This window comes from Misgurnus anguillicaudatus, chromosome 6 (assembly GCF_027580225.2).
Source record: "Misgurnus anguillicaudatus chromosome 6, ASM2758022v2, whole genome shotgun sequence".
Taxonomy (NCBI): Eukaryota; Metazoa; Chordata; class Actinopteri; order Cypriniformes; family Cobitidae; genus Misgurnus; species Misgurnus anguillicaudatus.
This window is the reverse complement of record NC_073342.2, coordinates 26,508,062-27,084,777: the sequence shown is the minus strand read 5'-3', so window position 1 is coordinate 27,084,777 and position 576,716 is coordinate 26,508,062. Positions and strand designations below refer to the sequence as shown.

General features: G+C 37.2%; 9 protein-coding genes and 6 long non-coding RNA genes across 25 annotated transcripts; 6 read left to right on the top strand and 9 right to left on the bottom strand.

Moving 5' to 3' along the window:
- Nucleotides 1-17,262: 17,262 nt before the first annotated feature.
- osbpl5 (oxysterol binding protein-like 5) lies at nt 17,263-81,504 on the bottom strand. The gene is made up of 22 exons (XM_055192052.2): nt 81,032-81,504; nt 49,861-50,017; nt 46,729-46,802; nt 44,708-44,788; nt 44,202-44,303; nt 43,903-44,106; nt 40,805-40,889; nt 38,398-38,557; nt 31,031-31,235; nt 30,546-30,730; nt 30,380-30,461; nt 29,106-29,204; nt 28,119-28,215; nt 27,930-28,028; nt 27,193-27,290; nt 27,013-27,102; nt 25,501-25,637; nt 23,752-23,931; nt 23,411-23,540; nt 20,631-20,745; nt 18,535-18,637; nt 17,263-18,448 (listed from the first exon to the last, which is right to left on the bottom strand). Exons 2-22 carry the CDS (start codon nt 49,994-49,996, stop codon nt 18,313-18,315), a joined length of 2,598 nt encoding a protein of 865 aa, XP_055048027.2. The 5' UTR covers nt 49,997-50,017; nt 81,032-81,504; the 3' UTR covers nt 17,263-18,312.
- A 916-nt stretch (nt 81,505-82,420) lies between these two features.
- Nucleotides 82,421-154,069, top strand: LOC141364333 (uncharacterized). The gene is made up of 3 exons (XR_012370091.1): nt 82,421-82,465; nt 82,951-83,036; nt 153,822-154,069. It is a non-coding gene; the product is annotated as an uncharacterized lncRNA (long non-coding RNA).
- Nucleotides 83,236-91,643, bottom strand: LOC129434519 (receptor-type tyrosine-protein phosphatase eta). Its single transcript, XM_073868859.1, has 11 exons — nt 91,389-91,643; nt 89,651-89,999; nt 89,536-89,580; nt 89,341-89,422; nt 89,106-89,196; nt 86,041-86,114; nt 85,244-85,378; nt 84,992-85,108; nt 84,723-84,883; nt 84,515-84,650; nt 83,236-84,107 (listed from the first exon to the last, which is right to left on the bottom strand). Exons 1-11 carry the CDS (start codon nt 91,528-91,530, stop codon nt 84,015-84,017), a joined length of 1,425 nt encoding a protein of 474 aa, XP_073724960.1. The 5' UTR covers nt 91,531-91,643; the 3' UTR covers nt 83,236-84,014.
- On the bottom strand, nt 103,071-143,149 carry LOC129434521 (receptor-type tyrosine-protein phosphatase beta). Its single transcript, XM_073869098.1, has 35 exons — nt 143,131-143,149; nt 142,584-142,841; nt 142,029-142,286; nt 141,462-141,719; nt 140,907-141,164; nt 139,785-140,042; nt 136,988-137,245; nt 136,431-136,688; nt 135,866-136,123; nt 135,309-135,566; nt 134,758-135,015; nt 134,190-134,450; nt 133,635-133,892; nt 133,068-133,325; nt 132,501-132,758; nt 131,946-132,203; nt 131,389-131,646; nt 130,831-131,091; nt 130,264-130,521; nt 129,698-129,955; nt 128,883-129,040; nt 128,498-128,830; nt 115,970-116,303; nt 115,629-115,814; nt 115,013-115,233; nt 113,988-114,655; nt 113,035-113,086; nt 106,013-106,153; nt 104,858-104,948; nt 104,662-104,735; nt 104,408-104,542; nt 104,166-104,282; nt 103,801-103,961; nt 103,579-103,714; nt 103,071-103,484 (listed from the first exon to the last, which is right to left on the bottom strand). Exons 1-35 carry the CDS (start codon nt 143,147-143,149, stop codon nt 103,350-103,352), a joined length of 7,869 nt encoding a protein of 2,622 aa, XP_073725199.1. The 3' UTR covers nt 103,071-103,349.
- On the bottom strand, nt 106,928-108,806 carry LOC141364332 (uncharacterized). The gene is made up of 4 exons (XR_012370090.1): nt 108,546-108,806; nt 107,585-107,863; nt 107,080-107,170; nt 106,928-106,978 (listed from the first exon to the last, which is right to left on the bottom strand). It is a non-coding gene; the product is annotated as an uncharacterized lncRNA (long non-coding RNA).
- Nucleotides 154,070-161,559: 7,490 nt separating the features above from the next.
- On the bottom strand, nt 161,560-177,763 carry LOC141364185 (uncharacterized). The gene is made up of 4 exons (XR_012369836.1): nt 177,464-177,763; nt 161,977-162,001; nt 161,740-161,793; nt 161,560-161,634 (listed from the first exon to the last, which is right to left on the bottom strand). It is a non-coding gene; the product is annotated as an uncharacterized lncRNA (long non-coding RNA).
- Nucleotides 177,764-180,930: 3,167 nt separating this feature from the next.
- Nucleotides 180,931-233,945, top strand: dusp8a (dual specificity phosphatase 8a). 4 transcript variants are annotated; one of them, XM_055193306.2, is made up of 7 exons: nt 180,931-181,214; nt 191,557-191,910; nt 198,796-198,934; nt 227,705-227,871; nt 228,042-228,201; nt 230,942-231,065; nt 231,313-233,945. In XM_055193306.2, exons 2-7 carry the CDS (start codon nt 191,680-191,682, stop codon nt 232,283-232,285), a joined length of 1,794 nt encoding a protein of 597 aa, XP_055049281.1. In that variant the 5' UTR covers nt 180,931-181,214; nt 191,557-191,679; the 3' UTR covers nt 232,286-233,945. The 4 variants fall into 4 exon arrangements, with proteins under 4 accessions (XP_055049281.1, XP_055049284.1, XP_055049283.1 ...); XM_055193309.2 differs by lacking the exon at nt 180,931-181,214 and adding an exon at nt 184,893-185,043; XM_055193308.2 differs by lacking the exon at nt 180,931-181,214 and adding an exon at nt 184,955-185,052.
- LOC129437277 (uncharacterized) lies at nt 206,268-209,472 on the bottom strand. Its single transcript, XR_012370089.1, has 5 exons — nt 208,837-209,472; nt 208,185-208,244; nt 207,995-208,085; nt 207,819-207,898; nt 206,268-207,641 (listed from the first exon to the last, which is right to left on the bottom strand). It is a non-coding gene; the product is annotated as an uncharacterized lncRNA (long non-coding RNA).
- Nucleotides 233,946-244,035: 10,090 nt separating the features above from the next.
- mob2a (MOB kinase activator 2a) lies at nt 244,036-302,951 on the top strand. Of its 5 annotated transcripts, none has more exons than XM_055192195.2 (5): nt 244,036-244,294; nt 294,327-294,490; nt 296,497-296,590; nt 300,739-300,863; nt 301,536-302,951. In XM_055192195.2, exons 1-5 carry the CDS (start codon nt 244,278-244,280, stop codon nt 301,805-301,807), a joined length of 672 nt encoding a protein of 223 aa, XP_055048170.1. In that variant the 5' UTR covers nt 244,036-244,277; the 3' UTR covers nt 301,808-302,951. The 5 variants fall into 5 exon arrangements, with proteins under 5 accessions (XP_055048170.1, XP_055048165.2, XP_055048168.1 ...); XM_055192190.2 differs by lacking the exon at nt 244,036-244,294 and adding an exon at nt 269,055-269,251; XM_055192193.2 differs by lacking the exon at nt 244,036-244,294 and adding an exon at nt 272,489-272,874.
- LOC141364184 (uncharacterized) lies at nt 263,300-265,779 on the bottom strand. Its single transcript, XR_012369835.1, has 3 exons — nt 265,526-265,779; nt 264,483-264,547; nt 263,300-264,106 (listed from the first exon to the last, which is right to left on the bottom strand). It is a non-coding gene; the product is annotated as an uncharacterized lncRNA (long non-coding RNA).
- A 2,800-nt stretch (nt 302,952-305,751) lies between the features above and the next one.
- On the bottom strand, nt 305,752-307,291 carry kcnj11 (potassium inwardly rectifying channel subfamily J member 11). The gene has a single exon (XM_055192519.2). The coding sequence runs from the start codon at nt 307,123-307,125 to the stop codon at nt 305,983-305,985; it is 1,143 nt and encodes a 380-aa protein (XP_055048494.1). The 5' UTR covers nt 307,126-307,291; the 3' UTR covers nt 305,752-305,982.
- Nucleotides 307,292-307,747: 456 nt separating this feature from the next.
- On the bottom strand, nt 307,748-547,375 carry abcc8 (ATP-binding cassette, sub-family C (CFTR/MRP), member 8). Of its 3 annotated transcripts, none has more exons than XM_073868856.1 (40): nt 547,209-547,375; nt 542,402-542,564; nt 541,443-541,584; nt 540,586-540,707; nt 374,549-374,715; nt 373,954-374,196; nt 370,633-370,821; nt 369,032-369,196; nt 367,124-367,279; nt 362,840-362,974; nt 362,217-362,379; nt 357,249-357,289; nt 356,982-357,127; nt 351,319-351,436; nt 350,217-350,333; nt 350,067-350,139; nt 347,600-347,705; nt 341,163-341,195; nt 335,610-335,642; nt 335,197-335,295; nt 334,088-334,172; nt 331,220-331,300; nt 330,344-330,481; nt 327,066-327,191; nt 325,126-325,222; nt 322,182-322,429; nt 318,951-319,117; nt 317,777-317,846; nt 317,507-317,664; nt 317,085-317,177; nt 316,871-316,973; nt 313,568-313,681; nt 313,176-313,296; nt 312,186-312,316; nt 311,446-311,524; nt 311,222-311,329; nt 310,380-310,484; nt 310,033-310,166; nt 308,187-308,249; nt 307,748-308,012 (listed from the first exon to the last, which is right to left on the bottom strand). In XM_073868856.1, exons 1-40 carry the CDS (start codon nt 547,233-547,235, stop codon nt 307,875-307,877), a joined length of 4,797 nt encoding a protein of 1,598 aa, XP_073724957.1. In that variant the 5' UTR covers nt 547,236-547,375; the 3' UTR covers nt 307,748-307,874. The 3 variants fall into 3 exon arrangements, with proteins under 3 accessions (XP_073724957.1, XP_073724958.1, XP_073724959.1); XM_073868857.1 differs by having other exon boundaries at nt 313,185-313,296; XM_073868858.1 differs by lacking the exon at nt 547,209-547,375 and having other exon boundaries at nt 542,385-542,511.
- LOC141364411 (uncharacterized) lies at nt 398,302-407,923 on the top strand. The gene is made up of 6 exons (XM_073869097.1): nt 398,302-398,483; nt 401,236-402,756; nt 405,211-405,445; nt 406,172-406,290; nt 407,326-407,568; nt 407,909-407,923. The coding sequence occupies exons 2-6, from the start codon at nt 401,236-401,238 to the stop codon at nt 407,921-407,923; spliced, it is 2,133 nt and encodes a 710-aa protein (XP_073725198.1). The 5' UTR covers nt 398,302-398,483.
- On the top strand, nt 474,225-483,894 carry LOC129433044 (uncharacterized). The gene is made up of 6 exons (XM_073869096.1): nt 474,225-474,384; nt 477,564-478,607; nt 481,170-481,416; nt 482,053-482,261; nt 483,297-483,611; nt 483,880-483,894. The coding sequence occupies exons 2-6, from the start codon at nt 477,564-477,566 to the stop codon at nt 483,892-483,894; spliced, it is 1,830 nt and encodes a 609-aa protein (XP_073725197.1). The 5' UTR covers nt 474,225-474,384.
- A 12,298-nt stretch (nt 547,376-559,673) lies between the features above and the next one.
- LOC141364331 (uncharacterized) lies at nt 559,674-561,554 on the top strand. Of its 2 annotated transcripts, XR_012370088.1 has the most exons (3): nt 559,674-559,922; nt 560,047-560,104; nt 560,204-561,554. It is a non-coding gene; the product is annotated as an uncharacterized lncRNA (long non-coding RNA). The 2 variants fall into 2 exon arrangements; XR_012370087.1 differs by having other exon boundaries at nt 560,047-561,554.
- Nucleotides 561,555-576,716: the final 15,162 nt, after the last annotated feature.

Genomic DNA, 576,716 nt, shown 5'->3' with positions numbered 1-576,716 from the left:
ATACGTGTACGCAGACGTTCAATGCATGCGCATTGCGACAAAATGCAATGTTTTTCCTAGGCTACATAGGCTACTACATTGTCTTGTATGCGCATGTGGATGATTCTCACGAAATCCAGTGTCCAATCTTATGAAATCCGTGTCCAGCATAAGAATAAAAAAAACTTGAAGCCAATTTTTTTGCACATATAAGATTAAGGTCTAAACTTTTTATAACCATTATTTTTAGAGGATTTAAAATTATTTCCTATAAAATTATTTATATTTTTTAGATTATCATTATCAAAAATTATCATTACCGCAACATGATAATACATTAAATATATGCATTTACAAACTCATGTTTTAAATTTTTATCTGGAGAGAAAAAATAAGAACTGCTTACCTGGTAGCCATCTTGAGTGTCACAGTCAATTATGTCCCTTACAACAAATTTTTTTTTTAAATGTTAGTTCCTTGAGGGCTTAAACAATGATTGAAAATTGTTGCGGAGGATGAGAAAATTCATCTTTTATATTCCTTATTATTGTCTCTACATTTACCAATGATCACCAAATACCACATGTTTCTTACTGTAAATGTTTATAGTATAACATGCACTGAAGCTTTTTATTTTTTAGATTTTTTAAAAAGAAATATTTCCATGTCAAAGAACCCAAATCCAGTCATGGACACGTTGCGGTAATGAAAATTTTCCCCTTAAATGTGAAAAAAGACCTTGGTTTGTATGATGTCATTTGAAATCATGTGCAAAATAGTACATGTTTGCCTCTTACTTTGCATTTACTTTTTCATCAAAATGTTTCATGACACCTCATAAGTCTAATTTCGTGAGAATCACCCACGTGCGACCTACGCGTACAATGTACAATGAGTTTTAAAATTACAGGTGGTGCGCGTACAATATGCGCACACTCTTCTGATGACGAAAATTGCGTCACGTGCACTGTATGCGGACCCCAGCGTACATGATAAAATGAACTTCGGCCTTTACAGTGCATTACAAGGTATACACGTTTCATCGGTTTGAACGTGCGTTGACGCGATTACACATCTGGTCGGAACTTTACTTCTGGTTTCTGTTTGTTTAATATTCTGACTAGTTGCTAAACTGAACTCTTGAACAAATACCTCGTCGAAAAATAACAAATGTTTCGGTTTCCTAGGTAATCACGTGTTGTTTATTTTGTTTGTTATATAAATAAACTACTCTAAAAGGACTTTATTGTTATTATTCTTAGCGTAGTTTACCGGAAGTTACGTGTGTCCCACGAAAGCTGCTTGTTTATGTTGTTACTTCTGAAACCGTCTATACATTTTATCGTTATCTATATTCCCCGAATGTTATGGTATATTGCTACCAGAGGGCAAATGTTCGACATTGATCGAAAACGATCATTTTTAATTAGGAATGCACCGAATCCAGATTTTTTGGGTTTGGCCGAATACCGAATCCGAATACCGAATCCTATTCGCATCCTTATTCCATTAACACAGTAAAACACATTAATGAAGTAAACAACGTCCACAGCAGTGTATTTTTTATTTTATTTAATTTTAACTGTAAAAAAAAGATAGGCAACATTATTCCAGGATGACAAGTGGGAAAACCTATTTAGACAATTACCATAAGCCTATGCATAATGAAAGCGATGCAGTGCGACACGGTCGCATCCGCGAAATGTGAACCGCCCCAAAGGCTCACCGAAAGAAAAAGCTTATCTCCACGTCAGCACCCTATGTGTGTAATCAACGACCGCGTCACGTCGACCAGCATATTGCCTAGGGTTCGGTTTGGTGGAAAAAAAATCTAGGATTCGTCCGAACCCCGTCAAAAACCCCAGTATTCGGCCGAATCCGAATCCTGGATTCGGTGCATCCCTATTTTTTTTATGTTTAAATAATCATAAAAATCTCAAGTCTGTTTGCCTAATTTTTGTGAGTTGCCATCACAGTGACCCTCAAGCATCCAGATTGGACATCCGTGTAATATGGCACGCTTCTTTGCGTCATCCTCAGACATGTTGACAGTCAGTTAATGGCAGTTTTAGATGCATCTGCTCCATATGGAGCCTGTGTTATTACAGTGGCATTCGTGATTCCAGGGTTTGTATCTACTTAATGGCACGTGGACGTAAGACAATCAAGTCAAATCTTTTCAGCACATGGTGCTAATGAGGCAGGAGACGCTCAGGAGGCTCCTGGAGACGGTTGGAGATCACAACCTTAACAGGCCGGCGAGGTTCAGGGTCGGTCTTTCCTCTCACTCCTCTGTTGCTGCCGCTCATGTCTCGGGTCTTGAAAAAAGTGTGAGATTATATTACATACACATACAAGCTCAGTCAAGTATCCCGACCTCCGGCGCATACGTCTTTGTACATACTACACCCTCACAGCTGTGCCCAAGACACCAGGGTCTTGTTTATAATGTCCACTGCAGCTGTCCACCAGGGCAACTGCGAGCGGCGGATAAAACAGGAGACAAGACGTGGACAGGAAGAGGAAACGTGGCCGAAGCGGGAGGAATACATAGAAGTGAAAAACAGGGGTTTGGGTTACACTTCACATTCCACAAAAAATGGTCAAAAGCTTATTCAAAAAGAGTTCATATTAGTACCTTAAAGACATGTCAAAGGTACATATATGTACCTAAATGGTACATATTAGGATCTTTTTAAAGGGTGCTGCCCCAGTAACAACTTTCGTACCATTTTTCTCTACCCACAAAAGTTGAATTTGTGCATAATGCATTTGTATATATTGTGCACATAGCCCAAACAGAAACAGGCTGATCTAGTTATCATCATGTTTTTAGGTCATGTAGTTCTTGTTTGGGTCACCACCATGTTATTATTTCTCGCGTGTGTTTTGTTGCGTAACCCGATTTTATTTAACTGTTCGCTTCACAGGCCTGTTCTGACATGCTACCATACAATCTCTGTAAACACGCTGGAAATCATTGGTACTTCAATGTAATAGTCCCACATCTTTTTATTTCCTGTTGTGGTTTTGTGGGTAAAGATCTGGGCTTGTCCCCATAAGGTTACCAGTTCCCGATCCATGAGTTGAACCGAACCATGAGCTATCATGTGTCACAATAGTCCCATTTACACATACAGGCTTTACTGGTAAATTAATGGTAAAATACAGTTAACAGATCATGTGTGAACAGAACCTTTATGCCCTACTAAAAAAACAGCTAAGACTAGCATAAGCTGGTGAGATGGTTTTAGCTGGTCTCCCAGCTTGGTTTTAGCTGTTTTGCAAGCTGGTCTAGCTGTGTTTTTGTCACTTTTTAAGCTGATAGCTGGAAGACCAGCTGACTTACCAGTTTGACCAGCTTTGCCAGACTGAGAAGACCAGCTTAAACCAGCTACTTCCACCTTAAACCAGCTAAAACCAGCTAGCAGCTTATGCTAGTCTAAGCTGGATTTTTCAGTAGGGTTGTGAAGCCTAATTTGTTTGAAGTCACCAAATGCAACGTTGTTTGGTCACGAGCAACTGGGTCTGTCAGCGTTTACCATAGAAGGGAAAACAACAAATGCAGACCGTGGATATGAAGCCATAACCCCCAATTTGTTTACAAATACAACACTGAGCTCGCCATGCAAGAGTTTAGAGAAAACTTCCGTTCTTTCACGGAGTTTACCGTTATTTTGGTAAAAAGATGCAACGTCACTGCGTTGTGTGAACCGTACTACTGAATTTTTGTATTTGGGTCAATGATGCGACGTTAATTATTTTGTGTCCGTATGGTTTAATTAAATGTAAAAAGGTTAAAATTTCTAAATAAATTTGCAGATTACTTACATACATTGTCTTTCTTGAGGACCAAGTCTAATATTTCTGGTTTTATTTCATTTTAAAAGAATATTATGGGGGATAATTGCAAAAATGTCAATGTGGTGTAACCGGTCTGTGTCAATTGGTGTAACTAGTATTTTTTTAAAATGAAAATATAAATATATTCATAAAAAATTGTGGAAAAAATATAATCATCTAGTTTAGTGTAATATGAAATTTTTTTACAATGTTTGTCAAAGATTATTTAGAAAACAGAGCTGTTTTCTACGGAGCCCCTAAGGGAACATGGAGCAAAAATTAAATAATCTTTAATTTCGCGTGCGCACGTCAAACTATCGCGTTTAGTTTCGCGTGTGCACATGCAACTATAGCGCACGCACATGAAGGTTTCGCGTGAGCACATGAAACTAAACTTTAGATTTTTTTACTACAATGTCTCCTTAGGGGCTCGGTAGTTTTCAGCATATGTCAGGAGTCAGGACCAGTGTTGGGTGTAACTAGTTACTAAGTAATTAGTTACTGTAATTAAATTACTTTTCCTTTGAAAAAGTAAAGTAAGGGATTACTCTTATTTTTCTTGTAATCTAATTACAGTTACTTCTGATGTAACTAAATACTGTGTATGGACTCTAAACAATTATATATACACTATAATACAATAGTGGATTTAACATGGTTTAAGTTTGCAATTCTCACTATTAACTGGTTGATTATTAGCATTAATATTAATGAGATGCTGACTGTTTATTAATACTTAATAGCACATATTAATGCCTGATTCTGCAAAACCTTATTCTACATCCTTAACCCTCCCCATTTCTACCAATACTTAAAATGTATAACTTCTTTAGTATTAGTTGTTGGAGTATATTGAGGCAAAAGTAGTTAATAGTTAGTTAATAGAGAGAATTGGACCCTAAAGTGGGACCAGAATAATTGATGTACTTTTATATATTATTTATTCGAGCCATTTCAAGCCTATCCTTGTATCATGTACTAAATAGGATTTAGAAAGTAATTTGTAATAAGTAATTAAATACTTTTTGGAGAGAGTAATTTGTAAAGTAATCTAATTACATGATTGAAGATGTAATTAGTAACTAGTAATTAATTACTTTTTTTGAGTAACTTACCCAACACTGGTCAGGACAAATATTACAAAAACGCTTTAAAATTTACATTTAGAAATAACTAATGAATTGACATTTTAAAATGATTTTTTATGATTACGCTTACATGCCATCAAGGTGGATAAAATATTTAATATTTCTAATTCTTTGCCGCAATTGGCTGTTACACCATTTGACATTTCCGGTCCATTCAGACTTAACTTTCATAAAAATTGTGCAAATGTTTTTTTTTTTTTGCATAAAATTAACATTAATATTAACGATTTGGAGAATGAAACATCGGGCTGTAGATGTTTTAACTAGTTTTATATTGATATTGAAATTTTATGTATTTGCTTGTGTGTATATATGTGTATGTATTGTTGATGTTATCTGTTTAAACTCAAACGTGCTTGTATCTGTCAATCTTGGCCAGGACGCTCTTGTAAATAAGATTTTTAATCTCAATGTGCTTCTTTCCTGGTAAAATAAAGGTTTAATAATAATAATAATAACATAATAAATACACTATGTGCATTGAAATAAACCTGATGCATCCTTTTAAAACAGTTGTTTAAAAATATTTTAAAATTTCTCATCTTGCCAAACTGTTTTTGTCAATGACCCATTTACTGGTAAAGTCATTCTGGTAAATGCATGGTAATTTACCGAAATTCCTGTTTAAAAGAGGCTATAGTCCCACATTGAATATGAGCAATTCCAGGATTATGGATGTGAGATTTTCAGTCAAATTAAAATATAGTTTCTCAGTTTTTTAAACCGTTTAGTTTATTAAACCATCTGTTTATTTTTTCCTAAACCTCTAATGATCAGATGTCCACACATCAGAAAAATATAATCTATCATCAAGGACACACGTTTTTTTTTTTTTTTTTTGAGAGACAACATACTTTGTAGAATTCTGTGAATTAAAATGCACAAACCACAATCCATTTTTTATACAAACCATAAAAATGGAAAAGGCACAGCTCTTAATTAATCTAATTAAATAAATATTTCAGTAGTTTACTGTTGTGACCTTCTGTGATCAGTGGTCTTGTTTAGTGTTTCCCCCAAGAACCTAAACATGATCAAGTGCAAAGAAGGCCTGCAGACCTTTAGATGTCACTATTCGGTCCCTTTAATTCGGTCATTTCTTTGAAGGTTGTCTTCACACAGATCTTTACAGAGTTGTAGTAACAGTATTGGATTTCGTTCATTTGTAAATCATCTGATAACTTATGAAGAGCCAAGTGATAAGAAGCCCTTTCAAGTTCTCCACACCTTCTTCTGAGCAAGTCGGGCTGTTAAATAGGCACCTGTCGTGATTAATAAGTGATTAAAATCGCATGCTATTTGTATATGACAGGGCAAGTCAAACCTGCACCTAGATTGATGTGAACACCTGACTCATATGATCCCTTTGTCAGATGTGGGACAGTCTCCAACATCCGACTATAGCTTTGCAGTTGTTTGTCGGTCAACAACGAATCTCCTAGAAACCAACTTTAGGAAGATAAACAATTAAATGGTGGGAATTTTTACAGGTGTGAAATTGTGAACAGAAAAAAAATCATTTTATAATTTAAGTCTTGCCACAAGGCAGCCATGTTTGCAACTCCTGCAGGCAGTATAGTACAGTTATGCAAGACTAATGTCCTATCTACTTGAATGGGTAAGGACAGATACCTTTAAAATCACAATTAAACAACATATTTCTAACCAACAATGAAACCTGACATCAACTGTACCATAACTTTTACTTCTAAAGCTTAAATTACACTTCAAACTTATTTAAGAGGTTGTTTAGCTATTGCACATGCACACAGATTGGCTCTGTACAGAGTTCCTTTATATGCCATCAATTAGGACTAAAGCAGCTCATTTCAATTAGTACTGGTTTCCTCTCAATACTGACAGATTTCAGGTGATCTCCTGGCTTTCTATGCCATTTTGCACCTTGTTCTCTTCATATGTTCAATACTTATTCCCTGTATCAATTCACTTTATTTATTATGACTCAACTTGTATACTTAAATGTTTTGATTTCTTTGTATGAATTCAATATTTGGCTTGATCTTTGTGTCAATAGCCAACTTAGAAATCCCCTTACTGATAAAAATGCTGATGTGTCAAATACTTATTTTCCCCGCTGTAGGTTTAAAAACCAAAATGGGCCGCTGTAATATTTCTGTATTGTTATAATGATTGTTATTAATTTTATATTAATGAGTCATTTATTTTCAGATCTAGATAAGGCCTCAACAGCTTTTCTCCAAACTTTACACAGTTAATTTGCCAATATAAAATCTTTTATTGTCTTTTATGATTTTTGGTGTCATATCAAAGTTTAAATCTTTTTATGCAAGCAGTTGAAGGCGTGTGTTCTGCAACAAGATCTGACAGGCTCCCTTCAGCCATGGCTTATCTCACTTAATATTTAATTTGAGACAGATCTGTCAGAAACAAAAAGGCAGAGCATCACGGCCGTGAAGCACAAATGTGGCCCAAATTATGTTTTTGGGCCATTTTTGCCTTTATTAGACAGAGAGGACCTTCTTTGATCGGAGAGGACAGGAAAGTATAGGGTGGAGAGAGGGGTCGGCAAAGGACCTCTTACCAGGATTCAAACTTGTATCGCCGAAAGTGATAATAATAAACGTAGCACTGCCACCATCGGCTCCGACGTTGCTCTATCCCATCTTGCAGTGCATTAAAATATACATTGTAAAAATTCCTTGTTGCACTTAAATTGTTAAGTTGAATCAACTTGAATTTATAGCAATTTATCATTAGTTGAAATTAATTGTAATTTTCAAATAGATTAAACTTAAGAGTTTAATTGCAACAAGGTTTTTTTTACATTGTACGAAGCTTTGTACGAAGGAATTGTGTTTTTGAGAAAAGTTTTTTTGTTTTAAAGTTCATGCAATACGCTAGGCCGAATCCTGCTTAAAGGTTCAGTTTTTCCTGTGTTTTCGAAGCATGATTGTGTTTAAGGTGTGCAAACGGGTCGTTTGCTGAAGGCGAAGGGAAATTCTATTAAAGAAAATATATCATTTGTCATTGAACTTCGAGCTTTATAATTTTGCAGGTATTATTTCTGCTTATAACAGCAAGCAACATTATAACACACTAACTAAAGTTTGAAAAATGGGAACAGGAAAAATGGGACGTTTAAAAACATCACCAAACTACCCGAACGTCAACAGACTGGATAAAGAGGATAAATACAACAATACAGCCACACCTGCAGACAGAAAAGTTCAAACTGTAAGCTGCTAATGAATCATTTCCATTCTGTCACGCGGGTCCTTTTATATGACTTATGAAAGCCATTTTAACCATCAATCATACATCTTCTTCCTGAAAATGTGCTAAAAATAAGTCAGTCATATGCACGCTAAAGTCTATGTTTTGGCATGGACATTAAATGCCATTTAAACTAAAAATCTTAAAAGTTTGACCTTGCAGCTGTGCAGTGATTAGAAATAGATTTAAAATCTAATAGAAATGCAATTTGAAAATACAATAACAGTAATACAATGAATGTATAAATATTACAGGAAGGGGCTGTAATTGTCCCCCTATTAACCCATTCCTTTTGAACTATGTCCCTACTGACCACAATTGTACCGCAAATGTGACCCTGGACCACAAAACCAATAATGGTCCATCTGATTTTATTTAGTTGAGAAATCTGGAATCTGAGGGTGCAAAAAAATCTAAATATTGAGAAAATTGCCTTTAAAGTTGTCCAAATGAAGTCCTTAGCAACACATATTATTACAAATGATAAATATAAATTTTTATATATTTGTACTAGAGAATGTACATAATATTTTCATGGGTCATGATATTTACTTAATATCATAATGATTTTTGGCATAAAACAAAATGCATAATTTGATACAATGCATGGCTATTATTGGTTATACCCGTATGCAACTAATAAATTATGGTCCAAGGTCACAAATGTGTCCACAACCTGCTTTAAATTGCATCTCTGTATGAATATGTCTGAAATCATGATTCATAACAGAAGTGAGCGTGTGCACTCTCCCTTCAGTGAACATGTCAAGGCAGGACCGTCGAACGCCTCCATGTGCTCTGTAATCTGAGAAGGCTCGAGGGAAACTCAGGAGGAGTAATTACTGGGCAAACATCCGCAAGCGCAACCCAAACTAGTCAGCACCTTTTCTCCTCGACACACCTAGGTCTGTCATTACGCCCCCTGATATCTCTTATCTTCATTTTGGTGTTTTGAAATGTCAATCTGTGTGGTTGATGTCTGTATCCTTGTGTTTCAAGTGTAATTCGAGTTTGAATGATTTCCATGGGTTTTGCAATTTGGTTTATCACTCAATGCTATGAAATTATAAGCAATGAGCCATTTGGCTTTGGGATATGTCAGGAAACAAAAGATGAGAAATCAGATTCAAACCCACGATCACCTAACATGTCAGAGCAAGGCTAGCCCACAACTCAAAGTTTAATTAGAAGACAATTTTGGGCTTAGTTACAGTCAGTGTTGGGGTAATGCATTACAAGTAACGTGCATTACATAATGTTACTTTTCTGAAGTAACGAGTAAAGTAACACATTACTTTATAAATGTACACATTAATATTTTAGTTGCTTTTCAGTTTAATAAAAAAAATAATAATGTACTGAATTAAACTGAACATAGTCACATAGAATTATGCACGCTATGCGTGCGTGCCAGAGCGGGGACAGTTTGAGTCAAAAACGGGGATGGTAGGCCAGAGTTTGACATTTTTGCGATGGAAATGTGCAATTTCGGAATGCAGAACTCCGAAGTCATAAAATACACTTGCCAGTCCCTCCAGAAAAACGTGATTATACGATCGCATGATTTAATGCATAATCAGCCAAATTCCACATATTTATACGCCGCACTTTCGCAGCATAAATAGCTGATTTCAGTTCGCAAAATATACGGGGCTTGCATGATTTCCCCGCATTTTCGTAGCAAAAATCACATATATCTTAGCAGAAAGTTGAAAAATGTAGCATTAACCTCACACAAGCCCAGCCATGTCCCCTGGTGCCATGTGAACATTATGAAGCGATGTGATTATTTGACGTGAACATCGTTGAAAAGCTGCAAAAGCTGAAAACAGTTTTGCAAGTTCACGCAATTTGTGCAAGTTTCAACGCATAAAATTGTATAAATATCCCGCATATTCCATCACGTTTTTTAAGTAAACGTGCCACAAGAACAAGGATTTTTGCCCTCAACAATAAAAAAAAACTGCGTTTTTCTGGAAGGACTAACTTGCAAAGCCTGAAAGAGATCAAGCCTCAGCCAAGTAAGAAAAGTAACGCGAAAAAAACTTAAAAGTAACGCAAGTTTACTTGCCATGAAAAATTAGTTACTTTTTTCGGAAGTAACTTTATATCAACTTTTTTTTTCAAATCCAGTTTCTTTGTTATGTTGAAAATAATGAAGCGTTCAGTTTAGCCATGCATGCATATATTTGAATGTAAAGGTGTTTGAGCAGTTGTGGCCAAAACCCTAAACCAACACATTTACATGCATGCTTAAAATGGACTAGTTCTCTAAGAAAGCCCACTACTTGGTCAATAAAAAAATAAATCTCCAAGAACGCGGGGTTGTTTTAACCTAGAATTGGGTAAAATACAGAAAATCTTATCCAGTGGATTTAAATTAATGTTCCGCTTTCGTAAAAATATCCTAATAGTTTACTTGCCCCAATGTCATCCAAGACATTTATGTATTTCTTTGTTTAGTCAAGAAGAAATTAAGTTCTTTATGGAAGACATCTCAGGATTTTTCTCAATATAGTGGACTTTCAGCCTGATCTTACGAGAATTCGTATATATTTTACGAGTTGGCTAATTCGCATGAATTAATAGGAAGTTTTTTTTTTAAAATTAATACGATTATCATAAAAAAACACTAACGAAACCTAACCCCAACGCCACAGGGGTCAAGGCAAATCGTACAAAAATCTATGAATGTGGTCGTATGAATTAATACGAATTAGCCACCTCGTAAAATACGTACGAATTGCCAAGAGATAACGTTGGGACTTTAGTGAACCTCAACAGTTTACAGTTTCAATGCAGCTTCAAAGGTCTCTAAACGATCCTAACCAAATTAAGTTTTTTAAGGAAAACATTCCCGGATTTTTCTCCATATAGTGGACTTTCAGCCTGATCTTACGAGAATTCGTATATATTTTACGAGTTGGCTAATTCGTATGAATTAATACAAAGTTAATCATGCAAAACGTACGATTATCATAAAAAAACAATAACGAAACCTAACCCCAACGTCACAGGGGTCAAGGCAAATCGTACAAAAATCTATGAATGTGGTCGTATGAATTAATACGAATTAGCCACCTCGTAAAATATGTACGAATTGCCAAGAGATAACGTTGGGACTTTAGTGAACCTCAACGGTTTACAGTTTCAATGCAGCTTCAAAGGTCTCTAAATGATCCTAACCAAATTAAGTTTTATAAGGAAAACATTCGCGGATTTTTCTCAATATAGTGGACTTTCAGCCTGATCTTACGAGAATTCGTATATATTTTACGAGTTGGCTAATTCGTATGAATTAATACGAAGTTAATCGTGCAAAAACGTATGATTATCATAAAAAACAATAATGAAACCTAACCCCAACGTCACAGGGGTCAAGGCAAATCATACAAAAATCTATGAATGTGGTTGTATGAATTAATGCGAATTAGCCACCTCGTAAAATACGTACGAATTGCCATGAGATAGCGTTGGGACTTTAGTGAACCTCAACGGTTTACAGTTTCAATGCAGCTTCAAAGGTCTCTAAACGATCCTAACCTAATTATGTTTTTTAAGGAAAACATCTCAGGATTTTTCTCCATATAGTGGACTTTCAGCCTGATCTTACGAGAATTCGCATATATTTTACCAGTTGGCTAATTCGTATGAATTAATACGAAGTTAATCGTGCAAAAACGTATGATTATAATAAAAAACAATAATGAAACCTAACCCCAACGTCACAGGGGTCAAGGCAAATCATACAAAAATCTACAAATGTGGTCGTATGAATTAATACGAATTAGCCACCTGATAAAATATGTACGAATTGCCAAGAGATAACGTTGGGACTTTAGTGAACCTCAACGGTTTACAGTTTCAAGGCAGCTTCAAAGGTCTCTAAACGATCCTAATCAAATTAAGTTTTTTAAGGAAAATATTCCAGGATTTTTCTCCATATAGTGGACTTTTAGCCTGATCTTACAAGAATTTGTATATATTTTATGTGTTGGCTAATTCATATTAATTAATACGAAGTTAATCGCGCAAAAACGTACGATTATCATAAAAAAACAATAACGAAACCCAACCCCTAACCCTGCCTGTAACGCCAACGTCACAGGGGTCAAAGCAAATCGTACAAAAATCTACAAATGTGGTCGCATGAATTAATACGAATTAGTCAATTCGTAAAATACGTATGAATTGCCATGAGATAGCGTTGGGACTTTACTGGACCTCAATGGTTTACAGTTTCAATGCATCTTCAAAGGGCTCTAAACAATCCCAACCGAGGCATAAGGGTCTTATCTAGCAAAATGATCGTAATTTTGGCTAAAAAAAGAAAGTACTTTTAAACCACAACTTCTTGTCTTGCAGTAGCCGTGTGATGAGCCAGCGTGACCTTACGTATTACTTAATCACGTCTTAAGGTCACGCGTTACATATGTGAAATGCACACTTCTGAACAGTCCTTTTTATCCACACTTGTAAATGCTGGTGCGATAGTTTCGAATATGTCCTGCGTGAACTTTCGATGCGATTACATAATACACAAGGTTGCACTGGCGCATCACACGGAAGTGCAAGACAATAAGTTGTGGTTTAAAAGAACATTTTTTGCGAAAATTACGATCATTTCACTAGATAAGTTCGTCACAACATGTATGTAGCCCGTCATGTGTGTGGTTCGTAATTTCAAAATATGTGTTTTGTGCATCGAGTAATCATATGTGCATCACATGTCAAAATAAGTGACTGCTGCAGACGCGTCTAAAGGGTTTATGATAAAAGAGATGCTCGCATTTACCAGATACTCGCATAATCACATGCATAATCAGAGTTTAGTGTTAAGTGAGTGTCTTGCGTTTATTTTGTGAACGTGAGTGTCTCTTTTATCATAAACGGTTTTGAGGTGTGCAGCAGGTACTTATTTTGACAAAACACATGATGCACATGGTTCACATGACGCAACAAACACATATTTTGGAAACACGAGCAACACACATGACACTTATTTTGAATTTGGGCGAAATTACGCCCCAAGGAAGAGCAGTCACAAGCCGCCACTGGTAAATTATCAGATTTCTTTTATGAAAGTGGAATATTCCTTTAACCTAGGTTGTTTCACCACAGGATTGATTCAACTATGGATATTACCTAAGTTATTTCAATCAACAATTGTGTTTGTTTGTATTTATCCACCATGTCTTGAAACCACCCAGCATTTTTATTGTGTATTGTTCAAACCCATTCTTTATCCAACAACATCCACTAACAGTAGTAGAGGATACTTCCACCAACAACCATTGAATGGGCCAGTGTGTAACTAATGTCTACATGCATAGCAACGTAGAGACAACACAGACGATCTTGTGGAGAGTCGCATTACAAAGAGCAGATTTCCAAATGTACGACTACACGGAGGTCATTACAGTTAAACAGAAGTTCTTTGCAGGCCTTGAGACTGATGGAATTCGAGGAGTGTCCAAGGAAAGGCGTGACGGCAAGAACCCTTCAAGAACCGTCATCCCACCAAAAGGTCTTACCTTGCTTTGAAATGCTCGGATTGTTCAAACAACCCCACCCAAACTAGTGTCAATCGTCTAAGGATTCCACTAAAAAAGATTTGGATATTTAATAAACCCATTACACTGAAGGACATAAACATTTATTCTCATGTTTGGACGTCCCGAAAAGCACATTACACATCTGTGGGATGGAGGAATTCCTTTGTGCAAAGTCCGGCACACATGTGACCAAGTTAAACCCTGCTTTTTCCAAGCGCTTCCGTCTGCCCCCGCTTACATCCAAACACAAAGGTCCAGTGTGTGCACCCACTCTCAGATATGTGGCCTGTGGGCCCGGGGGCGCCGAATCGGCTAGCGTACTCCTTCCTGGACTCATCCACCAGTATGACGGGTCAATGCATGGATAAGTGCACCAAACAGTGGGCGTTATGCAAACCATGGCTTGACTTTGGGTAATTCAGGATCACCATGAATACAATAAACAAACAATGAACAAGACAAATTCGATACTGTACTAGAACAATGACTCATCTGTGTGAATCTCTAGGGACATCATTCAATACAGTCCAATAAAACACTCGCTTATCATCTGAAACCGACAAATTACACAATAGAAGTAAAATAGAGCACATCTCTTATCCCAGGGGTATATTTGACTTCTTATTGCTTGAATTGGATCTATGAGTCATATGCGCCCATAAAACCACACCCAATCATGACCCGGAGGCTTTTTTTTGTACATTCATAGTTTCCATTAAAATTTTACCTTCGTCCCCACAGGTGGGCTGAGGCGGGATGGCTTTTATTTCGGCTTCTTTTGGCCAGACCGCAAACAATGTGCTTTAATTGCAAAGGTCTGCATTTATTCGGCCCAGCAGAGGAAGGAAGGGGATTTTCTGTGAATACACACTTTTTACCAAGTCTCAACATGTCCCGGGACGATCTGCTGTGACAACAAAAGGAAAAGTCCAACAGCGGAGGCCTTTGAAGAAAAGAAATGAATGTGAAGTGCTCTTAATGCCTCTTTTACAAAATATTTCATTTATATTGAACTGTTAGATATTATGAAATAAACTCAAAGGGTAATGTGGGTGGATGCTAGGGCATTGCAATACCGTTGCGAGGGTGTTTTGGGTGGGGTAACATCAAAATCTGAGACAGAGCTGTGAGACCTCGCAGCTATACAACAGACGAAAACTAAGAGCATGTTTACATGACAACAAGTGTACTGAAAATGAAAATGTTTGCGTACATATCACAACGTTGTCCAAAATGATCCCGAATGACTCATGCTGCGTACACACTAGAAGTGAATTTAACTATTTGCGAGAGTAGATTACATACAAAGTCAATGTAAAGATGTGAACAGACAGCCTGATCTCATTAGAAATTGTAGATATTTTACAAGTTGGCTAATTCGTATCAATTCATACGAAGTTAATCATGCAAAATCGTACGATTCTCATAAAAAAAATAACGAAACCGAACCCCTTACCCCAACGTCACAGGGGTCAAGGCAAATCATAGCAAAACTTACGAATGTGGTCGTATGAAATAATACGAATTAGCCAACTCATAAACTATGTACGAATTCTCGTGAGATAGCGTTGGTATAGATGCAAATATGCACAGAGTGATGTGATTGAAAATATTCAACTTACACTTAAATACGCATGACACAAAGTTAAATCCTGCGAGTAATCTAGAGTGAGGAACGCGATGCTTCGTGTTTGGTGTGTACGAAGCATAAAACACTGTATTATGGATGCAAGGCCAGTAAATGGTGATGTTACTTTGTAAAGAGACACTACATGCATGCACACATATGCGTTCTTCTATAGAGCAATAAATACAAACAATCAAGACAGTGAAAGCATCGAGCAATTTCGTTTAGATGGACGATAAAATGTATTACTACTAGTGACCCTGGACTATAACGGTGCGTTCACACCAGATGCGGAAGAGGCGGCAAGCGCAATTGATTTACATTTAAAGTCAACGCAAAGATGCGAATAGGCATCCTGCGGCACGGTAAGCGTGAATAGCTTGGCGCGAAAGGTGTGGCACGGATGGCGCGTTCCGTGCGAATCGAGCGTTGCCGCTTGAGTTAAAAAATCTGAACTGTGGCGGATTTTCGCGTCGCATTAACAAATCAAGAGCTTGCTACATGATTGTGATTACAGGACGCGAGCAGAGGCAGAAAAACAAAACAACAAAGTTGGGTAAGAGCAGCACCTGGTGCACAATAGCGGAAATATCGATTGCTGTAAAACTCGTCATTGGCAGGCAAGCGTTTTCTCTTAATTGATGAGATAACTCGTCAATGGCGGGGAAAGAGTTAATAAACCTTGCCATTGTTGTTATGGCATGTGCATGACGTCACCGTTTTCACAGATTTGCAGTTTTGTCATTAACTCTTTTCCTGCCAAAAGAAATTGTTTCCATGACGAGCTTTTACGGCAATCAACACCTCCGCCGCTACCCACCAGGTGGCGCTCTCACCCAACTTATAAAACACTTAAGCATCCATTGTTTCCAAAACAGTAAAACTCTGTGTATGTTTGATCATTGTTCTGAATCTGATCTCTAATGCTGCGTTCACACCAGCTGCGGTAGAGGCGTCAAACGCGAGCGATTTTAATGCTAAGTCAATGTGAAGACGCGATGATGCGCGTCTGGAGGTCTCGCACCGCAAATGATGCGTTTAGTGCGGAGCGGTAGATGCAATTTTGCCTCATTTACGCGTCAAGTTCACGTGAATGGCACGAATTGAGCGTTGCCACAGCAAACACGCGAGTTGAAAAATTTGAACTTTGGCGCCGCGCCGCATTAACCAATCAGGAGCTTGCTCTAGTAGTGACGTGATTGCAGCCCCCTCCCATAACGCAAATTTCCACGTGAAAGTCTCGATGACTAGAATTTCATGCGCGAATGAAGCGAGTAAACTCAAAATGTTCAAGTGTGTACAACTAGACACTGTAGACACAATTTTGGCGCCTCAAACACGGCTGATGTGAACCCACGGTAACAAAAGTCCTTTACAAAAATGCAATTTTCTCAGCTTTTTGCTCAAAATTGTGTATTTTTTAAGAAACTTAGAGATATTTAAGAGGTAATAAAACGAAAACAAATGAAGGGTAGGATGTTTTGTTTGTTTAAAAGGAGAAGGTTTGTTCTTTTATTTGATATATTGTATGTTTATATATTTAAAGAAGAAAAACTTCTTTTGAAAATCATTAAAAAATCAAACGCTGACAGGGAGTTAACGATAATGCCATTGTTTTCGAAAACCTGCTTTAAAAATGTTTGTTTTCAAGACCCCAAAAATGTCATTGTTGTGTAAACGAAACAGCCAAAACGCATAAAAGTGATCTGTTTTTGGTTAAAAATAAAAAGTCATGTAAAACTTTCTCTGGCAAATGCTAATAATTATTTTAAAAAGTATTAATATATGATGGTGATATTGCGTTAAATGTGCTAATGTCGCTGATCAGTGTTTCAAATAAGACACGATGACAAAGTGGAAATGTAAAACTTTACTGTGGTGCCTTGCAACAATCATTGACACAGTGAGCCGTTGACATCTCATTCATTTGATTTACTAGACGAGTGGTCTTAAAAAACTAAAATGTAAATGTAATGTAAAATGAAATGTACCAATGTCTCGGTTTTCATTCCACGATTAAAAAAATGCAGGCATTGTTCAAGCACAAATGTCCTATATGAATCCTGCACTGGAATTGTTATTGTACTTACTGTAGTGCACAATAAGGGGTTGTGTAACTTTAAACGCGACACAAACCATAAAAGAAATCAGTTTGATGCTTGGCTGTACTTGCTCCCAGAAAAGGTACATTTAAAAACATTGTGATTGTATATATATACGTATATAAATCAACAAAAATGATCCAATAAATACATTCTCAGTTCTCGCTCCAAATATATACACACTTTTGATCATTCAGTCACGCCTTCATTATCGAACTTCATTTCAACTTCATCCAATCTCAGAAGGCCTCAAGTGTCTCTACGAAGACTTTCTATGAAGATGAATGCTCTTTCTAATATCGTTGCACTACAAACAGGCGATAATCTACGTTTACACTACGCATCCTCTGTGTATTTATTCATTGTGTAGTGTACGATCAAGTTTGTAAACATTTACTCTTCTTCGTAAAGAACTACGCAGGAACACTGTTGTGTAAAATAATAACGAACGAACGTCGTGGCGAAAAAGCGTAAAGAATTGCACTGGCGGACATCGATTTACTTTTTCCACTTTTTGGCGTTAGTATTAAGGCCGGTATCCTAATGGAAGAGGTTCGAGAATAACAAACACACAAACACGCGCGTTATTTAACTATGGTAGAAATGATATTGTGGAAGTGAATTGTGTGAACAAGAGTGGCGACACTCCGAAATGATTATCCATTACGTTAAAACAAGAGTCTCTTTCTCCTTTATTGAAGTGCTTTAGTGCTCGATGGTGTGACATCATGGTGGGGCATTCGGTGTGTGATGTAATCATTTGGCTGCTTATTGCTAGGCAATGGTCGCTAGGTGACAGCATCTCAAGTGAAGACGTAGTTGATGAGTAGCTGGAAGAGCAACAGCATGCAGATGATGAGACAGTGGCGAGCGTTCAGAGCCTTGCTCTCGTCCGCCGTCTTGTGCCGCGCTATCTGACGGCCCAACGCGCTCAGGTTTCTACAGAAATAAATGTGCAATGTTAAAGGAAAAGGATTTATCAGTAAAAAAAAAAACAATATAATAGTATGTAAATGTGTACTTGCCTCTGTATGTCCTGCTGTGTTTTCTGTATAGCTGCCACAGAGGCTTCGATAAGGGCGATATCCTTCACTTCTTTAGTGCATCTGCCGCATTGGTTCATAAATCCTTTGAATCAAAATGAGAATTGATAATGTGCAAAGCTTTAAATGAGAGATGAGGTAAACTGTGGGTTGTTTAGTCTATGCAGGTTGTCTGAGCACTTAATGCGATTTATTCATATAAGCCATGAATGTGTGGTCTGAATCACCTCGCCGCTTTATTTCTTCATCCATGAATCATCGGCTTTTAAATGTGATTGCTGTTTGAATATCCTAATACACGCATTACTATACAACAGCTATTTCAAAACGCTATATGCCTATATATAAGCGCATTATTTTTAAGCCGTTAAAGGATTAGTCCATTTTCTTAAAAAAAAAAAAAATGTACTCACCACCATGTCATCCAAAATGTTGATGTCTTTCTTTGTTCAGTTAATAAGAAATTATGTTTTTTGAGGAAAACAATCCAGGATTTTAATGGACTTCAATGGACCCCAATACTTAACAGTTTTAATGCAGTTATTTAATGCAGTTTTAATGCGAAACGATATGCGAAATGCGAAAAATAAAAAATATGCACTTTTAAACCACAGTTTCTCTTCTTCCTCTGGCTGTGTGACATCCAGCGTGACCTCACGTAATTGCGTAATGACGTCGAAAGGACACGCTTTACATATGTGAAACGCACATTTGCGGACTATTTTAAACAATAAACTGACACAAAGACATTAATTAATATCATTTGACATACAACAACGTCGAAACGTTCCTCTTTCTCTACACTTGTAAACACTGGGGCATAGTTTCGATACGTCATCATTCGATACGTCATCGTTCGATACGGCATCATTTGATACGTAGTTTCAATACGTCATATTACGTGAGGTCGCGCTGGCGCGTCACAGGACTGGAGGAAGATGAGAAGTGGTGGTTTAAAAGTGCATTTTTTATTTTTCTTGCCAAAAATGACAATCCTTTCGCCAGACAAGACCCTTATGCCTCATTTGGGGTCTTTTAGAGTCCTTTGAAACTGGAATTTTAAGTGTTGGGGTCCATTAAAGTCCATTAAAATTAGAAAACTCCCGGAATGTTTTCCTCAAAAAACATTTCTTCTCGACTGAACAAAGAAAGACATCAACACCCTGGATGACATGGTGGTGAGCAAATTATCTGGATTTTTATTAAGAAAATTGACTAATCCTTTAATATCTAGCTAATTGAAATGTTGTTATTATTATATACTCTGGCTTTTATATCTGATTGAAATAGCTATGCTCAAAGTTGCTGTAAAGTAGCCAATACACTACTTCAATAGATTTAAGTATCTATTATACTATACAGCATGATACAGGATACAAGATGAGACAATAGAGTGCCGCAGGGATGACGTATTTTTGTAAGCCAATCCGGAAGTTAGCAGGAAGCCAAAAAAAAGCCCATTCATTTTTGGATTAACGCAAAAAATAAGCTCTTTGTTTAACAAAAGTATATGACACTTATACATTTTTCCAACAAGATAATCTTTACAGAAGACAACTTCCATGAATTTTAAATTATAAATGCGTTTACTAGAAATTAAAAGCTAACCTTAGGCTATAAGCAAACTACATCACGGTCTCTCGACATTAACGCTTCTGCCAGATCTTTCAAACTTTATAAACATGTTCCCTTATAAGGAAATACTCTGTGGATGAATGCTTGTTGGGAATTGTGCCCATGTTGCGTTGTTTTTAAGATCATCATCATGCGTGATGAGGTTTAAAGTCCTAGACAAAATCTATAGTCCCATGTAGCAACTTGTTAGCAACCACGCTTTAAAAGACAATTAATACACAGTATTACTGGTGTGTTTTATGTCATAGAATAAAACGTGAAAATATCTATGTGTCATGCAAACCCAAAGTCTTTTTAAAGACGTTTAACCAAAACCTCATTCAAAAAATCCATCGACTTCCAGACTGGAAGTGCAAAAATGCCAACTCGCTTTTGGGTTTTGCCTCCAAAAATGTGTCATCCTTGCGGCACTTTTTTGTTTTTATAATGGACTGATGGCTTACCTTCATTGTCAGATGACTCATGGCTGGGTTCTGGTGTTGTACTGCTGCTCTCAGTGTTCTGACTACAGCTGGACGGCTGGCTGCTTGACTTCCGGTGTTTTCCATTCACCCGCACCTAAAAATCGGACACACATTAGTCAATAAACTAATCACACAATAGAAAAAACATAATGATAATTACAAAAACCCATCCTTAAAGAGACACTACACTTTTTTTGAAAATAGCTCCCCTCGAGTTAAACATTTGATTTTTACTGTTTTGGAATCCATTCAGCCGATCTCCAGTACCACTTTTAGCATAGCTTAGCATAATTCATTGAATCTGATTAGACCATTAGCATCACGCTCAAAAAATGACAAAAGAGTTTTGATATTTTTCCTATTTAAAACTTGACTCTTCTGTAGTTACATCGTTTACTAAGAACGACGGAAAATTAAAAGTTAAAATGTTCTAGGCCGATATGGCTAGGAACTATAATCTCATTCTGGCGTAATTATCAAGGACTTTGATGCCGTAACATGGCTGCAGGAGGCGCAATGATATTACGCACTGCCTGAAAATGGGTCTTAGTACAAGTTTTAACTACAGAAGAGTCAAGTTTTAAATAGGAAAAACATCGAAACTCTCAGGTTGTTCTTCAGCGTGATGCCAATGGTCCAATCAGATTCAACGAACCATGCCAAGCCATGCCAAAAGCGGTAACACCAAACCCGGAAACTGACTGAATGAATTCCAAAACGGCAAAAATCAAATGTTTAACTTTAGGGGAGTGTGGCTTTAAAGGAATATTCCACTTTTTATAAAAAACTTCTGATAAATGACTCCCCCGCATGCCGTCAATGATGTTTATGTCTTTCTTTATTCAGTCGAGAAGAAATTAAGTTTTATGAGGAAAACATTCCAGGATTTTTCTCCATATAGTGGATTTTATTGGACCTTAACAGTTTTAACGCAGCATCAAAGGGCTCTAAACGATCCCAACCGAGGCACAAGGGTCTTATATCTAGCAAAACGATCATCATTTTCGCAAAAAAAAAGTATTAAGGTTTTAACCACAACTTCTTGTCTTGCAGTAGCCGTGTGACGCTCCTTACATAATCACGTTGAAAAGTGACATACGCGAAAGTACCTGGAAAGAGGAGCGTTACGACGTTGTTGTATGTGGAAAGATATTAATTAATGTCTTTATGTCAGTTTATTGTTTAAAATGGTCTGCAAGTGTGTTTTACATATGCGTTTACTGGTGTGTCACACGACTAGTGCAAGACGAAAAGTTGTGGTTTAAAAGTACATACTTTTTATTTTTTTGGCAAAAACGACGATCGTTTCGCGAGATAAGACCCTTATGCCTCGATTGGGACCGTCTAGAGCCCTTTGAAATAGTGATGCACCGAAATGAAAATTCTTGGCCGAAACCGAAAACCGAAAAAAGGAAACCAAGGCCGAAAAACCGAAACCGAAACACCGAAATAAATTATTATGCCAATTATTAGTACAATTGCATTTATGGCTATCACTGTGCTAACTTTACTAGGGGTGTGTGACGGATAAAAAAAACTCACAGTTCGGATCACATTACAGTTTTTGAGGCACAGATCAGATTATTTTTCCGATCAGCAAATAGCGGGTGGGAAAAATCTAAAAAACAATAAAGAAATTGCAAACATTTATAAAAGAGAACAAAGTTGTACATTAATAAGGTCTGAAATTAGCATTAGGTACAGAAATCAAATTAAATGAATCATAACACAATAAATTAAATATATTATTTTTTAGAGCTCTTTGTCATGGGTTGTTTGATTAACATTAATGACACAGACTTTAAGTAGGTTAATCTGACTGTAATCTATACATACACTTAAGACATAAACAAATGTTTTTATTAGAAAAAGAATACTGTGGAGTTAATTTTGTTTATATGTGCCCTGTCAATTACAGAGAGATTTTATGTTTGCTTGTTTTTTTTAAACGCATTTCTCTCGTATGTGCACTATTGAGGGCACTTAAACGTGCGCACACACAGAGACCGAGGTGAATCCCAAACAGCGCAACAGTCGCTCCACATAAAAACGTTACGTTGTTTTTCATTGCTTTATTCGCCAAATGTACATTAATGGATTACAGTATGAGACACATTAGCACCACTCTCTTTAAAGTTTACACATCAAGACATGCTTAATCTTAATCAGACGCGTGCAAACAGCTAGACCGTGAGTGAAACCTGCTTGAGCACGAAGGGGAGGGGTGGGAGACGACTGATCACCGTGAGTGAAACCCAAGCGCTAGCGCACGGATGGGAGGGGTGCGGTTGACATTCATTTTCGGTTTACATTTTCGGCTGGATTTTTTATTTCGGCCCGAAACCGATAATGCCATTTTCAGCCGAAATTTTCGGCGACCGAAATTTCGGTGCACCCCTATTTTGAAACTGCAATTTTAAACTGCATTGAAACTGTAAACTGTTGAGGTCACTAAAGTCCACTATATGGAGGAAAATCCTGGAATGTTTTCCTCAAAAAATTTAACATCTTCTCGACTGAATAAAGAAAGACATAAACATCTTGGGTGACATGGGGGTGAGTAAATTATGTTTTTTTTAAAATGAAAGTGGAGTAATCCTTTAATCTACCCTGTCTGTGAATTCCAAGATAAGTCACATAATCTAATTATTAGATTAAAGTTTGATTTCAATTATTTACCTTACTTAGTCAACATTCATTTGTTAAATCACAAAAAAATGACTTTTCACACACCGGGTCACATCTCCTGTGTGTCTCACCTTCTGCTGGCCAGCCCAGTTCTGGCTGTATGAGAAACCGTTTCGTTGGCGTTGTGATTTCTCTTTTGTCTGGATGATGCCATCCTTTTCAAACTGAACCAGACAGAGGTCCGGATCCCACGGTTTAGAGCTGAGAAAGGAGATTATACTATGGTGTTTATATACATGCATCTAATATAGTTGCAAGCCGTCTGAACCATCAAGTCACTGAATTACAAACAGGTGGCAGAGGGAAGGTGTAGCATCTACCAAATTTCTTCATCTGAGCGCCATTATTTAACTTACTATAATATACAATTAAAAAAACTGATAGTATCTTATTACAGACATCGTGAACGTACTCAGCATATTTGTAGTGCCATTCATTGGTGTCAGTGTTGAGTGTGAAAAGTCGTGGGCTCCAGGGTCGCTCGCCACGCTCTCTCACTTCCTGCCGCTGGGCTTCTTCCAGCACAAATTTCTCCTGGGTGGCTTTGTTCTGGTCTTTATCATTAATCGCTTTAGTAACGTGACGCCAAAGCCTGCAGGAATAACACACCAACAATTTAACGACTAAGATTTTAATCTATTTCATTAAAAGCAATTGTTGTTTATTCACAGTATGATCACGACTATTTTATTTGGCGCAGCATAATTACAGATTATTTTTAATGATGCGCCTGCAAGGTTTTAAGCATATAAAATAATTATTATGAATACTATAGTATTGATGGTTTTCAGCAATAACAACGTAAACAAGCGGCTGTCGTGGTCCGCACGTAACTTCCGGTATACTTTGCTAAGAATAAATAACAACATTCTTTAAATGTAGTTTATTTATATAACAAGCAAAAAAAAAAAAAAACACAGATTATCTAGGAAACCAAAACATTTGTTATTTTCGACGAGGCATTTGTTCAAGAGATCAGTTTAGTACGAACCCCTAAGGGGACATGGAGCAAAAATTAAATAAAGTTTACTTTCATGTGCTCACGTGAAACTTTCATGTGCAGAATTTGTTTCCAAGTTTAGTTTCGCGCGAGCATGTGAAACTATCGCGAGCTCACGTGAAACTATCGGATGCGCACGTGAAAGTTTCACGTGCGCGCATGATAGTATCACGTGATGATAGTATCACGCATGATAATTCTGCACATGAAGGTTTTGCGTGAGCACATGAAACTAAACTTTAGATTTTTTTTACTCCAATGTCACCTTAGGGGCTCGGTAGTTTAGCAACTAGTCAGACCATTAAAAAAACCCTGAAACCGGAAGTAAAGTTCGGATCCAGATGTGTATCGCGTCAGCGCACATGTGTCCGATGAAACCGTCTATAAAATGCATATTTTTATTTGCTTTGCAATATTATCAGTATTAATATTTTAACTGGCCTTATGGAAGTTTAAATTTCATAATACATTTAAATTAATGGAACAAAATAACAATCAATATATAATATAAATATATAAAAACGTAAATTAAATTTAACAAAAACTGGATAAAATGATAAACAAAATAAAATTGCCAATTGATACTATTATCATATATTTCAGTGGTTGTCAACCTTTTTCCTTGGGTTACATATATGACAATCTGAGCCCCCCCCCCCACCAATCATCTACATCCATCTTTCCAATTTATTTGGCCATTGCGTTAACAAGCACGTTGAGATGGAGCGAGCAAAATTGAAATAATTATTTTACATAAAACAAACTTATCTTACCTGATCTTGGCAATGTACGGTAAGCATATGATTTAAAAAATATTTTGAAAAAATATTTTATATTAAATTATTAGTTGCCCCAATGGTCATGTAATATGTTGGTATGCTTATTTTATGCCGAATTTATTTATTTATTTAATTTTATTATTATTATTATTATTTTTTTTTTTATAATGCACTTTAATGTGTACTTTGTAGAGAATTCAAATGTATAGCCACCTGGGCATTTTGTATTAGCTCAGATGTGTTTAAACCCTGTCAATGTCAAAAGCTTGAATAAAAAATAATTATTACTTATGTATCTTTATTTGACCTCAAAGCATATGGCATCCCGCACCCCCGTGTTAACTCTGGGCCCCCAGGTTATTTTGGTTATGAACTTGTATACCTCTCAGACTCAAACGCCTCCTGCTGGTCCATCCGTACCACTTGTCTTTTCAGCCGATGCTTCCTCACATCTAGACTGGGGTTCCACAGCACCTCCTGCTGGCCAGTCTTTTTCTCAGTCAGGTGCACTTTACCATCCTGCAAACAGATTTGGACTATAAGCTCTCGTCTTATCCTTCATTACAAAATGGACTGCTTTGGCCCTGGATGCTGACTGGTCAATACAGCGTTCCCACGCCTTACTTAAATTCAAATTCAAGGACCTTTCAAGGACTTTCCAAGTCCAATACCCTAAAATTCAAGGGCTAAATGTGGGGACACATATCAAGTGAGAGCAAGATTACATCATGTTACCTTTTAAGATACATTGTTACAGTTCCCTTTTGAGGGAACGCGTGCTGCGTCACTGTGGTGACACTTTGGGGACACCTCCAGGGGTAAGTGCGTCTGAATGTGTATATCAAATTCAACCAATGGTGAGGCTTATTGACAAAGACAGGGTGACGTGGGAGGAAGGAAGTATATCGCTATCTGAAATATTGCCAAAGATGGCGTTACAGGGACGCAGGAAGTATGGCAAGGAAGACGCAGCGTCTCGTTCCCTGCTCAGGGAACAACAGTTACATACGTAACCGAGACGTTTTCATGTGTCAAACACAACTATAGGCAAAAAAGCATTTTGGTATGAATCAACATTCGCATACAGAAGATATAAGCATTTAAAGCGAACAGTTTAGCATGTGTGCTTAAAAAGTCTAGAATTTTATGATATTATCCTACACTACACAAAACTTATTGCATAAAATAGATTCAAGCACTTTCAATGATCTGTATCTATGTATGTATATTTTCAAAAACTTCCCAGGGCCTTGAATTATTTCACAAACTTTTAAGGACCCGTGGGAACCCTGTCAATAGCTGCGTTTACCAATAATACATATGAGTGGTGCAGACAATGAAGCACCACTAGTAAATACATAGACGGGACATTGTATCTAACGTTAACGGTGCCACCACATTGGTACGGGCATGAGCGCCCCATAAACACAAACAAGTGTTTTTTCTCTGCAAAAAAGCACAATAACGTATAGCTGTATTAACCATAGCACTCAAACACCCATCTAGGCATTAATTATGTCTATGTGTATGTGATGTTTGACACAAGAGCCGGTGTTCACGATGAATGTGTGGTGCTGACGCAAGAGGTCAGAATTCATAACACGCATGTCAAAAATGTCTTATAATGTCTTCTGATGATTATCGAAGGTCTTACAAATTTATTTTATTCTGGTGTGCACTACTTATTTGGGGCTCAACATGATCAATCTCCAAAAATTACATACATTGATTAATAAAGTAATCCAAATGCCTCCAGTGGGTTAATACTATTTGTTATACGAAACTGTTTATATTTGGTTGAACTATTCATTTAAATCTAAGAGCAATAAGATACATCCACATATACATCCACATCTTTCTGTATGCCGCTATTGTCAGATAAGGCATGAATTACCCAGTGCCCATCCACCGTAGCCAGAACATCTTCCCCCATACAAATCTTTCCAGAAATCTGGTTGACGTTGCAAGAGCCGCCAAGAAAAGGCTGAGAGAGGGATGGAGAGAAAGACAAACTGTAATCTTTAAGTTTTGGTAAAATATATTTCAATGAGCTATAGATAAAAGACAGAAATACCTTCAGTTTAAATTCAAGCTCTGTATAATATTGCGTTTTTTCACACTCAATAGTGATTTTTCCACCGAGCTCCAGCGTCATTGTTCCATAAAGGATACCTGAGAGACATATTTAATAATCTATTAATGTTTCTCTAAAATATTAAAGGGACATTCCACTTTTTTTGAAAATAGGCTCATTTTCCAGCTCTCCTAGACTCAAACATTTGATCCATTCAGCCGATCTCAGGGTCTGGCGTTAGCACTTTTAGCACAGCTCAGCACAATCCATTGAATCTGACCAGACCACTAGCACCGCGCTAAAAAATAACCAGAGAGTTTTGACATTTTTCCTATTTAAAACTTGACTCTTCTGTAGTTACATCGTGTACTAAAACCGACCGAAAATTAAAAGTTGCGATTTTGGACTTTGCTGCCATAACATGGCTGCAGCAGGCGCAATGATATAACGTAGTGCCCGAAAATAGTCCCCTTGGTTACTTTCATTGGCAGGGGACTATTTTCGGGCGCTGCGTAATATCATCCAGTTTTAAATAGAAAAAATATTGAAACTCTTTGGTCATTTTCGTGCACGATGCTAATGGTCTAATCAGATTCAATGGATTATGCTAAGCTATGCTAAAAGTTGTACCACCTCACCTGAAAATCGGCTGAATGGATTCCAAAACTGTAAAAATCAAAAGTTTCACTTCAGGGGAGCTGGAAAATGAGCATATTTTTTCTTTTTTAGTTAATCACCTTTACAATGAGCGTACGGCATTGTAATAATATATTCTTCATCACGGGTCAAAAACATCAGTCTGGCTTTTCCATCCAGAATGGCAGACAACGAGTTACCTTTAAAAAACAAAATGGCAAAATGATCAGTATCACACATCGAAAGCATATAACTGATGTGATAATGTAAAAATAAAAGCGGTTATTCACCGTAAAATTTGGATTTGGCCAGAATGCTTCCGCTGATGCAGAAACCGTCCTTCTTATTGCTAATGTAGAAAGCTGAAACAGGTGGATGATGAGAAACCTGAAAGTGCAAAAACAAGCTGCATATCAACACTGAGGATTTTACCATGTTTTTACACGGTCTGCAGTGTACAGATATAGAAAGATGGCTAAAAAATCCTAAAAAAAAAATCCTGTACTTCTATGCCAAATGAATGTAAATGTTAAAGGAATAGTCTACTCATTTTCAAAATTAAAATATGTTATTACCTTAACTAAGAATTGTTGATACATCCCTCTATCATTTGTGTGCGTGCACGTAAGCGCTGGAGCGCGCTGCGACGCTTCGATAGCATTTAGCTTAGCCCCATTCATTCAATGGTACCAATCAGAGATAAAGTTAGAAGTGACCAAACACATCAACGTTTTTCCTATTTAAGACGAGTAGTTATACGAGCAAGTTTGGTGGTACAAAATAAAACGTAGCGCTTTTCTAAGCAGATTTAAAAGAGGAACTATATTTTATGGCGTAATAGCACTTTTGGGAGTACTTCGACTCGGCGCAGTAACACCCTCCCTCTCCCATTATGAGAGGGAGAAGGGGAGCGGACTTTTCAGGCGAGTCGAAGTACTCCCAAAAGTGCTATTACGCTATAAAATTAGTTAAGGTAGTAACATATTTTAATATTGAAAAAGAGTAGACTATTCCTTTAAGGTTCTCACGAGGTCACAAATGTGTACAAGCACAGGTAGTTCACATCACATTAACTACAGTATGAACCGGTTTGACAACCAAAAAGCGACCACATACTTTGTATAGGTAAATATATTTTTTATGTGCTCATGATGTTTTCTTAAAAACAGGTGCTTGGCTTAATGTTTTGTAAACTTGCAAATTAAATACAATTAATGCATAATTTTTTGCATTTTTATTTGTGTCCAGACACGTCTTGGATGGTGTTTGAATCTCACCTGCTCCGCAATGTAAAAAGTACAGCTGTTTGTTTGTGGATGTAGCCAAGAACATCGAAACATCTCTCCAAGAATGGGGTTGTATGGTTTCTTCAGACCCTGAAACACACAAGTAATGTAACTGTTAGTCTTATGTTAAACATAAAATTCTGTTATTTATAGTAAGTTATTATGTTATTTGCTAGTTATCGTCAAACTATAACATCAACATATAATAGTATTGTTCGACTGAAACGATAGACTGACCCCTTAAAATTTTTTTATCATAACAACTGCAATCATTACATAATCCAGTATACAGTTCGTATTATTAACCCTAATAAGTAATAATTTAACTCTTTCATCAGCTGTTTTTCTTGCAAATAATATAATTTTAAAGTAAACTATTGCTTGGTAAAAAGCATCTCTATACGCTTTAAATAAGAATTTGCAAATATGTGACCATAGACCACAAAACCAGTCAGTGGCGGCTTGTGAGTGCTCATCCGAGGGGCGCAAAATCAAAATAAGTGTTCGTAGTGTCATGTGTGTTGCTCGCGTTTTCAAAATATGTGTTTGTTGCTTCATGTAAACCATGTGCATCACGAGTTTTGTCAAAATAAGTGCCTGCTGCACACGCTTATGATAAAAGAGACGTTGAGGGTGCAAAAAATTTAAATATTGAGAAAATCACCTTTATAGTTGTCCAAATGAAGTCATTAGCAAACACATTACTAATGATAAATACATTTTTGATATATTTATGGTAGGAAATTTACAAAATATCTTCATGAAACATGATCTCTACTAGGGATGCACGATATATCGGCCGATTTTTAATATTATCGGTTATCGGTCTGATAGCAAAATTAGGCCGATAAATGAAAGCCGATAAATGATGGATTATTTGGTTTGTTGAACCACTTCACTTGCTCATTGCTGGCCATGTGGAGTTTTGATTGGTGCTTTCTGTGACATAGCATGAAGATGACACGTGTTGCGGGAGTATGCTAGTCTAGCGCAAAGACAAGATGTCCGCGGTCTGGGAGTTTTTCTTTGTGAAAATAATATGAATATTTATCGGCCTATATATATCGGTTATCGGCCCCCAAATATATCGGTTATCGGTATCTGCCAAAATTTCCATATCGGTGCATCCCTAATCTCTACCTAATATCCTAATGATTTTTGGCATTAAAAAAATCTATATTTTTGACCCATCTAATGTAATGTTGGCTATTGTTACCAATATACCCATGTGACTTATGATCCGGGGGTTACATATGAAAACTTGCCTTTGGTTTTTTGTAGAAGCCTGATAGATACCAGCACAAGACCTGCTTCATCCTACAGTATGGGTTATCCTCCAAAACCGCCCTGATACAAAAGAGAAAAATAAAATAATGGTCTTTATTTACACCAGCAAAACGGTGGTGACGACGCTGCTAATGAGGTTCTTACTGTGATAAAATGTCAGCATGATAGTAGTAATCCGACAGCTTGTCCAGAAAGGAACGCGGCTCTAAGATAAAAGTTGGCAGGACCACTTTAGAAAGGTCCATCCCCGGCCTCAGCTGCTTCAGTAGCATCCAGATCAAGCCCTTATTCTCCTCTGACACGGTCTCGACCTGTGATGCTTCACCAGCCTAATTATACAGTAAGAGCAAAGGGAACACTTTTATTCCATTTCCTTTATTTCTTTACGCCATTCCAGCATCTATTCATGGCGGGAACCAGTTAATTGATACACAAGTTTTATTCAGACAAGTTGATCCATACACAGGTTGGGGAGGGACAATTTGGCATCTCCAATTTGCATGTTTTTGGCCTGTGGGAGAAAACCCGAGTACCTGGATTAAACCCACAATGACACACGGAGAAGAACCTTTAATGCATTTATTATGATAGATTTGTTTATGATAAAGCGAATCAAGCTACAGTCTCACCTCTCCCATCTCCTCAAGAGGTTCTTCAACAAAAGCGGTTGCCTCAACAAACACATCATCTGATTGGTCCGCATCACTTTCTTCTGTCAGTCTGCCTCCGTTCTCATTGGCTGGATTGTCAGAATCTTCATGCGCCTCCCTTTCGGATTTGTCGGAGTTTGCGTCGTTCTCCATGTGGTTGTTGTCCAACAAGGAGTCATTCAATCTTTAAAACACAAAAATAACCAGATGAGTTTTGTTTCCAACAGTCCTACAGATTGACAAAATCGCTATTGTGCATGTGCATTCATTTTTGTTTATTTATTATTTGCATTTTTTATAATTCTTCCTGCCTTCATATTATGCTATTAGAAACCTTTGTACACCCACTTATGTCATTATCATATTAGTCAAATTGCACGGCAGTAGAACAGAGGTGAGCAGAATATAAGAATCAAACCTAAAACCACACATGCTGCAACAGCAGAAAAAACTTTCTGTCAGCAAAAACAGACATTTGAGACTGCAGTGGGCATATACTGTATAGTACTTACCTAAATTGGGCAGTAAAAAACTAAACAGAATATAAATTTAATGCATTCGGAAAACCATGAATCAATGCGTCAACAATCAAGGCTAAAAGCAATGGTGTAATACGTGCAAGCAACACTTTGGCCCCCGAAAATAGTAATTAATCAGTTGAATACCACCATAGCCTAATTTCTGCTAATTGCTGCTGCTTATGTTATCCTGTCATAGCCACAATTTAGCCATCTTCAATCTAATAACTTGGCTACTTCCCGCATGACATTGTGCATGGGGGTCCCTCACGGCTCAGTGCTCAGTCCACTGCTGTTCTCACTCGTGCTGCAAAGCACAGCTCAAAACACATTATCAAATTTGCTGATAACAGCTGTGGTTTGTCTCATCAGCAAAGACGATGAGTCAGCTTATTGGCTAATGTACTTGTACAAGGGTCAGCAATCTAACGCTAAACATGGACAAAACAAAAGAGATTGCTATTGACTTCAGGACAGCCATTCTCCACAGAACACAGCTCCTACGGGACGATCATTAAGATCGCCAAGACCTGGTGGAGAACCTCACCTGGTCCCTTATCATCAGCTGCAAATCAAAGTAAGCCCAGCAGCGTCTCTACTTCCTGTGAAGAAAAGCCCATCTCCTACCCCCATCCATACAAAATTCGGGAGGGAGTAATAAAAAATTTAATTATGTACAGTTAAGTATGTGTCTTGTATTGTATTATGTAGCACCTTGGATACATTGTTTTTAAACTATATATGGTTGAAATGACTACTGACAATGCAATGCTATGTGCCTTCCCAGTAACCAGATCTGAATACACTAGAGAACCTTTATGATGTGGTAATACTGAAGATAAACAGCACGTGCAGCCAAAAAAATTGCGTGATGCAATCATGTCAGCATAAACCAGAATCTTGTGAAATCCTTGCTATAAAAACTAATGCTGTTTTGAGAGCAAAGGTCAGCCCTAACCAGTATTAATATTATTAGTTTTCTTAAAAAGGACTTATTGAGTGTGCAAACCTTGTTGCTGTTCCTATGTGAGATCTGTTATCACATTCACAATCAAAGCAAGCCGAGATCAGTTGCCAAAGCAACTGTCCGCATGATTTCCTTAGATTCATGAGCAATTTGAATGACACCACCGTCACCATGGTCACAACGGTTCAATAATTGAGCATGAGCATTATTCGTCTGGCATATCCTTGTGTAGTCGCACACTAAGTGGAAAGCGTTAGGCGACACATCTACAAATAAAATTACGAAATAAAATCCTCTATGCCCTCAAATACTACAGACATCAAGGTCAGAGGTTTATTATCACATATGGCACACATACAGAGATGATATGGAAACAAGGTGTCCAAGCTAAAAAAAAATGTATCCTTACCTTCACAGAAAAAAACATATTCCTTCAACTCCAGTGAAAATGATTTAACCTTGCAACAGTATCTTACAGTTAAACATGTATCTCCACAGTTCCTGGTCGGACTGCTATTTGCACAGGAAAGATCCTTTTCCCAAAGCTGTTTTTCCTGCTCGGCAACCTTTCAGACGCATGTGTGCGCATGCACGGTCTGCTGGATGAGCCGTTGGGTCCACATTCTCTTCCTGCTCCTCTGCCTATCGTGTCAACCTTAAGGGCTGTGCTGATTGGCCGGGATACTGAATTATTAAAGGTTATTTGTGGAGGGTTGGAAAAAAGGCGGGGTTTGGGAAAGCAATGATTGCCAGCTTTGATGATATCACTGGTGAACATCATCTGTTCTCTCTCTCTCTCTTTCCCTCACATACAAGCGCATGACATTTAAAAGGGTCTCTGCATTGTTGTTGTTTTAAATCTGATTTAATTCAATTGTGATAATAAACTGATTAATAATAAACAATATCATGCATGTAGGACTGTGTTTATAACACTATAACATTTATAAAATTTATCATATATAAACAGTGTTTCCCACATGAAATGTACTTGTGTGGTAGCCGGTCAATTTCAATTTCTCATTAATGCAATTATCTTATCAACCAATCACATGGCAGTTGCTTCAATGCATTTAGGGGTGTGGTCCTGGTCAAGACAATCTCCTGAACTCCAAACTGAATGTCAGAATAGGAAAGAAAGGTGATTTACGCAATTTTGAGCGTGGCATGGTTGTTGGTGCCAGATGGGCCGGTCTGAGTATTTCATCTGCTAAATTACTGGGATTTTCACACACAACCATTTCTAGGGTTTACAAAGAATGGTGTGAAAAGGGAAAAACATCCAGTATGCAGCAGTCCTGTGGGCGAAAATGCCTTGTTGATGCTAGAGGTCAGAGGAGAATGGGCAGACTGATTCAAGCTGATAGAAGAGCAACTTTAACTGAAATAAACACTCGTTACAACCGAGGTATGCAGCAAAGCATTTGTGAAGCCCCAACACGCACAACCTTGAGGCGGATGGGCTACAACAGCAGTAGACCCCACCGGGTACCACTCCACTACAAATAGGAAAAAGAGGCTCCAATTGGCACAAGCTCACCAAAATTGGACAGTTGAAGACTGAAAAAAATGTTGATTTCTGTTGAGACATTCAGATGGTAGAGTCAGATTTTGGCGTAAACAGAATGAGAACATGGATCCATCATGCCTTGTTACCACTGTGGAGGCTGGTAGTGTAATGGTGTGGGGGAGGTTTTCTTGGCATGCTTAAGGCCCCCTTAGTGCCAACTGGGCATCGTTCAAATGCCACGGCCTACCTGAGCATTGTTTCTGACCATATCCATCCGTTTATGACCACCATGTACTCATCCTCTGATGGCTACTTCCAGCAGGATAATGCACCATGTCACAAAGCTTGAATCGTTTAAAATTGGTTTCTTGAACATGACAATGAGTTCACTGTACTAAAATGGCCCCCACATTCACCAGATCTCAACCCAATAGAGAATCTTTGGGATGTGGTGGAACGGGAGTTTCGTGCCCTGGATGTGCATCCCACAAATCTCCATCAACTGCAAGATGCTATCCTATCAATATGGGCCAACATTTCTAAAGAATGCTTTCAGTACCTTGTTGAATCAATGCCACGTAGAATTAAAGCAGTTCTGAAGGCAAAAGGGGGTCAAACACAGTCAGGGCTCAAAATTAACTTTTTTATTTGGTAGCACTGGTGCTCCCAACTTTAAAGAGTTAGGAGCACCAGCAAAAATTTAGGCGCATCCATCCAAAAATTAAAAAGCACCACAACTACAATGTAAATGTTAATAGATTCATTTTATTAAAAATAAAACACCACCACCGGGCTTTACACGTCCTATGGCCAGCATTTAAAAGTTGGTCTTCTAATTTATTTTATTTTTTGCTGCATAAATTCCTAAATTAATACCCAAATGCTGTTGAAATAGTATAGCAGCAATAATAATTTAACAATTACAGGTAACATTATTAAGATTGCATAGAAAATCTAGCAAACACGTAAAACACTGATTAATTGTGACATTACAAAAGTGACCCTAATATAGAAGGCTAATATATATTGGTATTGATAACTGCATTACCAGGATGCTTTTTTAAATTTATTTTTTATTGCATATGTACCAGGATGCTTTTACTACTAAATAGGCAATGTTTAAAAAAAATACAACAAAAACATACCATCAGCATTGTTGTGTTCCACAGCAACATGGACCACAAGGATGTTTGTAAAATGTCCATTCACCAGCGCATGCGCACATACACCAACACATTTTGACAGACAGGTCGGTGTCTCCATCAATAATAAACACATTTGTCATGACACGTCTTGTGTTTTTGGCACTTTCGCCACGTTTAAGCAAGGTACGTCTGGCGCTTAAAATGTTTTGATTCCGCCATTAACGCCGTTTTACAGGATTTACAGTAAACACAGTAAGTTACATTTTTATAGCGGAGACAATCGAAATCTTTAAGCCACTCTCTCTGAAAGGTTTAACGTCAACTCGTATTTTCCGGTGGTGGAGTTACATTTGAATCCGGATCGTCGTCAAAAAATACAGTAATAACCTTGGCTGTAATCGGCTCGCTCTCGTCATGCTCGCGACGCGTTCGTCTTTTCACATTTCCGCGCTTCACGGCAACAAGGAATGACAGACGCTCATATTAGCCAATCTGCGGTCTTCATTAAACGCAAGAACTTAATGGTGAAATTTGATTGGTTATGAATCGTTGGAGAGAACACTGAACCTGGGACAGCGCCAGCATGCAATATCACAATCAACTCGCGCAGGGCTGGACTGGGACAAAAATTCGGCCCTGGCATTTTGGCCCAAATCGGCCCACACAACATACACTGCAAAAAATAATTTTCAAGAAAACATTTTCTTAGTTTTTTTGTCTTGTTTTCGGTAAAAATATCTAAAAATTCTTAAATTAAGATGCTTTTTCTTGAAGGACAAAATGACCCAAGAAAATAAGTCTAGTTTTTTAGACCAAAAATATCAAATTTGGGTGGTTTTGTGCATAAAACAAGCAAAGAAAATCTGCCAATGGGGTAAGCAAAAAATCTTGAACATTTTTCTGAAACATTAAATGCAAGAAAAATGTAAGAAAAATTTGCTTACCCCATTGGCAGATTTTTTTGCTTGTTTTATGCACAAAATTACTTAAATTTTAAATTTTTGGTGTAAAAGCTGGACTTGTTTTGTTGGTTCATTTTGCTCATCAGGAGGGGGCATCTTATTTTAAGAATTTTTAGATATTTTACTGAAAACAAGACAAAAATACTAAGATTTTTTTTTTTTTTATAATTTTTTTGCAGTGTATAATCACAAATACCACCCATCTTTGCATGCCTTTAAATATGTATAGCAATAGCAACTCCAATTCCATAAAAGCACTAAACCCAATTAATAAAAGGTAGAAAAGAGTGAGAGTTGACACAACAAACACTTCTAGAACGTGTTATTTGTTAGTTTAGTTTAGTTTAGTTTAGTTTAGTTTAGTTTAGTTTAGTTTAGTTTAGTTTAGTTTAGTTTAGTTTAGTTTAGTTTAGTTTAGTTTAATTTAGTAATCCACACTTATGAAACAAGCTTCATGCAATTGGCGACTTTTTACAGAATACAAGTGCTGCTTACAGTAATATTGAAAACTGATTATTACTTGCAGTACTTACAGGAAAGTATTTACTACATTCACTGAACCAAACTAGTGTGATTACAGTAAGATATTTTTTACATTATCTGTCAAGTGAGTTGTTATATACAATAAACATATATTTTTCTGTAAGCAGATCTCCTGGATTGTTTGATTTTGCTTGAAGAGAAATGATATGTTTTGAAACTATTTTATTTCAGCTTTGTCACCATAATTTTTAGTTGAAGGTCGACATTTGTGTTATTTTAACACATTTTGCAGCGTCTGCCTGAAGAGCTTGTTTCTTTTTGTCGCGCAGTTTTTCTGCGCCTCCCTTGCATTTTTCTCCATCTCTCTCTCTCTCTCTGTTTTGACACGTGAACTGACCGACGATGCACGCTCGCTTGCACAGAGACCAAAGCGGTGATTGGGACAGCTTAATGTCATTCAAAAAAAAATAACCCAGGGGCTGCAGCTGAGTGGGCCGGGCTAGCTAGGGAAAAAAAGGACGAGGACTGGGCAGGTCAGTCATTGGGCCAGCGTAATGTCGTTTAAAAGAAAATAACCAATGGGCTGCTGCTTAAATGTCAGTGGGCCGGTCTGTCTAGAAAAAAAAGACGCTAACTGGGCTGCTCAGACAAAGATAGTATGAGATGGATCGGCCCAAAATGTACGATGGCCCACCGGGAAACTGCCCGGTGTGCCAGATGGCCAGTCCGCCCCTGAACTCGCGTCACAACAAAATGGGCAGTCGCACAAATGCTCCCAAATATATTTTAAGGTCGCACAGATTAAATTTCGGTCGCATATGCGACCAAAATGGTCGCAATTTCGAGCCCTGAACACAGTATTAGTATGGTGTTCCTAATAATCCTTTAGGTGAGTGTATAATTACATTTATAGTTGAGCATTTAGCAAATGTGTCTTACAAAAGCGAGGAAAACAGCAAAGCGAGCATATACATCTAAAATGTCATGAGGGTGAGAAATTATGACACATTTGGCATATTTCGGTGTAGTATTCCTTAAATTTCAATAGTTTTGTTCCCAAAATACTTTTGCAAATAGTTTATAATTTTGCCATTCAGTTATGTCCAACAGCTTCACAAAATGTCACTCTTTCATGTAATGTACTTGCTTGTGTGAGCAAATCTTTAAATTGCATCTGCTTAGTGATATGAATAGAGATCAGAGAGGTGTCTTAGGGCTCAGTCACACCAAAAGCGTTTATGGCAGTTACAGGCGCCTTTTTTGAATGATATTCTATGGGCAGGGCGCGTTTGCGCGCTGTTTATGCGCGCCGAGCGCCTTGCGGTTTTCTGCCGCCTGCCGCGCACGCGTTTTTGAAGGAGCGCTGAGAGCGGAGAGGCGCCTGACGTCATTCGCGTGTTCCATTATCCAATCGAATGAGGGTAGAGGCGGGCCTTACGTTGTGGTGAGGGAAGTTTACAGTTGCTTTGAAGAACCGGACTCCACTCGCTCACTCTCTCCTGCGTGTTTGTGCACCTCTCACCCTCAAACAAGGTCAGAGCAAGCGTCCTCTTTTTAAAGTTTCTGCTAATATGACAGTTAACAGCAAAAGAGCGCTCACGCTTCAATATTTGATTGACAAGACAGCTGACTCGGTGGTTGCTTAGCAATATGAAAAGCCGCGCTGCACTGCTCTTTTTTAAAAAAGGCAGTGCGTCGCGCCTTGCGTTTGCAAGCGTTTAAAGCGCTTTTGGTGTGACTGAGCCCTTACTGTACACTTACTGTAAGAGATCCTGGTCTGTGAGAGCGGTGGACTGTAGCAGTTGTAGTATATGTGAAGACTCGGAGGAGCTGCTGAGATCTTCCCTGCAGCTCTTTGCCGTCTTCTTGGACAGGCTGGAGCAACTGAGGGCCAATTCAAGAGCGTCCATCCAACAGCGTCCTGAAGCGAATAAACAATCAGAGCTATTCACCGCAACCCTCACGAGTTTGTGTGAAGACTTCACATGATACATCTACATGCAAACCTCTTCTTTTCACTGTCGGCAAAAGTATTTCTGTATGCATGAGATGCAGGGCCGGACAAACGTACGGCACGGCCTGAAACCTCTATCCATTTTTTCCTCTTTATAGGAGACCTGATGCTTAAAAGTATGAATGTGCTTAGGATACTCACGACTAGGGATGCACCGAATCAAGATTTTTTAGGTTCGGCCGAATCCCGAATCCACCGTTTAAGATTCGGCCGAATCCGAAACCGAATACCGAATCCTACTCGCATCCTTATTCCAACACAGTAAAACACATTAATGAAGTAAAAAAACGTCCACAGCAGTGTATTTTTTCATTTTATTTCATTTTAACTGTACATTATGCCAGGATGACAAGTTGGAAAAACTATTTTGACAATTACCATAAGCCTATGCATAATGAAAGCGATGCGTTGCGACACGCTCGTTTTTCCAATAAGCAAGCAGCTCCGCGCTGAAAACAATATTTAACTTTGAGTGAGAAGCTCCGCTCGTCAATGTCAGTCTTCACACGGCCGTCCAATTACAGTGGAGGAGGGGCGGGACATTACCACAGCAACCAACCGGCTCACAGCTGAAGCATCACAGCTACCAAGCGCTCGGCTGAAAAACAGCTGGCATTTGCGGTCCTCAAGGCGTTTTCAGCGGTGTTTAAAAGTTTTGGTGTGTCCAGCTGACCGAAAGAAAAAGCTCATCTCCACGTCAGCACCCGATGTGTGTAATCAACGGCTGCGTGACGTCGACCAGCGTAGCGCAAGCCTAGGGTTCGGTTCGGTGGAAAAAAAATCTAGGATTCGGCCGAACCCGAACCCCGCCAAAAAGCCCAGTATTCGGCCGAATCCGAAACCGAATCCTGGATTCGGTGCATCCCTACTCACGACAAACACCTTATATCTTACATAGTTATTTGGGTGATTCTCACGAAAACTTGGTTTTAAAAATGTCAAGCATGAAAATGTAAAAATTGCTTAAATTAACTTTTTTTCCCACCAGACATTGAAAAACAAAGTCTGGAGTAAATGGGAACACTAATTTAAAAACTTTTACTTATCATTTAACACTTTTTGTAACATAATTTAAAAAATTTGTCCTAAAAAATCTCATTACCGCAACAGTCAGAAAACATCAACACTGACATATTTTCAAAATGACATGACAAACCTGAAAGAACATAATTTGGAGATTCTGCACATGCATTTAAAATCAAAGAATTATGCTTCTATTAATTAAATTAACATTTAATAAGCATCTGTTGCGGTAATGATAATCAAAATGTCGTGTAAGCATTCTGACAAGACAATATTTCAAATTAACTGTAAAAAAAATGATCTTACCTGGTAGCCATCTTGAAGTAACTGGTCCATGTGCTTGTTCACTCAAAATCAAACTTTATTACAATTCTGTATGTGTGCTTAAACTGTTCTCAAAAAGTGTTGCGGAGGATGAGAACATCAGGCATGGGCACATCATTTTCCTAATTTTTTTTTCATTATTATTATACATGAATATTCAGTAAATATTTTTTCTGTCATCTAAAGTAGTCTAGCAAAACATCCATTTATTTTTTTTTCTTAATATTTTTGTGTTAATTTGATTAAATTACAACATAACGCATGTTCAAACATAGCCGGACACATTGCGGTAATGAGAATTTCAGCAGAAAATGAGATAAAATTTCCAATTATAAATTCTTATGTTGAAATCACACATTGTGCAAGGTAGAACACAGTATTGTGTTAATTCTGATGCTTTTTAATGTTACTATATTACACATTTTAAAGCTAAAATCATTAGTGCCGTGCTGTTTCAATGGTTTCGTGAGAATCACCCATTTATAGATTTACATGAATTGAAAAGATAAACTGTGAAACCGAAATAATCTGATTTTCTTATATTAGTCGAGAAAGATAGACATTTTTACTTTAAATGTAGCCTCATCTTGCTCGGTTTTAAGGCTTGGTGTCCAAAGCAATGTGACATTAGTGTTTTGTTATCCTACTTCACTGCCTGTTGGAAAAAATAGTCTGTTTCTGGCAAAGCTATACTGTTCGGAAAAATAGTCAAGCTCCTGTCAGTACTGTCAGTAGTTAGTTCAGTCTCTATTGTATGTAGTTAATTCCCCAGCATTGTACAACAAAGAAAAAGCTATAAATGCTCACCATCAGACTCAGATGCTGCCCTGAAGATAAGGTAACTACTAGGCAGGGGTTGTGTGATGGAGCCCACGTTCTCTCCTTTTGGACCCTAAATAACAAAACAAATAATAATCATTCTCTTAATCCATTGTTAACTCTTTCCCCGCCATTGACAAGTTATCTTATCTAGATTTGCATAAAAAAACGTGTTCCTGATGAATTTTTTATGTTAATATGCAATACCACGAATATCCACTAGATGGCACTTACCCATTTTATTAAAAAAACTGAAGCCAAAATGTTATTTACTAATTTTAAACTCTGTGTATGTTTTGATAATCGTTCTGAATCTGATCTCTAACAAAATTCTTTTTGCTAAACTTTTTTTTTTTGAAGAAAAAGCATATTTAAGAGTTTGTAAGCAGAAAAAAAATCTAGATAGGATGAACCCCCCCCCCTGTTTTTTATGTTTAAAAGCAGAGGGTCTGTTCTTTCATTTAATATATTTGTATGTTTATATATTTTTAGAAGAAAATTTTCCTGGAAGGCATTTTGTGAAACTTTTGTGAAAATTACAAAAAATGCTGGCGGCCAACTTTAAAAAAAAAAGGGGCTGGCGGGGAATGAGTTAATGGGGCGGTACCCTTTCAAAAAGTACATCTTTGTACCTAAAAAGTGATGCACCGATGTATTGGTCGCCGATATGTATCGGACGATTTTTTATTTATTTGAAACCATCAGCAATAGCACGACAAAGGCCGATACAGATTGTTTAATAATTATCTGCGTGAAGGCAATAAGTTGCATAATAAATTTTTTTATTTTTTAAACAATGAAATACTTTCCAAAACAAAATAAAATCTGTACAAATTAAAGTTTGTCAGACGTGCGATGGGAGAAAAAAGTGCAAATTTCGTAGTTAATAACGTGAGACATAACTAATTTACGTGAGCCGTGCAGAATAAGAGTATTTCGGGAAAATGTCAGCGGTCTGTGCTTGTTTTAAAATCTCGGAAAAAGACCAAAAATTGCCAGAATTGTATCTTACTTTGTGTCTCTCTTATTATGTTGGTCATATATTCAATCCATGTTTAATAAAATAATTTGATGCAGAAATAAACTAGCTAATAGGCCAACTGTGTAGTATTATTTACAAGTGTTTAATATCAGTATTAGCCAATAGTTGTCTGTTCAAACTGGTATCACCCCCCCCCCCCCCCCAAAAAAAAATCATATCGGTGCATCCTACTAAAAAGTTAATAATAGTACCTCAGAAGCACATATTGATACCAAATGTTATACTAAGGGGCAGTTTCCCGGACAGGGATTAGCTTAATCCAGGACTAGGCCTAAGTTTAATTATGAAATATAACTAGTGTTAACAAACATGCCTTACTAAAAACATTACCTGTGTGTAGGGCTGTGCAATTAATCGTTTTTCGATTTCAATTTCGATTTTTGCACATTTCGATTGCAAAAACAAGATAATCGAGGGAGATCGATTAGTGTGCCGCATTTCTGTTATTTCGTTTTGAGTCATTAATCCGACGCGTCATAAGCAGCTGCGCCTCGCACACAAAGTAGAAATCCTCATGTATTTGTTCAGTTTTATGCTTTTCAAGCCAGCGGAGGCAAACTATCCCTCACGTTTAAAATATTATCAGCTGGATCGTGGCGCCGCTCTCCGTGCAGAGAACTGCGCGCTCAGTCATCTGTTTAAAGTCAGGTCACTAGGTAATAATCCTGTTTATGTTTGTAAAGTTATATGCAATCGTGTTTAAAATGTGAATCGCGTTCTGCTGGCACTTAAACACTACTGCTTTGACACGTGTAGCCTTCTGCAGCAACACTAAACAATGCATTGAATGTATGCAGGGCTTGACATTAACACCCGCCAAATGCGGGTATATTTCGGCTGCGACCGTTTGTGGAGACGCGCGCGCGTTCAGCGGAGCGTTGCGGACCAAAGCGCCACCTCCCAGAGAGCGCACGAGAGGTGATGGATTTGCGAATGCACAAGAGGACGCAGTCTGAGCGCATTCGGGAAAGATTCAACAATTGCATGGAAGTGATTGGAGAGATATATATTGCGTGCACATTCTCAGGGCAAGAGCAGAGAGAAATTCAGCGCATTCCTGAATGCACACGAAATCAAATGAAACCCGCCAGCTGAGAGGTTCGCGCATCATTTTAATGTAAGCTACTTTGGGCAACAATAATGCCCTCTCGACAGTTGTCATTAAAAGTCTTAAATCACTTTTAACAGAAAACAAGATCAAGCATATAAAATACAATCTGCATAAACAAGTTGAAAGTAAAATTTATGTACATTTCTTGACTGCTGTTGTTAATAAATATTTAAAGTGGTTGTCGAGGGGTTTTGTATATATCTTTTCAGTTAATCTTCTACACCCCTGCTCCACTTTTAATATATTCATTCAATGTAAATCTATTTATGCCTTACTAGACTGTTTTTATGCACCTAAATATATGATATGATCTATACTGATATACCTGCTATATACCAGCTAATGTTGTCCTAATTTGGGTGGTCAGACTGCATTTGAAATTCAATCTGCATCTAATTTAGCTAAACCAAGTAAATTTGCTCAAATTAAAGTCATTTTAGGATGCCAAAGTCAAGTTTAATCATATAAAATTTATTTTACCAGCAACAAAATTGTGGCCTGTGAAAATGCTGAGTGGCTAGTAACTTACTTTGGAAAACAACTAGCCACTTTGACTGGTGAGCAAAACAGTTAATGTCAAGCCCATGTATAAATGCATGTTTTTACAGTCATTTAAGTAATCGTGTTAAATAATCGAGATTAAGATTTTTATCAAAACAATCGGGATTATGATTTTTCCCATAATCGAGCAGCCCTACCTGTGTGCATTTTGAGGCAAAACAAAGGGCACTGATGTATTTTAAGATATGTAAGTGCAAGTTGTTTTTAGTTTGGACAGCTCTTAAAAATGTTTTTTGTCTAGGACTAGTCTAATCCCTGTCCGGGAAACTGCCCCTAAATGGTACATATTAAGACCTTTATAACAAATGGGTACTGCCCCAGAGACAGCTAGGGATCAGTGTATGAGCAGCTGTCAAGTGTTTCTGTACTTGCCTTCATGGCCCAGATGGACTTCTCCATAGGGTGGTAGACTTTAAAGCAGAAGCCGTCTTTCTTTGAGGGTCTTTCGATGAGTTTGCAGGCGTTCAGAAGGATCGTTCCCACCCAGTGCTCCGAATCAGGAGTTTTATATATGAGGAGGATGCCGGGCTTCAGTATGCACCACAGTTTGGTCCAGCTCTTCAACGACCCGCGGATCTGAGACAGATTCCCAGACGGCTGTCTTAGTTACGGTTGAGCTATTGCCAAATGACCGATCACGGTCACCAGATTAACAATTGTGTTTGTTTTACCTTTAGCCAGTTGGACATGATAACCACACTCGGGTCCTTAAGAGCACTGAATATATCTTTGGCAACCCTCTTCTTTTCCTGACGGTAATTCATTTTCTGAACCTGGAATATAAGGTGAAGTTTGAATGCTTTATTCTGGTTAATGTTTCATGGGTATGCATTATTTTTCAATAAACCCACACCTAACCTGTTAAATTTCTTAATGTTACCACCAGTTATGCTGCATTACCACCTTGGATGTGCATTATTTTCGAATAATTTAATGGCCTGTCATCAGTTATTTCTTATTTAATCATCAGAAGGGTGAAAATGAGTATGAAGGCCATTTCAAACAAAACCTTTGTCAAACACTAGAGGGCACCAAATACAACACAAAGGCTACTATAAAACAAAACACACTGCAGGCTATTTCTCTGATGACTAAAATATTTTTTCTTGTCCACTTTTTGGCTAAAAGGATCGCCTATAAGTAAGAAACTGGAACACAAGTGGGAAGCACATCTTACCTTTAGCGATTCTTTTCTTGCTAGCTTCTCTGTGGGCGAGGAAGACTCTTTCTCCAAACCAATAAACATTTTGGAGTCCGACTGTAGAGAGAAATCAAAAATGATTATAAATGATAACCAAGACGATGTGTTTTTACTTCATTTAAAAGAAAGCAAAACAAAATTTCTTTAAAAAATAAAAAATAAATAAAACCATGTTTACAGCATGCATTCAGTGATGTACTGTATAAAATCAAGTTAATCTCACAAAAAATCGGTTTTCGCAGCTAAATATGTGACGAAACTGAGGTAAAGTAGTTACCAATCGTCGCAATCTGTTGATTTTAAATTAATAATCATTCAGCGTTATTCCCTGAATGAAGATGCAGCCAGCTATGACTCTTTTTAACACTACAGTAACTGTAAAAGACGGCGGGTTAAATGAAGCAGGTGTGTTTGGTCAGCTGTGGTTGTCAGCTAAAGATCAGAGGAAAAGGAAACGGCTCTGTTCTCCTCTTACACCCAAATTAACCTACAAACCGGTGAATACAGACCGGGGACTGCAGTAACAGTGTAGTAAATGCCATATGCAAATATACAGTACGTGTTTTATAAATACACAGGGTTCCTGTTTTCAAGGACCTTTCCAGGACTTTCCAGGTCCAATACCCTCAAATTCAAGGACTAAATGTGGGGAAGTGAGAGCGAGGTTACATTGTGTTACCTTATAAGATACATTGTTACAGTTCCCTTTTAAGGGAACTCGCGCTGCGTCACTGCGGTGACACTTTGTGGACGCCTCCAGGGGTAAGTGCGTCTGAACGTGTATATCAAATTCAACCAATTGTGAGGCTTAACGACAAAGACAGGGTGATGCGGGAGCCAGGAAGTATATCGCTATCTGAAATATTGCCAAAGACGGCAATACAGGGATGCAGGAAGTATGGCAAGGGAGATGCAGCGTCTCGTTCCCTTCTCAGGGAACAACAGTTACATACGTAACCCGAGACGTTTTCATGTGTCAAACACAACTATGCAAAAAAGCATTTTGAAGATATAAGCATTTAAAGCAAACAGTTTAGCACGTGTGCTTAAATAATATGGGAATAATACAGGGAATAATATATTTTTTTCAAGAAAACTTCTTGCATAAAGATTCAAGCACTTTCAATGGCCTGTATGTCTATCTATGTATGTATATTTTCAAAAACGTCCCAGGGCCTTAAATTATTTCCCCCAGATTCACAAACTTTCAAGGATTTCAAGGACCCGTGGGAACCCTGAATACAGTATGACTAGTTAGTAGGTTGCCTGAAGTGATCAATTAACGTGCCATAAAAATCCAGTATAGTTAGTTTGGTTTCAAATTCACTGACCTGAACTAGACTAGCTGGAGCAAAAGTGTTTTAAAGGTGAGACTTTTCCTAAAGGGGTTTTCCTGCAAACTGTCTAGCAACCAAAGCAACAGCAAACTAATTTAAGCATCGCAGCTAAAAAAAGAGAGAGGAAAAAATCTGCCCTAGTCGATGCAACTAACTGGTTGCATTTGGACGACTAGTAGATTATTTGACTGTTGTGACCCATACTAATGTTTTAAAGATGGCTCTTTTGCAGGCTTGCTTATATAAGATCTTTCCAGATGAAACTTTTGTCTCGCTGGCACATCTCGTTCATTAAAAACACATGATACAGACAGCTGCATTTTATGTGGACTTGAAACATGAGATTTGATTTAATAAAGCTTTCAGTGCAACGGAAATAAGACAGCAAAATGGATATGGGAGACTGTAATTGGTTGAGGCATAATTGCAGATCATGTGACTTTTCAAAGGGCTTGTAAATCCTTCAGTCTTTCAGTTAAAGTATTCCTGTAACTCATATACTAATACAATGTATACCTTGTAATCACTGTAAGTTGTTTTGGATAAAAGTATCTGCCGAATGCATGAATGTAAATGCATGAAAATATGTTTTTTGATCAAGCAGTTTTTTTGGGTAATATCCCATCATATTTCATGCAGGCAACAAGAAGATCAACGTACCACGCTACTGGGTGATCGGGCGGGGCTGACCTCATCCTTCATTATGGCCAAACCGTTCCTCTCTGTTTCATTACCTGAAGAACACACACAAACACAAGCACGCACACACACACCCACATCGGCACACAAACAAGTCATTAATACCAAGGGAAATAAGTTAGGTAAATAATGATCTGAGAATTGAAAAATGCATAGATTTTACATTACAATAACACATCTATTTGGGAAAAATATAATTTTAGTAGTATATAAAGACATACAACAGGTCAAAACTGCAATATGTGGTAACACTTTATTATAATGTTCATGAACAAACCATGAGCAATACATTTGTTACAGTATTTATTCATCTTTGTTAATGTTAGTTAATAATTTTTAGGGATGTAAATCGGACCATTCATTGCGAAACGATACGGTATCTATTATCTCCGCCAGCGATGCCAAATTTGCCGATACATCAAACTTTTCTTCAAAGCAATTACGATTAGATTATATAAAGACAGACAACCATCAAAACTGCAATATGTAACTTTTTTAGTTAAAGGCCCCCTGTAGTTAATAATTTTAAGGGATGTAAATCGGACCATTCAATGCGATACGATACAGTAATCGGTTATCTCCGCCAGCAAAGCAAAATTTGCCGATACATCAAACTTTTCTTCAAACCAATTACGATTTGATATGATTATTTAAAGACATCAATCATCGAAACTGCAATATGTAACTTTTTTTAGTTAAAGTCCCCCTGTAGTTAATAATTTTTAGGGATGTAAATCGGACCGTTCATTGTAATACAATACAGTATCGGTTATCTACGCCAGCGATGCTAAATTTGCCGATACATCAAACTTTTCTTTAAAGCAATTACGATTAGATTATATAAAGACAGACAAACATCAAAACTGCAATAAGTAACTTTTTTAGTTAAAGTCACCCTGTAGTTAATCTTTTTTAGGGATGTAAATCGGACAATTCATTGCGATACGATACGGTATCGGTTATCTCCACCAGTGATGCAAAATTTGCTGATACATCAAACGTTTCTTCAAAGCAATTACGATTCAATACAATTACATAAAGACATACAACCGTCAAAACTGCAATATGTAACTTTTTTAGTTAAAGTCCCCCTGTAGTTAATAATTTTTGGGGATGTAAATCAGACCATTCATTGCGATACGATACGGTATCGGTTATCTCCGCCAGTGATGCTAAATTTGCAGATACATCAAACTTTTCTTCAAAGCAATTACGATTAGATTATATAAAGACAGACAACCATCAAAACTGCAATATGTAACTTTTTTAGTTAAAGTCACCCTGTAGTTAATAATTTTAAGGGATGTAAATCGGACCATTCATTGCGATACGATACGGTATCGGCTATCTCCACCAGCAATGCAAAATTTGCCGATATATCAAACTTTTATTCAAAGCAATTACGATTCAATACAATTACATAAAGACATACAACCGTCAAAACTGCAATATGTAACTTTTTTTTGTTAAAGTCCCCCTGTAGTTAATAATTTTTAGGGATGTAAATCGGACCATTCATTGCGATACGATACGGTATCGTTATCTCCACCAGCGATGCAAAATTTGCCGATACATCGAACTTTCCTTCAAAGCAATTACGATTAGATTATATAAAGACAGACAACGGGTCAAAACTGTAATATGTAACTTTTTTAGTTAAAGGCCCCCTGTAGTTAATCATTTTAAGGGATGTAAATCGGACCATTCAATGCGATACTAAACAAGATATCGGTTATCTCCGCTAGCAAAGCAAAATTTGCAGATACATCAAACTTTTCTTCAAAGCAATTACAATTTGATATGATTATTTAAAGAAATACAACCATCGAAACTGCAATATGTAACTTTTTTAAGTTAAAGTCCCCCTGTAGTTAATAATTTTTAGGGATGTAAATCGGACCGTTCATTGCGATACTATACGGTATCGGTTATCTCCACCAGCGATGCAAAATTTGCCGATACATCAAACTTTTCTTCAAAGCAATTACGATTCGATATGATTATATAAAGACAAACAACAGGTCAAAACTGTAATGCGTCACTTTTTTTAGTTAAAGTCCCCCTGTAGTCAATAATTTTTAGGGTTGTAAATCGGACAGTACATTGCGATACGATACAGTATCGGTTATCTCCGCCAGTAAAGCAAAATTTGCCGATACATCAAACTTTTCTTCAAAGCAATTACGATTTGATATGATTATTTAAACACATACAACCATCAAAACTGCAATATGTAACTTTTTTTAGTTAAAGTCACCCTGTAGTTAATAATTTTTAGGGTTGTAAATCGGACCATTCATTGCGATACGATATGGTATCGGTTATCTCCGCCAGCAATGCAAAATTTGCCAATACATCAAACTTCTCTTTAAAGCAATTACGATTCAATACAATTACATAAAGACATACAACCGTCAAAACTGCAATATGTAACTTTTTAGTTAAAGTCCCCCTGTAGTCAATCATTTTTAAAGATGTAAATCAGACCGCTCATTGCGATTCGATACCGTATCGTTTATCTCTGCCAGCGATACAAAATTCGGAGATAAATTAAACTTTTCTTCAAAGCAATTATGATTCGATATGATTATATAAAGACAAACAACCATCAAAACTGTAATGTGTCACTTTTTAGTTAAAGTCCCCCTGTAGTCAATAGTTTTTAGGGTTGTAAATCGGGCCGTTCATTGCGATAGGATACATTATCATTTATCTCCGCCTGCAACATTTGCCAAAACATTAAACTTTTCTTCGAAGCACTGACAATTCGATATGATTGATTGCATTTACTTGCTGACACTAGCACACGAAAATAAATTAAAATGCGCACTTTCACGGAAATGTGTAAATAAAGGTACCTTATATCGATATTTTATGCACCAATGCATCATATCATTAGACATTTAATCAATGCATCGATCCCTATCCATGTTATGTTACACCTAGGGATGCTCCGATCCGATTGAGATCGGCTGATAACAGCATTAAAGTCGGACTGCACGATGTTTGAAAGCCAATGTTGACATTTGAAATCACCTGGACCTTCTTTTGACAGACCCGCTTGTTTGGCAGATGTCTGAATAGAATGGATACCTGGGCTCAGCGGGTACAGCTCATTGTCTCCACCATAGGACAGGTTGCGGGACAGCGCGCGTGGGTCAATCTTGGGAGGGGACGTGGCTGTAGGACATAGTGAGAACCGTCTGCGGAATAGGTTCTCCTCTTTCATTGCGTCAGCCAGTCTGCCCACCTGCAAGAGACAGAAGTGATATAAGTATGGTTGGTAGCAGAATAATGCACAGAGATACTAATGCAACATCACACAGGCCTACATAATGTCACGGCTGCAGTGTTATGCAATAGCACATAATCAGCAATGGAAAAACTGTGTGTGTGTGTGTGTCTAAGTGGACGTCCTGTACTGTATGTGTCTGCAGCAACCTTGATATAAACTGTTTCCAGGATGCTTATGCAACATAAACATTGACTCAAATGAAAAAGCAGCCAAGAGAATAAACAAAGAAGCAATGAGATCTCCAAAATATTTAAAGTTCCAATGAAATCAAAACTGACTTCTTATTTTTTAATGGAACATTGCAGTGTTTTTAGAGAAATTAAGAATTTATTATTCATGTGCACTCTTTTAGCAAACATTCTCTGAGGATGTCGGTTAGGCGTCTTGGGCAGGGGCATGCGTTAACTCCGCCCCCTTCTTACTGTCAGTCTGCTGCCAGTTCTATTTCTGAATGAAAAGCCTACTTTTCTATATCCAATCAAAGCACAGTGGAAAACACAAGCCACGCCCACTATTTCCTCACATGATATTCTGTTTAACTCAGAAATATGGCAAAAAACTAGCGTTGCACAGACCAACTGGCATATGACCAGTGTTGGGGAAAGTTACTTTTAAAGGTAATGCATTACAATATTAAGTTACTTCTCCAAAAAAGTAACTAATTGCGTTACTTAGTTACTTTTCATGGAAAGTAATGCTTACTAGTGATGCACCGATGTATCGGCCGCCGATATTTATCGGCCGATATTTGATGAATTTGAAACCATCGGCATATCGGTAATAGCACGAGAAAGGCCGATACCGATTGTTTTTTAATTAACCACATAAAGGCAATGAGTTGCATGTTTGTTGTTCAATAAAAATGATTTAATGTTCTGGTGTGCACTATACTTAAGCACCGACAGAAAACCTTTCTTAAGCTGGCTCAAATGTCTTGGACAATAAAAGAAACAGACTGCACTTTAGTGGGGGAAAAGAAGTCCAACTTTTTTTGAAGTTGCAATAGCACTGGCATTATTTACACTCTAAAAAAAAAAAGGTTCTATATAGCACCAAAACTGTTGCTTTGGATCGTAACGATAGAAGAACCATTTTTAGTGCCATATAGCACCAGTGAAGAACCAGTGAAGCACCAGTGAAGCACCTGTGTAGAACCATATAGTGCTATGTAGAACCATATGTGGTGCTATATGGCCCCTATATGGTTCTACACTGGTGCTTCACTGGTGCTTCACTGGTTCTTCACCGGTGCTACATGGCACCAAATGGTTCCTCTATCGCCACGATTGAAAGCAACAGTTTTGGTGCTATGTGGAACCGTTTGTTTTTTTAGAGTGTATGTTTATTAAAGAAATCCATTATATGTAAAAAAGGAGTTAATGTTGTTAATAAAAGAAATGCTGAATAGCAAAAACCACCTTTGAAGGTTGTTATGTTGTCGTCTTATATTTGTTTTAGCTTAATTTGTGCCTCTCTTATTATGTTGGTCAGTTGAATGTTAATTAGATCCAATCCATGTTCAGTAAAAATAATTTGATGCAGAAATAAACTAGCTAATAGACCAACTGTATAGTATTGTATACAAGTGTTTAATATCGGCATCGGTATCAGCAAGAAGTTGTCTGTTTAAATCGGTATCGGCATCGGCCCAAAAAATCCTATCGGTGCATCCCTAATGCTTACGTTACTTTTAAGTTACTTTTGTGCAACTTTTTCTTACTTGGCTCTCTTTTAGGCCTTGCAGGTGTTTTTTATGATCGCGAAAATGTCAAGCTTTGGCCTGCCATCTCCGTTTCTAACTCAAACTGTTCCCGCTCAGGCGCAAAGAGTGCGTAATTCTACGTTAATATGTTCAGTTTGATTCAGTACTATTTTTTAAAAAGGTAACTCAAATATTAATGTGTCCATTTATAAAGTAATACGTAATTTACTCGTTACTTCAGAAAAGTAATATTATTACGTATTGCGTGTTACTTGAAATGCATTACCCCCAACACTGCATATGACATCAACAAGATCAGCAAGAGCGATTCGAAAGCACAACGTATGGCATCAAAGTACCGTGAGACTGATTTGAAAGCACAACATATGACATTAAAGTGCAGTAAAAGCGATTCGAAAGCACAACGTATGACATTAAAATACAGTAAAAGCAATTCAAAAGCACAACGTATGACATCAAAGTTCCGTAAGAGTGATTCGAAAGCACAACATATGACATTAAAGTGCACTAAAAGCGATTCGAAAGCACAACGTATGACATTAAAATACAGTAAAAGCAATTCAAAAGCACAATGTATGACATCAAAGTTCCGTAAGAGTGATTCGAAAGCACAACATATGACATTAAAGTGCACTAAAAGCGATTCGAAAGCACAACATATGACATTAAAGTACAGTAAAAGCAATTCAAAAGCACAACGTATGACATCAAAGTTCCGTGAGAGCCGTTCGAAAGCACAACATATGACATCAAAATAGAGTGAAAGCGATTTGAAAGCACAATGTATGACATCAAAGTACAGTATAAGCGATTTGTAAGCACAACGTATGACATCAAAAACAGTAAAAGCGATTCGAAAGCACAACATATGACATTAAAGTGTAGTAAAAGCGATTCGAAAGCACAATGTATGACATCAAAGTTCCGTAAGAGCGATTCGAAAGCACAACATATGACATTAAAGTTCCGTGAGAGCCGTTCGAAAGCACAACATATGACATCAAAATACAGTGAAAGCGATTTGAAAGCACAATGTATGACATCAAAGTACCGTGAGACTGATTTGAAAGCACAACATATGACATTAAAGTGCAGTATAAGCTATTTGTAAGCACAACGTATGACATCAAAAACAGTAAAAGCGATTCGAAAGCACAACATATGACATTAAAGTGTAGTAAAAGCGATTCGAAAGCACAATGTATGACATCAAAGTACAGTGAAAGCGATTCGAAAGCACAAAATATGACATTAAAGTGCAGTAAAAGCGATTCGAAAGCACAATGTATGACATCGAAGTACAGTGAAAGCGATTCGAAAGCACAACGTATGACATCAAAGTTCCGTAAGAGCGATTCGAAAGCACAACATATGACATTAAAGTACAGTAAAAGCAATTCAAAAGCACAACGTATGACATCGAAGTACAGTGAAAGCAATTCGAAAGCACAACGTATGACATCAAAGTACAGTAAAAGCGTTTCGAAAGCACAATGTATGACATCGAAGTACAGTGAAAGCGATTCGAAAGCACAATGTATGACATCAAAGTACAGTGAAAGCGATTCGAAAGCACAACATATGACATTAAAGTGTAGTAAAAGCGATTCGAAAGCACAACATATGACATTAAAGTACCGTGAAAGCGATTCGAAAGCACAACGTATGACATCAAAGTTCCGTAAGAGCGATTCAAAAGCACAACATATGACATTAAAGTGCAGTAAAAGCGTTTCGAAAGCACAACGTGTGACATCCAAGTACCGTGAAAGCGATTCGAGAGCACAACATATGACATTAAAGTGCAGTAAAAGCGATTCGAAAGCACAACATATGACATCAAAGTTCCGTGAGAGCGATTTGAAAGCACAACATATGACATTAAAGTGCAGTAAAAGCGATTTCGAACGCACACTGTATGACATTAAAGTGCTGTAAAAGCCATTCGAAAGCACAACGTATGACATCAAAGTACCGTGAGAGTGATTCGAAACATATGACATTAAAGTGCAGTAAAAGCGATTCGAAAGCACAACATATGACATTAAAGTGCAGTAAAAGCGATTCGAAAGCACAACATATGACATTAAAGTGCAGTAAAAGCGATTCGAAAGCACAACATATGACATTAAAGTGCAGTAAAAGCGATTCGAAAGCACAACGTGTGACATCCAAATACTGTGAAAGCGATTCGAAAGCACAAAGTATCAGCAATGTTTGATGGGAACACAGATGCACAATGTTGGCTAGAGAGCTGGGGTTGTAACCCGAAAGTCACGGGTTCAAGTCTCAAGCGATTGATGTGTCCAAGCAATGACACGCTTCACCTTTAAGTATTCCCTAAATAAACCGCATGCACTCTTCTTATACAAGTAAATGCTAATTTTTCCAAATTAGAGTTTTAAATCGAAAGCTCTTGAGGTTACACACAATGACACAAATGAATCAAACTCAGATATCTAAGCAACAAGAGATTTTAGCGTCTGAATCAAGTTTTCAGTGTCATTCCTTCTCATAAAACCGAGCTAAAAATAGTCTTTCTGCTGCAGTGTGGGTCTGACGGTGGTATGGGAATTGCTGTCTGTAAGATGCAGTGTAACAAAAACTCCTCTCCACCTCCCATTCCCTTTCTAGAGCTCTGCAGGATTAAGAAGTCCCACCCCTGATCTGGCCCGCAGCCAAATGAGCATATCACAGCCCAGAGGCACAGCTGGAGGATGAAACAATGCATTTGATTGGCTGCACGTCTGCTTGCTGCTCAGTTTGCTCTCGTTGTTTACGAACATATGCAGAGCAGAGGTGAGAAAACATCCCGTGCATACTAAACAGACCTGGAAATTAAATAAAAAACTCAAGAGAAGTAAAGTTCTGGCTAACAAAACATTGTATGCTAATATCATCTCTTGCATATCTGGCCTACAATAAAAAGCCTTGTACTATATACGCCCAATTCAAGCAAAGAGCATACGTCCATTGTTAGATGTTTCCACTCATAACTGCCAAACATAGTAATGTTGATGAGGGTTTCTGACCCCGCATGCCTGTACTATGATCCACTCTGGTAATCTTTAAACAGAGCGGAGTAAATAAATGGCAGAAACTTGTCCGAGCGATGCCAAGACACAATTGTGCAGAGCCTCCCAAGTGTCCTACCGTGACCCCGGCAACTCTGCATTAAACTTTAGCTCTCCATGGCAGCTTCACAACACTCCCATAGGAGACTTCACAAGAAAACAAGCCTGGCAGCTGCCATTTTTAATCGCTGTCTAACAAAGCAGGCAAAGAGACAACATCCAGGGAGGATCTGATGGTGTATGACAGCTAAATGAACCTCAATTGAAGAGAACTTGAAGTTAGGAGATATTCGAAACAATCAAAATGTCCTAATAAATGTACTTTCTTGTTTTGTGCAATCTGTTTTAATAAGTTAGCATAGTAGTACATAAAGCGTTTTAAAAATGTTGCAGGTTCAAACAATATTATCTGTTTATGCACAAAAAAATGTAATTTAATATGACACTGTCATTATTAATGGTTGAACAATGTTTTTTTTTCAAATTGCTTATACCGATATCATGCAAATGCATACATACAGTACATGCAAAATTATCTGTTTATGAAACTTATGAATGTACTATAATATGCACAGGTATATTTGTAGCAATAGCCAACTATACATTGTATGGCAGGGCTCCAGACTAACTTTTTTTACTAGGAGCACAGTGGCCCCCAACTGAAAATTTTAGGGGCGCAACCAGACAATTTAGGGGCACACACCGTAAATCAACATGCTAACCAAATATTCAAATTTCTGCTAATTTCCACTGTATTACTAATTAATACTTTAATGATAGATGCAGAAAGTACAATGTGCTGTTTCAAATTCATTGTCACATCACAAAAAAATTTACTGGTCGCACATGTGCGACTGGATGTAAAATTCAGTGGCACACTCTCAAATTTTGGTGGCAAAATGCTCCCATTTGGTGGCAGTCTGGAGCCCTGTATGGGTGAAAATTATCTATTTTGTTTTATGCCAAAAATCACTAGGATATTAATCATGTTTCATATAAAATCATGTTTTATATAAAAAATGTATTTATTATTAGTAATACGTATGTGTTGCCAAGGACTTTATTTGGATAACTTTAAATGCGATTTTTTGCACCTTTAGATTCCAGATTTTCAAATAGTTGTATCTCGGCCAAATATTGTCATATCCTAACAAACCATACATCAGTGGAAAGCTTATTCGTTCAGCTCTCATAATGTATAGATCTCAATTTAAAGAAATTGACCCTTATGACTGGTTACAGTGGCGGCCAGTGATTTCTTTTTTTTATTGGAAAGCTTATTATTTATTTAACCAGATAATGTTTAAAGGCGGGGTGCATGATTTTTGAAAAACACTTTGGAAAATGTGAATCAGGCCAAGTACCAAAACACACTTGTAGCCAATTAGCAGTAAGGGGCGTGTCTGCTAACTGACATTGTTGCCTGGGTTGCGTACATGTGGGGCAAAAGCATGCATATTAGGGGTGTCACGATTCTCCAAATACTTGATTCGATTACATTTTCGATTCTGCTTTCACGGTTCAATTCGATTCTCGATTTTTTTAATTACTTTTTTTAAGACCAAAAATTATATGCCTTTATTATTATTATTATTATTATAGTTCCACATTAACATGCACATTGCGTGCTTTTCCTCGCATGGGGGTTAGTGGGTTTTACTTTACGCGAGAGAGCTTGTAGAGAGAGAATTCCTTCTTGCACGCAGATAGACTTAATGCGCGCGTCTTGGACTCCTATTATCTGAAATAAAACCGGTGGGTCATAAGCAGCTGCGCTTCTCTCTGTCTCACGTGCACGCGCTCTCGCATCTGTCCAAAGTCTAAACATAAACTAAAGTAATAATCCTTACGTATTTGTTCAGTTTTATGCGTTTCATGCAAGCTGAGGCAAACTATACCTTTTTTTTAAATATAACCCGCTGCGTTTTGGCGGCTCTCTCGTGCACGTGCAGAGAGCTGCGCTCTGTCCGAAGGCAGATCACTAGGTAGTAATCCTGTTTATGATATGCATTTCAAGGAGTTGTAGCAATACATCCCTCGTGTTTAAAATATAAATCGCGTTCCGCTGGATGGATGTTTTTAAAGGCACTTCTGAGAGTTTATTTTCCCCCGCTTGGCAAGCCGACCGGACGAGGTTGAGGTTGTGACTTAATTTCGATCGATTTCGATTTAAAATCTTAATCGTGACACCCTTAATGCATATATTACAAATTTATCCACTTGTGAAGTGCAAGAATGTACTTTTACTGATTCCCCGCCAGCCATTTTTTGCAAAGTTGCCCGCCAGCATTTTTTGTAATTTACACAAAAGTTTCACAAAATGCCTTTCAGGAAAATGTTCTTATAAAAACATATAAACATTCAAAATATGAAAGAACAGACCCTCTGCTTCAAAAAAAAGAGAAAAAAAACTTTTCATCCTATCTATATTTTTTTTCTCTGCTTATAAACTCTTAAGTATGGGTATTTTTCTTTAAAAATAATTTTTTTTAGCAAAAGCTAAAATAATAGCATTTTTGTGAAGAAATTTAGCTAGAGATCAGATTCAATACGATTATCAAAACACATTTTGGCTTCAGTTTTTTCATAAATTGGGTAAGTGCGGTATTGCAGATTAACATAAAATTTAATCAGAAAAACATTATTTTATGCAAATGTTTTCTCTTATTTGACGAGATAAATCGTCAATGGCGGGTAAAGAGTTAATATGTGCAACAATACAGACCGTTTCATCGGACGCATGTACGCTGACGCGATATACGTCTGGATCCGAACTTTACTTCCGGTTTCGTTTTTTTTAATGATCTGACTAGTTGCTAAACTGATCTCTTAAGCAAATGCCTCGTCGAAAATAACAAATGTTTTGGTTTCCTAGGTAATCTATGTGTTGTTTTTTGCTTGTTATATAAATAAACTGCGTTTAAAGAACTTTGTTGCTATTTATTCTTAGAGTCTACCGTAAGTTATGTGCGAACCACGACAGCCGCTTGTTTATGTTGTTACTGCTGAAACCGTCTATACACTTAAAATCTTTATTAATAGTTGAGCAATGTTTTTTAAATAGCAATCAAGCAAACACATGCATTCAGTATTCGAGGGTTAAAATGTACACAATGTAAACACGTATTTACACTAAATACAAAATATATACACTAAATACAAAATTGAAGATAAGCGGAGTAATTTGCTTCATATTTAGTACATTCTTGTATCAACTATATACAAAGGCAACTCAGGGCTCGAAATTGCGACCATTTTGGTCGCATATGCGACCGAAATTTAATCTGTGCGACCTTAAAATATATTTGGGAGCATTTGTGCGACTGCCCATTTTGTTGTGACGCGAGTTGATTGTGATCCTGCATGCTGGTGCTGTCCCAGGTTCAGTGTTCTCTCCAACGATACATAACCAATCAAATTTCACCATTAAGTTCTTGCGTTTAATGAAGACCGCAGATTGGCTAATATGAGCGTCAGTCATTCCTTGTTGCCGTGAAGCGCGGAAATGTGAAAAGACGAACACGTCGCGAGCATGTCGAGAGCGAGCCGATTACAGCCAAGGTTATTACTGTATTTTTTGACGACGATCCGGATTCAAATGTAACTCCACCACCGGAAAATACGAGTTGACGTTAAACCTTTCAGAGAGAGTGGCTTAAAGATTTCGAGTGTCTCCGCTATGAACATGTAACTTACTGTGTTTACTGTAAATCCTGTAAAACGGCGTTAATGGCGGAATCAAAACATTTTAAGCGACGTACCTCGCTTAAACATGGCGAATGTGCCAAAAACACAAGACGTGTCATGACAAATGTGTTTATTATTGATGGAGACACCGACCTGTCTGTCAAAGTGTATTTGATAGTGTATGTGCGCATGCGCTGGTGAATGGACATTCGACAAACATCCTTTTGGTCCATGTTGCTGTGGAATACGAATGCTGATGGTATGTTTTTGTTGTATTTTTTAAAACATTGCCTATTTAGAAGAAAAAGCATCCTGGTAATGCAGTTATCAATACCAATAGGCTATATATTAGCCTTCTATATTAGGGTCACTTTTGTAATGTCACAATTAATCAGTGTTTTACGTGTTTGATAGATTTTCTATGTAATCTTAATCATGTTACCTGTAATTGTTAAATTATTATTGCTGCTATACTATTTCAACAGCATTTGGGTATTAATTTAGGAATTTATGCAGCAAAAAATAAAATAAAATAGAAGACCAACTTTTAAATGCTGGCCATAGGACGTGTAAAGCCAGGTGGTGGTGTTTTATTTTTATTAAAATAAATCTATTAACATTTACATTGTAGTTGTGGTGCTTTTTAACTCTTTAAAGTTGGGAGCACCAGTGCTACCAAATAAAAAAGTTAATTTTGAGCCCTGCAACTGTATGGTCCTTGCATGGGATGATTTAATTAAATATTATACACCAGTGGTTCTCAACTTTTGTAAAAAGTTTTTGTAAAACCCGTTTAAAAATCATTGCTATTACTTTTGCAAAACTTTTTATACACAGAAAAAATCATTGCAAAACTTTTTATACACAGAAACTCAAAGTTCATGGCTAAATAAATAAGCTATGTTAAAGTGACAGCAACAAAAGCAACAGGAGATAACTTGACACACAGCTAGCTGCTTTAATGTCGCCTTGAGCAAACCCATTAAATCTCATCCAATACCCTTTAGCTTTGTGACATGATCCTGTTTGACAACTCAAAGAATGTTAGTGTTAAACCATTGGACCGCCCTGTGGCCTGACGGACTTCACGCCTGCTGGGTCCAGCTAATCTCCACTCTTGTTGGGGTTTTAATCCTGAACTCCTGGATTTAAGGCCTCGCCAAATGACCCATTTACTGATGTTGAACGCACAGCAGCAGACACGTTCTTTCACGAGAAAAGGTTTCTCTGACACACATTATGTGGTGACCTTGTTTTCGTCCCAAAGCTTTAGAAGAACCGCATGTGACTTTGCAGGTTGGGAAGCATAAACATTAAAGTCGAGAAGAAATCAAACTCTATTTACTACAATTAACATGCATAAAACAACCTTTGTGTTTGTCATCAATCCCTTTAAAGGATTAAAAAGTCAATTTTCTTAAAAAAAATCAGATAATTTACTCACCACCATGTCATCCAAAATGTTGGTGTCTTTTTTGTTCAGTTGAGAAGAAATTATGTTTTTTGAGGAAAACATTCCAGGATTTTTCTCATTTTAATGGACTTTAATGGACCCCAACACTTAACAGTTTTAATGCAGCCTAAAATGGCAGTTGCAAAGGACTCTTAACGATCCCAAATGAGGCATAAGGGTCTTATCTAGCGAAACGATTGTCATTTTTGGCAATAAAAATAAAAAATATCCACTTTTAAACCACAACTTCTCGTCTTCCTCCAGTCCTGTGACGCGCCAGCGCGACCTCACGTAATACGTCATCACGTTAAGAGGTCACAAATGATGCATCAAAACTACGCCCCAGTGTTTACAAGTGTAAAGAAAGAGGACCGTTCCGGCATTGTTGTATGTCGAATGATACTAATTAATGTCTTTGTGTCAGTTTATTGTTTAAAATGATCCGCAAATGTGCGTTTCATATATGTAACACTTGACCTTTCGACGTCATTATGCAATTATGTGAGGTCGCGCTGGCTCGTCACAGGCCCGGAGATAGACGAGAAGTTGTGGTTTAAAAGTGTATTTTTTTTTCTTGCCAAACATGACAATTGTTTCGCTAGATAAGACCCTCGAATGGGATCGTTTAGAGTCCTTTGAAACTGCGTTAAAGCTGCAATTTTAAATTGCATTAAAACTGTTAAGTGTTGGTGTCCATTAAACTCCATTAAAATGAGAAAAATCCTGGAATGTTTTCCTTAAAAAACATAATTTCTTCTCGACTGAACAAAGAAAGACATCAACATTTTGGATGACATGGTGGTGAGTAAATTATCTGGATTTTTTTAAAGAAAATTGACAAATCCTTTAAGTCTCCCATCCAACCACATGGCAAAATTCTGCTATGACATGCCCTTATTTCTTGAGCCAGTAAATCTGTTAAATAAAATCTTTTTCACTTGCAAAAGGCTTTGACAATTATAAAATGCTTTTTTGTTCTGTAATAATGTACAAAAATACATTTACATTCATGCATCTAACAGACGCTTTCATCCAAAGCAACTTGCAATGCATTAAAGCGATACATCTTATCAGTATGTATAGCTTTGTATGTTTCCTGGGATCAAACCCATGACCTTTGCGATGTCATCAACGCAATGCTCTTTTGACAGAGCGACAGTAGTCAAAACTAGCTGAGTTTCATAAAAATAATAAAGTATCCAACTTGTGATTTTTAAACTGGTTAAACTGGCTATGACATACTGTATAGCTGACGTTGTTGACAATTTGGCAAGGCAAAATAAAGGCAATACCTTCATATTAGTGGTAGATGTGTGAGGTTAAAGTTTAAATCTATAGCTGACTCAAGTTTTTAAAAGCCTGAATGGAGAGCAGGGTGGTATTTTGGGCCTCTCACATGGGGAAAGACTAAAAACACTTGCTTCCCACTAAGCAGTCTCTTTAAATAGACTGAGTGACATCATGGCCCTTACCATCTCAGCTCCACTAATGATGTGTTCTCCCTCTATGACCAATAACAAGGTCACTCAGGTTTGGCTCGTACCCACATCCGGCATCTGAGCAGTGCACGGTCTTGCTTTCTTGTTAGAGAAGAGGCAATTACAGTTCCTCAAGAGACTTGATGAGGTGCTATTTAGGGACATAGCCACTAAAGGAACGGCGCAAATGAAGGCTTGTATAACCCTTTCCATACAAAAATATATCTTGGAAAAAGACTAAAAATTGATAGCCATGCAAAAACACCTAAATGCAAAAACATCATTAGCTTTCAGATTTCAATAGTCGCACCCCAAGTACTACAGTACATACTGTAATATCATCCTTCCCAACCCAACTCTAAAGTCAAGATTGGAAAACTGGACTGCATATTGAAACAATGCTATTGTGGCCATATGTGTTATTTGGCACACAGGTTTTATTTATTCACTGGCATGTGAAGTCATCTAATGGTGGTGGTGTGTTTGTAACTCACTTCTATTTTGAGCAGATCACAGTGTCTTTCAATCATAACTCAACATCACATGACAGTCTATTTAACACAGATTTTAATGTAGGTCAAAGCAAACGAACAGGAATTTAAAGACTTCCGCAAAAGACCTCCTTCCCTCCCACCGCCCCACATAACATAGTTTACTTTAAAAGACTTAAGTTTCTTGTTTTTTCCAAGATTATGGCTGATTTCAGCATTCCCAGCAGAATTACTTGCAATCAAGGCCAGCACAACATTAACGTCTGGGACAAGCATCTGCGTAATACATCCGAATGCCATTTCAAATATTCAGTACAATTCTTTCCTTTTTTCCCATTCAACCTTGTTGACCGCTATCAAGACACTGATGTTTCCAGACGACGCTATCAGTGCATATCAGTGCTTTTTTCCAATAACGGTTATATGGTTTATAAACACATTTCCGATATTTCAATATACATTACAGTGTCCTGCGGCAGTTCACATTAGAGCCCGACCGATAAAGGATTTTGAACGCCGATACCGATACAAATGTTTGTTGGTTTTTAAATCCGATATTCCGATATATCGGCCGTTTTTTTTTTCAGAAAAACGCAACAAAACATTAAAAGATTTCCCTAACATTAGTTATTTGTAGTTATTTATGAGTTTTAACTAAAATAATATGATAATGCATTTTGAAACTTGTTTCTTTTATTGTCTCGTGAACAACTCACCATGAACTCACTTAACTGTTGTTCTCTCTGCCCAACTCTGGCTGGATCAGCACGTTGCAGGATGTGTGGTGCGTTATACACGAGGTTGTAGAGTGCCCTCTGCTGGACAAACTATACAACGACAACACTCATGACATGGTTGAAGACTGTTTCGTCCATATTCATTTATCGGCCATTATGAATGCCGATACCGATAGTTTGGAAACGGCTAAATTATCGGCCGATAACATTGTCCTGCCGATATATCGGTCGGGCTCTGGTTCACATGTCACATCTAAAAATGTGTATTAAACGCGGGTCAAGGCGCTTCTTCCTTTCAAAACACGTGGGTCTTTCGTAGTTAAGCAACCGTAAGCCGTGCTCTCCGAGACGGCAAGGAAAACGAAGAATGCCTGATCAGATTTAAATGCAAGAAGTGTCTTTAAAATTAATTTCTCTTTCTAACTACCATATGTAACATTAAATAGCCTACTATTATTAAAAAGTTTTAGGGTCAATTTCACTTAGGGTATTTATTAATATTTTCCATATTTTACTAGAATAGCAAATCGATAAAAACTATGTAACTGATTGACTTTCGGGTATTAAAGGTGCAGTGTGTAAATTTTTGCGGCATCTAGTGGTGAGGTTGCGCATTGCAACCAATGGCTCAGTCCACTGCTTAATCCTCGCTTTTGAAACGCATAGAGGAGCTACGTTAGCCGCCACCGGACAAACATGTCATCGTCGGAGACAACTTAGTAAAAAAAAGTTTGTCCGTTAAGAGCTTCTGTAGAAACATGGAGGCACAAAATGGCGACTTCCATGTAAGGGGACCCTCGGTGTATGTACATAAAAACGTCTCATTCTAATGTAATAAAAACATAACGGTTCATTATGAAAGGTCTTTATACACCACTGATAATATAGTTTTGTATAATATTTTTCATTTATGTCAAGCAAATAAAGGTGAACATTAATTTATTGATACCATTTTGTTTATATTATATAGTTTTATAGGAGGAGGTTTTTATAGACATTTATATACGTTTGTAGGTACAGACTTTCATTTATCCCAATGCTTTTGTTTAACATTCATACGTTATCGGATTTATACCGCATCGACCAAAATTTAGATGTATATCAGCGATAGAAATTGTGGCCATATCGTACAGCCCTACTCTCAGCACATATTGTACATTCATCAAATACTTTCGTTTAAAATGTGCTAAATCCTGTCCTCAGGCTATTTAGAAATACCGGTCTCTTTAAGTTATCTTTAAGTAAAATATAATTATTATTGCTTTATTTTGTTTTCGAAGAACACATTCTTGACAGGCTTCGTTTTTTAAAATTTTGGTGACACAAATAAATTCTGGCACAAAAGTTAATTTTAAATTATACATTCCTGTATTGTTTCCGTATAGCTCGGTGGTAGAGTATTGCGTTAGCAATGCAAAGGTCATGGGTTCAAACCCACAAAACACGAATACTGATATAAATGTATACATTCCTTGTAATGCAATGTAAGTCACTTTGGATAAAAGTGTCTGCCAAATGCATAAATGTAAATATATTCTTTATTCATATTCGACTTTAGAAGAAAAAACAATATTTTACAGCATTAGTTTAATAGGAGTGTCTTACATATAATCTGCCAATCCTGCAAATAGCAGCTAGACTGTCAAAGTAGAGGTGGATTACCCAAAATGTAATGGTTTATAATCTGACCTCAATGAGGCAAAATGATAATGGATGGGAGTGATGATTGCTATGTTCAATGTGAGGGGAAAACTATTATGGTTTTGACCTTTACAGCTGCACATGACTATTTCTGTCCTGATGTCCTCTGGGGTTATTGACTGAATAATGATCAATATTAGAGACCAGCTCAACACTGCAGAAATTAAAACCCGAAAAACCTGGCTTAGGAGAATGTTTACGAATCTCACTTAAAGCTAATATAAGTAAATCCATATAGGGGTGGTTTCCTGGACAGGGTTTAAATTAATCCAGGACTAGGACATAGTTATTTTAGGACATTTAAGTAGTTTTTACAAAAAGCTATACTGGTGTGCATCTTGAGGTAAAACAATGGTACTGATATATGTTAAAATAAGTCAGTGCAAGGTGTTTTGAAATTTAAGTAGCTCAAACATGCATTTTAGTCTGGGACTAGGATGAGCCCTGTCCAGGAAACCGCCCCAAAGTGTGACTAAAAACTATGCATGATAACCTACTTTGGTCTGACTCAATTTCATCCTCCACGGGGAGCAGTCTGTGTCAAAGTAGTCTGTGATGGTAAGGGCCAAGTTTTCTTAAAGATTAAATGTTTTATCAGTTTGTGACACCATAGACAAATATGATATTAACCACCCAGCCGAATTTGAATGATTATTAAAGTAAATAAAATAAATTATCAAAATCTTTGCTCTCAAACGATGACTACGCTGTCATTCTTTACTTTCTACTGCTATAACCTGAATGAATGCTTGTGAGTGTGTTAGGGGCGGGGCCATATTTGGTGGCTCCTGTGTGTCATCGAGCCACCGTTTTAGCCCCACCCAAATAATCCTAAACACAGAAATGCGGAAAAATGGAATTTAGTACTATGTCTTTGCAATGTTTCAGCAAAACATTTATAATGTGTTTAGAAACAATTGTCTGAAATGACTTTAATATCAGCAATGATTTTTTAAAAACATTTTTAACTATTCCTTTGAATGAGAAGGTCAGACAGACAGTCAGTGTAAAGCAGTGTAATGATCTTAATAAGAGATCATACGTCTTTTTTTGGACAGGACATCTAGAAAGAGCTTGATAATGATATGGGTGTTTTCCTCATTTCCTATTAAAAAAAAAAAACTCCCGCAGGCTGTCATTAAAGCAAGCCAAAGTAATAGTTTCCACAAATTATATCTTTTACTAGCTCACCAGTATATTATCATTTACCCAGCAGGTCACCTTGAATGAAAAATATTTTTAGCAAACTACTTTTGGCTAAAATGATTCAGTTTTAAACTCTTACAATACAATTAAAACCAATATCATTTGTTAAAAGAAGCTTTAAACATTTATTTATTTGAATAAAATAAAACGACTCACTTATATGGCTAGTTCATTGAATTGAGACAAACTTATTTTGCCAAAGCTATACTATAGATTAACTTAGTTATTATAACAGAGTAATGGGTATTGTTAAAAAGGCATTTGAGATACGATAACAAAAATCTTTAATAAGACGTTTTATAAAGATGCGCATCTGTATAAAACATACATTTTGGATTTCTTACTACATTTACATTAGGCATTAAGCAGAAATTTTAATTACGCGAATTTTCTTTATACGTGTAAAAAAATACAGCCTATATGATAATGTATAAAATACTGTATATAATATAGATGTAATGTATGTAATAATAATAATAATAATATAATACAAACATTTTATTATACAAAATTTAATAATTAATCAACATTATTTTACTCATTATAATTATAGCCTTAGTATTAGGGCTGTCACAATTATTAAATAATCGTCTCATCGCGATTGTTTGACCTCATCGCGATGATTTCAGATCACCGCAATGATTGAACATATTTCTAAAAAATACAAGGGGGAGCTGCAGCGCCTGTATAAACGAGACAGTATCTAATGACGCTCCTTGACTGACATTGTAATGCGATACATTACAAAGCCATTTAAAACAGTGGAAAAACAGCATTTAAAGAAATGCTGCAAAACTTTGAAAAGTAGTATTAATTGCCCGGAAAAAAACAGGAATTCCAAATTTAGGAGGTTTTTTTTCAGTTTTTGAAAGATATATTCATTAAATAATTACTTTTCAATGTATTATGTGTGTTCATATTCACTGCCAGGTAAACCATGCAAAAGATTCAATTTAAATAATCACAACAATATGTGAAAATTATTTAATGAATAAAAAAGGCAATTAATTGTCATAATCGTCACAATTTATAAGACAATTAACCGTCAGCTAAATTTCATAATTGTGACTGCCATACTTAGTATATGATTATAAATAAATAATTGCATACGTGTGGTTGCTCTTTAATTTTTTTGAACATTTAGAATAAATTTTAATACGAAAGTTTTTGTTGAATGATTTGGTCAGTAAAACGTACATTTCATGCACACATTTGTGCGTACGCATGTTTGGTGAACGAGACCCTAATGTCGCTAGCCGTTCTTCCCTGACAACAGCGCTGCCCACTAACCTACTGCACACTTGTTCCAGTCCTAGCAAGGTCAGATTGCTGCAACCTTGACCGAGTGCTATAAAAACATTGTAAACATAACACTATTCACACAAGTGTTCCCAGTCAATGATTAGATGGCCCATTTACACACATCTACAACAAACCAAAACAAACTGTCCCTGTAAAACATGAAATGGACTCTAGCGGAACCTGGACCGACTGTGCTAGTTTTTAACTTTCTGTGCAAGTGACACATTAACCAAATCCTGAAATGTATATCTAAATCCTTTAAAAACGTGCTTACAAAGCAAAGAACAGAAGTTTAATTTGTAACTTATACAATAAGCTGCGCCGAAAGCATTTCTCAAGTCCTGACAGTAATATGCAAAAAACTAGAATGGAAACACAGCTGCCGCCCTCTTATTGTTCTGATAGGTTGACTGAAGTCTGGTGATATTTTCTCATGCAGTGAGTTCAGCAGCAGAATTGACCTCGTGTCACTCCGATTCCACGCCTTAAAGAAACAGCTCCCAGCTGCATGCTTCTTAAATAAGAACAGAATTCACTGTCATTCCCTTTGGCGCTTGCTCTTGGCTGCTTGGTTATGAGTATGCATAAATGAAATTGTTACTACTCATTTCATCATGAAGGTTTAAAAAGGATTTTACAGCCTGATGTCAAAGGAAAACTGTGACAAAGTACTTTGTATTTTTTTTCTGCAAGGGCTTAAAAAAATCATAGGGATCTGCTGCTTTTCCTCTATTATGGCCAATACCATTAAAAATAACATACAAGGCTGCTATTGGGAAACCTGCATTTGTAAGAGTGATATTTCAGGGTTAACTTCAAATTCAAGGACCTTTTAAGGACTTTCCAAGTCCAATAACCTCAAATTCAAGAACTAAATTTGGGGACACATTTGAAGTGAGAGCAAGGTTACATCGTGTTACCTTTTAAGATACATTGTTACAATTCCCTTTCGAGGGAACTCGCGCTGCGTCACTGCGGTGACACTTTGGGGACGCCTCCAGGGGTAAGTGAATCTGAATGTGTATATCAAATTCAACCAATGGTGAGGCTTAACGACAAAGACAGGGTGACGTGGGAGCCAGGAAGTATATCGCCATCTGAAATATTGCCAAAGACCTCGTTTCAGGGATGCAGGAAGTATGGCAAGGGAGACGCAGCGTCTCGTTCCCTTCTCAGAGAACAACAGTTACATACGTAACCCGAGACGTTTTCATGTGTCAAACACAACTATGCAAAAAAAAAAACATTTTGGTATGAATCAACATTTGCATACAGAAGATATAAGCATTTAAAGCGAACAGTTTAGCAAAAGTCAAAAACTTGTATGATATTAACCTACACTACACAGGGAATGGATTTTTTTCCCAAAAACTTGCATAAAATAGATTCAAGCACTTTCAATGACCTGTATCTATGCATGTATATTTTCAACAACTTCCCAGGAGCTTGAATCCCCCACCAGATTCACAAACTTTCAAGGATTTTCAAGGACCCAAAACAGTTGTCAAACTGTATTGTATAAGCTATAGCTAATCTTACACACCTTACATCCACTATAAATGAAAAAACTTAATCCACAGAAATGAAGGTTTTGACACAGACTGCTCAATGTTTGCTAGGATAGCATAGCTGACCGCTCATTATCTCTTTGTGGACATCATGAATGATGCTCAACCCCACACAAGAACACTGTCAGTGTTTGTTTATACAGTGCTGTAGTTTCAAATGTAAAAATAGACAGCACAGGGGTGTGTGAAATCTGTCTCTTACCTCTAATGCATACAGCGAGAAATATCACCCTCATGGTAGTGTTAAAAATAATATGGTACCATGTCTTTTTTAGGTCCATTAGGAAAGATTTTTATCAGCCATTTAAAGCAAACTACAAAAACATTATTGTACCATTGGTAGTGATGTCATACCTATTGGTGCAATAACAATTTGGACTTTTAAATAAACATGACCATTCAGCATCTCAACGCACTCAGTACAGACAGTACAGGTTAGAAAAATAGCCTGTTTCATTCTAAAGAGACGTAGTAATTTGCAAATGTAATTTGTTGCAGATGAAATACTATGTGCCTGTTGTGGGTGATTGTGTCAACACAGCATTGCTGCTCTGGGTGATGACTGTAATCGATGTGACACTAAAATTAAAACAGGAAATCTATTGTCAACACTGCGATTGGATAAGAGAGTCTAAATATATGAACTCCATGAGCAAATGCAAAGCCAATTAAAACAACACCTTTTTGACTCCAATGTGTACTTGAAATTTTAAGTAACTTCTAATTCGCTGATGTCAACGTTTGTCCAATCTGATGTTCAATTAAAAGATCTGAAAGATAAGCCGGTGCCAGTCCATGCAAGGATTTTTACACCAATAACAGACTGTTTAAAACCAATCCTATAGTAGAGTAGAAGCCAATGCAACCAAGGTAGGCGTAATATGTTCACATTTTTACCTATTTAGCTATAGCAGCAAAGATTTGGACTATAAATGTCTGGCTAATTAATTATTTATATATAAAAAATGCATTACAATAGACAAGACTTAATAATATTAAATCTTGGCATTTGAACGTCAAACATGATTTCGTTCTGTTCGCGCAAACGCTGTAGGCTATGGACATATTTAATAATGAGCTTAACAAGTTTTTTGTAATGCTTAATATGCTTTCGTAAATTCTTGCCAAAACAGATGTTTTTTTACTATTCTGTCAGTGCAGGTACTTGCGTGTCTGTGCGTTGCGTTTCGGATCTGTCAGTCAGCGCGAGTCTTGTTGATCTTAATAACTTTTTAACATAAATCAGTCCCGAACTTTATCTCTCTTAATAACTTTTTAAACATCAAGCAAGTCCTGCATTTTATTTTCAAATTCCTGCATGTTTTTAAACCGAAACCAAGATGTCAGACATGACACGCATCTTAGTATTAATCATTTCACTCTCAGAAAACGTATTAGATGTTTAATTAATAGAGTACTTGAAAACATCCCACTCATTTAGACAGAATGGGTCATATATGTAATGTGCTGAAAGACACAATAAACGCTTAAAGCGCTCTCAAGTTCAACGCACATAGGCACAAGCTGTATGAGGGTTTGAAAATTAGAAGTTTGTTTTCCATGCCTATTATTAATGAGAATCAAGTTATTTGTCTTTTTGATAAAAAATGTGTAATATTATTTTTAATAAATATTTACAGTTATTTAAGTTATAATTATAATAAAAGCAAAAATTCATTTAAAATTGTAAAACATATTTAATGCTAACTTTACTTACAAATTCAGAAAATATTTTTTACAGTGTATAAATAAAACGACATGAAGGAATTTCATTCCAAAATGTAATGCGTCTAGTAGCAGCTACCAGTGACACAGAAAGTCAAGAAATTAAAAACCACCCACCCCCAGGTCTGCCAATTCTTTGCCAACCCCCAATTCTAATCGCCTCTCAGCGAGCGAATCAAAAGAAAAACGGTTTTTCAAGTTTTGACCAGCGTGTGGCGTTTTAATTCCCAACCTTGCAGTTCCTTTGTTTAAACGCAAATCTAGGCCTACTACGCTGTAAGTTTTTTTAAATGAATTTTTATAACTAAAATTAAGTGGATATCGGGTAACTTAATTTGACATATGTCAGTTCACACGCCAAACCAAGCTATTTTTTACGCTGAGAAGTAAAATAGAAGTTTTCCTGCTATACAATTAATAAAGGAGGTGCTGGTATACACAGAGAATTCCTGTCGAGTTTAGCAGTACGGTTTTTAGGTGTGGTCAACTTTACGCAGCGCCGCAAGAGCAGTCAAGCAGATGACATCAGAGTACCGCGAGAAATAAGGCGGAGGAGGTTGGTTTCAATCGCTCTCGCGGTACTCTGATGTCATCCACTCATGTTTGAGTCTGTATCAGATAAAAATACAGATTTTGAGGAACAAGTTATTGTTTGGAGATTGTCAATGGACGTTTCTTAGTGGTAAGTTTGTTTTTCAGTATGGACCAAAACGCCAAATGCATAAAATAAAAATGTAGTAATATTGTAATGTCTTGGCATGATATGTTTTCTAAAATGTTTAAAAATGAACAAATCAGTTGTGCAAAACTATCATCATCCCAGTTCATTTATTATACGCAATATTTTCTACCTACTTATGCAGACGTCTATTTATTTGAGAGACACAGAAAGATCTGTTTACCTTTATGAAACACAATCAGGTGTTAAGCAGGAGTGTTTATGTACCTCGGGACCAGCCCGGGACAACCCAGCCTTCTCCTTCATTGCAGGAAAGATCTCTTTTTCCAGATGGCACAACATGAAGGGAACAGTGTGATCATTTTGGATTCTCAGAATCGGTGGCTAATTTTAGATCCAGTGTATGCTCAATTTCACCTGCTACAGTAAATTACATGGAAATCTTTACCACTTGTTTGTACAGAGAGACATAGGACTAGCTAGTCTCGCATAAAACGCTCCTCATTCACACACTGTCCTCAAATATAAAATGCCAACAACAACATGTGGGAGCTCAGCTCTCTTGTAACAGCTCTCTTATCACCATAAGTACATTTAGTATGTGCAAATTTGTCATAATGAGAACAACACAGAAGAAAATACTTAACACCTAAGTTGAAGTACACGCATTATGTCACATCACAGATGAGAAATAAACACATCTTTTTTGCACAAAGAAATAAGTGTTGACGCTGTGGCCTAGTGGTTAGTGCACGTTTTAACACGTTAAGCTGGGGTGCTCTTGCGGTTATTGCGAGACTGAACCTTGTCTTAGCCGCTGAATGTCTGACACATGCGCCACACTTAACTGGAAACACTTCAGCAGATTCGAAGTTGTCCTCTGATTGGTTGAATTATGACGTGAGTGTTGCGTTCTTTAACGTCCACCTGGAAACGATGCAATGCCGTCTGATCAAAGAAGAAAGCTGTCATGTTTACATCGGTGACGATGCTTCATCAAGATCAAATAAATGCTGTATTTTTTAAAGTATGCAAGATTCGTGGCTTAAGGTCTGAAAAAAAAAAATCGGACTTTCCATGTTTAAGCGCTATAATTTGGTCCCCAGTGCTTCTATCAACCTAGAAAATGTGAAAAAGATCAACCCAGTAACTTAGTTTGTAAACCATTCTCTGCCAGCATGCGAAAAAAACAGGTAATTGAAATTTGGCTCCCCTTGTGATGTCAGAAGGGGAGGATACTGCTCCTTAATCGGCACTATACAACCATGATACTGCAATTTAGTGCAGAGATCAGCTCATTTGCATTTAAAAGGACACACCCAAAAACTCCACATTTTGCTCACACCTACAAAGTGGCAATTTTAAAATGCTATAATAAATTATCTATATGGTATTTTGAGCTAAAAATTTGCATACGTACTCTGGGGACACCAAAGATAACCTAGGCAGAGCAGGCCAATTACGTTTATGGAAGACTGGAGCATGTGTTGCGGACCCAGTCCCGGTAGATGTGAAAGTCGGCACACCTCTGATCTACTGGCCGTCCTTCAACGTGATGCCCAGCTGATGCCTGACCAACGATCACCGGCAGAACCCGCTTAATCTCCGCTAAATCTCCTTATCCGTTCACCCAAGGGTTTTTCCCTCCTAGGACTTTTTTTTAACTTCCTCGGATAAAAGCCCGGGTTTTTTTTTCTCCTAGGGTTTTTTTTACCCCGGGGAGGCAGCCTTTTTGGGCTTTACTTAGCTTCCTCTTCTAGACGATACTTTAGTAATACGTTCGCTTATAATATTGAGTCATAGCCGCAGCAAATTTAACTGCTTATGCTATCATGTATTTTGTTGTGCTATCTGTCGTTTTGCTGTGCTTTTCACTGCTTCTATTTATGTAAAGCTGCTTTGAAACAATTGACTTTTGTGAAAAAACGCTATATAAATAAAATTGAATTGAATTGCGGCCACTGTGATTGGCCACGCTTCAGACAAGCCTTCCGTCAAGAGTAAACGCTTTCGCCCCATGTGAATGTACTGTTAGTCTTGTGAAATGTCCCCTTTAAAAAACATCAGTTAGTGTAATCTAAGGGGGTATTCACACCTGTCTTGTTTGATTCAAATGAATCAAACTCAACTTCATTTCCCCCCTTGGTGCGGACCTCTTGGGCAGGTGTGAATACAGCGATCGAACTCAGGTGTGGACCAAACAACGGTACCCAGACCCAGTTGAAGAGGTGGTCTCGGTCTGGTTAAAAATGAACTTTGGTACAGTTTGTTTAAGGTGTAAATATGTACAGACATCAATTCACCACAAATGCAGAAAGGACTGCACCTTTTTTGGAGTTAATTGGCTCCCATAGTTCTGTAGAGTTGCATTATGGGAAAGTGTTGTGTTTGCTACAATTGCTAGCCATTCTTGAAGCTCCGAAGAGACACACTGCCTGATTGATATTTGGGCAGATGCCCATAACAGAACAAAAATTGCATTACGAATGATCTCCATGATTTTGCACTTCCTGCATTCCCCCACTTAATAATTTCTGTCCACTACACATTTGGTTATGTCCTATATTTTCTCGTTCTGTGTCATTCTGTGCCGAAAGTCTCCTGTGACTGTGTGCAAACATTTCATAGTCATACTTCAGCCTCAGAAAAGAAAAACTAGGGCAGGACGTTTTCTGCTGCGTGATGCACTGAACGTCAAGTCCAGGAAAACTTTAACAGCATCGTAAAGCAACTGATGCCATATAGACTTAAAGGGATAGTTCATTCAAAAAATGTAAATTATGTTATCATTCACCCTTGGGTTATTTGAAGAAGATATTTTGATGAATGATGGTAAACAGAGAGATGACGATAAACATTGACTTCCATAGTAGGTCGGATAAACAAATACTAAGTCAATAAGTACTGTCAACTGTGTGCTTACCGTCATTATTTAAAATATCTTCTTTTGTGTTCAACAGAATAAAAAAACTTTAAAACAACATGAGGGGGAGTAAATGACAGAAATTTCATTTTTGGGTGAACTTTCCTTTTAAGTAAAGCTCTATACAGAGTAATACAGATTCTAGATGACAAATTGAATACTGTAGTAAATGTGGCTTTCTACATCAGAAGACACAGAATAAAGATAAATCAAGTGATCACAAAATTATATAGGCAAGTTACTGGAAACCTCTCGCTATATTCTTTCTTGTTTTATATGTAAAAAAAAGAATGTGGTGGATACTGCGGTACGGTGATAATATTAGATGGTTATACCTTAACATTTACAAGATACTCTGCACAGTTCAGGGTTACTGCTTATGATTCAGTTAGCTCATGCTGGTAGATGATGTTGAAAATGTACCGTTTGAAATAAAAAAATTCTGCATTAAAGGGATAATTCACCCATAAATGCCATAATAGGAAGGTTATTTGTGAGCATTCACTCTGAAACTGGATAAAAGTGACATCACAAGAATGCTGAACAATCTGAAGAACACGAAGGAAGATATTTTGAAGAATGTTTTGATCGTTCATGAGCCCCATTCACCTCCATAGTAGGGATGGGCACAGGTACTCAAGTATTCTGTCATAGTTTCTTCAAAATTAAGTTTTATTTGAGTGTTTTTAATAAAAATATTTTAATTTTCATTATGACGTATACGTCCGCCCCTTTGATTGCCCCACCCCCAGTTAATCGAGTACTCGTTCTTCAGACCTATGGAATAATCAAAATGAAAAAAAAAAAACATAAATGCACATACCTACTCCATTGTATTATTTTTTCCTACTATGGGAGTGAATGGGGCATATTATTGGTTTGGTTACAAACATTCCTTAAAATATCTTTGTAATCATCAAAATAGTTATAATTTATACAAGTTTGTTGTAACAACTAGCCTGGGTTTCCCCATGCTGCCTTGCGCGCAAATTTATTCACGTGCAAGTCTAGCATGGAAACTATGGCCCCTTTTTGCCCCTGAAATAGGGAACCAATCACAGAACGGGGAGGGGGCAGCAAGACGATGGCGACGTCTATGCGAAACACCGAAGCAGTTTTGTTATTTGTTATTGGTGCCTGACCAGCGACCACCAGCGGAACCAGTTTAATTCGCTTACCCGTTCACATACCCCGATAGTATATATATATATATATATATGTGTGTGTGTGTGTGTATGTATCTCTCAAGGGTTTTTTTCCCCCCTAGGAGTTTTTCCCCTGGACTAGCCAGGAGGGTTTTTCTCCTAGGGGGTTTTTTCATCCCCTGAAGAGTCTGCCACCTTTGGCTTAACTTACTACTTTACTGTATACGTTACATTATTATTATGCTCGTTTTTCTATGCTTTTCATACATCTATTAATGTAAAGCTGCTTTGAAACAATTAACTATTGTCAAAAGCGCTATATAAATAAAATTTAATTGAAATTGAATCGCCAGCCAATATGCATTGTTGTGATGTCACTTTCACTTTCATAACCTTCATATTATTTAAATATACCATGATGTAGTATTGATATGCTTAAAGCCATATGTAAAATTTTTGTAATAAAATATCCAAAAACCACTTGCACAGTGTGATGTGTACTTACGTTATCCCAAAAGTTCCCAAGGATTTGTAAATATTCCTATTTTAAATATTTGCGTGTCCCTTGTCATTGTGACCTATCAATGAAGTGAAATTTAAATCCGTGCTAGCCTACTCTACAGTTACACTATAAACATGTATGAATTAATTATATAAATATAAATTTGAAGTGCAGCCCTTGGTTCCTCAGTGCTTAGATGCCAGGCAGCGGTCTGTAAATATTGAGTGAGTCTATATAATTATTTATGTCATAAACTAAAAGAGACTCTCTATATTTAAACAGGTACATTCATCATTCTCCACTCCCATGCATTATGCAAGGTCTTTCTTTACTGGATTATGTATCATCAATGCTTATTTTTATTTAAATAATCTTTATTGAGTGCCACTGCGTCTCTGAAGCAGCTCAGGACCTGTCAAGAACTTAAGGGCATTGTAAACAGGACCTAGAATCTAAACAGACATTATGTGCACATTGCTTTTGAACAGTAAATATGCTGAGAGAATACATGTATTTACATGCAAGCAAATTAGGGAAACTGGCAACAAACTAAGTGTGTTGTTTGAATTTGCTTAACCCATTCATGACCTATGTCCTCAATAAAGAACGTAGTTAAAGGCATTTGCATAACTTTATTTACAACCTATTTGCAACTCTTACAGTTGTCCAGACTGATGTCTCTTTTGCACATATCAGTATTGTATGGTTTAAACTTTGGGTAAAAAACTTCACATGTTGACATTTGGAATGGGTAATCAGCACTTGCTATTGGACCGCGGTTAAGAGGTTAAATATGACACTTTGACTATGGGAATGTAGAGAATCCAAAAAACGTAACATAACACAACTTAAACCATCACCACTGCAATGCTACCTTACTAAGGGGCCGTTTACACAACACCATTTTAAACTAATTACAGAAAATTATTCATTTTGGCTATTTATTTGTAACCACAACATTTTGGGGGCCTGAAAATGCAAACTTTTGAAAACAGATTTCAACGCACATACTTACACCATTATTGTAAACTACAAAAATGCAAATTCTTTGAAATTACTGATGTCATCCGCATACATATTACTTGATAATAATACAGCATTGTCGATCCATGTGAACAGGGTTCAATTTAACAATGCCGTCATCCGTACGTAAAAACGCACACTTTTTAGTCGTTTTTGGTACATTGATGTCGTGTATACATATACTAGGATCAAAATCTTGATTTTATTAAGTTTACTAGAATTAAAGGTGATGTGTGTGGGTTTTGTGTCACTAAAATCAAAAACATACTTGTGCAGTCCTTCACTATACAAACAGATAGCCCCGCCCCAAATTCCATTGGTTGACCCAAGATAGGCATGTCAGCGATGTTAATAGCACCAATGAACAACAGCATTTACGTTTTTTGATGAAGTTTTTTTCATTTTAAATTATGGAATATTTTACTATCCAAAAATGTTTACTAGGTAGTATTTAAAATTGGTTTAAATCAGCCTCCTGTTTGTTCTTCAACCTTTATGGGTGATTCTCACGAAACCATTGAAACCACGGCACTAATGATTTAAGCTTTAAAAAGTGTAATATAGTAACATTAAAAAGCATCAGAATTAACACAATACTGTGTTCTACCTTGCACAATGTGTGATTTCAACATAAGAATTTATAATTGTAAATTTTATCTCATTTTCTGCTGAAATTCTCATTACCGCAATGTGTCCGGCTGTGTTTGAACATGCGTTATGTGGTAATTTAATCAAATTAACACAAAAATATTAAGAAAAAAAATAAATGGATGTTTTGCTAGACTACTTTAGATGACAGAAAAAATATTCACTGAATATTCATGTATAATAATAATGAAGAAAAATTAGGAAAATGATGTGTCCATGCCTGATGTTCTCATCCTCCGCAACACTTTTTGAGAACAGTTTAAGCACACATACAGAATTTTAATAAAGTTTGATTTTGAGTGACCAAGCACATGGACCAGTTACTTCAAGATGGCTACCAGGTAAGATAATTTTTTTACAGTTAATTTGAAATATTGTCTTGTCAGAATGCTTACACGGCATTTTGATTATCATTACCGCAACAGATGCTTATTAAATGTTAATTAAATTAATAGAAGCATAATAATTTGATTTTAAATGCATGTGCAGAATCTCCAAATTATGTTCTTTCAGGTTTGTCATGTCATTTTGAAAATATGTCAGTGTTGATGTTTTCTGACTGTTGCGGTAATGAGATTTTTTAAAATTATGTTACAAAAAGTGTTAAATGATAAGTAAAAGTTTTTAAATTAATGTTCCCATTTACTCCAGACTTAGTTTTTTCAATGTCTGGTGGGAAAAAAAGTAAATTTAAGCAATTTTTACATTTTCATGCTTGACATTTTTAAAACCAAGTTTTCATGAGAATCACCCTTATATTCAAAAACAGTTCAAGCTTCTATCATTTCTGTACTATATTAGGTAGTGCTGGTTATCAGAAACCAAAACACATCTTAACTGTGAGTACAGAAAGGGCAGACTGACCAGCCAGCGACCCTTTAAAAAAGAATTCAGCTGTCTAGAGATCTCACAAAGAGCCATCAGAGAGAAAACCGAGTCAGCAGTAACAGGAGGGTATGAATAAGTTAAACAACAAACACTGGGTTTGGTCCTAACAAAATGTCACCAGCCGCTTCTCTTCAAGTAATCTGGTACACTTCTGAATGTGATTTTCACCAATAGACTGTGTTGATATGGGTTTAGTTTACACTAAAAAAAATTATCTCTCTAACAAACAGATAAGCCGCTGTCAGTAGCCAAATACGTGGTTTATCTGTATAATGTGTTAAACTCTTGCATATCTCCCATTAAATTCATTTGATCATAAAGAGAGTAAAACACATGATAAACTTATCTATGCAGTTTAGGATATTGCTTAACTTTTACTGCCGCTAGGAATGTCATGACTTTGGTTGAATATTTGGTGCAGGTTTACATACACGTGAAGTACAAAAAGAAATAAAAATAAAATGTAGAATATTTTTTGTTGTATTGTATGCAATGCAATACATTTCAGTTGATGAAAATTACTTCTCATATTTATTGTTCATATCTTAAAATAATATTTATGCACTGATGCAGGGCGATTTTTAATCAAATTATAATTGGTTATAGCATGAAAAGACTGATATAACAAATTAATTAATTTTCTGCTTGAAGACACTGAGTTGTATAATGTCTGTTACATAATCCAGCATTTATCTCTGAGTAAAAAATATGAAAAGTGTACAAAAGTTTGTCAATTCCCTAGCAATGCACCGATATATCAGCCAATAATCGGTATTGATTGTTTAAAAACAAAACGATAGTTATGGACGATATATCCTGTCAATCAAAAAAGGAACAGGAAAATGCAATGAATTTGAGCTCTGTGTATAGAAAATGTAAAGAAACATCACAAGTTAATGTTCAATATTAAAGGCGGGGTGCATGATTTCTGAAAAACGCTTTAAAAAGGGTGTCAGGGCAGAGTCCCAAAACCCACTTGTAGCCAATCAGCAGTAAGGGGCATGTCTACTAACAACATCGTAGCCTGGGTTGCGTATGTGTGGGGCGGGTCTATCAAAAGAAGGTTCAGATTCTATTAGGGTAGGGGCGTGTTTGTTAAGGTCATTTCAAATGTCAACACTGGCTTTCAAAGATCGTGCACCCTGTCTTTAAAAATCTGACTTTTTTCATGTTTAAGTGCTATAATTGGGTCCCAAGTGCTTCTATCAACCTAGAAAAAGTTCAACCCAGTAACTTAGTTTTGGTAAACCATTCTCTGCAAGCATGTGAAAAAATAGCTCATTGAAATTTGGCTCCCCTTGTGATGTCAGAAGGGGATAATACCGCCCCTTAATCTACACTATCCAACCACGGCACTGCCATTTTGTGCAGAAATCAGCTCATTTGCATTTAAAATGACACACCCAGAATGGCAAATTTTTGCTCACACCTACAAAGTGTCAATTTTAACATGTTATAATAAATTATCTGTGTGGTATTTTTGCTAAATCTTCACATATGTACTCTGGGGACACCAAAGATTTATTTTTGTTATCTTAACGCAACACCAAAGAGGTTTTTTTTACCTTAAAATAACGTTTCCAAAAAGTTCAGTCGTTCATCCACTCGAAAACGGGTGAACGGCACATTTGCTTTGCAGCCCTCTATCGGCCCAAACCACACTAAAGAAGTTTCCAACCGTCGGGTCGCGGTCCTGTAGTTCGAGTGAAAACTACAAAAACTTGCTTTACGGCAGACCTACAATCCAATCAAAGCCAGCTATGCTGCGGTAGGCTAAATTATTTACGACAGTGATAATGGACAATTCCGCTTCTAACCTGTAGGTGGAGCAAAGAGCAAAAACTCTTTAGTGTTGCTTTAAAGGTGCAGTGTGTAATTTTTAGAAGAATCTCTTTACAAAAATGCTAAATAATATACAAAACTACATGATCAGGGGTGTATAAAGACCTTTCTTTATAAACCATTATGTTTTTATTACCTTAGAATGAGCTGTTTTAATCTACATACACCGAGGGTCCCCTTACATGGAAGTCGCCATTTATGCCGCCATGTTTCTACAGAAGCCCTTAACGGACAAACCTTTTTTAATAAGTTGTCTCCGACGATGGCCAGTTTTTCCCGTGGCGGCTAACGTAGCTTCTCTATGCGTTTCAAAAGTGAGGGGTCACCAGTGGACTAAGCCGTTGGTTGCAATGCGCAACCTCACCACTAGATGCCATAAAAATTTACACACTGCACCTTTAAAAAAACTATTGTGAAATGTCCCCTTTAATGGTCATTATATAAATGAATGACATTCATAAGCTGTAATCTTCAGAAATTAGTTAAGGTAAGTTAATATAACCACCAAACTATCAGTAGATTTCAGTCTAAATAATTGGCCATCGGTGGGAAAATTAATATCGGTGCATATCTACAATGTTGGCCTGTGGAATGGATCCAATCAATATTCAATGAAAATGAGTTGATGAGGCAGCAATAACTAGCACCTAAATGCACGTGGTTTTGTGCTTAAAAGATTATCAAAACAGTTATCTCTGTTTTAATGATAAAAGTTTAAAAAGGTGAGCAAGTGACAGTAAATTATAGGACAATAAATAGTTGTTGTTAAAATCGCCCTATAGTCCAGAAAAATCCAAGCGCATCCCTTATGTATCAAATTACAGTAACAAAACAGAACATATCGTTATCAGATATATTCGCTTTCTGTATTTTAAAGGCTGATAAGGCTTTTATAAGCAGGATTCAATGTAAAAGACAAAATATAACAGACAAAAAAGAACGACAATATGCGCAACACGGACTACATCTACTGCATGTGTTACTGATTCACATCAACTACCAAACGATTGAAGACGCTAGCAAGACGAAAGCTATGGAAGATGATTCATAGTACAAATGGATGATGGACGTATCCAAAACAGGAAATTTAAAATCGCGCATCCAAATGCAGAAGTAATGATGTTTACATCGATAAATGGTTTCCTCATCTCCCAATAATCCGGATTGGACTCACCTCTGTGTTGCAGTCGCAACTTCGCCCCTCGAAGACAGAAACGTGGCAGGCTTTGTAGATATATCCCTATGACTTCATATCCTCGAATCACGAGTAAAAATAATAACAGATCTGTTCGGGCACGATGGGTTATGATCACCGTGGCAACCGTCAATCAAAAAACGGAAAGCAACGCGCCGCAACTAGCGTACGTCCCGAAACAAAGTACCGTTCTCCTTATGACGTCTCTTGGACTGATGTTAGTAAAGGGCGCACGAAGCACTGCTTTCCGAACGCAATGCTGCTGTAAGTTTGAAGCTGACCGGGCACACTTTCATCTTTAAGAGATGGTGGATGATAGAGCTGGTGGAGAGAGAAAATAGCGGATCGAAGCGTGCCATAACCGCTGCCGTGCAGCTGTTTATTATGGGAGTCTGGACGACAGGAAATGCCTTTGGAGCTGAAAGGAGGCGCTTAACCAAGCGGGGCAGAAACGCGGGAGCTGGATTTAACCCTCGTGTTGCGGTCATGGAGCCTACATGACGTCATCATGAACGTTTGAACTTTTTGGCTCAGGCCCATTTATATAATATAATACTTATAGTGTACATTTTAAAATAAAATTGTACATATACTAATACTTTATCGTTGTGTATATTTTGCGTATTTTGTACATTTAAAAGTCTTTATTTATTTTATTAAACGTATGTATTTTTGTATATTTTGTAGTGTATGGTTTGGTTGTTTGGTGGTTGTCTCTCTGTCTGGACAAATGCAGTAAACCTCTGGACAGCTGTCAACTTGAAATTAACAAACTGCTGAATTCCAATAATCTTTACATGTTTACTTTTTGGCTGTAATCTTACATTGTACATGTTGAAAGTGAATATTCATTGTAATCTGTACCAATGTAAATATTAAATAACATAATGAGTACATATACCTGTGCTCGGGGTGCCCTCTAGTGGAAATAAGGGCAACTAGTTTGGTATCAGCTAAACCATACAAGATGTGCACGGACTAATTTATCAATCCACACTCTTTTGAAAAGTGTCTAACATTTCTCTGTCATTTTATCTCAACGAATTATCAGTGTAATGTGAATTTTATGTTTACTAAAATGTGAAGTGAGTCAACAGATTTATAAAAACAATTAAATACTGTTAAGCAAATACCGAAGAATTCATTGTCCGTCATCTCAGGCTCCAAAAAACTATATTAAATAAAATAAAAAATACAGGAGATAAAAAGGTTTTCTTGATAGTCTGCGCATGCGTAGTAGCCCTCATATAGGCGGGCGGCGGGAATCTCAAAATCAGTTCGACGTCCGATATATAAATAATAAAACCTATAACGTGATAAAAACGCCATAAAAACACTACACTGAAGGGAAAAATAGGGGGAACATAGGGGGAACAGACTTCGACACAACACCGGCGTCGAAGCTTATATGAGGTATTTTTTGTGTATTTAATGTGTACTAACCTGCAACAACTGAAGTAACGTAATTAAGTTTTAGTTGTCCGCCATAAATGAGACATTTCTTGAATAACGTTAACTTACAAAGTCAAATTTTTTGTCTGTATCTAGCTAACAGTGATACTTGCTTATATGATATGATGAATACCAAATTTGTTTACATTTTGAAATTTGGCTTTACAAACTTAAGATGGGTAATAATATATGACTAAGATGAGTTTTATAAATTGTTAATCCATAACTGCTTATTTACATCTGACAGCAAAGTGTGTAAAAAAACCGTTATGGCCGGTTTACATATCTAAGTTAACGTTATTGCAATATAACATACATTGAATTGGATATTTTATTTTATATATACACAAATTACATTTCTGGCAGTCACTCACACAAATTTTGTACGTTAAATCAGGTAAGTTAGACCACAAACAACATTTAAATACATCTTTGCTTTATGTTAGATGGAAATACGACGCTTTTTGAAATGCTGAAGTGCAGAGAGAGCAAACAGGCGAAGGAAGTGTCACAGGAGACAGGCCAGAGTTAGGTAAGAGATGATGAAGACTAACATGAATATTTTTGTGTTCTTCTCACAACTGAAACACATTGCCAAATTGCCCAGTGCCCACAATTAAATAATATTCCAGAAAAATGTTTTTATAGTTTCCATTTCTTAAAACCATTCAATGTTTAAATATGGCAGTTTCATAATACATCCTTTAACAGAATAATTAACCCTGAAATAAAAATTCTACATTCACCTGTATGTTGATCCAAAACATCATAATGATCCAGTCTTCCCTAGTAATCAATAAGGAATCATGGGTATTTTACTCTGAAATGTTTATTTATGGTAGACATTATAGTTTAATTTTTACTAAAGAAAGAGAGATATTTCCTAAAGGCAATATAATTATCCATACAGATACACATTATAATGTTAAATGGGTCCTATTATGCTCTTTTACAAGTTTTTGTACACCTGCTGCTATAATAGGTTTTAAAAACTTTTTTATTTTTCAGTATCTGCCTTCGGAGTGGATTTCAAGTTTTGTAACTTGACAGATTTTTTATGCTTAAACAGCAACATCAAATAAAGTTAAAAATGTAATAAACTTAATAGGAGCCATTTACATGTACTGTAAAGCAAAATACAGAGTATAGATTTGTTTAATTTCACACTATTGTTAATTCAAAGACAATTATTTTTAAGCATTTACATTGATTTCAAAGATAAACAGAATTAAAATACTTTAATTCTAAAATGCCGATAAAATCCTGCAGGTGTGTGCCCTATAAATTTAATAAAATGGCATTAAGCAGTAATTAACGTTTAAAATAAAAGTGCATACATATAACAAGCGGTTTACAAATAATTATTACTAAATATCTGAATTTAGTATTCCAAAAAAGGAGATGATAAAATTGACTTTTTAATATAAACTTAATAAGACTTTTTTTTTAGTATTGTGAAAGAAAACATTTACACACTTAAATGAGACAAGTGCAGATTTAAAACCTACTGTTACATATTCTGATAAATTGTGATGTCCTGAGAGGGTCCAGCTCTTGACCTGATAATATCATAAGCACATTGGTGGAGGTACACATATTGGTCCTGTAGAAGAAAACAGAAAAAATTATACATTAGGAGATTTGTAGAGTACAATATGAGGTACTCCGATGCAAAAGCTGCTAAATGTAATCTCCGTCAATGGTTTGTTGACAGAATCTGCTAAAAGCCACATTGTTTTTTTAGTCGTTTTAAGTGCATGAAAGAAGAACTGGATGAATGACGAATCACATTTAAACTTGGGTCATTTGTGAAAAATGGGGCTGTGTCCGAAACGCCTATATAGTAGGCGAAAACCAGTATGCGAGTAGTATGTCCAAATTCATAGTATTCCACAAACAGTAGGCGAAAGGACCCGGATGACCTACTACCTCTGGCAAGATCCCAAAGTATTTATTTGATGGACACTTTGCTATCTCATCAAAGTTAACTTGATAACTTGGTCGGTTTACCTTACTCTGCACCATGAAAGGTCTGTGCAAGTGCATATCATGAACGATTCCATAGACGTCCACCATGCTTTCTTTTTCAATCTTCAAGATTAGGCAGTCGATGGCAATGAATGTCCCTGTTCTGCCCACACCAGCACTGTTAAAATGAAAGACTTCAATTAGACTTCATTATGCTAATTTTAAATACCTGTAGGTTTAATGAGCATACCTGCAATGCACCACAGTTGGCGAGTAGCTTGACTGTTGGTCGATGTGCTCTCTTACCAGGTGTCTGAAGTCAATGAGAAGTTCAGTGCTCTGTGGGACTCTATGATGTGGCCAGGTTGTTAACTGGAATTGCCGTACATTGCGAGTGTCTGCTGTTTTAACCTGTTAAGAATCACATAAGCTACATGTTAATGTTTAGTGTGTTGAGTCAGTTCGATACCAAGTGGAGATAATGTCAGAAGGTAGAGATTCAAGAAGGTATTGGCTCACATTTTTGATGCTAAAGTCTCTGGTAGTCCAGTTTTCCTGTATTGTTTCAACTACGGTTGTAACTGAGATGTTATCATAATTATCAGTCCCACATGGCCAGTACTTCTCACATTTCACCTACAAACATAAGACATGGCTAGTTAAATTTACTATCTCTGTAACCAATGTTTTGTTTTTAAATAACTATACAGTCCTACCGCTGTTCAAAACCTTTATCGATGGCAAGTACATTTTAATGTTTCTTGAACTCACTTGTCCCTGTTCATTGCATTTGGTCAGCATCACTAAGGTGTAGACGTTCTGCTCCCAGATCATTCTCCAGAATTCATTTACCGTATTAGGCAATGGTCCCTGGGCAGCTATAAACTCTTTTCTAAAATTGTAGCCCTGGTTAGATATAAAAAAAATGACATCCTATTTTTAAACAATATACAATACATTCTGTGTTGATGTGAAAGTTCTTAATTTATATGAATAATAATGTATCTCTAATAGGGATGCACCAATAGGATTTGCAGATACTGATGCCGATTTAAACAGACAACTTCGGGCCGATACCGATATTAAACACTTGTATACAATACTATACAGTTGGTCTATTAGCTAGTTTATTTCTGCATCAAATTATTTTTACTGAACATGGATTCGATCTAATTAACATTCAATTGACTAACATAATAAGAGAGGCACAAATTAAGCTAAAACAAATATAATAAGACAGCATGACAACCTTCAAAGGTGGGTTTTGCTATTCAGCATTTATTTGATAAACAACATTAACTCATTTTTTACATATAATGGATTTCTTTATGCAGTTAATTAATAAACAATCGGTATCGGCCTTTCTCGTGCTATTGCCAATATGCCGATGGTTTCAAATTCATCAAAAATCGGCCGATAAATATCGGCGGCCGATACATCGGTGCATCACTAATCTCTAATGATTTCTGTAATCATTAACACACTGCTGATCTCGTAAGACTCCTTCCTGCTTTTATATATTACTATATGCAAAATTAGTTGCAGCTGGGAAAGTCATTTATACTCACTGGGATGTAGTTGGCATTGATGTAATCATCGAAGGGGCTGCAACATATTGATAATTTCACTCTTGAAGCATCATCTTTAAATGGTAAACATAATACAATTAGTATTAGACAGCAGCCTTTAAACATAAGAATAAAAATCTAGACAGGTAACTTGTTTTAGGTGATTTGCAAACTAGCTAGATACATTTTTTTGAGTGTACAACAGCTTTAATCTTAGTTTAAAATGCTTGAAGTTTGAAAGTTATAGCTTGATGGTTGTACATTAAAAGATAATAGGAAGTTTCTAATGATTTCTAATGATAAATTAATGTAATGACTATCCACCTTATATTTGACGTAAATGTGGGCGCCACCATCTTTGAGGTCCTTTGTGTAAGACTTCCGGTGAGCAACTAAAGCTAATTGTAGTCGTATTGCGTGGGACACGAGTGTGCAGTTTTGACTGGCTTTTTAATTTTTATTATGAAATCCAGGAAGACCGGCATAATTTGTGCAGTTATGGGTTGCCGTAATAACTCATTCAAACGCATTAAATCTCTACAAAACATTTGTTTTAACCATAATACACACACAAGGGCTGAAACACGTGCACCCATAATCTGTATCCACCTCTGTGGAACCACACATCCATCCAGTAAAACATTGCATATAAACTGCCAGTAAACAATGAATACAATCATTGTTTAAGAACAACTAAGATTATGTTAATAAAATAAGCTGGTTTATTTTTTCTGCTAATACATATTATTACAAAAATGTGATTACAGTACAGAATATATATGCCATAAACTTATTAGTTAATGTTTATAATAGTTCTTAATGTGTTTGCGCATATTTTTGTTATGTTTTAATGAAAAAGCAAATAATTTTAAAATAAGCAAATAATTTCATAAGCTCATGTCTCCATGTAGTGCATAAGAAGAGATGTAATAATATTTTCATCAAATGAAAACAATACTGAACACATGTAATAGTTTAATATGTTTATTATGGTTTGTTCAAATAACTTACAATGTGTTGAATGATAAAGATGCTGCTGACTGTCCCCATAAAAACTCAAACATCGATTTAAACCATCGCCTGAAAAGGATAAAAACACAAAGTCTTGGTCTATTCCATGTACAAACACTTGACTGACTTTCCCATTGTAAAGATACTGGTATGTCTCTGTGCTTTTATGTTTGCGCATTGAAGACCCCTAGCAACAACACGAAATGAATGAATTAGGGATGTCCCGATCAGGTTTTTTTGCCCTCGAGTCCGAGTCCGAGTCATTTGATTTTGAGTATCTGCCGATACCGAGTCCCGATCCGATACTTCTATAATACATAAAAAAGAATAAATAAGAGCGGAAAATGTCATGCCGCACGCATTGCTGTTTCTGGAGTCAAAAGAGTCTAACTCTGTGCCAGCGCATAACTACAGATGTGTTAAAAAATAATGAGAATATAGTATATGTACAGGGGTTAAATTGGGATTTGTTTTGTGGGGAGGCTCTGTTGGGAGGGAGGGTTCGAGGGGTAAAATGTTTAATCCTGATGACAGCAAAGCCACTGGTGTGTTTCAATGACATTTTGGACCTCTGATAGGATTTTATAAGTTTCAGTTTTAAAGCTTTGCCACATGTTGACCCAAACTTTAAAACCTGAACTTTAAATTATGCAAATCTATGAGTCTGCCACCCTATATGCATTTGTTGCACATGTCATTATGCACAATTGATCAAACTTTAAAGGAAGTTATAAGAATCAACCTCCTTGACTAATTCTATGCATAAGATAGGCTACCCAGACTCAATTAACAAGAAAAACAACATACTGATTCAGCAATATATCTTATAAATTAGCCATAGAGATTCCCTAAGCTGGTCAGCAGTTAGTTATAAAATACCTATAGTTAGGTCGTAATTAATCTGTATAATCAAAATACATTATTTTATTAAACTATACAATCAACTGATTTATCCAGTTATCTAGTTAACATATTGTAATGAGATGAGTGACATGGTTAGACATGCTTTAATACTTTGTTTCTAGACTTCTATTAAGTTTTCTCGACGTGGGCACCATTCTTACCTCTCTCTCTATCTCTCATGTCATCTCTACAGTATCCTGCGCGAATGCGCGTTCTTGAGGTTCTGAGTGAGACGCGGAGCTGCGTCTGAGCACATGGTGACAAAAACGATCAACGCGTCGTTTAAATGAGCGGTAAAAACCCGGTTTTGTCGTGGGTTCCTTGCACGCACGAGTGTGAAGCCTATGAATGAATTTGAAAGCACCGTAGCACGTCAATAGGCTTGTTCGACTTCATGTAGCGCCGCAACAATCGACAGCCGGGTGACGTCAAACTACCGCGAGAGTGATCCGCGAAATCATACGGAGGAGTTTGCTTTTAAATCGCTCTCGCGGAACTTAGACGTCATCCGGCTGCCGGTCGCTGGGGCGCCGCATGAAGTCAAACAAGCCTATTCTCTTCTCATCAGTTCACACGCACCAGCGCAGCGCGTACACTGGCGCGGAGCAGAGCGAGACCTTAATGGATTTTAAACCCTGCATATGTATCCGAGTCCTGATCGGGATGTAACGTCCGATTCCGATCGAGTCTGAAACCACGTGATCGGGGCCGATTTCCGATCAGGTGATCGGATCGGGACATCCCTAGAATGAATATATTGTATCTTCATATGATATATCAGTGAAGTTCCTAATTTCATCCTCACACCTGTTCAGACATGGCAGATGTAGTAAATATTTACCATAACTGTTTAAATAATTTTTTATGCATGCTCCCAATACACTGTTTTCTACCGGCTGGCTATTAAAACGGACATCGCACAAAGAAGGGAAATATGTCACGCCTCTTACTTCCGTGTTCGAAAATAAGGTGGATAGTCTTATGTTGTTTATAGAAAATGGAATGCGTTAACAATAGTTTTGGGTTTGGCCACTGAGGGCCGTTCTTAAAACTTTAGAGACAGAAATTCCAGTGCAAACATTTTGATATTAATTTGAGACATGCTGTTTCTTTAAATCTCTAAATAATTGTTTGTATAGTGTTAAACTCACAAGGTAATGCATTAACATAACGGTTCTTTGCTTTGTTTTCAATAATGAGGGCAGCAATCCTTGACTGTGCAGTTCCAACAGCTTTCAAAACCTGCAACAATAATACAAACAACACAACCCTTTCAAATGAAATCAACACAATAATAATAGTAGAAGAATTATTCAATGATAGAATGTTATGAACATTCATTTATATTATATAGTATTAATATGGTATTTGCTGTCTTATTTGTACCTCATACTCTTTCTCAAATCGTAAGACGTCTGCATGCTTCTTGAAATACTCTTCATAATGCTTTTGTGTCAAAGGAAGGCTTCTGCATGGTGTGATACAAGATACATTTTTGGCAAATACAAATGAGTCTAAAGTACAGAATGAACCCTATTACAATTTGTAATAACTATGAACATAACAAAATAACAATCTCACCTCATGGCATGCATGTGGGTGTCTGAATTTGTTTTCTTTTTATATCTGAAAAACAACAACGTTAGTAAACTGTTTTGGAATGTTCTCGAATATTTTTGAATACTTGACAACTCACATTCTCCAATAGATGACAGTGATGGTGAGAATAAAACAGAACACTCCCAGGCCTATACCAACTGCCACCCCAATATTGTCCACAAAGGAGCGTGTATATTTTGACATACAGACAGCTTGGCCTTCTCTTGAGTTATCAACAACAACAGTGACACAAAACCTGTAACTGACTCCAGCATTCAGATCACTGATGTTGTAGGATGTGAGATTGGTTGTTGCATTTCTAGATAATTTATCACCAATCCATTGAACTCTAAAGAAATGTCTTTTTCCGACTGGTTCATTCCATGTCAGAACCACAGATGATGTTGTGATCTCAGTCACTGCAAGATTCCTGATCACATCTGGCTCTTTGTTGGGGAGAGAGGAACAAATTATGAATAGTGTCTGGGATCATAAAATGTTAATCAAAAGGCTAATACACAAGGATCCAACCAATTCGCAGTTTTGGCCTATTGGTTAGAGCAGGGTTTCCCATGGGTTTGAAAACCCCTGAAAAAGGTAGTTGGGCGAGTTCGACTCTGCGCTCCCTACCATACGCGGGGTCATTACATCACTTTTCAATTTTTAAACTTGATCATTCTAAATTAGAGTGTTGGTTGAAGTTTCTTTCAGTCTTTCACTTTAACGTCATGTGGAGGACCGACAAATTGTCGGAATTCCCAATTTCTATGAATTGTGAAGAGTCCTGAAAAGGTTTTCTAACCAACACCTTCTTAAGAGAACAAGGGTTACTGAAGTAACTGAGACGTTCCCATTCAGTCGGTCACTTTGACTTCACTTTTTGGAAATCTTGTCAATTCGTCGGTCCTTGACATGGCATCTTCATTCCCTTCTTCAGGGAATAAGTGTTACGCAAGTAACTAAGACGTACCCTTTCAGTTGGTCAATTTGATGTCACTTTTTGTAAATCTTGTCAATTTATTGGTCCTTGACATTGCGTCTCCGTTCCCTTCTTCAGGGAACAATGGTTACGCAAGTAACTGAGACATTCACTTTAACGGCACTTTTTGGGAATCGTGTCAATTTGTCTGTCCTTGATGTGAATTCTCCATTCCCTTCTTCAGAGAATGAGGGTAATGCAGGTAACTGAGACGTTCCCATTCAGTCTGCCTCTTTGGAAATTTTTTGGAAATCTCACAAATTCGTCAGTCCTTGATATGACTTCTCTGTTCCCTTCTCCAGGGAACAAAGGTTACGCAAGTAACTGAGATGTTCCCTTCAGTCGGTTATTTTGATGTCCTTTTTGGGGAATCTTGTCAATTTGTCGGTCCTTGATGTGACGTCTCCGTTCCCTTCTTCAGGGAGCGAGGGTTACGTAAGTTACTGAGACATTCCCTTTCAGTCGGTCACTTTGACAGCACTTTTTGGGAATCTTGTCAATTTGTCAGTCCTTGACATGACGTCTCTGTTCCCTTCTCCAGGGAACAAGGGTTAAGCAAGTAACTGAGATTTTCCCTTTCAACCAGTCGCTTTGACAGCACATCTTGTCAATTTGTCGATCCTTAATGTGACGTCCCCATCAGGTCGGTAACGTTGACTTCACATTTTGGTAATTTGACGGTCCTTGATGTTCCGCAAGTAAGCAAGACATTTGTTGGATCAATGTGAATGTGACTCTGACTTTATAGTACTGTAATATAGCTTCAATAAGACCATAGCTATATAAGATCAAATGTAAGATAGCTTCCTGGTTAAAAGGTTTAAAACATTATTTATTCCAATTAATAAGTTCTTACCGGTATACAGTAAAATCTGATTGCAACGCCCCTCTGTTACATTATCAGCTGCAACTGCATACACTTTGAATAAGTACTGGAATCCAGAAATCAGATGATTTATTTTGATGAAGGTGTTCTTCGTAGTTTCATTCATAGTCATACTGTTATTTTCATATTCTACACGATAATGGGAGTTTTCCCCTTTTGGTTTAGTCCAGTGTAGTAAGACTGATGATGTTGTAATATTATTAGTGCTGAGGTTTGGTGTGACATCAGGTTCTGAGAGTAAAAGATATGGGACATTATGGAACTAAAATTTGAAACCACAACTTTAAAAATGTATTTAAAAGGCATCAAACGATAATCAGGAAACGTAATATTATAAAACATACTGGTATAAATTGAGATAAAAGCTGGAGGTCCTTCTGTCAAGGAATCTGCTGCAACCGGTGTGATGTTAAATATGTATTCGACACCAGGAGTTAGTCCAGTGATGTTATAGGATGTGTTATTGGTTACATTTTCCCCAGCTTTGTCACCAATCCATTGTACTTTAAAAAAATATCTGTTTCCCAAAGGTTCATTCCATTTCAGAAGCACAGATGATATTGTGATTTCAGATGCTATGAGATTCACAATCACATCTGCATTGAGAGAGAGAAGCATTGATAAGTTGTTAGGTTGAAAGGTTTTGAAGATTGTTCATTCAAATCGAAAAAAAATTCTGACCTGAAGTAAGTTTCATAAACGAGGAGTTTTATTATTAATAAAATATTAATATGCAAGTGATATTTTTGTTGAGGTTGCCACTGAATGATGACAGTTTAAATGCTATGATTAGGCATGGGCATTTTCCAGTAATTTACTATTCGAATTTTTAAGCTCATAAAGAACGAATATTCGAATATTCGTTTATTTAAATTATGTTAATTAAGACATGCGTGTTTTGTATTTTTCATTTTGTCATAATTTCACAGAAGGCTTATAATTAGGAAATATCCACAACAAGCTAAACTTATATTCTGTATGTATATGTATGTATGTATTTTTAAGTTGAAAACATTGTAAAAAATATATATATATATATTTTAAATTCCTAAAAAATATCCTACAGAAAAAAAGGCGTTAAAACCCCATGCGGAGCGAGGTCTGAGTCAGTCAAACCCTTAGTTTCAGGTTGGTCGTTAGTATGAATTCATTACTGTTTGATCTTAACTGTTATATACATTATATTACACCAAATATTATACACTAACCCCAAATCTAAGCGAAGTTTGAGGACTTGCGAAGTTTAAAGTTTGAGGACTTGACAAAGCTATCATCATTTAAACCCTTAAACAGACTCCAAATAAGAGCCCGGAGCAAACGAAAAAACACATCTACAAAATCTACATAACCGACTGCTCAGTCGCCATATAAATATCTTCTCAGTTTAGTTTGACATATATTTGTGAATAAAGAAACTATATTTACCCTACCTGCTTTGGTGAAAGCCCGTTCTTCTGACTAGATACAATATATCCGGTGCTGCGGAGAAAACTCTCCCTCGTGATGATGGTTATCCGATAAAAACAACAGACGGATTGAACAAGATTGAATATCTGTATTTAACATTATTTTACAAATAACGTAAGCTGGCTCGATAGATTATTGTTGACTGTGCAAAGTTACTAACGTTAGCTTAATTTAACAACATTTCACAAAGACGGTGCTTTTTCTGCCATGTGCATTTATCCGGTTAATTTTCGAAAGAGCACCGCATATAATAAATGTTCTCCGTTTCATTTCGTTCTCCGTGTCTGTCTCGTTATTAACAAAATAAAGTAGACTTTATAACAGAAAGCTTACAAATCTCTCATGATGTGTTGATGCAGGCGGCGGAGAAGCACGTTTAATAACACGTCAACCCTCACTGAGCCAGTGGCCAAATACGGCGCGGCGCGCCCAAACCCGGAGATAAATGAAAAAACTTAAATTCGTCTACAATCTGCATTGCCAAACAATCAGAAATACATACGAATTAATGTTCATGTATATCTTACATTTAAGTCTGTATAAGACAGTATAGATGAAGTGAAAAAGCATTAAATAAGTCGTAACCCTTTGGTGGCACATTAAAAACAAACAAACATTCGAATAGCATTTTTTAAATTCAAATTATTATTGCCGATCGAATATTCGAATATCCGTGCCCATCCCTAGCTATGATTGTAAAATTTGCATGCTAGAACTTTTAATGAGTGTGTTCTGTGCGGCGCAGTAACCTATCACATTGTTTGTTGTGTTGATGTAATAATATGAGAAAGTATACAACTACGCTGTTGAATGTTTATGTAGATTTAGCTGTAAAAACCTACAGTACAATACCATATTTCTACATTACAGTAAATACTGAAGATTTAAGGCGGAGTGCACAATGTTTGAAAGCCAATCAGATATTTGAAATCACCTAAACATTAGGGATGCACCGATAAGATATTTTTGGGCCGATATCGATTTTAACAGACAACTTCTGGCCGATACCGATATTAAACACTTGTATACAATACTATACAGTTGGTCTATTAGCTAGTTTATTTCTGCATCTAATAACTTTTACTGAACATGGATTGGATCTAATTAACATTCAACTGACCAACATAATAAGAGAGGCACAAATTAAAAACAAATATAATAAGACAGGATGACAACCCTCAAAGGTGTTTTTTGCTATTCAGCATTTATTTTATTAACAACATTAACTAATTTTTTACATATAATGGATTTCTTCATGCAGTTAATCAACAAACAATCGGTATTGGCCTTTCTCGTGCTTTTGCCGATATGCAGATGGTTTCAAATTCATCAAAAATCGGCAGATAAATATCGGTGGCCGATACATCGGTGCATCACTACTAAACATACACGCCCCTACCCCAATAGAATGTGGACCTTCTTTTGATAAACCCGCCCCACACATTAAGATGTTGGTTAGTAGACACGCCCTTACTGCTGATTGGCTACAAATTTGTTTTGGTAATCGCCCCGAATCCCTTTTCCAAAGCGTTTTTCAAACATTGTGCACTCCGCCTTTAAATTGCATTCTGGGTAATTTTGTTTGAACAAGAATATTTTACAGAATGTTTATTCTTGTTTGCTGTAATATGCCACACAGTAATTAAAGGTAGCTGTTAATTGTCATCTTGCTTGATGATTGCTGTTAAAGGATGATAAAAGATTTCTGAAAGTTTGGTTTATATTTAATATAATATTATATAATTTTTTAATGGCAGTCCTAGACCTTTTCAGGTTCAACTCTCAAACTGTCAAAATTAAACTGCGACCTTTATGTTACAAACCCGACTCTTATAGGCTACCCCCAAAATATAGTTTAGACGTACGACTATTTACTTAAAAAATAATTGATTTAAAAATAGATAGTCAGTTTAAGAAGTTTAATTTATTTAGCTCTTCTGCGCATGCGGGGTATCCCATCGTAGGTATGTCATCATTGGAGTAATTAAACGCAAACAGCTGTGTTGCACATCAACTGTATTTTATGAAATATCCAGCATAGAAGATCATATAATGTATTTTTGCATAGGTTCTGATTTGTTTGCTAGCCTGCATAAATGCATTAATGTCTGCAAAATCTAATTTATTTTATTATTCAAGATCACTTGTTCATTCTTTGCAAACTGAAGCAATGGTGTATCCGTTAACCGCCATATAAAAGACACATTTTGGAATACAAGTGGTAACACTCTTGAGTCACCAACACAGACTTGGATGTAATATAGCTTCAATAAGACCATAGCTATATAAGATCAAATGTAAGATAGCTTCCTGGTTAAAAGGTTTAAAACATTATTTATTCCAATTAATAAGTTCTTACCGGTATACAGTAAAATCTGATTGCAACTCCCCTCTGTTACATTATCAGCTGCAACTGCATACACTTTGAATAAGTACTGGAATCCAGAAATCAGATGATTTATTTTGATGAAGGTGTTCTTCGTAGTTTCATTCATAGTCATACTGTTATTTTCATATTCTACACGATAATGGGAGTTTTCCCCTTTTGGTTTAGTCCAGTGTAGTAAGACCGATGATGTTGTAATATTATTAGTGCTGAGGTTTGTTGTGACATCAGGTTCTGAGAGTAAAAGATATGGGACATTATGGAACTAAAATGTGAAACAACAAACTTTAAAAATGTATTTTAAAGGCATCAAACGATAATCAGGAAACGTAATATTATAAAACATACTGGTATAAATTGAGATAAAAGCTGGAGGTCCTTCTGTCAAGGAATCTGCTGCAACCGGTGTGATGTTAAATATGTATTCGACACCAGGAGTTAGTCCAATGACGTTATAGGATGTGTTATTGGTTTCATGTTCCCCTGTTTTATCACCAATCCATTGAACTTTAAAAAAAAATCTGTTTCCGAAAGGTTCATCCCATTTCAGAAGCACAGATGATATTGTGATGTCAGATGCGATAAGATTCATTATCACATCTGCATTGAGAGAGACAAGCGTAGAAGCTGGAGGTCCTTCTGTCAAGGAATCTGCTGCAACCGGTATGATGTTAAATATGTATTCGGCACCAGGAGTTACTCCAGTGATGTTATAGGATGTGTTATTGGTTACATTTTCCCCAGCTTTGTCACCAACCCATTGAACTTTAAAAAAATCTCTGTTTCCCAAAGGTTCATCCCATTTCGGAAGCACAGATGATATTGTGATATCAGATGCAATGAGATTCATGATCACATCTGCATTGAGAGAGAGAAGCATTGATAAGTTGTTAGGTTGAAAGGTTTTGAAGATTGTTCATTCAAATAAAAAAAAATTCCTGACCTAAAGTAAGTTTCACAGACGAGGAGTTTTATTATTAATAAAATATTAATATGCAAGTGATATTTTTGCTGAGATTGCCACTGATGACAGTTTAAATGCTATGATTGTCAAATTTGCATGCTAAAGCTTTTAATGAGCGTGTTGTGTGGGGCGCAGTCACTTATCGCATTGGTTGTTGTGTTGATGTAATAATATGAGAAAGTATGCAACTACGCTTTTGGATGGTTATGTAGATTGAGCTGTAAAAACCTACAGTACAATACCATTTTTCTACATTACAGTATACTGAAGTTTAAAGGCGGAGTGCACAATGTTTGAAAGCCAATGTTAATATTTGAAATCACCTAAACATATACGCCCCTACCCCAATAGAATCAGGACCTTCTTTTGATTAGGGCTGGGCAAAAAAAATAGATTTTCCGATTATTTTTTTTCTTTCATATTTATTTCCACAAACATTGAACGTAAGATTAACTTTAATCTAATTACCCACGTGTAAACTGCTGTTCACTGTTCTTTTTTTATTAATATAGTATTTGTATTAAATCTATATTCATTGAGTTGAATCGAGTATAAAAACCTACCTGAGAAAATTGAATCGAGAATCGGAATCGAATCGATTTGATAGCTCGAAAATTGAATTTGATATTTGATAGCTTGTGAATCGAAATCGAATCGATCTGGAACATCTGAATCGATACCCAGCCCTACTTTTGATAGACCCGCCCCACTAATACGCAACCCTGGCAAAGATGTCGGTTAGTAGACAGGGCCCTTACTGCTGATTGGCTACAAATGTGTTTTGGTAATCGGCCGACTCCCTTTTCCAAAGCGTTTTTCAAACATTGTGCACTCCGCCTTTAAATTGCATTCTGGGTAATTTTGTTTGAACAGGAATATTTTACAGAATGTTTATTCTTGTTAGCTGTAATATGCCACACAGTAATTAAAGGTAGATGTAAATTGTCATCTTGCTCGATGATTGCTGTTAAAGGATGATAATAGATTTCTGAAAGTTTGGTTTATATTTAATATAATATTATATAATTTTTTAATGGCAGTCCTAGACATTTTCAGGTTCAACTCTCAAACTGTCAAAATTAAACTGCGACCTTTATGTTACAAACCCGACTCTTAAACACTAGGCTACCCCAAAAATATAGTTTAGACGTACACTTCAAAAATAATTGATTTAAAAATAGATAGTCAGTTTAAGCAGTTTAATTTATTAAGCTGTTCTGCGCATGCGTGGTATCCCATCGTAGGTGTGTCACCACTGGAGTATTTAAACGCAAACAGCTGTGTTGCACATCACCCATATTTTATGAAATATCCAGCGTAGAAGATCATATAATGTATTTTTGCATAGGCTCTGATTTGTTTGCTAGCCTGCATAAATGCATTAATGTCTGCAAAATCTAATTTATTTTATTATTCAAGATCACTTGTTCATTCTTTGCAAACTGAAGCAATGGTGTATCCGTTAACCGCCATATAAAAGACACATTTTGGAATCCAAGGGGTAACACTTTATAATAATGTTCAGTTGTAAAATATTTATAAGTTATTAGTTAATAATGAACTAATCATTTATAAAACATTACAATACAATGTACATTCATAAATGATTAGTAAGTGATATGCTAACATTTTATTAATGTTTTGTTAATGAAGTTGTAAGTCAATTATAGATCAATAGCTAATAACAAACTAATCATTTACAAATCATGAGTGCTTGTTCATAAATGATTAATAAATTATATGCTAACATTTTATTAATGTTTTGTTAATACAGTTGTAAGTTACTAGTTAATGATGAACCAATCACCCGCAAAATGGCTCAATGTTTATGCATAACAATTAATATGCTAACAATTCATGTGCTGCAAGTTCTTGTTAGCTGATATGGTACAGCACTTATACGTTATTGAAACATTCATTTCGAGTGAAAAAATTATAATTCCAGTGGGTTATGTTATGTCCTTTGACTCACCAACACAGACTTGGATGCATGGAATGTGTATCTAGCAATAATGTGAACCGGTTTTACCTTTCACTTAAGCTCACATCGGTTAGAGACTCCATGTAAATCAGAGAATCAGCTGTCTATAGCCTCCAGTCAGCCCTTACAAGCTACGAAGTATTCAACACCCCTTATAGATGTATATAGATAATGGGAAAACACAATAAATCATATTATAAATCATAAACAACGCTTTCTGAATACCCTAATCTAAAATATAAACCATTCATCATTCATAAATGTTACACATGGTTTGTAGATGTCTGTTACTAATCACGTGTTAACAAAACATTATGTACTGTATACAAATCATTAACAAAGCTTTCCTAATCTAAAGTGTGGTTTACATGAATTGATAGTATACTAATTATTATTTATAAACTTTTATTCATTTTGCAAATGATTAGTTTAGCATTAACTAATAACTTATGAATGACTTACAACTGCATTAATAAAACATTAATAAAATGTTTGCATATAATTTATTAACCATTTATGAACAATACTCATGATTTGTAAATGATAAGTAAATGATTAGCTATAAATGACTTACAACTTCATTAATAAAACATTAACAAAATGTAAGCATATCACTTGCTAATCATTTATGAATGTATAGTAATATTTTGTTAATGATTAGTTCATTATTAACTAATAACTTATAAATGTTTTACAACTGAAGATCATTATAAAGTGTTACTGAATATAATGTTTTGAGTTGTTCCCTTGTGAAATTTAGCAGTGTCATTCATAATACCTGAGTTTAACCCACAAATAACATTTCTGTAAACACCACCATTAATAGATACACATACACACACAAACACTAGCAGGGCTTGACATTAACTTTTTGAGGAACTTGTCCTTCGGACAAGTAAATTTATGTTTCACTTGTCCATGCACAAAAGTCACTTGTCCGGGTAAAGTTTTATAATATAATGTATTTTTTGTGTTTTGCTAATCAGTAGTGGAGCAAGGGATTTTTCATAGGGGTGGCCAGGCAGGGGCCAGCAGTAACTCTGGGGTGGCACATAAAATCTCTATCATCCAACCTTAAAATACTTTTAAGTATTATAGGAGCATTAATCACAATGATGTATAACATACAATTGCTACAATACTTTAATTTCAATTAAAAATGATGAATTGAGATTAACATACAATTTATACTCATAATTCAACCAAGTTTTTTTTTTTAACTATTTAATCAAATAAAACTTTTGAAATTTACTTTGAAACCAGAATTTATATCTCCCATTGCTGAAAAAACTATAGAGACCAGAAAATCACGTGAATTTTGTAGGCCACTGAAATGTATTTTACTAAGATTCATTTGGCTGCTTCTTGCTACTCTTTCTGAAGAAGGATGCTATATCTGCTGCCTTTCTCTTCATTTTTCCCACATTTCAATGATTGTCTGACATTAAAACACTAAAGCAAAACATTAAAACATTACCATGTTTTAAAAAAGTTATTAGGGTAAATGTATCTAGATTATCTATTATACATAAAATCAATCTTAATCCTAGCATTTACGCTGTAATGTTTGTGTGGGATTTTTTAATGTACACTGACGAACTCTGTCAGATTCAAATCGGCTGTCGCGCGTCGCAAACACACGTAGGCGCGCTGAAAGAGAGATTCTCATTATAAAACAGATTCTTAAACAAGATTTAAAGCCCATTATGTGTTTTACCGAACTTTAGAAGAGAAAAAATACGGACTGCGGTAGAAGTGTCTGTCATTTATATTCACGCCGGAGCCTGAAGAAACATCACTCTCCACTCCATGCTGCCCCGCCCCTCCGTGTTCGGGGATCAGATTTCATGCGCGCAGCTTGTTTAGTAACAATAACAGCAAGGTGTAAATGTGTGTGTGTGTGTGTGTGTGTGTGTGTTTGTGTCGGCGCGCTACGCTCTCTGTTCAATATTCCGCTCGGTGTTTGCGCTGCGTGTTCTGCTCTGTCGTTAACGGGACATAACGTTAAGTAACATTGTTTGAAATTTAACTTGTCCGGTCGGACAACTAATTTTCTCTTACACTTGTCCTTCAAAAAATCCACTTGTCCCGGACAAGCGGACAAGCCTTAATGTCGAGCCCTGACTAGGGTCATAACAAGTCCAGCGGACACTAACACATTTTGTATAGCAAACACACAATCGGATAGATTATAAACATCATTTAAAGACACCTTTGCATTTTATAGATGGATATAAAACATTTTTAATTGCCAGATAACAAGGAGAGCAAACAAGTAGAAAAAAAGAGTTCGAAATACAGAAACATAGCGTTTCATTATCAGGTTAACACCAGGTTAAATCATGCAATTATTTACTAACTCTTATGTTATACAAATAATCTTGACAGGTGCAGTTTAAAATTTAACTTTAATCTGTTATAAATTATAACAGATTATAACAGTTATAAATAAAAATTGATCTGTTAATCTGTTTGAACCAACACACACACACACACACACACACACGTTTTAAAAACACGAAAGCAGAGTAGAATTATTAACTTTAATCTGTTCAGAGTTATATTGTAGATATAAAATATTATAAAACTAGAAATAATGCCACATAACAAACCCTTTAAAGAAACAAAGTGCACATATGTACCATTACAGTTATATTTCCCATGTTTACACACACATATACAGAACACTTAAAATACAATTTGAACATGGCAATGTCATACAGTAGTCTGAATATCACTACAGAGCATTTATCACTATAAAACAATTACTGGTCAATTGCAATAAAGAGATCATGTGTAAACCTTTTTTTAAAAATCCTGTTAAATTGGTCCTGACAATTTACCAGAACATAAATGAAATTTAAAGTTAAATCAACTTGAATTTACAACATATATAAATAACTTAAGCTAACTTTATTTTTATAATTTATAGCAGCTTCTCACTACTCAAGAAAGTTAAAATTAGTTGTAAATTTAAGTTGATTAAACTTAAAAATTTAAGTGCAACAATGAATTTTTACATTGGCAGTAACTTTCTGGTACAATGCTATGTGTGAAGAGAAAATAGGTTTACCGGTATGAGTGTGGACGACACCAGAACATGCGGACAGCTTTGGGCCAATCACAACACTCTGCCACAGATGACACGTTTACCTTCCACGCTGTTTACAGAAGTTTCTCTCCAGATGCTGCTTGAAAGCAGACACACGTACTGTTAAGTGCTCAATCGGCCAAATCGCTTTACCAGATTTGTTTAAAACAGTTTACTATCTCTGCTGAATTGCCCACGTCCTTCGCACAATCTCCATGAAGCCTTATGTCTAAACATAACTGTATAACATTTTAGTCGCAGGTTGCGACTCTTTTCCCTAAAGTTCAGTTTGAAGTCATATAATACAACGTTGTTTGGTGGTCAAGAACAACTGTGAACGACTGTCAGCATTTGCCACAGAAATAGAAACAATAAATTACGTACCGCGGATATACAGTCATAACCCACCATTATTTACAACACAACACCGACCACACGGCGTGGCGGTTGAAAGGTTCGGTATTTTCCTGTATTTTCGAAGGTTTGATTGTGATATGGTGCGCAATATAACGTGTTCATGTTTCCTGTGTAAAAAATGCAGTATCTTATCTCTATAGCGCTTAGCTACTTAGCTTAGCCAGAGTCGTTTGAGCTTAGCTGGCGACTGATGTATTCCTGTGGATGGAGGTTAATCAAAAACTCTTATATTGACATCATATATCCGGGAGGTAGAGGGCTGTAGTCCAAACTGGTCGTTCTCTGTACTTCTTGAAAAGCAGAGTCTGTTCAAGAAAATATATCGTTTGGCATTGAACTTTGAGCTTTATCATTTTGCAGACATTATTTATGATCTAACAGCAACTTTACACACAAACTAAAGTTTGAAAAATGGGATCACGAAAAATGGCAGCTTTTAAGGAAACCTCCGCACTTTGAGAGATTTTACGACATAACATCATTGCGTGTGTGAATAGCACATTTTTGTATTTACTGGTAAAGTCAGTCTGGTAAATTTATTGTAGTTTACTGTGTCAAAGAGGCTATTTTTATAGGTCCATTGTAGGGTTGTGCCAATAGACTATAGTATCGTCGATCGTCAGACATATTGCCGATAGCAGGCTTTTATGGCCATAGTTATTATTATCATCATCACAGTTTCACATTAACATGCGCATTGCGTGCTTTTCCTCGTGGGCTTCACTTTGCGCGAGAGAGTTTTTAGCGCATGCGGATTGCTTTTCGGACATACCTTGACTTAATGTGCGTGTCTTGGACTCTTGCTCAGACCTAAATGCGCAAGGCATAGGCACCTTCTAGCACCTGAACTCGGACTCTTCCTCGCACATGAGCTTGTGATGCCGCGGCTTTGACATTTCCTTGACATCCTGACATTTTGTAATTTTCACAAAAGTTTTTAATTAATGGATTAATGGCATTCGTTTTAAGAAAGTTGCGGTCATGACAGTGTTGCCCTTAGAGTAAATCAGCTTTTTTTGTCCAGCAATCAAGTGACTTGTCATAAATTTCTAAAAAATGAACAAATAAATAAATTAGTAATTTATTGCGCCGCCCCCTGATACTATCGTGTATCGGCGATCTCACAGGCTGACGATCTCAAAATGGGGCATATCGCCCAACACTAGTCCATTGTATTTATGAAATTTCATTTCTGTTGATATGGCAAAAACAAAACAAATACAGATATTACCAGTTGGAGGAAAATGGCAAAATTACACTAGGATTGTAGATTTATAACAGATATTTTTTCTAAATAAACTATACATATATTCTTATTTATATACAGGTTTTCAGTAGTAGAAATCTGCAGGGGTTTCACATTTTATTGAATATCATAATAAATTATACGAATATACCTTTGCATATGTCTTGGTAAAAAAATAAAAATCCCTTGATTTATACATTATACTTTTTAAATTTTTGCTGTTGCATCTTTAAAGTTTAAATATAAAAAAATAAAGAACAGCATTGCCAGTGCCAAATAAGAAATGTTACTTTAAAAGTTTTAAGCATTGTGCACTGCAGGATTTTGAAATCAAATATTAAATCAATGAGATTAGATAGTTAGGATCTTGTAACCATTCTTATTTTAAGTTTTTAATTGGATAATTCATGTAAGTATGAAGTGCTTCTGTGTTCTGGTAAATTAAGTCTACGTTGGTTCCAGTTCTTGAGCGAATAATATCATAGGCACACTGGTGGAGATAAACATATTGATCCTGAAACAAATTAAAACATCATTAAAATTCAATGTTGGTACTGTCATTTCAGCTTTGCTGCATTGCATTTTTAATTCGTATGTTAGTCCCTCACCTCAGTCTGCACCATTAAAGCCCTGTGCATTCGCATATCATTAACAATTCCATAGATGTCCACCATGCTTTCTCTTTCAATCTGGAAGATCAGGCGATCGATGGCAATGAAGGTCCCTGTTCTGCCCACGCCAGCACTGTTAAAGTATAAAGACCAAATTTAAGAAAGCTTGTACAATGTTTTTAGTATTATATTATAGAAAAAAATGTCTGTTGAGCATACCTGCAATGCACCACGTTTGGTGAGTGGCGTGAGTATTGGTCTATGTGCTCTCTCACTAGATGTCTGAAGTCAATGAGGAGTTCAGTGCTTTTTGGAACTCCATGATCTGGCCACGCCGTGAAGTGGAATTGCCGTACATTGCGAGTCTCCGCTGTTTTCACCTGTTATTAATCACATTATCAACAATAAAATACAAAGCCCTTAAAAGTTTAACTTTTAGCTTTTAAGCTTGACTCAGGAGTACAAACTCCAGAGGATGGAGTCCTGTAGTACCTGCTCTGTGTGACCCGATTAATTTCAATGTAATGCGTATTTAGTACAATATATGCATTTATTTATGAGGTGCAAGAAAAATCCTGCCTTACATTTTTGATGCTGAGGTCTCTTATGGTCCAGCTATCCATTGTTATTTCTGCAGTGATTGTCACAGAGATGTTATGGTAATGAGCTGTCCCAGATGGCCAGTACTTCTCACACTTCACCTATACAGAAAATGACAGAAACTGCTAGTTAGCTTCACTTTGCATGTGATAGACATTTTCACTTAAATCAAATTTCCACCACTAGTCAGCATGACTGACGAAAATTGTAATTTTTTTTAACTTACTCGTCCCTGCTCGTTGCATTTGGTCAGCATGACTACAGTGTAGACGTTCTTTTCCCAAATCATTCTCCAGAAATCATTCACAGTCATGGGTAACGGACCCTGGGCGGCTATAAACTCTTTTCTTGAATTGTAGCCCTGGTCACAAAAAGTTTAATGTGGAAAAGGAATAAATAAATATTTATGCGCAATACCCCTTTATAGAGGTGATGTGCTGACGTGTTAGAATTTCACCAATTAGGTGTTTTTATACTCACTGGGATGTAGTTTGCATTGATGTAGTCATCAGAGGCGCTGCCACATATTGATAATTTCACTCTTGAAGTATCGTCTTAAAATTTAACACAATGCAATTAGTTACTTATTCTGTAATAATGACATCTGATTCAGCACAAAGTCTGGTCTACATTGTAGTTTATTCTGGGCAAGTAGATTTTGGGCGAGGCTACTTACAAGGTAAAACATTACTGTAACGGTTCTTTGGCTTGTTTTCAGCAGCAAGTGCAATTTCTTTGGACTGTGAAGTTCCAACATTTTTCAACTCCTGCAACAAGACAAACATGTTATAGTATATGCTTTAAAAACTGCCTGGGTGAAAGGGACAAACCAAACCTGCTAGGTTTAATTTAACTTACGTTAAAGTTTCATTTATTGATTGAATTAAAAAAAAAAGATATCAGCATGATTAAAAAGTTGCTACTCGTATTTTTGGTTTATGCTGCATTTGGTTATTTACTGCAGATAAAAATGGCATAAAAATATTCAACAGGGTTCCCACAGGTCCTTGAAATCCTTAAAAGTTTGTGAATCTTGGGGGAAACTTCAAAGCCCTGGGAAGTTTTTGAAAATATAAATACATAGATACAGGTCATTGAAAGTGCTTGAATCTATTTTATGCACGAAGTTTTTTTGGGAAAAAAATCCATATTATTCCCTGTGTAGTGTAGGATAATATCATAAAAATTCTAGACTTTTTAAGCACACGTGCTAAACTGTTTGCTTTAAATGCTTATATCTTCTGTATGCGAATGTTGATTCATACCAAAATGCTTTAACACACATAACATCTTGGGTTAAGGGAAGGGAACGAGACGCTGCGTCTCCCTTGCCATACTTCCTGTGTCCCTGAAAGCTGTCTTTGGCAATATTTCAGATAGCGATATACTTCCTGGCTCTCGCGTCACCCTGTCTTTGTCGTTAAGCTTCACCATTGGTTGAATTTGATATACACATTCAGGCGCACTTGCCCCTGGAGGCATCTCCAAAGTGTCACCGCAGTGACCCAGCGTGAGTTCCCTCGAAAGGGAACTGTAACAATGTATCTTAAAAGGTAACATGATGTAACCTTGCTCTCACTTGAAATGTGTCTCCACATTTAGTTGTTAAATTTGAGGGTATTGGAAAGTCCTTGAATTTGGAGTTAACTAAGGTGTGAGAACCCTGATTCAAACTTACAATACCTGTACATTTACATTAATTTGTCGCTTTTATCTAATGTAACGAACAGTATACATTTAACCAGTATGTGTGTTGTTCACCAGAATCGAATCTGTGATCTTTGCAATGCTAATATAATGCCCTTCCAATTGAGCCACTGGAACACCATACCTCATACTCTTCAGCAAAACCACAGTTGGAGTCTGCATGCTGCTTCTTAAAATACTCCTCATAAGCTTCAATTTTCAGAGCAGTCCTACTTCTAGCCGCAAAAATACAGAAAATAACAATTAGTCTCAAGTTAAGTGCACACTACAAGATTGAAGGTTTTGCCCTGAACAAATTTAAAGACTTGTTTTCTGTTATTTTGGTAAGCACTTGTACACCGAAATGCTTGATCAAAAAAGAGACATTAACTTAAAGGTGTAGAGCTCTTGAAAGAATATAGGACATAAATAATAGTGTAACAATACATTGTGGTACCTTTATTTTGACACTCTCCACATGTTCACGCCCATATACAGTACGCATTTCCAATCAAAACAATATGCATCAGAATGCAGTGCAACAAAGCGAGTTTAGTAGCGAAAAGACAGGCAGAAAACTGTGTCTGCTGTCTAATAAATCAGTCGCTATAACGTTTTCCCCTAAATTGAATCTAAACAAAATTGTATCCAAATTTTTTTGAGAACCAAACCTGTATTGTGACAAGATTTACACCGCTAGAATTGTCAGTTTTTAAAAATTGCAGAAATTTGCAAAAAAAGCAAATGCACCCTGACAACAAGCCAACTCGGCAAAAGACTTAAAAGACTTAAAATGTGACTAGTTACAACTTCACAAACTAGGAAAGTGCCAGGCACACGTTGCAAAGTTTCTACTGTCTGGAGCTTTTTGCCGAAGACTAGTCACAAACCAGTGAAAACCTTCAGTCTTGTAATGTGTTTTATAGAAAAGATTGGAAACAATATACTATGTTGTATAGTGTTACTTACTTTTTGCTTCTGGAAGGGAAAAAGAAAATAAGTTTTAAGTATTGCCAAATATTATCAAATTATACTTATTAAAACAAAATTGTAAACTTACCTAATTTTATGTATTGGGATGTCTCCAGGTTTTTCACTGTGTTTTGTTCGTCTGAAGGACAAAACAACACAAACATTTTGGCAAAATCAACTTTTATGGCCCTAAAAGTTTTCTATAAAAATCAGAATTGTGAAGTTAGTTTAACAACCCACCTCCTTAAAAAGATGAATAAAATGAGAATGAAGATGATAAAACACAACACTCCCAGGGATATGCCAACAATCAGTGGAATTAGATTGGGTTCTTTGTGATAAAAAATATGGTAAAATTATTAACCATGTGTCCTTTATAAAAATACACTCAAAAAAAAAAAGAATGGGTCAAATATGTACAAGCCCCAGTGTTGGATTAGAAGTAACAACATAACAACATTTACATTAAGACAACCTAGCATTTGGGTTGAATTTACCCACCAGTTTATTTATAACCCAACAGTTGGATTTGTCCATATTCGACCCAATGCTGAGTTGAAAAGAACTATTGGTCTATTATTATTGTTATTAATTTTTTAACTTGTGCAAGTTATTCAGTTATGTTATTAATTTCTGACTCAGAAGGAAAAACATCTATACAAGTTACAAAAATGAATACAGCAGCTTATAGTTATTATATTATAGTTATTATATTAATCATATCACAAGAACCTAAACGACGTACTAGTAGTTACTGAGATGCATATGGAACTGCCTTCTGTCAACATATCTGTTGCAACAGCAGTGATGCAAAATATGTATGTTTCTCCAGCATTTAGACTATTGATGATTAAAGTTGTATTATGAATGTCTGTATTAATGGCTGGTGTGGCACTCCTGTCTGTTTTGTTAGATATTTGTTGAACTTTAAAGAAAGATCTATATCCCATAGGCTCCTCCCATTGCAGAGACACAGATGATGTTGTGATATTAGATGCTGTGAGATTCCTGATCACATCTGGCTCTATAAATAGGAAAGAGAGAAACAACTGATTAATGGGTGGTTTTCATACAAAATCCAATAGAAACAATGGAGAATTTGTCAATAATTTTCATATGTTTTGCGCTTTTGGACTAAAACTGCAAATGGATGATAAATTATGAAAGCTTAACAGCTCATCTGGCGTTATGTTGGATGAGCAGTTACATAATAAAAGTATAAAGTGCTTGAATGTACAAGTTGAGAATCCCACAAAGTATTGTGTTAATGTTTCTAAAGGATTTTTATAAAACAGCCCTCAGATATCAAATCTAAATTTATTGACCTTTGTAATGATATATAGTATGACAAGTTTAATACCGTTCTTGATCAATCTAATACATGGAAACTTAATACTTTGAAATAAAAACAAGTCAGGCTTAAATAACTTAAATATGTGAATATGCATTATAATATCAGAGGTTGTAAACTTCATCATTCCAACATCTTTCTTGTTGTTTGAGCAGTCTGGCATATTTGTTGTTTTGTTTGACGTCCATTTAGTCTTTACAGTATAGTCGTTCTATAATTTAATTTACCAGGTTATTGAAGTTGAAGGCTGATTGTGAATCCACAAAGTAAAATAAATTATACAACTAACAGCCATCGATGAATAATTGCTTTAATATCAGATCTATATTAGGAAATATAAAAGTAGTAAACATACTTAGACAGGTTGTGAAAACAATTGGATATCCTGTTGAGTTATCTCCTGCAACAGCTATAATGTTAAACTTGTATATGACACCAGGAGTTAGTCCAGTGATGTTATAGGAAGTCATATTGGATATGGAATTTGTTTCGATTCCTCCTGTTTTATCACCAATCCATTGAACTTTAAAGAAAGATCGGTTTCCAGAAGGTTCTTTCCATTCCAGAAACACAGATGATGTTGTGATTTCAGATGCTGTGAGATTCTTGATTACATTTGGCTCTGTATATTGGAAAAAGACAAGCAATTGTTGAATGATTGGTAGTGATATTGGAGAAACTGTTTGTTATTTTAGATATGTAACTGTATCTAAATTCAACCAGGAAAAATGCCTCATCAGTTTAAATATGTGGCAAATTTCCACATAATATTATTACATTACTATTGGTGTATTGGGTGAAACAAAACTCTTTTTTAGTTGGAAATTTGGAACGTATATATAATATATTCAACTAATGAGTAGGGCTGGGATAAACGATTGTTTTTTTAAACAATTAATCTAGCGATAATTTTTTTATGCATCGATTAATCTAACGATTCATTTTATCAGTCCGATTTGACTTCGATTCTCGATTATCTCCCCATTAATTAACTAATAGCAATTTATACATGTTGATTTACATATCTGAATGTAAACATTTCAATATGTTCATTGCTCTTAAAATTTCAAAATAAAAAAAGACTATACAAGTGCAAAATAATGCATTCTTAGTCAGAGGTAGCATTCAATAAAGCGTTTGCAGCTCTGAAGGGGATCGCACACCGGCCGCGCAGCTCAGCGCCGCGTCCGCCTAGGAGAACTCGGAGGTATTGTAAACCGGAAGTGCACATTAAATAGCGCGAGCTTCGTCAGATAGCGTCTACTTCAAAATGTAAAATATACGTTAGCAGCCAATGTTAATCATTAATGATGTGGGACAAATATGATGTTACTTAATGTTAAACTATGTAAGTGGCGCTCTGTGGCGCGACAGGGATTTGAGCAACTTCCTGAGTCACAGCTGGGCGGCGCGGACAGGCCCCACCTGGCGGCGGCGGTGTGCGTATACCCAGAAAACAATGTGTTCGTTTTTTTAGAACGGCGCGGCGCTGAGCTGCGCGGCCGGTGTGCGATCCGCTTTACTGTGCAATTTAGTAACAGTATAAAAATCTCAAGTTAAAATTACTTTATTTTACATGCATTTATGAGCAAAACCTCTTCAATGTGCCATTTGATGGTCAGTGTAACTTTTATAACTTGATTTGTTTAATCCACACTGTTTTTGTGCTGTTCTAGTCCATTTAATGACAGATATAAACACAATTATAGACTTAAGAAGCACATATATTATTAAATCTCTTTCTCTTAAGTTTGTTAAGATAGATTAGGACTCATTTACTGCTGGACAGAGAGTGAATGAAAGCGCAGTCTTCTGGCAACAGTGACATATTTCATTGCTTTTTGTTAAATTGCTCAAAGTCATGACTGTTTAAAACACACTTCACATTCATGATTTTATGGTAAAATGACACTTTTTCACGTCAGTCCACTAGCATTTAAACCATAAACAAAGCAGTTTCACTTTAATTGAGCATGAGCAGCGCAGCAGAACCGACGCAGAAACGATTGCAGCACTGTTGCTACAGAGCCGCGAGCTGGCGCTGCTCATGCGGCAGGGTACATGCTTGTTAACATGGGCGCTGAAAAAAACACGCGCCACACGTACTGCTCACACTTGCTGTGTGAAACCGGCGTGGACTGAAGCCACTCGCGTTGCTACTATTCTACGGCGCCGCCTTTTTGGGTCTGGGGAATCGACGCGCATATTTTGCGTCAACGTATTTTTTGCGTCGACGTCATCGATTACAGACGAATTGGGAAACCCTACCAAAGCGCCACAGGAGCTGAACCCTTCCAGTGCCTGCAAAAGCGCTCCCCTCCACGTAGGGGGCGGATGGTAAGGCTTACTGCAGAAGGCCAGTCACTACTTGTTCCTTAACCCACGATAGTGAACTAGCGAACTGGGAAGCGAACTCGTCAGGCGGAACTAAGATCATTGCAGAATTCCCTCTGAGGGGTCTACCACTTGGGGGACATCTTGAAGGCTCAAGGTCATAACGTGAAACCCTCTTTGTAACATCTCGTACTAGGGGAACGCTAGGGGAAAGTGGTAGGAATTTCTACGCAAATACATGCATAGAGACCCACAGGGGGTGCAATGCAGATGCCTAGCCTAACCCAGGTTCACATGGAAACATCTAGTGAGAGGCTGACAGCAGAAGCTCCGCAACATCAGCTGTAAGGGCAGTGGAAGAAGGAAAAACGCTATTTTGTGACGTTTTTGCTAGGACAGCCTACCATAATGGTGCGATCGTGCAGCACCAAAATAGAGGCTGCAAGCGACACGAGCCGGTCTCTAGTGGTCTTTACAGATTGGAAGAAAGAACCCGAGAGGATACCGGCTTGACGCGAACACTGTAAAACCTAGTGACGTGTTAGGTGTCGCCCAACCAGCAGCTCTGTCTGTTAGGGAGGAACCACGAGCCAATGCCCAAGATGCCACACTTCTCGTAGAATGTGCTCGCAGACCAAACAGGCAAGGAATACCCTGCTTTTCATACGCAAGGGTAATAGTGTCTACAATCCAATGGGACATCCTCTGCTTAGTGACAGCATTCCCCTTCTGCTGACCACCGTAACAGACAAAGAGCTGTTCTGAGGTTCTAAAACCTTGAGTCCGATTTACATACACACGTAGCGCACGCACCGAACATAATAAAGCCATGGCTGGGTCTGCCTCCTCCGGGGGCAGCTCTTGCAAGTTTACCACTTGGTCTCTGAAAGGAGTAGTGGGAACTTTGGGCACGTAGCCAGGCCGGGGTCTCAGTGTTACGCTGGATTCAGCGGGCCCGAACTGTAGGCACGAATCGTTGACCGAAAATGCATGAAGATCTCCTATCCTCTTAACCGAAGCCAAAGCAAGGAGCGTAAACGTTTCATAGTTAGAAACTTTACATTCACAGAATGCAGAGGCTCAAAGGGAGCGTCCTGTAAGGCTTTCAGCACTACGGACAGGTCCCAAGGAGGAATAGAGGGAGGACGAGAAGGATGCAGCCTTTGTTCGCCTCTTAAAAACTTAACAACCAGGTCGTGCTGACACATTGTCCTACCGTTTATCAGTGCGTGGTGCACGGATATTGCCGCGATATCTACTTTAATGGTAGAGGGAGACAGCCCAAGCGATGCTGGAGATAAATAAGCATGACCCTGATTGAGCATTCTCGGGTTCTTTCGTTGAGAAGCACACCAGTCAACGAACAGGTTCCATTTTAGCGTGTACGCCTGTCTCGTACACCGCGCTCGCGCTGCAGAGATAGTGTTAGATACCGAGTGTGGTAAATCTACAGATCGGGGCGCGGGTGCCATAATGTGCCCCCTTCTTGAGAAAGAAGGTTCTTCCTCAGGGGAATCCGCCAGGGAGGGGCTGTTGCGAGGAGAGTGAGCTCTGGAAACCAATTCCTGGTTGCCCAGTACGGCGCAACTAATAGAATGCGCTCCTCGTCCTCCCAGACTTTGCACAGTGTCTGCGCAATAATGCTTACTGGGGGAAACGCGTATTTGTGCAGACCCCATGGCCAGCTGTGTGCCAGTGCATCCACACCGAGTATGCCTTCGGTAAATGAATAAAACAGGTGACAATGGGTTGTCTCTGGCAATGCAAACAGATCAGCCTGCGCTCTGCCGAAACGTTTCCAATTCAGCTAAACCGACCGGGGGTGGAGTCGCCACTCACCAGGGCACGCTGCTCGTGAGAGCGTGTCTGCTGCTGTGTTCAGCGACCCCGAGATGTGAATGGCACGAAGAGACCTCCGATTCTTCTGACTCCATAGGAGGAGATGACGGGCAAGATGTGACAGGTGACGAGAGCGCAGACCGCCTTGCCAATTGATATACGCTACAGCCGTAGTGTTGTCGGTGCGCACTAAGACATCTTTGCCTCGAATCTTGTTGATGAAATGGACGAGCGCAAGATATACAGTCCACAGCTCAAGGCAGTCTATGTGCCAATGTTACTGTGGTGACAACCAGACACCCGAAGCGACAAGCCCGCGGTACATGGCACCCCATCCCGTGGTGGAGGCATCTGTGCAAACAATAGCATTGAGCTTGAGAAATGCTGGGTCTGACCACGGGGTGAAAGTGAGACGGCATCTCGTCCAATTATAATACAGTGAAAGCCGCTGAGCCACTATCTCCTCAGGACCCGGTCGTGAAGCTAACGATGAAGCAGTCTCATATGGAGCAGCCCGAGCGGTGTCACAGCCCCAGCTGCTGCCATATGCCCCAGAAGTCTCTGAAACTGTTTTAGTGGAACCGCAGCCCTGCCTTTGAAGGTTTTAAGGCAAGTCAGAATTACTGAACACGTGAGACGTGCCGTTAGATCAACCGAATCCAGTTCCATACCGAGAAAAGAGATCCTTTGCGTAGGGCAAAGTTTGCTCTTTTCCCAGTTGACCTGAAGACCGAGACGGGCGAGGTGTTTGAGTACACGATCTATGTGTGTGCACAGCATCTGACGAGACCGAGCTATTGTGAGTCAATCGTCTAGATACGCCAAAATGCCAACACCACTCTCTCTTAGGGGCTGCAGTGCGCCCTCCGCAACTTTCGTGAAGATACGGGGAGAGAGAGAGAGCCCGAACGGTAAGTTTTTGTACTGATATGCCCTCCCCTCGAACCCAAAGCTGAGAAACGCCCTGTGTCTGGGAAGTATTGAAACATGAAAGTACGCATCCTTCAGGTCGATGGCTGCAAACCAATCCTGTGGGTGGATGCATTAAAATATGCTCCTCTGCGTAATCATTTTGAACAGCATTCTGTGAAGTGCTCGATTCAGTACACAAAGATCTGAGATCGGTTGCAAGCTGCCACTTTTCTTGGGTACAATAAAGTAATGGCTGTAAAACCCTGACCTTATCTCCGCTGGTGGAACCGGCTCGATCGCATCCTTCGCCAGCAGCCACCGTGGTAAAGGGAACGCATGAGTATTTGGGAGGACGCCGGGCAAATTGAATTGTATAGCCGAGATGGATTGTGCGTAAAAGCCAAGGCGATGGGTTGGGAAGCTCTTCCAAAGCCCCCAGATACAGAGCGAGGGGAATTAGAAGCACGATCGGTGTACCCGCAGCGAGCGGAGATGGGGTGCTCATGCGAGCACGCGCAATGGCCGCATTTCATACAACTTTATTTCATGTATACAGATACTAGGAATTTGGTTCGATATTCTCCATGCAGGCAACACACAGTACAACAAACAAAACAAAATGCAATGAGTTTAAGAGTCATTTAGGAGGGCTATTGCATGGGGGGAAAAACTGTAGCGATGGCGTGATGTTTTGGGCAAAATAGCCCTATACCGCTTTCCCGAGGGTAGAAGATTAAACAGACTGTTGGCAGGATAAGAGGGGTCCGCCGCAATCTTCACAGCTCTGTTAATGGACCTGGAGCTGTGCAGGTCCATAATAGAGGGAAGGGGACAGCCAATAATCCTCTCTGCTGCCCGGATGACTCTTTGTAGTCTGGCCTTTGTGCGGGCTGACGCAGAGGCAAACCAGACCGTGAGGGAGGAAGTTAGCACACTCTCAATGAACGCCCTGTAGAATTGTACCATGATGGAGGTACTGAGCAGTAGTCCTTTCAGGCGGCGAAGAAAGAACAGACGCTGCTGGCCCTTCTTCACTAGTTGGGAGATATTATTATCCCATTTGAGTGTGTTGGTAATAGTTGTGCCCAAGAACTTAAAGTGCTCTACCACAGAGACGGATGAATTATTAATGACCAGAGGAAGATGAGTTGAAAAGTCCACAATCATCTCCACTGTTTTGTTGATGTTAAGTTCCAAGTTACTGACTGCACACCAGGACTCCAGGCGACTAACCTCACTACGGTAGGCAAACTCATCGTTGTTGGAGATGAGGCCTATTTTTTTGGTGTCGTCCGCATATTTGATGATTTTGACAGATGGGTCACCAGAGGTACAGTCATTGGTGTACAGTGAGAATAGCAGGGGAGACAGCACACAACCCTGGGGGCGCCGGTGTTACATGTGCGGGGCTGTGAGAGATATGGGCCCAGCCTGACATACTGAGTCCTGTTAGTAAGGAAGTCTGTAATCCATGAGCAGAGGAGAGGGTTAATGTTCCATTGGGACAGTTTGCTGTGAAGGAGATTGTGAATTATAGTATTAAAGGCAGAGCTGTAATCCACAAACAGGAGTCTAGCATAGGTATTCTGATTGTCCATGTGTTGTAGAATATAGTGCAATGTTGATTGCATCGTCAACTGAGCGGTTGGGACGATATGCAAATTGAAGAGGATCCATGAGGTGATCGATGGATGCTTTAAGATGAGAGAGAACCAAGCGTTCAAATGTTTTCCTCACTACAGAAGTGAGAGCAACTGGTCTGCAGTCATTCAAGCAGCTGATCTTGGGCTTTTTCGGCACTGGAATGATAACAGCGGTTTTGAAGCAGGCAGGTACTCGGCTTAGTTCCAGGGACTGATTAAAAACGTCTGTGAGCACTGGGGTCAGTTCACTAGCACAGTGCTTAAGGGAAGCAGGTGACACCCTGTCTGGTCCACATGCCTTCCTGATGTTCAGACCTTTGAGAAGCCTTCAAACCTCAAACCAGTGGTGCAGGTGAGCTAACGGAGTGGGAGGGAGGGCCCAGGGGGTTAAGTGTGGGGGGGGGGCTCACACGGGGCTTCAAACCTAGTGCAAAACACATTGAACTGGTAAGTTTGGGTCAGTGGGAGCTGGTAGAAGTGGCTTTGTATAGCCTGTGGCAGATTGTAGGCCCTTCCAGACAGCTCTGATGTTCTTGTCCACAATCTAAATAACGATCTTATTTAATCCTTGCCTTATACAACCTCTTAGCATGCTGGATGGCTGTGCTGAGTGCATATTTGGCCCTGGTGTAGGTAGCCTTGTCTCTGCTTCTGTGGGCCGCCTCCTTCTCTCTCCTCCGTAACCTTACGGAGTGTGATGTAACACTCACTCGGCTCCGCTGATGGATGGTTAAGCAGGGGCTCTTTTGTAGATGTCCTGGGACCCTCGACACATCCGTTGGCGAAGAAGGAAGAGGAGATCGTAGGGTTTTGAGCTCGTCCAAAACTCCTACATACCTCTGGAGACTTGGAGAAGGAAGAGGAATTCGCTCTTTTTGTGGTCTTGTGGGTGCTGACTGAAAAGTCGCGGAACAGAAACAAGATGAAACAAAAGATTCCCCGACCGGTCCTCCTCCGGCGGGGGGAGTGGTGCTTTCACCATCTCCTGAAGAGCGATCCTCTCCACCTCCAGGTCGGCCGTCTCATGGCCGCTTGGACTTCTTCTTTCCACCGGGCTTAGCGGGCGGGCTGCTGGCGACTGGTTCCTCGCTTCTTAGAAGAGCCCCAGGGAGGAACGGAGGGGGTGCCGACCTCGACGGGGCAGGCGTAGGTTTCTTCCGAAGCGACATGATCCTAGCGAGGGCCTCAGTCTGCTTCTGGGCTGTCGAGAACTGTTGAGCAAAGTTCTCAACTGCCTCGCCGAACAGGCTGGCCTGGGAAACCGGAGCATTCAGGAGCTGGGTTTTATCGACATCCCTCATGTCCGCAAGACACAGCCAGAGGTGGCGCTCCTGGACCACCAAGGTGGACATAGCACGGCCGACGGTGAAGCGCCAAATCCGTAGCTGCACGGAGTTCTTCAAAAACAGCCTGGTTGTGACCTCCCTCGTGCAGGTCCTTCAGTGGCTTAACCTGATGAAGCTGCCTCCCCACAAGCCCTGTAAGCAGACTCCGTCAGAGACGAGGAATGCTAACAAGCCTGCGAAGGAAGGGTCGGCCGGTCTTTCCAGTGATGAAGTTTGTTTTAATCCGAATATAAAGGAATTAAGTATAATCTTACTTTACCATTATGTTTTTCTATATGAATATAACCATAGTTCACCATTGTGTGTATAAAATTTACCAGCATGCATTGCAGTATGTTCTTATACATGGCGAAGGTTGTTACATGTCGAAGGCTGAGACAAAAGACGTACTGTACTCTTGACAAAGTGATGCCATATGTTTTCCATATGATACAAACCATATGTTACTGAATATTAGACCATATATGGAGTACATGGGGTGGGGAGGCCACCTTATATATATACCACTTGGGGTACAGTAAAACTTTAGTGGATCTTGCAAGATCTCCTCACGGCTTTATTTGGCTGACAATAAAGTCCATCTTTGAAATCAAAACCTAAGATTGAAGATTGTTTCATCCGAAAAAGGGAAACCACAACATTTTGGCGTCACGAACAGGATAGAAAAGGGCTGAAGTACCGAACCACCTGGGCGGACCTGACGAACAACACAAACAAGAATGGCCATATACTAAGGTAAGCACTTTTTGCTTATTAATTAGGTTTGTGTTGTTTGCCAGAACTGCCCAAAGTGGTGAGACATTTAAGCTCTTCTAAATTTAAGAACCATATATGTGAAAGGGGTTTTGATTTCAAGGGTACAATTTAACAAAGGCATGCATGCATGAATCTGTATTGACTTACTGATGGGTTGGCTATTAAGACCATAGTGATTTGACACAGATTTGTAAGTGAAGAGAACGCGTGTAAGGTAATATTGTGTGGAGGAAGTGTTATCAATATTACGAGTTGATATACAGTGTTTATCTGTATATTGTTTATTAATCATGTGGATGGAGGTGAAATGATTAATGGTTTTTTAATGCATAAGGTAATATTGTGTGGAGGAAGTGTTATCAATATTACGAGTTGATATACAGTGTTTATCTGTATATTGTTTATTAATCATGTGGATGGAGGTGAAATGATTAATGGTTCTTAGTGTATAAGTTAAACTGTGTGGTTTTTCGGTTTTAAGTGTTGGAGTACTCTGTTTCTGTGTCTGTGTCTGTGAGCGTGGGAATTTTGAGTGAGGCTGCAAGCTGCTGTGAGACTGTTAAATAAACTTTGCATCTGGCAGGCAGTGAGAGCGTTTCCCTTGGACAGGCCTTTGGGCTGAAAAAGGGGGGTGTAATTACTGTCTGGTGGGTGTGGGGTGGAATGTTTGATAAGCCCTATATAAAATAGGGATACTTATGAATGTTTGAAAAGCCCTATAAAATAGGGATACTGATGAGTGATGAGCCCTGTAGATAAAGGGACAAAAGACTGAATGTATAAGCCCTAAAAATAATAAAGGGTTAGAGTGTGCGTTATGAGCCCTAAAAATTAAGGGAGCCCAAAAATAAATAAAGGGATTGATACGAATGCGAGTTTCTTACTGAAGGTTTGGTCAAAACAAGGTTTCTGTATGAAAAATAAAGGTTTAACTAAGAAATAAAGATGGCTGATATTGTTGTTTGATATGTTTTGGATTTGAAAACATTTTATACAATCTCCTTTCAAAGCATAAAAACCTGTGGGGACGTATAGGAGAATAAACAATTGAACGTATAAAATTCAATAAACCCACAAAGTGTATTAAGGGTTTTTGTATTATGAATAAAGACATGGCATTCAGTCCTGTTGAAACTTTGGGATCAAAGTATCCATTGTGTAAGGATCTTATAAATAAAGTGTCTAAAAAATGGCAAAAACGTACAAAAAACATGGTCACCAGATGGCCAGAAGAGGGGACTTTTGATGTGGCATTGTGTGAGGAAATGGAAACATTGGTTAAAAATTACAAAACCAAAGAGATGAGTAAGAAAAACAAAAAAAGAGAAGAAAAACGTGAAAGGGAGCAGGAGATTTTAGCTTTGTTCAAAAAAGAAGGGGAATGTCTGCGTAAACATTTAAAGCAGGCCAGAAGGCTGTTGAAAGACTTGGAACAAGAAACCAAGGCTAAGGAACAAAAATATGCAGACCCCCCTCCTTATTTGAGCTCTGAGGGTCAGTTTCCATTGCTCAAGGGAACTGTTGGGATTTTGGGTGAGATGCAGATGAAAGGAACTGTGGAAATAGAAGATGATGAGGAAGAGGAAGAAGAGGAGAGAGAGCCAGTTGTAAGACCTAAAACCAAATCAGCTCTTGCAACAAAAGAAAAAACATTACAGTTAGACTGTTACAAACAAGCACGAACTGCACTAGAAAAGATGAAAACGCAATATAACATAAAAACACCAAGTGCAAAGCAATCATATGAGCAGGGAGAAAAAGAAAAACAAGAGAGTGAAAAAGAGAACTTACTAGAAAGAGCAGTAAGTGAAGAAAAATGTTTATTTGATGAAACATATGAAAAAAGCAGGGAGGGCGAAGAGAGAGCGGAGTCCCTGGTTGATGTGGGGAAATGGTCACGCGGGGAAGAAAAATCACTTAGACCTTTAACAAAACAGCTCCCCATATTAATTAAAGGAGCTCAAGGGAACTACGTCCCCTGGGCTTCACAGGATCTTCAAGGACTCGTCAACCGACTCCCGGATATCCACGAGGGGGCTGGCAAGTTCATCAGGATTTTGGAGGAGGAATTAGCTGGAAAGCTGATTGCAGTTGGAGACATCAAAGCCCTTCTAGCGAAGATCGTAGGGGGAGCTAAGACTGATCAGATCCTCCAAGACGCTAATTTACACAGAGCCGTGAATTCCTACGACATGGATGGAATTGTTTTTGATGCATACCGCCCCGAAGTGTGGCGAGTTTTACGAACTGAGTATGAAACCAGAATCGACCCCAAGGCACTGAAGGGGGAGGAACTGGGGGAAACAGAAAATCCCCTCACTTACGTTCAAAGACAATTAAAGAGATGGAAACAAGAGACTGAGGGAGACCCGGAGGGGGATCCTCTTATGACCACCCTTTTTAGAAACGCCATAGTGGATGCTATGCCACAGACTGTAAAAAGCAAACTAGAAGATGTGGTAGGTCTAAACTCTAAATCACACAAAGAGTTTTGTGACCATGTGTCTCATGCTGTGGACTTATTCAGAAAAAATGAACAGAAACTGAAAACGCAAGAGAAAGAACTGCGAAGAAAACTGACACAGTTACAGCTGGAAGAACTTTCAAACAGAAACAAGAGAAAGATTCAAGCAGCCGTGCAGAAAGACGAACACAACCAGATGTCAGTGATGGCTCCGGTTACTTTTCCTCCACCAGCTGTTCAGCCGACCCCTCCCGCAACAAACCCTCCTAATGCACACCAGACCCACGTGCCCATCATCAATGTATACAATCAACAGCCAGGGCCGATGGGGTGGACAAAAAATCCACCACAAGGGGACAGGAGAGGAACAGACAGACTTTCTGACATCATCTGTTGGGGGTGCAAAGAAAAAGGTCATTTGAAGAGTGCTTGTCCGAGCCATTCATGGATCCAGTCCCCTGGGGGTAGAAGGGGGAAGAATTGGCAGAAGTCTGTGAGGGGTCCTGTGAATCCCTGGATAGGTACAAATCCAGATTTTTAGGGATGCCCAGAGAATCCTATTGGGGAGAGTCAGTTACCAATTTTAACCACTAATGCAAATCAAGAACCAATTTTACAGGTTAAAGTAGAAGGAAAAAACATACCCATGATGGTAGACACAGGAGCGGTTTATACATGTGTAAATTCAAATTATGCATCACATCTCCCCATGTCTGGCAAATTTGTAAAGACAATAGGATTCTCGGGACAAATTCAGTTAATTCCAATGACCGCTCCGATTTGTCTACAAACTAAAAACAACCGTGTGACCTTACCAATCCTGATATCAAACCAGACTCCTATTAACCTTTTAGGAAGAGATGCTTTGTGTAAATTGGGTCTTAAAATTTGGTGTTCTGCAGAGGGAGTATATGTGGATATAAAAGGAACTCAAATGATGATCTCTGAGCCAAAAGCTAATGTGTACTGGTTAGGACAGATTGAGAATGAGGTTAAACAAGCACTTGATAAATGGGGTAAATTCATTGAAGCACAGATTCCTGATGCACAAATACCAAAGTCACAGTTCCATTGTGCAATGATGTATGATCCTTTAAGAAATACAGAACTTGAAACGAGATGGCAGGAAGAAACCAAAGGGCAACAAATTGAGTTTATTTCAGATTCTATCATAATAGGCAAACAGGGAGCAGCTATAACCTTAAAGGAGAATGACTTCACAAACAAATGGTTTACTATAGCTGATTCTGTACCCCATATATCTCTGTATGTAGGGAAAAATTGGAAATCAAAAGATGTTGGGCCTATGCTGAAAAAGGCCTCACAAAGTCAATGGGAGGTAACAGAAAATCCTTTGATTTTTCATTCTGCTGATAAAAATTACATTAAAATTCTGTATGGAACCTCACTGTTAGGAATTCCTCAGGAAGTAATTATTAATCAGCAGAAACAAATTCAAATGATGACAAAACTTGAAACAGAAGAGAGTTATATTGCTGAATTACTACAGGATGTGGAACGACAAGTCCCACCAGAGCTGTGGTCCAAATATGAAACAGATGTGGGCTTAGTAAAATCAGCCAGCCCAGTAAAAGTGAAACTTAAACCAAACATTTGCCTTCCAAGGAAAGCACAATATCCATTACGCCCAGAGGCTGAATTGGGGATACGGGATACCATTGAAGGATTATTAAAAGCTGGGGTACTTTTTGAAACAAACAGCTATTGTAATACTCCAATTTACCCTGTACTTAAAGCAAACAAAACTAAATGGCGCCTCGTACATGATCTACGAGCAATAAATGACATAGTAGAGGATAGTGAAGTTGATGTGCCAAACCCACACACTCTGCTAACAAATGTCCCCCCTGATGCCAAATACTTCACTGTGATTGATCTATGTTCTGCTTTTTTCAGTGTACCAATTGCTGAGGAAAGTAGATATTTGTTTGCATTTACTTATGCTGGTAAACAATATTCATATTGTAAATTACCCCAGGGGTTTAAAATGTCACCAACAATATTTAATCAGGTACTCAAAGCTGATTTGGAAGATCTCATAATAGACAGCACTTTGCTGCAATACATGGATGATTTGATGATTTGTTCAACATCACTGGAACAATGCCATAGAGACTCAATAACGGTACTGACTAAACTAGCTCAAGGAGGTCATAAAGTATCCAAAACCAAACTACAATATTGCCAGCCACAGGTGGAATATTTAGGGAGGTTAATCTCATATGGAACAAAGGCCATAGCCCCAGCACACCTAGAAGGCATAAGTAAAGCACCATTGCCACAAAAAGTAGGACAGATGATGACTTTTTTGGGCATGACAGGTTTCAATGCTGATTGGATAGAAGATTATGCAATCAGAACAGCACCATTGAGAGACATTATGAAACAAGCTGGGCTACAAAATCTTAGTGCTCCCTTAAAGTGGACTACAGATGCATTAGCAGCCTTTGAGTCAATTAAACAGGAGCTTCAAAAAGCACCTGCTTTAAGTACACCTGATTATACTAAACCCTTTCACCTGTTTGTTGCCAACAGAGCTGATGGATATGCTTCTGCAGTATTAATGCAAGAAGCCTGCAGTGGAAGGAAAAAGCAACCAATAGCATACTACAGTACTAAACTAGACAATGTAGCACAAGGATATCCACCTTGTTATCAGCAAGGTCTGGCAGCAGTATTTCAAACATATGAAAAGGCCTCTTCAATAACTATGGGGTATCCAGTTATCATATATACCCATCACAAAATTGCAGAGTTAATTGAACAGGGAAAATTTGTTTTGACACAAGCCCGTATTTTGGCATATTTGTTACTACTGACACATCCAGATGTAACAATTAAACGGTGTAACACGGTGAATCCTGCAGAGTTGATTCCTTTGGCTTATGAAGGTGAGCCACATGAATGTGTTGCTGACTCGTTAGCATTCACCAGGTTACGACCCGATCTCGAATCTACCCCAATTACTGAAGCAGAAGTCACTTACTTTGTGGATGGATCAAGTTTCAGGGATCATTCAGGAATTCACACTGGTTATGCAGTAGTGAAAAAAGAGGGAGAGGATTTTGTGTCTGTACTGTCCCAACACTGCGCACAGCCGTGCTCAGCTCAATTGGCAGAATTAAAAGCTCTTACAGCAGCATGCAAATTGGCAAAAGGGCAAACAGCAAACATTCTGACAGACTCAGCCTATAGCCATGGCGTCTGTCACCACTAATGGGGCAGTATGGAAACAAAGAGGTTTTAAAAGAAGTGATGGCACTCCTATTCAACATGCTGAACAGATTGTTGAATTAATCTCAGCTATGATGTTGCCAAAAAGACTGGCCATTATCAAATGTCAAGCTCACAAAAAAGGAAATAGTTATGTCATCAAGGGTAATAATGCAGCAGATTTAGAGGCCAAAAAGGCCTCCGGGTGTCAGGTGGCAATAATAGCTCCAGAAGTTCTTATTGAACCCAACCCAACCATTGATGATATTGCTCGGATTCAACAACAGGCAGGACCATATGAGCAATCTATGTGGCACCGAAGAGGGGCCACAAAAGACTCCCAAAACATTTGGCGGTCGCATGAAGGTCACATTGTTGCACCAACAGCCCTGTTAAATGTTCTAATCACAGACGCGCATGGATTTGACCACTGTGCTCGAGCAGAAGTGATTAGAAAAATTAAAGAACAAGGATATTGGTCTCCATACTTGTATGCAACAGTAGAGGAGTTTTTGTCAACATGTGAAATTTGTGCCAAGTACAATGTCAGAAAAGGAATAACAACAGCAATAGGTCATATTCCGGTACCAGAGGGACCATTTAAACACTTGGTTATGGATTATGTGGATATGATCAAGAGAGTGCAGGGTAAGAAATATTTGCTTGTTGTTATTTGTAGGTTTAGTCGTTGGGTGGAGGCTGTACCGTCGGCTGACGAAGGAGCCGGAACAGTAATCAAATTTCTGACAAGAGAGGTTATTCCTAGATTCGGAATACCATCAGAAATAAGTTCAGATAATGGATCAGCGTTCATTCAAAAAACAGTAAAACAAGTACTACAACATTTAAGAATAAAGCAAAGATTGGGATGTGTTTATCATCCACAATCTCAAGGGATGGTTGAAAAAGCCAATGGAATCATTAAGGCAAAACTCAACAAAATATGTGCTAGTACTAAACTTAACTGGATTGATGCTTTACCTCTTGCACTAATGAGCTATCGCATGCAAACTAACAGAACTACACATCTAACACCGCATGAAATGCTTACAGGTCGACCTATGCCCGCTCCACACTGCAGAGGTCCATATTCTGGGCCTCCATTAGAGCAATTGCAAATGGAATTAAGGTCATACATGAAAAAGCTAACTGCTATCCATAAAGCTATTTTTGTGCAGGAAAGGAGAAAGCAGCCGAGTGAGGAGACGGAGACCACATGTCCAATTGTCCCAGGGGACCAAGTCTATCTGAGGGTTTTCAGGAGGAAATGGAACGAAGCCAGAAGGGAAGGACCATATAAAGTGGTGGCCTCTACCCCAACAGCAGTCCGAGTGGAAGGCAGCAACACGTGGTACCACTTAAACCACTGCACTAAAGCTCATAAAGAAAAAAACAGTGACTGGAGAGGACAGCCTTGGAACAATCAACCAAGAAACTTCTGCTAAAAGCAATGAGGCACAAGATGTGGCATCAGGAAATGACCATGGACAGAACACATCTGACGACATGCCTGATCATCATATGCTTGTGGCCAGTTCATGCTTTAAACAACACCACGACTCCGCCTCCAGTTATTCAGGCCCGGAATCACACCACCCTGCCATTGACTTCAACACCTGTAACTCCAATGCTGAACCACACTTCCCTGTCATCAACTTCACTTTCAACCACACAGCCTTTTAATCTTACAACTTTTAAAGCAACGGAGCGTGCAACCGCACAGACTCCGAACCATACCTCCTTTACATCAACTACGTTTGCAACCACACAGACTCTGAACCATACCTCCTTTACATCAACTACGTTTGCAACCACACAAACTTTGAACTCTACATCCCTTACGTCTACAGCGTTTGCAACCACACAAACTTTGAACTCTACATCCCTTACGTCTACAGCGTTTGCAACCACACAAACTTTGAACTCTACATCCCTTACGTCAACAGCGCTTGCACCCACACAGACTTTGAATCACACATCCCGTATGTCAACGCCATATACAAACACAGAGACTTTGACGAACACATGCCTTAAGTCTTCAACGTTACTACCGTCAACACAAACGCTTAACCATACATACTTGCCATTGATTGTTGAACCCTCAAAAGGACTGAGGAACAATATAATCTCAAATACAACTGAACTAACATGGAGAGGAAAACAACGTAGATATATTGAGGACGATTACAGTATGTACGGAGAAGATACCCAACTAGACATTTTATGGGAAACGGCAAAAAGTAATCAATGGTATGAATGGGCAACTTTTACAGCAACAGATTTACAAGAAAAAAACTGTTTGTTTTGTGCTAAATCACCTGCAAGTCAAGTAATAATAGTGCCAAATCCATTTGATTTTGAAAAATGTGCTGAGATTAATAGACTCCATTGTAATGTGAAACTGTACAAACCTATTTGTCCAGCAGAATGTTTGGGTTCACTAAGTAATAGCAAAGAAAGACTTATGTATCGACACATACGATCATTAGCAGCTAGATGTCGAGGTATCGGTGTATCAAAAATTATGCAAATACAAAATGATCAAATAGAAATCCCACAATGGTACATCATAGATTATAGTAAGGAATATGAGTGCTTTGTAAAAACCACAGGGAATATTAATATGGGTCAATTTAAAGGAAAATGAGGAATAAAAGCAAACCTCAAACGCATGTAGGTTAAGTATAATCAAAACATATTACACAAATCTTACTTAAAATGTATTATTAGGTAGTACTTTTGTTTTATTGATTTGAGTTTACTTTTTGTTTTGGGTTTTATATGTATACTTAGCTTTAGTTTATATTGGGGAATTTTATATTCACTTGTGCTATTTTTATTTGGTTTGATTTAAATTTACATTTTACTTTATGGTTATCATACATACTTAGTTTTGTTGATTATTTCTGGTTACTTATTTTTTTATTTAACTTTATATTTACTTTATAATTATTATGCATGCTTTACTTAATTTTGTTTATTTCTACTTACTTGGTTTGATTTTACTTTACAGTTATTTGTTCGCTATGCATACTTTTTTTTTGTTTTAATTACTTACTATATTATTGCTTTCATTTGCCAACATTTATATATACTAGGGATCGACCGATATGGATTTTTTTGTGCCGATGCCGATACCGATTTTTTTCCATCAGCCTTAGCCGATGACCGATACCAGGCTGCCGATTTTCTTTAGCCGATATTTGGAGCCGATACTGTTTTTTCTCATTCAGTTTATATCATAAACATGACACAATGATAAAACCAAATGTTACAACTCTTAATTTAAAAAAGGAACATTTACTGAACTATATTTAACAAATAGTAAAAAAGGTAGAGCAAGTAAGAAAATTCAGTGCTGCTTATGTGACCGGAGAGTGCTTTCTCATCCTCTACACGGCAAGTTCCAACTGATTCCTTCGGGAAGACGTTATAGGCAACCACGAGTAATTAGGAAGGTTTACCAATTATCCTTTGTGCCAAATGCTGTCAAGATTTTAAATGGTTCTGATTGATGTGTGTTTGTTTTTTCTATTTTCTTTTTTTTTTATTGTATTTTGTTATGTTATGTGTTGTTGTATTGATGCATGTGAAGCCAGATACAAATTTCCACTACGTGGACAATAAAATAAAGTAAAGTAAAGTAAAGTTAAAATACATAAATAAAATAATAATTACACCATTGCACACAGTAGCAGCAACCAAGCAGCATAACAAGGGGAACACTTTACTTTATCCATGAAAGTAACCAACTATTTACAACCTATTTAATGCTTAGGTCTAAGTTTTAGTGCACTTAACTTAATCTCTTGTATAGCAACTGTCTTTCATAAGAAGACAAGGGAAATGTAAACAGCAATACTGATAAAAAAACAACTTAAAAAGAATTCTGAATAACATGCCAATTGCCCCACTTCTGTACCTCACACACCCTAGTGCCCTATAATAAATGCGAGGGATAGTTAGTTTGCCTCCGCTCGCTTAAAACGCATAAAACTGAACAAATACATGAGGATTTGTGTACGGACTCCGGTCAGATAGTCCAGCGCGTGCACGTGGGAGAGGTGCAGTGAGACATGGATGAGAGAGTGCATGTATCTTTGCGCTCCCAGTGAACGGAAATGTTGACAAAACTTACAAAACAACACTTCTCCGGTCACATAAAAGTCATGTGGGAACTGTTTTGAACTAAGTGCTTTGGGTCGAATTTCTTAATTTTTTTCGCTGACGAAAATTCCGCGTTAACAACCATAAACGTATGCAACCATGAACTGCGCTCTCCACAATGACGAGAAACTATCAGCAATGGATATTGATTTTTAGCCTTTTACTACTACATATATTTATGGAGATGAGAATTAAAAACCCACCCTGTCCAGCTATGATCAGCTGTTCGGCTTATGACCTGCGTTCGCTTGCGGCATTATGAGCACGCGTCGCGTCCAAACGTCAGACTGGTGGTCGCTGAATAAAACTCCTATAAATACCACGAAATCACGGAACAACGTCAGCATTATTTAATCCTATGACCACTGTTCGTAACAGCTGCCGTATGCATACGGTTAGCCTAAAAGCTATTTGAAGCTCCCTAAATACAATGGCAAGCAGTTTTATAGGCATTCGCTTTTTCCATTAGGACCACCAAACTTTCTTAGCTATGGTTGCACGCACATATAAAGCAACGTGTTAACACTTTCAAAGTATATGGCAATATTTCAGTCAAACAGTTAAAAGATGCTTTGAAATTTAAAACTTACCAGCACAGGCTTGGAGCGCTCCGCTCTGCTAGTGGGGGGAGGGGCAATGCACGGGCTGCAGGCAGCCTCCAGCAACACAGAGCTGCCTGTGGGCGCCTGTCTGTAATTAATGCCGTGGAAAAACTATCGGCGAACGCAAGCCGCGAATCGGCCGATGCCGATACACCTAAAACCTGCTAAAATCGGCCCGATGTATCGGCCGGCCGATATATCGGTCGATCACTAATATATACGGTATGATTATCATATATTTTGTACCATGTACTTACCCAGTTTTACCACATATGTTCAATATAACTACAACAGCCGCAGACAAGTGCAGAACCAATTGCACACAAACTGTTTATGTAGGACTTAAGTTCTTTTACTTTTACATTCAAAGACAAAAATAAGAATGGAAAGATGTTTGCTCTTATTGTCCATAGTTCGAAGTGCAGTGGCATAATTTAGTAATTGGTAATGTATAGTGGTTTTCTTTAACCACGATATATAGTGATAACTGAGAAACTGAATTATGAAACGGCACTCCGGATTAAAATAAATAAACAGGAAAGTGAGGCTAGGTAAGCCTCAGAGCGGGGATTATGATGAAGTTTGTTTTAATCCGAATATAAAGGAATTAAGTATAATCTTACTTTACCATTATGTTTTTCTATATGAATATAACCATAGTTCACCATTGTGTGTATAAAATTTACCAGCATGCATTGCAGTATGTTCTTATACATGGCGAAGGTTGTTACATGTCGAAGGCTGAGACAAAAGACGTACTGTACTCTTGACAAAGTGATGCCATATGTTTTCCATATGATACAAACCATATGTTACTGAATATTAGACCATATATGGAGTACATGGGGTGGGGAGGCCACCTTATATATATACCACTTGGGGTACAGTAAAACTTTAGTGGATCTTGCAAGATCTCCTCACGGCTTTATTTGGCTGACAATAAAGTCCATCTTTGAAATCAAAACCTAAGATTGAAGATTGTTTCATCCGAAAAAGGGAAACCACAACACCAGTGAGACCACCATCAAGAGGGGTGAGGGCTGAAATGGCCGGTTCGGGGAGGAGAACAGGGTTCCCCACAACCGAGTCAGTTCCTCATGCACCTCGGGAAAAAATGGTGCAGGTGGAGAGGGCTGTGCGGATGCAACAGCCCCCAAGTTCCAATCATCGAGGCGGGATGGCGCGGGTGGGGGAGGAGCTCTCCACTCCACACCAACTGTTTCCGCAGCCCGAGCAAGCATGGCTGCCATCTCGGGGTCGAACACGGGAGCCCCTACCCTACCCGAAGGCAGGAGTGGGTCCGTGTCAGTGTCCGAGGATGACAACCGAATCCCCGGGAGGACCTACAGAGGACGGCGGTAACGTAGAACACTTACTTTCCGTCTCCATCAGCACCTCAACTGGTCGCAAATCAGGCCGCTGGCGGCCGCTGGATGAACCAGCTGACTTACCCAGCACCGTGATGCGAAGGTCATCTCTCTGGAGCTTCACAGCCGCCTTCTTAGGGGCGCTAGGCAGCAGAGGGCGAGCATCCCGAAGGAACTCCACCCGACCTCACAGATCCGTGAGAGTCATGCCCTCACAAGTGGGGCATGTATCTCCAACAAACACAGCCTCTGCGTGCTGTATGCCAAGGCATGAGATGCAACGATCATGTCCATCACGAGGACCCATGTATTTGCCGCATCCAGAAGTCGAACACGGCCGGAAAGACATCTTTAAAAAGACGCTTCCGACTCAAGCAAGTGAGTGCTGTCTTTAAAAAGACACAAAACACTGCAAAACTGAGGATTCACTCTTTCAGGTGCTAGATGTTGATGCAGCACACAGGGAGCAGCCACACACACACACACTCTTCAAAGTAAAAAAAAGAAAAAGGTGGAACACTCGTAGGCTCGCTGAAAGGGGCCTTCGCCCGACCAACCAGCACAGAGATCTATCCTTCAAGAGAGTGCTTCTCGAGAGCAGATTGCTGCCAGCTTTCGGGAAGGGTAAAAAGCTGATTTGATTTCTGCACCTGCTGAGTCTGAGATTGTTAACTGTAGCTGTAAGTGTAATTAATTTCACTTAGAAAAGATAAGAATTTGAGATAACCTCAAAACTACTCTAAAATTCCCTTATGCTTTACGAAAAGATTATACAACAAGTAGGCATCAGTCAATAAGTAGTTTAAATGTGATCTATATTAAGAAACATAAAATTAAACATACTGGTGTAGTTTGAGATAACAACTGGATATCCTTCTGTTGAGCTATCTCCTGCAACAGCTTTGATGATAAACGTGTAGTTGACTCCAGGAGTTAGTCCAGTGACGTTATAGAATAGATTATTGGTTTTGTCTTCATTTGGTTTATCTCCAATCCATTGAACTTTAAAGTAAGATCTGTTTCCAGAAGGTTCCTCCCATTTTAGAAACACAGATGAAGTTGTGATATTAGATACTGTGAGATCCTTGATCACATCTGGTTCTGTATTGAGAGAGAGAAGCAATTGACCAATGAATGATCAGCTGTAAGATGGTACAAATGTGTATAAAGATACATAATTTATTTTTATAAACATTGTTTGATAGGTCATTGAGTCTGAGATTGTTAACTGTAGTTGTAACTGTAATTAATTTCACTTAGAAAAGATAAGAATTTGAGATAACCTCAAAAATACTCTAAAATTCCCTTCACAGTCTATTATGCTTTACGAAAGATTATACAACAAGTAGGCATCAGTCAATAAGTAGTTTAAATGTGATCTATATTAAGAAACATAAAAGTAAACATACTGGTATAGTTTGAGATAACAACTGGATTTCCTTCTGTTGAGCTATCTCCTGCCACAGCCGTGATGATAAACGTGTAGTTGACACCAGAAGTTAGTCCAGTGAAGTTATAGAATAGATTATTGGTTTTGTCTTCCTTTGGTTTATCGCCAATCCATTGAACTTTAAAGTAAGATCTGTTTCCAGAAGGTTCCTCCCATTTTAGAAACACAGATGAAGTTGTGATATTAGATACTGTGAGATCCTTGATCACATCTGGTTCTGTATTGAGAGAGAGAAGCAATTGACCAATGAATGATCAGCTGTAAGATGGTACAAATGTGTATAAAGATACATAATTTATTTTTATAAACATTGTTTGATAGGTCATTGAGTCTGAGATTGTTAACTGTAGTTGTAACTGTAATTAATTTCACTTAGAAAAGATAAGAATTTGAGATAACCTCAAAACTACTCTAAAATTCCCTTGACTGTCTATTTTGCTTTACGAAAAGATTATACAACAAGTAGGCATCAATCAATAAGTAGTTTAAGTGTGATCTATATTAAGAAACATAAAAGTAAACCTACTGGTATAGTTTGAGATAACAACTGGATATCCTTCTGTTGAGCTATCTACTGCAACAGCTTTGATGCTAAACATGTAGTTGACTCCAGGAGTTAGTCCAGTGATGTTATAGGATGTGTTATCTGTGGTTATATTTTTCTCTGTTTTATCACCAATCCATTGAACTTTAAAGTAAGATCTGTTTCCAGAAGGTTCTTTCCATTTTAGAAACACAGATGATGTTGTGATATTAGATACTGTGAGATCCTTGATCACATCTGGCTCTGTATTGAGAGAGAGAAGCAATTGACCAATGAATGATTAGCTGTAAGATGGTAAAATTGTGTGGAAAGATACAATAATTTATTTTTCATAACATTGTTTGATAGGTCATTGAGTCTGAGATTGTTAACTGTAGCTGTAACTAATTAATTTCACTTAGAAAAGATAAGAATTTGAGATAACCTCAAAACTATTCTAAAATTCCCTTATGCTTTACGAAAAGATTATACAACGTGTAGGCATCAGTCAATAAGTGGTTTAAATGTGATCTATACAAAGAAACATAAAAGTAAACATACTGGTATAGATTGAGATAACAACTGGATCTCCTTCTGTTGAGCTATCTCCTGCAACAGCTGTGATGATAAACGTGTAGTTGACTCCAGGAGTTAGTCCAGTGATGTTATAGGATGTGTTATAGGTTATGCTTGTGTTTATTTTATCACCAGTCCATTGAACTTTAAAGTAAGATCTGTTTCCAGAAGGTTCCTCCCATTGCAGAAGACCAGATGATGTTGTGATATTAGATACTGTGAGATCCTTGATCACATCTGGCTCTGTATTGAGAGAGAGAAGCAATTGACCAATGAATGATCAGCTGTAAGATGGTACAAATGTGTGGAAAGATACAATCATTTATTTTTCATAACATTGTTTGATAGATCATTGAGTCTGAGATTGTTAACTGTAGCTGTAACTGTAATTAATTTCACTTAGAAAAGATAAGAATTTGAGATAACCTCAAAACTACTCTAAAATTCCCTTATGCTTTACGAAAAGATTATACAACAAGTAGGCATCAGTCAATAAGTAGTTTAAATGTGATCTATATTAAGAAACATAAAAGTAAACATACTGGTATAGTTTGAGATAACAACTGGATATCCTTCAGTTGAGCTATCTCCTGCAACAGCTATGATGATAAACGTGTACTTGACACCAGAAGTTAGTCCAGTGATGTTATAGAATAGGTTATTGGTTTTGTCTTCCTTTGGTTTATCACCAATCCATTGAACTTTAAAGTAAGATCTGTTTCCAGAAGGTTCCTCCCATTGCAGAAACACAGATGATGTTGTGATATTAGATACTGTGAGATCCTTGATCACATCTGGCTCTGTATTGAGAGAGAGAAGCAATTGACCAATGAATGATTAGCTGTAAGATGGTAAAATTGTGTGGAAAGATACAATAATTTATTTTTCATAACATTGTTTGATAGGTCATTGAGTCTGAGATTGTTAACTGTAGCTGTAACTAATTAATTTCACTTAGAAAAGATAAGAATTTGAGATAACCTCAAAACTATTCTAAAATTCCCTTATGCTTTACGAAAAGATTATACAACAAGTAGGCATCAGTCAATAAGTGGTTTAAATGTGATCTATACAAAGAAAAATAAAAGTAAACATACTGGTATAGTTTGAGATAACAACTGGATATCCTTCTGTTGAGCTATCTCCTGCAACAGCTTTGATGATAAACGTGTAGTTGACTCCAGGAGTTAGTCCAGTGACGTTATAGGATGTGTTATGGGTTTTGTCTTCCTTTGGTTTATCGCCAATCCATTGAACTTTAAAGTAAGATCTGTTTCCAGAAGGTTCCTCCCATTTTAGAAACACAGATGAAGTTGTGATATTAGATACTGTGAGATCCTTGATCAAATCTGGCTCTGTAATGAGAGAGAGAAGCAATTGACCAATGAATGATTAGCTGTAAGATGGTACAAATGTGTGGAAAGATACAATAATTTATTTTTCATAACATTGTTTGATAGATCATTGAGTCTGAGATTGTTAACTGTAGCTGTAACTGTAATTAATTTCACTTAGAAAAGATAAGAATTTGAGATAACCTCAAAACTACTCTAAAATTCCCTTCACAGTCTATTATGCTTTACGAAAGATTATACAACAAGTAGGCATCAGTCAATAAGTAGTTTAAATATGATCTATATTAAGGAACACAAGAGTAAACATACTGGTATAGTTTGAGATAACAACTGGATTTCCTTCAGTTGAGCTATCTCCTGCAACAGCTGTGATGATAAACGTGTACTTGACACCAGAAGTTAGTCCAGTGATGTTATAGAATAGGTTATGGGTTTCATCTTCCCCTGTTTTATCACCAATCCATTGAACTTTAAAGTAAGATCTGTTTCCTAAAGGTTCTTTCCATTTCAGTAACACAGATGATGTTGTGATTTCAGATACTGTGAGATTATTGATCACATCTGGTTCTGTATTGAGAGAGAGAAGCAATTGACCAATGAATGATCAGCTGTAAGATGGTACAAATGTGTATAAAGATACATAATTTATTTTTATAAACATTGTTTGATAGGTCATTGAGTCTGAGATTGTTAACTGTAGTTGTAACTGTAATTAATTTCACTTAGAAAAGATAAGAATTTGAGATAACCTCAAAACTACTCTAAAATTCCCTTGACTGTCTATTTTGCTTTACGAAAAGATTATACAACAAGTAGGCATCAATCAATAAGTAGTTTAAGTGTGATCTATATTAAGAAACATAAAAGTAAACCTACTGGTATAGTTTGAGATAACAACTGGATATCCTTCTGTTGAGCTATCTACTGCAACAGCTGTTATGATAAACGTGTAGTTGACACCAGAAGTTAGTCCAGTGAAGTTATAGAATAGGTTATTGGTTTTGTCTTCCTTTGGTTTATCACCAATCCATTTAACTTTAAAGTAAGATCTGTTTCCAGAAGGTTCTTTCCATTTCAGTAACACAGATGATGTTGTGATATTAGATACTGTGAGATCCTTGATCACATCTGGCTCTGTATTGAGAGAGAGAAGCAATTGACCAATGAATGATTAGCTGTAAGATGGTAAAATTGTGTGGAAAGATACAATAATTTATTTTTCATAACATTGTTTGATAGGTCATTGAGTCTGAGATTGTTAACTGTAGCTGTAACTAATTAATTTCACTTAGAAAAGATAAGAATTTGAGATAACCTCAAAACTATTCTAAAATTCCCTTATGCTTTACGAAAAGATTATACAACGTGTAGGCATCAGTCAATAAGTGGTTTAAATGTGATCTATACAAAGAAACATAAAAGTAAACATACTGGTATAGATTGAGATAACAACTGGATCTCCTTCTGTCAGGTTACATTCTGCAACAGCTGTGATGATAAACGTGTAGTTGACTCCAGGAGTTAGTTCAGTGATGTTATAGGATGTGTTATCTGTGGTTATATTTTTCTCTGTTTTATCACCAATCCATTTAACTTTAAAGTAAGATCTGTTTCCAGAAGGTTCTTTCCATTTCAGTAACACAGATGATGTTGTGATATTAGATACTGTGAGATTATTGATCACATCTGGCTCTGTAATGAGAGAGAGAAGCAATTGACCAATGAATGATCAGCTGTAAGATGGTACAAATGTGTGGAAAGATACAATCATTTATTTTTCATAACATTGTTTGATAGATCATTGAGTCTGAGATTGTTAACTGTAGCTGTAACTAATTAATTTCACTTAGAAAAGATAAGAATTTGAGATAACCTCAAAACTACTCTAAAATTCCCTTCACAGTCTATTATGCTTTACGAAAGATTATACAACAAGTAGGCATCAGTCAATAAGTAGTTTAAATATGATCTATATTAAGGAACACAAGAGTAAACATACTGGTATAGTTTGAGATAACAACTGGATATCCTTCTGTTGAGCTATCTCCTGCAACAGCTGTTATGATAAACATGTAGTTGACACCAGAAGTTAGTCCAGTGATGTTATAGAATAGGTTATTGGTTTTGTCTTCATTTGGTTTATCACTAATCCATTGAACTTTAAAGTAGGATCTGTTTCCAGAAGGTTCTTCCCATTCCAGTAACACAGATGATGTTGTGATATTAGATACTGTGAGATTCTTGATCACATCTGGCTCTGTATTGAGAGAGAGAAGCAATTGACCAATGAATGATCAGCTGTAAGATGGTACAAATGTGTGGAAAGATACAATCATTTATTTTTCATAACATTGTTTGATAGATCATTGAGTCTGAGATTGTTAACTGTAGCTGTAATTAATTTCACTTAGAAAAGATAAGAATTTGAGATAACCTCAAAACTACTCTAAAATTCCCTTATGCTTTACGAAAAGATTATACAACAAGTAGGCATCAGTCAATAAGTAGTTTAAATGTGATCTATATTAAGAAACATAAAAGTAAACATACTGGTATAGTTTGAGATAACAACTGGATATCCTTCTGTTGAGCTATCTCCTGCAACAGCTGTTATGATAAACGTGTAGTTGACACCAGAAGTTAGTCCAGTGATGTTATAGAATAGGTTATTGGTTTTGTCTTCATTTGGTTTATCACCAATCCATTGAACTTTAAAGAAAGATCTGTTTCCAGAAGGTTCCTCCCATTGCAGAAGCACAGATGAAGTTGTGATATTAGATACTGTGAGATCCTTGATCAAATCTGGCTCTGTAATGAGAGAGAGAAGCAATTGACCAATGAATGATCAGCTGTAAGATGGTACAAATGTGTGGAAAGATACAATCATTTATTTTTCATAACATTGTTTGATAGATCATTGAGTCTGAGATTGTTAACTGTAGCTGTAACTGTAATTAATTTCACTTAGAAAAGATAAGAATTTGAGATAACCTCAAAACTACTTTAAAATTCCCTTATGCTTTACGAAAAGATTATACAACAAGTAGGCATCAGTCAATAAGTAGTTTAAATGTGATCTATATTAAGAAACATAAAAGTAAACATACTGGTATAGTTTGAGATAACAACTGGATTTCCTTCTGTTGAGCTATCTCCTGCCACAGCCGCGATGATAAACGTGTACTTGACACCAGAAGTTAGTCCAGTGATGTTATAGAATAGGTTATTGGTTTTGTCTTCCTTTGGTTTATCGCCAATCCATTGAACTTTAAAGTAAGATCTGTTTCCAGAAGGTTCCTCCCATTGCAGAAGCACAGATGAAGTTGTGATATTAGATACTGTGAGATCCTTGATCAAATCTGGCTCTGTAATGAGAGAGAGAAGCAATTGACCAATGAATGATCAGCTGTAAGATGGTACAAATGTGTGGAAAGATACAATCATTTATTTTTCATAACATTGTTTGATAGATCATTGAGTCTGAGATTGTTAACTGTAGCTGTAACTAATTAATTTCACTTAGAAAAGATAAGAATTTGAGATAACCTCAAAACTACTCTAAAATTCCCTTCACAGTCTATTATGCTTTACGAAAGATTATACAACAAGTAGGCATCAGTCAATAAGTAGTTTAAATATGATCTATATTAAGGAACACAAGAGTAAACATACTGGTATAGTTTGAGATAACAACTGGATATCCTTCTGTTGAGTTATCTTCTGCAACAGCTGTGATGATAAACGTGTAGTTGACTCCAGGAGTTAGTCCAGTGATGTTATAGAATGTGTTATTGGTTACTCTTGTTTCTGGTTTATCACCAATCCATTGAACTTTAAAGTAAGATCTGCTTCCAGAAGGTTCTTCCCATTGCAGAAGCACAGATGATGTTGTGATATTAGATGCTGTGAGATCCTTGATCACATCTGGCTCTGTATTGAGAGAGAGAAGCAATTGACCAATAAATGATCAGCTGTAAGATGGTACAAATGTGTGGAAAGATACAATCATTTATTTTTCATAACATTGTTTGATAGATCATTGAGTCTGAGATTGTTAACTGTAGCTGTAACTGTAATTAATTTCACTTAGAAAAGATAAGAATTTGAGATAACCTCAAAACTACTCTAAAATTCCCTTATGCTTTACGAAAAGATTATACAACAAGTAGGCATCAGTCAATAAGTAGTTTAAATGTGATCTATATTAAGAAACATAAAAGTAAACATACTGGTATAGTTTGAGATAACAACTGGATCTCCTTCTGTCAGGTCATCTCCTGCAACAGCTTTGATGATAAACGTGTAGTTGACTCCAGGAGTTAGTCCAGTGACGTTATAGGATGTGTTATGGGTTTTGTCTTCCCCTGTTCCATTACCAATCCATTTAACTTTAAAGTAAGATCTGTATCCAGAAGGTTCCTCCCATTGCAGAAGACCAGATGATGTTGTGATATTAGAGACTGTGAGATCCTTGATCACATCTGGCTCTGTATTGAGAGAGAGAAGCAATTGACCAATGAATGATTAGCTGTAAGATGGTAAAATTGTTTGGAAAGATACAATAATTTATTTTTCATAACATTGTTTGATAGGTCATTGAGTCTGAGATTGTTAACTGTAGCTGTAACTGTAATTAATTTCACTTAGAAAAGATAAGAATTTGAGATAACCTCAAAACTATTCTAAAATTCCCTTATGCTTTACGAAAAGATTATACAACAAGTAGGCATCAGTCAATAAGTAGTTTAAATGTGATCTATATTAAGAAACATAAAATTAAACATACTGGTGTAGTTTGAGATAACAACTGGATCTCCTTCTGTTGAGCTATCTCCTGCAACAGCTATGATGATAAACGTGTACTTGACACCAGAAGTTAGTCCAGTGAAGTTATAGAATAGATTATTGGTTTTGTCTTCCTTTGTTTTATCACCAATCCATTGAACTTTAAAGTAAGATCTGTTTCCAGAAGGTTCTTTCCATTTCAGTAACACAGATGATGTTGTGATATTAGATACTGTGAGATCCTTGATCACATCTGGCTTTGTATTGAGAGAGAGAAGCAATTGACCAATGAATGATCAGCTGTAAGATGGTACAAATGTGTGGAAAGATACAATCATTTATTTTTCATAACATTGTTTGATAAATCATTGAGTCTGAGATTGTTAACTGTAGCTGTAACTAATTAATTTCACTTAGAAAAGATAAGAATTTGAGATAACCTCAAAACTACTCTAAAATTCCCTTCACAGTCTATTATGCTTTACGAAAGATTATACAACAAGTAGGCATCAGTCAATAAGTAGTTTAAATATGATCTATATTAAGGAACACAAGCGTAAACATACTGGTAAAGTTTGAGATAACAATTGGATGTCCTTTTTTTAAGTTTTCTCCTGCAACAGCTGTGATGATAAACGTGTAGTTGACTCCAGGAGTTAGTCCAGTGATGTTATAGGATGTGTTATAGGTTTTGTGTTTGTTTTATCACCAGTCCATTGAACTTTAAAGTAAGATCTGTTTCCAGAAGGTTCCTCCCATTGCAGAAACACAGATGATGTTGTGATTTTAGATACTGTGAGATCCTTGATCACATCTGGCTCTGTATTGAGAGAGAGAAGCAATTGACCAATGAATGATCAGCTGTAAGATGGTACAAATGTGTGGAAAGATACAATCATTTATTTTTCATAACATTGTTTGATAGATCATTGAGTCTGAGATTGTTAACTGTAGCTGTAACTGTAATTAATTTCACTTAGAAAAGATAAGAATTTGAGATAACCTCAAAACTACTCTAAAATTCCCTTATGCTTTACGAAAAGATTATACAACAAGTAGGCATCAGTCAATAAGTAGTTTAAATGTGATCTATATTAAGAAACATAAAAGTAAACATACTGGTAAAGTTTGAGATAACAACTGGATCTCCTTCTGTTTAGCTTTCTCGTGCAACCGCTGTGATGCTAAATGTGTATGTGACGCCAGGAGTTAGTCCAGTGATGTTATAGAATAGGTTATTGGTTTTGTCTTCCTTTGGTTTATCACCAATCCATTGAACTTTAAAGTAAGATCTGTTTCCAGAAGGTTCCTCCCATTGCAGAAGCACAGATGATGTTGTGATATCAGATGCTGTGAGATTTATGATCACATCTGGCTCTGTATTGAGAGAGAGAAGCAATTGACCAATGAATGATTAGCTGTAAGATGGTAAAATTGTGTGGAAAGATACAATAATTTATTTTTCATAACATTGTTTGATAGGTCATTGAGTCTGAGATTGTTAACTGTAGCTGTAACTAATTAATTTCACTTAGAAAAGATAAGAATTTGAGATAACCTCAAAACTATTCTAAAATTCCCTTATGCTTTACGAAAAGATTATACAACAAGTAGGCATCAGTCAATAAGTGGTTTAAATGTGATCTATACAAAGAAAAATAAAAGTAAACATACTGGTACAGTTTGAGATAACAACTGGATCTCCTTCTGTCAGGTCACATTCTGCAACAGCTTTGATGATAAACGTGTAGTTGACTCCAGGAGTTAGTCCAGTGACGTTATAGGATGTGTTATGGGTTTTGTCTTCCCCTGTTCCATTACCAATCCATTTAACTTTAAAGTAAGATCTGTATCCGAAAGGTTTATTCCATTCCAGTAACACAGATGATGTTGTGATATTAGATACTGTAAGGTCCTTGATCACATCTGGCTCTGTAATGAGAGAGAGAAGCAATTGACCAATGAATGATTAGCTGTAAGATGGTACAAATGTGTGGAAAGATACAATAATTTATTTTTCATAACATTGTTTGATAGATCATTGAGTCTGAGATTGTTAACTGTAGCTGTAACTGTAATTAATTTCACTTAGAAAAGATAAGAATTTGAGATAACCTCAAAACTACTCTAAAATTCCCTTCACAGTCTATTATGCTTTACGAAAGATTATACAACAAGTAGGCATCAGTCAATAAGTAGTTTAAATATGATCTATATTAAGGAACACAAGAGTAAACATACTGGTATAGTTTGAGATAACAACTGGATTTCCTTCTGTTGAGCTATCTACTGCAACAGCTGTGATGATAAACGTGTACTTGACACCAGAAGTTAGTCCAGTGAAGTTATAGAATAGGTTATTGGTTTTGTCTTCCTTTGGTTTATCGCCAATCCATTGAACTTTAAAGTAAGATCTGTTTCCAGAAGGTTCCTCCCATTTAAGAAACACAGATGAAGTTGTGATATTAGATACTGTGAGATCCTTGATCAAATCTGGCTCTGTAATGAGAGAGAGAAGCAATTGACCAATGAATGATCAGCAGTAAGATGGTACAAATGTGTGGAAAGATACAATAATTTATTTTTCATAACATTGTTTGATAGATCATTGAGTCTGAGATTGTTAACTGTAGCTGTAACTGTAATTAATTTCACTTAGAAAAGATAAGAATTTGAGATAACCTCAAAACTACTCTAAAATTCCCTTCACAGTCTACTATGCTTTACGAAAGATTATACAACTAGTAGGCATCAGTCAATAAGTAGTTTAAATATGATCTATATTAAGGAACACAAGAGTAAACATACTGGTACAGTTTGAGATAGCAACTGGATCCCCTTCTTTTAAGCTATCTCTGGCAACAGCTGTGATGTTAAACGCGTATCTGACACCAGCAGTTAGTCCAGTGATGTTATGGTATAGGTTATTGGTTTTGTCTTCATTTGTTTTATCACCAGTCCATTGAACTTTAAAGTAAGATCTGTTTACAGAAGGTTCCTACCATAGCAGAAACACGGATGATGATGTGATTTCAGATGCTATGAGATTCTGGATCACATCTGGCTCTGTATTGAGAGAGAGAAGCAATTGACCAATGAATGATCAGCTGTAAGATGGTACAAATGTGTGGAAAGATACAATAATTTATTTTTCATAACATTGTTTGATAGATCATTGAGTCTGAGATTGTTAACTGTAGCTGTAACTAATTAATTTCACTTAGAAAAGATAAGAATTTGAGATAACCTCAAAACTACTCTAAAATTCCCTTATGCTTTACGAAAAGATTATACAACAAGTAGGCATCAGTCAATAAGTAGTTTAAATGTGATCTATATTAAGAAACATAAAAGTAAACATACTGGTATAGTTTGAGATAACAACTGGATTTCCTTCTGTTGAGCTATCTCCTGCCACAGCTGTGATTATAAACGTGTAGTTGACACCAGGAGTTAGTCCAGTGACGTTATAGGATGTGTTATGGGTTTTGTCTTCCCCTGGTCCATTACCAATCCATTTAACTTTAAAGTAAGATCTGTATCCAAAAGGTTCCTCCCATTGCAGAAGCACAGATGAAGTTGTGATATTAGATACTGTGAGATCCTTGATCACATCTGGCTCTGTATTGAGAGAGAGAAGCAATTGACCAATGAATGATTAGCTGTAAGATGGTAAAATTGTGTGGAAAGATACAATAATTTATTTTTCATAACATTGTTTGATAGGTCATTGAGTCTGAGATTGTTAACTGTAGCTGTAACTAATTAATTTCACTTAGAAAAGATAAGAATTTGAGATAACCTCAAAACTATTCTAAAATTCCCTTATGCTTTACGAAAAGATTATACAACAAGTAGGCATCAGTCAATAAGTGGTTTAAATGTGATCTATACAAAGAAAAATAAAAGTAAACATACTGGTGTAGTTTGAGATAACAACTGGATCTCCTTCTGCTGAGCTATCTCCTGCAACAGCTTTGATGATAAACGTGTAGTTGACTCCAGGAGTTAGTCCAGTGACGTTATAGGATGTGTTATGGGTTTTGTCTTCCTTTGGTTTATCGCCAATCCATTGAACTTTAAAGGAGGATCTGTTTCCAGAAGGTTCTTCCCATTTCAGTAACACAGATGATTTTGTGATATTAGAGACTGTGAGATTCTTGATCAAATCTGGCTCTGTAATGAGAGAGAGAAGCAATTGACCAATGAATGATCAGCTGTAAGATGGTACAAATGTGTGGAAAGATACAATAATTTATTTTTCATAACATTGTTTGATAGATCATTGAGTCTGAGATTGTTAACTGTAGCTGTAACTGTAATTAATTTCACTTAGAAAAGATAAGAATTTGAGATAACCTCAAAACTACTCTAAAATTCCCTTCACAGTCTATTATGCTTTACGAAAGATTATACAACAAGTAGGCATCAGTCAATAAGTAGTTTAAATATGATCTATATTAAGGAACACAAGAGTAAACATACTGGTATAGTTTGAGATAACAACTGGATTTCCTTCTGTTGAGCTATCTCCTGCAACAGCTTTGATGATAAACGTGTAGTTGACTCCAGGAGTTAGTCCAGTGACGTTATAGGATGTGTTATGGGTTTTGTCTTCCTTTGGTTTATCGCCAATCCATTGAACTTTAAAGTAAGATCTGTATCCAGAAGGTTCTTCCCAATGCAGAGACACAGATGATGTTGTGATATCAGATGTTGTGAGATTCCTGATCACTTCTGGCTCTGTATTGAGAGAGAGAAGCAATTGACCAATGAATGATCAGCTGTAAGATGGTAAAATTGTGTGGAAAGATACAATAATTTATTTTTCATAACATTGTTTGATAGGTCATTGAGTCTGAGATTGTTAACTGTAGCTGTAACTAATTAATTTCACTTAGAAAAGATAAGAATTTGAGATAACCTCAAAACTATTCTAAAATTCCCTTATGCTTTACGAAAAGATTATACAACAAGTAGGCATCAGTCAATAAGTAGTTTAAATGTGATCTATATTAAGAAACATAAAAGTAAACATACTGGTATAGTTTGAGATAACAACTGGATTTCCTTCTGTTGAGCTATCTCCTGCCACAGCCGCGATGATAAACGTGTACTTGACACCAGAAGTTAGTCCAGTGATGTTATAGAATAGGTTATTGGTTTTGTCTTCCTTTGGTTTATCGCCAATCCATTGGACTTTAAAGTAAGATCTGTTTCCAGAAGGTTCCTCCCATTGCAGAAGCACAGATGAAGTTGTGATATTAGATACTGTGAGATCCTTGATCACATCTGGCTCTGTATTGAGAGAGAGAAGCAATTGACCAATGAATGATCAGCTGTAAGATGGTACAAATGTGTATAAAGATACATAATTTATTTTTATAAACATTGTTTGATAGGTCATTGAGTCTGAGATTGTTAACTGTAGTTGTAACTGTAATTAATTTCACTTAGAAAAGATAAGAATTTGAGATAACCTCAAAACTACTCTAAAATTCCCTTGACAGTCTATTATGCTTTGCGAAAAGATTATACAACAAGTAGGCATCAGTCAATAAGTAGCTTAAAATCTGATCAATATTACGAAACATAAAAGTAAACATACTGGTAAAGTTTGAGATAACAACTGGATCTCCTTCTGTTGAGTTATCTCCTGCAACAGCTGTGATGACAAACGTGTAGTTGACACCAGGAGTTAGTCCAGTGACGTTATAGGATATGTTATGGGTTTTATCTTCCCCTGTTTTATCACCAATCCATTGAACTTTAAAGATAGATCTGTTTCCAGAAGGTTCTTTCCATTCCAGTAACACAGATGATGTTGTGATATTAGATACTGTGAGATTCTTGATCACATCTGGCTCTGTAATGAGAGAGAGAGAGAAGCAATTGACCAATGAATGATCAGCTGTAAGATGGTACAAATGTGTGGAAAGATACAATAATTTAGTTTTCATAAAATTGTTTAATAGGTCATTGAATCTGAGATTGTTAACTGTAGCTGTAACTGTAATTAATTTCACTTAGAAAAGATAAGAATTTGAGATAACCTCAAAACTACTCTAAAATTCTAGCCTGACTACGTCAGACTACTTCCTCTAAATTTTATTACGCTACTGTACTCAGTCTGAGATACCTCCCATTCAAACCGTTTTCCTCTGGCATCGAGACGGCCATTAAATCAACGAACAGAGGGCGGGCTGAGAGCCGTGACGTAGACGGTAAGCGCCGAATGTACGGTTGTAGTTTATAGTGGAAATGGAGGCACAGAAAACTATTTGCTCTGTTGTGGAGAACCGGCACTTGCCAACTTAAGCCCAAACAAGAAGAGTGTTTGTTAAACAATTTGAATGGAGATTATGTTGTTGCCCTACTCCCGACAGGCTTTAGGAAAAGTTTAAGTTGTCAACTATTACCGATCGTCAGCGAGAAACTGTGTGCAGCACTGCTTGACGTGCACAACGATCGAGAAATCATGGAAGGGAATTTCATTGTTCACAGTCATGGTGGAGGACGCGTGGGCAAACATTCTTTGGTGACATTCCTGATTAACCAGAAAATAAGGTAAAAAGATTAAATTGACATATGGTTATGGCTGTCTGGTGGAAGAGTTTGAGAGGGGCGTTCCTCCACTTAGTGGAAAGACACTGTAAGGATAGTGTTCAACTAGCTCTGGGCGGATTTACTTAACATAATCTGCAAAAGTCGTTCATAGCCATGTTAACTCCGGTATTTCGCTCGATGGGTTTGTTTTCACATCATACGTGTGTTTTACAGCAGAGATTTGATGCGGCTGAGCCAGCGCATAACGCACATCATATCCATGTGATTGGCTTACGTTTAGACCAATGATTTTAAACTTCAGACAAGCCCCTCCCACGAGAAGGAAAACGATTGTCAATTATGGCCAGCCAGACTCTGTCTATGAAGCAAAGCAAAATAGCAGAGGATGGTATTACCAGGCTACTAAAATTCCCTTATGCTTTACGAAAAGGTTATACAACAAGTAGGCATCAGTCAATAAGTAGTTTAAATGTGATCTATATTAAGAAACACAAGAGTAAACATACTGGTACAGTTTGAGATAACAACTGGATCTCCTTCTGTCAGGTTACATTCTGCAACAGCCGTGATGATAAACGTGTAGTTGACTCCAGGAGTTAGTTCAGTGATGTTTAGGGATAGGTTATTTGTGGTTATATTTCCCTTTGTTTTATCACCAATCCATTGAACTTTAAAGTAAGATCTGTTTCCAGAAGGTTCTTCCCAATTGAGTAACACAGATGATGTTGTGATTTCAGATACTGTGAGATCCTTGATCACATCTGGCTCTGTATTGAGAGAGAGAGAGAGAGAGAAGCAATTGACCAATGAATGATCAGCTGTAAGATGGTACAAATGTGTGGAAAGATACAATAATTTATTTTTCATAACATTGTTTAACAGGTCACTGAGTCTGAGATTGTTAACTGTAGCCGTAACTGTAATTAATTTCACTCAGAAAAGATAAGAATTTGAGATAACCTCAAAACTACTCTAAATTCCCTTATGCTTTACGAAAAGATACAACAAGTAGGCATCAGTCAATAAGTAGTTATCTGTGGTTATATTTCCCCCTTTTTTATCACTAATCCATTGAACAAGGTTCTTGCCATTGCAGAAACACAGATGATGTTGTGATTTCAGATACTGTGAGATTTCTGATCACATCTGACTCTGTATTGGAAAGAGAGAAGCGAAGATTAAAGGGGCTCTATGCATTTTCTGCGTTTTTGTCAAACAGCGACCCCTAGAGTAGCTGGAGAATACTTGCAACTATCGTAATTTCCCACCCCCACTCTGTACACCTCCAAAGATAATGACCAGGTAATGTTTCACAATTTCATACAAATATTAGGCTACTGCATAGTCTACTAAACTACTGATGATGGTAATAGGACAATAAGAAGTTTATTCCAAGTGTAGAGTGCATATAATAATAAAGTAGCCTACCGCGTTTGCTGGCTTATAACATTTTTACATTATTGCAGCTAAATCACAAGTAAACAGTCTATAGTCTATAATGTATAATTAAGTGCTGCACAATTAATCGCATCGCAATCGCGATATCAGCCTGTGCAATTATATGACAGCAAAATGTTGCAATTATATTATTAAATAATTATTAAATAATATAATAATAATTATATTAATAAGTAAATGTGTGGACTTGTTAACACAAACTTTCTGATAACAGTTTGATGATTTTCCTTGCTGTTTAAAAAAAGAAAGAAAAACATGGCAGTGCATTTGTGGCATGCACGTGTGTGGTGTGCGTCGTCACTTGTTTGTGCGCAGCGCAGAAATACCAGAGCGAAGATGGATGCAGAGGAGGTTGACAGTGATCTGGTAGCTAAAAAAAACTCTACGTCTGTTGTATGGCGGTATTTTGGATTTAGAATTACTGACACTGAGCAGTTGCTACATCACGTGGCAATACGAAAACATTTCTAGTTTTACAAATACACATTTTAGCATTATCACTAAACTGTGTGTGGATTTTCCTTAAAACCCATCAAGTTGACTCATGATACCATTTATTATAATCGCAATCGCACATCGCAATATTAACATCAATAACCGCAATGGGAAAAATTACCCAAATCGTGCAGCCCAAGTATAATTTCATTTGTGTTCTTTTATTGTAATGTAAACATTACAAAATGCCATGACAAAGTTAATTGTGTATGTTGCATTATGTCATAACATTGGTCGTTATAATGTCACTATACATGATTATTGCTATTTATCATAATAGTTTGCAAATTGTGCATGTTTACGTTACACTATTTACAACCTCTAGGCTTATTTATGTCCTGATAATTATGTGAGATATCTGTTGTCATGATAATCGCATGACATACTACAAGCAAGCAGAGGCGGACAGAGTACACAGCTTCATTACTTGAGTAAGAGTACAGTTACCCCTTGCAAAATTTTACTCAAGTACAAGTAAAAGTACTGCAGTCAGATGTCTACTCAAGTAAAAGTAAGAAGTACTTGTTTTTAAAAGTACTTGTGTATCAAAAGTACAAGAGTACATTTTTAAATTTTACATTACTACTGCCACAGTGCACATTGAACCACGTGAGATGACTGACAGCTGTACAGCAAATGATAGAGCTCTGAGGTCAAATCTGACATGAGTCAGGAAGAGGAGACACACATCTCACTCCGTTCGCTCTTTGAGCTCTTCAGATCGCACAATTCAGTGGAAAATGAATAGAAATCTTATTCTGTAAGACTAAATAGTTTACTAACATGTGATAATTAATCATTATTTCTCCAAATATGCGCACCATTGTACTAATAGCCCTGGCGGATTCTGTATATTTTATGTATTTGAATACAAATAAACCGGAGAAGACGAGAATGAATGTTTTATGAGTGATGATTTTTATTCAAAATAACGAACGTTACAGATCAATTAATTTGAACTCCTGGCATAAATTAAGTAATTAATGTTACTGCAAACCAGTTTAATCATAAACAGTGGTCAAATGTTGAAGCTGGAGTCTTAAACCTGTCTTGTGATACTGAGTTTGTCCAGATCAAGTTAAGAGTGTGATGTTTTGAAGAGTAATGAATTTTGAACAACAATAATCCGGGATCACCAGTGATCCCTGCCGCTCTCAAGGGGTTGAATTTTTGTAAGCCGTTATGAAGCTCTGTTTTGGTAAACACAGCAAACACTTAAAGCGAAAACTATCATTAACTTGTTTAGAAAATTAAAATAACCTGGCGAGGTGGAGCCACGGGTTGTTATATTCCCAGGATAGACCTGCTGTGTCTTCATCCATTGTTTCGTCCATGGTTTCTTCTCTTATCTAAATCTGACTATTGGGACTTTGGCGGAAAGCTGAAGGTGATAGCCGATAGGCTGTCCCAATCAGTGGCGCCTGCACAATCCAATCACGTTTGAGAAAAGGGAAACAACAAATCGAGGGTTTCTGAGATTTTTCTTTTTTCCTTTTTTTTTTAGAAGAAGTAACGGGTACTCACGGTAATGGATAGAAATGTAGTGGAGTAAAGAGTACAATATTTGCCTCTCAAATGTACTTGAGTAAAGTCATGAGTACTCCCCAAAAATAATACTCGAGTAAAGTACAGATCCCTCAAAATTATACTTAAGTACTGTACTCAAGTAAATGTACTCCGTTACTGTCCGGCTCTGCAAGCAAGTGCACCAACATACAACATAGACCGCAAACAAGTTTACAAATTTACAAAGAGATTTACTTTCTAGTACATCAACAAGATCGCCAGATCAGCATCCCTGTTGCATCCAGTGCTGTCTTTTAGCTCACGCCTATGAGTAAAAACCTGACCGAGTGGGACTCTTGTCCGGTTCCTAACGCGGTCAGATTCTCTTTTCCTACTCTCTTCCGAACACGCTTTCTTAACTTTTAAATCGTTTAGCATCACGTCTCAAATTCGCGCGTGCAGTTGTTGTTATAGGCTTGATCAACTTCATGCGGCGCGGCACGAAGTGGAACAAGCCTAACGTGTGTGACGTCGTTGCCGTAAAGCAAGTCGTGATTCTCGCTAGATTTGTCAGGGGCGGTTCTCATAAGCTTGCATTGCTGGTTTTTCTAGCGGCGTCCTCCCCGAGCTTCAACAGGAGGATGAATCGCCCTACTATGGCCAGAGATGGGCATAAATACATGGAAATGTATTTCAAATACAAATACAAAATACTGTGTCGAAAAATTTATTTAAATGCTAATACAAAATACTGTGAGGAAAAATGTATTTAAATACAAATACAGTATTTTGTATTTTGAAAATACACAAAATACATGTGAAATTGGTGATTCAGTGCAAGTATCCCTATTAGGCTGAAATCTATATGGGTCTATTTCTGAATGCCAAAAAGCATTTAGATGTGTGCAACTGCTTAGAAACTTTCATTTTATTTTAAGTACCTCTTGCTTTCCCCTCTTGATAGTTGTTTTTTATGATTTACAACACGTTGTCATAACAAAGACATCTCAAACAATGTCATCTTTGCAATAAAAATGACATAATTGAACAAATGACACTTAATGACAGTTGTCATAAACGTGAATAAAATCTCCTTCATATTCATGACACATGTCATGTCATGATTATGAATGTGTCATGTCAACCTTATGAACACCCACTCAAGTCAAGTGATGTTTTATAAAAATATCATAAAAACTTTTTTATGTGTCGTCGACCCACAACCTAAACAGTTTATATGTGAAGAAATCCACGTATTTACTTCTCACAAGACGAGTGTTTGACAAATTATTCGGCAAACTACTTTCTCTCATCGCTGCTTTTTGATGGTTTTGAGAACAATTACTCACGAGTCGCCCTCTGTCATTTCACAGAATTATACAACCGAGAGCATGTCAAGCATAAGGAGCATGCAGGTTCAGCAGGTTCACGCCGTAGAGTAGAGCAATGCGAATTGCAAAAGTGTAAACAAGGCTTCAACTGCACAAAGCTAAAGAGAAAGCAGCAACTGTGTGCTGATTCCACCACTTGTCGCTTCACGTGTGAAAGGGCCTTTAAAGGAAAACACCAGAGTTTTTCAATATTTTACTATGTTCTTACCTCAACTTAGATGAATGAATACATGCCTATCTTTTTTTCAATGCGTGCACTTCATCTTTGCACAGCGTGTCATGAATGTGTTAGCATTTAGCCTAGTCCCATTCATTCCTTAGGATCTAAACAGGGATGAATTTAGAAGCCACCAAACACTTCCATGTTTTCCCTATTTAAAGCCTGTTACACACGAAGTTACACAAGTAAGTATGGTGGCACAAAATAAAACGTGATTTTTAAGTGAATAAAAAAGGAGAACTATATTGTATGGCGGAAGAACACTTAGTTTGCAGCACTTCAACCTCTGGCGCAGTAACATCATCACTCCTGTCAGACTGCGCGCTGAGGTTGAAATGCTGCAAACTAAGTGCTGTTCCTCCATGTATTGAAAATAGATAGTTATGTATTAATTTGTCTAAGCTGAGGTAAGAACATAGTGAAATATTAAAGGTGACATAGAATGATTGAACGGAGTATTTATCCTTGTTCTGTGATGTGACATGTAGACAAACATTTTTTTGTTTGGGTCTGTAATGCCTTAGAAGCTTCCTAAAAACCTCTCTCAGATAGCTCTGTTAGGGTGGGGGATTTTAAACAAGTGGTTTTGCACCTATTTGGCTCCCCCTACTGGCTTAACTTGCAATCTCATTACCGATTGGCTGAGTTTGCTGCCACTCAAAAAATGTAGCCAATTATTTTAAAGTGAAGTGGCAGTTAGATGCCTGTGATGTCAAAAGCATCAGTTTTTCAGAATGGGCAGTTTTCTGGCTGACATTTCTAAAAGAGGAATTTCTATGAGACTAAGATGATTACCATGTTTAGCACTTTTTGTATGTTTTTGAATGTGGGTAGACTAAAAATGGTAAAAATGGTTTTTCATTCTCTGTCCCCTTTAAAAATGGTGGTTTTCCTTTAAGTCAAAAGTGTAGGCCTATTTGTCAGCGTTCCACACTCTGTCTCAGTCGTGCAACGTGCAAGTGTGAATTTGAATTTCCTTTCGCGACACAAATCACATCACACCCAATAATTCAATCGCCCTTGCTTTTTTTCCCACTCCAACATTTCAATTATTGCCCACTAAAAGCTGCACAGATATATTTGCTTACCTGAACTCTGGTGTCTGGTCTGAAGTTGATGCATGAAAACAGCACCCTGACTGGTTGACTGGCTCAAAGTATTTTGAATATTTTAAAAATACAAAAATACTCATCTTAAATGTATTTAAATACAAATTACATTTCATTTTTTTCAGAGGCTTTAAAATACAAAATACTATTTTGTATTTCAAATACGTATTTTAAATACATGTATTTGAAATACTGCCCATCCCTCACTATGGCTTTGTTTACCACCGAAATAACTTTGAATCTGTTATATTAAGGTAAAATACCTGCATAGTGTGTCTTTAATGGTCGTCTGTGAGATGGGATATAGTTGAGAAAATGATGTTTAAATAATGTAGTAATAAATTGTTCAATTAATAGACCCCTTCAAGGTTCACGTCACAGGCGGTTCCCACTGCGCATGTCGGGGTCAGAAAAGTCATTACAGCAGATTGAGTTGCATATTATTCGGTTTCGTCAAAAATGCCTAATTACGTTGTGGGCCGTGAAAATCGCACCAGGTCTTCCGTTAAGTTTTCGGGATTCATGCATAATCTCAAAAACAAAAAAATACAACATCTGCGGCTGCAAGCAATTAACGTGCAGACTGGGACAATGCAAATATCAAAGAGGCTTGTGTTTGTAGTGCTCACTTCATTTCAGGTAAGTCATCATTTTTCAGCCATGTTAGATTAAACTAGAAAGCCTAAATGGTATGAACAGTTTGACCCCATGCTGCGCGCGCACCCGATAGTCATTCAATGTTTACAAACCTTGAAGGGGTCTATAGATCAGTAAGTTTAGGTTATCAGCAAGCTGTAGCTGCATGTGATTGACCTAGTGGTAAACCCCTCCCCTCGAAGGCAGATGAGCCAATTAGAGTTGAGTATCAGTAGGTACCAGAAATAAAAGCTTTAGTGCAAGTTCGACTTGGTACTGAACGTCATTCATTACATTTTGATCTATCATCACTTGACTCTTGGAGTATAGTGTGTCCTGGTCATTCTCTCTTGCATGTGCAGATACTGACCACCACCACCAGGTTGGCCCTTGTCCATGCATCGAGGGGTGGGCCCCGCCCCTGCCTTCACTTCAGGCAGGAGCAGCAAGGATCTACAGCCCTCCATCTTTGGGCTATGGATGGGGTCTGTGCCAAAGAACTACACTGTATCATCGCTGCATCCTGTTGTTTACGAATTGTTAAATAAATACCAATATCATACTTGAAACTGATCCCTGTTATCCTCTGAGAGGATGGAATTGTTTTATTCCCTTTCCTAAACCCAAAAAGACAAGCTGTGTGTTCATTCCTCTGTGCCATATTTAAGCCCTACTTGAAAGCTCCTCGATGAGAGGTGGTTCTTCTGTGTCCATCAGTAAATCTGAGATAATATATGCTCAGGATAAGATCAGTTACAATAGCATAAACTTCTTTCTATTATTGTCAAGCCTTTGCAAGCTATAATTTGATACATTAAAGGAATAGTCTACTCATTTTCAATATTAAAATATGTTATTACCTTAACTGAGAATTGTTGATACATCCCTCTATCATCTGTGTGCGTGCACGTAAGCGCTGGAGCGCGCTGCGACGCTTCGATAGCATTTAGCTTAGCCCCATTCATTCAATGGTACCATTTAGAGATAAAGTTAGAAGTGACCAAATACATCAACGTTTTTCCTATTTAAGACGAGTAGTTATACGAGCAAGTTTGGTGGTACAAAATAAAACGTAGCGCTTTTCTAAGCGGATTTAAAAGAGGAACTATATTTTATGGCGTAATAGCACTTTTGGGAGTACTTCGACTCGCCTGAAAAGTCCGCTCTCCTTCTCACTCTCATAATGGGAGAGGGAGGGTGTTACTGCGCCGAGTCGAAGTACTCCCAAAAGTGCTATTACGCCATAAAATATAGTTCCTCTTTTAAATCCGCTTAGAAAAGCGCTACGTTTTATTTTGTACCACCAAACTTGCTCGTATAACTACTCGTCTTAAATAGGAAAAACGTTGATGTGTTTGGTCACTTCTAACTTTATCTCTAAATGGTACCATTGAATGAATGGGGCTAAGCTAAATGCTATCGAAGTGTCGCAGCGCGCTCCAGCGCTTACGTACACGCACACAGATGATAGAGGGATGTATCAACAATTCTTAGTTAAGGTAATAACATATTTTAATATTGAAAATGAGTAGACTATTCCTTTAAAAGATACCTATTTTATCAATGCAAATTTCATACATATTAAATATTAAAAAATCTTAGTTTGTTTATTATTTTAAACAAAGAGTTAGTCAAGTGCATTGTACACATTTACATTTGCATAACACTCAACACTGCACAACAACACTCACTTATAGAAGTTGATTTTTTGGGGTCTGTTGAAGAAATTGTTGTTTTGTCACTGGTCACTATGACAGGTGCACGTGCTATAAAACAGAAACAATCACTTCTTAGCAGGTTAATTGAAATTGATTTTACTGTAAACTTTATACATGTTTCTATAACAATACTAACATAATGGAAATTATTTAACAATTCTTAGTGGTAGAGGATTGTGTGATACTGAAATTAAACACCATTTGTGGACTCTGAAGGACATATGTACTTGGTTACAATGAATGCAATACTTTTATACAATGACAATTAACTGTAATCGGCATAAAATACATTTTGTATTTAAAATGTTAGATACTAACTTGCAGTGGCGGCTCGTGACTGCTCATTCGAGGGGCGCTAATTCAAAATAAGTGTTATGTGTATGGTTCCCTTTTCCAAAATATGTGTTCTGCTTGTCGAGAGATCCTGTGTGCATCACGTGTTTTGTCAAAATAAGTGTCTGCTGCACACGCGTCAAAACCATTTATGATAAAAGAGACACTCATGTTCACAGCATAAACGCAAGACACTCCCTTAACAATTAACTTTGATTATCCGAGTATTTGATTATCCGAGCGTCTCTTTTATCATAAACTCTTTAGACGTGTCTGCAGCAGCCACTTATTTTGACAAAACACGTGATGCACACAGGATCTCTCGTCACGCAGAACACATATTTTGAAATTACGAACCACACAAAAATTATGAACCTCGAAAAAAGAAGTCACCGGCCACCACTGCTAACAAGTGGATGTGGTTTTAAGTAAGAACATAAGTAAGTTCAACAATTACCTCAATACAACATGATAAAGGGATCATTTTTGTCATCATTTACTCACCCTCGTGTTGTTCTTTACCTGTATGGGTTTTTGCTGAACACAAAAATTATATTGTGATCATATGGTAAGCACACAGTTGACGGTACTCACTGAATTCCATAGTATTTGTTTTTCCCCAGTATGGAAGTCAGTGGGTACTGTCAACTCTGGTTACCATAATTTTTTAAAATATCTTCTATTGTGTTGAACAAAAATAAGAAACCCATACAGGTGATTTGGGCGAACTATCCCTTAAACAAACTGTGGCTCATCTATTGGATAAGGTATAATGTATAGGCAAGCAAGAAATTATTATCGCAGAGAGTATGATCAGGTAAACACAGATGGTGTTGTGATTTCAGATGCTGTGAGATTCCTGATCACAACTGGCTCTGTATTGGAAAAAAGAGGTGAATGATTAATGGTCAGCTGTGATATGGGATAAAGGTGAGAAAATGATGCTTAAATAATGAAGTAATTATTTGTTCATTTAATAGATCAGTAAATTTGGGTTATCAGCAAGCTCCCCTCAAATGCAGATGAGCCAATGAGAGTTAAGTATTAGTTGCACAGGGACCGGAACACTGACATCTTCGGGATTCAGAGCCATAGAGAAGCATTGAAAGATCAGTTTGATGCGGTTTATGCTGTAATTAAAAGGTGAAATTATGTGCCAGGGGTACTTGATCCCAGATATCCTGAGAGGATGGGCAATGGAATTTATTTTATTTTGGATTAAGATGTGTGGCAGGCCACATTAACAGCTAACTTAATGTCCACAAGATCAACAAGAACGTATACATTTAAAGGAATCACAAACTTAAAGGAATCACAAACGTTGTCCCTCCATGTTAATCTGATTAAATGTAAATTAAAGTAATCTTACTAGGGATGTGCATTTATGTCATTACGATTAATCCACAGGTCTGAAAAACGAGTACTCATTGATTGGGGGTGGGGCAATCAAAGGGGCGGGGCATATACGTCATGGTAAAAATGAAAATATTTTTATTAAAAACACTCAAATAAACCTTAATTTTGCAGCATCTCAAGGCCCCCCTGGGGGCCCCGGCCCCCAGTTTGAGAACCACTGCTCTAAATAATATTAAACCTTATATACAACATAAATGTGTTATACAACATGCATCTGCCCAAAATGCAAGACTTTAACTAAGTTATGTACTTGAGAGAAAGTTTAACTCCCGTTGTGGGTGTGCACCATTACAGCGCGCTTTGAAACACATCCAGTCAAAGCACGAGCTCATAACATTAAGCAACTTTAAGTCTTTTGCTATCTTTTTAGCGCTTAGCTATGTCGTGTTGTTTTCTCACATTTTCTCAGTCAAGATATGCTCGCCTTAGATCGCTCTCTGGTATCCCTTCTTGACATTTGATGTTTAAATAAGATGATATGAGGTAACTTGGTGGCGACTGTATTTTCGTCCTACCGAAGTGAATCCCAAAATCACGGCATCCTTTTAAACTATATTGCCTCGTGATGTGATGTGTGTTCAGCTTCACAACATTCTGCGGATCGGCGGGTTGCCGCGTCGCGGGTGAGCGGACTTTATCTGTTTGTTTTTGAATCAACAGGCGCTTGCAATGCTAACCAGACATCCAAATGCCGCTATAACCACAAATAAATTAATTAATTAATAAATAAAGCCACATGATCATCGTTTTCGTGATCGATCATCGATGCCACGTTCGAGTACTCGAGCAATCGAGTACTCGTGCCCATCCCTAAATCTTACCCCTTGTTCAAACCCCCAGCGATGTTCTCACTGTGAAAAGGCTTTCTCGCGCCACTGGACATACCCATCCAGTTGCCAGTGGTCACTTTCACTGCCGGAAGTTACCAAGCTTCCATTGAAATTAATGAGATCATTTCGCTCTGCTACTGCTATTTCCTGCGGTCAAAATAGGGTGTAACTCTGTGGTACAAAAACAGTGTTGATCCTACATGTAGCCACACCTAGGCCTGACTACTGCCACACATGTTCGCAAACAAGAAATCACTTAAATAGGACCTTCCTGAAAAAGTGAAGTAGGCCAAAAGATCCTCAGAAGCTACACATCATGTTGAGATTCAAAGTTCAGGAACAAATGAGAAAGAAAGTAATTGTCAGTCGGGTTAAGGTTATAAAGGCATTTTTAAAGCTTTGGGAATCTGGTGAACCACATTAAGAGCCATTATTCACAAATGGTGAAAACATGGAACAGCGGTGAACCTTCCCAGGAGTGACCGACCGACCAAAATTACGCCAAGAGTGCAGCGACGACTCATCCAAGAGTCACAAAAGACCCCACAACAACATCCAAAGAACGGCAGGCCTCATTTGCCTCAGTTAAGGTCAGGGTTCATGACTCCACCATAAGAAAGAGACTGGGCAAAAATGGCCTGCATGGCAGAGTTCCAAGATAAAAACTGGTGCTGAGCAAAAAGAGCATAAAGGCTCATCTCAAACATCCAGAGGTGGACACTACTTGAGTATTTTAGTTACATTTTCCAAGCATCTGTGCTTTATCAGAGTGTTTGTCTTGGGAAAAAATGACATTGAAAAATGTTCACTACATTCTAAAGCATATCGTCGCTGTCCGATGAAACTCACGTATGTTCATTTTGCCGATTTTTAGATTTTTCGACAGATTGAATGTCCAGGTTCATTTCCATATACAGTATGCGTCACATACCTAAATAGCCAATGAAAACTTGTGAAATCATGTCATCTGATTTTCACGTACCCGTTTGGTGTCAAAGCTGTCAATCACGCCGCATATCTTCCGCCTGTGAAGCATCTCGCCGGTCTCGTAAAGTTTCATCGAACCTCAGCACTGGATATAGCCGAATAAACATGACAATGACTTTACTTCGAGGTCAACGTTTCCCCCGGACGCTAGACTAACATCTAGGAGTTACTTAATTACGGTAGGACTGTGCAAACAAAGTATCTGTCTAGCATTGGTGATATTTACGCTGGGGATGTCCCCACCACTTTTTGAAAGCATTTGGTTAAAATGTTCTGAAAAATCAAGCGATGCTTAAGACTGGTTTTGTGGTCTAGTGTCACATATGTTGTGTTGTATGCTTATGGTGTGTTTTCTTGTACATATGTAATGAAATTCATTGTAATAATTTATTAAACGCGCTGCTGTTTTCTACGGTATGGTGCTTTGGCATTGTTCGGTTGAGCTGGTGTTGCAGGGACTGTTACATGTGTGATGTGTGCATTCGACATTGTTGAGGGTTTATAAATTTATGCTGAGTATTTTCTTGTTGTTGACTGGCCTACGCTATGCCCATTTTTGATGTTTTTATAAGATCTTTTGTCCCCACCACTTTTCAACACAAACTGACGCCCCTGTTGTGTAGCATTACCATGTCAGTGTATTGATTCATTGTCCCTTAATGGTTTGCAAGAGACATTTAATATATTTATAATTACTATTAAATAAAGTAAGCGTATTTAACCAAGACGTAGGCTATTTAATAAACTGAGCGTATTCATCTGTCAATACGAAACGCGACTTTGGCCATTCTAATTAATGATCGGAAGAACGCGTATCGATCAAAGTTACTGTAATATATGCACGCATGTCCATTTAAACTCAATTTTGGTCAAATGTGGATTATATCATGACACTGGCAAGAATATGGTTACATGTAAATATGCCGTACCAAGTATGACAACGCTACATTCAACTGCTTTTGATTTACGGTGTTTTTTCACTTTCTGAAAAGTTACTGTTTTGGACATACATGAGTTTCATCAGGCAGCGACGATATAATCATACTGTGTATTCCTTTTATATTGCATATTAAAATTACATAGAAACTGTGTACTTTTACTTTTCTTGGTTAAAGTATGAAAGTACTTTTTACTTAAGTAAAAGTAAAAAAATTACTAGATGTTTAATGTACTTAAATATCAAATATAAACCAAAACCTTGAAATTATGAAATGGGGTAAAAAATTATGATAATATGCTTTGGAATGTATGTTTTCCAAAGAAAAACACTGATACAATCCATGCAGTGTCCGCCTCTGCAAACATCTTGATGATCCCCAAGACTTTTGGGAAAATACTCTGCTGGGCTGGTGAGACAAAAGTTTAACTTTTTGGAAGGTGTGTGTCCCAATACGTCTGGCGTAAAAGTAACACCACATTTAAAAAAAAGAACATAATACCAACAGTAAAATATGGTGGTGGTAGTATGATGGTCTGGGGCTGTTTTGCGGCTTCACGACCTAGAAGACTTGCTGTGATAAATGAAAACATGAATTTTGCTGAAGGACAAAGTTCGGCCATCTGTTTGTGACCTCAAGCTGAAGCAACTTGGGTTCTGCAGCAAGACAATAATCCAAAACAAACCAGCAAGTCCACCTCTGAATGGCTGAAGAAAAACAAAATAAAGACTTTGGAGTGGCCTAGTCAAAGGCCTGATTGAGATGCTGTGGCATGACCTTAAAAAAGTGGTTCATGCCTGAAAACCCTCTAATGTGGCTGAATTACAACAGTTCTGCAAAGATGAGTGGGCCAAAAATCCTCTACAATACTGTACCAGACTCATTGCAAGTTATCGCAAAAGCTTGATTCAAGTTAATGCGGCTAAGGGGGGCCCAACAAGTTATTAGGTTTAAGGGGCAAGCACTTTTTCACACAGGGCCATGTGTGTTTGGATTTTGTTTTCCCTTCATAATAAAAAACATTAAAACCATTATTACAACACTGCATGTTGTTTTTACTTGTGTTATCTTTAACAATTTGTTTCATAATCTGAAACATTAAAGTGTGACAAACATGCAAAAAGATAAAAAATCAGGAAGTTGGCCAACACTTTCATGTAAGTCCTGCTTGAGTGCTCCTCGATGAGAGCTGGGCCTGTATGTATAAAACATCTCAGAAATGCTCTCAAGAATAGTCTTAAGCTATGACTTAAGTGTCAAAAAATTCTTAGTAAGGAGTAGGACCAGTCTGAGATTAGGAGACATTTATAAAGAAGCTGAAAGCAACTTTCAGTAAAGTGTAAGACTCATTCTTAAGTGCTGACTTAAGTGCCACAAACTGAGGACTACAATGATTTCAACCTAAAATGGCTGCCCTTAACCTCGGAATCAGCCAATAGAAAGCCGGCAGTGTTATACAGTCACAGCAGCATGTGACACCATACATGTATGGATCATGAAGACATTCAAATTATATTAGTATTTAAATATTTTAATTTGCTTCACAAAATGTTTAACAATATTACAAATAAGTACATGCATTTATTTTACACGATTTTGCATTATTTTGGTTAAGTTTCAACATGTTAATGAAATATACAAACGTAATGCTATTTAAAAAATGAAGATGATGAATCACATCATTTTGATTTCACTCACAAGCTGTTTCTAAAAAAGACTTAAGTTTGCAAACACTTGGATAAAAAAATACTTTGATGATCAAGCCCAAACAAGATGATCAAGTTAAGTTGGATTTCTCCACTTAAACACAATTGTAATTTTTCCCATCTTTGTCACTTTTACCTTTGGCTTGCTCACTGCTAACATTGCTAACATTATGTTTTGGGTCAGGGTTGTATACTCTATTAATATAACTTTACATGTAATGGTGTCACTGCAATCTTGTAGATACTTCACATTTTTTATTGTAGATTTTATTTACATTTTATGGTATTTTATTTACCTATCATAAAATGTAAAATGTAAAAGCGGCTCTACTTAAAAACTACCTTCAATTGTTAACACCTAATATTTAAACATTTTAAACTTTAATTATTTCACTCAAACTGAGAAATTTAAGTTGAAAAAACATTACATCTTTAGGCATTATCAATAATTTCATCCAACTTTTTACAGTGTATATAATTCAAATGTATATACATTTAAGTATATACCATTGCTGTCTTAATAACCCCATAAAATTATTGGTACTGAGCAAGCACTTGTTTCACTAATATTCATACTGTATATTATATAGTGTAATATAATATACATTGTTTAAAAAACCCTATTCTCTTCATATTTCATGTTATATTAATTCCTATGTTGTCTATATACTACTAACATGTATTTATTGTACATTTTCTGGTCTGCAACAACAATACTTATTTTCAAAAGTGCTATAGAAATACATTTGAATTAAAGTAATTCTAACACATTCTTTGTTGTAAAGTGCATGATCTCCGCCTCTCTGCTGCCCTCTTGTTACTCTTAACTAGGTTAAGAGACCTCTCCAGCTCTCTTAAATAATTTAGGAGCTGAGACCTAGGGGCCTATACCATGAAGCTGGTTTAGTTGGTTAGCCAGCTTTGTTTAGGATTAGTTTGTGCAAATCCTGGGTTTTGGGTACCATGAAAATAGCTTTTACCAACAAGGCCTGCACATTGGCTTGGTTTTGTCAACCTGAAACTAATCCTGTAACCCTGAGTTTGTTTAACCATTTTCATGGTACGGGCCCCTAGTCTTAACACTTAGGAGGCTTTATAAATCAAACTTATTCTTAAGTCTAGGAATAAGAGTAAAATTACGTCATTCTTAGAATTTGAACACACTTAAGACAAAAATTTTCCTCTAAGCGGCTTTATACATACGGGCCCTGGTTCTCTATTATTGTCAAGCCTTTGTACCTTTGAGCTATAAGATACATTTTTATCAATGCAAATTTCATCCAAATTTAATATTAAAACAATAATAATTGGTTTATTATTTTAAGCAAAATGTTTGTCAAATGCATTGTACACATTTATATTTAATGATAATGTTGCACAACACTCAACACTGCACAACAACACTTACTTGTAGAAGTTGATGTTTGAGAGTCAGTTGAAGAAATGGTTGTTGTTGGGATGGTCTCTGTTGTAACTGCTATAAACAGAAACACTCAATTTTCAGCATGTTATCTGAAATTCTATGTCAACTTTATAAATGTCTCAATGCTAACATAATGGAAATTTAACAATTCTTAGTGATAGATGATTGTGTGATACTGAAAAAAACAACATTTGTGGACTCTGAAAGACATTGTAATGAATGGTAGGATACCATTCATCCTCCCACCAGGTGACACCCTCTCCCCCAACCGGACATTGGACACTCCCTCTGCTTTCACTTCCTGTTCTTTCTGTATAAAACCATGCCATCTACTCTTTCACATTGCGAAGTACTGTCAGTTGTAACCTGCACTACCAAGCCTTGCCATTGTTTCATGTTTATTGTTCCTGTTCCTTGTTTGCCTGTTATTTGGATTACGTATATTAGATCACCCATTTGTCTTGTTTGCCTGGCTTATTAATAAACTTTTGCATATGGATTCTACCATTAATCTCAGCACATTACAGACATACTGTATGTTACAATGAATGCAATGCTTTGTATACAATGACAATTAACTGTAATCTGCATAATGATTAATCAAAATGTCTTTTTGTGTTCAAAAAACTCATAGGTGAGTAAATAATGACAGATAAATAATGTCATTTTTGGGTGAACTATCCCTTAACAAAATAATACTTATCTATAAGTTTATATAATTGTTCTTAAACCACAACACTCACTTGAAGACGTTGATGTTTGAGAATCAGTTGAAGAAATGGTTGTTGTTGTGATGGTCTCTGTTGTAGGTGCAACTGCTATAAAACAGAAACACTCAATTCTTTCAGCATGTTTTCTGAAATTGTATGTCAACTTTATAAATTTATAAGTTTATATAATTGTTCTTAAACAACAACACTCACTTGTAGAAGTTGATGTTTGAGAGTCAGTTGAAGAAATGATTGTTGTTGTGATGGTCTCTTTTGTAGGTGCAACTGCTATAAAACAGAAACACTCAATTCTTTCAGCATGTTTTCTGAAATTGTATGTCAACTTTATAAATTTATAAGTTTATATAATTGTTCTTAAACAACAACACTCACTTGTAGAAGTTGATGTTTGAGAATCAGTTGAAGAAATGGTTGTTGTTGTGATGGTCTCTGTTGTAGGTGCAACTGCTATAAAACAGAAACACTCAATTTTTTCAGCATGTTTTCTGAAATTGTATGTCAACTTTATAAATTTATAAGTTTATATAATTGTTCTTAAACAACAACACTCACTTGTAGAAGTTGATGTTTGAGAATCAGTTGAAGAAATGGTTGTTGTTGTGATGGTCTCTGTTGTAGGTGCAACTGCTATAAAACAGAAACACTCAATTTTTTCAGCATGTTTTCTGAAATTGTATGTCAACTTTATAAATTTATAAGTTTATATAATTGTTCTTAAACAACAACACTCACTTGTAGAAGTTGATGTTTGAGAATCAGTTGAAGAAATGGTTGTGTGAGTGGTCGCTGTGTTATAAAACAAAAATACTAAATTCTCAGAATATGATTAAATCTTCATATAATATTTTTATTAAAATTAACATAATTCACTGTATGTAACAATTCTTAGTGGTTGTTTTTGTAGTGATTCTAGTGGTTGTTTTCTTTATGATTGTTAATAGATTTTGTTTGATACATGATAGTACTCACCTTTTGTTTCCTGTGCATTCAGTCCCTGTAAGAGAAATTATAGAGGTTGTAATTAGTTAACGCATAGAAACTCAAAGATAAAGAAACATAGATAAATTTAAAGCTATTTCACTTTCACACAATAAACACCTGCTTTTTCAGGTGTCTGTGGATTATATGACTGCACTGTATCCTTAAACAGTATATTCTACTCATTGAAAACTTAATTAACTAATGCACTTAAATTTTTAAGTTTAATCAACTTGAATTAACAAGTCGTTTCAACTTTCTTGAATAGTGAGGGGTTGATATAAATTAAAAAATAAAATTGAATGGACTTTTAACTAGTCAAAAAAGTTTTAATGTTATTTAAACTTAAGCATTTAAGTGCAACATGGATTTTTTTTACAGTGTGACTTAAAAATGTTAAAGATCACTTCCAAATGACGCCATTTCAATACCACAGTCTCATTTTAACAAACACTGCTTTAACACATCTTTAAAGCAAACAATTGCCGTTTGTGATGAGTTTCATAATGGACTGATATATCAGCCTGTAATAATTAGTGTTGTCGGCACACACATACAGAAACGTTTGGAGATGGAATCATCAACATAAAATTACTTTAATGTCTCGGGTAAAACAATACATTAAACATAAACAGCAAACTTCTACAGATAAATAGATTTTACAGTAAAATCTATTTTTACATATTAATGGTAACAAAATACATCTTTACTACACAACAACTCCTACTGTAACACACAAACTGAAAATATTTTTTAGAAATGCTTTACTGTGAATCCATGATTTACTACACATATAAACTGGTCAGAAATCTGCACGGATCCGCTGCAAACATGGCTGCCGAGTGGCACGACTTCCTTAATGGAATTTTGGTTGCTGGCACAAAACAAACAGGCACATATTTTTATTGCTATAATGGAGTCTCGTGTTTTTATATTGAGCTAATTATATTTTCTATCGCCTGTCATACCACTAAACCTTGACCCTTTGGTTTCGACTAAAAAAATAAAAGCAAACTTATTAACTTCATTAGTAAGTAAGCCCTGATAAAAATATATATATATACAATAAATAATACCAATGTAAAATTATGAAACTATTACTGTTAATCCTGACAGCAATTACTGACTTTTTTAAGACTTGGCAATGCACATGCATGATTGGAAAACAGTATGTATTGTAAATTATTGTTTTTGGTTACTCTGTCTGACTTGCTTTTCTAAAAGTGTAGAAATGTTTTATGTGCTCTGGCTGTATTTAACATGGTCACCACTAGGGGGAGACATTGATTAAGTCGAGATGCTGTATTGAAACTGATACAGACAACCATAATAATCTAAACTGCTTTACTAAGTAGGGAAAGATGGAGCCTATCCCATAATCCTGAGCAGAAACTAGAACTGATGACTTGGTTAAACCTATAACAAGACATTGAGGGTAGACTTTTACAGATCTTTTTATCAAAACAACCAAGTTTACAGACTACAGCAAAAGATCATGACCTTTACTGTCACCGTAGATCAGTATACATTGCAGAACATGATTTGCTTCTATTGTATGTTGTGAATGTTTAAGTAGTGATCAAAATAGCTACAAATGCACTTTTATGAAACGAGTTGTGTTTAGGGGGAAGTATGCACCTGCTGCATAAAAAGACAAGGAAGCTTATTGTATGTATATATTTTTTTAAGTTTTGAATACAAACACAGACTCTCTGCTCCGAAAAAAGCTAGGTGAAACATTAATACCAGTGAGAGGAAAAAGTTCACAACTTCCTCATAATGAACAGAGAAACATTCAAACTCTACAAGGAAAAGTTAAATCAAACATTTACTGTACTGTTTAATATAAAACCTGGTTACTCTGATTCTAATCATACACGCCTCTCTTAAATATTCTCACAAAACCCCCTTATGATGATGCCAAACATGCACGGAGAATATTTTAGATTTTATTAATATTTCAGTATTTTTTGCTATTGGAGTAGCCATTGTGACAGCAGTGTGACAAGATATTTCAAGCACCATAGCAGTGTGACAAGATATTTCAAGCACCATTTTTTTAGGTTACTTTATTTTATTAGTAGTTTTAAGTTTACATTTTTATTTTAAAAGTGTCTGATAAAGTTGGTCTTTGTGATCTGATGATCCCAGTGTGTCATTCCCATGTAAAATAATATAACTTTTAGTAGGCTTTTGGTAAATATCATGTTTATTTCATGTTAAGAATTGGTTGTGCAAAATGCATGATTTTCTTAGAAAATTGCTGACTTTATTTGATGTTAAATTGTGAGATTCCTCTGTTGGTTTCCTCCTCTGATAAGATTTAAAAATAAAACAATGGCAAACAATGCATTTAATATTATTTTATTAATATATTATTACAACTAAGCATTCATTTAAAGCCAAATATATGATTTAAAATTTTAACATTTGTGTCAGGCAAGGCTTGGGCACTCAAGTGTCAGAAAGAGCTGCACCCAAGGCCCAAATTTCCTGTCATGTCTCTCTCCGGGGACGTGACTTTACTCTCTTACACTTTACAATGAAGTTTCCAAATACTGTAGTCCAACCTGCCCAACAGCCAGCAAAGGTCACATTTTACCAGTTTTAATTTTTTTTAGTCCAGATGCTCATCCTTTTTCCCCTTTCAGAAAATGACATTTTTGAAGGCTGCTTATTGTCAGCTTTAGCAGCATTATGCTTTTCAGGAAGTGTATGCATTTAACATTACTGAAAATGCAAATATTGTTTATCTAAATAATAAACGTCCTGTTCTGCATAGGTTTTACTATTGAAACATCTTTATCTGAAATTTTAAATGTTTTCTAGCATTTAACCATATAAAATAAAAAAATCAACTTTAAAAAAGGAACACTACAAAAACATAATTTTAAGGTAAAAGATTTCAGCTTTACAAATATAAAATTACTTTTAGGCCGTATGGAATACTTACAGGGAGACCAGCTCAATATTTTTCAATAAAGTTAATTCCCCTTGAAAAAAGGCCACAATGGTCCCGTACACACTGCATATTAATTTGGTTGTCAGTTCACATTTTAATGATTAATCCTGTTCTGTACACACACAATTCAGTAATTTACGGGACTGACAACCGCATTCTACAACCGAATTAACTCCCGCAAAATGCAGGTAGTGACAACTGCAAACTCTGCATAGTGTGTGGGTTACATAACTGAACTGAACAACTAGTAGTTAATAAAGTGTTTAAATGTGCATCATGGACATGACAGGTCTCTCTTCTGAAAAAATAAATGCCCAGAAGTGGAAAAAGTCTTCTGTATGCGAGGTGCAGAAAATGAGAGAGGCACGAGCGTTTGCTGACTAGTGTTGCCAGATCTTGCATGAGAAAAACAGCGAACAAGAAAAATCCAATAATAAACCGAAATAAATTCAAATGCAAAATATTGGGGCCGATACGTTCACACTTTATTAACACCAAATCACTTGATCGCTTCATGAGCCAAAACAGTATGTACGTACAAAAAAGACGAGGACCTTGCAACACTGCAAGACAGCCCGCTCAAAAATGCGTACAATACACAACGCCAATATTCAATTTTCAATTCCGGTTCTCTGGTCGGTTTTTATACTCGATTCTCGATTCAACTTAATGAATATAGATTTAATACAAATACTATATTAATAAAAAGAACAGTGAACAGCAGTTTACAAGTGGGTAATGAATAAAAAGAAATGAAAAGCCACAACGCTATCGTCATCGTCTTGCTTGTGAAATCTAAAATGCTTCCATACTTCTGACTTTTTATGTGAAGGTGGCATAAACGTCGATGAAGCACCTGAAACTGACATTTTAAGCACTGAATGAATGAATGACAGGCTCGCCTCTCGCTCCTTGGTAACATCGTGCAAGGCAAAAAAGAGAGTGACATCAAGTGTAGAAGACTAGTAATTAAATTAACGTTAATCTTACGTTCAACGTTGCGGAAATAAATATGAAAGAAAAAAATCGATTCTGCTCTTTAAGAATCGATTTTGAATCAACCACATTAAAAAAACGATTAATCGAAAAATTGATTTTTTTTTACCCAGCCCTAGCCAATACGGAGGTTTACTGCAAAACATAACACTATTAAATTATTTTGGTCAAAGCTGTGAGTGATAAGTGCGAGAAGGCAGAACGTTGCTGCCTTTTGGCTGGAGTATCGCTTTAAGATAATCCAATTAAACGGCACAAAAGACAATGGATTGTTATCAGTACTTCTGCCAACAATGACTAATTATTATTCAAGTGTCCACAAATGTAACAGGTGACCAAACATTAATCACAGGCTGCATTCTGTTTAAACTAGGCCACTTTGAAGGTTAGGACAAAAAATGCATAATCAGCCACTATATAACACAACAATCACAAAGAGATATTTCCTTATAAAATGCTTAAAGAAACAATTTTACCTTTTTGACTTCATAACTTCTATCTTTATAACCTCTATAATATCTACTCACAAAACTTGTTGACAAAAAAGTCTAACATGTGAACTTCCCTCCATCCTTCCCTTAATTGTTTAATATAGGTTCACAGTAATTCTGGTTCATGAATCTGATTGGACGAGGCACTTCAAAAGCCTAAGCCATCAGTGATCAAGGCAATGGAGGCTTGAATGCATCTTCTGAATCCATAACATAACAAAAGTACTGTAGCTGCACACACAAAACATAAAATGTGCCTTTATGTGAATCAGTACATTGTTCTATACCAATGGTCTCCAACGTGGTGCCTGCACAGAGTCTTTGAGGTGCCCGCCAAAGCAGATTCTATTAATAGTCTCAATTGTAATATTTATTTCTTACATATTTTTTATAGCTTTGCTTTGTTTACATATGTTAACATTTTAAACAATACTAAAACATATCAACACGTAAAATCAAATCAAAAGTAAAACAAAAAAAAGTTTTGAGTAGACTATATCAAAAAGTAGCCCTCCAGATTGTTTTATCCATTGTGGTAGCCCTTGCTCACAAAAAAGTTGGAGACCACTTTTTGACCCCCACTTCCTACTTTTTCATAGCTACAATACAGATTAGGTTGTCTTGAACAATAGCGATGTCTGCCATACAGGTACTGTACATTAAGATGTATTCATTAAATATGGGTACTGCTAGTGTTAAAATATAGATACATGGACTTGAGTGCACTGATGGAAACTGGTTGATCAGATATTATTGTATGCATAAATATGTATACGTGTACTGACATATGATAAGGTTCGGAAAAATGTTTAAAGCACGCACACAGACACAAATTTCCATGTTATCTGAAAGCTGTTAATGTTTTTGCACAGCAAGCATGCAAAGCAAGCATGCAAATATGTCTTTCCTATGAATCAAAACATACAGTAGTGGCCAAAATTATTAATGGTTGTTCCGAGAATAACAAATATCAGATGTCGTACAGTTTGTATTAACTTTTAAGTTTCACACGCCTTTTTAAGATGTTAAATACTTTGGTGTCCCCAGAGAACGTATGTGAAGTTTTAGCTCAAATACTATATAGATAATTTATTATATGTTAAAATTGTCACTTTCTACTGTAAGTGTGAGCAAAAATGTGCTGTTTTCGGGTGTGTCCTTTTCAATGTAAATGCCGATCGCCATTAATGGTGGTTTGTTTAAAATTGAAACTCAATTCTGCTGTCAATTATTTTCTGTCTTTCTGTCTCTGCACTAAATGGCAATACCATACTGCAGATTAGGGGGGGTTATTATAATATGATCCCCTTCTGACATCACAAAGGGGAGGCAAATTTCAATGACCTTTTTTTACAAGCTTACAGAGAATGGTTTACCAAAACTAAGTTACTTTGTTGCTCTTTTTCACATTTACTATGTTGGTAGAAGCACTTGGGACCCAATTATAGCACTTAAAGGATAACTCCGGTATTCAACACTTTGAGTCTCATTTCTGGTTTGTTTTGGATGAACTACAGTGATGGACACAGAAATTTTGACAATGGGTCGTGTCTTGAGTTTTTGACTCGTTTAGAAGCGTCTCTTGACTGCTTCAGAATGGAAGTCAATGGCCATGCACAAACATGTCATTAAAACAACACTTAACGTTCATTTTCAAACTGTGCTACTCACCGAGTGGTCCGCGGTGTTCGTTGATGATTAAAAACAAGTTGTGTAGCGAAATACAGTTTCTGTCGTGTTTTATTTGGCATTTTGTAAAATTCCATTGACTTCTCTGGAAGACTCATTGCTCGCTGATATATCACTCCGCCGCCGCCGGAAAAGGAAAAGGGACTGTTTACATGTGGTTGATGTTTTTTCGCTCGGTTTCTCTCAGAATAAATTTTTCCCATATTTGTAGGGCTGGACCAGAATATTCGAATATTCGTTCCGTATTTCAGTTTTGGGATTCGAATATATATATAAATATTTTACAGCGTTAATGCAGAGCTTTTGCCAAGCAGGAAGTGCGCTTCACGCTCCCGCTCTATAGGTGGCGCAGACAGACCAACATCCATAGCCAACAGCCACCAAACGCACACCAGTGGAAGAGATCGCCTCAAACGGAAAACGCGCTTCCTGCTTTGACATTCACGCTAATAATGTTGTAAATAACATTCAGTTTCTTGCAAAAACTGATTGATTTGCTTCACAAGACGTCAATATGTCACACGGAGTTATGTGGGATTACTGTTGTATTGGATATATATGCTTTAGCTCTTAAAGTGTGCGGATCGGTTGACTTGCATGACGGAGCACTAGGGTTTCTGCAAAATATCTTCTTTATTGTTCTGCCGATGAAAAAAAACATATTGGATGGTGTAAGTGTTATAAATAAACTTGATTTTGAAAGTATGCTACCGTTTTATTACAGTTTGTTGGACTATGTTCATTCATGCTTCAGACTCAAATATAGAGCGGAAGTATATACGCGGTTGTGAGGTATCTGAAAAAATAGTTCCACTATAGCAAATAACACGGATTGAAATCATACATTGCGCCAATATATTTGTTTTTAATCATCAACGAACACCATGAACCACTCGGTGAGTAGTACAGTTTTGAAAATGAACGTTAAGTGTTGTTTTAATGACATTTCGTGCATGGCCATTGACTTCCATTCTGAAGCAGTCAAGAGACGCTTCTAAATGAGTCGAAAAGTCAAGACACGACCTATTGTCAAAATTTCTGTGTCCATCACTGTAGTTCATCCAAAACAAACCAGAAATGAGACTCAAAGTGTTAAATACCGGAATTATCCTTTAAACACGGAAAAGTCCGATTTTTATGATATGCCCCCTTTAATTTTTGGTATGTCCACATTTTGCAACAATTACAGCAGCACATCTCACTGGCGTAGTGTCAATGTATTTCCATCAGTAATGTTATCCCAAGCCAAAGGCTTTCCTTTGATTGTACAATTGCATTTTCCAACACGCCCCAAATTTGACTGATGGGGTTGAGGTCTGGACTTTAAGGTGCGGACGGTACGGAAATTGACCTAGATCTCCTATTCAATGGCTTCAATAAAGCAAAATAACGACTTTGTAGATAGAACTGTGGCCATGTTGAGCATTACTCAGTCTTGTTATATCAAATATCTTTGGCCCTATTCAAACACAACAACTGCAGATTACCTTTGGTCTGCATTTACTGTTCTTTGATACTGGCATTATAATAGCAACTTTTTGTCAACTATAAGAGATCTATAACATGAAGCAAATTCAATGCTGTTATTGTGACAGAGTTTCTTCCTACATTTGGAATGCTCAGTAATTAAATTCATGAACTTCTAGATTGACAATCTTACAACCATTCTGAACTTAACCCCAATGACCAGCACTTGAAGCCTGAAAGCAAGACGACTTCCTGTGGCTGACTGAAAGGGGTGGCTGAAGTCTTTGACTTGTGAGAATAACAGGAAAAGGGCGATGTAGACTTCTTATAGCTGGACTTTCCAGCATCATGCATGTTACAACAATTCAACTGACCTGAGTCTCAGCTTAACCTTTGTGCATTGTTCAAATTTACGCCTTTCGTGTTTTTCGTGGATGAAGACATCCACCAAATTAAACGCTGTAAAAATGTATTTTTTTTTTGCATAAATCTGTTGATAAACCTCAGTGCTAGGGGTGGGCGATAAATCGAGATTCTCATTCGGGATTAGTAGTAAATTGCCATGACCTGCTTAGATGGAGCGGCATTTACTACACAAGAGCCGTATTTCACCAAGAAGCTTGGCAAAATCGCATACATTATCGGAGGCGATTTGTCCACGATTATGAACGCGATTTTGCCTAGCTTCTCAGTGAAATGCGGCTCTGTGTAGTAAATCCCGCTCCATTTGAAAGCAGGTGATGGAGATTTACCAATCACAAAACCGTCTTAACTGAAGAATCTCAGGCGATTTATCGCCAACCCCTACTCAGTACTGATCAAAACTACCAAATGTTTAGGGCTGGAAGGTTGCAGTGTATACAATTTGAAACGATGGCGACTTCAGCTCTGGGTGATATTGACAATAAGGCATTATACAGTAGTATGGATCGACCAATATGGATTTTTCAGTGCCGATACCGATTTTTGTTTCATCCGCTTTAGCCGATGACCGATACAGGCTGCCAATATTTGGAGCCGATATATATTTAACAAATAGCAAAAACAGGTGAGGGTGCTATGGACCCATCTTTCGACGTTGTCATGGAAAGGTTGGTTGTTTTTAGTCACATGACCTGCAATCGCTTGCGGCATCCAGCACTCTGTCTGTAAATAATGCCGGAAAAATGGCGAATTCGGCAGCCACGTATCGGCCGATGCCGATACACCTAAAACTTGCAAATATCGTCCGGCCGATATATCGGTCTATCACTATACAGTAGACCATTTTATTGTTGATGTGGCAGCATATGCGCGAGCATCTTAGCAACGGAAGTATGACACGTTACAACCACTGGGGTACAACACCACTTCCATTCCCAAAATGCGCGGGCAGGCTATTTGATCGCGTGCGTTCTAAAAGAATCTATACCAAACAGCCAGAATGCGATCAAAAGTGTGGGAATACTTTAAGCAGAAACCAAATAAAATGTTGCTCTGCACACTGTGTTATACTGAAATGGCATACCACAGCAGCACAACATCTATGCATGAACATTTCAAAAGAAAACATCCTGGGGCTCTCTGACCTCAAAATGACGAAACGGCCGCGTAATGCTATGTACACACCAAACGCGGGGCATCGCGTTACTTGCTCTAGATTACTTGCAGGATTTAACTTCGTGTCATGCGAATTTTTCGCACGGGTTTAATATTTTCAACTTGGGTGAAGACGCGTTTGAGGCGAATAGCTCATTTTCGTGGCAAACGCTCCACCCATATCACGTTATTCGCATCGTCCTACGCGAGGACGCATCTTATCGCGTCTTTGCATTGACTTTGTTTGTACTACTCACGCAAATCGTTGAACTCACGTCTGGTGTATACCCACAGTTTTTATGCACTATTTATTTTAGGCTGAGTTTATGTTGGACTAAAAAAAAAATATGGATCTGATACATTTTTACAGGCATTTAATTTAGTGGATGTTTTCATCCACGAACAACACGAATAGGTAGAGTTTTTAAAAAAATTCTAAGCATTTGTCAATATAAGATTTGTCCCCAAAAATGATTCTATTTGCTGAAACACAGAGAAAGTTGTGTCCAAATTAAGACTCCCCTAGTGGATGAAAACATACCCAACAACACATAAAGGTTAAATTGAGCTGAATTATGTTTTGAGGTTCATTAGCAGAACCAGGTAAAGAACCTCTGAACTTGTACCTTTAGATTTTTTAATTTTTTTTTTATTCAGAATGCCCGACAGACTTTACTAGACGTCATTGCAGGAACTGTTGACTTCAAAGATTATTGAACTTTGTTCCTTCAATAGAAACTGGTTTCATTGTTAATGATACACTGGCCAAGGGTCTGAATCATATTTCAGCAGTCCTAATAAACAATTCATGCCTTAATTACAATATAAATGCACAAAACTGGAAAATAAGAGTTTTAACTTTTACATGCTGTTGTCAAAATGATTCATCTAATCCCCATCTGGACAAAATGTGTAGCTTTAATTTACTGTTAAGTTGTCTGCCAAATATTGTGTAGACCCCCCCCCCCCCCACTAAACCTTTCTAACAAAACCAGCATTCACTTTTTTTTATCAATTTCAGCTACAGTAGCTTGTTGGATCAGACCACACGGGCCAGCCTTTGTTCCCCACGGGCATCAATAAGGCTTGGCCGCCCATGACCCTGTCGCCGGTTTACCGCTTTTCCTTCCTTAAACCAGTTTTGATAACCACTGCAGACTGGGAACACCCCATAAGAGCTGCAGTTTTGGAGATGCTCGTCAAGCCATCACAATTGGCCCTTGTCAAAGTCGCTCAGATCCTTATGCTTGCACATTTTTCCTCCTTCTAACACATCAACTACACTTGTCCTCAAAGTTGATGTTTTGGAAGCAAGAAAAAATGGGTATATATATAAAGAATATTGACTAATATTGACAACCGGCAAGACGGGGTTTACATGGTTGATTGCAGGTAAATTTGTTGTCCAAAGCCATTATCTTTTTCAAATGGTTTTATTTTTAAAAAATTACTTTGGTACACATTGTCAAATAAAAATGTCTTTCATAGCTGACATGTATGATTTCCTGCTGTCTAAATTAGTCAGTGTCAATACTGTTACTCCACCTTGCTAACAGAGTTTGACAGTAACAGAATTGACACTGACCAATTGGGAGGCACTGTGCCTCAGTGGGTAGCAATGTGGCCTCACAGCAAGAAGGTCCTGGTTTGAGCACCGGCTAGATCAGATGGCCGTTCTGTGTGGAGTTTGCACGTTTTCTCTTTTCTCCCACAGGCCAAAAACATGCAGGTTAAGCCTGGTACACACCGTAAAGATAATCTGACTGATTTGGGGCCTATTTTCCTGCTTACCACAATCCTATAAAGTCCTGATTGTCTTTGTGGTTGAATCGATTATCTTATCAGATTTTCCTGTGGTGCGAGTGTGTGAATCTGCATGGAAGCACATCTGAGGTGCTCTGATCCAAAATTCGAGGACTAACCATAGACTGTAAAAAAAAGATGGGCGACACGACATTGCTTCCTTACATTGTAATGAATTGAATGAAAAGAAGGAATCGTACGTGAAGCCCAGAGGTGGAGCCGGGTATCAAACTTCCGCTCAAATGCTCGCGTGCCAAATTCAACCACGCCCTTGAACATCTCATATGACTGGCTTGCTAAAATAAGGTAAGTTAAATAAAACTAATTTTGTCGATGTGTTGAATAACACAGAAATCGAAAATACATAGTTAGTTATACACTCACCTAAATGATTATTAGGAACACCTGTTCGATTTCTCATTAATGCAATTATCTAATCAACCAATCACATTGCAGTTGCTTCAATGCATTTAGGGGTGTGGTCCTGGTCAAGACAATCTCCTGAACTCCAAACTGAATGTCAGAATGGGAAAGAAAGGTGATTTATGCAATTTTGAGAATGGCATGGTTGTTGGTGCCAGACGGGCCGGTCTGAGTATTTCACAATCTGCTCAGTTACTGGGATTTTCACGCACAACCATTTCTAGGGTTTACAAAGAATGGTGTGAAAAGGTAAAAACATCCAGTATGCGGCAGTCCTGTGGGCGAAAATGCCTTGTTGATGCTAGAGGTCAGATGAGAACGAGCCGACTGATTCAAGCTTATAGAAGAGCAACTTTGACTGAAATAACCATTTGTTACAACTGAGGTATGCAGCAAAGCATTTGTGAAGCCACAACACGCACAACCTTGAGGCGGATGGGCTACAACAGTAGAAGACCCCACCGGGTATCACTCATCTCCACTACAAATAGGAAAAAGAGGCTACAATTTGCACGAGCTCACCAAAATTGGACAGTTGAAGACTGAAAAAAATTATTTCTGTTGAGACATTCAGATGGTAGAGTCAGAATTTGGCGTAAACAGAATGAGAACATGGATCCATCATGCCTTGTTACCACTGTGCAGGCTGGTGGTGGTGGTGTAATGGTGTGGGGGATGTTTTCTTGGCACACTTTAGGCCCTTTAGAACCAATTGGGCATCGTTTAAATGCCACGTCCTACCTGAGCATTGTTTCTGACCGTGTCCATCCCTTTATGACCACCATGTACCCATCCTCTGATGACTACTTCCAGCAGGATAATGCACCATGTCACAAAGCTTGAATCATTTCAAATTGCTTTCTTGAACATGACAATGAGTTCACTGTACTAAAATGGCCCCCACAGTCACCAGATCTCAACCCAATAGAGCATCTTTGGGATGTGGTGGAACGGGAGCTTCGTGCCCTGGATGTGCATCCCACAAATCCCCATCAACTGCAAGATGCTATCCTATCAATATGGGCCAACATTTCTAAAGAATGCTTTCAGCACCTTGTTGAATCAATGCCACGTAGAATTTAAGCTTTCGCACATGGCAAGTCTATTACGGTATATATATCCACGACATAATATGCAACCGATTAGAAAATAATTTAATTAAAATTGAAGCTAAAGCCTATAGGTCCCAGCGCAAGCAGCTGCCTTATACGCTGACCATTCAAATGGGAAAAACCACACAAATTGAAGAACAGCTTTGTTTATGCACAGCACGGTAAGTGAAATTTGAAAATAATCTAATAGTTATAAATCAAACAGCTTATCCATAAGTCTTGTGGAATAAACAAGACATTAGCATGACCACTTTGCAATGATAACATTCTTCCACTTATAGAACTAACCCTGGGAGAGCCGCAATTGCATTGGGGTACTCAGGGGTAGGCCGTCTATTAACAAAATGTTAAAATATTTATAAGTATGTTAGTCAGCCTCCGTCTTGCCTTATTTAACGTTCAAATATATGCATTATGACCAAAGAACCGTCATTATCTCCAAGCAATGATGTGCTGACTTAGCTAGCTACAATAGCTAACATTAAAGGCAGGGTGCATGATCTCTGAAAGCCAATGGTGACATTTGAAATCACTTAAACAATCACACCCCTACCCCAATAGGATTTGGACCTTGATAGACCCGCCCCACACATACGCAAACCAGGCAACGATGTTGGTTAGTAGACACGCCCCTTACTGCTGATTGCTACAAGTGTGTTTTGGTAGTCGTCCCGACTCCCTTTTCCAAAGCATTTTTTTTTCAGAAATCGTGCACACCAGCTTTAAGCCAATGTAGGTGTTTTTATTAATCCTGTCGACATTGTGAATGAGGTTTTCCAGACTGCTTGATCCACATCCGGCATTTCTCCCCTTGGGTTTTTAGTTTCGGGAAGGAAAAAATATTCCACCACGTCCAAACTTTTAGGAAACCGGGTATCTGATTTTTCTGCCGTGGCTTAGCGAAGGATCAATTGGGACAACAGGGAATCATGATTTTCAGCATATAAACATTTTTATTGTTATAATATCTTGTGATCCATGACAGTGAGTATCAAATAATAAAAATATAAACATTTTAAAAAAACAATAGACACAAGATCCACACTTCCAACTTCAATGTTATTGTAATGTGAACGCTGAGAGAGATGCAACTTTGATCTGGTAGTTTGTAGCCAATATGTGATAGCATATACTGTACAGTACAGTACGTGACATAAAGACATCATAGCACATTTTGCATAAGCCAGATCAACCAAGGCTCTGTAGATAAATGCAGTGCGGCATAATATGCAAAGAGGGACAGTTTACTGTAAATAAAGACATTTTCTTAATTGAACCTAACATTTGTATCCATATTTAAAAGAGTTTTGTTTTTGCTTTGTCCACTGAGTTTGTTTCAGTTCATTTAATTTGTATTTACAATCTTATTACATTTTTAGAGGCATGAAGGCAGATGCGAGAAGCGCTTTAGGACACACTTAATAGGGAGCATAATAATATTTAGTTTGAGATATAAACCGAGAGCGCCTTTCTGTTAACTAATCCTATATCTAGAAATGCAATTAAAAGGCGTAAAAGGTGAAGAAAAAACTCACTCCAGCAGCTTTTTTTCTAACTCGACCAATCCCATTCCCCATGCGCACACACGCATAAAATTGTGGGACAGGGCGATGAAGGTATCTCAGGAGTCAGGAAGTAAACCTAACATTGGATTCGGACATACCTTGATGCATTCCTGCCTTGGAATGCTGCCTCAGAAGGCAGCAATTCAAAGCTTTCGGATGCAGCCTATGGGGTGGTTTCCTGGTCAGGGATTAGACTAGTCCTAGACTAAAATAAATATAAGAGCTGTCTAAACTGAAAAAAACTTGCACTGACATATCTTAAAATACGTCAGTGCCCTTTGTTTTGCCTCAAAATGCACACAAGTAATGTTTTAGTAATGCATGTTTGTTAAAACTAGTTATATTTCTTAATTAAACTAAGGCCTAGTCCTGGTTTAAGATAATATCTGTCTGGGAAACCGCTCCTATAAGAGTACATTATTTGAAGAGTTTAGTTCCAAAACAAGATAACTTTTTTTTAATTTGTCAAAAGTCTTGTTTTTTGATTGTGCATTCCAAATAATATCAATCCTTTATAACTAAAAAATACAGCAAAGTAGCACAATTTTTGCGTTTTTTATAGCTGGTGTCAAAGTAATATTTAGTGAATTACATTAATACAAAATTATTTGCTGCCTTAAATTAATAACAACAGAACTGGTTCACAGTTTGTACCAGTACGTAATTTCAATTTACCATTTTACATTTTTTTTATGTTTTTACATTAACTCAACTCATAAAAATAAGTTTAGCAATTATATAGTTTACAGCAACTCACCGTTGGTCAAAATTTAAAAACGTAAATTAAAATAAAACCCGTAAAGCCTATTCAATTGTACTTAAAACATTTAAGGCCACAAAATATTTTTTAAAGTGTATCATACATACACTGTCAAAAGTGAAAGTTGCATCTACTTAAAATGTTTTTAGCTTTTTCCACTTTTTTTTAGTATTCGGGATTGATGTTTTTATTTTTTGTTAATCCAACTTTAACTTTTACAGTGTACAGTACATTTAACTTCTTTAACATTTGACAAGTATTTAATTTAAAATAGTGTATCTATTTAGTTAGTATTTATTAAAATAAATGTATATTAATATTAATTCAGTATTAAGTGTGGGTCCAAATGTTTTCATTATAAAACCAATAATTAAAACGCTTTCAGAGATCGTTTTCAAACATGCAAAAAAATCATCCCAGTCCACCCCTTTAACCGGTGTTGTATTGCATTGGGAATAAACCAACCAAGGTAGACAACATAAGGATGCTAAAAGCAACAGGACGCTGTGGGTATCATCATCATCAAGTGCGCTTGTCAGTGCGCTTCAGTTTGTGTCAAATATTTAAATGAATACATAATCATATACAGATATAAACTACCTGTATATAATCTGCATAAATACTGTACTTACCTGAAGAATGACACAAAACAGAAGCGCCGTGCCTTTACATGCCGTTAGATACGAAAGAAATCCCATTTTATATGTCCAGATCAGCGATGTTCAAATCGTGTCTTCATAACGATAAATGTCACTTTGAACTCCTTAAACTTCACTGTTTCAGTGATGTGAGACGTCCGAGTTGTTGTCCAGTGGTGTTACATGTAGCGCTGTTAATGTGAACATTGTTAAAAGTTCCGCCTTTGGGTCCATCAGCTGCGTTACCAAACTCATCGCTTTACGCATCGCGTCACGCATCACTAATGACCGCTATTTCGCCCCCCTCTATCTAAACAGGAAGTTAATGTCTGTCTATTTTAAATATGCCACTAGATCAGCTTCGTCACACTTTGTTTTACATGGTCATTTCCATATAAATATAAATATCCCTATATGTTTTCCATGTGGATAGTTTCGTATGACTTTGTGAGTGAAGTGAATATTAATATTTTAGGCTAAGAGTTTGTCTGATAGATTTATAGTCACAAATGCCTTGCATTACAAACTTTTAAAAACTGACAAATATTTTAAACATCTCAATATAGCTGGTGCATCATGTCAGTCTGCTGTACATGAATATGTAATGTACTTGAAACTTCCTCCTTATTGTCACTGTTCCACAGAATTTACACTTAAAACTTCCGTCTTTAGTGTTGGTCAAAGTGACCCGTTCTGATGAAGATTTCCATAACTCCTACACAAAGTGCATAAAAGCACCAATGCCCCAAAATATCCTGTTTTAAATATTTCAAGACTGTAAAAATAAAACATAAATATATTGAAGCTCATGAGAGCACACAAAAGGATATCTAAGGGTTTCACCATAGTGTACCAGTCAAGGAACCCTTCATTGATTATTTCATACTAATAATATCTGTCAAAATTACAGTATTACTGGCAGCTGTTTGCTGGCAATAGCAAGATGTTATTTACTGGCAACAGAACATTAAACATTACCATGTCTTTATCTTAAAATAAAACTGATATAACAGCCTCATGCAAAGCATTCTGGGAACCAAAATCTGAAGGAAAAACAAAACCGAAAAGGTTGATGAGGATTTCCCAGAATTCTTTTCACGAGGCTGGTGTTTTATATGTCTAGATTGTTCATGTTTCATTTTCATTTAATTTTAAACAAACTGTTGCTAGTAAATAACATAATTTTAGATCTACAGTTAGTTACTGGCAAACAGCTGCAAAACTACAGCAATTATTTTTTTAATTGTGCAATAACACAACCATTTGTAATAAGATAGGTAATATGCACCCACATAGAGAGAGAGATGGTCCCAAGATGTCACGGGGGCAGTAATCTTTAAAAAAGGTCCAAATATGTACCTTTAGGTACAGCTATGTGTATATATGTACCCATGAACTATTTAGGTGCAAAGGTGTCCTGACAGTGAGGTCATATTATTGTTACTGTATGCTACTGTAACATCACTATGATAATAACTTCACATTCTGTTTACTTCGTTTAGGACAAACATAGTACAAATTACACTTGCACAATAATGCCCACGGGAGGGAAGACCATGCTTGTGCATAAATATTTAGAAATGTTGAATTTCTTGGAGATTCTGTTTCCTTTAATGATTACAGGATATCTCTTTATCTATGTAAAGAGCCGTAAAGTTCACTAAGGGATTTCATTATCCTCCTTGAATTAAAAGCCAGTTCATCTCCGCTCATTATGAGTGGGCTCTAAAGTATGTAAACAAAGGAAACCTAGACAAAAACTTACAGATCTTATCATTATATACTCAGAACTATAATGTATTATTTTTCTCTTTCTTGCTATAACAAGTGTTTTTGTTCCAGTGTGTCTCTCACTTTGCACTTGTTGTTTCACATATCAATGTCCTGAACAATCCATTAACCACAAGAATGGATTGAGTGTGGTAAAGCATAACTTTTAGGCAAAGTTTAAAGAGAAAGTTATTGAACTTTGTGTAGGCAAAGTCGGTCCTATACCGATGTCCTGCAGAGTTTAGCTCCAGCTCTAATCAAGCACACCTAAATATCTAACCGAGGTCCAAAGATTCACCTGAAAACACCAAGTAGGCAAGGTTTTATCAGGGTTGGAGCCAGGACCGACGTTGCCTACCCCTGATGTAGACAAATAGAAATTCCTCATTTTTTTTGCATTCATTTTTTTGCTTTTTAGTTTCACTTATATATTATAATTTAAATCATCTGATCTTGATTAGATCTAGGCAACATCATTTTGCAGAAACATCGCCCCAGTGGTTAGGAATGCAGCAATGAACGTATGTGTCATGTCATCTGAAGGACACTAAACATTTGCCTTTCTTTAGATCATTAACTCATTAACTGTGAATATTAACTTAACTTTTCAATGCCCAAATATCCCCATCTGTGACCTTATGGGAAATATCAGGCAATAGCATGCAGTGCATTTACAAACGGAGTGCGTTGACCAACTAATATTTATCTGCATATCTTACATTTCTATAGGCCACAAACTTTTAGCACATTTATGAAACTTACAATCTAAAAATGGATGTGTTAAAAACAACACGATCAGAAACATTTCCGTGTCATTATTGGAACAGCACATTTTGTATTACTTGAAACGCAACTTGTGTTATCACTTTCATTCATTTGAACCCAAAATGACACATAATGTGTTAAATAGAAAAAAAATGTGTAAAAAGTTAACACCCACCAATTTTCTACCCATCTTTTATCCAACTACGCAGTAATATTGTATCATGCAACACTGTGCAACCATAATTAACTAAAAGTGAATTAAACCCACATTTCACTACAATTACCTACATTTTACTGCAAAGTTGTGTCCTGTAACTCTGTATGTGACAAAACTTGAATTGAAATGTGCAGTACAGTGTATTTAAAATTACCACCACTAGATGCCAGATCTTTACTGTACAAAATTAACACTAGTGGTGCTCTTTTATTACCAATAGAGGGCGCTATATACTGTAGGAACTCAAATTGTACACACTACTGTACTTTATGTGCTTTGTAAACACAATTTTAACTATACGAGTAATATTAGATCTGAAATACTTTAAATTATTTAAAAACTGTTAATCGTTTATTTGTTAATAATTAATTATTCACATAACTTTGGAAGACGGCTATAGTTACAGTGCATTCACAATACATACATTTTTATTAGCATGCACGCGTGTGGGAATCGAACCCACGAGTGCTTGACCAACTAAACCACATTAACCCTATTATTCAGTAAACATATATATGCTTTACAAGTTCCCAACGTGTGACCTACAAAGTGCTCGCTAACCCTAACAGGCAGCTCTCTTTAAATCCTCCGTGTCCCTTTAATCTGCGGATCAGCGCGCTGACGTCAGCGAACCCCCTGGGCCACGGGCTCCCATTGGCTGGCGGTGACGTCAACCGCATTTTTTTCCTTCTGAACCATGACCTCATCGTTAGTTCATTTATAGTGCCTAAGTGCACCTACTGTTTTCCCGACTGCTTAATATCTACCATTGCTTATCTATTTAATCGTCCATGGCGACTGTAGCCGTCTTGGATGCGATACACGCGGTTTAATTGATTTCAGATGATTTTATTCGCATATGTCAGTAGGACAGACTCATTCACTCTCATTAGTGTACACTAGTGGTGACGTCTATTGGCGAATGGCTTCGCATCGGAGCACAGTGCCCTACATGGAGACGAGCTGAAATACTCGGGAACGGGGCAAAATGAGGTAAGTGCGGGGTACGAAAGGGGCGTATCGATATTTGAGACCTTAGATTTGGGAGCGTGCATGTTGGTTTATTTCATGATAAGGAAATAGCGATGATATTTTTAGGGATGGACGCGTTTCCGCGTGACCACCACTAGTCGCGCGCTATGTGAGGGCAACACAATGTGGCTCAATGACATTTATATAAGTAAACTGGGAGTAATGCTTGCGTTGCGATCAATTAATCGTCGTTTTTTTTGGTGATAATATATTGCATGGTCATCATCATGTCATGCATTTGATTTCAAAGGAGTAAGAAGCGCAATAATAAAACGTCCAAATTGTGTGTTGTTGTGTCAAAATGTTTACATTGCAGCATGCACGCGGTGGTAGCTTTGTCTGGCTGTTATCACAGGCATCTGGATGATATTTCTAAAGATCAATAATTACCATGTAATAAATTGGTAATATATCTTCAAATGCTTATTTTTTTATTTTTATTGAATTATCGTAGCTCTTAATTGATATTAACATACATCAATGTGTGTGTATAAGCAGAAAAACAAAAGATAATGCTGTTTTAAATATCATGTAAACTTTAGTGTCCAGAGAGTGAACATTGAAGCGAGATGTCAGATTGGTTGTTAGTTGAGGGTTTAAATTTGGTTAAACAAGAGAGGAACACACTCATTTACCATCTAGATAGATATATATGTATATAGGTAGACAGATGGCTAGATGGATGAAAGAAAGGACAGACAGACAGATAGATGGATATATGAAAGAAAATGCAGACAGATAAATAGATATGTAGATTGATAGACAGAAGGATAGATGGATGAAAGAATGTACAGACAGACACATAGATAGATAGTCAAACAGATAGATGAACAGAAGAACGGGCAGACAGGTAGACCACTACATAGATAGATAGACAGACAGACAAACCGAAAGACAGAGGCCGATGGACAGATAGATAGATAGATAGATATTTCGATTGATAGACAGACAGACAGATAGATATATAGATAGATGGTTGGATGGATGGAAGAACGGGCAGATAGACAGACAGACAGATAGGTAGACCACTACATAGATAGATAGACAGACAGACAGACAAACCGAAAGACAGATGCGGATGGACGGAAATAGACGGAGATAGACAGATGGATGAAAGAATGGGCAGACAGATACATAGATAGATAGATGGATATGTCGATTGATAGACAGACAGATAGATAGATAGATGGAAGCACGGCCAGATAGACAGACAGACAGACATATAGCTAGACAGATAGACAGATAGATAGATAGATAGATAGATAGATAGATAGATAGATAGATAGATGAAAAAATGGGCAGACAGACAGATAGATATGTTGATTGATAGACAGACAGATAGATGGATGGAAGAATGAGCGGATAGATAGATAGATAGATAGATAGATAGATAGATAGAGAGACAGACAGACAGACAGACAGACAGACAGATAGATAGATAGGTGGATGAAAGAATGGGCAAGACAGACAAATAGATACATAGATAGACAGACAGAAAGAAAGAGATAAATGTTTATTGATAGACAGACAGACAGATAAATAGATATGTTGATTGACAGACGGACGGACGGATGGATGGATGGACGGACAGATAGACAGATAGATAGATAGATGGATGAAAGAACAGGCAGACAGATAGATATGTCCATTGATAGATAGATAGATAGATAGATAGATAGACAGACAGACAGACAGACAGACAGATAGATAGATAGATAGACAGACAGATAGACAGATAGATGGATGAAAGAATGGGTAGACAGATAGATAGATAGATAGATAGATAGATAGATAGATAGATAGATAGATAGATAGATAGATAGATAGATAGATAGATAGATAGATAGATAGAAAGAGATATATGTTTATTGATAGACAGACAGACAGATAAATAGATATGTTGATTGATAGACAGACAGACCGACAGACAGATAGATGGATGGACAGACAGATAGACAAAAAGATAGATAGATGGATGAAAGAACAGGCAGACAGATAGATATGTCCATTGATAGATAGACAGACAGACAGATAGATATGTCGATTTATAAACTGACAGATAGATGGATGGAAGAACAGGCAGGCAGACAGCTAGATAGACAGACAGGTAGAAGGATAGATAGATAGATAGATAAATACACAGATAAATAGATTGACAGATAAATAGATTGACAGATAGACTGACAGAAAAATCAGACTGATAGACAGACTGACAGATAAATAGACAGACAAACATGCACAGAAACGGATGGATGGACAGACAGGCAGACAGATAGACCGACAGACTGACTGACTGACAGATCGATAGACAGACAGACGGATGGATGGATGAATGAACAAACAGGCAGACAGATGGATCGGTAGACAGATACGTAATTCTGTGTACTTCTTGCTTGTGCGTTCCCAATATATCCTGATTTTCCTTTCATGCAGCGGTGGTAAACACAGTACACCGTGGCGTACTGCATCATCACTATAAAGAAGATTTATGTGGCACCTCAGAAAGGTAGTATCATTACCCTGACCCTGTACAGAGCGTTAATCTCAGACTGCCAGGGTTTAGGCCCCTGGAGAGCCGCCCATCACTTTAGTTACCAGGATTATGGTAAGCAGTTATTGTACAGGAATGAAGAACAGAGATTCCAACCAGACAGTTATGTGGCTTTTTTCCTGATGGTTAGGATTTAAATTAAATAATTTTGACTTGCTTTGTATTACACATGCAAAACTGGTGCATTGATTGATAATGGGATATATGTTAATTGACATTATCTGCCGTCTTGCAGCATAATGTAAAGAACAGATTGGCTCATGTCAAACAAACCTAGCTTATCACAACAGATGATATCATCGCGCCAATGATTAACAAATGTGTTCAAGGAACAATGGTCTGTATAAACACACGTATTGCACAAATGAGTGATGTCACCCATAGAGTTAATAAATAACCCGGAATAAACTATTATCCATTCAGTAATGTTTTTCACAGGTGCAGTGTGTTATTATAAAGCGATCACTGTCACTTTAAACACAAACATGCTTTAAAAGGTGTTCGTCGAGTTCTTTCTTTGTTTTGCTAGCCTCTTTCGACTAAAACAACAACAACAAAAAATCCCTGTGCCTTTCTAGCAGATTTGTGCGTCGCTTCTCACCATGCTACTTTCGGAAGCAGTATCAAATCCTTGAAATCAATAGCACAGCTGTTCGTAATGTTTCCGCCTGTGTACGGATGCAAGGAATAGCCTCTGCAACTTCTCTGCGTGCCCAGTCATCTTTTCTCCTTTTTAAAAAAGCTGTTGCCATGGCAACTGTGCAATCTCACCCCGTCACCACATCAGCATTTTGCACCACTGTTTACGTCTGAAACCAAGTCGAATATGCATTGGTGGCACGAGCGCACGACTTGCAACTATAATGCCACACCTTGTCACCCTGGTAACCTCAATGCATGTGCACTTTAGACAGGTGTCTGCATACTAAATAATAACGCATGGTAGGGCTCAGTTGGCATTGGAGAGAGAGGATATGCACCTTCTTAATTCCCAATGCATGGTGACAAACTGCAACGCAACCCCCCCCCACGCCGCATCTCACAGCCTGAGTTGTCAAGCAGAAGGAACGCCATTAGACACATGCAGCATCAGCCCTTGTTATGCTCTGACGTGCCTTCACTTCATTTCCGAGTTCTTCCCGCATCTCTTCCCGCAGGCCACGGGAGGCTGTTGTCGTCGTATCGATTTAAAGGTTTTCTTTTCTTGAAGCTGTGCACCCTTTTCCACGGAGAGATCATGTAAGGGTGGTAAGGAGGTTTTGGTCTCTGGTGATGAATTACTGAGCAGCTGGAATACTGCATGTGTCCGTGTTTGGCTGAGATGCTGCCTTTGGTTACTTACGGTGACTGGAAACTCGGATCAAAACAAAGGCGTCCATATTGGGATGCTGACTGCGTGAGGCTGGTCCTCCGGTTGCAGCACTACGCTGGGTTTGTTTATGTGGACGTGACTTGAAAATAAGTCTTTTGATTATTCGGCTGTAGTGCACTGAAATGCATTGTGAAATACAGATTGCATGTGCATGTTTGTTTATGTTTGGCCTGAATGCTTATTTTTTAATCATTTATGCGATCTTTTATTCACTATATAGCCAGTATGTATATGGATAAATGTGTTTGCGTTTGCATCAGTCTCTCCCTGCAGATTTCTGCATGGCGCTGCAGATATCTTAACGTTGCAGCATCACCCTCCCTAATGCAGCAACAGAGAGAGAGAAAGAGAGAGAGAGTATGAGAAATAGTCTGAAAGTTTGAAGCAGGAAAATCAAGATTTTTGTTGTAATGAAAAACAATAAAAAGTTATTATTTTATGACAAAGACTAAATCTGCCAAAGATCAAATATTTCCTATAGCAAAAAAAAAACAATACATACAAAATAACTGTCAATAATAGTCCCACTTTCAATCATTGTTGGAGCAGCATAATGAAATCTAAAATGAAAAGTTTTTTGTGTTAACGTTGAAATCATCTGCTCACTAGGTAGGGGAGTGCGGGGCACAAAGTTACGCTTTTTGTGTTTGGCTCTATCATTTAAAAGTAAGATGAATAATTTTGTTACACAATCAACACCCACATCTCTGCTACAAATGAACACTTAAAGTTTCTTTGTGGGACCTACCGTTACCGTACAATTACACCGAACGTGACAGGAGTGCAAACGTTACAACTTACCCCATAGGTGGGGTTCATTGTAACAAACAGAGGGTTTGTTGTAACACCTGCTGGAATTTAGTTTGAACACAGATAATTAACTAAAATTTTGTCTATATACTAAAGGTGGATATTGGGTCTCGTTCACTAATATTTGCCTACGTTTTTCGTATTTATACGCACACTTAAACTTCTCACGAAGTTCTACATGAGCGGCCACGTGCACAAGGTTGGTAATTTGCATAAAACACGCCCCAACCAGCTCCATAAAAGGGTTTTCCGCAGCGCTAATCCACAGAAAATTTTAGAGCAGTTTGTCATAGAAGCAAAAGAGCTCGAAAAGAAATCCATGATGATATTTATTATCGGTAAAGTTCAGTTTTACTTTGCATTTTTTATTTGAAAGGGTTTGCTGTCGCTTGAGGAAGCCAGTGCTGTCCACTGACTGGAGTAACATTAAAGAAGTATTGGATGCGTTAACAAATATGACATTTAATTTATATGACAGAGACGTGCATCTGTATCTAAAATAAAACAGACAGGAGACGTTTGATTGACGTTTGGACTTCTCATTACATTTACATGACGTTTAGAGATTTTAAAAGTGGGAAAGGAAAGCGTGACGATTTGTCATTACGTACATCTTTTTATATGTGAAGAAAAAATAAGTAGGCTATAATAATGTATAATATAATGTATATAATAATAATATAGATCATATAATACAGAAAATATTATAATATCAAATATAATCATGTAAATTTTATATATCAACATTATTATAAACATTATAATTATAGCTTAGTATTTGATTATAGCGTACGTGAATATTGCGTACGAGTGGTTTTAGGTTTTCTTGAATTTTTGCGTACATTTAGAAGACATTTTCGAATCACGATTTGTTCGTGAAAACATCCATACGCACATCTCATGCGCTAATTTGTGCGCATGCATGCTTAATGAATTAGACCCAATGTTTTTATATCTGCCTATAATAGATAGATATCCACACATTCATCCATCCATGATCCTTCATCTAACCATCCTTGTATTATGCATTAATGCGTATAAATACATAAAGACTTTTCTGAAAAGGCTGTACAATTAAGACAAAAAAAATCATAATTGTGAATTATTTCCACTGATATTATATTAACAGTTATCATTTTGATGAATAGTAGTTACATTGTTTTCGTTTCATTATCATTGTATACCTGAGGCTTAATTATAACACTTTGTGACAACTAACCTTGCTGTGTAAAAATGTTTGCAATCCCGACTATCAGTTATTAGAAATCATTTACATGTTTCAAAATGCTGTTATGTTTTAGGTAACAAGAAGACAGTGATTAAAATAATATAAGGTTGGGTTTGGTGACTTACACACCCAACTTAAAAATGGAAAAAATCATAAGATGAAGAAATTTACTTTCAGCCTCTTTGTTCAATATCTTAACGAAAACACATTAAAACTTTTCACAAATTCACAGCAGACAGTAAGAGAAAAAGACCAAAATCACAGATTGCTCAGCCCTGTATAAAAATGTAAAGTAGCCGTGTTACAATTAACCCTGCGTTAGTTTGTGCCCCGCTCACCCCTATATGCATTTAGATTCTGGCAATACAGACCAAAAACATTGATGACTCATAGTGCACTCTGTCATTGTGGCCAATAAAATTATTTCTGGAATGAGAAAGTCCCTCCCCCAGTGCCACCCACTTCTGACTAGCAAAAGTGGGCAGCAAATGATATTCAGGGATGCGATGCAAACCAAAGGGCTTTTTAATTAAGTGTCCCTGTGCAAATGTCTTGTTAAATAAGAAATACATCAACACAAGACATAAAACTACACCCATAAAGTGATTTCATTGACCTTTAGTTCATTTTTATGGCGTTGTATTCTGTCTATCGACTGTCCAACCAGTTTGTTTTTACTGATGCACTTTAAACAATTTATTATGAACTATTTGTCATGCTAAAAAGTAACGATAATAAAATTGTTCAAATTAAAAAAATTACCAAACACTTTTTTGAAATGTTAATAACCCTGCTTACAGTCTGGTAGTTAGCAGACTGTTCGAAAACCATCTTATCCTGATCATCTGCTTGCAGCTCAGTACCAAAATCCCGACTTGTTTTCGTCTGGCACAACATCTCCGCATAGTCGATGGCTAAAGCACAGCTATGCACAAAGCTGCAGTCGACAGGAAAGCGTTTTTAACCTTTCAAAGAAACCCATTATGTGAGAGTATAAGTTGCAGAGATTGTTGTATCTGTCAGTACTATACAAGCATTTGTCAGTCAGTGGCACGTCTATCCGGTCGGAGGAGAAAGCTTATCTCCTTCCACTTTCACTTTTGGTGTGGTTAACCTTCCATTAGTAAGACTGAGCAGAAGCCAGCCAGTCAAAGCCATGTATTTTTTATGACTGGTGTGGAGTAGAGTTGACTAGAGGAGTGTGGTTCACTAAAACTAAGTATAGCTCAAACTAAGTTGCGTAATGTGTGTAATTTCTCAATGTTGAAATACTGTTCCTTATTCCAGTTTAATATGCAATGACAATTATTGAAGAAGACTTGTAAGCCGAAAAGTGTAAACATTGTGGCAGATTCAATATGTGTTTCTAGCAATAGTGCCTCATTCAGTGGTGAGCTTAAAGGTACATTCCACTTTTTTGTAAAAATAGGCTCTTTTTCCAGCTCCCCTAGAGTTAAACATTTGATTTTTACAGTTTTGGAATCCATTCAGCCGATCTCTGGGTCTGGCGGTTCCACTTTTAGCATAGCTTAGCATAATCCATTGAATCTGATTAGACCATTAGCATTGCGCTAAAAATAACCAAAGAATTTCAATATTTTTTAAAACTTGACTCTTCTGTAGTTACATCGTGTACTAAGACCGACGGAAAATTAAAAGTTGCGATTTTCTAGGCAGATATGGCTAGGAACTATACTCTGGCCCGTAACATGGCTGCAGGAGGCACAATGATATTGCGCAGCGCCTAAAAATGGTCCCCTGCTATTGAAAGTAACCAAGGGGACTATTTTCGGGCGGTGCGTAATATTACTACGCCTGCTGCAGCTATGTTACAACAGCAAAGTCCCTGATTATTACGCCAGAATGTGAGTATAGTTCCTGGCCGTATCTGCCTAGAAAATCGCAACTTTTGGTTTTCCGTCGGTCTTGGTGCGCGATGTGGCTGCGGAATAGTCAAGTTTTATATAGGAAAAATATCGAAACGCTTTGGTTATTTTTTGGCGCGGTGCTGGTGGTCTGGTCGGATTCAGTGGATTGTGCTGGGCTGTGCTGGGGGTGAAACCGCCAGTCCCAGAGATCAGCTGAATGCACTGCATGTTTGTTTGACCAAATGCAGACAAAGGGTGTTCGTATACCTGTTTGTGTGTAGTCAGTATTTTTGCATTATCTTTTTATCATAAAGTTGATGTACAAAATTTTTACACATAATTGTTCCTCACAAGAATCACATTTATACAGTATGGTACATAATTTACCCATTTCCTCGCTACCATGTCCAAATATCATAGTAATCCCATTGTACCTCTTGGTCCTTTTATGCACAATTTACTACATAAATAATTGTCGTTTTCTAAATATACCATAGCTACTTGAAATAGCTTTAAATTATGTCTGCCAAATGCACCAAGTAAAAATTTGAAATATGTAGTAATGATGCCTGGAATTTTGATTAAAAAAAACTTAAGGGTTTTACCTCTAGCTATCCTTCCTTGTTACTCTCTAAAAAATTCTGGGTTATTTCCAGCCCAGGATTGGGTTAAAAAAGGACGAAACCAGGTATTGGGTTAAATAAATAAAGACCCCCAAAAAATTATATTTGACACAACAATGGGTTAAAATAACCCAGCATTTTGGTTTAAAACAAAACAGCATGAGTTAAATCAATAGTTCTCAAACGTTTTTGGCATGTGGCCCCACTTGTGTACGGTGCATCCCTTCATCAAAGACAATTCATGAAATAAAACATTCCAAAACTCAAAATTTGAATTAAGCAATCATATTAAATGAGACAATGTAAGGCTGTGGGTTAGTAGCCTTACTTTTTCTGAGGTTTAATTATACAGAAATTATATAAGATTTATATATTTTATAAAATGTAATTAAACTGGGGTCCCGCCTGGCACCATTTTAGGCCCCCCTCTAGTTTGAGAATCACTGAGTTAAATTACAACCTAAAGCAGTTTGTCCTTTTGTGACCTAATGTTGGGTTGAAAATAACTTTGTAGCAAAACTTTAACATCATGACTGCAGACAGATTTTTATATAATTATAAAAGTTATGAATATTTACATTGACCACAGCGTTGCAGTTCCAAAGCAATATTTTCTCATGCTCAAAGAAGCTTATTCTGTGGTCATTTGCTCTGCGTGATGAAAATCAGCGACCTGGTGATTGAATCATTTGAATGTCATGTGAACTAAGCAGTTCTTGACCTTTTAGGACTGAGCAATACATTAATTCACTCATACTGTCAATTTCTTTCTCATTGTCTACTTCACAGATGCCTGTCCTCTAACACATGTAAAAACAAAACAAAATGCACGTATACCGAACGTCTCCCATATTTAGGCTAAATGTGCATCTTAAATAATAGGATTATTAGAAAGACTTGTATATGATTCTTATAAAACCAAGGCTATAAATTGCACATTTTCTTCAGTCTGTCACATAATATCTATCGGTCACATCCTCTCTGGCTGTAATATAAACAGGATCAGTATGTATCACATGTTTTTCCGATTACCGATTTTGTATCAGTTTTGCCCTTCACCTTTAGCATAAAACAAATCTTGGAATTAAACAACATTTTAATTTAAATAATATGGGCATACGTAGTTCACAATGACGTTGACAGTTAATTGGTTACCTTTACATAAATTAACCAGAGTAAAAACAAAATAACAGAGTTATTCCAGTCATTATTGCGGCAGTAAAATATTGGTATCAGAGTAATTAAGGCATATATCAAATTTTATTATTTTTTTATGGTTATTCAACTTAATATTAAATCAATTTTAAATAAATGTGGCAGTTTTGAACCTCAGAAAATTTTAACTTTTCTTTTACTTTTAAGTGCTTTAGCACCCCCTGTGGCAGCACTGTATTGCATTGCTTTAGGAATTGCAGTAATTGCATTGCATATTTCGACACGCAGCAACACATGAAATTAGTATTGTTTGCAAGAAAAATTAGCATTTATGCACTTGCATAGAGTATGTATAGGGCCTTAAAAGTGATATTTTTGGCAATTTATTTGATTTACTTTAGCGTTTGCTTCGTCAGGCAGTGGTTTTAGATTTACACATTTAAAAGATGCTTTTATCTAAAGTTAAAGTTATGCATTTCTTTATCAGTATTTGTGTCTTGACCTTTACATTGCTAACGCAGCGCCCTACTAATTGAGCTACATGATTTTACATATGTTGAAATACTAATAAGAAAAACAATCAGGAATATTATTTACTAGTTTTTACAACACAAGTAAGGAACAAAAGTTCAACAAGATGTGCCTTATGTCATTAATGATCAATGGTGTCCCTTTTCCTTTGTTTTATTTCTGCAGACAGCATGTGCACCTTTATGTGTCTCTGAGAGTCACTTCAGTGATTTGATTATCACTGATTCACCACCTCTCTGGTCATCGTTGTGATCATCCCTCATCCAGAGAGGGCTTCTGGGTACTTCCATGGCTGGGGAGAAGAGTCGTCGCAGCGGCATGGATATCAAGCGCCTTGCTGGCCTGCTTCAGCGCGGGGCCGGACGCTTGCTGGTCATCGACAGTCGGACGTTCTCGGAGTACAACGCCTCTCACGTGCACGGTGCCGTCAATGTCTGCTGTTCCAAACTGGTCAAGAGGAGACTTCAGCAAGACAAGGTGTTGGTTACCGAGCTCCTGCAACCCAACGGAAAGGTCAAGGTATCAAGTGTGTGATTGAGTTTGGGTGTGTGAGTAGTATGTAGTCTAGGTTTTAATGAGAAGTAAATATCAAGGGCATCAAAAAGAAGGGTTGATGTCATTAAGTGGACATTGGCAACCTTTGAAGAGTTCAGTTTGGAGATCTGTTAGTTTTGTGTGGATTTCACGACCATGTCACTTCACAGAATCGTAATGAATTAATATTTACTCGTGAACACGCATTAAAGAGTCCCCGTTTTGGCACCTGCTTGCAACAACTGCAGTCAAATTCATGGGCACGTATAGTATTTGACACTTCCTTATGTGAAATGATTTTGTAATTAGGTGTAGTAGTCAACAACCGGTTTGAAGATGAAGAGAAGGTTTGAGCAAGTCAGCCTTTGGCTTGATCGTTGACATATTCTGGCTAGCAGCTACCCTTGATCTTCCCAGCTCGTACAAGTCTAAATTTGGCTAACCACTGTAGGTTTATTGGTTATCAGTGGCTCTGAAATTGGAGACTTGAGTTTTCCATCGAATATGACATCATTTTTTCCCGCCCGGCTGGCATGCCAAGTCTTTATATTTTTAGGCGCTCTGTGATACTGACCTAACTCTTAGGGGGAAATCCAGCCACCAACAGATGTCACATAAAACTCCATGTCATAGCTGATGAGGTCAGTGTCGAAAAACAATCTGCATGTATAGCACAATTTTTTTTCTCCCAAATCTGCATTCACGCCAATGACGTACTGTATCAAGGTCCTGCAAAGTGACAGGTACATTTAAGGTTCTAGTTGTGTCTCTTTGATTGCTGGTTTGTGGAACTAATTTTGTGAGTTCCTCATAATAGAGTTTCCGAATGAGTGCCTGACCTGTCATGCATAGAGTCTATTTTATACTTATCTGGTTCCTTCTTTTTAGTTGCAGCTGTAAGTTGACACAACTAGTTGCAGGTGTTCCCCTACATTGTTGAGATTACTTTTGTCTTGCGGTTATCTCATTACTTTTAATCAACCATTAGCTTGTTTGTGGGGGTGGAATTACCTGTTCTTCTATACAGGTTTGTTTTAAAAAAAAAGTTAATTTGTGTAACTGTTTTTGGTGACACTATTGTCAGAGTAAATAAACCCTTACGCTTGGTGCTTACAGTATCTTCTTCTAAAGCTGCATGTTTGTCTAAGTAGTATTATGTTGCCCATAAGCATTTTAGCTCTAGGACTTTGTTTGCTATGTGATGCTATTTGAAGTGGGGGCCTTAAATGTGATCTGCTGGTCAAAACCAGTGCCTTCCGAACATAACAGAATGGCACTGTTTTCCTAGGTCGCTCTTTCAGTACTTTCCCCATTTCTTTCCACAGCTGAGCCTAGAGGCTGCATAGCTTTTATTATCTCCCTCAGTAAAGAGGATAACGCTCGTGATTAATGCAAGTCCTGGATAAAGCTGGAGCTATCTGGGTATAAAGGAGGGAGGGGGCGAATTCTGGAAACCCTTTGTTATTGGATAAGCATGACATCATAATCTTTAGTGTGGCCACTGGCAGAGCGCTGTCTGAGCACGTGCAAATCTTCTACACGAGCGGCACAGGATTCCGACAAAACCCCCAACTGCTTTGGACACCTGCCATTGCCAGAAGTTGTGGCATCAATGTGTAAGCTGTACGTAACAACAGCACCACAACCAAAGGCCACTAGTGTGGTCCATTGTGAGAAGGAATAAAGGAAGGAAGTGAAAGAGGGCATTAATGGATAGGCAGCATATATCCACACTGAGATAATGCCTGAGGTCCCCCACAGCTCTGTGTTGGGCCCATTTCAGATGACATCAGCGGAAGGCAACATATGCGCCCGCGTTGTAAATGGGTCAGTGTTAAGTGCAGTAGATAGAGTGCTATGGTACAAGAGCAGGACTTCCTCTGCAGTGACGAACGACCTTGGCTTATTGTAATCTGTGCCTCTGAATGTTCTATTGAGCTGGTACAGACAGATGGCTCTGTGGTCGCCCCAGAGCGAAGACAGCCACATAAGCAGATCCGAAGGGCAACAATGATATAAGAAAAGAAGATAATTCTTGACTACATGGTTTTATCTGTACTCTCTGTGGAACCTTCCATTAATATTTATAGATTGCGTAATCCACAACATCAATAATATAGAAAGTGAAATTATAGGGGAAAAAACACCAAGTAGAACTAGAAATACATTGCAAACCATCTGAAACCACATTAACAACACACCAAAAGTCACGGAAAGTACCTAACTTTGGATTTTTTTTTTAATTACTCATACGTTGTGGTCTATGTAACGTTTATCTATCTACTGAACATAATGCATAGGCAAATACTTGTTAAATAAGTTAAATTGTGACAAATGCACTTGAATGACACTGGTCAAATGTTCCTTACGCAAAGATATATGTGACCACAGAGGCACAGCAAGGTGATAAGAATAGAAATTGAATCTGTCATTTTTAAATCCTGCCAATGTCACGGCATTTAAAGCATCTAAATATATATCAGATCTCTTCTGTGACCTTGAGACCACACTGTGGCTCTTGGAAAATGTAGCCCTTTGACACGTTTGTATTTCTGGGTGACACCTAGCTATTACTGAACCTCTGTATAGCTTGGTTTAGTAATAAGTGGGTACCTAATTACAACCCAATCGCTTGTACTGATGGGATTCTTTGGGTGTCTGGGCTATATTCAGAATGCAGTATCCCACAATGCAGTGTGTTAGATTTCACATCAATATCCGCTGTGGCAAGTGGACCAGAAGTAACATTAGCTGCATTGAATTTAACCCCAGAAAATGAACTAGTAAAACGTATTGCTCCAATAATTAACCCATTGTGGTATGAATTCACAAGCGTATTTGTCACTGGCCCTAACCCATGTTTCACCAGACCTTCTGAGAAACCATAATCCTTAGGTGATGATGATGTCACCATCTGGATTTAACTCTTATCCAATTAAGGTGTAACACCTTGTTCTGAGGGGGAGGCTAAACCTAGTTTCACACTATCCCCTGTCAATCAATTTCCTCGCTTTAACACCTTATCTAATAGCTAAGCTTCACTTGCATAACCGCTCAAGGTAAATGAGAAGCAGGAAGTGCAAATGGGAGTTTTCAGGCGGTTTAAACGTTCACAGTTGATCGAGTTTGTGAGGCAGGCAGGGAATGCTCGGTAAACTTCCACCTTTGGTGACATCATCTTTTAGGCAACTTGCCAGTCTGGAACTGGTGTCTGTAGTGTACACACACACACACACACTCTCGCTTTCTCACGCGTACAGTACACCTTCTCACTTTATTTACTTTCAGATACACCCTGTTTCAAGATTCGCTGATTATTTTTAACAGTTAGGCTGTGTACCGGGTGTTCATTTTAACAAAAAAAAAATTATTAAACATGCATTTGCTGTCATCTGTGTATTGTGTCATCCAAGCTCTGAAGTTTATTGATGATGTAACCATTGAGAATTGGTTTTGAAAGATTGTGCCTTCTATTTAAAGATACAAATTTGTTTAGTCTATTTAAAGATTAAGATTTAAAGGGATATTTCAACCAAAAATAAAAATCCTTTCATAATTTTTCCACACTCAAGTTGTTACAAACCCGTATAAATGTCTTTGTTCTGCTGCAGACAAAGGAAGATGTTGGAATCATGCAGGAAACAGGAGCTCCATTGACTTCCATAGTAAGGAATAAAAATACTATGGAAGTCAATGGTGGTTACAAATATTCCTCAAAATATCTTTCTTTGTGTTCAGCAGAACAAAGAAATGTATACAGGTTTGTAACAACATGACGGTGAGTAAATAATGACAAAATTGTGGGGTAAACTATCCCTTTAAATGACATGGGTTTATTTAGCTGTTTCTTATTATGCAATAAATTAACCAATGTAAAAAAAATACTATTTATGTAATATACCAAAAATACTGTGAATGGTTAAAGGTTCTTTATGGAACCATACAGACTGACAAAGAACGTTTTGGGAACCTTAAGGGAATATTGCTGATATAATGCTAATCTATAATAGTCAATGATAAGATAGATTATGGAAGTAAATAAGGGGGAGCTGACAGATCTCTAGTTTTTGTAAAGTAGGTGGTCATACACTGCGGGGAATGACTTTTATGCTTGGTGTTTTTGTCTTGTTTTTAGTAAAAATATTTAAAATAAATAAATCAAGATGTATCTTCCTGATGAGCAAAATGACCCAAGAAAATAAGATACAAATAAAAATATAATTTGGGTGAATTTGTGCTTAAAGCAAGCGGGGGAATCTGCTAGTGGGGTAAAAAAATCTGTACAATTTTCTTGAGTTGGAGGGATAGTTCACCCAAAAATGAAAATGGTGTCATTGATGGCTCGCATGTCGTTCCAGGCTTGTGCCTCCGTTCATCTTCGTAACACAGTTTGGGATGTTTTGTATTTGGTCTGAGAGCTTGTTGACCCTTCAATGAAAATCTACGTACGGTATACTGTCCATGTCCAGAAAGGTAATAAAACATCATCAAAGTAGTCCATGTGACATCAGTGGGTCAGTTAAAATGTGTTGAAGCATCCAAAATACATTTTGGTCCAAAAATATAAAAATTACGGCTTTATTAAGCATGGTGTTCTCGTCTGTGTCTGTTGTGAAACATTATCCTCAGACATGTTTGCAAGTTTTTTTTTCCAAACTTACAGCGTGTGTCTCCCTCAGGCTCTACACGAAGCCCGGGCGCACAAAACAACAACAACAACAAAAACATCTGGGGCGCACCAGATAACACGTCAGCCTTGTCACTGCAGTCACGTGACTTTAGTCTCGCGCATCTGCTTCACACAGACGCGGAAGAGAAGACAATAATTTTTGTTATTTTTGGACCAAAATGTATTTTCGATGCTTCAACGCATTCTAACTGACCCACTGATGATGTTTTTATTACCTTTCTGGACATGGACAGTATACCGTACATAGATTTTCACTGAAGGGTCAACAAGCTCTCGGACTAAATCTAAAACATCTTAAACTGTGTTCCAAAGATGAACAAAGGTCTTACGAGTTTGGAACGACATGATGGTGAGTCATTAATGACAATATTTTCATTTTTGGGTGAACTATCCCTTTAAGTGTTTAAGAAAAAATTCAGGATTTGTTTTCTTACCCCATTGCCAATTTGTTTTTGCTTGTTTTAAGCACAAATTCACTTAAATTTTATGTTTTCTGTCTAAAAACTAGACTTATTTTCTTAGGTAATTTTGCTCATCAAGAAAATGCATCTTTATATTAGAATTTTTAGATATTTGTACTGAAAATAAGACAAAAATACTAAGTAAGACGGTCATTTTTTTGCAGTGTACATTCCAAATATAAGCTGATTGTTCAACCAGAAACTCCTCAATAATGTGACCTACACTCTTAAAGGTGCAGTGTGTAAATTTTAGCGGCATCTAGTGGTGAGGTTACGAATTGCAACCAATGGCTTAGTCCACTGCTCACCCCTTGCTTTTAAAACACGTAGAGAAGCTATGATAGCTGCAACCGGACAAACATGTCATCGTCGGAGACAACTTAGTAAAATAAAATGTCCGTTAAGGGCTTTTGTAGAAAAATGGCGGCACAAAATGGCGACTTCCATGTAAGGGGACCCTATTTGTATGTAGATAAAAAGGTCTCGTTCTAAGCTAATAAACACATAACGGTTCATTATGAAAGGTCTTTATACACCCCTGATAATATAATTTTGTATATTATTTTGCATTTCGGTCAAGAGATCCTTCTAAAAATTACACACTGCACCTTTAAAAATAAGGGCGATACAAATGTTTTTCCCTGAGATGCCATAAAAGAACCATTTTTGGTTCCTTATAGAAGCATTCAGTCCAGAGATTTTGAAATTAGTCTCTTTTATAGTAAGAAAATAGTCTCTGGTACAGAGAGCACAACTATTTCTATATACAGAACAATATACATTCAAAGGGCCCTGAATTTCAACCTATAGACCTACAGATCCCAACACAACCATTTCATCTTTCTCCATAACGCACTCAATCCCATTTATATCTGTCTTTTCATTTCTGCATTTCATTTTCCTCCTCTCATCCCTTTCTCTGTATCTCCATCTCTCCCCATCTTTCACTGCCCTTGTCCACTCCCCTTTCTCTGTATTCTCCAGTAGTGCTCCAGCATCGTAGTGAGTCATTCTGCAGCGGCTCCGGCTGATGGTCATGTGATTAAAAACTGCCTGACAACATTGAGACAGCCAGACTCGCGTGCAGCCACACACAGCTTCGCGCTTCTGCAGCATCGCAGGCACACACGTACACACAAAACAGCAGCATCACGTAATGCATGCGGTCCAGAACACATCTGACTGTTTGTGTGCTTTAGTTTTACATTTAGAGGAGTGCTACCTAGAGCCGCATCTTTGTCTTTTGATAGATGCGAGCCCTCCGTTCGTCACTTATAACTAAAACGTGACAATGCATTAATAAAAAGATGCTTTTGTGGCATTTAGCAATGCTGGTTAGCATCATCATGTATTCATCACCATGAGTTGTTGTCAAGGAACAAAATAATGATACTTGTTTAATATATAATTATCTTGTTCCGATTAGGAATGTAAGATATATTGAAATAACTGCAATACCAAAAGGTTGTGTGCAAATGTGAATATTGCAATAGCAAGTCCTCAAAATCATGCACCCCTAGTACTGAAAGTACTGACAGTTCGCATTGTGGAATCTATTTAGTTGAGATTTTATAAACTCAAAGGCCTGCGTGGGATGCTGTAAATGTAGTCACATGGCCTTCGAACCGCATCTTGTTTATCCAGCTGCTGCGTCTTATTACATCATACTGGTGGGATGATTGACGTTGTACTGACATTTACTTTATTTTTGCGCTCCAGGTGGACCTGGGTCGCAGACAGGAGGTGGTGGTATACGACCAGAGCACGAAGGACGCCGGTCAGCTCTCCAAAGACAGCTTCGTCCACATTCTCCTGAGCAAGCTGGACTGCACCTTTCACAGGGTGTCTCTTCTTACAGGTACGGAGCGTTAATATATCCTGTGTGTCAATGGTTATAAAACTCATCATCACAAATCATACTGGTACCCAGTATGTTTTCGTTTACACCAGCAGGTGGCGTTTCTTATGTCACTGATTCTGATAACACACAATGTCTTATCTCTCTCTCCTGTCTCGGTTGTTTCTTTCCTGTGCAAACAATTCCCGGCCTTCGTGATTAGTGTTATTCTTTGACAGCAATGTTTTATTATGTCATCTCCATTTATGGGGAAAGCATTAAGGAAGTAATGCTAACCGTTTACACGGTTGCACAGGTCCGACTGGAATCTCCTGCTGTCAATCAAATGATGTCATATTGGACAAAAGAGCTGCCCGAGGCATGTTCTGGCATATAGCTCGCACGATGATTTTGTGGAAAACAGATGTTCATAGACAACTCGAAGACATTTCGATCACGGCATTTTTCGCACATTCCATATGCTAATTGTTAGCGTATTAGCATCTGTCATAGCAAAGATAAGTACGTAAACCCTCACAGTAAGCAGTTTTCTCTGACAAGCGTATGTTTTAACCATTCGCTTCTTGTTAAGCTGCTTGATCCAGATATGTCACAGCTGAAAAGCAGTTTAAATTGGTTTCACCGTTCCCTTAAATCTTAAATTATGCTGCTGTCTTTGCTGAAGTGCCTCTCACATCAAAGCTTCTTTTGACCTCTTTTGGCTTTTGCTAAGCCTCTGAAGACTAAATTAGAAATCTGTCGCACGACAGAAAATTGACACGGTTAGCTCAGATGGCACTTTCACATTTTTTGGGAAACCAGGCAAAGAAAGTTTTCATAGACTTACATTGAAAGAGCATCTAGAGATGGTAGCGATCACCCTAGCGACACCTTAGCAACGTGTTAACAACCACTGATAACTCCTTAGCATCTTCTTCTGGCACATTGATCTGTGGTTCTCATGCATCATGCAAGCAATGCAGGTTCGAGTCCAACCTGTGACGTTTTCTGAATACAGTCCCTGATAGTTTGTCTTTAGGTTGTTTTTACTTCTTCTTCGAATAGAGGTAAAAAGTAAAAAAGTAAACCTCAAATAAGGCATTGAATAGGACTGCACTATTAAAGAAAAATGCCATATATAGACGGTTTCAGCAGTAATAACATAAACAAGTGGCTTTCGTGGTCAACACGTAACTTCCGGTAAACTAGTTGAACCATTAAAAATCTGAAACGGAAGTAAAGTTCAGGCCAGACACGTATCGCCTAACCGCACGTGCGTCCGATGAAACCGTCTAAACGATAACATGCAAAATTGTGAGATTTGCTATAAGCAATACAATAGGGGCTTATGTTTGTAAAATCAATTTACATTTTAAATAAAGGTGCATTGCGTAACTTTTACAAGGATCTCTTGACAGAAATGCAATATAATTACATAACTAATATTTTCAGCGGTGCATAAAGACCTTGCAAAATTAACTGTATTGTTTTTATTACCTAAGAATGAGTTGTTTTTATCTACATACAACACGTTTTTATCGACATACAACACGTTTTGTTTATCGACATGCAACGCGTTTTTTACCGACATACAACGCGTTTTTTAATCGACATACAGCGCGTTTTTATCGACATACAATGCAGGGTTTTTTTTGACATACAGCGCGTTTTTATCGACATACAATGCAGTTCTTTTAATCGACATAAAATGCGGGTTTTTTATCGACATACAATGCGTTTTTATCGACATACAACGCAGGTTTTTTTTATTGACATACAGCGCGTTTCTATCTGCATACAACGAGTTTTTTATCAACATACGATAAAACGCGTTTTTATCGACATACAACGCAGGGTTTTTTCCGACATACAGTGCATTTTTATCGACATACAACACAGGTTTTTTTTATCGACATACAGCTCGTTTTTATCGACATACAACGTGTTTTTATTGACATACAACACATTTCTATCGACATACAATGTGTTTTTTTATCGACATAATTTTTTTTAATCAACATACAACGCGTTTTTATCGACATACAACGCGGGGTGTTTTTCGACATACAGCGCGTTTTTATCGACATACAACGTGTTTTTATCGTCATACAACGCTGGGTTTTTTCCGACATACAACGCATTTTTATCGACATACAATGTGTTTTTTTTTATCGACATACAACGCGTTTTTTATCGGCATACAACGTGTTTTTTATCAACATACGATAAAACGCGTTTTTATTGACATACAATGCGGGAGGTTTTATCAACATACAGTGCGTTTCTATCGACATACAACATGTTTTTATCGACATACAACGCAGATTTTTTTCCGACATACAACGCATTTTTATCGACATACAATGCGGATTTTTTTTATCGACATAAAATGAGTTTTTTTTATCGACATACAACGCGTTTTTATCTGCATACAACGCGTTTTGATTTTCGACATACAACGAGCTTCTTTTATCGACATACAACGCGGTTTTTATCTACATACACACATTTTTATTACCATTAATATGTGATATATGATATTTCGATAAGTTTGGTTTATTTTGCCGCACTAAACTATAAGAGTTCAGTTGAAGTAAATAATAAAATCTACCTATTAGTGCTTTTTTGGTGGTTTGCCTGGTTTCTGTCCTCTAAACATACTTTATTTTAACCCTGTTAAATATTCCAGGAATATCGCTGTTAGGTAGATAAAATATGAACTTTTATTTGGGATTCATGCCTGTTTTTATCATCTTCAGACTGACTAAATATGGTCAGGAAAAAAGTTTTCATGACTTTATTAGGACCGTATTAAGAGACAAAATGCATGACAAATGGCTCTTGGCATCCTTTGATGTCAGAATAAGAGGACAGCTCTAGAGATGATGCAATGTTACTGGATGTATTCAGTCACTCACAGGCACTAACGCCTTTTTATCTGTGAAAATCTTGTTTTAAGGGTGTAAACAAGATTATGCAACAATATTTCCATTAAAATAGGACTGCTTGTGTCCAGTTGATGTCATAGTCACACGGTTGCCCTTTTCCACCAATCGTATCTTTCTTATCTCTCGTTCTCTTTTTTGCTGTGCTGTGACCTCTGGTTGCTTTCTCATAAAGTGCTTTGATTCGGTCTTGACTACTGACAACCATGTTACAGCATACAGAGATGAACTCACATGTAATATATGTCTAGTTTCTACTGTCTCCCACTTAGGTCAATTATTGTATTATTTTAACCTCATTATCCTTTGAGTCATCAATAACTGGGTTAGGACGGCTGAAAACTTGCATTCGTTTAAAACGTTTGTTGGACTACGCACCAACATTGACATATCTATGTTATATATATCTAGTTATGTATATTATATTTTCTGTCAACGCTAGTCATCTCTGTTTAAACTACATAAATGCACATGTTAATTTTAGGGCTGTGCAAAAATATTGATACAGCTAACTACCGTGATAATTTTTCCACAATAGTGTATCGATATTTAAATCTCTACTGTCAATATTTTAAAAATGTGAAAACAAATCCCTCTGTGTGCGTCAAACTACTTCCTCCGTGCTGCCGCGCTGCTGTTGTCCGCTGTCTAGTTGTCTATCATTTACGGCCATTCGGCTAATGTCTCAGAAGTTAGCGGGAGTGAGAAAATCGCAGAAAATGTAAAAACGTCTGCAGCTTTTAAAGCCGACGTGTGGAAGCACTTCGGCTTAAAAAAAGTAAAAAAAAATTCAGCAATTTTTTTTTGTACATTTAACAAAAAAAAGTATCGCAACATGCAGCGTATTTTATTGTATCTTTAATACATTGTATCATGACCCATGTATCGTGATATGTATCGTATCATGAGGCCCTTGACAATACCCAGCCCTAGTTAATTTAGCCTATAGGCATGCATCATTATGGCGGCTTGCAGGACTGTGTTTATTAATGCTTCTCCCAAAAAGTTTACAAATTTTCGGTGTTTTATAGTCCAGGGTCACTTGTGCTAATAAACCCACCTCCTCGTACGTACAAACAAAACTGCTCGATGCCTTCGCTGTCTTGACTGTTTGTATTACGGTGAATGACAGCCCTAATATTAATTTTGTGTCTGTATGGTTCAATTAAATGTAAAAGGGTTCAAATTTCAAAATAAATTTAGCAGATTACTTGCATACATTCGCTTTTTTGAGGTCCAAGTCTAAAATTTCTGATTTTATTTCATTTTGAATATTTGGGGGTAAATTTGCAAAAATGTTAATGTGGTGTAACTAGTATTTTTTTAAATGAAAAAATAAATATAATAAATAAATTTTCATAAAAAAGTGGAATAAAATATAATCATCTAGTTTAGTGTAATATGATTTTTACATGCATCATTTGTCAAAGATTATTTAGAAAACAAGAGCTGGTTTCAGCATATGTCAGGACAAATATTACAAAAAAGCATTAAAATTTACATTTTAAAATAACTAATAAAATTATATTTAAAATTATTATTTTTTATGATTACGCTTACATACCATTTAAGTTGGATAAAATATTTAAAGCAACACCAAGGAGTTTTTTTTACCTTAAAATAACGTTTCCAAAAAAGTTTCAGTCGTTCATCCACTCGAAACAGGGTGAACGGCGCTTTCACATTCGCTTTGCAGCCCTCTATCGGCCAAAACCACACTAAAGTTTCCAACCGTCGGGTCGTGGTCCTGTAGTTCGAGTGAAAACTACAAAAACTTGCTTTTCGGCAGACCTACAATCCATGCTGCAGTATTTACGACAGTGGTAATGGACAATTACGCTTCTAACCTGTAGGGGGAGCAAAGAGCAAAAACTCTTAAGTGTTGCTTTAATATTTCTCATTCTTTTGCGCAATTGGCGGTTACATCATTCGACATTTTCAGGTCCATTCAATCTTAACATAAAAATTGTGCAAATGTATTTTTTTATTGCGTGAAATTAACATGTGCATTAAAAAGTTTTTAAAAAAAAGTTTTTTGAATTTCTCATCTTCTTTTTGTCACTGACACATTTATCACTAAGAAAACAATGTGTATGTGCGCAGGTGTGTAGTGTTTCTTTACAAGGTAATATCGCCATCTACTGGCCTGGCACCATAATACAGCAAATTTAATACTATTAAACTCGGATCAGTTTGAAAGAGTTGTCATCTGTATTTGAAATAAAATTGCCGTTGTTGTGTTACTGGCTTTGACTTGTAGTCAGATGTCTTGTGTATGTGTGTGTTACTTGTAACTTACTGGCCATGAAAGTGTTTTAAATGAGTCACTTAAAAAGTTTCAAGTATGCCTGCTTAGAAGACAGCTGCTTACATAGACAGTAAACCGCTGACTAGCTTTTGACTAAAAGTCTCAGTCTGTCAATATGCTTTTACTTGGTTTTCACAAATGAAAACACGCAAGGCAGAAATGTACGATATGATGTTATGAAAGAGGCAGTGATGATTGTAATTGATAAACTCGAAAACAGGAAGTTTAGTACCACTTCCTGTCCAAGGCAGTCATTTTAACCATGTACATTTTTACTAGTTGTACTAAGAAATTTACTTAGAAACCGATGTAATCTGACTGGGGAAAGTTGTTGTGTAAGTCTAAATACAACTGAGCATCTTCCCTGTTGACTGACATTAAGTTTGTTCTTGTCGCCTTGCGAGCTGGCATGCCGCTTCATGCTCATGTACAGGATCTTGGATTGAAATGTTGTGCTGTTGTTGAATTTGATCTTCCATCTTGCTTCACAGGCATCTCGTCCACGCTCATTGGAATTGGACAGGCGCACATACAAAGCTTTAAACAGCCTGAAGCTTTCAAACCCAACCCACAGTGATGTGCCAGTGTGTATGTGTGTCTTACAGATGTGCAGTCACTGTTGTTAATCTCTGCCAAGCTGCTGTCAACAGCCTTGTTTTCTTTTACATAGCAGAACATGAAGTACACTGGGCCACCTATATGTCAGTTTTAGCCAGTTTAGCACATCAGCTCTATTCCAACACTGTCTGACTTAAGGCTTAAGTACGGTTCGTTTTTTACGCGTACACGAGGGTCTATGTACTGTACGTGCACTGCTGGAAACCCTGCGTACATTGTACGTGTAGGTCGCGCATGCATTTGTAGCCCAGGAGATGCATTGCATTTTGTTGCACCAAAATAGCTAAACCTTAGATATACCTGCTCCTAAATAACATGTAAAAAACTGAACTGTGCTTGACTGCTTGACATTGTAATTTCTCATTCTTGGCCAGAAATCTGACCAGCAATGTTGACCAAACCATTTTCAGTTTAGTCAAAGGTCTGGCTACATGATACCAGCTATATTTGTGTGTGCGCATTCTCACACATCACGCCAACACGCTCTCACAAACCCGTTTCTGACCCATGTGGCAACTGTTCTAAAATGTCTGCAGCAAAACGTGGTCGCATTAGACCAGAAAAGGCTGATCTAATTTTCCTGCCCACCGTCTATAGTTAACGCAACAAAGGAGAGGCAGAAAACAGCGAATTATACCCGATTAAAAGATGAAAGTTTAAGCTTGGCAAGGAGCAGAGCGAGTAAGCAGAGCTTTGTATTTAGCTGAATTCAGCTTTGTCTCGCTCCCCGGCTCCTATTATGCAACTGGGCGTTTCTAGATGAAGTGTTTGTGTGTGTCGGCCAAAATGAGGTAATGAACAGGTGGTGACGTATTCATTCTAAAACAATATCAATATATCCTTTCAGCGTAAGCCTGCCCCGACATGACGCTCAACCCCGTCGGCCAAAGCTCCAATTTTACCGCCGTTTCTACACCCAGCCGGGGTGACGGACAGGAGAGCACACTGCATGAAAAGAGGTGTATCCGTACTAGGAAACTCCTGTAAACACCACTGATTTTCGGAAGTATCTACTAGTTCCACTGAGGGTAAACTACTAATTCCACCAAGTTAGGAAACTCCCGTAATGATACCAATTCGGATGTATCTTGCTGAGGGGATATCCCCGTGGAATATGCAGCCATTTGTTGCCATGGCAAGTAATCCCATTGAAGATTTTGGCAGGGGCCACTTTCACACCTACAGAGGTACTGGAATTTTACACCTTTGCACAATTCTTGTGTCCCCATTGGTGTTTAATCTCAACACTGATTGGTTGCTTTTAAAACCCCCTCCCAAAACTCTGACAACTATTGGGACACAACTTTGAAACTTTCCAGTTGAGATGATTTGATTGGTTACACTTTGTTTTAAGCCCAACCCAAGCCCTCATAGCTTAGTGACTTGATTGGTTATTTGTCTGCTATGCAGATAGACTACTACCCCCCCCACACTATATACTACTATACATACCCAAAACCCTTAAAAAAAATAAAAACTTGAATTGAGTTTGAAACGTTTATTTAAAAAAAACCTGAACAATCCACAATTGTCACAATCACAAAATAATATAATACACAAATATTAAAAGTTGCATACATAAACAATACAATTTAAACTCATAAATATACAGACAGAGAAAGCAATATTAGAGTAAAATAAAACAAAAAAAAAAGCAACAATGAAAACTACATTCAAAGCAGTAAAATGTAATGTAGCAGTGGCGGCTTGTGACTGCTCATCCGAGGGTTGCAAATTCAAAATAAGTGTTCGGAGTGTCATGTGTGTTGCTTGTGTTTTTAAAATATGTGTTTGTTGCTTCATGTAAACCACGTGCATCACGTGTTTAGTCAAAACACGTGATGCACATACACGCAGAACACATATATTGAAATTGGGAAACACATAAATGACGGGCTATATACATGTTGTGACAAACTTTGCATCGAGTGCTCACAAAAAAAAAAGTCATCAGCTGCCACTGTAATGTAGTAAATATCTAAATAAAATGAACAACAACTATATTGATCTTGCTCTTAAGAAATCAGTCCTACACTGCAAAAATGACTTTCTTACATAGTATTTTTGTCTTGTTTTCAGTACAAATATTATTTAAATTAAAATGCTTGTTCTTGAGGAACAAAATGACCCAAGAAAATAAGTCTAGTTTTAGACAAAATAAATAAATAAAATACACACACATACATTAAGTGAATTTGTGCCTAAAACAAGCAAAAATATCTTCCAATAGTGTGAGAAAAAAAATCTTAAGTTTTCTTTTATCTTAAAAACTTAGTTAAAACACAATTTTCTCACCCCATTGTTAGATATTTTTTCTTGTTTAGGCACAAATTATCTTAAATTGTATATTTTTGTCTAAAAACTAGACATATTTTCCAAGGTAATTTTGCTCATCAAGAAAATACATCTTGATTTAAGAATTTTTAGTTTTTCTACTGAAAACAAGATAAAAAGTGTTAGAAAGTGATTTTTTGCAGTGTAGAATTAATCACAGAGCTCTGTCTTGGAATTATTCAAACATTTCTCACTGTAACACTGTAATTTCTCACATTTAAGAAAACCGGTTGCATTAAACCATTCAAGTTCCAAAACGCATAGATTTGAGTACTGTGAACTTAAATATAAGTGCTTAACTGCATGTGACTCAATTTGTTTAAGTTCACACTACCTAAATATAAGTACATAATTGCACAAGACTTAAGTTCACAGTACTCAAATGTATGCCTTTTAAAACTCAATGGTTCAAGGCAACCGATTTCCTTAAATGGTTTGAGTTAAGTTAACTGCTAAAAGCATATACTTGTCAGCAAAGGTAACGCTGATGCACCCTCATCTGGACAGACATCTCTTTGGAGCCCTTTGGAAATATAAAAGTACATAAGTATTTGGCATAATACTTATACACATATACAGATACACACACACGACAAATCAAATGACATAAAGTTGTACATTTTAGAAAGTTTACTTTAACTGTACAAAGATACAACAATATATGATCAAAGAACTTCATAATGTCTTCATAACTTCTTACTTGATTTTCTGTGTTGATGTCCTCAGAGTCTCTGTGACGTTCTGCAGCTTCATTACAGTAGGCTACTTCAATATAGTTGTCTATCAAACACAGAATAAAAATAGAATCACATACATCATAACACATCTATTTACTATTTAACCTCTTTGATTTAATAATTTCATTATTAAACTTACATCATTTTGGCCAGATTGCAGTGACATCAATTTCTTCAGTGTCTGGATCAGTCTGATGTTTTAACTTCCACTGTTACTTCATTATATTTCTCTGTCAAACACAGAATTAAAAATTAAAATCACATTCATCATAACACATCTGTTTACTATTTAACCTGTTTGATTTTTAAAATTGAATGAATAAACTTACATCATCTTTACCCAGAAACCTCTTCAGCGTCCACAAAGTTGACCACAGTGTACATGACCTCTGTAAACACAAACATGGATAGACTTCATATTTAAAAAGATGAAGAACAGCAAACATATTACGTTAAAATATATTATGACTCCAAGCTTCTTTACAATTAGCATCTAGGTTCTCTCAAAGTGAAGCTGGCTTTGTTACAAATCAATATAAAGCTATTAAAACCATCTTGAAAAATAAGCAGCATCTACCAGCACTAAAGCAATGAGCTTTTAAACAACAAAAGATCGTCTGTGTATCATTTAAAATAGCAGAGAGACACTTGCTAGCTGCTAACATTTCCAACACACAAGTTACTGTTGTTATGTTTGTTTTAAGCAAAGAACGTCTCATCTTGGCTTCTTTAAAGTTTTGTTTTTAAAAATGTAAACATCGAATTGATTCTTTTAACAGCCCGGTTTGAATGTTACTTCGCGTATTTTTAACCTCATGTTTACCGCTGTGTACCATGTATACCCTTAATGTTTTACTGTTTGTGCTTTAAATTCAAACAGTTCTAGTATAAAGACAAAAACAAATCATAGTAAATAACATAATATGAACAAATAGGCATCCGATCAGCGCGATGCAGACAAACTAATTAAATCAAACTTACCTTACTGTTGATGAGCAAACAAACAAAGAGTAGTCCAGGCTGTAACGGTTCGCGATTTTGAATTTTCCCGTCAAGCCCATAGGTCAAGCAGTCGCACCTGAAGGGTGGGGCAGATGAGTGGGTGCAGGTGCATTCTGGGAAATGTAGTCCTTTTCTTTGGCGTTGTCACTGCTGTAGCATATGCTGCTGTAGATGTAAACTACGATTTCCAAGGTGCATTGGATGCACTACAATCATTCCAGCCCAAGATCCTCTGCTCGCACTTTATTATATACTTTTATATAATCCGCGTTTTCACACTATGCATTGTTCTTTATACTTGGTCATTAATAAAAAATAAAAAATATTTCTATAAAGTTTAAAACATTGACAAAACATGTTTAGTTGACAAACATGTTAACAGTTATTTTGAATGATGCTCAGATTTTCTTAAATATAAAATCTTTGTGAATCAGCACTTACTTGATGAAATACAAAACTCTTTAAACATGCCTCAGGAATTATCTCTGGGTTTAGTGGATTAACTGCTAATCATTGGAAACATTGAACGTATACCTAAATGAATTCTTACTTAAATATAAGTAAACTAATGCTGAGTTAAGACATGTAACTTACTGAACTTACTTAATTACAACATAAACTCAAATTAATTTATTGTAAATGAATGCACAATGAAAAACATGTCATGTTAATGATGACTCTTCATTAGTTTATGATAGTATATGCCTTAACTCAGCTTTAGTTCATGTTAAAGTAAAAATACATGTATGTCTTTTATCAATGTGATATATGGACCCTTATTATATTATAAAGTCCCCATCTCTTTTATTTAAATTGATTGATTGAAGACAAACATGATAATATGTGGTCTGACTTTGTACAAGCATGCATTATCATATGCTAACAGTTACCTCCTCAGATAGACTACACATGATTGGTGCCCAAACATTTTCCTTACAAGGGCCAAACCTGACTGAGGGCCGTGGGCCAAAAGTAAATGGTGTTGTGTTATATTAAAATTAAAGTTGCTCTGATAACCCCTAATTTATAATTTTCTAATATTTTAAAAAATAAATAAGCAAACATTACTCTGTTTATGCATAACTAATGCAGTTTTATTTTCCAAGGCTTTTTGTAAAAAAGAAATCATTTTGCCAATCAATTTTAAATATCCTTTTCTCTGTGTGCCACTGCCAAAACCTCTTCATTTTTAGTACCAGAGTTCATTAAGTTTTGTGGTGCATTTTATACACCTTCAAGTATGCATGAAACATAAAAAAATTCACTTTAATCCCTTGCATTTAATATTAATTTACATTTTTGTAATGTAAAAATACAACAAAAATTATACATTTTAGAAAATGTTTAATTTAAAATATGATCATCTGCGTCAATAACTTTTATTCTTTTTCCTTATCTAACGTGGCATGATGGGCCAAATTAAAGATCTATTGTGGGCCAACTTTGGGCACCTCTGGATTAGAAGTACAGTAGCTGACAGGTATCTGCAGATATGTTTACCCAAGTTTGTCAGTCAGTATCATCCAACATGTTTTGCATTCACATGTGAAAGACTGTCTTTTAGATTATGGACCTGTCTATTGATATTTTTGTTTCTATTTTAAAAGATTTAATGAAATGTTAGGGTAGAATTATAATAACAATAGAAACAGTGAACTTCAAATCATGAGACATCAGCAAAATCAAGCAGCTTTACATTTCATTGACTAATTTATCAATATCCTAGCTAGCAAAAATGTGTTACATGATGTCATTTGAACGGCTTCTTTTAAATGATGTATGCAGCATTGAGAGAAACGTGCACAATATTCTGACCTAGGGCAGTTGGAGACATGTTTTCAAAGTGTTGGAAATATATATTCTGAAATAACATTTGTTGCATTTCTCTTGAGTCAGAGACATAATTTTCACACATTAAAATTGTAATTGTGTCCATTGAATTTTAGTTATTTTGAATGATGCTAAGTTTCTTAAATAGACTAATTAAATTCTATTAATAATAAACGTATTTAGAAAACTTTTTTATGTACCACAATACTGTATGTGCTGTAAAGAGACATGGTTAACCCCCCACCCCACTCAGCTCTGAAAACAAAGAAGACACCTCTACTTGTGGGTCATTAACATATAAAAAGCCCTTCACACCTCACACCCACCTCTCCTCACAACCAGCTGTAAGGATTCCTGGAAACTTCCACCAGTTCCTATATACATCCACAAACGTAAAGTTTCTGGATGTTTCACAAGTTTACTTTGGTGTATTACCTTTCCAAGCACGCTGCCTCAAAAATCTGGCAAACCTAAAGTTTAGCAGGGATTTCCCATCCCGTATTTGTCCGTATACAGCTCTTTTCATGCAGTGGCATTCATGATTGAAACCAGCACAGGAAAAGTCTGACAGAGTTCTTTGGGAAAATGTTTCCTATTATATTCGCATGACTTTGACTCATGTAAGCTCTGACTAAATGTCAAAGTCTTTTAAAGTTTGTCAAAAGCGTTTAAGCTAAAAATGTACAGTTTTGGCAGCTCAAGATTGGAAACTATCTGGTGATCGAGACGCAAAAAAAATGACAGCCAGTAAATAGCTTTTATAAAACGTTAGTTCCAATCCTTGATTCTGATTGGTCAATAGGTGTGCTTTATTCACGATAAAACACGCCTATGACCGCTTCACCCAACGGTTCTGTTTATCACTGCGCCCTTAACAACACCCTTAGCAACCACACGTTGTTGTTTTTATTTGAGCTTTCATGCATATTACACATTGGAACACATTTTTGTTCATGGTCAGGGACTATTTTTTCTAGCGGAAGGAATGCTTTTTATTGATTTAACTTCATGAAAGCTTCGCGTCGTGCCTAACAACGCCCATCAGCCGTTACTTATTCACGATACAGCACAGCCTCTCGTACCTTATTGCTTACATAAATCTCATTCAGTGATGCACCAAATGTTCGGCAACCAAAACTATTCAGCTGACAATCTCAAAAAAGCATCCTTCTTGAACACTTAAATGCGTTCATGATATCAACATGTTTGCTGTTTGTACAAAGCGCGCACACATCTGACGCTACGCTAGTTGCTGCACTACAAAAGGTTGTTTTCAAGAGAAAAAATCTTAGTATTTTTGTCTTGTTTTCAGTAAAAATATCTAAAAATTCTTAAATTAATATGCTTTTTCTTGTTGAGCAAAACAACCCAAGAAAATAAGTCTAGTTTTTAGACCAAAAAATTGAAAATTTTTCTTAAACACTAAATTCAAGAAAAATTTGCTTACCCCATTGGCAGATTTTTTTTGCTTGTTTTATGCATAAAATCACTTAAATGTTATATTTTTGGTCTAAAAACTAGACTTATTTTCTTGGGTCGTTTTGCTCATCAAGAAAAAGCATCTTAATTTAAGAATTTTTAGATATTTTTACTGAAAACAAGACAAAAATACTAAGAATTTTTTTCTTGAAAATAATTTTTAATCACATACAAAAGAAAAGTTTGTGTTTCCATAAAGTGTGTGTGTGCATTAGGGCTGTCAAAATGAACGCCTTATTAACTCATTAACGTAAATTAATTTTAACGACACTAATTTTATAAACGTCCAATTAACACAACATGCAATTTCTGTTTGACCCTTGGCCTAGCCCGTTGTTGGATAAGCCTTAAACAGTAAATATCATCAAACTTCTAAGATTATCTTTATTTGTATGTTTTCTGAGAGGTGTATCATCCTAAATGCTTAACTAACACAAAGGATGGTTGTCCATCCACTTGCCCTTCCGAGGTTTGGTTTTAAAACATGCAGGAATGAGAAAATAAAGTGCAATGTTAAAATCGTTATTAAGAGAGATAAAGTTTGGGACCTGATTGATGTTTAAAGAGTTATTAAGAGCGACAAGACCCAGTTTGCATAAAGCATCCATATTTTGTACACGTCCAGGTTGATTAGAGCATTAAAAACTTGAAAGGTGTTAAATTGCGGTAAATCTAGAACAAATAAATTGTGTGATTAAGTTGCGATTCATCACGAGTTAACCCGTGACAATCATACGATTAATCTAGATTAAATATTTTAATCGATTGACAGCCCTAATAGATTAAAATATATTATATATTTTTATTATTATATATTATATAAACATTTAAAAATTGAGATATAAATACAATTGGTCTTAAATGTACGTGTATGTATTTTGTGTATATACTTTTATTTTGTATCAGATTAATTGCGATTATTCGTTTGACAGCACTAGTTTAAAATGACTTGTACAAGTCCGTGATTGTACAACAAAGAGACCAAAGTGCAAGCTGACTGATATGTTCTGTCACATTTAAAGAAAACATAACCTGATCTCAAATCAGTTTAAAAAGTGATCATCTAGAAGTTAATCTTGACTTCCTGTGTCTAAACGACCCTTGTCCATTATTGTCCCAGGGCAGCATGGGGATCAATGTTTTTATTGGGAAAAAACTGTTGCCATTAGGATGAAGTAAGCTCTCGAGGGACGATCTCGGCGTTCTGTTATTTTCAACACACACACACAACTCCGTCTCTCGTTGTATGTCTTTCTGATTAGAGCATGTCTCTATTTTTAGTTAAGGCTCCTGTGGTCATCACATCTGGCGCCAGTCGCCAACTGCAACACACAGAGAGACACAAACACGCTTCGCCGTTTCGCAAAGGTCGAAATGTTGACCTCTCGGTCTCCACCCTAAACCCTCGACATACACGCGCGCCGCTTTGCGGTATCGAGAAACGACTGGGATTTGTCCTACATAGGCCTTTGCAAACTTGGCTATAGTTTCTCTATGCTCTCACAGACCTCAAATTATATGTGTTATGTCAATTCTGAGAAACAAGCTCAAGAAATGAAGAAATGTCAGCGGAGCGGCCAGTGCCAAATACTTTCAGCATGACATGGATTACTTCACTCGCTTTCCTGCTACCGTCTCATTTTTCCGGCCTCGTCTGCACACACCTACTGTTCTTGTATCTGTCTGCCTTCCATATTTTCTTCTCTCTATTTCTCCATGTTCTTCTTTCTCCTTTTATCCACTTTTCTTTTTTTTGTTTTTATTTCTTTCTCCTGCTGTCCAGTTTACAGATTCAGATACAGATTATATTTTTCCAATTAAAATATCTACTTATTTTGCATGCATGAGCTCACGTCTGCTCCAGATGCAAGATTGGCCACAATCAACTATCTTATGTAATTTTTAATGAACAATAGATGACTTTTGATCATTAAGCAATAAATACTTTGCCGCCACATGTAATGGGGTCTTACGTACCCGGCGCACACAACCGTCCAGTCTGCGATGACATAATTTTTGCAACACGCACCAACGGCAGGTGCGGCAAGTAAACCAGGCTTAATACTCACAGCCAAGTACGGCTATATGTATACATCCGGATATACTTCTCTTTTTGCACAAGGGGCAGCATACAGTGCGCGTGACACAATTTTCATACTCAGAATAGTAAATGTGTACTGTTAGCACATCACTGGACTTTTTGTAATTGCTTGTATTTTTGTAATTGCTTGTATTTTTGTAATTGCTTATTTTTTGTAATTGCGCGGGGTTTTTTTGTAATTGCACGTATATTTGTAATTGCGCATATTTTGCACGTATTTTTGTAATTGCGCGAATTTTTGTAGTTCCACGTATTTTTGTAATAGCTCGTATTTTTTTGTAATTGCACGTATTTTTGTAATTGCTCGTATTTTTGTAATTGCGCATATTTTTGTAATTGCGCATATTTTGCACGTATTTTGTAATGGCGCGAATTTTTGTAATTGCACGTATTTTTGTAGTTGCTCGTATTTTTGTAATAGCTCGCATTTTTTGTAATTGCACGTATTTTTGTAATTGCTCGTATTTTTGTAATTGCACGTATATTTGTAATTGCGCATATTTTGGACGTGTTTTTGTAATTGCGCACATTTTGCCACGTATTTTTGTAATTGCGCATATTTTGCCCATATTTTTGTAATCGCGCACATTTTGCACGTATATTTGTAATTGCGCATATTTTGCACGTATTTTTGTAATTGCGCATATTTTGCACGTATTTTTGTAATTGCGCACATTTTGCACGTATTTTTGTAATTGCTTACATTTTTGTAATTGCACTTATTTTTGAAATTGCTCGTATTTTTGTAATAGCTCGTATTTTTTGTAATTGCATGTATATTTGTAATTGCTCATATTTTGTAATTGCGCATATTTTTGTAATTGCCCAGTTTTTGTAATTGCGTGTATTTTGTAATTGCTCATATTTTGGTAATTGCTCGTTTTTTGTAATTGTGTGTATTTTGTAATTGCACATATTTTTGTGATTGTGTCGCCTGTGTACTTTCCAAGTCTGCGCATTCAACTGTGCAGGTATGCTTGTGTACGTGTAAAAAAACACTGGTGTGTATACACTGCAACTTTCTTAGAAAATAAGTTTAGTTTTTAAACAAAAATATCAAATTTAAGTGAATTTGTGCATAAAACAAGGAAAAAATGTCAATGGGGTAAATCTTAAACACTTAATTCAAGAAAAATTCAAGACAAAATAGCTTACCCCATTGGCAGATTTTTTTTGGCTTGTTTTAAGCACAAATTCACTGAAATTTTATATTTTTTGTCTAAAAACTAAATGCATCTTGATTTAATATATATATATATATATTTGTACTAAAAACAAGACAAAAATACTAAGTAAGAAAGTACATTTTCGCAATGTAGGACAAGTTATATCTATATAGGAGCATGTGAATAACATGCTGTGCAAAAATACATTTTTGGCGGTCTTGATTTTGTGGCAGGCCACCACAAATAAATGAATGTATGGGAAACACTGTGATCGTATATGTAAATAACCTTTTATTGTAATTGCTTAACGTCTAAGGGGGTTGCGCCATGTATGCCATGTCCTTTTCTGGCATTCTTGTGCTTGTAATGAAATTTATCAGCTTTACATAATCATGATAATAAAGCTGACATATGACAAATGTATGTTTTGCTTGGGTACTAAATCCAATCTTTACATTACATTTACATTTATGAATTTAGCAGTGCATTACAAGGTATACATTTGTTCAGTATGTGTGTTAACCTGGATTGAACCCACAACTTTTTCTAACGCAATTCCCTGAGCCACGGGAATGATCTGAATGTTTCTAATAAATAAATAGACTATGTGATGGATTGGTCTGGAGTTCAGGTGTGCAGTAGAATATCTGTACATTTCCAAGTTAAAACTAAAAATATTGATGACTAATACTGAAAATGTTTAATTGTTGCAGCACTTTGGAATCTTTATCATATTTATCTCCTTTAACGTCACCTTAGAGGCTTTGGGTTTTAGTTTTCCTTTGTTGCCGAAGTTTTGGTGGCTTTTCAAGAATGTTCTGAATTCCAGGAAGAGTTTGGAGAACACAGGACATGCACACTTTCACACAAACCAATGACGCAACTCTCCACTCATTTCCTGATAAAGGCCGGAGATCCTTGGGTTCCAACTTCAGCTAAATTTGGATTTCCAGCAGAGCCTCAAGCTCCCGTGTGAAGAATGTTGGCTTTGTCGTAATCAAACTGTCTTGTTGGTAGCATTAGGTACAGTACTGTCTCCCATTTCTTTCCCTCTCCATGTTTGTCTCCGTCTTCCTACCCTCTCAAGCCACATCCTCGAAGTTGTGTAACCGTCTCTGGAGACATCTATCCCCGGTTTACATGTGGCCCGATGACATCATGGTTTTAGATCGGTGGGGGTCTAGATCGCTTTCTCTGATGTTGAGGGGGAAGGGTGGGGAACAGAGACCTTTGCTCATATTAATAGATTAACCTTGGTCTCTCAATCGTCCCTGCTTTTTAACCAAAGAAAACCAACATGGAAATAGCGTTTGAAAGTACAAAAATTTTAGTGTGTGGTTTTGATGTCAGTTCACCTGTATGTGAAAGCCAAATAAACACTCAAAATAAACCAAAGTCCAACTGAAATGTAAGACCCGGAACAAAAAATGGTCCTTAGCTTTAACTGAGGTAGTACCATTTAAAAAGGTTCTAATATGTATAATTTAGGTACGGATACCATTAAGGTACTAATATGATCTTTTTAAATGCAAAGGTGTACTTTTTGAAAGGGTACCACCCCTGTTACAGCTAGGGATAATTTATATACTTTTTTTATGAAAGTGTAGCAAAATAGTTGATGTAAGAACTAAAAGAAAATTATAAATATAATTCGTATCTAAATTTAACGGTAGATTTTTTTGTGTTGGATTATTTATTAGGTACCACTACATTTAATTTTTGTTTTTAATATCTGTAATAATAACATCTGTAAATATGAAATAAGTGCAAGTTGACACATGTCAAAGATTGCTGGAGTTGGTCAGTAATGTGTGTTTAATTGCAGTGACTCACTTCAAAAAAATTATTTTCAAGAAAATCATGTCTTAGTATTTTTTTCTTTTTTTCGGTAAAAATATCTAGAGATTCTTGGATTGAGATGCTTTTTCTTGATGAGCAAAACGAACCAAAAAAATAAGTCTAGTATTTAGACCAAAATTATCAAATTTAAGTGATTTTGTGCATAAAACAAGCAAGAAATCTGCCAATGGGGTAAGCTAATTTTTCTTAATTTTTTTCTTGAATTTAATGTTTAAGAAAAATGTTCAAGATTTTTTTGTTTTCCCCATTGGCAGATTTTTGCTTGTTTTATCACAAAATCACTTAAATTTGATATTTTTGGTCTAAAAACTAGACTTATTTTTTGGGTCGTTTTGCTCATCAAGAAAAAGCATCTTAATTTTAAGACTTTTTTGATATTTTTACTGAAAACAAGACAAAATAGTGCATAAACTGCAAAAAATGACTTTCTAACTTAGTATTTTTGTCTTGTTTTCAGTAGAAATATCTAAAAATTCTTAAATCAAGATGTATTTTCTTGATTAGCAAAATGACCTAAGAAAATAAGTCTAGTTTTTAGACAAAAAATATACAATTTAAGTGATTTTTTGCATAAAACAAGCAAAAAATCTGCCAATTACGTAAGCAAATTTTTCTTGATTTTTCTTGAATTTAGTTTTTAAGAAAAATGTTCAAGATTTTTTGCTTAGCCCATTGGCAGATTTTTGCTTGTTTTATCACAAAATCACTTAAATTTGATATTTTTGGTCTTAAAACTAGACACATTTTTTGGGTCATTTTGCTCATCAAGAAAAAGCATCTTAATTTAAGAATTTTTAGATATTTTTACTAAAAACAAGACAAAAATACTAAGCAATTTTTTTCTTGAAAATCATTTTTTACAGTTTAGAGGTACGAATTGTTTACTTGCAGTAATCTCATAAATGATCTTCGTCCAATTGTATACAGTATCAGACAACACTGTTCTTAGCAGTTAAAACCGAGTCCAACAGGCAACTGTTGTAACATGGGTGATACATGGCAGACCTTGATTAATGGACTTGAACCTCTGACCTTAAGATTTCAACCCAGTACTGAGTGACTGCATCCTGTTGAACGCCCCACATATAGACCTTGAATCTTTCCTGAAATCGGGTTCGACTTTCAGAGTTGTTGCTTTTAAAACGGACCTGAGTTTTTAACCAATACTTTTCTTTTAATGCTTTGGACAAAAATATTGCACCATTAACTCTTTCCCCGCCAGTGTTTCTTAATAAAATGTTGCCAGTCAGTGCCAGCACTGTTTATGATTTTTACAAAAGTTTAATGCCTTCTAGAAAATGTTTTTTTTATATATATATATATATATATAAACATACAATATATCAAATGAAAGAACAAACTGTCTGCTTAAAAAAAAAGTTTCATCCTACCTTCATTTGTTCTCTTTTTATCATCTATCAAATATGGGTAGGTTTCTTAAAAAACTAAAAAATGTGAGCAAAAAGCTGACATAATTGCGTTTTTGTGAAAATCTTTTGATAGAGATCAGATTCAGAGCGATCCTCAAAACATAAACTGAGTTAGAACTGTTTGACTTAAAGCGTTGGTTCCGGATTTTAGCGCCATTTTGTGGACAATAACAGAAACATGGATTGCCAGAAAAACTTGTTATTGCCAGGAAAGCGTTTTCTCTTAATTGAAGAGTTAACTTAACGAGTTAACTCGTCAATGGCGGGGAAAGAGTTAAAATATCACCAGCCATGTTCATAAAAACAGATCTGGTTACTTGACTTTGCAAGCGTCTTTTGAAACTAAAGTGAAACAAGCAAATAGTGAAACTTTACACTGCCCAATTCCGATTTCTTAACTATATCAGATTTTTATAATGACCCGCTTACATCATCTTTCGAAAGTGACTTGTATCCGATATCTGCATTTACACTAAACACTTGGCGAAACAATTCAAGATAGACATACAAACCCAGAACAGCTTAAATCACAGAGGAAGTAAAACGTTGTGATATGCAATGGACACAGACAAATGATTATACAATATTTAAATTCAAGAAAATAGAGCATTATTTCTTAAACAAGACATAAAAGTATGAGCTGTCGCCGTCCATTGCGCTGCTAACAAGCGTCATGTGATGATGGGTGGCGTCCACCTGACGTTTTTATGATGTATGACACGGTGACGGAAATATCCCGATCTGTCTGCTTACATTGCAAACGCAAATGTATGTGCTTCATTTCCGATTTATTTATCTAGAAAATCTATATATTTATCTATATAATCTATAATATTGGAATTGAGTCACTTCAAACATGCAGTGTAAATGCGGCCTAAGATTTGGTTAGTGAAGCTGGGGGTCCCGTAAGAGATCTAAACATACAAAACCCTCACGTGTTCATTCAGTTTTATTGGTGGTAAAATGCTATAGTAACAACTGTATAGCATGTATCATCCGCAATGCGTCCTTTAGTGTTACATTTCCCTTTTTTCCATGACTTCACTCGTGGTTTTGTATACATAAGACGTCCAGAGGCTCAATCACGCAGGGATGCTCTTATGTGATGTGCATGTCAAACTAAAGCTCATTTTCGTGCTGTGGTTTTAATGTTTTTTATCACAGACGTGGGGGGGTGTTTAGACACACTGGGACTGATACGCGCTTGTGAGTGTTGAGCGATTGCTCTCGACTGGAGGCTACCTCACATCTCAGGCATGACAGCTGGGCCCCGTAAGCATTACATCATGGACTGATGTATGCACGGATCGCATGTCACTGATTCACCAACAACAAGAGCTATCAGCGTTGACCCCGTCCTAAGGGTCACGCACACAAATCTTCACACACAGAATATGCAAAAAAATGTAGGATGGGTTTTGCCATCTGGCTTCTGTAGTGTGTGGAGCTTGAAAAAAAAAGATCATAGGTTTGATCCAAGAGTACGGTATGTATGAAATGCTAAAATGTATACTTTATATACATTGGTGAAGGAAATGGATTCGATTTCCATGAAATTCACGTAATGATAAATTGTATCATTGTATCATGCAATTTAAGTCACTGGATAAAAGCATTTGTTAAATGTGAATGAAACGTCACAGTCGAATTGCATAAATGACGTGGTTCCCTTGCTCACCTGTCAGACGATCCTGCGGTGTAGTGTGTCGAAGTCTGACTAGCTTCCTACTGAGCTTTTACAAGACTAACAAACCCACCCATAGAGATGTTTACTGATAACACACACACATGCAGGGACATATTGGCCTACAAGTCCAGATTAATACTTGCTTTTTAAAAACGTTTGTTTGCTATTGTGCTCCCGTCTATGAAAACCCAGCTAAAGCCATTTACGTTTGCATTTGGTAAAAATATCACCTTGATATCTTTAATACCGACTGAATAAGCGCATGTCAAAGATTTGATTAATTTCATTTTCAGAAAATCATGTTTTTGAGAATTTCCAATTTAAAAACAAGCTTATATTTGAAGCTGCTGCACAATTGAACCATAACTTCCCCGTCTATGTGTAAAACCACGTTTTTAGTAATATATGACACATGTATAGGAAATTTTTTAAAACAGGTTTATTTATATGATAACATGTCCAAAAAATAGAAAACCATTGAAATCGTTGTAGGCTTCAGGTGCTGCGTGTCATATTCAGACTTGGAATTCATTACGCACCAGCATCCAAAAACTGAATTTGTTTTGACACCTAGCAGCTTTAAAATTTATTTTAAATAGGGAGCTTATCTTGTCAGACGTTGAGCTTCAAAACAGATAAGCTGCTCCTGGAATTTCGGAGATGACACGAAAAATATCTGCACAGATATAAGAACCTGGCTTAAGTCGCAATATTTATGCCTTGACCTGCATTGACCCGATTGTTGCTGGTGAGATTTAATGTTATAGTCTTTTTTCACTTTCTAATGATAGAAAAGAGGTTCTGAAACGAATAATATGTAGGAATCTTCATGAGTTTCTGTGCATAAAGTTAGTGAAACGTTCAAAGTCAATGTTTAGGTATTTTTGCACAGAATAATGAATCGCATGGTGTCAAAAAATCGTACTACGTACACTGCAAAAAAATGTTTTCAAGAATTCAAGTATTTTTGTCTTGTTTTCAGTAAAAATATCAAAAAATTCTTAAATTAAGATGATTTTGCTTGATGAGCAAAACGTCCCAAGAAAATAACAATATATCAAATTTAAGAGATTTTGCGCATAAATCAAGCAAAAAAATCTGCCAATAGGGTAAGCAAAACATTTTTCTTAAAAACTAAATTCAAAAAGAAAAATGTGCTTCTTAATCTAAGAATTTTTTAGATATTTTTACTGAAAACAAGACAAAAATACTAAGATTTTTTTTCTTGAAAATCTTTTTTGCAGTGTAATAAATAAAAGTATTGCATAGTGAATGCTTAGTTTTTAATCTCTCATTTTTATGGTGATGACTATTTTGAAGCTCTAAACCTTAACTCTTTCCCCAGCATTGTTTAAAAAAATATAAAGATTTCAGCAAAAAGCTTAGATAATTGCATTTTTGTGAAAGACTTCTAATAGAAATCCGATTCAGAGCGATGATCAAAACATACCCGGAGTTTGAACTGTTCGACGTGAGGCGTTGCTTCTATTAGTTGTGGTAAGAGTGCCATCTGGTGGATAATAGCTGAACTATGGATTGCCGGAAAAACTCGTCATTGACAGCGAAGCGTTTTCTCTTACTCATTCCCCGTCAGCCTTTTTTTTTTTAAGTTGCCAGCCAGCATTTTTTGTGATTTCAAAATGTTTTTTCTTATATAAATATGTAAACATACAAATTTATTAAATGAAAGAACAGACCCCCTGCTTTCAAACAAACAAAAAACTAATAAAACAGGGGAAAAAGTTTCATCCTATCGTCATTTGTTCTCTTTTTATCACCTCTCAAATATGGATGGGTTTCTTCAAAAATTTGAGCAAAAACCTAAAATAATTGCATTTTTGTAAAGGAATTTTGTTAGAGATCAGATTCAGAGCGATTTAAAATTTTAAAATGGATTAAATTCGTTTTTGCATCAGTTTTTATAAATTGGTAATATCTAGTGGATAATAGTGGAATTACATATTACCATAAAAACCTGTCAGGAAAGCATCATTGTCAGGGAAATGTTTTCTCTTAAAGGTGCAGTGTGTAAATTTTAGCAACATCTAGTGGTGAGGTTGCGAATTGCAACCAACGGCTCACTCCACTGCTCAGCCCTTGATTTTGAAACGCATAGAGAAGCTACAGTAGCCGCCACCGGAAAAACATTTCATCATCGGAGACAACTTAGTAAAAAAGTTTGTCCGTTAAGGGCTTCTGTAGAAACATGGCGGCCCAAAATGGCGTCTTCCATGTAAGTGCACCCTCTGTGTATGTAGAAAAAAATGTCTCATTCTAAGGTAATAAACACATAACGGTTCATTATAAAAAGGTTTTTATACACCCCTGATAATATAGTTTTGTATAATATTTTGCATTTCTATCAAGAGATCCTTCTAAAAATTACACACTGCACCTTTAATTGACAAGATAACTTGTCAATGGTGGGGAAAGAGTTAATATTAGATTATGCGACTTTGAGCTGGTGTTCACAGGCAGGGTCGCATTTTTTGGGAAATTTTTAATTTATTTGAATAGGAAAAAGATTTAAAAGTACTCCATATTAAAAAAAAAACTAGAAAGTAATACAAAGTAAATTGTGCTTACATACACTTTAAAAAGTAAAAGTTGGTAATGCATAAAAGTGTGAAGTTTTCTTTTGAACTTAAATTTTCTCACTTTAATTGAAATTTTTAAGTTAGTTTGAAGTAAGTTTTTTTTTTGTATAGCAGCTGCAAAATACAAAAATGCATATAGCATTTGCTTTGCAGACAAACATTATTGACATCTTTATATGAAAGTCCATTGCAAGGTGGTATTAAAGGGATAGTTCACTGAAAATGAAAATTCTGTCATCATTTACTTACCCATAAGTTGTTTCCATCATCTATACATTTATTTGTTATGCTGAACACAAATCAAGATATAAAAAAAATAAAAAAAACAGATTTGGGGCACCATTCACTTCCATAGTATAATTTTTTCCTACCATGTAAGTCAATAGTGCCCCAGATCTGCTTGGTTACAAACATTCCTTAAAATATCTATAAAATGTATAAAAAAATGTATGCAAGTTTGTGGGTGATGCCATTTGGCTTGATGAGTTTTCAAGTCTGGTTCTTATATATCACGTATATACTGTCACAACATGAAGTATGTACTTGCAGTCTGGTTCTTGTCTAAAACAGCCGAGAGGGTGTTTTATTTTTTCATTTTTTAGAAAAAAAACATCGAGTGGGCCCCTAAGGTGGCTGCATATTTGCTCGGTGAGTAAGGAATGTGGTTGCATGCCTTACCCGTGAGCCAGAATTCAGCTCAGAGACAGAAAAAGAGAGACCCGGGGAAGCAGAGAGAGAGAGAGAGAGAGAGAGAGACAGTAAGACAGGGCAGTCCATGCTCACGGCAAATGAGCTCATTCACTCTAAGGTCACAGCGAGAGAGAGAGAGAGAGAGAGAGAGAGAGAGAGAGAGAGAGAGAAGGCGGGGGAAGACTTGAACGGAGGCAGTACAACAATAGCAAGCTCCACTTTCAGTTGTTGCTACACAGAATGAGATCGAGAAAGGATCCGTGCGGCTCCTGAGGAAAGACCACACACTTCTTCTTCTTCTGCGTCTTTTTTTTCGGAGTGTGTTGGCGCACAGTGCTTACTTTCCTTTCCTAGCATCTCAAGGAAACGTATAGTTTTTGGATCACAAAGTGCATTTCGGAGTAGTGCGGATGCCCCTAGACGTGGTCATATCCCCTCTGGAGAACTGCTTCTGGCCGGGGATCCATCCGACAGACATGAGGCTCAAAATCAGAGTCCGCAAGATGAGGAACGAACGCAAGCTTAGAGGTTCGTAGTGTTTGTTATCACCTGAACGGATAGGTGCTTTCCCGTTCTCAAAGCGTATGCCTATCTTTATAAATTTACTAGATTAACCAGAGGATGCTTTTTATATTTAGTAACTGTTTTGTGTGTGTGTGTGTGTTTAAAACCTATGCAACCTTGTGCACTGTACACGCGGATCATCACAGCACATTTACGTTGCACTGATGTCATCGAGTAAAAGTTAAACAGTTGGACTTTGTCGCGCTATTTACTTTTATTGCATTCACGTCTACGATCGAAGCAGAAATGATAATTGTAACAACGCCAACAGTTAATGATTCAATGATACGGGGTCCTGGGGTTTAACACTTTTAATCTGTCAAGCATGACACAAAGCGCCCGGAGTGATGAGGTAGCCACCAACCCCCTGCTGTTTTTTGTGTTCCTTATTGTGTGGTGTGCATGTGTGCAATGATGTCATTGAGCCCTTATTGAGATGCTAATAAGTGTGTGTGTGTGTGTAGGACAGATGGGGGCTTCTCCTCAATGCCGTCATGTCTTCTGCATCTGGAGACTGTGTGTGCAAGTGTGTGTTAATGTGCATTAGTTTCATTCATTGCTGCTGGATGTAGAGCCGTGAATGGAGGCTATAGAGCTCAGCTGAAAGGATGCAAAACTCGAGGGCTCCAAAAGATGGAGGTCAGGTGCAACGGGACAATGAAGTGATATCAAAGGCCGAAGTTAATGAACTGTGTGCCTCTGCATTATAAAGCACACATTGCATGAGAAATGCTTTCGTACAGGCGCTGAAGATGGCAATTGGAGGTTATGTAAGCTTCGGAGACGAAAGTGAGTGGCACGTTGCCTTCGGGTCCAGCGTGAGACTGACCCTGGCACACTTTTCTTGCAGTGAAAACATTCGCACGCCAGGTGGTTTTGAGAAACGTCAGCGCTGCCCCGTTACGCAAGCGGAGAGTAAATAAAAGGAATATGTTTCCGAAACCAAATGAATTTAAATGTTACCATGTGTCTTTCGTCAAAAACAGGAAAATTCAAACACGTTTTGGGGTTTTTAAATTGAAAACACTTCCTTAACCGCGGTGCATCTTCTCAACCTTGCAAAAACAATAAAAACTAGTTGTCAGTTTAGTAAGACAGAGACGGAAGCGAAATGTTTCCTTGTAACCCTAACTGTCACCACCACCGCCCAGTTAGAAATCATAGCTGATGACCTCACTCAAGTATTTCCTCTCTTGGCTTTTCAACAGTGTGGCGCTGTACTTGTTCCTGTTTGTCTTCGGTGGTCCAGAAACACGCTGCACAAAGCACCCCCATAGACCCATTGATTTTTTTTTAAGCATAGACATTTCGGATCCTTGATGAGTTTTGAGCTGTGAATAAAAGGAATAGGTTGCTTCCCTGTTTTGGGATAGGGCAGGGCTGTCCTGCTGACAAATGTTAACAATGACCAACCCTATATAACAGTCAGGGGGGGTAACATACATCAACAATCTGATGTTTGTATCAACGCATTCGTTTGGTTACGGTGGGGGCGCATCTGAACCAGCATGGGGGTTGTTGAACATTCGGTAGGCAGGCTGATTCGGAGGAGGCACCAGGGGACGGTTGGTTCTGCTTGAGTGACATGCAAATCCCCCCGTCTTCTGTGCTGAGAGATGATGTCATTGGCCATTAATAGCAGGAAACAGACAGGTTGTCGCTCACGCTCTTAAAGGGCCAGGCACCCTGAAAAACAATAGCGGCTTAGATAGTGATTATTCGTTGATAAGAGGGACAGGTGTTCCTCTGTGTCTGTTAGTCTTGAGCAGGTGGCCTTTAATGTTTAGTCAATTGAATCATGATTTGTCAGTCCTGTATGGACTCTTGTATGGATGATGTCATGCAATAACGCTCAATGTGGTTTAGGTTTCTCTTTGTTATAATCTCGCTCTTTATTTGCCATGACTCATTTTATTATTTAAACACTCAGGATAGTTGCACTTTTTCCTGTCATGGATCCCAGGTTGACTGCTGTGCGTGCACTACCTGGGTTACCAAATCTCATGGACCTCATCTGGTTTCATGATGTTGAACTTAAAGGATTATTCCGTTTTCTTAAAATAAAATCCAGATGGTTTGCTCGCCACCATGTCGTCCAGGATGTTGGTGTCTTTCTTTGTTCAGTCGAGAAGATAATGTTTTTTTCCAGGATTTTTCTCATTTTAATGGACTTTAATGGACCCCAACACTTAACAGTTTTAATGCAGTTTAAATTTGCAGATTTAAAGGACTCTAAATGATCTCAAACGAGGCATAAGGGTCTTATCTAGCGAAATGATTGTCATTTTTGACAAGAAAAATAAAAAATATGCACTTTTAAACCACAACTTCTCTTCTTCATCCGGTTCTGTGAAGCGACAGCGCGACTTCACGTAATACGACATCACGTCAAGAGGTCAGAGATGACGTATCGAAACTACGCCCCAGTGTTTACAAGTGTGGAGAAAGAGGACCGTTCCGACGTTGTTGTATGTTGAATGATACTAATTAATGTGTTTGTGTCAGTTTATTGTTTAAAATGGTCCGCAAATGTGCGTTTCATATATGTAACACTTGACGGCATTACGCAATTACGTGAGGTCCGGAGATAGACGAGAAGTTGTGGTTTAAAAGTGCATATCGTTTCGCTAGATAAGACCCTTATGTCTCGTTTGGGATCGTTTAGAGTCCTTTGAAACTGCAATTTTAAACTGCATTAAAACTGTTACGTGTTGGGGTCCATTAAAGTCCATTAAAATGTGGAGTGTTTTCCTCAAAAAACATAATTTCTTCTCGACTGAACAAAGAAAGACATCAACATTTTGGATGACCTGGTGGTGAGTAAATTATCTGGATTTTCTTGGATCTTTTAATTTTTTATGTCCTCTGTGACTTGCATATAGATGCACTTTAATGCAAGTGTGCACGTATGAATGCATACAATATATCTTGTATTTGTGTGGTCGTCGTCCAGGCACCCAACGCCCCAGAGTTATGAATCATGGGCTTGGTCTGCACCTGTGACCACCCTCATTCTCCAAGCCTGATGTAATTGTTCAGTCGAGGATATTAGATCATTCAGGAAAAGGAGCTGGAGTACACAAATACCAGAACTGGAGTCACCCGCCTTTTAAAGAGACAGGTTTTTTTAGGCCGACTGGCCTTTGCTCGCTTGCCTGCTTTGTTTGTACATGCACTGACCTATATTGACTCAAAACATCTGAGTCATCGCCTGTGTGGTTTGATTGGTTATTGACAAGTGACAAGTCCTTTGTTAGTACATATACATGTTTTTCAAATATGCCTCGTGTAATTATTGTTAGATTATAGGTCTTAAGTCCTTTGTCTAGCAATCGCTTACAATCTGACTTCTGTTATGACAATGACAGTTCTTCTAATACATAAATAAGGGATGATCTGTTCTTAACATGCTTTGTTTCTTTTTCTTTATGTGTTTCTTACAGGTGGTTTTGCAGCATTCTCATCTTGTTTCCCAGGCTTGTGTGAAGGAAAGCCGGTGGCCACTCTGCCCATGAGCTTGTCTCAACCGTGCCTACCCGTGGCAAATGTGGGTCCCACACGAATTTTGCCCCATCTCTATTTGGGCTCACAAAAAGATGTGCTCAACAAGGTGAGGCTGACTAAGAGGATTTGTCCATTCAAAAAGTTGGTAGCACTTCATTATGTACTGCCCTGACCCTAGCGTATATTACGTACATGTAGTATTTTGTTGGTTTAGTAGACTGTAAACACTGCATGTCTTTTCGTGGTAATTCATACCTTGGTTCTTTGCACTCTTAGGATCTAATGGCTCAGAACGGCATCACATATGTGTTAAATGCAAGTAACACCTGCCCGAAGCCTGAGTTCATCTCTGAGAGCCATTTCATGCGCATTCCCGTCAATGACAACTACTGTGAAAAACTCCTGCCGTGGTTAGACAAAACCAACGAGTTTATTGGTAAGGACCTGGTTTTCTTAAAGGGATAGTTCACTCAAAAATGAAAATTCTGTTATCATTTACTGTACTCACCCTCGAGTTGTTCCAAACCTGTATAAATGTTTTAATTCTGCTGAACACAAATGAAGATATTTTGAAAAAATATTTTCTATTATGGTAGTAAATAGTGCCCTAGATCTGATTTGTTACAAATATCATAATTTCTTTGTTCTGCTGAACACAAATGAAGATATTTTGAAAAACAATTCTGATATGCGGCACCATTGACTTCCATAGTATAATTTTCTACTATGGAATTAAATAGTGCCCCAGATCTGATTGGTTACAAAATCATAATTTCTGTTGTTCTGCTGAACACAAATGAAGATATTTAAAAAAACATGCTAAGATATGTGGCACCATTGACTTCTATAGTATTACTTTTTTCCCAAAATGGAAGTAAATGGTGCCCCAGATCTAATTGGTTACAAATATCATCATTTCGGATGTTCTGCTGAACACAAATGAAGATATTTAGAAAAAAATTCTAGATGTGCGGCACCATTGACTTCTATAGTATTAATTTTTTCCTACTATGGAAGTAAATGGTGCCCCAGATCTGATTGGTTAGAAATATCATCATTTCTGTTTTTCTGCTAAACACAAATAAAGATATTTTTAAAAAATTTCAATATGTGGCACAATTGACTTCTATAGTATTACTTTTTTCCTATAATGGAAGTTAATGGTGCCCCAGATCTGATTGGTTACAAATATCATAATTTCTGTTTTTCTGCTAAACACAAATGAAGATATAAAAAATTCCAGATATGCGGCACCATTGACTTCTATAGTATTAATTTTTTCCTAAAATGGAAGTTAATGGTGCCCCAGATCTAATTGGTTACATGTATCATCATTTCGGTTGTTCTGCTGAACACAAATGAAGATATTAAAAAAAAAAAAATTCAGTATGTGGCACCATTGACTTCCATAATATATATATTTTTTCTATAATGGAAGTAAATGGTGCCCCAGATCTAATTGGTTACAAATATCATCATTTCTGTTTTTCTGCTAAACACAAATAAAGATATAAAAAAATTGATATGTGGCACTATTGACTTCTATAGTATTACTTTTTTCCTATAATGGAAGTAAATGGTGCCCCAGATCTGTTTGGTTACAAATATCATAATTTCTGTTGTTCTGCTGAACACAAATGAGGACATTTTTAAAAAATGTTCAATATGTGGCACCATTGACTTCCATAATATATATTTTTTCCTGTAATGGAAGTAAATGGTCCCCCAGATCTGATTGGTTACAAATATCATCATTTCTGTTGTTCTGCTAAACACAAATTAAAATATTTTGAAAAAATGTTCAGATATGTGGCACTATTGACTTCTATAGTATTACTTTTTTCCTATAATGGAAGTAAATGGTGCCCCAGATCTAATTGGTTACAAGTATCATCATTTCTGTTGTTCTGTTAAACACAAATAAAGTTATTTAAAAAAAAAATGTATGTGGCACCATTGACTTCCATAGTATAATTTTTTTTATAATGGAAGTAAATGGTGCCCCAGATCTGATTGGTTAGAAATATTATCATTTCTGTTGTTCTGCTAAACACAAATGAAGATATTTAGAAAAAAATTCCAGATATGCGGCACCATTGACTTCTATAGTATTACTTTTTTACTACTATGGAAGTAAATGGTGCCCCAGATCTAATTGGTTACAAATATCATAATTTCTGTTGTTCTGCTAAACACAAATGAAGATATTTAAAAAAAAAAATTTCAATATGTGGCACCATTGACTTCCATAGTATATTTTTTTCTATAATGGAAGTAAATGGTGCCCCACATCTGATTGGTTACAAATATCATCATTTATGTTGTTCTGCTGAACACAAATTAAAATATTTTGAAAAAATGTTCAGATATGTGGCACCATTGACTTACATAGTATAATTTTCAACTATTGAAATTAAATAGTGCCCCAGATCTGATTGGTGAAATATTATAATTTCCGTTGTTCTGCTGAACACAAATAAAGATATTTTGAAAAAATGTATCACCAATCAGATATGTGGCACTATTGACTTCCATCATATTATTTTTTCCTACTATGGAAGTAAATGGTGCCCCAGATCTGATTGGTCAGAAATATTATCATTTCTGTTGTTCTGCTAAACACAAATTAAAATATTTTGAAAAAAATATCAGATATGCAGCACTAGTGATTTCCATAGTATTATTTTTTTCCTACTATGGATGTAAATAGTGCCCCAGATCTATTTGGTGACAAATATCAGTATTTCTTTTGTTCTGCTGAACAGAAAGGAAAATATTTTCTAACCAATCAGATATGCTGCACAATTGACTTTCATAGTATTATTTTTTCCTACTATGGAAGTAAATGTTCCCCCAGATCTGATATAAATATCATAATTTTTGTTAAGCAGAACAAATAAATGTATACAGGTTGGAACAACATGAGAGTGAGTAAAAGATGAACTATCCCTTTAACAGATTCGTATTCAGGTCAAGAAGACCTGATTGAATGTGACTTCAAGTGTTAGTTTGAAAAAAGAGTAGCCTGCCATGTGATGATATCAGGAAGAACAAATTTGATCCTCTAAGCACATGCACAGAAATGATATACGTTTTTTTCTGGCTTTCGGCCGAGGAAGTATTTGATTGTCTTGTTCGTTTTGTGTTCACTTACACGTTTCCGTTGTCCCTTTCAGACAAAGCCAAGGTGTCCAACTGCAGAGTCATTGTCCATTGTTTGGCTGGCATCTCCAGGTCCGCCACCATCGCCATTGCTTATATCATGAAGACAATGGGCTTGTCATCAGATGACGCGTACAGGTAAACTCACTCAGACACCCCGCGGCTTAAATTGCACACTTTCAGAAAGACGTTTTCTGCTCGCTGTAATTTTAGATCCGTTTCCTGCAACATGTAAAACAGATCACATAGAAACTTGTAAACAATACCGGTTTTATTCAAGCCCTGCGTAAGCTCACACGATGCCTCTTTTGTTAGAGACGCCTTCCTTTCCATGTTTGTGTATTTGTCCTTAGGGTAATCTTTGTTACCCTTCTTGTATTTCTAGGTTTGTGAAGGACCGCCGACCTTCAATATCACCCAACTTCAACTTCCTAGGACAGCTTCTGGAGTTCGAGAAAGGTCTGAGGTTGCTCAAGGCCCTCTCCTCGGGTCAGGAGCTGAATGAATCGTCGGACACTAGAGGAGAACCTTCATGCGATCCCGAGAATGGTGAGAAGGACGGCACGGATGGCAAGGTCCCCTCTCCGACCTCCCTCCAGCAGGGTTTCAATGGCTTGAATCTGTCTGCCGAACGTATCCTCGATACAAACCGTCTAAAACGCTCTTTCTCACTCGACATCAAATCCGTCTACGAGCCCAACCACTGTCCTCGCCTCGCACCCGCGCATACGGAAGACGTTCCCAAACTTTGCAAGCTGGATAGCCCGGAGGCCGGAGAAGCCAACGGTGTCTACCAATACTCGCCTGAATCCCCAAGCCCCTTTTCCGAGAGCAGCTCCCGACCTCGTTCGCGGAGAAAAAGCAAGCACAACGGTGGAAACGGTAGCGCCGGAAGTTCTCCCGTGCACTTCGCACGCTCGCTCCCTGCACATAAGAGTCCCAGTCTTGATGACAATCTGAAGCCCTCCCTGCTCCTCAGCCTTCCCACCGTAGGCACCGGACCCATGTGGACCAAGCATAGAGACACCGTACAGGCCACCACACCCGTCACGCCAACAGGAGAAGCCCCTTGGTTTTACAGCTCGGAGGCCGGGACGGTGCACTTTCCGGCACTAGGGTGCAGCGCTCTCCCAGGTCCGTGCGAGGCGGTGCGCCTGCGCGAGAAGTCAGGGGAGCCACGGGACTCGAGGGGCAGCTGGCACGAGGATGCGCCCACTTCCGACAAACAGTTCAAGCGTCGCAGCTGTCAGATGGAGTTTGAAGAGGGCATATCCGAGACGCGTTCGAGGGAAGAGCTGGGAAAGATAAGCAAACAGTCCAGCTTTTCGGGAAGCATGGAAATCATTGAAGTATCCTGACATCGCCTGCACAGCCCATTGAGACTTTTACTATATGATGGCAGAGAGTGGCATTCATATTAGTTTTTGAGCCGGTGGAACCGGATGACTTTGCTTTTTTTGTCTTTCTACTGTACTGTTTTTAAGCCATAGCCAGATGACAAAGAGACGATGCCCCCCTCATTCCTCGCTGTTAAAAAGCTTTACCAGCCCCTTGGTGTATTAAGAATCGAGCATGGCCGATACGCTCACGCTTGTTTCTTTTTTATTATGCCGCCCCGGACTGCAAGGAGTCAGCACAAACATGGTACACGCTTTAACCGGCTGAATGAAGGCCTCTTTGTGCGGTGCTTTGTCCACCCTGCTCCTGCATCCCGGCATTCGTGGAATTCTGTAGGAGGAACAGGCATGTCACGAAGGAAAGGCATTGTGGGTGTTTTCCCATAATGCTCTCTGTCACTCTCAGCCAGATTTCAGGATTTGTCGTTCCCCTCCTGTGGTGGTGGTGGTGGTGCCCGAACTGTCGCGTAGCCCACGTTCCTCTCACCGAGCATGCTTCGAGGCTGCTGTTTTCCTTACGAATAGTATATATGAACTATATACAGTGATTTTCAAGATTTTTCTTAGTTTTAATTTATTCTACTGGTTCATTCTGGTAATGAGAAATAATATAAAGAAGATTGTGTTTTTATTTTTTCTTCTTCTTCTCCTTCTCTTTTTTTTCAGTGTTGATCTCTTATTTCTCGCCGATACGCAATTACAAGCAATATGTGTTTTGTTTTCGTTCCTAAAGTAGGGGGTGTGGTTATTACCGGAAATTATTTTGTTTAAATGCACTTTTTGTTGCTTTAAAATGGAAGTTTTCGGACGTTTCGTTTAAAGGGTACCACAATGCTTTACAAAAAATGTGCGTAACCGTTGATGTCATGCAGTGTGTGTGTGTCACAAACTAAAGCGTTTGGTATGGCTTTGTTTGTTTGCTGGTATGAATTATTAAGAAGACTTTAATCCAGCATGAATAATCTAAAAAATATATATATATATATGTATGATACCCCCGGCATTTTAAAATCTTATTTTAAGATTTTTGTATTAACAAGCACACGAGACAAAATGAAGGGAACGTGAGGGGTTTGTCTATGTCCCCCTGCATATTTATGAATTTATTTATTGTTTGTTTGATTGGGTCTGATGTGTGGATCGATGATGGGAATGACTGACAGGTGGACCCTTAAACACCCTTAAACTTTTCCTACGAAACAGATCATTTTGAAACCTGGTTGATGAAGATTTAGATTTTAATAAACTTTATCTGCACTAAGGTGAAGATACGTTCGGTTAAGGAACTTTCATTGAGTTTCTTCTGTCTTTCCTTTCGGTTTCTCTCACATTTTCTCCAAAGTTTAAATGTAAGACAGAATGGGTATGCGTGTGTGTAAATGTGAATGGGATTACCCTCTTGCTGGGAAAAAGTTCAGCAATTTATTTATGTCTATGTTTCAGCTTTTTCCATACGGCTAAAACTTTTGATCTTGTATCTGTGCTGCTGTAATTTCCTTTATTTCCTTGTGTGAGACATCGTCTTTCTTTTATCTTTCCTGTATTATATTTTTATTGTTATCATTATTTAAAACATGTAATAAAATGATGCAGGTTGTCCTTTTTTGCTGAAATTGTTAAATAGTTGGCAACTTATTATTATTATTGTATTATTATTATGTTGTGTGAATAGCATCCTATCAACAACACTAACTGATATAGGGATTTTTTTTAAAAAGAGGAAATCTTGATACCTTAGGCTGCTTGACGCAAAATACCTCAGGTTCTTTTGAAAGGCTTGTTCCTCCCCATGTACCCATTTTGTGACGATGAAACGAAATACAAACATTACAAAATATGAAAAAGCTTCCAGCGATTTCTTTTCTTTTGACTTGTGTCCTATTTGGCCCGATTGTGCAAGTTCAGCGATTCAAAGTAGTTTTGTGAATTAAAAACAATATGTTACCCAACACCACAAAACTAGTCATAAGGGTCATTTTTATTAAGATCTATCATTAAGCTTTCAGTTTGTTAGGATAGGACAATTGGCTGAGATATAACTATTTGAAAATCTGGAATCTGAGGGTGCAAAAATCAAAATATTGAGAAAACCACCTTGCAAAAAATGATTTTCAAGAAAAAATTGTTTAGTATTTTCGTCTTGTTTTCAATAAAAATATCAAAAAATTCTTAAATTAAGATGCTTTTTCTTGATGAGCAATACGATCCAAGAAAATAAGTTTAGTTATTAGCAAATAAAACAAGCAAAAAAATAATAATGAATTTAGTGTTTAAGAAAAATATTTCTTTTGTTTTTGCTTGTTTTATGCACAAAATCACTTAAATGTGATATTTTTGATCTAAAAACTAGACTTATTTTCTTGGGTCATGTTGCTCATCAAGATAAAGCATCTTAATTTAAGATTTTTTTTATATTTTTACTGAAAACAAGATAAAAAACTAAGAATCTTTTTCTTGAAAATAATTTTTTGCAGGGTATATTATTAATAATAAATATTTGATATATTTACACAAAAAAATTACAAAATATCTTCATGGAAGATGATCTTGAGTATTTAATATCCTAATGATTTTTGGCATAAAAATGACCCATACAATGTATTGTTGGCTATTGCTACAAATATACCCATGCAACTTTGTGCTCCAATGTCAAATTTGTTAAAGCATTAAGGTGGAGGAGTTTTGTGCATTCGTACAATGGTTTGTAAAAAAGGGGACATATCATGAAAATCCGACTTCTTCCATTTTTAAGTGCTATAACTTGGACCCCTGTGCTTCTATCAACCTAGAAAAAGTGAAAAATATCAACCCAGTAACTTAGTTTTGGTAAACCATATTTTGCAAGCATGTGAAAAAATAGCTCAATGAAATTTGGCTCCCCTTGTGATGTCAGAAGGGGATGATACCGCCCCTTAATCTGCACTATCCAACCACGGCACTGCCATTTAGTGCAGAGATCAGCTCATTTGCATTTTAAAGGACACCCAAAAAGCCACATTTTTGCTCACAACTACAAAGTGGCAATTTTAGCACGTTATAATAAATGATCTATATGATATTATGAGCTTAAACTTTACATATACTCTGGGGACATTAAAGATGTATTTAACATCTTTAAAAAGTCTTGTGAAATGTTCCCTTTAAACGACAACTTTACCTACATAATAATGAGTAAACCAATACAAGCAATTTAAAGTGACAGTAACATACATAAGATTTTTCTTAAAGGGGCCATGGCATGAAAATCTGACTTTTTCATGTTTAAGTGCTATGATTGGTTTCCCAGTGCTTCTATCAACCTAGAAAATGTGAAAAAGATCAACCCAGTAACTTAGTTTTGGTAAACCATTCTCTACAAGCACATGAAAAAATAGGTCGTTGAAATTTGGCTCTCCTTATGATGTTATAAGAAGCTCTTATTATAATAGTACCACCCATTAATCTGCACTATCCAATCACAGCACTGCCATTTAGTGCAGAGAAAAAGAGAGATTGACAGCACAATTGAGTTTTAATTGCAACAAACCACCATCATTGTGATCAGTGTTTAAAATTTCATCAGCTCATTTGCATGTTAAAGGACACACCCAAAACGGCACATTTTTGCACACACCTACAAAGTGTAAATTTTAACATGTTATAATAAATTATTTATATGGTACTTTAAGCTAAAACTTCACATATGTACTCTGGGGACACTTTGTTCAAAGACATAGCAAGTCTTTGTCTTTACAGAATAAAACTAAAATAACAGCCTCATGCAAAGCATTCTGGGAAACAAAATCTGAATGAAAAACAAAACAGAAAAAGGCTGATGAGGATTTCTGGTTCCCAGAATGCTTTGCATGAGGCTGTTATTTTTGTTTTGTTCTGTAAAGACAAAGACTTGTAAATGTTTAATGTTCCTTTAACTTTGAACAAACTCTTGCCAGTAAATAACACAAATTTAAAGGAACATGCCAACTTTTTGGGACTTTAGCTAATTCACCGTATCCCCCATAGTTAAAGTCCATACATACCCTTTTCATCTCCGTGCGTCCTGTAACTCTGTCTGACACACCCACCGCTAGCCTAGCTTAGCACAAAGACTGGAAGTAAATGGCTCCAGCTAGCATACTGGGAACTGTGTTTTCAGAAGGCGAAGCACTGCTAATTGGGCGGAGTGATTTGTTCGCATCACCTGAGAGGTCCAAGTAGCAGTGCTTCGGCTTCTGATAATATAGTTCCCAGTATGTATACGGTTAAGAGATGGCTGTCTCTCATATGACCTTGTTATTTGTACACACTGTGACTATACAAATCACAACATATAAATAGGTTAATATAAAATGTTGCCGTTATTTTGTCACTTATTGGGAGCAGTATGCTAGCTGGAGCTATTTACTTCCAGTCTTTGTGCTAAGCTAAGCTAGCGGTGGGTGTTTCAGACAGAGTTAAGGCATGCACGGAGATGAAAAACGTATGTGTGGACTTATCTAACTCTAGGGGAAACGGTGAATAAGCTAAAGTCCCAAAAAGTTGGTGTGTTCCTTTAAATCTACAGTAAGTTACTGGCAAACAGCCGCATAACTACACCTATTGTGTACCTTTAATGTTTTGTACCTCTTACATTTAACAGGTAAAAAATTGGTCCTTAGGGTAAAATATATGCCAAAAAGTATAACATTTCAATTTGTTGTATACCCATAAAGGTACAAAAATGAAGAAAGACCTTCCGTATGGCCACGAACAAAAGATCTTGTGGGAAAAGGATGACAAATTCCCCTCTCCCCACTCAAGAATACCATTCTGTTCCCGCTTGGCTTGGGAATTTTTTTCCCTTTCCTACTTGTCTCTGCAGCGTAAATGAATGACAATGTGGGTAACTCCAGATCTATGTAATATATTAATAAAATCAGTTTCACTTTGTGTAACACTGCTGGTAGATAAGACGCAGCATGCGGGTGATACATACCCACACACCCCATATGAGGTAAGGAGATGTTTGTTCGTTTTGTTAAGTGAGTCAGTGGACTATGTGTTCTGGACAGATAATGATATGAAGGCCAGCTGACGATGACCGCATGATGACATGCAGTCGACACTAAAGCCTCTTGTGTTCCTCCCTCAAATCAACATCAAAGGTCAACTAGACACCTTGTACATCATTGCTGTCGCTAGCAGATTTGATCATTGTTGCTTTAAAATACAATGACACACATACAATACAATGTTAAGCACATATAATTAGGAGTACATTTAGATTTTAATTAAATTTTGTCATTCGCATTATTATTAAATGAAAATGCAAACAATGAAATAAGCACAATGCTTTAAATACCCTTTAAAAAAACTTGTTTTTTGGTGTATGATTAGAAATTTTGTGGTATCCATAGTTTTACTACAGTAACCATGTTTTTAGCTGTAGTGAAACTATGGTTAATTTTCATAAGAGGTTGTACATTCAATGTAGATTTACAACCTGAGTAATATATTTTCTGAGTAATTTCCATAAATGCAACAGACAGAATCATATTGTACAATAATTGAAACGGCCCTTTAAAAACAATATGAAACCCGGCTCAAATATTGAAAAGAATGAATTAATGTAATAAATGATATTTTACTTTTAAAGGGTCTTTAAATGAAATTGGAATTGGAGAAAATGTGTGTTATTGTAGGTAACAAGAGCGAAAAGACGAATGGATATGATTGTTTCCAGATGTAGCCAAGCTGGGTGCCAGAGCTCTCTCAAATCCCAGAGTTTATATATGGCAACTTATAAAACTGTTACATCATAACTTTAATTTTTAGCTCTGTTTGTTGGTAGGTAACTTTCCGTGTGATTTCTTGCCCTGTTGCCCATGTCCTCGAATGACCGTAAATCGAAAGCATCTGAATGTTTTTCCCTAACAGAAAAGCCACAAAGACTCAGCGTAACAAAAATATAAACCTTCGGTACCACAAAATTGTTTTGTGGCTGTATTTAAACATTTAACTTTAGCATAGAAACTACTTTGTCTTCAGATTTATTGTCAATAAATTTTTTTGACATAATATGTATTTTTATTGCAGAACATGACCACTATGACCCAATTCAGATACCCAACTGGCATTGGGTCCCATTCACTTAGCATGTGTACGCACAAATTTGTGCATGAAAGATGCATACGGACGTTTAACAAATTAGCAAAAATGTAAGAGGGTCAGTGACAAAAACGGTTTGGCAAGATGAGAAATTCAAAAATATTTTTCAAAAACTTGTTTTAAAAGCACGCATCAGGTTTATTTCAATGCACATAGTGTATTTATGTTGATTTCATGCAATAAAAAATTACATTTGCAACATTTTTATGAAAGTTAAGACTGAATGGACGAAAATGTCAAATGGTGTAACCACCAATTGCACCAAAGAATAAGAAATATTAAATATTTTATCCACCTTGATGCCATGTAAACGTATTCATAAAAAAAATGTAATATAATTTTATTAGTTATTTCTAAATGTACATTTTAATGCGTTTTTGTAATAATTGTCCTGACATATGCTGACAACAGCTCTGTTTTCTAAATAATCTTTGACAAATGATGTTAAAATTTATGTAAAAAAATCATATTACACTAAACTAGATGATTATATTTTATTCCACATTTTTAATGTATATATTTATATTTTCATTTAAAAAATACTAGTTACACCAAATGACACAGACCGGTTACACCACATTAAAATTTTTGCAATTATCCCCCAAATATTCTTTCAAAATGAAAGAATAAAGCATGAATCAGGTTTATTTCAATGCACATAGTGTATTTATGTTGATTTTATGCAATAAAAAATTACATTTGCACCATTTTTATGAAAGTTAAGACTGAATGGACGAAAATGTCAAATGGTGTAACCACCATTTGCACCAAAGAATAAGAAATATTAAATATTTTATCCACCTTGATGGCATGTAAACGTATTCATCAAAAAAAGTAAAATAATTTTATTGGTTATTTCTAAATGTACATTTTAATGCGTTTTTGTAATAATTGTCCTGACATATGCTGAAAACAGCTCTGTTTTCTAAATAATCTTTGACAAAGGATGTAAAAATGTATGTAAAAAAATCATATTACAGTAAACTAGATGATTATATTTTATTCAACATTTTTAATGTATATATTTATATTTTCATTTAAAAAATACTAGTTACACCAAATGACACAGACCAGTTACACCACATTGACACTTTTGCAATTATCCCCCAAATATTCTTTCAAAATTAAATAAAAGCAGAAATTTTAGACTTGTAAAGAGAATGTATGCAAGTAATCTGCAAATTTATTATGAAATTTTAACCCTTTTACATTTAATTGAACCATAAGGACACAAAATAATTAATGTTACGTCATTGACCCAACAACTTAGAGAAGGAAAGATATATATAAAATATAAAACACAGATATTATAGGGTTCTTTTTCCTTAAGTGTGGACTAAGTTGTTTTTGTTGAATCATGATTTATTTCATTAAAACGTCCGTATGCACATTTCACATACAAATTTGTGCATATACGCATGCTTAGTGAATGATACCCAATGAGTGTAATTATTTTAATGCCTGTTTATCCTCATGTGTGTGGCATTTAGTAACTATTCCAGGTCAACCATGGGAGACATTAGACAAACGTTTACTCCAAAGTCACCAAAGTTAGCATTACCAAAGCTGCAAAAATAATGTCATTTAGACAAGTTGGCAAAACACTTCCCTGTCTTCCATTGGTTGGACAAACAGATAGTTATCATGCAACTGGTTAAAGGAATCTCAGATGTATATTTCAGCTGAACACAAATAAATGTATTTTAATATTTAAAATGCTGTTATGTTATCTTTCTACATGAAGTCAACATGGCGAAGCACAAACATTCATCATTAAGATAATGGAAATGACTCCAGTGGGGTTTATACTGTAAATGTTTTATGAGCAAAACTCAACATTTGTTAGAGAAAACTGTTCATATTTTGAGCTGATTTGGCAAACAATTTTGTATACATGGAAACACACAGAGCAAATATGGTTGCATGTCTATAACTGGTGTCATGTCAAGAATGAATGATATTGGGTGAACTATTCCTTTAATACTTGTTTATTTTTCATCAAGACGGCCAGATAAAGCTAATGTATTATACAACACGCCCTGTCTCTTTCTTGATGCATCATCTGCTATTCTTTGATTTCTGTAATGTTAATGTAAGGAAACATCCTTTGTACTTGTCAGGTGGGCCAGCTGTGTAGTTGAATCACAGGTAGGGATGACTCCTCAGGCGCCGACCTCATTGCTCAGAGGAAGACAGGAGACGGCGTGTCTGCAATCAGAAAAGTCTGTATTGATTTATACAGAGGTTGTATAAAGTAAATGGCCAAAGGGAATCTACTGTGTCTGCTGCAAGGTAATACCTGAGCCATGTGAAAAGACATGCAATTTAAAGTACAGTAAGCTGTTTCATTGTCAACATAGTCCCCAATCATATATAATACACTTATAAAGTTTTTTTTTCAGGCTGTATGGTAGTGTTGTAGTCAAGGCCACTTAAACCAAGTCAAGAGCACTTTACCAAAGTGGCATCCCTAACCCTTTCTAGCACCTTAATTTTAAGGGTGTCCATCCCAAATGTAAAATATACTTGAGAGTAAATTGTATATATATATTGCCTATGGTTGCTGGTTGTATAATTTTCCACTAAATTCACTTTGCACCTCGTGCAGTTTTTACATACAAACTCCTTTAGAGAATAAAAGGCTACTTGATTTTCACTTTATTCGTGTTTTCAGCTATCTTTTTTCTTGAGTCTCATAAAACTATAAGTAAAAATTTGTTTAAATGTCCTTCTAGTATCGTTGTGTGACAGTTAACTTGCTTCTTCACATAATAAAATATATGACGAATCCGATAAATACAGCAGCTATTACATATATACACATCTGCGACTGAAGGGAGCCTCTAGTGGTTGGTGTTGTAACTGCATGAGCTCATCAATTGTTATAGTAGGCCTAATGCAAATAATGTGTTTTTGAAGGAAAAATATATTTTAAAACAAAATTTGTACAATGTCAAACAATAAAATATAATTTATTATCATAATCTCGTATTGAAAATGAGCCAATAATAACATTTCCTATCCGCCGTGTTTGAATGTACACATCTACAGTGACCTCTGCTGGTTGAAAATTAGATTTCCCTTTAAAAAAAATTGCCATAATTTACCACAATTTAACCATGTTTTAGCTACAGTAGCTTTAGTTTAACTTTTTTGTAGTAAAACCGTGGTTTTAAAAATGATAAGCGATAGGTCAATAAATATACACACACCTCTACACCTTCGTTATTATACTATGATACATTTTAGTACGTTTTTTTTCCAATTCCTATTGTTTGACTTAAACGGAGAATATAATATATACATAACTATATAATATAGCGATAACAACTATAATAACATATAATAATATTATTTTAACAAACTATAAAAACGATACTTACTACTAATATTAATATTAATATGAATATGAATATGAATATTAATAATAATAATAATACTAATAATACTAATAATACTAATAATAATAATAATAATAATAAATATAGCTGCAAGCAGCGATACCGGGGTCAAGCCAAAAAGGGCACAGAAGAAGGTAAACTTGAGTCCGGAGGAGCAGTTTAAAAAACCTAGCAAAACCTCCTGATTTCAGACAAATTAATATAACGGTAATCAGCAAAAAAGCTGTGTTCTAATTCAGTGAAATCTCTTCCTCACGTCTTGAGGAGCATTGACAACTAGAACACTGAAGGAAATTGCAGTGGTAATACTCAGCTCACAAAATGTTACTGTGGTGTTAATGAGTCGAAAGAGCCCACCCCCATGTCTCTACGCTGTTCTGATGAAGAGATATAGCTCTTGCAAAAACAGTTGATAAGGTATTCTCATTGGTTGCTAGACAGTAAATTGACATCCACCAGTGATTATAATCCAAGCCATGAAATGAATAATCCATGATGACTTGTGGTTTTAGATGTGTTTGTTGCAGTAGTTTTAGGCAAAAATTACAATTTTCTATCTCAAAACCACTAGGTGGCGCTGTGACAAAATTGTGCATGCAACTTCAGGTCATGATTACGTTACATTGAGCTAGTTTTATGACTATACACTTTAGTTTAGTGAAGAAACAGTTGTATGACCATAGGGCTGGCTTGATATCACAGTTTTTGTTCAATTATAACGCCACCTAGTGGTGCAAGCAAGCAATTTTTTTTGTGTAGCCTCAAACTGTGGTCGTACATCAGCGTATCAAATCTGGTGAAAAAATCTCTTTTCGTTGCGAAGTTATAACCATTTATGTGTAAAAAATACAAAATTTAAAGGTAATTTTTCGTTTTTTGCAATTTTCGGCCATTTCTGATGAAAATTTTAATATAACGCCAATAGAACTTTTTGTTCAGAAGGTAAGGTTAGTTTCTTCTTATGGTGTTTTTGAGTCGATCAGAATTACGGTCGCGGAGATATTTGCGCGTGTTTTTTAAGCGCTATTTTGCCGCACAGGGTTAACCGTAAGGCGAATCCTGGCATGTTTGGTATCGTTGGACTCGGCAACTATTCAAAACTCCAAGGAAACAAGTCCCTTGTAAATATGATGATCATAGCCAAAGTTATAGGCCTATAAAACATTCGTCTGGCCACTAGGTGGCGCTGCAACGAAACTGTGCATGCTCCCTCAGTTCCTGACTGGCATCTCAAGTACCAAGATTTGTGTCAATAGGCCTAAGTTTGGTGAAGATACAGCCTAAAATCTGTTTTTTTGCGCTCTACGTAAAATTCGTTGATGCGCTATACGACAACGGATTGGTTTATCAAAATTATTTTAATAACTTTTTGCCATGAGTGTCTCTAGATGCTGCATACCAATTTTCGTGGAAATCGGCCAAAAGCTCTAGGACAAGTTCGCAAAAGTAGGTTTTACGAATAATTCAAAATGGTGGAAAAATTTTCATGACGGAAAATGACGTCATAGGGTCCATTCGAATCGTCTTGAGCCAAGGAATCAGAGGAAACAAGAATTTCATTTCTAGGATTTACGGATCAGAAGTTATAAGCAAAAACATAAGTTCAACTTTGGACTGTTGGTGGCGCTAGCGGGTTTGAGATAGAGACTCCAAATTTGCTGTGGATAATATTTGGACTGTCCTCTATCAGTGTGCCAAATTTCATAACTTTCCTACGTACGGTTCTATGGGCTGCCATAGACCGCAATGGCGGAAGAAGAATAACTAATAATAATAATAATAAAATTAAGAAAACTAACAAATACAATAGGGTTCTACGCCCCTTCGGGGCTTGACCCCTAATAATACTTATTTTATTACATGTGAAAACTAAGCAAGGTTTAAAGACACAATGTGTGTGTCCATGTAAAAATAAAACTGCTGTTTTGCAGGATATCTTGTTTTATTTCTGACTGCAGCAGATGTGAACAATGACAGGCACGGAAGCAAGGGTGGGGGTGTCGAATCTGTGTCTGTGTTTTAAAACCTAGTCAGCTGCCTATCTAGACCGCATTCATGAATATTTCCCTGACATCACGTCGGTTGATGTTCAGTCAGTCACGATCACACTCGCCGCGATTTGAGACACCGTCCGCCTTTACTTCCGGATTCCCAAAATCAAGCAGTAGCGGGGCTGAATCCTTACTGCACTGAGTGCATGAGTGCCGGTGCACAGTCCTGACATTAGCCAACTGAGGCGATATTATCAGCGGTCGTGGCTATTTTAGAAACATCATAGAAAGTCAATGCAGAAGAGAAGATTTGTACCCAGAAATGTTGTACATTGATACACCGTAGCAGATTTACATGCATAGAGAGACAACAGAGTTTGAGACAGCCGGTGAAAGTCACAGCAGAGCTGGCGTGGGTCGGTCCTTAACATCAGCATGGATTGGTTGATGGGGTGAGTTTAATATTTATTATTCATATATAAGCACTAGCCTATACATTCATCTGGATACATAGAAAAAAGAGTTAAAATGTGTGTGAAACAAACATAAACCTAACCCAAAGAGTGTAGTGGAAAGTGCGTTATTATTGTACAGTTTTACCTCATCATCAATGCACGCGTGAGTTTGCCGAGAACGCGCACTTATCTCTTGTTGTGACGCATAGAGGGAAACGGCTTTGTGCATCTGTTACCATTAAGGGCAACTTACAAGAAGTTTGGATTTTGTTGCGTTTGTTCTTCCAAGTTGTCAATGCTGAACTTTGCTATTGACTTATTTGAACTAAACCTGCATCATGACTGACAGACTTAATGTTTGAGTGGTATTTTGCATAGTAAAAGACTAGTATATAATGCGTTTACAGTGCTGGTTTCTCCTATGATATACTGTTGGGCTGGGGTAAGGTTTCTTAAAGGGGACATATCACGAAAATCTAACTTTTTCCATGTTTAAGTGTTATAATTGGGTCCTCAATGCTTGTATCAACCTATAAAATGTGAAAAAAATCAACCCAGTAACTTAGTTTTGGTAAACCATTCTCTGCAAGCATGTGCAAAAATAGATAATTGAAATCTGGCTCCCCTTGTGATGTCAGAAGGGGATAATACCGGCCCTTAATCTGCACTAGTATCCAGCCACGGCACTGCCATTTAGTGCAGAGATCAGCTCATTTGCATAAAGGACACACCCAAAACGGCACATTTTTGCTCACACCTACAAAGTGGCAATTTTAACATCCTATAATACATTTTCTACATGCTGTTTTAAGCTAGAACTTCACATGTACTCTGGGGACACCAAAGATTTATTTTACATCTTTAAAAAGTCTTGTGAAACGTCCCCTTTTAGTTTCACCAGAAGGTCCACCAGGGCGTCCTGCTACATGTGTCATGGTTTTTGGGTCAGGAACCTTAATATCAAAGATGTAAAAAAGGTACACTCTCAGAAAGTGCACCTTTGTACCGAAAAGGTGATTGGTCCTCCTCATTTGCATTTTATGGACCTATATATACAGTATTTTTAAACATGGTGGCATTGTGTTTGTGAGGACTCAGATTAAGTTTTTTTTGCACCTGGGATGGCATGAAAATGAGTAACTGATGTGAACGTTCAATTTTTGTTGAATACATCCAAAAAGCAATGCATTAAACAAAACACATATTTACAAAGCAGAAATGCAGGTTGTTTATAGATACATACAAGTTATTGTGTTTATATAGGAAGACTGCAAGCATACAGTACATATTGCATATGTGCACACTATTGCTGTGATCGTAGATGCATCTTAGTTATGACTTTACATAAATGTGCTGAGCATACAGTAATATGATATTGCTTTCTGATATCATTACTGTACCGAGGTACCTATAGTGCATGTTTGTAAAGGTTATAAGAGAGACATTTTGAGGTCACTATAGGGGAAATCATGTGTTTATTATACAGATTTTGGAAGTATAGTTAGAAAACTTTACTGTAAAATTTACTGCACGTTGTTATAAGATTTCTATTATAGATCATAAGTAAACATCTACCAGACACATTATAAAACGTATGTTATTGAAGTATGTTACTCTTGACTTCAAAACGTCCTTACTATACTGTACTTTTAGACACTATAATGTTTTGATGGCTCTGTTTGTGCAATAAAATGAACCAAACAGACATGTTTTGGCTGATGTAAGCAGTTTAGTTTACTTTAGACCTAAATGCTATTAATAAGCACACGCAAGCTGAAGCGTTATTTTAAGTGCATCAATTTGCTGTCTTTCAGTGAGCGGTTACATGTGGCTTCTTATTAATATTTCCGACTTATTACGTGAGACCCTTGGACTGCTTTTGCTGTTTTGGACACATAAAACGCCACATTAGTCCCAGTGGGACTAAAGGTCAAATTTTTTCTGAATTTTGATGTCTTGCATAAGCATAATTTTGGCTTTATCCCTGAGATTCACCTATTTCAGCAGAAAGATACGCTTTATAAAAATGCCATTTCATAGACGCCAAGCTTGTCTTGACGTGCCATATGTAAACTGACCTTGCAGAGTTTTCAGCTGGAAATAGTGCGGGACTTAATATTGGTTAATATTTAGCAGACACAAAAGTAATTTCAGAAGACAAAATTTGTTGAAGAAGAAGAAGAAATACAATCCTCATTTAATAATAAAGTCTTTTAATGCATGTTAGTTTTAGATGCCGTGAGGCTACTGGCATCAAACAGGGCACTTGACACACATTGGATTGAATATATAGAGCATTTATTTGAGTGGAGATTTCCACTTTGTAGAAACAATACAGAAAGGCCGGAGGGAAGGAAACGCTCTCGGCTGGGTGGAGGGAACCATTGTTTTTTGGGGCAGTACTTTATGGGAACTGTATCAGATTGATGACGCTATTATACCAGATTTAAGTTTGAATAAGTGACACACAGACATTTACTTACAATTGGTTTCCTGTAGATAATTTGTAGGCAGATATTTATTGGTAATCTTCCTGGTATGAAATGTTTTTCCTTTCTTAAAGGTCTTGCTCTGTCAGTACATGTTGTGTTTGACACAGCTGTGTTCTTGCTTGTTTGCTTGGGAATTCTGTGCAGAACAGTGCCAGCCAGGAGATTGAAGAGCACAAAATTAGGAAATATTAAGCTCCCTGTCTTGTTTAAAGGTGCCGTAGAATGTAAAACTGTATTTACCTGGGCATAGACGAATAATATGAGTTCTTAACATGGTAATGACATATAGTGACCCCTAAACATGATTGTTTCCTCCTTCTAATGTAAACCTTGTGCATGCAAAAACTAAGCAATCACAAGCCAGTATCACGAAATAACGTACCTATAGTCACGTAATTTTGTGAGTCTTTTCCATGACACTGACACATTTTTCTGCCTTTTTGCGTGAACATATTTCTGTTTACGTGTCACTGTCACGTATTTCAGTTTACGTGTCACTGTCACGTATTTGTTACTCAACTGTTTTGTCCTATTTTCTTACCATTGTCGCTTCGGTAAAGGGTTAGATTTACATAATATGACATCCTTACCCAAACCCAATTCTAACGGCAGGTGACAATGGTTTAAAATTTTGAAAATATAAAAAATAAATCAGAATTTTTTTTTTAAAGTATTAAATAAAAATAGCGGAAAAACGTGTCAGTGTCACGGAAAACACTCACAAAATTACGTGACTATAGGTACATAATTTCGTGATACAAGGTTGCAATATAACACCAACTGTGGATTTACAGTGATGATGTACGCCCCAACATTAAATTACATATTAAATTAATTACAGTGTTGTTACAATGCTATAAACAAAGTTGTGACTGCTGAGTTAGCGCTATATGCTAGTAGTTAGACTGAAGTACTACTATTGACTTTACAGTTACGTTTTGGAGGTCCATACTGAAAAAAAAACACCACTCAGAAACGTCCATTAACTCTTTCCCCGCCATTGATGAGTTTACTTGTCAATTAAGAAAAAAAAACGATTCCCTGCCAATGATGAGTATTTCCGGCTTTCTGCAATACCGCTAATATCCACCAGGTGGCTTATAAAACCCAGAAGTATCAGGGCAAACAGTTGTATGTTCGTGTCAGTTTTGAGGATCGCTCTGCACCGGATCTCTATCAAAAGTCCTTCACAAAAATGCAATTATCTTAGCTTTTTGCTCAAAATTAGCTGTTTTTGAAAAGACCTACACATATTTGAGAGGTGATAAAAGAGAACAAATGAAGGTAGGATGAAACAGGTTTTTTCGTTTGAAAGCAGAGGGTCCGTTCTTTCATTTGATATATTGTATGTTTAATGTTTATATATTTAAAGAAGAACATTTTGTGGAAGTCATTACATTTTTGTGAAAATCATGAAAAATGCTGGCGCTGTGGCTGGCAACCTTTAAAAAAATAACGCTGGCGGTGAAAGAGTTAACAATCTCCAAACAATTAATTATTCCTCAAATTTCGTATCTTCATCTGATACAGGCACAAACATAAAATCTGTTTACACACACACAGAGCTACTAAAGGAGCTGCTCTGTGAAACAGCCAATCAGAACAGAGCTCAACATTATTATTCATGACCCTGCCAAATAAGGTAATAACAGTTAATTTCATTCTAAAGGCAAATCCTAGAGTTGTAAATTGATATGTTAAAATGTTTCTAGCTAAAAAACGCTACAGTTCTTTTAATTTCCTTTAATCCAACGAAAGCATTACAATTATGGTATTTTGATAAAATGGAAAATGCTAACAAAAAATAAAAAAAAACTACATTTTAAAAAAAAATTTGAGTTGTTCTTGTCCAGGCAAAAGTAAAAGTTAAAGTATTGATTCACGAAGAATCCGCATTTAGGTTTAATAGAGTCATTAGCCCTGTAAAGCAAACATTACCACACAAAGTGCCAATAAAACTTCCTTTCATAAAAGTCTTATGAGTCCAAGTTATGTTGGGTCAAAGAGGCTTTTAAAGACTGCAAAGTCTATTAAAACCAAAAACAAACCCGTATGCCCTGTAGTTTGACCTTTATGCATTGTCTTTATTGTGATTGGCTGTACAGATGGAGTGTCTGCTTTAAGCCAATGAACCTTGATTAGGTCATGTTATTTTTTTTTAGTTTAATTTGATTTGTCCCTGAGGTACAGAATGGCTTTTTTCTTTCTCATTCATGCTATTATTCTGTTGTCAAGGTGATCCAAACCCTCATCATGAAAACATCATCTTGTCCTTCAGCTTACGTGTCATGACAGGCTCTTCATAAACGCTTACCCCGGTAACCACCATGTTTTAAATATCACTAAAAAGGATTTAAAAGCCTTTATAATGTGCACAAAAGCAAACGCTATCTCTTTGACAGACACAGTGACGTCTCCAAAGCTTTGTTGTATTTGGCTAGCGAGTTTCCACATTGGTCCTTTATGTTACTGCTTTGCCATAATGCATGTATACCCTCTTCAGGCTGGACGCAGGTATTGCGTCCTCATTCATTGCATGCTTGTAAACATCACGGCCTGGGAAGTGAAACATACTCGGTTAAAGAACATGCAACATATCGTGCCTTATATGTCTTCTGCATTTCAAAGGAGGACTAAGCAAGCTTTGTTCAACAGGAAGTTGTGCATAAAGAAAAAAAATGACTTAAAGTGATTATTAATATTGTTAGTCAGGTACTATAGAAATACTGCAAAAATGTCATGGTGTGGTACAATATGGGACTTTTTTTGTCACCATACTCTTATCTATAAGTTTCAAAAGAAATTAACAAAAAATATTAAGTATTTATGTAATCGTATCTGTATTTTTTTACAAAACTTTTTGTTGCAAAATCATGATTATTTTGGGTTAACCATGGTCTTACCATAGTAACCATGATTGTGGGGTTTAAACCATGGTGAAAACCATGGTGAATTTTTGTAAGGGTTGGCCATATGGAAAATAACATATTGTTATCTTTATTCGATTCGGTACTGGGACACCATTGCAATGCATTTAGCCGTAGCACAGCAAGTCAAGGTCAAACCAGTTTACATTTCTGTCCCATTGGCATTGAGTCAAACCTTAACCCTATCTACAGCGCTGCAGTCAGCATGCTTACCCGGGCTATATAGAAGTTGCTGCATAGGTGCTGATGTCGATAATTTACCTGCAAAATAATGTCAGCAAAATGAGTCTAAGATAAGCAGCAATACAAATTCAAAGTCTTACAAGGTCTACAAAACTAATGAATTACATATGTGTATTATTTAAAAATATTTATTTAGTGATTTGTCCATATTGTAGTTTTTATTCATTATAAATTTTAACTACAGCTTATGCAAAGATGAATTACTATGTTTTAAACGCTTTAGTGAAGTTTTGCGTGACCCATATCCTCCCATATCCGTTCCCACTTATTGTGAAAGTGAAACTATTTATTGGTACTGAACTGAAAGTAATTTGCAGATTTCAGAGCGTGATAGGAAACGCTGAGAACTTATCGTTTTTCACATCTCGCTGTGGTGAAAGTCACTGGCTTTTAAATATAACTTCTTTTTAGATTAGAAATAATGCATGTATTGTACCATTAGAAATGAAGACATAGTACAAGGGTTTGGTTTAGGTCTGTGTATCTCTATAACTAATTTCTTAGGTATATTATTATTATGAAGCCTGTCAAAAATGTGCAGATCATTTAAAAAAATTGTAATTGTTTTGCATGAATAAAATGTGGATTAGAAACAAACAGTTAAGAAATGTTATTGTAGGTCTATCAATTTTTTTACATTATAACATCATTAATTTAAATTTGGTGCTTAATTGTTAATAATGTAATTCAATTAATATGCTATATATTGTTTATTTAATATAATTAAAAATCATTTGAAAAAAATAACAAATACGATCATGTTGGAGTTTTGAATGATTTTTGCATGTCAGTAATAACAATTTAATTGACCTTTTATATCAGAAACGATGAATGCAGTGTTTTTGGACCACAGATGTGGATGCCTAAACCACAGAAAAGTTTTTGGATAGGTCAAAAGATGCATCAATGATGCGTTTTTTGTGAAGTGCTGACAGACACTTACGTTGCAACCTGCCGCAAAATTGCCAGACAGTTAAAACACTTCAGTCTTGCATGCATGTGGTGTTTTATTATCTTTTATTAGTGTGCATCAAGAATTAACAATTTTGACACATCTCACACTTTTTTCTCACACTTAGTGTGCATCAAGAATTAACAATTTTGACACATCTCACACTTTTTATATCTGTATTTTTAATGCTTGTCAGAATTGTGTGAAACTTTGTGTGCTTGGTTAAGATGCCGTACAGACCGGTAAACTTAAACATAAATGAAACCACCGGTGTTCATTGATGTAAAGGGTGTTAATCCAAATGATTCACAGGATATTGTCACCCAACAAAACAGTTACACATACCCACAAAAACACACAGTTCTGACTTGAATCAAGGCATATGAAGTATGAAGTTTCAGTCATATGAAGTTTCATAATCATTCATGCATGGTAGGAATTAAAGCTCAGCACTTTTTATAGGTTAAGTATTTAAAGGGACACTCCACTTTTTTTGAAAATGGCTAATTTTCTAGCTCCCCTAGAGTTAAACATTTGAGTTTTATCGTTTTGGAATCCATTCAACTGATCTCCGGGTCTGGCAGTACCACTTTTAGCATAGCTTACCATAATTCATTTGAGGGCCTAAACATGCTCGAAAACTCATGAAATTTTGCACACGCGTCAAAATTTACATGTGGTGCAGGCGTCAGAAGTGGGTGTGTAGAAATGAGCGCCACCTGCAAAATTTCTGAATACCCACTTAAATTTAAATCCCCTTGGTTCACTGCTTTACTAAGGCTATAGGGTGGCGGTGCACATGCGTGCGAGGACCCTTCCATCGCTGCTTGCAGCTTTAATTATTAAAATATAATTTAAAGGTATTGCGGAGGATTTTCTTTTTCCGGGTGGATCATTAAGACTATTGGTCCTCCTAGTTGTCAAACAGGAGTGTTGCGCAATTGCATTTTTTAAAAAAGTGAAGAATGCGGTTCTTTTCTAAAATTTGAGAAAATCCTCCGCTACACCTTTAATACTGAAAATCGAGTATTTTAATACTGATAAACAAAAAAGTTAATTGATTTGAATTAAGGTAAATTTGTTACAGTTATTTTTACAGTAATCTTATGCTGGGTGGCTTATGTAAGCAATAAGGTATGAGAGGCTGTGCTGTATCGTGAATAAGTAACGGCTGAAGGGCGTTGTTAGGCACGACGCGAAGCGGAGTGCCTGCAACCCCTTCAGCCGTTACTTATTCACGATACAGCACTTGCCTCGAGTACCTTATTGCTTTTATAAAACGATTACCACACAATATTAAAGTAAAAAAAATATTAGTGCAACTTTTATGAAGTTAAATAAATAAAAGCATTCCTTCTGCTAGAAAAAATAGTCCCTGACTGTGAACAACAACATGAAAGCTCAAATAAAAACAACAAACTGTTCTTAGACTTTGTCTCATTATATGTTTATGTGTTGCTAAGGGTGTTGCTAAGGGCGCAGTGATATTAATTAGAACCTTTGGGTGAAGCGGTCATAGCAGTGTTTTATCGTGAATAAAGCACACCTATTGACCAATCAGAATCAAGGATTGGAACTAACCGTTTTATAATGTTATGTATAAAATTGATAAACAAATTAATTTAACATTGAATGACCATGAGCCACGTGGCCATCCCACACTGACTAATCTCTCGAAATACAGAAAGCACACATGTTGTGCTCTAAAAGGTGTGTCCTCCAACCTGAGATCAAGGATACCAAATTCGATTAAAAATTAGTTAATGTGCTGGAACAATGTAAAAAAAAATAAGCAGCATTTTTGTCAAAATCAACATTTATTTTATGTTACTTTAACTTAAAAAAAAAATAAGTTAAACAATTTAACTTGATTTTATAAGTTATGTCAACAATTGAACACTGATGTTTTAAAATTTTATGTTTTTAACATTGAATTTTTAAAAATGTAACACTGAGAATTTAACACTAATAATTTAACACTGATAATTTGACACTGACAATTTAAAACTGATATTTTAACACTGATAATTTAATACTTATTAATTATTTCATAATTTAGTACTTGATAAACATGAACAAAAAAGTGAATTGATTTGAATTAAGGTAAATTTGTAGTACACTGACAATTTAATACTTATTAATTGTTTAATAATTTAATACTTAATACTTAATTATTAAATTATAATTTAATACTGATAATCGGGTATTTTAATACTGATAAACATAAACAAAAAAGTGTATTGATTTAACTTAAGGTAAATCTGTTACAGTAATTTTTACAGTAATCTTACGCTCGCGGCTTATTGTTATGGATAAAATTGATAAACAAATTAATTTAACATTGAATGACCACGTGGCTCCCTAAATATATACACACAAGCTTGATTAGATGCATTGTGTCTCTACACTTGGAATAAACTTCTCATTATCCTATTACCATCATCTGTAGCTTAGTAGACTATGCAGTAGCCTAATATTTGTATGAAATTGTGAAACATTACCTGATTATCTTCGGAGGTGTACTAGAGTGGGAAATTACGACAGTTGCAAGTATTCTCCAGTGTCCTCCAACCTGAGATCAAGGATACCAAATTCGATTAAAAATTAGTTAATGTGCTGGAACAATGTAAAAAAAAATAAGCAGCATTTTTGTCAAAATCAACATTTATTTTATGTTACTTTAACTTAAAAAAATAAGTTAAACAATTTAACTTGATTTTATAAGTTATGTCAACAATTTAACAGTGATGTTTTAAAAATTAATGTTTTTAACGTTGAATTTTTAAAAATTTAACACTGGTAATTTAACACTGAAAATTTAACACTGGAAATTTAACACTGATAATTAACACTGGAAATTTAACACTGGAAATTTAACACTGATAATTTAACACTGACAATTTAACACTGACAATTTAACACTGGAAATTTAACACTGGAAATTTAACACTGATATTTTAACACTGACAATTTAACACTGGTATTTTAACACTGATAATTTAATACTTATTAATAATTTAATAATTTAATACTTAATTATTAAATTATAATTTAATACTGATAATCAGGTATTTTAATACTGATAAACATAAACAAAAAAGTTAATTGATTTGAATTAAGGTAAATTTGTTACAGTAATTTTTACAGTAATTTTTACAGTAATCTTATGCTGTGCGGCTTATTGTTATGGATAAAATTGATAAACAAATTAATTCATCATTGAATGACCACGTGGCTCCCTAAATATATACACACAAGCTTGATTAGATGCATTGTGTCTCTACACTTGGAATAAACTTCTTATCATCCTATTACCATCATCTGTAGTTTAGTAGACTATGCAGTAGCCTAATATTTGTATGAAATTGTGAAACATTACCTGATTATCTTCGGAGGTGTACTAGAGTGGGAAATTACGACAGTTGCAAGTATTCTCCAGCGACTCTAGGGGTCGCTGTTTGACAAAAATGCAGAAAATGCATAGAGCGGCTTTAAGGTAAATTGTTTCAGTAATTTTTACAGAAATCTTACGCAAGTTAATTTAACATTGAATGACCACGTGGCTCATTCAATGTTAAATGAGCCACGTGGCCATCCCACACTGACTAATCTCTCGAAATACAGAAAGCACACATGTTGTGCTCTAAAAGGTGTGTCCGCTCAACCTGAGATCAAGGATACCAAATTTGATTAAAAAATTAGTTAATGTGCTGGAACAATGTAAAAAAAAAATAAGCAGCATTTTTGTCAAAATCAACATTTATTTTATGTTACTTTAACTTAAAAAATAAGTTAAACAATTTAACTTGATTTTATAAGTTAACACTGATGTTTTAAAAATTAATGTTTTTAACATTGAATTTCTAAAAATTTAACACTGATATTTTAACACTGATATTTTAACACTGATAATTTAACACTGATAATTTAACACTGATATTTTAACACTGATAATTTAATACTTATTAATTATTTATTTTATCGGGTATTTTAATACTGATAAACATAAACAAAAAAGTTTATTGATTTGAATTAAGGTAAATTTGTTACAGTAATTTTTACAGTAATCTTACGCTGGGTGGCTTATTAAAATAAGCAGCATTTTTGTCAAAATCAACATTTATTTTATGTTACTTTAACTTAAAAAAATAAGTTAAACAATTTAACTTGATTTTATAAGTTATGTCAACAATTTAACACTGATGTTTTAAAAATTCATGTTTTTAACATTGAATTTCTAAAAATTTAACACTGATAATTTAATACTTATTAATTATTTAATAATTTACTTAATTATTAAATTATAATTTAATACTGATAATCGGGTATTTTAATACTGATAAACATAAACAAAAAAGTGTATTGATTTGAATTAAGGTAAATTTGTTACAGTAATTTTTACAGTAATCTTACGCTGGGTGGCTTATTAAAAATAAGCAGCATTTTTGTCAAAATCAACATTTATTTTATGTTACTTTAACTTAAAAAAATAAGTTAAACAATTTAACTTGATTTTATAAGTTATGTCAACAATTTAACACTGATGTTTTAAAAATTCATGTTTTTAACATTGAATTTCTAAAAATTTAACACTGATAATTTAATACTTATTAATTATTTAATAATTTACTTAATTATTAAATTATAATTTAATACTGATAATCGGGTATTTTAATACTGATAAACATAAACAAAAAAGTTTATTGATTTGAATTAAGGTAAATTTGTTACAGTAATTTTTACAGTAATCTTACGCTGGGTGGCTTATTAAAAATAAGCAGCATTTTTGTCAAAATCAACATTTATTTTATGTTACTTTAACTTAAAAAAATAAGTTAAACAATTTAACTTGATTTTATAAGTTATGTCAACAATTTAACACTGATGTTTTAAAAATTCATGTTTTTAACATTGAATTTCTAAAAATTTAACACTGATAATTTAATACTTATTAATTATTTAATAATTTACTTAATTATTAAATTATAATTTAATACTGATAATCGGGTATTTTAATACTGATAAACATAAACAAAAAAGTTTATTGATTTGAATTAAGGTAAATTTGTTACAGTAATTTTTACAGTAATCTTACGCTGGGTGGCTTATTAAAAATAAGCAGCATTTTTGTCAAAATCAACATTTATTTTATGTTACTTTAACTTAAAAAAATAAGTTAAACAATTTAACTTGATTTTATAAGTTATGTCAACAATTTAACACTGATGTTTTAAAAATTCATGTTTTTAACATTGAATTTCTAAAAATTTAACACTGATAATTTAATACTTATTAATTATTTAATAATTTACTTAATTATTAAATTATAATTTAATACTGATAATCGGGTATTTTAATACTGATAAACATAAACAAAAAAGTTTATTGATTTGAATTAAGGTAAATTTGTTACAGTAATTTTTACAGTAATCTTACGCTGGGTGGCTTATTAAAAATAAGCAGCATTTTTGTCAAAATCAACATTTATTTTATGTTACTTTAACTTAAAAAAATAAGTTAAACAATTTAACTTGATTTTATAAGTTATGTCAACAATTTAACACTGATGTTTTAAAAATTCATGTTTTTAACATTGAATTTCTAAAAATTTAACACTGAGAATTTAACACTAATAATTTAACACTGATAATTTAACACTGACAATTTAACACTGATATTTTAACACTGATAATTTAACACTGATAATTTTATACTTATAAATAATTAAAAAAATAAGTTAAACAATTTAACTTGATTTTATAAGTTATGTCAACAATTTAACACTGATGTTTTAAAAATTCATGTTTTTAACATTGAATTTCTAAAAATTTAACACTGAGAATTTAACACTGATAATTTAACACTGATAATTTAACACTGACAATTTAACACTGATATTTTAACACTGATAATTTAACACTGATAATTTTATACTTATAAATAATTAAAAAAATAAGTTAAACAATTTAACTTGATTTTATAAGTTATGTCAACAATTTAACACTGATGTTTTAAAATTTAATGTTTTTAACATTGCATTTCTAAAAATTTAAATTTAAATTGTTACAGTAATTAATTTGTTTATCAATTTTATCCATAACAATAAGCCACCCAGCGTAAGATTACTGTAATACTAATAGATTGAGACCCGACTCGGACCCGGCTGATCATTTAAAATATAGACCCGAACCCGTACGGGTCTCGGGTCGGGTCCCGGGTCTTCGGGTCTTGGGTCTTCCGTGTAGACCTCCACATCCTGGCACCTATGCAAGACTGCTGTTTGTGGATTTTAGCTCCGCTTTCAATTGCATCATCCCTGGAAGACAGGTGTCCAAGTTATATGGACTGGGCATCAGTACAAATATCTGCAGATGGATTTTTGACTTACAGATCGTCCCCAGTCAGTTCGTCTGGGTTCCCACCTTTCTTCTGTTCTCACACTCAGCACTGGAGCTCCCCAGGGTTGTGTGTTGAGTCCCTTACTCTACATCCTATACACTCACGACTGCACACCAGTTCATGAAAGTAACACCTTTATTAAGTTTGCGGATGATACCACTGTTATTGGACTTATTCACAACAATGATGAGTTCGCCTACAGGGATGAAATCCAAAAACTTTCCACCAGGTGTTTCAATAACAACCTGTCTCTCAACGCCTCTAAGACCAAAGAGGTGGCGGTAGACTTTCGCAGGAAGAGAACCGACCCTGTATCTGTTAACATTAATGGAGACACTGTGGAGAGGGTTAAGGATTTTAAATTCCTAGGGACATACATCTCAGAGGACATGACCTGGGCAACCAACATCACAGCCCTTGTGAAGAAAGCTCAGCAGCGACTGTACTTTCTCAGGTCACTTAATAAAATTAACCTCTCCCAGAAGTTGCTTTTATCATTTTACAACAGTTTTGTCCAAAGTATTATCACACATGATATTCTGGTGTGGTTTAGCAGCTGCACCACCGCTGACAAAAAGGCACTGGACAGAATTAGGAAATCAGCACAAAACATGATCCAAATACAGCTTCCATCACTCACTGACATATATCACACCAGATGCCTGCAGCGGGCAAAAAACATAATCCGGGACTGTTTCCATCCAGGTCACTACCACTTTACTTTGTTGCCTTCTGGAAGGCGTTACAGATCCTTCAAGGGTCGTACCTCTAGACTTTTGAATAGTTTCTACCCAACGGCTATAAAATACCTGGGGCCTCATGTATAAAGCATGCGTACGCACAAAACAGGGCTAGAAACGTGCGTACGCCAGTTCCCACGCAAAGGTTGTGATTTATAAAAAAACAAACTTGATGGGAGAATGGGCTTGCAGGGTGGGATATTAGGATGATTCATGTCCGCACACTTGCAGGTGATCTGTGATTTATAAAGGGAACATTGCTTTGTTTTATAAGTCTTCATAATTTTTGGTGTATGCCATTTTTGGCTGTTGTGCGTACGTAGACTTTTAGTAAGAATCCTACGCACAGTTTTATACATGAGGCCCCTGAACTCTTATAATGAACTTATTTATGTATCAGTGTTGTCTTGTCACTTTATGTGTCACCACTATGGGGAAGTGTAAACTGAAATTTTGTTGCTATATGCAATGACAATAAAGGCAATCAAATCAAATATTACAGTCATAGCGCCACCTGCTGCACACAGGAGGTGTGGCACATCAAAGTTCCTTTGAATATCCACCTGAATACCCACTTAAATTTAAATCCCCTTGGTTCACTGCTTTACTAAGGCTATAGGGTGGCGGTGCACATGCATGCGAGGGCCCTTCCATCGCTGCTTGCAGCTTTAATATCATATTATTTTTTGTCTGAAAATCTGGATGCTGTGTCCTAATTTATACACTAGATGGCACCACCGCGTCTCCACCGATCATAACCTCTCGCTGCACTATTGAATAAGTAGTAATTAATGAATGAATGAAAACCTTTATTTTATTTTAATATAGTGAAATTAGGAGCACTGCAACTCTTGGACTCAAAAAAAAAAAAACATGTAACAAAACAAAAATAAAAGTAAATCTAAAAAATAAAAAAATCAGTAGTCTATATCAGTATTGTTAAATTATATTTATTTACTAACCCCCATACCTATTCCAGTATATACATATAATAATGTTAATAGTAATGATAAAATATAATGATTTTTATAATATTTTAGCAAGAGTAACCTGCCCAGTAAAAAATTTGACTGGTAGCCAGTCTACTTATAATTTCATATCGTGTACTAGCACACAAACTTTTCAATGTTGGCTCAAGTTTTCCACTCCATTGAAGTTTATTTTGAGGCGATTCATGTGGTTTCTGATTTCTGTGTGTCAATAGGTCATCAGACCCTGTTGTGAAGTACACAGACACGAGTGGAATGTTGTAGAGGAGTGAGATGAACACAACTACTATCATTACTCCCTTTGATCCTTAACTAGTATCACTAATATCACATTCTTCAGTTATTTAGAGCTAATGGCCGCCCAATGGAAAATATGATGACCCCTAAGTATATGACGATATAGCATACATAACCTTCCCCCAAACATATGTAACATATCTCGTGTGTTATGCAGTTCAGTAAACAAAAGCTTTACATTGACAAACAGTATAGGAATAAGGGAAGGATATAAAAACATGAAAATTAAACCACAATTAAACTGTTTGAATAAATACTTATTGAAGTCTATTTAGCAGGGTGTTTCATCTCAAACTGAAACTTTTGAACTTTTTTAAAGTTTACAATCGTACACTGTCAATGTAAATGGTCCTTTTCACATACAGCTTTCACTATTTAGGTACAGATGTATACATTTGGTACCAATGTGTACCTCTGAGAAACTATGAATTCTTTGAGTCCAAAGATGTACTTTTGGAAAGAGTAGCATTGTGTGTGACATTGTTTGTAGAGACGGACAAACTGCCATTTGTTTTTGGAGAAAAACAAAATCAAATGGACCTTTTACCCCAATAGCCTTGGGCCCCATTTGCCATACAAACATAAATTGGTCATAAGTACCTTCATTTTCTTTCTGCAACAGATAGTTAATGGTTGAAACAGGGCTCAATTTATTATAGCTTTGACTATAGCTTAAATTTTGTTAAGTTAATTAGGTTAGCAACCCAACAAACAGAATAATATTTAATGCTTTATATTTAATAATAAGATCCATAGTAGACACAGATGACTGCATGACTGTTCAGGTTTGTGCTGATTGATTAGATTATTTCACAATCTAAACAAGGCCTTCCACACAAACGCTCTGACATTTTTCAGCAAACACTTGCGTCACTCCGGCCACATGGCTTGTGTTAGGTCTGTGTAATGTAATTTGAAGCAGGAGATCATAAAAGCACATTTCTTACCCATTCTAGTTGGTTTATTTTGTTTAGAAGTTATTTTTAAATGTTAACATTTTAACATACTATGATAAAAAGTGTATTTTAAAATATATGTATTATATAATATAAGTATCAACATTTTTAAGTAAAAAAATATAAAAAGTTATTATTCTTAGTTTATTTGAACTCATTCCTCGCCATTGATGAGATATGAGAAAAAAAAAACATTTTATAAACAGAGAAAAAAAAATAAAGATAGGATGATTCCCGATTTGTTTGTTTATTGTTTGTTTAAAAGCAGAGCGTCTGTTCTTTCATTTGATATATTTGTATGTTTATATATTTTTAGAAGAAACATTTCCTGGAAGGCATTTTTGTGAAAATCACTAAAAATGCTAAAATTTTGAGTTAATTCAATTTAAAAATATTAGTTTTTTACACAACTTTTTTTTTGAGTCAACTAATATTTTTAAGTTGAATAATTCAAAAATTTTAAGGCAACAAGATTACTTACTTTTTTAAGTTGAACCAACACATTTTTTTTACAGTGTTCAAATATATACAATTATAACTTTTTATGTTTACTTAATTTTATAAAGTGGAACATGCAACTGTGACCACACATTACATCTGTATTACTCTGTCTGTATTAAACCTTATAGTTAACTACATTGCTTGGTGGAAAATTGTTACTTTTTCAATATTTTATCAACCCATGATCCTGTGGAAGACAAGTGGGCTTGGAGAATTGGTGGATGACCCCTTAAATGTATTTTATTTCAGAAGAAATGTAAAGCTTTTTATACTTTGAGTGCAGTTCAATTTTAAGTAAGGACTCTTAATGTAATTTTACTTCATCTCCTTTCAGCAGTGATCCTAAACCTCCATCTTGTTCTAGAACATGACATTTATCTCATACCCAAGTGATGGATGGTGCATGTGGGAGACTCGCTCCTGAGTTTTGCAACTCCTTGGCAGCTAAAGATGCCAAATCTGTCTCTAAAATTATTTTGAGCATAAGCTTTGCCAAAAACAGTGGGCCATTGCCCTGTAACCGAGACTCTTGGTATAAACAGTTGTGGATTTCTGAACATTTTGTAAAGTTTGGAATGTGAATAAATGATGTCACATAAATGAGGTCCAGTCACGTTTACCACTTTCCTGCAAGATTGTATGTGCAATCTAAATGTGATCATGCCTTATATTTGAATGCATGTTAAGCCCGTATGTTCAGCATCTTGATACTGAATGTCTTGTCATATCACAGTCACAACTAGCAGTGTTCTTCATAAACAAAATTGGTGTGTGTATGACATTATTTTACACAGTGAATAAATATACACAAGCAGTCTTCCCGGGATTGTACGACTGGTTTATCCTGGTGCACTGATGGTTCTCGCTGGAGATTGTGTAACTCTATACAGTCTCAATAATCAATATCTCAGGACATCGCCAGCTAGCTGTAATTATAATGATGGTCCTGCCAGCCAACCCAGCTCTTAAAAATAAAGGTGCTTCAAAATGTTTTACACAGCGATGCTATAAGAACCATTGTGGTTCCCCAACTCACTAAAATAACCTTTTTGTAGTTTAAAGGACCTTTTTTCAAACTTTGGGAAAACAGAAAGGTTCTTCAGATGTTAAAGGTTCATTATGGAAACATACAGAAAAAAATGGCATTGTGTGTGATATGACATAGCAAAGCATCAATACACCAACCCAGCATTGGGTCAAAAAAGGGACAAGCCCAACTCACTGGGTTGAAATTTAACCCATGGTGGATTGTTTTAACCCATTGTTGGGTCAAATATAAACATCTTCTGGGTTAATTTCAACCCAGCTGCTGGGCTCATCCCTTTTTGACCCAACACCCAGCATTTTTAGAATGTAGTTTTTTTTAGTTCATAAACTTTCTGTCCTGTGGCTTAAACTAGTATCCACCAACTAAGATTTCCATTCCTCAGCACTGAGATAATTTTTTACACAACTTATGAAAGAAAGTGGTTAAGTTTTTATTTTTGGACAAAATAATAATAATGTCCGATAAACAGACACTGGATGAGGGACCCAAGCCATATAACCCATAACATTGAATAGTTGTGGTGAGTTCTTTCGACATGGGTGCATGCACTCAAATTACCCCAGCAATGTGGATTGAGTTTTCGGATGAACAGCATTTGCTTTTAATAAGAAAGTATAAAAACTAGGGCTGTCAAAAGATGAATCGCGATCAATTGCATACAAAATGAAAACTAGTTTTTGCTTAATGTGTGTGCACTGTGTGTAATTATTTTGTATATAAATATATATATATATATATATATATATATATATATATATATATATATATATATATACATACACACACACATGCATGTATTTAAGAAACATTTAGAAATGTATTTAAGAAATGTATACTCCTTCACAGACTGTTGGATGAGCAGCATTCACACTGGATCTATTTTTAGTCTTGCGCTTTTAGTTAAGTGGAACCAGACAGTGTTGCTGTATTGGGTGGGGTCTCATGGTGTGGAGTAACCTTACGTATATCATTAACCCTATTTTTAGCTATTCCCGAAATATGTCTTGGGAAACATCTGAGATTTATCTGAGAGGAGGATTAGGTATGCTAGTGCTGTTTCTAGCTAACTTAAAGGGATAGTTCACCCAAAAATGAAACTTTTGTCATCATGTTGTTACAAACCTGTAAACGTTTTTTTCATAAGCCCCATTCACTTCCATAGTAGGAAAAGAATACTGTGAAAGTGAATGGGGCTCATGAATGAACATTCCTCAAAATATCTTCCTTTCACTTTATAAATGGTTGGGTTAAAAACAACCCAATTGGCAACCCAGTGCTGGGTAAATATTGGACAGAACACATGCTGGGTTAAAGTAACCCAGCACGTTGGGTAACACATTTTAACCCAGCAGGTTGGGTTGTTGAGAAAACCCAACATGTAGTCATTTTAACAATTTATAGGATTAATATTCTGGGTTTTGGGTTATTCTTGCTGGGTTATTTTTATCATCTGCTTTATTGTAAATCAAGACCATTGTTAACAGCAAATAAATGTTTATTTGATTGCAAAATAACTACAAACTCTTACATTTTTACAGTTGTAAGTTGCAAAATCATTTAAAGGACTGCTTACTGACCCAAGTATAAATATATTTATAAAATATCATAAATTATGCACATTGAAGTAACAATGTAACAGGTTGAATCAATTCGTTGGAATTTAAGACAGAATTTGTAATTTTACAGTATATATATGAAATACTGAAATGTACATAAACAAAACTACAGCAGTGTAAAAAAGAAACAATGTAATTGTTAAATTAAAAGTAAAATCATTCATAGATGTGTAAAGTTTTTTTAAAGAACAAATGTTTTAAGTTTCACAGAATGGAATGTATTTGACTAAAAATACTTCATTTATTAAAGTTACTCGTCGCGAACAAAGATGTACAAAGGAATCGAACAGCAGGGGATTCATCCATTTGAAAAATGACAGACTACAGGAATTCCCATAGAAGCACATTGCCTGGGGTATTTATTTTTTTAAGCACTTAAAATGCCTTTAAACCAGAGACTGTAAAAAATATGCAAGTAGTGTCCGTGACGTCACCTATTGGTTTGTGAAGAGCATTTTTGAAGCTTAAAGTAGGCGGTGCGTACCATCGCCATCTTGGCCGAATTGCAGTTTAAGTCACTTCCGTATTCAGAGAGACTGATTGAGAAAAAAGATTGAGAGATCTGCTGCATGTTTCCCATGGCCAGGACGAAAGGAAAGGGTTTCGAGGATTCTGTCCAGTGAAGAAATTCCACCACATTTGTTGCAATCTACAAAAGAGGAAAAAACTTTTAGTGGTCTGAACTGAATTATCAGATTGAAGTATTCAGAAAACCATGTGGGCCAAGTGAATTATATATTTTATAAAAATTATAAGGGTTTCATTTGCATCCCTGGCTGCATTACCACGTGTGAGATTTTTTTTTCCAAAAATGCAATAGCCTGTTTACAGTTTGCATAAGACTTTGGTGTTACACTCTTTTAACTTTTTTGCCAACAACAAAGGCTGCAAACCACACAGACTGACAAATATGATGATCTGATCTGACTATAAAGAATAAAGTACTGCAGAACTAAAATTTAGCAGATAATTAAGACATTCTCAAAATATATTAAAAAATAGGAATTATTAAATGTTATACTTACTGGCTGAAGTTGTTTGAAGGTCTTGCTAGCCTCATCAATGGATGGACGTTAAAACTCTGCACACTCTAAAAAAAAAAAAGAATTGGAAAACAACATCACATCTGATCTCTGCTAAAAACATAACATCTCTGATACAGTATCAGCCACAGATCAGAGGGTTGGTCAATATAAATTTGAAATCACAGGAGACAACCCAAAAATATTATGAAATTAATATAAAATAGTAACTAAATACGACTCAATAACACATCTAAATTCATATAACGGTACACATATACATGTTTGTTAACAGATAGTCACTTCCACGCAGCCTCCGTCTTGGTGACAAATACGTTTATGTTTTCAAGTTCATATTGAAACACTTAAATTATTGTTTCATTTTAAAAGAGAGGAACAAGCATACATATAAGACACTAGTTCTTGGAAACGCTGTTTCGTTTTAATTTATCGACGCGTTACCTGCCGTACCGACTGTGAAGTGAATGTGCTTCTTGTCTTTGCCTCAGTGACAGCGTAGACGACGGCTCCGTGATCCTCCGCCGCGGCGCCGCCGGTAAAGTTAACATGTGCTTCTGCTCGCGCCTCGCCCTTTGCGGTCTGTCTTTACATATCGAATGACAAGAAAGCAATTCGTTTGTCGCTCAATTTAATTTAACAGCGTCGCTATCGCTTGTTAAGCTGGGAAAGGGAAAACTATGCGCGTGTGTGACACAAAAAGCCGGGGTGGGTTGCGGAGGTCCACTCGGTACCGGTTTTGACTCGCTTTGTTAAAGGCTTACAGAAATTGTTATGAGTTAACGTAATCAACCGTGTGATGGGGATTTTGTAACATATGTTTTATTAATTTTATTAATATGCCATATCAAACATCTTAGAACGATTATTCAAGTCAATTTGTGTAAATGGCGATCTGAGGTAACAGTCGTCATTCCTCTAAATTACACCCGTCGTCTTAGTCAGTATAAATTAACACGTTGCTGTCTCGCAAAATGTTATAATCTTGTTTATATTCATGAAATGTTCACAAAAGCATATAAACTTACCTTGAAACAACTGCTTCAGTGACTCTGTCCTTTCACGACGACCATTGCTGAGCACATTCAAACATCAAGGGCGCGAAGCACGTGAGCCTCTTCAAACAACCCAACATAATAACCCAGCAGTTTTAACCCAACACCTAGAAAACTGAAACTACCCAAAAAGTGTTTAAAATGTAAAAAAATAACCCAGCAAAACAACCCAACAGACTCAACCCAGCATTTTGGGTTAAAAAATAACCCAGCCATTTTTAGAGTGTTGTGTTCATGAGAACAAAGAAATTTGAGGATCAGTGACGAAAACAGTTTGGCAAGATGAGAAATTCAAAAATCTTTTTAAAAACTTGTTTTAAAAGCACCCATCAAATTTATTTCAATGCACATAGTGTATTTATATTGATTTTATGCAATAAAAAATGTACATTTTTTCATAAGCCCCATTCACTTCCATAGTAGGAAAAAGAATACTATGGAAGTGATTGGGGCTCATGAATGAACATTCCTCAAAATATCTTCCTTTGTGTTCATGAGAACAAAAAAATTTAAGGATCGGTGACGAAAACAGTTTGGCAAGATGAGAAATTCAAAAATCTTTTTAAAACTTGTTTTAAAAGCACCCATCAAATTTATTTCAATGCACATAGTGTATTTATATTGATTTTATGCAATAAAAAATGTTCATTTTTTCATAAGCCCCGTTCACTTCCATAGTAGGAAAAAGAATACTATGGAAGTGAATGGGGCTCATGAATGAACATTCCTCAAAATATCTTCCTTTGTTTTCATGAGAACAAAGAAATTTAAGGATCAGTGATGAAAACAGTTTGGCAAGATGAGAAATTCAAAAATTCTGTTTAAAAACTTGTTTTAAAAGCACCCATCAAATTTATTTCAATGCACATAGTGTATTTATATTGATTTTATGCAATAAAAAATGTATTTTTTTTCATAAGCCCCATTCACTTCCATATTAGGAAAAATAATACTATGGAAGTGAATGGGGCTCATGAATGAACATTCCTCAAAATATCTTCCTTTGTGTTCATGAGAACAAAAAAATGTAAGGATCAGTGACGAAAACAGTTTGGCAAGATGAAAAATTCAAAAATCTTTTTAAAAACGTGTTTTAAAAGCACCCATCAAATTTATTTCAATGCACATAGTGTATTTATATTGATTTTATGCAATAAAAAATGTTCATTTTTTCATAAGCCCCGTTCACTTCCATAGTAGGAAAAAGAATACTATGGAAGTGAATGGGGCTCATGAATGAACATTCCTCAAAATATCTTCCTTTGTGTTCATGAGAACAAAGAAATTTGAGGATCAGTGACGAAAACAGTTTGGCAAGATGAGAAATTAAAAAATCCTTTTAAAAACGTGTTTTAAAAGCACCCATCAAATTTATTTCAATGCACATAGTGTATTTATATTGATTTTATGCAATAAAAAATGTACATTTTTTCATAAGCCCCATTCACTTCCATAGTAGGAAAAAGAATACTATGGAAGTGATTGGGGCTCATGAATGAACATTCCTCAAAATATCTTCCTTTGTGTTCATGAGAACAAAAAAATTTAAGGATCGGTGACGAAAACAGTTTGGCAAGATGAGAAATTCAAAAATCTTTTTAAAACTTGTTTTAAAAGCACCCATCAAATTTATTTCAATGCACATAGTGTATTTATATTGATTTTATGCAATAAAAAATGTTCATTTTTTCATAAGCCCCGTTCACTTCCATAGTAGGAAAAAGAATACTATGGAAGTGAATGGGGCTCATGAATGAACATTCCTCAAAATATCTTCCTTTGTTTTCATGAGAACAAAGAAATTTAAGGATCAGTGATGAAAACAGTTTGGCAAGATGAGAAATTCAAAAATTCTGTTTAAAAACTTGTTTTAAAAGCACCCATCAAATTTATTTCAATGCACATAGTGTATTTATATTGATTTTATGCAATAAAAAATGTATTTTTTTTCATGAGCCCCATTCACTTCCATATTAGGAAAAATAATACTATGGAAGTGAATGGGGCTCATGAATGAACATTCCTCAAAATATCTTCCTTTGTGTTCATGAGAACAAAAAAATGTAAGGATCAGTGACGAAAACAGTTTGGCAAGATGAAAAATTCAAAAATCTTTTTAAAAACTTGTTTTAAAAGCACCCATCAAATTTATTTCAATGCACATGGTGTATTTATATTGATTTTATGCAATAAAAAATGTTCATTTTTTCATAAGCCCCGTTCACTTCCATAGTAGGAAAAAGAATACTATGGAAGTGAATGGGGCTCATGAATGAACATTCCTCAAAATATCTTCCTTTGTGTTCATGAGAACAAAGAAATTTAAGGATCAGTGACGAAAACAGTTTGGCAAGATGAGAAATTCAAAAATCTTTTTAAAAACTTGTTTTAAAAGCACCCATCAAATTTATTTCAATGCACATAGTGTATTTATATTGATTTTATGCAATAAAAAATGTACATTTTTTCATAAGCCCCATTCACTTCCATAGTAAGAAAAAGAATACTATGGAAGTGATTGGGGCTCATGAATGAACATTCCTCAAAATATCTTCCTTTGTGTTCATGAGAACAAAAAAAAAAATTAAGGATCAGTGACGAAAACAGTTTGGCAAGATGAGAAATTCAAAAATCTTTTTTAAAAACTTGCTTTAAATGCATGCATCAGAATTATTTCAATGCACATATTGTATTTATGTTGATTTTATGCAATGAAAAATTACATTAGCACCATTTTTAAAAAGTTAAGACTGAATGGACCTGAACATGTCAAATGGTGTAACCGCCAAATGTGCCAAAGAATGAGAAATATTAAATATTTTATCCACCTTGATGGCATGCAAGCGTAAAAAACATTTTAAATATAATTTTATTAGTTATTTCTAAATGTACAATTTAATGCGTTTTGTAATATTTGTCCTGACATATGCTGAAAACAGCTCTGTTTTCTAAATAATCTTTGAAAAATGATGCAAAAAAAAATATTACACTAAACAAGATGATTTTATTTTATTCCACATTTTTCACGAATATATTTATATTTTAATTTAAAAAAATAGTTACACCAATTGACACAGACTGGTTACACCAAATTGACATTTTTGCAATTATCCCCCAAATATTCTTTCAAAATGAAATAAAACCAGAAATTAGACTGGTATGCAAGTAATAATTAACGTCACATCATTGACCCTTATACAGGTTTGTAACAACATAAGAGTGAGTAAATGATGAGACTTTTCATTTTTGGGTGAAATGTCCCTTTAATGGAAGTGAATGAAGCGTTTCTCCTCTAATGTGCACAGTACACACATACTAAACACGCACATATCTTTAAACCAGATTATATTAGATTATGCGTAAACCTTTAACGTTGACTGGAAAGCCACACTGTTTCTCACAACATTAAACATGCTCTGCTCGCCAGAAGAAACTTAAGGTTTCACTTAACAAGCACACAGTGAAGTGTTGTTCATCTCTCTCATCCCTCTGTGTGATTTTTAAGCCAGTCCTACCGAGACAAACGGACATGAGAGGCGGTCTCGTACTCAAACGTCTTCTCTTTGTGCTCCAGCAGCTTACTGTAAAAGCAAAGTCAGGGTCGTTTGCAGCCCAAATTTATACAGTTCTGGATTTCATCGTCAAACTTTTAGCATCCAACATGAGGTTCAAACGGAATGGTTCGTACACGTTAAATAGGTAAGCAATTTAAATGTCGACTACACGAAGATGTTGGAATAAGCACGCGTATGCATTGTACTCGAATGACTCAAGTTTTTGCGGGGAAACGCGCAAATGTTACATTTTGTTTATTATTTCAAACGCGTGCGGTGTTACTTTGTTGCAACATTTGTAGCGTTCGCGTTCCGCTTCCATTGTTGTGTTTCATTCCGTTAGAGCCACATGTGTTTCCGTAAGGTCACGCAGGACGTTTGATTCACTAAACGTTTCCACTACATGACAAATGAACACAAAGGAGATCAAACAAAGCTGATGAGTTAAATGTGAAACGCTGGCACGTGTGAACTAATTTGGGAGTTTTTGAACAGCTTTTGTGGGTTACACGTTTACGTTAACTCCTAACGAAACGTGAAACGGTGAGGGTTGATGTTGTTTGGTAAATATTAGCATGTAATATATGCTTTTAAAGGGGTGGGGTGTTTTTGTTGCCATTTACTTTGAGACAACCGACAGAAACGCATAGCATCATCCGTTCTGACTGCCACCCAGCAACTGGTATTCATTTGTTTCAATGAGCTTTGAGTGACCAGTCCATTTATGGTCATATCTTTAGTACACACAAAGCTTTTTTTCTGTTTTAACAAGCTAGACTTTATACACTTAGATGTAGAAATCCTTCTTGCTTTACTGAATATTGTCTTTAAAATGTGGTGTTTCTAAAAATTTCATTCAAGATGTTAGCCGTCAACACTTTAAGATCATGCAACATTGTTTCCTATCTGGTCATTTTCCACAAAGTTTTTCCTCTCATGTTACCACCAAATGTGTTTCCTATATTGGCAAGGTCTGGGGAAAAGATTTGAGGTAAAACGGTTCAGGACTTTCATCACAAAGGAAAGGTTCTTATCGTTGAACGGGCGCTGTGGTCTCTGGAAGTTCTGCTTTGTAATCGTTCAGTGCTGCCAGGGATTACGTCATCGAGTCTGGGAGACAATCACTGTGGTTGCTGCTTTGTTAATGCATAGAGAAGTAAGGTTTGAGGTCCTGTTTTTAGTGGTTTTAGGTTGACATGGTGGGTGATGTAATTGTTTCCTCAGGTACGGTAATTGATAATCTGGTATGCATATTTACATGCATACAAACACAAAGGAGATACTGCTTAAATGTTCTAGAGAAGGCTTTTGTTTTACACAATCAAATCAGAACCAGGATAATAAATATCTCACACCTACAAAGTGTCAATTTTAACATGTTGTAATAAATTATGATATTTTGAGCTAGAACTTCACATATGTACTTTGAGGACACCAAAGATGTATTTGACCTTAAAAAAATAATTTTATTTTAATTTTTAATGTTATTTTTTTCCTATAGGGGTGGACAATATTGAAGGAAAATGTGATAACATGCTAAACAATGTGTATGCAATATGATTTAAAGGGATAGTTCACCCAAAAATGAAAATTCTGTCATCAATTACTCACCCTGATGTTGTTACAAATCTGTATAAATTTCTTTGTTCTGCTGAACACAAAGGAAGACAATCAAGTAGGAAACAGAAGCACCATTGACTTCCATAGTAGAAAAAAATACTCCTATGGAAGTCAGTAGTGTTCTAAAAAACAGTTTGGTTACAAACATTGCTCAAAAAAATCTTCATTTGTGTTCAGCAGAACCAAAAAATAGAAATATAGGTTTCTAACGAAAGAAAGGTGAGTAAATGAGGACAGAATTTTCTTATTTGGGTGAAATATCCCTTTAACCTTTTTATATTATAATAAAGTACTTTTTATATAAAATAAAAAGCTTTTTTATAAAAGCTAACAATTATAACTAATATATATTTTAGATTATTTCTGGGTAAAGCATCACTCTCTCCCCCAGTCTCTCTGCTAACTTCATCGACCTAAAACTTAGAGAATACATCACTTTTTAAAGTATTAAACTTTTTAAAGGATTAGTTCATTTTCTTAAAAATAAATCCAGATAGTTTACTCACCACCATGTCATCAAAAAACTGGATGTCTTTCTTTGTTCAGTCGAAGAAGAAACTATGTTTTTTGAGGAAAACATTCCAGGATTTTTCTCATTTTAATGGACTTTAATGGACCCCAACACTTAACAGTTTTAATGCAGTTTAAATTGCAGTTTCAAAGGACTCTAAACAATCCCAAACGAGGCATAAGGGTCTTATCTAGCTAAACGATTGTCATTTTTGATAAGAAATATAAAAATATACACTTTAAAACCACAGCTTCCTGTCTATTTTCGGTCCTGTGACGTGCCAGGGCGACCTCACGTAATACGTCAAGAGGTCATGGATGACGTTTCGAAACTACGCCCCAGTGTTTACAAGTGTGTAGAAAGAGGACCGTTCCGACGTTGTTGTATGTCGAATGATACTAATTAATGTCTTTGTGTCAGTTTATTGTTTAAAATGGTCCGTAAATGTGCGTTTCAAATATGTTACACGTGACCTTTCGACGTCATTACGCAATAAGTGCTAGATAAGACCCTTATGGCTCGTTTGGGATTGTTTTGAGTCCTTTGAAACTGCGTTGAACCTGCAATTTTAAACTGCATTAAAACTGTTACGTGTTGGTGTCCATTAAAGTCCATTAAAATGAGAAAAATCCTGGAATGCTTTCTTCAAAAAACATAATTTCTTATCGACTGAACAAAGAAAGTCATAAACAGTTTGGATGACATGGTGGTGAGTAAATTATCTTAATTTTTTTTTTTTAAATTGACTAATCCTTCATTTAATGCAAACCATTGCAATATTCACATTTGTGATATTTTTGATATAGTCTATCATGCAGCCCTAGCAAAAATCGCTCACATCAGCTTTAACTTTATTATTTATTAGCAAAACAATCGATAATGTTCCCTTTAAAGTTGCCAAAAATGTATTTTTCTAGTTATATTTGTTTTAAAAAGCATTTGCATCATAGATTTCTTATTTCACCAACATTATTCACTTATCTCCAAGTACAGACCCACTTTAAATGTGTTTCTGTTGACGTTTTGCATATGTTGTTGAACACCGACAGCACACTCATGGGAAATAAATCCCCAAAGGAAACATTTGCTGTGGCTGTTTGGGCGCTTAAAGATTCCTGGCTCAGAATTTTCCTGCAGTGGTCCGTCATCAGTTTGCAGCAAGTCGATTTGCCAACCCAGCGTTCCCGCCTCGAAGTCAGAGCCAACGGGAGGGTGAGACAGGGAGGAGAGAGAGAGAGCGAGTGAGAGAAGATGGGAGGGGGATACAGACAGGAACACACAAGTGCTGAGCAACCGTATGCGCTGAGCTCGCCTGCTGCGGACGTTTGTGTTTGTTTGCTGACTGAAGTGTCCGGTGTTGTCGTCTGCCAAAGGGAAATCGCCACCTAACAAAAGCTTCACTGTGTGTAGTCCAGCAACCGAATACAGAGAGGAGAAACTAGAGAAAGTGTGCTTGCGTCTCCGCTGCAGATCTGCAAAGGTGCAGTGCCAGGAGTTCATACTTTGATGGATGCCGCTCACCTGTAGTACGTCTTGTGTATATACTGAAGCAAACCTTTAAGAGGACAGGACGAATTGATCGCTGACTACACAAGCTGTATGGGGGTTCTGGTGTGTTGTGACTGTTTCTTCTACAGGTACTTCGTTTTATCCTATCTGCATTTATTTGCAACACTTTGTTTGCGGCATCCTCATCTGTATGTATTAAGTCTCCTGTTGTCTTAAGTTGTGGATGTTCTTGATGCTGTGCCAGGTTACGGAGAAAATCTCGGCGTTGTGCTATCAGACACGTAAGGACATTTGGTACCCGGGACAAAAGGGTAGTTAGCTAAAGTTCAGAATCAATACTTCTCATCCTGTTCTCTTTTTTAACATGTGGGGGCTGCAGACCAATGTTCATTGGGACAAAGTGTCCCATCTAGATTTTTTTTGCCTACGGAAGACTTTGCCCTTTCAAATGTTAGGTTCGACCTCTGGCTTGATTTGGAAAAGTTAAGCAAGGGGGGCTGTTTGAAAGTTTCTGAATGTTAACCAGTGTATGGTTCGGTTGGGGAAGCGTTGAGAGATGATTTTTCTTTACATGTGGTTGGAGTTTTATTTCACTGCAATATAATGCTATATATATTTAACCAATCAAGTATTTTTGAGGATGCTGACAAATATGAGAGACCCAGCTGTATTTGGGTATACTTTTTGCTTATCTTTTCTCATTTGCTATCACCTTTAGTTTTTATCCTTTTAGACTTTTGTGTCGATGTACAGTCTATGTGTACTGTGAAGTTATACTTAAGTAAATGTACTGTGTCGTAATTCAACACAAAAACAAATAAGCTAGTGAAAAACAAACTTACATGAATATAAAATAAATATTTATTTGTACTTTTAAAAATGCAAACTAAAAATCTTTTAAACTACAAATTTAGAGCCTATGGAGATAAGGGATGCATAACGATTAATCACAATTAATCTATAGCAGGATAAAATATACATTTTTTTAAATTAAAATTTGTTCACATCATATATATGTGTGAACGGTGTATAATAATTACGTATATATATATATATATATATATATATATATATATATATATATATATATATATATATATATATATATATATATGCACACATGCATGTATCATTTTAAGAAAAAAAATATATTTATATATTAAGTATTTATAATATAAATTATACATAAAAATACAAATGTTCATACACGTGTAAACATTATATATATATATATATGCACACATGCATGTATCATTTTAAGAAAAAAAATATATTTATATATTAAGTATTTATAATATAAATTATACATAAAAATACAAATGTTCATACACGTGTAAACATTTCTTAAATATATATGTGAATGTGTGAGCATTTATCTATACAAAATTATTATATACAGTTCACACACACATATATGATGTAAACAAAACACAAAAACTTTTATTCTGCTAAAGATTAATTGTGATTAATCGTTATGCATCCCTAATGGAGATTTGTTGTCATTAAATTTAAAGTAGGGATAAAGTAGGAATGCATCGAATGTTTGGCAAGTCTTCGCCTAAAAATAACAAATAAAAGCATATTCAGTGTTTAGAAGAAAAAAAGTGAAAAGACAGAATAAATTTGACCAAACTGTGACGTTTTGATAATTCGATCAAATAGCAACCAGTATGAAGTGAGAGTGACAAACTTTTAAAATGCAGCAAACTTGTCGGCTTTTTATTTTTTTTTATTTTTGGCCAAATCATTTTTAGTTGCCAAACATTCGGTGCATCCCTAAGTTTGATTAGCAAACTAAAAATTGAAAGCAAAACTGTATAACCACTATTAAACCAAGATAAATATTGTGATCATTAAAAAAATTTTTTTATATCTAAATGTTTGAATTTGTTTTAAAACGCTAGATATGACACTACGGCGTCTTTCGTGACTATGGTTGTCATTAATTGCATATCTCATTTAAAATTGATTTAATTCCCAAAAATGGCATTTTGTATATTTATAACAACGTGAATAGATTTACTCTGTTAGATGGTCCAAATAAACAGCAAACCAGAAAACCATTAACCTCTTGCCAATGTCATTTGTCTGATGAGATATTGTAGGGTTGACTGGTACGAGTTCATGTGCTGTATCTAAAACAAATGTTTTGATGTATTACACTTTGGTCAGATGGTGTTGCTTAGCCGTTCTAGTTTACATTGCCAGTTGCACGTTATCAGTCCTTGGGGATGTTGGTTTAAGACACACCTGCTTTACACAAATAAGTTTGTCGTTTGATGCTCAGATAATGCCATATTATAAGAATCATGCAATCTGGGCTGATACGATCTTTAACTATTCTTCAATCGCATCCATGCAATGTTCACGCTGTAATAATAAATAAAAGTCTTGCTTAAATTGTTTAAGGGCGAAGTTCCAACTCCCAAAATCCTGAATCACATCCTGTTTGGGATCATGTAAACAGAGACGGATATGCTTGCTTTACTTTTGTCTGAATTAAAACATTTAATGGTTCTTTAAATGTGGCCATAACTTGGTGTAAGATTTATCATGGGAGTAGTTTGCTTAAGGACTGTAAATAATATGTTTAAAAATATTCTGGTGTTGGAGTGCACTGCTATCTGCTAAGCCATCAAACCGGGGCGTCTGTTTAATCTGATGTGCTTTAATTGGTCTGTGGCGGGCCAGTGGTTCCTTACTGTCTGCATGCTTTGGGACAATCTCCTGCGACTATCATGTCTTGGGGTAAAAGACCAAACTTTCAAAACCTAAAGCTCGTCATCTTAAAGGTTTGGGCCCATGTGTATTAAAAAAGAAAGACATTGCATGCAAACATAGAAGACCCCAGGCATACTTAAAGGGATAGTTCACCCAAAAACGAAAATTCTTTCATCATTTACTCACTCTCATGTTGTTACAAACCTATATAAATTTATTTGTTTTGATGAACACAAATGAAGATATTTTGAGAAATGTTTGTAACCAAACCATCCGTGGACCCCATTGATTTCTATAGCAGGAAAAAAGAATACATTGGAAGTAAATGGGGTCCATGAATGGTTTGGTTACAAACATTCCTCATAGGGATGCATATCAATTAATCGCGATTAATCTATAGCAGAATAAAGGTTTTTGTTTACATCATATATGTGTGTGAACTGTGTATAATAATTATGTATAAATATGCACACATGCATGTATAATTTTAAGAAAAAAATATATTTATATACTAAGTATTTATATTTATATATAATATAAATTATACATAAATATACAAATGTATATACATATGTAAACATTGCTTAAATATATACATGCATGTGTGTGCATTTAACTATACAAAGTTATTATACACAGTACACACACATATATGATGTAAACAAAAACTTTTATTCTGCTATAGATTAATCGCGATTAATTGATATGCATCCCTAATTCCTCAAAATATCTTCATTTGTGTTCATCAAAACAAAGACATTTATACAGGTTTGTAACAACATGAGATTGAGTAAATGATGACAGAATTTTCATTTTTGGGTGAACTATCCCTTTAAAAGATTGCATTACATGAGCAAGTTTAATTTGCTGTCTGATCTGATTACCTTTATCCGAAAGTTTGGTAACGTGGACAATAAATCAGTTTCACAGACAGAAAGCCAATATTATCTGCACTTTAAACTTTTTCATTTGTGAAGAGTTGTAATAATAATTCTTTGTAATCCCAATTTATTTCACATCATTGTCAAGATAAGACTGATGCATGATCAAGTGATTTGTGGTGTGCTTTTCCAAATGGACATTTGTTGTTTTTACAGTGGTGGTGTAATTGCCATCATAAATCTCATTCTTTCCTCTTCTTATGTAATAAGGCAGTGGTTTTCAAACTGGGGGCCCGCGAGATGGTGCCAGGGGGCCCCAGTTTTATGACATTTTATGAGATACATTAATTTATCATGAATTATGTGTAATTAAACCTAAAAAAATAAGGCTACTAACCAAAATCACTATTTTTTGTATAATTTAATTTTTTTTTATTAAAATGTTGAGTTTTAGAACAAATTTTCTTTTGGGGGCCACAAAGGAATCCACCGTACACAAGGGGGGGTGCACGCTGAAAAAGTTTGGGAACCACTGTAATAAGGGACCAGATTTTTATTTTGCATTTACTTTTTAATATATGTTTAAAAGCAAACGTTTTGTACAAGTGTTATGTGTCCATATCAGTTTTGCATCTACAAAAATTGTAGTTCATTGTTATTGTAGCACACAAACAAACGTGGTTGTACTGTGGTCAACTGTTACCGAAACCCCATCTCTCTGTTGTCACGCCCCCCTCTCATGTGAAAATTGCGTAACCATCCTCCCACTGCGATAGATTGAGCTGCGGTGATCTCTCTCTCTTTTTCTTTCTCTCTCTGGCTCAGCATCCCGCAGCTGCAGCGTGAGCATCTAATAGTGTTGGCTCAGCATCCCTGCCCAAGGTCACTCCATTCATATTGGCCTCGGCTGGAGTCAACTCCACACACACGTCTAGTCGTTAAACAGTTAAATAGATCGACACGCTCCGAAGGATAAATGTATGCTCGGGTGGTCTACTCTGCAATCTACATATGCACTTATTTCATTTCCCAACATATGTTTTTTGCTTGACAGATACGCTGTAATTTTTTGAATTATTTGTGATTTCTTGTTTTGATCATAAGACCATGACTCTCACTGACTCTCACAATCTGATAATTGGAGTGATGGTTGTTTTGCAGTGTTAAGCCTTACTATAAATAACCATCAAGTGCCTGCTGAAGGAGAATTGCAAGGCGGAAAGCAGTATTGCTCATCGCAGCAGGTTCCTGTTTACATGTCATCCAAAGATTGCATTTGTGCATCTAATTGGAGATGCCCGGGTGTCTGACCCGGGCAGGTACGCTTTAGAAATTGCAAGCAGGGGCACATCATATACGGTACATAAAAAATAATATAATGGTTTTGAATTCTCAATACACCTTATTAAGCCTACTGCCATGTTGATTTTTTTAAAACGAGGCTGAAGGGATGGCGTGCGTTTTAAACCTATTGTTTTGTATCAGGATCCTGGTCATTCAGCCATTCAAAAATTAGCAATTAGCCAACAGGCTAATATCTAAAACGGATATTATGTACATTATGTGCTATTCTCATCTCAAATTAGGTCATATGTCCCTTCTAATTTTAACAATCCATGTTTTCTGAGGTTTTTAGTGCCGTGGAAATTTGTAAAACAATGTATTTTCTGCTTGTGTTTTAATGGTTGAATGAACAGCATCCTGATACAAAACAATAGGTATAAAGGAAAACAACACAGTTTTTCAATATTTTACTGTTTTTACCTCAACTTAGATGAATTAATACATACCTATCTTTTTTCAATGCGTGCAGTTAATCTTTGTACAGCGCGTCGTGAATGTGTTAGCATTTAGCCTAGCCCCATTTATTTCTTAAGCCGTCTTTCCACTGAACACGACAAACGACGGCCGATAAGCCAGAAGTCATTCATTTCCTATGGAAAATCGCAAAGGGGTTGATTGAGGTGCCGACCATTTGCTGATGCATAAATATCGGATCCGTTTTGAGCGTTGGATCCGTTAAAAAATTTGAACTTGTGCGACTTAACCGCATGCGATATGCCGACCGGAAGTTATGATTTTCATTGTATTCCAATCACAAACTGTGTGTGAGGTAAAAATTATTAATCCTTTTGGTTTAACTTTATTAGTAACACTTGAATCCTTAAAAAAACACTTTTGATTACTGATAAGTAATACATTATTAATTTAATTTGTTTATGTTATTATTTTAATCTTGTCTTCATATGTTCTCTCCAAAAAAAAATTGCAATCTTTTTGTCATATATGCATAGCTGTTTATTGTTTCATTCATTTGCGTTCATTTATTTATTTCACCATGGTAAACATAGTAGAATGAAGCCTCTTGCGCTGGAATGAGCTTCTCTCCCATATACGATTAAACTGAAACTTCATTACGACTGCCACTAGGGGGAGAACTCCGACTGTCGTTTCCGTATGTCGTGTGCAGTGGAAAGGCGGCTTTAGGATCCAAACAGGGATGAATTTAAAAGCCACCAAACACTTCCATGTTTTCCCTATTTAAAGACTCTTACATGAGTAGTTACACGAGTAAGTATGGTGGCACAAAATAAAACGTGATTTTTTTAAGCGGATGTATGATGATGTTACTGCTCCAGAGGTTGAAGTGCTGCTAAATAAGTGCTCTTTCGCCATACAATATAGTTCTTATTTTTTATCCGCTTAAAAAAATGCCATGTGTTATTTTGTGCCACCATACTTACTCATGTAACAGTCTTTAAATGGGGAAAACATGGAAGTGTTTGGTGGCTTCTAAATTCATCCCTGTTCGGATCCTAAGGAATGAATGGGGCTAGGCTAAATGCTAACACATTCACAACGCGCTGTACAAAGATTAAGTGCACGTATTGAAAAAAGATAGGGATGTATCAATTGGTCCAACCTGAGGCAAAAACATAGTAAAATATTGAAAAACGGTGCTGTTTTCCTTTAAAGCTCTGGACATCCATCCACAGCCTCACCTTGACATCAAGACATATCTTGATGGTTATTCTCATTGTTAAATTTTATGCATTGAGTTTATCAAACATAACATAGAGGGAATTAATACCTAGACAAAACACTTGCACACCCAGACGTCAACACAAACATAGGTGTGTAACTCCTAAGATAATGACAGAGACTCGTGACATGTGCTGTGTAGGTTTATGGATTCTTGTCAACAAAAGTGAGATATTTTCAAGTACACTATTTGTCATTTGATGGACTTTTCCCCTTTAAATGCTGATTCAAGACCAGTCTAAACCCACAGCATTCTGTTGTTGTGGATTCAGTATCTACAGGGATGCCCTCCCTGTATGGCAACCTAAGCTGCTTACATGATAACAGTTTCCATGAGTGTCACACGTGAGCCAGGCTGCTGTTTACATATCTGCAGCCAATAGAAACTTGAGCCTGTCACCTGTTTTTGTTTGTTTGTTTGTTTCAATTTTTTTCTTTTTTTTGTAATTTCGAGCAAGGCAACAATGTTTTTATTAAATCTGTTTGCTAATGGTTTGTCTGTGCAAGACGAGGCGGGGAGACATGTTTATGTTAGCCACTGCTAATGCGATTGTGGAAAACCTGTTAGGAAAATTAGGGCAAGATTCAGGAAAAGTAGGAAATGAGCATTTAAAGTGTTCAGGGGTTGTGTAGAGGTTCTGTGAGCTTTGCTTGCCAAAAAAGGAATAAAATGGAAATAAGGACAATGGAATTGAGTGAGTATACATTGATAAACATACAATAGAATAATATGAATACGTCGCTTTTATTAGTTCAGTTATGTTTTACTTTTTGTATTAAAAGAAGTAAATTACTTTTTCCCATTTTGGTTAAGAAATATAAACTTGGCACAAAAAGAAAGCAACCTTTGCGGTTTTGTTTTAAGGACATTTTGAAAAGTTACTCTTTTCTCTTTTTAACTCTTTTCCCGCCATTGACAACAACGTGTTCCTAGTGAGTTTTTATGGTTATATGTAATACTGCGATTATCCACTACTAGATGGCACACTGAAATTATTTATTAAGCAAAAAAATATTTATTAATTTTACACTTTGTGTATTTTTTGATAATCGTTCTAAATCTTATCTCTAACAAAATTCCTTCACAAAAATGCAATTATTTCAACTATTTACTAAATAAATAATTTACTAAATTTATTTCATATATTTGTATGTGTATATATTTTTAGAAGAAAATTTTCCCGAAAGGCATTTTGTTGAACTTTTGTGAAAAAAAAAATGCTGGTGGGCAACTTTAAAAAATGATGAGTTAAAATAAATTTATGAATTCTGCTCATATAAAGTTGGTTCCTCCTCACATACATATTAGGCCCAGTTTATACCTGGTATTAAGATGCGTTTTGATCAGATCACAAGTGGACGAGAAAGGCACATGTCCATCAAACCTGGTGTTTTTAATCTGTTTCTTTTATCTGCTTTTGACTGCTTTTGTCCTGATATTAGTTGACGCACACTAATGTTATGTCAGAGTACCGTTACTTGTTTTGTTGAACAATGTTAACATCTCTTGGAATGACATTCTGTCCCATATAGTATAAAATCATTTTACTGATAACATTGCAAGCCTAAATTCTGCACTGTGGTTTCAGAAATCTTTACATCACTTGCCGTACAACAAAAGTTCATAGTCCCAAGTCAAGATCCCAGCATATGTCTGTTCCCCTCACAAACCTGTCATGTGGTTGATGTTTTGGAGCTTGATGAACCGACGTTGTATTTTCTCCAGTAGGGGGCAGTGTTCATTTGTATGAAAAATATTGACTCTTCTTTCTCTCACCTATTTTTTGTACTTCTTTACCTTTTAACGCCTTTGGGTGGAGCTGGTGTTCAACTGTTCACCTTTTAAACAGTCTGTATCCCATTTTCTTTCTGGAATTCCCATTTTGTTCACTTCTGTTCGTTGCTGGATTTCATGCCAAGCACATGTTTTCATCCATGCACGTTGGCGCTGTATAATTACCTTGCATAATGACGGTCCACACCGATGATGATGCGTCTCATCATCTCTCATCTCTTCATTTCCAGGACAAAGACCTTGATTAGCTTTTCCTGCCTCAAACTCTATGGATGAAAGGCTCTGGCTTCATAATTGCCAACACTCGACAGCTCTTTTACAAGATGAATGAAGCTAATCCTTTCTACACCTCTATTTTCTAGTCTAAATTGATGTTGCTGTGGATTAACAGCACTATCTCATCCTTATGTTTCTAATCCTACTTGAAATCTTAATAGCTGTGTTACCTTAAATCACTGTAACTGATGGTATAGGTATTCATGGTGAGTAATGGTAAGATTAAACCTGTCACATTGCTATTGGTTGACTGATATCTAAGCAAAATGTATGATAGCCAGGTTAAAGTCTCTCCATGTGTGGATTATTTAATATTACAAAATTTTTTGCTTAAAATTACTGAATTTATTAGAAATATTATATAATAATAATAATAATAATAATACATTTTATTTTTAATGCGCCTTTCTTAGACTCAAAGCGCTACAACAACAAAAGTAACAACAATAAAAACATTACAATAAAGTAAATGACACAAATAGGCCATTAAAGAATAATATTGTTTGCAATTTTTATTAGAAATTCAATGACCCTGGACCACAAAACCAGTCATAATTTGCACAAGTATATTTGTAGCAATTAAGTGTGTCACGATTCTCCAAATCCTTGATTCAATTACATTTTCGATTTTAAGGTCACGATTCGATTCTCGATTTTAACTTTTTTTGAAAGCACAAAAACCGTATGGGGTTGTGGCAGCATCTATTTTTTAATTCAAAGTGTTGCTAAGGACTCTATTTGGACAACTTTAAAGAGCACCTATTGTCCGATTCACGATTTTACATTTCCTTTGGTGTAAGTGTGTAGTAGTACATGTTAATGATATGCAAAAGTAGCTACAAACATGTACGGTATTTGGAAAATAATGTTTTATTTTTTAACCATAAACCATGCAAACACACTGTATTATACCAAATACACAAAATAAGTTTTTAGCTATGTAATAGGTGCACATTAAAGGTGATTTTCTCAATATTTTATTTTTTTACACCCTTAGATTTCAGATTTTCTAATAGTTGTATCTGGGTCAAATATTGTACAATAATAACAAACAGTTTTCAATGGAAAGCTTATATATTAAAAAGGCCCAGGGTCACACATGTCCAAATTATATAAATTATATAAATCTGTAATTCAGGGGAGTTTACCAAATCTTAATAACTGATCTGCAACTCTTTTTTCATTTAGGTAAACAGTCTGAATAATTACTTTAACTAAAGTGAAATTTTATTCATAAAAAGCATATATTTCTAAAATGCTTTTTCCTGTGAAGTGGCATTATTAATGATGGCTGTGCCACTGTACACATACTTATTTAACTAGAAATTATATATACATTTGTATATAACTCTTCCCCACCTTTTTTTTTTAAAGTTGCCAGCCAACGCCAGCATTTTTCATTATTTAGTTTAATGCATTCCAGAAAATGTTATTTTTTAAATATATAAACATAAATATATCAAATAAAAAAGAACAGACCCTCTGCTTTCAAAAAAAGAAAAAGTTTCATCCTACCTTCATTAGTTATGGATCAAATATGGGTAGGTTTCTTCAAAAACACAAAATTTTAAGCAAAAAGCTGAGATAATTTATTTTTGTAAAAGACTTTTGATAGAGATCAGATTCAGAGCGATCCTCAAAATTAAGTTTATAAGTCCTGGTGGATAATAGCGGTATTACGGATTGCCAGAAATTCTCGTTGTCTTAATTGACGAGATAACTCGTAAATGGCGGGGAAAGAGTTAATTTTCAGTTATGTTTTACCATAGTTGTACATATGATCATTTCTGTGTTGATCATTGTTAAAGAATACAAAATAAGTCAGACCAGCATCAATATCAAGTGGGTTTATTCACTCCAGAACAGATGGAGCAGCGCTGAGTCTTCAAGGTTATGTTTGCAGAGTTGTTTAGCCCGTATCCAGATCCAAACTTGAATCATCTTACCTCAGGAATGCAGCGTGTGTGGTGAAGCCTTTTGTGAACATGTTAAAACACGCATGCTTCTGCAAAAAACAACATCTGTCTGACTCTTTCTTTTTGTTTATCGTTTGCTTTTATCATATATTTCAACTTGGCAACTATAGCTTGGCTCATTTTGTAAAGTGTAATAGATAAATCACCCATTGCAACTTTTGTTAGCACAGTCGATTGCAAATCGAGTTACCACATATATTTCATCCGACATAAAAATAAAATCTCACAAGCTAGAATTATAACAAGCACAACTTTGTAATTTCACAAACGTTTTCCATCCATGAATTTTCCTCCATCCCTGACGCTTTTGTTGCTCCCCCGCTGCGGGTTTTCTTAGCCGAGAGCAGAGCGTGTTGGTGCATGCAGTCTCTCCCCTGCAGGAATGCATAATAGGATGCAGGACCATGTTACTGATGGCCATCTTCCAAGATCTCTTCAGGAGAAAAGTAGATATACAGTTGTTTTGCAACTTGCTTGGAAGCTATTTTTACATGCTTTGGCATTAAAGAATGGACAAAATTCATGCCGTGCACCAAAAATCTCTCTGATATATTTTTGATCTCAAGTTATATTTTTATAGTTCTGGCAAGAATAGGCCTCATGTGGAGAACGCAACATTTGGGAGTGTTTTCAAAAAGGCATATTTCACTTTTACCTCACTCAAGGGCTACTTAAAATTGTGAATGTGAGGATTTTAAAGTGAAAGTGTTATAAAAAGTCCTCACATTAATGCAATTCTCGGGTTGTTTTTTGGTCTTGTTCATCTCTGGACGCCCTTGGGCTGAATTTCTTGGTTTGCTGGATGCTTTAACTCCCAGCCTAATGTTCAGCGTCTGAAAGGATTTTTTACTGTTGGCTTTGACTGGTAGGAATGTTCGTTGACTTTCTTACCAAACGAGTCGAACGAGCCATGTGACCATTTGTGTGACTGAGCGTTCAAAAAAAGCATATTATTTTAGGGAACGAACTTGATATGGATTTAGCAAAAATGGTCTTGTGTTTTATTTGTTTTTTGTTTGTGGCCTGCTATTATTGGATGAAACCGGTGACTTGTGAAATAGGCAGTATAGGTTTACCTTTATGCAATGTTTATTACATTTATTATGTTTATCAGTTTTAATTTAACCCATGACAATAAAACTAAATGTTAAAGAGTGAAAGTAAAAGCCTAAACAGGAAACACATCCTGTAAATTAATCACTTTATTGTGTTGTGACTGGCATGTTGTTTCAGTTGTGTCGTGATTCAGGTGGTGAGTAAAAACGACAGAGGTTTGGTTTGGCCATGGGTTTCACGTATCAGTGTACGCAAGTCCACCCCCTCATGGCTTTTCGAAACATTTTGACGTCATATGTAAAGATTTCTGATGTGATAGGCTATTTTTAACCTATAAGGAAGATAAATAACTAAATCTGGTATTATCTGTTATTTGTATATGACTGCAGTTTGTGTTTCAAAGTACGTCAGATCATGCTTATTGCAAAAACGGTATGGTTTTGGATTGTATGGTAAAATATTTTCTATACCAACTAGATTTTTTTGTAAAAAGTAAATTATATAATAAATATGTGTAGCATACATTTACCCAGACTTTCTAGTGCAGGGAAGTGGACAAAATCTTACATCAAGTTTCTCACATCATGACATCATCATCACTTAAGTATCTATTGTGTTGTCCTGTATTTGTTGGGAGAGGTGGGGACGTATTTCTGTACTGTAATGTACTTGTCAACTATGTTAAACTTTTCTTGAAATGCTCTAATAATTATTATTATTTGCTTGCATGAGGTCGTTGTGGATCTTTTGTTTCTGTACCACCAGTCAAAGTAATATTGTAAACACCTCTCCACGCCTCTAACAGGAATTTGTGTGTAGTTTGGCTTCAGGCAAAGTTTAGTGTTGGACAGATTTTTTTGTTTTGCTTTGTGTTTTGACCTTCAAAATATTATCAAGCCACGAATAACAAAATATGGTTGGAGCTAGATTTTTTTTAATGCTGACCATTGTGAATTGTCAGATACTCACAATATCATCTAATTATATAAATTACAGTAATTATAAAGCAGTAACTTCAGTCGGATGCAGGTTACACCATATTAACCAAATCAGACAACACAGCGTCCGACCAAGTGAAACTGGAACAGGACACAGATCAGACATTCAAACGGCATGTTAACCACAGCACGGCCCGCCTCCGCGCGCTAATGATTGGCTGTTCCGCGTTACGCCACACCTCCGTGCCGTTCTGATTGGCTCTCCTCTGCTAGGACGAGAACTTCAGAGAGAGAAGTTTATAATGACTCGCCATCAAGACTTGAAAAACATCTGCGCGAGGAACGCGGGGAGACTCTCAGTCCAGAGTTGAACTTTTTGTTTTTAGCACTTCGGATATGCACTCACAGAAACCTTCCAGAATCCAGAGTTGCAAAATGGTTCTTCAGGCTGTTGGTAAAGTTTTAAGGTAAAGATCGAGGCTTTAATGGTATTATAGATACAGTAGATTTCACAGGCATCATCTACTAATATTCACAGGCATCATCTAACGTTACTAATATAATTATTATATGATTATATATATACTCAAATATAACAAAATGTGTATTTAAAATTACTTTACCTGGGTAATTAAAAATAATAATAACTATTGATGCGCTCACGCGTGTATAATTCGGATACTATTAGTACATGTACAGCATATGTAGTTCACTATAATATTTAAAACGCATTTAAGGTATTCCTTTCTGCGCAAAAATACATTTACTAGTATAGCATGCTATATTCAAAAAAATAAAACCTTGTTGTATCGCGTAGTGCTTGATTAATGTCACTCTGTTTTGCCCTTATTAATGCGCATGCGTGTAGCACGCTTTTTGCTCTTGAGGCTGCATCCTCCGGAGCCGAGGTCGCATATGCAGGCTGCATACGTCATTTATTTTAGTTAACTAAGCATTACATTCCCAAGTTATAAGCATATTACAACAATTTACGATTAACTAAAGAATAATAGTGAACTTTATAATTGTTAATATTCTAAATATGCAGATTTCTGGAGGATGCAGCCTTCGAGCTATAAGTTCACGAGAGACATTCAAATTGTCAGTCATATCTATGGTCACAGTTATTATATAATTAACAAGTGCTGTTTGCGATGCGCAAATAATAAATTAAGGTCGCACGTTTCGGATTGGTTTAAAATATTTGCGTCTCATCTATATTCATGAACAAACATAATGACTCATTGCTCATTTACATTGTTTGAAAACAAACTAAGTTAATGTTCTACTGATGTCATACCTGTGCTGATAACCAAGGAAAACAGTAAACCGGATGTAAATTTGAAATGTAAAGCTGCTACAATATATCTATGTACCTGCATCTGCTGAAATGTATCTGATACTTGAATACTTAGCTGCATTCATGTGCTAATAAGAATGAAACTGGGATAAAGTTGTGAAGTGTGTGTGTGTGTGTGTGTGTGTGTGTGATTTTTAAAGGCCCATCTCTGTTGTAATGCTTATAAGCTCTCGTTGTATCATCCCTATGTCTCTGTTTCTGTGTTTAACACAAAGCTGTCATCTCAATGGCTCTTCACACTTTCTCCATATCTGTGAGAGAACTAGGAAGTCATAAGCTGGCCAGACACAGACAACAGTATTTTACCCTCATTGTAAAGTGCTGCTGTAATAATTATTACATACTGTATGCATAAAGGACCCATTGTTTTTTTCTATTTTTACCATTTAAAAAGATATGCAAATAATTGAATGTTTATTTTGTTATTATACATTATATTGCAATTTGAAAATGAGGGTTATGTTAATCAAGTATTTTTTTAGTCCGTAATTTTCGGACTATAAGCCACGCTTTTTTTCATAACTTGGCTGATGCTGCGTCTTATAGTCAGGTGTGCCTTGTAAGTCAGTATGAATTAATTTTGACATTCATGAGGCAAGAGACAACATTACCGTCTACAGCCATGAGAGTCCGCTATATGCTGCTCCTGTATTTATGTAATTCAATGGATTCAGTGATGCAGAATGACGAGTCTGCGAACTTCACGCTAGTTGGCTTGTTCGGTTAATTTAGACTATTTAACCTAAGTTCTGTATGCTATGGTTTATTGTTTTAATAACTGATAATATTACTTTAACATACAGACATCTATTCAGCCTGCTGTTCTGTCTGCTATTGTTTAGTTAAATAACTTGCCTTTCCAGATTAAATCTCTGTTCTTCGGCTTGGATTTTGTGAAATAAGTTTCTAAATTAACCCGACGTATAGTCCACTCCACTGTGACTTATATATGTTATTTTTTTTTTAAATAAAGCAATTTTTGAATGATGCGGCTTCTTCTCCGGTGCGACTTATAGTGCGGAAAATACGGTAGTAATGCATTGCTTTCCCAACAAACACCGCTATCGACTGATACATATAATTCAAACTCTATTTCTAAGTGACTCTATTTAGCTATGAACCAAGACTAAATTTTTTTCCTATTTTGATGAACAATCTACAAGTGTAGATTTTTAGCACATTTAGTGGTGATACCGTGAATTGCAACCAACGGCTCAGTCCACAGCTCCCTTCTCCCTTTCAAAATACTACGGTAGCCGCCGCAGGACAAAACACATCATCATTTATCCATTTAGGGCTAATGTAAAAACTAGGTGGCGTGTTCCAAGGGAAGCTCATTGTAATAGAATCAATACAGTTCATTACGTAAGACCTTTATACACCACTGATAATAGTTATGTATGTTATATTACATTTCTGTCAAGATATTCTTCTTAAAGTTAACTAATGTACCTTTAAGCTTTCCTAAAATCTAGGTGAGTTTGTTGACTTCGTTTTAGTGTTGTCCACTTTCTGTATTGGTATGCATACGGGGACTTTGAAACGTCCAGTCCTGTTCTGTTTGGCTTTGAATGATTTAAGCCTGTTTAGATCTTTTGGCTGCAGATGCTGAAGTAAGAGAAACGTGTATTACATAATGTCAAACCTTGTGTATACTTCATCTCTGAGATTATAAACAGTACTATGCGATCAATCTTTTACTTTTGCCAAAATTTTTGACTGGTTGACCATTAGTAGCCAACTTATTTATTTGTTTGAGTTGGCTAGAGAATTACTTCTTTGTATCCTTCCTAAACTTTTGAAAATTTGTAAACAGAGCATCTGAGATGTTTGCAACACGCATTGAGCACGTCTTTCTTCATGATTAATACCAGATTAAATTTGAATTCCAGCCGTTTATAGTCCACGATTATTGAAAAATTGAAAAGGAATGCCTGGGAATGGACGTGCAGGATCCGAAACCTTTAGGCTATGATCGTGCTTACGTCAGTATCCCAAATTGAGTTGTTTTGTAAATGGAAAACGGTCTGTTCATCCAAAAATCTGAATGCACATTGTTTTATTTCAGCCTTCCCCCTGTTTCGTAATTTTCCAGGAAGCACCGTTTTTCATAAATTATGTGGCACAGGGCGAATTCTCAAGCCATTAGCTGGTTTATTTTAAGAGAAAGAAAAACTTTCTAGCTGCCAGCGTGTTACTCACACACATACACACGCAGACCGCATGCCCACTTTCTGCAGTTTCCCGCTGATTTCTTTCCCATAAAAGGCATTGCAAACCAAGCCAAGGTTATGACCAAAGACCTGTATCATCCACCCAAAAAAAAACAACAACACATCTGCAATTGTTCATGTGTTTGTGTTGTGCTGTGTTTATCCTTGTTTCTTTACATAGTTAAGGCTTGGCCCTACTTTGATACCACTTTGAAAAATTGCTCTCTTTTTCCAAACTTCTGGGTGCTTAAGGCGTCCCATTATTTTAAGGGATGTAGTTTGACTTTTATAAATCAGTTGAGGGATGGTTAAGCAGACAACCGTTTGTTTAAGCTCCCGCATCTTTTTCAGCTGTGATGATCCATCAAAGGTTCTGCGAGATGTTCATCAATGCCTCTTTCAGTCTCTTGACCAGCTGGACCTGACAGCTGTCTGCTTGCTGGATTCACATTTTCGATCAGTTGTGAAGGTTCTTTGGTGTAGCACGTGCAGTCAAGACAGCTAATCTCAGATCAGTTTTGATTGAATAATGCTAGTGTCCTGTGGGTGGTTGCCAAAGTCTTCCGAGTTGTTTAAGGACATTACTGGGTGGTTGTTTATAGGTCCAGTTCATAAAGGCCAAATCCCAACTCTTCATGAACTCTCTGGTCTCAAATATGGGTCCGGTCCCTTCCTTGAAAGTCTACGAGATACCTGCACATAAAAAAATTGAGAAAAATGCATACCCTAGGAAGCATAGGCATAGCACAAACAATGTGAAATGAGTTACACAAATAAAAAAAATGCATCAAGAATGATAACTATTTAAGCGTCGACTATGAAGGGAAATAACGTTTTTTAAGAATAATCATACCCTAGGTTGCATAGGCATAGCGCACACAGTGTAAAATGAGTTGCATAAATAAATAAAATGATACAAGGAATGATAACGATATAAGCGTCGATGCCGAAGGACAATAACATTATGAGAACTAATCATACCCTAGGTTGCATAGGCATAGCACAAACAATGTTAAATGAGTTGTGCAAATAAAAAAATGATAAAAAGAATGATAACTATTTAAGCGTCGACACTGAAGGACAATAAAGTTATGAGAACTAATCATACCCTACACTCTAAAAAACGATTCGTTGGCTGAACAACCATAACTTATGAAAGTAATTGGATTAAACACAGAAAACTTAGTATTTATAACTTTTCAACCTCTACTTAACATATTTAGTATGTATAACACAAAAATGTAAGTTACCAGGTGAACTTAAATGTATTCAAAAATAAAATGAAAAAACATAAGTAATGCTAACTACTTTAACAATTGCATCAAAATTAAGTAAATCTAGCATAATATTTTAAGTAACTATAGAGCCACGTGATTTCCCATGATGCCTTTCCAGCCAAAAATTATGACATCTGTCGTAGCCATTTTGTGAAGCACATGCCCTGTAAAAAATGTTTGCGTGCTTTATTTATGTTGATATGTTATTAATGTTAGTTATATGTTGTATTTAGAGTTATTTTGAAAAAATTATGTTTGTTCATTGTTACCATGATTGAGAAGTGTGTGCTCAGTCTAGAGGGCAACACAGTGGGTTTGCGCGCATCTTTATTTCCTCACAGCAAAAAGGTCTCTGATTCAAGCAAGAGCTAAGTCAGACAAAGACTTTGTTCAGGAGACCTTTCTGTGTACACTTCCACAGTCCAAAACATGCAGATTAGCTGAATTGGATATACTAAATTGCTCCAACTTCACTCAAAAATATGTGTTGGATTTACTTAAAATATATATGCACCATTTTTGCATCACACTTTTTAAGTAATCCCAACTTGGAATAATTTTACTTAAAATAAACAAGAAAATATGTGTTATATGAACTTAAATATTTGAGTTCATCAACATTCTTTACTTAAAAATTTAAGTACATAAAACACAGGTTTTCTTGTTAATTTTAAGTAAAAATATCAAAGTTGGAAATACTTAAAAAGTGTGATGCAAAAATGGTGCATATATATTTTAAGTAAATCCAACACATCATTTTTTAGAGTGTAGGTGGCATAGGCATAGCACAAACAATGTGAAATGAGTTGCACAAAAGGATACAAAGAATGATGACGATATAAGCGTAGACTCCGAAGGACAATAACATTATATAAAAATAATCATACCCTAGGTTGCATAGGCTTAGCACACACAGTGTATTATTTTATTTATTTGCTTAACTCATTTTACAAAGAATGATAACTATATAAGTGTCGACACTAAAGGATAATAACGTTATGAGAACTAATCATACCCTAGGTCACATAGGCATACCACAAACAATGTGAAATCAGTTACGCAAATAAAATAAATTATACCAAGAGTGATAACTATATAAGCGTCAATGCCGAAGGACAAAAACGTTTTGAGAACTTATCATACCCTAGGTTGCATAGGCATAGCACACACAGTGTAAAATGAGTTACACAAATAAATAAAATTATGCAAAGTATGATAACGATATAAGCGTCAACGCCGAAGGACAAAAACGTTTTGAGAACTTATCATACCCTAGGTTGCATAGGCATACCACAAACAATGTGAAATGAGTTCCGCAAATAAAAAAAACTATACTGAGAATAACTATAAAAAAACCATACCCATAAGGTGTGAAATGAGTTACGCAAATAAAAGAAATGATGCAAAGAATGAAAACTATGTTGACAGTGTCGACACCAAAGGACAACAACCTTATGTTTGTTCGAAACATTATAAATGTACCAGCCTTTTATATTTGATTGGATTTGGTGGGCTGTCAAAGTTTTATAGTTTGTCAACTAAGAAAAAAAAACGCCGAAATGAATCTGTGAACTTCGCATATTCTTTTACATTAACATCCGTTTATAAAACTTATTTTTTATAGTTATAGTTGTTGGTGTGAACAGGCCTTTGGGGATTTAAACAAACTTTATAGACCGCACTAAACATTGTTTATATTGTATAAATTATATTGTATTCTGTTTCAGTAACCGTTTTTATGGGGATAACCGTTTTACTACTAAACATTAACTTCTTGTTCCTTGTCATTATCTCCTCCATATTTGGACTTCCCAGTTCCCGTATGTTTGACCCCTGTAAAAATGAGGCAAGTTTCAAATTACCTCATACTGTAAATTCCCACCATTGACACCTCATCCTTTTTCTGTTTTACACTCAACGCCGATCCTGTGACGTAAAGCAGAATGATTTACAAATAAAGTTGAAGTTTACCACTTCTCTGTAATGTTTGATCTGACCGGCTCCATGATCATTAACCCTCGGTAGACCTTTAAAGTAGTTAAGACCTCGATATGGACAATAAGATTTTTCCCGCTCAGTCCAGCGCCAAGCAAATCCATCCAATTCCACAAACTGTTACTTTGTGTTGGCTTCGTTTCTTTATGGGCTCATGTTCCTAAACGGGACTATTGTGTGTGAATAAGAGGAAGTTATAAAGGTGGTCAGATAATTGAGATGTTTTATCGTGCTGGAAGACTTGAACAGGAAATCAAGATGGATTGGTAAAAGTGTTTCCACAGAAAACAACACAGCTTTGGGAATGAAAATTATATTTGTTAGACAAAAACAAAGATTTGAATATGTAGTGAAGAAGCTTGTATATCTTTATAAGCTGCTCTTGATAGTTTAAAGCCCACCCCCCCTTACCAACAACCTCGTCCCACACAACTTCAGGAGCTATCACGGCTATGAGATTCTGGCATTTACATGTCAAAACTAGCACTGGAAGTACAGGTCTGTTTAACACCTCCATTTTAAATGAACAAGAAATGTGAACAGGCTGATACGTCAGACCAGTTTAGGACCAGTTCTCTTGAAAAGTCTTTTATGAGTTATTGGGTGGATTTGCATCCTTGTTGAATAGATGAGATCACATTAAATCTCATGGTAGATTTAGAGACAGACATTTAGATAAGACACGTTGTCCAACAAAGCCCAACTGGACCAACCAAGAGCTTATATTTTTGTCCAATGGCCGAGGGGAATTTCTGAAAAAATGTCTGCACTGCAAAAAAATGATTTTCAAGAAAAACAATCTTAGTATTTTTGTCTCGTTTTCAGTAAAAATATCTAACAATTCTTAAATTAAGATGTTTTTTCTTGATGAGCAAAACGATCCAAGAAAATAAGTCTATTATAAGTCTAATTTTGAGCATAAAACAAGCTAAAAAATGTTGAACATTTTTCATACACACTAAATAAATAAAAAAATAAAGAAATATTTGCTTACCCCATTGGCAGATTTTTTTTGCTTGTTTTATGCACAAAATCACTTAAATTTGATATTTTTGGTCTAAAAACTAGACTTATTTTCTTGGGTTGTTTTGCTCATCAAAAAAAAAATCTTAATTTAAGAATTTTTTGATATTTTTACTGAAAACATGACAAAAATACTAAGAGATTTTTTTTCTTGAAAATCTTTTTTTGTTCAGTGCATACACACTATGAAAAAAACTTTCTTTCTTAGTTTGTATTTTTGTCTTGTTTTAAGTACAAATATCTAAAAATTCTTAAATTAAAATAAATTTTCTTGGTGAGTTAAGTGACCTAAAAAATAAGTCTAAATTTTAAGATGAAAAATAGGAAATTTAAGTGAATGTGCATGAAACAAGCAATGGGGTAAGCAAAAAACTTTGGAATTTTTTTCAACACTTAATTCAAGAAAAAAATGTGCTTACCCCATTGGCAGATTTTTTTTTGCCCGTTTTATGCACAAATTCACTTAAATTAGATTTCTTTTGTCTAAAAACTAAATACATTTTTTCATATGTATTTTCTTGATGATTACATCTTAATTTAAGAATTTTTAGATATTTGAACTGAAAACAAGACAATAGAAGAAAGTCATTTTGGTAGTGTACTGCAAAAAATATTTTCTTATTATTTTTGTCTTGTTTTCAGTAAAAATCTAAAAAATCTTAAATTAAGATGCTTTTTCTTTACGAGTAAAACTACCCAAGAAAATAAGTCTAGGTTTTAGACCGAAAATATCAAATTTAAGTGATTTTGTGCATGAAACAAGCAAAAAATCTGCCAATGGGGTAAGCATCTTGAACACTAAATTCAAGAAAAATTTCTTACCCCATTGGCAGTTTTTTTACTTATTTTCTTGGGTCGTTTTGCTCATCAAGATAAAGCATCTTAATTTAATCATTTTTAGATATTTTTACTGAAAACAAGACAAAAATACTAAGAAATAATTTTTTTGAAGATAATTTTTTGCAGTGTATAAATAAAATATATGAATTATCTTATCCTAATGTGTCCCATCGTCTCTGTTTCCCAGGAAATCCAAAACGAAGCCCAATGGAAAGAAAGCACCCACAGAAGAGAAGAAGCACTACCTGGAGCCAGAGTACACAAAAGTACGGGTCATGGACTTTGACCTTAAGGAGTTGGTCTCACTCCCGACCAGAGAGATAGACCTGAATGAATGGCTTGCCAGCAATAGTAAGTCCTTAACCAAACATTAAAGCCATTATGAGTGTTTGTTTAGTATTTGTGGCACAGTAATGTTTGATCATACCTGTGTTGGAGATTTAAAACCAACCCGTAACTTTAAATATTAAACGTCAACACGTGCCATAGACATAAAGTACAGGTGTGCCTTTAGTTTTGTATGCTTCTTTTATTAGGCTGAAATTACATAGTTACACTGAAGTACAAAGTCATATCTAGGGAATGACAGTTTTTAAGGGGACCAGCTCTCATGGCCTGATCCTAGATCATTAAACCATTTTCCAAAAAGCACCTGGCAACCGAACAACACGTTATGAACCACACAGCAATGGAAATACCCAAATAGCATCATGCAGGCGAGTTTTGCACAGACAAGCACCGTGCATATTTTCGTGTAATGATAATGTTGCCTAGTAATTATTGTAGAGTTCATCTGTTACAGTGTTTGATTCTTAGGAAATGCACACTAATAAAATGTGTACCTGAATGTACTTTCAATATACTTATAAATGTACTAGGGCTGTCAAAAGATTAATCGCGATTAATTGCATACAAAATAAAAGTTTGTGTTTGCATAATATATTTGTACATGTAAATGTTTTTTAAGTACATACATGCATGTGTGTGTATTTATATTTATATATATATATATATATGCAATTTGCACACACTTATATTATGCAAAAACAAACAAACAAAATTTATTTTGTATGCGATTAATCGCGATTAATCTTTGACAGCGCTAAAATGTACATATAAATACAATATTCTGTAAACACTAATTCTGATTTTTGTGGCCAGTTTACACCTGATTTTAAGATACATTTTGGTAGATGGGATCACAAGTGGACGAGAGACACATTCCCGTTCACCGCACTTTGTTCTCAGAAGATTTCCGTAAAATTGACAGAGAGGCTTCTGAAATCATGGATAAATGGCAAACTTTAGACGCTGTGGAAAAATGATGTGCACATGTCTTTACGGGATCTTTACAGTATCTTTGTCAATTCCGGAAAATTATTGGCAGTGTGAATATACCAAATATCAAACGATCCTGGACAAATCCCTATTCCGTGTATTTCCGTAATCTCTGTGTGAAAGCTCTGGTGTTTTAATCCGTCTCTTTTGTCCACTTTCTACCGCTTCTGTCCTGATTACTTTGAGCGGGAGAAATTCTGATTTAAACTTAAAATGAAAAATTTGAGAGTACCGTTGCTTATGTTGTTATTAAACATGTTTGTTCATGTTTATGTTAGCGCTTCTCTGATATTTCAGAACACTACAGAGACACAATAAGCTAGCACAACTTTCATACACTTGCAAAGTGAAACACAAATGAAAACAGCCGCTTCAGTTTTATCAATGACAGCTTAAGACCGTACCGAACATGGTGGGTTTGCGCTAGAAGTCAGGAGTGATGTAAAAACGTTGTGCTTGGTACATCACATTAGATCAATAGGCAAAGAGTATGTGGTCTTTTGAAAGGGCAACGATTAATCACGATTTAATCGTGACTAATCGCATACAAAATTAAAGTGAGTTTTTGCATAATAAATGAGTGTGTGCTGTGTGTAATTATTATTTATATATATAAACACACACACACACACACACACACACACACACACACACACACACACATAATAACATTTACATAATAAATACATATACATAATAATTGCACACAAAACGCTCAAATATTGTGCAGGGGCTCACTTTTATTTTGTATGCGATTAATCGTGATTAATCGTTGACCATCACTAATTCGACCACAAATGCAGTCCAGTCGAATGTGTTTTCGACTACCTCTGAATATGTTTGAAAGTGGGCGAAGTCAAAAGGTTTCACACCCCATTTACACCTGTATTTAGCATCATCCACTTGTGATCCGATTGATCGAAACGCATCTTAATAACAAATGTAAACGGCCTTGAGTATCACTGAAACGCAACATTGCCAATGTCACCTAATGAGTTTCATTTCTCTGTCATCTACAGCAACAACCTTCTTCAATCTCATAAACCTGCAGTATAGCACAATCTCAGAGTTTTGCACTGGCGAAACATGTCAAGCCATGACGGCCTGCAACACGTAAGTTTCTCTTTCATTTTTTGACCGTCTGATTGTCTTTCTTGCTCTAGTCCTGAAAACTTGCAACAGGTTCTTACATTCATAATATTTGGGTAACTAAATTCCAGATCTAAGATTAGCATCCAAGTCTGAATCGAGTCACCACAGGACTAGAATGAAACTGACACACGTTTTGATGAAGCCATCCCTTGTTTGGCTTTCAAATGCGAAAGAATACAAGACAATCAAAGTTTTGTATATTTTTTGGGGCGTAACCAATCGAATGCCTTTAAGAGCGTGTATTTAAATGCCTTCACAGTCTGTATGTGGTTTTGAGGAGGGACAAGCAATTGTGCATTATTTGTGATGGCAGTGTTGAACGATTCAGTGAAAGCTATAGGACGTGCTATCTTTGTTTCTGCATCTGATGTTAACTTCACCCCCTTTACGTCTCATTTAAAAGTAGTTAAAATGTGTATGTAGCTCGATTGGTAGATGGATTGCATTAGCAGCGCATAAGTCAAAAGTTCGATCCCCAGGAATCACATAAAGTGATGCCTTGTAATTTAATGTAAGTCGCATAAATGTAAATGTAATGTCCAAGCCATAGATATTTAATCCAGGACATATGATGTATTTTTATTTGAAGATCCAATATTCAAGGAAATGCCAAGAGAGTACATTCCCACAGGTAAACAATGTCGACTTTTCAAAGTCTTCACTCGACCTGTTCACCCTGTTTGCCCGGAGCGGCGGTTGGGTGTGAACTTCTCCTTTACACGCTGACCCTGTTTAACCAGACCTGTGACTATTCAAGTCAAACGTTAAAGCGCAAGAATTACCAGCGCACACAAAATGCAAACAATTACGCATTCAGTCACGACATACCAAGAAGGGTAAGGATGGGTGTGCACATCAAAACACAACCCTACATTTCCGTCACTGCCGGTTTTGCGAGTGATCAAACGCTGAAAACGTGTTTTAGAGGAAAGGGAGGGATGGTGATCACATATAGCTTTAATGTTGAATGGTGGTGTTGTTTTTTTATTGTGTTGTTGACGCAACATTGCCTTGGAAATTTTTTTTAACGCAAGACAAGTGTCAGTGAAGTGCATGTTTGAGATTTAATATATGTTATGGAAGACAAAATTAAGCTTATTGAAGTTGTGAATGGCATATGTTAGGGCTGGATAATTTGACAATTCCAGTCTTAAAGGTGCAGTGTGTAATTTTTAGAAGGATCTCTTGACAGAAATGCAAAATAATATAAAAAACTATATTATCAGGAGTGTAAAAAGTCCTTTTATAATGAACCGTTATGTTTTTATTACCTTAGAATGAGACATTTTTATCTACATACCGAGGGTCCCTTAACATGTATGTCGCCATTTTGTGCCAACCATGTTTCTACAGATGCACTTAATGGACAAACTTTTTTTATGAAGCTGCCTCTGAAGATGACATGTTTGTAGCTTCTCCATGCGTTTTAAATGCGATGGGTGAGCAGTTGACTGAGCCATTGGTTGCAATTCGCAACCTCACCACTAGATGCCGTTAAAATTTACACACTACACCTTTAATTTATATGGTTTGGATTGGATATCGATTCGTTATCAATATTTACATAAAATGCTATTTTTCTATCCAGTTCTTATTTATGTGGTTTCAATTAAGTTCAGGGGAGCGTTTCCCAAAAGCATCGTGAGCCAACTATGATTGCAGGTTTCATCGTTTCAGCACAGTTTAAAGATTCGGGTGTTTCCCGAAACCATCGTTCCAGCGGACATTGAACAAACTAAGCAAAAAACGTGTAGTGCATTCTAAATCCATCATTCTAAAAATATTTGAGAAATTTTATTTTAAGTCTTTAAGTTTGTAAACAGAACAGCTTTTTTTGAAAACTGCGCATGTCCACAGTCCTACGAGCTTTAAGACCAGGAGAAGTGATGTAAGACTGAACTTGCACATGAAATTAAATAGCTTGAAATAAAACAACAAATTACTAAATCACAGTAACAAATTTAGTCTTCCGATGCAATGTACGTTATTTACAGAAATAATCTGATCAATCATCATCAACTATGTTGTTGAACCAACATGGTTAAAGCGACGAAACTGCGACAAAGTTACTATGTTTTTGGGAAACAGTCTTGACAAGGTAGTTAGTTTTTCCAACCTTGACTAGTACTATGGTGGTTCAGCAGCGAGTTTCATCATTGTTCGGGAAACGCACCCCAGTATGGATAAGTTATCGGTATTTAACAAACAATAAGTAAATAAAAATCCCTGATTTGATTCAGTATAAGTTACCAATATTTAACTATAATGCATTTTTTATTTGATTCTTATTTATGTGGTTTTGATTCTGTCCCCCCATATTTAACTTAAAAATGCAGTTTTTGGTTCGGTTCTTATTTATGTGGTTTCAATTCAATTTAATATCGTAAGTTATCTATATTAAACTAAAATGCAATTTTTTTATTTGACTTACTATCGACAAGTTATCAGTATTAAACCTAAAAGCAATTTTTCGATTCTTATTGATATGGTTTTGAGTCGATATCGATTTGTTTACCAATATTTAACTAAAATGCTGGGGGTTTTTTCCAATTTGATTCTTATTTATGTGGTTTCGATTCTGTACCCCCCCCCAAATTTACTTAAAAATGCAATTTTTGGTTCGGTTTTTATTTATGTGGTTTCAATTCGATTTAATATCGATAAGTTATCTATACTGATCTAAAATGCAATTTTTCGATTTGACTTACTATCGACAAGTTATAAGTATTTAACTAAAATGCAATTTTTCGATTTTTATTGATATGGTTTTGATTCAATATTGATTTGTTTATCAATATTTAACTAAATGCTATTTTTTTCAATTTGATTCTTATTAATATGGTTTTGGTTCAATTCTTGAATTTATTGAAATTATGAAATTTTTTATTTGGTTTCGGTTCGGTTCAATATGGAGAAGTTATCGGTATTTAACTTTAAAAAAAAAACAATGTTGATCAATATTTAACTATAATGCATTTTTATTTAATTCTTATGTGGTTTCGTTTTAATTCAATATCGATAAGTTATCAATATTGAACTAAAACATTTTTCCCTATTTAATGCTTATTTTTTTGTGGTTTTGATTCGGTTCAGTATGGAGAAGTTACCATTAGGCTATTTAAGTAAAATGGATTTCCCCCCAGATTTGATTCAATATTGATGGAGAAGTTATCAATATTCAACTATAATGCATTTTTTTTATTCTTATTTGTGTGGTTTCGATTCAATTCAATATTGATAAGTTATATATATTTAACTACACTGCAATTTTTTTTATTTGATTTAGTATCGATGATTAATCAGTATTTAACTAAAATGCAATTTTTTGGTTTGATTTTTATTTATGTGGTTTTAATGTAGTATCAAAAAGTTATCAATATTTGACTTAAATGCAAATTTTTTAAATTCTTATTTTAGAGTTTCGAGTTTGATTCGGAATCGATAAATCATCAGTATTTAACTAAAACGCAGTTTTTTGTTTATTTGATTCTTATATATGTGGTTTAGATCTTAATTCATTACTTGAACATGTATGTGTGTAAAATGAACACTTGTAGTCATTATGTGTAGTTGTTGTCTGCGATCACTAATCTGACTATCTGCCCAAACAGGATTTTTTTGTATTCCCACTAGTTAGATTCATTTCGTATTTGTGATTGTGAAATTAACTGGCACTATTTAAACTCCCAATCTGTAACTTGACCCAATGTTTCATAGTTATTTGAGAAACTTGCTGGCACTGATCCTACCATGTGTCTGTCCGTTGTAAAACAAGTAGGGTACACAACCGTGTAGTTTTTTTGGACGTTATTTCAGTTGTACTTTTTTTAACGGTTGAACTCATTTCCCCATCCCGTTTCGTTGATTATCTACAAAGCGCCCACAGTTTAATGCATGCGTATTGGTTGGCGGTCAGTGGGTCTCTGATGCAGGGGCAGTTATGCGGACAGTCTGCATTCCAAGAGATTTGTAATGTCTACAACCCCTTGAACCCACTTTACCTCCCCAAACTCTGATTCATGGCGAATAAGCCCACTTAAAAAGCAATAGCAGTTACATTGACTCGTAGTAGACTCATCTAATTTGACCTGTTTGTCTTCTCTTTGCAGTACATACTACTGGTATGACGAAAGAGGGAAGAAATCAAAGTGCACAGCGCCTCAGTACGTGGACTTAGTTATGAGTTTTGTGCAGAAATTGGTGACGGACGAAGACATTTTCCCCACAAAATACGGTATGAATGCTTGACACTAAAGAGAACTACTGGATAATATGATTTAAGAGTTTGAAGTAAAATAATGTGTATTGTTGGCGCCCTCTAGTGTTCATAATAAGCATTGCGTGTCATGAATAAGCTTATAATTTTTACTTTAGCTGTCCTTTAACTATTTACAATAAAAATAATAAATGTAATGGATTAAATTAACATAATTATTTTGTTACGTATCTGTTGTTTTATTTAAATAATAGTATGTTATTTACGTTAAATAAATAATTTAAAACAGTACATATATATTTCAATCTATTAACGCAATGAATAATAAATAAAATAAAATTATATCAGACAAATAATCTTTTTTTATAATTTAATACATTTAATACATCCAAACTTTAATGCAATTATATGTAATTAAATACTAATTTCAATGAAAGATACATATTTTAATTTAATTGCAGGCAATAAAAGGTAAAAACATACATTGTAAATACTGCCAAATGCATAAATGTAGATATTAATATTTAAAAAAATAAATAAATTGATTAATCAAATTTTATTTAAAATTGTATGTAAATAAAAACTACATTTAAAAATAAATAAATAAAATATAATACTTTAAATCAAATGTTTAAATATATTTTTAAAATATTATTTCAAGAAATAATAAATGTTTTCGTTTCATTGCAGGCAAAGAATTTCCCAACTCGTTCGAGTCTCTGATAAAGAAGATGTGCCGGTATCTGTTTCACGTGCTGGCGCACATCTACTGGGCACACTTTAAAGAGACCGTAGCTCTGGAGCTACAGGGACATTTGAACACACTGTACGCACATTTCATCGTCTTTGTCAGGGAATTCAACCTGGTCGACCCTAAGGAGACCTGCATCATGGACGACCTCACAGAGGTGCTGTGCACCCCCCTGCCCTCCCATATGAACAATCACGTAACCGAAAGATGAGCCGGTTGTCCCGGCGATCAGCTCCTCGAAGAGGAGGACGATGATAAACGGTGCGAGGCCTCCTGCCTAAGGGCCTTTGTTGAGCTCCTCCATTGCTTTTTATTACCATCTTAAAAAGAATTGGTCAAAAGTAGGGGATGGAGATCTGCAGCTCTACCAGCACAGATTGGTGTGAATATTTCCTCCAGGATCAAACAATCTGTCTACCTTATTGTTTCTTTAGGAACAATTTGTATTTTTTATTTTTTGCTTTTTCATTATTTTTGCGCATGTGCTCTCTGAGGTATTTTTTTGTATGTATTTGTTTAAGGGAATGGTATTTTTCTTTGCTCATCTGTGCCTTGGATATATAACTAAGGTATGGTCTGTTATGCAATAATGTTTAGAAAAATATTGTAGACCTCTGGCTCCCCCTTGTGGAGGGAGTGAAGTCCGACTGACTGTTCATGTTCAGCCTTATTTCACATAGTGACTTATATTCTAAACACCATTTATAACCCATTTTCTTTTATTTAAACACCTCTAGCACCATTTCCAAACTTGTTTTTGCCAATTCAAGTTTTTTTTAAGATATCTGGCATTGTAATTATGTTGTTTTAGAGAGTCACACAAAGCCAGCATCTACCTTAAGGGTTTTCAAAATGTACCACCTTAAGATGTACTCGTTATCTGGAGAAATATTGAACTTGTTTAGCGGGTTTCTTGACAAGGACATTTTTATAAAATCTGCATGTCTGCTCAACTAGATGCTGCAGATGGAGGCAAATAATTGTTGCATGGCAGTTGACTTGCTGTGTTGCATTTATTATGAGACAGCAGCACATAATCCAGTGCAGCCACACCATGTTTTTATTTCATTTTTTAAGTTATGAGAGGTCATAAATGTGGCATCCTGAACATGTAGAACATGCACACTTTCCCTTTTTTTAAGAAATAGATTGTAAGTATATAAAAATCACAATAATTGCCTTTAGCAAAAGAGGTTTGACTTTCTCTTCTATATTTATTTTGACTTTACTTTTTTAATCTATTGGCAGAGTTCTTCAGTTCTTGCTTTAAGTATTTTAATTATCTAAGTTAAAAGCCACCTAATATTTTAAGCTCTGCGAAGTATAATCGAATAAAAACGAGAAATGCCACTTTATCCCAATGTATGTCTTTGTCTCATTAATAAAACCACTTGTATTTATTTAGTTATTTTTGCACAATATAAATTAAATACACAGAGGTAAATGGCTCATTTAAAGCTTTCACCTAACATTCAAAGCAAAAATCTTTTAAACAATCTAAATTCTTGCATAAATGAGTAGATAATCATAAAAAGAAAAACAACCTGCACTACCTCAGTATGACCACAAGATGGCTCTATTACAGCGCTTTTGGGCGCATGAATGTTGACGTATGATTTTTTCGCGCCTGAACCACTGGACTGAACGCTTTGGTAGGTTGCTAAGCAACGTACTTATTAATTGTCATAAGTTAATAAACTGCACCACCTCAGCACGACCACAAGATGGCTCTATTTCAGCGCTTTTGGGCGCATGAATGTTGACGTATGATTCTTTCAGAGAGAGAGAGCGCGCGCGAGAGAGAGATTGAAAGACATCAGGTACACAGGTCAGGGAGCTAATAACCGTGTAAAGGATGTATAGTGTATAGCCATGGCACTCATCTCATTATATGCTCATTTATGTATATAGTTTAATAACAATGTATGTTACCAGCAATACATCAATTACAACCTTCATATAATGATTGTATTTACTAGCTGCTGACCTCATATTATTTTTGCTTCAAAAGTGCATAACTGACCTGTAAAACTCATTAAATAATTCCATAAATGTTTCTTAGTTATAAAAAAGCTTTTTATTTTATTAACATTTGTTATTGCACTTTAATTGTAGAGAGGTTTACAATTAAAAACATAGTTTGAGATGTATATATCCTTCCTTTGTGAACTATACTAGAAACCTCTCCCCGCTGTAAAAAAGTAACTTTTACTCTTAAAATTAAAATGACTTACTTTTTACTTGAGTAGATTTTTAGACCAGTAACTTTACTTTTACTTAAGTAAAATATTATTAAAGTAACTTTACTTTTACTTAAGTAAAATATTATTAAAGTAACTTTACTCTTACTTAAGTAGAAAATTGTATTACTCTTTTCACCTCTGCATTCATATGTATTAAAATTAAATTTGCGTCCGTTCATAGAGAAAGAGAAACGTTTTCAATCTGTACCCATTTCCTTGCAAGTACAATTTTGCCTGTATTATTGGTGTCCCCTTCAAAAATTGTTCTTGAAAAATTTTGTTTATTGTCCCCCCCAACATTTAGATGAGATTTTCGCCCCTGCATGTGCACAGTAATACCCTGAGAGCCTTGAGCAAACGTGCAAATTTTATATGGATATATACAAAAATGTTGAATGTGCTCACATGAAAAATACGTTTAATAAACTTACAAATGCTTTGTATAAATGCATTAATTCTTTGGTGCTTTGATAGTTGATTTATTAAGGGGCGGTTTCCCGGACAGGGATTAGCTTAAACCAGGACTAGACCTGATTTTAATTGGGAAATATAACTAGTTTTAACAAACATACTTTACTAAAAACATTACTTATGTGCATTTTGAGGCAAAACAAAGGACGCTGGTATATTTTAAGGTACGTCAGTGCAAGTTGATTTGAGTTTGGACAGCTCTTACATTTATTTTAGTCTAGGACTAGTCTAATCCCTGTCCGGGAAACCGCCCCTAAATGTATTAATGTATTTATTTATTTTTGCACAATATACATTAAATACACAGTGCATAAATGGCTCATCTAAAGCTTACACCTAATCTACAAAGCGAAAAAAAAAAAAATTAAAAATTCATGAATATTTGAGATAATCATGTAAATAAAAACACCCTGCACTAGCTCAGTATGACCACAAGATGGCTCTATTACAACGCTTTTGGGCGCATGAGTGTTGACAAAAAATATTTTTTGTCTTGTTTTCAGTACAAATATCAAAAAAAAAAAAAAAATGTAATTAAGATGCTTTTTCTTGATGAGCAAAACACGCCAAGAAAATAACTCTAGTTTTTAGACCAAAAATATCAAATTTAAGTGATTTTGTGCATAAACAAGCAAAAAATATGCCAATGGGGTAAGCAAAAATCTTGAAAATTTTTCTTAAACACTAAATTCAAGAAAAATTGCTCTCCCCATTGGCAGATTTTTTTTGCTTGTTTTATGCACAAAATCAATTAAATTTGATCTTTTTGGTCTAAAAACTAGACTTATTTTCTTGGGTCGTTCTGCTCATCAAGAAAAAGCATCCTAATTTAAGAATTCTTAGATATTTTTACTGTAAACCAGACAAAAATACTAAGAATTTTTTTCATGAAAATCATTTTTTGCAGCGTGGACTGAACTTCGCTAGGTTGCCAAGCAACGTTCTTATTAATATTCATAAGTTAAATAACACATTGCACTACCTCATTATGACCACAAGATGGCTCCATTACAGCGCTTTTGAGCGCATGACGATGACGTATGTTTTTTTTTCGAGGCTAAACCACTGGATTGAACGCTTTGGTAGGTTGCCAAGCAATGTACTTCTTAATATTTATAAGTTAAAAAAAACTGCACTACCTCAGTATGACCACAAGATGGATCCATTAACGCTTTTGAGCGCATGAATGTTGACATGATTTTTTCCGCAACTGAACCACTGGACTGAACGCTTTGGTAGGTTGCCAAGCAAGGTACTTATTAATATTCATAAGTTAAGAATTGAAGCCCTGACAACGCGTATATAATTAATATTAATGAAGTCATTAAAAGAATGATCGTAACATTAAAACATGCTTTGAAAAAAATAATAGATTTGGTCATTATGTTTGGGACTAAGGTTTTAAAGAAATTCTACTTAAAAAAAATAAGATAAACAGAAATACAATACAAATAATTCGGTTTATTTATATTATAGGGCAAGCGTAAAACAAGGCCATATAAACGTCATGCTCCAAACCATGTGCATAGTAATACCCTGAGAGGCTTAAGCAAACGTGCAAATTTATATGGATATATACAAAAATATTTTGAATGTCCTCACATGAAAATGCATAGGCCTGATTCGGGTTCTTACGTTTAATAAACCTACAAATACTTTTTGTGTAAATGCATTAATTATTTGGCGCTTTGATAGTTTGTCGTCTTCTGACGGCTGCACCAAAGCTGTTGTACTCGCGCGGCATGAACCTCTCCATCCCTCCTTCCTCATCCAGCGTGCGCGCGCTGCAGCTCGGCGTGGGCACTTTAATCGTGTTTCCAAACTTTGAATAATCCACAGCATACGTCCCATCCTCTTCCGACACCGTAGGCACAAACCTGTGACCCCAAAAGATCTCCTCGGACACGTAAGAGGTCCGCGCTTGGGTGGTGATACCGGTGGTCTCCACGACCCCTTCCAGTACGACGACCACCTCGATGTCTTCATGCTGCAGATTATCAGCGGACAGGTCATACATAGGGCTGTTTTTATCAATGACATGACTGATGATAAGAGGGGACACCAGAAAGATGCTGTTGGTGCCCAAAGGGTTGTCCATCTGGATGTCTATCTGATCCAGCGGCACCAGTTCGCCTTCACTGGAGACGGTCTTCCTCACCACCTGCACGTGGACGGCTGCGCTTATGATCATACTCTTCCTCAGGTCACCGAGGCGAAACATGAAGCACAGTTTGTTATTTCGGATCGCTATGACAGCGTGCTTGCTAAAGATGAGCGTTTCTGCGCGCCGTCGGGCTTGCGCCGTTTTCATAAAGATGCATCCCAGCATGACGGCATTGATCACCAAACCAACTATGTTTTGGATGATCAAAACGATGATGGCTGATACGCACTCCTCCGTGATCATCCGACCTCCGAATCCGATGGTCACTTGAACTTCAATGGAGAAGAGAAAGGCCGAGGAGAACGAGTGGATGTCGGTGACGCACGGGACGAAGTTCTCATGTTTCGCGTCCATGTCCCCGTGCGCAAAGGCGATGAGCCACCAGATCATCCCGAACAAAAGCCAACTGCATAGGAAGGACATCGTGAATATCACTAAAGTGTGAAGCCATTTCAAATCCACAAGCGTGGTGAAAACGTCCAGCAGAAATCGTCCCTGTTCGCGTATGTTCGTGTGCGCAACGTTGCATGTTCCGTTCTTGTCGACGAAGCGCGTTTTCCGCTGTTTCGTTTTGAATTTGGGCTGTTGTACATCTTCCGCAAGCCTCGTCAACAAATAATCCTCGGGAATGAGTCCTTTTCTGGACAACATAGCTGCTCCATACTATAGTCAGTGCGCAGTGGTGCGCAGTTGCTGTCAGATCCCGTGGGAAGCCGCTTTTAGTTCTCCGGCTGCCGTTGCCAGTCAATTGCAACCGGATAGTTTCTAGCTTAGCCTATCATCAGATGTGACTTTGGTTCAGCACCGGGCATGCGTGTCATCCACACTTTTAAATTAGGAAACCCCGCTGCATTCATAATAAGAACATTTAAGGGGCCGAGTTTAAAGAGACACTACTATAATGTACTGTAAGTCCACAACATTGTTTTATAAACAACTACACTATACACAACATCATTATACACTGTAAATTTCTTAAAATTATGTTAATATTTACTATTACTTAAAAATGAAATCAATAAAACCTCGTTCTTTTAGTGATTTGCTGTTTTCTACATATTGTAAAGATATACATTATACATTCTGTTAAAATACAATCTTGATTTCTTTAATATTGACTGAGTAAGCTCATTTCAAAGATTGAAAACAATATGAAATCAAACTTTAATGCTCCCCATCTCACAATTAGATTATGAGATTTCAGCCTGGATTTCACAGACAATGTCTCTCTCTCACACAACACACTGCATATAACAAATACATGACAATGCTGTTTATTTATGCTTTTTTATTAATAAATGATTAACATTTTATGTACAAACGTGATGATAATAGCAGTAATAAATATTATTATATTAATTCATGATACAATTGCACTTTCAATAGAGGGTCCTTCGGGTTCATTTGTCTGCTCGCACGAACGAGGCGAACACGCTGTCCTCTCGACCGAGAAGAACCTCAGGTTTGTCATACTCCAGAATGACGCCCCTCTTCATCACAATCACCTGGTCTGCATTCAGGATAGTGTGAACACGATGCTGCCCAAGACAAACACAATGACGTGTTATATAGTTTGACGCACTGTCTGACCTAAAGTATCATAAACTCTTTGAGTCGTGTTTCTGCTATCCTGGAAAACATATCATTAGGGTTTCAAGACGTGTGAAATTCAATATTAAATTGCCTTTCCACTTAAACATTTAATGACTTACAGCTATAGTGACCACAGTCCTATCGGCAAAGGCAGTCATCACGACTTTTTGAAGAATGCTCTCCTATAAGAAAAATAAAACATATTATTGCATAGATAGATAGATGGATGGACGGATGGATGGATGGAAGAAAGATAGATGGACAGATAGACGGATAGACAGATTGACAGACTTAGATAGATACAGTAGATAAATACTTGGATGTTTAGCTAGATAGATGGATGGATAGATAGAAGGATGGATGCTTAGATAGATACAGTAAATAGAAACAGTGGATTGATAGATAGATTGATAGACAGACGGACAGATAAATAGATAGACAGACGGATTGATAGATAGATAGATAGATAGATAGATAGATAGATAGATAGATAGATAGATAGATAGATAGATAGATAGATAGATAGATAGATAGATAGGTAGATAGATAGGTAGATAGATAGATAGATAGGTAGATAGATAGATAGATAGATAGATAGATAGATAGATAGATAGATGATACATTGATAGATAAAGTAGATATAAACTTAGATGGATAGAAAACTAGATAGATAGAAGGACAGATGTTTAGATAGATACAGTAAATAGAAAAAGTGGATGGATGGATGGATAAATAGATGGATATATGGACGGATAGATAGACAGATGGACGAATAGATAAATAGACAGACGGATGGATGGACAGATAGATAGACAGATGGATGGACGAATAGATAGATAGGATAGATAGATAGATAGATAGATAGATAGATAGATAGATAGATAGATAGATAGATAGATAGACAGACAGACAGACAGACAGACAGACAGACAGACAGACAGACAGACAGACAGACGGAAAGATAGATAGACAGATGGACAGAAAGATAGATAGATAGACAGATGGATGGATAGATAGACGGATGGACAGATAGATAGATAGACAGACAGACAGACAGATAGAAAGATAGACAGATGGACAGAAAGATAGATAGATAGACAGACAGACAGACGATTGGACAGATAGATAGACAGACAGGTGGACGAATAGATAGATAGACAGACGGATGGATGGATAGACAGACGGATGGATAGATAGATAGATAGATAGATAGATAGATAGATAGATAGATAGATAGATAGATAGATAGATAGATAGATAGATAGATAGATAGATAGATAGACAGACAGATGGACGAATAAATAGATAGACATACGGATGGACAGATAGATAGATAGACAGATGGACGAATAGATAGATAGATAGATAGATAGATAGATAGATAGATAGATAGATAGATAGATAGATAGATAGATAGATAGATAGAAGGGAATATAGAAGGATAGATGCTTAGATAGATACAGTAAATAGAAACGGATGGATGGATAGTAGACGGACAGACGGAGAGATAGATAGACAGACGGATGGATAGATATATAATACTTTGATAGATACAGTAGATATAAACTTAGATAGATAGATAGATAGATAGATAGATAGATAGATAGATAGATAGATAGATAGATAGATAGATAGATAGATAGATAGATAGATAGATAGATGGAGATGGATGAATGGAAGGATGGATGGATAAAATATATTATAAGAATATTTTGTCACTATTTTCTATTTTTTCCTAGATGGTGTATAAACGCAAATATTTGTCCTATAAAATTTCCCACTTTGAGTTTTTCTGTCATTTTAAATCTATCAAAGTGACGCTGACTGTCCTTTGCTCTATTAAACTCAGCTGGGATATTAGATGGAGACACGGTTCATTTACTGAAGAGATTAGAAGCAGTGCAGGAGCAGTCATTGTGTCGACTCAATATCATACAGTACATCTAAGCAAACACACATACACACCGTAGCCATGTCTATAGACGCAGTGGCCTCATCCATGATCAGAATACTGCTCTTCCGTACAAATGCACGCGCCAGACAGAAGAGCTGACGTTGCCCTTGGCTGAAATTCTCCCCACCTTCAGTTATTATTGCATCTGAAATACAGGAAAAGAAAAATCAATCATATCAGTAGTTCATATCAACCCATTAAAGATTGAAGCCAATGATTGAATTCCAGTTTTACAAAAAGGTTTTGTATGGCTGGTGTGGTGTCAGGGTTCCTGCAGGTTTCACCAAGTCAAATTTAAGACTTTTTAAGACCCCGCAGGAACACTGGGTGTATTGGGGAAGTGATTATTTTTACTTACCAAGTCCTCCAGGTAAAGTTTTGACCACAGGTTTAAGTTGTGCAATTTCCAGCGCTTCCCACAGCATACTATCTGTAGCCTTCATCTCTGGGTCGAGATTAAAACTAAAAAGAAGGAAATTAAATATTAACAATTCTTATTATAAATTCAGGGTGACCCAAAAATTCAGCATTTCTGGAGAGCAATACTGATATGTTTTAATGCTCTGCTGTTACACATTAAAAATGCTGGGTTAATTTCAACCCAGTGTTGGGTCAAAAAAGGGACAAAGCCATCTCGCTGGGTTGTAATCTAACCCAGTGGTTCCCAAACTTTTTCAGCGTGCGGCCCCCCCTTGTGTACGGTGCATTCCTTTGCGGCCCCTCAAAGAAAATTTGTGACAAAAAACTGTTCTAAAACTCAACATTTTAATAAAAAAAATTAAATTATACAAAAAAGTAGTGCTTTTGGTTAGTAGCCTTAATTTTTAGGTTTAATTACACAGAATTCATGATAAATTAATGTATTTCATAAAATGTCTTAAAACTGTGCCCCCCCTGGCACCATCTCACGGCCCCCAGTTTGAAAACCACTGATCTAACCCATGCTTGGTGGTTTCAACCCAAAATGCTGGGTTGTTTTAACACATTGTTGGGTCAAATGTAAACATTTTCTGGGTCTATGTAACCCATCATCTGGGTTCATCCCTTTTTGACCCCACACTGGGTTAAAAAGTAACCCAGCATTTTTATAGTGCACTATGGTACACTGAGAAAGACAACCAAAGTTAATAATAATATATAAATGCATTCATGGTTATATTGTAATTATAAAGCAAATGTGGAGATTAAAGAGATTAAAACGGATGGTTCCGCTGAATAAAAATGGATCTTGGAGAATGATAGAGAAGCGAGATCTCAGCGTCTGAAGAGGCAGTTTTGCTATATCGATGTCATCAATGATTATTCGCCCTGTAGGAGTACAAGAGGCTTAAAAAATGCATATCACATATTATACATGCTCTAAAAATGGCATTCATGTTATGTTATAATTAGCTTGAGCTGAATAAAAAAGTTGTGAGTCTCACCTTCAAATGTGTCAACCATCCGGAAAAAGGCTAATGAGAAGGATGACTTTCCACTTCCTGTTCTACCACAGATTCCAACCTATAACAAATGAGGACAACCATGTGTTTGGCTGGCTGGTTTTATAGCTTGCTTTTTATAAAATGTAACCCTGAGCCACAAAACCAGTCACAAAATTAGGTGAAGACCATGTTTCATGAAGATATTTTGTAAATTTCCTACCATAAATATATTAAACATTTAAAATCTTTAAAGGTGATTTTCTCAATTTTTTTTGCACCCTCAGATCCCAGCTTTTCAAATAATTGTATCTATCCTAACAAACCATACATCAATGGAAAGCTTATTTATTCAGAAATTTAAATGTAAAAAATTGACCTTTATGACTGGTTTTGTGGTCCAGGGTCAACATCACAACGCTCCAATCAAGAAACCAAGACCTCAATGTGCCACATTATGTTGTGGGTGTTATATTTAAAGGGGACATATTATGAAAATCTGACTTTTTCCATGTTTAAGGGCTATATTTGGGTCCCCAGTGCTTCTATCAACCTAGAAAATGTGAAAAAGATCTTAGTTTTGGTAAACCATTCTCTGCAAGCATGTAAAAAAATAATTGTCATTGAAATTTTGCTCCCCCTGTGATGTCAGAAGGGGATAATACCGCCCCTTAATCTGCACTATCCAACCACGGCACCGTCATTTAGTGCAAAGATCAGCTCATTTGCATTTAAAAGGGTACCTTTTGTCCCGGGCTGATGTGTGCGTTGACGTGTTTGAGGACGGGCTTAAGGGTGCTGTCGTACCTCACGCTCAGATTCTGAATCTGAATTTCACCCCGCTGAGGCCAACCTTCTGGAACCTGAGACGCAGCTGAGATACACACACATGAGGCAAAGACATTTAACTAGTGGTCAACTGATATATCAGCTGATATTTGGCATTTTTTAAATGGTTTGTTTTGCAAGGCTGACATTTGAGAGTTTCATAAAGCAGCTGTCTGATCAACATATACAAAAAGGACCAAGTCTAGTGCAATATATTTATTATTAATGTCATCTTCACTGTGCACTACTCTGCAAAAATTATTTTCAAGAAAAAATGTCTTAGTATTTTTGTCTTGTTTTCAGTAAAATTATCAAAAAATTCTTAAATTAAGATTCCTTTTTTTGATGAGCAAAACGACCCTAGTCTAGTTTTTAGACCAAAAATATCAAACTTAAATAAAACAAGCAAAAAATCTGCCAATGGGGTAAGCACGTTTTTCCTGAATTTTTTTTTAATTTAATGTTTAAGAAAAAAAATTAAGATTTTTTGGGCAGATTTTTTGGCTTGTTTTATGCACAAAATCACTTAAATTTGATATTTTTGGTTTAAAAACTAGACTAGGTCATTTTGCTCATCAAGAAAAAGCATCTTAATTTAAGAATTTTTATATATTTTTTTACTGAAAACAAGACAAAAATACTAAGAATTTTTTTTCTTGAAAATCTTTTTTAGCAGTGTATATATTGAATTTGTTTGGGAATTGTCATTTTCTGTGTGTGTGAAAACAAGGCTTAATTCGAAGTTTCAAAGAGAAACAAAGAAACATGGATGGATGCAAAGAGATGGAAGCTGAGAAAAACAGGAAGACAAATGCTGAGTGTATACGACTAGGTAACATGACAGTAAATGAAGCAGAAGAAGTCGATGCAGAGTAAATGTGGGTCATACATCACGTGATACTCACACAGCAGACCTTCATAGTTTTCAGGTTCAGTCTTCAAAAGAGCTTTGATTCTCTTCACAGCTCCGAGCTGCACTTCCATGTCAGCCAGATTACGCACCATCCAGTTCAGGTAGTTAGACACCTGATAATATATACATGACAAGGCAAATCCTGTTGAACGTTACATGCCTTTATATCCTATCATTATGCAAATAACAATATAGGCCTATTAAAAGGATTTTTGTTCTCATGAGGGATGACTTATAAGATCACAAAGCCTGCCAAATTATACTTACAATATATAGTAACTAAACATTAAAATTCTTGGGGAATACTGCAGTTGCAGATATAAAATATGCCTACATGTGCATATTTCATACATGGTACAGCAAAAATCACTTTTGTACTCTTACCATAAGGGCGTATGTGAGTCCCAGCCCCACTAGCCCAGTGGACAGATGACTGAACAGTGAATTGGTAATGGAGGCCACAGCTGCTATCAGGACTATACAGGTACCAATGTATTCCTGTATCGAGAAACCAACCAAAAGATCAACCGCATACAAAATAATAGTTTGTGTTTGCAAAATATATGTGTGTGTACTGTGTATAAATAAACATACATTATTTATATATTATGTGTTTCTTAACTCTTTTCCCGCCCCTTGACGAGGTATCTCTTCAATTAAAAAAAAAAATTCCCTGCCAATGACGCTTTCCTGACGAGTTTTTATGTAAATCTTTAATTCTGCTATTGTCCACTAGATGGCGGTCTTACCCAATTTATAAAAAACTAAAGCAAAAACAATATATTACACTATTTAAAGATAGGGCTGTCAAAAGATCAATCGCGATTAATCACATACAAAATAAAAGTTTGTGTTTGCAAAATATATGTGTGTGTACTGTGTGTGTATAAATAAACACATACATTATTTTTTATGTAATTTGTTAAATGTATATATAAGAAAAAAGATATATAATTTTTTCTCCTGCCAATGATGCTTTCCTGACGAGTTTTTATGAAAAGTTTTAATTCAGCTATTATCCACTAGATGGCGGTCTTACCCAATTTATAAAAAGCCAAAGCAAAAACAATATTTTAAACTATTTTAAAATAGGGCTGTCAAAAGATCAATCGCGATTAATCGCATACAAAATAAAAGTTTGTGTTTGCAAAATATATGTGTGTACTGTGTGTGTATAAATAAACACATACATTATTTTTTATGTAATTTTATTAAATATATATATAAGAAAAAAGATATATAATTTTTTCTCCTGCCAATGAAGCTTTCCTGGCGAGTTTTTATGAAAATTTTTAATTCTGCTATTATCCACTAGATGGCAGTCTTACCCAATTTATAAAAAGCTAAAGCAAAAACAATATTTTAAACTATTTTAAAATAGGGCTGACAAAAGATCAATCGCGATTAATCGCATACAAAATAAAAGTTTGTGTTTGCAAAATATATGTGTGTGTACTGTGTGTGTATAAATAAACACATACATAATTTTCATGTAATTTTTTTTTTAAATGTATATATATAAGAAAAAAATATATAATTTTTATCCCCTGCCAAGTGCCAATTACGCTTTCCTGACAAGTTTTTTTATTTAAATATTTAATTCTGCTATTGTCCACAGATGGCGGTCTTACCCAAATAAAAAAAAACTGAAGCAAAAACTTTTTTTTATTTTTAAACTCTGTGTATCTGTTATCTGACAGATTTTCTAAAAAACTAAAGCAAAAACAATATATTAAACTATTTTAAAATAGGGCTGTCAAAAGATCAATCGTGATTAATCGCATACAAAATAAAAGTTTGTATTTGCAAAATATATGTGTGTGCACTGTGTGTGTATAAATAAACACATACATTATTTTTTATGTAATTTTATTAAATATATATATAAGAAAAAAGATATATAATTTTTTCTCCTGCCAATGAAGCTTTCCTGGCGAGTTTTAATGAAAATTTTTAATTCTGTTATTATCCACTAGATGGCAGTCTTACCCAATTTATAAAAAGCTAAAGCAAAAACAATATTTTAAACTATTCTAAAATAGGGCTGTCAAAAGATCAATCGCGATTAATCGCATACAAAATAAAAGTTTGTGTTTGCAAAATATATGTGTGTGTACTGTGTGTGTATAAATAAACACATACATTATTTTTTATGTCATTTTTTTAAAAATGTATATATAAGAAAAAAAAGATATATAATTTTTTCCCCTGCCAATGAAGCTTTCCTGACGAGTTTTTATGAAAATCTTTAATTCTGCTATTATTCACTAGATGGCGGTCTTACCCAATTTATAAAAAACTAAAGCAAAAATAATATTTCAAACTATTTTAAAATAGGGCTGTCAAAAGATCAACCGCGATTAATCGCATACAAAATAAAAGTTTGTGTTTGCAAAATATATGTGTGTGTACTGTGTGTGTATAAATAAACACATACATTATTTTTTATGCAATTTTTTTTAAATGTATATATATATAAGAAAAAAATATATATATAATTTTTATCCCCTGCCAATGATGCTTTCCTGACGAGTTTTTATGTAAATCTTTCATTCTGCTATTGTCCACTAGATGGCGGTCTTACCCAATTTATAAAAAACTAAAGCAAAAACAATATATTAAACTATTTAAAGATAGGGCTGTCAAAAGATCAATCGCGATTAATCACATACAAAATAAAAGTTTGTGTTTCCAAAATATATGTGTGTGTAATGTGTGTGTATAAATAAACACATACATTATTTTTTATGTAATTTTATTAAATGTATATATAAGAAAAAAAGATATATATTTTTTTGAAAATTTTTAATTCTGCTATTATCCACTAGATGGCGGTCTTACCCAATTTATAAAAAGCTAAAGCAAAAACAATATTTTAAACTATTTTAAAATAGGGCTGTCAAAAGATCAATCGTGATTAATCGCATACAAAATAAAAGTTTGTGTTTGCAAAATATATATGTGTGTACTTTGTGTGTATAAATAAACACATACATAATTTTCATGTAATTTTTTTTAAAATGTATATATAAGAAAAAAATACATATAATTTTTATCCCCTGCCAAGTGCCAATTACGCTTTCCTGACGAGTTTTTATTTAGTTATTTAATTCTGCTATTGTCCACTAGATGGCGGTCTTACCCAAATTTATAAAAAACTGAAGCAAAAACTTTTTTTTTAATATTTTAAACTCTGTGTATCTGTTATCTGTTTTGATAATCGTTCTGAATCTGATCTCTAACAAAATTTTCTTTACAAAAATGCTATTATTTTAGCGTTTTGCTCACAATTTGGTATTTTTGAATAAACCTAACCATATTTAAGAGGTTATAAAAAGAGAACAAATGAAGAAAGGATGAATTTTTTTTGCCCATTTTGTTTGAAAGCAACGGTGTGTTCTTTCATTTTAATCTATATATATATATCAATGAAACTTTTAAGTAAAATCACTAAAAGTCTTCCTTCTGCTAGAAAAAATAGTCCTTGACTGACAGAATGTTTCACATATGTATACGTTGCTAAGGATGGTGTGCAGTCATGCACAGAATTGTTAGGTGCAGCTGTCATAGCTGTGATTTATGGTAAATAAAACAACTACTGACCAATTAGGAGGTGAACTAACCCTTTTATAAACGTTACATACATCACACTGACATGTGCAGTCATTTATGGGATGAGAAACTCACCATTCGAACCTCTAGCCAGCGGTTAGCTGCTGTGAGGAAAAGAGACGCCACGTTATTGGCATCGGTGAACTGCAGGAGCCTCTGTCTGAATCTAGCCTCATACCTTCAACACAGAATACCACAATAACACATCAACAAGACAGTTAACAGATGCTCTTATCCAGACACAAATCACTTCAGGTGTTATGAGTAAGGTTGTCATAATTTGTTCAACCTGAAAGCTCTGATGGTTGTCAGGCCCTCTACGGTCTCAGAGAAGTGTGAGAGCAGAGGAAGCTGTGTGCCGTCTTCAAGCTGCTGAAGATCTCTGAGAACACAGAAACACACTGGTTATATATATATATATATATATATATATATATATATATATATATATATATATATATATATATATATATATATATATATATATATATATATATATATATATATATATATATATATATATATATATTCAATGTGTGGGTTTCAATGCATGTTTATGAATAATCTTGGCTACAATACACCACAATACTAAAAAATGCATTCATTTAATCAATATACTGATAGATGTAAACACACGGCATTCTCTAAATTGGAACAGGGAAAGTGATTAGTTTCAATATGTGTTGTGAGTGGTGTTTTCTGATTGGTTACTTGGATGCGACTCTGAAGTATTTCTGGATGAAGTAGCAGGCGATGGCTAGCGGTGCCAGGACGATGACGAAAACCGGCGTGACGTAGGAGATCACACCGAGCGCAGACACACACAACAGCGTAGAGCGACTTAAACACTCCAGAGTCGCAGGAATGTGCTGAAAGAGAGAGAGATTTATGTTTTGCTTACATGACTTACAGTTGCTAAATTTTTTTATTTTTTATAAATGCAGTATAACATATTGAATAAGTGTTTGATTATTGTCATACCTGATCTATTGTATTGGTATCAGAGGAGAAGCGATTTAATATGCTTCCCAATGGAGTTGTTTCAAAGAGCCTAAAAAGAAAAAAAGCAACTCATCAAACAACTCATTTTTATATTTAACTATAATAACCATTCTTAAAGTGAAAGTTCACCCTAATTTCATTTAAAACCGAGAGGCAACCTTACGATCTCTCTGATGAAGCCAATACTTAAACTGCAATTCATCGACTGGCCACTAGAGGCTGGCTCCAAAAGAAAGTCAATTCCTATAGACGACCATATTAAAATGCCCAACTTTACAGCTGAAAATAATGTGTTTAAAGGTCTGGTACAAAAAGTATTTTTGGTCTATATAGCTAATTTTGCCCTTCATGACAACTGTGAGCGGGGTGAATGTTTTGTAACTCATCCGTTTAAATTTTATTAAGCCTTAAAGTTCTGCATAATTAAGGGCGTGGCCAATTGAGTGACTTGTGAACTGCCAATGCTGTCACTAGAGTTGAGCTAGGGGGGCGTGGTTTCAGCAACCAGAAACTTCAGCTTCAACCATGTCCGCCTCTACCCATTTTCGGTTTTCGTGAGTGATGCGCGGTGACGCGCGGCCAAGATGGCGACGACGACTATTTAAAAAAAGCTCTTCATAAGCCTATGCGTGACGTTAAAGACTCAAAGACAGTACGTCTATATTTTTTTAGTCTATGTTTAAAACACATTATTTTTTTGTGGAACATTGAAGGAATAATTGGCAAAATGTCAGTCAGATGTCAATGAAATTTGATGGTGACCAGAATGTTTAGGGGTCTCTTTCGCATACACCGTCATGAAATGCACTGCACTGTTGCCATGATACCAAAACCCAAAAATATCTCACATCATATTTTTTCATATAAATAAACTTTCCCATGCAAACACACACACATCTTGTAGCCTCATCTACATACTCTCACTGTGACTCAGCTATCACAAATATCCAAATACACGGACACTTTACATTATACAGTATGTGACCCTGCCTGTGAAAACCCAGCTGAAGTAATTGTTGGTGTTTTCTTTGAAAATACAACCTTGATATCTCTTATATTAACTAAGTAAAATGAGACTTTAATATGAGACTTTAACCTAGATTTTACAGGGTTACATATGCATCACAGATCCATGTAACGGTATTAAATGTACCTCATTGGGGCAAGTATAATATTACTGAGCAGGCTGTGATGTAGCTCTTTGGCCACGCGCAGACCCGTCCACTCCACTGCCACCGACGTTGCCAAACACAGCACGATGCCCAAGCAGCACAGCACACTGAACACCAGGAGGTACGACGAGTGACTGAAACCCACGTCCTGAGAAGAGACCACAAACACTTTAGCGGCAAGCTAAAAAATACCCGTGTTCGCATGAAGTCATGTGTTACTTTGCGCATATGGGGTTGGAACGCGAGTTTGTTTATTTGTGTTGTATTCACAGTTGTCTGTTAAGCTTGCATAATAAATGTATTCAGGATAAATGTGAGTCTGTTTAAATGATTGTCGGTGGTCATCAACAACACATGTACAGTTGTAGAGTATAACAACCAATGGCAATACCGGTATCCAAAGATCATAGAGGTTAATATAATGCATATATATAATATAGTCAGAAAAATGGGACCAAAACTGTCACTGGGGCAGTATGCTTTAAACAGGTATTAATATGTACTATTTAGGTACAGATATGTATACATTTGGTTCCAATTTGGTACCTATGAGGTACAGTACTAATATGAAATCTATAGGTGCAAAAGTGTACTTTTTAAAGGGTACTGCCCTTACAGTTTATAAAATTTAATGATGCTGCATATATTATTTATTTATTTATTTATATTCATATAACATTTTTATACAAAATTTATTTCAAATTCACTAAAATATTTGAGAATTATATGTCAAATAATAACAAATCATCAGCTGATTTTGGAAATCAGTTATTACGTGACAATAATGACAATAATCTCAAATATCCACTTTATATCAGATTTAGCCGATACATTAACGCCACACAAGCTTTCAGTTAATAAAATAAAAACTATATTAAAAATAAATATTAGCTTTATATCAGACTTAGCCAATATAATTATGTCACACAAACTTTAAAATTAATAAAATAAAAACTAAATAAATATATTACATAAACAAACAAACAAAAAAACCAAACAAACAGATAAATAAATAAATGGCTAAATATCAGCTGTTTATCAGACTTAGCCGATATATTAACGTCACACAAACTGAAAAATTAATAAAAAAAAAAACTATATACATATATTAAATAAACTATTAAAAAAGTAAATAAATGGCCAAATATAAGCTTTATATCAGACTTAGGTAATATATATTAACGTCACACAAACTTTAAATTAATAAAATAAAAACTATAGACCATTTCAGCAGTAACAACATAAACAAGCGGCTGTCGGGTCCGCACGTAAATTCCGGTAAACTCTGCTTAGAATAAATAACAACAAAGTTCTTTAAACGTAGTTTATTTATATAACAAGCTAAAAAACAACACATAGATTACCTAGGAAACCAAAACATTTGTTATTTTCGACGAGGCATTTGTTCAAGAGATCAGTTTAGCAACTAGTCAGACCATAAAAAAAAAACGAAACCGGAAGTAAGGTTCGGATCCAGACGTATATCACGTGCGGCCGATGAAACGGTCTATATACATTTATTAGATAAACTATTAAAAAAATGGTCAAATATAAGCCCTGTATCAGACTTAGCCAATATATTAACATCACGCAAACTTTAAATTAATAAAATAAAAACTATATACATATATTAGATAAACTATTAAAAAAGTAAATATATGGCCAAATGTAAGCTTTATATCAGACTTAGCTGATATATTAACGTAACACAAACTTTAAATTAATAAAATAAAAACTATATAAATATAAATTATTAAAAAAATTGACAAATATAAGCCCTACATCAGACTTAGCCAATATATGTATTAACATCACACAAACTTTAAATTAATAAAATAAAAACTATATACATATATTAGATAAACTTTTTAAAAAAGTAAATAAATGGCTAAAAATAAGCTGTATATCAGACCTACCTAATATATTAACGTCACACAAACTTTAAATTAATAAAATAAAAACTATACATATATTAGATAAACTATTAAAAAAAGTAAATAAATGGCCAAATATAAGCTTTATATCAGTCTTAGCCAATACATCAACATCACACAAACTTTAAATAAATAAAATAAAAACTATATAAATATATTAGATAAACTATTAAAAAAAGTAAATAAGTGGCCAAATATAAGCTTTATATCAGACTTTATATCAGCCAATGCATTAACGTCACACAAACTTTAAATTAATTAAATAAAAAATACATAAATATATTATTTAAAATATATAATAAATAAATGGCTAAATATCAGATAATTAATTGGCAGATGCATCATCGTTACAAAAAAACACGGATGCTGCAAGATGGAAAATTTTGTTTCAATTAGGTACAAGCCAATACTAAAGACTGAATAATAATCTACTTATACTTTCAGCCTTTGTCAATGATTCAGACTGAAGAAATAACACACAGAAAGAAAATCAATCCACGATTCAAGCAAAGACTAAAAGCTTATTCATTACCACGGCACTTCAGAAGGGTATATCGATAACGCAGAGCAATTTTAAAAGCACAAGTGCTAATTAAAGTGGAAACTCTAAATCAGGGGTTAATGTTACTTTGTATTCTGTGTGGCATCTGAGGGCTGTTTAAAATGTGAGCAGTGATGCTGGTGAATTAATTATTGACGAAAAATAATTTGAAAGAAAAAGAAAAGTTGATAAGCTGCACCGTAGTGTCTCTCTTCATTAAAAGTGGGCGGAAAACTGGACTTATCACACAGAACAGCCGTGTCCGTAAACTCCCATGGGAAGTAAGATCTGGAATATTCTAACACCTTTGTAATTAGCTTGTGTGTAAGTGCATGATTCCAGTCGAGGTTGATTAGATAAACTTTAAAGTGAATACTTCCATGTTCCCTACCCTGAGCCAAAGGAGTCCAGTATTTGTGTTATCAAGACTGTCACAACCATATGAGTCAGCGAGTCAGGGATGTCTATTAATAAAGCGAAGGTTTAAAGGTTCATGCTTTGCTCTTAACACCTTTGCTTGCTATGCACTGCTATGATAGTGAATGATAAAAGCTTATATGTATATACAACACTAGCATCAATGCACCTTCTCTTGGAAGACATTATTATGTTATTATAATTATTTTTAGTTGGATTGTTATTATTATTGTTTGGATTTCTTTTCCTTTTAGCCACTGTTTAGGCCAAAAATGTTTTTACATTTTTAATGTAGTTTGTATATTACCATCATCTCTCACCTGCACAAAGGAGCAATTGCGCGTTGCAGCCTCGATCTTGGCTGTGATGACTTTAGACGTCCAGTGTGCGAGCCAATAGTCAATGGCCACCATGAGGGAGTGTTTGAGGAGCTGAGAGAGCAGAAGCAGGAGGAGCAGCAGGAGGCCTGCAGAGCTCAGATATGTCCCACAAGATCTCCAAGGTATAGTGGCTCTGTGCCTCATCACACGTGACAGGTTATCTTCATCATCGCTCTCCGGAGACTCTTCTGGAGATATGAAAAGAGAACAGTTCAGAGATGTTTTTATGAACGATGCTTTGTATTTGGTGACATACCATGGATAGATGTTTGCTACAGTGTCATGTTATTTTTAGAAAAGACACCCACAACTCAGCCGAAAGCATAGTTTACAGCCAACTACAGTTTGTGTACAAATTGTGAGAAAGTAAGCGAATGCTGAAAAAGAAGATAATGAACTATAACGGCTAATTAAAAGTAGAAAAACAGGTGCGCATACTATTACAGGGAGCCATTTACAGTCACTGCCCTAAATTTAAAACATGACATCATGCAGGCACTTTAAAAACATGTGTAGGTGGATGCTGAGAAGAGAGAGATTAAATGAACATGATAAAAGCTCTGATGTGGCTACACAGATATGTAATACATCAGTCAAGTGGGGTCAAGTGCTCTAAATCGGGGTCTAGTGGAATGAACCATGTGAGTCCAGTGTAACGAATCAGGGTCCAGTGCAGTGAATCAGGGTCCAATGCAGCAAATCAGCATCCAGTGCAGTGAATCAGAGTCCATTGCAGCGAATCAATACACCAACAACAGGTTCCAGTGCAGTGCAGTGAGGCATAGTCCAATACAGTGAAATATCATTCAGTGTAGTAAAAAGATTCCAGGTGAGGCAAAGTTTAGTGCAGTGAATCGGAATCCAATGCCGAGAATCTGAATCAAGTGCAGTGAGTCAAAGTAAAGTGCTTCGAGTGCGGCAGAGGCCAGTGCAGCGAACCAGAATCAAGCGCAGTGAATCAGAATCCAGTGCAGAGAATCAGAATCAAGTGCAGTGAATCAGCATCCAGTGGCATGATTCATCATCCTGTGCAGTGATCAAGAGTCCAGTGCGATGAATCAGCATCCAGTGCACTGGGTTATAGCCCAGTGCTTCAGAGTCTAGTGCAGGGAATCAGAATCCAGTGCAGTGAATCAGCATCCAGTGCAGTGATCAAGCATCCAGTGCGGGGATTCAGAATCCAGGGCAGCAAATCAGGGTTTACTGCAGTGAGTCAGTGAAGTGAATCAGCATCCAGTGCCATGATTCAGGGTCCATTGCAGTAAATCATGGTCCAGTGTATTTAATCAGAAAATGAGCATCCAGAGCAGTGAATCATATTCCAGTGCAGTGAATCAGTGTCCAGTGCTGAAAATCAGGGTCCGATGCAGTAATTTAGGAGCCAGTGCACTGGGGATGTGCATGAACATATAGTATTCAATGCAGTTGCTTGTAAATGCTCTGCTCAGCACATTATGGTGGAAAGAATGTGTGTGCTAGAACTTGCATTTGTTCATTATTTATTCATTATTCAGTTCTTTCATCCCAGGTAAATGTGCTCACTATCTCTCTTCTTATGATACAACAACAATCAGCAATGTTTTGCATAAACTGGAAAGCACATTATGACTCCCATTCAGGGGCACATTGCAACCATTGTATACAAGGAGGTCGAAAATGGCTGGGTTAGTTGGACTGGTGCATTCCCATTCACCCCAAGGTCAGTTGATCGACTGGGAACCTTTTTTGAGCCAATAACCTTGTGTGTAAATAGTATCTGATCATTCTAAAGCCATAGGAAATGGATGATGCTGATTATTCAATAGCACAAGCAAAATTAAACATACTAAGATGAATTCATGGATGAATTATTCCTGCAACTGAAATGATGCTTTCAGAAGATGTATAGGCAGCTACATATTGCACTCTATGTGGATATTACAATAGAAGATTAATGTAAAACTAACATGCAGGCTCATATGCTCATATGCAATGTAAAAAGAGAGAAAAGCATAGTCTATTATTCGATCAGTCAGGGTTGACTGCTTTGATTCAGTGCCAGGCTATCAAACTCATGCTGTGTGCCAGTAATGTGGCAGTCGGCCAGTTTTCTCTGATCTCTGATATAGAAAACACTCAGCTCCTGAAGATCATTTTGTCCTTCCAGAGAAAGGCAATGCAACTTTGTCTGATAAACCAAATCACTTTTAACCATGCCTTTAGGTTTGTCGCATTAGAATTCACTTATAATTTAATGCTAAATTTGCAGGACGTTCCTACTTGGAGATTCAAAATGTGCATTGTCAGTATGTTTTATTAAAATTACAGATATTTGACCTAACCCGCTCTGCAGTTTGCTTGTCATAAAGCAGTGGTCCCAGATTCGATTCTTCCATGTCTATGTTTGCCCCCTATTTGGAAAGGGGAATTATCCGGATATTACCTCCTAATAACCCAGCACAGCTGATCACAGTAATCAACACTCGGGGCTCACGCCGGCTCTAAACATTGCCATCTGTCAATGCATCCTGACAGGTGGTGAGAGTGGGCACCCAAACATCCTGGCGTGGATCACTCATACCAACAGCGTGGTCTGAAAGGCACAGCGGTACCTCTGGAAGCTCACGTGTTTCCGAGGAGATCCCTTTACAGATAAGATCTGCATGCCAAAGCACTGCATATTATTTTACTGCTGCATTCAGCATGTGCAACTCCCAAGCCACCAAGATCCATAATGAAAATTTATGAGAATCTTACCTCAGCAGCTTGAATGTTTAACAATGCAGCAACCATTTGCCTTTTGGCTTTACAATGATTTTTTATTGCAAGTAAATTACTTCTCTTTCCAAGTACTACATAAGCATGTCATAAATAAAACTCGATAAAAAAGTTGATCTATTCTTACCTTCCTCCTCCTCTTCAGTTTTAAGGGCCTCTCTGGAGTACATAGCTCGCCTTAAGTTTTTCCTTTCCAGCACCGTCATATTATCATCTACTGTCTCCTGAAAGACAAAATAATAGAGAAATAGAAATGACTTTCAAGCCTATTTGAAACACCTTTGTTGAACTGGGTTTTAGTAACTTCAGAGAAAAAAGTTCCTAAAATCTAAAGTGTGTTAGTAAGTTTGTGTAAGCATGCTAGTTCTTTGTAAGATTATTTTTGTATGTCTGTAACTGTTAAAATGTTTTTCACAGAAAATACAGTGTAAAGACCTGATTGATAGATCTGTTGGCCACTAGATGGCATTTCAGAGACCTGTTGAGAGACTTTAGTAAATAACAGTCACTGTTCTGTATTTTTAGAGACCATTTAAAATGCATTCTCTGCTTTGTGACCAAACACTCTCAACCAATTTCACATAAAAAAGTTGACGTTTGCATTTACATTTTCAGTATTTAGCTTCAGGAAGCAAATTAAGAGTTTGGTCCAAAACGCGATAAACACCATTTTTATAAAAATAGTTACAGCCATAATCAGTATTGTATCAGGTCAGTATTAAAAATCCAATATCCGCCGTGTTATTCTGTTATCTTTTCTCCCTTTTTTCCCAAAATACGATAAACGCCAGTCCTCCTTCTCTGCAGAATGCAATAAATACGCTTAACCAATCACAGCGCACCATTCCACCCATTGTAAACATTAATGGTGTTGCTTTGAATACACACTGAATCCTAGTGTTCCTCATCTACTTTGTACTTCGTAATCAACAAAGAAACAAAAACAAAATAGTAATTTTGATGGCATTGATAAACCTGTGGTGGTTTTCTGTGATGGGGAAAAAACGTAAGCTATCAAATTCGAATAATTTACGTGAGAGGTACTCGGGTGAAGGAAAAATGCCGGCTGTTGCTTGTTCTCACACGTCAGCAAAAAGCTTCTGTCACGCTAACACATTGAACCCAGTGGATCTTATGAAAATCTAACCATTATTTTACTCAGTCAACGAAAATTAAGACCAAAACAAAACATTACAGCTGATCGCTGTCAAAAATGTTAAGCGACGACGTCTCAAGGATGACAGCAGCAATGACAATGTTCTTTGATTAATGCCATTAACTCTTTCCCCGCCATTGACGAGAAATCTCGTCAATCAAGAGAAAACGCTTCCCCGCCAATGACGAGTATTTCCAACTTTCCGCAATACCGCTATTATCCACTAGGTGGCTGCATGTCCGTGTCTGTTTTTAAGATCGCTCTGAATGGGATCTCTATGAAAAGTCCGTCACAAAAATGGAATTTTCTCAGCTTTTTGCTCAAAATGTGGTGTTTTTGCAGAAACCTACCCACATTCAAAAGCTGATTACAAAAGAACTACTGAAGGTAGGATGAAACGTTTTTTTTTTTTGTTTGAAAGCAGAGGGTCTGTTCTTTCATTTGGTATATTGTATGTTTATATATTTAAAGAAGAACATTTTCTGGAAGGCATTAAACTTTTGTGAAAATCATGAAAAACGCTGGCGCTGGCTGGCAACTTTTTAAAAAAACGCTGGCGGTGAAAGAGTTAATGTTATTTTTTTATTACCACTAGTCAACTAAATGAATATAACATGGCAAAGATGAATGCACATTTATATTTTGTTTCATTTTTGTATCAGTTTTTATAGTAAATCTTTAAAAACAAAATTATGGATTTTAATTTTTTATGTTTTTATAACCTAAAGATGCTATGTGAAAGTTTGTAGAAAATAGTGGTTTTCATCTTGTCACTTTCTATAGAAAAAAGAAAACACATTTTTAACCAAATTAGTCCAAATAGACTTATTGCATTTTGGAACCAAACTCTTCAAATATTGCCCTTCAAAAAAGTATCATCTTGAGCATCTCCCTTATTTTCTGCAGGGTACCTTCTCAAACTCCCGATCTTGTCTGTGCATCAAAGTCTTCCACTGCTTAAAGAGCTCAGGTTGAGAGTTCTGGATGTCCTTCAAGGTTCCTTCAGTCTGTATGCTGCCATCCTTCATAGCAATGATCTACAAACAAGACAACAAACAAGTCATTTATTCTCCTGATCTTTGACACCAGAAAGAAAAAAAAACCCTTGAGAAATCCAGCTAATATGTAAGGGGGAGCTGTCCGCCATGACAAATTAAAGTGGTTTTGTGTGACAAACAGTGATTTCCTAATAGGGCTGAACAACTATCTTTTTTGGGGGGCTCAGTTGATTGATCAGGTTGCAAAAGAGGGAAATCAATCACCCTTAATCAAAGCAATTGAGAGAGACAATACACTTTATTTATTTCACATAACAATAAGGTTAATCGTGACATCAAGAATTGACTACAGCAGTTATTGCTAACTTTTTCATTGGGTCCCCCGCCATCTTGGCATTGTTAGCATGATTTTAAAAAAGTATATATTTTGTAATAAAATTATTAATGGAACAATTTATGCAAATTTATTTGAGCTCAAAGCATATCGGATCACGTGCCCCCCGTATACTCTGCAGCCCCCTAAAGGGACCCAGACCCCAAGTTGGGGACCAATAAAATGAGAGTGATGGAGCAGACTTTACTATAAGTAAAATAATAAACACCGCTATATTCAGTTTAAAGGTTTTGATTTCATGGGGTCTTTACAAGCCCACATATCTTTTGGAGCCACAGCAGGTGGTTAATAAATGTGATTACTGAACCTGAAGGGCATTACTTTGGCTGATGTCTTTTTGGTTTGACCTGCAGTTTGATTACTGTCATTTTCATGTGACATCCAAATGGGGAATTAATTTGATTTCTTTCTGTAGACCAGATGGTCTGTTTTGATCTGTTTGGTGCCATAATGAATAAGTAGGATTTGGAGGTGACCATGAATATCATTCAAAGTCCAAACATGAGCAGACTATTGGACTATAAATAAAATAGCATAATAGGTTTCCACAAAAATCATTTCTTCAAGTTCTCGGGGTTGTGGAGAGGCGATGAATAAATGTGAATTATTCATGAGTGTGGCCCGGGCTTTGTGAGATCTGACTTTTAAATATGGCTTCCACCTCTCATAAGCACACATTTAATAATTTCTTAGCATTTTTTCCGATATCTTTCACTTTGAGCTGAAATATTTAGAAGTAAGAGGTTCATGATTAAACATCATGTACCATTCATCTTTAATACAATGTCATTTGTGTAATTTACATGTAATTTTCCTGTTTTATATTATTTTTTTCCCTTCAATATATTCTGTTTTTTACTGTAAAGCTGCTTTTCAAACATGCAAAATTGTAAAAAGCACTACAGAAATAAAAGTGAATGATCAATTATGATCAATGGCACTTTTCTTTGAAAAACCCCAATGGCCTTTTTTTACTTCATATAGGCCTACTAATAAATTTGCATGAGCAACACGCCAAACTTGTTATTTAAAGCATATTTTAATCTGAAACCATCATTGCAACCATCTGTCCCTCATTTTTTTTGGTAACTAGGTCATTTTTTAACTGCTTGAGTTGCGAACATCGCTGTGCCATTTTGGTCTGCATGATGGCCGTAATTGCAGTGGCAGAGTGATGCTGTCTAGTCAGAGTAAAATATGTCAGAAGATGGTGATTTTCGAAAATGTTCACAACCTAGCACCCAGAATCAGCCTGCATGCTGGAAAAAAGTTTCTGGTGTGTCCGCTGTGTTACGTGATTTGCAATATGCTGCTAAAGAAATGCAGACAATATTCAATTCAATTCAATTCAATTTTATTTATATAGAATAGTATATAATAATATACTTATATAAATAATATAAGAATAGTTCACCCAAAAATGGACATGCTTTCCTAATTTATTCACCCTCATGCATCATAGATGTACATGACACATTTAATCAGCTATAAATTAGTGCTGGGCAAAGATTAATCGCGATTAATCGCATACAAAATAAAAGTGATTATTGGTATAATATATGAGTGTGTGCTGTGTCTAATTATTATGTATAAATATATACACACACATTCATGTATGTATTTAAGAAACATTTACATGTTTATATATATATTTATTTATATTTTTATATAATCTATATTAAATATATAAAAAAGATATATAAATAAAACAATTCTGAAATGAATATATGAATGTGTGTGTGGTTAAATATACATAATAATTAGACACAGTACACGCACATATATTATGCAAAAAAAATCACTTTTATTTTGTATGCGATTAATCACGATTAATCTTTGCCCAGCACTACTATAAATACTTTTTAAAATAATAATATCCGTAATTTTATATGAAGTTTGTTTAGCTTAGTTCGGGAGGAGCATGGTCATGTAATCCCCTCGGACAGCACGCCAAATATGCTTTCTCTCATTCCTTATTGATTACATGTTAATGCGAACTCGTGAAGTACATACATTGGTCCCAAAATGTTTAAGCACATCCAAATGACTGTATGTCTGAAGCAAAACAATATGTTTGTGAGAGAAAACTCTTCATATTTTTATATGTGTTCCTTTCACTAAAAGAGAGGAAAACCTATTTTATTTTGGCGCAAAAAAATGTAGCAAAAATGAATCCTTTATCAGTGTTTGGGGACCCCACTGGACTTTTCCTTTCTTTTTTAAAAGTGTTACCTTCATCTCAAGTGCATAAAACTCCTTGTTTTTCCTAAACAATCTATCTAAACATGCACAAAAAAACTGGGCTTGATTTGGTTGTGCTAAAAGCGTGTACATTTTTTTTTTACCGTTTTTAAAGAGCAATTGTATAAGGAAATATAAATTTTTATACGAAAAATATATATCATTTTTTAAATTGACTTCTCAACTATACATTTATGCTGTGTTTTTGTGGAAATGTGAAGTTTTTTTTACCTATTTACTTAACTAGGCCATAAATTGGCTCATGTAAAATGATTTTTAAAAGCAAAAAAATCACTTAAATGTCGATTTTAATTCAATCTAAATTGTTTTTGGAGATTGCTCTATGTGTTATAAAAAATTTATATTTCCTTATGCAATTGCTCTGTTTAGACCCCAAACACTAAAAACTTTATAATTTTTTAAAACTGATTAAGGGTTAAATAAAAAAATCTATATTTTCTAGACAGTAAAAAGCTCATTGGAGACATTTGCCCCTGCTTAAATATGTTTAATATTTAATATGAAATATGACTTTAATATGTGCATGTGTTTGTACCCAGTCAGCATGAGGAAGATACTGGAGCTTGTGTGTTACGAGCACCACTGTTCTCTTCTCCTCCCTTAACAATTTGAGGATGCCTTCCTGCATCAGATGATCACTCAAGTGAATATCCAGCGCTGAGAAAGGATCATCCTATAGTATAAAAAAAACATGAGAAATAAATAAATAATTGGTTTAATGTGATCACATCTACTGTACAAGTGCTCTGCATGCTAAAAATAATATCTATATTTCTTTCTTAATTTTTAGGTGCAGGTGCATGAAAAATCCTTGGAAAAAAGGTGTTCATATGGCATATCTTTTCACACCACAGACTCTACGCTGTCAAAAAAATTAAGTATAGGTCTCTGCGGAACAAAAAGGGGTGTTTCCCAATTTTGGGGCGTTTTCAAACTGGGATTAGGCATTTTTAACCATCTAATCAAAAAAGTACGGAAGCCCTGAAATACATCATTAGTTTGAAAACGCCCCAAAATTGTCAAAATATGTACCCCAGCTGTTACTGGGGAAGTACCCTTTCAAAAAGTACAGCTTTGCACCTAAAGTGTTCTTGTTAGTACTTCAGTGATAAATTTTAGTATCGCAAAGGTACATATTGGTTCCAAATGTATACCTAATGGTACATATTAGCACCTTTTGAAAGAGTATTGCCCCAATGACAGATGGGGTACATATTTTGACTACTGAGAAAAAGACCATAAACATTTGCCCAGTAATATATAGGAGAACCTAGTCTATGTTTGTACTGTAATAAACCATGTCACGAGCTCAGCCCGTAGCAGTATGACTCATGAAGTGTTATGTATTCTGCATGGATATCACACAGTGACGGTGCGCTGCGGAGTCTCGCTTCACAGCGTCTGGACTTACCAAAAACACCACGTTGGTGGTTTGATAAAGAGCTCGAGCAACACTGATCCTCTGCCTCTGGCCTCCAGAAAGAATTATACCCTGGAAAAGAAATGAATCAGGGAAGAAGGTTACAGGAAAGGTTGTAATAATAACACACCTTGTGGGAAAAAGAAAGAGAGAGGGAGATGATAACATCACAGGACCGTCTCATAGTCTAAACTACGAGGAAAGTATTTTGACATCAAAGTCAGACTTTTCAACATGTTGTTCTTCATTTTGGATCATGTGGATTAAATGTTTGTGACGTGATTAAATAAAAAAGTTAGGAAAAATCAGATTAGAGCTTGCCGGATTTTCTATCCCATCGAACAGACTGTCGACAGCTTGAGGCTGAGACAGAGACACATAGAGTCTTAATAAAGATGGCATGATGATCGATGGTGTTGAATCTGCTCTGACTTTAAATGAGGTGGAAAACTGATGCTTTTAAATGCAAGTGGTATCACCAGAAAAGCTTTTACCACAGCAAGCATCTTTAAATGTGAACTAAAAAGCAAGTAAACACACCTTGTTAAAGGTGGCCTAGACAATAAAACAGTGATTCTCAACCACTGGGCCGCGGTCCACCAGTGGTCCCCACAGCGCCATCTGGTGGGCCGCATAGGCAGTGGTAGACTACTAAAAAAATTATTTCTAAAAATCTTTATAAAAGTTATATCAGACTTTTCTTATTAATTTATATGATTTAAAAACGCTCATTCAAGATGCATGATCTAAAAGCCCATTTATGTCCGCGTTGTGCCACATTCAAGAGTCGAACACACTGGCGACAACTACAATAGCTCCGCTGTGTGACTCCGATGTGTGATACCCTGAAAAGAAGCAAAATCCTCACCCCAGGTCAGGGTATCCCCTATTTTAGCGCCACTTTTTGATGTGCATTCCGCATAACTTTTTGAGGCTCTGGGTTGCCCATTTTTTTTGAACGTGCAAGATTCTTTCATTTGTTTGGCTTGTGCGTCAAATAAAGACGCATTTTTTATTTACTGCATGTGTACAAGTATAAATCATTTTTAATACAGTCACCAAAAATATGAATAGAGCACTTCAGTTTTGCCTTTTATAATCATGTCTACTGTAGCCTATTGTTATCATTTTAGTCCAGTGTCTGAAAGGACATGAAAGTGAAATATGTGAAATATGTTCCTAAAATAAATATTAAAACATTTGCATTGTGTTGTTAAAAATTAATTAGATTTTTCAAATTTCAAAATTTGGGGGCCGATATTTTAAATCTTGTTATTTTTCCTATTTCAATTTACAGTAAATAAATGCAAATAAAAAAAGGAAATGTTTGGCAGAAATGATTTTGGTAGTTGATAGAATGAATTTTTACTTAAAGGATTAGTCAATTTTCTTAAAAAAATCCAAAATGTTGATGTCTTTCTTTGTTCAGTCGAAAAGAAATTATGTTTTTTGAAGAAAACATTCCAGGATTTTTCTCATTTTAATGGACTTTATTGGACCCCAACACTTAACCCTTAACAGTTTTTTTCAACGGAGTTTCAAAGGACTCTAAACAATCCCAAACAAGGCATAAGGGTTTTATCTAGCGAAACGATTGTCATTTTTGACAAGAAAAATTAAAAATATGCACTTTTAAACCACAACTTCTCGTCTATCTTAGGTCCTGTGAAGCGCCAGCGCGACAATCGTTTGACTAGATAAGACCCTTATGCCTCGTTTGGGATCATTTAGTCTTTTAAAACTCTGTTTAAAAAAATGTTAAGTGTTGAGGTAAGTGTTAAGTGTTGGGGTCCATTAAAGTCCATTAAAATGAGAAAAGTCCTGGAATGTTTTCCTCAAAAAACATAATTTCTTCTCGACTGAACAAAGAAAGACATCAACATTTGGATGACATGGTGGTGAGTAAATTATCTGGATTTTTTTAAGAAAATGGACTTATCCTTTAAATACATTCCTATAAATATTACATTTAGATAAAATGAAATAGTCTCTTAATTTTTTCTGCGGCTGTATATTCTACCTTTAAAGATTCAAAATTTCTCAAAAGGTACTACAGATAAAGTCTACGCCTAAAAGTCCACCGTACATCTTTCTCTTTAAATGTTTGTGCTCCAAATGACATCTATGATTTGGGTTTTCCATTGGAATCAATGATATTCCTCGTTCATCTACAGGGATACCACCAGGTGTACCTTTAGTGATTCAAAAGGCATTGTTTTTCTGTTATTCTGCGTTGATACAATCATGTTTAGAATACCGATCCTCTGAATGTTTTAAACAGTCATTAGTGGGCCGTAAATTGCAAAAGGTTTAGAACCCCTGCAATAAAACATATTGACACCTTAACAAATGTTCAAAACTCAATATTAGGGATGTTCAAATTGACTCATTAACCGTTAACTAAAGGTAAGAATTTATGACCGATCAATATTATCATTTAAAAGAAAAAGAATTGTTAACCCATTGTCAAAACGTGCCTACAGACATTTCGCCACTTTTTATCAATTTTAATTTGAATGGCCTGTACATGTGTGCGCACGTCCGGACAGACCTTCATTGATCGCCTCTGTCCTAGACCATGGACATAAACATCTCTCATTTGCACAAACAGAGAAAGAAGACGCAAAAGCAAAACTTGTGTCCTGCTTTAGAAACTGTGGTAGATTAAAAATAGACAATCCGCCCTCTTTAAATATTAATCCTTTGGACTAATCGCATGCACTTTGGTAATGTAATGTTGGGTGACAATTTGATAATGTATGAATCCTGGTTCTGTTGTTGATCTGTTGCTGCTGTTTTCCCGAACGTAAATCATTCCAGATGGCTGATAATGAAATGCATCACAATAGTCACACTGACCCGCTCGCCGATCACCGTCTGGTCCCCCTGGGGAAGGATGTCAATGTCCGGCTGAAGCGAGCAGGCTTCAATTACAGCTCTATACCTGAAACATCAGAGGAATAAAACAGCTTGCCGGATATTTAACACCATCAGCTTATCTAACTATATAACATTTTAAAATATTCATGTTGAAATGACATAAAATTAAATTGCTTTCATTATAACAACGCTGTCCGCACTAAAAAATATCCAATGCAATGCGAATCCACATGCAAGACGTAGCAAATGCAGTCTGTTTAAATCAATTGATCAGCGTGAGGCCACAAATGGTCATGACAAACAATTTTACGAAATGTTTTTTTGCAACAATGCCCTTTTAACGAAAAAATGCTTTTAGGATAAATTGCGCCTTTTATGACCCCTTTAACAATCTCCTTGTACAGACACCGCTGAGACCCCAGCGAAGGTAAATACACAAAGATTGTAAGGAGCAGACAAACGTACCCAGGGACACATCTGTCTAATGACTGTTACTGAAAACTACACAGTGGAAAATGACTGATATAGAGAGGAGAGAGAGAAAGAAAGGGCGAGAGAGAGTCTTTGTGTTGACTAATGGAGACATGGGGTATAAAAGAGACAGAAAGTAAAGCAAACACTTGGCTAATCCACATCACTAGGGCAACAAGGCGCTGAACACAAGATAATGTGTACCGACAGCCCATTAGAGACAAATAGTAGGCCCCAGTTGGCATATGGTGTCCCATCTATCTATCTATCCATCTATCTATCAATTTTTTTACATAAAATCCTCTTACATAATATAAAGATCATTTTGCGAAAACATAACCTTGATATCTTTAATATTGACTGAGTAAGCTCATGTCAAAGATTGAAATCAATGTGAAATGACTCTTTGATGCTCCAGATCTCATCAGTAGATTATAAGTCTTTGATGTCAAGGACAGGGTCACATTTATGGATGCCCTTGTGTACACAACAGGAAGATTATCTATGCAAAGGTTAGACAAACACCCTATAAAATGGCAAACAAATACTGTACTTGCTATCTAGTCATCTTCATGTTATATTCTTTTTTGTTTATATTGAAATAAGAGGTCAGTTACCTTTGCTTTATTAATGGCATCTCGAAAGTGATGTTCTCGGCTAGCGTGGTGTTTAGGAGCCAGGGCTTCTGGGATGCGTATGCCACAGCACCTCTTTTCCTGTCAGAGGGGTTGCCACAACATCAGTGATCTCCTCACAACACCAATGTTGCTCTTAAATATAAAAGAAAGGCTTGTTCAAGCTTTTTTAACTGATCTAAACTACAAATTGTAAATTTAAGATTGAAAATAACGAATGTTGTTTTAATGGATATGCCCCCTGACCATTTGAAGTAAAAATTATAAAATGGTCACAGAAAGGTTTATTGTAAGATTATGAATGTGCACTTTCCTTTTAGCATTCAAAAAGTTTATTAACAAAAAAAGCTCATTAGGTTTCATGTGTGTGGATGTATGTGCGTTTATGTACACACCTGATATCCCATTCTGCAGCGGCATCCGAAGGACTGAAAATAAAAAAAACATCATTTAGAAAGATTTTCATAAATCATCATAACATTTATATTTATGCATTTGGTAGATGCATTTATACAAAGTGAAATTTTTTTAATCAGCATGTCTGTTCCTTGTTTGAACCCACGACCTTCTGTACTGATAATGCAATACTACTAAGCTTACAGTATAATGCTACGTACACACCAAAGGCCGGCATCGCTCTAGATTACTCGCAGGATTTAACTTCGTGGCATGCGAATTTTTTGATCAAGTTGAATATTTTCAACTCGGGAAAAGAGGCTTTTGAGGCGAATAACTGTGGGTTTACACCAGACGCGAGTTCAACGATTTGCACAAGTAGATTAAATGTCAATGCAAAGACGCGATCAGAAACGTCCGAATGCGAATGACCCGATATGGCCGGCGCATTTGCCGCGAAAACATGCGCTATTCGCCGCAAATGCATCTCCGCCCGAGTTGAAAATATTCAACTCGAGCAAAAAATTTGCATGACACGAAGTTAAATCCCGCAAGTATTCTAGAGCGAGTAAAGCGATGCCCGCATTTGGTGTTTTCGCGGCAAATGCGCCGCTCATATCGTGTCATTCGCATTGTCCCTCGCAAGGTCGAAGACGTGTCTGATCGCGTCTTTGCATTGACTTTGTATGTAATCTACTTGTGCAAATCGTTGATCTCGCATCTGGTGTGAACCCACAGTAAGACAAATGAACTGACATTAACACATATCCAAAGTGACCTGAAATGCATTGATTAGTTTGTGTATTCCCTTGTTTTTGAACCCATGACCCAGCGTTGCCATCACTACACCTATACCAGGTGAATGTTACTGTGTGAGAATTGACCGAAATTAATGATATTAGAGTAAACATAAATATCATTGCCAAGCATTATCACAGCGACCTCTAGCACAGGACATTTGTCTCTTTGTCCTGCGGTGATTTAAAACACCGTTGCTGATGCGATGTAAAAGGATGCTGGAAATAGTGCAGTGTAATCATGTACGAGTTGATCTGTAATGCGGTGTACCAGACATATGTCTAGGTTTAAATCCGAGTAAGTACATCCAGTAATAGTCTTGTGCATACAGGTTTGACATGTTATTTAGTCCTTAATTATGCGGAGAACAGGAAAGATTAGGTTAAAGAGGATTAATACTATTGAGAGTCACATGCATTAAATATGTATGATAATACTTGCACTCTGCAGAACAGCACTAAGTACACAATTTACAATGTATAGTACGCATTACTCATGCATAGAGACAACAGCGGTCAGAAAATATTCGAGTCTGCCTTCTTTTTCGTTTTAGTAAAATAATATGCCATTTACAAATTCGCTGTATTGTAAATAATACATGTGTGACTGTGTAATGAGTGATTGCAGCCAAAAGCTACAAGAGACCTCCATTCCTGGCTGCCAATTCGGCCCAATTGTCAGGAAGACGCACAAAAGCACTCACTCACTCACACCCCCTTATTCACACATAGTAGCCTATTGTGAAAGCACATGCTGGTTTACTGATGACCAGAGAGATGATAGTACATTTTATCAGCGGCAAACAACTGTCATGTTCTGCAGTAATAGCCCTTCTGACAGTCCTCTATAGGATTTATGCATTAGTTCCCTACTGGGTTCGAGTGTTTATCAGACAAACATATCGAGTCCAACCATTACCCTAATGCCTATAGATAAGAGAGAATTACAGGCATTTGCAATTCAAAAACAAATGACTGTCTACAAGAGCTTGCATGGCTGGCTAGCAAAACGGCTTTTAATATTTACAGTAGATTTTGAGATACATTTCTACTATTACCAATTGCCAAACACAAGGATAGATATTTAATAAAACCTGTAATTAAACACTTTTTTGTGTTGTTTATGATATTATCTATATGTAGATTTTTGTGTTTAAAAAATATTTAAACTGGTTTGTTGGCAGAATACATTAATAATTATAAAGCAAGAAAAAAATCATAATTCTCTCATAAGTCTGAGATGGCTTGAAGGTGACTAAACTATAAAAGATTTTTGGTAACACTTTACTTGAAGGGGTGTTCAAAAGACTGACACGACATCTTCACAATTATGACGTGACACGTGTCATGAAAATGAAGGATATTTTATGCACATTTATGATAACTGTCATTAAAGGCGGAGTGCACAAAGCTACGTTTACATGGACACATTTTGCCTCCATCGGATTAAAATCCTTCCGATTAATAAATCCTATAATAGCGTTTACATGAACACTTAATAATGTGATCGGATTGATGTGCGTGTTTATATGACACAAGATTTACATCAGATTTGATCATTTGACATGCGCACATTGCACAAACATAGTTTCACGCTGTTTCAAGATTTGCTTTGTGCCTCACTGATTATAAAGCAGCAGCAAAAACACCCAATCACGTGTGCCCAAAAAGCGTATTTTACTTCACGCGGTGCTGCAGAGACCGTTCGCGAGTCCAAACACATGCGTTTGTGGATCAGAGAATAAATCATGGACTGACCGGACAACGCTGTCTTGTATCACTTTATGGAGAATTGGACGGATAATAGGAACAAGATTAACAAGACAATCACTTCTTGTGACTTCCTTCAACAAAACAAACTCGAGTTATTTGCGTCACATGTCATTACGGCAATTCTACGTCATTGCACGTGTGCATATGCTCCACACTCCCGTCCTGTAGGTGGCGGAAATGCACCTTTCAGTGGGTTTGCCAACCGCCATTAAAAAAAGAAAAGATGGCACATGCGCAGAGCATCCCAGTTTCAGTTATCCATCCGATCAAGTATACATGTCATTTTGAGCGGATTACAAACGGTATAAACCACCCCTAACAAGCGGATTAGATTTTTAATCAGATTGGCACTTTTTAGTCCGATTGAGGTGTTTACATGGAGCATTTTTATTCAGATTGATCATTTAAACGGATTACAAATGTCCATGTAAATGCAGCTAATTTTTGAAAGCCAATGTTTATATTTGAAATCACCTAAACAAACACGCCCCTACCCCAATAGAATCTGGACCTTCTTTTAAAAGACCCGCACCACATACGCAACCTTGGTAAGGATGTCGGTTTAGTAGACACGCCCCTTACTGCTAATTAGCTACAAGTGTGTTTTGGTAGTCGGCCCGTCTCCTTTTCCAAAGCGGTTTTCAAACATTGTGCACTCCGCCTTTAAGTATCATTTTTCAACCTGATCTCACGAATTTCCGTGGCATAGTCACATAATTTTTTGCTCATTTTTCCGTGGCATTCTTACGGATCTCTGCATATTTCCGTGGCCACTGACTTTCTTTTCCGTGGCATTCTCACGGATTGGTTACTCAACTGTTTTGTCCTATTTTCTTACCATTGTCGCTTCGGTTTAGGGTTAGATTTACATAAAATGACATCCCTACCCAAACCCAACTCTAACCCCAACGCCAGGCAACAACTGATTAAAGTTTAGAAAGAATACATCAGAAAAAATAGTATAAACCAATACTTAAAGTTACATACTAACGCAAACACCAAATCTAACCCTAAACCGAAGCGACAATGGTTTGAAAATAGGAAAAAGCAGTTGAGTAACCATTCCGTGAGAATGCCACGGAAAAGAAAGTCCGTGGCAGAGCCACGGAAATATGCGGAGATCCGTGAGAATGCCACGGAAAAATGAGCACATTTTTTTTTTCAATTATGTAATTTTTAATTCAAAGATGACATTGTTTGAGATGTCTTTGTTATGATAATTTGACATAAACCAATACATCATAACTTGTCATAAATCTGTCATAAACATGACATAGCAGAATAATGATCAATCTTAAGAAACTACCAAGCTTTATGGGTTAACATTACATTAAACTGTAATTTAAATGTCATTAAATGTTAATACTCTGTCAAATAGTTTTAAATACCTTAACAAAATGTCACAGACACGTCAAAAGATAATACTTAACTTTATGTATGTGCACAATACCTAAAAAACCGACAACTAACAGAACTTGTTGTTCCTCACACAGAGGGTTCTGAAATATTTTGACAGAAGAAAAAACGAACAAAACATTTACTTGATTTAATGAATTTATTTGATGTAATTAACTGTTTGGACCCTACCCTTCATGGCTTAACAAATTACTGTTTTCATTTAATATTATGCGAATTGGTCTCCAAATGCAATAAAATATAATTTTACCAATTTTAATTATTATTATCATTATTATTAAATTATTGATTTTATTTGTTAAACACATGGAGGAAACTTGAAAAAAACATTAGTAAATAATATTAATGACGTTGTTATAAAACTATTTGACAGAGTATAAACACTTAATAACATTTTAATGACAAATTATATTTGTACCACTGTAGTTGATGTCAAGAAAAATATTTATGATGCTGTTATAAAAACTATTCGAAAGAGTATTAACATCTAATTACATTTTAATGACAAATTATATTTGTATCACTGTAGTTGAGGTCAAGAAAAATATTTATGATGCTGTTATAAAAACTATTTGAAAGAGTATTAACACTTAATGACATTTTAATGACAAATTATATTTGTACCACGGTAGTTGAGGTCAAAAAAATATTTATGATGCTGTTATAAAACTATTTGAAACAGTAGTAACACTTAATGGCATTTTAATGACAAATTATATTTTTACCACTGTAGTTGAGGTAAAAAAATATTTATGATGCTGTTATAAAACTATTTGAAAGAGTATTAACACTTAATGACATTTTAATGACAAATTATATTTGTACCACTTTAGTTGAGGTCAAAAAAAATATTTATGATGCTGTTATAAAAACAATTTGAAAGAGTAATAACACCTAATGACATTTTAATGACGAGTTATATTTGTACCACTTTAGTTGAGGTCAAGAAAAATATTTATGATGCTGTTATAAAAACTATTTGAAAGAGTATTAACACTTAATTACATTTTAATTACAAATTATATTTGTACCACTGTAGTTGAGGTCAAGAAAAATATTTATGATGCTGTTATAAAACTATATGACAGAGTATTAAAACCTAATTACAAATTCAAATTGTATCAAAGTGGTCAGTTATGATGTATTGGTTAATGTTAAGTTGTCATAACAAAGAAATCTCAAACAATGTCATCTTTGCATTAAAAATGACATAATTGAATGAATGACACTTAATGATAGTTGTCATAAACGTCCATAAAATCTCCTTCATGTTCATGACACGTGTCATGTCATGATTATGAATGTGTTATGTCAGTCTTATGAACACCCCTTCAAGTAAAGTGTTACCAGATTTTTCATATTTTGGTTAAATATTCCTATAAAGCTCCTCTAGTTGACAGACAAGTGGAACTAATGTCGAGAAAATTAATGTCAACAAACCAGAATGAAAATGATCAGAGCTGCACAGCAAGACAGAACAAGCACGCACACACAAACTATTATATTATATTCACAATAAGTAACATGGTTTTCCTGTTTATCCCATCATAAGAACAAAGGACCTACCTTTCATTTCCCTCTGCATCCAGTGTGGGCAACCTGCAAAACAATGAGCGGAAAAAATAAATCAGATATATTAACTTGATAAGCACATTGGATCTTATCTGTACAACTGAGTTGAGATATTGCTGCTATCAAAAATCTAATTAATTTTCATAAGTTGCAATAATATTTCATTGTCTATGTGTTCTAGCATTTCTAAGAGATCTCTGATGATGATAAGAATCCCCATGATCCCACAATGGTAAAATGATTCTCTTTAATCCAAGTATCGACTTTGTCTCTGGTATTTCTCTCATAAAAATGTATATAAATTAGACAATTGTTACAGTTGTACAATAACAATACAGAGCTTTAAAAGACCAATGTGAGCATCATTCAGATAATTTGAAGAATATATTGAAATATTTGAATTCTCTTAATTTTGTTGATTAAAGACTATCCTACCGATGCATAGTTTGAGAGACCGCTGAGATCTCTTAAGAAATGCTAGACACATCTTCGAAAAAGCAAAACTCTTCTTTTGTGCTTCATTTAATCTCATTACTGTCTAGGAAAAACATCTGAGATAATAACAAAATATAATTTGTGCCTTTATTTCATTTATGTCCTGAAGGACAAGGACAACAGACAAAACAAATCTCTGCATTGAAATTAGCTCTGAGGCTGAACTGAATTGAATATACACCAGCACAGTCAACAGGAATATAAATAAGAGCTTTTCTGCTGCCTGAAGGCATGAGGATTTTCTATTGTTTTGCCCTGTCGTGTCAAAACTATAAAAAAGCACAGAAAATACTGCAGCACATCTGAAGCCGTGCAATGATGCTTCACCCCTTTGGCTTTGTAGTAAAGCTAGGACTCAACCTGTCAATTTGAAGAAGATTACAGTGGACATCTCTGGTCTGTACGGCAACATCTTAATCACCTTCAACCACCATAAACCATCTCTTCTCAAACCGATGCTGTTAAAATGGCTTTTCCACATAAGGGACAACCATGGATACCAGGTGACACGTACTGTATGTTCTGGGAAAGTGATATTAGGACACCATAACGAGAGATGTAATTAAACACGGAGTGCCATTAAAAATGACTGACACCAGTATCCTGCAAGCTAATAACAATGACTCTTAAAAAAGAATATGCAAAAGAAAACAAATGGTAACACTTCACAATAAGGTTGTATTTGTTAGTGTAGTTAATGTTTTATTATGGCAAAATAAACATGAACTTAGATTATTAAATGCTGAAGAAGTATAGTTCATTGATAGTTAATGTTAGCTAATGCATTAATGAGAATATTGCTTATGTACTACAACTAAACACTCACTGTAAAAAAACTTTGCTGCCTTGAAGTTTTTTGTTGAATCAACTCAGATTTACAAGTCATGTCAACAGAAATTAGTTGTCACAACTTATAAAATATAGTTGAGAAAAGTCAACTTAAATTTATAAGCTATAACAACTAACCTGTAGTTATAACAACTCATCTCTAGTCAAGATAAATAATAGTAAGTTGAAATGACTTGTAAATCCGAGTTGATTCAACAAAAAATTTTAAGGCAGCAAAGTATTTTTTACAGTGCTGATTTTTCTCTTTCTGTATGCTGCATTGTAGATTTAGGACAAGAAAATGTTGCGATTAGAAGCTGTTAAGTCATTTTTCTGGGCAGATAATTCTTGTCTGATAAATGATTCTTGTCTGATCCGTATGGCGCCTAGTGCAATCAAACTAAAACAATACGGGAAACTGCAATCTGATATTGATTGTGACTATCATTTACATTTTTGTTATCCCTTAAAAGCAAACATCAATTATAGTAACATTACAAGACATAGGCAAATGATGTAGATTTATTACATAATGCTAACCTTCATTGTCGCATCTGTTTGTGTAACCTTACATAGGATGTGAAGTTAAGATTAGAAGCCGTGAGCGAGTCATTTGTCTGATAAATGATTGAGATAAAGAAGCAGCGTCCCAGTCAAACTCTCTCATCATCTGCCAGAAACACTGTATCCAACATGAACATTTTCACGTAAAAACCATTTCCTTTTCAAATGGACAACACCCGGTTACAGTATCACAGTCAATTTTTGCACTGGTGATTTCAAAGGCCCAAATTTAGCTTGATCTCAGAATAGACAGCAGTTCAAGGACATATTACTGTAAAAACGCTGTGTAGTCTTAACTTAGACATTACTACAGTAAATCATCTCTTCCCAGCTATGGCATGGCAATGCTTGTCACATAACACATAGGCCATATTTATATTGTAAGTGTTTCTCCAACAATAGATGGGCATTTACATAAGCTTGTTAGTATGCAGTAGGCCTGGGGTCAGTATGTACATAGCTCATGTCGCTACTTTATTCAGTTACAAATTGTGGATAATAAAATCATGTCGTTTGAAAGGAAACAGTTTTAGTCAAACAGCCAATATACAGGAACCACTTTGATTTTATTGGCTGGTACTATATTTTGGGTAACACTTTAGTTTGGCGAATACATATTCATCACTATTAACTACAAATTCTGCCTCAATACACTCCTGATTTAATGCTTATTAATATCTACACTGTAAAAAATTCTGTAGAAATTACAGTGTTACTTGCAGCTGGTTGCCGGTAACTTACCGTAGTAAGTGCTTTGCATGAGGCTGTTGTTTTAGTTTTACTCTGTAAAGACAAAGACTTGTTAATGTCTAATGTTTATTTAACTTTGAATAAAATGTTGCCAATAAATAACATAAATTTAAATCTACGGTAAGTTACCGGCAAACAGCTTCAAGTAACACTGTAATTTCTACTGCTTTTTTACAGTGTAGTAATGTAGTTGTTTTAATGTATACACAGCAAAAAAATGACTTTCTTACTTCGTATTTTTGTCTTGTTTTCAGTACAAATATCTAAAGATTCTTAAATTAAGATGCATTTTCTTGATGAGCAAAATTACCTAAGAAAAAAGTTTGTTTTTTAGAAAAAAAAATTACAATTTAAGTGTATTTTTTTCCTAAAACAAGGAAAAAATCTTGAACTTATTTCTTAACTCATACCCGCCTTTCTTTTGTTTTACAAAATATAAACATACATCAAATATATCAAATAAAAGAACACACACTCTGCTTTCAAACAAACAATAAACAAACAAACAAAATGGGAATTTTTTTTCTTTGCTTCTCTTAATCTTAAATTAAGTATTTTTCTTAAAAAAAATTTTTTAGCAAAAAGCTGAAATACACAGAGTTTAAAATTAGTAAATTATTATTATTATTATTTTGCTTCAGTTGTTTATAAATTGGGCAAGTGCGCAAAATGGATAATTACGGTATTACAGATTAACATAAAACCTCATCAGGAACATGTTCATGCAAATGTTTTTTTTATTGACGAGATAACTTATGAACACTTAATTCATGTAAAAAAATCAAGAAAAAGATTTTTTTACATGTTTTAGGCCCAAATTCACTAAATTGTATATTTTTATCTAAAAACTAGACTTATTTTCTTAGAAAATACACCTTGACTTAGTATTTTTGTCATGATTTCAGAACAAATATCAAAAAAATCTTAAGTAAGAAAGTCATTTTTTTGCAATGTATGTGGTAGGATTAAGGGATGTAGAATATGGTCATGCATGAATATGTGCTTTATAGTACTAATAATAATAGGTAATATGTGACCCTGGACCCACAAAGCTTTCCATTGATGTATGGTTTGTTAGGATAGGACAATATTTGGCCGAGGGTACTATTTGAAAATCCGAGGGTACAAAAAAATCTAATATTGAGAAAATTGCTTTTAAAGTTTTGATATATTTTTGGTAGGAAATGTACAATCGGAGCATGATCTTAATATCTTACGGAGCCCCTAAGGTGACATTGGAGTAAAAAAATCTAAAGTTTAGTTTCATGTGCTCACGCGAAACCTTCATGTGCAGAATTTGTTAAAAAAGCTTAGTTTTGCGTGCGCACGTGAAACTATCGCGTGCGCACGTGAAACTAAACTTTATTTAATTTTTTTCTCCATGTCCCATTAGAGGCTCCGTAATATCCTAATGATTTTTGGCATAAAAATTATAATTTTGACCCATACAATGTATTGCTGGCTATTGCTACAAATATACCCATGCTACTTGTGACTGGTTTTGAGGTCCAGGGTCACATATGCTTGTTACTAGGCAACTTATTTAAAGTGAGAATAGGTCCCCAAATTCAAATTAGGCTAAACCTTAATCTACGACATTTTAAGTGGAATCACATTGTCTGTCCTAATCTCACTGTTATCTATACCCTTTTGATTTGGATGCAGCTGGTTGGTTGTTGCCAATGGTAACTGGCAGTTAAACAAAAGCTCCTCTGCATTGTGCTTAACCAATACCTGGCTCTTCAAAGAGACTGTCAGAAATCAAATCATTATCTTAATTACAAATAGCCCATGTAACATCTCAAGCTAAGAACAGGTGACTCAGATAACACCACAGCTGATGAGAACATTCCAGCCTCATTTTCTACCCAGCAGGTCAGGTGAGACATCTAAGGTTGATAGGTCAAGGGTCTCTAATGGGTTGCCTTGCTTTAAAGTTTACAACATATTCTTCATAAAGTCTTGTGCCCTACCGCTAAAATGTGAAGGGTGCATTGTGTCCTACTGACATTTTCTTACATTGACTTTTGAATGAAGACCTTTTTAAAGGTGACTAGACCGTTCCTCTTGCATAACACAGAGTTAAAGCGGAGCATCTTTGTGATTGACAAGTTGTGACACCTCACCGCCATGCACTGCTGAAAGAGGTTTTTGTGAGAATGCATAAGCTTTTTACATTTCCTTAAGAAAATATGATTTTCTGGCCATAATGCGTGGATATCGTAGGCGGTTTTGCACGCCTTCATTATGTGGATGGTGAGCTTTCTGATCGGTTTTCATGTCCTGGGTGGTTTCTAGGACATTGCTTATGTCTTCTGGGTAGTTGCTAGGCACTCAAGTCAAAAAACCCCACCCCCATATCCTCATGATATTCAGCTTTCTACCATATATACAGCTTGTATCTTCAATGTCTGTAAGTCTATAGATTTTTCACCTATTTTATTATCTGTCAAGCATAAATCTTATTAAAGTAATCACAAACAGTGCGGGTTACAAACAGAAATTTTACAAAATCCTAATCCTAAATATAAGCCTTTGTAACTAGGGCTGTCACAATGATTAAATATTCATCTCATCGCGATTGTTTGACCTCATCGCAATGATTTTAAGTCACCGCAATGATTGCACATCTCTCTAAAAAACTAAAGGGGGAGCTGCAGAGCCTGCATAAATGAGACAGTATCAGATTACTTTTAAATATGTGTTATGTGTATTAATATTTACTGCCAGGTAAACCTTGCAAAAGAAACAAAGAGAACAAAATAAAGAAAAAAAATTATGATTTTTTGCATAAATTGCAGATTTCCGTGCGCAAAATATGCAGGCTTACATGATTTCATAATCCCTGCATTTTCATGGCAAAAATCACATATATTTTAGCAGAAAGTTGAAAAATTTTGTATTTATTTCACACAAGCGCAGCCATGTCCCCTGTTGCCATGGAAACGTTACGAAGTGGCATGATTGTGTGTCGTGAACATCATTGAAAAGCTGCAATGTTCCCGCAATTTCATCGTATAAAACTGCATAAATATCCCGCATATTCCATCGCATTTTTTAAGAAAATGTGCCGCAAGATCAAGGATTTTTGCCCGCAACAGTCACAAAAAAACTCTGCGTTTTTCTGGAAGGACTGATAATTGAAACAGCTGAGAAGTTATTGCACGGTAGCTAGTCTTGCACGGTCCTTAAGGGATATTAAATCTTTATATAATAGCAACTTCAAATATAGCAACCGCCTTAGCACCTATAGAAACACTATATCTATTGTATGCTATATATGAAAGGTATTATTCATCAAAAAAGTTGTTCCCCTCTAAGAGCACTTGAGAACAAATGAGATTTCGTCCTGTTGTGTCATCGATTCGTGCTTTTCAATTACCATTTTCCTGATTAAAACCATGAACAACAAGGGAACCTTCGACAATTAACAATTATCTAATCAATACTGAATAACTTAAATGATAGCTAAATAATTAGGGGGAAGGTCTTCAATAGTGATAACAATCCACTTGACTTGTGACCCAGTCTGTGAAAACTATGTGAGACTATATTTTCTATATATAAATCATCATACATAAAGTAAACAAAATGTACATTTTGTAAAAATAATACTTTGATATCTTTGATATTGGCTGTAAGATTGAAATCAATGAATGAATTCAAACAGTGATCCTCCTATAACCTCATAATAATTAGATTATAAGGCTTTAACCTGAATTTGACAGACAGGGTCCCATACAGGACACTTGCATTTTTAAATAACCGGATTAAATATGACAGTAGACTCTTACTTGTTCCATATCACAGTGCCAGAGATCTTCTGCATTTCACCCAGTGCAGCCAGCAACAAAGATGATTTCCCACAACCCACCTGACCCACTATCATAGTTAACTGACCTGCAGAGAGAACACACAGAAATAAACAACCAACTAACAGGTTTTGTCAATCATGTGGGTTTAATAGACTAAGAGAAATACAACTTAAAGAAGAAATGATTTAAAATAAACACTTATTCACCCCAATAATAATAATATATATTTTTATCGCACAGACATTGTTGCATGTAGAATTGAGTAAATCATAGAAACCATATAATGTTACATTGTAATCGTTTCAAATCAAGCAGTACAGTGTTACATTGTAAACTTAGTCTTTTTTAAAAGGACTGTAAAATAGATTCTCTCTCTGTTCGTTAAATGAAGCCTGTTTATGTGCTGTATGTCTAAACTGAACCACTCTTTAAACCTGTGTAGCTCTAATTTAACAAGCAAATGTCTGCATAAACAAGTTACGACAATACTATTGTTGGTGTATGAAACAAATTAAGCGGTTCTCGCTCATACAAAGACATTTGACAAGAGCTGCCGCAGTAAAAGTGTGAGTCTAAGTGGTAAGTGGGGAGAGCAACTTAAAACTTTATAACACTTGTTACATTTATAATCAGGCTGCGTTTTCTGATAACGTCGTCTCTTTGTGTGCTATGCAGACTCATTTAAGACTTTAGCAGATGCTGTCCATGGCAATGGTGCTGAATTGGTTGATAGCGATCTTTCTAGATCCTTTTTTCATACAGGCATGTTTATACAAATATTCATAATAACTAATATTTAAGATTTTTAACAAAGGGAAGTAAAAAAAATATTATTTTGTATTCATTGCGCCTTCTTTACCAGGAGAGTTCTTTGCTGGGATGCAGAGAACGCATGTATGGTATTTTATTTTTTATTTTTTATTTTTTTTCTTCCTTCTCTTAGGTTATTACGGTTAACCTGTGAAGGTTATTATGGTAAACATTTGCGAACAACTGGGGTAAGAGGGGGGTTGAGCAAGAAGTAGATAGAAGTGTATGTTTGTTTGTAATGTAAATGTATGTTACTGTGTGTATCTTGTAATATTGAGTGAAATGTGTTATTTTGTTGTAGGACCCCCTAGAAAAAGAGATGATGCATCTCAAGGGGCTATCCTAAAATAAAAATAAAATAAATTAAAAAAATGTTAGCGCAGATGTTTGGTGCCTGGAGATCGGCTGTGTTTAACATTATAAAGCAATTCTGCACCACGGATTGCCGTCATGCTTTCACACAGTGAAAGAGATTAAAGGGTGACTTGACACACAACAAGAAAACAAATTTATTCAGGGGCTTTACCTGTATTTCTGAAAATGGAAAAATTCACAGAGGTCCGAACAATGGTGACCACGTTGCGGGGGCCATTAAACACATCCGAAGTGTAAGGTGGTTACAAAATTACCATTGTGAAGCATCCTGCACATTTAGTCCTTTGGATGTGTTTCTGTTTGATTTCTTTCTTCCTCCAAACTCTCCGAATCTGATTCAGGCTCAAACTGGTAAGGCAATACCGATGCCATAGGCAGTTTACAGAGACAATTTTGTTTGTTTGATTATCTGTACACGCAGGAAGGGCTGAAACCCAATTTCATGGGCGTTACATTTTGAAAACGCTTACAACGATTGCCCAATCACACGCGCTGCAATCAAGCGTTTGAGAGAGGTGTTGCCAATATCTATTTTATGTGAAAAATTTTGAACTTTAAATCACACAACAATATTGTCGCAGACCCCAACAATAAACATATCAACTTTTGTGGTCAAATTAGTGGCTCTTTAATAAAAGAGGACAGGAAATTATGGCGAGAGGAGTAGAGAATGGAAATAGGTGGTAATTAAATGAGTCAATGGGCATGATCTCCAACGCAGTGTTGTAGTCGAGTCCAACTCGACTCCAAGTCAAGACCAAGACCACAGATCCAGTGTCGAGTCCGAGTCAAGACCGAGTCCACATGCAGCTTTGTCTGGACTTGGACTCGACACGTGATAACTGGTTTTGATCTTAACTCGGACTCGAGTTGGGATCGATTACAACACTGCTCCAATTCTAGAGACACATAAAACCACAATCACAGGCAGTGGCATATCACACAGAACATGTGTGTCATTTTGTATTTGCACACAGCTGTCACACAATCACGCTTTGCCAAGTTACGCTGTGATAACGGCTTAGCACTGCTGGAAGAGGTGAAGTACCAATTATTTTCGGCCATTTGACCGAAAAACCAATAATGTCATTTTCTGCCAAAAATTTCCAGCGTGCGAAATTTCGTTGCATCACCAGTAATTAGAAAATGTCACAAGCCAAACTCGCACCACCCACACGAGAACTACTGCTCAATAAATCACAGCATTTGCGCTGACCACTATGCCAGCTCTATCACCTGCTAACAATCTCATAGGACTCACCAAAAGGTATCTTTATATCCACATTGGATAGTGTTGGGGCTCCATCAGTCCAGCTGAAATAGCCATTTGTTATCTAGGACAGAAAATCGGGTCTGTTAGTTTTTTTGTGTCCTTACTTGATGCACAGCATATAAACTGCATTAATCTCACTTTAATGCAGATATCTTCATCCTCCACCCCCAGCAGTTCATCATCCAGCTCGCTTTGAAGTCCAATCCTGTTCCAGTCCTCTCTGATGGGATGCTTGCGGTTTACCACTTTTAAAGGCTGTAGTAGAGGTGTAAAAAACAACTTTTCAACAATGATAATTTTTTGTGCTTTCATTTTTGCATGTATCATAAAAATGTGGTAAATGATTAAATTTGAATTTATTTGAAGTTGAATTTGTTAAATGTTTGAGACCATAACTCCTAAAGAGCTTTGAAATAGCTAGAAAAGCCAACGCTATTTAATGGCAAATCGTACGTATTTTACAAGATTCAAAATTTTACATTCAAACATTTTCATGTTTTGCTTTTGCCCCTGTGACGTTGGGGTTAGGGGCCTGGTAATCGTATGTTTATGATAATCGTATGTTTTTGAACGAATCACTTCATACAAAACTTAAATTGAATCACAGATATGAATGATGATTTGTTACTATTACTTGTCAAAAGACATTTTCTTTCTAGAGAGCCACTAATTGGTGACAAAAATGTCCTCAAATATCACCAACCAATAACATGTAAGCATATGGGTCATGTGTTTGTATGAAAAGACAAATTTGTGAATCAAATCACTTTTTGATTCATTTTTAAAGGGGACATATCATGAAAATCAGATTTTTTCCATGTTTAAGTGCTATAATTGGGTCCCCAGTGCTTTTATCAATCTAGAAAATGTGCAAAACAACCCAGTAACTTAGTTTTGGTAAACCATTCTCTGCAAGCATGTGAAAAAATAGGTAATTGAAATTTGGCTCCCCTTGTGATGTCAGAAGGGGATAATACCGCCCCTTAATCTGCACTATCCAACCACGGCACTGCCATTTAGTGCAGAAATCTCATTTGCATATTAAAAGACACACCCAAAAACGATGTATTTTTGCTCACACCTACAAAGTGGCAATTTTAACATGTTATAATAAATTATCTATAAGTGATATTTTGAGCGAAAACTTCACATGTACTCTGGGGACACCAACTATTTATTTGACATCTTAAAAAAGTCCCCTTTAAGAAAATAAGCTTTAATAGCTGCACACTTGACTTACCAGGGCTTGGTATTTGTTGTGATTGGTTGAGTTGGGTAAAATTGTTAAAATTGTCGCTTTGTGCTCCTGTTCAACTCCAATTTCATCACAGGCGAAAAACTCACTCAGTTTCTGCACACTGGCAACAAAATAAAATGTTAATAAGTTGTTAGTACAACTATAGTTGTCATATATGCTTGATATGAACATAGTCTCATAAAATTTGCAACATTTCGTGATAACCATTTTTAACTTGTCTTTTTAATCTACAGTACCTGCCAGGTTTTATTTTATGTATTGTTTTCTGATTTTTTCCTATTTTTAAATCATTGGCGCTTGGGGTTGGGGTTAGGATGTACTTTTATGGATTGGTTTCTACATGTTTTTTTTTCCGCTTTAAAACTATTCTCACCTGGAGTTTGGTTTAGGATGTCTAAAAATGTAACAGAAAGTGATTCTTACCCCAACCCCAAGCGACAATGGTAAGAAAATAGGAAAAAATATGAAAAACAATACATAAAATAGAACAAAAAAGAAAGTCGTGCAACAGACACGAGAAACTATTTATAAAAATAGTGTCACGAAAAAGACATTCGTGCTCATGGCATGGCACAAAAAAAGCTGAATTTCGTGCCATTGACACAAATAAATTAATACAATTTTGTGTGACTATAACACGACTTTCCGTGAGATCAGTCTGGTTTAGAGGTGTGGGGCTTTATAACTGCACTCTAAAAACCGTTGGGTTATTTGTTATACCCAACAGGTGGGTTAAACATATTGGGTTGTTGTGTTGGGTTATTCGTAGCTTTTATTGGGTTATTTCTATAACAACCCAGACCGATGGGTTAAAATCGGGCTCACGTCACGCATTTAAAATGTCAATGATCGACAGGTGCCACTGCTGAGTGCGGACAGACACGAGAGGTACGTTTTAAAATATATATCTCTGTGTAATGTTTTATTTGCTACAAAGTGTCTTTAAGCTCTACACACAGTAAACTATCAGCCACGTTTTCTACAAATACTTGCACAAAACGCTGTTGTCTAGTTTTTGTCCGTTACACCTGTTCCATTAATTAACTGTTAGTGTTACCGATGCCAACACGCGTTTTTAAGCCATCATAAAGGTAGGAAAACATCGCAAATTATTTTAATACTAAACAGCACCAACAACATGATCCCTTACGAAAATGAATCATGTCTTTTTTTAGTAGTATAACGTTAGTTTCATGGCGTATTGATTGCCATATTGCTTTACCATGGCTTCTAACAGACAATGTTTTTTGGTTTAAAGTGTAGTAAAAACCGTTTTTTAACTTTTGTAAGGGATGCAACCGGCTGTTTTTTGCTCCAAATCTTTTTTTAGCCGGTCTGTTATAGAAACAGAGCTGTAATATAAATGTGCTTCTGAATGGAAATGTATTAAGAAATGACTCGATGGCATTTTATTGTCGTTTTACCTCAGTATAATCCCTGATAAAGCGCTGTTTAATCCTGCACACTACTGTTTACGGTTACCCCGGTAACGGTTGAATTTGCAATTCAGCGCCATCTACTGTCAAAGTATTTATTCAGCGTGCCAGATGTGTTTGCTTTGAGATTTAATACATTATTCTTTTCTTTAAATGTAGACATTCTTGGAGATGTTGCATTAAAAACCTTTCAAAATGGCCAGCAAGATGGTTCAGCCTTCCTACAGTACCAAGAGCCAACATTTATTAATTTTCAACATGTAAGTATCATTTATGACACTTTTTTTATCCTGTTTATGTGTGCATATTTACATTGTGAAAATTCTGTCTTAAGGTCAGAAAACAAACATAATTCAGTATTTGGAGGATGAGGTATGACGAAGACCCCATGTCCTGCTATGGGATGAATTCGACTTATCACAAGTCTTTGTTATTGTGGGGAGGCATGGCCCTGGAGCAAGACCAGCAGTTGACACATGCTTTAATATTCCCAAGCCTTTCACTACTGTTAGGTAGTTTCTGTAACACACAATACATTTTGTACCAGGTGATGTTTCCTTAACACATTGTCACCTGCTTAAAGGGATAGTTCCCCCCAAAATAAAAATTATGTCATAATTTTCTTCCTCTCCTGTTGTTACAAACCTGTATACATTTCTTTGTTCTGATGACCACAAAGGAATGTTTGAAACCAAGCAGATCATGAGCCCCATTGACTGTCATAGTAGGAAAAAAGAATACTATGAATGTAAATGGGGCTCATCATCAGTTTGATTTCAAACATTATTTGAAATATCTTCCTTTGTGGTCATCAAATTAAGACTTTTATACAGGTGAGAGGATGAAAATGATGACAAATGTGTGAACTATCCTTTTAAGCAGTTTTTAATTGGATAAGATGGAGTATTTGTTCTGTTCTTATATGTTTTTGTATATTTATGTATGTATATATCTATGTGTGTATGTATTTATGCTTCTATACATGTATGTATTTATACATTTAAGTGCAGATGCAAATGACTAAATGGAAATAAAGCATTATAAATGTATTTGTAAGTTTTGTATTATTTATTTACAAAGCAAATAATAGTAATAAATATTTAATAATAATAATAATAATAATAATAATGGGGTTAAAACAGCATTGCAAAAAATAACCCAACAAATTGGTTATTTCATAACCCAACTAATTGGGTAAAACTTTCTACCCAATGCATTGGGTTAAAATAACCCAACAATGGGTCGGTGCTATAGTAACCCACCATTGGGTTATTTATTGGGATATTTTTAACCCAACTGTTTTTAGTGAGTGCTTTTTCTAAAAATCTTAAGTTTTTATGATTCTCACCTTACAAATTCATACAAATTAGGCCCCTCGAGATTTCAGTGAGATCAACCTGGATGGCCTACTGGTCAATACTACTTTAAAAAAATATTACAGTCTAACCATCATTACAGTCCAACATAAACTAAAGGAAAACAAGAACCATTATTTTTAGCTAGACTTAAGACTGATGCCTATGATGTGTAGTGCCCGGAAATGGATCATGTTTTAATGTAATGTTGTATGTAATGACTCTAGAAACAGCAGATGCTATCATAAAAAATGTTTATTACAAGCTTTGGACGGATGGCAAACATGGCCTGTTTTCTGTACAGCGCTGATCTATGACTTGTTTGTGAACTGCACACTAGATACAGCCTCACTATCTAAAATTCATTACGCATCGGTGGATTGATGGGATTTAACCCGTGGCACACAAACACACATCACCGTTCTCAGAAAAAAGTCTAGCTGTGATGGGGAGGAGAAAAAACCCAGAGCGCGAGCCTGAGCTGAAATGATTTATCACACATTGACGTAGGCAACGTGCAAGACCATTACATTCTATCCCCGGGTGGTTAATTAAAAACTGTAAATCCTAAAACCTTTTCTTTGGTTGTATATCACTGTAATACACAGAGTAATCCTTGTGACAACGATTATCGTAGGACACTACATAGACATTAAGCAGTAAATTTCACTAGGTGAGAACAGCAGGGTGTATAATCTTTGTTTTAAAAAGAAAAAAATGGGGAATGGGGAAAATCAACAAAAATATAATCACATATTGTCACTGTCAGGCAGAAACCTCATATTTTTCTTTACATTTGCATGTGCGTTTTGCAATTTTTAAATAAATAAAAGTACATGCTTGCCTGTATATAGCCTAGTATGCTTTACAGTATGTTATGGTGCACTTACTGCCTCAGATGCTGTTGTTTCAATGATTGATTTAACACACATGTCCCACACTTGCCAGTCAATAATCTTGTAACTTCAAAATGTTTAATGACACATGCAAATGACAGAGCCTATATAAAGCTCAAATAAAAAAATAACGACACAACCGTATGCAAATTTTTACATTGTTTTTGAGATGGCTAATTTGTAAAAATTTGCATACGATCAAATTTGAATGTTTTTGAAAAATCAGCATTTTCTCCTGTGATATTTAGGGTCAGAGTGGGGTTTCAAAAATGTTTTTCTGATAATTGTATGTTTTTGAACGATTCACTTCTTACAAATTCATACAAAGTTTTTGCCCAACAGCAATGAAATATAGCTAACAATAATATATAGAATTTTGGCCCAAATCCCAGAATGCATTTAGATGGTCTCAGTAAAAATTTACATTCATCATAGAAAATGGTGAATGTAAATTATGTTATAATTGTTTACAAAATTATTCTATCAGGTTACAAAATACTGTTTTGCCCAACATGTGTGTGTGTGTTATGTCTATCCTTTGCTTATATAAGTACCAGTGATCCGCGGTCAACCACGGTTACTCGTGGTTACGAAAATATTTTTAAAATATTTAAAATATTTTTAATGATATTTGGGTAAGGTCGGTCGGGTCGTTTGAAATAAAGATGACAATACTATTTTAAACAATTACTACTTTTAAAAAATGCGGGCCAGGAAGCGTGTCGGGTAAATATTTTTTTGCGGTCCAAGTTGCTGGCGGGTTAGTTGAAAATGTTGGTCGGGTTGTTTATACATTGACCCGTGCATCACTGATAAGTACTGAGTCATTAGCCTAGCAACATGCTAACTGTAAACAATTGTCTCTATTGTATGTTCCTGGCCATAAATTGGGTATCAAATTAGCCATTTGCGGCCCGCCCTCCCCCTCTCTGCGGCCCGCGGCACCTTTCAACAATATAACATAATCTGGCCCGCAGAAAATTTTTTATTTACTTTGTTTCATATTCATTTCATTTTTAATTTAAACGTTTAAGGGTTTGTTCACATGTCGCGTCTAAGGTTAAAACGAGTCAAGGCGTTTCTTACTTTCTAAAGTGCTTGGGAGTGGAAGTTGCGCTCTGTAGCGTGGCGTCACGTGTTGCTACGCAGCCATGAGCCGCGCGTGCTCCATGATTGCGAGGATAACATAATGCGCGATCGGACTTTCCTCATCTGAACCTCGCGTCAATCATATCATTCTCACCATGCGATCAGTTAATCTGGTCGGGACTTTGTAGTGTTTGTCCAGAGAAGATCACTTTCACTTATTCATATTTTTCCACATATAATAGCAAATTCATTAAAACTGTGGAATAACAAAGATGGAACATAATAAAGTCAATACTATGACTGTAAACAATCCAAAATAAATCAAAACACAAACACTTACTGATGGTAATTTTTTTATAATGGTTTATAAATGTATACAGAAATTGTATTTATTAATTTAGTGCAAGGTTTTAATAGGCCTTAGTTATTAAAGATAAGGTTAAGAAATGATTTAATTATGTATATTTAAAAGATAAAAACCACTGCTTTTATTATACATTAAATAATAGAATTTTAACAGTCAATTTACAGAAATATTGTATTTTTTTAACCTTAAAATAGCTCTGCGGCTCTACGATTAAATGCCAATCTCAGAAATGGCCCCAAGCAAATTTGAGTTTGAGACCCCTGGTTTGTGATAAAAGTGACGCTCACGTTTGCCAGATACAGACGCATGATGCTCATGACGCAAAGAACACACATTTTGGTATGACGAGCAACACACATGACACTCCGAACACATATTTTTAAATTTGCACCCCTCGGAAGACAAGTCACCAGCCACCACTGCTTAGGATGCTTCCTTTGTTTTAAAACAGAGCTAAAATAACAGAAATATCTTATCCTGTAGCAATGGTTTTGTAACTGACCTGACCAGGGCTTTGACGGTGGAGCGCACGACACTGGACAGCAGAAACAGAGGGGTGACCAAGATATGAAAGAGTGAAAGGGAGGCAAAGGCCACAGCGGGAGACAGGTCAGCATCATCAGACAGGTGCACATGAGCCACAAACGTCTAAAACAAAAATAGATGATATTTTCACTTTCTATACATTCATTTCATTTAGTTTTAGATTAACTTATGTAATAGGTAAGCATTAAAAACTACTACTGTCTGAATGGTGGTGTATACTTACAGTGAGTACTGCAGCAATGGGAATGGCGGTGTTCATAAATACTGTGAAGAAATAACATGCTAAATGAGTTTTAAAAATGTATATATTTGCAGGTGATATTTCATATATCCATCATGTTGCTGAGCATCTAACTGAAATGTAACACACAAAAAAAAAAACACACACACATTGTAGCATCATGGCTAAAACCACCATAGACATCAAGGGAGACATTAGCAAATATTCAGAATAGTGATTGTTTAAATACAGTATGTAAATATTAGTTACCAGTTATCAACAATTGGACATAATGCAACAAACTGAAAACAACTCCTAAAAATGTTTTGCTATTTCTTTTGAACTTGGAGCATCTTAAAAATGCAATGCACGTCTCGCAACATGCTCAGAATAAACAGCAATAGATCATCCAACAGCTAGGGCTGCACGATTAATCGCGACTAATCGTTTGCAGAATAAAAGTTTTTGCTTACATCATATACATTTGTGTACTGTGTATAATAATTATGTACATATACTGTAAATACACACACATGCATGTATAATTTAAAAAATATATATTTATAGATTAAATTTTTATATATAATATAAATTACATATAAATATAAAAATATATATACACGTTTATACATGTAAATATTTCTTACATATATAGTGTGTATTTATACATACAAATTAATATGCACATACATGATGTAAACAAAAACTTTTATTCTGCAAATGATTAATCGCGATTAATCATTATGCAGCCCTACCAACAGCCAAAGATGTCTGTCTAACAAACGTATGCAAAGACCAGAAAGGTAAAAAAAAAATTCCATGCAGAAGGTAAGAGATGTCATACACCGCCAATGTTATTTCTCCAGGGCTAAGTTAAGTCTGTAATTTTATTAAAACATGAACATGAACATCAAAAGTGATCTACAGCTAATTCATGATAAGGGACGTGAACCAAAGCTCATAAGACTTTACTGCCTAAAATGTATAACTCATGCACCTGCTCTTACAGATTTGACAGCAAATCTTCTTCCAAATATGAGTTTGGAGAAACAAACTTCCCCGGAGGGAAAAAGCATAATTATGTTGCTGCACTACTTGATTCTTAAAATGAGGAGAACATTTTGGATGAGGCGTGGAATACATTTTTGAGAAAACAAAGCATAAAACTTGAGTCTTAGCAAGTGAAACAAAATGATAGATAAATGATATATTTCTTTAACATGATTCATGTAGTAAATATCTTAACTGCTATCAAAACAAAATTTATACGCTTAAATATAATCATTTTATTTCAAACTTTAAATTTAAGCTTCAGTCTATACAGACAACTAATCTCCATCTCCTAATGGTTTGTGCTAAGAACCGTCACAGTTGACAAAGTCTACATCTGAAGTTTTGCTGATTTCTGCGGGTTGCTGTATCTGCACAATTTCTTTGCCGGATGGCTGCTGACATTACTGAATGTGTAATAGCTTCAATCTCGTGATGCAAAGGAAGTGCTGTGACTGTGTGGATCCTAGCGAGCACATTAAGCAATTCCAGTTGAAAGCCAACCCTATCATTACATCGATCTGACTGAGATCGATGCATTTCTTCAGAATATAAAACAAATTTACACAAATCCCCTTAGAGGAGGCCAGACAATACTTCACTGTATTCGTAACTGATAAAGGTACAAATTAGTACCCCATGTATTGTCTTAGGCCCAGTGCCGGTCCTAGATGCTGGGAGGCCCTAAGCAAAGCTTTGTGAGGGGCCCTCTGTCAGTGCATTCAGACCCTGATAGCATAGCACACATACATCTCGGAGACGTCTATTTGAAGTCTGCGTTTACATCTGCAAGATGTCTTATTTAAATTGTTTTCTCATCTGCAATACGTCTGTGAGACGTCTCTTAAAAGATGTCATATAGACATATTGAAGATGTCTGCAAGACGTTTTTGATTTAGAATGTAAAGCAGCTCTTTTCCTTTATAAGATGTTTTTACACACCAGATGTATTCCAGATCTCCAGATCTTTACCAGACATCTCACAGACGTACCTGTGCTATCTGGGTAAAACCCAGTCAATGTTGCTGTTAGTTAGTTGTTAACTAACCACATAGTGTATTATCTTATAGCTGTATAATATTCCCATATGCACATTACTTTGAAACCCTGACTGATAAACTTGCTGATTGTAACATGAAACATGTATTTGCTGATAAGTTGTTTTGATTTAAAATGTGTTGTGAGAAGCACTAAAAAATTTACCTGATCTAAATAAATGTAATGAATCAAATTAAATTACATAAAAAAAAATACGGTTAATAACCAGGGTTTAAATGGGGATTGGTTCTGTGGGGGGGGGCCGCTGTGGGGAGGGGTACTTCGAGGGGTAACATGTTTAATACTGATGACAGCAAAGCCACTGGTGTGTTTCAATGACATTCTGGACCTCTGATAGGATTTGATAAGTTTCAGCTTTAAAGCTGTCACAGAGGTTGACACCAAATATTTTAAAAATAGTGTCTGATTTTAAATATTGCAAATCTATGAGTTTGACACCCTATATCCATTTGTTGCACATGTCATTATGCACAACTGATCAAACTTTAAAGGAAGTTAAAAGAATCAATCTCCTTGAATAATTCTACACACAGTACTGTATCAGCAACATGTCTTATAAATTAGCCATAGAGATTCCCTATGCTGGTCAGCAGCTACAATCATATAGTTAGGTTTGATTTGTGTAATCAAAATACATTATTTTATTATCTATACAATGAGTTATATCCAGTGTTATCCAGTTAACATACTGTAATTAAACGAGTGACATATACTTTAATCCTTTACAAATTTCAAGTCTTCTATTAAGTTTTCTCGACGTGGGCACCATTCTTACCTCTCTCTCTCTCTCTCGCTCTCTCTCTCTCTCTCTCTCTCGTCAAATTATCCTGCACGAGAGCGCGTTCTTGAAGTTCAAAGGAAAAAGCGCGTGTTTTCGCGGCAATTTCGTCACCCAATTCGCGTCATTTGAATCGCCCCATGCTAGGACGCGTGTCTTTACATTGACTTAATCTGCTCGCGCAAATCCTTTATCTTGTTCCCTTGCTTCACGTTTTTCCCCTTTATTCTGCTCCAGACGGATAGCTTTGTCTTTGTTTTAAATCAATGGTGGGCATATAATATGCGCATCGTTACCAAATCACTCTTCTGCGTCATGCACGCGGCCGTTTCTAAATTTGAAGGCTGCAACCTCCGGATCATGTCGCATATGCGCGCTGCATACGTCATCAAGCCTGATTTATTTAAGTTAAATAAGCATTTCATTTGCAAGTCATAAGCATAATATAACAATTAACCATTAACTAAGAATAATAGTCAACATTATAATTGTTAATATTCTAAAATACGTTTTTATGACGCATATGCAGCCTACAAATGTGACCTCTGAAGGCTGCAGCCTTCGGATTGAGAAACTGCCTGCATGTTGTCCGAGTACATATCAGTGATTTAAGAAATCATTAAGTATTTTTAAAAACCCGCACAAATTCGGAAGTTTGCAAATTATTTAAATTATAGCGTCTTGTTTTCATTAAACATAATAATAATTTTTCTTTGATATAATGGTTTTAAATAATTCTGAGATCAAGGGGGCCCTCTAGTGGTGCGGGGCCCTATGCAAATTGCGTACTTTGCGTATAGGAAAGACCGGCACTGCTTAGGCCCCTACTGTTTTCAAAACTGATATTAATCGGTGGTATTTCAGGCTAATTTATTTGACCGACAAAGCAGTTTCTGAGCATAAAACACCTCATGGTGCTGTTGAACTCTATATATCAAAACAATCTACCTCACATACAGTCGGATTGTGCCAATTTCCCATGATAGCCATATGATCTCGACTTTTATTGCCACCTACAATGGGTTCACAAGTTTAACACCCAACTAAAATATGACATGGCATTTTAGCGAAAGTGCAGACAGGTCTCCTTAGGCATCAATATGATTATATTAAGTCAGCGTGCTGGAAGCATTGCAATCAAGATAGTAAACAATAAAAAATGTTGCTATTATATCTGCAATTCCTATTACTGCTGGGTCCTGCTGTGGTGCTTAAGCATATACTGTTTTTTATGATATTTGAAATGCCTTTGGTGTACTCATTTTGTCTGTCTTGTGGGTCTGGGCAATAGTGATCAAAATTCATTTCTTGGTAATATTAGGAAGAATGGCTATTATATAATACATTTCTCTGTATTTACTCTTTCAATATTAAAGATATCAAGGTTATATTTTTACAGAATGTCCTTTACATTATGTAGCATGATTTTATGTAGAAAACACTAAATCACAAAAAAATTCTTTAGCTGGGTTTTCACTAAATAGGTCACCATATCCCTTGTAAAATCAGGTCTAAATATCCTATAGCGTCAGTATAATAATCCTCTATGCAATTGTAAACATGTGGCCAAAACTTTAAAGAAGCTGACTTTATAAATGTAAATGGATGTGTATTACAGCTACTGCACTTTGAAAGGGATCAAAATTCACCTTTGCAGAAACGTCAGTAAAAAGGGAATCACCAAACAAAACAGTACATAAATCTCATGGCTCATTGCACCACTGCATACTGAATTGACCTCAATGACTAAGCCAATACTTGCTAGTGTTAAGCAAACTAATGCAATAAGTGACCGGAGAGGAAACAAGTACGCTTGAAAGACTACGTAACCTTGATTTAATTAACAATGTAAACAACACAGTCAAGGAAGCATAACAGCAGCATGTGAAGTAACAAAATAATGCATTATGATTTGTCTGATGATGATGAGTCTTGTGCTTTTGCATCTTCAACCAACCAAGAAGATCCCACATGGATAAGTAAGAGCATGAATGCTAAGACTAACTGACTATCACTACCCTAAAAAAGATGGCTTTAGGTCCTTGTCTGTATATGAAATCATAGTGAATGCTAAGATTTCTCACTTGATATTGATGTGTAGAAAGCGAAGGTCTGTAGGCTGGTCAACTCTTTTTTCCGGGTCTCCTCCACGCTTGAACAGAAGATGTTCTCCCAGGCGTACAGCTTCAATAGTTTGATACCCCGCAGCAATTCATTGGTCTTCTTCAGGCGTTCGCTGGAATAATCCTAAATTTGCCATAAAAATTACACATAGGCAACAACTCGAAAGGTATTTATAATCATTTGGGTCTTATTTGACAACACATAACTCAGGGTTGAATAGTTCATTGACAATATCGGGCTTTACTACACAAATATCATCCGTGTTTGAGCAAAATCTATATTTGTACAGCTTATTGACTCCATGCTATTTACTTCTTTTTGTCATTAAGTAAAGAATGTTAAAGGGACAGTTCACCCATAAATAAAAATTATGTCTTCATTTACTCAATCTCATGTTGTTACAAACCTGTATACATTTCTTTGTTTGGATGAACACGAAGGAAGATATTTTGAGAAACGTTTGAAACCAAACCAAACAGGAGCGCCATTTACTTCAATAGTATTATTTTTCCTACTATGGATGTCAGTCGGTATGATGATAGAATTTTCATTTTTGGGTGAACTATCCCTTTAAATAACTCACCAATGTGCTTTTTTGTATTTCCGATAACTTGGTAGCCACAAAGTATTGAACAGGAGCCAGAAGGGTGATGACCGTCGCCCCTATCAAGGCACTTATTCCCAGGAGGTAGTAAAGGAGGATGATTCCAACTACGATCTAGAACCAAGAGAAAAAACGTTATTGTACTTTTATATTTTTCTGGCTTTGGGATAAAGTAAAGGTTACTTTGCAATTCCAGTTGATGCCATCAGGAGCACAGAAATGACGTACAATAATTAAAAACCAATAAGAACAAATTTTTGCATAAATTATTTGTAAACCTACTATGCTATTATGCAAATTGTCTAATTCAGTTCAATGGGACAGTTTGTTTCAGAGATTTTTTGTCAAGCGACACAGTAAACCATTCTGCTAGTACTTCTGCCGGTTCCTGTGGGAATTGCAGGGGTTCGTGAGTTGAAAAAAAATATTAAAGGCGGGGTGCATGATTTTTGAAAAACAGACATCGTTGCCTGGGTTGCGTATGTGTGGGGCGGGTCTATCAAGGTCCAGATTCTATTGGGATAGGGATGTGTTTGTTTAGGAGATTTCAAAAGTTAACATTGGCTTTCAGAGATCTGCCTTTAATTATAATTCAATCATAAAATGTTAATAAATAATTTTAAAATAAAAAAATCTTGTACTAACCAAAAGATATAGGCTATTTTATTTGTTTAATCTGTGTGTCACACGACCATTACACAACAATACAATGGGCTCTACCTTACTACCGGCGCAATGCAGCGCAATGCCCGACGCAAGTGTCTTTTGCTAGTTTCCACCCTGTGCAATTATCATTTTCACGTTTAGCGCCACGTTGTTTAAATAGCAAATTAATTTGCGCCCCCTTTTGCGCCCATGGGGGTTCTGGTCTGAAAACGAGGTGTGTTCAGGCGGATTGTTGGCGCGTTGCTATTTTAAGGCAACTAAAATAGACTACGCCATTGACCAACAAAAACCTGCTCTAAAGTCTAAAGTCAATGGCGCAATATGTTTTTTGTTATTAAAAGAGCGCATTAGTAATATGCGCCTATAAACAGGACAACAACGCGGGTTTGCTTATCACATACATGAATGCGCAGCAGCACAAAAACGCTTTTAAATATGAAAGATTAAAGGATTGAATGTAAAAGATTAATATTGAGTCTCTTGGACATAAATGAGGACTAATTATGAGACGTTAGAAGGCGCAAAGAGCTGCTTCACCTGCAGCCTGGTAAGTAAATGCTTTGCTTTAAAAAAATGCATGTTTTTAATTTTTTTTTTAAATGCTACTGCACAGATTTATTGTATATGATGACTCTGTACCTGTGGATATGGTGAGATGATAAATATTTTTAAGTAATGCTTGTGACGCTGTCCAAGTGCTGAAACGTGCGGAGAGCCGTTTGTAAATTATTTATCTCATGTTTGTTACAAATAAAGTATTTTTACAGTACAAACCTTTTCTTACATACTTGTAAATAATTTTTTGATTATATTAGATAGCCATACATTTAAAGCAATTCAAAGCCTGCTTTTATACTTCCATGGCTAAAAGAAAACGGGGTTTAAATGTTTTAATAAAAAAATAACAATTTCAATATAAGGGAAAAACAACACAATTATTTAACATTAATCTTAAACTGGGGATCTTCTTCCTCCGCTTAGTTTTTCAGTTTACAAAGTCCGTCATCTAAATAGGGATTAAACATAGCGCCAGCGTAACTGGCTTTTAAAGGGAATGAGAGCTGAGACTCTCATTGGTTTATTGCACGTTATGCCCAAAATACTCCCTTTACTCATTAAAAAAATAGGACCAACCCTTTTCGACCAAGCGCTCGGCACACAACCATTTTTCCCGTCATTAAATTAACAAAAGTGGATTTGGACACGCCCATTTAGACGTTGCGCTGTGCGCTTTAGACCGTTTAGATCGTTAAAAAAAGGGCCCAATATATAGAAAAACTGAGAATTCATTCAAAATGTACAGATACGTTGTTTTGCACTAATAAAAGAAAATTTATCAGATGAAGATCCAATAACAGGTGATAATAACAATAATTATGTAAAATAATACTGATAAAAACTTTAAAATGGATGAAAAATAAATACATTTTTGAAATGCTATTAAATTATTGAAATATTTATTTAAATCTCAAGGGGTTCTTTAAGTAAATAATTGAGGTTTAAAACAAAAAAGTTTGAAAACCCCTGTAAATATTGGACAGAAGACACTGCTAGGTTATAATAAATAAATATAAATGTTGTTATCTGTGCATCGAAACATCCCATTGGGGCGAAAACAACCCAGCAGAGTTTTATTCATAACCCAGTGGTTGGTTCTGTGTAATATATACCCAACCATGATTTAAAAGAGTTCTCTTTGGATTTAATCTCCCTTGCAAAAGCGACTAAAGTGACTTTGAAGAATGTGTGCTATTGCTTTACTATAAATCACTATAAATATAAATTCACTAATGGAAGCAGACACGTATGATGATCAATTGATGTCAAATAACACAGCGAAGGAAATCTTTGAATATTGAACGAAAATGAAAGTACCCTTAGGGAACTAATCAAGGTTTGCTCACAGGTAATCCTGGGAGTAAAATACGTGCCATGCACACCGTAGTTATAGTTACTTTAACTTCCTGGAGTCTTTCTGATTGTGGCACTACTGAGCCATGCACCATCTGTCCTATTATTGTGAATTATAGAAAGAAAGAAATCAAACTAATTCTTAACTAATCCTCAACATTATGCCATCTTAAGTGGTTTTGTTCTTTGTTAAATGCAAATCTACCAAAAACTGTTAAAAGTGAGAAGGATGTCTTTTATTTTTAACAAAAGCCTGCTAGGCCTCTCATTATTTCAAGGGCAATTTGACGACTTAATTGGTGGGCTTGTTAAAAGCCATCTTTTTATTTAAATGAAAACACTTCATTGTTCAAGTGCCTCATTAACAGAAAAAAACTGACTTCGATTAAGTGACACTCAATTCAACGTGACGGGACAAGAATGATGCTGTTACCTGACATTTCCCTACTGGAGATCAATATTTGAAAGCAGTAGATCTGTGAGGAATACTAAGTGAACCTGTTGTATTTTTGGGAGGACATTGCATTAGCAGCACAAAAGATCATGAGTTCGAACCCAAGGAACAAACATACTAATAAAAAAATGGATGCCAAATGCATAAATGTAAATGTGCATGTATATACTGTATATTGGCCTCATTATCACCCATCTTGATATATACACTGCTTTTTATATACATGCATGCACACCCACAAATACTTCAGGGATGGAGTAGCAGGAGCAGGTGGCAAAGAGGAGGGGGTTAACAATTGAGCTCTGTTTGCAGCATGTGTTTAGATACGCCTGGCTTTCCTTCAGAGAAAACAATTCCAATGTGTTTTAACCACTTTCAAGGTCCACAGATGGTTTGACACAAAACCCCTACAAATCTGATGACCTATCATGCCTGTAGCTCCAGGCCAATCATCTTCTCTACATGATGCCCCATTATGACGAGGAGTTCTCCCCATTGACTTTTATACCTAATAAATCCCTATGGACTCATGACATAAGCTGCCAGACACTTTACTGCTGCTAACCTCTGTTTGCTATTTATATTCAACATAATAATAGCTTTCACTGAGGCATAGATGGAAAATGTGTTTGTTGACTCCAAGCCAACATGAAATCAAAACCCACCATGTTTACTTTGGTAATACTTTGTTTTATTGAAAACAATTGTCGCTGCACTTTCATAATCTTCTGAAGCAATTTTATTTTTAAGATGACTTCACAAATTCCTCTTTGTGACATTTTTCATTATTTTTGTAAATGGTTCATTTTTTTATTTAAAAAATTTACCATATTGCTGAATTAAAATGGGTTATAAATGGGGTTCGAAATTGGCTTTAAGGCGCTTTCACACGATCTTCACCTTTCCATTTACATCCAACAAATATTTGATCATTTCAATTATGTTGAAGGTGTTCATCTAGACACGTTGAGTTACATGACAAGTCCTTTTTACGTCTAGAATAATCACCTAGTCTTTTATCTTTACAAAGACATGTTACCTCTTTTCTTGCATGTGCTTTTACTATCACGGCGTACAAATGCTACCTACAACCTTGTTAAACCGCCCTCCTTTGACACTATCTGTAATGCTCTTCATGTGGAGGACAAAGTGGCACATGATGTATGTGTTCGAGCCCCGAGGCGAGTCACGTGCAAGGGCCTTTGGGAATAGGATCCTTGAGTAAGGCTTACCTGAACGGGCATTGCGAACAGGTTGGGGCACAGGAAGAAAAACCACATCAGTTGATTTGTGTCTATGGCGACAAGGTTGCAAATTTGACCCACTGTCATTCCTCCCATAGACATGTTGGAGGTGCAGAGGCGCATGATCTTATTGAAGATCTTGGTCTGGGAATAGAAACAAACATGTTGTTTAAAATAGAAACTTAAGTTGCTGTACTAACCCCAAACTTTTTAGGGTTGAGAATCAGTTATTGAGCAAGTACAACAAATTTGAACTCTTTTATATTACCTTACTCTGCAATGGTACTTATTTTCAATCCAGAGTTGGGTGAACAAGGGACGATTCCAACAAGTTGGGTTGTTTCAAACCAAAATGTTGGGTTCGTCACTTATTGACCCAACACTGGGTTGAAAATAACCCAGCTTTTTTATTGTGTAGGCTTATAATAATGATTTATAAGTGGAACCGTCGGTGCGTAAAGTAACCTGCAATTTTATGTTTTAAACAGAGATGGCGATAGAGAGGAAAAAACGGATTGCTGCTTTAAAGGTGCAATGTCGGACTTTTAGGAGGATTGCTTGACAAAAATGCAATCAAACATATCTATATTATACGTGATGTATAAAGACCTTACATAATGAACTGTATTGTTTTTATTACCTTAGAATGAGCAGCTTTTATCTACATAAACTGCAGGTCTTCTTATATGAAAGTTGCTGCCATGTTTCTACAGTAGCCCTAAGCATACAAACTGTTCAACAGAGCGTGTTTCATTGCTATGTTGTCTCAGACAATGACATATTTGTCCTGTTTGAGGTTGGTTGCAATTCGCAATCTCACCACTAGAAGCCACTAAAAACCATATTACAGTTTTAAGAATTTATTGAAAATTTTAATGAAATCTGTTTATGCACTTATCCATTCATTCAAGTCAGTGCTTTGAACCTGATTTTTTCCCCAATTGGTATTTTAACGTTTCCGGTTTTCGGTTAAACCCTAAAATTGATGTTTCTGAACCAGTTAGAACAAAAAATAAAGTTCCTGAACTGGTAAATATCGTTCATACATCAGCTGTGGGACATACTAAAAAGTAGACTGATAATTTTTAGTCTACATAATTTTCCTTAAGTCTCTATCTTGTCATCAAACATTAAAAAAGGCTACATTATGTAAGCGGCATAACTGTAATTCTGACATGCCTACATTTGTTTCAGCATTATACATGAATTAAGACAAGGACAATTTCTGCCATGTCGTTTATTGGAAAACAAATGTTTTTATTAGAAAAAGAATACTGTGGTATTTTGAGACCATTTTGTTTGTGTGTGTCCTGTCAAGAACAGAAAGATTGTTCGTTTGCTTTTTGAAACGCGTCTCTCCGTGTATGCACTTTTGAGTGCACTTAAACACGCGCAAACACACAGACGGAGGACAAATTCCAAACGGCCCTTCGGAAGAAGATGCAGCCTAAACAGTAACTCCACATAGGGTGAAAATTACGTTGTTTTGTATTTTAATGGAATACAGTATAAGACACAGTAGTGCAACTCACTCTTGAAGTTTATACATCAAGAGTTCTGATCTTTGAAGGGCATAGGGATAATCACGTTTGATTTGGACCGGACACATTCAACCGCATGTGTGTTTAACCGCACGTGCGTTTGACAGAAGTCTTGTCAAAGAACGAAAAAATAACGGTATAAACCAGTTACCATTATTTTTAATAAACGATTCTGTTTCGTAACATATATTTTTTTGAAGTTTCTGGTTTCGTTTCTGTTCCTTGCAAAACATCAAAAGTTTCTGGTTTTCGTTTTCGTTCCGTGAATCGGTTCAAAGCCTTGATTCAAGTAGGAAACACAATTGTTTAAGCTAGTGTGCAGATTGCAAAAATCGGTGACAGATGTGATTTTGACCTGTATGGCTCCTCTCAGGTTGATTCCAGTCTCAATAGCAACATAGTAGGACGCTTGAAGGAACGTTCTCTGGAGGAGAAGGGCGAAGAACAGGAGCACGGCTAGGACGTATGCGTTGGCAAGAAACTCCTGAGAGGAGATGAAATAGATTCCTAGATGCTGCATCTGAAACACACCAAACCATTTACAGCCATAGGTTAGTATTTACTATAATTGTCAGTGAGGGAGGTCAAGGATAATTGATGTTAATGCACTTTGAAAACAAGCATTAATGTCACTAAATTAAATAGCACATTTTTATTGCATAGCTAATTGAATGGAGCATCCCCCTGTTTTGCTCAAAGGCACAAGTGTGATTAATGGGTCGTCCTTTGAATATTTAAACCAGTTTAAGTTACTGGACTGAGCTTTATGCATTACGCCACTGAGAATGATACTAGGTGTATGTGACTGACACCAGTTGTTAACGTAAAGTCACTCCGTATTAAGGTACATTTCAGTTAAGAAGCGGCTACATCTACTGAATAGGCTATTTGCACATACTCACGACTTGAAAAAATACATCTCGCTTTCATATTATACATTTTTAGACACTACAGCAAACATTTTCTAAACATAGGTACACGTCAGCCTTAAAACGGAAAATATACTGTAAATTTTGAAGTTTTATATTATCTGAGAAAGCACTAGCTGGTGAACAATAGCACTTCAGCATTTCTCCTCACAAGGCGATTTATTGCAGACATTTAACCACCAACCAAACATCACAGCAACAAATGAGTCAATTAAGAGAAATGGGACTGTTAGCCAGAAAAAAATAAGCCAATTGCATTTCTAAGTTATATTTTCTAAATTAAGAAAAACTCAATAATTGAAAAAACTTTTTATATTTTCGCTATAGAAAATGCAATCTATATAAATAAATGATGAAATTCAGCCATTAATCTGAATACGTTCGCTAAATAAATAATAAACTAAGCATAATAAAAGATGTCAATCTCCATATGGTGAAATGTATTACAGTGATCCAAAGAAGCCGACATACGACAGCCAGATGACACGCACGGTTCAACTTGTTAATATTTCACGACAACTGCAAGATGACGAAACGCTTTGGAACACAAGATGAATGTCACAAGACACAGCCAGGACTATAAAGACGGTATGAAACGGATTGATGAACATGGTTTTCCTTCTTTCTCGGGTTGATGTATTGCCTATTAGAAAAGTAAGTTTAGCAGTGCATATCGATGCCACGCCGCTATTTTAAATGGCAGATAGGCTTCAGTTGCATATCAGCCATAAACAATGATTTGCTACTTGCAGGTGGTATAGGGGGAGAGAAACATTCTCGTCCTAGAAAGCATTTGATTGGACAGAAATCTACAGCAAGATCAAGCTATCAATATTTTTGGTCTATTTTCTCAGAACATACTGTTTTGATCGAATTTGTACCTCTAAAGTGTTAATATGCACCTTTGAGTACGAAGCCCCAGTGACAGCTTTTGTTTCTTTCTCTCTTAGTTAGATACTTTCTGTGAAACAGTGTTACAATGTATGGATCTGCAAATTTAGGATCAATAACACAGAAGTGTTCTTACTGGTGCCTGAATAGTGTGGTTCTCTTTACTGATATGGTGCACGATGCCTGAAATACAAAGAGGGCCGGCAAAACCAAGCAGATCAGCCATGAAACGGAAAGTAATGCTGAGGATAAGAGGTTTTCCAAAGGCTTGCCGAAGCGCCGTCCAGATCCACTTGGGCCCTTGTGGATTAGAATCTTGGGGCCTCTGAAAAAGACAAGAGAATATGTTCATTTTAGGGGTGGGTCGATACCACTTTTTCCATAACGATCCAATTTCGATGCCCGAATTCTGAGTATCGGCCGATACCGATCCAATCTTAGTTTTTCTGCATTTAATTCACCGCTACTCCAGTCCACCACACCATTCAGTTTTTTGTGACCTTAAATATATTCATATATGCTGTTATTTTCGCATTAAGCTGTTGAATACATTAGGAAGACTTTGAATATAGTGTATAAAAATGTTTATGATGCTTTTTTTATAATAGTCTGACTTTTCTATAGCATCACAGTAGTAATGCACAGTATCGGATTTGGATTGGCCCCATAAATCCGATACCCGATCCAGCATAAAAGGTCTGTATTGGCCCGATACCCGATCCCAAGTATTGGATCGGCCCACCCCTAGTTCATTTACAACCTTTGATGTTTATAAACATTCATATCAAGGTTATCTCGTCAATTAAGAGAAAACGCTTTTCTGCCAATGATGAGTTTTTACGGCAATCCATATTTCCGCTATTATCCACTAGGTGGCGCAACTTATAAAGCATTCACTGATCCAAAAACTTGATGTATGTCATCATTCTGAATCTGATCTCTAACAAAAGTCGCATTCGTTAAAAAATGCTTTTCAAATTTGACATTTTGAAGAAATTTTAAGAAACCTACTAGGGGTGGGCCGATCCAATACTTGGGATCGGGTATCGGGCCAATACGGACCTTTTATGCTGGATCGGGTATCGGATTTATGGGGCCAATCCAAATCCGATACTGTGCATTACTACTGTGATGCTATAGAAAAGTCAGACTATTATAAAAAAAGCATCATAAACATTTTTATACACTATATTCAAAGTCTTCCTAATGTATTCAACAGCTTAATGCGAAAATAACAGCATATATGAATATATTTAAGGTCACAAAAAACTGAATGGTGTGGTGGACTGGAGTAGCGGTGAATTAAATGCAGAAAAACTAAGATCGGATCGGTATCGGCCGATACTCAGAATTCGGGCATCGAAATTGGATCGTTATGGAAAAAGTGGTATCGACCCACCCCTAAAACCTACCCATATTTGAGAGGTGATAAAGAGAGAACATGATGAATTTTAAAGCAGACGGTTTTTCTTTCATTTTATATATTGTATGTTTATACATTTAAAGAAGAAATTCTAGTCAGAGAACATTCAACTATAAAAAAATGCTGGCACTGGCTGGCAACTTTTTTTAACGCTGACAAGGAAAGAGTTAAAATTAGCATATATACAGTATATACAATGAGGCGATATTATTGTTTTAGGTGCAGTACCTGTTTACTAGGGCTGTGTATCGCCAACAATTTCCCGATACGATACGTATCCCGATACAAGGGCCCCGATACAATGCGCATCATGATACAAGACTATTTTGAATGACATTTTTGTTCAGAATTTAGTATTATTATTATTATTATTATTATTATTATTATTATCTGTTTATTGTACATTGAATAAGCAGTGTTGTAACAGTTGTGTTTTTCCCATTCATTTATTAGATTTTGGGGTTACTCATAGAAATACTTAAAATCTCAGAGTTAGTACTTAACTTATGTTTTTTTAAAAGCAGTTTTACAAAGATGGTGCCTTACTCTAGGCATTATATTTGTCTCTCATCTATGAATATATCTATAAACATGCAGTCAGACTTAATACTATTTAATAGAAATCAGATTATTAATGTGACAGCTATAGTTTGAAGTAGCTCTGTATCTCTTCTCTAGACGTACACTTTCACATGCAAATCTTTGTCGTGTTTCTTCTCAAATGCGTTAGTACTGTTTTATAAGACCTTGGCTAATAAAGCCCTTTGCAGTAGTATAGGCTAAGATATCTGCGTTTTCATACTGAACTTATTGACTTTACTGTGCGCGCGAGTACGCGGCTCACTATGCAGACACGTGCGCCAGCGAGACAGACACGCAAGTGAAAGTATACCCCGCTACCTTTAACTCTGCGTACTCTGCGGGACACATACGTTCCTTTCCATATGGATCATGGATCAACAGCGATTCGTCACGTTACTTTCAAAAGTGCATCCGAATCGATACGGAAGGTGCTGTATCGATGCGCGCATCGTCAGGCGTCCAAGACGATGTATCGTCGTATCGATATTTTGAACACAGCACTACTGTTTACCATTTTTTTTTTCAGTTAAAAAACACATTTTATAGTTGTTGTTTTTTTCACACTTTCCTTATCAGAAATGTGTTTATTTATTTACTATTAAGGAATGGAGACAATGTATTCACCTCTTTGTTCATGTTTTGGTATGATGATATGTCTTTAAAGGAAACAAACAACAATATATAATTGTAGTGCCAGTATGAAGTGTTAATTTGTTCATTAATTTACAAATATACATTTAGAAAAAAATTCATCAGCCTTGACTTAGTTGTTTATGTAAGCTGTGGGTATAAAACACTGCATGCATAAAAACGAGTCTTGAGGTCCTAAAAAACACCCTTTTAATTCATTCCTATGGGATGTTTAATAAAGCTTGTCTGGGCAAGCATGAGTTACCTGTGGGGGTGGAGCTTAGCCAAAGGTCAGCCAGGATCTATTTTGAATTATAGATTTTATTTCTCTATTTCATACCTGTAGTATAATACTAAACATGACATGCAGCGCATAGTGTGACAGATCTCAATTACACTGAAATATCAATCATCTGTAGCATTATTCACACCCAGCGTCAAAAAGAACACGAGACGTGACTGATGTCACGCGTGTGAGAACGGTCATGTGACACAGTCTTCCACAATATCCATTTACCTGAAGTACACACATACACAAACATGACTGCACACACTCTTTATTCCCAAAAGCACATAGGGATGCTGAGTGCCTTCACCTGAGGATGGGTTAGGATGTGTTCAAAGCGGAAAAGGAACATTGTCTGTCCCTTGTGTTTTGGCGACACACATGCACACTCAAGAAATCATTTTGAGCAATACTTCACATCGTTCTCGCTGTGCCTGGTGACGCACACTGACTCTTCGCATCATTATTATCAAAAAGCAAGTCAGTCATCGCAAAATCAAAAGATTTTATATTACTAATAAAACTAAAAAATGTACCTTCTGGGCTTCAAAGGCCTCGCGGAGCTTCAGGTAGTTGGTGAGAGCTCTCATGGCGATCGGTAGCCTGCCGATGACCTTCAGATCAATGGGACGTCTGTGTGCTGAGGTGATGAAGGTGTTCATCCACCAGTATGTGCTTTTAGAGAGCAGGTTTACAAATGGCTGCAGAAAACGCACCCCCAGGTCCTGTAAGTCCTCTGGAGGCTTTACTTCAGTGGGAAGAGCGAAACACACATAGCGCTGCAGAAACACAGGACAAAACATTGCAAATATTCAAAGCTGAGTTAGATATAAAAAAAAATGAAAATCTCCTGTCCAGTGTCACAGCAAAAAAAAATTCTGAACTAGCTATATGGAGTAACTGTTTTTGTTGTTACCCAACCATAGTTTGAAACAACACAACACAGGTTTATTTATAACTCAGCAGTTGGGTTTGCCCATATTTGACCCAACCAACCGAACACTGTAAAGAGTGCAGCATTACCAACTAGGTTTTGGGTCAGCACCAGACCAAATTAACTTAAAAACTTTCTTTTAACATCTAAGGCTACAGTATGTATCAGCCCCATATATCAATATTGTAATCCCTTACCCTCCTCAGGATGACATTGATCTCCACAGCCAAAAGTAGTCCATACAGCAGGGTCAATAAACCTGTGATCCCAAACCGTAGTTGTCTCAGGCCAATGCCATGCTCTGTGTACTTGGCAAACTTGATTGTTTTCGTGACGAATGCCAGAACCCAGTAAATGAGCAAAGCTGTGTAAAAACAACCCAAAATGTATTTATGGTGTAACAAGGGTATGGAAATAAATAAGACTGGACTTCACAAAATGCTCCATAGATACGCAGTTTGTGTTTTGTTTTCCACAACTGAAATGTAATTTGTATCATTTTTTCCTGAAATTTCATTCAGGACCAATCTGAGAGTAACTACGAGCAAGGAAAAGAAAACTTTTTTCTTAGTTTAGATGCGGGGCTAACCCCGTTGATAGGTATAACCATAGATATGTATAAAGGCTAGATGTGTTACGGAGTCTCTAACGTCATCACCTGGCGGCCATTTTACCACAGGGAGCTCGCTAACTCGTAGCATTGAGTTTAATGGTGGAGGTACTTTAAAATGGCCATGACTTGCTCAATTTTTTACCAATTTTCAAACGGTTTTGTTTCTTACAACATGGCTATAATTCTGGATGCTTTAACATGTTTCATGAATTATTTTTTTTAGTTAATAACAAACCAAACCGATTGGAAATTGGTAAAAAATTAAGCAAGTTATTGTCATGCGGACATTCCACTCAATTGGCCAGCAGCGTGGGCGAGACATCTAGCCTTTATACATATCTATGGGTATAACACATTCTTTTAAAGACTTACTTTGATTGGTTGTCCAAGATAAACAAAATAAGAGCGCTCTTAAAAGCGGCCTAATATTGTACATGTTCACTTTCAAAATATTGGGCTATTTTTTGCTATTGTATTATAAATAAAATAAAATAAAATAAAATAATATATAACAAATAAATATAAATATAGCTGCAAGCAGCGATACCGGGGTCAAGCCAAACATGGCAAAAAATTATTCATACGTGATGACTGTCATGATTTAAGATCTAAGTTTGCATTAGTTTTAGGAAAAAAATAGCAATTTTTTTGTATCTTGAGACCACTAGGTGGCGCTCTGTCGAAACAATAGATGGTGCCTCAGGTCATGACTGTGATGACACATACCAAATTTAGTGTAAATACGATAAAGCGATACGGAGATATAGCCTTAAATACCTTGACCACTAGGGGGCTCTGACCAAACAATAAATTGTGACTCAGGTCTTGATTGTGATGACACCCACCAAATTTGGTGTAAATATGATAAAGAGATGCAGAGATATAGCTTCAAATCTCTTGACCACTAGGGGGCGCCGAAAAGTTTACAAGTCCTCCCAGAACATGTTGCTGATGAACCATACCAAGTTTCATAACAATACGCAATTGCGTTTCTGAAATACTTGAACTTAAAGAAAAAATTCAAAATGGCCGACACACAAAATGGCCGACCAAAAACCATTTGGTATCGTTTGACTCGGCATGCCTCACGAACTCTAACAAGACCGCTCTCATAATTTTACATTCAAGTTTGCAGTAGTTATAAGCAAAAATAGACATTTTTTATATCTTGTGACCAGTAGGGGGCAGTTTGACGAAACGGTGCATGCACCCTCAGGTCATCACTGTTATGACATATACCAAGTCTCATATTAATACGCAAAAGTTTTGCGAAGATACAGGCTCAAAGACATTTTGGCGTGCTCGCCCTCGCATTCTTTGATGCGTTATACGACAACGGATAGGTCTACCGAAAAGCTTTTGATAACTTTTTGTCTAGAGTGTCTCTAGATGATGCATACCAAAATTCAAGCCAATCACACGAGCGCTCTAGGAGGAGTTCAAAAAAGTAGGTGTTCAATATAATTCAAAATGGCCGACAGGAAGTAGGTTTGACTCAGACATATTTGGTACAGTCAGACTCAGCATGAGCCAAGGAATCAATAGAGTGAAGACTTATGTCATAGTGGCAATTTAGTCAAAAGATATAAAGATTTTAAACAATTTATTTACATATCCTGACCACTAGGTGGCGCCGTCCTAAAGATTTATAGGTGCGCTCAGAACATGTCACCGATGAACCATGCCAAATTTCGTAGCGATACGCCATTCGGTTTGTGAAATACTGAACTTAATGAGAAAATTCAAAATGGCCGACACCCAAAATGGCCGACCGAAAACGGTTTGGTATCGTTTGACTCGGCATGCCTCAAGGAATCTAACAAGACCTCCTTCATGATTTTAGACTCAAGTTTGAAGTATTTATAAGCGAAAATAGGCATTTTTCGAATCTCGTGACCACTAGGTGGCGCTGTGACGAAACGTTGCAGGCACCCTCAGGTCATGACTGTTATGACATATGCCAAGTTTCGTGTCGATACACAAAAGTTTTGCGAAGATACGGCCTCACGTCCGTTTTGGCGTGCTCGCCGCCATATATGTTGTCAATTTATACGAGAACGCAATGGTCTATCAAAAAGCTTTTGATAACTTTTTGTCTTGGGTGTCTCTAGATGCTACATACCAAAGGACCTGCAAATCGGACAAACGGTCTAGTAGGAGTTCGAAAAAGTAGGTTTTACGGAAAATTCAAAATGGCGGAAAGATGTGTATGACACAAATGACATCAATGGGTGCAATTGAATCATCATGAGCCAAGGATTCAGAGGAAACAAGAATTTAGTTTCTAGGACTCACGGGTCAGAAGTTGTGAGCATGAACATAAGTGGATTTTTGGACTGTTGGTGGCGCTAGAGGGTTTGAGTCAGACACACCAATGTTGCTATAGTAACTTCTGAGACTGTCCTCTACATGTGTGCCAAATTTCATAACTTTCCTATGTACGGTTCTATGGGCTGCCATTGAATTTCGGCGGAAGAACGAGGAAGAAAAATAATAATAAATATAGCTGCAAGCAGCGATACCGGGGTCAAGCCGAACATGGCAAAAAATGATTCATACGTGATGACTGCCATGATTTAACATCTAAGTTTGCATTAGTTTTATGAAAAAAAAGCATTTTTTTCCTATCTTGAGACCACTAGGTGGCACTGTGCCAAAAGAACAGATGGTGCCTCAGGTCATAACTGTGATGACACATACCAAATTTAGTGTAAATACAATAAGGCGATACGGAGATATAGCCTTAAATGACTTGACCACTAGGGGGCACTGACCAAAAAATAAATTGTGACTCAGGTCTTGATTGTGATGACACCCACCAAATTTGGTGTAAATACAATAAAGAGATGCAGAGATATAGCCTTAAATAACTTGACCACTAGGGGGCACTGACCAAAAAATTAATTGTGACTCAGGTCTTGATTGTGATGACACCCACCAAATTTGGTGTAAAAACAATAAAGAGATGCAGAGATATAGCCTTAAATGACTTGACCACTAGGGGGCACTGACCAAAAAATAAATTGTGACTCAGGTCTTGATTGTGATGACACCCACCAAATTTGGTGTAAATACAATAAAGAGATGCAGAGATATAGCCTTAAATAACTTGACCACTAGGGGGCACTGACCAAAAAATAAATTGTGGCTCAGGTCTTGATTGTGATGACACCCACCAAATTTGGTGTAAATACGATAAAGAGATGCAGAGATATAGCTTCAAATCTCTTGACCACTAGGGGGCACCGGAAAGTTTACAAGTCCTCCCAGAACATGTTGCTGATGAACCATACCAAGTTTCATAACAATACGCAATTGCGTTTCTGAAATACTTGAACTTAAAGAAAAATTCAAAATGGCCGACACACAAAATGGCCGACCAAAAACCATTTGGTATCGTTTGACTCGGCATGCCTCACGAAATCTAACAAGACCACTCTCATAATTTTACATTCAAGTTTGCAGTAGTTATAAGCAAAAATAGACATTTTTTATATCTCGTGACCAGTAGGGGGCAGTGTGACGAAATGGTGCATGCACCCTCAGGTCATCACTGTTATGAAATATACCAAGTCTCATATTAATACACAAAAGTTTTGCGAAGATACAGGCTCAAACACATTTTGGCGTGCTCGCCCTCGCATTCTTTGATGCGTTATACGACAACAAATAGGTCTACCGAAAAGCTTTTGATAACTTTTTGTCTAGAGTGTCTCTAGATGATGCATACCAAAAATCAAGCCAATCACACGAGCGCTCTAGGAGGAGTTCGAAAAAGTAGGTGTTCAATATAATTCAAAATGGCCGACAGGAAGTAGGTTTGACTCAGACATATTTGGTACAGTCGGACTCAGCATGAGCCAAGGAATCAATAGAGTGAAGTCTTATGTCATAGTGGCAATTTAATCAAATGATATAAACATTTTAAACAATTTATTTACATATCCTGACCACTAGGTGGCGCTGTCCTAAAGATTTATAGGTGCGCTCAGAACATGTCACTGATGAACCATGCCAAATTTCGTAGCGATACGCCATTCTGTTTGTGAAATACTGAACTTAATGAGAAAATTCAAAATGGCCGACACCCAAAATGGCCGACCGAAAACCGTTTGGTATCGTTTGACTCGGCATGCCTCAAGGAATCTAACAAGACCAACTTCATGATTTTAGACTCAAGTTTGAAGTAGTTATAAGCGAAAATAGGCATTTTTCGAATCTCGTGACCACTAGGTGGCGCTGTGACGAAACGTTGCAGGCACCCTCAGTTCATGACTGTAAAAACATATACCAAGTTTCGTGTCGATACACCAAAGTGTTGCGAAGATACAGCCACACGTCCGTTTTGGCGTGCTCGCCGCCATATATGTTGTTAATTTATACGAGAACGCATTGGTCTATCAAAAAGCTTTTGATAACTTTTTGTCAGAGGTGTCTCTAGATGCTATATACCAAAGGACATGCAAATCGGACAAACGCTCTAGGAGGAGTTCGAAAAAGTAGGTTTTACGGAAAATTCAAAATGGCGGAAAGATGTGCATGACACAAATGACATCAATGTGTGCAATTGAATCATCATGAGCCAAGGATTCAGAGGAAACAGAATTTAGTTTCTAGGACTCACGGGTCAGAAGTTATGAGCATGAACATAAGTGGACATTTGGACTGTTGGTGGCGCTAGAGAGTTTGAGTTAGACACACCAAATTTGCTATAGTAACTTCTAAGACTGTCCTGTACATGTGTGCCAAATTTCATAACTTTCCTATGTACGGTTCTATGGGCTGCCATTGACTTCAATGGCGGAAGAGGAAGAATAATAATAATAATAATAATAATAATAATAAATATAGCTGCAAGCAGCGATACCGGGGTCAAGCCAAACATGGCAAAAAAAATTTCATACGTGACGACTGTCATGATTTAAGATCTAAGTTTGCATTAGTTTTATGAAAAAAAAACAATTTTTTCGTATCTTGAGACCACTAGGTGGCACTGTGCCGAAAGAATAGACGGTGCCTCAGGTCATGACTGTGATGACATACCAAATTTAGTGTAAATACAATAAAGCGATACGGAGATATAGCCTTAAATGACTTGACCACTAGGGGGCACTGACCAAAAAATAAATTGTGACTCAGGTCTTGATTGTGATGACACCCACCAAATTTGGTGTAAATACAATAAAGAGATGCAGAGATATAGCCTTAAATGACTTGACCACTAGGGGGCACTGACCAAAAAATAAATTGTGACTCAGGTCTTGATTGTGATGACACCCACCAAATTTGGTGTAAATACAATAAAGAGATGCAGAGATATAGCTTCAAATCTCTTGACCACTAGGGGGCGCCGAAATGTTTACAAGTCCTCTCAGAACATGTTGCTGATGAACTATACCAAGTTTCATAACAATACGCAATTGCGTTTCTGAAATACTTGAGCTTAAAGAAAAAATTCAAAATGGCCGACACACAAAATGGCCGACCAAAAACCATTTGGTATTGTTTGACTCGGCATGCCTCACAAAATCTAACAAGACCACTCTCACAATTTTACATTCAAGTTTGCAGTAGTTATAAGCAAAAATAGGCATTTTTCGAATCTCGTGACCACTAGGTGGCGCTGTGATGAAACGTTGCATGCACCCTCAGGTCATCACTGTTATGACATATACCAAGTCTCATATCAATACGCAAAAGTTTTGCGAAGATACAGGCTCAAACACATTTTGGCGTGCTCGCCCTCGCATCCTTTGATGCGTTATACGACAACGGATAGGTCTACCGAAAAGCTTTTGATAACTTTTTGTCTGGAGTGTCTCTAGATGATGCATACCAAAAATCAAGCCAATCACACGAGCGCTCTAGGAGGAGTTCGAAAAAGTAGGTGTTCAATATAATTCAAAATGGCCGACAGGAAGTACGTTTGACTCAGACATATTTGGTACAGTCGGACTCGGCATGAGCCAAGGAATCAATAGAGTGAAGTCTTATGTCAGTGTGGCAATTTAATCAAATGATATAAAGATTTTAAACAATTTATTTACATATCCTGACCACTAGGTGGCGCCGTCCTAAAGATTTATAGGTGCGCTCAGAACATGTCACCCATGAACCATGCAAAATTTCGTAGCCATACGCCATTCGGTTTGTGAAATACTGAACTTAATGAGAAAATTCAAAATGGCCGACACCCAAAATGGCCGACCGAAAACCGTTTGGTATCGTTTGACTCGGCATGCCTCAAGGAATCTAACAAGACCATCTTCATGATTTTAGACTCAACTTTGTAGTAGTTATAAGCGAAAATAGGCATTTTTCGAATCTCGTGACCACTAGGTGGCGCTGTGACGAAACGTTGCAGGCACCCTCAGGTCATGACTGTAATGACATATACCAAGTTTCTTGTCGATACAATAAAGTTTTGCGAAGATAGGGCCTCACGTCCGTTTTGGCGTGCTCGCCGCCATATATGTTGTCAATTTATACGAGAACGCATTGGTCTATCAAAAAGCTTTTGATAACTTTTTGTCTGGGGTGTCTCTAGATGCTACATACCAAAGGACATGCAAATCCGACGGACGGTCTAGGAGGAGTTCGAAAAAGTAGGTTTTACGGAAAATTCAAAATGGCGGAAAGATTTGCATGACACAAATGACATCAATGTGTGCAATTGAATCATCATGAGCAAAGGATTCAGAGGAAACAAGAATTTAGTTTCTAGGACTCACGGGTCAGAAGTAATGAGCATGAACATAAGTGGATATTTGGACTGTTGGTGGCGCTAGAGGGTTTGAGTCAGACACACCAATGTTGCTATAGTAACTTCTGAGACTGTCCTCTACATGTGTGCCAAATTTCATAACTTTCCTACGTACGGTTCTATGGGCTGCCATTGACTTTAATGGCGGAAGAACAAGAAGAAGAATAATATATAATAATAATAATAATAAATATAGCTGCAAGCAGCGATACCGGGGTCAAGCGAAACATGGAAAAAAATGATTCATACGTGATGACTGTCATGTTTTAAGATCTAAGTTTGCATGAGTTTTAGGAAAAAAATATCAATTTTTTTGTATCTTGAGACCACTAGGTGGCGCTGTGCCGAAACAATAGATGGTGCCTCAGGTCATGACTGTGATGACACATACCAAATTTAGTGTAAATACGATAAACCGATACGGAGATATAGCCTTAAATGACTTGACCACTAGGGGGCACTGACCAAACAATAAATTGTAACTCAGGCCTTGATTGTGATGACACCCACCAAATTTGTTGTAAATACGATAAAGAGATGCAGAGATATAGCTTCAAATCTCTTGACCACTAGGGGGCGCCGAAAAGTTTACAAGTCCTCTCAGAACATGTTGCTGATGAACCATACCAAGTTTTATAACAATACGCAATTGCGTTTCTGAAATACTTGAACTTAAAGAAAAAATTCAAAATGGCCGACACACAAAATGGCCGACCAAAAACCATTTGGTATCGTTTGACTCGGTATGCCTCAAGAAATCTAACAAGACCAGTCTCATAATTTTACATTCAAGTTTGCAGTAGTTATAAACAAAAATAGACATTTTTTATATCTCGTGACCAGTAGGGGGCAGTGTGACGAAATGTTGCATGCACCTTCAGGTCATCACTGTTATGACATATACCAAGTCTCATATTAATACGCAAAAGTTTTGCGAAGATACAGGCTCAAACACATTTTGGCATGCTCGCCCTCGCATTCTTTGATGCGTTATACGACAACGGATAGGTCTACCGAAAAGCTTTTGATAACTTTTTGTCTAGAGTGTCTCTAGATGATGCATACCAAAAATCAAGCCAATCACACGAGCGCTCTAGGAGGAGTTCGAAAAAGTAGGTGTTCAATATAATTCAAAATGGCCGACAGGAAGTAGGTTTGACTCAGACATATTTGGTACAGTCGGACTCGGCATGAGCTAAGGAATCAATAGAGTGAAGTCTTATGTCATAGTGGCAATTTAATCAAATGATATAAAGATTTTAAACAATTTCTTTACATATCCTGACCACTAGGTGGCGCCGTTCTAAAGATTTATAGGTGCGCTCAGAACATGTCACTGATGAACCATGCCAAATTTCGTAGCAATAGGCCATTCTGTTTGTGAAATACTGAACTTAATGAGAAAATTCAAAATGGCCGACACCCAAAATGACCGACCGAAAACCGTTTGGTATCGTTTGACTCGGCATGCCTCAAGGAATCTAACAAGACCACCTTCATGATTTTAGACTCAAGTTTGAAGTAGTTATAAGCGAAAATAGGCATTTTTTGAATTTCGTGACCACAAGGTGGCGCTGTGACGAAACGTTGCAGGCACCCTCAGGTCATGACTGTAATGACATATACCAAGTTTCGTGTCGATACAAGAAAGTTTTGCGAAGAAACGGCCTCACGTCCTTTTTGGCGTGCTCGCCGCCTTGTATGTTGTCACTGTATACGAGAACGCATTGGTCTATCAAAAAGCTTTTGATAACTTTTTGTCTGGGGTGTCTCTAGATGCTATATACCAAAGGACATGCAAATCGGACGAACGGTCTAGGAGGAGTTCGAAAAAGTAGGTTTTACAGAAAATTCAAAATGGCGGAAAGATGTGCATGACACAAATGACATCAATGTGTGCAATTGGATCATTATGAGCCAAGGATTCAGAGGAAACAAGAATTTAGTTTCTAGGACTCATGGGTCAGAAGTTGTGAGCATGAACATAAGTGGATTTTTGGACTGTTGGTGGCGCTAGAGGGTTTGAGTCAGACACACCACTGTTGCTATAGTAACTTCTGAGACTGTCCTCTACATGTGTGCCAAATTTCATAACTTTCCTATGTACGGTTCTAGGGGCTGCCATTGACTTCAATGGCGGAAGAGGAAACATAATAATAATAATAATAATAATAATAATAATAATAAGAAAACTAACAATAACAATAGGGTTCTACGCCCCTTCGGGGCTTGACCCCTAAATATAGCTGCAAGCAGCGATACCGGGGTCAAGCCGAACATGGTAAAAAATGATTCATACGTGATGACTGTCATGACCACTAGGTGGCACTGTGCCGAAACAATAGATGGTGGCTCAGGTCTTGATTGTGATGACACCCACCAAATTTGGTGTAAATACGATAAAGAGATGCAGAGATATAGCTTCAAATCTCTTGACCACTAGGGGGCGCCAAAAAGTTTACAAGTCATCTCAGAACTTGTTGCTGATGAACCATACCAAGTTTCATAACAATACGCAATTGCGTTTCTAAAATACTTGAACTTAAAGAAAAAATTCAAAATGGCCGACACACAAAATGGCCGACCAAAAACCATTTGGTATCGTTTGACTCGGCATGCCTCACGAAATCTAACAAGACCACTCTCATAATGTTACATTCAAGTTTGCAGTAGTTATAAGCAAAAATAGACATTTTTTATATCTCGTGACCAGTAGGGGGCAGTGTGACGAAATGGTGCATGCACCCTCAGGACATTACTGTTATGACATAAACGAAGTTTCATATTAATATGCAAAAGTTTTGCGAAGATACAGGCTCAAACACATTTTGGCGTGCTCGCCCTCGCATTCTTTGATGCGTTATACGACAACGGATAGGTCTACCGAAAAGCTTTTGATAACTTTTTGTCTAGAGTGTCTCTAGATGATGTGTACCAAAAATCAAGCCAATCAAACAAGCACTCTAGGAGGAGTTCGAAAAAGTAGGTGTTCAATATAATTCAAAATGGCCGACAGGAAGTAGGTTTGACTCAGACATATTTGGTACAGTCGGACTCAGCATGAGCCAAGGAATCAATAGAGTAAAGTCCTATGTCAGTGTGGCAATTTATATCAAATGATATAAAGATTTTAAACAATTTATTTACATATCCTGACCACTAGGTGGCGCCGTCTTAAAGATTTATAGGTGCGCTCAGAACATGTCACTGATGAACCATGCCAAATTTCGTAGCGATACGCCATTCTGTTTGTGAAATACTGAACTTAATGAGAAAATTCAAAATGGCCGACACCCAAAATGGCCGACCGAAAACCGTTTGGTATCGTTTGACTCGGCATGCCTCAAGGAATCTAACAAGACCACCTTCATGATTTTAGACTCAAGTTTGAAGTAGTTATAAGCAAAAATAGGCATTTTTCGAATCTCGTGACCACTAGGTGGCGCTGTGACGAAACGTTGCAGGCACCCTCAGGTCATGACTGTAATGACATATACCAAGTTTCGTGTCGATACAATAAAGTTTTGCGAAGATATGGCCTCACGTCCGTTTTGGCGTGCTCGCCGCCATATATGTTGTCAATTTATACGAGAACGCATTGGTCTATCAAAAAGCTTTTGATAACTTTTTGTCTGGGGTGTCTCTAGATGCTATATATCAAAGGACATGCAAATCGGACGGACGGTCTAGGAGGAGTTCGAAAAAGTAGGTTTTACGGAAAATTCAAAATGGCGGAAAGATTTGCATGACACAAATGACATCAACGTATGCAATTGAATCATCATGAGCCAAGGATTCAGAAGAAACAGGAATTTAGTTTCTAGGACTCACGGGTCAGAAGTTATGAGCATGAACATAAGTGGATTTTTGGACTGTTGGTGGCGCTAGAGGGTTTGAGTCAGACACACCAATGTTGCTATAGTAACTTCTAAGACCGTCCTCTACATGTGTGCCAAATTTCATAACTTTCCTATGTACGGTTCTATGGGCTGCCATTGACTTCAATGGCGGAAGAACAAGAAGAAGAAATATAGCTGCAAGCAGCGATACCGGGGTCAAGCCAAACATGGCAAAAAATGATTCATACGTGATGACTGTCATGATTTAAGATCAAAGTTTGCATTAGTTTTATGAAAAAAAAGCAATTTTTTCGTATCTTGAGACCCTTATGTGGCACTGTGCCGAAAGAATAGATGGTGCCTCAGGTCATGACTGTGATGACACATACCAAATTTAGTGTAAATACAATAAAGCGATACGGAGATATATCCTTAAATGACTTGACCACTAGGGGGCACTGACCAAAAATTAAATTGTGACTCAGGTCTTGATTGTGATGGCACCCACCAAATTTGGTGTAAATACAATAAAGAGATTCAGAGATATAGCCTTAAATGACTTGACCACTAGGGGGCACTGACAAAAAAATTAATTGTGACTCAGGTCTTGATTGTGATGACACCCACCAAATTTGGTGTAAATACGATAAAGAGATGCAGAGATATAGCTTCAAATCTCTTGACCACTAGGGGGCAGCGGAAAGTTTACAAGTCCTCCCAGAACATGTTGCTGATGAACCATACCAAGTTTCATAATACGCAATTGCGTTTCTGAAATACCTAAACTTAAAGAAAAATTCAAAATGGCCGACACACAAAATGGCCGACCAAAAACCATTTGGTATCGTTTGACTCGCCATGCCTCATGAAATCTAACAAGACCAGTCTCATAATTTTACATTCAAATTTGCAGTAGTTATAAGCAAAAATAGACATTTTTTATATCTCGTGACCAGTAGGGGGCAGTGTGACGAAATGGTGCATGCACCCTCAGGTCATCACTGTTATGACATATACCAAGTCTCATATTAATACGCAAAAGTTTTGCGAAGATACAGGCTCAAACACATTTTGGCGTGCTCGCCCTCGCATTCTTTGATGCGTTATACGACAACGGATAGGTCTACCGAAAAGCTTTTGATAACTTTTTGTCTGGAGTGTCTCTAGATGATGCCTACCAAAAATCAAGCCAATCAAACGAGCGCTCTAGGAGGAGTTCGAAAAAGTAGGTGTTCAATATAATTCAAAATGGCCGACAGGAAGTAGGTTTGACTCAGACATATTTGGTACAGTCAGACTCAGCACGAGCCAAGGAATCAATAGAGTGAAGTCTCATTTCAGTGTGGCAATTTAATCAAATGAAATAAAGATTTTAAACAATTTCTTTACATATCCTGACCACTAGGTGGCGCCGTCCTAAAGATTTATATGTGCGCTCAGAACATGTCTCTGATGAACCATGCCAAATTTCGTAGCGATACGCCATTCTGTTTGTGAAATACTGAACTTAATGGGAAAATTCAAAATGGCCGACACCCAAAATGGCCGACCGAAAACCGTTTGATATCGTTTGACTCGGCATGCCTCAAGGAATCTAACAAGACCACCTTCATGATTTTAGACTCAAGTTTGAAGTAGTTATAAGCGAAAATAGGCATTTTTCGAATCTCGTGACCACTAGGTGGCGCTGTGACGAAACGTTGCAGGCACCCTCAGGTCATGACTGTAATGACATATACCAAGTTTCGTGTCGATACAATAAAGTTTTGCGAAGATATGGCCTCACGTCCGTTTTGGCGTGCTCGCCGCCATATATGTTGTCAATTTATATGAGAACGCATTGGTCTATCAAAAAGCTTTTGATAACTTTTTGTCTGGGGTGTCTCTAGATGCTAGATACCAAAGGACATGCAAATCGGACGGACGCTCTAGGAGGAGTTAGAAAAAGTAGGTTTTACGGAAAATTCAAAATGGCGGAAAGATTTGCATGACACAAATGACATCAACGTGTGCAATTGAATCATCATGAGTAAAGGATTCAGAGGAAAGAGGAAATTAGTTTCTAGGACTCACGGGTCAGAAGTTATGAGCATGAACATAAGTGGATTTTTGGACTGTTGGTGGCGCTAGAGGGTTTGAGTCAGACACACCAATGTTGCTATAGTAACTTCTGAGACTGTCCTCTACATGTGTGCCAAATTTCATAACTTTCCTACGTACGGTTCTATGGGCTGCCATTGACTTCAATGGCGGAAGAACAAGAAGAAGAATAATATATAATAAATATAGCTGCAAGCAGCGATACCGGGGTCAAGCCAAACATGGCAAAAAATGATTCATACGTGATGACTGTCATGATTTAAGATCTAAGTTTGCATTAGTTTTATGAAAAAATAGCAATTTTTTCGTATCTTGAGACCACTAGGTGGCACTGTGCCGAAAGAATGGATGGTGCCTCAGGTCATGACTGTGATGACACATACCAAATTTAGTGTAAATACGATAAAGCAATACGGAGATATAGCCTTAAATGACTTGACCACTAGGGGGCACTGACCAAAAAATAAATTGTGACTCAGGTCTTGATTGTGATGACACCCACCAAATTTGGTGTAAATACAATAAAGAGATGCAGAGATATAGCCTTAAATGACTTGACCACTAGGGGGCACTGACCAAAAAATAAATTGTGACTCAGGTCTTGATTGTGATGACACCCACCAAATTTGGTGTAAATACGATAAAGAGATGAAGAGATATAGCTTCAAATCTCTTGACCACTAGGGGGCATCGGAAAGTTTACAAGTCCTCCCAGAACATGTTGCTGATGAACCATACCAAGTTTCATAACAATACGCAATTGCGTTTCTGAAATACTTGAACTTAAAGAAAAAATTCAAAATGGCCGACACACAAAATGGCCGACCAAAAACCATTTGGTATCGTTTGACTCGGCATGCCTCAAGAAATCTAACAAGACCAGTCTCATAATTTTACATTCAAGTTTGCAGTAGTTATAAGCAAAAATAGACATTTTTTATATCTCGTGACCAGTAGGGGGCAGTGTGACGAAATGGTGCATGCACCCTCAGGTCATCACTGTTATGACATATACCAAGTCTCATATTAATACGCAAAAGTTTTGCGAAGATACAGGCTCAAACACATTTTGGCGTGCTCGCCCTCGCATTCTTTGATGCGTTATACGACAACGGATAGGTCTACCGAAAAGCTTTTGATAACTTTTTGTCTGGAGTGTCTCTAGATGATGCATACCAAAAATCAAGCCAATCACACGAGCGCTCTAGGAGGAGTTCGAAAAAGTAGGTGTTCAATATAATTCAAAATGGCCGACAGGAAGTAGGTTTGACTCAGACATATTTGGTACAGTCGGACTCAGCATGAGCCAAGGAATCAATAGAGTGAAGTCTTATGTCATAGTGGCAATTTAATCAAATGATATAAAGATTTTAAACAATTTATTTACATATCCTGACCACTAGGTGGCGCTGTCCTAAAGATTTATAGGTGCGCTCAGAACATGTCACTGATGAACCATGCCAAATTTCGTAGCGATACACCATTCTGTTTGTGAAATACTGAACTTAATGAGAAAATTCAAAATGGCCGACACCCAAAATGGCCGACCGAAAACCGTTTGGTATCGTTTGACTCGGCATGCCTCAAGGAATCTAACAAGACCACCTTCATGATTTTAGACTCAAGTTTGAAGTAGTTATAAGCGAGAATAGGCATTTTTCGAATCTCGTGACCACTAGGTGGCGCTGTGACGAAACGTTGCAGGCACCCTCAGGTCATGACTGTAATGACATATACCAAGTTTCGTGTCGATACAATAAAGTTTTGCGAAGATACGGCCTCACGTCCGTTTTGGCGTGCTCGCCGCCATATATGTTGTCAATTTATACGAGAACGCATTGGTCTATCAAAAAGCTTTTGATAACTTTTTGTCTGGGGTGTCTCTAGATGCTACATACCAAAGGACATGCAAATCGGACGGACGGTCTAGGAGGAGTTCGAAAAAGTAGGTTTTACGGAAAATTCAAAATGGCGGAAAGATGTGCATGACACAAATGACATCAACATGTCCAATTGAATCATCATGAGCCAAGGATTCAGAGGAAACAAGAATTTAGTTTCTAGGACTCACGGGTCAGAAGTTGTGAGCATGAACATAAGTGGATTTTTGGACTGTTGGTGGCGCTAGAGGGTTTGAGTCAGACACACCAATGTTGCTATAGTAACTTCTGAGACTGTCCTCTACATGTGTGCCAAATTTCATAACTTTCCTACGTACGGTTCTATGGGCTGCCATTGACTTTTGGGTGGAAGAACGAGGAACAAGAATAACAATAATAATAATAATAATAATAATAATAAGAAAACTAACAATAACAATAGGGTTCTACGCCCCTTCGGGGCTTGACCCCTAAATATAGCTGCAAGCAGCGATACCGGGGTCAAGCCAAACATGGCAAAAATTGATTCATACGTGATGACTGTCATGATTTAAGATCTAAGTTTGCATTAGTTTTATGAAAAAAATAGTAATTTTCTTGTATCTTGAGACCACTAGGTGGCGCTGTGCCGAAACAATAGATGGTGCCTCAGGTCATGACTGTGATGACACATACCAAATTTAGTGTAAATACGATAAACCGATACGGAGATATAGCCTTAAATGACTTGACCACTAGGGGGCACTGACCAAACAATAAATTGTAACTCAGGTCTTGATTGTGATGACACCCACCAAATTTGGTGTAAATACGATAAAGAGATGCAGAGATATAGCTTCAAATCTCTTGACCACTAGGGGCGCCAAAAAGTTTACAAGTCCTCCCAGAACATGTTGCTGATGAACCATACCAAGTTTCATAACAATACGCAATTGCGTTTCTGAAATACTTGAACTTAAAGAAAAAATTCAAAATGGCCGACACACAAAATGGCCGACCAAAAACCATTTGGTATCGTTTGACTCGGCATGCCTCACGAAATCTAACAAGACCACTCTCATAATTTTACATTCAAGTTTGCAGTAGTTATAAGCAAAAAAAGATTTTTTTATATCTCGTGACCAGTAGGGGGCAGTGTGATGAAATGTTGCATGCACCCTCAGGTCATCACTGTTATGACATATACCAAGTCTCATATTAATACGCAAAAGTTTTGCGAAGATACAGGCTCAAACACATTTTGGCGTGCTCGCCCTCTCATTCTTTGATGCGTGATACGACAACGAATAGGCCTACCGAAAAGCTTTTGATAACTTTTTGTCTGGAGTGTCTCTAGATGATGCATACCAAAAATCAAGCCAATCACACGAGCGCTCTAGGAGGAGTTCGAAAAAGTAGGTGTTCAATATAATTCAAAATGGCCGACAGGAAGTAGGTTTGACTCAGACATATTTGGTACAGTCGGACTCAGCATGAGCCAAGGAATCAATAGAGTGAAGTCTTATGTCATAGTGGCAATTTAATCAAATGATATAAAGATTTTAAACAATTTATTTACATATCCTGACCACTAGGTGGCGCTGTCCTAAAGATTTATAAGTGCGCTCAGAACATGTCACTGATGAACCATGCCAAATTTCGTAGCGATACGCCATTCTGTTTGTGAAATACTGAACTTAATGAGAAAATTCAAAATGGCCGACACCCAAAATGGCCGACCGAAAACCGTTTGGTATCGTTTGACTTGGCATGCCTCAAGGAACCTAACAAAACCACCTTCATGATTTTAGACTCAAGTTTGAAGTAGTTATAAGCAAAAATAGGCATTTTTTGAATCTCGTGACCACTAGGTGGCGCTGTGACGAAACGTTGCAGGCACCCTCAGGTCATGACTGTAATGACATATACCAAGTTTCGTGTCAATACAATAAAGTTTTGCGAAGATACGGCCTCACGTCCGTTTTGGCGTGCTCGCCGCCATATATGTTGTCAATTTATACGAGAATGCATTGGTCTATCAAAAAGCTTTTGATAACTTTTTGTCTGTGGTGTCTCTAGATGCTACATACCAAAGGACATGCAAATCGGACGAACGCTCTAGGAGGAGTTCGAAAAAGTAGGTTTTACGGAAAATTCAAAATGGCGGAAAGATTTGCATGACACAAATGACATCAATGTGTGCAATTGAATCATCATGAGCAAAGGATTCAGTGGAAACAAGAATTTAGTTTCTAGGACTCACGGGTCAGAAGTTATGAGCATGAACATTAGTGGATTTTTGGACTGTTGGTGGCGCTAGAGGGTTTGAGTCAGACACACCTTTGTTGCTATAGTAACTTCTGAGACTGTCCTCTACATGTGTGCCAAATTTCATTACTTTCCTACGTACGGTTCTATGGGCTGCCATTGACTTCAATGGCGGAAGAACGAGGAAGATAAATAATAATAAGAAAACTAACAGATACAATAGGTGTCTACGCCACTTCGTGGCTTGACCCCTAATAATAATAAATATAGCTGCAAGCAGCGATACCGGGGTCAAGCCAAACATGGCAAAAAATGATTCATACGTGATGACTGTCATGATTTAAGATCTAACTTTGCATTAGTTTTAGGGAAAAAATAGCAATTTTTTGTATCTTGAGACCACTAGGTGGCGCTTTGCCGAAACAATAGATGGTGCCTCAGGTCATGACTGTGATGACACATACCAAATTTAGTGTAAATACGATAAAGCGATACGAAGATATAGCCTTTAATGACTTGACCACTAGGTGGCACTGACCAAACAATAAATGGTGACTCAGGTCTTGATTGTGATGACACCCACCAAATTTGGTGTAAATACGATAAAGAGATGCAGAGATATAGCTTCAAATCTCTTGACCACTAGGGGGCGCCAAAAAGTTTACAAGTCCTCCCAGAACATGTTGCTGATGAACCATACCAAGTTTCATAACAATACGCAATTGCGTTTCTGAAATACTTGAACTTAAAGAAAAAATTCAAAATGGCCGACACACAAAATGGCCGACCAAAAACCATTTGGTATCATTTGACTCGGCATGCCTCACCAAATCTAACAAGACCAGTCTCATAATTTTACATTCAAGTTTGCAGTGGTTATAAGCAAAAATAGACATGTTTTATATCTCGTGACCAGTAGGGGGCAGTGTGACGAAATGGTGCATGCACCCTCAGGTCATCACTGTTATGACATATACCAAGTCTCATATCAATACGCAAAAGTTTTGCGAAGATACAGGCTCAAACACATTTTGGCGTGCTCGCCCTCGCATTCTTTGATGCGTTATATGACAACGGATAGGTCTACCGAAAAGCTTTTGATAACTTTTTGTCTAGAGTGTCTCTAGATGATGCATACCAAAAATCAAGCCAATCACACGAGCGCTCTAGGAGGAGTTAGAAAAAGTAGGTGTTCAATATAATTCAAAATGGCCGACAGGAAGTAGGTTTGACTCAGACATATTTGGTACAGTCGGACTCAGCACGAGCCAAGGAATCAGTAGAGTGAATTCTTATGTCAGTGTGGCAATTTAATTAAATTATATAAATATTTTAAACAATTTATTTACATATCCTGACCACTAGGTGGCGCTGTCCTAAAGATTTATAGGGGCGCTCAGAACATGTCACTGATGAATCATGCCAAATTTCGTAGCAATACGCCATTCTGTTTGTGAAATACTGAACTTAATGAGAAAATTCAAAATGGCCGACACCCAAAATGGCCGACCGAAAACAGTTTGGTATCGTTTGACTCGGCATCCCTCAAGGAATCTAACAAGACCACTTTCGTGATTTTAGACTCAAGTGTGAAGTAGTTATAAGCAAAATAGGCATTTTTCGAATTTCGTGACCACTAGGTGGCGCTGTGACGAAACGTTGCAGGCAACCTCAAGTCATGACTGTAATGACATATACCAAGTTTCGTGTCGATACAATAATGTTTTGCGAAGATACAGCCTCACGTCCGTTTTGGCGTGCTCGCCGCCATATATGTTGTCAATTTATACGAGAACACATTGGTCTATCAAAAAGCTTTTGATAACTTTTTGTCTGGGGTGTCTCTAGATGCTACATACCAAAGGACATGCAAATCGGACGAACGCTCTAGGAGGAGTTCGAAAAAGTAGGTTTTAAGGAAAATTCAAAATGGCGGAAAGATGTGCATGACAGAAATGACATCAATGTGTGCAATTGAATCATCATAAGCAAAGGATTCAGAGGAAACAAGAATTTAGTTTCTAGGACTCACGGGTCAGAAGTTATGAGCATGAACATAAGTGGATTTTTGGACTGTTGGTGGCGCTAGAGGGTTTGAGTCAGACACACCAATGTTGCTATAGTAACTTCTGAGACTGTCCTCTACATGTGTGCCAAATTTCATAACTTTCCTATGTACGGTTCTATGGGCTGCCATTGACTTCAATGGCGGAAGAACAAGAAGATGAATAATAATAATAATAAGAAAACTAACAATAACAATAGGGTTCTACGCCCCTTCGGGGCTTGACCCCTAAATATAGCTGCAAGCAGCGATACCGGGGTCAAGCCAAACATGGCAAAAAATGATTCATACGTGATGACTGTCATGATTTAAGATCTAAGTTTGCATTAGTTTTATGAAAAAAATAGCAATTTTTTGTATCTTGAGACCACTAGGTGGGGCGGAGCCGAAACAATAGATGGTGCCTCAGGTCATGACTGTGATGACACATACCAAATTTAGTGTAAATACGATAAAGCAATACAGAGATATAGCCTTAAATGACTTGACCACTAGGGGGCACTAACCAAACAATAAATTGTGACTCAGGTCTTGATTGTGATGACACCCACCAAATTTGGTGTAAATACAATAAAGAGATGCAGAGATATAGCCTTAAATGACTTGACCACTAGGGGGCACTGACCAAAAAATAAATTGTGATTCAGGTCTTGATTGTGATGACACCCACCAAATTTGGTGTAAATACGATAAAGAGATGCAGAGATATAGCTTCAAATCTCTTGACCACTAGGGGGCACCGAAAAGTTTACAAGTCCTCCCAGAACATGTTGCTGATGAACCATACCAAGTTTCATAACAATACGCAATTGCGTTTCTGAAATACTTGAACTTAAAGAAAAAATTCAAAATGGCCGACACACAAAATGGCCGACCAAAAACCATTTGGTATCGTTTGACTCGGCATGCCTCAAGAAATCTAACAAGACCAGTCTCATAATTTTACATTCAAGTTTGCAGTAGTTATAAACAAAAATAGACATTTTTTATATCTCGTGACCAGTAGGGGGCAGTGTGACGAAATGGTGCATGCACCCTTAGGTCATCACTGTTATGACATATACCAAGCCTCATATTAATACGCAAAAGTTTTGCGAAGATACAGGCTCAAACACATATTGGCGTGCTCGCCCTCGCATTCTTTGATGCGTTATACGACAACGGATAGGTCTACCGAAAAGCTTTTGATAACTTTTTGTCTAGAGTGTCTCTAGACGATGCATACCAAAAATCAAGCCAATCACACGAGCGCTCTAGGAGGAGTTCGAAAAAGTAGGTGTTCAATATAATTCAAAATGGCCGACAGGAAGTAGGTTTGACTCAGACATATTTGGTACAGTCGGACTCAGCATGAGCCCAGGAATCAATAAAGTGAATTCTTATGTCATAGTGGCAATTTAATCAAATGAAATAAAGATTTTAAACAATTTATTTACATATCCTGACCACTAGGTGGCGCTGTCTTAAAGATTTATAGGTGCGCTCAGAACATGTCACTGATGAACCATGCCAAATTTCGTAGCGATACGCCATGTGAAATACTGAACTTAGTGAGAAAATTCAAAATGGCCGACACCCAAAATGGCCGACAGAAAACCGTTTGGTATCGTTTGACTCGGCATGCCTCAAGGAATCTAACAAGACCACCTTCATGATTTTAGACTCAAGTTTGAAGTAGTTATAAGCAAAAATAGGCATTTTTTGAATCTCGTGACCACTAGGTGGCGCTGTGACGAAACGTTGCAGGCACCCTCAGGTCATGACTGTAATGACATATACCAAGTTTCGTGTCGATACAATAAAGTTTTGCAAAGATACAGCCTCACGTCCGTTTTGGCGTGCTCGCCGCCATATATGTTGTCACTGTATACGAGAACGCATTGGTCTATATCTCTCAGAATTCCGGATCTTTTCAAAGATTCGGCTCTTTTGGCTATGCTTCCTTAGAACAACACCAGGTCTTACGGCTCCGGGTCTTCATTTATGATCCCTGGGATACTTATTTTTTAGGCCAAATTAGCAAGTGTGAATGGTTTGTGTGTTGGTATGCAATTGTGTATCAATAGTTTTTTTTTATATAAAAACCGTTTTTAATGTTTTGTTTGGAAATAAATAACACAGAATTACAGCAAATAAGCCTAATAAATATAGACAAAAGTAGTCTTTTTAGGTTTCCCTCATGACTTAAAGCGTAACTAAACCCCTGGTCAGAGCCTGACTCCACGCACTGGCAATATTTAAAAAATGCAAGAAAAGTGGGTAGATCCCAACGGAGACAGAGGGGACGCTCGAACTGATTTTGCCAAGTGGTTGATGTCCTCAGGGCAACATATTGTGTTGACCCAAGGACAACATTTTTCTAAATAAAACCTAAATCTACCCCAAATCCAAACCCTAACCATAACCAAACCCTAAAATCAGAGGGACATGATAAACTAAGCTCGTACCAAGCATGTGGTGAGATCGTAACAAGGGCGTGGTGAGCTTGAACCTGCTTACATCACGAGTTACTTTTTGGACCCAACATCCAATAGGAAAATTCAACTGCAGTAGCCACCGTTCAACCTGAAGAGGACACCACTCAGACGTTTTTACACCATATATTGAAACACGTTATATCCAAATGTCAAAAAACTTAGTAAAAACAATGAACAGCACTAATAAAGCATCATTCTTACAGATCATTAACTAAAAAAAGTTGGTTAACGGTTTAGTTACTCTTTAACTTTCTTCTTATTTTCGATAAATGCCTTCACTTTCTCCCAACGCGCTTACATTTAAATCCGGCTCCCCCTCCTCTCTCTAACGCTTTGTGTACTCGGACTGTACCACTACACTGATTTTTGCGGCGTCTTTCCCCCTTTCTTCTTTAACGTAATGGTATAGTCCTAGTCTGTCTTTCCATTTGATTGGACGCATCGAGTGCCACATGCAAATAGGTCCCGCCTCTGCCTGCGGCCAGTGTTGCCAGATTGGGCGGGTTCCCGCCCAATTGGGCGGTTTTGAATTTGATTGTGCGGGTAAAAATTGGCTTGGGCGGTTGTGCAAAAATTGGGCTGGTTTGGGATCAGTTGGGCGGGTTTGAAACGTGCATTTCATAGGCTAATTATTTAACAAAAAACCCAAGTGTGCATGTATTTCATGACGTTACTAAACACACGCCCACTGCATGTGTTTGTGTTGACGCCACGCCGATGAGGAGTCCGCGTTTAGCCAATCACAAGTGATAGCAGCCAGCCAGCTCTCTCAGCGGGAAATCAAGATGTTACAGAGAGTTGGAGAGTGACCCGGGCCTGAAGCAAATGGATAATACCTTTTAAATCGGAAAATAGCACTACAAATTCTGCAACACGGACTCCGGATTGCAACGTATACGTTGTTTGTCACACATCGGCCGTGTCTTAATGCGAATGCTGCAGCCTCCGGAGGTCGCATTTCTAGGCTCCATATACGTCATCGACTGTCTTGTTTTAGAATATTAACAGTTATAAAGATGACTTTTATTCTTAGTTAATAGTAAATTGTTGTAATATGCTTATACCTTGCGAATGTAATGGTCAGTTAACTAAAATAAACCAGGCTTGATGACGTATGCACCCTGCATACGCGACCTCCGCAGGCTGCAGCTGGAGTGAGAAACGGACATCAATTACACGTGTTTGAGCCGTGGATGAATTATCGGAGCATTTCAGGTGAACAGAACCAAATGTTCGGCTGTCATTTAGTCAATTGTGGAACCATGAACTTCAGCCAGACTGTACATAGTTCTGAAAAGTTCAGATGTTCACAGTGTTCTTCAGCTTCCTTGCAAGTTAACGCACAACCAACAGCCTATTATTATTGTTCTGCATTTACTGCTTAAGGTAAGCCTATTAACGATCTCTCTCTCACACACACACACCTATTTATCAAGATTAAAAATACATTATTAATAATAATATAAATAGATAAAAAACGTTATTAACGAATTGGGTATTTGAATAATCATAAAACACTCAAATATACGCTGTAAAAGTGCATTGTGCGTGTGGGTGAGGGATTATAATGTAGCTGTTGTGAACAAGTTGTCATTTTGCTAGTGTGGTTCTGTTCTGGTGTCGCTAGCTATAGTGTGTTGCATTAATTGTGTAAGTTAAAATAACTAAATGCTAATCAAATTAAACCAAAATGTTGATTTAAATATTTTGGGCGGTTTTTTGTGCGTTTGGGCGGGTTTTGGAACACTTTTGGGCTGGAAACCATCAACTCTATCTGGCAACACTGCCTGCGGCTAAAGATGCAGCTCTCTTGCTGACGGGAGCCGGCTCTTCTAGTTCGCTACAAAGAATCGCCTCAGAGCAGGCTCGTTGCAAAGGATTCATCACTACTGCACGCTAGTGATGGCAGTCCGGCTCTTTTCATAGATTCGGCTCTTCTGGCTCGCCTCCCTTAGAAGAGCCGGCTCTTACGGTCTCACCCCTGCCTGCGTCTGAAGATTCGGCTCTGCTCGTTCACTACAAAGAATCAGCTTAAAGCCGGCTCGTTCGCGATCGACCCATCACCACTACTGTACGCATGCGTTGTCGTGGTTGCTGGATAAGCTGTTGTGTCGTGTATTAAAAAGTTGCTGGTGTTCTTAAACAAAGGTAAGTTATGTATTTTATCCAAAGTGATGTAGAGATAATAAATAATAGCAATTGTTATGCAATGCTTTACACGTATACGACGATGAATGTGTGTATTGAGTAGTTTGAAAACTCCGTCGACCAAATAACTGGGGCCTCCGAAATCATACTGAAAGGCTGCTAAAACACCGAATGTTTTGAACAATAACAGTTTTATAGAAAATGTGAGTTTACGGAGAAATGTAATATGCTGCAAGTAAATGGCTGTTTAATACTGTTAGAGATCTGTCGCTGCATTTGATGGTTAAAAGTGTTTTTTCTCCGAGCGAATGCAGCCTCTCCTAGCACGACAACAAAAGTAGAAAATAACGCAGTAAGCGCCAAATAACACCCTGAGACACCGGCGAATGCAATAACTGTAATAAGTCTTATTTATTTACGGCACATAACGAAGTAAGGTAACTGTGAACATTTGAAACTGTAAGGTGACATCTAACTTAACGGGATTTAAAAAGTTTTGTAAATCACGTGTGTAGGAAACCATGTTGTTTTAAAAAGGTTTTTTTTATCTTTTGCTTAGATCACTTGCCCACAACGGCACCAACCTAAACCATTGGTATGTTCTTGTAATTAAATCAGTTAGTGTAGTTAGAGAGAGAGCAAAGAGTACAACTGAATGTATCTGCCTGAATTTACCGGAGTTGAACGCGTGTCACATCACCGAGCAGCAGGTGTCATATTTCATTTATTACTTTCAGACAAGCTGAGGCAGAAAGATGGCTGAAGGCGCGTGCTTACTCCTTTCTGTTATCATGCATACATACTCAGAATAAAAGGTACAAAAGCTGTCACTGGGACGATACCCTTTAAATGGGTCCTAATATTTACCATGTTTGTGGTTTAAGTTGTTCTTTTACGTTTTTGCATAAATTTAAAATAAATACAGATATGGGTACATTTGTACCCATTATATGCACTTTTCACAAAGGTGTATTATTTGAAAGGGTACCACTCCAGTGACAGCTTGTGTAAATTATCTTCTGAGAGTGCACATACAGTAAACAACCTAAAATGGAAATAATAGAGCTATATCATAGGGCAGTTTCCTGACATGGTTTAGAATAATCCAGCACTAGGCCTATTATTATTATTATTATTAAGTAGTTGTTTCAAAGAAACCTTATAAAAAAACATTACTGGTGTGCGTCTTGAGCAAAAACAATGGCACTGATATGTGTTAAGATATATCAGTGTGTTTAAATTAAGACAGATCAAACATACATTTTAGTCTTGTACTAGAATAAGCCCGGTCTAGGAAACTGTCTCTTTATCTCTAAAGCAGAACATAAGACCAGTCTAAAATGAAATCATGTATTTTTAGGGCTTTCAAAAATTTAAATTAATCATGCACATTAAAAAAATACCCCATAACAACATTTGAAATCATTGTGTTTGACTTAGCTTTAGAAAAGAATAATATTTGTTGATAAACATTTACCTTATTACACACCATATAATGGTATGTGTAAACATAATCAATCAACAAGTGTATTTTTTGTATATAATGTAATACAAGTGGTGCAGTGTTTAAAAATGAAAAAGAAAAGATTTTAGGATGTTATTTAATAATTATGACAAGACCATCATGTAATATTAGACACTAAAAACTAAAGCGGAGAAGATGAGTACTAATTTTGTGCCTTATATGAACGTAATACATTAAAACCTTGAACGTAGATATAAAAATGAAAACATTTCAGAAGTTTAAATTGTGATTCTGTAAAGCACAAGCAAACATGCTGAAAGAGAAACTACAGGTAGGCTAGCTAGTGGATTATATTACAAACCATCAGGACATCAACATGGCCTTAATTCAATGTATTTGGATTATGGCTGCGCAAAAAATCGCCTGCAATTCTAATGCGTGTCTCATCAGTAAAGATGAAGTAAAACGCCATCATCTGCTTTCAGATGGAGCGGCATTTATTACACAGACCTGTGGTTCACAGAGAAGCTAGCCAAAAGCGCATAGATTATCGGAGTACATTTTTTTTTTTAATTATGAACCCGATTTTGCCTAATTTCTCTGTGAACTACGGCTCTGTGTAGTAAATGTAGTAAATGTTTTTAATTCATTGGTAGAGATGCGTTATATAGCGAAGGGAATTGTCATGCACGTTTCATCAGTGAAGCCGTTTCCTTGTTTAGTATTCTAGTATCCTTTATTGTACAATACTAAAAATTTAGCTTTTAAAGGGTTAGTTCACTTTAAAATGAAAACTCTGTCATCATTTACTCATCCGCATGTTGTTCTAAACCTGTATGAATTTCTTTTTTCTGATGAACACACAAGAAGGTATTTTGAAAAATGATGGTAAACACACAGCAGTAAGTGACCATAGACTTCCATAGTAGGAAAAAATATTTTGGAAGTATTGTGATAAATGAAGACAACATTTTATAAATGATTTTAAGCACACAGTCGACGATATCCAGGAAATTCCATCATATTTTTTTTGTTCCTACTATGGAAGTCTATGGTCACTTCCTGTCTGTGTTTGCCATCATTTCTTGAAGGACCTTCTTTTGTGTTGATCAGAAAGGGAAATTCATACAGGTTGAGAACAACATGAGGATGAGTAAATAATGACAGAATTTCTTTTTAAAGTGAAGTACACCAATGTCAATAAATTAAAACATTGTAAAAAAATGAAGAATATATGCATAATATTTTTGTATTAACAGTTTCTTATTTGTTGTTATGTTTTTGCAGATGCCACGTAAAAAGGGGTTCCGGAGATCTGAGGCGGCTAAGAGGCGCATGGCTGTTGTCAGCCATGTTGAGCCTCTTGTAAAAAGACCCGCATATGAGGTTCAGCCTCCTCTTAAAAAAAGTGCTCCTATACCGACAATTTATTGTCCCAAAACTGCCAATGAGAAAGTCCATGTGACTGCCAAAACTGTCAATGAGAAAGTCCATGTGACTGCCAAAACTGTCAATGAGAAAGTCCATGTGACTGCCAAAACTGTCAATGAGAAAGTCCACGCGACTGCCAATAAAACTGTCATTGAAACTGTCATTGAAACTGTCATTGAAACTGTCATTGAAACTGTCATTGAAACTGTCATTGAAACTGTCATTGAGAAAGTCCATGGGACTGCCAATAAAACTGTCATTGAGAAAGTCCATGGGACTGCCAATAAGACTATCAATGAGAAAGTGCATGTGATTGACAAGGTATCTGCCAATGAAGCTGATAAAGTACTGGATGGAGCAGTTATAAGAGGATCGTTCAGTCAAGACGATATGCGATTTGGTAGTACAAGAAATAAGCAGTGTGCAGCTATCAGTTTAACATCTGTACTTCAGCACTGTGTAAAAAATGTTTTGACATGGCAAACTGCAGATTTGGATAATGTACTGAATAAGGGAAATGACCTTTATGTTGTTTTAAAAAATACAAGGCAAATAGGAAAAGGCCAGTGTGAATATATATTGATTCCAGAACTTCCCAGAACATGTACGTACTGTGACAAATATTTTGAAATAAAGTTTGGTTCATCTTTCGGTGGCTTTACTGATGTTTTTGAGTATGATGCAGAAGTGGGAGATTTTGCAATGCCATTTCATGTAGCAGTGGAGCGATCGCTGCGTGATTTTGATGCTTGTTTGGTAACTATTGCTGCCAATACATGTGCAATTATAAAACAAGGTAATTTGTATGCCATTGTAGATTCACATGCAACCAGTTTCATTAATGGCCAACAATACAGATCTGCAACAAGCTTTGTAGCTTATTACAGCAACATTGATCATGTTATTGGGTATTTCTATGATTTTGCTAATAGGTATGGCAATGCATATATTCCATTTGAGGTAACCGGAATCAAGCCCAGCTTGTGTGACACAAATGCAGGTGCCTTTACAGTCACTAATAGTCAAAGCAGAACAAATGTAAATGGTGTTAAAAGTGCAGCAGATCCAGATAAATTAATGTACCATGACTCAAGACCTGCAGAAGGCATATGCATAAAAGATTGCAATAAGGAACCAAATGCACAGAAATCACTTGGTGATAGTCAGTTGAATAATCAAACTGTTATTGCTGCTGTCTCACTGAACACTGAAAGAAAACCACTCAAGGTGATGGATGTTAAAGCAACAGCAACTGGTAAACCCACAGCTGCTAATACAACTTGTAAGTCTAGTCAATGCAGTGCCACAAGCATTACACCCAAGAGCAAACATAAGCTAAGTAAGTGTACAGATGGTAACAGTAAACAAGAGCTATATGTAAGCAAATTGGATAAAGAAAAATTACCTGATAAGAAAAATACACAAGAAAATGTTGATTTGACAAATACACAAGAAAATGTTGATTTGACAGATGTCCTGTTTAATGAGAATGTACTCACAGATGACATCATTATTGGCAATACTATAAATAATGAGTTCAGTTTTAAGCTGTTAACATCTGCAAATCAAGAGGCGTTGTGTGCACGTTTACATTTAACTAATGAAAACCACAGTGTACAAGGTACAAATATAAGTTCTTTAGGGGAACCATGTAAAACAAAGAGCATCAAAGGAGACGGCAACTGCTTTTATAGATGTATAGCACATGCAGTATGTGGCAATGAAGAGAAACACCTGAAAATCAGACGTGAAGTTGTGAAACACCTTAACGCTAACAGTTCTAAATTTATAAGGTATTTAAGAGAAGATTACAGATCGGTTAAAGACTATTTGACACAACGTAAAATGTATTATTCTGGATCGTGGGCCACAGAAATAGACATTTTTTGTACGGCCGATTTGCTGAAAACAAATATTTTTACTTTCAATGATGACAGATGGAATGTACATGCACCAACTGATCAGGTATTTACAGATAATGCTATATATCTGAAGCACTGTAATGAAAATCACTTTGAAATTGTCACGTGTGTTACACATAAAAATCAAATAAATGTTTGTGCAGGAGCATGCAAAGCTGTATGCGGTAATGAAAGCATTACACAGTGTTTACGAAAAAGGAAGTTAAATGACACAGCAGACCAGATCAAATGTAAAAGAGAGCGTGAGAGATACCAAAGCGATAATGCTTTCAGAGAAAGAAAAAAGTTACGTGTAAAATCAAAATACTTTGAAGACACAGAATACAGACATAAAAAGATAGCATTGTCCAAAAGGAAATTTAGTGAAGACATTGGATACAGACAGAAAACAAATAAAATGTCCAAAACTAAATATTGTGCTAATATTAAATACAGACAGAAAAAGATTAAAATGTCTAAAAATAAGTATTGTCATGACACTGAATATAAGGAGAGAAAACTTCAACTCCTTCAAAGTAAATATAAGACTGATATTAACATTTGTGAGTCAATACGTAAAAGATCAAAGGACAAGTATTCCACAGATGTTGATTTTCAAGCATATGTTAGGCAATATTCTCATATCAAATACAAAACCAACAAAGTCTTTAAATCTAACTTATGTGACTATTCTAAGCATAAATATAGCACAAATCCCACTTTTAAAGCCCGTGTTCGTGAATATTCTAAAGATAAATATAGCACAAATCCCACTTTTAAAGCCAGTGTTCGTGAATATTCTAGGGACAAATATAGCACAAATCCTACTTTTAAAGCCAGTGTTCGTGAATATTCTAAAGATAAATATAGCACAAATACCACTTTTAAAGCCAGTGTTCGTGAATATTCTAAGAATAAATATAACACAAATCCCAGTTTCAATGCCAGTGTTCGTGAATATTCTAAGAATAAATATAACACAAATCCCAGTTTCAATGCCAGTGTTCGTGAATATTCTAAGAATAAATATAACACAAATCCCAGTTTCAATGCCAGTGTTCGTGAATATTCTAAGAATAAATATAACACAAATCCCAGTTTCAATGCCAGTGTTCGTGAATATTCTAAGCATAAATATTGCACAAATCCCACTTTTAATTCCAGTGTTCGTGATTATTCTAATAGTAAATATCATAATGATGCAAACTTCCGAATGAGTAAAATACAAAAAGGATGTGAAATTTATGCAAAACAAAGAGAAACACAAAAAAACATTGACGCTACCATTAGTCAGTTTCAACAAGAAGTCAGCAGAGGTCCAGAATGTGTTTGTTGTGTATGTCATCGGCTATTGTTTAGAAAACAAGTTATTGAGTGTAAATTTGATTGCTATGAACAAAAAGGACAGCACATAGCTGATTTAAGTAAAAGATGCATCACACTGAAGTATTTACATGTATGTGACACAGAATGTGAGGATAATTGTAATTTATCTGGTCATTTAGCCTGTAATTTGTGGATATGTTATACATGCCATCGAAAAATCCTTAGAGGACAACTACCTGAAGAGAGTGTTGCCAACAATATGCATTTGGAGGACATTCCTAAAGAATTAAAATGTCTAAACTCATTGGAACAACATCTAATAGCACTCAATATTCCTTTTCTTAAATTGCTATGTCTTCCCAGAGGTGGGCAGAGGGCGTGCCATGGACCTGTTGTCTGTATTCCGGTTAATACTACAAACATGACCAACATACTTCCACGAAATGAATGTGATGATCATATGATAAAAATCAAACTGAAACGAAAATTGACATACAAAGGTCATTATGAATATAAATATGTCCACACCGATCATGTCAGAAATGCTTTAGTATATTTGGTACAAAACAATATGTGGTATAAAGATGTGGAGTTTAATGAGCAGTGGATCAACAACTTGAATGAACCTGACGAGGCTGATGGTAATGAAATGCAGGAAGATAATGTTTCTGATAACAGTGACGATGATAAGGTAGCTGATGATGAATCACATGAAGATCTTACATATATCAAGGAGCAAAGTGGACTTTTGTCAGACACATCACTACAGCCTGTTGACATTGGTTCAGAAATAATTGATCAACATTTTCATGATGTACTAAGTGTAGCACCAGGTGAAGGTAACAGTCCTGTCAGGTTGTTATCAGATGAAACCAATGAGGCTAAGTGCTTCCCATTTCTCTATCCTACTGGTGGTCCAACATTTCACGATGCCAGACCAGAAAAAATCACATTGTCACGATACCTGAATGCACGAATATTAAATGCTGATGGACGTTTTGCTCAGAATTCAGATTTCATTTTTTATGCACAGTATATATCAGAAGTTGAACAAATTCTGTCTAATGTCTCAATTGCATTACGAAAAGGTTTTGAGAAAGGTAGTTTATCAGAGGTGACACCTGATATGCTGACAAATCCGGATTCCTTGCAAAAAATACTTAAGTTTGATGAAGGATATAAGTTTTTAAGACCAGTCAGAGGGACCCCTCCCTATTGGATGTCTACACAGAAAGATCTCTTTGCTTTGATTAGACAACTTGGCATACCAACTTTCTTTGCATCTTTTAGTTCTGCTGATCTGAGATGGCCTGAAATGTTGAACACCATTATTAAACAAGAGGGCAAACAAATGAATTTAGATGAACTTGCCTGGGGTGAGAAATGTGAACTTATACGAAAAAATCCTGTCACTGCAGCAAGAATGTTTGATCACAGATGGCATTGTTTTTTGAAACATGTCATAATGTCACCGGCTGAACCTATTGGTAAAATAAAAGATTATTTTTATCGTGTTGAATTCCAGCAACGTGGTTCTCCTCACGTTCACTGTCTGTTTTGGGTAGAAAATGCTCCAAAGCTTAATGATGATGATGAAGCTAATGATCCTGTGGTTGCTGATTTCATTGACACATTTATCACCTGTGAGACACCGCCAGAACAAGACATTGAACTTTTTGAAACAGTAAACAGTGTGCAGAAGCACAGTACAAGACATTCAAAAACATGTCGCAAGAAAAATACAGTATGTCGTTTTAATTTTCCAAGACCTCCATCTAGCCGTACCTTTATTACAAGAGCATGTAATGCAGACGAGTTTAAAGGGAAAAATGAAGATGACACAGCAAATGCCATTTTACAAAAAATCAAAAATGCTTTAAACTCTGATGTGATGTTTGATTCAACTGATGATTTATTCTCTTCTGTGGGTATTTGTCAGGCTGTCTTTGAAAAAGCATACAACAAATGTTCTAAAAAAAAATCCATTGTCTTGAAACGAAATCCAAAAGATATTTGGGTAAACCAGTATAACAGAGATTTACTGCGTGCTTGGCAAGGAAATATGGATATTCAGTATGTCACAGATGCCTTTTCTTTATTAGTTTATATATTAAGCTACATCACAAAACCAGAACAAGAAATGGGAATTTTGCTACAAAGAACTCAAAATGAAGATATGAAATGAAATCTTGAAGCTAAAGAATCTTTAAAGCAATTGGGAAGTGTGTATTTGCATAATCGCGAAATTTCCTCGCAAGAAGCTGTTTACAGACTGACAGGCATGCATTTAAAGGAATGCTCACGTAAAGTACAATTCATTCCAATAGGACCAAATCCTGTAAAGATGAGTTTGCCTTTGCATGTGCTTAAGAATAGAGTGGAGAAAGAACAGTCTGATGATGAAAGCAGTTTTTGGATGACAAGTTTTGTTGATAGGTACAAGAACAGACCACAGAAACAACCACTACTTAATCTTTGTCTTGCCAGTTTTTGTTCTGAGTACAGAGTTTTGACAAAATCTGAAGTTTTGTCACAAAAACAAAATGCAGAAATTGAAGTTATTAAACTCGATAATAACTGTGGTTATGTGAAACGAAGAACACGAACCGAGCCAGCTGTTGTCAGATATCCGAGATTTTCGCCCACAAAAGATCCAGAAAAATACTATCATTCATTGTTGCAGCTTTTTCTACCACATTATGATGACTGTCACTTGAAGCCAAGCAACTATGAGACATATGAGGAGTACTACAACAGTGGTGTCATAAAAACTAAATCTGGAATGCAAAATGTGAAATTAATTGTTGATTGCAACAGAGAATTGTTTGAAAAGGACTCTGATAAATTAGAGCGAGCTAAACAGCTTTTGGAGCAGGATATAGATTTAGAGGATGCTTGGGCTGCAATATGTCCTGAAACTGAAAGAGAACGTCACGAATGTATGGAACTGATGCAGAATAAAGTACTGCCTGATGAAGATAACACTCAAAACCTTATTCCAGATCTTACAGGAAACCAACAAACTATTTCTACTGTAGAAACAAACCATACCACACTGCCTAGAAATGAAGCGTTACATTTACTGCGATCACTAAATGAGGAACAATCTGACATATTCTATAAAGTCCGTCAGTGGTGTTTACAAAAAGTACTTGGACAAAACCCTGAACCAATCAGATTATTTATCACTGGTGGAGCAGGCACAGGAAAAAGTCATTTAATTAAGGCAATACACTATGAATCTTGCAGACTGTTATCTCAGCTGTCTGAAAATCCTAATGATGTTACTGTGCTTTTGACAGCTTCGACAGGAGTAGCAGCCTTTAATGTTGGTGCTTCAACTATTCATAATACATTTTCAATTGGTGCAAATGTCAGATTGCCATATCAACCGCTTAGTGATGACAAAATAAATTCTTTACGTATCAAAATGTGTAACCTGCAAATTTTAATTATTGATGAAGTCTCTATGGTTGACCATCGTCTGTTGTCATACATTCATGGAAGGCTGCGGCAAATAAAACAAACTGGTGATTACTCTCTATTTGGAAAAGTCAGCATTATTGCTGTGGGTGATTTCTATCAGTTACCACCTGTGAAAGGAACTGCTCTTTATGCTGATTCAAAAGGAGTCAACCTATGGGAAAACAACTTTGAGCTTGCTGAATTAACTAAAGTTGTTAGACAGCAAGATGCATCTTTTGCTGGAATGTTAAATCGCCTGAGAGTGCATAAGAAAAGTGAAGATCTTACCACTACTGATATTGCTGTGTTGAAAAAATGTGAAACCGGGGAGAGATGTAATGACCTTCACATATTTGCGACAAATAGCGAGGTTGATAAATACAACATTGAAAGACTACACGAGTGTTGTCCAGATGCAATTAGTATAAATGCTCAGGATTATATCAGAAACTCAAAAACTGGAAGAATGGAACGTAAAGTTGGATATCACTCTACAGTTTTCAACTCATGTCTATCTAAATGCATTTCCCTGGGTGTTGGTGCAAGGGTTATGTTAAAGAAAAATATTGATGTTGCTGACGGTCTTGTCAATGGAGCTTTTGGTACAGTTGTCCACATAAGTGAAAGTCAGAAAAAAGGTGAAGATAATGACGATTTCCCATCAGCTATTCATGTGGAGTTTGATAATCCAATTGTTGGGAAAATTCAAAGATGCAAAAAACGTTACATGCCTTTTCCAAATTCAACTGTTATTGAAGTACAAGAAGACCAGGTCACAAATGCTGGTGGCATAAGACGGCAATTTCCACTCAGATTAGCATGGGCTTGTACAGTTCACAAAGTACAAGGACTCACGGTAGATAAAGCTGTCGTTTCACTTAATAAAATCTTTACAGCAGGACAAGCATATGTTGCTTTAAGCCGTGTAAGGTCTCTTAGTGGATTAATCATTGAGGACTTTAAAGAATCTGTCATATTTTGTAATGAAAATATTGAGCTGTCGTTGAAAGATATGACAAAAATAAATTTGGATAAGTACAGTTTTAGTAAATCCTTTGGTATGTTTAGAATAGCACTGCTCAATGTGCAAAGTCTAAAAGCTCACTTTCAGGATGTCCTGTCCCATACAGTTCTGATAAACGCTGATTGTATTTGTTTGACAGAAACATGGCTAAATGTTAATGACCAAGAACCACAGATACCAGGATATGTGTTCTCACACAACCCAAGATCTAAGTGTTATGACAACAGCACTGCACTTTATACTGAATTAAAACATCAGAGAGGAGGTGGTGTTGGATTGTATTGTTCTGAGAACATTGAGTGTGATTTGTTTATTCCTGAATGCTCCAACTTAGAATGCTTATACTTTGTAATTCCATGTGTCAATTTGACTGCAGCACTTTTGTATAGACCTAATTCTTATAATCCTGATTTGTTTCGACAGCAGTTATTACTTGTTATTGATGAAATGGAGAAGCATCCAGGACCGAAAATAATCATGGGAGATTTTAATGAAGATGTTTTTACTTCATCCACAATTGTAAAATTAATGCAACAACATGGATACAGTCAACAGGTACAAACTCCAACTACAGAAAAGGGTACATTAATAGACCATGTGTACACAAAAGACATTAAATGTATACATGTTGAGGTTGCACAAACTTACTACAGCTTCCATCAGGCTATACTTATGTCACTGTTGTAATAGTACATATAAATACTCCGCTGGCCATTGGGGGGGGGGGTTAGGGAGGAAACAATCACAGCGGCTCCCTGGGTAAGGGCACATAAGGGGAGGGGACACTGGGTGGGAGGTGACAGGGGTTGGTGTATGACAGTTATTTAACAGTACTGTTTGTTTCAGCAGTCCTTTGCTTGTTTTATTTATTTATTTATTTATTTACATTTATTTGTGTTTTTCTTTGTAATCTGCTGCGTTTTGCAAGTTTTAGTTCTTATTACAACCACACCTATTTTCTACATTTATTGCATTTTAAACAGAGTTCAATAATTTTTTTATTTTTGTTTTATACAAGCCAAACATCATCTTGATTTTATGTACAAAAATGCTTCTTAACCACTGTTAAACAATTACATGTGACTCAATGACGTCTAACAAAAATGAACAAAAATGAATATTTCAGCCAATATTTTAAGGCCACACATGACTAAATGACTGAGATAACTACTGTTGGTGATTGAAGAATCGTACTTTGAAACTTAAGGTTAGTATTCTTCATATTTTTTATGATTCACATGCTCATCATTAATTTTTTACTGATTAATCATTACTTACTTTTTATGTTTTAGAATGTATATGCCGAAACCACAGCTCAACCTTTACCTAGTGGTTGAAAACATTGAATTCTTATCTTAAAGTTTACATGAACCAACAACATCATCTATCTTCAACTGATGTACACCAGAATACATCAAACAGAAGACTGTGCATCAGAAATACATTTACCATTTTACATAAAGTAAGTGCATTTTTATTCATAATTTTGTTATATAAATTTGTTTAGCCTTTATATCTTTCACTTCAAAATACAAAACACCATAATAATATGTTTTCTTTTATTGTAGAAACATGTACTATGGTGAACACAACCTGCATCAAGTTGACACTTACCATTTTACAAACAGTAGGTGTATTTTTATTCATAATTTTGTTATATAAATTTGTTTAGCCTTTATATCTTTCACTTCAAAATACATAACACCATATTAATATGTTTTCTTTTATTGTAGAAACATGTACTATGGTGAACACAACCTGCATCAAGTTGACACTTACCATTTTACAAACAGTAGGTGTATTTTTATTCATAATTTTGTTATATAAATTTGTTTAGCCTTTATATCTTTCACTTCAAAATACATAACACCATATTAATATGTTTTCTTTTATTGTAGAAACATGTACTATGGTGAACACAACACTGCATCAAGTTGACACTTACCATTTTACAAACAGTAGGTGTATTTTTATTCATAATTTTGTTATATAAACTTGTTTAGCCTTTATATCTTTCACTTCAAAATACAAAGCACCATAATAATATGCTTTATTTTATTGCAGAAACATGTACTATGGTGAACACAACACTGCATCAAGTTGACACTTACCATTTTACAAACAGTAGGTGTATTTTTATTCATAATTTTGTTATATAAATTGGTTTAGCCTTTATATCTTTCACTTCAAAATACATAACACCATAATAATATGCTTTATTTTATTGCAGAAACATGTACTATGGTGAACACAACACTACATCAAGTTGACACTTACCATTTTACAAACAGTAGGTGTATTTTTATTCAGAATCTTGTTATATAAATTTGTTTTGCCTTTATATTTTTACTTCATCTAAACAAATAATAACATAATAATTTGCTTTCTTTTATTGCAAAGAGATGTACTATGGTGAACACAACACTACATCGGGATGACTTCCTTTTTAATGTCATTCACATCAACTGTCGTTACAACACAACGGATCTACCAATCAACATTTATTCATCTTCAACAGTACTTATCTCAGTCATTTATTCATGTGTGGTGATGGAATAAGCATGTACATTAACACTTAAGGTTAGTATTTTTTATTCCGTTTTTTTATTAATTATATATGTGTTTTCTCATCTTTTTAATTACTACATAATCTTTTTATACTTTTTATGTTTTAGAATGTATATGATGACACCACAGCTGAACATTCATCTTATGGTTGACTACAGTCAATTTTCACATGTTCTTGTTTAAATTAAACAATCACATCTCATCATTTTTTTCATTGGATGTCCACCACACCAAAATACAACAAAAAGAACATTGGACATCAGTTATAAAATTACCATGCTACATGGAGTAAGTGCATTTTATTCATAATTTTTTATGTACAATTATTTATATTTTTCTCTTCATCAAAGCAAATAATAACATAACATTTTTGAACTTTTTTTATTGCAGGAAGGTGTGCTATGTTGGACACAACACTACATCAGTATGACACACAGTAGTCATCCTGGTCATCCATGCTATTCCTTTTGAATGTCCAGAGCTGGTTACAACAAGACAGGACTACCAAGCCTAATTAATTCAACATTTTCTATCACATTATGAAGAACTATTTCTTTAGGATTACAAGAAAGACATGATATAGCATCATGCAGATATGTTGTTTATTGACACTTTATTTTTATTTTTTATTTTGAGAATGTATATTAATTTCACAACAAATACAATGGGTGTGGTTGTGCATATCAAGCAAAGGACTGCTGTAGTTCCTAAAACTTTATAGTAGGGCTGGGTATTGTTAGGAATTTCACAATTCGATTAAATTTCGATTCTTGAGGCTTCGATTCGATTCAATTCAATATTGCTTTACTTGCTTCGATATCGATTCAATAATAAGTAAATACACAAGCAATTAAGTACCTGAGTATATTTTTAAATAATGTGTGTAGTATTACTAATGTTTGATCACGTTGATGGTGAAGGCTTGAAAGAAGTGCTGCTGTTTGCCATCTTTGATCTTTCTGTTTTGATAAAGCGCGTCTTGTACAACGCTGAACGCTCTCACTAGAGTGTTGCCCACAGCGGCGCCAGTTGCCGTGGGGGCTGAATCGATTCATCGAATTTGATGAATCGATATTGAATTGAGAAACAAATAATTGCATTGCATTGATGAATCGATATTTTTACCCAGCCCTACTTTATAGTTTACACCAGGGATCTCAAAAGTGGGAGCCGTTAACCCCTGGAGGCTCTAAATGTTTAGCCAGAGAATCTGTTAAATAATCTGTTTTATATAATTGCCTTGCATTATTAAGAAGGGCAATCTAAGAACAATGTGGGTCTTGCTATTTTTGAATTTATTAAAACATTTAAGATAATTTAAACAGTATAACTGTCAAATTAAATGTAATTTTAACTAAACAAACATCTAAATAACCTCTTAAATTTAATTACTTTAAAATAAGACTAAAATATGCTTTAATGTAAGAATATGCTTAGTAACTGTCATTTTAAGAGGTCTTTGTAAATTTGTCTACCTTATAAGGGGAACATGGGCTCAAAACATTCGAGAACCCCTTGTTTACACTTGATTAAAATTGAACCATAAACATTATATGTCCAAATATATCATATCTGTGGATCATTTCACCTCCGTAATATTAAGTATTTGCACATGACACATGAATTTATTTTGTAAACACTGTATTAATTATTAAACATTTTATTATTACAGCTTTTTTCTTCCCAGTGTTCTTCTTATCATTACTTTAAATTTATTGACTGCTTTGTATACCAGAAACTGAAGGGAACAACTATTGAAATGGCAGACAAAATAAATATTTCATGAGTAAGAAGGAAATACAGTTATTTTACATATTTTCCCACCAGTAGGTGGCTCTGAGATGACACTATGCATCTACCCTAAAATCTGACCTGTGATTATACAATTCAAGCATCTTAAGTATACACTAAATATATAGACTCATATTCATTTTAATCTTTACTAGACACATTTTATATCTATTTAGATAACATGTATGCTCTATGTCAATTTTTCATTTAATACCTTTCTTATTTAGTATTACAAATTGTACTTACATTTCTATGATTTCATTGGTACACTTGACCACTAGTGGATGATGGTTTCTAACTCAAAAATTGACCAAAAGGTGGGACAATTAAAGGCGGAGTCCACGATGTTTGAAAAACGCGTTGGAAAAGGAGACGGGCCGACTACCAAAACACACTTATAGCCAATCAAATCAAATCAAATGCCGGTTTGCGTATGTATGGGGCGGGTCTATCAACAGAAGGTACAGATTCTATTGTGGTAGGGGCGTGTTTGTTTAGGTGATTTCAAATATCAACACTGGCTTTCAAACATCATGGACTCCGCCTTTAAAAAAGAAGAAAAAAATATCCTGATTTTATGATGTCATAACACCCACCTCTTAACCACTAGAGGGCGCTGGCCAAAACAATAGATGGTGACTGATGTCATGACACTGATGACACCCACCAAATTTGGTGTAAATACGATAAAGAGATGCAGATATATAAGCTCAAATCTCTTGACCACTAGGGGGCGATGAAAAGTTTACAAGTGCTCTCAGAACCATACCAAGTTTCATAACAATACGCAATTGTGTTTATGAAATACTTGAACTTAAAGAAAAAATCAAGCCGAACATGGCAAAAAATGATTCCTACGTGATAACTGTCATGATTTAAGATCTATGTTTGTATTAGTTTTAGAAAAAATAGCAATTTTTGTATCTTGAGACCACAAGGTGGCGCTGTGCCAAAACAATAGATGATGCCTCAGGTCATGAATGTGATGACACATACCAAATTTAGTGTAAATGCAATAAAGCGATACAGAGATATAGCCTTAAATGACTTGACCACTAGGGGGCACTGACCAAACAATAAATTGTGACTCAGGTCTTGATTGTGATGACACCCACCAAATTTGGTGTAAATACGATAAAGAGATGCAGAGATATAGCTTCAAATTTCTTGACCACTAGGGGGCGCTGAAAAGTTTACAAGTCCTCCCAGAACATGTTGCTGATGAACCATACCAAGTTTCATAACAATACGCAATTGCGTTTCTGAAATACTTGAACTTAGAGAAAAAATTCAAAATGGCCGACACACAAAACGGCCGACCAAAAACCAGTTGGTATCATTTGACTCGGCATGCCTCACGAAATCTAACAAGACCAGTCTCATAATTTTACATTCAAGTTTGCAGTAGTTATAAGCAAAAATAGACATTTTTTATATCTCGTGACCAGTAGGGGGCAGTGTGACGAAATGGTACATGCACCCTCAGGTCATCACTGTTATGACATATACCAAGTCTCATATTAATACACAAAAGTTTTGCGAAGATACAGGCTCAAACACATTTTGGCGTGCTCGCCCTCGCATTCTTTGATGCGTTATACGACAACGGATAGGTCTACTGAAAAGCTTTTGATAACTTTTTGTCTGGATTGTCTCTAGATGATGCATACCAAAAATCAAGCCAGTCAAACAAGCGCTCTAGGAGGAGTTCGAAAAAGTAAGTGTTCAATATAATTCAAAATGGCCGACAGGAAGTAGGTTTGACTCTAACATATTTGGTACAGTCGGACTCGGCACGAGCCAAGAAATCAATAGAGTGAAGTCTCATGTCAGTGTGGCAATTTATTCAAATGATATAAAGATTTTAAACAATTTCTTTACATATCCTGACCACTAGGTGGCGCCGTCCTAAAGATTTATAGGTGCGCTCAGAACATGTCACTGATGAACCATGCCAAATTTCGTAGCGATACGCCATTCTGTTTGTGAAATACTGAACTTAATGAGAAAATTCAAAATGGCCGACACCCAAAATGGCCGACCGAAAACCGTTTGGTATCGTTTGACTCGACATGCCTCAAGGAATCTAACAAGACCACCTTCATGATTTTAGACTCAAGTTTGAAGTAGTTATAAGCGAAAATAAGCATTTATGGAGTCTCGTGACCACTAGGTGGCGCTGTGACGAAACGTTGCAGGCACCTTCAGGTCAAGACTGTAATGACTTATACCAAGTTTTGTGTCGATACACCAAAGTGTTGCGAAGATACGGCCTCATGTCCGTTTTGGCGTGCTCGCCGCCGTATATGTTGTTACGGTATATGAGAACGCATTGGTCTATCAAAAAGCTTTTGATAACTTTTTGTCAGGGGTGTCTCTAGATGCTAGATACCAAAGGACAAGCAAATCGGACAAACGCTCTAGGAGGAGTTCGAAAAAGTAGGTTTTACGGAAAATTCAAAATGGCGGAAAGATGTGCATGACACAAATGACATCAATGTGTGCATTTGAATCATCATGAGCCAAGGATTCAGAGGAAACAAGAATTTAGTTTCTAGGACTCATGGGTCAGAAGTTATGAGCATGAACATAAGTGGATTTTTGGACTGTTGGTGGCGCTAGAGGGTTTGAGTCAGACACACCAAAGTTGCTATAGTAACTTCTGAGACTGTCCTCTACATGTGTGCCAAATTTCATAACTTTCCTATGTACGGTTCTATGGGCTGCCATTGACTTTCGGCGGAAGAACTAGGAAGAAAAATAATAATAAATATAGCTGCAAGCAGCGATACCGGGGTCAAGCCAAACATGGCAAAAATAATTCATACGTGATGACTGTCATGATTTAAGATCTAAGTTTGCACTAGTTTTAGGAAAAAATAGAATTTTTTTGTATCTTTTGACCACTAGGAGGCACTGTGCCGAAACAAGAGGTGGTGCCTCAGGCCATGACTGTGATGACACATACCAAATTTAGTGTAAATACGATAAAGCGATACGGAGATATAGCCTTAAATGACTTGACCACTAGGGGGCACTCACCAAAACAATAGATGGTGACTCAGGTCATGATTGTGATGACACCCACCAAATTTGGTGTAAATGCAATAAAGAGATGCAGAGATATAGCTTCAAATCTCTTGACCACTAGGGGGCGCCGAAAAGTTTACAAGCCCTCTCAGAACATGTTGCTGATGAACCATACCAAGTTTCATAACAATACGCAATTGCGTTTCTGAAATACTTGAACTTAAAGAAAAAATTCAAAATGGCCGACACACAAAATGGCCGACCAAAAACCATTTGGTATCGTTTGACTCGGCATGACTCACGAAATCTAAAAAAGACCAGTATCATTATTTTACATTCAAGTTTGCAGTAGTTATAAGCAAAAACAGTCATATTTTATATCTTGTGACCAGTAGGGGGCAGTGTGACGAAACGGTGCATGCAGCCTCAGGTCATCACTGTTATGACATATACCAAGTCTCATATTAATTCGCAAAAGTTTTGCGAAGATACAGGCTCAAACACATTTTGGCGTGCTCGCCCTCGCATTCTTTGTTGCGTTATACGACAACGGATAGGTCTACCGAAAAGCTTTTGATAACTTTTTGTCTAGAGTGTCTCTAGATGATGCATACCAAAAATCAAGCCAATCACACGAGCGATCTAGGAGGAGTTCGAAAAAGTAGGTGTTCAATATAATTCAAAATGTCCGACAGGAAGTAGGTTTGCCTCAGACATATTTGGTACAGTAGGACTCAGCACGAGCCAAGGAATCAATAGAGTGAAGTCTTATGTCATAGTGGCAATTTAATCAAATGATATAAAGATTTTAAACAATTTATTTACATATCCTGACCACTAGGTGGCGCTGTCCTAAAGATTTATAGGTGCGCTCAGAACATGTCACTGATGAACCATGCCAAATTTCGCAGCGATACGCCATTCTATTTGTGAAATACTGAACTTAATGAGAAAATTCAAAATGGCCGACACCCAAAATGGCTGACTGAAAACCGTTTGGTATCGTTTGACTCGGCATGCCTCAAGGAATCTAACAAGACCACCTTCATGATTTTACCTTCAAGTTTGAAGTAGTTATAAGCGAAAATAGGCATTTTTCGAATCTCGTTACCACTAGGTGGCGCTGTTACGAAACGTTGCAGGCACCCTCAGGTCATGACTGTAATGACATATACCAAGTTTCGTGTCGATACAATAAAGTTTTGCGAAGATACGGCCTCACGTCCGTTTTGGCGTGCTCGCCACCATATATGTTGTCAATTTATACGAGAACGCATTGGTCTATCAAAAAGCTTTTGATAACTTTTTGTCTGGGGTGTCTCTCGATGCTACATTCCAAAGGACATGCAAATCGGACAAACGGTCTAGGAGGAGTTCGAAAAAGTAGGTTTTACGGAAAATTCAAAATGGCGGAAAGATGTGGATGACACAAATGACATCAATGTGTGCAATTGAATCATCATGAGCCAAGGATTCAGATGAAACAAGAATTTAGTTTCTAGGACTCACAGGTCAGAAGATATGAGCATGAACATAAGTGGATTTTTGGACTGTTGGTGGCGCTAGAGGGTTTGAGTCAGACACACCAATGTTGCTACAGTAACTTCTGAGGCTGTCCTCTACATGTGTACCAAATTTCATAACTTTCCTACGTACGGTTCTATGGGCTGCCATTGACTTCAATGGCGGAAGAACAAGGATGAATAATAATAATAAGAAAACTGACAATAACAATAGGTGTCTACGCCACTTCGTGGCTTGACCCCTAATAATAATAATAATAATAATAATAAGAAAACTAACAATAACAATAGGGTTCTACGCCCCTTCGGGGCTTGACCCCTAATAAATATAGCTGCAAGCAGCGATACCGGGGTCAAGCCAAACATGGCAAAAAATAATTCATACGTGATGACTGTCATGATTTAAGATCTAAGTTTGCATTAGTTTTAGGAAAAAATAGCAATTTTTTGTATCTTTTGACCACTAGGAGGCACTGTGCCGAAACAAGAGATGGTGCCTCAGGCCATGACTGTGATGATACATACCAAATTTAGTGTAAATACGATAAAGCGATACGGAGATATAGCCTTAAATGACTTGACCATTAGGGGGCACTGACCAAAACAATAGATGGTGCCTCAGGTCATGACTGTGATGACACATACCAAATTTAGTGTAAATACGATAAAGCGATACGGAGATATAGCCTTAAATGACTTGACCATTAGGGGGCACTGACCAAAACAATAGATGGTGACTCAGGTCATGATTGTGATGACACCCACCAAATTTGGTGTAAATGCGATAAAGAGATGCAGAGATATAGCTTCAAATCTCTTGACCACTAGGGGGCGCCGAAAAGTTTACAAGCTCTCTCAGAACATGTTGCTGATGAACCATACCAAGTTTCATAACAATACGCAATTGCGTTTCTAAAATACTTGAACTTAAAGAAAAAATTCAAAATGGCCGACACACAAAATGGCCGACCAAAAACCATTTGGTATCGTTTGACTCGGCATGACTCACGAAATCTAAAAAGACCAGTATCATTATTTTACATTCAAGTTTGCAGTAGTTATAAGCAAAAACAGTCATATTTTATATCTCGTGACCAGTAGGGGGCAGTGTGACGAAATGGTGCATGCACCCTCAGGTCATCACTGTTATGACATATACCAAGTCTCATATTAATACGCAAAAGTTTTGCGAAGATACAGGCTCAAACACATTTTGGCGTGCTCGCCCTCGCATTCTTTGATGCGTTATATGACAACGGATAGGTCTACTGAAAAGCTTTTGATAACTTTTTGTCTAGAGTGTCTCTAGATGATGCATACCAAAAATCAAGCCAATCACACAAGCGCTCTAGGAGGAGTTCGAAAAAGTAGGTGTTCAATATAATTCAAAATGGCCGACAGGAAGTAGGTTTGACTCAGACATATTTGGTACAGTCGGACTCAGCATGAGCCAAGGAATCAATAGAGTGAATTCTTATGTCATAGTGGCAATTTAATCAAATGATATAAAGATTTTAAACAATTTATTTACATATCCTGACCACTAGGTGGCGCTGTTTTAAAGATTTATAGGTGCGCTCAGAACATGTAACTGATGAACCATGCCAAATTTCGTAGCGATACGCCATTCTGTTTGTGAAATACTGAACTTAATGAGAAAATTAAAAATGGCCGACACCCAAAATGGCAGACCGAAAACCGTTTGGTATCGTTTGACTCGGCATGCCTCAAGGAATCTAACAAGACCACCTTCATGATTTTAGACTCAAGTTTGAAGTAGTTATAAGCAAAAATAGGCATTTTTTGAATTTCTTGACCACTAGGTGGCGCTGTGACGAAACGTTGCAGGCACCCTCAGGTCATGACTGTAATGACATATACCAAGTTTGGTGTCGATACAATAAAGTTTGGTGAAGATACGGCCTCACGTCCGTTTTGGCGTGCTCGCCGACTTGTATGTTGTCACTGTATACGAGAACGCATGGGTCTATCAAAAAGCTTTTGATAACTTTTTGTCTGGGTTGTCTCTAGATGCTATATACCAAAGGACATGAAAATCAGACGAACGCTGTAGGAGGAGTTCGAAAAAGTAGGTTTAACGGAAAATTCAAAATGGCGGAAAGATTTGCATGACACAAATGACATCAACGTGTGCAATTGAATCATCATGAGCAAAGGATTCAGAGGAAACAGGAATTTAGTTTCTAGGACTCGCGGGTCAGAAGTTATGAGCATGAACATAAGTGGATTTTTGGACTGTTGGTGGCGCTAGAGGGTTTGAGTCAGACACACCAATGTTGCTATAGTAACTTCTGAGACTGTCCTCTACATGTGTGCCAAATTTCATAACTTTCCTACGTACGGTTCTATGGGCTGCCATTGACTTCAATGGCGGAAGAGGAAACTTAATAATAATAATAAGAAAACTAACAATAACAATAGGTGTCTACGCCACTTCGTGGCTTGACCCCTAATAAATATAGCTGCAAGCAGCGATACCGGGGTCAAGCCAAACGTGGCAAAAAATGATTCATACGTGATGACTGTCATGATTTAAGATCTAAGTTTGCATTAATTTTATGAAAAAATAGCAATTTTTTCGTATCTTGAGACCACTAGGTGGCGCTGTGCCGGAACAATAGATGGTGCCTCAGGTCATGACTGTGATGACACATAACAAATTTAGTGTAAATACGATAAACCGATACGGAGATATCGCCTTAAATGACTTGACCACTAGGGGGCACTGACCAAACAATAAATTGTAACTCAGGCCTTGATTGTGATGACACCCACCAAATTTGGTGTAAATACGATAAAGAGATGCAGAGATATAGCTTCAAATCTCTTGACCACTAGGGGGCGCCAAAAAGTTTACAAGTCCTCCCAGAACATGTTGCTGATGAACCATACCAAGTTTCATAACAATACGCAATTGCGTTTCTGAAATACTTGAACTTAAAGAAAAAATTCAAAATGGCCGACACACAAAATGGCCGACCAAAAACCATTTGGTATCGTTTGACTCGGTATGCCTCAAGAAATCTAACAAGACCAGTCTCATAATTTTACATTCAAGTTTGCAGTAGTTATAAGCAAAAATAGACATTTTTTATATCTCGTGACCAGTAGGGGGCAGTGTGACGAAATGTTGCATGCACCCTCAGGTCATCACTGTTATGACATATACCAAGTCTCATATTAATACGCAAAAGTTTTGCGAAGATACAGGCTCAAACACATTTTGGCGTGCTCGCCCTCGCATTCTGTGATGCGTTATACGACAACGGATAGGTCTACCGAAAAGGTTTTGATAACTTTTTGTCTGGAGTGTCTCTAGATGATGCAGACCAAAAATCAAGCCAATCACACGAGCGCTGTAGGAGGAGTTCGAAAAAGTAGGTGTTCAATATAATTCAAAATGGCCGACAGGAAGTAGGTTTGACTCAGACATATTTGGTACAGTCGGACTCAGCATGAGCCAAGGAATCAATAGAGTGAAGTCTTATGTCATAGTGGCAATTTAATCAAATGATATAAAGATTTTAAACAATTTATTTACATATCCTGACCACTAGGTGGCGCCGTCCTAAAGATTTATAGGTGCGCTCAGAACATGTCACTGATGAACCATGCCAAATTTCGTAACGATACGCCATTCTGATTGTGAAATACTGAACTTAATGAGAAAATTCAAAATGGCCGACACCCAAAATGGCCGACCGAAAACCGTTTGGTATCGTTTGACTCGGCATGCCTCAAGGAATCTAACAAGACCACCTTCATGATTTTAGACTCAAGTTTGAAGTAGTTATAAGCGAAAATAGGCATTTTTCGAATCTCGTGACCACTAGGTGGCGCTGTGACGAAACGTTGCAGGCACCCTCAGGTCATGACTGTAATGACATAAACCAAGTTTCGTGTCGATACAATAAAGTTTTGCGAAGACACAGCCTCACGTCCGTTTTGGCGTGCTCGCCGCCATATATGTTGTCAATTTATACGAGAACACATTGGTCTATCAAAAAGCTTTTGATAACTTTTTGTCTGGGGTGTCTCTAGATGCTACATACCAAAGGACATGCAAATCGGACGAACGCTCTAGGAGGAGTTCGAAAAAGTAGGTTTTAAGGAAAATTCAAAATGGCGGAAAGATGTGCATGACAGAAATGACATCAATGTGTGCAATTGAATCAACATGAGCAAAGGATTCAGAGGAAACAAGAATTTAGTTTCTAGGACTCACGGGTCAGAAGTTATGAGCATGAACATAAGTGGATTTTTGGACTGTTGGTGGCGCTAGAGGGTTTGAGTCAGACACACCAATGTTGCTATAGTAACTTCTGAGACTGTCCTCTACATGTGTGCCAAATTTCATAACTTTCCTATGTACGGTTCTATGGGCTGCCATTGACTTCAATGGCGGAAGAACAAGAAGATGAATAATAATAATAATAAGAATATAGCTGCAAGCAGCGATACCGGGGTCAAGCCAAACATGGCAAAAAATGATTCATACGTGATGACTGTCATGATTTAAGATCTAACTTTGCATTAGTTTTAGGGAAAAAATAGCAATTTTTTGTATCTTGAGACCACTAGGTGGCGCTTTGCCGAAACAATAGATGGTGCCTCAGGTCATGACTGTGATGACACATACCAAATTTAGTGTAAATACGATAAAGCGATACGAAGACATAGCCTTAAATGACTTGACCACTAGGGGGCACTGACCAAACAATACATGGTGACTCAGGTCTTGATTGTGATGACACCCACCAAATTTGGTGTAAATACGATAAAGAGATGCAGAGATATAGCTTCAAATCTCTTGACCACTAGGGGGCGCCGAAAAGTTTACAAGTCCTCCCAGAACATGTTGCTGATGAACCATACCAAGTTTCATAACAATACGCAATTGCGTTTCTGAAATACTTGAACTTAAAGAAAAAATTCAAAATGGCCGACACACAAAATGGCCGACCAAAAACCATTTGGTATCATTTGACTCGGCATGCCTCACCAAATCTAACAAGACCAGTCTCATAATTTTACATTCAAGTTTGCAGTAGTTATAAGCAAAAATAGACATGTTTTATATCTCGTGACCAGTAGGGGGCAGTGTGACGAAATGGTGCATGCACCCTCAGGTCATCACTGTTATGACATATACCAAGTCTCATATCAATACGCAAAAGTTTTGCGAAGATACAGGCTCAAACACATTTTGGCGTGCTCGCCCTCGCATTCTTTGATGCGTTATACGACAACGGATAGGTCTACTGAAAAGCTTTTGATAACTTTTTGTCTAGAGTGTCTCTAGATGATGCATACCAAAAATCAAGCCAATCACACGAGCGCTCTAGGAGGAGTTCGAAAAAGTAGGTGTTCAATATAATTCAAAATGGCCGACAGGAAGTAGGTTTGACTCAGACATATTTGGTACAGTCGGACTCAGCACGAGCCAAGGAATCAGTAGAGTAAATTCTTATGTCAGTGTGGCAATTTAATCAAATGATATAAATATTTTAAACAATTTATTTACATATCCTGACCACTAGGTGGCGCCGTCCTAAAGATTTATAGGGGCGCTCAGAACATGTCACTGATGAATCATGCCAAATTTCGTAGCAATACGCCATTCTGTTTGTGAAATACTGAACTTAATGAGAAAATTCAAAATGGCCGTCACCCAAAATGGCCGACCGAAAACCGTTTGGTATCGTTTGACTCGGCATGCCTCAAGGAATCTAACAAGACCCCATTCGTGATTTTAGACTCAAGTGTGAAGTAGTTATAAGCAAAAATAGGCATTTTTCGAATTTCGTGACCACTAGGTGGTGCTGTGACGAAACGTTGCAGGCACCCTCAGGTCATGACTGTAATGACATATACCAAGTTTCGTGTCGATACAATAATGTTTTGCGAAGATACAGCCTCACGTCCGTTTTGGCGTGCTCGCCGCCATATATGTTGTCAATTTATACGAGAACACATTGGTCTATCAAAAAGCTTTTGATAACTTTTTGTCTGGGGTGTCTCTAGATGCTACAAACCAAAGGACATGCAAATCGGACGAACGCTCTAGGAGGAGTTCGAAAAAGTAGGTTTTAAGGAAAATTCAAAATGGTGGAAAGATGTGCATGACAGAAATGACATCAATGTGTGCAATTGAATCATCATAAGCAAAGGATTCAGAGGAAACAAGAATTTAGTTTCTAGGACTCACGGGTCAGAAGTTATGAGCATGAACATAAGTGGATTTTTGGACTGTTGGTGGCGCTAGAGGGTTTGAGTCAGACACACCAATGTTGCTATAGTAACTTCTGAGACTGTCCTCTACATGTGTGCCAAATTTCATAACTTTCCTATGTACGGTTCTATGGGCTGCCATTGACTTCAATGGCGGAAGAACAAGAAGATGAATAATAATAATAATAAGAAAACTAACAATAACAATAGGGTTCTACGCCCCTTCGGGGCTTGACCCCTAAATATAGCTGCAAGCAGCGATACCGGGGTCAAGCCAAACATGGCAAAAAATGATTCATACGTGATGACTGTCATGATTTAAGATCTAAGTTTGCATTAGTTTTATGAAAAAAATTCAATTTTTTCGTATCTTGAGACCACTAGGTGGCGCTCTGTCGAAACAATAGATGGTGCCTCAGGTCATGACTGTGATGACACATACCAAATTTAGTGTAAATACGATAAAGCGATACGGAGATATAGCCTTAAATGACTTGACCACTAGGGGGCTCTGACCAAACAATAAATTGTGACTCAGGTCTTGATTGTGATGACACCCACCAAATTTGGTGTAAATACGATAAAGAGATGCAGAGATATAGCTTCAAATCTCTTGACCACTAGGGGGCGCCGAAAAGTTTACAAGTCCTCCCAGAACATGTTGCTGATGAACCATACCAAGTTTCATAACAATACGCAATTGCGTTTCTGAAATACTTGAACTTAAAGAAAAAATTCAAAATGGCCGACACACAAAATGGCCGACCAAAAACCATTTGGTATCGTTTGACTCGGCATGCCTCAAGAAATCTAACAAGACCAGTCTCATAATTTTACATTCAAGTTTGCAGTAGTTATATACAAAACTTGACATTTTTAATATCTCGTGACCAGTAGGGGGCAGTGTGACGATATGGTGCATTTACCCTCAGGTCATCACTGTTATGACATATACCAAGTCTCATATAAATACGCAAAAGTTTTGCGAAGATACAGCCTCAAATACATTTTGGCGTGCTCGCCCTCGCATTCTTTGATGCGTTATACGACAACGGATAGGTCTACCGAAAAGCTTTTGATAACTTTTTGTCTAGAGTGTCTGTAGATGATGCATACCAAAAATCAAGCCAATCACACGAGCGCTCTAGGAGGAGTTCGAAAAAGTAGGTGTTCAATATAATTCAAAATGGCCGACAGGAAGTAGGTTTGACTCAGACATATTTGGTACAGTCGGACTCAGCATGAGCCAAGGAATCAATAGAGTGAATTCTTATGTCATAGTGGCAATTTAATCAAATGATATAAAGATTTTAAACAATTTATTTACATATCCTGACCACTAGGTGGCGCTGTTCTAAAGATTTATAGGTGCGCTCAGAACATGTCACTGATGAACCATGCCAAATTTCGTAGCGATACGCCATTCTGTTTGTGAAATACTGAACTTAATGAGAAAATTCAAAATGGCCGACACCCAAAATGGCCGACCGAAAACCGTTTGGTATCGTTTGACTCGGCATGCCTCAAGGAATCTAACAAGACCACCTTCATGATTTTAGACTCAAGTTTGAAGTAGTTATAAGCGAAAATAGGCATTTTTCGAATCTCGTGACCACTAGGTGGCGCTGTGACGAAACGTTGCAGGCACCCTCAGGTCATGACTGTAATGACATATACCAAGTTTCGTGTCGATACAATAAAGTTTTGCGAAGATACGGCCTCACGTCCGTTTTGGCGTGCTCGCCGCCTTGTATGTTGTCACTGTATACGAGAACGCATTGGTCTATCAAAAAGCTTTTGATAACTTTTTGTCTGGGGTGTCTCTAGATGCTATATACCAAAGGACATGAAAATCAGACGCACGCTGTAGGAGGAGTTCGAAAAAGTAGGTTTTACGGAAAATTCAAAATGGCGGAAAGATGTGCATGACACAAATGACATCAATGTGTGCATTTGAATCATCATGAGCCAAGGATTCAGAGGAAACAAGAATTTAGTTTCTAGGACTCACGGGTCAGAAGTTGTGAGCATGAACATAAGTGGATTTTTGGACTGTTGGTGGCGCTAGAGGGTTTGAGTCAGACACACCAATGTTGCTATAGTAACTTCTGAGACTGTCCTCTACATGTGTGCCAAATTTCATAACTTTCCTATGTACGGTTCTATGGGCTGCCATTGACTTTCGGCGGAAGAACGAGGAAGAAAAATAATAATAATAATAAATATAGCTGCAAGCAGCGATACCGGGGTCAAGCCAAACATGGCAAAAAATGATTCATACGTGATGACTTTCATGATTTAAAATCTAAGTTTGCATTAGTTTTATGAAAAAATAGCATTTTTTGTATCTTGAGACCACTAGGTGGCGCTGTGCCAAAACAATATATGGTGTCTCAGGTCATGACTGTGATGACACATACCAAATTTGGTGTAAATACAATAAAGAGATGCAGAGATATAGCCTTAAATAACTTGACCACTAGGGGGCACTGACCAAAAAATAAATTGTGACTCAGGTCTTGATTGTGATGACACCCACCAAATTTGGTGTAAATACAATAAAGAGATGCAGAGATATAGCCTTAAATAACTTGACCACTAGGGGGCACTGACCAAAAAATAAATTGTGACTCAGGTCTTGATTGTGATGACACCCACCAAATTTGGTGTAAATACGATAAAGAGATGCAGAGATATAGCTTCAAATCTTTTGACCACTAGGGGGCACCGGAAAGTTTACAAGTCCTCCCAGAACATGTTGCTGATGAACCATACCAAGTTTCATAACAATACGTAATTGCGTTTCTGAAATACTTGAACTTAAAGAAAAATTCAAAATGGCCGACACACAAAATGGCCGACCAAAAACCATTTGGTATCGTTTGACTCGGCATGCCTCAAGAAATCTAACAAGACCAGTCTCATAAATTTACATTCAAGTTTGCAGTAGTTATAAGCAAAAATAGACATTTTTTATATCTCGTGACCAGTAGGGGGCAGTGTGACGAAATGGTGCATGCACCCTCAGGTCATCACTGTTATGACATATACCAAGTCTCATATTAATACACAAAAGTTTTGCGAAGATACAGGCTCAAACACATTTTGGCGTGCTCGCCCTCGCATTCTTTGATGCGTTATACGACAACGGATAGGTCTACCGAAAAGCTTTTGATAACTTTTTGTCTAGAGTGTCTCTAGATGATGCATACCAAAAATCTAGCCAATCACACGAGCGCTCTAGGAGGAGTTCGAAAAAGTAGGTGTTCAATATAATTCAAAATGGCCGACAGGAAGTAGGTTTGACTCAGACATATTTGGTACAGTCGGACTCAGCATGAGCCAAGGAATCAATAGAGTGAAGTCTTATGTCATAGTGGCAATTTAATCAAATGATATAAAGATTTTAAACAATTTATTTACATATCCTGACCACTAGGTGGCGCCGTCCTAAAGATTTATAAGTGCGCTCAGAACATGTCACTGATGAACCATGCCAAATTTCGTAGCGATACGCCATTCTGTTTGTGAAATATTGAACTTAATGAGAAAATTCAAAATGGCCGACACCCAAAATGGCCGACCGAAAACCGTTTGGTATCGTTTGACTCGGCATGCCTCAAGGAATCTAACAAGACCACCTTCATGATTTTAGACTGAAGTTTGAAGTAGTTATAAGCGAAAATAGGCATTTTTCGAATCTCGTGACCACTAGGTGGCGCTGTGACGAAACGTTGCAGGCACCCTCAGGTCATGACTGTTATGACATATACCAAGTTTCGTGTCGATACAATAAAGTTTTGCGAAGATAAGGCCTCACGTCCGTTTTGGCGTGCTCGCCGCCATATATGTTGTCAATTTATATGAGAACGCATTGGTCTATCAAAAAGCTTTTGATAACTTTTTGTCATGGGTGTCTCTAGATGCTACATACCAAAGGACATGCAAATCAGACAAACGGTCTAGGAGGAGTTCGAAAAAGTAGGTTTTACGAAAAATTCAAAATGGCGGAAAGATGTGCATGACACAAATGACATCAATGTGTGCATTTGAATCATCATGAGCCAAGGATTCAGGGGAAACAAGAATTTAGTTTCTAGGACTCACGGGTCAGAAGTTGTGAGCATGAACATAAGTGCATATTTGGACTGTTGGTGGCGCTAGAGGGTTTGAGTCAGACACACCAATGTTGCTATAGTAACTTCTGAGACTGTCCTCTACATGTGTGCCAAATTTCATAACTTTCCTATGTACGGTTCTATGGGCTGCCATTGACTTTTGGGTGGAAGAACGAGGAACAAGAATAACAATAATAATAATACATATTAATACGCAAAAGTTTTGCGAAGATACAGGCTCAAACACATTTTGGCGTGCTCGCCCTCGCATTCTTTTATGCGTTATACGACAACGGATAGGTCTACCGAAAAGCTTTTGATAACTTTTTGTCTAGAATGTCCCTAGATGATGCATACCAAAAATCTAGCCAATCACACGAGCGCTCTAGGAGGAGTTCGAAAAAGTAGGTGTTCAATATAATTCAAAATGGCCGACAGGAAGTAGGTTTGACTCAGACATATTTGGTACAGTCGGACTCAGCATGAGCCAAGGAATCAATAGAGTGAAGTCTTATGTCATAGTGGCAATTTAATCAAATGATATAAAGATTTTAAACAATTTATTTACATATCCTGACCACTAGGTGGCGCCGTCCTAAAGATTTATAGGTGCGCTCAGAACATGTCACTGATGAACCATGCCAAATTTCGTAGCGATACGCCATTCTGTTTGTGAAATACTGAACTTAATGAGAAAATTCAAAATGGCCGACACCCAAAATGGCCGACCGAAAACCGTTTGGTATCGTTTGACTCGGCATGCCTCAAGGAATCTAACAAGACCAACTTCATGATTTTAGACTCAACTTTGAAGTAGTTATCAGCGAAAATAGGCATTTTTCGAATCTCGTGACCACTAGGTGGCGCTGTGACGAAACGTTGCAGGCACCCTCAGGTCATGACTGTAATGACATATACCAAGTTTCGTGTCGATACAATAAAGTTTTGCAAAGATACGGCCTCACGTCCGTTTTGGCGTGCTCGCCGCCATATATGTTGGCAATTTGTACGAGAACGCATTGGTCTATCAAAAAGCTTTTGATAACTTTTTGTCTGGGGTGCCTCTAGATGCTACATACCAAAGGACATGAAAATCGGACAAACGGTCTAGGAGGAGTTCGAAAAAGTAGGTTTTACGGAAAATTCAAAATGGCGGAAAGATGTGCATGACACAAATGACATCAATGTGTGCAATTGAATCATCATGAGCCAAAGGATTCAGAGGAAACAAGAATTTAGTTTCTAGGACTCACGGGTCAGAAGTTATGAGCATGAACATAAGTGGATTTTTGGACTGTTGGTGGCGCTAGAGGGTTTGAGTCAGACACACCAATGTTGCTATAGTAACTTCTGAGACTGTCCTTTACATGTGTGCCAAATTTCATAAATTTCCTATGTACGGTTCTATGGGCTGCCATTGACTCTTGGGTGGAAGAACGAGGAAGAAGAATAATAATAATAATAATAAGAAAACTAACAATAACAATAGGGTTCTACGCCCCTTCGGGGCTTGACCCCTAAATATAGCTGCAAGCAGCGATACCGGGGTCAAGCCAAACATGGCAAAAAATGATTCATACGTGATGACTGTCATGATTTCACATCTAAGTTTGCAATATTTTTATGAAAAAATAGCAATTTGTTTGTATCTTGAAACCACTAGGTGGCGCTGTGCCGAAACAATAGATGGTGCCTCAGGTCATGACTGTGATGACACATACCAAATTTAGTGTAAATACGATAAAGCGATATGGAGATATAGCCTTAAATGACTTGACCACTAGGGGACACTGACCAAACCATAAATTATGACTCAGGTCTTGATTGTGATGACACCCACCAAATTTGGTGTAAATACGATAAAGCGATACGGAGATATAGCCTTAAATGACTTGACCACTAGGGGGCACTGACCAAACCATAAATTATGACTCAGGTCTTGATTGTGATGACACCCACCAAATTTGGTGTAAATACGATAAAGACATGCAGAGATATAGCTTCAAATCTCTTGACCACTAGGGGGTGCCAAAAGGTTTACAAGTTCTGCCAGAACATGTTGCTGATGAACCGTACCAAGTTTCATAACTATACGCAATTGCGTTTCTGAAATACTTGAATTTAAAGAAAAAATTCAAAATGGCCGACACACAAAATGGCCGACCAAAAACCATTTGTTATCGTTTGACTCGGCATGCCTCACGAAATCTAACAAGACCAGTCTCATAATTTTACATTCAAATTTGCAGTAGTTATAAGCAAAAATAGACATTTTTTATATCTCGTGACCAGTAGGGGGCAGTGTGACAAAATGGTGCATGCACCCTCAGGTCATCACTGTTATGACATTTACCAAGTCTCATATTAATACGCAAAAGTTTTGCGAAGATACAGGCTCAAACACATTTTGGCGTGCTCGCCCTCGCATTCTTTGATGCGTTATACGACAACGGATAGGTCTACCGAAAATCTTTTGATAACTTTTTGTCTAGAGTGTCTCTAGATGATGCATACCAAAAATCAAGCCAATCACACGAGCGCTCTAGGAGGAGTTCGAAAAAGTAGGTGTTCAATATAATTCAAAATGGCCGACAGGAAGTAGGTTTGACTCTATCATATTTGGTACAGTCGGACTCAGCACGAGCCAAGGAATCAATAGAGTGAAGTCTCATTTCAGTGTGGCAAATGAATCAAATGCTATAAAGATTTTAAACAATTTATTTATATATCCTGACCACTAGGTGGCGCTGTCCTAAAGATTTATAGGTGCGCTCAGAACATGTCACTGATGAACCATGCCAAATTTCGTAGCGATACGTCATTCTGTTTGTGAAATACTGAACTTAATGAGAAAATTCAAAATGGCCGACACCCAAAATGGCCGACCGAAAACCGTTTGTTATCGTTTGACTCGGCATGCCTCAAGGAATCTTACAAGACCACCTTCATGATTTTAGACTCAAGTTTGAAGTAGTTATAAGCGAAAATAGGCATTTTTCGAATCTCGTGACCACTAGGTGGCGCTGTGACGAAACGTTGCAGGCACCCTCAGGTCATGACTGTAATGACATATACCAAGTTTCGTGTCGATACAATAAAGTTTTGCGAAGATACGGCCTCACGTCCGTTTTGGCGTGCTCGCCGCCATATATGTTGTCACTGTATACGAGAACGCATTGGTCTATCAAAAAGCTTTTGATAACTTTTTGTCTGGGGTGTCTCTAGATGCTACATACCAAAGGACATGCAAATCGGACGAACGGTCTAGGAGGAGTTCGAAAAAGTAGGTTTTACGGAAAATTCAAAATGGCGGAAAGATGTGCATGACACAAATGACATCAATGTGTGCAATTGAATCATCATGAGCAAAGGATTCAGAGGAAAGAAGAATTTAGTTTCTAGGTCTCACGGGTCAGAAGTTATGAGCATGAACATAAGTGGATTTTTGGACTGTTGGTGGCGCTAGAGGGTTTGAGTCAGACACACCAATGTTGCTATAGTAACTTCTGAGACTGTCCTCTACATGTGTGCCAAATTTCATAACTTTCCTACGTACGGTTCTATGGGCTGCCATTGACTTTTGGGTGGAAGAACGCGGAACAAGAATAATAATAAATATAGCTGCAAGCAGCGATACCGGGGTCAAGCCAAACATGGCAAAAAATGATTCATACGTGATGACTGTCATGATTTAAGATCTAAGTTTGCATTAGTTTTATGAAAAAATAGCAATTTTTTCATATCTTGAGACCACTAGGTGGCGCTGTGCCGAAACAATAGATGGTGCCTCAGGTCATGACTGTGATGACACATACCAAATTTAGTGTAAATACAATAAAGCGATACAGAGATATAGCCTTAAATGACTTGACCACTAGGGGGCACTGACCAAACAATAAATTGTGACTCAGGTCTTGATTGTGATGACACCCACCAAATTTGGTGTAAATACGATAAAGAGATGCAGAGATATAGCTTCAAATCTCTTGACCACTAGGGGGCGCCGAAAAGTTTACAAGTCCTCCCAGAACATGTTGCTGATGAACCATACCAAGTTTCATAACAATACGCAATTGCGTTTCTGAAATACTTGAACTTAAAGAAAAAATTCAAAATGGCCGACACACAAAATGGCCGACCAAAAACCATTTGGTATCGTTTGACTCGGCATGCCTCACGAAATCTAACAAGACCAGTCTCATAATTTTACATTCAAGTTTGCAGTAGTTATAAGCAAAAATAGACATGTTTAATATCTCGTGACCAGTAGGGGGCAGTGTGACGAAATGGTGCATGCACCCTCAGGTCATCACTGTTATGACATATACCAAGTCTCATATTAATACGCAAAAGTTTTGCGAAGATACAGGCTCAAACACATTTTGGCGTGCTCGCCCTCGCATTCTTTGATGCGTTATACGACAACGGATAGGTCTACCGAAAAGCTTTTGATAACTTTTTGTCTAGAGTGTCTCTAGATGATGCATACCAAAAATCAAGCCAATCACACGAGCGCTCCAGGAGGAGTTCGAAAAAGTAGGTGTTCAATATAATTCAAAATGGCCGACAGGAAGTAGGTTTGACTCAGATATATTTGGTACAGTCGGACTCAGCATGAGCCAAGGAATCAATAGAGTGAAGTCTTATGTCATAGTGGCAATTTAATCAAATGATATAAAGATTTTAAACAATTTATTTACATATCCTGACCACTAGGTGGCGCTGTCCTAAAGATTTATAGGTGAGCTCAGAACATGTCACTGATGAACCATGCCAAATTTCGTAGCGATACGCCATTCTGTTTGTGAAATACTGAACTTAATGAGAAAATTCAAAATGGCCGACACCCAAAATGGCCGACCGAAAACCGTTTGGTATCGTTTGACTCGGCATGCCTCAAGGAATCTTACAAGACCACCTTCATGATTTTAGACTCAAGTTTGAAGTAGTTATAAGCGAAAATAAGCATTTTTCGAATCTCGTGACCACTAGGTGGCGCTGTGACGAAACGTTGCAGGCACCCTCAGGTCATGACTGTAATGACATATACCAAGTTTCGTGTCGATACAATAAAGTTTTGCGAAGATACGGCCTCACGTCCGTTTTGGCGTGCTCGCCGCCATATATGTTGTGAATTTATACGAGAACGCATTGGTCTATCAAAAAGCTTTTGATAACTTTTTGTCTGGGGTGTCTCTAGATGCTACATACCAAAGGACATGCAAATCGGACGGACGGTCTAGGAGGAGTTCGAAAAAGTAGGTTTTACGGAAAATTCAAAATGGCGGAAAGATGTGCATGACACAAATGACATCAACATGTGCAACTGAATCATCATGAGCCAAGGATTCAGAGGAAACAAGAATTTATTTTCTAGGACTCACGGGTCACAAGTTGTGAGCATGAACATAAGTGGATTTTTGGACTGTTGGTGGCGCTAGAGGGTTTGAGTCAGACACACCAATGTTGCTATAGTAACTTCTGTGACTGTCCTCTACATGTGTGCCAAATTTCATAACTTTCCTATGTACGGTTCTATGGGCTGCCATTGACTTTTGGGTGGAAGAACGAGGAACAAGAATAACAATAATAATAATAATAATATAGCTGCAAGCAGCGATACCGGGGTCAAGCCAAACATGGCAAAAAATGATTCATACGTGATGACTGTCATGATTTAAGATCTAAGTTTGCATTAGTTTTATGAAAAAAAAATATTTTTTTTGTATCTTGAGACCACTAGGTGGCACTGTGCCGAAACAATAGATGGTGCCTCAGGTCATGACTGTGATGACACATACCAAATTTAGTGTAAATACAATAAAGCGATACAGAGATATAGCCTTAAATGACTTGACCACTAGGGGGCACTGACCAAAAAATGAATTGTGACTCAGGTCTTGATTGTGATGACACCCACCAAATTTGGTGTAAAAACAATAAAGAGATGCAGAGATATAGCCATAAATGACTTGACCACTAGGGGGCACTGATCAAAAAATAAATTGTGACTCAGGTCCTGATTGTGATGACACCCACCAAATTTGGTGTAAATACGATAAAGAGATGCAGAGATATAGCTTCAAATCTCTTGACCACTAGGGGGCACCGAAAAGTTTACAAGTCCTCCCAGAACATGTTGCTGATGAACCATACCAAGTTTCATAACAATACGCAATTGCGTTTCTGAAATACTTGAACTTAAAGAAAAATTCAAAATGGCCGACACACAAAATGGCCGACCAAAAACCATTTGGTATCGTTTGACTTGCCATGCCTCACGAAATCTAACAAGACCAGTCTCATAATTTTACATTCAAGTTTGCAGTAGTTATAAGCAAAAATAGACATTTTTTATATCTCGTGACCAGTAGGGGGCAGTGTGACGAAATGGTGCATGCACCCTCAGGTCATCACTGTTATGACATATACCAAGTCTCATATTAATACGCAAAAGTTTTGCGAAGATACAGGCTCAAACACATTTTGGCGTGCTCGCCCTCGCATTCTTTGATGCGTTATACGACAACGGATAGGTCTAACGAAAATCTTTTGATAACTTTTTGTCTAGAGTGTCTCTAGATGATGCATACCAAAAATCAAGCCAATCACACAAGCGCTCTAGGAGGAGTTCGAAAAAGTAGGTGTTCAATATAATTCAAAATGGCCGACAGGAAGTAGGTTTGACTCAGACATATTTGGTACAGTCGGACTCAGCACGAGCCAAGGAATCAATAGAGTGAAGTCTTATGTCATAGTGGCAATTTAATCAAATGATATAAAGATTTTAAACAATTTATTTACATATCCTGACCACTAGGTGGCGCTGTCCTAAAGATTTATAGGTGCGCTCAGAACATGTCACTGATGAACCATGCCAAATTTCGTAGCGATACGCCATTCTGTTTGTGAAATACTGAACTTAATGAGAAAATTCAAAATGGCCGACACCCAAAATGGCCGACCGAAAACCGTTTGGTATCGTTTGACTCGGCATGCCTCAAGGAATCTAACAAGACCACCTTCATGATTTTAGACTCAAGTTTGAAGTAGTTATAAGCGAAAATAGGCATTTTTCGAATCTCGTGACCACTAGGTGGCGCTGTGACGAAACGTTGCAGGCACCCTCAGGTCATGACTGTAATGACATATACCAAGTTTCGTGTCGATACAATAAAGTTTTGCGAAGATACGGCCTCACGTCTGTTTTGGCGTGCTCGCCGCCATATATGTTGTCAATTTATACAAGAACGCATTGGTCTATCAAAAAGCTTTTGATAACTTTTTGTCTGGGGTGTCTCTAGATGCTACATACCAAAGGACATGCAAATTGGACGAACGCTCTAGGAGGAGTTCGAAAAAGTAGGTTTTACGGAAAATTCAAAATGGCGGAAAGATGTGCATGACACAAATGACAACAATGTGTGCAATTGAATCATCATGAGCCAAGGATTCAGAGGAAACAAGAATTTAGTTTCTAGGACTCACGGGTCAGAAGTTATGAGCATGAACATAAGTGGATTTTTGGACTGTTGGTGGCGCTAGAGGGTTTGAGTCAGACACACCAATGTTGCTATAGTAACTTCTGAGACTGTCCTCTACATGTGTGCCAAATTTCATAACTTTCCTACGTACGGTTCTATGGGCTGCCATTGACTTTTGGGTGGAAGAACGAGGAACAAGAATAACAATAATAATAAGAAAACTAACAATAACAATAGGGTTCTACGCCCCTTCGGGGCTTGACCCCTAATAATAATAAGAAAACTAACAATAACAATAGGGTTCTACGCCCCTTCGGGGCTTGACCCCTAAATATAGCTGCAAGCAGCGATACCGGGGTCAAGCCAAACATGGCAAAAAATGATTCATACGTGATGACTGTCATGATTTAAGATCTAAGTTTGCATTAGTTTTATGAAAAAAAAGCAATTTTTTTTCCTATCTTGAGACCACTAGGTGGCACTGTGCCAAAAGAATAGATGGTGCCTCAGGTCATGACTGTGATGACACATACCAAATTTAGTGTAAATACAATAAGGCGATACGGAGATATAGCCTTAAATGACTTGACCACTAGGGGGCACTGACCAAAAAATAAATTGTGACTCAGGTCTTGATTGTGATGACACCCACCAAATTTGGTGTAAATACAATAAAGAGATGCAGAGATATAGCTTCAAATCTCTTGACCACTAGGGGGCACCGAAAAGTTTACAAGTCCTCCCAGAACATGTTGCTGATGAACCATACCAAGTTTCATAACAATACGCAATTGCGTTTCTGAAATACTTGAACTTAAAGAAAAAATTCAAAATGGCCGACACACAAAATGGCCGACCAAAAACCATTTGGTATCGTTTGACTCGGCATGCCTCACGAAATCTAACAAGACCAGTCTCATAATTTTACATTCAAATTTGCAGTAGTTATAAGCAAAAAAAGACATTTTTTATATCTCGTGACCAGTAGGGGGCAGTGTGACGAAATGGTGCATGCACCCTCAGGTCATCACTGTTATGACATATACCAAGTCTCATATTAATACGCAAAAGTTTTGCGAAGATACAGGCTCAAACACATTTTGGCGTGCTCGCCCTCGCATTCTTTGATGCGTTATACGACAACGGATAGGTCTACCGAAAAGCTTTTGATAACTTTTTGTCTAGAGTGTCTCTAGATGATGCGTACCAAAAATCAAGCCAGTCAAACAAGCGCTCTAGGAGGAGTTCGAAAAAGTAAGTGTTTAATATAATTCAAAATGGCCGACAGGAAGTAGGTTTGACTCTAACATATTTGGTACAGTCGGACTCGGCACGAGCCAAGAAATCAATAGAGTGAAGTCTCATGTCAGTGTGGCAAATAAATCAAATTATATAAAGATTTTAAACAATTTATTTACATATCCTGACCACTAGGTGGCGCCGTCCTAAAGATTTATAGGTGCGCTCAGAACATGTCACTGATGAACCATGGCAAATTTCGTAGCGATACGCCATTCTGTTTGTGAAATACTGAACTTAATGAGAAAATTCAAAATGGCCGACACCCAAAATGGCCGACCGAAAACCGTTTGGTATCGTTTGACTCGGCATGCCTCAAGGAATCTAACAAGACCACCTTCATGATTTTAGACTCAAGTTTGAAGTAGTTATAAGCGAAAATAAGCATTTTTCGAATCTCGTGACCACTAGGTGGCGCTGTGACGAAACGTTGCAGGCACCCTCAGGTCAAGACTGTAATGACATATACCAAGTTTCGTGTCGATACACCAAAGTGTTGCGAAGATACGGCCTCACGTCCGTTTTGGCGTGCTCGCCACCGTATATGTTGTCATGGTATACGAGAACGCATTGGTCTATCAAAAAGCTTTTGATAACTTTTTGTCAGGGGTGTCTCTAGATGCTAGATACCAAAGGACATGCAAATCGGACAAACGCTCTAGGAGGAGTTCGAAAAAGTAGGTTTTACGGAAAATTCAAAATGGCGGAAAGATGTGCATGACACAAATGACATCAATGTGTGCAATTGAATCATCATGAGCAAAGGATTCAGAGGAAACAAGAATTTAGTTTCTAGGACTCACGGGTCAGAAGTTATGAGCATGAACATAAGTGGATTTTTGGACTGTTGGTGGCGCTAGAGGGTTTGAGTCAGACACACCAAAGTTGCTATAGTAACTTCTGAGACTGTCCTCTACATGTGTGCCAAATTTCATAACTTTCCTACGTACGGTTCTATGGGCTGCCATTGACTTTTGGGTGGAAGAACGAGGAACAAGAATAACAATAATAAGAAAACTAACAATAACAATAGGTGTCTACGCCACTTCGTGGCTTGACCCCTAATAAATATAGCTGCAAGCAGCGATACCGGGGTCAAGCCAAACATGGCAAAAATAATTCATACGTGATGACTGTCATGATTTAAGATCTAAGTTTGCATTAGTTTTAGGAAAAAATAGCAATTTTTTGTATCTTGTGACCACTAGGAGGCACTGTGCCGAAACAAGAGATGGTGCCTCAGGCCATGACTGTGATGACACATACCAAATTTAGTGTAAATACGATAAAGCGATACGGAGATATAGCCTTAAATGACTTGACCACTAGGGGGCACTGACCAAAACAATAGATGGTGACTCAGGTCATGATTGTGATGACACCCACCAAATTTGGTGTAAATGCGATAAAGAGATGCAGAGATATAGCTTCAAATCTCTTGACCACTAGGGGGCGCCGAAAAGTTTACAAGTCCTCCCGGAACATGTTGCTGATGAACCATACCAAGTTTCATAACAATACGCAATTGCGTTTCTGAAATACTTGAACTTAATGAGAAAATTCAAAATGGCCGACACCCAAAATGGCCGACCGAAAACCATTTGGTATCGTTTGACTCGGCATGCCTCACGAAATCTAACAAGACCAGTCTCATAATTTTACATTCAAATTTGCAGTAGTTATAAGCAAAATTAGAAATGTTTAATATCTCATGACCAGTAGGGGGCAGTGTGACGAAATGGTGCATGCACCCTCAGGTCATCACTGTTATGACATATACCAAGTCTCATATTAATACGCAAAAGTTTTGCGAAGATACAGGCTCAAACACATTTTGGCGTGCTCGCCCTCGCATTCTTTGATGCGTTATACGACAACGGATAGGTCTACCGAAAAGCTTTTGATAACTTTTTGTCTAGAGTGTCTCTAGAAGATGCATACCAAAAATCAAGCCAATCAGACGAGCGCTCCAGGAGGAGTTCGAAAAAGTAGGTGTTCAATATAATTCAAAATGGCCGACAGGAAGTAGGTTTGACTCAGATATATTTGGTACAGTTGGACTCAGCATGAGCCAAGGAATCAATAGAGTGAAGTCTTATGTCATAGTGGCAATTTAATCAAATGATATAAAGATTTTAAACAATTTATTTACATATCCTGACCACTAGGTGGCGCTGTCCTAAAGATTTATAGGTGAGCTCAGAACATGTCACTGATGAACCATGCCAAATTTCGTAGCGATACGCCATTCTGTTTGTGAAATACTGAACTTAATGAGAAAATTCAAAATGGCCGACACCCAAAATGGCCGACCGAAAACCGTTTGGTATCGTTTGACTCGGCATGCCTCAAGGAATCTTACAAGACCACCTTCATGATTTTAGACTCAAGTTTGAAGTAGTTATAAGCGAAAATAAGCATTTTTCGAATCTCGTGACCACTAGGTGGCGCTGTGACGAAACGTTGCAGGCACCCTCAGGTCATGACTGTAATGACATATACCAAGTTTCGTGTCGATACAATAAAGTTTTGCGAAGATACGGCCACACGTCCGTTTTGGCGGGCTCGCCGCCATATATGTTGTGAATTTATACGAGAACGCATTGGTCTATCAAAAAGCTTTTGATAACTTTTTGTCTGGGGTGTCTCTAGATGCTACATACCAAAGGACATGCAAAACGGACGGACGGTCTAGGAGGAGTTCGAAAAAGTAGGTTTTACGGAAAATTCAAAGTGGCGGAAAGATGTGCATGACACAAATGACATCAACATGTGCAACTGAATCATCATGAGCCAAGGATTCAGAGGAAACAAGAATTTATTTTCTAGGACTCACGGGTCACAAGTTGTGAGCATGAACATAAGTGGATTTTTGGACTGTTGGTGGCGCTAGAGGGTTTGAGTCAGACACACCAATGTTGCTATAGTAACTTCTGTGACTGTCCTCTACATGTGTGCCAAATTTCATAACTTTCCTATGTACGGTTCTATGGGCTGCCATTGACTTTTGGGTGGAAGAACGAGGAACAAGAATAACAATAATAAATATAGCTGCAAGCAGCGATACCGGGGTCAAGCCAAACATGGCAAAAAATTATTCATACGTGATGACTGTCATGATTTAAGATCTAAGTTTGCTTTAGTTTTATGAAAAAAAGCAATTTTTTCGTATCTTGAGACCACTAGGTGGCGCTTTGCCGAAACAATAGATGGTGCCTCAGGTCATGACTGTGATGACACATACCAAATTTAGTGTAAATACAATAAAGCGATACGGAGATATAGCCTTAAATGCCTTGACCACTAGGGGGCACTGACCAAACAATAAATTGTGACTCAGGTCTTGATTGTGATAACACCCACCAAATTTGGTATAAATACGATAAAGAGATGCAGAGATATAGCTTCAAATCTCTTGACCACTAGGGGGCGCCGAAAAGTTTACAAGTCCTCCCAGAACATGTTGCTGATGAATCATACCAAGTTTCATAACAATACGCAATTGCGTTTCTGAAATACTTGAACTTAAAGAAAAAATTCAAAATGGCCGACACACAAAATGGCAGACCAAAAACCATTTGGTATCGTTTGACCCGGCATGCCTCACGAAATCTAACAAGACCACTCTCATAATTTTACATTCAAGTTTACAGTAGTTATAAGCAAAAATAGACATTTTTTATATCTCGTGACCAGTAGGGGGCAGTGTGACGAAATGGTGCATGCACCCTCAGGTCATCACTGTTATGACATATACCAAGTCTCATATTAATACGCAAAAGTTTTGCGAAGATACAGGCTCAAACACATTTTGGCGTGCTCGCCCTCGCATTCTTTGATGCGTTATACGACAACGGATAGGTCTAACGAAAATCTTTTGATAACTTTTTGTCTGGAGTGTCTCTAGATGATGCATACCAAAAATCAAGCCAATAACACGAGCGCTCTAGGAGGAGTTCGAAAAAGTAGGTGTTCAATATAATTCAAAATGGCCGACAGGAAGTAGGTTTGACTCAGACATATTTGGTACAGTCGGACTCAGCATGAGCCAAGGAATCAATAGAGTGAAGTCTTATGTCATACTGGCAATTTAATCAAATGACATAAAGATTTTAAACAATTTATTTACATATCCTGACCACTAGGTGGCGCCGTCCTAAAGATTTATAGGTGCGCTCAGAACATGTCACTGATGAACCATGCCAAATTTCGTAGCGATACGCCATTCTGTTTGTGAAATACTGAACTTAATGAGAAAATTCTAAATGGCCGACACCCAAAATGGCCGACCAAAAAACGTTTGGTATCGTTTGACTCGGCATGCCTCAAGGAATCTAACAAGACCACCTTCATGATTTTAGACTCAAGTTTGAAGTAGTTATAAGCGAAAATAGGCATTTTTCGAATCTCGTGACCACTAGGTGGCGCTGTGACGAAACGTTGCAGGCACCCTCAGGTCATGACTGTAATGACATATACCAAGTTTCTTGTCGATACAATAAAGTTTTGCGAAGATAAGGCCTCACGTCCGTTTTGGCGTGCTCGCCGCCATATATGTTGTCAATTTATATGAGAACGCATTGGTCTATCAAAAAGCTTTTGATAACTTTTTGTCTTGGGTGTCTCTAGATGCTACATACCAAAAGACATGCAAATCGGACAAACGGTCTAGGAGGAGTTCGAAAAAGTAGGTTTTACGAAAAATTCAAAATGGCGGAAAGATTTGCATGACACAAATGACATCAATGTGTGCATTTGAATCATCATGAGCCAAGGATTCAGAGGAAACAAGAATTTAGTTTCTAGGACTCACGGGTCAGAAGTAATGAGCATGAACATAAGTGGATTTTTGGACTGTTGGTGGCGCTAGAGGGTTTGATTCAGACACACCAATGTTGCTATAGTAACTTCTAATACTGTCCTCTACATGTGTGCCAAATTTCATAACTTTCCTATGTACGGTTCTATGGGCTGCCATTGACTTTTGGGTGGAAGAACGAGGAACAAGAATAAATATAGCTGCAAGCAGCAATGCCGGGGTCAAGCCAAAAAGGGCACCGAAGAAAGTAAAGTTGAATTCGGATGAGCAGTTTAAAGAACCTAGGAAAATCTCTTGATTTCAGACTAAATAATATAACAGTTATCAGCAAAAAAGCTATGTTTTCATTCAGTGTAATCTCTCCCTCTCTTCTCGAGGAGCATTGACAACTAGAACACTGAAGAAAATGTGAGTGGTGCTTGCAGTGGCAATTCTCAGCTCACAAAATGTTACAGTGGTGTTAATGAGTCAAAAGAGACCACCCCCATGTCTCTACGATGTTCTGATGCAGAGATATAGCTCTTGTAAAAAGGGTTGATAAGGTATCCTAATTGGTTTCTAAGGAGTTAATTGGCATGCACCAATGATCTCCAAGCCATGAAAGGAATAATACATGATGACCCAAGATTTTAGATGTACTGTTGGAGTAGTTTTAGGCAAAAATACCATATTTCTATCTCAAAACCACTAGGTGGCGCAATGACAAAGTTGTGCATGCAACCTCAGGTCATAACTGTGTTACATCTAGCTAGTTTTATGACTATACACTTTAGTTTAGTGAAAAAACAGTTGTATGACCATAGGGTGGCTTGATTTCAAAGGTTTTGTTCAATTATAAGGCCAACTAGTGGTGCAAGCATACAATTTTTTTTGTGTAGCCTCAGATTGTGGTCGTACATCAGTGTATCAAATATGGCGAAAAAATCTCTTTGCTTTACGAAGTTATAACCATTTATGTGTAAAAAACACAAAATGTAAAGGTAATTTTTCGTTTTTTGCAATTTTCGGCCATTTCTGATGAAAACTTTAATATAACGCCAATAGAACTTTTTGTTCAGAAGGTAAGGTTAGTTTCTTCCTATGGTGTTTTCGAGTCGATCAGAATAACGCTCGCGGAGATATTTGCGCTTGTTTGTTAAGTACTTTTTTTGCTGCGCAGGGTTAATTATAAGGCGAATTCTGGCATCTTTGGTATTGTTGGACTTGCCAACTATTCAGGACTCCAAAAAATCAAGTCCCGTGAAGATACGTTGATCACAGCCAAAGTTATAAGCATGTACAACATTCATATGACCACTAGGTGGCGCTGTGACGAAACTCTGCATGCCCCCTCAGATCCTGACTGGCATCACAACTACCAAGTGTGGCGTCAATAGACATAAGATTGGCGAAGATACACACTAAAACCTGTTTTTTTGCGCTCTACGTAAAATTTGTTGATGCGCCATACGACAACGGATTGGTTTATCGAAATTCTTTTGATAACTTTTTGCCAGGAGTGTCTCTAAATGCTACACACCGATTTTCGTGGCAATCAGGGAAAATCTCTAGGACAAGTTCGCAAAAGTAGGTTTTACAAATAATTCAAAATGGCGGAAACATATTCATGATGGAAATGACGACATTGGGTGCAATCGAATTGTCTTGAGCCAAGGAATCGGGAGAAACAAGAATTTCGTTTCTAGGACATATGGGTCAGAAGTTATAAGCAAAAACGTAAGTGCAACTTTGGACTGTTGGTGGCGCTAGCGGGTTTGATATAGAGACTTCAATTTTACTGTGGAAACTTTTTGGACTGTCCTCTATCGGTGCGCCAAATTTCATAACTTTCCTATGTACGCTGCTATGGGCTGCCATAGACGCAATGGCGGAAGAAGAAGAAGAAGTAAGAAATATAGCTGCAAGCAGCAATGCCGGGGTCAAGCCGAAAAGGGCACAAAGGATGTAAAATTGAGATCGGATAAGCAGATTGAAGAACCTAGGTAAACCTAATAATTTTAGATGAAAAAACAAAAAAGTTATCAACAACAATAATCTAAGTTCTTGTCTACTGCAATCGTCCTTCTGTTATTGACAATCATGAAACATTAGAGCACTGAAGGACATGTGAGTGGTGTTTGCAGTGGTAAAACGTAGGTCACATCATGTTACAGCAAGTTTATTGAGTCAAAAGAAACCACCCCCATGTCTCTATGATGTTCTGATGCAGAGATATAGCTTTTGCAAAAACGGTTGATAAGGTGTTCTCAATGGTTGCTAGGGGGTCAATTGGCAATCACCAGTGATTATAGTCAAAGCCATGAAAGGAATAATCCATGATGACTCCTGGTTTTAGATGTGTTGTTGCAGTAGTTTTAGGCAAAAATACCATATTCTATCTCAAAACCAGTAGGTGGCAAAATGACAAAATTGCGCATGCAAAATCAGGTCATGATTGTGTTACATCTAGCTACTATTATGTCTATACACTTTAGTTTAGTTAAGAAACAGTTGTATGACCATAGGGCTGGCTTGTTATCAAAGGTTTTGTTCAATTATAAGGCCATCTAGTGGTGAAAGCATACAATTTTTTTGTGGCCTCAGAATGTGCTCATACATCAGCGTATCAAATCTGGTGAAAAAATCTCTTTTCGTTACGAAGTTACAACCATTTATGTGTAAAAAACACAAAATTTGAAGTTACTTTTTCGTTTTTTGCAATTTTCGGCAATTTCTAATGAAAATTTTAATATAACGCCAATAGAACTTTTTGTTCAGAAGGTAAGGTTAGTTTCTTCCTATGGTGTTTTCGAGTCGATCGGAAAAACGTTCGCGGAGATATTCACGCATGTTTTTTAAGCGCTATTTTGCTGCGCAGGGTTAACCGTAAGGCGGATTCTTGCATGTTTGGTATCGTTGGACTCGGCAACTACCCAGAACTCCAAAGAAACAAGTCCCGTGAAAATATGTCAATCGGGGCCAAAGTTATAGGCATGTAAAGCATTGGTCTGGCCACTAGGTGGCGCTGCGACGAAACTGTGCATGCACCCTCAGCTCCTGACTGACATCACAAGTATCAAGTGTCGTGTCAATAGGGCTAAGTTTCACGAAGATACAGCCTAAAATCTGTTTTTTTGTGCTCTACGTTAAATTCGTTAAGGCGGTATACGACAACGGATTGCTGTATCAAAATTCTTTTGATAACTTTTTGCCATGAGTGTCTCAAGATGATACATACCAATTTTCGTGGCAATCGGACAAAAGCTCTAGGACGAGTTCGAAAAAGTAGGTTTTACGAATAATTTAAAATGGCGGAAAAATTTTCATGACGGAAAATGACGACATAGGGTCCAATCGAATCGCCTTGAGCCAAGGAATCAGAAGAAGCAAGAATTTTGTTTCTAGGGCTTAGGGATCAGAAGTTATAAGCAAAAACATAAGTGCAATTTTGGACTGTTGGTGGCGCTAGCGGGTTAGACATAGAGACTCCAAATTTGCTGTGGGGACACATTGGACTGTCCTCTATCAGTGTGCCAAATTTCATAACTTTCCTACGTACGGTTCTATGGGCTGCCATAGACCGCAATGGCGGAAGAAGAAGAATAACTAATAATAATAATAATTGTTATAAGAAAACTAACAAATACAATAGGGTTCTACGCCCCTTCGGGGCTTGACCCCTAAATATAGCTGCAAGCAGCAATGCCGGGGTCAAGCCGAAAAGGGCACAAAAGGATGTAAAATTGAGATTGGATGAGCAGATTGAAGAACCTAAGTAAACCTAATAATTGTAGATGAAAAAACAAAAAAGTTATCCACAAAAATAATCTATGTTCTTGTCTACTGCAAATGTCCTTCTGTTATTGACAATTATGGAACATTAGAGCACTGAAGGACATGTGAGTGGTGTTTGCTGTGGCAAAACATCACATCATGTTATAACAAGTTTAATTAGTCAAAAGAGACCATCTCCGTGTCTCTACGATGTTCTGATGCAGAGATATAGCTTTTGCAAAAACGGTTAATAAGGTATTCTCAATGGTTGCTAGGGAGTGAATTGGCAACCACCAGTGATCATAGTCAAAGCCATGAAAGGAATAATCCATGATGACTCATGGTTTTAGATATGTTATTGCAGTAGTTTTAAGCAAAAATACCATATTTCTATCTCAAAACCACTAGGTGGTGCAATGACAAAATTTTGCATGCAACATCAGGTCATAATTGTGTTACATCTAGCTAGTTTTATGTCTATACACTTTAGTTTAGTGAAGAAACAGTTGTAAGACCATAGGGATGGCTTGTTATCAAAGGTTTTGTTCAATTATAAGGCCATCTAGTGGTGCAAGCATACAATTTTTTTTGTGTAGCCTCAGAATATGCTCATGCATCAGTGTATCAAATCTGGTGAAAAAATATATTTTCGTTACGAAGTTACAACCATTTATGTGTAATAAACACAAATTTTGAAGGAAATTTTTCGTTTTTTGCAATTTTCGGCCATTTCTGATAAAAATTTTAATATAACGCCAATAGAACTTTTTGTTCAGAAGGTAAGGTTAGTTTCTTCCTATGGTGTTTTCGAGTCGATCGGAAAAACGTTCGCGGAGATATTCACGCGTGTTTCTTAAGCGCTATTTTGCTGCGCAGGGTTAACCGTAAGGCGGATTCTGGCATGTTTGGTATCGTTGGACTCGACAACTATTCAGAACTCCAAAGCAACAAGTCCCGTGAAAATACGTCAATCGGAGCCAAAGTTATAGGTGTATAAAACATTTCTCTGGCCACTAGGTGGCGCTGCGACGAAACTGTGCATGCACCCTCAGTTCCTGACTGGCATCACAAGTACCAAGTGTCGTGTCAATAGGCCAAAGTTTGACGAAGATACAGCCTAAAACCCGTTTTTTTGCGCTCTACGTAAAATTCGTTAAGGCGGTATATGACAACGGATTGCTGTATCAAAATTCTTTTGATAACTTTTTGCCATGAGTGTCTCAAGATGATACATACCAATTTTCGTGGAAATCGGACAAAAGCTCTAGGACGAGTTCGAAAAAGTAGGTTTTTTAAACAATTCAAAATGGCGGAAACATTTAATGACGGAAAATGACGTCATAGGGTCCAATCGAATTGTCTTGAGCCAAGGAATCAGAGGAACCAATAATTTTGTTTCTGGGACTTACGGATCAGAAGTTATAACCAAAAACATAAGTGCAACTTTGGACTGTTGGTGGCGCTAGCGGGTTAGAGATAGAGACTCCAAATTTGCTGTGGGGACACATTGGACTGTCCTCTATCAGTGTGCTAAATTTCATAACTTTCCTATGTACGGTTCTATGGGCTGCCATAGACCGCAATGGCGGAAGAAGAACCAGAATAATAATTATTATAATAGGAAAACTAACAAATACAATAGGGGTCTTCGCCCCTTCAGGGCTTGACCCCTAAATATAGCTGCAAGCAGCAATGCCGGGGTCAAGCCGAAAAGGGCACAAAAGGATGTAAAATTGAGATTGGATAAGCAGATTGAAGAACCTAGGTAAATCTAATAATTTTAGATGAAAAAACAAAAAAGTTATCAACAAAATTAATCTAAGTTCTTGTCTACTGCAATCGTCCTTCTGTTATTGACAATCATGGAACATTAGAACACTGAAGGACATGTGAGTGGTGTTTGCAGTGGTCACATCATGTTACAACAAGTTTAATTAGTCAAAAGAGACCATCCCCATGTCTCTACGATGTTCTGATGCAGAGATATAGCTTTTGCAAAAACGGTTGATAAGGTATTCTCAATGGTTGCTAGGGAGTAAATTGGCAACCACCAGTGATTATAGTCAAAGCCATGAAAGGAATAATCCATGATGACTCATGGTTTTAGATGTGTTGTTGCAGTAGTTTTAGGCAAAAATACCATATTCCATCTCAAAACCAGTAGGTGGCGCAATGAAAAAATTGTGCATGCAACATCAGGTCATGATTGTGTTACATCTAGCTAGTTTTATGACTATACACTTTAGTTTAGTTAAGAAACAGTTGTATGACCATAGGGCTGGCTTGTTATCAAAGGTTTTGTTCAATTATAAGGCCATCTAGTGGTGCAAGCATACAATTTTTTTTGTGTGGCCTCAGAATGTGCTCATGCATCATCGTATCAAATCTGGTGAAAAAAATCTCTTTTCGTTACAAAGTTACAACCATTTATGTGTAAAAAACACAAAATTTGAAGGTAATTTTTCGTTTTTTGCAATTTTCGGCCATTTCTGATGAAAATTTTAATATAACGCCAATAGAACTTTTTGTTCAGAAGGTAAGGTTAGTTTCTTCCTATGGTGTTTTCGAGTCGATCGGAAAAACGTTCGCGGAGATATTTACGCGTGTTTCTTAAGTGCTATTTTGCTGCGCAGGGTTAACCGTAAGGCGAATTCGGGTATGTTTGGTATCGTTGGACTCGGCAACTATTTAGAACTCAAAGGAAACAAGTCCTGTGAAAATATGTCAATCGGAGCCAAAGTTATAGGCATGTAAAACATAAGTCTGACCACTAGGTGGCGCTGTGACGAAACTCTGCATGCACCCTTAGTTCCTGACTGGCATCACAAATACAAAGTATCGTGTCAATAGGCTTAAGTTTGGCGAAGATACAGCCTCAAATCCGTTTTTTTTAGCTCTACGTAAAATTTGTTGACGCGCTATACGACAACGGATTGGTTTATCAAAATTCTTTTAATAACTTTTTGCCTTGAGTGTCTCTAGATGGTGCATACCGATTTTCAAGGCAATCCGGCAAAAGCTCTAGGACGAGTTCGCAAAAGTAGGTTTTATGAATATTTAAAAATGGCGGGAAAATTTTCATGACGGAAAATGACGTCATAGGGTCCAATCGAATCGTCTTGAGCCAAGGAATCAGAGGAAACAAGAATTTAATTTCTAGGACGTACGGGTCAGAAGTTATAGGCAAAAACATAAGTGCAATTTTGGACTGTTGGTGGCGCTAGTGGGTTAGATATAGAGACTCCAAATTTGCTGTGGGGACACATTGGACTGTCGTTTATCAGTGTGCCAAATTTCATAACTTTCCTACGTACGGTTCTATGGGCTGCCATAGACCGCAATGGCGGAAGAAGAATAACGAATAATAATAATAAAATTAAGAAAACTAACAAATACAATAGGGTTCTACGCCCCTTCGGGGCTTGACCCCTAATTATTATAAAAAGAAAACTAACAAATACAATAGGGGTCTTCGCCCCTTCGGGGCTTGACCCCTAATAATAAAATTAAGAAAACTAACAAATACAATAGGGTTCTACGCCCCTTCGGGGCTTGACCCCTAAATATAGCTGCAAGCAGCGATACCGGGGTCAAGCCAAACATGGCAAAAAATTATTCATACGTGATGAGTGTCATAATTTAAGATCTAAGTTTGCATTAGTTTTAGGAAAAAAAGTGCAATTTTTTTGTATCTTGAGACCAATAGCTGGTGCTGTGCCGAAACAATAGATGATGCCTCAGGTCATGACTGTGATGACACATACCAAATTTAGTGTAAATACAATAAAGCGATACGGAGATATAGCCTTAAATGACTTGACCACTAGGGGGCACTGTCCAAAACAATAGATTGTGACTCAGGTCTTGATTTTGATGACACCCACCAAATTTGGTTTAAATACGATAAAGAGACACAGAGATATAGCTTCAAATCTCTTGACCACTAGGGGGCGCCGAAAAGTTTACAAGTCCTCCCAGAACATGTTGCTGATGAACCATACCAAGTTTCATAACAATACGCAATTGCGTTTCTGAAATACTTGAACTTAAAGAAAAAATCAAAATGGCCGACACACAAATGGCCGACCAAAAACCAGTTGGTGTCGTTTGACTCGGCATGCCTCACGAAATCTAAGAAGACCAGTCTCATAATTTTACATTCAAATTTGCAGTAGTTATAAGCAAAAATAGAATTTTTTTATATCTCGTGACCAGTAGGGGGCAGTGTGACGAAATGGTGCATGCACCCTCAGGTCATCACTGTTATGACATATACCAAGTCTCATATTAATACGCAAAAGTTTTGCGAAGATACAGGCTCAAACACATTTTGGCGTGCTCGCCCTCGCATTCTTTGATGCGTTATACGACAACGGATAGGTCTACCGAAAATCTTTTGATAACTTTTTGTCTAGAGTGTCTCTAGATGATGCATACCAAAAATCAAGCCAATCACACGAGCGCTCTAGGAGGAGTTCGAAAAAGTAGGTGTTCAATATAATTCAAAATGGCCGACAGGAAGTAGGTTTGACTCAGACATATTTGATACCGTCGGACTCAGCATGAGCCAAGGAATCAATAGAGTGAAGTCTTATGTCATAGTGGCAATTTAATCAAATGATATAAAGATTTTAAACAATTTATTTACATATCCTGACCACTAGGTGGCGCCGTCCTAAAGATTTATAGGTGCGCTCAGAACATGTCACCGATGAACCATGCCAAATTTCGTAGCGATACGCCATTTGTTTGTGAAATACTGAACTTAATGAGAAAATTCAAAATGGCCGACACCCAAAATGGCCGACCGAAAACGGTTTGGTATCGTTTGACTCGGCATGCCTCAAGGAATCTAACAAGACCTCCTTCATGATTTTAGACTCAAGTTTGAAGTAGTTATAAGCGAAAATAGGCATTTTTCGAATCTCGTGACCACTAGGTGGCGCTGTGACGAAACGTTGCAGGCACCCTCAGGTCATGACTGTTATGACATATACCAAGTTTTGTGTCGATACACAAAAGTTTTGCGAAGATACGGCCTCACGTCTGTTTTGGCGTGCTCGCCGCCATATATGTTGTCAATTTATATGAGAACGCATTGGTCTATCAAAAAGCTTTTGATAACTTTTTGTCTTGGGTGTCTCTAGATGCTACATACCAAAGGACATGCAAATCGGACAAACGGTCTAGGAGGAGTTGGAAAAAGTAGGTTTTACGAAAAATTCAAAATGGCGGAAAGATGTGCATGACACAAATGACATCAATGTGTGCAATTGAATCATCATGAGCCAAGGATTCAGAGGAAACAAGAATTTAGTTTCTAGGTCTCACGGGTCAGAAGTTGTGAGCATGAACATTAGTGGATTTTTGGACTGTTGGTGGCGCTAGAGGGTTTGAGTCAGACACACCAATGTTGCTATAGTAACTTCTGAGACTGTCCTCTACATGTGTGCCAAATTTCATAACTTTCCTATGTACGGTTCTATGGGCTGCCATTGAATTTCGGCGGAAGAACGAGGAAGAAAAATAATAATAATAAGAAAACTAACAATAACAATAGGGTTCTACGCCCCTTCGGGGCTTGACCCCTAAATATAGCTGCAAGCAGCGATACCGGGGTCAAGCCAAACATGGCAAAAAATGATTCATACGTGATGACTGTCATGATTTAAGATCTAAGTTTGCATTAGTTTTATGTACAAAAAGCAATTTTTTTGTATCTTGAGACCACTAGGTGGCGCTGTGCCGAAAGAATAGATGGTGCCTCAGGTCATGACTGTGATGACACATACCAAATTTAGTGTAAATACAATAAAGCAATACGGAGATATAGCCTTAAATGACTTGACCACTAGGGGGCACTGACCAAAAAATAAATTGTGACTCAGGTCTTGATTGTGATGACACCCACCAAATTTGGTGTAAATACGATAAAGAGATGCAGAGATATAGCTTCAAATCTCTTGACCACTAGGTGGCACCGGAAAGTTTACAAGTCCTCCCAGAACATGTTGCTGATGAACCATACCAAGTTTCATAACAATACGCAATTGTGTTTCTGAAATACTTCAATTTAAAGAAAAAATTCAAAATGGCCGACACACAAAATGGCAGACCAAAAACCATTTGGTATCGTTTGACTCGGCATGCCTCACGAAATCTAAAAAGACTAGTCTCATAATTTTACATTCAAGTTTGCAGTAGTTATAAGCAAAAATAGACATATTTTATATCTCATGACCAGTAGGGGGCAGTGTGACGAAATGGTGCATGCACCCTCAGGTCATCACTGTTATGACATATACCAAGTCTCATATTAATACGCAAAAGTTTTGCGAAGATACAGGCTCAAACACATTTTGGCGTGCTCGCCCTCGCATTCTTTGATGCGTTATACGACAACGGATAGGTCTACCGAAAAGCTTTTGATAACTTTTTGTCTAGAGTGTCTCTAGATGATGCCTACCAAAATTCAAGCCAATCAAACAAGCGCTCTAGGAGGAGTTCGAAAAAGTAGGTCTTCAATATAATTCAAAATGGCCGACAGGAAGTAGGTTTGACTCAGACATACTTGGTACAGTCGGACTCAGCATGAGCCAAGGAATCAATAGAGTGAAGTCTTATGTCATAGTGGCAATTTAATCAAATGAAATAAAGATTTTAAACAATTAATTTACATATCCTGACCACTAGGTGGCGCCGTCCTAAAGATTTATAGGTGCGCTCAGAACATGTCACTGATGAACCATGCCAAATTTCGTAGCGATACGCCATTCTGTTTGTGAAATACTGAACTTAATGAGAAAATTCAAAATGGCCGACACCCAAAATGGCCGACCGAAAACCGTTTGGTATCGTTTGACTCAGCATGTCTCAAGGAATCTAACAAGACCACCTTCATGATTTTAGACTCAAGTTTGAAGTAGTTATAAGCGAAAATAGGCATTTTTCGAATCTCGTGACCACTAGGTGGCGCTGTGACGAAACGTTGCAGGCACCCTCAGGTCATGACTGTAATGACATATACCAAGTTTCGTGTCGATACACCAAAGTGTTGCGAAGATACGGCCTCACGTCCGTTTTGGCGTGCTCGCCACCGTATATGTTGTCACGGTATACAAGAACGCATTGGTCTATCAAAAAGCTTTTGGTAACTTTTTGTCAGGGGTGTCTCTAGATGCTAGATACCAAAGGACATGCAAATCGGACAAACGGTCTAGGAGGAGTTCGAAAAAGTAGGTTTTACGGAAAATTCAAAATGGCGGAAAGATGTGCATGACACAAATGACATCAATGTGTGCATTTGAATCAGCATGAGCCAAGGATTCAGAGGAAACAAGAATTTAGTTTCTAGGACTCACGGGTCAGAAGTTATGAGCATGAACATAAGTGGATTTTTGGACTGTTGGTGGCGCTAGAGGGTTTGAGTCAGACACACCAAAGTTGCTATAGTAACTTCTGAGACTGTCCTCTACATGTGTGCCAAATTTCATAACTTTCCTATGTACGGTTCTATGGGCTGCCATTGACTTTCGGCGGAAGAACTAGGAAGAAAAATAATAATAATAATAATAATAATAATAATAAGAAAACTAACAATAACAATAGGGTTCTACGCCCCTTCGGGGCTTGACCCCTAATAATAAGAAAACTAACAATAACAATAGGGTTCTACGCCCCTTCGGGGCTTGACCCCTAAATATAGCTGCAAGCAGCAATGCCGGGGTCAAGCCAAAAAGGGCACAGAAGAAAGTAAAGTTGAATTGGATAAGCAGATTGAAGAACCTAGTTAAACCTAATAATTTTAGATGAAAAAACAAAAAAGTTATCAACAAAAATAATTTAAGTTCTTGTCTACTGCAATCGTCCTTCTGTTATTGACAATCATGGAACATTAGAGCACTGAAAGACATGTGAGGTGTGTTTGCAGTGGCAAAACATGGGTCACATTATGTTACAACTAGTTTAATTAGTCAAAAGAGACCATCCTCGTGTCTCTACAATGTTCTGATGCAGAGATATAGCTTTTGCAAAAACGGTTAATAAGGTATTCTCAATGGTTGCTAGGGAGTGAATTGGCAACCACCAGTGATCATAGTCAAAGCCATGAAAGGAATAATCCATGATGACTCATGGTTTTAGATGTGTTGTTGCAGTAGTTTTAGGCAAAAATACCATATTCCATCTCAAAACCAGTAGGTGGTGCAATGAAAAAATTGTGCATGCAACATCAGGTCATGATTGTGTTACATCTAGCTAGTTTTATGACTATACACTTTAGTTTAGTTAAGAAACAGTTGTATGACCATAGGGCTGGCTTGTTATCAAAGGTTTTGTTCAATTATAAGGCCATCTAGTGGTGCAAGCATACAATTTTTTTTGTGTGGCCTCAGAATGTGCTCATGCATCAGCGTATCAAATCTGGTGAAAAAATATATTTTCGTTACAAAGTTACAACCATTTATGTGTAAAAAACACAAAATTTGAAGGTAATTTTTTGTTTTTCGCAATTTTCGGCCATTTCTGATGAAAATTGTAATATAACGCCAATAGAACTTTTTGTTCAGAAGGTAAGGTTAGTTTCTTCCTATGGTGTTTTCGAGTCGATCGGAAAAACGTTTGCGGAGATATTTACGCGTGTTTCTTAAGCGCTATTTTGCTGCGCAGGGTTAACCGTAAGGCGAATTCTGGTATGTTTGGTATCGTTGGACTCGGCAACTATTCAGAACTCCAAGAAAACAAGTCCCGTGAAAATACGTCAATCGGAGTCAAAGTTATAGGCGTGTAAAACATAAGTCTGACCACTAGGTGGCGCTGTGACGAAACTCTGCATGCACCCTTAGTTCCTGACTGGCATCACAAATACAAAGTATCGTGTCAATAGGCTTAAGTTTGGCAAAGATACAGCCTCAAATCCGTTTTTTTGAGCTCTACGTAAAATTTGTTGACGCGCTATACGACAACGGATTGGTTTATCAAAATTCTTTTAATAACTTTTTGCCTTGAGTGTCTCTAGATGGTGCATACCGATTTTCAAGGCAATCCAGCAAAAGCTCTAGGACGAGTTCGCAAAAGTAGGTTTTATGAATATTTAAAAATGGCGGGAAAATTTTCATGACGTAAAATGACGTCATAGGGTCCAATCGAATCGTCTTGAGCCAAGGAATCAGAGGAAACAAGAATTTAATTTCTAGGACTTACGGATCAGAAGTTATAAGCAAAAACATAAGTGCAACTTTGGACTGTTGGTGGCGCTAGCGGGTTAGACATAGAGACTCCAAATTTGTTGTGGGGACACATTGGAGTGTCCTTTATCAGTGTGCCAAATTTCATAACTTTCCTACGTACGGTTCTATGGGCTGCCATAGACCGCAATGGCGGAAGAAGAATAACTAATAATAATAATTATTATTATTATAAAAAGAAAACTAACGGATACAATAGGGGTCTTCGCCCCTTCGGGGCTTGACCCCTAAATATAGCTGCAAGCAGCGATACCGGGGTCAAGCCAAACATGGCAAAAAATGATTCATACGTGATGACTGTCATGATTTCACATCTAAGTTTGCAATATTTTTATGAAAAAATAGCAATTTGTTTGTATCTTGAAACCACTAGGTGGCGCTGTGCCGAAACAATAGATGGTGCCTCAGGTCATGACTGTGATGACACATACCAAATTTAGTGTAAATACGATAAAGCGATATGGAGATATAGCCTTAAATGACTTGACCACTAGGGGACACTGACCAAACCATAAATTATGACTCAGGTCTTGATTGTGATGACACCCACCAAATTTGGTGTAAATATGATAAAGCGATACGGAGATATAGCCTTAAATGACTTGACCACTAGGGGGCACTGACCAAACCATAAATTATGACTCAGGTCTTGATTGTGATGACACCCACCAAATTTGGTGTAAATACGATAAAGACATGCAGAGATATAGCTTCAAATCTCTTGACCACTAGGGGGTGCCAAAAGGTTTACAAGTTCTGCCAGAACATGTTGCTGATGAACCGTACCAAGTTTCATAACTATACGCAATTGCGTTTCTGAAATACTTGAATTTAAAGAAAAAATTCAAAATGGCCGACACACAAAATGGCCGACCAAAAACCATTTGTTATCGTTTGACTCGGCATGCCTCACGAAATCTAACAAGACCAGTCTCATAATTTTACATTCAAATTTGCAGTAGTTATAAGCAAAAATAGACATTTTTTATATCTCGTGACCAGTAGGGGGCAGTGTGACAAAATGGTGCATGCACCCTCAGGTCATCACTGTTATGACATTTACCAAGTCTCATATTAATACGCAAAAGTTTTGCGAAGATAAAGGCTCAAACACATTTTGGCGTGCTCGCCCTCGCATTCTTTGATGCGTTATACGACAACGGATAGGTATACCGAAAATCTTTTGATAACTTTTTGTCTAGAGTGTCTCTAGATGATGCATACCAAAAATCAAGCCAATCACACGAGCGCTCTAGGAGGAGTTCGAAAAAGTAGGTGTTCAATATAATTCAAAATGGCCGACAGGAAGTAGGTTTGACTCTATCATATTTGGTACAGTCGGACTCAGCACGAGCCAAGGAATCAATAGAGTGAAGTCTCATTTCAGTGTGGCAAATGAATCAAATGCTATAAAGATTTTAAACAATTTATTTATATATCCTGACCACTAGGTGTCGCTGTCCTAAAGATTTATAGGTGCGCTCAGAACATGTCACTGATGAACCATGCCAAATTTCGTAGCGATACGTCATTCTGTTTGTGAAATACTGAACTTAATGAGAAAATTCAAAATGGCCGACACCCAAAATGGCCGACCGAAAACCGTTTGTTATCGTTTGACTCGGCATGCCTCAAGGAATCTTACAAGACCACCTTCATGATTTTAGACTCAAGTTTGAAGTAGTTATAAGCGAAAATAGGCATTTTTCGAATCTCGTGACCACTAGGTGGCGCTGTGACGAAACGTTGCAGGCACCCTCAGGTCATGACTGTAATGACATATACCAAGTTTCGTGTCGATACAATAAAGTTTTGCGAAGATACGGCCTCACGTCCGTTTTGGCGTGCTCGCCGCCATATATGTTGTCACTGTATACGAGAACGCATTGGTCTATCAAAAAGCTTTTGATAACTTTTTGTCTGGGGTGTCTCTAGATGCTACATACCAAAGGACATGCAAATCGGACGAACGGTCTAGGAGGAGTTCGAAAAAGTAGGTTTTACGGAAAATTCAAAATGGCGGAAAGATGTGCATGACACAAATGACATCAATGTGTGCAATTGAATCATCATGAGCAAAGGATTCAGAGGAAAGAAGAATTTAGTTTCTAGGTCTCACGGGTCAGAAGTTATGAGCATGAACATAAGTGGATTTTTGGACTGTTGGTGGCGCTAGAGGGTTTGAGTCAGACACACCAATGTTGCTATAGTAACTTCTGAGACTGTCCTCTACATGTGTGCCCAATTTCATAACTTTCCTACGTACGGTTCTATGGGCTGCCATTGACTTTTGGGTGGAAGAACGCGGAACAAGAATAATAATAATAATAATAAGAAAACTAACAATAACAATAGGGTTCTACGCCCCTTCGGGGCTTGACCCCTAAATATAGCTGCAAGCAGCGATACCGGGGTCAAGCCAAAAAGGGCACAGAAGAAGGTAAACTTGAGTCCGGATGAGCAGTTTAAAAAACGTAGCAACACCTCCTGATTTCAGACAAATTAATATAACAGTAATCAGCAAAAAAGCTGTGTTCTAATTCAGTGAAATCTCTCCCTCACGTCTTGAGGAGCATTGACAACTAGAACACTGAAGGAAATGTGAGTGGTGCTTGCAGTGGTAATACTCAGCTCACAAAATGTTACTGTGGTGTTAATGAGTCGAAAGAGCCCACCCCCATGTCTCTACGCTGTTCTGATGAAGAGATATAGCTCTTGCAAAAACAGTTGATAAGGTATTCTCATTGGTTGCTAGACAGTAAATTGACATCCACCAGTGATTATAATCCAAGCCATGAAATGAATAATCCATGATGACTTGTGGTTTTAGATGTGTTTGTTGCAGTAGTTTTAGGCAAAAATTACCATTTTCTATCTCAAAACCACTAGGTGGCGCTGTGACAAAATTGTGCATGCAACTTCAGGTCATGATTACGTTACATTGAGCTAGTTTTATGACTATACACTTTAGTTTAGTGAAGAAACAGTTGTATGACCATAGGGCTGGCTTGTTATCAAAGGTTTTGTTCAATTATAAGGCCATCTAGTGGTGCAAGCATACAATTTTTTTGTGTAGCCTCAGAATGTGCTCATGCATCAGCGTATCAAATCTGGTGAAAAAATCTCTTTTCGTTACAAAGTTACAACCATTTATGTGTAAAAAACACAAAATTTGAAGGTAATTTTTCGTTTTTTGCAATTTTCGGCCATTTCTGATGAAAATTTTAATATAACGTCAATAGAACTTTTTGTTCAGAAGTTAAGGTTAGTTTCTTCCTATGGTGTTTTCGAGTCGATCGGAAAAACGCTCGCGGAGATATTCACGCGTGTTTTTTAAGCGCTATTTTGCTGCGCAGGGTTAACCGTAAGGCGAATTCTGGCATGTTTGGTATCGTTGGACTCGGCAACTATTCAGAACTCCAAAGAAACCAGTCCCGTGAAAATACGTTAATCAGAGCCAAAATTATAGGCGTGTAAAGCATAAGTCTGACCACTAGGTGGCGCTGTGACGAAACTCTGCAGGCACCCGTAGTTCCTGACTGGCATCACAAGTACCAAGTATAGTGTCTATAGGCTTAAGTTTGCCGAAGATACAGCCTCAAATCCGTTTTTTTGCGCTCTACGTAAAATTCGTTGATGCGGTTTACGGAAACGGATTGACGAATTGACATGAATTCCATAACTTTTTGTCGTGAGGGTCTGTAGATGCTACATACCGATTTTCGTGGAAATCGGGCAAAAGCTCTAGGACGAGTTCGCAAAAGTAGGTTTTACGAATAATTCAAAATGGCGGAAAAATTTTCATGACGGAAAATGACGTCATAGGGTCCAGTCGAATTGTCTTGAGCCAAGGAATCAGAGGAAACAAGAATTTAATTTCTAGGACGTACGGGTCAGAAGTTATAAGCAAAAACGTAAGTGCAACTTTGGACTGTTGGTGGCGCTAGCGGGTTAGACATAGAGACTCCACATTTGCTATGGGGACACATTGGACTGTCCTTTATCAGTGTGCCAAATTTTATAACTTTCCTACGTACGGTTCTATGGGCTACCATAGACCGCAATGGCGGAAGAAGAAGAAGAAGAAGAAGCAGAAATATAGCTGCAAGCAGCGATACCGGGGTCAAGCCAAACATGGCAAAAATAATTCATACGTGATGACTGTCATGATTTAAGATCTAAGTTTGCATTAGTTTTAGGAAAAAATAGCAATTTTTTGTATCTTGTGACCACTAGGAGGCACTGTGCCGAAACAAGAGATGGTGCCTCAGGCCATGACTGTGATGACACATACCAAATTTAGTGTAAATACGATAAAGCGATACGGAGATATAGCCTAAAATGACTTGACCACTAGGGGGCACTGACCAAAACAATAGATGGTGACTCAGGTCATGATTGTGATGACACCCACCAAATTTGGTGTAAATGCGATAAAGAGATGCAGAGATATAGCTTCAAATCTCTTGACCACTAGGGGGCGCCGAAAAGTTTACAAGTCCTCCCGGAACATGTTGCTGATGAACCATACCAAGTTTCATAACAATACGCAATTGCGTTTCTGAAATACTTGAACTTAAAGAAAAAATTCAAAATGGCCGACACACAAAATGGCCGACCAAAAACCATTTGGTATCGTTTGACTCGGCATGCCTCACGAAATCTAACAAGACCAGTCTCATAATTTTACATTCAAGTTTGCAGTAGTTATAAGCAAAATTAGAAATGTTTAATATCTCATGACCAGTAGGGGGCAGTGTGACGAAATGGTGCATGCACCCTCAGGTCATCACTGTTATGACATATACCAAGTCTCATATTAATACGCAAAAGTTTTGCGAAGATACAGGCTCAAACACATTTTGGCGTGCTCGCCCTCGCATTCTTTGATGCGTTATACGACAACGGATAGGTCTACCGAAAAGCTTTTGATAACTTTTTGTCTAGAGTGTCTCTAGAAGATGCATACCAAAAATCAAGCCAATCAGACGAGCGCTCCAGGAGGAGTTCGAAAAAGTAGGTGTTCAATATAATTCAAAATGGCCGACAGGAAGTAGGTTTGACTCAGATATATTTGGTACAGTTGGACTCAGCATGAGCCAAGGAATCAATAGAGTGAAGTCTTATGTCATAGTGGCAATTTAATCAAATGATATAAAGATTTTAAACAATTTATTTACATATCCTGACCACTAGGTGGCGCTGTCCTAAAGATTTATAGGTGAGCTCAGAACATGTCACCGATGAACCATGCCAAATTTCGCAGCGACACGCCACTCCGTTTGTGAAATACTGAACTCAATGAGAAAATTCCAAATGGCCGACACCCAAAATGGCCGACCGAAAACCGTTTGGTATCGTTTGACTCGGCATGCCTCAAGGAATCTTACAAGACCACCTTCATGATTTTAGACTCAAGTTTGAAGTAGTTATAAGCGAAAATAAGCATTTTTCGAATCTCGTGACCACTAGGTGGCGCTGTGACGAAACGTTGCAGGCACCCTCAGGTCAGGACTGTAATGACATATACCCAGTGTCGTGTCGATACAATAAAGTTTTGCGAAGATAGCGCCTCACGTCCGTTTTGGCGGGCTCGCCGCCATATATGTTGTGAATTTATACGAGAACGCATTGGTCTATCAAAAAGCTTTTGATAACTTTTTGTCTGGGGTGTCTCTAGATGCTACATACCAAAGGACATGCAAAACGGACGGACGGTCTAGGAGGAGTTCGAAAAAGTAGGTTTTACGGAAAATTCAAAGTGGCGGAAAGATGTGCATGACACAAATGACATCAACATACGCAACTGAATCATCATGAGCCAAGGATTCAGAGGAAACAAGAATTTATTTTCTAGGACTCACGGGTCACAAGTTGTGAGCATGAACATAAGTGGATTTTTGGACTGTTGGTGGCGCTAGAGGGTTTGAGTCAGACACACCAATGTTGCTATAGTAACTTCTGTGACTGTCCTCTACATGTGTGCCAAATTTCATAACTTTCCTATGTACGGTTCTATGGGCTGCCATTGACTTTTGGGTGGAAGAACGAGGAACAAGAATAACAATAATAATAATAAATATAGCTGCAAGCAGCGATACCGGGGTCAAGCCAAACATGGCAAAAAATGATTCATACGTGATGACTGTCATGATTTAAGATCTAAGTTTGCATTAGTTTTAGAAAAAAAAGCAATTTTTTCATATCTTGAGACCACTAGGTGGCGCTGTGCCGAAACAATAGATGGTGCCTCAGGTCATGACTGTGATGACACATACCAAATTTAGTGTAAATACGACAAAGCGATACGGAGATATAGCCTTAAATGACTTGACCACTAGGGGGCACTGACCAAACAATAAATTGTGACTTAGGTCTTGATTGTGATGACACCCACCAAATTTGGTGTAAATACGATAAAGAGATGCAGAGATATAGCTTCAAATCTCTTGACCACTAGGGGGCGCCGAAAAGTTTACAAGTCCTTTCGGAACATGTTGCTGATGAACCATACCAAGTTTCATAACAATACGCAATTGCGTTTCTGAAATACTTGAACTTAAAGAAAAAATTCAAAATGGCCGACACACAAAATGGCCGACCAAAAACCATTTGGTATCGTTTGACTCGGCATGCCTCAAGAAATCTAACAAGACCAGTTTCATAATTTTACATTCAAATTTGCAGTAGATATAAGCAAAAATAAAAAAAATGTATATCTCGTGACCAGTAGGGGGCAGTGTGACGAAATGGTGCATGCACCCTCAGGTCATCACCGTTATGACATATACCAAGTCTCATATTAATACGCAAAAGTTTTGCGAAGATACAGGCTCAAACACATTTTGGCGTGCTCGCCCTCGCACTCTTTGATGCGTTATACGACAACGGATAGGTCTACTGAAAATCTTTTGATAACTTTTTGTCTAGAGTGTCTCTAGATGGTGCATACCAAAAATCAAGCCAATCACACAAGCGCTCTAGGAGGAGTTCGAAAAAGTAGGTGTTCAATATAATTCAAAATGGCCGACAGGAAGTAGGTTTGACTCAGACATATTTGGTACAGTCGGACTCAGCATGAGCCAAGGAATCAATAGAGTGAAGTCTTATGTCATAGTGGCAATTTAATCAAATGATATAAAGATTTAAAAAATTGTTTTTACATATCCTGACCACTAGGTGGCGCCGTCCTAAAGATTTATAAGTGCGCTCAGAACATGTCACTGATGAACCATGCCAAATTTCGTAGCGATACGCCATTCTGTTTGTGAAATACTGAACTTAATGAGAAAATTCAAAATGGCCGACACCCAAAATGGCCGACCGAAAACCGTTTGGTATCGTTTGACTCGGCATGCCTCAAGGAATCTAACAAGACCACCTTCATGATTTTAGACTCAAGTTTGAAGTAGTTATAAGCGAAAATAGGCATTTTTCGAATCTCGTGACCACTAGGTGGCGCTGTGACGAAACGTTGCAGGCACCCTCAGGTCATGACTGTAATGACATATACCAAGTTTCGTGTCGATACAATAAAGTTTTGCGAAGATACGGCCTCACGTCCGTTTTGGCGTGCTCGCCGCCTTGTATGTTGTCACTGTATACGAGAACGCATTGGTCTATCAAAAAGCTTTTGATAACTTTTTGTCTGGGGTGTCTCTAGATGCTATATACCAAAGGACATGAAAATCAGACGCACGCTGTAGGAGGAGTTCGAAAAAGTAGGTTTTACGGAAAATTCAAAATGGCGGAAAGATGTGCATGACACAAATGACATCAATGTGTGCATTTGAATCAACATGAGCCAAGGATTCAGAGGAAACAAGAATTTAGTTTCTAGGACTCACGGGTCAGAAGTTGTGAGCATGAACATTAGTGGATTTTTGGACTGTTGGTGGCGCTAGAGGGTTTGAGTCAGACACACCAATGTTGCTATAGTAACTTCTGAGACTGTCCTCTACATGTGTGCCAAATTTCATAACTTTCCTATGTACGGTTCTATGGGCTGCCATTGACTTTCGGCGGAAGAACGAGGAAGAAAAATAATAATAATAATAATAAGAAAACTAACAATAACAATAGGGTTCTACGCCCCTTCGGGGCTTGACCCCTAAATATAGCTGCAAGCAGCGATACCGGGGTCAAGCCAAACATGGCAAAAAATGATTCATACGTGATGACTGTCATGATTTCACATCTAAGTTTGCAATATTTTTATGAAAAAATAGCAATTTTTTTGTATCTTGAGACCACTAGGTGGGGCGGAGCCGAAACAATAGATGGTGCCTCAGGTCATGACTGTGATGACACATACTCAATTTAGTGTAAATACGATAAAGCAATACAGAGATATAGCCTTAAATGACTTGACCACTAGGGGGCACTAACCAAACAATAAATTGTGACTCAGGTCTTGATTGTGATGACACCCACCAAATTTGGTGTAAATACAATAAAGAGATGCAGAGATATAGCCTTAAATGACTTGACCACTAGGGGGCACTGACCAAAAAATAAATTGTGATTCAGGTCTTGATTGTGATGACACCCACCAAATTTGGTGTAAATACGATAAAGAGATGCAGAGATATAGCTTCAAATCTCTTGACCACTAGGGGGCACCGAAAAGTTTACAAGTCCTCCCAGAACATGTTGCTGATGAACCATACCAAGTTTCATAACAATACGCAATTGCGTTTCTGAAATACTTGAACTTAAAGAAAAAATTCAAAATGGCCGACACACAAAATGGCCGACCAAAAACCATTTGGTATCGTTTGACTCGGCATGCCTCAAGAAATCTAACAAGACCAGTCTCATAATTTTACATTCAAGTTTGCAGTAGTTATAAACAAAAATAGACATTTTTTATATCTTGTGACCAGTAGGGGGCAGTGTGACGAAATGGTGCATGCACCCTCAGGTCATCACTATTATGACATATACCAAGTCTCATATTAATACCTAAAAGTTTTGCGAAGATACAGGCTCAAACACATATTGGCGTGCTCGCCCTCGCATTCTTTGATGCGTTATACGACAACGGATAGGTCTACCGAAAAGCTTTTGATAACTTTTTGTCTAGAATGTCTCTAGACGATGCTTACCAAAAATCAAGCCAATCACACGAGCGCTCTAGGAGGAGTTCGAAAAAGTAGGTGTTCAATATAATTCAAAATGGCCGACAGGAAGTAGGTTTGACTCAGACATATTTGGTACAGTCGGACTCAGCATGAGCCCAGGAATCAATAAAGTGAATTCTTATGTCATAGTGGCAATTTAATCAAATGAAATAAAGATTTTAAACAATTTATTTACATATCCTGACCACTAGGTGGCGCTGTCTTAAAGATTTATAGGTGCGCTCAGAACATGTCACTGATGAACCATGCCAAATTTCGTAGCGATACGCCATTCTCTTTGTGAAATACTGAACTTAATGAGAAAATTCAAAATGGCCGACACCCAAAATGGCCGACCGAAAACCGTTTGGTATCGTTTGACTCGGCATGCCTCAAGGAATCTAACAAGACCACCTTCATGATTTTAGACTCAAGTTTGAAGTAGTTATAAGCAAAAATAGGCATTTTTCGAATCTCGTGACCACTAGGTGGCGCTGTGACGAAACGTTGCAGGCACCCTCAGGTCATGACTGTAATGACATATACCAAGTTTCGTGTCGATACATTAAAGTTTTGCGAAGATACGGCCTCACGTCCGTTTTTGCGTGCTCGCCGCCTTGTATGTTGTTACTGTATACGAGAACGCATTGATCTATCAAAAAGCTTTTGATAACTTTTTGTCTGGGGTGTCTCTAGATGCTATATACCAAAGGACATGCAAATCGGACGAACGCTCTAGGAGGAGTTCGAAAAAGTAGGTTTTACGGAAAATTCAAAATGGCGGAAAGATTTGCATGACACAAATGGCATCAATGTGTGCATTTGAATCATCATGAGCAAAGGATTCAGAGGAAACAAGAATCTAGTTTCTAGGACTCACGGGTCAGAAGTTATGAGCATGAACATAAGTGGATTTTTGGACTGTTGGTGGCGCTAGAGGGTTTGAGTCAGACACACCAATGTTGCTATAGTAACTTCTGAGACTGTCCTCTACATGTGTGCCAAATTTCATAACTTTCCTACGTACGGTTCTATGGGCTGCCATTGACTTCAATGGCGGAAGAGAAAACATAATAATAATAAGAAAACTAACAAATATAGCTGCAAGCAGCGATACCGGGGTCAAGCCAAACATGGCAAAAAATGATTCATACGTGATGACTGTCATGATTTCACATCTAAGTTTGCAATATTTTTATGAAAAAATAGCAATTTGTTTGTATCTTGAAACCACTAGGTGGCGCTGTGCCGAAACAATAGATGGTGCCTCAGGTCATGACTGTGATGACACATACCAAATTTAGTGTAAATACGATAAAGCGATATGGAGATATAGCCTTAAATGACTTGACCACTAGGGGACACTGACCAAACCATAAATTATGACTCAGGTCTTGATTGTGATGACACCCACCAAATTTGGTGTAAATACGATAAAGCGATACGGAGATATAGCCTTAAATGACTTGACCACTAGGGGGCACTGACCAAACCATAAATTATGACTCAGGTCTTGATTGTGATGACACCCACCAAATTTGGTGTAAATACGATAAAGACATGCAGAGATATAGCTTCAAATCTCTTGACCACTAGGGGGTGCCAAAAGGTTTACAAGTTCTGCCAGAACATGTTGCTGATGAACCGTACCAAGTTTCATAACTATACGCAATTGCGTTTCTGAAATACTTGAATTTAAAGAAAAAATTCAAAATGGCCGACACACAAAATGGCCGACCAAAAACCATTTGTTATCGTTTGACTCGGCATGCCTCACGAAATCTAACAAGACCAGTCTCATAATTTTACATTCAAATTTGCAGTAGTTATAAGCAAAAATAGACATTTTTTATATCTCGTGACCAGTAGGGGGCAGTGTGACAAAATGGTGCATGCACCCTCAGGTCATCACTGTTATGACATTTACCAAGTCTCATATTAATACGCAAAAGTTTTGCGAAGATACAGGCTCAAACACATTTTGGCGTGCTCGCCCTCGCATTCTTTGATGCGTTATACGACAACGGATAGGTCTACCGAAAATCTTTTGATAACTTTTTGTCTAGAGTGTCTCTAGATGATGCATACCAAAAATCAAGCCAATCACACGAGCGCTCTAGGAGGAGTTCGAAAAAGTAGGTGTTCAATATAATTCAAAATGGCCGACAGGAAGTAGGTTTGACTCTATCATATTTGGTACAGTCGGACTCAGCACGAGCCAAGGAATCAATAGAGTGAAGTCTCATTTCAGTGTGGCAAATGAATCAAATGCTATAAAGATTTTAAACAATTTATTTATATATCCTGACCACTAGGTGGCGCTGTCCTAAAGATTTATAGGTGCGCTCAGAACATGTCACTGATGAACCATGCCAAATTTCGTAGCGATACGTCATTCTGTTTGTGAAATACTGAACTTAATGAGAAAATTCAAAATGGCCGACACCCAAAATGGCCGACCGAAAACCGTTTGTTATCGTTTGACTCGGCATGCCTCAAGGAATCTTACAAGACCACCTTCATGATTTTAGACTCAAGTTTGAAGTAGTTATAAGCGAAAATAGGCATTTTTCGAATCTCGTGACCACTAGGTGGCGCTGTGACGAAACGTTGCAGGCACCCTCAGGTCATGACTGTAATGACATATACCAAGTTTCGTGTCGATACAATAAAGTTTTGCGAAGATACGGCCTCACGTCCGTTTTGGCGTGCTCGCCGCCATATATGTTGTCACTGTATACGAGAACGCATTGGTCTATCAAAAAGCTTTTGATAACTTTTTGTCTGGGGTGTCTCTAGATGCTACATACCAAAGGACATGCAAATCGGACGAACGGTCTAGGAGGAGTTCGAAAAAGTAGGTTTTACGGAAAATTCAAAATGGCGGAAAGATGTGCATGACACAAATGACATCAATGTGTGCAATTGAATCATCATGAGCAAAGGATTCAGAGGAAAGAAGAATTTAGTTTCTAGGTCTCACGGGTCAGAAGTTATGAGCATGAACATAAGTGGATTTTTGGACTGTTGGTGGCGCTAGAGGGTTTGAGTCAGACACACCAATGTTGCTATAGTAACTTCTGAGACTGTCCTCTACATGTGTGCCAAATTTCATAACTTTCCTACGTACGGTTCTATGGGCTGCCATTGACTTTTGGGTGGAAGAACGCGGAACAAGAATAATAATAATAATAAATATAGCTGCAAGCAGCAATGCCGGGGTCAAGCCGAAAAGGGCACAAAAGGATGTAAAATTGAGATTGGATAAGCAGATTGAAGAACCTAGGTAAATCTAATAATTTTAGATGAAAAAACAAAAAAGTTATCAACAAAATTAATCTAAGTTCTTGTCTACTGCAATCGTCCTTCTGTTATTGACAATCATGGAACATTAGAACACTGAAGGACATGTGAGTGGTGTTTGCAGTGGTCACATCATGTTACAACAAGTTTAATTAGTCAAAAGAGACCATCCCCATGTCTCTACGATGTTCTGATGCAGAGATATAGCTTTTGCAAAAACGGTTGATAAGGTATTCTCAATGGTTGCTAGGGAGTAAATTGGCAACCACCAGTGATTATAGTCAAAGCCATGAAAGGAATAATCCATGATGACTCATGGTTTTAGATGTGTTGTTGCAGTAGTTTTAGGCAAAAATACCATATTCCATCTCAAAACCAGTAGGTGGCGCAATGAAAAAATTGTGCATGCAACATCAGGTCATGATTGTGTTACATCTAGCTAGTTTTATGACTATACACTTTAGTTTAGTTAAGAAACAGTTGTATGACCATAGGGCTGGCTTGTTATCAAAGGTTTTGTTCAATTATAAGGCCATCTAGTGGTGCAAGCATACAATTTTTTTTGTGTGGCCTCAGAATGTGCTCATGCATCATCGTATCAAATCTGGTGAAAAAATCTCTTTTCGTTACAAAGTTACAACCATTTATGTGTAAAAAACACAAAATTTGAAGGTAATTTTTCGTTTTTTGCAATTTTCGGCCATTTCTGATGAAAATTTTAATATAACGCCAATAGAACTTTTTGTTCAGAAGGTAAGGTTAGTTTCTTCCTATGGTGTTTTCGAGTCGATCGGAAAAACGTTCGCGGAGATATTTACGCGTGTTTCTTAAGTGCTATTTTGCTGCGCAGGGTTAACCGTAAGGCGAATTCGGGTATGTTTGGTATCGTTGGACTCGGCAACTATTTAGAACTCAAAGGAAACAAGTCCTGTGAAAATATGTCAATCGGAGCCAAAGTTATAGGCATGTAAAACATAAGTCTGACCACTAGGTGGCGCTGTGACGAAACTCTGCACGCACCCTTAGTTCCTGACTGGCATCACAAATACAAAGTATCGTGTCAATAGGCTTAAGTTTGGCGAAGATACAGCCTCAAATCCGTTTTTTTGAGCTCTACGTAAAATTTGTTGACGCGCTATACGACAACGGATTGGTTTATCAAAATTCTTTTAATAACTTTTTGCCTTGAGTGTCTCTAGATGGTGCATACCGATTTTCAAGGCAATCCGGCAAAAGCTCTAGGACGAGTTCGCAAAAGTAGGTTTTATGAATATTTAAAAATGGCGGGAAAATTTTCATGACGGAAAATGACGTCATAGGGTCCAATCGAATCGTCTTGAGCCAAGGAATCAGAGGAAACAAGAATTTAATTTCTAGGACGTACGGGTCAGAAGTTATAGGCAAAAACATAAGTGCAATTTTGGACTGTTGGTGGCGCTAGTGGGTTAGATATAGAGACTCCAAATTTGCTGTGGGGACACATTGGACTGTCGTTTATCAGTGTGCCAAATTTCATAACTTTCCTACGTACGGTTCTATGGGCTGCCATAGACCGCAATGGCGGAAGAAGAATAACTAATAATAAATATAGCTGCAAGCAGCAATGCCGGGGTCAAGCCAAAAAGGGCACAGAAGAAGGTAAACTTGAGTCCGGATGAGCAGTTTAAAAAACCTAGCAAAACCTCCTGATTTCAGACAAATTAATATAACAGTAATCAGCAAAAAAGCTGTGTTCTTATTCAGTGAAATCTCTCCCTCACGTCTTGAGGAGCATTGACAACTAGAACACTGAAGGAAATGTGAGTGGTGCTTGCAGTGGTAATACTCAGCTCACAAAATGTTACAGTGGTGTTAATAAGTCAAAAGAGCCCACCCCCATGTCTCTACGCTGTTCTGATGAAGAGATATAGCTCTTGCAAAAACAGTTGATAAGGTATTCTCATTGGTTGCTAGACAGTAAATTGACATCCACCAGTGATTATAATCCAAGCCATGAAATGAATAATCCATGATGACTTGTGGTTTTAGATGTGTTGTTGCAGTAGTTTTAGGCAAAATTTTCAATTTTCTATCTCAAAACCACTAGGTGGCGCTGTGACAAAATTGTGCATGCAACTTCAGGTCATGATTACGTTACATCGAGCTAGTTTTATGACTATACACTTTAGTTTAGTGAAGAAACAGTTGTATGACCATAGGGCTGGCTTGATATCACAGGTTTTGTTCAATTATAACGCCAACTAGTGGTGCAAGCAAGCAATTTTTTTTGTGTAGCCTCAGACTGTGGTCGTACATCAGCGTATCAAATCTGGTGAAAAAATCTCTTTTCGTTGCGAAGTTATAACCATTTATGTGTAAAAAATACAAAATTTAAAAGGTAATTTTTCGTTTTTTGCATTTTTCGGTCATTTCTGATGAAAATTTTAATATAACGCCAATAGAACTTTTTGTTCAGAAGGTAAGGTTAGTTTCTTCCTATGGTGTTTTTGAGTCGATCAGAATTACGGTCGCGGAGATATTCGTGCGTGTTTTTTAAGCACTATTTTGCCGCACAGGGTTAACCGTAAGGCGAATCCTGGCATGTTTGGTATCGTTGGACTCGGCAACTATTCAAAACTCCAAGGAAACAAGTCCCTTGTAAATATGATGATCATAGCCAAAGTTATAGGCCTATAAAACATTCGTCTGGCCACTAGGTGGCGCTGCAACGAAACTGTGCATGCTCCCTCAGTTCCTGACTGGCATCTCAAGTACCAAGATTTGTGTCAATAGGCCTAAGTTTGGAGAAGATACAGCCTAAAATCTGTTTTTTTGCGCTCTATGTAAAATTTGTTGACGCGCTATACGACAACGGATTGGTTTATCGAAATTCTTTTAATAACTTTTTGCCTTGAGTGTCTCTAGATGCTGCATACCAATTTTCGTGGAAATCGGGGAAAAGCTCTAGGACGAGTTCGCAAAAGTAGGTTTTACGAATAATTCAAAATGGCGAACAAATTTCATGACGGAAAATGATGTCATAGGGTCCAATCGAATCGTCTTGAGCCAAGGAATCAGAAGAAGCAAGAATTTTGTTTCTAGGGCTTACAGATCAGAAGTTATAAGCAAAAACATAAGTCCAACTTTGGACTGTTGGTGGCGCTAGTGGGTTAGACATAGAGACTCCAAATTTGCTGTGTGGACACATTGGAGTGTCCTTTATCAGTATGCCAAATTTCATAACTTTCCTACGTACGGTTCTATGGGCTGCCATAGACCGCAATGGCGGAAGAAGAATAACTAATAATAATAATTATTATTATTATAAAAAGAAAACTAACGGATACAATAGGGGTCTTCGCCCCTTCGGGGCTTGACCCCTAAATATAGCTGCAAGCAGCGATACCGGGGTCAAGCCAAACATGGCCAAAATCGATTCATACGTGATGACTGTCATAATTTAAGATCTAAGTTTGCATTAGTTTTATGAAAAAATAGCAATTTTTTGTATCTTGAGACCACTAGGTGGCGCTTTGCCGAAACAATAGATGGTGCCTCAGGTCATGACTGTGATGACACATACCAAATTTAGTGTAAATACAATAAAGCGATACAGAGATATAGCCTTAAATGACTTGACCACTAGGGGGCACTGACCAAACAATAAATTGTGACTCGGGTCTTGATTGTGATGACACCCACCAAATATGGTGTAAATACAATAAAGCGATACGGAGATATAGCCTTAAATGACTTGACCACTAGGGGGCACTGACCAAATAATAAATTGTGACTCAGGTCTTGATTGTGATGACACCCACCAAATTTGGTGTAAATACAATAAAGAGATGCAGAGATATAGCTTCAAATCTCTTGACCACTAGGGGGCACGGGAAAGTTTACAAGTCCTCCCAGAACATGTTGCTGATGAACCATACCAAGTTTCATAACAATACGTAATTGCGTTTCTGAAATACTTGAACTTAAAGAAAAATTCAAAATGGCCGACACACAAAATGGCCGACCAAAAACCATTTGGTATCGTTTGACTCGGCATGCCTCACGAAATCTAACAAGACCACTATCATAATTTTACATTCAAGTTTGCAGTAGTTATAAGCAAAAATAGACATTTTTTATATCTCGTGACCAGTAGGGGGCAGTGTGACGAAATGGTGCATGCACCCTCAGGTCATCACTGTTATGACATATACCAAGTCTCATATTAATACACAAAAGTTTTGCGAAGATACAGGCTCAAACACATTTTGGCGTGCTCGCCCTCGCATTCTTTGATGCGTTATACGACAACGGATAGGTCTACCGAAAAGCTTTTGATAACTTTTTGTCTAGAGTGTCTCTAGATGATGCATACCAAAAATCTAGCCAATCACATGAGCGCTCTAGGAGGAGTTCGAAAAAGTAGGTGTTCAATATAATTCAAAATGGCCGACAGGAAGTAGGTTTGACTCAGACATATTTGGTACAGTCGGACTCAGCATGAGCCAAGGAATCAATAGAGTGAAGTCTTATGTCATAGTGGCAATTTAATCAAATGATATAAAGATTTTAAACAATTTATTTACATATCCTGACCACTAGGTGGCGCCGTGCTAAAGATTTATAGGTGCGCTCAGAACATGTCACTGATGAACCATGCCAAATTTCGTAGCGATACGCCATTCTGTTTGTGAAATACTGAACTTAATGAGAAAATTCAAAATGGCCGACACCCAAAATGGCCGACCGAAAACCGTTTGGTATCGTTTGACTCGGCATGCCTCAAGGAACCTAACAAGACCAACTTCATGATTTTAGACTCAACTTTGAAGTAGTTATAGGCGAAAATAGGCATTTTTCGAATCTCGTGACCACTAGGTGGCGCTGTGACGAAACGTTGCAGGCACCCTCAGGTCATGACTGTAATGACATATACCAAGTTTCGTGTCGATACAATAAAGTTTTGCGAAGATACGGCCTCACGTCCGTTTTGGCGTGCTCGCCGCCATATATGTTGGAAATTTGTACGAGAATAGATTGGTCTATCAAAAAGCTTTTGATAACTTTTTGTCTGGGGTGCCTCTAGATGCTACATACCAAAGGACATGAAAATCGGACAAACGGTCTAGGAGGAGTTCGAAAAAGTAGGTTTTACGGAAAATTCAAAATGGCGGAAAGATGTGCATGACACAAATGACATCAATGTGTGCAATTGAATCATCATGAGCAAAGGATTCAGAGGAAACAAGAATTTAGTTTCTAGGACTCACGGGTCAGAAGTTATGAGCATGAACATAAGTGGATTTTTGGACTGTTGGTGGCGCTAGAGGGTTTGAGTCAGACACACCAATGTTGCTATAGTAACTTCTGAGACTGTCCTCTACATGTGTGCCAAATTTCATAACTTTCCTATGTACGGTTCTATGGGCTGCCATTGACTTTTGGGTGGAAGAACGAGGAAGAAGAATAATAATAATAATAATAATAATAATAAGAAAACTAACAATAACAATAGGGTTCTACGCCCCTTCGGGGCTTGACCCCTAAATATAGCTGCAAGCAGCGATACCGGGGTCAAGCCAAACATGGCAAAAAATGAATCATACGTGATGACTGTCATGATTTAAGATCTAAGTTTGCATTAGTTTTATGAAAAAAATTGTAATTTTCTTGTATCTTGAGACCACTAGGTGGCGCTTTGCTGAAACAATAGATGGTGCCTCAGGTCATGACTGTGATGACACATACCAAATTTAGTGTAACTACAATAAAGCGATACGGAGATATAGCCTTAAATGACTTGACCACTAGGGGGCACTGACCAAACAATAAATTGTGACTCAGGTCTTGATTGTGATGACACCCACCAAATTTGGTGTAAATAAGATAAAGAGATGCAGAGATATAGCTTCAAATCTCTTGACCACTAGGGGGCGCCGAAAAGTTTACAAGTCCTCCCAGAACATGTTGCTGATGAACCATACCAAGTTTCATAACAATACGCAATGCGTTTCTGAAATACTTGAACTTAAAGAAAAAAATCAAAATGGCCGACACACAAAATTGCCGACCAAAAACAATTTGGTATCGTTTGACTCGGCATGCCTAACGAAATCTAACAAGACCGGTCTCATAATTTTACATTCAAGTTTGCAGTAGTTATAAGCAAAAATAGACATTTTTTATATCTCCTGACCAGTAGGGGGCAGTGTGACGAAATGTTGCATGCACCCTCAGGTCATCACTGTTATGACATATACCAAGTCTCATATTAATACGCAAAAGTTTTGCGAAGATACAGGCTTAAATACATTTTGGCGTGCTTGCCCTCGCATTCTTTGATGCAACCTTACATCTAAAATCATGAGTCATCATAGATTGTGCCTTTCATGGCTTTTGAGTATAATCATTGGTGGATTGCAGTTCACTCCCTAGCAACCAATGAGAATACCCTAGCAACCATTTAGCAAGAGCTGTATCTCAGTATGCTGAGGGATTCGAAAAACAGTATTATACGTGTGTTAAACAATGTTAAACTGAGTGACACTAGGTATAACTCTCGTTTCTGGAAGCGAGAGTTATACCTAGCACTGGAGCAAAAGCCTGTATGTTTTTTTAAATATCTTTTTTCCCCTTCGTTCTTATGTGTATTGTTTTTTAAATAAGTATGTTTGTATGTCTTTTTGATATGGATCTATGTGTCTGGAATAAAGAATAATAATAATATTTAAATCCGGCTCCCCCTCCTCTCTCTATCGCTTTGTGTACTCGGATTGTACCACTACACTGATTTTTGCAGCGTCTTTCCCCCTTTCTTCTTTAACATAATGGTATAGTCCTAGTCTGTCTTTCCATTTGATTGGACGCATCGAGTGCCACATGCAAATAGGTCAGAGCAGGCTCGTTGCAAACGATTCATCACTACTGTACGCATGCGTTGTCGTCGTTGGTGTATAAGCTGTTGTGACGTGTATTATAAAGTTGCTGGTGTTCTTAAACAAAGGTAAGTTATGTATTTTATCGGAAGTGATATCGAGATTATAAATAATAGCAATTGTTATGCAATGCTTTACACGTATACGTCGATGAATGTGTGTATTGAGTAGTTTGAAAACTCCGTCGACCAAATAACTAGGGCCTCCGAAATCATAATGAAAGGCTGCTAAAACACCGAATGTTTCGAACAATAACAGTTTTATAGAAAATGTTAGTTTACGGAGAAATGTAATATGCTGCAAGTAAATGGCTGTTTAATACTGTTAGAGATCTGTCGCTGCCTTTGATGGTTAAAAGCGTTTTTTCTCCGAGTGAATGAAGCCTCTCCTAAAGTCTGAGCCGGACCAAAGGCCGGACTCGCGCACGACAACAAAAGTAGAAAAATAACTCAGTAAGCGCCAAATAACACCCTGAGACACCGGCGAATGAAATAACTGTAATAAGTGTTATTTATTTATGGCACATAACGAAATAAGGTAACTGTGAACCTTTGAAACTTTAAGGTTGCAACTAACTTAACGGGATTTAAAAAGTTTTGTAAATCACGTGTGTAGGAAACCATGTTGTTTTAAAAAGGTTTTTTTATGTCTTGCTTAGATCACTTGCCCACAGCGGCACCAACTTAAAACATTGGTTTTATATGTTATTGTAATTGAATCAGTTAGTGTAGTTAGAGATAGAGCAAAGAGTACAACTGAATGTATTATCTGCCTGAATTTACCGGAGTTGAACGCGCGTCACATCACAGAGCAGCAGGTGTCATATTTCATGTATTACTTTCAGTCTGAGGCAAGCTGACTGGCAGGAAGATGGCTGAAGGCGCGTGCTTACTCCTTTCTGCTATTCATGCATACATACTCAGAATAAGATGTACAAAAGCTGTCACTGGGACGATACCCTTTAAATGGGCCCTAATATTTACCATGTTTGTGGTGTAAGTTGTTCTTTTACGTTTTTGCATACATTTAAAATAAATACAGATATGGGTACATGTGTACCCATTATTATGCACTCTTCACAAAGGTGTATTATATGAAAGGGTACCACCCCAGTGACAGCTTGTGTAAATTATCTTCTGAGAGTGCACATACAGTAAACAACCTAAAATGGAAATCATAGAGCTATATCATAGGGCAGTTTCCTGACATGGTTTAGAATAATCCAGCACTAGGCCTATTACTAGGTTATATTAGGACATTTAAGTAGTTTTTTAAACAAACCTTATAAATAAACAGTACTGGTGTGCGTCTTGAGCAAAAACAATGGCACTGATATCTTAAGATATATAAGTGTGTTTAAATTAAGACAGATCAAACATACATTTTAGTCTTTTACTAGAATAAGCCCGGTCTAGGAAACTGTCTCTTTATCTCTAAAGCAGAACATAAGACCAGTCTAAAATGAAATCATGTATTTTTAGGGCTTTCAAAAATTCAAATTAATCATGCACATTAAAAAATACCCCATAACAACATTTTAAATCATTGTGTTTGACTTAGCTTTAGAAAAGAATAATATTTGTTGATAAACATTTACCTTATTACACACCATATAATGGAATGTGTAAACATAATCAATCAACAAGTGTATTTTTTGTATATAATGTAATACAAGTGGTGCAGTGTTTAAAAATGAAAAAGAAAAGATTTTAGGATGTTATTTAATAATTATGACAAGACCATCATGTAATATTAGACACTAAAAACTAAAGCGGAGAAGATGATTACAAATTTTGTGCCTTATATGAACGTAATACATTAAAACCTTGAACGTAGATACAAAAATGAAAACGTTTCAGAAGTTTAAATTGTGATTCTGTAAAGCACAAGCAAAAATGCTGAAAGAGAAACTACAGGTAGGCTAGCTAGTGGATTATATTACAAACCATCAGGACATTAACATGGCCTTAATTCAATGTATTTGGATTATGGCTGCGCAAAAAATTGCCTGCGATTCTAGTGCGTGCCTCATCAGTAAAGATGAAGTAAGGCGCCATTATCTGCTTTCAGATGGAGTGGCATTTGTTACACAGACCTGTGGTTCACAGAGAAGCTAGCCAAAAGCACATAGGTTATCGGAGTACATTTTTTAAAATTATGAACCCGATTTTGCTTAATTTCTCTGTGAACTACGGCTCTGTATAGTAAATGCTGCTCCATCTGAAAGCAGCTAATGGCGATTTATATTAATCACCGAACCGACTTTACTGATGAAACACGCACAAGAATTGCAGGTTTTTTTTATGCACAGCCCTTATCCAAATACACTAAATTAAGGACATGTAAAAAGGCACTTGCCCATCATTTGCTGATTGGGCGATGCAAGGCGCTGCTGATGACTGCCGCAAGACTAGAAAGCTCTCAGAATATCAGCACAGTAAACTTCGTCTCCGATCGGCGCACAGGGACAAATATAAAAAAATAGCCTAAATTAAACACACTAATTATATAGCCTGTACTTACTGGTATCATCCTGATTTACTACTTTGTAAAACTTATTCTGGGCAATGTCTTCCATTTCTTTTGTGTTTAATTCATTAGTAGAGATGCGTTATATAGCGAAAGGAATTGTCATGCACGTTTCATCAGTGAAGCCGTTTCCTTGTTCAGTATTCTAGTATCCTGTATTGTACAATACTAAAAATTTAGCTTTTAAAGGGTTAGTTCACTTTAAAATGAAAATTCTGTCATTTACTCATCCGCATGTTTTTCTAAACCTGTATGAATTTCTTTTTTCTGATGAACACACAAGAAGGTATTTTGAGAAATGATGGTAAACACACAGCAGTAAGTGACCATAGACTTCCATAGTAGGAAAAAATATTTTGGAAGTATTGTGATAAATGAAGACAAAATTTTATAAATGATTTTAAGCACACAGCTGACGATATCCAGGAAATTCCAACATATTTTTTTTGTTCCTACTATGGAAGTCTATGGTCACTTCCTGTCTGTGTTTGCCATCATTTCTCAAAAAACCTTCTTTTGTGTTAATCAGAAAAAGAAATTCATACAGGTTAAGAACAACGTGAGGATGAGTAAATGATGACAGAATTTTCTTTTTAAAGTGAACTATCCCTTTAAGTACACCAATGTCAATAAATTAAAACATTGTAAAAAAAAAAGAAGAGTATATGCATAATATTTTTGAATTAACAGTTTCTCTTTTGTTGTTATGTTTTTGCAGATGCCACGTAAAAAGGGGTTCCGGAGATCTGAGGCGGCAAAGAGGCGCATGGCTGTTGTCAGCCATGTCGAGCCTCTTGTGAAAAGACCCGCATATGAGGTTCAGCCTCCTCTTAAAAAAAGTGCTCCTATACCGACAATTTATTGTCCCAAAACTGTCAATGAGAAAGTCCATGTGACTGCCAAAACTGTCAATGAGAAAGTCCATGTGACTGCCAAAACTGTCAATGAGAAAGTCCATGTGACTGCCAAAACTGTCAATGAGAAAGTCCACGCGACTGCCAATAAAACTGTCATTGAAACTGTCATTGAGAAAGTCCACGCGACTGCCAATAAAACTGTCATTGAGAAAGTCCATGGGACTGCCAATAAGACTGTCAATGAGACAGTGAATGTGATTGACAAGGTATCTGCCAATGAAGCTGATAAAGTACTGGATGGAGCAGTTATAAGAGGATCGTTCAGTCAAGACGATATGCGATTTGGTAGTACAAGAAATAAGCAGTGTGCGGCTATCAGTTTAACATCTGTACTTCAGCACTGTGTAAAAAATGTTTTGACATGGCAAACTGCAGATTTGGATAATGTACTGAATAAGGGAAATGACCTTTATGTTGTTTTAAAAAATACAAGGCAAATAGGAAAAGGCCAGTGTGAATATATATTGATTCCAGAACTTCCCAGAACATGTATGTACTTTGACAAATATTTTGAAATAAAGTTTGGTTCATCTTTCGGTGGCTTTACTGATGTTTTTGAGTATGATGCAGAAGTGGGAGATTTTGCAATGCCATTTCATGTAGCAGTGGGGCGATCGCTGCGTGATTTTGATGCTTGTTTGGTAACTATTGCTGCCAATACATGTGCAATTATAAAACAAGGTAATTTGTATGCCATTGTAGATTCACATGCAACCAGTTTCATTAATGGCCAACAATACAGATCTGCAACAAGCTTTGTAGCTTATTACAGCAACATTGATCATGTTATCAAGTATTTCTATGACTTTGCTAATAGGTTTGGCAATGCATATATTCCATTTGAGGTAACAGGAATCAAGCCAAGCTTGTGTGACAGAAATGCAGGTGCCTTTTCAGTCCCTAATAGTCAAAGCAGAACAAATGTTAATGATGTAAAAAGTGCAGCAGATCTAAATAAATTATTGTACCATGACTCGAGACCTACAGAAGGCATATGCATAAAAGATTGCAATCAGGAACCAAATGCACCTAAACCACTTGGTGATAGTCAGTTGAATAATCAAACTGTTATTGCTGCTGTCTCACTGAACACTGAAAGGAAACAACTCAAGGTGATGGATGTTAAAGCAACAGCAACTGGTAAACCCACAGCTGCTAACACAACTTGTAATTCTAGTCAATGCAGTGCCACAAGCACTACACCCAAGAGCAAACATAAGCTAAGTAAGTGTACTGATGGTAACAGTAAACAAGAGCTATATGTATGCAAATTGGATAAAGAAAAATTGCCTTATAAGAAAAATACACAAGAAAATGTTGATTTGACAGATGTCCTGTTAAATGAGAATGTACTCACAGATGACATCATCATTGGAGATACTATAAATAATGAGTTCAGTTTTAAGCCGTTAACATCTGCAAATCAAGATGTGTTGTGTGCACGCTTACATTTAACTAATGAAAACCACAGTGTACAGGGTACAAATATAAGTTCTTTAGGAGAACCATGTAAAACAAAGAGCATCAAAGGAGACGGCAACTGCTTTTATCGATGTGTAGCACATGCAGTATGTGGCAATGAAGAGAAACACCTGAAAATCAGACGTGAAGTTGTGAAACACCTTAAAGCTAACAGTTCTAAATTTATGAGGTATTTAAGAGAAGAGTACACATCGGTTAAAGATTATTTGACACAGCGTAAAGTGTATTATTCTGGATCGTGGGCCACAGAAATAGACATTTTTTGTACAGCCAATTTGCTGAAAACAAATATTTTTACTTTCAATGATGACAGATGGAATGTACATGCACCAACTGATCAGGTATTTACAGATAATGCTATATATCTGAAACATTGTAATGAAAATCACTTTGAAATTGTCACATGTGTTACACATAAACATCAAAGAAATGTTTGTGCAGGAGCATGCAAAGCTGTATTGGGTAATGAAAGCATTACAGAGTGTTTACGAAAAAGGAAATTAAATGACACGGCAGAAAAGCCCAAATGTAAAAGACAGCGTGAGAGATACCACAGTGATAATGATTTCAGACAAAGAAAAAAACTTAGTATGAAATCTAAATACTATGATGACACAGAATACAGACGGAAAAAGATAGAATTGTCCAAAAGGAAATGTAGTGAAGACATTGGATACAGACAGAAAAAAAATAAATTGTCCAAAACTAAATATTGTGCTAATATTGAATACAGACTGAAAAAGACTGAAATGTCTAAAAACAAGTATTGTCATGACACTGAATATAAGGAGAGAAAACTTCAACTCCTTCAAAGTAAATATAAGACTGATATTAACATTCAGGACTCAAAACGTAAAAAATCAAAGGACAAATATTCCACAGATGTTGATTTTCAAGCATGTGTTAGGCAATATTCTCATATCAAATACAAAACCAACAAAGTCTTTAAATCTAACTTATGTGACTATTCTAAGCATAAATATAGCACAAATCCCACTTTTAAAGCTAGTGTTCGTGAATATTCTAAGGAAAAATATAGCACAAATCCCACTTTTAAAGCTAGTGTTCGTGAATATTCTAAGGATAAATATAGCACAAATCCCACTTTTAATACCAGTGTTCGTGAATATTCTAAACATAAATATTGCACAAATCCCACTTTTAATGCCAGTGTTCGTGAATATTCTAAAGATAAATATCATAATGATGCAAACTTTCGCATGAGTAAAATACAGAAAGGATGTGAAATTTATGCAAAACAAAGAGAAAGACAAAAAAACATTGATGCTACTATTAGTCGGTTTCATCAAGAAGTCAACAGTGGTCCAGAATGCGTTTGTTGTGTATGTCATCGTTTATTGTTTAGGAAACAAGTTATTGAGTGTAAATCTGATTGCTATGAACAAAAAGGACAGCACATAGCTGATTTAAGTAAAAGATGCATCACACTGAAGTATTTACATGTATGTGACACTGAATGTGAGTGCAGTTGTAATTTATCTGGTAATTTCGCCTGTAATTTGTGGATATGTTATACATGCCATCGAAAAATCCTTAGAGGACAACTACCTGAAGAGAGTGTTGCCAACAATATGCATTTGGAGGACATTCCTAAAGAATTAAAATGTCTAAACTCATTGGAACAACATCTAATAGCACTCAATATTCCTTTTCTTAAATTGCTATGTCTTCCCAGAGGTGGGCAGAGGGGTTGCCATGGACCTGTTGTCTGTATTCCGGTTAATACTACAAACATGACCAACATACTTCCAAGAAATGAATGTGATGATCATATGATAAAAATCAAACTGAAACGAAAATTGACATACAAAGGCCATTATGAATTTAAATATATCCACACCGATCATGTCAGAAATGCTTTAGTATATTTGGTGAAAAACAACAAGATGTATAAAAATGTGCAGTTTAATGAGCAGTGGATTAACAACTTGAATGAACCTGACGAGGCTGATGGTAATGAAATGCAAGAAGATAATGTTTCTGATAACAGTGACGATGAGAAGGTACCTGATGATGAAACACAGGAAGACCTTACATATATCAAGGAGCAAGGTGGACTTTTGTCAGACACATCACTACAGCCTGTTGACATTGGTTCAGAAATAATTGATCAACATTTTCATGATGTACTAAATGTAGCACCAGGTGAAGGTAACAGTCCTGTCAGGTTGTTATCAGATGAAACCAATGAGGCTAAGTGCTTCCCTTTTCTCTATCCGACTGGTGGTCCAACATTTCACGATGACAGACCAGAAAAAATCACATTGTCAAGATACCTGAATGCACGAATATTAAATGCTGATGGACGTTTTGCTCAGAATTCAGATTTCATTTTTTATGCTCAGTATATATCAGAAGTTGAACAAATTCTGTCTAATGTCTCAATTGCATTACGAAAAGGTTTTGAAAAAGGTAGTTTATCAGAGCTGACACCAGATATGCTGACAAATCCTGATTCCTTGCAAAAAATACTTAAGTTTGATGAAGGATATAAGTTTTTGAGACCAGTCAGAGGGACCCCTCCCTATTGGATGTCTACACAGAAAGATCTCTTTGCTTTGATTAGACAACTTGGCATACCAACTTTCTTTGCATCTTTTAGTTCTGCTGATCTGAGATGGCCTGAAATGTTGAACACCATTATTAAACAAGAGGGCAAACAAATCAATTTAGATCAACTTGCCTGGGCTGAGAAATGCGAACTTATACGAAAAAATCCTGTCACTGCAGCAAGAATGTTTGATCACAGATGGCATTGTTTTTTAAAACATGTCATTATGTCACCAGCTGAACCTATCGGTAAAATAATAGACTATTTTTATCGTGTTGAATTCCAACAACGTGGTTCTCCTCACGTTCACTGCCTGTTTTGGGTAGAAAATGCTCCAAAGCTTAATGATGATGATGAAGCTAATGATCCTGTGGTTGCTGATTTCATTGACACATATATCACCTGTGAGACACCGCCAGAACAAGACATTGAACTCTTTGAAACAGTAAACAGTGTGCAGAAGCACAGTACAAGACATTCAAAAACATGTCGCAAGAAAAATACAGTATGTCGTTTTAATTTTCCAAGACCTCCATCTAGCCGTACCTTTATTACAAGAGCATCTAATGCAGACGAGTTTAAAGGGAAAAATGAAGATGACACAGCAAATGCAATTTTACAAAAAATCAAAAATGCTTTAAACTCTGATGTGATTTTTGATTCAACTGATGATTTATTCTCTTCTGTGGGTATTTGTCAGGCTGTCTTTGAAAAAGCATACAACAAATGTTCTAAAAAGAAATCCATTGTCTTGAAACGAAATCCAAAAGATATTTGGGTAAACCAGTATAACAGAGATTTACTGCGTGCTTGGCAAGGAAATATGGATATTCAGTATGTCACAGATGCCTTTTCTGTAGTAGTTTATATACTAAGCTACATTACAAAAGCAGAACAAGAAATGGGACTTTTGCTTCAACGTACGCAAAATGAAGCTATGAATGGAAATCTTGAAGCTAAGGCATCTTTAAAGCAATTGGGAAGTGTTTATTTGCACAGCCGCGAAATTTCCGCGCAAGAAGCGGTGTACAGACTGACAGGCATGCATTTAAAGGAATGCTCACGTAAAGTACAATTTATTCCAATAGGACCAAATCCTGTAAAGATGAGTTTGCCTTTAAACGTGCTTAAGAATAAAGTGAAGAAAGAACAGTCTGATGATGAAAGCAGTCTTTGGATGACAAGTTTTGTTGATAGGTACAAGAACAGACCACAGAAACAACCACTACTTAATCTTTGTCTTGCCAGTTTTTGTTCTGAGTACAGAGTTTTGACAAAATCAGAAGTTTTGTCACAAAAACAAAATGCAGAAACTGAAGTTATTAAACTTGATAATAACTGTGGTTATGTGAAACGAAGAACACGTACCGAGCCAGCTGTTGTCAGATATCCGAGATTTTCGCCCACAAAAGATCCAGAAAAATACTATCATTCACTATTGCAGCTTTTTCTACCACATTATGATGACTGTCACTTGAAGCCGAGCAACTATGAGACATATGAGGAGTACTACAACAGTGGTGTCATAAAAACTAATTCTGGAATGAAAAATGTGAAATTAATTGTTGATTGCAACAGAGATTTGTTTGAAAAGGACTCTGATAAATTAGAGCGAGCTAAACAGCTTTTGGAGCAGGATATAGATTTAGAGGATGCTTGGGCTGCAATATGTCCTGAAACTGAAAGAGAACGTCACGAATGTATGGAACTGATGCAGAATAAAGTATTGCCTGATGAAGATAACACTCAAAACCTTATTCCAGATCTTACAGGAAACCAACAAACTATTTCTACTGTACAAACAAACCATACCACATTGCCTAGAAATGAAGCGTTACATTTACTGCGATCATTAAATGAGGAACAGTCTGACATATTCTATAAAGTTCGTCAGTGGTGTTTACAAAAAGTACTTGGACAAAACCCTGAACCTATCAGACTGTTTATCACTGGTGGAGCAGGCACAGGGAAAAGCCATCTAATCAATGCAATACACTATGAATCTTCCAGACTCCTATCTCAGCTGTCTGAAAATCCTGATGATGTTACTGTGCTTTTGACAGCTTCGACAGGAGTAGCAGCCTTTAATGTTGGTGCTTCAACTGTTCATAATACATTTTCAATTGGTGCAAATGTCAGATTGCCATATCAACCGCTTAGTGATGACAAAATAAATTCTTTACGTATCAAAATGGGTAACCTGCAAATTTTGATTATTGATGAAGTCTCTATGGTTGACCATCGTCTGTTGTCATACATTCATGGAAGGCTGCGACAAATAAAACAAACTGGTGATTACTCTTTATTTGGAAAAGTTAGCATTATTGCTGTGGGTGATTTCTATCAGTTACCACCTGTGAAAGGAACTGCTCGTTATGCTGATTCAAAAGTAGTCAACCTATGGGAAAGCAACTTTGAGCTTGCTGAATTAACTAAATTTGTTAGACAACAAGATGCATCTTTTGCTGGAATGTTAAATCGCCTGAGAGTGCATAAGAAAAGTGAAGATCTTACCACTACTGATATTGCTGTGTTGAAAAAATGTGAAACTGGGGAGAAATGTAATGACCTTCACATATTTGCTACAAATAGCGAGTTTGATAAATACAACATTGAAAGACTACACGAGTGTTGTCCAGATGCAATTAGTATAAACGCTCAGGATTATATTAGAAACTCAAAAACTGGAAGAATGGAACGTAAAGTTGGATACCACGCTACAGTTTTCAACTCATGTCTATCTAAATGCATTTCCTTGGGTGTTGGAGCAAGGGTTATGTTAAAGAAAAATATTGATGTTGCTGACGGTCTTGTCAATGGAGCTTTTGGTACAGTTGTCCACATAAGTGAAAGTCAGAAGAAAGGTGAAGATAATGACGATTTCCCATCAGCTATTCATGTGGAGTTTGATAATCCAATTGTTGGGAAAATTCAAAGATGCAAAAAACGTTACATGCTTTTCCCAAATTCAACTGCAATTGAAGTACAAGAAGACCAGGTCACAAATGCTGGTGGCATAAGACGGCAATTTCCACTAAGATTAGCATGGGCATGTACAGTTCACAAAGTACAAGGACTCACGGTAGATAAAGCTGTCGTTTCACTTAATAAAATCTTTACAGCAGGACAAGCATATGTTGCTTTAAGCCGTGTAAGGTCTCTTAGTGGATTAATCATTGAGGACTTTAAAGAATCTGTCATATTTTGTAATGAAAAAATTGAGTTGTCGTTGAAAGATATGACAAAAATAAATTTGGATAAGTACAGTTTTAGTAAATCCTTTGGTACGTTTAGAATAGCACTGCTTAATGTGCAAAGTCTAAAAGCTCACTTTCAGGATGTCCTGTCACATACAGTTCTGATGAACGCTGATTGTATTTGTTTGACAGAAACATGGCTAAATGTTAATGACCAAGAACCACAGATACCAGGATATGTGTTCTCACACAACCCAAGATCTAAGTGTTATGACAACAGCACTGCACTTTATACTGAATTAAAACATCAGAGAGGAGGTGGTGTTGGATTGTATTGTTCTGAGAACATTGAGTGTAATTTGTTTATTCCTGAGTGCTCCAACTTAGAATGCTTATACTTTGTAATTCCATGTGTCAGTTTGACTGCAGCACTTTTGTATAGACCTAATTCTTATAATCTTGATTTGTTTCGACAGCAGTTATTACTTGTTATTGATGAAATGGAGAAGCGTCCAGGACAGAAAATAATCATGGGAGACTTTAATGAAGATGTTTTTACTTCATCCACAATTGTAAAATTAATGCAACAACATGGATACAATCAACAGGTACAAACTCCAACTACAGAAAAGGGTACATTAATAGACCATGTGTACACAAAAGACATTAAATGTATACATGTTGAGGTTGCACAAACCTACTACAGCTTCCATCAAGCTATACTTATGTCACTGTTGTAATAGTACATATAAATACTCCGCTGGCCATTGGGGTGGGAGGTTAGGGAGGAAACAATCACAGCGGCTCCCTGGGTAAGGGCATGTAAGGGTAGTGGACACTGGGTGGGAGGTGACAGGGGTTGGTGTATGACAGTTATTTAACAGTACTGTTTGTTTCAGCAGTTCTTTGCTTGTTTTATTTATTTATATATTTATTTACTTTTGTTTGTGTTTTTCTTTGTAATCTGCTACGTTTGCAAGTTTTAGTTCTTATCACAACCACACCCATTTTCTACATTTATTGCATTTTAAGCACAGTTCAAGAATTTTTTGTTTTTGTTTTATACAATCCAAAAATCATCTCGACTTTATGTACAAAAATGCTTCTTAACCACTGTTAAACAATTACATGTGACTCTTTCACGAAATGTACAAAAATGTACAGTAATATTTCAGCCAATATTTCAATGCCACACATGACTAAATGACTGAGATAACTACTGTTGGTGACTGAAGAATTGTGCATTGAAACTTAAGGTTAGTATTATTCTTCATATTTTTTATGATTCACATGCTCATCATTATTTTTTTACCAATTAATCATGACTTACTTTTTGTGTTTTAGAATGTTTATGCCGAAACCACAGCTCAACCTTTACGTTGTGGTTGAAAAAATCTAATTCTCATCTTAAAGTTTACATGAAACAACAACATCATCTATCTTCAACTGATGTACACCAGAATACAGCAAAAAGAAGACTGTGCATCAGACATACACTTACCATTTTACATAAAGTAAGTGCATTTTTATTCATAATGTTGTTATATAAATTTGTTTAGCCTTTATATATTTCACTTCAAAATACATAACACCATAATAATATGCTTTATTTTATTGCAGAAACATGTACTATGGTAAACACAACACTGCATCAAGTTGACACTTACCATTTTACAAAGAGTAGGTGTATTTTTATTCAGAATTTTGTTATATAAATTTGTTTTGCCTTTATATCTTTCACTTCAAAATACATAACACCATAATAATATGCTTTATTTTATTGCAGAAACATGTACTATGGTAAACACAACACTGCATCAAGTTGACACTTACCATTTTACAAAGAGTAGGTGTATTTTTATTCAGAATTTTGTTATATAAATTTGTTTTGCCTTTATATTTTTCACTTCAAAATAAATAACAACATAATAATATGTTTTCTTTTTTTGCAGAAACATGTACTATGGTGAACACAACACTGCATCAAGTTGACACTTACCATTTTACAAACAGTAGGTGTATTTTATTCAGAATTTTGTTGTATAAATTTGTTTTGCCTTTACATTTTTACTTCATCTAAACAAATAATAACATCATAATATGCTTTCTTTTATTGCAGGAAAATGTACTATGGTGAACACACCACTCCATCGGGATGAGTTCCTATTTAATGTCATTCACATCAACTGTTGTTACAACACGACAGATCTACCAATCAACATTGATTCATCTTCAACAGTACTTCTCTCAGTCATTTATTCATGTGTGGTGATGGAACAAGCATGTACATTCACACTTAAGGTTAGTATTTTTATTCTGTTTTTTGTTATTAATTATATATATGTTTTCTCATTTTTTTAATTGCTAAATATTCTTTTTATACTTTTTATGTTTTAGAATGTATATGATGACACCATAGCTGAACATTCATCTTCTGTTTAACTACAGTCAATTTTCACATGTTTTTGTTTAAATTAAACAATCACATCTCATCATTTTTCATCGGATGTCCACCACACCAAAATACAACAAAAAGAACACTGGACATCTGTTATAAATTACCATCCTACATGGAGTAAGTGCATTTTATTCATAATTTTTTATGTACAATAATTTATATATGTGTCTTCATGAAAGCAAATAACTACATAGCAATTTTGTACTTTTTTATTTCAGGAAGGTGTGCTACCGTGGACACAACACTACATCAGTATGATACACAGTATACTCATCCTGGTCATCCAGGCTATTCCTTTTGAATGTTCTTCACAGCAACAGCTGATTACAACAGGACAGGACTACCAAGCCAAATTTATTCAACATTTTAAGAACTATTTCTTTAACATTCAACACAGACATGATATAGCATATATGTGCAGATGTCTTGTTTATTGTCACTTTATTTTTATTTATTTTTAAACATTGCAGTATACGCAGCATATACTATATACAACATTCCAACATATACGTTGCAGTTGCAGCTATATATACAATGAGAATCTATATTAATGACACGACAAATAATATGGGTGTGGTTGTGCATATCAAGCAAAGAACTGCTGTAGTTCCTTAAACTTTATAGTTTACACCAGGGATCTCAAAATTGGGAGCCGTGAACCTCTGGAGGCCTTAAATGTTTAGCCAGAGACTCTTTAAAATAATCTGGAGGCCCAAAAAGTTTAGCCAGATAATCTGTAAAATAATCTGTTTAAATAATTGCATTGCATTATTAAGAAGGATAATCTAAGAACAATGTGGGTCTTGCTATTTTTGATTTGATTAAAACTGTAAAGATAATTTAAACAGTATAACTGTCAAATCAAATGTAATTTTAACTAAACAAACATCTAAATAATCTCTTAAATTCTATCCCTTTAAAATAAGTCTAAAAAATGCTTTAAAGGAAGAATATGTTTAATAACTGTCATTTACCCCTTGTTTACACTTACTTAAAATTGAACCATAAACCCTTTTTAGATACATGTCCAAATGTATCATATCTGTGCATCATTTCACCTATTTTACATGACACATGAATTTATTCTGTAAACACTGTATTAATTATTAAACATCTTATTATTATTGCTTCCCAGTGTTTTTCTTACCATTTCTTTATATTTATTGACCGTTTTGTATACCAGGAACTGAAGGGAACAACTATTAAAATGGCAGACAAAATAAATATTTCCTGAGTAAGAAGGAAATACGATTATTTTACATATTTTCCGACCAGGACGTGGCTCTGAGATGACACTATGTATCTCCCCTCAAATGTGACCTGTGATGATATAAATCAAGCATCTTAAGTATACACTAAAGCTTTACAAATATATAGCCTCATATTCATATTAATCTTAACTACACACATTGTATATCTATTTAGGTAACATGTATGCTCTGTGAATTTTTCTTTTGTTACCTTTCTTATGTAGTATTACACATTGCACTTACATTTCTATAATTTCAGTGTTACACTTGACCACTAGTGGATGATGGTTTCTAACTCAAAAATTGGCCAAAAGGTGGTACAATTAAAAAAGGAAGAAAAAATCTCATGATTTTATGACTGTGATGACACCCATCAAATTTGGTGTAAATACAATAAAGTGATACAGAGATATAGCCTCAAATGTCTTGACCACTAGGGGACACTGAGAAAAACAATAGATGGTGACCCAGGTCTTGACTGTGATGACATATACCAAATTTAGTGTAAATACGATAAAGCGATATGGATATATAGCCTGAAATGACTTGACCACAGAGATGTATAGTAACGATGTAGAACTACTTCACTACTGTACTTAAGTACTAAAAGACAGTATCTGTACTCTACTGAAGTACTTTTTTTTCTCCTACTTCCACTTTTACTTCAGTACATATTTTCGATGAGTTTAATACTTTTACTCCAATACATTTATAATGTGCTGCATAGTTACTCGTTACACTCAAATGTTACGAATCATTCCAAACCCACATTATCATTGCCGGAGTGGAGATACACATTAAAAAACACACACATATCGTGGTCTAAACCAATCAGAGAAAGTGAAGGGCAGACCCTTCCCTCCCTCTCACTCACAAATATGAGCCGGGGGTGTGGACAAATGTGAAGCGAAGAGAGAGCCAAAGTGCGCGAGAGAGACCGAGAGAGAGAGAGAGAATGCGCGAGAAAGGGCGAGTGTGCACGAAAGAAGGAACCCTAAATACATTGAAACACCTTTTACCTTTACCTATTACCGTTATATCTACTAATATTTCATTAATTCTGAATTCTCTATCTCCATATCACTTAAATTAATCTGAATTATCTGAACATTCATGTCCTTGTACTCCTGCTACAGCTAAAGGAATTGTGAGTGTCCTTTAGCTTAAACATTTGAAATAATATAAACAATATTATATTCAAACTTTTGACTGTTTTCTTTAATAACTACATTACACAATACTTGTACTTTTACTTTCAGTACTTGAGTAGTATATTTAAAAAAAATTACTTTCAATAATTAAGTACAAAACATGTTTAATACTTTACTACTTCCACTCAAGTGCTGTGCTTAAAGAGCACTTCAACTTCTACTCAAGTCACTTTTTTGATAAAGCACTTGTACTTTTACTCAAGTCTAGGTCCCTAGTACTTTATACATCTCTGCTTGACCACTAGGGGGCACTGACCAAAACAATAGATTGTGACTCAGGTCTTGATTGTGATGACACATACCAAATTTAGTGTAAATACGATAAAGCGATACAGAGATATAGCCTTAAATGACTTGACCACTAGGGGGCACTGACCGAAACAAGAGATGGTGCCTCAGGCCATGACTGTGATGACACATACCAAATTTAGTGTAAATACGATAAAGCGATACGGAGATATAGTCTTAAATGACTTGACCACTAGGGGGCACTGAACAAAACAATAGATGGTGACTCAGGTCATGATTGTGATGACACATACCAAATTTAGTGTAAATACGATAAAGCGATACGGAGATATAGCCTTAAATGACTTGACCACTAGGGGGCACTGACCAAAACAATAGATGGTGACTCAGGTCATGATTGTGATGACACCCACCAAATTTGGTGTAAATGCGATAAAGAGATGCAGAGATATAGCTTCAAATCTCTTGACCACTAGGGGGCGCCGAAAAGTTTACAAGCCCTCTCAGAACATGTTGCTGATGAACCATACCAAGTTTCATAACAATCCGCAATTGCGTTTTTGAAATACTTGAACTTAAAGAAAATATTCAAAATGGCCGAAACACAAAATGGCCGACTGAAATCCATTTGGTATCGTTTGACTCGGCATGCCTCACGTAATCTAACAAGACTAATCTCATAATTTTACATTCAAGTTTGAAGTAGTTATAAGCAAAAATAGACATTTTTTATATCTCATGACCAGTAGGGGGCAGTGTGACGAAACGGTGCATGCACCCTAAGGTCATCACTGGTATGACATATACCAAGTCTCATATCAATACGCAAAAGTTTTGCGAAGATACAGGCTCAAACACATTTTGGCGTGCTCGCCCTCGCATTCTTTGATGCGTTATACGACAACGGATAGGTCTACCGAAAAGCTTTTGATAACTTTTTGTCTGGAGTGTCTCTAGATGATGCATACCAAAAATCAAGCCAATCACACGAGCGCTCTAGGAGGAGTTCGAAAAAGTAGGTGTTCAATATAATTCAAAATGGCCGACAGGAAGTAGGTTTGACTCAGACATATTTGGTACAGTCGGACTCGGCACGTGCCAAGGAATCAAAGGATTGAAGTCTCATTTCAGTGTGGCAAATGAATCAAATGCTATAAAGATTTTAAACAATTTATTTACATATCCTGACCACTAGGTGGCGCAGTCCTAAAGATTTATAGGTGCCCTCAGAACATGTCACCGATGAACCATGTCAAATTTCGTAGCGATACGCCATTTTGTTTGTGAAATACTGAACTTAATGAGAAAATTCAAAATGGCCGACACCCAAAATGGCCGACCGAAAACCGTTTGGTATCGTTTGACTCGGCATGCCTCAAGGAATCTAACAAGACTACCTTCATGATTTTAGACTCAAGTTTGAAGTAGTTATAAGCAAAAATAGGCATTTTTCGAATCTCGTGACCACTAGGTGGCGCTGTGACGAAACGTTGCAGGCACCCTCAGGTCATGACTGTAATGACATATACCAAGTTTCGTGTCGATACACAAAAGTTTTGCGAAGATACGGCCTCACGTCCATTTTGGCGTGCTCGCCGCCATATATGTTGTCAATTTATACGAGAACGCATTGGTCTAACAAAAAGCTTTTGATAACTTTTTGTCTGGGGTGTCTCTAGATGCTACATACCAAAGGACATGCAAAACGGACGAACGCTCTAGGAGGAGTTCGAAAAAGTAGGTTTTACGGAAAATTCAAAATGGCGGAAAGATTTGCATGACACAAATGGCATCAATGTGTGCATTTGAATCATCATGAGCAAAGGATTCAGAGGAAACAAGAATTTAGTTTCTAGGACTCACGGGTCAGAAGTTATGAGCATGAACATAAGTGGATTTTTGGACTGTTGGTGGCGCTAGAGGGTTTGAGTTAGACACACCAAAGTTGCTATAGTAACTTCTGAGACTGTCCTCTACATGTGTGCCAAATTTCATAACTTTCCTACGTACGGTTCTATGGGCTGCCATTGACTTTTGGGTGGAAGAACGAGGAAGAAGAATAATAATAATAATAATAAGAAAACTAACAATAACAATAGGGTTCTACGCCCCTTCGGGGCTTGACCCCTAATAAGAAAACTAACAATAACAATAGGGTTCTACGCCCCTTCGGGGCTTGACCCCTAATAATAATAATAATAATAATAAGAAAACTAACAATAACAATAGGGTTCTACGCCCCTTCGGGGCTTGACCCCTAATAATAATAATAATAATAAGAAGAAGAAAACTAACAATAACAATAGGGTTCTACGCCCCTTCGGGGCTTGACCCCTAATAATAATAATAATAATAATAAGAAAACTAACAATAACAATAGGGTTCTACGCCCCTTCGGGGCTTGACCCCTAATAACAATAGGGTTCTACGCCCCTTCGGGGCTTGACCCCTAATAAATATAGCTGCAAGCAGCGATACCGGGGTCAAGCCAAACATGGCAAAAAATGATTCATACGTGATGACTGTCATGATTTAAGATCTAAGTTTGCATTAGTTTTATGAAAAAATAGCATTTTTTTCGTATCTTGAGACCACTAGGTGGTGCTGTGCCGAAACAATAGATGGTGCCTCAGGACATGACTGTGATGACACATACCAAATTTTGTGCAAATACAATAAAGCAATACGGAGATATAGCCTTAAATGACTTGACCACTAGGAGGCACTGACCAAAACAATAGATAGTGACTCAGGTCTTGATTGTGATGACACCCACCAAATTTGGTGTAAATACGATAAAGAGATGCAGAGATATAGCTTCAAATCTCTTGACCACTAGGGGGTGCCGAAAAGTTTACAAGCCCTCTCAGAACATGTTGCTGATGAACCATACCAAGTTTCATAACAATACGCAATTGCGTTTCCGAAATACTTGAACTTAAAGAAAAACTCAAAATGGCCGACACACAAAATGGCCGACCAAAAACCATTTGGTATCGTTTGACTCGCCATGCCTTACGAAATCTAACAAGACCAGTCTCATAATTTTACATTCAAATTTGCAGTAGTTATAAGCAAAAATAGACATTTTTTATATCTCTTGACCAGTAGGGGGCAGTGTGACGAAATGGTGCATGCACCCTCAGGTCATCACTGTTATGACATATACCAAGTCTCATATCAATACGCAAAAGTTTTGCAAAGATACAGGCTCAAACACATTTTGGCGTGCTCGCCCTCGCATTCTTTGATGCGTTATACGACAACGGATAGGTCTACCGAAAAGCTTTTGATAACATTTTGTCTGGAGTGTCTCTAGATGATGCGTACCAAAAATCAAGCCAGTCAAACAAGCGCTCTAGGAGGAGTTCGAAAAAGTAAGTGTTCAATATAATTCAAAATGGCCGACAGGAAGTAGGTTTGACTCTAACATATTTGGTACAGTCGGACTCGGCACGAGCCAAGAAATCAATAGAGTGAAGTCTCATGTCAGTGTGGCAAATAAATCAAATGATATAAAGATTTTAAACAATTTCTTTACATATCCTGACCACTAGGTGGCGCCGTCCTAAAGATTTATAGGTGCGCTCAGAACATGTCACTGATGAACCATGGCAAATTTCGTAGCGATACGCCATTCTGTTTGTGAAATACTGAACTAAATGAGAAAATTCAAAATGGCCGACACCCAAAATGGCCGACCGAAAACCGTTTGGTATCGTTTGACTCGACATGCCTCAAGGAATCTAACAAGACCACCTTCGTGATTTTAGACTCAAGTTTGAAGTAGTTATAAGCGAAAATAAGCATTTTTCGAATCTCGTGACCACTAGGTGGCGCTGTGACGAAACGTTGCAGGCACCCTCAGGTCAAGACTGTAATGACATATACCAAGTTTCGTGTCGATACACCAAAGTGTTGCGAAGATACGGCCTCACGTCTGTTTTGGCGTGCTCGCCGCCGTATATGTTGTCACGGTATACGAGAACGCATTGGTCTATCAAAAAGCTTTTGATAACTTTTTGTCAGGGGTGTCTCTGGATGCTAGATACCAAAGGACATGCAAATCGGACAAACGCTCTAGGAGGAGTTCAAAAAAGTAGGTTTTACGGAAAATTCAAAATGGCGGAAAGATGTGCATGACACAAATGACATCAATGTGTGCATTTGAATCATCATGAGCCAAGGATTCAGTGGAAACAAGAATTTAGTTTCTAGGACTGATGGGTCAGAAGTTATGACCATGAAAATAAGTGGATTTTTGGACTGTTGGTGGCGCTAGAGGGTTTGAGTCAGACACACCAAAGTTGCTATAGTAACTTCTGAGACTGTCCTCTACATGTGTGCCAAATTTCATAACTTTCCTATGTACGGTTCTATGGGCTGCCATTGACTTTCGGCGGAAGAACGAGGAAGAAAAATAATAATAATAATAATAATAAGAAAACTAACAATAACAATAGGGTTCTACGCCCCTTCGGGGCTTGACCCCTAATAAGAAAACTAACAATAACAATAGGGTTCTACGCCCCTTCGGGGCTTGACCCCTAAATATAGCTGCAAGCAGCGATACCGGGGTCAAGCCAAACATGGCCAAAAATGATTCATACGTGATGACTGTCATGATTTAAGATCTAAGTTTGCATTATTTTTAGTAAAAAAATAGCAATTTTTTGTATCTTGAGACCATTAGGTGGCGCTGTGCCGAAACAATAAATGGTGCCTCAGGTCATGACTGTGATGACACATACCAAATTTAGTGTAAATACGATAAAGCGATACGGAGATATAGCCTTAAATTATTTGACCACTAGGGGGCACTGACCAAAACAATAGATGGTGACTCAGGTCATGATTGTGATGACACTCACCAAATTTGGTGTAAATACGATGAAGAGATGCAGAGATATAGCCTCAAATCTTTTTGACCACTAGGGGGCACCAAAAAGTTTACAAGTCCTCTCAGAACATGTTGCTGATGAACCATACCAAGTTTCATAAAAATACGCAATTGCGTTTCTGAAATACTTGAACTTAAAGAAAAAATTCAAAATGGCCGACACACAAAATGGCCGACCAAAAACCATTTGGTATCGTTTGACTCGGCATGCCTCACGAAATCTAACAAGACCACTTTCATAATTTTATATTCAAGTTTGTAGTAGTTATAAGCAAAAATAGACATTTTTTATATCTCTTGACCAGTAGGGGGCAGTGTGACGAAATGGTGCATGCACCCTCAGGGCATCACTGTTATGACATATACCAAGTCTCATATTAATACGCAAAAGTTTTGCGAAGATACAGGCTCAAACACATTTTGGCGTGTACGTCCTCGCATTCTTTGATGCGTTATACGACAACGGACAGGTCTACTGAAAAGCTTTTGATAACTTTTTGTCTAGAGTGTCTCTAGATGATGCATACCAAAAATCAAGCCAATCACACGAGCGCTCTAGGAGGAGTTCGAAAAAGTAGGTGTTCAATATAATTCAAAATGGCCGACAGGAAGTAGGTTTGACTCAGACATATTTGGTACAGTCGGACTCAGCATGAGCCAAGGAATCAACAGAGTGAAGTCTTATGTCAGTGTGGCAATTTAATCAAATGATATAAAGATTTTAAACAATTTCTTTACATATCCTGACCACTAGGTGGCGCCGTCCTAAAGATTTATAGGTGCGCTCAGAACATGTCACTGATGAACCATGCCAAATTTCGTAGCGATACGCCATTCTCTTTGTGAAATACTGAACTTAATGAGAAAATTCAAAATGGCCGACACCCAAAATGGCCGACCGAAAACCGTTGGGTATCGTTTGACTCGGCATGCCTCAAGGAATCTAACAAGACCACCTTCACGATTTTAGACTCAAGTTTGAACTAGTTATAAGCGAAAATAGGCATTTTTTGAATCTGGTGACCACTAGGTGGCGCTGTGACAAAACGTTGCAGGCACCCTCAGGTCATGACTGTTATGACATATACCAAGTTTCGTGTCAATACACCAAAGCGTTGCGAAGATACAGCCTCACGTCCGTTTTGGCGTGCTTGCCGCCATATATGTTATCAATTTATATGAGAACGCATTGGTCTATCAAAAAGCTTTTGATAACTTTTTGTCTTGGGTGTCTCTAGATGCTACATACCAAAGGACATGCAAATCAGACAAACGGTCTAGGAGGAGTTCGAAAAAGTAGGTTTTACTGAAAATTCAAAATGGCGGAAAGATGTGCATGACACAAATGACATCAACATGTGCAATTGAATCATCATGAGCCAAGGATTCAGAGGAAACAAGAATTTAGTTTCTAGGACTCGCGGGTCAGAAGTTGTGAGCATGAACATAAGTGGATTTTTGGACTGTTGGTGGCGCTAGAGGGTTTGAGTCAGACACACCAATGTTGCTATAGTAACTTCTGAGACTGTCCTCTACATGTGTGCCAAATTTCATAACTTTCCTACGTACGGTTCTATGGGCTGCCATTGACTTCAATGGCGGAAGAGGAAACATAATAATAAATATAGCTGCAAGCAGCAATGCCGGGGTCAAGCCGAAAAGGGCACAAAAGGATGTAAAATTGAGATTGGATAAGCAGATTGAAGAACCTAGGTAAATCTAATAATTTTAGATGAAAAAACAAAAAAGTTATCAACAAAATTAATCTAAGTTCTTGTCTACTGCAATCGTCCTTCTGTTATTGACAATCATGGAACATTAGAACACTGAAGGACATGTGAGTGGTGTTTGCAGTGGTCACATCATGTTACAACAAGTTTAATTAGTCAAAAGAGACCATCCCCATGTCTCTACGATGTTCTGATGCAGAGATATAGCTTTTGCAAAAACGGTTGATAAGGTATTCTCAATGGTTGCTAGGGAGTAAATTGGCAACCACCAGTGATTATAGTCAAAGCCATGAAAGGAATAATCCATGATGACTCATGGTTTTAGATGTGTTGTTGCAGTAGTTTTAGGCAAAAATACCATATTCCATCTCAAAACCAGTAGGTGGCGCAATGAAAAAATTGTGCATGCAACATCAGGTCATGATTGTGTTACATCTAGCTAGTTTTATGACTATACACTTTAGTTTAGTTAAGAAACAGTTGTATGACCATAGGGCTGGCTTGTTATCAAAGGTTTTGTTCAATTATAAGGCCATCTAGTGGTGCAAGCATACAATTTTTTTTGTGTGGCCTCAGAATGTGCTCATGCATCATCGTATCAAATCTGGTGAAAAAATCTCTTTTCGTTACAAAGTTACAACCATTTATGTGTAAAAAACACAAAATTTGAAGGTAATTTTTCGTTTTTTGCAATTTTCGGCCATTTCTGATGAAAATTTTAATATAACGCCAATAGAACTTTTTGTTCAGAAGGTAAGGTTAGTTTCTTCCTATGGTGTTTTCGAGTCGATCGGAAAAACGTTCGCGGAGATATTTACGCGTGTTTCTTAAGTGCTATTTTGCTGCGCAGGGTTAACCATAAGGCGAATTCGGGTATGTTTGGTATCGTTGGACTCGGCAACTATTTAGAACTCAAAGGAAACAAGTCCTGTGAAAATATGTCAATCGGAGCCAAAGTTATAGGCATGTAAAACATAAGTCTGACCACTAGGTGGCGCTGTGACGAAACTCTGCATGCACCCTTAGTTCCTGACTGGCATCACAAATACAAAGTATCGTGTCAATAGGCTTAAGTTTGGCGAAGATACAGCCTCAAATCCGTTTTTTTGAGCTCTACGTAAAATTTGTTGACGCGCTATACGACAACGGATTGGTTTATCAAAATTCTTTTAATAACTTTTTGCCTTGAGTGTCTCTAGATGGTGCATACCGATTTTCAAGGCAATCCGGCAAAAGCTCTAGGACGAGTTCGCAAAAGTAGGTTTTATGAATATTTAAAATGGCGGGAAAATTTTCATGACGGAAAATGACGTCATAGGGTCCAATCGAATCGTCTTGAGCCAAGGAATCAGAGGAAACAAGAATTTAATTTCTAGGACGTACGGGTCAGAAGTTATAGGCAAAAACATAAGTGCAATTTTGGACTGTTGGTGGCGCTAGTGGGTTAGATATAGAGACTCCAAATTTGCTGTGGGGACACATTGGACTGTCGTTTATCAGTGTGCCAAATTTCATAACTTTCCTACGTACGGTTCTATGAGCTGCCATAGACCGCAATGGCGGAAGAAGAATAACTAATAATAAATATAGCTGCAAGCAGCAATGCCGGGGTCAAGCCGAAAAGGGCACAGAAGGATGTAAAGTTGCGTTTGGATAAGCAGACTAAAGAACCTAGGGAAACCTTATGATTTCAGATGAAAAAAACGCAAAAGTAATCAACAAAAATAATCTATGTTCTTGTCTACTGCAATCGTCCTTCTGTTATTGACAATCATGGAACATTAGAGCACTGAAAGACATGTATGTGATGTTTGCAGTGGCAAAACATGGGTCACAACATGTTACAGCAAGTTAAATGAGTCAAAAGAGACCATCCCCATGTCTCTACGCTGTTCTGATGCAGAGAAAAAGCTGTTGCAAAAACAGTTGATAAGGTATTCTCATTGGTTGCTAGACAGTAAATTGACATCCACCAGTGATTATAATCCAAGCCATGAATGAATAATCCATGATGATTTATGGTTTGAGATGTGTTTGTTGCAGTAGTTTTAGGCAAAAATTACCATTTTCTATCTCAAAACCACTAGGTGGCGCTGTGACAAAATTGTGCATGCAACTTCAGGTCATGATTACGTTACATTGAGCTAGTTTTATGTCTATACACTTTAGTTTAGTGAAGAAACAGTTGTATGACCATAAGGCTGGCTTGATATCACAGGTTTTGTTCAATTATAACGCCAACTAGTGGTGCAAGCAAGCAATTTTTTTGTGTAGCCTCAGACTGTGGTCGTACATCAGCGTATCAAATCTGGTGAAAAAATCTCTTTTCGTTGCGAAGTTATAACCATTTATGTGTAAAAAATACAAAATTTAAAGGTAATTTTTAGTTTTTTGCATTTTTCGGCCATTTCTGATGAAAATTTTAATATAACGCCAATAGAACTTTTTGTTCAGAAGGTAAGGTTAGTTTCTTCCTATGGTGTTTTTGAGTCGATCAGAATTACGCTCGCGGAGATATTCGCGCGTGTTTTTTAAGCGTTATTTTGCTGCGCAGGGTTAACCGTAAGGCGAATTCTGGCAAGTTTGGTATCGTTGGACTCGGCAACTATTCAAAACTCCAAGGAAACAAGTCCCGTGACAATACATTGACCGCAGCCAAAGTTATAGGCGTGTAATACATTAATCTGACCACTAGGTGGCGCTGCGACGAAACTGTGCATGCACCCTCAGTTCCTGACTGGCATCACAAGTACCAAGTGTCATGTCAATAGGCCTAAGTTTGACGAAGATACAGCCTAAAATCAGTTTTTTTGCACTCTACGTAAAATTTGTTAAGGCGGTATACGACAACGGATTGGTGTATTGAAATTCTTTTGATAACTTTTTGCCATGAGTGTCTCTAGATGCTACGTGCCGATTTTCGTGGCAATCGGACAAAAGCTCTAGGACAAGTTCGAAAAAGTAGGTTTTACGAATAATTCAAAATAGTGGAAAAATTTTCATGACGGAAAATGACGTCATAGGGTCCTTTCGAATCGTCTTGAGCCAAGGAATCAGAGGAAATGAAAATTGTGTTTCTAGGACATACGGACCAGAAGTTATGAGCAAAAACATAAGTGCAACTTTGGACTGTTGGTGGCGCTAGCGGGTTAGACATAGAGACTCCAAATTTGCTGTGGGGACACACTGGAGTGTCCTTTATCAGTGTGCCAAATTTCATAACTTTCCTACGTACGGTTCTATGGGCTGCCATAGACCGCAATGGCGGAAGAAGAATAACTAATAATAATTGTAAAAAGAAAACTAACAAATACAATAGGGGTCTTCGCCCCTTCGGGGCTTGACCCCTAAATATAGCTGCAAGCAGCAATGCCGGGGTCAAGCCGAAAAGGGCAAAAAAGGATGTAAAATTGAGATTGGATAAGCAGATTGAAGATTCTAGGTAAACCTAATAATTTTAGATGAAAAAACAAAAAAGTTATCAACAAAAATAATCTAAGTTCTTGTCTACTGCAATCGTCCTTCTGTTATTGACAATCATGGAACATTAGAGCACTGAAAGACATGTGAGTGGTGTTTGCAGTGGCAAAACATGGGTCACATCATGTTACAACAAGTTTAACTAGTCAAAAGAGACTATCCCCGTGTCTCTACGATGTTCTGATGCAGAGATATAGTTTTTGCAAAAACGGTTGATAAGGTATTCTCAATGGTTGAAGGGGAGTGAATTGGCAACCACCAGTGATTATAGTCAAAGCTATGAAAGGAATAATCCATGATGACTCATGGTTTTAGATGTGTTGTTGCAGTAGTTTTAGGCAAAAATACCATATTCTATCTAAAAACCAGTAGGTGGCGCAATGACAAAATTGTGCATGCAACATTAGGTCATGATTGTGTTACATCTAGCTAGTTTAATGACTATACACTTTAGTTTAGTTAAGAAACAGTTGTATGACCATAAGGCTGGCTTGTTATCAAAGGTTTTGTTCAATTTTAAGGCCATCTAGTGGTGAAAGCATACAATTATTTTTGTGTGGCCTCAGACTGTGCTCATACATCAGCGTATCAAATCTGGTGAAAAAATCTCTTTTCATCACAAAGTTACAACCATTTATGTATAAAAAACACAAAATTTAAAGGTAATTTTTTGTTTTTTGCAATTTTCGGCCATTTCTGATGAAAATTTTAATATAACGCCAATAGAACTTTTTGTTCAGAAGGTAAGGTTAGTTTCTTCCTATGGTGTTTTCGAGTCGATCGGAAAAACACTCGCGGAGATATTCACGCGTGTTTTTTAAGCGCTATTTTGCTGCACAGGGTTAACCGTAAGGCGAATTCTGGCATGTTTGGTATCGTTGGACTCGGCAACTATTCATAACTCCAAGAAAATAAGTCCCGTGAAAAAAAGTTGCTCACAGCCAAAGTTATAGGCGTATAAAACATTCGTCTGGCCACTAGGTGGCGCTGCAACGAAACTGTGCATGCACCCTCAGTTCCTGACTGGCATCACAAGTACCAAGTATCGTGTCAATAGTCCTAAGTTTAACGAAGATACAGCCTAAAATCTGTTTTTTTGCGCTCTACGTAAACTTCGTTAAGGTGGTATACGACAACGGATTGCTGTATCGAAATTCTTTTGATAACTTTTTGCCATGACTGTCTCAAGATGATACATACCAATTTTCGTGGCAATCGGGCAAAAGCTCTAGGACGAGTTCGCAAAAGTAGGTTTCACGAATAATTCAAAATGGCGGAAATTTTTTCATGACGGAAAATGACGACATAGGGTCCATTCGAATCGTCTTGAGCCAAGGAATCAGAGGAAACAAGAATTTCGATTCTAGGACTTACGGGTCAGAAGTTATAAGCAAAAACATAAGTGCAACTTTGGACTGTTGGTGGCGCTAGCGGGTTAGACATAGAGACTCCAAATTTGCTGTGGGGACACATTGTACTGTCCTTTATCAGTGTGCCAAATTTCATAACTTTCCTACGTACGGTTCTATGGGCTGCCATAGACCGCAATGGCGGAAGAAGAATAACTAATAATAATAATTATTATAAAAAGAAAACTAACAAATACAATAGGGTTCTACGCCCCTTCGGGGCTTGACCCCTAATAATAAAATTAAGAAAACTAACAAATACAATAGGGTTCTACGCCCCTTCGGGGCTTGACCCCTAATAATAATAAATATAGCTGCAAGCAGCAATGCCGGGGTCAAGCCGAAAAGGGCAAAAAAGGATGTAAAATTGAGATTGGATAAGCAGATTGAAGAACCTAAGTAAACCTAATAATTTTAGATGAAAACACAAAAAAGTCATCAACAAAAATAATCTAAGTTCTTGTCTACTGCAATCGTCCTTCTGTTATTGACAGTCATGAAACATTAGAGCACTGAAGGACATGTGAGTGGTGTTTGCAGTGGCAAAACATGGGTCACATCATGTTACAACAAGTTTAATAACTCAAAAGAGACCATCCCCGTGTCTCTACGATGTTTTGATGTTGAGATATAGCTTTTGCAAAAACGGTCGATAAGGTATTCTCAATGGTTGCTAGGGAGTAAATTGGCAACCACCAGTGATTATAGTCAAAGCCATGAAAGGAATAATCCATGATGACTCATGGTTTTAGATGTGTTGTTGCAGTAGTTTTAGGCAAAAATACTATATTCTATCTCAAAACCAGTAGGTGGCGCAATGAAAAAATTGTGCATGCAACATCAGGTCATGATTGTGTTACATCTAGCTAGTTTTATGACAATACACTTTAGTTTAGTTAAGAAACAGTTGTATGACCATAAGGCTGGCTTGTTATCAAAGGTTTTGTTCAATTATAAGGCCATCTAGTGGTGCAAGCACACAATTTTTTTTGTGTTGCCTCAGAATGTGCTCATGCATCAGCGTAGCAAATCTGGTGAAAAAATATATTTTCGTTACGAAGTTACAACCATTTATGTGTAAAAAACACACAATTTGAATGTAATTTTTCGTTTTTTGCAATTTTCGGCCATTTCTGATGAAAATTTTAATATAATGCCAATAGAACTTTTTGTTCAGAAGGTAAGGTTAGTTTCTTCCTATGGTGTTTTCGAGACGATCGGAATAACCCTCGCGGAGATATTCACGCGTGTTTTTTAAGCGCTATTTTGCTGCGCAGGGTTAACCGTAAGGCGAAATCTGGCATGTTTGGTATCGTTGGACTCGGCAACTATTCAGAACTCCAAAGAAACAAGTCCTGTGAAAATACGTCAATCGGAGCCAAAGTTATAGGTGTATAAAACATTTCTCTGGCCACTAGGTGGCGCTGCAACGAAACTGTGCATGCACCCTCGGTTCCTGACTGGCATCAGAAGTACCAAGTGTCGTGTCAATAGGCCTAAGTTTGACGAAGATACAGCCTAAAATCTGTTTTTTTGCGCTCTACGTAAAATTTGTTAAGGCGGTATATGACAACGGATTGCTGTATCGAAATTCTTTTAATAACTTTTTGCCATGAGTGTCTCAAGTTGATACATACCAATTTTCGTGGCAATCGGAGAAAAGCCCTAGGACGAGTTCGAAAAAGTAGGTTTTATGAATAATTCAAAATGGCGGAACAATTTTTATGACTGAAAATAACGACATAGGGTCCAATCGAATCGTCTTGAGCCAAGGAATCAGAGGAAGTAAGAATTTTGTTTCTAGGGCTTACGGATCAGAAGTTATAAGCAAAAACATAAGTGCAACTTTGGACTGTTGGTGGCGCTAGTGGGTTAGACATAGAGACTCCAAATTTGCTGTGGGGACACATTGGACTGTCCTCTATCCGTGTGCCAAATTTCATAACTTTCCTACGTACGGTTCTATGGGCTGCCATAGACCGCAATGGCGGAAGAAGAATAACTAATAATAATAATTATTATTATTATAAAAAGAAAACTAACGGATACAATAGGGGTCTTCGCCCCTTCGGGGCTTGACCCCTAATAATAATAATAATAAATATAGCTGCAAGCAGCGATACCGGGGTCAAGCCAAACATGGCAAAAAATTATTCATACGTGATGACTGTCATGATTTAAGATCTAAGTTTGAATTAGTTTTATGAAAAAAAATAGCATTTTTTTCGTATCTTGAGACCACTAGGTGGCGCTATGCCGAAACAATAGATGGTGCCTCAGGTCATGACTGTGATGACACATACCAAATTTAGTGTAAATACAATAAAGCGATACGGAGATATAACCTTTAATTGCATTGACCACTAGGGGTCACTGACCAAAAAATAAATTGTGACTCAGGTCTTGATTGTGATGACACCCACCAAATTTGGTGTAAATACGATAAAGAGATGCAGAGATATAGCTTCAAATCTCTTGACCACTAGGGGGCACCGAAAAGTTTACAAGTCCTCCCAGAACATGTGGCTGATGAACCATGCCAAGTTTCATAACAATACGCAATTGCGTTTCTGAAATACTTGAACTTAAAGAAAAATTCAAAATGGCCGACACACAAAATGGCCGACCAAAAACCATTTGGTATCGTTTAACTCGGCATGCCTCACGAATTCTAACAAGACCAGTCTCATAATTTTACATTCAAATTTGCAGAAGTTATAAGCAAAAATAGAAATGTTTTATATCTCGTGACCAGTAGGGGTCAGTGTGACGAAATAGTGCATGCACCCTCAGGTCATCACTGTTATGACATATACCAAATCTCATATTAATACGCAAAAGTTATGCGAAGATACAGGCTCAAACACATTTTGGCGTGCTCGCCCTCGCATTCTTTGATGCGTTATACGACAACGGATAGGTCTACCGAAAAGCTTTTGATAACTTTTTGTCTAGAGTGTCTCTAGATGATGCATTCCAAAAATCAAGCCAATCACACGAGCGCTCTAGGAGGAGTTCGAAAAAGTAGCTGTTCAATATAATTCAAAATGGCCGACAGGAAGTAGATTTGACTCAGACATATTTGGTACAGTCGGACTCAGCATGAGCCAAGGAATCAATAGAGTGAAGTCTTATGTAATAGTGGCAATTTAATCAAATGATATAAAGATTTAAAAACATTTTTTTACATATCCTGACCAGTAGGTGGCGCCGTCCTAAAGATTTATAGGTGCGCTCAGAACATGTCACTGATGAACCATGCCAAATTTCGTAGCGATACGCCATTCTGTTTGTGAAATACTGAACTTAATGAGAAAATTCAAAATGGCCGACACCCAAAATGGCCGACCGAAAACCGTTTGGTATCGTTTGACTCGGCATGCCTCAAGGAATCTAACAAGACCACCTTCATTATTTTAGACTCAAGTTTGAAGTAGTTATAAGCGAAAATAGGCATTTTTCAAATCTCGTGACCACTAGGTGGCGCTGTGACGAAACGTTGCAGGCACCCTCAGGTCATGACTGTTATGACATATACCAAGTTTCGTGTCGATACAATAAAGTTTTGCGAAGATAAGGCCTCACGTCCGTTTTGGCGTGCTCGCCGCCATATATGTTGTCAATTTATATAAGAACGCATTGGTCTATCAAAAAGCTTTTGATAACTTTTTGTCTTGGGTGTCTCTAGATGCTACATACCAAAGGACATGCAAATCGGACAAATGGTCTAGGAGGAGTTCGAAAAAGTAGGTTTTACGAAAAATTCAAAATGGCGGAAAGATGTGCATGACACAAATGACATCAATGTGTGAATTTGAATCATCATGAGCCAAGGATTCAGAGGAAACAAGAATTTAGTTTCTAGGACTCACGGGTCAGAAGTTGTGAGCATGAACATAAGTGGATTTTTGGACTGTTGGTGGCGCTAGAGGGTTTGAGTCAGACACACCAATGTTGCTATAGTAACTTCTGAGACTGTCCTCTACATGTGTGCCAAATTTCATAACTTTCCTATGTACGGTTCTATGGGCTGCCATTGAATTTCGGCGGAAGAACGAGGAAGAAAAATAATAATAAATATAGCTGCAAGCAGCGATACCGGGGTCAAGCCAAACATGGCAAAAAATGATTCATACGTGATGACTGTCATGATTTAAGATCTAAGTTTGCATTAGTTTTATGAAAAAAGAGCAATTTTTTCGTATCTTGAGACCACTAGGTGGCGCTGTGCCGAAACAATAGATGGTACCTCAGGTCATGACTGTGATGACACATACCAAATTTAGTGTAAATACAATAAAGCGATACGGAGATATAGCCTTAAATGACTTGACCACTAGGGGGCACTGACCAAACAATAAATTGTGACTCAGGTCTTGATTATGATGACACCCACCAAATTTGGTGTTAATACGATAAAGAGATGAAGAGATATAGCTTCAAATCTTTTGACCACTAGGGGGCGCCGAAAAGTTTACAAGTCCTCCCAGAACATGTTGCTGATGAACCATACCAAGTTTCATAACAATACGCAATTGTGTTTCTGAAATACTTCAATTTAAAGAAAAAATTCAAAATGGCCGACACACAAAATGGCCGACCAAAAACCATTTGGTATCGTTTGACTCGGCATGCCTCACGAAATCTAAAAAGACTAGTCTCATAATTTTACATTCAAGTTTGCAGTAGTTATAAGCAAAAATATATATTTTTTATATCTCGTGACCAGTAGGGGGCAGTGTGACAAAATGGTGCATGCACCCTCAGGTCATTACTGTTATGACATATACCAAGTCTCATATTAATACGCAAAAGTTTTGCGAAGATACAGGCTCAAACACATTTTGGCGTGCTCGCCCTCGCATTCTTTGATGCGTTATACGACAACGGATAGGTCTACCAAAAAGCTTTTGATAACTTTTTGTCTAGAGTGTCTCTAGATGATGCCTACCAAAATTCAAGCCAATCACACGAGCGCTCTAGGAGGAGTTCGAAAAAGTAGGTCTTCAATATAATTCATAATGGCCGACAGGAAGTAGGTTTGACTCAGACATACTTGGTACAGTCGGACTCAGCATGAGCCAAGGAATCAAAAGAGTGAAGTCTTATGTCATAGTGGCAATTTAATCAAATGAAATAAAGATTTTAAACAATTTATTTACATATTCTGACCACTAGGTGGCACCGTCCTAAATATTTATAGGTGCGCTCAGAACATGTCACTGATGAACCATGCCAAATTTCGTAGCGATACGCCATTCTGTTTGTGAAATACTGAACTTAATGAGAAAATTCAAAATGGCCGACACCCAAAATGGTCGACCGAAAACCGTTTGGTATCGTTTGACTCGGCATGCCTCAAGGAATCTAACAAGACCACCTTCATGATTTTAGACTCAAGTTTGAAGTAGTTATAAGCGAAAATAGGCATTTTTTGAATCTCGTGACCACTAGGTGGCGCTGTGACGAAACGTTGCAGGCACCCTCAGGTCATGACTGTAATGACATATACCAAGTTTCGTGTCGATACACCAAAGTGTTGCGAAGATACGGCCTCACGTCCGTTTTGGCGTGTTCGCCGCCGTATATGTTGTCACGGTATACGAGAACGCATTGGTCTATCAAAAAGCTTTTGATAACTTTTTGTCAGGGGTGTCTATAGATGCTAGATACCAAAGGACATGCAAATCGGACAAACGGTCTAGGAGGAGTTCGAAAAAGTAGGTTTTACGGAAAATTCAAAATGGTGGAAAGATGTGGATGACACAAATGACATCAATGTGTGCAATTGAATCATCATGAGCCAAGGATTCAGATGAAACAAGAATTTAGTTTCTAGGACTCACAAGTCAGAAGATATGAGCATGAACATAAGTGGATTTTTGGACTGTTGGTGGCGCTAGAGGGTTTGAGTCAGACACACCAATGTTGCTACAGTAACTTCTGAGGCTGTCCTCTACATGTGTACCAAATTTCATAACTTTCCTACGTACGGTTCTATGGGCTGCCATTGACTTCAATGGCGGAAGAACAAGGATGAATAATAATAATAAGAAAACTGACAATAACAATAGGTGTCTACGCCACTTCGTGGCTTGACCCCTAAATATAGCTGCAAGCAGCGATACCGGGGTCAAGCCAAACATGGCAAAAATTATTCATACGTGATGACTGTCATGATTTAAGATCTAAGTTTGCATTAGTTTTATGAAAAAAAGCAATTTTTCGTATCTTGAGACCACTAGGTGGCACTGTGCCGAAAGAATAGATGGTGCCTCAGGTCATGACTGTGATGACACATACCAAATTTAGTGTAAATACAATAAAGCAATACGGAGATATTGCCTTAAATGACTTGACCACTAGGGGGCACTGACCAAAAAATAAATTTTGACTCAGGTCTTGATTGTGATGACACCCACCAAATTTGGTGTAAATACAATAAAGAGATGCAGAGATATAGCCTTAAATGACTTGACCACTAGGAGGCACTGACCAAACAATAAATTGTGACTCAGGTCTTGATTGTGATGACACCCACCAAATTTGGTGTAAATACGATAAAGAGATGGAGAGATATAGCTTCAAATCTCTTGACCACAAGGGGGCGCCAAAAAGTTTACAAGTCCTCCCAGAACATGTTGCTGATGAACCATACCAAGTTTCATAACAATACGCAATTACGTTTCTGAAATACTTGAACTTAAAGAAAAAATTCAAAATGGCCGACACACAAAATGGCCGACCAAAAACCATTTGGTATCGTTTGACTCAGCATGCTTCACGAAATCTAACAAGACTAGTCTCATAATTTTACATTCAAGTTTGCAGTAGTTATAAGCAAAAATAGACATATTTTATATCTCGTGACCAGTAGGGGGCAGTGTGACGAAATGGTGCATGCACCCTCAGGTCATCACTATTATGACATATACCAAGTCTCATATTAATACGCAAAAGTATTGCGAAGATACAGGCTCAAACACATTTTGGCGTGCTCGCCCTCGCATTCTTTGATGCGTTATACGACAACCGATAGGTCTACCGAAAAGCTTTTGATAACTTTTTGTCTAGAGTGTCTCTAGATGATGCATACCAAAAATCAAGCCAATCACACGAGCACTCTAGGAGGAGTTCGAAAAAGTAGGTGTTCAATATAATTCAAAATGGCCGACAGGAAGTAGGTTTGACTCAGACATATTTGGTACAGTCTGACTCAGCATGAGCCAAGGAATCAATAGAGTGAAGTCTTATGTCATAGTGGCAATTTAATCAAATGATATAAAGATTTTAAACAATTTCTTTACATATCCTGACCACTAGGTGGCGCTGTCCTAAAGATTTATAGGTGCGCTCAGAACATGTCACTGATGAACCATGCCAAATTTCGTAGCGATACGCCATTCTGTTTGTGAAATACTGAACTTAATGAGAAAATTCAAAATGGCCGACACCCAAAATGGCCGACCGAAAACCGTTTGGCATCGTTTGACTCGGCATGCCTCAAGGAATCCAACATGACCACCTTCATGATTTTAGACTCAAGTTTGAAGTAGTTATAAGCGAAAATAGGCATTTTTCGAATTTCGTGACCACTAGGTGGCGCTGTGACGAAACGTTGCAGACACCCTCAGGTCATGACTGTAATGACATATACCAAGTTTCGTGTCGATACAATAAAGTTTTGCGAAGATACGGCCTTACGTCCATTTTGGCGTGCTCGCCGCCTTGTATGTTGTCACTGTATACGAGAACGCATTGGTCTATCAAAAAGCTTTTGATAACTTTTTGTCTGGGGTGTCTCTAGATGCTATATACCAAAGGACATGCAAATCGGACGAACGCTCTAGGAGGAGTTCAAAAAAGTAGGTTTTACGGAAAATTCAAAATGGCGGAAAGATTTGCATGACAAAAATGTCATCAATGTGTGCATTTGAATCATCATGAGCAAAGGATTCAGAAGAAACAAGAATTTAGTTTCTAGGACTCACGGGTCAGAAGTTATGAGCATGAACATAAGTGGATTTTTGGACTGTTGGTGGCGCTAGAGGGTTTGAGTCAGACACACCAATGTTGCTATAGTAACTTCTGAGACTGTCCTCTACATGTGTGCCAAATTTCATAACTTTCCTACGTACGGTTCTATGGGCTGCCATTGACTTCAATGGCGGAAGAGGAAACATAATAATAAATATAGCTGCAAGCAGCAATGCCGGGGTCAAGCCGAAAAGGGCACAAAAGGATGTAAAATTGAGATTGGATAAGCAGATTGAAGAACCTAGGTAAATCTAATAATTTTAGATGAAAAAACAAAAAAGTTATCAACAAAATTAATCTAAGTTCTTGTCTACTGCAATCGTCCTTCTGTTATTGACAATCATGGAACATTAGAACACTGAAGGACATGTGAGTGGTGTTTGCAGTGGTCACATCATGTTACAACAAGTTTAATTAGTCAAAAGAGACCATCCCCATGTCTCTACGATGTTCTGATGCAGAGATATAGCTTTTGCAAAAACGTTTGATAAGGTATTCTCAATGGTTGCTAGGGAGTAAATTGGCAACCACCAGTGATTATAGTCAAAGCCATGAAAGGAATAATCCATGATGACTCATGGTTTTAGATGTGTTGTTGCAGTAGTTTTAGGCAAAAATACCATATTCCATCTCAAAACCAGTAGGTGGCGCAATGAAAAAATTGTGCATGCAACATCAGGTCATGATTGTGTTACATCTAGCTAGTTTTATGACTATACACTTTAGTTTAGTTAAGAAACAGTTGTATGACCATAGGGCTGGCTTGTTATCAAAGGTTTTGTTCAATTATAAGGCCATCTAGTGGTGCAAGCATACAATTTTTTTTGTGTGGCCTCAGAATGTGCTCATGCATCATCGTATCAAATCTGGTGAAAAAATCTCTTTTCGTTACAAATTTACAACCATTTATGTGTAAAAAACACAAAATTTGAAGGTAATTTTTCGTTTTTTGCAATTTTCTGCCATTTCTGATGAAAATTTTAATATAACGCCAATAGAACTTTTTGTTCAGAAGGTAAGGTTAGTTTCTTCCTATGGTGTTTTCGAGTCGATCGGAAAAACGTTCGCGGAAATATTTACGCGTGTTTCTTAAGTGCTATTTTGCTGCGCAGGGTTAACCGTAAGGCGAATTCGGGTATGTTTGTTATCGTTGGACTCGGCAACTATTTAGAACTCAAAGGAAACAAGTCCTGTGAAAATATGTCAATCGGAGCCAAAGTTATAGGCATGTAAAACATAAGTCTGACCACTAGGTGGCGCTGTGACGAAACTCTGCATGCACCCTTAGTTCCTGACTGGCATCACAAATCCAAAGTATCGTGTCAATAGGCTTAAGTTTGGCGAAGATACAGCCTCAAATCCGTTTTTTTGAGCTCTACGTAAAATTTGTTGACGCGCTATACGACAACGGATTGGTTTATCAAAATTCTTTTAATAACTTTTTGCCTTGAGTGTCTCTAGATGGTGCATACCGATTTTCAAGGCAATCCGGCAAAAGCTCTAGGACGAGTTCGCAAAAGTAGGTTTTATGAATATTTAAAAATGGCGGGAAAATTTTCATGACGGAAAATGACGTCATAGGGTCCAATCGAATCGTCTTGAGCCAAGGAATCAGAGGAAACAAGAATTTAATTTCTAGGACGTACGGGTCAGAAGTTATAGGCAAAAACATAAGTGCAATTTTGGACTGTTGGTGGCGCTAGTGGGTTAGATATAGAGACTCCAAATTTGCTGTGGGGACACATTGGACTGTCGTTTATCAGTGTGCCAAATTTCATAACTTTCCTACGTACGGTTCTATGGGCTGCCATAGACCGCAATGGCGGAAGAAGAATAACTAATAATAATAATAAAATTAAGAAAACTAACAAATACAATAGGGTTCTACGCCCCTTCGGGGCTTGACCCCTAATAATAATAATAATAATAATAAGAAAACTAACAATAACAATAGGGTTCTACGCCCCTTCGGGGCTTGACCCCTAAATATAGCTGCAAGCAGCAATGCCGGGGTCAAGCCGAAAAGGGCACAAAAGGATGTAAAATTGAGATTGGATTGTGCATGGAACATCAGGTCATGATTGTGTTACATCTAGCTAGTTTTATGACTATACACTTTAGTTTAGTTAAGAAATAGTTGTATGACCATAAGGCTGGCTTGTTATCAAATGTTTTGTTCAATTATAAGGCCATCTAGTGGTGAAAGCATACAATTTTTTGTGTGTAGCCACAGAATGTGCTCATACATCAGCATATCAAATCTGGTAAAAAAATGTCTTTTCGTTACAAAGTTACAATCATTTATGTGTATAAAACACAAAATTTAAAGGTAATTTTTCGTTTTTTGCAATTTTCGGCCATTTCTGATGAAAATTTTAATATAATGCCAATAGAACTTTTTATTCAGAAGGTAAGGTTAGTTTCTTCCTATGGTGTTTTCGAGTCGATCAGAAAAACGCTCGCGGAGATATTCACGCGTTTTTTAAGCGCTATTTTGCTGCGCAGGGTTAACCGTAAGGCGAATTCTGGCATGTTTGGTACCGTTGGACTCGGCAATTATTCAGAACTCCAAGGAAACAAGTCCCGTGAAAATACGTCAATCGGAGCCAAAGTTATAGGCGTGTAAAACATATGTCTGACCACTAGGTGGCGCTGTGACGAAACTCTGCATGCACCCTTAGTTCCTGACTGGCATCACAAATACAAAGTATCGTGTCAATAGGCGTAAGTTTGGCGAAGATACAGCTTAAAATCCGTTTTTTTGCGCTCTACGTAAAATTCGTTGACGCGCTATATGACAACGGATTGGTTTATCCAAATTCTTTTAATAACTTTTTGCCTTGAGTGTCTCTAGATGGTGCATACCGATTTTCAAGGCAATCCGGCAAAAGCTCTAGGACGAGTTCGCAAAAGTAGGTTTTATGAATATTTAAAAATGGCGGGAAAATTTTCATGACGGAAAATGACGTCATATGGTCCATTCGAATCGTCTTGAGCCAAGGAATCAGATGAAATAAGAATTTAATTTCTAGGACTTACAGGTCAGAAGTTATAAGCAAAAATGTAAGTGCAACTTTGGACTGTTGGTGGCGCTAGCGGGTTTGAGATAGAGACTCCAAATTTGCTGTGGATATTATTTGGACTGTCCTCTATCAGTGTGCCAAATTTCATAACTTTCCTACGTACGGTTCTATGGGCTGCCATAGACCGCAAGGTGACAGGAAGAATAATAAATAAGAAATATAGCTGCAAGCAGCAATGCCGGGGTCAAGCCGAAAAGGGCACAAAAAGATGTAAAATTGAGATTGGATAAGCAGATTGAAGAACCTAGGTAGACCTAATAATTTTAGATAAAAAAACAAAAAAGTTATCAACAAAAATAATCTAAGTTCTTGTCTACTGCAATCGTTCTTCTGTCATTGACAATCATGGAACATTAGAGCACTGAAGGACATGTGAGTGGTGTTTGCAGTGGCAAAACATGGGTCACATCATGTTATAACAAGTTTAATTAGTCAAAAGAGACCATCCCCGTGTCTCTACGATGTTCTGATGCAGAGATATAGCTTTTGCAAAAACGGTTGATAAGGTATTTTCAATGGTTGCTAGGGAGTGAATTGGCAACCACCAGTGATTATAGTCAAAGCCATGAAAGGAATAATCCATGATGACTCATGGTTTTAGATGTATTGTTGCAGTAGTTTTAGGCAAAAATACCATATTCTATCTCAAAACCAGTAGGTGGTGCAATGATAAAATTGTGCATGCAACATCAGGTCATGATTGTGTTACATCTAGCTAGTTTTATGTCTATACACTTTAGTTTAGTGAAGAAACAGTTGTATGACCATAGGGTTGGCTTGTTATCAAAGGTTTTGTTCAATTATAAGGCCATCTAGTGGTGCAAGCATACAATTTTTTTTTTGTAGCCATAGAATATGCTCATGCATCAGCATATCAAATCTGGTGAAAAAATATATTTTCGTTACGAAGTTACAACCATTTATGTGTAAAAAACACAAAATTTGAAGGTAATTTTTCGTTTTTTGCAATTTTCGGCCATTTCTGATGAAAATTTTAATATAACACCAATAGAACTTTTTGTTCAGAAGGTAAGGTTAGTTTCTTCTTATGGTGTTTTCGAGTCGATCGGAAAAACGTTCGCGGAGATATTCACGCGTGTTTCTTAACCGATATTTTGCTGCTAAGGGTTAACCGTAAGGCAAATTCTGGCATGTTTGGTATCGTTGGACTCGGCAACTATTCAGAACTCCAAAGAAAGAAGTCCCGTGAAAATACGTCAATCGGAGCCAAAGTTATAGATGTATAAATTATTTATCTGGCCACTAGGTGGCGCTGCAACGAAACTGTGCATGCACCCTGAGTTCCTGACTGGCATCAGAAGTACCAAGTGTCGTGTCAATAGGCCTAAGTTTGACGAAGATACAGCCTAAAATCTGTTTTTTTGCGCTCTACGTGAAATTCGATAAGGCGGTATACGACAACGGATTGCTGTATCAAAATTCTTTTGATAACTTTTTGCAATGCGTGTCTCAAGATGATACATACCAATTTTCGTGGCAATCGGACAAAAGCTCTAGGACGAGTTCGAAAAAGCAGGTTTTACAAATAATTCAAAATGGCGGAAAAAATTTCATGACGGAAAATGACGTCATAGAGTCCAATCGAATCGTCTTGAGCCACGGAATCAGAGGAAACAAGAATTTAATTTCTAGGACTTACGGATCAGAAGTTATAAGCAAAAACATAAGTGCAACTTTGGACTGTTGGTGGCGCTAGCGGGTTAGAGATAGAGGCTCCAAATTTGCTGTGGGGACACATTGGACTGTCCTCTATCAGTGTGCCAAATTTCATAACTTTCCTACCTACGGTTCTATGGGCTGCCATAGACCGCAATGGCGGAAGAAGAAAAATGTACTAACAGAAACAATTGCCAATATAGCTGCAAGCAGCGATACCGGGGTCAAGCCAAACATGGCCAAAATCGATTCATACGTGATGACTGTCATAATTTAAGATCTAAGTTTGCATTAGTTTTATGAAAAAATAGCAATTTTTTGTATCTTGAGACCACTAGGTGGCGCTTTGCCGAAACAATAGATGGTGCCTCAGGTCATGACTGTGATGACACATACCAAATTTAGTGTAAATACAATAAAGCGATACGGAGATATAGCCTTAAATGACTTGACCACTAGGGGGCACTGACCAAACAATAAATTGTGACTCGGGTCTTGATTGTGATGACACCCACCAAATATGGTGTAAATACAATAAAGCGATACGGAGATATAGCCTTAAATGACTTGACCACTAGGGGGCACTGACCAAATAATAAATTGTGACTCAGGTCTTGATTGTGATGACACCCACCAAATTTGGTGTAAATACAATAAAGAGATGCAGAGATATAGCCTTAAATGACTTGACCACTAGGGGGCACTGACCAAAAAATTAATTGTGACTCAGGTCTTGATTGTGATGACACCCACCAAATTTGGTGTAAATACAATAAAGAGATGCAGAGATATAGCCTTAAATAACTTGACCACTAGGGGGCACTGACCAAAAAATAAATTGTGACTCAGGTCTTGATTGTGATGACACCCACCAAATTTGGTGTAAATACGATAAAGAGATGCAGAGATATAGCTTCAAATCTCTTGACCACTAGGGGGCACCGGAAAGTTTACAAGTCCTCCCAGAACATGTTGCTGATGAACCATACCAAGTTTCATAACAATACGTAATTGCGTTTCTGAAATACTTGAACTTAAAGAAAAATTCAAAATGGCCGACACACAAAAAGGCCGACCAAAAACCATTTGGTATCGTTTGACTCGGCATGCCTCACGAAATCTAACAAGACCACTATCATAATTTTACATTCAAGTTTGCAGTAGTTATAAGCAAAAATATACATTTTTTATATCTCGTGACCAGTAGGGGGCAGTGTGACGAAATGGTGCATGCACCCTCAGGTCATCACTGTTATGACATATACCAAGTCTCATATTAATACACAAAAGTTTTGCGAAGATACAGGCTCAAACACATTTTGGCGTGCTCGCCCTCGCATTCTTTGATGCGTTATAAGACAACAAATAGGTCTACCGAAAAGCTTTTGATAACTTTTTGTCTAGAGTGTCTCTAGATGATGCATACCAAAAATCTAGCCAATCACACGAGCGCTCTAGGAGGATTTCGAAAAAGTAGGTGTTCAATATAATTCAAAATGGCCGACAGGAAGTAGGTTTGACTCAGACATATTTGGTACAGTCGGACCCAGCATGAGCCAAGGAATCAATAGAGTGAAGTCTTATGTCATAGTGGCAATTTAATCAAATGATATAAAGATTTTAAACAATTTATTTACATATCCTGACCACTAGGTGGCGCCGTCCTAAAGATTTATAGGTGCGCTCAGAACATGTCACTGATGAACCATGCCAAATTTCGTAGCGATACGCCATTCTGTTTGTGAAATACTGAACTTAATGAGAAAATTCAAAATGGCCGACACCCAAAATGGCCGACCGAAAACCGTTTGGTATCGTTTGACTCGGCATGCCTCAAGGAATCTAACAAGACCAACTTCATGATTTTAGACTCAACTTTGAAGTAGTTATAGGCGAAAATAGGCATTTTTCGAATCTCGTGACCACTAGGTGGCGCTGTGACGAAACGTTGCAGGCACCCTCAGGTCATGACTGTAATGACATATACCAAGTTTCGTGTCGATACAATAAAGTTTTGCGAAGATACGGCCTCACGTCCGTTTTGGCGTGCTCGCCGCCATATATGTTGGCAATTTGTACGAGAACGCATTGGTCTATCAAAAAGCTTTTGATAACTTTTTGTCTGGGGTGCCTCTAGATGCTACATACCAAAGGACATGAAAATCGGACAAACTGTCTAGGAGGAGTTCGAAAAAGTAGGTTTTACGGAAAATTCAAAATGGCGGAAAGATGTGCATGACACAAATGACATCAATGTGTGCAATTGAATCATCATGAGCCAAGGATTCAGAGGAAACAAGAATTTAGTTTCTAGGACTCACGGGTCAGAAGTTATGAGCATGAACATAAGTGGATTTTTGGACTGTTGGTGGCGCTAGAGGGTTTGAGTCAGACACACCAATGTTGCTATAGTAACTTCTGAGACTGTCCTCTACATGTGTGCCAAATTTCATAACTTTCCTATGTACGGTTCTATGGGCTGCCATTGACTTTAATGGCGGAAGAACAAGAAGATGAATAATAATAATAAATATAGCTGCAAGCAGCGATACCGGGGTCAAGCCAAACATGGCAAAAAATGATTCATACGTGATGACTGCCATGATTTAACATCTAAGTTTGCATTATTTTTATGAAAAAAAGCAATTTTTTGTATCTTTTGACCACTAGGCGGCTCTGTGCCGAAAGAATAGATGGTGCCTCAGGTCATGACTGTGATGACACATACCAAATTTAGTGTAAATACAATAAAGCGATACGGAGATATAACCTTTAATTGCATTGACCACTAGGGGTCACTGACCAAAAAATAAATTGTGACTCAGGTCATGATAGTGATGACACATACCAAATTTTGTGTAAATACAATAAAGCGATACGGAGATATAGCCTTAAATGACTTGACCACTAGGGGGCACTGACCAAACAATAAATTGGGACTCAGGTCTTGATTGTGATGACACCCACCAAATTTGGTGTAAATACGATGAAGAGATGCAGAGATATAGCTTCAAATCGCTTGACCACTAGGGGGCGCCGAAAAGTTTACAAGTCCTCCCAGAACATGTTGCTGATGAACCATACCAAGTTTCATAACAATACGCAATTGCGTTTCTGAAATACTTGAACTTAAAGAAAAAATTCAAAATGGCCGACACACAAAATGGCCGACCAAAAACCATTTGGGATCGTTTGACTCGGCATGCCTCAAGAAATCTAACAAGACCAGTCTCATAATTTTACATTCAAGTTTGCAGTAGTTATAAGCAAAATAGACATTTTTATATCTCGTGACCAGTAGGGGGCAGTGTGACGAACTGGTGCATGCACCCTCAGGTCATCACTGTTATGACAAATACCAAGTCTCATATTAATACGCAAAAGTTTTGCGAAGATACAGGCTCAAACACATTTTGGCGTGCTCGCCCTCGCATTCTTTGATGCGTTATACGACAACGGATAGGTCTACCGAAAAGCTTTTGATAACTTTTTGTCTAGAGTGTCTCTAGATGATGCATACCAAAAATCAAGCCAATCACACAAGCGCTCTAGGAGGAGTTCGAAAAAGTAGGTGTTCAATATAATTCAAAATGGCCGACAGGAAGTAGGTTTGACTCAGACATATTTGGTACAGTCAGACTCAGCATGAGCCAAGGAATCTATAGAGTGAAGTCTTATGTCATAGTGGCAATTTAATCAAATGATATAAAGATTTAAACATTTTTTTTTACATATCCTGACCACAAGGTGGCGCCGTCCTAAAGATTTATTGGTGCGCTCAGAACATGTCACTGATGAACCATGCCAAATTTCGTAGCGATACGCCATTCTGTTTGTGAAATACTGAACTTAATGAGAAAATTCAAAATGGCCGACACCCAAAATGGCCGACCGAAAACCGTTTGGTATCGTTTGACTCGGCATGCCTCAAGGAATCTAACAAGAACACCTTCATGATTTTAGACTTAAGTTTGAAGTAGTTATAAGCGAAAATAGGCATTTTTCGAATCTCGTGACCACTAGGTGGCGCTGTGACGAAACGTTGCAGGCACCCTCAGGTCATGACTGTAATGACATATACCAAGTTTCGTGTCGATACAATAAAGTTTTGCGAAGATAGGGCCTCATGTCCGTTTTGGCGTGCTCGCCGCCATATATGTTGTCAATTTATACGAGAACGCAATGGTCTATCAAAAAGCTTTTGATAACTTTTTGTCTTGGGTGTCTCTAGATGCTACATACCAAAGGACATGCAAATCGGACAAACGGTCTAGGAGGAGTTCGAAAAAGTAGGTTTTACGAAAAATTCAAAATGGCGGAAAGATGTACATGACACAAATGACATCAATGTGTGCAATTGAATCATCATGAGCAAAGGATTCAGAGGAAACAAGAATTTAGTTTCTAGGACTCACGGGTCAGAAGTTGTGAGCATGAACATAAGTGGATTTTTGGACTGTTGGTGGCGCTAGAGGGTTTGAGTCAGACACACCAATGTTGCTACAGTAACTTCTGAGACTGTCCTCTACATGTGTGCCAAATTTCATAACTTTCCTATGTACGGTTCTATGGGCTGCCATTGAATTTCGGCGGAAGAACGAGGAAGAAAAATAATAATAAGAAAACTAACAATAACAATAGGGTTCTACGCCCCTTCGGGGCTTGACCCCTAATAAGAAAACTAACAATAACAATAGGGTTCTACGCCCCTTCGGGGCTTGACCCCTAAATATAGCTGCAAGCAGCGATACCGGGGTCAAGCCAAACATGGCAAAAAATGATTCATACGTGATGACTGTCATGATTTAAGATCTAAGTTTGCATTAGTTTTATGAAAAAATATAATTTTTTATCTTGAGATCACTAGGTGGCGCTGTGCCGAAACAATGGATGGTGCCTCAGGTCATGACTGTGATGTCACATACCAAATTTAGTGTAAATACGATAAAGCGATACGGAGATATAGCCTTAAATGATTTGACCACTAGGAGGCACTGACCAAAACAATAGATTGTGACTCAGGTCTTGATTGTGATGACACCCACCAAATTTGGTGTAAATACGATAAAGAGATTCAGAGATATAGCTTCAAATCTCTTGACCACTAGGGGGCACCGAAAAGTTTACAAGTCCTTTCAGAACATGTTGCTGATGAACCATACCAAGTTTCATAACAATACGCAATTGCGTTTCTGAAATACTTGAACTTAAAGAAAAAATTCAAAATGGCCGACACACTAAATGGCTGACCAAAAACCATTTGGTATCGTTTGACTCGGCATGCCTCACGAAATCTAACAAGACCACTCTCATAATTTTACATTCAAGTTTGCAGTAGTTATAAGCAAAAATAGACATTTTTTTATATCTCGTGACCAGTAGGGGGCAGTTTGACGAAATGGTGCATGCACCCTCAGGTCATCACTGTTATGACATATACCAAGTCTCATATTAATACGCAAAAGTTTTGCGAAGATACAGGCTCAAACACATTTTGGCGTGCTCGCCCTTGCATTCTTTGATGCGTTATAGGACAACGGTTAGGTCTACCAAAAAGCTTTTGATAACTTTTTGTCTAGAGTGTCTCTAGATGATGCGTACCAAAAATCAAGCCAATCAAACAAGCGCTCTAGGAGGAGTTCGAAAAAGTAGGTGTTCAATATAATTCAAAATGGCCGACAGGAAGTAGGTTTGACTTTGACATATTTGGTACAGTCGGACTCAGCACGAGCCAAGGAATCAATAGAGTGAAGTCTCATTTCAGTGTGGCAAATGAATCAAAGGCTATAAAGATTTTAAACAATGTCTTTACATATCCTGACCACTAGGTGGTGCTGTCCTAAAGATTTATAGGTGTGCTCAGAACATGTCACTGATGAACCATGACAAATTTCGTAGCGATACGTCATTCTGTTTGTGAAATACTGAACTTAATGAGAAAATTCAAAATGGCCGACACCCAAAATGGCCGACCGAAAACGGTTTGTTATCGTTTGACTCGGCATGCCTCAAGGAATCTAACAAGACCACCTTCATGATTTTAGACTCAAGTTTGAAGTAGTTATAAGCAAAAAGAAGCATTTTTCGAATCTCGTGACCACTAGGTGGCGCTGTGACGAAATGTTGCAGGCACCCTCAGGTCATGACTGTAATGACATATACCAAGTTTTGTGTCGATACACAAAAGTTTAGCGAAGATACGGCCTCACGTCCGTTTTGGCGTGCTCGCCGCCTTATATGGTGTCACTGTATACGAGAACGCATTGGTCTATCAAAAAGCTTTTGATAACTTTTTGTCTGGGGTGTCTCTAGATGCTCCATACCAAGGGACATGCAAATCGGACAAACGCTCTAGGAGGAGTTCGAAAAAGTAGGTTTTACGGAAAATTCAAAATGGCGGAAAGATGTGCATGACACAAATGACATCAATGTGTGCCATTGAATCATCATGAGCCAAGGATTCAGAGGAAACAAGAATTTAGTGTCTAGGACTCACGGGTCAGAAGTTATGAGCATGAACATAAGTGGATTTTTGGACTGTTGGTGGCGCTAGAGGGTTTGAGTTAGACACACCAATGTTGCTATAGTAATTTCTTAGACCGTCCTCTACATGTGTGCCAAATTACATAACTTTCCTACGTACGGTTCTATGGGCTGCCATTGACTTCAATGGCGGAAGAACTAGGATGAATAATAATAAGAAAACTAACAGATACAATAGGTGTCTACGCCACTTCGTGGCTTGACCCCTAAATATAGCTGCAAGCAGCGATACCGGGGTCAAGCCAAACATGGCAAAAAATGATTCATACGTGATGACTGTCATGATTTAAGGTCTAAGTTTGCATTAGTTATAGGAAAAAAATAGCAATTTTTTCGTATCTTGAGACCACTAGGTGGCGCTGTGCCGAAACAATAGATGGTACCTCAGGTCATGACTGTGATGACACATACCAAATTTAGTGTAAATACAATAAAGCGATACGGAAATATAGCCTTAAATGACTTGACCACTAGGGGGCACTGACCAAACAATAAATTGTGACTCAGGTCTTGATTGTGATGACACCCACCAAATTTGGTGTAAATACGATAAAGAGATGAAGAGATATAGCTTCAAATCTCTTGACCACTAGGGGGCGCCGAAAAGTTTACAAGTCCTCCCAGAACATGTTGCTGATGAACCATACCAAGTTTCATAACAATACGCAATTGCGTTTCTGAAATACTTGAATTTAAAGAAAAAATTCAAAATGTCCGACACACAAAATGGCCGACCAAAACCATTTGGTATTGTTTGACTCGGCATGCCTCACGAAATCTAACAAAACTAGTCTCATAATTTTACATTCAGGTTTGCAGTAGTTATAAGCAAAAATAGACATATTTTATATCTCGTGACCAGTAGGGGGCAGTGTGACGAAATGGTGCATGCACCCTCAGGTCATCACTGTTATGACATATACCAAGTCTCATATTAATACGCAAAAGTTCTGCAAAGATACAGGCTCAAACACATTTTGGCGTGCTCGCCCTCACATTCTTTGATGCGTTATACGACAACGAATAGGTCTACCGAAAAGCTTTTGATAACTTTTTGTCTAGAGTGTCTCTAGATGATGCATACCAAAAATCAAGCCAATCACACGAGCGCTCTAGGAGGAGTTCGAAAAAGTAGGTGTTCAATATAATTCAAAATGGCCGACAGGAAGTACGTTTGACTCAGACATATTTGGTACAGTCAGACTCGGCATGAGCCAAGGAATCAATAGAGTGAAGTCTTATGTCAGTGTGGCAATTTAATCAAATGATATAAAGATTTTAAACAATTTATTTACATATCCTGACCACTAGGTGGCGCCGTCCTAAAGATTTATAGGTGCGCTCAGAACATGTCACTGATGAACCATGACAAATTTCGTAGCGATACGCCAATCTGTTTGTGAAATACTGAACTTAATGAGAAAATTCAAAATGGCCGACACCCAAAATGGCCGACCGAAAACCGTTTGGTATCGTTTGACTTGGCATGCCTCAAGGAATCTAACAAGACCACCTTCATGATTTTAGACTTAAGTTTTAAGTAGTTATAAGCAAAAATAGGCATTTTTCGAATCTCGTGACCACTAGGTGGCGCTGTGACGAAACGTTGCAGGCACCCTCAGGTCATGACTGTAATGATATATACCAAGTTTCATGTCGATACAATAAAGTTTTGCGAAGATACGGCCTCACGTCTGTTTTGGCGTGCTCGCCGCCTTGTATGTTGTCACTGTATATGAGAACGCATTGGTCTATCAAAAAGCTTTTGATAACTTTTTGTCTTGGATGTCTCTAGATGCTACATACCAAAGGACATGCAAATCGGACAAACGGTCTAGGAGGAGTTCGAAAAAGTAGGTTTTACGGAAAATTCAAAATGGCGGAAAGATGTGCATGACACAAATGACATCAATGTGTGCATTTGAATCATCATGAGGCAAGGATTCAGAGGAAACAAGAATTTAGTTTCTAGGACTCATGGGTCAGAAGTTATGAGCATGAACATAATTGGATTTTTGGACTGTTGGTGGCGCTAGAGGGTTTGGGTCAGACACACCAATTTTGCTATAGTAACTTCTGAGACTGTCCTCTACATGTGTGCCAAATTTCATAACTTTCCTATGTACGGTTCTATGGGCTGCCATTGACTTTCGGCGGAAGAACGAGGAAGATAAATAATAATAATAAATATAGCTGCAAGCAGCGATACCGGGGTCAAGCCAAACATGGCAAAAAATGATTCATACCTGATGACTGTCATGATTTAAGATCTAAGTTTGCATTAGTTTTACGAAAAAAATAGCAATTTTTTGTAACTTGAGACCACTAGGTGGCACTGTGCCGAAACAATAGATGGTGCCTCAGGCCATGACTGTGATGACACATACCAAATTTAGTGTAAATACGATAAAGCGATACAGAGATATAGCCTTAAATGACTTGACCACTAGGGGGCACTGACCAAAACAATAGATGGTGTCTCAGGTCATGATTGTGATGACACCCACCAAATTTGGTGTAAATACGATAAAGAGATGCAGAGATATAGCCTCAAATCTCTTGACCACTAGGGGGCGGCGAAAAGTTTACAAGCCCTCTCAGAACATGTTGCTGATGAACCATACCAAGTTTCATAACAATACGCAATTGCGTTTCTGAAATACTTGAACTTAAACAAAAAATTGAAAATGGCCGACACACAAAATGGCCGACCAAAAACCATTTGGTATCGTTTGACTCGGCATGCCTCACCAAATCTAACAAGACCACTCTAATAACTTTACATTTAAGTTTGCAGTAGTTATAAGCAAAAATAGACATTATTTATATCTCGTGACCACTAGGGGGCGCTGTGACGAAACGGTGCATGCACCCTTACGTCATCACTGTTATGACATATACCAAGTCTCATATCAATACGCAAAAGTTTTGCAAAGATACAGGCTCAAACACATTTTGGCGTGTTCGCCCTCGCATTCTTTGATGTGTTATACGACAACGGATAGGTCTACCGAAAAGCTTTTGATAACTTTTTGTCTGGAGTGTCTCTAGATGATGCATACCAAAAATCAAGCCAATCACACGAGCGCTCTAGGAGGAGTTCGAAAAAGTAGGTGTTCAATATAATTCAAAATGGCCGACAGGAAGTAGGTTTGACTCGGACATATTTGGTACAGTCGGACTCAGCACGAGCCAAGGAATCAATAGAGTGAAGTCTCATGTCTGTGTGGCAATTTAATCAAATGATATAAAGATTTTAAACAATTTATTTACATATCCTGACCACTAGGTGGCGCCGTCCTAAAGATTTATAGGTGCGCTCAGAACATGTCACTGATGAACCATGCCAAATTTCGTAGCGATACGCCATTCTGTTTGTGAAATACTGAACTTAATGAGAAAATTAAAAATGGCCGACACCCAAAATGGCCGACCGAAAACCGTTTGGTATCGTTTGACTCGGCATGCCTCAAGGAATCTAACAAGACCACCTTCATGATTTTAGACTCAAGTTTGAAGTAGTTATAAGCGAAAATAGGCATTTTTCGAATCTCGTGACCACTAGGTGGCGCTGTGACGAAACGTTGCAGGCACCCTCAGGTCAAGACTGTAATGACATATACCAAGTTTCGTGTCGATACACCAAAGTGTTGCGAAGATACGGCCTCACGTCCGTTTTGGCGTGGTCGCCGCCGTATATGTTGTCACGGTATACGAGAACGCATTGGTCTATCAAAAAGCTTTTGATAACTTTTTGTCTGGGGTGTCTCTAGATGCTAGATACCAAAGGACATGCAAATCGGACAAACGCTCTAGGAGGAGTTCGAAAAAGTAGGTTTTACGGAAAATTCAAAATGGCGGAAAGATGTGCATGACACAAATGACATCAATGTGTGCAATTGAATCAACATGAGCCAAAGATTCAGAGGAAACAAGAATTTAGTTTCTAGGTCTCACGGGTCAGAAGTTGTGAGCATGAACATAAGTGGATTTTTGGACTGTTGGTGGCGCTAGAGGGTTTGAGTCAGACACACCAATGTTGCTACAGTAACTTCTGAGGCTGTCCTCTACATGTGTACCAAATTTCATAACTTTCCTACGTACGGTTCTATGGGCTGCCATTGACTTCAATGGCGGAAGAGGAAACTTAATAATAATAATAAGAAAACTAACAATAACAATAGGGTTCTACGCCCCTTCGGGGCTTGACCCCTAAATATAGCTGCAAGCAGCGATACCGGGGTCAAGCCAAACATGGCAAAAAATGATTCATACGTGATGACTGTCATGATTTAAGATCTAAGTTTGCATTAGTTTTATGAAAAAATAGCAATTTTTTCGTATCTTGAGACCACTAGGTGGCGTTGTGTCGAAACAATAGATGGTGCCTCAGGTCATGACTGTGATGACACATACCGAATTAAGTGTAAATACGATAAACCGATACAGAGATATAGCCTCAAATGACTTGACCACTAGGGGGCACTGACCAAACAATAAATTGTAACTCAGGCCTTGATTGTGATGACACCCACCAAATTTGGTGTAAATACGATAAAGAGATGCAGAGATATAGCTTCAAATCTCTTGACCACTAGGGGGCGCCAAAAAGTTTACAAGTCCTCCCAGAACATGTTGCTGATGAACCATACCAAGTTTCATAACAATACGCAATTGCGTTTCTGAAATACTTGAATTTAAAGAAAAAATTCAAAATGGCCGACACACAAAATGGCCGACCAAAAACCATTTGGTATCGTTTGACTCGGTATGCCTCAAGAAATCTAACAAGACCAGTCTCATAATTTTACATTCAAGTTTGCAGTAGTTATAAGCAAAAATAGACATTTTTTATATCTCGTGACCAGTAGGGGGCAGTGTGACGAAATGTTGCATGCACCCTCAGGTCATCACTGTTATGACATATACCAAGTCTCATATTAATACGCAAAAGTTTTGCGAAGATACAGGCTCAAACACATTTTGGCGTGCTCGCCCTCGCATTCTTTGATGCGTTATAAGACAACAAATAGGTCTACCGAAAAGCTTTTGATAACTTTTTGTCTAGAGTGTCTCTAGATGATGCATACCAAAAATCTAGCCAATCACACGAGCGCTCTAGGAGGAGTTTGAAAAAGTAGGTGTTCAATATAATTCAAAATGGCTGACAGGAAGTAGGTTTGACTCAGACATATTTGGTACAGTCGGACTCAGCATGAGCCAAGGAATCAATAGAGTGAAGTCTTATGTCATAGTGGCAATTTAATCAAATGATATAAAGATTTTAAACAATTTATTTACATATCCTGACCACTAGGTGGCGCTGTCCTAAAGATTTACAGGTGCGCTCAGAACATGTCACTGATGAACCATGCCAAATTTCGTATTGATACGTCATTCTGTTTGTGAAATACTGAACTTAATGAGAAAATTCAAAATGGCCGACACCCAAAATGGCCGACCGAAAACCGTTTTTTATCGTTTGACTCGGCATGCCTCAAGGTATCTAACAAGACCACCTTCATGATTTTAGACTCAAGTTTGAAGTAGTTAAAAGCGAAAATAGGCATTTTTCGAAACTCGTGACCACTAGGTGGCGCTGTGACGAAACGTTGCAGGCACCCTCAGGTCATGACTGTTATGACATATACCAAGTTTCGTGTCGATACACATAAGTTTTGCGAAGATACGGCCTCACGTCCGTTGTGGCGTGCTCGCCGCCGTATATGTTGTCACGGTATACGAGAACGCATTGGTCTATCAAAAAGCTTTTGATAACTTTTTGTCAGGGGTGTCTCTAGATGCTAGATACCAAAGGACATGCAAATCGGACAAACGCTCTAGGAGGAGTTCGAAAAAGTAGGTTTTACGGAAAATTCAAAATGGCGGAAAGATGTGCATGACAGAAATGACATCAATGTGTGCAATTGAATCATCATGAGCCAAGGATTCAGAGGAAACAAGAATTTAGTTTCTAGGACTCACGGGTCAGAAGTTATGAGCATGAACATAAGTGGATTTTTGGACTGTTGGTGGCGCTAGAGAGTTTGAGTTAGACACACCAATGTTGCTATAGTAACTTCTAAGACTGTCCTCTACATGTGTGCCAAATTTCATAACTTTCCTATGTACGGTTCTATGGGCTGCCATTGACTTCAATGGCGGAAGAGGAAACATAATAATAATAATAATAATAATAATAATAATAATAAGAAAACTAACAATAACAATAGGGTTCTACGCCCCTTCGGGGCTTGACCCCTAATAAATAATAATAAGAAAACTAACAGATACAATAGGGGTCTTCGCCCATTCTGGGCTTGACCCCTAAATATAGCTGCAAGCAGCGATACCGGGGTCAAGCCAAACATGGCAAAAAATGATTCATACCTGATGACTGTCATGATTTAAGATCTAAGTTTGCATTAGTTTTACGAAAAAAATAGCTATTTTTTTGTAACTTGAGACCACTAGGTGGCACTGTGGCGAAACAATAGATGGTGCCTCAGGCCATGACTGTGATGACACATACCAAATTTAGTGTAAATACAATAAAGCGATACGGAGATATAGCCTTAAATGACTTGACCACTAGGGGGCACTGACCAAACAATAAATTGTGACTCAGGTCTTGATTGTGATGACACCCACCAAATTTGGTGTAAATACAATAAAGAGATGCAGAGCTATAGCCTTAAATGACTTGACCACTAGGGGGCACTGACCAAAAAATAAATTGTGACTCAGGTCTTGATTGTGATGACACCCACCAAATTTGGTGTAAATACAATAAAGAGATGCAGAGATATAGCCTTAAATGACTTGACCACTAGGGGGCACTGACCAAAAAATAAATTGTGACTCAGGTCTTGATTGTGATGACACCCACCAAATTTGGTGTAAATACGATAAAGAGATGCAGAGATATAGCTTCAAATCTCTTGACCACTAGGGGGCGCCGAAAAGTTTACAAGTCCTTTCGGAACATGTTGCTGATGAACCATACCAAGTTTTATAACAGTACGCAATTGCGTTTCTCAAATACTTGAACTTAAAGAAAAAATTCAAATTGGCCGACACACAAAATGGCCGACCAAAAACCATTTGGTATCGTTTGACTCGGCATGCCTCAAGAAATCTAACAAGACCAGTCTCATAATTTTACATTCAAGTTTGCAGTAGTTATATACAAAACTTGACATTTTTAATATCTCGTGACCAGTAGGGGGCAGTGTGACGATATGGTGCATTTACCCTCAGGTCATCACTGTTATGACATATACCAAGTCTCATATAAATACGCAAAAGTTTTGCGAAGATACAGCCTCAAATACATTTTGGCGTGCTCGCCCTCGCATTATTTGATGCGTTATATGACAACGGATAGATCTACCGAAAAGTTTTTGATAACTTTTTGTCTAGAGTGTCTGTAGATGATGCATACCAAAAATCAAGCCAATCACACGAGCGCTCTAGGAGGAGTTCGAAAAAGTAGGTGTTCAATATAATTCAAAATGGCCGACAGGAAGTAGGTTTGACTCAGACATATTTGGTACAGTCGGACTCAGCATGAGCCAAGGAATCAATAGAGTGAATTCTTATGTCATAGTGGCAATTTAATCAAATGATATAAAGATTTAAAACAATTTATTTACATATCTTGACCACTAGGTGGCGCTGTTCTAAAGATTTATGGGTGCGCTCAGAACATGTCACTGATGAACCATGCTAAATTTCGTAGCGATACGCCATTCTGTTTGTGAAATACTGAACTTAATGAGAAAATGCAAAATGGCCGACACTAAAAATGGCCGACCGAAAACCGTTTGGTATCGTTTGACTCGGCATGCTTCAAGGAATCTAACAAGACCACCTTCATGATTTTAGACTCAAGTTTGAAGTAGTTATAAGCGAAAATAGGCATTTTTCGAATCTCGTGACCACTAGGTGGCGCTGTGACGAAACGTTGCAGGCACCCTCAGGTCATGACTGTAATGACATATACCAAGTTTCGTGTCGATACAATAAAGTTTTGCGAAGATACGGCCTCACGTCCGTTTTGGCGTGCTCGCCGCCTTGTATGTTGTCACTGTATACGAGAACGCATTGGTCTATCAAAAAGCTTTTGATAACTTTTTGTCTGGGGTGTCTCTAGATGCTATATACCAAAGGACATGAAAATCAGACGCACGCTGTAGGAGGAGTTCGAAAAAGTAGGTTTTACGGAAAATTCAAAATGGCGGAAAGATGTGCATGACACAAATGACATCAATGTGTGCATTTGAATCAACATGAGCCAAGGATTCAGAGGAAACAAGAATTTAGTTTCTAGGACTCACGGGTCAGAAGTTGTGAGCATGAACATTAGTGGATTTTTGGACTGTTGGTGGCGCTAGAGGGTTTGAGTCAGACACACCAATGTTGCTATAGTAACTTCTGAGACTGTCCTCTACATGTGTGCCAAATTTCATAACTTTCCTATGTACGGTTCTATGGGCTGCCATTGACTTTCGGCGGAAGAACGAGGAAGAAAAATAATAATAAATATAGCTGCAAGCAGCGATACCGGGGTCAAGCCGAACATAGCAAAAAATGATTCATACGTGATGACTGTCATGATTTAAGATCTAAGTTTGCATTAGTTTTAGAAAAAAAATAGCAATTTTTTGTATCTTGAGACCACTAGGTGGCGCTCTGCCGAAACAATAGATGGTGCCTCAGGTCATGACTGTGATGACACATACCAAATTTAGTGTAAATACGATAAAGCGATACGGAGAAATAGCCTTAAATGACTTGACCACTAGGGGGCACTGACCAAACAATAAATTGTGACTCAGGTCTTGATTGTGATGACACCCACCAAATTTGGTGTAAATACGATAAAGAGATGCAGAGATATAGCTTCAAATCTCTTGACCACTAGGGGGCGCCGAAAAGTTTACAAGTCCTCCCAGAACATGTTGCTGATGAACCATACCAAGTTTCATAACAATACGCAATTGCGTTTCTGAAATACTTGAACTTAAAGAAAAAATTCAAAATGCCCGACACACAAAATGGCTGACCAAAAACCATTTGGTATCGTTTGACTCGGCATGCCTCACGAAATCTAACAAGACCAGTCTCATAATTTTACATTCAAGATTGCAGTAGTTATAAGCAAAAATAGACATTTTTTATATCTCGTGACCAGTAGGGGGCAGTGTGACGAAATGGTGCATGCACCCTCAGGTCATCGCTGTTATGACATATACCAAGTCTCATATTAATACACAAAAGTTTTGCGAAGATACAGGCTCAAACACATTTTGGCGTGCTCGCCCTCGCATTCTTTGATGCGTTATACGACAACGGATAGGTCTACCGAAAAGCTTTTGATAACTTTTTGTCTAGAGTGTCTCTAGATGATGCATACCAAAAATCAAGCCAATCACACGAGCGCTCTAGGAGGAGTTCGAAAAAGTAGGTGTTCAATATAATTCAAAATGGCCGACAGGAAGTAGGTTTGACTCAGACATATTTGGTACAGTCGGACTCAGCATGAGCCAAGGAATCAAAAGAGTGAAGTCTTATGTCATAGTGGCAATTTAATCAAATGATATAAAGATTTTAAACAATTTATTTACATATCCTGACCACTAGGTGGCGCTGTCTTAAAGATTTATAGGTGCGCTCAGAACATGTCACTGATGAACCATGCCAAATTTCGTAGCGATAGGCCATTCTGTTTGTGAAATACTGAACTTAATGAGAAAATTCAAAATGGCCGACACCCAAAATGGCCGACCGAAAACCGTTTGGCATCGTTTGACTCGGCATGCCTCAAGGAATCTAACATGACCACCTTCATGATTTTAGACTCAAGTTTGAAGTAGTTATAAGCGAAAATAGGCATTTTTCGAATTTCGTGACCACTAGGTGGCGCTGTGACGAAACGTTGCAGACACCCTCAGGTCATGACTGTAATGACATATACCAAGTTTCGTGTCGATACAATAAAGTTTTGCGAAGATACGGCCTTACATCCGTTTTGGCGTGCTCGCCGCCTTGTATGTTGTCACGGTATACGAGAACGCATTGGTCTATCAAAAAGCTTTTGATAACTTTTTGTCTGGGGTGTCTCTAGATGCTATATACCAAAGGACATGCAAATCGGACGAACGCTCTAGGAGGAGTTCGAAAAAGTAGGTTTTACGGAAAATTCAAAATGGCGGAAAGATTTGCATGACACAAATGTCATCAATGTGTGCATTTGAATCATCATGAGCAAAGGATTCAGAGGAAACAAGAATTTAGTTTCTAGGACTCACGGGTCAGAAGTTATGAGCATGAACATAAGTGGATATTTGGACTGTTGGTGGCGCTAGAGGGTTTGAGTCAGACACACCAATGTTGCTATAGTAACTTCTGAGACTGTCCTCTACATGTGTGCCAAATTTCATAACTTTCCTACGTACGGTTCTATGGGCTGCCATTGACTTCAATGGCGGAAGAGGAAACATAATAATAATAATAATAATAATAATAATAATAATAAGAAAACTAACAATAACAATAGGGTTCTACGCCCCTTCGGGGCTTGACCCCTAAATATAGCTGCAAGCAGCGATACCGGGGTCAAGCCAAACATGGCAAATAATGATTCATACGTGAGGACTGTCATGATTTAAGATCTAAGTTTGCATTAGTTTTATGTAAAAAAAGCAATTTTTTGTATCTTGAGACCACTAGGTGGCACTGTGCCGAAAGAATAGATGGTGCCTCAGGTCATGACTGTGATGACACATACCAAATTTAGTGTAAATACAATAAAGCGATACGGAGATATAGCCTTAAATGACTTGACCACTAGGGGGCACTGACCAAAAAATAAATTGTGACTTAGGTCTTGATTGTGATGAAACCCACCAAATTTGGTGTAAATACGATAAAGAGATGCAGAGATATAGCTTCAAATCTCTTGACCACTAGGGGGCACCGGAAAGTTTACTAGTCCTCCCAGAACATGTTGCTGATGAACCATACCAAGTTTCATAACAACACGCAATTGCGTTTCTGAAATACTTGAACTTAAAGAAAAAATCAAAATGGCCGACACACAAAATGGCCGACCAAAAACCAGTTGGTGTCGTTTGACTCGGCATGCCTCACGAAATCTAACAAGACCAGTCTCATAATTTTACATTCAAGTTTGCAGTAGTTATAAGCAAAAATAGACATTTTTTATATCTCGTGACCAGTAGGGGGCAGGGTGACGAAATGGTGCATGCACCCTCAGGTCATCACTGTTATGACATATACCAAGTCTCATATTAATAAGCAAAAGTTTTGCGAAGATACAAGCTCAAACACATTTTGGCGTGCTCGCCCTCGCATTCTTTGATGCGTTATACGACAACGGATAGGTCTACCGAAAAGCTTTTGATAACTTTTTGTCTAGAGGGTCTCTAGATGATGCCTGCCAAAAATCAAGCCAATCACACGAGCGCTCTAGGAGGAGTTCGAAAAAGTAGGTGTTCAATATAATTCAAAATGGCCGACAGGAAGTATGTTTGACTCAGACATATTTGGTACAGTCGGACTCAACATGAGCCAAGGAATCAATAGAGTGAAGTCTTATGTCATAGTGGCAATTTAATCAAATGACATAAAGATTTTAAAAAAATATTTTCATATCCTGACCACTAGGTGGCACCGTCCTAAAGATTTATAGGTGCGCTCAGAACATGTCACTGATGACCCATGCCAAATTTCGTAGCGATACGCCATTCTGTTTTTGAAATACGGAACTTAATGAGAAAATTCAAAATGGCCGACACCCAAAATGGCCGACACCCAAAATGGCCGACCGAAAACCGTTTGGTATCGTTTGACTCGGCATGCCTCAAGGAATCTAACAAGACCACCTATATGATTTTAGACTCAAGTTTGAAGTAGTTATAAGCAAAAATAGGCATTTTTCGAATTTCGTGACCACTAGGTGGCGCTGTGACGAAACGTTGCAGGCACCCTCAGGTCAAGACTGTAATGACATATACCAAGTTTCGTGTCGATATAATAAAGTTTTGCGAAGATACGGCCTCACGTCCGTTTTGGCGTGCTCGCTGCCTTGTATGTTGTCACTGTATATGAGAACGCATTGGTCTATCAAAAAGCTTTTGATAACTTTTTTTCTGGGGTGTCTCTAGATGCTATATACCAAAGGACATGCAAACTGGACGAACGCTCTAGGAGGAGTTCGAAAAAGTAGGTTTTATGGAAAATTCAAAATGGCGGAAAGATTTGCATGACACAAATGGCATCAATGTGTGCATTTGAATCATCATGAGCAAAGGATTCAGAGGAAACAAGAATTTAGTTTCTAGGACTCACGGGTCAGAAGTTATGAGCATGAACATAAGTGGATTTTTAGACTGTTGGTGGCGCTAGAGGGTTTGAATCAGACACACCAATGTTGCTATAGTAACTTCTGAGACTGTCCTCTACATGTGTGCCAAATTTCATAACTTTCCTACGTACGGTTCTATGGGCTGCCATTGACTTCAATGGAGGAAGAAGGAAGAAGAATAATAATAAGAAAACTAACAGATACAATAGGTGTCTACGCCACTTCGTGGCTTGACCCCTAAATATAGCTGCAAGCAGCGATACCGGGGTCAAGCCAAACATGGCAAAAAATGATTCATACGTGATGACTGTCATGATTTAAGATCTAAGTTTGCATTAGTTTTATGAAAAAAATAGCAATTTTTTCGTATCTTGAGACCACTAGGTGGCGTTGTGCCGAAACAATAGATGGTGCCTCAGGTCATGACTGTGATGACACATACCAAATTTAGTGTAAATACGATAAAGCGATACGAAGATATAGCCTTAAATGACTGGACCACTAGGGGGCACTGACCAAAGAATAAATTGTGACTCAGGCCTTGATTGTGATGACACCCACCAAATTTGGTGTAAATACGATAAAGAGATGCAGAGATATAGCTTCAAATCTCTTGACCACTAGGGGGCGCCGAAAAGTTTACAAGTCCTCTCAGAACATGTTGCTGATGAACCATACCAAGTTTCATAACAATACGCAATTGCGTTTCTGAAATACTTGAACTTAAAAAAAAAAAATCAAAATGGCCGACACACAAAATGGCCGACCAAAAACCATTTGGTATCGTTTGACTCGGCATCCCTCACGAAATCTAACAAGACCAGTCTCATAATTTTACATTCAAGTTTGCAGTAGTTATAAGCAAAAATAGACATTTTTTATATCTCGTGACCACCAGGGGGCCCTGTGACGAAACGGTGCATGCACCCTTACGTCATCACTGTTATGACATATACCAAGTCTCATATCAATATGCAAAAGTTTTGCGAAGATACAGGCTCAAACACATTTTGGCGTGCTCGCCCTCGCATTCTTTGATGCGTTATACGACAACGGATAGGTCTACCGAAAATCTTTTGATAACTTTTTGTCTAGAGTGACTCTAGATGATGTGTACCAAAAATCAAGCCAATCACACGAGCGCTCTAGGAGGAGTTCGAAAAAGTAGGTGTTCAATATAATTCAAAATGGCCGACAGGAAGTAGGTTTGACTCAGACATATTTGGTACAGTCGGACTCAGCATGAGCCAAGGAATCAATAGAGTGAAGTCTTATGTCATAGTGGCCATTTAATCAAATGATATAAAGATTTTAAACAATTTCTTTACATATCCTGACCACTAGGTGGCGCCGTTCTAAAGATTTATAGGTGCGCTCAGAACATGTCACTGATGAACCATGCCAAATTTCGTAGCGATAGGCCATTCTGTTTGTGAAATACTGAACTTAATGAGAAAACTCAAAATGGCCGACACCCAAAATGGCCGACCGAAAACCGTTTGGTATTGTTAGACTCGGCATGCCTCAAGGAATCTAACAAGACCACCTTCATGATTTTAGACTCAAGTTTGAAGTAGTTATAAGCGAAAATAGGCATTTTTCTAATTTCGTGACCACTAGGTGGCGCTGTGACGAAACGTTGCAGACACCCTCAGGTCATGACTGTAATGACATATACCAAGTTTCGTATCGATACAAGAAAGTTTTCCGAAGATATGGCCTTACGTCCGTTTTGGCGTGCTCGCCGCCATATATGTTGTCAATTTATATGAGAACGCATTGGTCTATCAAAAAGCTTTTGATAACTTTTTGTCAGAGGTGTCTCTAGATGCTATATACCAAAGGACATGCAAATCGGACAAACGCTCTAGGAGGAGTTCGAAAAAGTAGGTTTTACGGAAAATTCAAAATGGCGGAAAGATGTGCATGACACAAATGACATCAATGTGTGCAATTGAATCATCATGAGCCAAGGATTCAGAGGAAACAAGAATTTAGTTTCTAGGTCTCACGGGTCAGAAGTTATGAGCATGAACATAAGTGGACTTTTGGACTGTTGGTGGCGCTAGAGGGTTTGAATCAGACACACCAATGTTGCTATAGTAACTTCTGAGACTGTCCTGTACATGTGTGCCAAATTTCATAACTTTCCTATGTACGGTTCTATGGGCTGCCATTGACTTCAATGGCGGAAGAGGAAGAATAATAATAATAATAATAAGAAAACTAACAATAACAATAGGGTTCTACGCCCCTTCGGGGCTTGACCCCTAATAAGAAAACTAACAATAACAATAGGGTTCTACGCCCCTTCGGGGCTTGACCCCTAAATATAGCTGCAAGCAGCGATACCGGGGTCAAGCCAAACATGGCAAAAAATGATTCATACGTGATGACTGTCATGATTTAAGATCTAAGTTTATATTAGTCTTAGAAAAAAAAGCAATTTTTTCATATCTTGAGACCACCAGGTGGCGCTGTGCCGAAACAATAGATGGTACCTCAGGTCATGACTGTGATGACACATACCAAATTTAGTGTAAATACAATAAAGCGATATGGAGATATAGCCTTAAATGACTTGACCACTAGGGGGCACTGACCAAACAATAAATTGTGACTCAGGTCTTGATTGTGATGACACCCACCAAATTTGGTGTTAATACGATAAAGAGATGAAGAGATATAGCTTCAAATCTTTTGACCACTAGGGGGTGCCGAAAAGTTTACAAGTCCTCCCAGAACATGTTGCTGATGAACCATACCAAGTTTCATAACAATACGCAATTGTGTTTCTGAAATACTTCAATTTAAAGAAAAAATTCAAAATGGCCGACACACAAAATGGCCGACCAAAAACCATTTGGTATCGTTTGACTCGGCATGCCTCACGAAATCTAAAAAGACTAGTCTCATAATTTTACATTCAAGTTTGCAGTAGTTATAAGCAAAAATAGACATTTTATATCTCGTGACCAGTAGGGGGCAGTGTGACGAAATGGTGCATGCACCCTCAGGTCATCACTGTTATGACATATACCAAGTCTCATATTAATACGCAAAAGTTTTGCGAAGATACAGGCTCAAACACATTTTGGCGTGCTCGCCCTCGCATTCTTTGATGCGTTATACGACAACGGATAGGTCTACCGAAAAGCTTTTGATAACTTTTTGTCTAGAGTGACTCTAGATGATGCCTACCAAAATTCAAGCCAATCAAACAAGCGCTCTAGGAGGAGTTCGAAAAAGTAGGTATTCAATATAATTCAAAATGGCCGACAGGAAGTAGGTTTGACTCAGACATACTTGGTACAGTCGGACTCAGCATGAGCCAAGGAATCAATAGAGTGAAGTCTTATGTCATAGTGGCAATTTAATCAAATGATATAAAGATTTTAAACAATTTCTTTACATATCCTGACCACTAGGTGGCGCCGTCCTAAAGATTTATAGGTGCGCTCAGAACATGTCACTGATGAACCATGCCAAATTTCGTAGCGATACGCCATTCTGTTTGTGAAATACTGAACTTAATGAGAATATTCAAAATGGCCGACACCCAAAATGGCCGACCGAAAACCGTTTGGTATCGTTTGACTCGGCATGCCTCAAGGAATCTAACAAGACCACCTTCATGATTTTAGACTCAAGTTTGAAGTAGTTATAAGCGAAAATAGGCATTTTTCGAATCTCGTGACCACTAGGTGGCGCTGTGACGAAACGTTGCAGGCACCCTCAGGTCAAGACTGTAATGACATATACCAAGTTTCGTGTCGATACACCAAAGTGTTGCGAAGATACAGCCTCACGTCCGTTTTGGCGTGCTCGCCGCCGTATATGTTGTCAAGGTATACGAGAACACATTGGTCTATCAAAAAGCTTTTGATAACTTTTTGTCTGGGGTGTCTCTAGATGCTAGATACCAAAGGACATGCAAATCGGACAAACGCTCTAGGAGGAGTTCGAAAAAGTAGGTTTTACGGAAAATTCAAAATGGCGGAAAGATGTGCATGACACAAATGACATCAATGTGTGCAATTGAATCATCATGAGCCAAGGATTCAGAGGACACAAGAATTTAGTTTCTAGGACTCACGGGTCAGAAGTTATGAGCATGAACATAAGTGGATTTTTGGACTGTTGGTGGCGCTAGAGGGTTTGAGTCAGACACACCAATGTTGCTATAGTAACTTCTGAGACTGTCCTCTACATGTGTGCCAAATTTCATAACTTTCCTATGTACGGTTCTATGGGCTGCCATTGACTTTTGGGTGGAAGAACGAGGAAGATAAATAATAATAAGAAAACTAACAGAAACAATAGGTGTCTACGCCACTTCGTGGCTTGACCCCTAATAAGAAAACTAACAATAACAATAGGGTTCTACGCCCCTTCGGGGCTTGACCCCTAATAAATACAAATAATAATATATAAAAGCAGTCCATACAGCAGTCCATACATATATGTATTTTTTTAAATTTATTTACTTGTCATGCTGTTGATTTTCTGCCTTCCCTCTATACACTGAAAAAAATGATTCCTTGAATTTAACCAATTTTTTTTAAGGTAAGTGGTTGCAATAAATTTATTTAAGCTACATTTAAACAAAAGTTTTATATTTTATTTTACTTTACTAATCTGTTTTGTTTAAATGTAGCTTAAATAAATTGATTGCAACCATTTACCTTAAAAAAATTATTAAATTCAATGAATAATTTTTTCAGTGTAATGAGTACCATTAATTTTTCTGACATCAGTTTTTTGAGCCTGTAAGATGGAAATGTCCAGTGGAAACAAAATGAACTGCAACACAATGCAATGTTGTTTGTGTGATCACTCTTCTTATTTGGTTGTGACAGACCAAATAATCACTGCTGCATAGATACATTTTTCAGTTGCCAAATATTTTATTGTAAACATTACTTTCATTTCTGGCAACATGGCATTTCTGCACTGTGAGACATTGTGCGTGTCTCTAATAAAATCGGTCACTTCTATACAGAGGTGGAAAGTAACGAATTACATTTACTCACGTTACTGTAATTGAGTAGTTTTTTTGTGTATTTTTACTTTTTTGAGTCGTTTTTAAAATCTGTACTTTTACTTTTACTTAAGTATGTTTTATTTAAAGTATTGTACTTCGCTACATTTTAAATCATATCCGTTACTGAGTAAAAAAATATTTTAAAAAGCAAGGTGATAAAGACGCGCAACGGATGTAAATGGGCGGGGCCCGGGGGAACGTGCAAAAAGAACCATGGAGACGGACGAGACAGGCGCGCGCTAATGCAGACCCGCCTCAGTTCAAATCTTATGAAAGAAACCGCTGGTCACATTTAAGCGACCACTTTTTCACTGACGCGAAGCGGGTGTTTCATTTCTATGAAAGGTAGGATTCATGCTCTTAAGTACGAAATTGCACGACGCGTTTTTAATACCATGCACATTATCTTCCGAGGTCTAGGAGCTTCGCGTCAAGTCAAACACAACTTCAAAACGTCCTCGAATGTACAGGTCATTAGACATTGCAGAGAGAGAGAGAGCGAGAGAGAGAGAGAGAGAGAGAGAGAGAGAGAGAGAGAAGAATAAAGGTCATCAGGTACCCAGGTCAGGGAAGTAAGAAGATAATAAATGTGTCAAATGTATATCATGGCACTCATCTCATTATATGCTCATTTAAACTATATATATAGTTTCATAAAATAATGTATGTTACCAGCAATACATCAATTACAACCTTACTATAGTGATTGTATTTACAAGCTGCTGACCACCTTCAAAAGTGCATAAAAATCATTAAACAATTCCATAAATGTTTCTTACTTTAAAAAAGCTTTTTATTTTATTAACTTTTTGTTATTGCACTTTAATTGTAAAGATGTTCCTACAATTAAAAACAGCTAGTTTGAGATGTATATTCCCTTGTCGTTTTTGAACTATACTAGAATCCTCCACCTCTTCCCGCTGTAAAAAAAAGTAACTTTTACTCTGAGTAAAGTTAAAATGACTTACTTTTTACTTTTACTTGAGTAGATTTTTAGACAAGTAACTTTACTTTTACTTAAGTAAAATATTATTAAAGTAACTTTACTTTTACTTGAGTACAATATTTTAGTACTTTTTCCACCTCTGCTTCTATATCTTTGGAATACGTGTCATGCGTGTTGCTCGTCATGTCAAAATATGTGTTATTGCATCATGTGAACCTAGCTGCATCATGTGTCATTTCAAAATACATGCCTGATGCACATGCGTTAAAGGGTTTATGATAAAAGAGACGCTCACGTTCACAAAATACTCGCAAGACACTAACTTAACGTGAGCATATCTTTTATCATAAACTCCTTCGAAGCATCTGCAGCAGACACGTATTTTGACGCATGTATTATGATGCATGATGCACATTAGTTTACATGACGTGCCAAAAACACATATTTTGGCATGACGAGCCACACAAATGACGGGCTAAATACATGTTGTGATGAGCTTTGCATCGTGTGCCCTCAAAAAAAAGTCACCAGCTGCCACTGATCATGATCTAATCTGTAGCATCGTATTAGCTCACTGTCATCCATTGTCATTAAACACATTTCTTCTCCCTCTTCATCTTTTGGCCATTTGCTCTTTTACATAGAAACTCTTAAGCCTCCCTAATCCTAACACCTTTAACCTTAAAAGCTCTTTTAAGGCTTAAGACGCATCGTGAATATCTTTTATCTTTAATAGGATCTTCTCTTTAACTCTAGGGGAAACCCCTACATTTCTAAAAATTTACTTAGAAGTCTATCAGGATCAACTCTTTGCACTTACAATTTTCAATAATACAGACCCAGGATTATAGGGATAAATAGTTAACATCAATATATTGACAACATTTATATGTTTTTTTAATGGAATTTGTCATTGCAGGAACAAATAAATCTATTCTGGAATAAACTATCTGTATCACACCTGTCATTCGTAAAAAGTCAACTACTTCTTGTTTAAATTGCTATTAACGTCATATCACAGCATTTTAATTTCTTATGTTGTTTGTTAAACTGTGATTTAAAGACACAACTTTTCATGCCACATCCAAATAACAGAAAACTCAATTGAGGCAAGAAGACGTCCACTAACTCAAAAGCAGATCACAATATAAAACTAAAACTTACTCAATAGTAGTTTAGGGAAGTTGGAGGTCTCTATGTTGTGGTAGTAGACTATTGATGTGATGGCAGCCATGAAGGCCAGACAAGATGGCATATAGAGATGCAGGTGAACTGACTGGTTAAACCTGAGAAAGAGAGAACATATTGCATTACTAAAAAATGTATTTCAAACTGAAAGCCTTGAGAAGTTGTCAAAGATACAGACTGATAGACATATGGATGTACATTTGTGCTGAAAAGTGATGTCCAACTTTGAACACTTGACATCTTTGATATTTATTCCAATATTTTTTGAAGATTCATGAAAAATTATGTATGCATGTTGCATTGGTGTGTTTGGAACAGCTTTTAGAAGAACTTAAGGAGGAGTGAGAAAAAATTAAACACAACACGTGTTAAATTTATAAAGACATAACCTAGGACAATAACTACAATGTATTACCACAAAAGAGAATAAACAAATATTAACATATTAACAGATAAAATTATTACGTGTGAGCGTAAATTTTTCTATGCATTTTTTTGTATATTTGATTCCTTAATATGCTGTGGTTTGCCTTTTTGCCAAATTATTTTGTCCAGTAGATGAACGTTTTGTCCATTTTGTACCATACACCTCATATTGATGGTTTAATCTAACCTAAGCGGGCATTAAAAACAAATATTGCACAAATGATCACTTTTGGTCACTACTGTAAGTGAACAGATCAGCCTCATAGTTATCATCAATATGAAGCATGACACACACGTAAACAGCAGCTCTCATTGGCCGTTTAAATGCAACTTCCAGTTATGCAATGTTTAGTTGTGTCAAAATGCATGTGTTTTTAATAGACGGAGGAAAAACAGACAAATCTCACCCATCAGAAACAATGCCCTCAGCTATCTCACAGACGATGACGAAGAGCAGGATGAAGGTGAGGATCCAGCGAAGATTGTGTCCGGGGAAGTGTAGCCAGGTACTGTGATGGATGTGAACCTTGGAGCTCTGACTCCCCCAGCCTACAGTACAACGATTGATAATTTGTCAATAGCTTGAAGGAACTGCACACATTTCTCCCTGTATACACTATCCTTGAGAAATATATTTATTATCCAAACATTATCATTCCTGGTAGAAAAGCCACATGCAAAGATTTGTAGCTCACTTTTTGGGCATATACAGAAACACAAGGATGGAGGTCAGAGTTTTTATTTAAGACTAGATTTTTCCTCAATATCCTGAAGAACAGGATATTAGGGATGCTGGGAATGTATTCCAGCAACAATGTGTATGACTATTAAAGATGTTGAAACTGATTTTTTTTCTTCTGGAGTACCACACATAAAATAACCTTACTCCCTCACAACCTTTTCTGGTATGTCAAAAAGAGGTTCATGTAACTCGACTCTCTGAAAGGTCGACAGCTTTAGCTCCCGTTCGATTCTTTCCACAACAAAGGTCACATTTGTTTGTCTATATTAAAACTTCCAAGAGCAGGTTGATGAACCATATCTTGATCTCTCTATGTGGTTGGCCAAACCACATTTCTGGCTCAATCACGATTCGAATGAAAATCAATTATGCATCCTTGTAATGAATGAGTCGAAAATTCACATTGGAGATTTGAGTATGAATAATTTCTGCTTGCCTCTCTGGTCTTTTCAAAATGAATTGTGCTAAATGCTTACAAAAGGATGAATGCACAAACCTGCTTTAAATATGTTGCCTTTTACAAAAACTAACTAGTAAAGTCTGGTTGGGACTTCAGTCATCCCATTAAATCAGTACTGAGGCACAACTAGCATGCAGAGGTGCTCACCTGACTTTGACACTCACCGATGAAGAGTATAGGAAAGGTGATGAAGAGCAGAAAGACGTGCGGCACCACCGTGAGGGCGTCCAGGAAGCAGCCGTTGTTGAGGACGCCGGCATCCACGTTGTACGCGGCCGTGTTGTTTTCGTTGCCGCAGAACGCCAAGGACATGCTGGTGTCCGGTCTCTGAGGGGATCCGGCAGAAGAAATACCAAAAGATGGGGGAAAAGCAGAAAAAGAGACTCTCAGAGCATAATTTGTCCCCAGAGCATTAAAAGATGTACAATCACACAGGAGCCGTTACATCCTTGCTGTAGGTGGAGGATAGGAGCAAAAAGTGAGTCACAGCACATGTAGGGTACGATAACAGCTCCGGTTCTGCATGGGATCAGGACATCCGAAAAGCTTCTCGCCGACAGCGGGACGCCTGCATGGGATTCCACGGTTCACAGGCATGCTTTTAATAACCACTGCAGCTTAATGCCACAATAAAACAAAAAGCATTTCCATTCGTGCGCAAACATGCACACGCTCGGGATGTGCGATCTGCCTCTGCTGCCGTTTCTGCTCAGAGTTGACCTTGTAAGAGGTTGGCTGTATGGCGGAGTGTGTGGATGAGAGGCAGAGAGTGTGATGGGGCGAGAGAGAAGGAGAGAGAGAGATGGTGATAGAAGATGAGGGTGGGGGTTGAGCATGAGAAGCCGACACACACGTCACATAGATCCAGTACATGACTAGCATGAAACATCACACACGATGATGAGAGCCAGACTGATGCACGGTAATCAGAGATTGCTTCAGTTGGATTTTAAGGAATTCAGGATCCGATGGGAAGCTGCGAGGAGGTGGAAAGAAAAATGGCTACGTATGCAAAGATAGTGTGGGACTGTTTGTCAGTGACAGATGCTGATGCAGATAACTTAATACCAGGGTGGTCGTTGAGGAAGATAATACAGATATACAGTACAAAATGCTGCTAATTAAATTAGGGTAAAATCGATAATTGATTAAGAAATTCGTTGTCATTCATTGTTATATTAGTAAAAATCTGTAGTAGTGTGTGGCTTTTGCGCTTTTAAAAGCATACTTCTAGATGCAATATCGTAATTTAGTGCCTTATTTAGCTACAATAAGTGAAAATTCGAATTGAGTAAATATTTAGGTTTTTAACCAATCAGTCGATTAATCGAAAAGAAAATCACTTAATTAATCGATTATTTAATCGCTATAAATTCAAAGTGAGTCTTAAAATTCCTAGTATAAAATAAACACTTATTTTACGCAATTACTTCATTATTTTACACCGCTGCCCTCAAAATGTAACCAGGACCGGCAAAGATAGTGTGGGACTGTTTGTCAGTGACAGATGCTGATGCAGAAAACGTAATACTAGGGTGATTGTTGAGCAAAATAATATAGATATACTGTACAGTATACAAAATGCTGCTAAGTAATAAAGTAAATTAAGGCTGCATCAACTAATCGGTAAAATCGATAATTGATTAAGAAATTCGTTGTCATTCATTGTTATATGAGTAAAAATCTGTAGTAGTATGAGGCTTTTGCACTTTTAAAAGAACACTTTTACATGTAATATCGTAATTTAGTGCCTTAATTAACTATAAGAAGTGAAAATTCGAATTGAGTAAATACTTAGGTTTTTACCAAATTAGTCGATTAATCGAAAAGAAAATAACTTAATTAATCGATAATTTACTCGCTCTAAATTCAAAATGAGTCTCAAAATTCCTAGTATACAATAAACACTTATTTTACACAATTACTTCATTATTTTACACAGCTGCCCTCAAAATGTAACCAGGACCGGCAAAGATAGTGTGGGACTGTTTGTCAGTGACACAGTGCTGATGCAGATAACTTAATACTAAGGTGGTCATTGAGCAAAATTAATCGATTAATCGAAAAGAAAATCACTTTATTAATCGATTATTTAATCGCTCTAAATTCAAAATGAGTCTCAAAATTCCTAGTATAAAATAAACACTTATTTTACACAATTACTTCATTATTTTACACCGCTGCCCTCAAAATGTAACCAGGACATGCAAAGATAGTGTGGGACTGTTTGTCAGTGACAGATGCTGATGCAGATAACTTAAATACCAGGTTGGTCGTTGAGCAAAATAATACAGATATACAGTATACAAAATGCTGCTAAGTAATAAATTAAATTAGGGCTGAATCAACTAATCTGTAAAATCGATAATTGATTAAAACCAATTCGTTGTCATTCATTGTTATATTAGTAAAAATCTGTAGTGTGTGGGTTTTGCGCTTTTAGAAGCACACCTCAACACGCAATATCGTAATTTAGTGCCTTATTTAGCTATAATAAGTGAAAATTCAAATTGAGTAAACATTAAAGTTTTTATCCAATTAGTTGATTAATTGGAAATAAAATCACCCAATTAATCAATTATTTTAATCACTCTAAATTCAAGAATGAGTCTGAATATTCCTAGTATAAAATAAACACTTATTTTACATAATTACTTAATTATTTTACACCACTGCCCTCAAAAGTCTTTAAAAGAAAATTATATGATCTATATTGAAATACTGACAGGACTATGTGTAGGTTTAGGGACTAAGACAGTATTAGAGATTTAACCAAACTTATGAGTATATAAATGATAATGAAGATTAATGATTAAGCGAATTGAGGTGGGGTGTGCTATTACATTTCAAAGTGGTCACGTTGTTTTATATCGAATAAAGGATGATAGGTACATCTAGGAGGATGAGAGGAAACATGGGGGTGGGCTCTTTTGACAACCACCTAGCAAACACCCACAACACACCGACAAATGAATAATACTCTGCAACTAGGGCTGTCACAATGATCGCAATTGTTTGACCTCATCACAATGATTTCAGATCACTGCAATGATCTCTTTAAAAAACACAAGGGAGCTGCAGCGCCTATATGAATGAGACCATATCAGATGGTGCTCCTTAACTGACAGTGTAATGAAATACATTGCAAAGCCATTCAATATAGTGGCAAAAACAGCATTTATGGAAATGCTGCAAAACTTTGATAAGCAGTATACTGCCAGGTAAATTCCTAATTTAGGGAAGTGAAAGATGCTATTCTTAAGGTCTGTAAGGAATTTATTTTTTTGCAGCCACGACATGGTGCAGTACTAATATGACCATTGGCTACTATTTAAGGTCTGTTGTGGGATAGTCAGTTTATTTTGATTGCATTTTTATTTTCAGTTATTTTATTTTTATATTTCTTATGAAAAATTTTCAGTATTTGAAAGATATATTCTTTTAATAATTAATTTTAAATATGTTATGCATTGATATTACTGCCAGGTAAACCTTGCAAAATATTTAATTTAAATAATTACAACAATGGGTGAAAATTATTTCATGAACAAAAAAAAGTAAATTAAATGTCAAAGCAAAAATTTTTTTTTTTTATTAATTGTCATAATCATTAAAGCCGTAAAACAGACAATTAATCGTCATAATCATCACAATTTATTAGACAATTAACCGTCAGCCAAATTCCATAGTAGTGACAGCCCTATCTGCAATAAAACCTTAACAAAATAATAGCAAAACCAGCCAATCACCTAAAGCACCCTAGCATTGTGACAGTTTGATTCTTTAGAAAATCAAATGTATAAATGTGACAAAGATACATTATCTCATAGATTAGAAGGGAAATAAAGTATAATGTGAGATTAGATCTTAATCAAAGGCTTGACTGATTATCATATCTGTAGTAATTACACTAGGCGTTTGATCCAGACTAACATTAGACTTAGACACCACCCTTCTTCCTGTCCCGATATAACATAACATAACACCCCAAATACTGTGAAAACATGAAGATAATGGTTAGATGTTGATCTTCACTTTGAAGTGTTGCAGCTATGTGTACTGTGCTACATAGATAGATGTACTGTATCTGTTACCAGTGGTTCTTATTACATAATGGCAAATGCTTTCTTCTAACATCCAGAGGAGAGAAAGACGCAAGCATGTTAAAGTACAATATGTAATTTGCATCCACATGGGATACCAGTATAACAAAAACACTGAGACAATAATTTATATGCCAAAAATGAAAAATAAATAATTAAGAACCTACATTTTTAATAAGATGATTTTCAGGACTAATAAATGTATTAATGAGGTCACATTCTTATAAAACTCATCTAATGAAACAATTATATATTCATGACAAATGTAAATGATTTATTCATGCATATATTCATGTTGGTTTATTACACCAGCAAAATTTTAATACACCCAGGTTTAAAGATTCAGCTTTGGATCTCTCTCTCTCTCTCTCTCTCTCTCTCTCTCTCTTTCTCTCATACACGCACGTACGCACGTGTGTAAAAAATGAGAAATGATTTCTGTAGTGATAGTAGTATATTGATTCCATGATCTTTTGGCTTCATCTCATCGAAACTGTGGAACCATTCCATTGACACAACTGCGCATGCGCAGAACATCCAGTCAGACAGTCGCTAAATTCTCTCGCCTCATAACGACCAACAAAAGCGTTTAAATAATAAAGCTACGTCTATAATATACAACGACATCGATTTAATAACCTGATCGTTGAAAAGCAAGCTTACCACAGTCTTTCTCGGACGTGACTGTGTAATAGAAATGTGTTTTTCCTAACAACTTCGTAACAAAAAGAACAGAAACAGTATGAGTACGTTAACTTATACATAATCAAACACAACTAAATGCAATAGTGAATTTCCATTTGAATATGTTTATGATCACCTACATAACTCTACAATATTGCCTGTTGATAAAGAGAAAATTGCATACCGGTCTGTATCGTGTGATCATCATCATTCCAGTTCTTCCCAAATCCTCATGTGATGATGTTTAATCCAGTCCAGGGACGTCTTTGTCAAAAATGAGCCCTCAGCTTACATCGAAAATATGTAAAATAATAAAAGATAACTCGCGCGTGTGCCATAAGGTTCGAGTCTTTCCTCAGAGGAACTAACCGAGGTGCTGAAAGAAGCCGTTACGGAGATCCATTCGTCCGTGTAAAATTCCCAAACATCGATCTGAAAGTTGGTATCGGAATCCAGTTGATCCAATTGTCATGTAGATAACGCGCGTGGAGAACAACCGAGCGATCGATCACTGATCAAACTAAGCAATGAAACGACTTGTCAGTCACATATAGCCTACACAATAGATGAACCGATCCGCCTCTGCCATTGATGCCATTCTTCAAATTGGATTTGATGGCATACAAATATATCATTTCCAATTAACTTATTTATCATGAATAAATTGTTTTTGGTCTGAGAGTAAATAGACCTTATATACTTCCCTTGATAGATATCAACCATGTAAGGCCGTCACTCGTTATTCATTCGTTATGGTTAAATGACCCAAATTCGACAGGTGTGGAATTGTGACTAGTGAAAATTGGCCAATCAGCACGGAGTTTAAAGATGTCGTCATCACAACAGAATACTACTGCCTCCTTATGGCTCAAAAATCATAGGTTCAAAACAAAGAACTCTATACCAAAACAAGCGAGATAATCGTTTAGACCAACAAAAGCACATTTAATGGCTCAAAAAAATAATAGAGAGCGGTGTGCACATAGGTTAAATAAGAGAAATTAAATGTATAGTAAAGCAACACTTTAAAAGGTGCTATATTTGAAATTATATAACCTGAAAGAATTACTGCATTGGTAAAAAAAGTGACAAAAATAACAAAGTTACTAACTGCTGCAACCAGGAGGCCTTTACTGGTACTGCAGCAAAATAGCCTATTGCATTCATAATCATACATGCTAACATTCACACAAAAGTATATTCCTGGGAAATAAATTAAATGCCAAGAATTCAGGCTGTATGGCTCACTAAATGTGTTATGAGCTTTATAGTAATATACAACAAAAAGATTGATTAAAGCAAAAAAATCAATGCAAGAGTCATGCCAATGAAAGACTGCACCAGATTATGAGCACAGCATGTAAAAGTCATTTTTGATGTCTCTTAAAAATAGAGCATTGATTATTGTACTAACATCAACTGATAAACATTTATATTAAACAATATCTTGGCCACTGTTGGGGAAAGTTACTTTTAAAAATAATGCATTACAATATTAAAGGCGGAGTCCATGATGTTTGAAAGCCAATGTTGATATTTGAAATCACCTAAACAAACACGCCCCTACCCCAATAGAATCTGGACCTTCTGTTGATAGACCCGCCCCACACATACGCAAACCGGCATTTGATTTGATTTGATTGGCTATAAGTGTGTTTTGGTAGTCGGCCCGTCTCCTTCTCCAAACCGTTTTTCAAACATCGTGGACTCCGCCTTTAAGTTACTCCCAAATAAAGTAACTAATTGCGTTACTTAGTTACTTTTCATGGAAAGTAATGCTTACGTTACTTTTTAGTTACTTTTGTGTTACTTTTTCTTGGCTGATGCTTGATCTCTTTCAGGTGTTTTTATGACTGAAAAGTTCTGCATTCAGAAATTGCATATTTCATCACAATAATGTCGAGCTCTGGCCTGCCATCTTAGTTTCTGACTCAAACTGTTCCCACACAGGCGTGTTAGCATAATGTGACTACGTTTAGTTTAATTCAGTACATTATTTTTTTATCGAATTAATTATACTAAAAGAGTAACTTGCGTTAGTAACTTGCGTTACTTTTTTGAAAAAATAGCTCAAATATTAATATGTACATTTAAAAAGTAATGTGTTACTTTACTCGTTATTTCAGAAAAGTACTATTATTACGTAATGCACGTTACTTGTAATGCGTTACCCCCAATACTGATCTTGGCAGTAAATGTGCATCTATGGAGGACATGGTTTTAAGGTATTCATGAACTGTCATTGGGTGTCATATGATTTTATCATTAATTAAGAAGAATAATACCAGATATATGGTCATGTGAAAACAACACAAAATGTAATTTTGTTGCATGTCACATCATTGCATATCTATGAAGGACAATAATTAAGAATAGGCTATCTATTTTAAAATGCAGGGCCATGCAGAGACCTTTGGAGGAGCAGGTGCTCAAAGTATAAAAAGGGCACATGGAATATTCCTTACTGATACACACACAAACTCTACCTCCTCTACTTCCTGCTTTAATGACATCAGTAGAACAGTTTTTTGACTAACCTCCGCCCACAGGAATACGTCAGTCGCCAAGCTAACGGCAAGCTAAGCTGCTGTCGAATCACAACACACTAAACAAACTACACAATCAGAACTTGTTACATAAAAATAAGTTTTTTTTACACATGAAACATGAACGCATGTTATGTTGCGCACTGTAAACACAATTAAGGCTTCAAAAACACAGAAAGAATGTGACCTTTTAACTTAATAATTGACTAGGCCTTAGTTAAATTAGGACATCCTTACAAAAAACAAAACTGATGTGCAACTTGGGGCAGCTCAAAGTCAGTTTGGAATTAATCCAGTATAAAAATTTTCATGAGCACTAAAGCCTTTTGTGATTTGGGTTCTTGACGATCCTGTTATTATAGGCCAAAAATATTAAATACTGAACTGATTTTGCAAACGTGAAATTTGCACAAACATACTGAAGAACAACAACTGATTTATAACTTACAGTTTTACTTTTCTTCAGTATAATATAAAATCTTAAAATGCTGATGGCAGGACAACAAACAGATCTGAGCAGGGGAGGAGGAGCAACGTGTGCAGTTAACAGGTCATTTGTCCAGTCTTGGATAAATAATTTTGTTTTTTCCAATCTTTTATCATCCTTCAGTTCTGAAAAAGTGACAACATGGAGATTGCAGAGAAGTTGTCAGACACCACCAGGAGCTGCATTATAGAGATCACCAACAGGAACAACTGAAGCCTCATCAACCCACAGTAAGAAGAAAATGATTACTGTGCATTTAGGGATACATTGTCATTTGTTTTGTCTTTCAGATTATTTGAACTTCCCCGGAGAATAAACCAAGCAATTCTGACGCTTCTTTCACTTTCTGTTCTCTATCCTATCAGGTAGATATTGGATTATGTCAGAATCCTGCAGATCCTTGTTTGTATTTAGATATAGTCAGCACGGCAGGGTTCTGACAGTACAATGTTTTATGTGGGAGATGCGTGGTTTTAGTATTGGTTTATTCTGACCACGCATTTCCCGGGTCTCGTCACTTTTTCCCCGATCCCTTACTTGTGATTATTTCCAGGTGTATGTTATTTACTTTCTCCCTATTTAAGAGTCCTTAGCCGTTTCTCAATGCGTTCTTGTCTGTACTTGCGTTCTTGTGGACTTATGAAACGTCATCAGTCGCGGCCCAAGTACTGTTCCAAGGCCCTGTCCCAAATGGCGCACTTCATGTGGACTTCCGGTCTCGTGGCCTTAAATTGCGCGTGCTCGCTTAGTCCACGAGTCCGTAGGGTGTCCCATCTGTAATTTTTACGTTTTGAAGTGTGCTCATCAGCGCCTCCTTTGCCCCCTTGATGCGGTCTTCAGCGAAGCCCGCACTGCAGCAGGCTTCGCGCACTTTACCAACCCAGAAGTCCTTGCGAAAGAGCAATCAGACCAATCAGACGACAGACGAAGCTCACACTGACGGGCAACTTCTCTACCTATTTCCGGTGTGACACTCGAGTCTGTCCCAAAATACGACTCCGTTGCACCCACGTGGACTCGCATTAAGGGTCCCTAAAGTCTGGACTACGTGATGTCATCAAAGTGTGGACTCTGAGGCGGACCACAAGTCCGGAGTGTGCCATTTGGGACAGGACCCAATTCAAAGTTCGCATCAAGCCCAAGTTCAATTAAAATCCCCGGATGTGTTCTTGATCCGCCCATTTTATCGAGGATGCATCAGAGGAGACTTGTGTGGACTTATGACAGCGAAGTTTCCCAGAATGCATTTCGTGTCAGGAGTTTGTTCTTCCGAGTCTGAACTTGCAAGTTCGAACTACGAAGGACACAAGTCCGAGTTTGGCGGACTTGGTATTGAGAAACGGCTCTTGTGTTTGTTGTCCAGTGCGGGTTCGTCTGTGTTACTCGGTTGGTCTAAGTGTCTAACAGTAAGTCTTGCAGTATATTTATCTTATGTTCCAGTTTATGTTTAGTGTTGTGTTTAAGTAATAGTGTTCAGTGTAGTCTTGTTTGATTTGTGTTTGCCCTGTTCTGTTGGCCCTCTCATGGGTTTTTGTTTTCCATTTTTCACCCTGTTTGTTTAATGAAGTCCTGTGTTTCATCACGTCCGCATTTGGGTTCTTCCTCGTTTCAAATTCCTGCCAGATTATATTTATGTGTCTGCATATTAGCATTTTAACTGTCTATTTTCTTTCAGGGCTTTACAACTAGCTCATTGTACGGTATAAGGAATGAGAGAGGATGAGAGTTATAGAGCAGATATGAATAAATTCTTTAGATAAGACAAGTGATGAACTTATAATAACCTACATCTCTACTTAACCTATATCTCTATCACTTCAAAACATTCAAGAGTGTATAAAATGTGTTTTATGTATGCATTTTGTATTGAAAGAAGACCATTGCATAATAGATAGATATTAATGTCCTTAATATATACATTCTGAAGATACAAAGGTCATATGAGGAATAAACAAAACAAATATAACAACACAACAGGCCTGGTATTTTTGTTAGCACAAGTGCAGTCATTTTTAAAACAATTTATATTGTGGTGTTTGAAGAAATGTATTGCCTTTCCAACAACACTTGGAAGTGTTTTACAACAAGACCACAAAGATCATAGCCGTTTCTCAATATGCGTTCTTGTCTGTACTTGTGTTCTTGTGGACTTGTGAAACGCCATCAGTCGCGGCCCAAGTACTGTTCCAATTCAAAGTTCGCATCAAGCCCAAGTTCACATAAAATCCCCCGATGTGTTCTTGATCCGCCCATTTTATCGAGGATGCATCAGAGGAGACTTGTGTGGGCTTATGACAGCGAAGTTTCACAGAATGCATTTCGCGTCAGGAGTTCGTTCTTCCGAGTCTGAACTTGCAAGTTCGAACTACGAAGGACACAAGTCAGGGTTTGGCGTACTTGGTATTGAGAAATAGATAATAGGTGTGTTCGACATCGGCTGTGGCTGGATGTAACCGATCAGCGAGATTAGCCGCGTGCAGACGGGGAGGAGCTGAAAACGGAGACGTGAGCCGTTTCTCAATATGCGTTCTTGTCTGTACTTGCGTTCTTGTGGACTTGTGAAACGTCATCAGTTGCGGCCCAAGTACTGTTCCAATTCAAAGTTCGCATCAAGCCCAAATTCAAATAAAAAACCCGGATGTGTTCTTGATCCGCCCATTTTATCGAGGATGCATCAGAGGAGACTTGTGTGGACTTGTGACAGCGAAGTTTCCCAGAATGCATTTCGCGTCAGGAGTTCGTTCTTCCGAGTCTGAACTTGCAAGTTCGAACTACGAAGGACACAAGTCCGAGTTTGGCGTACTTGGTATTGAGAAACGGCTGTGAAGTCGGACGCGCTGTGGTTCCTGTAGTTTGCTGCATTTACGTCAGGCATGGCTGATCACGTGCCGTTTGCTTGCTTAATTGCATTAAACATGATTTGTAAGATGTAAACTACATAAAAAGTGAATTATACTGTTTTGAATGTCCGTGTATGAGCATGAGTGGAACTGAAGAGGCTTACAGCATCTGTTTTTACAAGAATAAAGTTCAACATAGGCTAAGCATATATTATTTAAATACCAATGTAGTGTGGTCTACATTTTTTATCCATTTTATTTTGATGAAGATGACACAATATAACATCGCGACTACATGAAAATAGCTTTAACTGTTATAAAAATACAGATTTGTGAGCATTTGTGGAACTGAGGGCGTGAAAATACACACGAAACACACGTGATTGTTGTCATGTGGTGAATCCGACCAATCGTGAAACAGCTGTGTCGTCATTACAGCACGTGCAGCTCCTCTTCGCGAACTGCGCTGGCTAACTCAGGCGGCTGATCTCGAACCGCTCTCGCGGTACTTAAAAACCATATGACACAGTCACGTGCCTGCAGCGCCAGCTTAAGTCGGACAAAAATACTAACCGGAATGCACTGCTTCAAGTCAGCCGCCGATCGGTCTGCGCAGCGCCGCATGAAGTCGAACACACCTAAAATTATATAGGGATGTCCCGATCCGATCAAGTGATCGGAAATCGGCCCCGATCACGTGGTTTCAGACTCGATCGGAATCGGACGTTACCTCCCGTTCAGGACTCGGATACATATGCAGGGTTTAAAATCCATCAAGGTCTCGCTCTGCTCCGCGCCAGTGTACGTGCGCTGGTGCGTGTGAACTGACAAGAAGAGAATAGGCTTGTTCGACTTTATGCGGCGCCACAAGAACCGGCAGGCGAATGACGTTAAAGTTCCGTGAGAGCGATTTAAAAGCAAACTCTTCCATATGATTTCGCGAATCACTCTCGCGGTAGTTTGACGTCACCCGGCTGTCGATTGTTTCGGCGCCGCATGAAGTCGAACAAGCCTATTGATGTGTTTTCATTCATAGGCTTCACGCTCGTGGTGCAAGGAACCTACGACAAAACCGGGTTTTTACCGCTCATTTAAACGACGCGTTGATCGTTTTTGTCATCATGTGCTCAGACGCAGCTCCGGACCTCAAGAACGCGCATTCGCGCAGGATCATTTGACATTACTGTAACGTTAGAGATGAGAGATAGAGGGAGAGCTAAGAATGGTGCCCACGTCTAAAAAACTTAATAGAAGTCTAGAAACAAAGTATTAAAGTATGTATAGCCATGTCACTCATTTCATTACAACCCAGCCAACATTGCAAGGTGGGGCCCATGTGGGCCCCATATGGGCTTCCTATGTGGGCCCTATATGGGTTTGTCCATGGGTTCCACTATGGCCCCACGTGGGTTGCCCACATGAATTTCATATAGAAACTGAGTGGGGCTTATGTGGGCCCATATTGGCCCCACCTAATGAAGCCCACATTATTTACCAGGGCCCAGTATGGGTTTTTAATGGGTACTGGACTGGTCCCTTATTATGAAATAATTATACTTTCAATGCTTAATTGTAATTTACTTAAATAATATATTTGTTTTAAATTGAAAACCGATAAAAGCAAATAATTTCAGTTGAGTAAATATCAGTAACATCACAAAACATGAAGGAGGTGCAATATGAGAAATCAAATAAAAAAACTGTAAAGGATCAATATATCAAAATACTTTATTGTCAATTTATAACAGTACAATGCTAAAATAATCATGAACATTTCAAAACTGCTAAGGCAGGTAATGACAAACAATTTAAAATAACACTTAAAATAAGTATAAAATAACTCAAAAACAACACAAACATTGCTCACTCTTCTGGAGATGGTCTTCTGATCATCAATTAATCTTTGCTCAACAGTTTTATGAAGAACTTCCAAAGCATCCACAGCCAAACTCATTAAATGTCCTTGCACGTTTGCTTTGATTCATCCCTGTGCAGTCCGTGAACTTGTACCGTAGTATTACATTTTCCAAAAACACAACTCAGGATAAATTACAGTGTAACAGTTGTGAGAGACTCCTGCTGCTCCAGTAGAAACTGTATCCTTGCGCCTGAGCGGAAATTCTTGTAGTTTAAATGTTTATCATCTTTATAGTTGTAATTTTAAAAGTCTGCCTATTTTAGCAAAGATTATTTAAAATATGATATTATATTATGTGAAAAAAATAAAAACATTTGAAGCAGGACTACTTTGTCAAGTGTAATGTGTCGTAGCAGTGAGCAGATCGTAATGAGGTCTCCTTATATGAAACACCTGACTTCACTAATCAGGCTTCTTTCAGAATGTTTGAAACATTTCTTTAATTAACACACTAACAAACTGATGAACTTTCTGACATTTCTTATTTTCACTCATGCTCAGCTGTGCAAATTAAAATTAATAATTGGCAATAATTAACATTACAAATATCACAATTAAATGTAAACAATAATGCATTTTTATTTAAAATGCTTTATACTGATCATATCCTATCTGTGATATTATTTGCTCTTTGTATAAAAGTGACTATCAACGAAAAGTAATAATTTTAAGAGTTTAAATGTATATAAAATGTATTTTAAGCATGAAATTATTTTGCCCACATAGGTACCATATGGGTCCCATATTATCATCCAACATGGGCATACCTATATGGGACCCACATAGCCAACCCACATGGGACCCATATATATTGCCCATGTTGGATGATAATATGGGACCACTTGACCGACTTGAACCACTATAATGTTTGACACTTGCATTGCATGCGAACGGCCCCTACGCAAATAGAATTCTGTTTTTCTCTCCCTGTCTCGTCCTCGACCACGAGGACAATGAGACAAGCAGACCCAGTCCTGGTTGCTGTGAAGATCATTGCATCACTGATCCACTGGCTGTCCTTCAACGTGATGACCAGCCGATGCCCGACCAACGACCACCGGCTAAACCAGTTTAATTCGCTTACCCGCCTCCTATCCCTACCGTTTCTATATATAAATATATATTAATTCCTCCCAAGGGTTTTTGTCCTTCTAGGACTTTTTCCCATTTGTTTTTTTTTCCTAGAGGGTTTTTAGTCCCAGGGAGAGTCAGCCAACTTTGGCTTAACTTAGCACTTTACTGTATACGTTACATTATTAATATGCTCGCTTGTACGATTTAACCGCTTTCTCTACTTCTTATATTATCTATTGATTTTCTGTGTTCTCCTCTACATCTTCTCATGTAAAGCTGCTTTGCAACAATTAACACTTGTGAAAAGCGCTATATAAATAAAATTGAATTGAATTGAATTGAACCACATGAAACCCATGTTGCCCATATGGGACCCATGTGAGGCCCACATATCAATGTTAATTAAATGTAAAAAAAAGAATGCATTTTTATTTAAAATGTTTTATACTGATCAAATCATATCTGTTATATTATTTGCTATTTGTTTAAAAGTGACAATCAACCAAAAGTTATTATTTTAAGATTCTAAATGTATAAAGATGTATTTCAAGCATAAAAATGTTTTGCCCACATAGGTGCCATGAGGGCCCCACATTATTATCCCACATGGGCAAACCTATATGGGCCCCACATAGGGAAACCCACATGGGACCCACATAGTCAACCCACATGGGACCCATATATATTGCCCATGTTAAGCCCATGGCCACATGAAACCCATGTTGCCCATATGGGACCCACGTGGGGCCCACATATCAATGTTAATTAAATATAAAAAATAATGCATTTTTATTTAAAATATTTTATACTGATCAAATCATATCTGTTATATTATTTGCTCTTTGTATAAAAGTAACAATCAACCAAAAGTTATTATTTTAAGATTGTAAATGTATAAAGATGTATTTCAAGCATAAAAATGTTTTGCCCACATAGGTGCCATGAGGGGCCCACATTATTATCCCACATGGGCAAACCCAAATGGGGCCCACATAGGGGAACCCACATGGGACCCACATATATTGCCCATGTGAAGCCCATGCCCACATGTAACCCATGTTGCCCAGACATATCAATGTTGGCTGGGAATATGTTAACTAGATAACTGGATACAACTTATTGTATAGTTTAATAAAATAATGTATTTTTGATCATACAAATTATACGACCTAACTAAAGGTATTTTTTAACAACTGCTGACCAGCTTAGGGAATCTCTGTGGCTATTTTATAAGACATATTGCTGAATCAGTATGTTGTTTTTCTCGTAATTCAGTCTTTTGGGTAGCCTCGAATTAGTCAAGGAGGTTGATTCTTATAACTTCCTTCAAAGTTTGAACAATTGTGCATAATGTCATTGAAACAAATGCATATAGGGTGTCAGACTCATAGATTTGCATAATTTAAAGTTAGTGTTTTAAAGTTTGGGTCAACATGTGGCACAGCTTTAAAACTGAAACTGATCAAATCCTATTAGAGGAACAAAATGTCATTGAAACACACCAGTGGCTTTGCTGTCATCATGATTAAACATGTTACCCCTCAAACCCTCCCTCCCAAAAAAGCCTCCCCACTAAACAAATCCCAATTTAACCCCCTGTACATACGATATACTGTATATTCTCCTTATTTTTGAACACATCTATGTGCTGGCACAGAGTTAAGCCCTATTCGGAAGGAATAAGTATTACAGGGGGACCTCTGAGAAAATCGTGCTTCTCAGAGGTCCTCTGTGTTTTTAATCCCGTCCAAATCGGCCAGGTCTGTTTTTCTCTGACGACCTCCGTAAATTTAAATTTATAAATGACATGTTCTGTCATAATTTTACATTTAAAGCAAAATATTCAACATTACAAACACGCGTATCCAGAGCACGTGCTCTTCTGCAACGCCCAAATGCATGAAACAGACACTCCCATCTCTGGAATAGCCTGCATCATTTTAATCCCGTCTGAATCGGTACATAAAATCACAGACGTCCTGGGGGACACGTTGAAACTCAAACGTTGTTTGGAAAACTAATCTCGTCCGAATAGTGCTTTAGACTCTTTTGACTCCACACAGAAACAGCAACGCGTGCGGCATGACATAAGGAACGTCCTGGTTCTGTTTTTCGCTCTTCTTTATTCTTTTTTTATGTATTATAGAAGTATCGGATCGGGACTCGGTATCGGCAGATACTCAAAAACAAATGACTCGGACTCGAGGGCAAACAAACTGATCGGGACATCCCTACATAAAATAGCAGTTGAACACATTTATCAGACATCATGTTAAATCTGAACTCCTCATGAAGTGTCAGAGAAACACAAACCATCAGTCGGATGTTTGACACTAAACAGCTGCAGGGATGAAAACATTGGTGCTTTTATTTTTAATCACATACACAGGAGTGGGGATTTTCATGGGGTTTCTGGAAGATAGGGGAATTCTTCCTCACACAGCATAAATGGGAAATGAAGATTGAAAGTGACAACCTCGGTTCAGTGGCACTGGATAGGGAGGGTATCCTGGACTTGATGCGTCAAAGCCAACAAAACATGCTACACAATCTGTAGCTTAAAGACAAAACGTGGCTGGTGGCTATCATTGTTTAAGTGCATCCATCTGCCTCGTCACCCCATAAACTCATCACCCCACCTTGCTCTTCTTGGGGACAAAGTTGGTCCAGAGAATGATGAAGACCATGATAAAACAACTGCACAGAAATCAAGAATCAGAAAAGTGTTGTTTAACTGAAAATTAAATCCACTAAATCCACTTTAAGTAGTTCAACAAATACTGAGCAAGCAGGCATTGAATCGATCATGATTCACTGCAGTGCTTCACAATCTGGGCTGACGCAGTAGGGCATCCGGGGATTTCTCTCCTATAAGCCTATTTATACTGAGGATTCGAACATACATTTCTTTCACGTCTGCTTATTCGCTCCTTCGGTTACAGCTGGGACAGTTTTGATAAAGGTAATAATTAAATTAAGCTTTATACTAAAAATTTTATAATAATCAGCACAGTTTATAGAATGCAGAGACACATTTATAAAAATGTTTATAGAAATTTATTAGTAAATTGAAATAAATAAAATATTTATAATACATTTATAAATGAAAAATGTTTAAATCAATTTCAATTAATGTTAAATGTGAAAATAAATGTAATTTGGTATGTGCATGTTCTTATGTAAACCATGACGTGACAATTTCATTGTAATAGACAAAACCCCCTGCCTGCTCTTCATTTAAGCAAGACGGTTGCTGGTTATTTGGACTTTTCTATATCGCTTAATTATAATGCACTTAAAATTTGTACTGTTTTTGGATGAAAATGCTGCAAAAAATTTTGTTAAGGTTTGATACTAGATTTACACAATTGTTAAACTTATTTTGAACCTGCAGATTTATTCTGCGCTTAATTACATTTTCCAGAAATCAAGTGCACATGCACATTTTATTTTTATGAAAGATTGATTTGCTGCATCGATTTTCATTTGGGTTCTTTTTTCTGAAATGATCTGATTAAGGGGCAAGGTCAATGACATTTCAGCACTTCATGAACGGACGGTGACACAATTAGCTGTGATTTGCTGTTAGATAGGCTATTCTAGATATAGAGATATTCTTTTACGCGAAAATGTTGGAAAAAAGTTTTGTAGTATCGTCCTGCAGTGAAAGAATGCTGCAGTGGTGGTTGTGGCGGGGTGGGGGTGTAGGGTTTGGCATTAGCTTGGCTAACTATACTTTAACAATGTTTTCTACAAGCAGGGGCGGAGTGGTACCAAAATGTAGTGGGATTGCCCCTTTAACAATAGTTGGCGTAGCCCTTTAAAAGAGCAGACAGATTGCACCAGGTGCGTGGTTGCGTACGTCAGGCAATCACGTAGCTATATAGGCACAGGTGATTTCGCTTTCTTCGTGCCATTGTACTGATGTGACCTGTTGCTGTATATCGGCACAGGTGATTCGCTTTCTTCATGCCATTTGTATTGATGTAACCTGTTGCTGTAGGTCTTGTATCTCCTTCACTCCTCGGTAAAGGTAGGTTTGGTTAAATTGGAGGGTATAGATGGGAGGGAATTATAAAAATTAGAATACGGGTGTTCGTGGGGAAGTTTACTTAATTCACAGGTGTGATTAATGTGCTTGCTTGGTGTTATTTTAGATTAGTCGGGTATATCCAGGCATCTGTTGTGAGTATGTGAGTGTTATACACGCAAAAGGTAATTTTATTTTTCCCTACCCTTCTGGTGTGATTATAAATGGGAGAGGAGTGGGGAGAAAGAAGAAAAGCAAACGAATGTATATCTAATGTTTTTCAGAGTGCCAGTTGCTGCTTTGCTGCGGTTAAATCGGCGTTCCCGTCTGAGAAGCGGGTTTGCAGTGCACGCTCGTGGTTGTATCGAGCGCTCGCAAGTTCATTGAACATTCTTAATGCCTGTACGAGGCCCATTGGAGCCGCTCTAAACCCGCAATTTGATTTTGGGATTTCATGGTGTTCGCCACCTCGCTGGCGCAATTTTATGGATGGTTTATTAACTTAGTTATTTAAAAATCTGGGGTATTGTATTTGGGTTGCTTCCTGCATATTGACACCGCTCACTTACGGAGCAGATTAATAGTGACGCAATCCTTTTGATTTTCATTTATTTGCCGATGGTATTTTGTTGGGTATGTGTGTTTAATTGAAATTGTGTTTGTTTGTTTGTTTGTTTCTTTATTTTATTTCGGTTTTGTTGAAATTATCAGCTATTATCATTTAGATTTGTTTATTAATTGATTTAGTCATTTCAGTTATTTTGGGGTTTGTTATTTCTTTTTGTCTTCTCCTGTATGGATACTGCTAACGGAGCAGATCAAGTGTAGTCTTTTTGACGTGTTTATTTGCTCAATTGTATTTGTTCTGTGTGTACAATGAAGTTAACGTAAGATTGTGTTTTCTTTTACTGACATTATCTGGTATTATTATTTAGACCTGTCTATTTATTGATTTATTTCGGTTATTTTGGAATTTGGGGTTTGTGATATTTCTTGTTTTTTTGTATTAATGCTGCTCATTTACGGAGCAGATTGATTGTGTTATAATCTTTTGGTTTGTGTGTATTTGTTGGTTGTATGTGTGTGGTGTGTGTGAGCTGTATTGAAATTTCGTCTTTGGTTGCTTTATTTTTTTCATTATTAGTACAAGTATAATAGTTTTACTAGGCTTTGTTTTTTTGAATTGATTTAGTATTTTGATTTTGTTATTCGAGTTGTATTATTTCTTTGATCTGCTTTACATTAAAACTGCTCAAGAATGTAGTGTAGTTATTGTGGGGATTGTGTTTTTTTATTTAATTTGTCTTTTGACTTATTTGGTTTGTGTTGGGTGGATTTACATAATTTTGTTCTTTATTTGGTTTGAAGTGCGTGTTTATTAGTTGAGCAGTAAATTGTTTATTGCAATCAGAGAAAATAAACTAACTTGATTAGTTTATTTTTTTATTTTCCTTTTCTTGTATTTTTGAATTTGTTTGTGTTGGTCAGTGTATGGTGGACGGCCCATGTAAGCCAACCACAACAAAGCCTATTTCGTTGACCTGTTTCCATTGGTCAAAAGGGTCTTTTAAAATTTACTGTCTCGCTCAATGCGATTTTAGTAATTTAATTGATTAATAAATTTGTTATCTGTGACTTTGTCTCTGCTTGTCCTTTTCATTTGGTTGAAAGCCTGGAATGCGGGCCTTATTAGTATCAGTTGACTGTAAGCCAGTCACAAAAATATCTACCGGGACATTTCATAGACCACCAGCCCTCCATGGTAGAAAAAAAAAGAAGGAAATGACTGCACAACATGAAATACCAAGTGTTATAATAATTATTATTTTTAAAAGATCTTTAAGTCAACAACAGTCCCTAGTTTTACGTAAGCTAAAGTTTAATTTGGTTGCCAAGCAGTTGCTTATAAAATGATTAAGCCTATTAGGAGAGAGGGATGTTTAATGTAACAAAATGTCAGTCATCGTGTGATAACGAAAATATAACGAGGCCTAGACTACTTGTTCTGAGCATGTTGTCAGTGAACAGGCTGTATGCTGGCTAAGTTGCAGACACTCTGTAACAAAAACGTTTTCACGAAAACCTAGGTTATGGCAAAAATTCTTCGTACAAGAAGGCCATTCTCAAATAACAAATCTATGAAACCACATTATATGTGTACTCCATCAACCTGTACAAAATCATACTGACTGCACGGATGTACACTTACTGACAACAATACGGAAGCAATACAAATGAAAAACAAAAATAGAAATCATGGTTGTTTAAAATGCTTTTCAAATGTTGTAATTCTTAACTAAGTGCAACTCCAGCTACAGATAAACTAAAACAAGATAATATCAAAACAAAACATACTGTGACATCTCTTCACAAATCTTGTCATTGCAACCGCCAATAAACACTTATAAACACACAATAAAGACTTTAAAATGATGTGATAAAGCACACGTAGTTAACCAACTAAGACTATAACACTAGTAAGTAAAACAGGGCTAAATGCAAAAACAAGTCTTACCTTTTGTAGTCGTGCAGTTTTCATTCCACAAGTGGCCATATTCAAAAATGCGCGCAAATAATACAATTCACTTCGACTTCGCTACAATTTCCCGGTGAAAGAGAACATGTATATTTATTCACAGAGAACAAATCATATTACTTCTGGAATAATGTATGCAATATGCATGGCGCGAGTGTGGGGGAGAACCGAGTCTGTTTGAATTTTAAAACAAAAAAGGAATTTACTTGCGAATATAAAGATTACAACAGCAGCGGTCATCATGAGACCTCCTGCAGGGAAAGGTTTGGGAACCCCACTGTTCAACTTCAAGCTGCGCTGCAGGAACGACAGGCTGATGACATCAAAGTACCGCGAGGGTGAGTCGAGAGATCATCGGAAGAGTCTGCATTCGAACCGCTCTCGCGGCACGTTGATGTCATCTGCCCGTTGGTTCCTATGTTATAGCATAAAGTCGAACACACGTGTAAATTATCCCTATTAGTGATGTACCAATGTTCAGATATGTTCTACTAAAAATATTTAAAATTATATTTAATGAGCATCATTATAGCCTGTTGATTTCTGGAGTTTTGTCTTCTCTGTGGGTGAACGAGGATAAGCTTTTTTATTGGTTGTTGCGTTAAAATGTACCCAGATACAACAGTGCTATTTTCTGATTGGCTATCGTGTAGCCTCTTTCTTTCTTTTTGATTGGCTGTTAAGCTGCACTCTCGACTGGAACTCCGCTCAGGGGAGACGGCTTCTTGATAGAGCGATGCGGCCAGATAAATTTTGGGCGCTGCGGCATATTAAATATGATTAATAGTTTTTCTGCGTGAGACCGGCCCTCAAAACACTACCGGCCCACCGGGAAAAGTCCCGACTCTCCCGATTGCCACTCCGCTACTGGCTACAAGCGACTATTGCAACTTTGTGAGGGTGTCAATGTGTTCATAAAAAGCCATTTATTGTTTCTGCTTAAACGTAGCTAAGGCATACATTTTTTTTGTTTGGTTCCGGTTTCCGACCGACCCTGCCAATTTATGTGCGACCCAAATTTATTTTATGAGCTTGGGGAAGAAATAATACACATTAAATAAATACACAAATAAAAAAACATTGAGGCGAACTATAATTTACCTTTTAGTAAAGCACGCGTCCTCCAGCAACAAACAAAGCAGCTACACAGTCGTTAACACAGTAGTTCACAGATCGTTGTCGCCACTTAAAAATGCCCTGGTAAAGTGGCAATTTTTGGTGTGCATTCGAGATGCTGTTTCGTGCACAGCAACGTGATCTTTTGCCCCGCCGAAAGTTGTAAATTACAGACAAAAAAAGACGAGCTGAACAACGATATGCAAGTGGGCTTTTCTCTTCCAGAGAGCACAAACCAAGGCTCATTTTTGCTGGCAGTAACGTTAAGTGAATTATAATATTTGAATTTATGGTATTATGACCAGGGCTTGACATTAACACCCGCCAAACGCGGGTAAGATTTCGGCCGTAAGGCGGGTTGTAGTTGTCTTAAAAGTTATGCGAAATGATAAACAATACGCAATGCGACACTGGGAAACTACAACTCCCATGAGCATTCTGCACCCAGATCAACGCACGCGATCAACGGGGCGTTGCGGAGCAAAGCGTCACCTTCCAGAGAGCGCGCGAGAGCTGATGGATTTGCGAATGCACAAGAGGACGCAGTCTGAGCCGAGCGCATACACACTTCGGGAAAGATAAAACAATTGCATCGAAGTGATTGAAGAGATATAAATTGCGTGCACACTCTCAGTGCAAGAGCGAAGAGAAATTCAGCGCATACCTGGCACACGAAATCAAAAGAAACCCGCCATCGAGAGGTTCGCGCATCATTTTAATGTAACAATAATGCCCTCCCGACATTTGTCATTAAAAGTCTTAAATCACTTTTATCAGAAACCATTTAGCTTATAAAATACATCTGCATGACAGTAAAATTTATGTACATTTACTGCTGTTGTTAATAAATATTTAAAGTGGTTATCGATGGGTTTTTTGTTAATCTTTTTAGTTTAGAATTAGTGTTTATTCTACACCCCTGTTCTACTTTTAATATATTCTTTCAAAGTTAATCTATTTATGCCTTACTTACTAGCATGTTTTTCATGCACCTTATATGATCTGTACTGATATACCAGCTATACGAGCTAATAAATGTTGTCTTAATTCGGGTAGTCAGACTGCATTTGAAATTCAGTCTGCATCTAATTTAGCAAGTAAATTTGCTCGAATTAAAGTCATTTTAGGATGCCAAAAACCAAATTTAATCATATAAAATTTACATTTGGCTAGTAGGCTACCTTTGAAAAACAACTAGCCACTTTGGCTGGTGAGCAAAAAAGTTAATGTCAAGCAAGCCCTGATTATGACATTTGTTAAAGAGTTCCACTTTTATACTTTAGCCACAAGCTCACGTAAGATATTTTTCATATCATACAGTGTTTCCCACACATAAGTTAGACTAATTCTAGTTAGACAGATTCAACACCGGCCTCCACATATTGCGTTTCGTTATTTATTTATTCGTTCAGCTGCATTTACTGTTCCTGCTCTCTCTCTCTCTGTCTCTCTCTCTCTTTCTCTCTCTCTCTCACACACACACACACACACACACACACACACACACACACACACACACACACACACACACATACACACACACATACACACACACACAATTAAAAAGAGATAATCCGTGGAGACGTGGCTCTGCGCTGCGTGAGACAAACACGCAATATGGCCAAAGTCACCTTAAATATATCCGCTATTCAATTTAAATATTTAACAATTTCCTACCTATCCCTTGCTGCCACTGGGAAAAAAATAAAAAATAAAATAAATTCCCTACCGACCCATGACCTAAACTGACAACCAACCAGGACCAAACTTATTTTTTTTATGCCTAAACAACATGTTAACTAAAACACATTGTATTATCTCTTTTACTACCTATTGACTGCCAGGTACTTCTTAATCAATCTGTGTTGTTTTACGCTTCAAGTTTGCACAAATTAAGATCAAGGCTTTTACTGAGCATAAACCTTTAATTGTGAGTTGTAGTGACAGTGAAAAGTCTCATTGCTTCTGTAATGTATGTAATTCTATGTGCATACATCTTGAGCTGTGTTTTCTTTGGCTCAAGACAATTACTTTATTTTACATGTATTGATTTAAATAGATGGGTTATGATGGTTGTACTACTCTGCACTTCCAGGTGCCATTGAGGTCTGTCCTTTAGCCAAAATCACAGCCATGATCTCAGATAGATAAAAGCTACTTTTTAAAGACATTAAGTCACAAATTTATCATATCTATTTCTTTCTCTCAAATAATCAATTCTGCACTGTGAAGTCATTTATTTGTACATTTCAGGACATTTTATATATAAACTTTATATAACAATTTAAACTAATTTTGACTGAACTGATTAATAACATGCCCAATAGATGTCACCATACCCTAGATTACACACATTTAACAAACACAGGATGAAATAGTTACTCATTTTTGTTATTAAATGGATAGTTTGGCCAAAAATGATATTAAACCCCTCATTTACTCACCCCCAAGCCATCCGAGATGCCAATGTCCCTAATTTTTCAGACTAACACATTTTCAGTTATTTTAGAAAATATCTTTGATCTTTCAGTTAATTAAATGTAATGTTACATGGTCCACAAAAATATTTGCATCCATCCTTCACAAAAGAAATCCAAACAGCTTCACAAAGGTCTTCTGAGGGTAATCCACGCTGTTTTGTTGTAGAAATAACCATATTTAAAACTTTAACATTAACGAAAATTACTAGCTTTCGGTAACACAGCTATCTTAGACTCCTGTATTCAGGAGAGAGTATCAGCGTAGTGTACGCACCTTTCTTAGTGACGTATGACAAATGCAGCCTTGTGTTGCTTTAAGAAAGGGAACGGAGAAGTCACGTTGTGACAGACGAATTAAGAACGCGCTTTGCTGGACCAATTTACTTCGAGAAACTTGTAAAATGCCAATGAACTTGGCATGAAGTGTAAGGAACGACAGAGTCAGGATCCCCATGCAAAAGTACTTTTATTAGACAACAAATAGAAGAAGAAGAGGGGCTGCTGTCAAAGAAAAGAGAGTAAACCCCGGCTCTGGACACCGGCACGGGAATCCCCGGCTCAGGACACGGGCACGGGTAGAACTGGAATAGCCCCAATATGGGGCGAGGCACGTAGACTGGAGGATGGGGGGCGAACTCTCAACCCAGGGCACTGCGGAGATGTCAATAGTACGGCCAAGCCACCGCAGAAGGGCACAGATGGTGGAAACACAGCGGTGCTGATCTATGACTCCAGAAGGGAATCCAGCAGATGTGATGGCAGTCTATGGGTACAAATAGAGAGTACAGTTAGAGACTGAACCCGAGAAACGGGCCTCCCAATAGGGCACCACACCCCGCAGCTGCTTGCTGCGCAGACCGAAGACAGATGGGAAAAGTCTATTAGCGTATCTGAGAGAGGATCAGCGTCTTTAATAGTCCACAGGAAAATATAAGAGAAGAATACACAGCGAAGAGAAGTAAATCCACAATGGAGGGAACAGCAGCTGAATGTCTGTAAAACAGCGAAGAGCAGATAGCACAGACTGAATATCAAAGTCACAAGACAAGACACGATACGGCGACATACATCAAATGACGGACTCGCAAATACTGAGGGGAAAAGGAGAGAACTTATACTAATGCCGATTGGGGAATAAACGAGCTTCAGGTGAGGATAACGCAGTGAGGAAATCACGGAGAGCAGGAACAGGAATTGAGAAACCCTAACAAAGTGCCACTGAAGCTGCCCCTACCAGTGCCTGCGTAAACCTTCCGTCTCTAACTTGAGAAGGGGTGAAATCTGGGCTTACTTGCAGAAGGCTGGTCACTACCTGTTCCTTAACCCACGACAATGAACCACGTGATTAGTTGGCTGAACAACCATTACTTATTAAAGTAATTAGATTAAACAACAAAAACTTAGTAATTGTAACTTTTCAACCTCTACTTAACATATTTAGTATGTGTAACACAAAAATTACCAGGTGAACTTAAATGTATGCAAAAATAAAATGAAAAAAAGTAATGCCAACTACTATAACAATTGCGTCAAAAGTAAGTAAATGTAGGATAAAATTTTAAGTAACTATAGAGCCACGTGAAATGCACATTTCCCAGGATGCCTTTCCAGCCAAAAATTCTGATATCTGTCGTAGCCATTTTGTGAAGCACATGCACTTTAAAAAAATCCAACTTCAAAATGTTTTTTTAAAAAAGATAATTAATTAACAAAGTTTTTCTTGTTGAAGCGCATTATTTCATTAATTCATTATTTTGTGTTCACTAAATGAAAGTATATGTAAGCATAATCATCCTGCTAAAAATATTATTTTGTTGACTGGACGTAGACATATAAGTTTTTGTCCAATTCGTTTACCCAACTTGCCAAATTGAGTAATCTGAACAAGCAATTAAAAAATGGTCGGAATGGTTCCCAGCATGCATTGCGACATGTTCACTTCTTTGGTTGATATTTACTAAAAATGTGAAGTATGTGTGCGTTATTCGCTGGCGCTACCCAAGCTGGCTATGTACTCCTGTAAGAGAGTCGCTGCAACCTTGGTTTTTTATTCAACAGATTTATTGGCATCCCATTCTAGCAGGCAAATATAGTGCTTTGTGTTAGTGTGAGTGTGGTTTTCTGCAAATGACCTGGTTGTTTGCTCGCCCATTGTCTCATATCAAATCCACCATCAGCAAGCAGGGCTCTCATCTTGTCTATAAGCTGTTTTGCTTGCGATGGGGTATGAAGAGACTGCAGGCAGTTATCCATGTAAAAGGTGTTGATTACAGAGTCCAGTACCTTTTCAATGCCAGAGCTGTTGTCCTTGGCGTGCCGCTGCAGTGCATAAATGGCACAGCACAGACTGCAGGTAGTGCCAAAGGGTAGGACACGCCATTCATAGATATTAGGGTTACGATCTCTCTCCATATCCCGCCAGAGGAAGCGGAGAAGTGGTTGATCTTCACAAAGGAGCCTGATCTGGTGGAACATCCCACGGATGTCCCCGCTTATGGCGACTGGATACTCCCTGAACCTGAGGAGAACACCCAGTAGTGTTGAACCAAGGTTAAGACCAGGAAGCAGGGGGCCATTGAGAGAAAGTTTCTGGTATTTGAATGAGCAGTTAAATACCACTCTGGCCTTTCCATTGTGATGAACGATGTGGTGAGGAATATACCATGATTCATTGGATCAACTTGCCTCATCACTACTGATCTTCACAACATACCCAGCCTTCACCAACTTGTGTATTTCCTCCTTGTAGACCCCGGCTAGATCTGGTCTGCCGACCAAGCGCCACTCAGTAGTTCTTAGAAGAGGCATTACTGCAGCTGGAGGAGCATGTAGCTTGGGTGACCCTTTACGTAGAAGGGGCATAGCGTAGCGGGCTACTCCATCTACTGTGACTCAAATAGTTTGTTCTCCAGAGTGCTGATAGCTACGTGATCTTGCTTAGAACGCACAACTTCCTTTTCAAATCTGTATGGCAATGTGTCGATTTGCCAAAGCCGTTCAACATGCTGATGCAGGTCTTGAGCAGAAGACAGGAATGCTGTGTGTAGAAAGGAGGCTTCTCTGGTGGGGTTCTGAAGGAAGTTAGTAGGTCCTTGAATAGCCCAGCCTTACAGTGTAGATATAGCCACCAGGACACCTGGAGGTCCCATCTGTACTGGACATACTGGAGTGAGCAAATGAGGATGGTCGGAACCAATGAGAAGCATAGGCTGTACTCTATTATATCCACGTATTGGTACTCCACGCAGATGGTCATACCTCTTCTTTAGGGACTCCACTAGACATGACTAATCAGCAAGACTCAGCTCATCTGCGGTAAAGGCATGGTTTATGTGGTATTTCACCTGTGTGTTGGTCTGAGACAACACCTCAAATGATACAGATGCACCTTTAAGTTTTACATCCTGTTGAATGGTCCTAAGGGGCCACACTTCTTCCTCCTTGTAGAGACCAAGATGTTTGGCAGCAGCTGGAAGGATGCTGGTTCGTTCAGAGCCGTCATCCAATACGGCATGTGTATCCAAAGTCCTGCCTCCATTGTGAAGCTGAACAGAGACTACTTTCAGCAGGATACGACTGGAGTGGCTAGCCTGGCCCACATACACCATACTAGAGGTAGTGCTAACTGTGAGGACACTCTCATTGGCTTGGAGTTCAACCTCATGTAGAACAATGAGGTGTTGATCATTACATGTAGAGCATGGCTTCTATAAGGTACATGTCTCTGGTTTATGTCCACGTCCACATCTCCAGCACTTCTTCTTTTCCTTTATCCAGTTAGCCTTCTCAGTTGTGTTGAGCTTAGCGAACTCAGCACAGGCACTGAGGTAATGTTCCTGATAAGAACAGTAGGGCAGTACGGCTTAAAGCGCTCTCGCTTCTTAGTAGAGGACTGACCTGGCTTATGATTAGCTCTGGATGTGTCAGGGCTGTGAGGGCTGTGTTTTGCGATTCTCATTATGTGAGAGAATAAGTACAAATTTGTATGTTTGTATTAACTCGCTTTAATATCTGTTCAGAAGGCACAGAACAAAGTATACACAAATTATTTATGTAGCAAACTCAGAACAAACTTAAAAGTAGGTGAGCTACTTCTTAAAGTAAAGTCCAGGGACCTATAGCCTAGGGCAGTGTTTCTCAACCAGTTAATATGTGATAAAACTAGGAATTAATAAAACAGAACTAGACTGACATAAAACATGCAACTTTTGGTCATGCATGCATTTGTTATGTTCTTTTGAAAAGACATGATGCTGGACAAAATACAGCAAATATAATACCGAATTGAAGAGTCATCTACTGTGGCAAACGGATGTAAACCCTTTAGCACAAACTTAGTCACTGCTTGACAGAGTTGGACACTACTTGAGTATTTTAGTTTCATTTTCCAGGCATCTGTGCTTTATCAGAGTGTTTGTCTTGGGAAAAATTCACTTTACTTTACAAACATTTTTTCACTACATTCTAAAGCATAGAATCATACTGTGTATTCATTTTATATTGCATATTAAAATTGATTGAATACATAATTACATAAAAATTGTGTACTTTTTGTCACGGTGATCCGTGTCATGTTTTGTGTCTGTTCTATATTGTCATCACCTGGACACTTGTTAATTATCACATCATTCATTCCACCTGTGTGTCATTAGTCTTTGTGTATTTATACCAGTGTTTGTGTCACACTCATTGCCGGATGATTGTCACTACAACCCTGTCTGTTTCCCGTGTCACGTTTGGATGTTCCTGTGTTTGCTACCATGTTACTCCTCGTGTTTTTGTTTCCCCATTTTATTATTAAATGTTATTTATTTGCCGAACTCTGCGTTTGTGTCCTCCCTCCACTCCCGTGTCGTGACAGAATCATCCGGCCATTATTGGACGCAGCGAGTTCACGGAGGGCGGCTCCCCCAGGAGTTTCGTCGAGGGGGAGTAATGACATCGGGGTTCATTCCCCATCAGCCCCGATGTCTCTTGGGGACCACCGTGAGCGATCGCTCGCTCCTGCCGGAGGAGGATCGGCCCAGGCGGTCCCCCAACGGTTGAGTCGTCGTCGACGGTCCCTCGGAGGACCACCATCCTGCTCGCAGGGGGATCCGGAACGGACCACGCCCGATCATTTCCCCGGGGTGGCTACCGAGCGAGGGTCTCCGTTTCCGCGAGGGGATGGGAGAAGATTTCCGGGGGCATCTGATCGTCAACGATTCCCAGGAGGGGGGTAATTCGTCTGCCTTTGTTCTCGGAGCGATCGCTCCGGTTCTCCTGGCGCAGTCCGGCCAACCATCCTGTTGGTCTCATCCCGGCGGCTGCCGGCTTCGCCAGGGTCCCCAAGCCCTCCACCCCTCCCTTGGACTCTCGCTACCAGACTTTGTTTTTGTTTTGTGTTTATGTGAGTGTCTGGTAGCCACTCGTAGAGGGAGGGGTTATGTCACGGTGATCCGTGTCATGTTTTGTGTCTGTTCTATATTGTCATCACCTGGACACTTGTTAATTATCATCATTCATTCCACCTGTGTGTCATTATTCTTTGTGTATTTATACCAGTGTTTGTGTCACACTCACTGCCGGATCATTGTCATTACAACCCTGTCTGTTTCCCGTGTCACGTTTGGATGTTCCTGTGTTTGCTACCATGTTACTCCTCGTGTTTTTGTTTCCCCATTTTATTATTAAATGTTATTTATTTGCCGAACTCTGCGTTTGTTAAATATTAAATATAAACCAAAAACTTGAAATTATGAAATGTAGTGGAGTTAAAATTATGATAATATGCTTTGGAATGTATGTTTTCAAAAAAAAAAAAAACACTGATAAAATACAAATACTTGAAAATGTACTTTTAAGTAGAAATACTTAAAGGTGCAATGTGTAAATTTTAGCGGCATCTAGTGGCAAGGTTGCAAATTGCAACCAAAGGCTCAGTCCACTGCTCACCTCTTGCTTTTGAAACACATATAGAAGCTACGGTAGCTGCCACCGGACAAACATGTCATTGCCAGAGACAACTTAGTAAAAAAGTTTGTCCATTAAAGGCGGAGTCCACGATGTTTGAAAAACGCGTTGGAAAAGGAGACGGGCCAACTACCAAAACACACTTATAGCCAATCAAATCAAATCAAATGCCGGGTTGCGTATGTGTGGGGCGGGTCTATCAACAGAAGGTCCAGATTCTATTGGGGTAGGGGCGTGTTTGTTTAGGTGATTTCAAATATCAACATTGGCTTTCAAACATCATGGACTCCGCCTTTAAGGGTTTCTGTAGAAACATGGCGGCACAAAATGGCAACTTCCATGTAAGGGGACCCTCTGTATATGTAGATAAAAACATCTCATTCTAAGGTAATAAACACATAACAGTTCATTATGCAAGGCTTTATACACCCCTGATAATATAGTTTTGTATATTATTTTGCATTTCTGTCAAGAGATCCTTCTAAAAAATACACGCTGCACCTTTAAGTAGTGTCCGCCTCTACTGCTCGGTGAAATTTGTTTATCCTCACCTCAGTCATTTTATTCCTCCCTGCCTCTGTCAACGGAGTAGCTAGAGGTGCACGAGAGATACTTTCTGCAGCCTCTGAGCCAGTGTGAGAGCCAGCCAGACTCGGCCGTCATCAATTTGATGTACAATGACAACGGAGATTATCCGTATAGTAAAAGTTTACACAATGAAATGGGGCTCACATTAACACATTACCTTTGGCATTAATAACAGATGCCGTCCAGTTAGCTCCGCTGGTGCTTGAGTCGCTGGTGTTGTTGTGTAATAGTGTATCAAACACGCGACAGTCCTGCAACCTCCTGCAACGCGACCGTATTGTCGTATTTTCGCGTGAAATATAAGTTAGTGAATCAACTGTTTCAGTGTTTCACAAAGCCACGCTCTGCCCACCACTAAATATAACCAAACTTTGGATCGTTCTCCCTCGATGCAATGGTTGCTGCGTTCTAAACCAAAACAACACAGCGTGTGTGTGACATCATGACACATTTGCAACGAGCGGAACCGATAAGCGGAATCGTTAAGCAGGCATGCTAACGGTTCAAAGGACTCGATTCACTGGGCACCGGTTCTTAAGAAGAACTCGATTCCCATCCCTACTGAGGATGAACCTGATGCATGTCGGGCTGGGCATGCGAAGCCTAATGTGGAGCAGACAGTGGCACACACCGTTGATGCAGAGTAGTATCCTGACCAGAATGAGGAGAAGGCAGAGAGGTGTGGTGAACAGGTACTGCATTATCTGTCGCTATCGTTTGCCTAGACGTGACACCTGAAGTAGTATGCCTCAAGGGACTGTGAACTGGGCTGCCTAATTCTAGCTGAGGCAGACTGCAGTAATGTTGAGGATGTTGGTGATAATGTGAAGGATAAGCTGGGCAGCTTTGAGGGTAAGGCATACGTTTAGTACTATCCATCGTAATCTGCAGCTCTTCCAGCCTTTTACTCATGTCCTTATAACGCGCTTCAAGACGTTGCCATCGTTCCTCCTCGCAAAGCTTATGCAGGTTTTGGTCAGGCGTGATGAGGTCAGCCTGGGTTTGATCACTAAACTCATTAGCCTGATGGAGGGATTCCTCGGATGGCAGAAGATGTTTGGCTGAATGGCCGAGCTCGTAGTCTGCAAGATACCCTGGAGGCTGCCTGACTCTGCTGGGACGAGTTCGGACATCTGTCTCTCTGTTGTCATCCTTGGAGGTTGCAATAGCGCAGTGAGGGGTAGCAGGGGGGAGATCCGGCTTGAAGGACCACTTGTGAAGTATGTGTGCGTTATTCGCTGACACTACCCAAGCTGGCTATGTAATCTGGTAAGAGAGTTGCTGCAACCTTGGTTGAAATTCAACAGATTTATTGACATCCCATTCTAGCAGGCAAATACAGTGCTTTGTGTTAGTGTGATTGTGTGTAATTCCCTTTCAGTCGGTCACTACGACGTCACGTCGTGACCGACGAATTGGGAACCCGCTTCGCGGGTGACCTATCTACTTCGAGAACTATAAGAAACGCCAATGAACTTGGCATGCAGGTATTTGCATAATGCCGGCGCCGCCCCGCCAGGTGCGTATATAAGGCGCAGGTGCATAATACCAAATCAGCTTTATTGCTTCGAAGCCGGCAGACATCTGCTCACGAGAAGCTATTCTGAAAAAACTGATCTTCGTAGATCCTGTTCTCTGGGAAGAAAAAAGATCTCAGCTTGCCAAAGTTGGTTGGGCGAAGACACCTCAGCGGAGGCTCGCAGTGTTTTTCTCCACCCTTTCTCTCTCTCTCTGTCTCTTTAATTTAGGACTTGAGTTCGAGTGAGTGCGTTGCCTCTCCCTGTGTGTTTCACCAGCTTGCACAAAGAGTGATTTCCCTAAAAGAGCAGCACGTTTGAGCTTTGTGTCTTTTTAAAGACAGCCACTCATTCGTGTCACGGTCGGGGTCGTCTTTTTAAAGATGGATTTCCGTCCGTGCTCCGTTTCTGGATGCTGTGTGTTCATCGCCCCCCAGGATGGCCACAAGCGTTGTCTTTCGTGTCTGGGGCTCCAGCACGCAGAGGCAGCGTTGCGTGATAGCTCATGCCCCATCTGCGAGGGCATGACTATGGCGGATTTGCGGAGACGGGTGTCGTTCCTCCGGCAACGGCTCCCGCCTTCCCAGTCTGGTGCTGCTAAGGGCGCAGCTACCAAACTTGCGAAGGATGACCTCCGTATAACGGTGCTGGGTCGGTCTACTGGTTCGTCCAGTAGCTCCCAGCGCCCTGATCCGTTGCCAGCGGAGGTCCCGATGGAGACGAGCGGCCCGTGTTCTACGGTGTCCTCGCGCTCTGTCGAGCCTCCACCTGATGCGATGTCCACCGTAACGTTGGAGGGGGGGTTGTCAGTCTCGGACGTCGATCTGGATCCGCTCCCGCCTTCCGGCCAGGTTGCGGGTTCTGCGTTCGACCCTGAGTTGGCAGCCATGCTCGCTCGGGCGGCGGAGGCGGTCGGCTTGGAGTGGACTAAACCTCCCCCACCTGAACCGTCCCGCCTCGATGATTGGTTCTTCGGGGGTGCCAGGGCTTCTCAGTCCTCGCCCCCGGTGCCTTTCTTCCCCGAGGTGCATGAAGAGCTGACGCGGTCGTGGAAAACCCCGTTTTCCGCCCGGAACCGGCCGTATCAGCCTTCGCCTCTCACCTCTCTCGAGGGTGGGGATGCCAAGGGGTACACTGGTATCCCGTCAGTGGAGCGCCCGGTCGCGATGCAGTTGTGTCCGGCCGGTGTCGCTTCCTCCTGGCGGGACCAGTCTACTCTCCCCTCACGGGCCTGTAAGCAGTCTTCAGCGCTGTCCGGTGCTGCTTACAAGGCTTGTGGGGAGGCAGCCTCTGCCCTGCATGCCATGGCATTGCTGCAGGTTCACCAGGCTAAGGCTCTGAGGGACCTGCACGCGGGAGGTCACGACTCGGCGGAGTTCTCTGAACTACGTGCGGCTACGGATCTGGCGCTTCGTGCAACCAAGGTCACCGCACGCGCCGTCGGGCGTGCGATGTCTACCCTGGTAGTCCAGGAACGCCATCTCTGGCTGTGTCTGGCGGACATGAAGGACGCCGATAAAACCCGGCTCCTGAATGCTCCGGTTTCCCAGACCGGCCTGTTCGGCGAGACGGTCGAGGAGTTTGCGCAGCAATTCTCCGCGGCCAAGAAGCAGACTGAGGCCATTGCTCAGATCATGCCACGTCGGAAGCGTCCTGCGCCTGCCCCATCCACATCGGCGCCTCAGCCTGCTCCTCGCCGAGGGCGTCCTGCGGCGGCCGCCTCCATTCCTCCCCGGGGCTCTTCTAAGAAGCGAGGAACCGGTCGTCAGCAGCCCGCCCCGCCCGCTCAGCCCGCTTCAAAGGGTGGTAAATGAAGATCTAAGCGGCCCTGAGACGGGCGACCTAGAGATGGAGGGGATCGCTCTTCGGGAGATGGTGAAGGCACCACTCCCCCCACCGGAGGAGGGCCGGTTGGGGAATCTTTTGTTTCCTTTTTCTGTTCCGCCGACTTTTCAGTCGGCACCCACAAATCCACAAAAAGAGCGAATTCCACTTCCATCTCTAGGTCTTCAGATGAGCGCCGGAGACACGAGCGGGCTCATAACCCCCCCTCGTTCTCCGACTCATCAGAGGAGAACGAGAGCGACGCACGGGCTCATAACCCCACCGTGCTCTCCAACTTCTCAGGCGGTAGGAGACAGCTACGGGCTCATAACTCATCGTCTCCCTCCTCCTTCGCCAGAGGGTGCATCGAGTGGTGTGAGGTGTCTTCAGCAGAGCCTCTCTTACTCAACCACCCAGCAACGGACTCAGGTGAGTGTTATCACACACAACACGGAGATTTAACTTTAAAACACCTCGCTCGTTGGGTCTTCGGGTCAACTGGGAAAAGAGCAAGCTTTGCCCCGTGCAGAGAATCTCTTTTCTCGGTATGGAACTGAACTCGATCGATTTGACAGCTCGTCTAACACATTAAACCACATGCGTGTTTACACTAACTGCATAACCATGCTATAGTTAGCCAAGGAACTATAAAACTTCAAGTTTACAACATAGACATATATGTAAACGAATATGCTGAATTACCTGTGGAGAAGATAAAAAAGTATGCAACGTCGGTGTCCCTTGAGCCCCATCTTGGAAAACTAACTCCAATATTGACTTTGGT

Excerpts from the sequence above, each read along its gene's own strand:
- LOC141364411 (XM_073869097.1), top strand. The coding sequence starts at position 401,236 with ATGCCACGTAAAAAGGGGTTCCGGAGATCTGAGGCGGCTAAGAGGCGC. Across the intron at positions 405,446-406,171 it reads AAGTGTAGCACCAGGTGAAG|AAAATGCTCCAAAGCTTAAT; the intron begins GTAACAGTCCTG and ends TGTTTTGGGTAG. Across the intron at positions 406,291-407,325 it reads ACATTGAACTTTTTGAAACA|CCAAGCAACTATGAGACATA; the intron begins GTAAACAGTGTG and ends TGTCACTTGAAG.
- LOC129434521 (XM_073869098.1), bottom strand. Across the intron at positions 130,522-130,830 it reads TGTTATCTCAAACTATACCA|AACCAGATGTGATCAAGGAT; the intron begins GTAGGTTTACTT and ends CTCTCAATACAG. Across the intron at positions 128,831-128,882 it reads CTGATTTGCGACCAGTTGAG|GTCCTCCCGGGGATTCGGTT; the intron begins GTGCTGATGGAG and ends CGTCCTCTGTAG.
- abcc8 (XM_073868856.1), bottom strand. The coding sequence starts at position 547,235 with ATGATGATGATCACACGATACAGACCG. Across the intron at positions 542,565-547,208 it reads TGATCACACGATACAGACCG|AGACCGGACACCAGCATGTC; the intron begins GTATGCAATTTT and ends GGATCCCCTCAG. Across the intron at positions 334,173-335,196 it reads ATGCCATTAATAAAGCAAAG|GTATAGAGCTGTAATTGAAG; the intron begins GTAACTGACCTC and ends CTGATGTTTCAG.
- dusp8a (XM_055193306.2), top strand. The coding sequence starts at position 191,680 with ATGGCTGGGGAGAAGAGTCGTCGCAGCGGCATGGATATCAAGCGCCTT. Across the intron at positions 227,872-228,041 it reads AAAAAGATGTGCTCAACAAG|GATCTAATGGCTCAGAACGG; the intron begins GTGAGGCTGACT and ends TTGCACTCTTAG. Across the intron at positions 228,202-230,941 it reads CAAAACCAACGAGTTTATTG|ACAAAGCCAAGGTGTCCAAC; the intron begins GTAAGGACCTGG and ends TGTCCCTTTCAG.
- mob2a (XM_055192190.2), top strand. The coding sequence starts at position 269,082 with ATGAGAGGCGGTCTCGTACTCAAACGTCTTCTCTTTGTGCTCCAGCAG. Across the intron at positions 294,491-296,496 it reads TGAATGGCTTGCCAGCAATA|CAACAACCTTCTTCAATCTC; the intron begins GTAAGTCCTTAA and ends TGTCATCTACAG. Across the intron at positions 296,591-300,738 it reads GCCATGACGGCCTGCAACAC|TACATACTACTGGTATGACG; the intron begins GTAAGTTTCTCT and ends TTCTCTTTGCAG.
- LOC129433044 (XM_073869096.1), top strand. The coding sequence starts at position 477,564 with ATGCCACGTAAAAAGGGGTTCCGGAGATCTGAGGCGGCAAAGAGGCGC. Across the intron at positions 481,417-482,052 it reads AAATGTAGCACCAGGTGAAG|CTGAACCTATCGGTAAAATA; the intron begins GTAACAGTCCTG and ends TTATGTCACCAG. Across the intron at positions 482,262-483,296 it reads ACATTGAACTCTTTGAAACA|CCGAGCAACTATGAGACATA; the intron begins GTAAACAGTGTG and ends TGTCACTTGAAG.
- osbpl5 (XM_055192052.2), bottom strand. The coding sequence starts at position 49,996 with ATGAAAGAGGAGAACCTATTCCGCAGACGGTTCTCACTATGTCCTACA. Across the intron at positions 46,803-49,860 it reads GCTGTACCCGCTGAGCCCAG|GTAATGAAACAGAGAGGAAC; the intron begins GTATCCATTCTA and ends TGTGTTCTTCAG. Across the intron at positions 28,216-29,105 it reads CTTTTTACATTGCGGAGCAG|GTTTCTCATCATCCACCTGT; the intron begins GTGAGATTCAAA and ends TTGCACTTTCAG.
- LOC129434519 (XM_073868859.1), bottom strand. The coding sequence starts at position 91,530 with ATGACTATGAATGAAACTACGAAGAACACCTTCATCAAAATAAATCAT. Across the intron at positions 89,423-89,535 it reads ACCCACATGCATGCCATGAG|AAGCCTTCCTTTGACACAAA; the intron begins GTGAGATTGTTA and ends CACACCATGCAG. Across the intron at positions 89,197-89,340 it reads GATTTGAGAAAGAGTATGAG|GTTTTGAAAGCTGTTGGAAC; the intron begins GTACAAATAAGA and ends TTATTGTTGCAG.
- kcnj11 (XM_055192519.2), bottom strand. The coding sequence starts at position 307,125 with ATGTTGTCCAGAAAAGGACTCATTCCCGAGGATTATTTGTTGACGAGG.